Source organism: Ptychodera flava (genome assembly GCF_041260155.1).
Source record: "Ptychodera flava strain L36383 chromosome 23 unlocalized genomic scaffold, AS_Pfla_20210202 Scaffold_23__1_contigs__length_28996876_pilon, whole genome shotgun sequence".
Taxonomy (NCBI): Eukaryota; Metazoa; Hemichordata; class Enteropneusta; family Ptychoderidae; genus Ptychodera; species Ptychodera flava.
In genome coordinates this window covers 16715383-17291033 of record NW_027248277.1, presented here as the reverse complement: position 1 = coordinate 17291033, position 575651 = coordinate 16715383, and the positions used below count along the sequence as shown (strand labels likewise).

General features: G+C 36.6%; 17 protein-coding genes, 2 long non-coding RNA genes and 1 other non-coding gene across 36 annotated transcripts; 12 read left to right on the top strand and 8 right to left on the bottom strand.

Annotated features, from left to right (window-relative positions):
- Positions 1–3666: 3666 nt before the first annotated feature.
- On the bottom strand, positions 3667–18197 carry LOC139123504 (acidic leucine-rich nuclear phosphoprotein 32 family member A-like). 4 transcript variants are annotated; one of them, XM_070689663.1, is made up of 7 exons: positions 17867–18197; positions 12722–12868; positions 9442–9561; positions 8398–8578; positions 6982–7226; positions 5912–5981; positions 3667–4878 (listed from the first exon to the last, which is right to left on the bottom strand). In XM_070689663.1, the coding sequence occupies exons 2-7, from the start codon at positions 12779–12781 to the stop codon at positions 4790–4792; spliced, it is 765 nt and encodes a 254-aa protein (XP_070545764.1). In that variant the 5' UTR covers positions 12782–12868; positions 17867–18197; the 3' UTR covers positions 3667–4789. The 4 variants fall into 4 exon arrangements, with proteins under 4 accessions (XP_070545764.1, XP_070545765.1, XP_070545762.1 ...); XM_070689664.1 differs by having other exon boundaries at positions 7015–7226; XM_070689661.1 differs by lacking the exon at positions 17867–18197 and adding an exon at positions 17026–17245.
- Positions 18198–21347: 3150 nt separating this feature from the next.
- LOC139123503 (uncharacterized) lies at positions 21348–25655 on the top strand. The gene is made up of 3 exons (XR_011549701.1): positions 21348–21622; positions 22187–22306; positions 25562–25655. It is a non-coding gene; the product is annotated as an uncharacterized lncRNA (long non-coding RNA).
- Trnak-cuu (transfer RNA lysine (anticodon CUU)) lies at positions 24999–25071 on the top strand. The gene has a single exon. It is a non-coding gene; the product is annotated as a tRNA-Lys (tRNA).
- A 5448-nt stretch (positions 25656–31103) lies between the features above and the next one.
- LOC139123512 (serine/arginine repetitive matrix protein 5-like) lies at positions 31104–37144 on the bottom strand. 2 transcript variants are annotated; one of them, XR_011549703.1, is made up of 3 exons: positions 35796–37144; positions 34409–34748; positions 31104–32522 (listed from the first exon to the last, which is right to left on the bottom strand). XR_011549703.1 is itself a non-coding variant. In XM_070689676.1 (2 exons), exons 1-2 carry the CDS (start codon positions 37142–37144, stop codon positions 32318–32320), a joined length of 1554 nt encoding a protein of 517 aa, XP_070545777.1. In that variant the 3' UTR covers positions 31104–32317. The 2 variants fall into 2 exon arrangements, 1 of the variants encoding a protein (XP_070545777.1); XM_070689676.1 differs by lacking the exon at positions 34409–34748.
- Positions 37145–37348: 204 nt separating this feature from the next.
- On the top strand, positions 37349–81858 carry LOC139123513 (cyclin-H-like). Of its 5 annotated transcripts, none has more exons than XM_070689677.1 (11): positions 37349–37460; positions 40976–41127; positions 41887–42009; positions 43741–43814; positions 45165–45366; positions 46787–46894; positions 47555–47610; positions 55918–55988; positions 57114–57225; positions 58708–58783; positions 59229–61275. In XM_070689677.1, exons 1-11 carry the CDS (start codon positions 37349–37351, stop codon positions 59268–59270), a joined length of 1128 nt encoding a protein of 375 aa, XP_070545778.1. In that variant the 3' UTR covers positions 59271–61275. The 5 variants fall into 5 exon arrangements, with proteins under 5 accessions (XP_070545778.1, XP_070545779.1, XP_070545780.1 ...); XM_070689681.1 differs by having other exon boundaries at positions 37428–37616; XM_070689678.1 differs by lacking the exons at positions 57114–57225; positions 58708–58783; positions 59229–61275 and adding exons at positions 77120–77231; positions 81772–81858.
- Positions 64857–66577, top strand: LOC139123515 (uncharacterized). The gene is made up of 3 exons (XR_011549705.1): positions 64857–64940; positions 65375–65448; positions 66468–66577. It is a non-coding gene; the product is annotated as an uncharacterized lncRNA (long non-coding RNA).
- A 1622-nt stretch (positions 81859–83480) lies between the features above and the next one.
- LOC139123788 (cyclin-H-like) lies at positions 83481–108058 on the top strand. The gene is given in 11 exon segments (XM_070689940.1): positions 83481–83502; positions 85073–85119; positions 85533–85606; positions 86635–86836; positions 87591–87698; positions 88359–88414; positions 103906–103942; positions 103945–103979; positions 106113–106223; positions 107338–107413; positions 107871–108058. Coding segments are annotated over 11 exon segments (810 nt in total). The 3' UTR covers positions 107913–108058.
- Positions 95862–101175, bottom strand: LOC139123502 (tripartite motif-containing protein 2-like). Its single transcript, XM_070689660.1, has 2 exons — positions 98762–101175; positions 95862–96295 (listed from the first exon to the last, which is right to left on the bottom strand). The coding sequence occupies exon 1, from the start codon at positions 100503–100505 to the stop codon at positions 98943–98945; it is 1563 nt and encodes a 520-aa protein (XP_070545761.1). The 5' UTR covers positions 100506–101175; the 3' UTR covers positions 95862–96295; positions 98762–98942.
- A 2985-nt stretch (positions 108059–111043) lies between the features above and the next one.
- On the top strand, positions 111044–131239 carry LOC139123514 (cyclin-H-like). Its single transcript, XM_070689682.1, has 5 exons — positions 111044–111133; positions 125707–125777; positions 126689–126800; positions 128043–128118; positions 129424–131239. Exons 1-5 carry the CDS (start codon positions 111108–111110, stop codon positions 129463–129465), a joined length of 327 nt encoding a protein of 108 aa, XP_070545783.1. The 5' UTR covers positions 111044–111107; the 3' UTR covers positions 129466–131239.
- Positions 131240–133631: 2392 nt separating this feature from the next.
- Positions 133632–136959, top strand: LOC139123787 (cyclin-H-like). Its single transcript, XM_070689939.1, has 5 exons — positions 133632–133709; positions 134175–134248; positions 135280–135481; positions 135974–136040; positions 136838–136959. Exons 1-5 carry the CDS (start codon positions 133659–133661, stop codon positions 136957–136959), a joined length of 516 nt encoding a protein of 171 aa, XP_070546040.1. The 5' UTR covers positions 133632–133658.
- A 2031-nt stretch (positions 136960–138990) lies between these two features.
- LOC139123786 (tripartite motif-containing protein 2-like) lies at positions 138991–141195 on the bottom strand. The gene is made up of 3 exons (XM_070689938.1): positions 140665–141195; positions 140298–140496; positions 138991–140012 (listed from the first exon to the last, which is right to left on the bottom strand). The coding sequence occupies exons 1-3, from the start codon at positions 141193–141195 to the stop codon at positions 138991–138993; spliced, it is 1752 nt and encodes a 583-aa protein (XP_070546039.1).
- Positions 141196–144926: 3731 nt separating this feature from the next.
- On the top strand, positions 144927–146800 carry LOC139123784 (cyclin-H-like; the record flags this gene model as incomplete). The annotated part of the gene is made up of 4 exons (XM_070689937.1): positions 144927–144996; positions 145659–145770; positions 146326–146401; positions 146751–146800. Coding segments are annotated over 4 exons (300 nt in total), but the record flags the coding sequence as incomplete, so codon positions are not given.
- A 9670-nt stretch (positions 146801–156470) lies between these two features.
- Positions 156471–157298, bottom strand: LOC139123783 (tripartite motif-containing protein 2-like). The gene has a single exon (XM_070689936.1). The coding sequence runs from the start codon at positions 157296–157298 to the stop codon at positions 156471–156473; it is 828 nt and encodes a 275-aa protein (XP_070546037.1).
- Positions 157299–164968: 7670 nt separating this feature from the next.
- On the bottom strand, positions 164969–196884 carry LOC139123782 (uncharacterized). The gene is made up of 14 exons (XM_070689935.1): positions 196813–196884; positions 190194–190323; positions 187133–188017; positions 186769–186908; positions 185999–186184; positions 183548–183787; positions 182700–182869; positions 182379–182421; positions 180456–180515; positions 177836–177963; positions 176733–176948; positions 170205–172224; positions 169704–169780; positions 164969–169079 (listed from the first exon to the last, which is right to left on the bottom strand). The coding sequence occupies exons 1-14, from the start codon at positions 196882–196884 to the stop codon at positions 168944–168946; spliced, it is 4503 nt and encodes a 1500-aa protein (XP_070546036.1). The 3' UTR covers positions 164969–168943.
- A 27164-nt stretch (positions 196885–224048) lies between these two features.
- On the top strand, positions 224049–244595 carry LOC139123501 (cylicin-2-like). The gene is made up of 9 exons (XM_070689659.1): positions 224049–224345; positions 227485–227590; positions 234765–235403; positions 237333–237437; positions 238283–238405; positions 238698–239534; positions 240304–240498; positions 240852–241009; positions 241649–244595. Exons 2-9 carry the CDS (start codon positions 227524–227526, stop codon positions 241808–241810), a joined length of 2286 nt encoding a protein of 761 aa, XP_070545760.1. The 5' UTR covers positions 224049–224345; positions 227485–227523; the 3' UTR covers positions 241811–244595.
- Positions 244596–258101: 13506 nt separating this feature from the next.
- Positions 258102–258977, top strand: LOC139123781 (tripartite motif-containing protein 2-like). Its single transcript, XM_070689934.1, has one exon. The coding sequence runs from the start codon at positions 258102–258104 to the stop codon at positions 258975–258977; it is 876 nt and encodes a 291-aa protein (XP_070546035.1).
- A 23294-nt stretch (positions 258978–282271) lies between these two features.
- On the bottom strand, positions 282272–558103 carry LOC139123508 (myosin-4-like). Of its 7 annotated transcripts, none has more exons than XM_070689667.1 (35): positions 557936–558103; positions 550689–551086; positions 549760–549831; positions 545381–545509; positions 354788–354984; positions 352267–352352; positions 351191–351291; positions 349473–349640; positions 337529–337595; positions 328528–328634; positions 326605–326622; positions 320608–320718; positions 319887–320114; positions 312819–312860; positions 310098–310125; positions 309734–309924; positions 309245–309481; positions 308355–308498; positions 307317–307400; positions 305253–305330; positions 302565–302811; positions 300018–300081; positions 299324–299430; positions 298934–299041; positions 298443–298492; positions 297353–297522; positions 297178–297225; positions 296638–296956; positions 295942–296018; positions 294668–294810; positions 293676–293847; positions 289053–289276; positions 287723–287859; positions 287007–287252; positions 282272–285259 (listed from the first exon to the last, which is right to left on the bottom strand). In XM_070689667.1, the coding sequence occupies exons 2-28, from the start codon at positions 550851–550853 to the stop codon at positions 296827–296829; spliced, it is 3177 nt and encodes a 1058-aa protein (XP_070545768.1). In that variant the 5' UTR covers positions 550854–551086; positions 557936–558103; the 3' UTR covers positions 282272–285259; positions 287007–287252; positions 287723–287859; positions 289053–289276; positions 293676–293847; positions 294668–294810; positions 295942–296018; positions 296638–296826. The 7 variants fall into 7 exon arrangements, with proteins under 7 accessions (XP_070545768.1, XP_070545770.1, XP_070545771.1 ...); XM_070689669.1 differs by lacking the exons at positions 305253–305330; positions 319887–320114 and adding exons at positions 303893–303922; positions 315314–315544; XM_070689670.1 differs by lacking the exons at positions 305253–305330; positions 319887–320114 and adding an exon at positions 315314–315544.
- Positions 392134–396305, top strand: LOC139123509 (tripartite motif-containing protein 2-like). The gene is made up of 2 exons (XM_070689674.1): positions 392134–395336; positions 395815–396305. Exon 1 carries the CDS (start codon positions 392192–392194, stop codon positions 394394–394396), a length of 2205 nt encoding a protein of 734 aa, XP_070545775.1. The 5' UTR covers positions 392134–392191; the 3' UTR covers positions 394397–395336; positions 395815–396305.
- Positions 498713–538295, top strand: LOC139123500 (tripartite motif-containing protein 2-like). Of its 2 annotated transcripts, XM_070689658.1 has the most exons (3): positions 512320–514258; positions 526273–526754; positions 537309–538295. In XM_070689658.1, the coding sequence occupies exon 1, from the start codon at positions 512351–512353 to the stop codon at positions 513677–513679; it is 1329 nt and encodes a 442-aa protein (XP_070545759.1). In that variant the 5' UTR covers positions 512320–512350; the 3' UTR covers positions 513680–514258; positions 526273–526754; positions 537309–538295. The 2 variants fall into 2 exon arrangements, with proteins under 2 accessions (XP_070545758.1, XP_070545759.1); XM_070689657.1 differs by lacking the exons at positions 512320–514258; positions 537309–538295 and adding an exon at positions 498713–500660 and having other exon boundaries at positions 526273–527153.
- A 6352-nt stretch (positions 558104–564455) lies between the features above and the next one.
- On the bottom strand, positions 564456–571193 carry LOC139123499 (tRNA wybutosine-synthesizing protein 5-like). Of its 2 annotated transcripts, none has more exons than XM_070689655.1 (2): positions 571098–571193; positions 564456–565735 (listed from the first exon to the last, which is right to left on the bottom strand). In XM_070689655.1, exon 2 carries the CDS (start codon positions 565600–565602, stop codon positions 564643–564645), a length of 960 nt encoding a protein of 319 aa, XP_070545756.1. In that variant the 5' UTR covers positions 565603–565735; positions 571098–571193; the 3' UTR covers positions 564456–564642. The 2 variants fall into 2 exon arrangements, with proteins under 2 accessions (XP_070545756.1, XP_070545757.1); XM_070689656.1 differs by having other exon boundaries at positions 571118–571193.
- Between the last annotated feature and the right edge of the window lie 4458 nt (positions 571194–575651).

The following is a 575651-nucleotide window of genomic DNA, read 5'->3' as shown; positions in this document are numbered from 1 at the left end:
GCAGCTAGTGAAAACTATACAAACTTCATGAGCTTCAAAATGAGCCCCCAACAAGTGGTAGACCAGAACAAAATGTCTGAATATCAATCCCCAAGGTGCATATAATACCTTACACCTGTAACAGATGATTTTTTGTGCAAATACTACCGTAGAATGACCCTTCTGTAGAGTAGGTGAAACCTTGATCATTTCAAAATGTAGTGATATTAGGGGTCACAGGGTCATGAAATGATGGGCATTCTGCAAAGTATGTAGAATGAATCTTATTGAGCCTGTCACCCCCTGTTGTTGCAATGGAATGCTCCAAGGATCGGGGATCACCTGTTCATTCTAAAATATTCAGATATTTAGGTAAGGCTATTAAAAACCACCGGTTAAAACTGACCCCTCACTTGATTTCTTGCAAATGGAATGACCTAGAGATTATACAGTGTTTTGGTTTTTCCAAAGTTTTGAACCATTACACTTGTCACAAATTAGGGAATAGTATATATACGGTGTTTCCACTTGTTTTCCCAGTAGAGTAGACATTATCTCGGCCTGTTCTATACCTTCAAGTACATTGTTTTGTATAAAATCAGAGCTCATCAGACATAATGACACATGGTGTTAATATGTTGTCATAGTGATGGCTGAGGTCAAAGGTTATCCCAGTCAATGTCCTCCTCTTCCACAATTCTGTTCACTCACTTATTGTTATCTCTGCTCATCGTGTTCTGAATTTAAGAAAAACACAAACATGAAGAAATTCAAATTGCTTTTCCCAGTCTTACAATTTTGAAGGCTGTGAGCACAGAGTGCCATCCTGTTATGAGAAAAACAAGGTTGAGGGGAGCTGTTTGGGGAGGGGGTGTCAAGGGTTGAGGGAAGAAATTTATAAGATATTTTCAAATCTCAAAAATATTCCTGATCATGCCTCGTTTGCCAACTTCAACAAAATTTAAAGTCAATGTAACAGATTCCTGCGTTCTCTTTTAGCTACCTTAAGTGTCTGCCATTGTGTAGTCTAGGACCTGTCCTTGGTGGCCCTATACACTGCGTTTCCATTACATGTAAAGCCTTTGGTGGAAACGTAACAGATGTGACAACCCAGGACAGGTCCTGGGCTAAGTCCTGCGTACAATTTAAACCAATCAATACGAAACTATAATTTTTTCTGAATGAAATTTTGCGTTCCCATACATTCATTATCCCCCTGAACTGCTTTGGTTAATGTAACCATCTTTTTCACAGTATCCCATTATGGCATGTCAACTCAATGCAGCTACACACTCTATACTATACTCCATGGATTGAATGAGGAAAAAAATCACCACACTGAGAGAGGTTATTGGCTCTTTAATCATCAGCATTATGATTGTTGAAATCGGACTACATTATTCACACTTTCTGAGACCAGTGCAGCAGGATTTTTTTCAGCTGAGTAAAGAACGTCTAAAGAAAACTCAAATATTAGGATTCAAAACGGGTAGAGAACCAATGGCATAATGATTTCAGTAAAGGATATGTCCGAAAACAAGAAGTTTTCAAATAATAGCCCGTATGTATTGACACAGCAAATGTACCACTCTTGCACATTCAGATACCATCTTTGGAACCTGTCACTAGAGGGCGCACTAACGCACTGCAGGCCATTCTGAAAGAAACTTGTGCAGTCACAACACCAGGTCACTACTAATAGTTGCTCAGTTTAATTTTTTTCAATAACACCTTGCAGTCCATTGAGATGTACATTTGTGTATGATGGGTCTTTGATATTGCCAAAAGCAATAAAACAATGCTTTTAAATTTTTTTTTTCTCTGATCACATTGGTATAACTCCGACTTCTTCAAGATTTATATTTTTTCCACTGGCTTCATAATAATTTTCGTTCCTCTATTCGCTTTCATTAGTATGAAGTAGACTTAGTTACAGTCTGTGAATAGAACCATTTTTAATGAAATGTAGTAGGGTTATTGGGATGTAGTGCAGTTACCCCTGAAACTCAGTGTCATGTCAATCCAAAACATGGGCAGATGCCACGAATTTGTACATTTCGGTGAAGACAGCAAATCATTGTATTGCAGTCATCAAGGTCAAAGCCTTTAAAGCGTGAAAAGTAACACGTATGTGGCATAATTTCCTGAAAATCACTTTATTTTACAAAATCACGGACTTGAACCAAGTCTAGGTACAGAAAGGCACCTCGCCCAGTCTAATGATTTCGCTTATAATGTTATTATTTCGATTATACTATGAATCACTTAGAATAAGGGTTGGCCATCTGTACAGGAAGACACCAATGAAGGCATGGATCAGAGGTCTTGAAGTCTGGCAACGACCAGAGCAAATCTTACCAAGGGTAGTCAAATGACTGAACACTATCACAAGTACAGCCACAAATTCATTGCATAGCTAGTCTCCTTGTACTAATAGTGTAAGAGCATACTCCCAGCCATTGTGGGGCTCTTCTGAAATATTACACCACTAGCATAGCAGACTGATCATGATAGACAATTTCTGCCTAACTTCAAAGTATGTTTAAAGGAACCCAAGGCTATGTCCACAATCTACAGCTCATTAAGAATTATTTCACCTCTCAATCTAAATTTTCTTGAGTCCAAATGGACCTTTTGTAGTAGTTTCAAGGACTTTGTAAGGTTCAAAAATACATCTTTCCCTAGGAATCAATTTCCAATAAATATCTTTTATATGCAAATTTACACACGATTTCTGTGAATCGTGTGAATCCTTTAGATTTTCTGCAACTCAATTTTACTTTTATGGGCTTTATAAGAGGCATGAAATTCAACATAGCCCATGCATTTTCAGTCACTTTATCCCTTTCACCACCATGGTTTGTCCCAAATCCATTGTTTTCTATGGTAAAGTTGGACCTGTACACAGGGAACTGGGGGTGAAAGGGTTAAATCCAAAGGACTTTCAAGGGCTTGTTCAGCAACTTTCAAGGAACACACTCATTCCTAGTCTTGGTGACCAAGAATCTCTGCTTGGGGCACTGACGCATCAGGTGGAAGTGACAGCGCCTAAAGCTGAAGCTGGATCACCGGGACTACCCTATTCCCCACAAACAGATGTATAATCATAACAAATGGGCTTTGTGCCCAACCACAGTGATGAATAGGCTTGTTTGCACATCGTTTCCTCCTGAGCAGAATATTGCACTGACAGCACAACACTGTTCCTTCAAAAATCTGAAGTTTCTTGTGCGCAGTGTCCACTTGACACTGGGCTCACAAACTGCTTTAATTGGCATTGGAGAGTCTACGAAATATCAAGAAATATTTTCTCACAGAGGGACAATATTGGCAACTTTTGATAATTAATACTTCTCTTTTAACCCAAGAGCACAAGTATTTGCATCGAAAACGGAAAATACTCTGTAGAATATTAATCATCAAGAAAAAAATTTTCTGAAAAGGCTGAAATTCAGTTTTCAAGGATGACACTTGACACATTACACACTGGTTTAACACACTAGGCACTTTGACATAGGTTCTTGAGTAGGCGAACTGCATTTTACAAGTAAATCCACTAAAAATTATATAACAAGTTGCTATATATGGAGTGTGTCAGCATACTGGTGCCAACTTCTGGGTTTGCACATTTTAACAACAAACAGCCTTGAAAACAACAGCCACGAAAACAAGAAAACAAGACCACCATTGTTTCTAGAAATGTGGTTTATTGTCGACTAAAGGGTGTCATTGAACTCTGAAACATCCAAAAATTTTGCTTGAAAATTGGACATAATTCTCTGGGTCCAACATGAACATACAATGCTCAGTATCTCAATAAAGAGCCTGATGAAATTACAAACATACAACGCTTGGTATATCTGCAAATTACAAATGCAGGTAGAGGATTAAAATGCCATATATAGGCATCAAAACACCATATTTGGCTGATGTTTGTGAAAAAACATTACCAGCTAAATATGGTCTTTGGATGTCCCTATATGGGATACTACAACTCCGCAAATTAGCATAATTTTGAAACATGTTGCAATATTTCATCCATACAAATTAACATATTCTATCCACAAACAATGTATGTATTATCAATATATGATTCACAGCAATTCATTTTCCTATTTTATTCAGATGTCAAAATTTGGGCTGCACAACATGGCTACTTTGCATAACTTTGAAACTTTTTATGGATTGCAATCATAAAATTAACATATCATTATATTATATTCTGCAAACATCACGTGCAGGCTTGTCAAGTACATCAAAACAAGCTAGATGAGCAATTCAAATTTTTGAAATATGTCACATTTTCATAAACTTTTGAAAAATTCAGAGCAATTTTACTGGCTGCACTCAAAAATACAGATATTCCCAGGAAAAAAGTGAGAAAAGAGACAATGCTTGAACAAACAGCTACCTTCATTTTTTTGTTTTCTTGAAAAAATTCAAGTCTCTTTTTATCACCTGTACATCAAAAAATTCACAGTTTTTTTAATTTTTCATCTTCTAAGTCCAACATATAAAAAAGTCTCTCCCATTTACATAGGTTTGCACCCATCTTCTGTAATATTTACTTGAAAAACAGTACAGGAACCTATCGCGTATCAACCCCGTCCCCTTCCCGTTGAAAATTGGATCTACGAAAATACGACGAGCACGATTTTTTTACATGATAGTCAACATGGGTCCCGAAAAACTAGCTAACTATGTATATTGGATAAAATTGTCCTCTATAGTACAAATAGGAATTTTTGTGACGTCTTCAAAACAAAAAACGAAAAACTCAAAATAACTAAATTGCTCTTTCTACAAATGCTCAATCGTCTTCTTCACTGCCCCCCTCGTCGTCTGGATCTCGTTTCCTCTTTTGGCCTCGTGTCGTTTCATCTTCTTCATCTTCTTCTTCTGCAAAAGATGACAAAATTAATATAAAGCATATTATTGCACATTTCCAAAGCACATCTTTGTCATTGCTAAGGTTCACACATCCAGCTTGCCACCCCTTTTCTCAACTACTTTTTGGGATTAATTACTTTTCAGTTTTAAAGGCAAGCAGGCCTACACCACAACTTGGAATAGGTGTGAACAGGTCGGTAGCCGCTATAACATTTCTGGCATTGTTTCATAAGATCCCCAGGGGTTTCCTCATTTATTACTTATTTCTGCTCCTTGTACCTCCCGTAACATCTTGTTTTGAGTTCCTTGGCCAATATTTACCTCATTGATGAAAAGTATTCCTACACCCAAATGTTTTCTATCGCACAAAGTTTAAATTCTCTTTATGGACAACCAAGGGCGCTGAGCAGCTAGCATTCTGCCCATGAAGAATGTACCTCAGAGACAAATATCCAGACACTGTTTTGCAAACTTCTTTCCTACTTATACCACTTGTGGGGCTCTTTATAAAGCTCTTTGAGCAAGAAACTTTTCAATCTTAGATTTTCGAAAATTAATAATTCTATTTTCCCCCCATAGACTTACAACAGGGATGGCTGCCATTGTGACTTTCAAATATCTGTCAATGTTGGGTAATTTGTTTCTCTAGTACCAAACTTTGCAAAGTGATCCCCAATTCTTATTTTTGATTTGGGACGAGAATCATCGAGTTTCATTGAGGAAAGTTTGAGCAAAAATTAAGTTTTCAACTTTCAAAGCGAGTGCATCAAAACAAATCTCAATCAATCCATGTATAATCTATTGTAAATTTAATTTTTTTTAACCTTTTCGTGTTATCTGTTGCAAGATAAGCTATGTACACTACTACATGGGTTACAATTACTGAACCACAGGGACTGAAATGTTCATCTACGGGTGATATTCTTGCATTCTACCAAAGACAACAAAACCAAAGCAGAGTTTGAAACAAGACAGACTGTGGAAGACACTGTTGGTCGATTTAGTGGATCACATGATCATGCAACAACCAATCACAACTGACCTGATTCCTCCTCTGCATCTCCAGACACCTCACCATCTGGATTAAAATCTTCCTCTTCCTCCTCCTCATCCTGGAAAAAGGGAAAACCGATTTTAAAATCATGACCCAACAAATCATGCACTTGTTGATGTGTCAATCAACACCACACAATATGTACACAGTTTAGTAAAAGTGGCCAAACACTTTTTAGGTTCCACTGTGTTCAAGCAAAGCAGCTTGGTGTGGTCCTTATACTGCATAAGTGAGTGTGAAGCTAATGTGCAGCATCTCGGAAGCTTCCAGCCAATTGGTTGTTGAATTATTTCAAATAGCCATATTTGCTATTCATTAGTCTATGAACCCTTCATTGCTGTATGCAATGACAATCTACCAATCACATAAAGGCTTCTGAATTTTGAAAGTCAATCAATCAGCCATAATCACTTCCTTTGAATCTACAAGCATAATAATTCCTGTGATTTTTTTCATCTATCGCCCTGTTTGCTATGAAATACCATTGGCAAGTCAGCGAATACTTCCGCATGTGGCACGCATGCCGCAAATCTTGGCAAGTATGAGTTTTAAAAAAATTTAAAGTGGAATTTTGGGAGTTCTTAGGTGTTCTACAGTGAGTTTGAATCTTGTGGGATTATTGTATTAAATGAAAACCCTGCGAGCTAGAACAAAGAAATTGAACAGTGTCGTCAAAGAGATGTAACTTCGTCAAAGAGAGGTAACTTCTTCATCTGTAGTTGTAGTAATTGACATAATTTGAAACAAATTGACTGCAAGGAATTTGTCTATATGCAGACTTTCACACATCTTGACTTCTGGTTTATTTTCTTTTTAAATGTAAATTGAAGTAGACACATTTCTCAGTCATTGACACATGTTTCAGACAGACTAGAAATGCAACCTATCACAGCTACGTACAAATATACTGGAGACAGAACGGTCCTTTTCATTCAGAACAAGTATATCAAATGATTCAGATATCCAAATATGGTGTTATATCACATGACTTAAGTGCATGCCCATATATGGAAGTAACTCTTAACCAGCCAATGGCGACCGTTGTTACACTCACTAACCGGAAGATCTTTTGTCAGGTACTCCAATCCTACCTCTGACCCACTCTCATCGCTGTCTTCCTCGTCATCTTCATCTTCATCATCGTCACTGTCCTCCTCCCCACCCACTTCATTCACGTCAACCTCTTCATCTTCCTCCTCGCCGAAGTCCTCTGAATCGTCGTCAGAATCGCCCTCGACGACCGCATCACTTTCACCTGCATCCTCCTCGTCTTCATCTTCGTTTCCTGAACCGCTTTCTTCACCTTGGTTGGGAAGAAACAAATTTGATTAAATCTTTGATAAAACATTGTATTTGCTACTTGCAAACATGATAACGTCAGTATACAGAAATTAAGTGAAACTTAAGGTAGAACGCACCTCGGGGACAGACATTCGGACTCTCAAACTTTTACAGTTCTCTTCTGATATACCACATGTGGGGGTTCATTTTAAAGCTCTTGGTGAAAGAAAACTTTTCACTGGCTTAGTTTTTTGAAATTCGAAATTTTTATTTTTCGCCATAGAGTTAACACAGGGATGGCGGCCATTTTGAATTTCTAATATCGGTAAATCTTGGGTTATTTGTTTCTCTAGTACCAAAATTTGCACGGTGACCCCCTATTTTTATTCTTGATTTTGAAAGAGAATGATTGAAAGATTCCTTGAGGAAAGTTAGAGCGAAAGTTTAAGTCTTTCACTTTCGAGGTGCATATTACCTTAAACGACCTGCTAGGTTAGAAGCAGTTTCATACAAGATCACTGTACAGGAGTGTTTGAATGTAGAAATCTTTTCCGTTGTTTTTTTATTAATTTTGTTTCAAGTTGTTGTTGTAATGCTAAAAGCACATTGAAACACCCACTATTTAGCTTGTCGACACAGTGTCTATAATGTGTAAAATGCACTGTTATTGTTCACATTTGAATTCTAGTCTGAACATGAATTCAATTGTCAACAATAACAATGCAGTCTACACATGTACAGGCGAGTTGACGGCTGACTCGCAGCAGCGTGTTTGCAAGGTTACATCTGATTGGTCGATTGTCACTATTCACAGCAACTTAGGGAGTTTATTTGTATTGTTTTAATTATATTGGTAAGATTCAGCCAACCAATAGGATAACAGCTTCGAAATCGCTGCAAGTCGCTCCCGAGTTGACAAGCTGAATACTGTGTATCTAAACATGCTATGGGGGTGGAACACAAAACTTCTTGACATACAAAGCAAAAATAGTGGAGAAATCATTGAAAGTTACAAGTACTGACCCTTTAAAAAGTTTCCCCAGGAGTGCTAGAACCATACTATGCCCGAGACCCTCAGCCAAACATTTAAAATCAGATGCATAACAATGAACAGACAGCCCTGAACACAAAAAAAGACTGCTAATGTAACAGTTCCTTGACCTAATCAAGACGAGGCAAAAGACGTCACTGACCTTCATCGTCCTCGTCATCATCGCCACTCGCATCTGAATCGTCAGCTTCTCTGTCGTTTCTGTCGTAGCCGTCCAAGTACTTCAAATTCGGAACCAGTGCAAAAACTTTTTCTCTGTATGTGTCGGCGTTGGTCACTTCACAATTAAATAAATCCAAACTCTTTAAATTTGAGAATTTTTGCTGCAAAAGAAATAAATTTGGATTTTCATTATGATGTTGTAATGCACGACTGGTACCCCAAATACTGAAAGTGACAGAAAATTAACTCTTAAGACGCCATTGACATTTCATGCCATACAACCTCACATACCAAGAACTTTTTGAACCAATAAACTTGACATGTTACACTTCTTTTAGACAGGTACAGTGTGTTTCCTATGATTGGAAGCCCTGCAGTACCACTTTTAATTTCAAGGATCATGAATGAAGAAGCTTTTAGTATTTTCATGGTTAATTTGGAAATCCTGGGTGAAAACATGGGCAAACAATGGACATTTTTGGGTACAAAGTACGATGATTAAGACACTAGAACTTTTGAAAGATAATTTAGGGGCAGGAAGAAATTTTCCAGGTGTCATGTGTTGGTTAAGAAAACTTGTCGGAATCTCTCTGCAATATCTACTGCATGTAACATCTTTTGTATGTAATGAAATTGATCTTCAAGTAGAAGTTTTCTACAATTTTTTCAGGTTTTACGGAAAAATGTTGAAAATTTGAGGACTTTTCAGTTCAAAAGGTACAAATCCAGCCATAAACTTGTTTGAAAGAACCAGCTCTGAACTTATTATTCAGATATTTCAGCATATAGTGCCATACACCTAAAACTGCTTTATAGTCATTCACTTTACAGCCAAATGTGAACACACTTTTGAACAGTTTTCATCAGCTCATGACAACTCTGATGCTCGAGCCTTGTTGGAAGAAAGAGGTCTAGTATAAAACGAACTCTAAATATGCCATTGTCCATATTCTTGAAAGCCTTATCTCTATTTAACCAGCACACAAGTCATTTTCTGTTCCGACAAATAACTGTCACTACTTACCAACGGTTCAAGCGTGTCCAGGTCTTTTATTTTGTTGCCGCTCAAATTTAGATGTGTTAGTTTAGGACTACCTAAAAGTGGATTCAAACCGGTTGAAATTCTGTTGTCACTAAGTTCAAGCTGCAAAAGAAAATAGAAAGAGACTGTATTTACCCTTATCCTGCCAAGTTCATGTGTCACCGTCGGGTCTAGTTGGTTAAAACCACTGAGGCATAACAGGCCACAGTGTTTCATCCAGGATGGTATCGACAGGGGATCCCCCATGCTACCAGAAAATTTAGGGGTGATTTCACCAGTATTCTACTTGTATCTCTAAGGGGTGAATGGCACCATTTCATGGGGAGATGGTCCCCCCCCCCCTGACAAATTACTAGGGGGTGCCAACATGTCAACAGTGGGGGAATACCTAATCCCCCTTGTCTAGATGAAACACTTTGCCCACATGTTGCATTTCAACAAGGACTTGAATATTTGAAGTCCAGATACTGTAAATTACATTTTAACTGACCAAATCAGCTATAGCAGACCAAGTCGTGTAGGTGAAAAAATCCAGGGATTTTGCTCCATGCTGCTTTGTGCTAAATTGGCAGATGGGGAAGTGCAAAAGTATAGGTAGAATATAAATTGCTATGCTCAAAATATCTCCAAAACAATATCATATTAACAGTGACGCTCAACATGATTTAATCCTCTTTCTACCAGGTGCCATAGACAAACCACAGAAATAAGTATGACTTGGGAGAAAGAGGATTAATTTAGAGTACAATGGTATCTCAAAAAGATTATTGAACATTTTACTCTAGCCAGGCCTTTTACCCTTTCATCACCATGGTTTGGTCCAATCCTACTGTTTTCAATCATAAAGTTGGGCCTTAACAAAGGGCAATAGGGGTGGGAAGGAAACAGGCCAGGAGATCATCAGGTATGCACTATGCTTTTGAAATATGACAACTTTTAAGTGCAACCTGAAAGGTACAAACTGTACCGCCCTCATGAGTATGAAGATTTATTACTTTGTTTACAACCAATTAGCTGTTAGTGGGGGATTTTGAGGGTGTTCAAACTTAGACAATGATTGTCAGTTTTTTTTATCCTCTATACAGGGTAATGTCAGAAGACAAGTGCTACTTAACATTTTGTTGCAAATGTGCTAATTCCAACTTAACCACTTGTTATTGCGGTCAGTCTGTTGACACAAACACACACACAAATAATTGACCTAAGTACTACTGTACCCTAAGCATGCTTTTCGATGCAGTAAATATCAGGTGAAGTGAGAGATCAGGGGTCAAAGGGGAAAGTTGAAAGGTCATAAAGTAGGAATTTTCCTAAGGCAATTAGTGGACCATATTGGCAAAACGTTTGATGATTTGACGTTTTCTTTCATTATTGACGCTTGTCATGTTTGTTATCACATCACTGAACTTAATTTTCCCAATTTGATATTAGAACACGATTTCTTTGATTCCCCAACTTTGAGATCTAGGTTTTGATGGAAACAAGTCTCGCCTGGATTGACAATTAGCAAAAAAATACCATAGGTCAAATTGTGCATCAAAGTGAAACCAATTATTTCTTATTTTAACATGTTGACTTTTGTTTTACGAGTCATTTGGGACAGAAAAATTTACATCTCTAAAGATATGACCCATTCAAGGTCAAAACAAGTTAGAACAGTACACGAGTAATTTCAGCATCTCAAAATTACAAATCTATGCTTGAAGCGCTGATAGACATCAAACAAAGGACAGAAGATGTTCACCCCTATCACCTACTGAACAGGTCCACACTCACCACTGATAAAGATGGGTTTGGGCCAAACCATGGTGGTGAAAAGGTTGAACTAAATGGACCTTGTGGACGAGAGTTTGCTCTACATGTTCATCAAAAATTGAGCAAATGTTTAATGAAAATCAATCAGTCTGGTAAATGGAAAGTTGCCTGAGAGGAAAGGGAACAGAGAACCATTGTAATGTGATTCAAAAAATACATCTATATATACCCTTCTGTGTTTCCTCTGGCTTCTGAAATTTTTTAGTAAATTTACGAATTGGGTATTGAAACTTTTCGTAAATTTTGAAATTCATAAGTAAACTTAACCGTTCCAATACGGAATATCATTCAATCAAATTCAAATAAGTACAACATGTGCTTAGACAGAACTATTTTGAGGTTTGGGGGCCTTGAGCTCTCAATCAACCAGCTGCTTCCTTGCATTTGTATATTTACGAATCAACAATGGAAAAAATTAGTAAATCATCTAAAAATTAGTAATTTTACGAATTTGAGAGTGGCAGAGGAAATACAGCCCTTTACTGACATGGTTTGGGCCAACCTATCGTTATCAATCAGGAAGGTGTGGACCTGTTTACAGGAGGAAGCTGGGGTGAACACCTTACATTTAATTTTACATTCATTGCAACAGTATTTCTAGTAACTTTCATACGAAAATGATGCCTGTCAATATAAACATTCCAAGAAACAGTTGCCAGTTTTTTCTTATTGGATTGCTTTTGTGTTGTGTTTGCGTTTCACAGTTGGAAGACATAAATTTCCTGTTTCAGTAGAAGTGCAAATGTAAACAATACTACACTGCATCAACTACCGTTGACCCTTATCCTACAAAGTCACATATGTCACCGTCAGGTCAAGTTGGTTCAAACCGAGAGAGGCATGTATCTTGTCCCTCATGTTGCATGTTCACAGACTTGAACATTTGAAAGCCCAGAAAACAAAAGATACTGTAAACCTCTCTCGGTTTTAACCAACTTGATCAAACTATGACATGAAGCAAGTGAAATTAAGTACAGCTTTTAGTTTGATACTATACTGGTACCACCACTAACTATCAGTGGTTCAGGATGGTCCAACTTAAATTTGTAAATCTCAAATGTCCCATGGACCTGGTAATGTATTACCTTGAATGGAAATGATTATTGGACCAGTTTAATGTCATATTTTTTCTAATTGGGCAGATGGCAACAGACAGACTTGGCAGGAATAGGGTAAATAGCGTTGCATTCCAGATAGTTATTAGCAAAGTGTTGGCTAAAAGTGACAAATCAGAATAGAGTAAGAATTACTTTATTATTGACTTTTTCATCATGGAAAATATCACTATTTTTGCCCAAGATAAGTTTACAAAGTTTAAAATCCTCTTTCTCCCAAGTGGTATTTATTTCTAGTTTGTCTACGGAGCTTGGTAGAAAGAGGATTAAACCCTGTAAATGCACAACTGGACATAAAATGAATTCTGGATATTGCATAATAACTTCCTTACCTTCCTAAGATTTGGTAATTTTGGAAACCCTCTTAAGCTTGTAAGGCCAACATTAATCATACTAAGCGTTTCTAGGTTAATGAAATCATCTGTAAGACCCTCGATAATCCCTGTACTCCGACAATTGTCCAGATTCAGATCACGTATCTGAAAATTCAAAAAAAGATGCAAAGATTTAGTGAAGAGGAATGTATTTTAACCAGCTTGCATATTTCACCATCAAGGGTTTGTGTGTTTGTTGTCACTGGAAATTGAACTTGTGGGCTTTCTTGTAGTTTCAACGAAAATTATTTTGTTGAAAAGGTCCACCTTGTGAAAATAAAATGGTGAGAGGGAAGTAGTATTATTTTAATCCATTCGCAGATTTCTCGAAGAAGAATTTGTACATTCAGGCTCATAGGAAATTCAAGGACTAAGACTGTTTCTTGTAGGGTTTGTGAAATATTTGTGGGTAAAAAAATTTGCAAGAGCAGCTGGTTTCTGTGTAAAATTTTTTACAAAACAACAAAACAAATACTTGCGATATACTACTGCAAAGCACAGGCAGGACATTTTACAACAAATATCAGAGCTGAACTGAACAAAAACAAGTTCAAACTTGGTTTAAAATGCCACAAATTGTCCACATAATCATCAGTTTATGGAAATACAAACTCAAGAGTCATATCACAAGCTGTTCTTGAGTCTTTGGCAGAAAATTGTTGAATAAAGGTTAAAAATGTTCACGAGGATTGATATCAATCAGAGTCTGAGTGACGCATTCTTTTTCAGGGAAATAAGAAATGTTACAGACCAAAATGTATTGAAGTTCATGTATCTGTAAGCCTTTTCATAACAGCAAGTAACCAAGTAAGTAATTCAAAATTGCATTTTTGTTTATTCAAAATGACAAACCAAACAAGACATTGCAATGAACCCACACGAGGGAAAAAAACATTTATCTGACGGGTCAATATTTATTCGGCTGTGTTCTTTCAGAAAATCACTAGCATGTCCCCAAACCTGATCTTTTAATCCAAAAAGAACAATCTGAGTTCACTTATAAGTCTAGTTTATTGCCCTTACTGAAGTATTCTAATCAAGTATTGATACAGCCAAATTGTACAGCTGATTAATTCATTGACTTTTTAAATTCTCTGACCACAACAACAGTTGACAAACGACACTGCAAATCAATGAATAATGAAGACAAGTATTTCACTCAATTGATAAAACAAGCACACTAAAATCTTGTGAGAAAAATGATGAAAAGTGATAAAGTTAGGCACTATTGCAATTCAACTGCATTCACAAAATGGAGCTGTGCTTTTAGACAAGCATACACGCAAGCTGCCTAACTCCTCATTATTATTCATGAGATGTTAATCGGTACTATCGAGTTGCCTAACTCTACTATAGAGTGGGTGACTGCATAGTGTTCTCTTCTGTAACTGACCGCATGCATAATTGAAAGACTGTCCTTAAGCCTATTATTTTCAATCAATGTTTGGCTTCTTTTTTCAAATGAAATACTTAGTGAATTTTTTTCATTGTTGTTTTTGAGCTTGAACATCAACGAACAAAACAGTATGTTCTGATATCTCACACAGCTACTCTGAAGTAGTCATTTTGAAATATCATACAGTAATAATAACTTTGCTCCACAAAATATAAACAAACAAATATTATGTAAGATAAACAGAGACTATAGTCCACAGGACTGTCAAGTATAATTCACAAAAGAAACATCGATTTCAAAACTAAACCTATCACAGCGAATGTAGTCATATCAATTTCTAACACCCAAAGTTATCCCAACACTTTTTTTTTAATCACCATGACAACTGCTGTACACATTATGCACATTTCTTGTGGGCAAAAATTTTGTCAACTGTTGCACAACAGAATTTATTTGTGTCTGACTATGAGTAAACATATTCTCATACGCTTATCATACTTCAACATGAATACAGTGAGGTGTATTTCTTCACCATTCACCAGGTCTTAAATTGCCACAGAAAACCATGGGATTTGGCATACCATGAGGTGGGAGGGGTTGCCACCCTTTCCCCCAAGACTTTACTTGCTTGACCTCAGCAAAAGAACTTTGAATGGCAAATTTCCAAAACATATTTCCCTGTGAAGAACTTTTCAACTTTTGTTGTCACGTGTTGCTATACATTACAATGCTGCAGGTTTTATATTTAAAATGTGTCAAATCAAAGCCTAGATATGATTCGCTAAAACTGCAGAAAACAACAGGGATCTGGGCTTTACTTGAAAAAGTTCATTACAATGATACAAAATTCTATTACAAGAGCTCAATCAGGCAAGGAAGCCATACAAAAATCTCCACATATTACAATTCAATCAGTGCTCAAAATACTTCACAACATTTGTAAATTATCGTTACTGTGATAACTTTCATTTCTTCCATTAGTCGAGAAAAATTTCAAGGCAAATCAAAGTCATATCTCTGCAACAGCACACTTTGCTACGACGCTGCTGAATTCACTTTGCACTTTTGAAATTAATTTGTAGTAACAGCAGAGGAGAAATGCTGAAATCTCAAAACTAGGATGATGCCAGAAAAAGTCAAACTACCAGGCAAACACTTTTTGAAATACATAGTTTGGAAAACGTACAGTAAGCAGTTCAGGACTTCCCCAACCCTATATTTTTTTCCTGGGAAATGTTTGTAACAAAAAGTGGATGTACAAAAAGTCATAAATTTATAGTTATTTGAGCAATAAATGCGCGCTAGTGTTCAACATGATACATAATTCCAAAGCAATTTGTCTGGTGACAGACTGTTTCCCAGAAAGTCAGTGTACTTCAGGTAGTTGACTGCTCTTGCCAAGCAAGATTATCACAAATTGTCATCAAGACAATTTCCTTACAACAGCACACCTGCTGAGAGGTTTAAAATTTCTACGTTCAAAGAAAAATTACCCCCTAACCAGAGTATGTGAACAATGGTACATGTTAAAAGATATGCACTTCAAAATGTACAATTTTTGCACAACTTAAACATACATCTTCAGACGTACTTCCCTCTATGATCACAAAAGCTTGGAATGCCCACAGCGCCCTCACACGCTGATAATTTGTAACATGTTATTTGAAAAACACAAGAAAATTCGATCTTTCCGCGATCTGTGACCACAACGACGATCTCCGAAACCGTTTAAAACACCTGCGATACCAACTGGCTACTTTAGACACATACAGGAGCCCTTGGACCGCTGCGACAACTCGATTTTGAGTCCCGATCTTGTCAACGTGGGGCCACATTATGGTCGCGAATCCATTGTATGATAAGCCAGAATACAAGATGGCGGAAACCGCTCGAAAACTACATACGTCAAAACTCAACGGCGCACGGCAGTTTCCACGGTGAACACAATTTTCATCATCACTGAAAGAATTTTTCTTGCACGAGAACGCTGAGGATAACACTGCGACGCTGGTCGCTTCATGCCATCATCCATGTTAACGACAAAAATTGTTTTGTCGACAATTACTCTATGAAATGTCTGGGTACCTTTCCGAGCTCTGTTTGCCAACAAGAACAGTTTCCAGAAATGTTTCGCAAGGAGCGATTTGATCCATAAAAATGCCGGAAAAACATATTCAACCACTGATACGACCAGATTCAAATATTTCTATATTCATACCAACTGTCCTGGACGTGAGAAATTGCATAATTAGACCGCAGAAATAGAGCGCGCATTACAGTTATACCGTGTGCACTTCCATATTTTGAACGCGAACATGTGATCTACCGTCGGTCGATTAAACAAATTTCAAAATTGCTAACAACAACCAGGCGAATGAAAACCCGACCCTACGCAGGATAGATCGGCTACAAAATAAATATCTAATAAAACACTGCGAAGAGGTAACGATATATCGGCGGGAGATGCAATATTCATATGCAGCGGTAGAACGGTTAGGTTCCCGGCCAAGTTGAAGCCCCTCGCCAGGGCAAACGCTTTGTGAGTATTACTGATATGGCTACCACTCAATGGAGCACATACGTATACAAAACAGCACCGCCGAGGCCCCACATGCACGATCAAGAACGTCAAACGGCAACAGAATTAATATTTCGACGGTACTGAAGGGTACAAACACAAAGAAAAATGTGAAACAAGCTTGTGGAAATTTTGACGGGTACTTGTAACGTCCAACCCCCACAGCCGAAGTAATATGTAAAGCACATGGGCTTTACTGTACTACCCCGTCCCCGTCTTAAAATACGACAAAATTGTGTACGAATGGAAAATAAATAAATCAACGGCCATAATGCCACGATACTGCACCTGGTTAGGCGCCCTGCCACGTTTCTCCAGCTCAATACGTTTGTCCATTGCCTCAAAATCGTCTTTCTGAGAGGGAATGCGTGATGAAGCTGTTCCTTGCGAAATTCCTGGCTGAACCACAGTCGAGGGGAAAATAATACAAAGTTGGGCTGTCGACGCGCCAAGGCATTAGCCACTAGAGGGGTGCTACAATTGACCAATTACACACACCCCTGGAACTGATGCTGACTGAAATCCGATGTACCACGTGACCGCATGTAACAAACAGGTCATTTACTATTCCGCCAATCGTACAATAAGTCTAAATATTGAACGTGTCAATATCCCATTTACCACTCTATAACATAAAGCTGTCGACTTCAGACGGTGAAATACTTTTTCACACCTTAGGTTTGCCTTGGACTACGAATTTCCCGCAGTTTAAACTCTATAGTTCAACCAATATTCCGATAGCGTTGCTGACAGTGCAATCATTACTTTTAATTCAGTGTTTCCTATGCTACAGATCGATATAATTTATCTGTTCGAGTTTTCAAGAACTGCAAAAAAATACAATGACAGCCTGCACAGAGCAAGATCCCGCAAATGTTGCAAAGTGAAAATGTTGGAGACGGTGCTGAGAATCAAACCAAACCCTCCAACATCCGGGTAGCTCGTCTTACTCAAACAAGGCGGTTTGAAAATAACAACAAATTTGCATTTAGGCCACAATGAGATAAATATCACGTGATTTCCCGCCATTTTGGACTGACGAAACGAAAATAAATTCAAAGATAGTCGCCATTTCCGCGTGGAAAAAAAATCTACAAATTGAGAATGAAAAGAAAATAATCAGGTTTACCTCATATTGTGTCTCTGTATTTCACACGGTTTTCGCTTCGACAGAAGCTTCCATCGGGTCGCCGCGTATTCGGTTGTTTTACTTCGCTCTCACGACACGGAATTTCCGACCGAAAAATTTTCCCGCGCGTTGATTTTATTTCTAAATTTCTCATTTTTGCCACCAAAATAGTCTCCTCCAGAGGGATAAAGTCCAGCTTCGGTGCGACCGGCAAAAATTTGTCCAAACACTGGGTGTGTCACAAGTCGTCGCCGGCACCCCAACAAAGAACAACATGGACGACGCGATTTTAACACACTACATTTCTGCTCGAGTACATGTGCTATGTTTTCAATTGCGTATACCCCCTCTAGCGAGAATTGAAGAGTTAGGAAAGTGTTAAGATTCATATGCAAAGTACCGTCAAAATGCTGCCTTGCAAAAAAAGACTCCTCAAAAAGTTCGCTTTGAAATAAAAGCGATTTAAAAGGCATCATAATTATTTTTCGACTGATCTTTAATAATTTTGACTTGCTTTATTTTTTATCGACAATTAATATTGTGATTTTGTGCGCTTGAATTTGCAGCAGTGTAATTTTTTTATCGACTGCACAGCAAAAAAATGCAAACTCTAGCAAGACCGTCGTACATTAATTATTTTGATAAGAGGAAATGGCCGCGCGGGGGCGCAACGTAAGAAGTGCAAGGCAACCAAGATGAATTCATTACCTTAATCTGACACTCACGCCAAGTAACAGAAAAACTGCTTTTCGTTAAATAAAACACCAAAAGTACATCAATAAAAAAACACCAAGTACATCAATAAAAAAACTCCAAAAGTACATCAATATAGGGCGATATCTTTCGTGAACTTTGCATATGACATCACTATCATGATAAATCGTTGTTGTACAAGAAAAATTGAGTGACTTTCCTTTGTTTTTGTTCTAGTTATGAGGCTAACTTAGCTCTTTGTTTACATAAACAAATAAATCTCTATACGCATTCTAGGAAATCACTCATGTATATATATCCTGTTCACCCCAATGCCCAATGAACAGATCCACAATCACGATTGATGTGTTTGAGGCAAAACCATGTTGTTCCAAGGGTTATGGGTGTACGCTTGCTTATTAGGACGACTGAGTCGGTGCCACCACCCCCCCCCCCCCCACGGGAGGGTGTACTCCAATAAAAAGGTGTACGGCTATGTGCCGCCAGAATGGGTCACTTTTTCACGAAACAATCCCTAAACATGGGTCGATTTTTCATCCAAAAAAAAACTAGATGGGTGTATAACAAAGCAAATCTCCCGTTGTTCAGGAAAACCTTCACATGCAACAAAATAAAGGTGAAATTCCCAGAATTTGTCAAGCACAATCTCTAACAATGGGTCACATTTTTGGAATATACATGGGTAGATTTTTTCAGCTTGGTCGACAGGGACCCATATGAAAATATCAAGAGTAACCCCTCCTCCCCCCGAGTCGTTGGTCCATTAACACAACTTCACCTATCCAAAATTAACAGAGTATTGTGACAATTTCGCCTTGTCGTCAGGTCAGAAACACGAACAAAACTCCAGAGGTAGGCCTGCAGACAGGCCTCAAAGGTGTAAAAAAATCTATGTTATTATGCATAGTAAATGAATAATGAAATGAGAGAATCTGAGTGAAAAAATGTTGACTCAGCAGTTTTTCTTCTTGCTTTTTTTGAGAAAATAAGCGTACATCTTCATTGTGAAGTCGGCAACACAACTTTCTTCATCCAATCTATAAGTTGTGATCAGTTAGAAAAGAATGGGGTTTTTTTAAGTACTAGTCTGCTCTGCAGAGAATAGCAATGAGTCCGTTATCATGACAATTTTTTTATATTAAAATATAGTCATAGCAAGAACGCGCCTTGAGGACAGATATCCAAACTCTCAAACTTTTACAATTCTTTTCTGATCTACCACTTGTGTGGATTCATTTTAAAGCTCTTAAGCAAGAAAACGTTTTTACAATCTCAGTTTTTCCAAAATCGAAAATTTTATTTTTCCCCATAGAGTTAACACAGGAAAGGCATCCATTTTGATTCGAATGTCGGTCAGGTAATTATTATAATTGTCCCTACTTCCAAACTTTGCAAGGTAAGAGAATGGTCGAAGGTTTCATTGAGGAAAACATTGAGCAAAAGTTCCAGTCTTTCACTTTTGAGGCACACACTATAAGTAACATGAAAGACTGTCACAAATCAAAGTGTAGCTATTTTCTGGGTATGTGACATGCAGCCGTGTCGATCTAAATAGATAATCACTGGAGTTAAGGTAGCAGGCTGAGATCAACTGTAGTTGAATTTCCATACAAATTCAACTACAGTTGATCTCAGCCTGCTACCTAAACTCCGGTAAATATTTTTCTTTAGGCCTAATATTTTTATTTTAGAAAACGACTTTTAAAATTGTCCGGTATTGTAACCTTAAGTTTCTTTATTGTTAAATAGTGTACAAGTTTCGGTCAGTGAATGGGAGACTGTACAATGGACCACACTAACTTTGAGAATCGATCGATACTCTAGCTTACAGGTTGAAGAAAGCAAATGTCTGTGTATGGAAAATGTTGTCGAATTCGAAGATGAACTTGACTTTGTCATTGATTGTAAATTATATTCAATTCAATTCAATTACTTTAATATCCACAATAAATGTAGAAATTTGCCTTCAGGCTCATCGTATACAAATTAAAATAGTACAACTGGCAAGAGCGTTCTGTTGAAGTTACTGGTGTGCAATCTAGTGAGAAACTTGAGAAATTTTTCCTGAGTAACCGCATACAAAAACATTTCCTGCGAGTATTTAAGAAATGTTTATGGGGACCAATGTAGCTTAATCCTTCTTAATACAAGGAAAGCGACGAACACGGGAAGTTTTGCATGTTTCCAGTACTAGTGACTCATGATCATAAGTCAATACTCGGGTTAATGAGTTTCACATAATGATAATTTCATTACTTTTAATTTGGTAATATATATATTTTAAAGAATGTAGCTTCATGTATATGTATTTAGGTGTGAAATTGTATCACCATAAATCAATAAAATACTAACTGTAATGATGGAGGCGAAAATTTTTCTATCATTGTTGGACGTTTTCAAAGGCAGCAGTTAAGTAAGTCGTCGTAACGCAAAATTGTGTATTTCCCAGTGCACGCGGTACTCTCGCTCCAGAGTCTGTGGTTTGTATTACTGTAATTGTGACTTCTTCAGCGTCCATCTTCATTTAACACTGCGGTAGACCATGGAGCTAGCTGCATGGGTAGACAAAATGAGACAATCTATTCCAATGTATTCTTTACCAAGCGGGCACGACAACAGATAACGCGGAAGAATGCGTCAAACGCAAAGCATACTGCTGGGTTCGGTGCATCCCCGTATCGAACTCTTGTTGCCGTTGGCAACGCGATAGTAACGCAACGACAGAAAGGCGTCAAATGTTTAGAAATTCTATTTCGAATGATGAGATTTCTCGAGCTAGTGTTTAAGAACTTTATTTTTGTCACCGATGTTTTTAGCGATTATTGAATGTCTTGAACATTCTCTTCATATCGGCGGCGGCAATTTTAGTTATACTTCGAAAATTTCAAGCTTTTGAAAAATGGCGGACCGAGTTGCCAAGCTAGCTGGTGAGTTTGGGGAACGCAGATCTAGCGTCTTTAGTTTGGCACATCGTCGACCGTCGGTTGATCCAGGGCACATCGATTCTATCGTGAAAATCGCTGCCTCCAAGGTGGGGAGCCAGTAAGTTGTCGATAATTTTATATTTTCATAAACTTTTTTAAGGAATGCGAAGATTTTTTAGAAATCAGACGAGGCCTTATTCAAATTGAAAATACTAACCAAAATGAACGAATCGTTCTGTCTCAGAATTACTGCTTTTGTCATTTTATCGATTTAATGACAAGATTAAAAAAGAAAAAAGGGAAAAGAATAGCTTGCAAAATACTTAGCAACCTATCTGTTTCGTTTCATTGCCGTGATAATTATATTTGTTTTGAACAACATTTCTTGTGCTTGTCGCTAATATAAGCTTAGGCCTACACCGTGACCTAGGCCTATAGCCTACTTGTTATTGCCACGTGCTGCTTCTCTTATCTTATCAACTGAAGACAATTATAAGGAAATATTTCTTCTTGTTAACGAAAGAGAACAATAATCTTAAACGGAATTTAATCCTTGGATGAAGATTGATCTTTCTTAACTTTCAGAGAGAGAGAGAGAGAGAGAGAGAGAGAGAGAGGGAACTATGAACATCTCAAGCTGTGTGATTTTATGTAATTTTTCATTTGTATCAAACTTATCTAGCTTACTGCACCATGAAGAATCGGGTCATGAGCACGATCTCGGAAGAGGGTCGTTCTTTAAACAAAAGCAGGTGTTTTATGAAAATACTTATAAAATGGGTCCGGACCGAAAATTTAACAGGTAGGTCCTACATGTATTGGTAACTCTTATGATATGGCGTGGTAATACATCCATGGTGTGGTTCGGCCTATGGATGTAAAGGAGACGCTCTTTACATCTATGTTCGGCTTTAATTAATATGACGTAAAGGCCAACTTCATGCAGATACAGTGCATTGTTGTTGTACGAGACTAGCAACATTTGCCAGTTTAATGACGTCATGATGACGACTCGATGACGAAGTATTTGATACAATGCTATAACCTCTTGTTGCCATGGGGATGTGGCGGGAGGGGAAAGTGACGTGAACAGTTAGAAATTTCAATGTGCGTATATTATGCAAGTCATAATGAAAGCGAGTTTCGTGCAACGCAATTAAGAGAAGTGTTGATTGGTCGAAAACTCTTTCATCCGCTTGCTGTGACCCAATCGGGAAACAATAAACACATTGACAATTTTAGACAATCGAGAAAAGAGCCCGGCTTTTCGCATCTGAAATAGTGAAGATGAGAATGCCGATACAAGCTGACATATTTTATAAATCCTTTATAAAGAAGTCGATCTGGTGAGAAGTATTTGTCCCACTTCCTATTTTTGTCTTTAATACTCACGTAATTTTTTCAGTTTTAGTTTTAGTTTTTGCACATTTATGGACATCACCACATCTTATAGAAGCAACTGATAATGTTCTAAATCTTTTTCGTCTTTTCATGTTGCCTAAACTTTTGCACGAAAATCGTATTCCAAAAGCTATGAATTGGATAGGTAGCGCCAGTAAAACCCGCCGTATATGCACACCAGACACATTAGCTGCGCGAAATTTCTGATTCCAGCCAAATTAGCTTATGAGTCACACTTTATAACATCTCAAGGCGACAGTTTGCACAGAGTGTGGATCGGATCAAAAACAAGCCGGTGACATCGCGATATCGGCGAGATTCGGCGGCTGTGTTCACGGTCCTAATGCTGGTACTCTGTCCACAGTCGTTTGGTGGGCTATTCAGCTTTGGGACTATTCGCCCCATAGACGAGTGTACAGAAGCGAGAAACAACCCTCGTCTATGGGTGGAATACAGTCCCAGAGCTGAATAGCCCACCAAACGACTGTGCTCTGGCGGGCATAATGGAGATTTTTTTAATGAAGACCCGTATGTACAGCAAATTGTGCTTTGAAATTCAAAGATACTTTGTAAAATTGGAAGTTTTTTCTTCTTGTTTGTCTGTAGAGACTGCCTACACGTTGTAAAGGTTTGGTATATAATTAATCAAAACATCAAAGCAACAAAACGTATATACTCTTACTCAGACCGACCTGAAAGCGATCGCAACAGTCCCTACAACCAAGCCCGTCAGTGGAGGGACTGCTAGTTAGCTGCGCGGCCGGCCTTGCCTATGAAATGACGCCACGTTCCTGGGATGCAAGGCTTAATATCGATTATGCATATTTAATTACATTAAGTCATACAGAGCAACCTGTTGAATATGAGCATAGTCACAAGAAGATCTGACTGGATGGCGAGCTCCAGCTCCATACAAGCACGGGACCACAGTCGCTCGAGAGCTATTCAGCGCAGGGACTATTCGCCCCATAGACGAGTATACAGGTTTCTCGCTTCTGTATACTCGTCTATGGGGCGAATAGTCCCAGCGCTGAATAGCTCTCCAAACGACTGTGAGGGACTAAGTTTTATGAGGTCAACATTTAGCTTGCATGATATTGATGCGAGCTAGTGAGAGGCGTCGAAGATATCGAAAAAAATGATTTCCGCGGAATTAAATGATATTAAAGAAAAAAGGAGTAAATGAAAAATATGTAAACAAAGCATGCAAACGGGACGTAACAACAAAAATAAACAAAAAAAAACCCAAATACAGCACGTCTGCTTCATGCAACAACGGCTACTACCTCCATGGGCCTTCCAACAAAACCTTGACGCAGTGCACTGTTACAGGTTTGTTACTAAATATAGCTGTACGCGCGCGACATCGGACTGCTGCTTGAAATGCGGACAAATATTGACTTTTGCATATTAATGAAGAACAATGACGTAAACTGTGAACAGCCCTATCACGTATTTTAAAACATTCATGTTCATCATTCATCCGAGCGCGTGGTGGCCAATTTGTTGACGATACGTGTGGTCACTGTCGCTTGTGCATATCTGTGGTCTGAAAATAAAGAGAATGGGGCATGGGTGAAAATTCAGTGACAGTTCAATTTTCTGTGACTGTAATATCACTGATAATACATAATCGGCGACACTGTTTTGTGTGCGATGACGTGAACGCCCAACATTCTCTAAGCTGTCAGAATTTTATGGAATGTCTCACAAGCTCTCGCAACATGTTTTGTTTTTTTTTCACTCGCTGCAAACTGCGGCATGGTGACACATTTTCTATCGTCCGATCGAATAAACTCTTGCTTTCGTGAAAATGCTGAGTGCATTTATATTTAACATTTCCAAGGACTTTCGTTTTGGCGCCAAGCGGCGTTTCTTTCCGGTTCGTCGCGCAGCAGGTATTCATTCCAGCTATGCGTCATTGTTGCAAATTAAGGATAGAGGTGAAAGGTCACGTATTGTTCAGCGGATTATCAATACTAATTTGCATACAAAAGATCTCCCAGGGACTTTACCCCACGTGGTACACGAAATTGGCGGGAAGCTCAAAAAAAGGAGGTATTAATTCGTGACTGTTTCTCTCTTCTATCGTAGCCCGGCTAGCTCAGTCGGTAGAGCATGAGACTCTTAATCTCAGGGTCGTGGGTTCGAGCCCCACGTTGGGCGCTTACAATTTTTTCATTTCTAAATAAAAAATTTACAAAAAACAGGGAAAAAAATGAAAAAAATTCTGAAACTGTTTCAGCAGTCTTCCGAGAGGAATACATTAAAAAACCCCACCACCACAGCAACATACATAGCTTTCAGATCACATCTCTTCGAAAAACAAAATATTACAATATTGGTATTTTGGGAAAAAATACTTTCATGTCTTTACTTTGCCCGTAACTAACATAGATGTTTAATATGTAGGTTAAAACATCCACAGCAGTAAAAATCCATGGAGCTACCAAATGATCCAAGAATGTTTTGCTCCATGATAAAGAAAGCTTTTTTTTAACCAAAGTTGTAAATGAAACCACAAATTGTTTTTTAGGGTTTCTGACCATCAAATACAATGCTCTGCTTGCCTTGAATTTGATATTTTGTCATTTTTTATAAATTATTGTTGGGGTATTATTTATCCTTCAGTATCTCCACCTTCACTTTTTCTCAGGAAAAAAGTCGAGACTGCGACAAATGAAGTGTTTGAAAGACATCACCTAGTGAAAGGCGATACACTGAATGCACCTTATGACCCTGAAACAGCAGGAAAGGCAAGTAACCCTTTCACCACAATGGTTTGGCCCAAACCTATTGTTATTGATGGTGATTCTGAACCTTTTCACAGATATATAGGGGTGATGTAAACAGGCTAAAAAGAGACATTTGAAATAGTAAGATTTTAAATGTTCAAAATTTCTTGCCTTTACATTGTCTGCTTGATATTTAGTCTATTTCATAAGGTCTGACACAAAAACTTTTTTTCTCGAATGAGTTGTTTTTTGTAGTCATCTCACCTTATACCTCAGAGGGATTATAACTGCAACTTTTGACAATATTTTCATTAAATTTTTGTCGTAGTAAGCTTGTACATTTTTGTCTTGTATGTTGAAATACCAAGTATTATTCTCACCATCACATTGCATTGTGTACAATATGCAGTGTTTTTGTTGACAAATTAATTCTGGTGAGAACTTAGATAATTCAATTTACAATAATAAATTACACATGTACACAGTGTATTGAGAAGTTGAACACTGCACTGAGCGTTCCAACATTATTACATGACTAGAACAGGATTGTTTTCCAAAGAAAACAAAAATGACAGAAAATACATAAAAATTACAGCTAATGGTGCCCTAACAAGCAAATGTAAAATAACTACAGCCCCTGACTTTTTTTTTATTCTAACATTTTCTCTAACAGCTTTGCATAACACTTAGTAACGAAATCAAGGCCAAGGTGAAGCAGCTGGGATTTGACAGGTAAGGGTCAAAGTTCATCATTGTTGAACGTTTGACCCCATGTCCCTGTATAAATGTCATGTCGTCCTCTTGCAGAACAATGTATATGTAACAAACTTGGTACAGAGGATAAAATATTGAATTGTACACGACATCTCAGTGGTTCAAGCCGGTGAATTTTAAAAATAAAATCAAGTCTATTCATGCCCAAGTATAAATGTCAAGTAGTGCCCTTGAAAAACAAATATGTAACAAAACATTGTACAGAGGATGAAATATGGAATTGTACAGCCTCTTACACCAATTTTGGTTGCATCAACACTACTGGATTGGAGGGCCAGTAGCTGTAACCGTCTGATTTCTTCACTATTTTTGTTTCTGTATGTCAATTACAACTTCTTGTTCTACTCCAAAAGCATGTTGACATACCAACTTTTACCACAGCATCTATGTGTAAAATGCACTGTTATTGTTTACATTTGAATTCTGGTCTAGACCAGAATTCATTTGTCAACAATAACAATGCAGTCTACACATGTACAGGCTGAGTTGACAAGCTGGATACTGTGTATCTCAACATGCTTTGGGGAGTAGAACAAGAAACTGTGGTTGACATTAAAAACAAAAATAGTGAAAAAATCATTACAGGTTACATCTACTAGCCCTTTACATGCTGTAAGTGTCCAGGCCAAATGCCTAGGTCAAGAGGTCAGAGTGAAAAGGTCAAGGGTCACCAGAGAGTGTATTCATAAAGATAGACAGATAATTACTGGTAGATTCTGATCATGATAATATGGATTAATCAAATCTAAAAATAGGCAGAATTCCTTCAAAATCTTCAGACGCACATCAAACCACACTTTGCGCACACAGTTTTTGACATTTCTGTCCCTCTTCCAGATACAAGATAGTTGTGGAGGTCACCTGTATACCATATCAAGACCAAGGTGTGAGAATGGCTAGTCGATGCCTCTGCGATGACAGAACTGATGATTTCATTTGCGTCAGATACGACTTGAACCACACTATGAAAGTTCTAGCCCTGATTTTTGGAATATATTACGAGTGATGTCATAATTTTTTCACATTTTGTTAAATAAAAGAATTTTATGAGTAAAAAGTGATGTAAGTGGCTTATCTGGTTCTCTGCTTCTGCACTGGTCCTCTTAACACTATGAGAATGTAAATTCACTTCCATGATTAAAGCACCACTGTAGGTGTACATTTAGTCTCAGACCCACTCAAAAACATTCTCTCTAATCACATTGTGTAACTGTGTGTCTTATTAATCAACAATGTGGAAAGTTCTCACATTCAATCTTCTATTGTGTGACTGCTTTGTGCGTATAACCATAGACCCTCGAGGGTCTATGGTATAACTCCGTTCAAAATTGTACATGTATAATATGTATGAAGTGTGGGTGTATGTATGTATGCATGCATATATGTATGTATACATGCATGCATGCATGTATGTATGTATGTATACTGTTAAACTATCGACAGTCGCTTGTGCCGCTGTGGTCTTTGCTATCAGTAAAGCTCAAAAATCCTGGGCACATATATACATAGTGTCTTCTACTGACTAGTCCTTGAGCCTCTAACTCTCAGTTGTCGGGAAAAGTATGTTCCAAAACACTTGCCAAAGTAGCTACATCAGTATATAGGCAAAGAAGGCATAAGGGAGCGTCAATAGTCATGTATGTATGTATGTATGTGTGTGTGTGTGTGTGTGTGTGTGTATGTATGTATGTATGTGTGTATGTATGTATGTGTGTATGTATGTATGTGTGTATGTGTGTATGTATGTATGTATGTATGTATGTATGTATGTATGTATGTATGTATGTATATATGTATATATGTATGTATGTATGTATGTATATATGTATGTATGTATATATGTATGTATGTATGTGTATGTGTGTGTGAGTGTCTGCAAATTATCAAAGCACTAACTACATTAGTTACACTGAAATTGATCTGGCCTTGTAAAACAGCAAGATAAATTGCAAATAATTTCTTTGTATTGAAAAAAAATTAGTCTTTTATTTCCTGTAAGAAACCCATACAAAACACTTTTCCAATGCTTTTCAATGGTTGCTAGTCTTGGTGGCAAGACTGAAGAACACTATGTCCACAGTGAAAAGTTTTGCAAATTAACATAATCCAAGGGGGTCCTTTACCCTTTGAGTGCTGTATTTTTTCCCACCAAAATTTTAGTGCAACATTTTACAATTTTTCTGAACTTTTCTGTAATTTTTTGATAATTTTGGACCAAATGAACACAATATTTCATCAGCCACAGTTTTTTATAACAATTTTGGCAAAAATCTGACAAAAATTGACTGATGTATATTTTATAAGGGCGACAAAAATTGACTTTGGCGCTTAAAGGGTTAAGAAAGCCACTCATTTTTGTGAAGATTTGATCCGGCAGTCTTCACCAGTGTATTCTCACAAAGAATATCATGCTGAAGTTGACTTTAAAGTGCACTTTTTCAACTACTTATATTGATTCTGACTACCACGCATAATTATCAAGTCACCTGTTTAATAATGCAAGTCATTAGCAGACAATGCGTGGTCTTACATGAGATGCAGTAATGGTATCTGCATGCATGAAAAGGTCCAGACAAACTTCCATGATATTCAGATGCCAGTCTGAGATCACCCTAATTGATGCTGTTGAGGTTTATATTCATTGGAAATGGGATTTTTTTGAAGTTACAACAGATTACTGTAGTGTCATACACCGAGAGATGCAGAGTTCAACATGCAAATATTAACCCATTGAGTGCTGTAATTTTTCCTGCCAAAATTTTAGTTCAAAATTTTAGTAATTTTTATGAACTTTTTGTAATTTCTTTGATAGTTTTGCTTTGAATGGATATCCCTTTTTATTGGCTACAGTTTTTGATCAAAACTCTGGAAAAAATCTGAAAAAAAATTGTCTTGGTTACAATGTGTGAATGTGACAAAAATTGAGTGTGGCGCTCTAAGGGTTAAACAATCATAGCTTTCAGTTTACATTTCTCCATTATAGTGATGGCAAAACAGAGATACCACTTGTCTATGGGACAGTATATGGACTGAGATTTCAGTTATTGACAGGACATGCAGCAACATTAAAAGCAAACGTACAAGTTTTCTTTATGAATGATATGTCTGCAAAAGGAGCTTGAATGTACAATTAAGCTTTGTAATGAAATTTTCACAACTATGAAAACTCTTTCTTGACTGCGTGGGCAGTTCTACAAAATTATAAATGACAGTGTTGAGGCTATTCTAGATATACAGGTACAAAAGTCAAACATTCGTGATTTGATGGCTTCACATCCTTGGGCACACTCAAACCACTGGTGGCGCTCTAACTACACATCACAAAGATGTGGAATTGTTGATGGTGAATTCATCACAGAAGGGTCATAACCAATTCAATCCAAAACAGGTCCAAACCATGGTGGTGACGAGGTTAAACTATGCCCTTTATGGCCTCAGGAATGAAAGGAAATAAGAATTTTCCTACCCTTCTTCCGTTTACCTTGTTTAAGGTAGAACGCACCTCGGGGAACAGAAATTCAGGCCTTCAAATTTTATCAATTTTCTTCTGACCTACCACTTGTGGGGGCTCGTTTTGAAGCTTTCGGCGAAAGAAAAGTTTTCATAGTCTTAGTTTTTTGAAAATCAAAAAGTTCATTTTTTATCATAGAGTTAACACAGGGATGGCGGCCATTTTGGATTTCAAATATCGAGAAATCGCAAGTTATTTGTCTCTCTAGTACCAAAGTTTGCACGGTGACCCCTGATTTTTATTCTTGCTTTGGTAAGAGAATGGTTGAAAGTTTCACTGAGGAAAGTTTGAGCAAAAGTTTAAGTCTTTCACTTTCGAGGTGCATATTACCTTAACCAAGTAAATATCGAGGATTATATTACATCGAGCTTTGTCAATACCAGTGAAATTTGTGACATCAGATTATTACTGATCATGTATCCTATTATCCAGTATTGTGGCCCCAGATATTTTCTACATCTAAAAATTCACTGCCATTGCCAAAACTATGAAATAACGGCAATAATGCACCCCTCTCTGCCAACAATGGACTCAATCGAACTTTGTATACTGTGAAGCAGAGTTACATATGTTGTGCAAAAGTTGCTTTCGTCTATTATGGGCCAGAAAAGGGTACTTAATGCAAAGTAGTAAACTATAAAAAACTTGGGTAGGCCAAAATATGATATAATTCAGGCTGCACTGAAAATACTGATTTCTGCTTTATTTCATTTTATTTTAGAAGAGTATAGGGTTGATCGTTATAAATCACCAAACTAAATAGCCTTCATTTTCAATGTGTGGCAAATCACCACGTGTGGCAAGTTGTGGGTTTCTGGGGTCTACTGATGGGAACTCTGTCAGAATGCCGCCACTGTTTGGAGAGCAGTCCTCTGGATGTTCTATTTTTGACATGCCATGCTTACAAAACAGAGTGGGGGTGCCTCTTATCCATCCACCCCTACAGTGCAGTGTTCTCTACTGCTTGCACTGGGGCCAATGGGAAACAAATTTACATAACAATATTCGATATGTATATTCTTGAGTTATGCAAATGACTTTGAGTAATTAACATATGAATAGATTTGTCAAAAAAAAGGGGGGATGTCTGCTGCTCAAAATACCCCTGGTGAAGAACCCTGCTATGTATGAAGGTATGTTAGCATGATGAAATCAATGCCACTGGCACACAAAGCCTGTATGCTGCTGTAACTAAAACACATTTCTTTGCGTAAAAAAATTATACACCCTTTTTGTGAGAGAATTACAATATTATCCATTTGCAAAACATAGGTTTAACCCTGACATTGAAAGTTACAAAGTAAAGTGACTAGCACACTCATTTTTTCTGTCTACCAGTCTGGCCTGACCACTGAAATCAGAGAGACTAAAACGTAAGTGTAGCTATGAATACCCAGTGTTTCAGAAGCATTTTTGGACAATAAGTATATTTTCAGAGTTGAACTACAGGATAATTAACTTAGAATACACCTCAAGGCCTGACATTTGGACTCAAATTCTTACAGTAGTTTTCTGGTCTACCCTATGCATGGGCTCATTTTGAATCTCATGGAGTCCTACAGTCAAAACTTTTATTTTTCACAATTGAGTTAACACAGGAATGGCAGCCATTTTGAATTTCAAACAGTAAATCTTGGGTAATTTGTATTTCTGGTACCAAAATGTGCAAAGTGACCTTCGATTTTTACGCTTGATTTTGAAAGAGAATGGGTGAAATCTTCCTTGAGGAAAATTTGTGCAAAAGTCTGTCTTTCGCTGTTGAGGCACATACTTCCTTAAAATGCCAAAAGTTATGTAACAAAAAGTCTGGGTCCCAGAGTGCATTTACCAGTTAACGTTTCATGTCACCATTTTATGGGGACATTCCCATTTCAACTGTGCTCTTACGGAATCTCTTTACAGGTGTTTAAGTAGACTATTATAGACTGGTGAAAGACTAACTCTGAGGAAATACATGTCAACATATTGTACTGCCTTTGTGCAAACTAGAAATCAAATACAAAATTTGCCACACAACGAAAAGCCACCAGGTGGATTGAAAAACAGAAGCTTAAACAACACAGGGATTACCGTCAGCATTGACGAAATATGTAACTCTTGAATAATAAGTCATGATAAGTCAAAATTCACCATTTCTCTACAAGAAATTATCAACAGCGATAGAAGAAATGCAGGTACATTCAAAGCAAATGATTAGGGCAGTGATTAAGTAATAAATGTTTTCAGTAAAATTTTGGTTCAAACTTGTATGATTGGATGATTTTCTGTAGCTGTTGTATTGGGAAACAGAACATGAGGACTATAGGAATGACTTCAGTGTCTATCCCTATGTTGGTCACTTGAGGAGTTGCAACTGGTAATTTGGTTCAACTCATATGATTGGACGTTTCATTCATCTTCTGTAGCTGCGGTACGGGGAACGGGACCGCGAACGACTATAGGAACGACTGCGGCGCCGGTCACGATATCGGTCACGCCTGTAGTCGTAGCGGTCATCATTGCGACTGCTGCTGCTCCCGTAACGGCTGCGATAACTGCTTCCGCTGGATCGGTATCTAGATCGGTCAGGACTGCGTCTGCCGAAGGCCCGGCCATCCCTGAAAAGTGACAGACACAACAATTCATGATAAACCTTTTCACTTTTGAATATCACTTGTAGAAATCTATAAAAACTGACAACAGAAACGTCTCCTTAAACTTCAAAGATAAATTGACGACTGATAAAGTTTTTCTTACGATAAGGAAGATGGCACTCTCTTAATGACACAAAGTTTCTAACAATCTATAAAATTCAATTATTGAGAGTTGAGTCTCTATGTGCGTATAGGATTTTGCTGATCCTGCAATAGGACAAACCATTTCTTCCCCATGAAAAAAGAATGCATAAGTTACTTTAAGATGAGGGGATTACGGGTTCTAACACTGCTGTACGGAGGAAATAACAGATTTGGGCACTGGTGAATACTATCTAACCTCTGCATGCAGAATAGAGTGAAGAGATATTTCAAAGAAAAAGAAATGTGTGCACATATGAAGGCATTGTGATAATCACTGACCCATGACAGTATTTTCTACAGATGTCACTTTTTTAATTTCAGTTTTGTTGTTTATTTTGACTGGCAAATATGTTTGCATGGCATTGCCGTCTTACTGGGTAATGCACATTGAAATTTGTTGTTGAATACAGGCAACGGCTAAGAGGCTTTGGAATATAAATTTTCTGGTAAATTCAAAGGTAGAAAACAACACTGGAAAACAGCAAAAGCACTCACAAAAGACCTGGGGAGGTTAACGTTTTCGCAACAAAATTAGACAATTGTCTGGGCAAAGTAAATTTAATTGCATGAGTATTATATCATGATGCTCGTAAAAACATATCAGCTGCCGCAAATATTTTCAGTTTCAGTTTTTGCATGAAGCAAAAGCATAATCAATAAAAAAAGTTGACTCACTATTCTCCACGCACAGACAATGAACAGTTCTATCACCTGTATTTTGAAAGAGTTATGACTGAAAAACAAAAAATTTCTTTCTGGGCTGGTGGTCTCTGAAGAATTTGATAGAGCCTCTCTGGATTGTTCAAATCACTGCCAAGATATTTAAATTCAGAAGATCTGACATGAAGGATTGATATTGAGGGTTTTTGATGGTATGATTGCCAATATTTTTTTTTCCATTTTGAAAACAATTGAAATGGTTGGTAACAAAATCTGAAGTCGTAAAATTCAAACTGAATATAACATTACTGAGTGTATGCAAACTTAAGGCCCCAATAGCTGCAAATGTGTAACAAACCTATCTTAAAATATCCTGTTTTTTAAGAATTTTTTTTTTGAATAAGACCAATTAAGGACTTAAAGTGTATAACACTGTCATAAGTGTAAAAATTGACATGTAAATTCAAATGTTTAAGATCCTTTTAGATTTCCCGCCATTTTCAAAAACTAATCATGTGACAGAGAAAATAAACATTTAAACAATAAAATGTTGGCCATTGTGTGTTGCACATTCAAGTAAATGGCATCATGCTTGCTTTTTATCCATGTCTATTTGCAGGAAATACTGCATTTTTTGTACTTTTCTGCGGGGGCACCATTTGATGAGTATGGCACCTGTTTGTTATTTAACCTGTTAAAATGCATAGGCATGGTCCAAATCAGTGAACAGTGATACTTCTATACATGTCCTGCAGTTAGCACATTTACATGAACCAACTTTGGTTTGAAAATAAAATCATGAAAATAATGCATAAATTCACAGCTATTGGGGCTTTAACAGGGATTCATCTCTGAAATATTGACACAGGCACACAGAAACAAAGATTATAACAAAAATTACATCAAATAAAAATTAAAGTATTGGCTATGACTATGAAATTTGGAAATGGATACAGTGACTATCACAATGCATTGGAAAAGAAAGGGGTGGGGGAGGGGGCTGTCTGTTGTTGCAAAAATTGACATACCATAGTATCAATACTTACTGTATTGTCTTGAACTCAAGATATTGATGTCACACAATAATGATATATACCTATGATATGGCTCACACTTCACAGTATGGCATGAATTTTTAATAGCAAACCCATGTACCACGGGGATTTGTATGCTTGACAAACTCAAGCTGTGTCACTGGGCTGGTGGTATAGATATGCTTCACGATGAGATAGATATAATGGATTCGTAATATTTCTAAATAACGTCCTGGTAAGTCCATGCTTGTTTGATAAACTTGATCGGGGACAGCAAGATATACATGATAAGATAACTACAAATAGACCTATTTTCGGCCGCCAATTCTCGATAATATCACTGGGGGAAAGACTGAACAAACAAACAAACATTTACAATGTAGCCGTTCAATCAGAAACAGCAGTCTCAAAACAAGACTGTGAAAAAAAAAAGAATGCAACAAGAAAAATCAACAGAGCATGAAAGTTTAAATATATAACATGTGAAAAGGAAGTTGTATTCAGTGAAAGTCACATGTGTTGTGAATATGGTTCAAAAACACCATACCGGTACTTTCGCAAAAATACACATCAACGTGCACTCAAAGATGGTGTAGCACTCGTAGTGCCCTGACTGTACAATGTGTGCACTTGAATACGTGCTTATAAATGGAAATCATTTGTCACAGATGCGACAGAAATAACGTCTTTTCTCTTCAGTAAATGCCTTCTCGGTTTCATTACCATTCAAACGGGTACTTTTCAAATGTTTTATACGGTATGCACCATCCTTATGAATATTCATGATACAATAGCTAAAAAGCTGCTTACGATCCGTTCAAATTCCTGCTCAACTTTTTTTGCCCGTAGATGAATTCCCAAAACTTTACCAAAATACTGCATGCTTCCATTTCAACATCCTCAAATCAGAGTTAAGATGTCCCATGATCCCTTGCTGTGCCACAACAAATGTATATCTTTGACTATCTTCATCTGTTTTATATTCATGCATGCTAACCATACCTCAGCATGGAGTGTTGTTCAGAGTCCTTGCTTTTATTCTTTTTAGCAGATAGTGTGATAGTGTAAACGTATTTTGCGTATCATACCAATTAATTTGGAAGTTTGCCTTCAGATGTGACTCAGCAGATAGAGCGGTATACTTCTACAAACTTGATCGCATTTCTCTGTGTTTCACAATTTACTCTGTGTATTCTGTATTTTCAACACAGTTATAATTTAAATTGTTCATTATTAAATTTTTGGCACAATTTTTCAAAATGCTGCTGGAGTTTTGACGTCAAGTGAACACAGCAAAGCACCACGGAATTAATTTACAAATATTTCCACTGTCTTGTCTTGTACCGAACTTGAGGTTCACATACTTCAAATGACAAACTTGTATATTTTTCTGACTCACCTGAAAGGTGCCCTGTTAAACGGAGTATAAAACAAACGTCGTGGTTTTTCATAGTTGGCACTCAGAGGCGGCGGTTCTTTATCACGCTTTACATATTCTTGAAACCCCACGTCGTCTTCAGTGAATCTGTTGGCGAACAGCTCTTCCAGACCCTTTATGATTTTCTCTCGCTCTGCTTTCTTAGCCCTGGTGAACTCTTCGTCTGATCCAGAACTGCTGCTGCTGCTGCTGCTCGAGCGGCGATGGCTATCGCGGCGCTTGTCTGGAGTCCGGCTGCGACTTTTGCTCCGGCCTCGCCGTTTTTCTGGAGATCGGCTTCGGCTGTGACTTCGTGCCCGGCGTTTCTCCGGAGATCGGCTGCGGCTTTTACTTCTTGTCCGGTATTTGGCGGGTGATGGGCTGCGACTTTTGCTCCGAACTTGCCGTTTTTCCGGAGACGGGCTTCGACTGGGACTTCGCGCTCGGCGTTTCTCCGGAGATCGGCTGCGGCTCTTACTTCTTGTCCGGTACTTGGCGGGGGGAGATCGGCTGCGGCTTTTGCTCCGCGCACGGCGTTTCTCCGGAGATCGGCTGCGGCTTTTACTTCTTGTCCGGTACTGGGCGGGGGGAGATCGGCTGCGACTTTTGCTCCGCGCACGGCGTTTCTCCGGAGATTTGCTACGACTTTTGCTCCGATCTCTCCGCTTTACAGGAGTTCGGCTACGACTTTTTGCACGGCGTTTGTCCGGAGATTTGGAATGGCTTTCGCTTCTTGTACGGCGTTTATACGGAGATCGGCTGCGGCTTTTGCTGCGACCTCGCCGTTTTTCTGGAGTTCGGCTTCGACTTCTTGCGCGGCGTTTGTCAGGAGATCGGCTTCGACTTCTTGCGCGGCGTTTGTCAGGAGATCGGCTACGACTTTTGCTCCGAGCTCGTCTGTTTACAGCGGGGGATCGGCTACGACTTTTGCTCCGAGCACTACTGCGCCTCCTTTTGGGCGTTCGGCTCCTACTACGGCTCCGGCCTCGCCGTTTTTCGGGAGTCCTGCTGCGACTCCTACTACGAGCACTTACGCGTCGTTTTCTCGGTGATCGGCTACGGCTTCTCGTTCGCTTCTTGTCCGGGGTTCTGCTTCGGGATCTGCTGCGGATACTTGCACGTCGTTTTCCGGGACTTCTGCTACGAGCACGCCTCCTGTCGGGACTTCTGCTTCGACTGCGAATACGCTTTTTCACCGGAGTTGTGCTTCTACCCCTGCTCCGAGACCGTCGTTTTTCCAGTGATCGGCTACGGCTCCTACTTCTGGCGTAACGCTTCACAGGAGACAGGCTCCTACTTCTGGCCCGTCGCTTTTCGGGACTCACGGGCATGTTGCTGTCGCGATGAAATCGGCTGCACAAGCTCACCGCACTGAAACCTGCAAAATATCTGGTAAACCGAGACGTGAACGAAGCGCAAAGGCACTTATTCTGCACTAATGTCAGTCAAAGTAAATATCAAGACCGACTAAGCGGCTCGCAGTGTTTGTTTTGCTGCAAATTTTGCTATTTTTGCGCACTCAAGAATTCTGGTACATGTATATCAAACTACAAGCGACCATGTTGAATATTACCCATAAGTCTTCACTCTGTGGAGTTGAAGAGCGCGTGCGCAATAATACTGAGGTCCAGTCTGCGGCCTTCGCCGGTAAGTATATACGCTCTGTCTGAGAACGTATTCATTCATTTTGGAAATCAATCAACTACGGTTGTTCCTTTTCGACAAATCGAAGAAACTTTGGATTTATTTTAGTGCAGACGTTTCACAGAACATCTCAGAACGGTGTAATCTAAAAACTTGTAGGCAAGTTGTCACTTTCATTTACACAGAAGTTCTTCCACTGTATGAATATGTACAGTACACACGGTTACAATTACATTCAGTATACGTGTATCATAATGTATATCACAATCATAGCCCAGCTGTCTTATACCATATGGTAATTTTATGTTAATTATAACACAATATAGATCAAATTATTAACTTTTCAAACGACGAGAAATGAAAAATGTCCTCCCATTGTTAGGTTGGTTTGGTATAGTGGCTATTTTTGCTCAGAAGTTCGTTTCCCAACAACCCTCCCCCCCCCCCCATGCCCACAGCTGGTTGGTTGGAGAGGTCATTGTACAGTAACTAAAACAAGGCATTATTCCTGCATGCACCATATTTGCAGCTCCAAGCGCCTGTGGGATACCCGTCTCATTCTATTCATTATCATGTTCATGAAACTAAAATAGACAAACAGTCACCACCAAAACCAAAATATCAACGTGACTTTATCAACCATCAAGTAGCTTGTTGAATTTTGTTGTTTTTGAAAATACAACCTGACCTGTTCATGTCAGAGTAAATGTTTTATACTTTTTAAAATGTCATTTACAAAGTGTACATATTACTTAAAGTACAAAGCAATGTAGCATAAAATTATAGTAATATGCATTCATTGCCAAGTAGAAATTATTGGATAATTAATTCACTGGTACCCGCAAAATTTTTTCTCTGAAAGAGCACTCATTATTACTATGTCTATGATGATTAGATGGCTACTGTGTGGTTATCTAGGACCCTATAACCCCATTTTTCTGTACACATGTCCAACTACACCATTGAAAACTGTGGATTTGGGATAAACTATTCTGAAAGAAAGGTAAAGCCCAGGCATCTGCATCCAAGTCTGTGTATAGATTCTCAGTGCAAGGTGGCACCTGGTGTAAACAAGCAAGTATAAACTGCATACAGACCTAATAAGCGTTATTTGAGTACTGTCAGATTTCCCCAATAAGCTGAAGTGAAAGATAATTATCACATGTGTGAAGCAAAATGGCAGAAAATCAGAAAATTGTTTCCTATTTAATCAAATCAGACAAGAAATACGTTCACCTCATAGGGTTTGATCATTGTCCACAGTGAATAATGAATTTAAAAAAAATTGTAGTCTGGACCAGAATTCACTTGTCAACAATAACATTGCAGTCTATACATGTACAAGCTCAGTTAACAAGCTGAATATTGTATATTTCAACATCTTTAAGGGAGTTGAACAAGAAACCGTAGTTGACGTACAACACAAAAATAGTAAATTGTCAATGATTCTATTACAGTGGCCAAATATGCAGACTCTTACATTGAGTATGGTGCAGTATTGCTGGATTCTTAGGAAGCTAATAGCTAGGTTAGCCATATGAAGCTTACTTTTAGCTTTTCCTTGCTATTCAAGCTATTCTAAATTTCCACAGGACACAGCCTTTCTTAGGGAGCTGGGTAGCTTGCTACCAGTCAAACAATGGAGACTTTAGCTGCTGTACAGTAGCTCTAGGTTTTAACCTAGGTATTTCAGTCTGACGCCAACCAACCCAAATACCCAGGCAAAACCTAGAGCTACAGTACTGCAGCTATGGTGACTTCTGAGAAGGGCTTGCTATTCAGCTATTCAAGCTATTAACCATTTTTGGTCACTATTAGCCACCAATAGCAAGCTATAAGCCTGACAACTACTTAAAAAGAAAGTTACTAGGGTGACCTTCTATTAGGAATTGTTTTCATTCATGCAAGTGGTTTAAGTTTCTACTAACCATGGCACAAGGCATTCCTTCTGCATTGAGAGCTAAAGAAATCAAAATGTGTGCATAGTGAGAATTTTTGTTCACTGGCATGAAAAAAGGAAAACAAAATGATCAGGATAACTTTGTTATTGATAGAACCAAGAAAATAATATAAAGTCACACGGCTGATTGAATGGTACAGTTGTTACTGTCAATGATTTTCTGTTTGTAAAGAATTCATGTGATTGCATGTCAGGACATTTATATAAAGATCTGATTAAGTAACAGTGACAGGTTTTTCATTTATCTTTTGTTCAGAGCCATAAATATGCATATGTGTTGACGCTGAAAAAAAAACTATATGTAGAAGACAAGTACTTACACAGGAAGTTACAAAAGTATTTGGACGATAATAATCATCCTAGAGCTACGCAGGTCACATTAGGTGTTGTTAAAGGTTGAGTTCTGTATTAAATAAATGGTTAACGAGAATATGGATAGAACCAGAGATCCTCCATACAGGTGTGTTAGAGAGGACTGTGGTAGAAGTGAGAAAGTAATATCAAATGTCAGGTTGCTTTTATACCTAATTGCATTGTGCATTACTCTGTACATGTCTGGCTTCAACAGCTGAATGGCCAGTAATTTTGGTATCAAGCAGAATAGCTGAATAGCTGCACAACATCCTTGAAGCAGCTATTATTGTCTCCAACATGTCCCAAACATAATAGCTGAATAGCTGCTAATTATTGTTGCACATCTTCGTAGCTGACTAGCTGCTAAATATGTCAAAGTTGGCTATTTGGTAATCCACTAATAGCTGACTAGCTGCTAAATATGTCAAAGTTGGCTATTTGGTAATCCACTAATAGCTGACTAGCTGCTAAATATGTCAAAGTTTGCTATTTGGTAATCCAATTATAGCTGACTAGCTGCTAAATATGTCAAAGTTTGCTATTTGGTAATCCAATTATAGCTGACTAGCTGCTAAATATGTCAAAGTTGGCTATTTGGTACTCCACTAATAGCTGACTAGCTGCTAAATATATCAAAGTTGGCTATTTGGTAATCCACTAATAGCTGACTAGCTGCTAAATATGTCAAAGTTGGCTATTTGGTAATCCACTAATAGCTGACTAGCTGCTAAATATATCAAAGTTGCTATTTGGTAATCCACTAATAGCTGACTAGCTGCTAAATATGTCAAAGTTTGCTATTTGGTAATCCAATTATAGCTGACTAGCTGCTAAATATGTCAAAGTTGGCTATTTGGTACTCCACTAATAGCTGACTAGCTGCTAAATATATCAAAGTTGGCTATTTGGTAATCCACTAATAGCTGACTAGCTGCTAAATATGTCAAAGTTGGCTATTTGGTAATCCACTAATAGCTGACTAGCTGCTAAATATGTCATAGTTGGCTATTTGGTAATCCAATTATAGCTGAATAACTGCTATATCCTGAGTCACAGTGTCGAGGCTGTAAATCCTTGTGGCTAAATAGCTGCTAAATATCCCAAAGCTGGCTATTTTGGCAATCCAGCAATCCTGCACCTCCATGACATCAAAAAGACCATGCATTTAACAGCGTGGTTTAATTCTATCTCTTTTATTCCCTAGGTGTAAATTTCTGTCATTTCAAACTTGAAAGAAAGATGTTTCACAGTAGTACACAAAAAAAGTCCTGGACGTTCCACAATGAAGCCGAGGTCAATAAACTGAGGCAAGAAAATATACAGACGTTTGTCGAAAAACACAGAGGGGACTTACAGGTTAGTATTCCCGCCTAAAACTGCATATTGACCTTGTTCTTTGTCAATGATTTATTTGTGTGTATATCTATTGATATTGACCTTTGATAACTTCCTTTATAATTTGATTTGCATATTTAAATGATGACCACCAGGAAGTGCATACAAGTACTGTTCTGTTGCACTTTAAACATTGGTATTTTCGCTCTATCCTGCATTCATTTGTGATATTGACCTGTGAAATATTACCAGCTAGAGAAAAATTCAATTTTTGACTTTTCAAGTTCAATATACAGTTATGATGTAGAGGCAATAAGGTATACCACTCGATTTTGACCACTTCAACTCCATATATGAACTTGCTATCAATTGTGCATATATGTCATAAACTGGTCAAAATCTCGTGGTATACCTTTGCAAGGTGTAGTTTATTGCACATTATATCGTACCAGTATATTGATGTAGCAAATACAGCGATGTAATTGGTCAAGACGCGAAAAGAACCCTGGTTTTGCAATATAGCATGGTTGGTACATGCTTGAGCTCTCAGCAAGAGCAAAAATCCTTTTTGACGTTCCATGCCAGAATTTCAATACACAGTTATAATATGATCATAACAGACAACCTCAGCTATGGGTACACCATTGGATTTTGACCAGTTCAACTCTATTACACACATTTGCTATTGCTCACACATATGTCATGAAGTGGCCGAAATCTTGTGGTGTACAGTTGCTGGGTGCAGTTTATTGCTAATTTACCTTCCTTTCACCAACACAGGATGAAAATATCAGAGATCATTTCTTAACATTCCAAGAGGAGAGACTTCTATGCAGGCATTATGAACATTTATTGCGTGACTTCTGTAGGAAATTTGAGCCACCCATGCCACCAACAGTCATGGTAAGCTATATTACCCTTTCACCACCATGGTCTGGCCCAAACCCATTGTTATGAATGGTGATTTTGGACCTGTTTACTGGCAATTGGGGATGAACAGGTTAAACATTATATAATATGATTTTTTTCCGACTATTTTTGTTTATAATGTCTACTACAGATAATGTCTACTATAGTTTCTTGTTCTACTTCAAAACTATATTGTGATACAGGGTATTTAGTTTGTCAACTCATTCTGTACATGTGTAGACTGCATTGTTATTGTTGACAAGTGAATTCTGGTCCGGACTAGAATTCAAATGTAAACAACCACAGTGCATTTTACATGTGTAGACGCTGTGTTGATAAGCTGAAAGGCTGGTGTTTCAACATGTTTTGAGGAGTAGAACAAGAACTTGCAATCCAAATAAAAAAAAAAGATAGTAAGGAAAATCGTCAAAAGTTATAGCTACTGGCCATTTAAGTTAGTTACAGTTTCACCGATGCTGACCCCTTTCACCACCATGGTTTAGTCTGAATCCATTGTTATCAATGGTCATCATGGACCTGTTCACAGAGGATTAGGGGTGTACAGGTTAAATAACTATTTTTGAAAAGCCGACACATTGACATATACCGGTACTATTAAATCCAATTACAACAAGAAACCATATTTTTCATTTTAGAAAAAAAGTAACTGGAAACCATTGATCTTTCACTTGACTGTGGTATGAATTACTTTCATGCACTCCATTATCTTTGAGAAGCAAACCAAAAACAGAATTGATCACTTTTTACTGGAGAAGAAAATTTTCAAAAAAGTGTACTCTGCAGAAACCAATGAATATAACTTTTTACTCATCTCAAGTTGTGACCTCAATGGTGTTCAGATTTGACAAGATATTGAATTTATCCATAGTCGGAAAACAACCTTCAGAAATATATTTCACATCGTGTAATTTGGCCAAAGCAAATTTGGATCTGTTTCATTTGATTTCAACACTTCACCATTTGTCCTGTGCAAGATGACCATTTGTCTGAATTACTGTTCCTGTATTTTGTCTTACTTTGTATTTCTCTGTGTCATGGTTGTATATTTCATATCTGTTTCATTGTTGTATATTTCGTATCTCTGTTTCATTGTTGTATATTTCAAACCTCTGTCTCATGGTTGTATATTTCAAATCTCTGTCTCATTGTTGTATATTTCAAATCTCTGTCTCATGGTTGTATATCTCAAATCTCTGTCTCATTGTTGTATATTTCAAATCTCTGTTTCATTGTTGTATATTTCAAATCTCTGTTTCATTGTTGTATATTTCAAATCTCTGTCTCATGGTTGTATATTTCAAACCTCTGTTTCATTGTTGTATATTTCAAATCTCTGTTTCATTGTTGTATATTTCAAATCTCTGTTTCATTGTTGTATATTTCAAATCTCTGTTTCATTGTTGTATATTTCAAACCTCTGTCTCATGGTTGTATATTTCAAACCTCTGTCTAATGGTTGTATATTTCAAATCTCTGTCTCATTGTTGTATATCTCAAATCTCTGTTTCATTGTTGTATATTTCAAATCTCTGTTTCATTGTTGTATATTTCAAACCTCTGTCTCATGGTTGTATATTTCAAACCTCTGTCTCATGGTTGTATATTTCAAATCTCTGTCTCATTGTTGTATACTTCACATCTGAGTCTCATTGTTGTATATTTCATATCTCTGTCTGATGGTTGTATATCTCATTATCTCTGCAGGCAACTGCTTGTACCTACTTGAAGAGGTTTTACATCCATAACACTGTCATGAACTACCATCCTAAGTGGATCATGTAAGTAATTGTTGTTTCCAGTTGAAGTTGTCTTGGTACAAATCTATTGTGTTCTATGGAAAAGTTGGACATCCAAGAAAAGAAATTGAAGAGCTGAAGGTAGTATGCACCTCGGGGACAGATATTTAGGCTGGCAAACCTGTACAGTCCTTTTTTGCCTACCACTTTTGGGGGTTCATTTTAAAGCTCATTGGACAAAAATTAGATTTTACGGTCTGCTTTTTATGAAAACCAAAAATGTATTTGTTTCCCATAAGGTTAACACAGGGATGGAAGCCATTTTGAATTTCAAAAAAAGGTAAATTTAAGGTAATTTGTGTCCATAGTACCAAAATTTGCTCAGTAACCCCTGAGTTTCATTCTTGAGGTTGAAAGAAAATGGTTTAAAGTTTCCCATTGGTTGGTTTTAGCAAATATTTACGACTTTCAATTTCAAGGTTCATGCTACATGTTCCTTATATGTAGCATAGTTGAATGTTGTCTGTTTTGTAAATTTATTTCTGCACTTGGTTTTGTGGTTTTTCAATGCCACAGGAAGTTTGGCTAAATGAGTCCCATCACCATGGCCATCACCTTGGTATATTCACTGTGGAAAAGCTCCCTCTTGTGGTTGGTTAATTCAAAGTTAACTCTGGCAAGAGTTGGTGGCTTTCAGCTGAAAGTGGTGATATTGGCAACATCTCTGATTTTAAATTGAAGGTTAAACTTGCAGGTTTTTGCCAATATGAAGTTAGCAGAAATCCTGTATATCATAAAACGTAATTGATAATGATCCATGATATCTTTGGAGGGGTGTCAGGATGCTGATGTGCAAAAAAAGTTTTTACATTTAATATTGAACATGCTTTTTGGAGTAGCTCAAGAAACTAGTTGACATGAAAAACACAACTTGTGAAAACAGGTCATTATCAATGACATGGAAATGAACTGAGAAACCATTGATGGAAATGATGGTCATATTGGATTGTATCACAAAACAAATCAACGTGCATATGTATGACATAAGGAGTAATCCTGGTACCAAGTTTGAATGAAATCGCTCCAGGCATCTCAGATATCTGCGTGAATGGACAGATGGACAGTTATCAAACACAGGAAACTAAATGGCCACCAAGTGGCCATACATATTACAAAACAAACAAACTGCATATGTATGACATAGGGAGTAATCTTGCATCCCTGAGAAGTTGGTGCAATCAGATGCATGGACAAAGGCATGGATGCACATACTGACACACAGATATGACCAAATCAATCAGTCTTCCCGAACTTTGTCCGAGAGACTATTAAAAATGAGCTATTAGGCTCTTTAATTACCTACGGACAATAATGTCTGTCATTTTATTTCAGGATGACATGTGTGTACCTAGCCTGCAAAGTTGAAGAGTTCAACGTATCCATCATGCAATTTGTCGCAAATTTACAGGAAAACCGAGAGAAAGGAACAGAGCTGATCCTGAACCATGAACTACTCTTGATGCAACATTTGAACTTTCACCTCATTGTGCATAACCCATTCCGGCCACTAGAGGGCTTCCTAATAGATATCAAGGTACAATATGATTCACATGTAATTTGAATAACATTGATACATTGTTTGTATTTTTAGCATCAACAAGGCCTCACTGATGGTGTATATGGTGGTTTCAATCAGGTTTGAACTCACAACGTACGGTACCCAGTCACCCAGCAGAGAAGCCACCGACATAACTGCTCTGCCAAAATCTCCAATCTCAAAAAGATTGGTTCAATAACTGAGCTAAGTTGTTACAATTTTTCTGACTGCAACCCCTCCACACGCTGCAGTGTTATTACTGTTTTGATAACAATCAAAATCAAAATTACTGGCCTTGAACATGTTTCTGAGCGTTTTGGTTATTTTGCAAAATGGACAACATTTAAGTGTCAAATTACTTCATCTCCTGGTTTAGTTTTAACTTTTTGAATTGTCACAAGTCACATAATCTTCTGTTTATAAGGTTGAATTGTTTTCATCCCATGGTATCACTTAGAAGTGTAACAAATTAAAGTCAAAATACTGAAAAGTAGCAAGTATAATTTTGATGTTTAAGAACAAACATCAATATTCAGACTGTTGATAGGCATTGAATAGATCACTTTTCACATCAAATGGAACTTGTGAAAGATTGTTTGGTCCTCAACGTCATAATGACAGTATATAGGACATAGGTAGACTAAATTCAGGGTTATAAATTGTGAAGTGCGAGGGTCAGTCCCACCATAGTGTTCACCTCCTTCCCTGTGAACAGGTCCGCAATCAGCATTGATGACAATCGGTTTGGCCCAAACCATATTGTTGCATACTGGTGAAAGGGTTAAAGTCACATGAACTGCAAATGCTCCTATTCAGAGATGTTTACTCAAGTATAATTATCCACTGAGTGGGACTGCATAGGGAGGTTTCAGTAAGACAAATAATAAACGGGTGCCGCACCCAAATATGGCCGCCTCCATACAACTACATGATAAACAGCATAAATGGTGCATGTACACATTTGAATCTTTACAAATACAACATGGTGCAACCCACTGAAAGGACGGGAAAGGGATTCACTCCACTTTGACAAAAAATTCTCTGTTTTTCACATAATATGGCAAGATTTTGAAAATGGAGGGAAATTTAAAATGAACGAAAATCTGTTCAATTTCCTGCCTATTCTGCCACAGCGAACGTTATTGAGGCATTAATGACTACCGTTATATCGTTCAATTTGCAGATTGCAATGAATATCAAAGAAATTGGAGGTACCTGAGGTTAGACAGAGTTGCAGCTCATGGGCCTTTAACAGGACTGGGAAAGAAACTTTGTCAGGACTTCTTTACTAATTTTAAAACAGCTTTCCAAGTCTAAATACCAGTAAATTTCTTTAAAACTTACAAATCTTGAAAGGTCAAAGGTCAGGGTTTATTGACAAAATATGCTAATGAAACAACCTGTCCTTTTATAACAGACGCGAGTACCGGCCATCAGTGATGCTGAAGCGCTCAGGAAATCAGCTGAGGAGTTTCTTCTGAGGTCCTTGGCGACAGACATTTGTCTTTTATTTACACCATCACAGGTAAAGTTTTCTACAGGAGTTGTTGAGCTATATATGTAGACACTTTATCATGAAATTTAGATTTCTACAGAAATATTGTTCACAAAATTATAAAAAGACTTGTCTCTTTCTCTCTGTAATTTTATCCTACCGGTACACTGCTTGCAAAACAGAGATTCAGGATTTGTGCAATAACTGATCTAACAGTAATTGATGTAACAAATTGCATTGGTTATGGTTCTCAAACCTTCCAAGGATGTTTGCTGTTTTTGAACAACATTGGCCATAGGCTGTTTTTGTGACCCCAACATGACCCTATACTTTGGTAGTTTTTGGGAGCACTGCATGCAAATTTCATCATTTTGCAGAGACAAAAACTATAGATTTTTGACCAAAAATAAGTGGAATGTCAATCAGTACGAAGTCTAGGGCATTGGTTGACTTTATAGAATGGTACATCAAACTGGTTGACGGATCTCAATGAAAATACAAGTTCACTTTTCCAAGAGTGACCACTGCCACAGGTTTAACTGTATCTGAACATGCACAACAAAAACATACACAGCATTCATCCATGTTCTTTCCCATGTATCATGAAACTTTTACATATCACGGTTAGCTTAACAATCCATACATGTTGAAACAAAGTTACAAACTGTTTACTGTGTTTTTGTTCTACAGATAGCATTAGCTGCCATACTTCACAGTGCATCAAAACAAGGGGCAAATTTAGACAGGTCAGTCCAAATATTGACACTTATCTGAACCCTAACCCTGGCCAAGGTATGTCTGGTGATAAGTGTCCAGAGGGTGACCTTCCTCATACCATACAGGAGGATTTTATATAACTAATCTTATTCTAGGACAGTTACCCCCTGGATATGTACTCCCATATGTCATTTAATCCTCTTCTCCCAAGTGGTATGTACATTGTATTTCTATGGTTTGCTGGTGGCGCCCGGTAGAAAGAGGATTACATATCTAGGTGGTGATCATCTTTATACTGTGCTAGGAGATTTTGTATAACTTACGTCATTTGTGGACAGTAACCCCCTGGATATTTACACTGTGTATCACTTAAATGTCCAGGGGGTGACCTTCCTCATACTGTACAGGGGATTTTGTATAGCTCATTCTAGAAACAGACACCCCCCCCACCCCCGCCCTGACATTTATCCCACATTAAACTAACCTTACCCTTACCCCAACTAGGTGAGGGTGTTACAATATCCAGGGGGTGAGCTTCTGTATACTATTAAGGGGACAAGGGAATGAATGATATGCCTATATACCGATACATGATATAGCTAACATTCTTCTTGGATGCCCAAAAGCAGTCCCTGGAGGGTAACGTGAACCATGAAATTTAAAACAAATCAAAGGATTAAAACATTTTAACATTTTTTAAATCAAAATACATTATCATCATTTTAAGGTTAGTCATTTTTATTTGCACCTTATATATATATATATATATATATATATATATATATATATATATATATATATATATATATATATATATATATGAATTGGCAAAATCTCTAACAGATTTATCGTTTTCAATTTGCATGTCTTGTCAGGTTTGCAGGGCTCGACATAAGCGCTAGCCCGAGGCTGGTAAATTTCAAGAGGACTAGTAAAAATGTCTTCGGAGGTAGTCCTGCGGACTAGTGCAATTTTTCCATAGTTGTCCAGGAAAGTTTATCGATCCAAAACTAATGGGATGCCAGGCCACTCATTCGATGAGAATGAACCAAGCCTCAATCATTTTAAAAATAAACTAACTTTTACTCAAACAAATTGGACCATGAAACAGTAAAGCAAACTTTATTGATCACCAACTTAAAATGAAACAGTTTACCTGCTACGGAGAATCAAATTGTACTGTACATGCCAGTAACATGGCCCCGGGAAACATGGCTCAACGCTGAGCATCAAACGGAATTGTCTGCACGTTGTGTATTTTGGTTTGCTTGAAGCTCATCACTTCGCCTAAAAACATGAGCAACCCCACAATTTCGTTCAAACACTGTGTCCTTGCCTTTCAAAGAAGATTTATCTCAAGATTTCTTCAGGGGCATTCCCAAACAACACCTCCGATCGTTCGCAGCCAGCGTGACCCTGCTTTAGAATGCCTCCACATGCTGACCACCATATATAGTCAAGACCCCCTAGCTTGATTGAAACTGATCTTAAAAAGAGCCATCCAGCTTGCCAAAACAGTGCTATGGCAAATGCTACTGCTTGTACAGGTGAGGGAATTCCTCACAGATAATAACTTGGTGCTAGCAACGTATTGTTTTGACATTTTAGCGGAAAAGTGTAAATTATTGGGGCAATAATAGTGAAGTGAACCTTATAACAGTAGTGAAAAAACGACGTATGAAATTGGTGTATCAGACTGTTGTATCCAATCACTTCTGGGAGTCATTGGTTATTTTTGTGCTAATCACATTTTGTTACCAGTAACTGGCAAAAACTCATAAAAGACACCAGCACATGAAATGGTAAAATGCAACATTTTTACTATTGAAAACTAAATTTTTCACAAACCATTATTACAAATGAGAGGTCCTCCCCACAAGCTGGTCAATTTTAAAATGTGATATATGTCAAAAATATGAAGGCACTCCACAGGAACATTTGTGAATGGCTGTATGAATTTCAGTTCTGGAGAAACAAATCTGTCCTCACCATGAACAAACATGTTCTTTACAAATTAGTGGTGCACTACCTGAGCTATGAAGAATTTTCCAACAAATTCATCCCTACGTCTGATTTTATTCTTGATGGCAATAGGCTATTTTCATGACCTCTCCTCCTACACATGACATTTCATTCAGGTTATTTTAGTGGTTTATATATGATTCAAAGTTAAACATTTTGCAGTAAGCAAATGTGCTAGTCTTGCATGAAAGTTAGTTATTGGGTTTAAAAACCTTTGCGACAAAAAATATGAGAATGGTCATATACACCTCTTTACAACATGAGAGCAACATTTGGCTTTGCTTGAGCAGGACTAGTAGATTTCATTTAGGACTACTAAAAATGAACTGCTACTAGTCCTTCGGGCTAGTGGATGATTTGACCTTGCGTCGAGCCCTGGTTTGCATATGGAACATATGGCATCGTAGAAAAAACAGCAACACTGTCAACGTCTTTCGTATCATTCACCCATAGCAAAGACCTTCATTTATAACCCTAACATGAGGTACCAATGAAATTTTTCTTGCCAACCATGTATACTTGGTGGCCAAAAGGCAGTCCTACCTGGCACAGTAAACCACGTAATTTAACAGATATAAAAATACAATTATTTTGAACAATTCATTTTAAATGTCATTTATTGATGATGTTGATCATATTATTGTGCAGCTTTCCACAAAATTTCATAAAAATTCATCAAATTCTCTAACAGTTACATTGTTTTTTCATTTTCCATGTTTTATCAGTTTCAAATATGGCACTGTTTACATGTGACATAACAGAAAAAAACTGCACTGCTTTGAACTTCTATATGCGCCTCAGCAAAATCCCATATATGTGTAAAATTTTCTGGCCAACCAATTATGCCTGGACACTATTTACAGCCTGTTTTGAGTCCGGCGGGAAAACTAATAGACTAACCTGGCATTGTCAGAGAAACCAAATTGTCAACTGACAGACAACTGTGCACAGATTTATACTGAAACACAGAAATATGCAATTCACAACAGGTTATATCTCTTGAATGCAGTAATTGACACAAAAATCGCTGATTTCTTTCAAAATTCTAAAAGTAAACAAAGAAAGCATTCTACAGACCATGATCACAACTCTTTACGATTTTATGCTTGTACAAACAAGTGAATAAAAAACAAACAAAATAATTTTTGTCAAACAATTGAAAACTTCAAGTCATTGGAGTAAATGCAAAGATGTATGTCAGAGTTGTTCATCGATTTACCAATGATGCAATGGTAAACTCAATTTAGGACTTGTATAGAAGTTTAATTTAAATATGAAAAAACCAAGTTTTATTATTATTTTTGACATTTTCTGAAATTTAAACCTGAGAATCCAATACTGATGTAAGGAAGTAAATTTTCTTCAACTTGTTGCAGTATCTTGTGTATTTTTATATTATTATCAAATTGTGATGAAATATTGAAATAACTCATCCATTTATCACCTTCATTCACCTGATTTACAATTCCAGTCTTACCCATCTCTACTGTGACCGATATCAATCAACAAAACAGTCTGGTAAAATTTATTGTGATGTTATCACTGTACAAACACTTTGATGCAGTGATTGTCCCTGTCAGCTACAACCACCCTGCAAGATACATCATCTGTCAGTGCTATACCAGAGGGGCAGTTCAGCCCATCCCTATCACTATCAATACGACAAACAAACTTACCACTACTCTCAAACTTCAGTACACTACTAGGGATCACAGTAGTAACATAGACATATTTATCATTTTCAATTGCTATTCCCTTGGGATATCTCATCTGACCATCCCCACTCTGACAATCAAAGGAATACAAATACTGGTCATGTGCATTGAATACCTGGATACGCTTGTTAATGCAATCTGCTACAAATACCATTCCAGTAGTTGCTACGACTACACCCCAGGGACAATTAAATTGCCCTTGACCTTTACCTTTTGAACCGAATGACCTAAGGTATTTGCCATGTTGTGTATAAACCCTGACACAATGCCCATCCCTGTCTGTAACATAGACATTGCCATCTACAGGACTAATCCCAATACCATGTGGATCTTTCAACTCATTTTGTCCAAAGTATCTGATGACATGTCCATTCTCATCACTGACAACTACTTGCTTATTGTTGTAATCTAAACTATGGTATGCATTGTCACTTGATATAGCTATATCACGTGCTGTGAAAGAATGTTTGAATTTCAAACTTTTCTTAAACTTTCCCTCTCTGGTGGTTATCTGCAACCTATTATTTCCTGTATCTGCAGTGACAATGTCTCTGTCTTTGTTTATGGCCACACTCCAGGGTTCATTGTACTGTTCCTCAGCACTTCCTTCACTGCCAATGGTCTTCACCAATCCTTTGATGACAGGTATGATGACAGGACAGCCTGGTATTGGTTGATCTCCTATTGTCATGGTAACTTGATATTTTCCATCCAATTGTCCAGCCACTGTAACTCTGTGTGTACCATCTCTGTTATCAACAACATTGATGTCTTCCCATGATGCATCAGGTTTTCTTACCTTGGCTTTCACTTGTTGTTTTGGGATGACTTGTTTTCCTGTGGAATCTCTGGTTGTGATCAGTAGATCTGCAGAGTCACCTTTCAGGAGTTGTTTCGGAATGTTTTCAACTGTACACTTGGAGATTTCAATTTTCAACAACTCAAGAATTCCCAGAGATCCATGCTCACAGAACTTATATGGTGTGAATATGAGGTCCTGCTGTTCAGGTTTTGCTGTAGTTTCCATGGTAATGAGTTGCTTGATGCGAGAGCCAATATCACCCTTTGTTGAGAGAAGTTGAGCAGCATTCCCATGATGCATCAGTGTCTCTATGTAATTGCCTGCACTCTTAATGTTACCATGTTTTAATTCCATTTCATCAATATCAGCAGCTGCATTTTTAATTTTCATTTTGTAATTGTTTTTCAGTTCATCTATCAGTCTCTGCTCTTCTCTCTTTATTTTCTTGATGATTTCTTCTGCTTTCATTCTCACCTTCCTTTCTTCTCTGCTGCAATGCTCTGTAAGATCAGTGTGTATCTGCTTGGCCAGGGTTTTGTTCTTTTCAGCTTCCTGTTCTTTCACTTTCAGTTTGTCCACCATGGCTTTCAATTCTGTAAGATACTCATCTGCTGCATCTTTCAAATCTCTGTGTACATGTTCTGGTATGCGGTGTTTGACTATGGTGCAGTCTGTACAGACAGGTACCTGACAGGTTTCACAGTAAAATTTGACCTCATTCTTTGTGTGAACACTGCAATATTCCACTGCTTGAATTGTAACAGGACTGGTTGTCATTGCTATTTCATATTCTCCAATGGTCATGAGTTGATGTGTCTGTGTGACTGGTAGTTTTCTATGCGCCCTAACACAGTTGTTGCAAAGGTAATGTCTGCACTCCACACACCTGTGAGATGCTGTATTTTCTTGACAAGCTTCACATTTGGTCTCCGTTCCTCGCAGAGAGTCCAGTTGTTGCTTGAATATTTCAATCAGATTGCTCATAAAGAAGTTGCCTTTTATCGCTGGCACTCCTCCAACAGGAAGCTGATATTGCTGTCGACATTCTGGACAGTTGAGAGATCCAGTCTTCTCAACCAGTGTGACTAAACACTGCTCACAGAATGTATGCAGACATGGTAGAATTTTAGGAGACTTGAACTGCTCCAGACAGATGGTACAACACAGGAAATCTTCACCGATTTCTTCCAAAACTTTGCGTTCAGTAGCAGCAGCCATTGTGTATAGGTGTGTCTGAGTAAACCAGCTGTAGACAGGTACAGAGCTGATAGCTGTTGGTAAATAGGGCCCCTTAGCATTGCAGATATAGATATTTGTGTCATGTGACCTATAAGTTATTCATGTTATGAACTGGTGTAAATTACAGCACTTTACACTAACATAAGGTGTTTTTGATGACCTACTTCTTGATCACGCGATCAATTCTATTGAATACATGTACATACATGTGGCTAAGGTCAGAGGTCATTTCTCCAACAATACCATTGAAGATATCATATATGTTGCCTAGGGCTTTTGAGGACTGGTGAGTTTCTTCAACAAGGATAGGGGTGTAAGATGGATTTGTTTTGGTGTCAAGAGTATTAAAGCTACGTGCCCATAATTAATTGAATGAAATGCATGGTACCAGCCAGGAATTGTGTCATTCAGTTGGTTATTTTTGCGAGGTCTTTTGTCATCAGAGTTATATATCAGAGATATGGGTATGTTTGCAAATTGAAAGTCTGGTTGGCAAATCATTCGTTGTGAAATTCCAAGTATACACAATGACAAAAACATGATGCTTTGGCCGGATATATATAACTTTAATATATCAGAGATATCTAGATGTTTTCAAATTGTAATTCTGGTTGGCAAGTTGTATTCATTATTATGAAATTCCTAAATTATACACAAATTATGACAAAAATGTGATCCTTTTCTTGTTTCTTTAGAGAATTCTGGATGAGAAAACAACATGAACTGATATTTCATATACATTGATACAGGCACATAAGGGAAAAGTGACAGGGTATTTTGTCATTCTTAATTGATGAATCTGAAAGGTAAACCATTTCTCTCTGTGTCAGGTTTTAAAGGAAAAACTGTAATTTTAATGAGTTAAAGTATCTGTAACTTGTAACTTATAACGAAAAGAGTGGTAATTAAGTTTTGCTAGTTAGTGAGCTTGGATTATAAACAAATGCACAGTTTTTAGCCATGAAAGAAAAATTGTTGAAATAGAAAAACAAGAGGAAGTTTATTAAATTTAAAATTACATTTGAGCACAAAGTGCAAAAGATTTACAAACAAGTTCTTTTCAGTTGAAGACTTGTGTAAACTTTTTATGTATATTGAATAATTTGTTCGAAGTGGGTTGCATAATTCTTCTATGAATTGACATGGCTGACTTTCTTCTGGGATGTTGTGGTGTGGTGGCTGGGCAAATTGAAGGGAGCCCTCAAGCAGTAGACTTGCATGTTCAATGATACAGTGTATACTGTGATATGAATTATAAATGTACTGACATTTTTCAAGAATACTGACATTTTTCAAGAAGACTTTTGACGTGTTTTCAGCAGAAAACTGATCGTGAAAGCAATTGTTTGTAGCAAATTTTGACCATTATACCTTTCCTAAATCATGATCACAAGTTAAGAGAAATTCTGTTTTGTTGTCTGCTTCTGTTTACAGTGATGTACCTTTAACAACCATCAATAAATATCTCCCTACTATCTCAATACATCCATGCCCATGGTGAAAATTCATGTTTACTGGTAAAGGAGATATTCATGGTGTATTTTGTCAAAACATTTAGGAGAACACTCTGAAAAGATGGGGGGGGGGGGGAATACATGTATAAGATGTACAAAGTCGTTGTACCCATTTGTTAGTGTATACATGTTTCAGAATAAATTTACCAAGAAATGTACATGGCAATTAGTGAAAGTAAAGATGCTAATGTTGGTGTCTGAGGGAATGACAATTTTGAGAACAGATCTACAAAATTTAACGTTCATAAAAATTCCATCTGTAAAGGCTTTACTGGAATGAACAATTTTCAGTTGTAAAAGCTTGGCACATCAGTTGAAACTTTTCAGTTATGTAATCTGTAACTACTGGAACATGCAAAGCAAGTGGCAAGACATTAAATTCCCTAGTAATGGTGACATTGTTTCGTAAAAGGTTTACGAAAAGTTAAAAAAAAGGCTGAAGCAATATACTTCAGCTGTATTCAAGCTGAGTGGCATTAATACATGTTGAGCAGAGAGAAATGACACTTCTCTGGCATATACATACTCACCTGTTAGAACTATACGTTTGGCTATGTTCTCTAATACAAGCCGTTTTACCCGTCGATAAAAATAAACTCACCCACCCTACATCTCCACACAGTTTATGTTCGAGACGCCCATCGCCTCAAAATCATACACCAGGTTATGAGTAGTGAGGGAGGTGGGTGGGAGCCTAACAGGTGAGTATGAAGCTAGGAGAAAACCTTTTCACTTGAGAAAAGTGTATTCTCCAGCGCATTCATACTCACCTGTTAGAACTATACATTAGGCTAACAGAATACAAAGATACTTGGAGGTGCGGGGTTCATAATCTGAGAGAAAACAAAATTGCCCCACACTCACCAGCCTTATCGTCTTTCATTGGAAGACCAGCTCTACCTAACGAGTTCCTGTCTTTACAAAAATTAGTTTTTTGTCTGTGATGCTGTTGCAGTGTGCAAAGAAAGCCATTGATCATTAAAGCTAGTGGTATAGTAACTCCCATTGTCACTGTTGGTAATGTATGTCATGTGTTGATTTCAGTTATGTCACCGAGGCATTGGTTGGCAAGGGCAACAGAGATCTTCTGAAGCAGACGGTGGAACAGATCAAAAGTATGTCTCAGATTTTATGACATTTTTATACTTCAACAGTGTGTGTTTTACTTCTGATATGAGTCTTCAAGAGGTGTATCCTTAGATCTTTGAAAAAGGTTGGTCCAAAATGGAATGAAAATAAGGGGTTGGTGAGCTTATCAGAATAAAATTGCTAATAATAATTTTGCAGCCATAAAGCTTTTCACAAAAAATGTTGACACGAAGGTTTGTGATGAAAGGTGCGGAAATTTAGAGGTAAAATTATATGCATGCCATGAAAAATCTGAGAAAATGAATTTGCCAATTTTCAGAACATAGAAAAAAATTGTCTGTTTCATTCCTGCCACTGGCGTGCACCCGCTGCCCCTCTGTTTTCAGATCTAATGAGAATCATAGGTCAACACTCCACTGGTAGAAAGTTTATCATAAAAAGTGATAGACATCATTGCCTGTAAAATACAACATACAGTTGTAGAAAGTTGTTTGGTTTATACAGGGAGTGTATCATGTACATGTACTTCTGAATTTCTCACAGTTTTTCTTTTGTTCTGGGCCAAAGATAGCATTGGTATATTTACAGAACGTTTATGAAACTTTTTAACCCGCATTCCCAGTGTAAAAAGCTCCACATTGACCCTTGAAAACAGTGGGGTTTTGGGCTAAACCATGATGGTGAAAGGGTAAAAAAACTTTCAGACTTCTTCTCATTCCAATGCTGGTAACGATGTTCTTGTAGGGTACCTCTTTACTATACATGTACCATCAGTAATGAAGGAGCTTGGCAGTGAACAATAGAATCAAATATTTTGTGCAATCTTTGTGAAAGATACTGAGTTCGTAGGTCACCTTTTCATATTCTTGGTGATTCAGTTTTAGTGTATCATTGGATCATAGAATTGGCGAGCTGCTTTTTCCGTTACATATGTGTAAATTGATGAATGCAGGAGATCCAAGAGATATAAACAGGATAAAGACAAGTTCTCAAAGTGTACATTTAATGTCAATAGTTCAAAGGTCACAGTTGCAGTGTGTTCATCAGGGCAGATTTTAGTCAAGGGTCAGTATTTCATAGGACCAAGTTCAAGGCTACCATCCTGTAAGAACTGAATCATGTATTTTTGTTGCCATGTTTTATCACCATAGGAATACGATACATGGTGAAACACATTGACCCATTGGATGCTGGGAAAATACAGTATCTTGAAGAGAAACTTGAGAGATGTAGAAACCAAGAACTCAACCCAGAGAGTGAAATGTGAGTATATACATCAGCATCTTAAAGGTATACAGTCACCTGTAATTTAAATATGCCATATATGGTCAAAGGGGTGTTCCTTGGTATTCACACTACCAATGTGAGGGCGCTGTTTTTAAAAAGCGGTCACCCTCTTAAAATCTGTGATTGGTTAGATTCTCTCTTTCCACGGTAACTGTGGCAAAATTGGAACAGGTGACAGTATACCTTTAACTCCATCATGTGTGAAAGATGTTACAGAACAGCTGCTGTGATTGGACAAATGATTGGCAAAGAATGAATTTGATTGGCTTCTCTTTTGAATACGGTAGATTTGATTTGGTGATTCAAATTCCAGTGACTGCAGGTTTTGAATTCCATTGAATATTGAGTGACTGTTTGTCATTGAAAGTAGAAATGGAGAACCAGACCAAAAAGTTGAAAGTGGACAAATTTAAAATAAAGAAATTTTAATTTTACAATTTGTAAAAAAAAAATGCAACCACATGTAGATAGCGTAAATGCAATTAGTGTTGAAATGTTGTCAGTTCAATCATATTAAAGTAATCACATTTTCTTAGTTTTTTTTCTACCGCTCATTATGCAGATCAAAATATACAAGGGTATGAACAAAACTGATAATGTGGATTTTTACAACTCTGTATACGTGCATATCATCCATCAGAAGTGGCAACTTGTTAAAACTAGCATAATTACTACCGGTATATATGGATTGTAACCATGGCAAATGTATTGAACACTCAAGTACAACTTTTTTATAGTGCTCCATCATGCCAGCATCCATCATCAGTTGGATCTGAAAGAGATTCCTATCAGACTAGGGGCTGTCAATAATAAAAGCTTACTCATTAGAAACATAATTCCTTAGTTATTTTGTGATGGGGCATTGAAGGGTTAGGACCCCAATTTATTTTGCGTGCTTCAGAATTACAGCAAGGAATCTACATTAACTCAACTAAATGTGACTATACAACTCAAATTCTGTACTGAATCCTCATTCATTCATGTCTTTTAATGAAAAATTTGCAGATTATATTTTTACTTTATATAAACAAAGAAATACCTAGTTATATTTATTGTCAGCTATTATACTGTATTACTTTATCTTTAAAGTTTTAACTTATTTTATAATACACTTTTATGGTCATAAATGTGATGTAAATCCTATATTTACAACCAAGCAATAAAATATTATTATTATATTGAGAAAAAAGGGATACAGGTTACGACAACACAATAAAGGAAAACATCATTTGAACTCTGGTAGAAGAGGTAGACTATGTAAAGTTCGTTGTCGGCATATGTTATTATTCTCTCAAACTTCTGAAAATGTTGAACCTATTCACAAAGAAATATCTCATTTCAGAGTCAGATTTTAAGCTGTTCTCCCAAATTTCTTGTAAACAGTTCCAAAGTCAGATAACAATTTATTTGGGCCAAACCATAGTGTTCAAAATGGTCAATTTTCTTTTTTACCCACAGATACAGACGAAAATTGGAAGAGAAGCTACAAGCTGAGGAAGATGAGACGTTTATCAAAAGACAAAGAATTTCTGAGGTAACAATGCTGCTCACCCCTACATTGATGCAATATTGGAATAGTCCTCATTGTGTTCCCTGATTAATTGGGTCTGTTCATTGAAGAAAGGGGTTGTTGGAAATTGGTTCACCGTGTGAATGGGTGAATGGAGAACAGGACAGACAGACAAATAGAAAGCAACACAGACTTACTATTTCCTTTTGTCATCCTGCCAGAGAGAATCACTTCCCCATCTGCCAAGTCAGTAAAACTTGGTACTGAGCCAAATCTGTACGTATCAACTACTCGGCTTTACAGCAGGTTAATACTCTGTAAAATCTAATGGTCAATTTTACCAGGATGTTCCACACATGTTAGCTGGGTTTGTGTTTTGGATGACAGAAATGGTAAAAACGGTTCAAAAATTACTTACCTACCTTCCTGTATATCAGCAACACCACTCATCATCCTTATTTTTTTTCAGCAATCGAGGGCAGCTGACGAACAGTTCCTGATGAGTGTCTAGATTCTGTTCCTGTCGCAGCTATCGTGTATATCGCCACCAAGTGGCCAAAGAGAGAGAGAGAGAGGTATCTATTTTACCCAGAGACTGATAACCATACTGCCACCATTGAAAAATGAAGACATTATACTTTCTGACTGCAATGGACTATTGTATTTAAATATATGAGGGTGTTTGTCCCTTTCAAGCTTGACTTCATTGCTACGATGCAACTATTTTGGTCTTCCAAAATATAAATAGGAAAACTGTGAACTGCATTTCTAATGTTTCAAAATGGGAAACCTCTCTAACTGCAGCCGTGCCCCCTAAATGAAACACTTTTTAAACTTTTGAGTTAATTTGTGATTTTCCTGGAATTTCTTTTTTTGACACCATACAACTATATGTGTTATGTGAAAATTTTCCCAGTGTAGACAATATTCATAGTAGTCAAGGTGTTTGGGATAGCTCAACCTGTTCATCCCCATTTCCCAGTAAACAGGTCGATAATTACCATTAATAACACTGGGTTTGGACCAAACCATGGTGTTTAAAGGGTTGAGGGGTAAACTTGTTTAAATTTAAAGTTTTGACAGCAGGCTTCAGCATGCCAAACATTATTGCTGACAATTCAGATAAATGGATATTGTAACTGATATTTTAGTCTCCAATGTTCCATAAAAGACTTAACCCTTTGAGCACCAACATCAATTTTTCTCACCTTTATAAAATATACCACAGTCAATTTTTCTCAGATTTCTGCCAAATTTTGATAAAAAACTGTAGCCATTAAAATATGATGTCCATTTGGTCTAAAATTATCAAAGAATTTCAGAAAAATTCATAAAAGATTTGTAAAATGTGGCAGTGAAATCTTGGTGGGAAAAATTACAGCACTTAAAGGGTTAAAAATCAAAATAAATCTGACTTTCGTGTGGATACTTTATGTTCTGATTATTGTTCACCTTTCTCTACAATCACGGAGCAATAATTATGCAAAACAAATGTTACATAAATTACTATGCAGGTTACAGGTGTCAATAAATATGCAGCATTTTGTCTGTCAATGAAAACAAGGCATTACTTTGAATGAGAAATTGTCAGGTAAGCAATTAGTGTATACCAGTAGTGTATCAGTGATGGAATATTTTATTGTATCAGATTTTATAGGGAGATTTCAAGTGTTCTGGCAAGATGAAAGAATGCTTGGGCCAGGGTTATAAGTAGAGTTCTATTCAATATAATCTTAGGGGGTATGTTTTGTCTAATTCATCAACAAGACCCCCCAAGGCAAGTGTTAATTTCCACTGTTTTTTATGTGTGCGTGTCCAAATGTTTGCTACAAATTTTTTTGAGGTAAAGGGAATTTCAGCTAGAAGTGTTCGTATTTAAAAATTTATTTTTCAGTAAATTGAAATTTGGAGGAATTTTGCCCCAATCACTATGAGAGACAAAGTTTTCCAAAGAGCTATAGAGTTTAGGTCATTATTTTTTCTGTTACCTTGAACTTTCGATGCTATCTCTTGCCAGTCACCTGATAAAATTTGTACTGGTGTTAAGCTTGGCTAGGAACAGGAAATGGTTGTACATATCTTATTATTACTACAACATCACTTTTCACCGTCCTAGGAATCATAAATGTTCTAAATCTAGCAAGACTGCACTACACTTGGCCTATACAGAACAACTTTACAAGGCAAGGTAATTCTAGGGGGTTCTATTTTATGAAAACAATGGAAAGACCCCCTAAGAAAGTTGCATTTATTTCAAAATGGAGACTGGTCCTTATGTTCTTCAGGCATTCTCAAAATCTTTCCAAACAGGAGAGATACATAATCCTTCCCTCAAATGCTGTGAAGATGTTATTTTTGGTTTCAACTTCATCAGGGTGCTGTGGTATTGGCTTTTATTGTTTGACCACCAAGTTCAGAAGAGATTGTGGCCGTCAGACAAAATAATACAATAAATGAGCTACACTGTATGTATATCATGGAAATAAAGTTATATTTATTTCAAAGATGCATCTTAATCTCTGCATTTTTTAAGTTTTTTTTTTTTGTAAGAGGGTAAATGCTGATATGAGAGATGCTTGTCCAGCTTGCTTTATAAATGCATGTATATGAATCACCAGTAAAAATCTACAAAAACAATTTCTACAATAATGATGCTGTATTTTTGCTAAATACTGACTGAACCTTTCAGTACTACACATAAAAACTGTGCAAAGAATTTTACAAATCATTTCAAGTGTGTAAATTTGTATTTATATTTCTGGTCATAAAAAAGTCCAACATGATTGGTTTATGCAGTACTTCAAACAAAAGGATGGCTTTACTCTTGACCAATCAGAAGCAGCCTTGTTTTACTGCTAACACAATTGGTGAAACATTTCATATGTCTTTTCATCAAAGTATGGAAATTAACTATTCCCTGTGAGTTGGTGTCTTTCCTAAAACAAACAATGTAGAATTACATCATTACAGACAGAATGTCAAAATAACTTTTTATCATTCCTATTTTTAGGATCTGGACAACAGCCCCTGGACATTACTGCCCATATATTTCAAACTTACATGTTTGGTCTGGGGTAAGTGTAATTGTCCAGGGGTATCTGTCCTAGAATTCCTTCAGCTTGTCTGGTCTTCTGCATGGTATGAGGACAGTCACCCCCTGGAGATTTATTCCATGCCAGTTGAGAATAGGGTTTTGGGCAAGTGTCCAGGGGTAACTGCCCTAGAATTGCATTGTATTTTTCAAATCTCTGACATGGTATGAGGACAGTCACCCCCTGGAGATTTATTCCATGCCAGTTAATCTAGTTTGGATGTGTGTGCAGGGGGTAATTGTCCAAGAACTTTGCCAGCTAATCTTTCACACACTCCCATTGTTTAACAGGAAAACAATAACAGAATTCATCACTTTTTGCTGGAGAAATGAATTTTCCAATTGTGCACTGTTTAACCCAATGAATGTAACTTTTACTTGTGATCTCAATGCTGTTCTGATTTGGTTGGTAAGTTTTTTTAAAATTATGCACCATCCAAAGACATTATAAGCTTGGAGAAATATATTTTACATCGTGTAATTATGCCAAAACATATTGGGATCTGTTTTGTTTGATTCCAACACCTGTCTTTGAATTTTAATGGTGCAAGATGACAATTTGTTTCCATAATTGTATCTGTATTTGTCTGAATGTCATATTAGCTCTGTCTCGTTGTATATTTCATATCTGTGTCTTATTTGTGTATATTTCATTATCTCTGCAGGCAACTGCTTGTACCTACTTGAAGAGGTTTTACATCCATAACACTGTCATGAACTACCATCCTAAGTGGATCATGTAAGTAACTCTTGTTTTCAGTTAGTGAGTGGACATAATATATTGTTTTCTGTGGAAAACTTTGACCTCCTTAAAAAAAATTGAAGGGCGTAAAGTGGAGTGCACCTTGAGGACAGATATTCAGACTCTCAAGCCTTTACTGTAACAATTATTGTCTTCTGATCTACCCATGAATGGTTGAAGTTCTCCAGGGGACAAGTTTTAGCAAAAGTTTAAGACTTTAAATTTCAAGGCATGTACTACCTTACATATGGATTCCTTGTTCCCAAACAGTTGAATGTTTTCCATTTTCAGAATTGTTTGTGTGGTTGGTTTTGTGTTTTGTCAACGTCATAGGAAATCAGTGACTGAATGAGGCATCATGCTTTAAGGATGTTTGCTGTCACCTAAAGTTCTTCTTGGAAAGGAAAGTGAATTTATTCACAAATAATCTCTTTGATAGTTTGTATGTCTATCATCAACATGAAACATTATGTATATCTGTAGATAAGTAAAGCTAACAAAAATGTACTAAGAATGTTTTGAACAACAAAGTGACAAACCACAGTGTCAATACGGCAGTTTAACAATCAAAATGAGTTCACAAGGTGCAACCTTGACTAACAAGTCTCACCAGACTCGAATGTTACCTGAAAATATTCACTTTAAAAAAGCTTTCTCTATAGACTTGTGGTTTCTTAATTAAAATGTAACTCTGGCAAGAGTTGTAGGTTTTCACCTGAAACTGAAGATTTTGGCAACATCTGTGATTTAAAAAATGAGTTTTGCCTATTTTGTTAGCAGAAATGCTGTATGACATAAAAACAAACGTGATACTCAGGATTATAAGAATGAAGCATTAGATGTTTGGGGGATGTCAGGATGCTGACATGCAAAAAAGGTTTTCACTTTCATATATATTTAACATGATTTGGTAGTACCACAAGAAACCTGCTGATGTGTAGCATTGAATTATAAGCTCTACCTCTGATTGGTCCATTGTCAGTATTCACAGCGACTTAGGGAGTCTATTGTATTGAACTTTAGATGCTATCTCTTGCCAGCCACTAGATAGTTTTGTGTCAGGGTTGAGATTGGCTGGGAACAGGAAATGGTTGTACATATCTTATTATTACTACAATATCACTTTTCATCATCTTATGAGTCAAATATGTTCTAAATCAAGCAAGACTGCAGTTCACTTGGCCCATACCAAACAACTTTACAAGGCAAGGTAATCCTAGGGGGTTCTATTTTATGAAAACAATGGAAAGGCCCCCTAAGAAAGTTGCATTTATTTCAAAATGGAGACTGGTCCTTATGTTCTTCAGGCATACTCAAAATCTTTCCAAACAGGAGAGATACATAATGCTTCCTTCAAATGCTATGAAGATGTTATTTTGGTTTCAACTTCATCAGGGTGCTGTGGTATTGGCTTTTATTGTTTGACCACCAAGTTCAGAAGAGATTGTGGTCGCCTGACAAAAATAATAAAATAAATGAGCTACACTGTATGTATATCACGGAAATAAAGTTATATTTATTTCAAAGATGCATCTTAATCTCTGTATTTTGTTTTTCCGTTAGAGGGTAAATGCTGATATGAGAGATGCTTGTCCAGCTTGCTTTATATATGCATGTATGGGAATCACCAATAAAAATCAACAAAAACAATTTCTATAATAATATGATGCTGTGTTTTTGCTAAATACTGACTGAACATTTCAGTACTACATAAAAAACTGTGAAAAGTAGTTTACAAATCATTTCAAGTGTGTAAATTTGTATTTATATTTCTGATATTAAAAAAAGTCCAACATGATTGGTTTATGCAGTACTTCAAACAAAAGGATGGCTTAACTCTAGACCAATCAGAAGCAGCCTTGTTTTACTGCCAACACAATTGGTGAAACATTTCATATAAGTCTTCTTGTCATCAAAGTATGGAAATTAACTATTCCCTGTGAGTTGGTGTCTTTCCTAGAACAAACAAGGTAGAATTATATCATTACAGACAGAATGTCAAAATAACTTTTATCATTCCTATTGTTAGTATCTGGACAACAGCCCCTTGGATATTACTGCCCATATATTTCAGACTTACATGTTTTGTCTGATGTTATTGAGAGGGTAAGTGTAATTGTCCAGGGGTATCTGTCCTAGAATTCCATCAGCTTGTCTGGTCTTCTGCATGGTATGAGGACAGTCACTCTCTGGAGATTTATTCCCTACTAGTTCAAGTTGAGGATAGTGCTTTGAGCAAGTGTCCATTGGGTAACTGCCCTAGAATTGCATTGTTTTTCCAAATCTCTGACATGGTATGAGGATGGTCACCCCTGGAGATTTACTCTTCTCCAGTTAATTCGGTTTGGGTAAGTGTGCAGGGGGTAATTGTCCAAGAACTTTACCAGCTAATCTTTCACACATTCTCATTGTTTAACAGGAAAACAATAACAGAATCATCACCTTTTGCTGGAGAAATAAATTTTCCACAAGTGTGCACTGCTTAAACCAATGAATGTAACTTTTACTTGTGAACTTAGTGCTGTTCAGATTTGGTAGGCAAGTATTTTTTAAAATTATGCACTATCCAAAGATATAATAAGCTTGGAGAAATATATTTTACATCATGTAACTTTGCCAAAACATATTGGGATCTGTTTTGTTTGATTCGTTCACCTCCCTTTGAAAATTAATTGTGCAAGATGACAATTTGTTTTCATAATTGTATCTATATTTGTCTGACTGTCATATCTCTTTCTCATTGTTATATCTTTGTCTTATGTATATTTCATTATCTCTGCAGGCAACTGCTTGTACCTACTTGAAGAGGTTTTACATCCATAACACTGTCATGAACTACCATCCTAAGTGGATCATGTAAGTAACTGTTGTTTTCAGTTAGTGATTGGACATAATATATTGTTTTCTGTGGAAAACTTTGACCAACATAAAAAGAAATTGAAGAGCATAAAGTGGAGTGCACCTCGAGGACAGATATTCAGACTCTCAGGCCTTTACTGTAACAATACTCTTTTGATCTACCACTTCATGGTTGAAAGTTCTCCAGGGAACATGTTTGAGCAAAAGTTTAAAACTTTGAATTTCAAGGCATGTACTACCTTTAAATGTTGATTCCTTGTTCCCCAGCATAGTTTAATGTTTTCCATTTTCAGAATGCTTTCTGTGGTTTTTTTTGCGTTTTGTCAACGTAATAGGAAGTCTGACTGAATTTGGCATTACCATAAGGATGTTTGCTGTCACCTAAAGTTCTTCTTTGAAAGGAAACTGAATTCACAAATAATCACTTTGATAGTTTTTTTGTCCACCATCACCATGAAGCATTATGTCTATCTGTAAATAAGTAAAGCAAATAAAAAATGTACAAAGAATGTTTTGAATAACAAAGTGACAAACCATAGTGTCAATAGTGCAGTTTAACAGTCAAAATGAGTTCAAGGTGCATCCTTGACCAACAAGTCTCATCAGACCCAAATGTTTACCTGAAAATATTCACTGTAAAAAGCTCTCTATAGACTAGTGGTTTCTTAATTAAAATGTAACTCTGGCAAGAGTTGTAGGTTTTCAGCTGAAACTGATGATTTTTGGCAACATGTGATTTAAAAAAGATATTTGCTTATTTCTTAGCAGAAATGCTGTATATGACATAAAAACATAACTTGTGATATTTAGGATTATAAGAATGAAGCATTAGATGTTTGGGGGTGTCAGGATGCTGACATGCAAAAATGTTTTCACTTCTCATATATTTAACATGCTTTGGTAGTACCACAAGAAACAAGTTGACATGAAAACAACAAAATTAGTGTAAAAATGAAAAATAGCAGCTACTGGTTTTTAAGGACCCACGGACAATACCGTTTTTCACTTTATTTCAGGATGACGTGTGTGTACCTAGCCTGCAAAGTTGAAGAGTTCAACGTATCCATCATGCAATTTGTGGCAAATTTACAGGAAAATCGAGAGAAAGGAACAGAGCTGCTCTTGATGCAACATTTGAACTTTCACCTCATTGTGCATAACCCATTCCGGCCACTAGAGGGCTTCCTAATAGATACCAAGGTATAATATGATTTACATCTAATTTGAATAACATTGATACATTTTTTGTAATTTTAACGTCTACAAGGTATCATTGTTGCTTTTGTGCATTATTGTTTATAATCAAAATCAAAATTACAGGCCCTGAACATGTTTCTGTGCATTTTGGTTAGTTTGCAAAATGGACAATCCTTGAATGTCAAATTACTTCATGTCATAGTTTCAACTTTCGGAATCATCACAATCTTCTGCTTGATCAGATTGAACTTTGTAGGACATCTGTTTTCATCTCATGACATTGCCTAGAAGTATAACAAATTAAAGTCAAAATACTGAAAAGTGACAAGTGTGATTGATGGGCATCGAAAAGATTGCTTATCATTTCAAATGACATTTGTAAAAGATTGTTTGATCCTTGACATCATCAATAGTGAAGTGCAAAGGTCATCCCGATCACAATGTATTTATTATGTACTCAATGGAAGTTCCATTGATGCATGTACGTGTATTCAGTTTTACAGTGTAATTATGTTACATAGTGACTGGTTATTGAAGATAGCTTGAACTACTGTAGCAGGATTTTTGACTGATAAAAAAGTCAACCTTACCTCTTCATGAACAGAAAAACTTGTAAGATATAAGAAGTAGGAAGCTAAGTTAATTTTGCAATGTTTCTTTTTCCATTTAAAAACTTGCAATTTTCCCTAAGTCATTAATTTAACCTGTACAACCCCAGTTCCCTGTGAACAGGTCTCCAATCACCATTGATGGCAATGGGTTTGGGCCAAACCATGGTGGTGAAAGGGTAAACAGGACTGGGAAAGAAACTTTGTCAGGATTTCTTTTCTTACTTTGAAACAGAGCATGCAAAGTCCACAAAAAATTCTAAAAAACATTACACATCTTGAAAGGTCAAAGGTCAGGATTCATTGACAAAATATGCTAATGAGACAACGTGTCTTTTATATCAGATGCGAGTACTGACCAAGCACTCAGGAAATCAGCTCATACCATACATGGGGATTTTGTATCACCTATGGTATTCCAGGACAGTTCCACTGGACATTTACCCAACATTTACTAACCCCTTCGCCCAACAATGTCAGGGTGTTAAATATCCAGGGGGTGACCTTCCTCATACTTTGGATTAGGGAATGAATGATATGCCCATATACATGATATAGATACCTAATTTTCTTGGATGCCGAATAGCAGTCCCTGCAGAGTAAAGTGAACCATGAAATTTTAAACAAAAATTGGAATTAAAATTTGTAAAATTATTATTAATCATGCATTCTCAACATCATTTAGGTCGGTCAGATTGATTTGTACTTCCAACCAATTTTCAAAAGATTAAGCCAAATCTGTATTAAACAGTCATATAATTGTTTTCAATTTCGACTTCTTGACAGGTTTACATATAACATTGTTTATATATGACATCATAGAAAAATAAAACCAGCAAAGCTTAATTCAACTTCTACAGTCACCCTATCAAAGACCTCCATTTATGACCCTAACATGAGGTGCTAATGAAAATTTTCAAGCCAATCATCCATACCTTGGTGGCCAAAAGGCAGTCCTACCTGTTACTGTGAACCAGGTAATTTAATAGAGATATAAACATAAAATTATTTTGAATTATTTATTTTCAATATCATTTATTGATAATGTCAGTCATATTATTTTACAGCGTTCCACAAAATTCCATAAAGTTGATCTAAATCTCTAGCAGTTACCGGTATATCATTTTCTTCAGTTTTCATGTTTTATCAGTATCAAATATGGCACTGATTACATGTGACATCTTAGACAAAAATTACACCACTATCAACTTCTACATGCCGCACCCTAAGCAAAGATCAATATAGGACCCTAACATGTGTAAAATTTTCTAGTATACTCGGACACTATGTACAACCTTTTGTGAGTGTGATGGGAAAACTAATAGACATGCCAGCATTGTCAGAGAAAACAAGTTTTAACTAACAAACAACTGAGTACACTAAAAAATAGAGGCATTGAAACACAGCAAAATTTTCAATTAACATTTGCTTTTATGTCTTTAATACAGCAAGTGACACAAAAAATTCTTTCAATATTCTCAACGTTAACAAATGATATTACTGAAATTTCTTGACAAAACTGTAAATGTCTCAACAACTGAATAAAGTACTGAAAGGAAAGTGAATTTCTAAAAAAAATACCGCAATTATACGGTGTCGCTCAAATTTGATCAGAATTGGTACATACCAGTATGGGTACCAAAGATCAACAATAAATGTTGTTTCTATCTGTTCAGTGCAGGAAAATTCTACTTTGATGTTATGACAATGATTTCTGCACAGTACAACCAGAAAAACAACAAGAAATATTTAAACCAGAAAAACAAGAATGACAAAAGTAATTAAGGTCTGAAACTTTAGGTACTGGAGGTCAACTTTAGCAACATGCATAGCAGAAAGGCAGCTAGCCCCCTTACTGCCTTAGTTTGACCATAGACGGTCTTTCTCCCCTCTACTGTCTATGGTTTGAGCAGGTCTGTTAATATGTAACAGTTCAATGACAATGACAGGAAATGACTCAAGTCAGTGGAGTAAGCCTGTTTCAAGCCTGTTTCAGAATTTCGCTTTTTCTTACCTCATTTGCACTTTTGACACTGATGTGTTCATTAAACAAATTCACATCTCAACCCCTACATCTACCTGTTCACCAAATACTGAGACTTTAGCTTTGGCGGTATGGGAGCCTTTGTGTGTGACGGACATACATCTGCACATACCCACAAATATACAGACATTTAGACTCATCATATAAGCTCTTTTTGGTATTTATATGTAAAACCAAATATGACCTAACAATAGAAAATATGAAGTTACTTTGTTTAATGGAAATGGAATAAATGCAAAGATGTGTATCAGGGTTGATTATGATATTACCTATGATGTAATGGTCAACTAAATTTTTGACAAACTTAAACTAATTATCAGAATCTTTTAAAAAGGAGTTTCATTGAAGAATGGATAAAAAACTTGTTATTTTATTATTGTTTACATGTTCAATAATTGTCTAAAGCACAAAACCTCAATGCAATTCTGATGTAAGGAAGCACAATATTTTAATTGTGCTTCAATTTTTGACAGCATATTTGATTGTGTCGTTATGAAATCATGCACTGCTTAAACCAATGAATGTAACTTTTTACTCGTGAACTTACCGGTAGTGCTGTTTGGATTTGGTAGGTAAGTTTTTTTTAAAATATGCACTGTCCAAAGACATAATAAGCTTGCAGATATATATCGTACATCATGTAATATTTCCAAAACAAATTGAGATCTGTTCTATTTAATTCCAACACCTCCCTTTGAATCTTAATTGTGCAAGATGACAATTTGTATTCATAAGTGTATCTGTTTTTGTCTGACTGTCATATCTCTATCTTTTTGTACATTTCATTATCTCTGCAGGCAACTGCTTTTACCTACTTGAAGAGGTTTTACATCCATAACACTGTCATGAACTACCATCCTAAGTGGATCATGTAGGTAATTTTTTGTTTACAGACAACTGCACACAATACAAATACCAGCACTAAAAATACAGAAACATTTTCAATTCACATCTGGTTATTTCTTGAAAACTGCCAGAAATTGGTATACTAAGAAATTTTCAAAATGACCAAAGAAAGCATTCTACAGACTATGATCATGTCTCTTGACTTGTATCAACAACAGAATAATGTACAAAAATAAAAGTACTTTTGTCAAACATTCGAAAACATGGAAGTCATTGCACTTTTACAAATGGAATAACGGAATAAATGCAAGAGACGTCTGTCAAGTTGATCATTATTTTACGCATGATGCCATGGTAAACTAAACTGAGAACAAATTAAAACTAATTTTTAAAATCTTTTGTAAAGGAGTTCATGGAATATGGGAAAAACCTAGTGTAATTATCATTTTTTTCATGTTCTTTCTGTCTAAGGCAAAACCCAATCCTATAATGATTATGATATAAGGAAGTGCAATATTTTGACAACTTGCTGAAATTAATTTCTAGTGTATTTTTATGGTGTTATCGGCAATTTATCTCGGGATGATATATTGAACTAAGTAATCCATTTATCGCCTTCATTCACCTGATTTAATATTCCAGTTATCAATCTTTGCTGTAACTGATATCAATCAAAAAACAGTCTGGTACAATTTATTGTGATGTTATCACTGTACAAACACTTTGATGCAATGGTTGTCTGTATCAGCTACAACCACCCTGCAAGGTACATCATCTGTCAGTGCTATACCAGTGGGCCAGGTCAGCCCATCACTATCACTATCAATACGACAAACAAACTTACCACTACTCTCAAACTTCAGTAGACTACTGGAGACCTCAGTAGTAACATAGACATATTTATCATTTTCAATTGCTATTCCCCTTGGGTATCTCATCTTACCATCCCCACTCTGACAATCAAAGGAATACAAATACTGGTCATCTGCATTGAATACCTGGATACGCTGGTTATTGTAGTCTGCTACAAATACCATTCCAGTAGTTGCTATGACTACACCCCAGGGACATTGAATTGCCCTTGACCTTTACCTTCTGACCCAAATGACCTAAGGTATTTGCCATGTTGTGTATAAACCCTGACACAATGCCCACCATTATCTGTCACATAGACATTGCCATCTACAGGACTAATCCCAATACCCCTTGGATCTTTCAACTCATTTTGTCCAAAGCATCTGATGACATGTCCATTCTCATCACTGACAACTACTTGCTTATTGTTGTCATCTAAACTATAGTATGTATTATCACTTGACATAACTATATCAATTGGTTTGAAAAGCTTCTTAAACTGTTTGAATTCCAAATTTTTCTTCAATGTTCCCTCCCTGGTGGTTATCTGCAACCTATCATTGGCATAATCAGCTGTGACAACGTCTCTGTCTTTGTTTATGGCCACACCATTGGGAGACCTGTACTGTCCCTCGGCACTTCCTTTTCTGCCAATGGTCTTCACCAATCCTTTGGTGACAGGTATGATGACAGGACAGCCTGGTATTGGTTGATTTCTATTGTCATGGTAACTTGATATTTTCCATCCAATTGTCCAGTCACTGTAACTCTGTGTGTACCATCTCTGTTATCTGCTACATTGATGTCTTCCCATGATGCATCAGGTTTTCTTACCTTGGCTTTAACTTGTTGTTTTGGGATGACTTGTTTTACTGTGGAATCTCTGGTTGTGATCAGTAGGTCTGCAGAGTCACCTTTCAGGAGTTGTTTTGGAATGTTTTCAACTGTACACTTTGACATACACACATCAGATTTCAGTATTCCCAGAATTCCATGTTCAGAGAATTCGTCATGTGGAGTGAATACGAAGTCCTCATGTTCAACCTTTGCTATAATTTCCATGGTAATCAGTTGTCTGATGCGAGAGCCAACATCACCCCTTGTTGAGAGAAGTTGAGCAGCATTCCCATGATGCATTAGTGTCTCTATGTAATTTCCTGCATTCTTAATGTTACCATGTTTTAATTCCATCTCATCAATATCAACAGCTGCTCTTTTAATTTTCATTTTGTAATTGTTTTTCAGTTCATCTATCAGTCTCTGCTCTTCTCTCTTTATTTTCTTGATGATTTCTTCTGCTTTCATTCTCACCTTCCTTTCTTCTCTGCTGCACTGCTCTGTAAGATCAGTGTGTATCTGCTTGGCCAGGGTTTTGTTCTTTTCAGCTTCCTGTTCTTTCACTTTCAGTTTGTCAACCATGGCTTTCAATTCTGTAAGATACTCATCTGCTGCATCTTTCAAGTCTCTGTGTACATGTTCTGGTATGCGATGTTTGACTATGGTGCAGTCTGTACAGACAGGTACCTGACAGGTTTCACAGTAGAATTTGACCTCATTCTTGGTGTGGACATTGCAATATTCCACTGCTTGTAGCGTAACCAGTGGACTGGTTGTCATAGCTGTTTCATATTCTCCAATGGTTATCAGTTGATGTGTCCTTGTGAGTGGTAGTTTTCCATGCGCCTTAAGACATATGTTACAAAGATAATATTTGCACTCCACACACCTGTGAGTTGCTGTATTTTCTTGACAAGCTTCACATTTGATCTCAGTTCCCTGCATAGACTCCAGTCGTTGCTTGAATATCTCAATCAGATTGCTCATAAAGAAGTTGCCTTTTATCGCTGGCACTCCTCCAACAGGAAGCTGATATTGCTGTCGACATTCTGGACAGTTTAGAGATCCAGTCTTCTCAACCAGTGTGACTAAACACTGCTCACAGAATGTATGCAGACATGGTAGAATTTTAGGAGACTTGAACTGCTCCAGACAGATGGTACAACACAGGAAATCTTCACCGATTTCTTCCAAAACTTTGCGATCAGATGCAGCAGCCATTGTGCATAGGTGTGTCTGAGTAAACCATCTGTAGACAGGTACTGAGCTGATAGCTGTTGGCAAATAAGGCCCCTTAGCATTGCAGATATAGATCGTGGTGTCATGTGACCAATAAGTTATTAACATTCTGAACTAGTGCAAATTACAGCACTTTACACTAACATTAGGTGTTCTTGATGACCTACTTCTTGATCACGCGATCAATTCTTAGACTATTGAATACATGTACATACTTGTCTAGGGTCAGAGGTCATTTCTTCAACAATAGCATATCACATATGTTGCCTAGGGCTTTTGAGGACAGGTGAGTTTCTTCAGCGAGGGATGGGGATGTAAGATGGATTTGTTTTGGTGTCACAAGTATTAAGCTATGTGCCCATAGTTGAATGAAATGCATGGTACCAGCCAGGAATTGTCTCATTCAGTTTTATTTTGGCGTGGTCTTTTGGTATGTAACTTTAATGTCATCAGAGTTATATATCAGAGATATGGGTATGTTTGCAAATTGAAAGTCTAGTTGGCAAATCATTCATTGTGACATTCCAAGTATACACAATGACAAAAACATGATGCTTTGGCCAGATATATATAACTTTAATATATCAGAGATATCTAGATGTTTTCAAATTGTAATTCTTGTTGGCAAGTTGTATTCATTATTATGAAATTCCTAAATTATACACAAATTATGACAAAAATGTGATCCTTTTCTTGTTTCTTTAGAGAATTCTGGATGAGAAAACAACATGAACTGATATTTCATGTACATTGATACAGTCATATATACTTTTTAAGGGAAAAGTGACAAGGTATTTTGTCATTCTTAAGGTAAACCATCTGTGTCAGGTTTTAAAGGAAAAACTGTAATTTTAATGAGTTAAAGTATCTGTAACTTATCACGAAAAGAGTGGTAATTAAGTTTTGCTAGTTAGTGAGCTTGGATTATAAACAAATGCACAGTTTTTAGCCATGAAAGAAAAATTGTTGAAATAGAAAAACAACAGGAAATTTATTAAATTTAAAATTACATTTGAGCACAAAGTGCAAAAGATTTACAAGCAAGTTCTTTTCAGTTGAAGACTTGTGTAAACTTTTTATGTATATTGAATAATTTGTTCAAAGTGGATTGCATAATTCTTCTATGAATTGGTATGGCAGACTTTCTTCAGGGATGTTGTGGTGTGGTGGCTGGCTGAATTGAAGGGAGCCCTCAAGCAGTAGATTTGTATTTAATAGGCATGTTCAATGATACAGTGTATACTGTGATATGAATCATAAATGTACTGACATTTTTCAAGATTAGCTTGGACCGTCTGACATTCTGCAAGAAGATTTTTGACTTTTTCCGAGCAGAAAACTGGTCGTGAAAGCAATTGTTTGTAGCAAATTTTGACCATTATACCTTTCCTAAATCATGATCACAAGTTAAGAGAAATTCTGTTTTGTTGTCTGCTTCTGTTTACAGTGATGTACCATAAATAACCCTCAATAATATCTCAATATTATCTCCCTACTATCTCAATTCATGTATAAACTTGTTTACAATTCATGTTTACTGGCAAAGGAGACATTCATGGTGTAATTTGTCAAAACATTTGGAAAACCCCTGAAAAGATAGGGGAGGGGGAGAATACATGTATAAGAATTACTTAAAGTTGTTGTACCCGTTTGGTAGTGTATAATATGTTAGAATAAATTTAACAAGAAATGTAAGTGACATTATAGTGAAAGTACAGATGCTAATGTTGGTGTTTGAGGGAATGACAGTTTTGAGAACAGATCTTCCAAATTTAATGTTCATAAAAATTCCATCTGTGAGGGCTTTACTGGAATGAACAATTTTTAGTTGTAAAAGTTTGGCACAGCAGTTTAAACTTTTCAGTAACTTAATCTGTAACTACTGGAACATGCAAAGCAAGTGGCAAGACATTAAATTCTCTAGTAATGGTGACATTGTTTTGTGAAAGGTTCACAAAAAGTTAAAAAAAGGCTGAAGTAATATAATTCAGCTGTATTCAAGCTGAGGGGCATTGATATCAGTGAAGTTACACTCAGAGCAGAAAGAAATGACATTTCTCCGGCGCATTCACCTGTTAGCACTAGTAGGCTATATGTTCTCTTACAAGCTGTTTTACCTGTCGATAAAAATAAACTCACCCACCCTGTGTCACTGACATCACCACTCAGTGAGGACTCAGTTTATGTTCGAGACACCCATCACCTCAATATACACCAGGTTATGAGTAGTAAGGGAGGTGGGAGGGAGCCTAACAGGTGAGTATGAAGCTAGGAGAAAACCTTTTCACTGAGAAAAGGAGTATTCTCCAGCGGATTCATACTCATCTGTTAGAACTCTACATTAGGCTAACAGAATACAAAGATACTTGGAGGGCCAGGGTCATAATCTGAGAGAAAACAAAATAGCCCCCTCACCAGCCTTATCGTCTTTCGTTGGAAGACCATCTCTACCTAACGAGTTCCTGTCTTTATAAAAATTATTTTTTTGTCTTGATGGTGTTGCACTGTGCAAAGAAAGCCATTGATCATAAAAGCTAGTAGTATAGTAACTCCCATTGTCACAGTTGGTAATATGTCATGTGTTGATTTCAGTTATGTCACCGAGGCATTGGTTGGCAAGAGCAACAGAGATCTTCTGAAGCAGACGGTGGAACAGATCAAAAGTATGTCTCAGATTTTATGACATTTTTATACTTTAACAGTGTGTGTTTTACTTCTTATATGAGTCTTTAACCCTTTTCCTGCCAGACAGTATCACTTCCCCATCAGCCAAGTCAGTAAAAAGCGGTATTGAGCCAAAACATGACGTATTTTCACCCACTTGGCTTGGTCTGTTATAGCATTTTTAGTCCATAAAAATCAATTTTACAGTATTTATGCTTTCAACAGCCTTCAAATGTTCAATATTATGTTAAAATACACCATATGGAATATGTTGTGTTTCATTAATTTTAACCATCTTGACCTGATAGTGAAATATGGACTTGGCAGGAAAAGGGTTAAACGGTCTGTCCTCAGATCTTTGAAAGAGGTTGTACCAAAATGGAATGGAAATAAGGGGTTGGGGAGCCTATCAGAATAAAATTACTAATATAAATTTTGCAGCCATAATGCTTTTCACAAAAAATGTTGGCATGAAGGTTTTTGATGAAAGGTGTGGAAATTTAGAGGAAAAAAATATGCATGCCATGAAAAATCTGAGAAAATGAATTTGCCAAATTTCAAAAAATTCCTGCCACCAGCGTGCAACCGGCCCTCTGTTTTCAGATCTAATGAGAATCATAGGTCAACACTCCACTGGTAGAAAGTTTTTCACAGAAAGTGATAGACTCATTGCCTGTAAAATACACATACAGTTGTAGAAATGTTTTTGGTTTACAGAGAGTTTTATGTACATGTACTTCTGAATTTCTCACTTTTTTTGACGTACTTTCTATAATTTTCATTTGTTCTGGGCCAAAGATGGCATTGGTATATTTACAGAACGTTTATGAAACTTTTTCACCCGCATTCCCAGTGTAAACAGGTCCACATTGACCCTTGAAAACAGTGGGGTTTTGGGCTAAACCATGATGGTGAAAGGGTAAAAAAACTTTCAGACTTCTTCTCATTCCAATGCTGGTAACAATGTTCTTGTACATACCTCTTGACTATACACGTACACAGTAATGAAGGAGCTTGGCAGTGAAGAAAAGAATCAAATATTTTGTGCAATCTTTGTAAAATATACTGAGTTCATAGGTCACCTTTCATATTCTTGGTGATTCAGTTTTAGTGTATCATTGGATCATAGAATTGGTGAGCTGCTTATTCCGTTACATATGTGTAAATTGATGAATGCAGGAGATCCAAGAGATATAAACAGGATAAAGACAAGTTCTCATAATGTACGTTTAATGTCAATAGTTCAAGGTCACAGTTGCAGTGTGTTCATCAGGGCAGATTTAGGTCAGAGGTCAGTATTTCATAGGACCAAGTTCAATTCTACCCATCCTGTAAGAACTGAATCATGTATTTTTGTTGCAATATTTTATCACCATAGGAATACGATACATGGTGAAACATATTGACCCATTGGATGCTGGGAAAATACAGTATCTGGAAGAGAAACTTGAGAGATGTAGAAACCAAGAACTCAACCCAGAGAGTGAAATGTGAGTATCATGTGTGAAAGATGTTACAGAACAGCAGCTGTGATTGGACAAATGATTGGCAAACAATGAATTTGATTGGCTTCTCTTTTGAACGCGATAGATCTGATTGGGTGATTCAAATTTCAGTGACTGCAGGTTTTGAGTTCCATTGAGTTCAACTGGGTATGGCTGTTAGTCATGGAAAGTAGAAATGGAGAACCAGACCAAAAAGTTGAAAGTGGACAAATTTAAAATAAAGAAATTTTAATTTTACAATTTGTAAAAAAAAAATGCAACCACATGTAGATAGCGTAAATGCCAATAGTGTTGAAATGTTGTCAGTTCAATCATATTAAAGTAATCACATTTTCTTAGTTTTATTTTTGCCGCCCATCGTGCAGATCAAAATATACAAGGGTATGAACCAAATTGACAATGTGGATTTTTACAACTCTGTGTACGTACATATCATCCATCAGAAGTGGCAACTTTGTTAAAACTAGCATAATTACTGTATATGGATCTGTAACCATGGCAAATGTATTGAACACTCAAGTACAACTTTTTTATAGTGTTTGCTCCATCATGCCAGCATCCATCATCAGTTGGATCTGAGAGAGATTCCTATCAGACTGAGGTGCTGTCAATAATAAAAACTTACACACTAGAAACATAATTCCTCAGTTATTTTTGCGATGGGGCATGGAAGGTTTAAGACCCCAATTTATTTTGCGTGCTTCAGAATTACAGCAAGGAATGTACTGTAACTCAACTAAATGCGACTATGCAACTCAAATTCCGTACTGAATCCTCATTCATTCATGTCTTTTAATGAACGATTTGCAGGTTATAATTTTACTTTATATAAACAAAGAAATGCCTAGTTAGATTTATTATTAGCTATTTTACTGTATTACTTTATCTTTAAAGTTTGAACCTATTTTATAATACACTTTTATTGCCATAAATGTGATGTAAATCCTACATTTACAAGCAAGCAATAAAACATTATGATTATATTGAGAAGAAAGGGATACAGATTATGACAACACAATAAAGAAAAACATCATTTGAACTCAGGTAGAAGAGTAGACTGTGTAAAGTTCATTGTCAACATATGTTATTATTCTCGCAAACTTTTGAAAATGTCGAACCTGTTCACAAAGAAATATCTCATTTCACAGTCAGATTTTAAAGGTCTGGTGAAATGCCCATGTTGCAAACTCACAGAAATACAGTTGATGGTCTATAAAACAGTTACATTCATTTCTTTTTTCGTTTAGTGCGCGTGATTATGAATATGGCAAAAGAAAAATGCAATGTGGGCGTGTCCCCCGAGCCTCTCCAGTCGACTTTTTTCGGCTTTCCGAAGTTTGCCCGACGCCGTATCTCATAACGGGAACTAAAAGTATTTCACACCTCCGTAAGCTCCCTACGGGGGGTAACTTCTAGGGTTTCCGCTTACATGATCAGGATAGTGTCCTCATTCACTATGGGAGAACGTTGTTCTTTTGGTGGCTGTGACAGCGGCAAAAACATGAACGGCTCAACTGTAAATTATTTTAGTTCCCGTCAAGTGTTGAGTGTTTGAACCATAGGATGTGCTTGTCTCTGCTGGTTCGTACGATCGGCCACGGTCCCTCGGCTGAGCCTGCCTCGCTACTCGCTACACAGAAGGTTGGGACCGCAATGCAAATCAACAGCATGAACACCAACACTGAACGTTGTGACTGCCATTAAAATGCACTTGTCTACAACACGGAACGTCGAGACCGCAATGCAAATCGACAGTAACTTAGAACGTAAATGGGACCGTGATTAAAATGCACTACAAGTACAACCACAACACGGAAGGTTGAGACCACGATGCAAATTAGCTGCATGAACAGCAACACTGAATGTTGAGACTACCATTAAAACGAACAACAACACGGAACGTAGAGATCGCGATACCAATCATGGAGGTGGAGTCCTCCTTGATACAAATCGACAGCAACATGGAACGCGTCGTTGGGACGGCAATTAAATTGAAGAACAACGGGGAATACCGGACCACGAGGACCGCGATGCAAATCGACCGCAACATGGAATGTTGAAGACCGTGATGAAAATCCACAACACAGAACATCTAGACCGCAATGTAAACCAACTGCAACACCGAACCTTGTTGCCTCGATTAAAATGCGTATGTCTGCTATGTATAGCAAAAGTTTCAATTCTCGCGAGCGAGCGTTCCTATGCCCGCTGTACACTAGACAAAATGACGTCAAATTTGTCGAGGGCTCGATTGCGTGTGTCTTAGTTTCAATTCTCGCGAGAGCCATTTATGCATGCTGTACACTAGACTAAATGACGTCAAATCTCTCGCGAGACTTGGCACGATTGCAAATACGTACGACGGAAAGAACGCAATAATACGGAAGTAGACACAGTTTTGCGAATCGCCGAGAGAGAAGCGCAGATTAACAAAAGACTAAAAAACCCACGTTTTTTCTTTATTTTACCATATTTTTTAAACAAAATTCAGTTTCGCCGCTGTGGTGAATTAGGATCGATTTTTTTGGGCCACTTCGGATTTCGATTCGCAATGGCGAACGTGGCAAATGGGCAGCGCGAACAGTTTTTGTTAGCGGATACAGGGCAGAGATAAGGCGGCGTTGGACCGCTATTCGATGTAAATGAACACACCAGTGACGTCACAGACGGCCAACCATTATCCCCGCTATGGGGCGTGACCTGAGTGTCGCAAAATGACCCCATGAAAGCCGCGCATAGAAATATAAAAAAATTAACACTTGCGCGTACTTTTAGGTTGCAATTCTGTTGCGAGTGTAATAGTATTGACCCCCTGGAAGATATTCAGTCACACGAACGGGACCATTTCACCAGACCTTTAAGCTGTTCACCCCAATACCCAGTAAACAGGTCCAAAATTACATTGATAACAATTGATTTGGGCCAAACCATAGTGTTAAAGTGGTTAATTTTTTGCTCACGTGTTGACACACGTGAGCATATGTCGCAGCGATGTCTGTCTGTGTGTCTGTCTGTCTGTCTGTCTGTCTGTCTGTCTGTCTGTGTGCTCAATATCTCAAAACCGGCTCATCAGATCAGAATCAAATCTGGTACATAAATTCAGTTTGCAAATGGCAAGAACTGATTAGTTTTTGGTGGGTGTGGCTTGCTTACTTTTTGCTCATTTGCATAATTAATGATTTTAGAAAAAAACGGCTATACATTGAGAACGACTGCACACAATTTGATGAGATTTGCTACAAATGTTGATCACATCAAGATATATCAGCTGTGCAAGTTATTAAGGGGTGACGTGAAAGATAATTACTAATTTGCATATTTAATGAAATCTACTAATTAGGCATATATATCTGAATTTACTCGATCAAAATTGACGAAACTTGGTATGCATATTGAGGATACTATGATTTAACATTACTGAAAGTCAATAAGCATTTTTACTTCATCCAAATCCTAATTTGCATATTTAATAACCTTTTGAAATTAAGGATATATATTTGAATTTACATGACCAAAATTGATGAAACTTGCTCTGTACATTAAAGATACTATGATAGAACATTATTAAATGTCATTAAGCATTTTTACTTCAGCCAATTCCTAATTTGCATATTTTATGAACTTTCCTAATTAGGGGTATTTATCTGAATTGACGAGACCACAGTCGACGAAACTGGCTATGTACATTAAAGATATTATGATAGAACATTATTGAAAGTCATTAAGCATTTGAACATTAGCCAATTCCTTATTTGCATATTTAATGAAATTTCATAATCAGGGATATTTATCTGTATTGACTAGACCGAAATTGACGAAACTTGCTATGTACATAAAGATACTATGATACGACGTTACTGAAAGTCATTGAGCATTTTTACTTCATCCAGCTCCTAATTTGCATATTTAATGAATTTTTGAAATTAGGGATATATATTTGAATTTACATGACCAAAATTGATGAAACTTGCTATGTACATTAAAGATACTATTATGTAGGCTAACATTATTGAAAGGCATTAAGCATTTTTGCTTCAGCCAATTCTTAATTTGTGTATTTAATGAACTTTCCTAATTAGGGATATATACTTGGATTTATTTGATCAAAGTTGGCATAACATGCTATGTACATTGATGATTATCCCTGGTTATACCAATATTGATAGTCATTTGGCACTTAAGTTTTCATGTCAGCTAATTTATAGTTTGCATATCTAATGAGCTTTCAAAGTTTGGAATATATAGTTTGAAGGACTTGACCAAAGGCAATTACACTTGCTTGATATAAAGTGGTGATACAATGATAGCAGTCAAAGAAATTAATTATTTCTATTTCAGCTAATTACATATTTGAATACTTAATGACCTTTAGAGTTAATCTGTGGTGAATATTGTTCATTATGTTGATCATAATACTTTCAATGAAGTTGCAAACATGTGGCAAAGGTTCAAATTTAGACATAACTTCAATATATAATTAAACACGTGAGCATTTACAGTTCATATCTGGTCTTTTTACCCACAGATACAGACGGAAATTGGAAGAGAAGCTACAAGCTGAGGAAGATGAGACATTTATCAAAGACAAAGAATTTCTGAGGTAACAATGCCACTCACCCCTGCATTAACCCTTTGAGCGCATAATTTTTGTTGCCTTTATAAAATATACTCCTGTAAATTTTTGTCAGAGTTTTGCCAAAAGTTTGGTGAAAAACTGTAGCCAATGAAATGGATGGCAAATCTTTATGTGTGAATGAGGGAGAGATTTCTGAAAAGTTGAATAGCTGACAACAGAATGCTATGAACATTGACTCAATGCCATCAACAGACAGTGATAAGTAAAACTATTACAAATTCCTTCAAAGGAACACTGTCACCTGTATTTCACTGGGAAGCCACAAAAAATGTGCACTGCTAAATTTTAATTGCCACAGATGTTTGATACAGAGTCAACATTGCTTTCTTCCAAGATCTGAAATGTTTGACAGTATGTTGATTTGGATACCCCAAAGTATATTGTTGAAAGGGTTGTACAGGTAGTGTTTGAATTACCCGTAGAATCACAGATATTTTGTAACAACTGCTTAGCTGTCTCAGTAGGCAGAAAGAAAAATCTGGTTTTTTTTATTCAATTGCTCCTCATCTATTTAAAGACATAGCTGTACATCATGTGTAACCTGTAACTGCAACTTTCCTGTAAACTGGCCAAAAATCACTATCAATAACAAAAGGTTCAGACCAAACCTGATGATGGCGAAAGGGTAAAATTACTTACTTCATTCCTAAAACATCAGCAAAATCACTGATCAGCTTTCACTGTATTCAAACTTTTCATAGAATTTTGCATTGCAAATTTCCTCTCATATTTCTTTCAATCATGAGGGCAGCTGACGAACAGTTCCTGATGAGTGTCTAGATTCTGCTCTGTCGCAGCTATCGTGTATATCTCCACCAAGTGGCCAAAGGGAGAGAGGTATCTGTTTTACCAAGAGACAATCCATACTGCCACCAATGCCACCATTGAAAAATAAAGACACACTTTCTGACTACAATGGACTATTACAAGTCAATCAGACTATTTAAATCAATTAGAGTGTATATCGCAGTTTGAAGCTTGACTTCATCATTATAATGTAGCTATTTTAGTCTTCCAATTTGCTCAGTACATGTAAACAGAAAAACTGTGAACAGCATTTCTTATTGTTTTGAAAAGCAAGATGTTTAAACCTCTCAATCTGCAGCAGTGTGCCCTAAATCTTCCATTTTAAAAACTTTGACACAATTTACAATTTGCCAAGAATTTCTTTTAGTCAACCCCATATGGCTACTTGTTATGTAAATATTTTGTTCAGGAGGGCAACATTCATAGTAGTTAAGGTCTTTGGGATAGCTCAATATTTTCATCCCTAGCTGTTACCCTGTAAACAGGTCTACAATGGCTTTCGGCCAAACCATGTGCGTGAAAGGGTTGAGGGATAAACTTGTTTGAATTGTTGTTTGCTTTTGAGACTCTACAATCATGGAGCAATAATTATGCAAAACAAATGTTACATAAATTACTATGCAGGTTACAGGTGTCAATAAATATGCAGCATTTTGTCTGTCAATGAAAACAAAGCATTACTTTGAATGAGAAATTGTCAGGTAAGCAATTAGTGTGTACCAGTAGTGTATCAGTGATGGAATATTTTATTGTATCAGATTTTATCGGGAGATTTCAAGTGTTTTGGCAAGATGGAAGAATGCTTGGGCCAGGGTAATAAGTATAGTTCTATTCAATATTATCTTAGAGGGTATGTTTTGTCTTTATTCATCAACAAGACTCCCAAGGCAAGTGCTAATTTCCACAGTTTTTTATGTGTGCGTGTCCAAATGTTCGCTACAAATGTTTTTGAGGTAAAGGGAATTTCAGCTTGAAGGGTTCCTATTTAAAAATTTATTTTTCAGTAAATTTAAATTTGGAGGAATTTTGCCCCGATCACTATGAGAGACAAAGTTTTCCAAAGAACTGTAGAGTTTAGGTCATTATTTTTTCTGTTACCTTACATTGAACTTTTAATGCTATCTCTTGCCAGTCACCTGATAAAATTTGTACCGGTGTTGAGCTTGGCTGGCTACAGGAAATGGTTGTACATATCTCATTATTACTACAGCATCACTTTTCACCATCCTCGGAATCATATATGTTCTAAATCAAGCAAGACTGCAGTACACTTGGCCCATACAGAACAACTTTACAAGGCAAGGTAATCCTAGAGGGTTCTATTTATGAAAACAATGGAAAGGCCCCCTAGGAAAGTTGCATTTATTTTAAAATGGAGACTGGTCCGTATGTTCTTCAGGCATTCTCAAAATCTTTCCAAACAGCAGAGATACATAATCCTTCCCTCAAATGCTGTGAAGATGTTAATTTTGGTTTCAACTTCATCAGGGTGCTGTGGTATTGGCTTTTTTGTTTGACCACCAAGTTCAGAAGAGATTGTGGCCGTCAGACAAAATAATACAATAAATGAGCTACACTGTATGTATATTATGGAAATAAAGTTATATTTATTTCAAAGATGCATCTTAATCTCTGCATTTTTTGAGTTCTTTTTCTGTAAGAGGGTAAATGCTGATATGAGAGATGCTTGTCCAGCTTGTTTTATATATGCATGTATGTGAATCACCAATAAAAATCTACAAAAACAATTTCTACAATAATATGATGCTGTATTTTTGCTAAATACTGACTGAACATTTCAGTACTACATAAAAAACTGTGCAAAGTAGTTTACAAATCATTTCAAGTGTGTAAATTTGTATTTATATTTCTGATCATAAAAAAAGTCCAACATGATTGGTTTATGCAGTACTTCAAACAAAAGGATGGCTCAGCTCTAGACCAATCAGAAGCAGCCTTGTTTTACTGCCAACACAATTGGTGAAACATTTCATATAAGTCTTCTTTTCATCAAAGTATGGAAATTAACTATTCCCTGTGAGTTGGTGTCTTTCCTAGAACAAACAATGTAGAATTATATCATTACAGACAGAATGTCAAAATAACTTTTTATCATTCATATTTTTAGTATCAGGACAACAGCCCCCAGGACATTACTGCCCAGATATTTCAAACTTACATGTTTGGTCTGGGGTAAGTGTAATTGTCCAGGGGTATCTGTCCTAGAATTCCATCAGCTTGTCTGGTCTTCTGCATGGTATGAGGACAGTCACCCCCTGGAGATTTATTCCATGCCAGTTGAGAATAGAGTTTTGGGCAAGTGTCCAGGGGGTAAATGCCCTAGAATTGCATTGTATTTTTCAAATCTCTGACATGGTATGAGGATGGTCACCCCTGGAGTTTTACTCCCCACCAGTTAATTCGGTTTGGGTATGTGTGCAGGGGGTAATTGTCCAAGAGTTTTACCAGCTTATCTTTCAGACGCCCAATTGTTTAACAGGAAAAACAATAACAGAATTCATCACCTTTTGCAGGAGAAATAAATTTTCCACCAAGTGTGCACTGCTTAAACCAATGAATGTAACTTTTTACTTGTGATTTCAATGCTGTTCGGATTTGATAGGTATGTATTTTTTAAAATTATGCACTATCCAAAGACATTATAAGCTTGCAGAAATATATTTTACATTTAGAAATTATGCCAAAACATATTGGGATCTGTTTTGTTTGATTCCAACACCTCCCTTTGAATCTTTATTGTGTAAGATGACAATTTGTTTTCATAATTGTATCTGTCTGACCGCCATATCTCTGTCTCATTGTATATTTCATCATCTCTGCAGGCAACTGCTTGTACCTACTTGAAGAGGTTTTACATCCATAACACTGTCATGAACTACCATCCTAAGTGGATCATGTAAGTAATTGTTGTTTTCAGTCAGTGACTGGACATAATATATTGTTTTCTGTGGAAAACTTTGACCTACATAAAAAGAAATTGAACGGGGTAAAGCGGAGTGCACCTTGAGGACAGATATTCAGACTCTCAAGCCTTTACTGTAACAATACTCTTTTGATCTACCACTTCATGATTTAAAGTTCCCAGGGGACATGTTTGAGCAAAAGTTTAAAACTTTGAATTTCAAGGCATGTACTGCCTTTAAATGTTGATTCCTTGTTCCCAGCATTGTTGAATGTTTTCATTTTCATAATTATTTCAGTGGTTGGTTTGTGTTTTGTCAACATCATTGGAATTCTGACTGAATTTAAGGCATCACCATAAGGATGTTTGCTGTCACCTAAAGTTCTTCTTCGAAAGGAAACTGAATTCACAAATTAATCACTTTATAGTTTGTATGTCCACCATCAATATGAAGCATTATGTCTATCTGTAAATAAGTAAAGCAAACAAAAAATGTACAAAGAATGTTTTGAATAACAAAGTGACAAAACATAGTGTCAATAGTGCAGTTTAACAGTCAAAATGAGTTCAAGGTGCATCCTTGACTAACAAGTCTCACCAGACTCGAATGTTTACCTGAAAATATTCATTTTAAAAAAGCTCTCTATAGACAAATGGTTTCTTAATTAAAATGTAACTCTGGTAAGAGTTTTAGGTTTTCAGCTGAAACTGATGATTTTTGGCAACATCTGTGATTTAAAAAAAAAAGATTTTTGCCTATAAAAAATAACTTGTGATATTTAGGACTATAAGAATGAAGCATTAGAGTCGGGGGGGGGGGGGGGGGGGGGGGGGGGGGAGGGTGTGTCAGGATGCTGACATGCAGAAAAGTTTTCACTTTTCATTATTTAACATGCTTTGAGGAGTAGCACAAGAAACTAGTTGACAAGAAAACAACAAAACTAGTGAAAATAATCATGAAATATAACAGTTACTGGCTCTTTAAAAACCAATGGACAATAACGTATTGCACTTTATTTCAGGATGACGTGTGTGTACCTAGCCTGCAAAGTTGAAGAGTTCAACGTATCCATCATGCAATTTGTGGCAAATTTACAGGAAAACCGAGAGAAAGGAACAGAGCTGATCCTAAACCACGAACTGCTTTTAATGCAACATTTGAACTTTCACCTCATTGTGCATAACCCATTCCGGCCACTAGAGGGCTTCCTAATAGATATCAAGGTATAGTATGATTTACATGTAATTTGAATAACATTGATACTTACCTTGGTTTTTAATATCACGTCATTGATGGTGTATTTATGCATTATTATTGTTTAATAATAATAATATCATCACAGTAAGTTACAGGCCTTGAACATGTTTTCTGTGAGTTTTGGTTATCTTACAAAATCGAAAATGTTTGTGTGTGTTAAAACATTGAGTTTACATCAAGTCTCTGAATCCTCTGTTTTTTCGAGTCGAACTTTGTAGGACATTTGTTTTCATCTAGTGACATTGCTGAGAAGCATAACATATTAAAGTCAAAATGCTGAAAAGTTGCAAGTATAATATTGATATTTAAGAACAAGCATCAATATTCTGCCTGTTGATGGGCATTGAATAGATCACTTTTCACATCAATTAGAACTTGTGATAGATTGTTTGATCCTCAACGTCATCATACATCCAACAAAATCCAGGATCATAACTGGTGAAGTGCATGGGGTCTATCAGATCACAGTGTTCACCCCAAAGTCCCTATGAACTGGTCCACAATCACCATTGATAACAATGGGTTTGGGCCAAACCATGGTGGTGAAAGGGTACACGTAAACTTGACTGGAAAAGAAACTTTGTCAGGATTATTTTCCTAACTTTGAAACAGAGTATGTGAAGTCTGCATAAATTTCTAATTAATTACAAATCTTGTAGGTCAACAGTCGGTGTAAATTAACAAAATATGCTAATGAGATAACCTGATTTTTTATAACAGACACGAGTACCGACCATCAGTGATGCTGAAGCACTCAGGAAATCTGCTGAGGAGTTTCTTCTGAGGTCCTTGGCGACGGATATTTGTCTTTTATTTACACCGTCACAGGTAAAGTTTACTACAGCTGTTGAGCTATATTTAGACAACTTTATCCTCAAATTAGATTTTCTACAGGAATATCGTTCACAAAATTACAACAAGACTTGTCTTTCTCTCTCTGTAATTTTATCCTGCAATGCTTGCAAAACACAGAGGTTCAGGATTTGTGCAATAACTGATCTAACAGTAATTGATGTGACAAAAACGCACAGACTTATGGTTCTCAAACCTTCTAAAGATATATGCTGTTTTTAAACAACATAGGCCATAGGCTGTTTTTGTGACCCCAACATGACCTTAGGTAGGAAGGTTTTTGGAATGCAGCATGCAAAATTCATCATTTTGCAGAGACAAAAACTAAAGATTTTTTGACCAAAAATAAGTTTGAATGACAATTCAGTACGAAGTCTAGGGCATATTTTGACATGTATAGAATGGTACATCAAACTGGTCGACAGATCTCATGAAAATAAAAAAATACAATGTCACTTTTTCTTGGTCCCTAGAGTGACCACTGCCACAGGTTTAACTGTATCTGGACATGCACAACAAAATCCTTGTATTCATCCATGTTCTGTTCCCATGTAACATGAAACTTTTACATATCATGGTTAGCTTAACATCCCATACATGTTGAAACAAACTGTTTGCTGTGTTTTTGTTCTACAGATAGCATTAGCTGCCATACTTCACAGTGCATCAAAACAAGGGGCAAATTTAGACAGGTCAGTCCAAATATTAACACTTATCTATACCCTAACCCCGGCCCAGGTATGTCTGAGTGGAAAGTGTCCAGGTGGTGACCGGGTTGAAGTTCCTCATACCATACAGGAGAATTTTGTATAAGTAATCTTATTCTGGGACAGTCACCCCCAAAGCATTTAACCCATATGTTACTAATATAATGTCCATGGCATTACCTTTCTCATACCATACATGGTATTTTTTTATTAGTTATTTAATGGTATCTAGGACAGTTACCCCCTGGACAAGTAGTCTCATGTGTCATGTAAATATCTAGGGGGTGATCATCCTTATACTGTACGGTGGGATTTTGTTATAACTAATGTCATTTGTGGACTGGTTAGCCCCTTGATATTTACAACATGTATCACTTAGATGTCCAGGGGGTGACCTTCCTCATACTCTACAGGGGATGAAGTAATAAACGATATGTCCATGTACATGATATAGCTACCTATCTTCTTGGATGCCCAAAAGCAGTCCCTGGAGGGTAACGTGAACCATGAAATTTAAAACAAAGTAAGAATTAAAACATTTTAACATGATTTTTAATCACAATGCATTCTCAACATTTCGGGTTGGCATTTTATTTGCACTTTCCACCAATTTTCGTAAGAATTGACCAAAATCTGTAGCAGTTATATCACTTTCAATTTGCATGTCTTGTCAGGTTTTCAAAATATGTAAAAAAAAATAGACCAGATATGAACTGAAAATGCTCACGTGTTTCATTATATATTGCAGTTATGTGTAAATTTTAACCTTTGCCACATGTTTGCAACTTCATTGAAAGTATTATGATCAACATAATGAACAATAATCACCGCCCATTAGGTCATGAAGTATACAAATATGTAATTAGCTGAAATAAAAATATTAAAGTTCTTTGACTGCTGTCATTGTATCACCATTTTATATAGCAAGTGTAATTACCGTTGGCCAAGTCCTTCAAGCCATATATGCCGAGCTGTGAAAGCTCATTAGATATGCAAATTATAAATTAGCTGACATGAAAATGTGAAATGACTTTCAATATTGTTTTAACCAGGTATAATCATCAATGTACATAGCATGTTTTGCCAACTTTGATCAAGTAAATCCCAGTATATATCCCTAATAAGCAAAGTTCATTAAATATGTAAATTAGGAATTGACTTAAGTAAAAATGCTTAATGATTGTCAATAATGTTGTATCATGGTATCTGCAATATATGTAGCAAGTTTTGTCAACTTTGGTCAAGTCAATTAAGATATATATCTCTAATTAGGAAAGTTCATTAAATATGCAAATTAGGAATTGGCTGAAGAGAAAATGCTTAATGACTTTCAATAATATTGTATTATAGTGTCTTTAATGTACATAGCAAGTTTCATCAATTTTGATCAAGTCAATTCAGATAAATATCCCTAATTATGAAAATTCATTTAATATGCAAATTAGGAATTGGCTGAAGTAAAAATGTCTTTTGACTTTCAATAATGTTATATCACAGTATATTTGATGTATATAGCAAGTTTCAACAACTACAATCAAGTCAATTCAGATATATATCCCTAATTAGCAAAGTTCATTAAATGTGCAAATTAGGAATTTGCTAAAATTAAAACGCTTAATGGCTTTCATAATGTTAAATAATAGTATCTTTAATCTACATACCAAGTTTGGTCAATTTGATCGAGTCAATCAGACATATATCCCTAATTAGGAAAGTTCATTATATATGCAAATTAGCAACTATCTTTCATGTAACCCTTAATGGTTCCCACTGCTGATATATCTTGGTGTGATCAACATTTGTAGCAAATCTCATCAAATTGTGTGTAGTCGTTTTTAATGTATATCCGTTTTTTCTAAAATCATTAATTATGCAAATGAGTAAAAAGTATGCAAGCCATACCCACCAAAAACTAATCAGTTCTTGCCTTTTGCTAACTGAATATACCGGTATGTACCAGATTTGATTCTGATCTGATCAGCCGTTTTTGAGATATCGGACCAACAGACAGACAGACAGACAGACAGACAGACAGACAGACATCGCTGCGACATATGCTCACGTGTGTAAAAACGTGAGCCAAACTCGCAAAGCTTTCAACATATAGTATCGTTCAAACAAGCAAAGACCTTCATATATGACACTACATGAGGTACCAATCAACTTTTCCTAGCCAACCATGTATACTTGTAGCCAAAAGGCAGGTTGTACCTGGTATAGTAAACCATGTAATTTATTATTATTATTATTATTATTATTTAATTCTTAACAAACGCACTACACATACGTCTCAGTGCATTGTACATACCATAAAGGACAAAAAAAAATAGACAAAGTTATCAAATAGTAAAACAACTCGGAATTGACTTAAAAATTGAAATGATGAATTAAAAATTAAAAAATGAGATAAAATATAGTGTCCAGTTAAAACCGATTCCAATAGAATAAAATATAGAATTGAGTAGTCCCTGTAAAAACATAAATGGACCTATGAATAGTACTTAGTAAAAAGATGTGTCTTTAAACCACGTTTAAAACAGTCAATAGTTTGAGCAGTACGAATTTCAAGCGGCAAAGAATTCCATAAATCAGGTGCACACACAGAAAGGCTCTTTGACCGTACGCTTTATTAAACTTCCCTCGTGTGGCACTAACCGTACGGAGTTCGTGATCGCAGGTCTCTGGATGGGACATACATTTCGGTCAGTTCTTTCAAGTAAAGTGGTGCGATTCCATGAACAACTTTAAAGGTAAGTAGCAAAACTTTAAATATAATGCGAGCCTCTATTGGAAGCCAATGCAGATCAGTTAAAACTGGAGTGATGTGACAAAATCTACGTGTACGGCTAACGAGGCGAGCTGCAGCGTTTTGGACTGATTGAAGACGTGCAAGTTGATCTTTGTGGACACCATAGAGGAGACTATTACAATAGTCCAATCGGGAAGTGACAAACGCGTGGATTAATTTCTCTGTGGTTGCTTTATCCAGTAGATTACGTATCTTGCTAATCCTGGATAATGAAAATAACCATTCCTGCAGATCTGACTTATATGATTTGACATGGAGCCATCACTGCTGAGAGAAACACCTAAATTTCGAACGGAGAGAGAAGGAATGATGTTGATTTCACCTACTCTCAGGCTGGTCAGTGGTACAGTATCTGATTTAAGGCGCGATGAGAAGTGGACGACCTCTGTCTTATTATCGTTGAGAACTAGCAAGTTACATTTCATCCATCCGCGAATTTCGTCGACACATGTCTCAGCATTGACTTTCACGTCATTTGGATTGTTACAGACAACATAGATTTGCGTATCATCCGCATACATCATATAATCAAGATCGTGAGCAATAATTACATCTTCTAGTGGAGCCGTGTACAAGGTAAAGAGGATTGGTCCTAACACTGAACCTTGTGGGACACCAAACTTCATGAATGAATTCGACGATGTTGAAGAGCCCACCTTGACGTGTTGATTACGATTTAACAAATACGACCGGAACCAAGACAAAGCTGTGCCAGTAATGCCAAAACGAAATTCAAGTCTATGTAGAAGCACCTCGTGATCGATGGTGTCAAATGCGGCAGATAGATCTAGCATGATGAGCAGAACATCCTTTTTCTCATTCAGGGCCAGCATGATGTCATTGTGGACACGCACAAGAGCAGTCTCAGTACTGTGGTTAGCACGATATGCGCTTTGACATTTGGTAAACAAATTAAATTTGCTTAGATGAATGTTTAATTGCGAAGCTACAATCCGCTCAAGGATTTTCGATAAAAATGACAAATTTGATACGGGTCTGTAATTTTAAGGATGTTCTTGTCCAGATCAGGTTTCTTAAGCAGCGGTCTGATGATGGCCGATTTGAAATGACTGGGAACTATGCCGGTAGAAAGTGACGCATTAAACAAAATGGCCAAGAAAGGTGCGAAAGCATTGATATGATCTTTGATACAGCTTGCCGGCAGTGGGTCAAGGTCGCATGTTTTTGAAGACGCTTGCTTAACCAACGATGTTACTTCATCTGTTGTAACAGAATTAAAGTTAGTAAATGTGTGGATTGGTAGGATGTCATCACGATCAATGCAAGGAGTTTGAGTGCCAAGGCCCTCACGAAGTTTCAACACCTTACTATCAAAGAAGTCGATGAATTTTGTAGGAATTTCTGTCACGGGAATGTTACTTGGAAGGACGTTAGAATTGGTTGTTCTAGTGTCAGACAACTCAGCAATGATCTTATACAATCTCTTGGTGTCAGCTCTTGTATTCGATTCCGATGATAGCTCGCTTTAATCTCATCACAACGACGGAAGTATTCATATCGCTTTGCAGTGAATATTTGAGAATCGATTTCGAGTTTTGTGCGGCGCCATTTTCTCTCTAACTGTCGCAGCTGTTTTCTTAATGGCAAAAGATCTTCAGAAAACCATGGGACGCATCTCTTCTCAATCATGACTTTTTCAGAGACTGGAGCAACACTATCCAAAACATCTGTGACACCATCATGGAAAAATTCAGAGAGGCTTTCAACACCGACATTTCGTGGGTAGTTTGCAAGTTTTGTCACAACCTTGTCTTGGAAATCTTCGCCATTGATGGACCGAAAGTTCCGTCGCGTGATTGTGGTCTTTTGGTTTGGTGGTCGCTGTACATTTAAATCAAATTGCACGATGCCATGATCGGAGTTCATGAAGTGTTCAACAGTAACTGAATGTAAAAACTGGTCTGTTGTACGTGTTATGAGTAGATCCAGGGTGTGGCCCATGGCATGAGTAGAGTGTTGAACGTGTTGTTGTAATCCATCGACTGTAACAGGTTTGATAACTTTACTGTATCAGGTGAGGTCGCATCTTCGAAGTGAATATTAAAGTCCCCTGCTATTATGAGATGACCAGGCGAAGGTATGGCAGTTTCAAGTAAAGTGGAGAACTCCGTGATGGAATCATTTATAGTTGCCTCGTTTTTCGACGATTTAGGAGGTCGGTAGATGGCGATAATATGTAATGACTGACTGGCAGATTTAGAGTGATGTCCAATGATTCGAAAGAATTAAAGGAACCAGATCTCTTCTCAACAACTTTTAAGTTTGAACGTGCGATCACAGCTACGCCGCCGCCTCTCCGTGCAGACCGAGACCTCTGGTGTATTGTATAGCCATGAATTGATGAGTTAAATTCCGCCATGGTGGGATCAGTTTGGCCTTTCAACCATGTCTCAGTGATGACTAAAATATCCAGTTTCTCTTCAACAAAAGTTGTTGCGATGGCGCCTATTTTACCCGTTATTGAGCGAGCATTCCAAAGAGCAGATTTCATTTGTAGCTTTTGTAAACACCTGGATATCATTGGAATTTTCACAAAGACTGATTCTCGTTTGGCATCAGCTGGCTGAAAAGTGCGGTGACTAACAAAAGTTTGAATGGTCTTTGGTTCATCTTTGACAGTGCTTTGATCGCCTAACTGCCGTAGCACACTTGTTCGAAAACATTCCCTTGACAACTGTCTGGCCCGATGGTAGGTAACAACTGTTTGAATACGATACCTGGGCTTTGGGTGTTTCAGTCCTGCCTTGCGTCCTCGCGGTCTGAACAGTGAATTGACAGGATTCCACCTTGAACAAAGAGTCTTACGTAATAAGGACGGTCGGGTAGCCATTTTCCAAAATCACCAACGTTGCGCACACACAAGTAGAAAACTCAGTGAAGTTTGCTCCCTCCAGGAATGATAAAAAGTAGGGCTAAAAGTCCAGAAGGGTCCTCAAATATTTAATACAAATATGAACATAAAATTATTTTGAATGATTCATATATGTTGGTCATACTATTTTGCAGCGTTCGACAAAAATACATACAAACTGATCTGAATCTCTTGCAGTTAGGTCATTTCCTTCACTTTTTCTATTGTTTGCTCACGTGTTCACACACGTGAGCATATGTCGCAGCGATGTCCGTGTGTCTGTCTGTCTGTATGTCTGTCTGTATGTCTGTCTGTTGGTCCGATATCTCAAAAATGGCTGATCGGATCAGAATCAAACCTGGTACATAGATTCAGTTAGCAAAAGGCAAGAACAGCTAAGTTTTTGGTGAGTGTTGCTTGCATACTTTTTGTTCATTTACATAATCAATGATTTTAGAAAAAAAGGATATACATTGAGAACGACTGCACACAATTTGATGAGATTTGCTACAAATGCTGATCACACAAAGATATATCAGCTGTGAAAGGTATCAAGGGATGACATTAAATATAATTCCCAATTTGCATATTTAATGAACTTTCCTAATTAGGGATATTTATCTTAATTGACTTGATCAAAGTTGACGAAACTTGCTATGTACATTGAAGATACTATGATATAACATTATTGGAAGTTATTAAGCATTTTTACTTCAGGCAATTCCAAATTTGCATATTTAATGAACTTTTCTAATTAGGTATATATATCTCGATTGACTCAATGAAAGTTGACTAAAATTGCTACATACATTGAAGATACTATGATACAACAATATTCAAAGACATTAAGTATTTTTACTTTGGCCAATTCCAAATTTGCATATTAAATGAATTTCTCTAATTAGCAATATTTATCTGAATTTACTAGAACAAAGTTGATGAAACTTGCTATGTACATTGATGATAATATGACATAACATTATTAAAAGTCATTAAACATTTTTACGTCAGCAAATTCCTAATTTGCATACCGGTATGTAATGAAATTACCTAATTAAGGATATATATCTTGATTGATCGACCAAAGTTGACGAAACTTGCTATGTACATTAAAGACACTATGATTTCATTATTCAAAGTCATTTAGCATTTTTTCAGCCAATTCCTAATTTGCATATTTAACTTTGCTAATTAGGGATTTATACCTGGATTTACTTGATCAAAGTTGATGAAACATGCTATGTACATTGGTTATACCTGCAGGTAAAACAATATTGAAAGTCATTTCGCATTTCCGTGTCAGGTAATCAATAAATTTGCATATCTGATGATGTTGCAGTGAACATTGTTCATGATGTTGATCATGAACATTTTCAATGAAGTTGCAAGCATGTGGCAAAAATCTAAATGTACACAAAACTGCAATATATAATAAAACACGTGAGCATTTTCAGTTCATATCCGGTTTTTAATAGTTACAAATATGGCACTGTTTACATTTGACATCAAAGGAAAAAGGAACTGTGACAATTTCAGTTTCAACACGCACCCTAGTGAGACCTCATATATGACCCTATTAACATGCGTAAAATATTCTAGCTGACCACTTATATGTGGACACTAGGTACAGCCCTTTGTAAGTCTTGCAGGAAAACTAATACAACTACTGGCATTATCAGGGAAATCAAAGTGTCAATTCACAGGCAACTGTTATAACTACAAATATCGGTATTGAACACAGGAGCATTTTAAATTCACATCCAGTTTTATGTCTAAACACTGTCATTGACATAAAATATCATCAGTACATAGAAAATTTCAAAATGAACAATGAAGTATTCTACAGACTATGGTCATGTATCTTGAGAATGCTATACTTGTCCCAACAACTGAATTAAGTACGAAGAGAAAAGTGTTTTTGTCAAACAATTGAAAATATGAAGTTATTGTGTTTTTATAAATGGAATTAAAGCAAAGATGTCTGTCAAGGTTGATCATGGTTTTACCCATGATGCAATGGAAGACAAAACTTAGAACAAATTAAAACTAATTCTCAAAATCCTTTGTGAAGGAGTTTCAATGAAATATGAAAAAACCCTAGTTTTATTATTTTTACATATTCTGAAAACGTCTATTGAAAAAACTTAAATGCTAACTTTAAGTGAGGAAGTGGAATTTTTTTCAACTTGCATGTCTACAGTGTATTTAGTCCCACAGACATAGTCCGGGGGGACTTATAGGTTTGGTCATGTCCGTGCATGCGTCCGTCCGTCCGTCTGTCCATCTGTGCGTCCATCCGTTCACGCAGATATCTCAGAGACGCTGGAGCGATTTCGTTCAAACTTGGTACAAGGATAGTACCCTACCTCATACAGATGTACGTCAATTTGTTTCACAATGCGATCAAATTTGGCCGTGTTAGAGGACTTTTTAGTTTTCACCTCCATAGACTCCCATGTATAAGGCAGTCCATAGACTCCCATGTATAAGGCAGTCCATAGACTCCCATGTATAAGGCAGTCCATAGACTCCCATGTATAAGGCAATCCATAGACTCCCATCTATAAGGCCAAGAAAAATAAAAATTTAGTTTCTCATTGTATTCATATTGCAAAAAGGATGCAGTGACACAGTTTTTAGTCCCCACAGATAAAGTCCAGGGGGCTTATAGATTGGGTCATGTCCGTCCGTGAGTCCATCCATGAGTCCATCCTTTCACGCAGATATCTCAGACACTTTGACAAATTGTCACGTGACATTTGACCTCGAATATATATATTTGTCCATAACTCAGTAACCACAAGTCCTAAACCTTTCATATATGGTATGATGGGACACCCTATGACACCACATATTGTACCTCATTAATTATGCACATATCTAATTTTGAGCGAGCCAATAGAGCAAGGTCTGATTTTGGTATATATGGATAACTTAGCAATGCAATTTTTTTGACAAACGTCACGTGACGTCGATGACCTTTGACCTCAAATATACATATTTGTCCATAACTCAGTAACCACAAGTGCTACAAGCCTTCATATTTCGTATGATGGGACATTTATGACGCGACATATTGTACCTCATTAATTATGCACATATCTAATTTTGAGTGAGCAAATAGAGCTAGAGGTCTGATTTTTGGTATACAGGGATAACTTAGCAATACATTTTTTTTTGACAAAATGTCATCTGACCTCAATGACCTTTGACCTCAAATATACAATATTTGCATAACTCAGTAACCACAAGTGCTACACCCTTCATATTTGGTATGATGGGACACCTTGTGACGCGACATATTGTACCTCATTAATTATGTGCATATCTAATTTTGAGTGAGCAAATAGAGCTAGAGGTCTGATTTTTGGTATATAAGGATAACATTGCAATACACTTTTTTTGACAAAATGCCACATGACCTCAATGACCGTTGACCTCAAATATACATATTTGTCCATAACTCAGTAACCACAAGTGCTACACCCTTCATATTTGGTATGATGGGACACCTTATGACCCACATATTGTACCTCATTAATTATGTGCATATCTAATTTTGAGTGAGCAAATAGAGCTAGAGGTCTGATTTTTGGTATATTGGGATAACTTAGCAATACATTTTTTTGGACAAAATGTCACGTGACCTCAATGACCTTTGACCTCAAATATACATATTTGTCCAAAACTCAGTAATCACAAGTACCACACCCTTCATATTTGGTATGATGGGACACCTTATGACGCAACATATTGAATCTCATTAATTATGCACATATATATTTTTGAGCGAGCCAATAGAGCTAGAGGTCTGATTTTTGGTATACAGGGATAACTTAGCAATACAAAATTTTTTGACAAAATGTCATGTGACCTCGGTGACCTTAATGACCTCAAATATACATATTTGTGCATAACTCAGTAACCACAAGTGCTACACCCTTCATATTTGGTATGATTGAACACCTTATCACGCCACATATTGTACCTCATTAATTATGTGCATATCTAATTTTGAGCGAGCCAATAGAGCTAGATGTATGATTGGTATATAGGGATAGACAATAAGATAGAAATTTTTAGACAAAATGTCATGTGACCTTGATAACCTTTTACCTTAAATACACGATAATGTCAATAAATAAGTAACCACAAGTGCTATGTCCTTTATATTTAGTAGGATGGGAGACCTTATGACAACACATGCTTTACCTCGTTAATTATGCCCATATATAATTGTGGGCAAGCCGATAGAGCTAGAGGTCTGAATTTTGGCATATATGAATTAATAGCATTACAATTTTTTTTTCAAAATGTCACGTGACCTTGATGACCTTTGACCTTGATTAAGCGTATATATGCATAACTCAGTAACCACAAGTTCTATACGCTTTAATTTTGATAGAATAATAGACCTTAAGATGTCCATCTTGTACCTCATTTATTATGCCCATATGTTTTTCTTGGCTGGCCAATACAGCTAGAGGTCTGATCTTTTTTCCCGATTTAGAACCATAACTTAGACATGCCTCTTGTTTCAAATTAGGAACAATGACATAGACCTATGTGTCCATAGATCTGAACATATACACTCCAGTGATACTTCTTAATGACCACATTCCCTGCCCATCAAGACTAATACTCCTATTACAAGTGGGACTATGTCATTGTCAATGACTTGTTTGATTGTGTTATCGGCTAATGATGATGATATATTGAAATAACTCATCCATTTATCACCTTCATTCAACTAATTCAATATCCACTTATCAATCTCTGCTGTAACTGATATCAATCAACAAAACAGTCTGGTACAATTTATTGTGATGTTATCACTGTACAAACACTTTGATGCAGTGGTTGCTACTATCTGCTACAACCACCCTGCAAGGTACATCATCTGTCAGTGCTATACCAGTGGGGCAGTTCAGCCCATCACTATCACTATCAATACGACAAACAAACTTACCACTACTCTCAAACTTTAGTATACTGTTCTGAGCAGTAACATAGACATATTTATCATTTTCAATTGCTATTCCCCTTGGGTATCTCATCTCACCATCCCCACTCTGACAATCAAAGGAATACAAATACTGGTCATGTGCATTGAATACCTGGATACGCTTGTTATGGCAGTCTGCTAGAAATACCAGTCTGGTACTTGAAATGACTACATCCCATACTCTGTTGAATTGCCCTTGACCTTTACCTTCTGACCCAAATGACCTAAGGTATTTGCCGTGTTGTGTATAAACCCTGACACAATCCCCATCCCCATCTGTCACATAGACATTGCCATCTACGGGACTAATCCCAATACCATATGGATCTTTCAACTCATTTTGTCCAAAGTATCTGATGACATGTCCATTCTCATCACTGACAACTACTTGCTTATTGTTGTCATCTAAACTATAGTATGTATTATCACTTGATATAGCTATATCACATGGTGTGAAAGGCTTCTTAAACTGTTTGAATTCCAAAATTTTCTTAAATGTTCCCTCTCTAGTGGTTATCTGCAACCTATTATTGTCTCTGTCAGCAGTGACAATGTCTCTGTCTTTGTTTATGGCCACACCATAGGGATTGTTGTACTGTCCCTCAGCACTTCCTTGACTGCCAATGGTCTTCACCAATCCTTTGATGACAGGTATGATGACAGGACAGCCTGGTATTGGTTGATCTCCTATTGTCATGGTAACTTGATATTTTCCATCCAATTGTCCAGCCACTGTAACCCTGTGTGTACCATCTCTGTTATCAACTACATTGATGTCTTCCCATGATGCATCAGGTTTTCTTACCTTGGCTTTCACTTGTTGTTTTGGGATGACTTGTTTTCCTGTGGAATCTCTGGTTGTGATCAGTAGGTCTGCAGAGTCACCTTTCCAGAGTTGTTTTGGAATGTTTTCAACTGTACACTTTGACATGCACACATCAGATTTCAGTACTCCCAGAATTCCATGCTCACAGAATTTGTCATGTGGTGTGAATATTAGGCTGTCCTGTTCAGCTTTTGCTTTAGCTTCCATGGTAATCAATTGCTTTATACGAGTACCAACATCACCCTTTGTGGAGAGAAGTTGAGCAGCATTCCCATGATGCATCAGTGTCTCTATGTAATTGCCTGCACTCTTAATGTTACCATGTTTTAATTCCATCTCATCGATATCAGCAGCTGCTCTTTTAATTTTCATTTTGTAATTGTTTTTCAGTTCATCTATCAGTCTCTGCTCTTCTCTCTTTATTTTCTTGATGATTTCTTCTGCTTTCATTCTCACCTTCCTTTCTTCTCTGCTGCACTGCTCTGTAAGATCACTGTGTATCTGCTTGGCCAGGGTTTTGTTCTTTTCAGCTTCCTGTTCTTTCACTTTCAGTTTGTCCACCATGGCTTTCAATTCTGTAAGATACTCATCTGCTGCATCTTTCAAATCTCTGTGTACATGTTCTGGTATGCGGTGTTTGACTATGGTGCAGTCTGTACAGACAGGTACCTGACAGGTTTCACAGTAAATTTGACCTCATTCTTTGTGTGAACACTGCAATATTCCACTGCTTGAATTGTAACAGGACTGGTTGTCATTGCTATTTCATATTCTCCAATGGTCATGAGTTGATGTGTCTGTGTGACTGGTAGTTTTCTATGCGCCCTAACACAGTTGTTGCAAAGGTAATGTCTGCACTCCACACACCTGTGAGATGCTGTATTTTCTTGACAAGCTTCACATTTGGTCTCCGTTCCTCGCAGAGAGTCCAGTTGTTGCTTGAATATCTCAATCAGATTGCTCATAAAGAAGTTGCCTTTTATCGCTGGCACTCCTCCAACAGGAAGCTGATATTGCTGTCGACATTCTGGACAGTTTAGAGATCCAGTCTTCTCAACCAGTGTGACTAAACACTGCTCACAGAATGTATGCAGACATGGTAGAATTTTAGGAGACTTGAACTGCTCCAGACAGATGGTACAACACAGGAAATCTTCACCGATTTCTTCCAAAACTTTGCGTTCAGATGCAGCAGCCATTGTGCATAGGTGTGTCTGAGTAAACCAGCTGTAGACAGGTACAGAGCTGATAGCTGTTGGCAAATAGGGCCCCTTAGCATTGCAGATATAGATATTGGTGTCATGTGACCTATAAGTTATTCATGTTGTGAACTGGTGTAAATTACAGCACTTTACACTGACATAAGGTGTTCTTGATGACCTACTTTTTGATCACGCGATCAATTCTCTTGAATACATGTACATATATGTGGCTAGGGTCAGAGGTCATTTCTCCAACAATAGCATTGAAGATATCATATATGTTGCCTAGGGCTTTTGAGGACAGATGAGTTTCTTCAACGAGGGATGGGGTGTAAGATGGATTTGTTTAGATGTCACTAGTATTAAGCTATGTGCCCATAATTGAATGAAATGCGTGGTACCAGCCAGGAATTGTGTCATTCAGTTGGTTATTTTGGCGAGGTCTTTTGTCATCAGAGTTATATATCAGAGATATGGGTATGTTTGCAAATTGAAAGTCTGGTTGGCAAATCATTCGTTGTGAAATTCCAAGTATACACAATGACAAAAACATGATGCTTTGGCCGGATATATATAACTTTAATATATCAGAGATATCTAGATGTTTTCAAATTGTAATTCTGGTTGGCAAGTTGTATTCATTATTATGAAATTCCTAAATTATACACAAATTATGACAAAAATGTGATCCTTTTCTTGTTTCTTTAGAGAATTCTGGATGAGAAAACAACATGAACTGATATTTCATATACATTGATACAGGCACATAAGGGAAAAGTGACAGGGTATTTTGTCATTCTTAATTGATGAATCTGAAAGGTAAACCATTTCTCTCTGTGTCAGGTTTTAAAGGAAAAACTGTAATTTTAATGAGTTAAAGTATCTGTAACTTGTAACTTATAACGAAAAGAGGGTAATTAAGTTTTGCAGTTAGTGAGCTTGGATTATAAACAAATGCAGTTTTTAGCCATGAAAGAAAAATTGTTGAAATAGAAAAACAAGAGGAAGTTTATTAAATTTAAAATTACATTTGAGCACAAAGTGCAAAAGATTTACAAGCAAGTTCTTAACAGTTGAAGACTTGTGTAAACTTTTTATGTATATTGAATAATTTGTTCAAAGTGGGTTGCATAATTCTTCTATGAATTGGTATGGCTGACTTTCTTCAGGGATGTTGTGGTGTGGTGGCTGGCCGAATTGAAGGGAGCCCTCAAGCAGTAGACTTGTATTTAATAGGCATGTACAATGATACAGTGTATACTGTGATATGAATTATAAATGTACTGACATTTTTCAAGAATAGCTTCCCCCTGACATTTTTCAAGAAGACTTTTGACTTTTTCCAAGCAGAAAACTGATCGTGAAAGCAATTGTTTGTAGCAAATTTTGACTCCTTTCTTAAATCTCATTTAAAAGTTCAGAGAAATCCTGTTTTGTTGTCTGCTTCTGTTCACAGTGATGTACCTTCAACAACCATCAATAAATATCTTCCTACGATCTCAATACATCCATGCCCTTACTTAAAATTCATGTTTACTGGCAAAGGAGACATTCATGGTGTATTTTTTCGAAACATATTTTGGAGAACACTCTGAAAAGATGGGGTGGGGGAGAATACAAGTATAAGAATTACTAAGGCTATTGTACCCATTTGTTAGTGTATACATGTTTCAGAATAAATTTAACAAGAAATGTAAGTGACATTATAGTGAAAGTAAAGATGCTAATGTTGGTGTTTGAGGGAATGACAATTTTGAGAACAGATCTGCAAAATTTAATGTTCATAAAAATTCCATCTGTGAAGGCTTTACTGGAATGAACAATTTTTAGTTGTAAAAGTTTGGCACACCAGTTGAAACTTTTCAGTTATATAATCTGTAACTACTGGAACATGCAAAGCAAGTGGCAAGACATTAAATTCCCTAGTAATGGTGATAAAAGTTTGAAAAGGCGTGAAGCAATATAATTCAGCTGTATTCAAGCTGAGGGGCATTGATATCAGTGAAGTTACACTCAGAGCAGAAAGAAATGACATTTCTCCGGCGCATTCACCTGTTAGCACTAATAGGCTATATGTTCTCTTACAAGCTGTTTTACCTGTCGATAAAAATAAACTCACCCACCCTGTGTCACTGACATCACCACTCAGTTTATGTTCTGAGCGCCCATCACCTCAAATTCATACACCAGGTTATGAGTAGTGAGGGAGGTGGGTGGGAGCCTAACAGGTGAGTATGAAGCTAGGAGAAAACCTTTTCACTTGAGAAAAGAGTATTCTCCAGCGCATTCATACTCACCTGTTAGAACTATACATTAGGCTAACAGAATACAAAGATACTTGGAGGTGGGTTCATAATCTGAGAGAAAACAAAATTGCCCCACACTGATCACCAGCCTTATCGTCTTTCGTTGGAAAACCAGCTCTACCTAACGAGTTCCTGTCTTTACAAAAATTAGTTTTTTGTCTTTGATGCTGTTGCACTGTGCAAAGTGATCATTAACCCTTTGAGCGCCAAAGTCAATTTTTGTGCCCTTATAAAATTACCTCAGTCAACTTTGTCAGATTTTTGCCAAAATATTGATAAAAAACTGGTACAAATGAAATGTTGGGATCATTTGGTCCAAATTATTAAAAAAAAATACAGAAAAGTTCATAAAAATTGTAAAATGTTGCACTAAAATTTTGGTGGGAAAAAATTCAGCACTCAAAGGGTTTAAGCTAGTGGGATAGTAACTCCCATTGTCACATGTGTTGATTTCAGTTATGTCACCGAGGCATTGGTTGGCAAGGGCAACAGTGAGATCTTCTGAAGCAGACGGTGGAACAGATCAAAAGTATGTCTCAGATTTTATGACATTCTTATACTTCAACAGTGTGTGTTTTACTTCTTATATGAGTCATCAAAGAGGTATCCTTAGATCTTTGAAAAAGGTTGGTCCAAAATGGAATGGAAATAAGGAGTTTGGGAGCTTATCAGAATAAAAGTATTGATATAAATTTTGCAGCCAGAATGCTATTCACAAAAACTGTTGACATAAAAGTTTGTGATGAAAGGTGCGGAAATTTAGAGATAAAAATATGCATGCCATGAAAAATCTGAGAAAATGAATTTGCCAAATTTCAGAACAGAGAAAAAATTTGTCTGTTTCATTCCTGCCACCAGCGTGCACCCGGCCCCTCTGTTTTCAGATCTAATGAGAATCATAGGTCAACACTCCACTGGTAGAAAGTTTATCATAAAAAGTGATAGACATCATTGCCTGTAAAATACAACATACAGTTGTAGAAAGTTGTTTGGTTTATACAGAGAGTGTATCATGTACATGTACTTCTGAATTTCTCACTGTTTTTGACGTACTTTCTATAATTTTCATTTGTTCTGGGCCAAAGATGGAGTTGGTATATTTGTAGAACATTTATTAAACTTTTTCACCCGTATTCCCAGTGTAAACAGGTCCACATTGACCCTTGAAAACAGTGGGGTTTTGGGCTAAACCATGATGGTGAAAGGGTAAAAAAAATGTTTATACATTCCCATGTTGGTAACAATGTTCTTGTACCTCTTGACTATATATGTACCCTCAGAGTAATGAAGGAGCTTGGCAGTGAAGAAAAGAATCAAATATTTTGTGCAATCTTTGTTTAAAATATACTGAGTTCATAGGTCAAAGTGTACATTTAACCCCTTGACTACCAAGGCCAATTTATTCCTATATACCAGGCCTCTTATGTAAATATTGATAAAATCTGCGGTGTGTTCATTGCATCAACACTACTTAGTGTAAAATTTCGTAAGTACCAATAAACCATATATTTTCTGAATCAGCATGAAATTTCCCACTTTCTCATACATAAGTTTTGTATTTCCAGGTCACGTGACTGGTCACATGACTCATCATGTGACCAGAGTTGGCAAAGAATATGCTGGGAAAGAATATTTGAAGCATCAGGATGTGTTTTGAATCCATAAAATGACTCAAATTTGAATACAGTTGCAATTTTCATGGCATTGTCTTTACATATATGTAATAATAACTACCCTTTACTTTATTTATAGGTGTACCTGTTTAAGACTTTTCTCACATAAGGCAGAGTAAATGAACCACAAACATCAGCATCTGACATAATTCTGTATTTGAAAATCAACACATTTTATTTGTAAATACCTGCTTTATGTCTTCCTTGCAGAAACATGCATCTAAAATGGTTATAATTTATCAAAAAATAATTCACAATATTTAAGGGAACAACATATCACGTGGCCATTCACATGACCAGTCATGTGGCCAGTTATATTGACAATATGGCTGCTATAAAATTTCACTGGGTTATAGTAAAAAAATTATATTTCCTCCAGTTTCATTCACAGAATATTGCTGTTAATAGAACATATTTACATATGAATCATTTGTTTTCAATAAATGATATTTCATTTTATTAAAAAAAAACAAACCATAAAAATCTTGCAAGTAAATGACATCAACCAGCTTCTGAAAACTGTAAACAATCAGCGTGACGCTTCTGTGATCAGCTTGACCTTTTAGGGTCGAGGTCATGGGTCACGACATTTGCTTCCGGATTTTGGCCGTACTCGGACGTGCGGAGGGCAATCACATTCAGCGCGCAATCACATTCAGGCCAGGTCGGAATACATCTATCTTAGTCGCGCTGCGTGCCGATGCCGAAATTACGGGATTTTTAGGGACAAAAACGAAGCAAATACGCCTATTTAACTGTGCCGGATATTTCCGGCACTTAAGGTATATGGTTTATTCAAAATGGCGCCGGATATATCCGGCGTACAAGGTAGTCAAGGGGTTAATATCAAAGTTCAAAGGTCACAGTTGCAGTGTGTTCATCAGGGCAGATTAGGTCAGAGGTCAGTATTTCATAGGACCCTAGTTCAATGGCAATCCAACCTGTAAGAACTGAATCATGTATTTTGGTTGCAATTATTTATCACCATAGAATACGATACATGGTGAAACATATTGACCCATTGGATGCTGGGAAAATACAGTATCTGGAAGAGAAACTTGAGAGATGTAGAAACCAAGAACTCAACCCAGAGAGTGAAATGTGAGTATCACGTGTGAAAGATGTTACAGAACAGCAGCTGTGATTGGACAAATGATTGGCAAACAATGAATTTGATTGGCTTCTCTTTTGAATAGATCTGATACGATGATTCAAATTTCAGTGACTGCAGGTTTTGAATTCCGTTGGATATTGAGTGACTGTTTGTCATTGAAAGTAGAAATGGATAACCAGACCAAAAAGTTGAAAGTGGACAAATTTAAAGTAAATAAATTTTAATATTATAATTTGTGGAAAATTAAAAAAAATGCAACCACATGTAGATAGCATAATGTTGAAATGTTGTCTGTTCAATCATATTAAAGCAATCACCTTTTCCTAGTTTTATTGCTGCCACTGATCCACCAGATCAAAATATACAAGGGTTATAATGAACCAAATTGACAATGCCGACTTTTACAACTTTGTATATGTACATATCTATCAGAAGTGGCAACTTGTTAAAACTACCATAATTACTACCGGTATATATGGATTGTAACCATGGCAAATGTATTGAACACTCAAGTACAACTTTTTTATTGTATGTGCTTCAGCATGCCAGCATCTGTCATTAGTTGAATCTGAGAGAGATTTCAATCAGATTTTGGGCCATCAATAATAAAAGCCTACGCACTAGAAACATAGTTCTTTAGTTATTTTTGCGATGGGGCAGGGAAGGGGTAGAGACCCCAATTTATTTTTCATGCTTCAGAATTACAGCAAGGAATCTACTGTGACTCCACTAAATGCGACTATACAACTCAAATGCAGTACCTACTCCACGTTCATTGAGAAAAAAGGGATACAGATTACGACAACGCAAAAGGAAAAAACATAATTTAAACTCTAAGAGAAGAATAGAAAGTAAACTAAAAAATAATAATAAATAATAATAAATAGAGAATAGACTGTAAAGTTCATAGTCTGCAAATGTTATTATTCTCTCAAACTTTTGAAAATGTTGAACCTGTTCACAAAGAAATATCTCATTTCACAGTCAGATTTTAAGCTGTTCTCCACATTTCCAGTAAACAGGTCCACAATCACCATTGATAACAATTTATTTTGGCCAAACCATAGTGTTCAAAGGGTTAATTTTCTTTTTTACCCACAGATACAGACGGAAATTGGAAGAGAAGCTACAAGCTGAGGAAGATGAGACGTTTATCAAAAGACAAAGAATTTCTGAGGTAACAATGCTGCTCACCCCTACATTGATGCAATATTGGAATAGTCCTCATTGTGTTCCCTGATTATTTGGGTCTGTTCATTGAAGAAAGGGGTTGCTAGAAATTGGTTCAACATGTGAATGGGTGAATCGAGAGCAGGACAGACAGACAGACAGAGAGAAAGCAACACTAACTTACTGTTTCCTTTTGTCATCCTGCAAGAGAGAATCACTTCCCCATCTGCCAAGTCAGTAAAACTTGGTTCTGAGCCAAATCTGTACATATATATTCTCAACTGCTCGGCTTTACATCATGATGTTAATATTCGCAAAATCTGATGGTCAGTTTTATTAGGATGCCCCAGACATATTAGCTGGGTTCGTGTTTTGGATGACAGAAATGGTAAAACAGTTCAAAAATTACTTACCTACATTCCTGTATATCAGCAACACCATTCATCATCCTTTATTTTTTTCAGCAATCGAGGGCAGCTGACGAACAGTTCCTGATGTGTGTCTAGAATCTACTCCAGTCCCAACTTTAGTGTATATCGCCACCAAGTGGCCAAAGAGAGAGAGAGAGGTATCTGTTTTACCCAGAGACTGATAACCATACTGCTACCATTGAAAAATGAAGACATTATACTTTCTGACTACAATGAACTATTATATTTAAATCTATGGGGTGTTTTGTCCCTTAATTCAAACTTGTCTTCATTGCTACGATGCAACTATTTTGGTCTTCCAAATGTGCTCAGTAAATATAAATAGAAAAACTGTGAACAGCATTTCTAATGTTTCAAAATGCGAAACCTCTCTATCTGCAGCAGTGCGCCCTAAATGAAACGCTTTTTAGACTTTTGAGTCAATTTACAATTTTCCTGGAATTTCTTTGGTTGACACCATACAACTATGTGTTATGTGAAAATTTTCCCAGTGTAGACAACATTCATAGTAGTCAAGGTGTTTGGGATAGCTCAACCTGTTCATCCCCATTTCCCAGTAAACAGGTCCATAATTACCATTAATAACACTGGGTTTGGACCAAACCATGGTGTTTAAAGGGTTGAGGGGTAACCTTGTTTAAATTTAAAGTTTTGAGAGCAGGCTTCACCATGCCAAACATATTGCTGACAATTCAGATAAATGGATATTGTAACTGATATTTTAGTCTCTCATGATCCATAAAAGACTTAAAAATCAAAATAAATCTTACCTTTGGTGTGGATATTTTATGCCCTGATTGTTGTTTGCCTTTCTCTACAATCATGGAGCAATAATTATGCAAAACAAATGTTACATAAATTACTATGCAGGTTACAGGTGTCAATAAATATGCAGCATTTTGTCTGTCAATGAAAACAAGGCATTACTTTGAACGAGAAATTGTCAGGTAAGCAATTAGTGTATACCAGTAGTGTATCAGTGATGGAATATTTTATTATATCAGATTTTATTGGGAGAGATTTCAAGTGTTTTGGCAAGATGGAAGAATGCTTGGGCCAGGGTGCTAAGTATAGTTCTATTCAATATAATCTTGGGGGGTATGTTTTGTCTTTAATCATCAACAAGACCCCCCAAGGCAAGTGCTAATTTCCACTGTTTTTTATGTGTTCGTGTCCAAATGTTCGCTACAAATTTTTTTGAGGTAAAGGGAATTTCAGCTAGAAGTGTTCCTATTTAAAAATCTACTTTTCAGTAAATTTCAATTCAGAGGAATTTTGCCCCAATCACTATGAGAGACAAAGTTTTCCAAGGAGCTGTAGAGTTAAGGTCATTATTTTTTCCGTTACCTTACATTGAACTTTTGATGCTATCTCTTGCCAGACACTTGATAAATTTTGTACCGGTGTGGAGCTTGGCTAGGAACAGGAAAGGGCTGTACATATCTTATTATTACTACAGCAACACTTTTTCACCATCGTAGGAATCATATATCATCTAAATCAAGCACGACTGCAGTATGCTTGGCCGATACAGAACAACTATACAAGGCAAGGTAGTCCTAGGGGTTCTATTTTATGAAAACAATGGAAAGGCCCCCTAAGACAGTTGCATTTATTTCAAAATGGAGATTGGTCCTCATGTTCTTCAGGAACACTCAAAATCTTTCCAAACAGGAGAGATACATAATGCTTCCCTCAAATGCTGTGAAGTTGTTATTTCTGATTTCATTAGGGTGCTGTGATATTGGCTTTTTTATTTTGACCACCAAATTCAGATGAGATTATGGAAGCCTGACAAAAATTATAAAATAAATGAACAACACTGTATGTATATCATGGAAATAAAGTTATATTTATTTCAAAGATGCATCTTAATCTCTGCATTTTCTTTTTTTTCACAAGAAGGTAAATGATGATATGAGAGATGCTAGTCCAGCCTGTTAAAACATACAATATACATGTACATGAACCATTACTAAATATCTACAAACACTATTTCTACAATAATGTGATGCTGTATTTTTGCCAAATACTAACTGGATCTTTCAATACTTCATAAAAATCACATAAGGTGTCTTGAAAATCATTTCGCTTGTTTGACAATGTATAAATTTGTATTTAATTTTCTCATCATAAAAAGTCCAACATGATTGGTTTATGCAGTACTTCAAACAAAAGCAAGGCTTAGCTCTGGACCAATCAGAACCAGCCTTATGTTACTGCAAACACAATTGTAAGTAGGTTCCTACAAAACAAAAATAATTTGGCAGTTAACAAATATAATCAAAATTCTTGCGGTCACAAATATCTGCAGAAAAAGGATATAAGATATTTGATTTTTACATATTATTTGGGTTTTTTCATGTATTAGGGCGGGACATTTTCATGCATTTTCACATTTTCTCCCTGACCATTCTTTGGAATCTTCAAAAATAACATACATGTATTTCTTTGTGATGTATACTCATGCAGGTCTCCTCTTCATCAGAGTATGGACAACTATTCCCAGTGAGGAATCTTTCCTGGAATAAAAATGTAGGATCATATCATTATGGATAGGATATCCCAATAGCATTTTATTATTCCTGTTTCTGGTATCAGGACAATTACCCTTACACATTACTGCCCAGATAATTCACACGTAAGAGAGTAATTTTCCAGGGGTGTCTGTCCTAGAACTCAATCAGCTTGACCGGTCTTCTGCATGGTATGAGGACAGTCACCCCCTGGAAAATTATCCCTTACTAATTGAGGATAGGGTTTGGTTAAGTGTCCATGGGTAACTATCCTAGAACTTTATTAGCTTACCTTTCAGACGTCCAATTGTTTAACAGGAAAACAATAACAGAATTCATCACCTTTTGCTGGAGAAATGAATTTTTCAGAAGTGTGCACTGCTTAACCCAATGAATGTAACTTTTACTTGTGATCTCAATGCTGTTCTGATTTGGTTGGTAAGTTTTTTTAAAATTATGCACCATCCAAAGACATTATAAGCTTGCAGAAATATATTTTACATTGTGTAATTATGCCAAAACATATTTGGATCTGTTTTGTTTGATTCCAACACCTCCCTTTAAATTTGATTAACAATTCCTATTTATAAATGTATCTGTATTTGTCTGACTGTTATATCTCTGTCTCGTTGTATATTTCATATCTCTGTCTCGTTGTATATTTCATATTTGTGTCTTATTGTTGTATATTTCATTATCTCTGCAGGCAACTGCTTGTACCTACTTGAAGAGGTTTTACATCCATAATACTGTCATGAACTACCATCCTAAGTGGATCATGTAAGTAATGTTTTTCTCCTGCAGTTGGTGATTGGACATATATTGTGAAAATTTTGACCTCCATAAAAAGAAATTGACAAACTTTGTTCTTGGATGCCCGAAAGCAATCCCTAGAGGGTAGAATGAACCATGAAATTTAAAACAAAAATTAGAGTTAAAAATATTAAAATTATTTTCCATCATAATATATTCTCAACATTTAGGTCAGTCATTAGACTGGCCCCAGTCGCCTGGCTTTTCTCAGTAGCTGAGTTACTAGCTGGCCAAGGCGTTCACACCCACGATCAGCGCAACAGCCTACCATTAGCGTGTTGAGCAAGTCTAGTTGGTCATATTAATTTGCACTTTCCACCAATTTCATAAGAATTGACCCAAATCTTTAGCAGTTATATTGCTTTCAATTTGCATATCTTGTCAGGTTTGCATATGGAAACATATGACATCATAAAAAACATGGCATCGCTTTCAACATATCATTCACCCAAGCAAAGACCTTCATATATAACCCTAACATGAGGTACCAATGAAATTTTCTTGCCAACCATGTATACTTGGTGGCCAAAAGGCAGTCCTACCTGTTATAATCACTTAAACCACTTGATTGCATAACAACACACTTCGGAAAGTGCAGTATAGCAAGAACAAAACTAAACATTGCATAAAACATTGTTGTCTATGTCTTTACCCGCATTGTAATTTAATACAATATGAAGAACACAATTGGAACTTATTTGAGATAATTGGATGATGAAGTAATGTCAATTTAATCTAAAAATGTAATCTCATCTGCTTTTCTTTTTACATTACACACTTGTTTTTATGAGTAATTTGCAATATTACAACATTTAGCTACACGGCACCTAACACTTTTGAGAAATTTGAAAAATATAAAAATCCAATAATCCCAAAATAGTTCAAATCATGTTGAAGATAAAATTATTTTGAACAATCCACTTTCAATGTCATTTTATATTGATAATTTTTTTGCACATTATTTTGCAGCTTTGCACAAAATTTCATAAAAATTCAACAAATTCTCAGTTAGATTGTTTTCTTCAGTTTTCATGTTTTTATCACTTTCAAATATGGGACTGCTTACATTTGATTTAGCAGAAAAAGACTGCAGTACTTTGTACTTCTACATGTGCCTTAGCAAAGTACATGTGCCTTAGCAAAGTACATGTGCCTTAGCAAAGACCCATATGACTGTAAAATGTATACGGTAAAATTTTGTAGCCAACCACTTATGCCTGAACTCTATGTACAGCCCTTTTGAGTCTGGCAGTAAAACTAGTAGATGTGCTGGCATTGTCAGAGAAACCAAAGTGTCAATTAATACAAAACTGCACACACTACAAATACTGGCAATGAAATACAGGAATATTTTCAATTCACATCATGAAACAGTCATTGACTTAAAAAAATAATTGGTGCATGGAAATTTTCAAAGTGAACAAGAAAGCATACTTCAACAGACTATAATCACATTTCTTGACAATGTTGTACTTGTATCAACAACCAATTAAAGTACCAGTACAAAGAGAAAAGTGTTTTTGTCAAACAATCGGAAACTTAAAACTAATTCTCACAATCTTTAAGGAACTTCTATTAAAATATGGAAAAAAGGCTAGTTCTTTTGGTATTTTTACATGTTCTGAAATTGTTTACAGCAAAAAACCCCAATACTGTTGAAAGTGCAATTTTTTTCAAAATGCTGCAAAACTAACAGTGTATTTTGATTGTGTTGTTTGCAAATGATGATAAAATATTTAAATAACTCATCCATTTATGATCTTTAATCACCTCATTTAATATTCCACTTTTCCATCTCTGCTGTAACCAATGTCAATCAACAAAACACAATCTGGTACAATTTATTGTGATGTTATCACTGTACAAACACTTTGATGCAGTGGTTGTTGTTATCAGCTACAACAACCCTGCAAGGTACATCATCTGTCAGTGCTATACCAATGGGGTAGTTCAGCCCATCCCTATCACTATCAATACGACAAACAAACTTACCACTACTCTCAAACTTCAGTATACTACTAGGGGTATCAGTAGTAACATAGACATATTTATCATTTTCAATTGCTACTCCCTGGGCGTATCTCATCTTACCATCCCCACTCTGACAATCAAAGGAATACAAATACTGGTCATGTGCGTTGAATACCTGGATACGATTGTTAATGCAGTCTGCTACAAATACCATTCCACTACTTGAAATGACTACACCCCAGGGACAATTGAATTGCCCTTGACCTTTACCTTCTGACCCAAATGACTTTATGTATTTACCAAGTTGTGTATAAACCCTGACACAATGCCCACCAAAGTCTGTCACATAGACATTGCCATCTACAGGACTAATCCCAATGCCACGTGGATCTTTCAACTCATTTTGTCCAAAGCATCTGATGACATGTTCATTCTCGTTACTGACAACTACTTGCTTATTGCTGTCATCTAAACTATAGTATGTATTATCAGATGATACAGCTATATCACATGGTTTGAAAAACTTTTCAAACTGATTGAATTCCAATATTTTCTTAAATCTTCCTTCTCTGGTGGTTATCTGCAACCTATTATTGTGTGTGTCAGCAGTGACAGTGTCTCTGTGTTTGTTTATGGCCACACCATAGGGATAGCTGTACTGTCCCTCAGCACTTCCTTCACTGCCAATGGTCTTCACCAATCCTTTGATGACAGGTATGATGACAGGACAGCCTGGTATTGGTTGATCTCCTATTGTCATGGTAACTTGATATTTTCCATCCAATTGTCCAGCCACTGTAACACTGTGTGTACCATCTCTGTTATTAACTACGTTGAGGTCTTCCCATGATGCATCAGGTTTTCTTACCTTGGCTTTCACTTGTTGTTTTGGGATGACTTGGTTTCCTGTGGAATCTCTGGTTGTGATCAGTAGGTCTGCAGAGTCACCTTTCAGGAGTTGTTTTGGAATGTTTTCAACTGTACACTTTGACATACACACATCAGATTTCAGTATTCCTAGAAATCCATGCTCAGAGATTTCATCATTTGTTGTGAATACGAAGTCCTCATGTTCAACCTTTGCTATTGTTTCCATGGTAATCAGTTGTTTAATACGAGTACCAACATCACCCTTTGTTGAGAGAAGTTGAGCAGCATTCCCATGATGCATCAGTGTCTCTATGTAATTGGCGGCGCTCTTAATGTTACCATGTTTTAATTCCATCTCATCAATATCAACAGCTGCTCTCTTGATTTTCATTTTGTAATTGTTTTTCAATTCATCTATCAGTCTCTGCGCTTCTCTCTTTATTTTCTTGATGATTTCTTCTGCTTTCATTCTCACCTTCCTTTCTTCTCTGCTGCACTGCTCTGTAAGATCAGTGTGTATCTGCTTGGCCAGGGTTTTGTTCTTTTCAGCTTCCTGTTCTTTCACTTTCAGTTTGTCAACCATGGCTTTCAATTCTGTAAGATACTCATCTGCTGCATCTTTCAAGTCTCTGTGTACATGTTCTGGTATGCGGTGTTTGACTATGGTGCAGTCTGTACAGACAGGTACCTGACAGGTTTCACAGTAGAATTTGACCTCATTCTTTATGTGAAAATTACAATATCCACTGCTTGAAGTGTAACAGGACTGGTTGTCATTGCTGTTTCATATTCTTCAATGGTCATTAGTTGATGTGTCTGTGTAATTGGCAGTTTTCTATGCACTTTAACACAGTTCTTACAGAGATAATGTCTGCACTCCACACACCTGTGAGTTGCCATATTCTCTTGGCAAGCTTCACATTTGGTCTCTGTTCCTTGCATAGAGTCCAGTCGTTGCTTGAATATCTCAATCAGATTGCTCATAAAGAAGTTGCCCTTTATCGCTGGCACTCCTCCAACAGGAAGCTGATATTTCTGTCGACAGTCTGGACAGTTTAGAGATCCAGTCTTCTCAACCAGTGTGACTAAACACTGCTCACAGAATGTATGCAGACATGGTAGAATTTTAGGAGACTTGAACTGCTCCAGACAGATGGTACAACACAGGAAATCTTCACCGATTTCTTCCAAAACTTTGCATTCAGAAGCAGCAGCCATTGTGCATAGGTGTGTCAGTAACAGTGGCAGCCATAGACGGGTACAGAGCTGATAGCAGATAGGGACCCTTAGCATTGCAGATATAGTTCATGGTGTCATGTGACCAATGAGTTGTTAATGTTCTGAACTAGTGCATTTACAGCACTTTACACTAACATAAGGTGTTCTTGATAACCTACTTCTTGATCAAGCGATCAACTCTATTGAATACATGTACATATATGTGGCTAGGGTCAGAGGTCATTTCTCAAACAATAGCATTGAAGATATCAATGTTGCCTAGAGCTTTTGAGGACAGGTGAGTTTCTTCAGGGAGGGAATGGGGGATGTAAGATGGATTTGTTTTGGTGTCAAGAGTATTAAGCTTCGCGCCCATAATTGAATGAAATGCATGGTACCAGCCAGGAATTGTGTCATTCAGTTGGTTATTTTGGCACGGTCTCTGGGTATGTAACTTTAATATTATCAGAGATATATCGGCGATATAATCAATCAATCAGTCTTTATTATACTCAACTCACACTAGCAGAGAGTGTGGTATGATACATTCCAAAATTGGACAAAGTACAAAACTGAACACTTACAAGAGGACAACAAAGTATCCAAGTTGTACAATAAGCAAACTGTTTAACAGTGGGAAGGCTACTGGAGGGTCAGCACAAATCAGTGTTCTTCAAGAATATAGCAAGATCTAGAAAATTATACTCCATAACCCTTTTAAGGGCCGTTTCTTTTTGTGTGACACCGGAAAAAGTGGAGCAATCTATTCCACTTTCCTGTAACAATAAAACTCGTTCAGTGATAAACTTTTTACATGAGAATAATAAATGAAACTCATCATCTATTTCGTTGCTATCACATCTGAGACAAAGTCTATCTTTCAAAGGCAATTTTGGCTTACTTTTCCTACCCAATTCAATATTTAAACTATGATCACTCAATCTTAATTTCAATAAAGCTCTGCGAAGAGTAAAATTTGACAAATTATTTAAGTATTTTTCAAAAATAAAATCCGGTCTTGAAAGTTCTATATGTACGCAATTTATTACCACCACCGTTTTTTTCTTGTATCGTTTGACATATTCTCTCTCCAAGAATTCAAATACTCGCTTGATATCTTCCTTTTTAATTTCTTGTTTAACTGGGCATATGATGTCACTCTTAAGGAGTTGAAGACATTCATATGATTGTAACTTCCCAAATTACAAAGAATAAAATTTGCCCAAGGAGAATTTATATCTATGTTTTCTTGAAGTGCCTGTTTCAGAATATGATTTCCTGGTAAACTATTTAACCTACACCAATATTTAATGACAGACATATAAAGATTGATCTTTAATGGAAATCTGCCCAATTCTGCTCTTATCCCTTCAAGTGGAGTACGTTTACTCACTCCCAAGATAAATCTGTAATAAGACATACACAGACCTTCAAGACAATTATCAGTACTTGTAATTTCTGTTGCCCAGATTTCTGAAGCATAAGATAGAATTGGGACAATTAACGTATCAAAGACTTTCAAACAAAGCTTTGGACTCAACATCTTTTCACTTAAAATTGAGTTTTTGATCCTGAATAAAGCTTTCATTGCTTTATTTTTAAGAGTAAACTGATTCTGCTTGAATTTTCCATTTGGTGTAAAAACTATACCTACATATGTATACTGATTTACTGATTTATATAGGTATGTTTGCAATATTGAAAGTCTGGTTGGCAAATCATTCGTTGTGAAATTCCAAGTACTGTATACACAATGACAAAAATCTGATCCTTAATTGTTTTCTTTAGAGAAGTCTGTATGAGAAAACAACATGAACTGATATTTCATGTACATTGATGACAAGACATTTTTCATTCTTAATTGATGCATCTGAAAGGTAAACCATTTCTCTCTGTGTCAGGTTTGAAAGGAAAAATTGTAATTTTAATGAGTTTAAGTATCTGTAACTTATCACGAAAAGAGTGGTAATTAAGTTTTGCAAGTTAGTGAGCTTGGATTATAAACAAATGCACAGTTTTTAGCCATGAAAGAAAAATTGTTGAAATAGAAAAACAAGAGGAAGTTCATTAAATTTAAAATTACATTTGAGCACAAAGTGCAAAAGATTTACGAACAAGTTCTTTACAGTTTAAGACTTGTGTAAACTTTTTTTTTTTAAATGATTTGTTCAAAGTGGGTTGCATAATTCTTCTATGAATTGGTATTGCTGACTTCCTTCAGGGATGTTGTGGTGTGGTGGCTGGCCAAATTGAAGGGAGCCCTCAAGTGGTAGACTTGTGTACAATATGCTTGTTGACTGACACAGTGTGTATTGTGATATGAATTATAAATGTACTGACATTTTTCAAGAATAGTTACCCTCTGACATTTGTCAAGAAGACTTTTGACTTTTTCAAAGCAGAAAACTGGTCGTGAAAGCAATTGTTCATAGCAAAGTTTGACCATTATACCTTTCCTAAAATCATGATTACAAGTTAAAGGCAGGGGGAGCCTATAAATACCCCCTATCTCCCTGGGCATTCATAATCCAATATGAGTGGCGTATGGTAACAGCGTCAACGAATGCTCCCGAAAATCTGGAGCTTTCAACAACCATGGTGTAAATTAAAGCACTGTTCCAACATATTACGTTTTGTGAATACTTGTTGCATCACCTTATTGGTGAAATTCTCTCATTTTTTTCAATTTTAAGTTGATTTTTGATGCCAAAACTGCTTCGATGTTGTGTTCAAAGCGTCCACAGAACAATAGATGAAAGCATTCAAACAGCTGCCAATCACGAGGGGACGCGAAAAGGTGCAAACGATCAAACATTTGATGTGTACATCGGATCGATTACGATGTCAACAATGAATAAACGATTCTTACCACTGAGCAAAATACTTGACCAACGGTTACTGAACACGAGTCTCAGATGAGTTCAGACACAAACGGACTGCTTCATGGTTTCAAGCAGATTGCCTCTCCCTGTTTGTTTGTTGATCTGTGTACAATGGGTGATGTGTATGTTGACCTGCAGTACGATATTTTATGATAGATCTCTTTTGGAAGTATATAGTGGCCTAGCCCTGCGTACGATGCCGTGTGTTCCCGGCGTTATACGGCCTCCCACCACGGCTCTGCTGATTGCCATGGACAAAACCGGCAACATGCGGATCCAATTTGGACGGAGCACGAACAAGTACTTTTCTGACTGTTTTCGGCCGAAATCAACTCGAGTCCGATCCAAATCCAATTGCCTACCCAAATTACTCAACCGCTCACAGAGTGCGAAAAGAATGCTCTCGTGACGTCTAAAACCGTTGTTTGCTGGCGATGCATGGTCAATGGCCGAGGCAGTGGACGCCCATTGGATACGTTCATGCCACGATTATGCAGGTGCCCATGAGCTGCATTATTTCCTGTCGGGTCGGGGCGATGAAACTTAATCGCGATTGACTCATCTCTGTCGGATTTGACCAAAAGAGACACTTGAAATAGATTATATATATAACATCAAATGTTGACATTCAGACTGAAACATGATGAAAGGTCTAAAGATCGCCGTGATGTCGTTCTTCTCTACACGTTTTTCTGAGCTTGTTTTTTACTAAATTGCTCTAATATTATCTGACGTTTTTTTGATCAATTTTTCTTTCCCAACCAGGGCACAAAATTACCTTTTTTACTTTCATAGTAACCTAGGATTCATTTAATTCGCAGATTACATGTAATAGACTCTTATGTTCTTCCTCGATTGTCTAGATTTTGCTTTCCCGATATCGATATTGCGTTCGCACTCACATGTCTTGAACCTTACGTCATTCACTGAAATAGTTTTCGGACAAACTCAAGAAATTTGACAACTACTAACGAATAGTCGGCAAAATTTACAGAGACTAGCAATAATAATTATGGTCATTTTACCATCTTTAGCTAAGCGGATTCGCTTGGCGGAAGCAGTATATAACGATCTGAGTTCCCAGTTTTACCCTACCGTGTGAGTGTAGTATTCGAACGAGTGAGATCATAATCTTACGATGTTCCGAGTGGCCTGGAGATTTTTTATAATATACAATAAATTGACCCTATCAAAATTACTCTGTTTTACATTGCTTGGATATTGATATTTTTTTCTATACTTTTTTGCTCACGTGTTTACACACGTGGGCATATGTCGCAGCGATGTCTGTCTGTCTGTCTGTCTGTCTGTCCGTCTGTGTGTGTGTCTGTCTGTCTGTCTGTTGGTCCATTATCTCAAAAACGGCTTATCAGATCAGAATCAAATCTGGTACATATATTCAGTTAGCAAATGGCAAGAACTGATTAGTTTTTGGTGGGTCTGGCTTGCATGCTTTTTGCTCATTTGCATAATTAATGATTTTAGAAAAAATGGATATATATTAAAAACGACTGCACAAAATTTGATGAGATTTGCTACAAATGTTGATCACACCAAGATATATCAGCAGTGGGAACCATTAAGGGTGACATGAAAGATAAATGCTAATTTGCATATTTAATGAACTTTCCTAACTAGGAATATATGTCTGATTTGACTTGATCAAAATTAACCAAACTTGGCATGTATATTAAAGATACTATGATTTAACATTATTGAAAGTCATTAAGCGTTTAATTTCAGCCAATTCCTAATTTGCATATTTCATGAACTTTGTTAATTAGGAATATATATTGAAATGACTGGACCAAAGTTGATGAAACTTGCTACATGTATTGAAGCCACTATGATACAACATTTTTGAAAGTCATTAAACATTTTTACTTCAGCCAATTCCGAATTTGCATATTTAATGAACTTTCCCAATTAGGGATATATATCTGAATTAACTTGATTGTAGTTGTTGAAACTTACTATATACATCAAAGATACTGTGATATAACATTATTGAAAGTCAAAAGACATTTTTACTTCAGCCAAAACCTAATTTTAATATTAAATGAATTTTCATAATTAGGTATATTTAGCTACTATAGACTATAGTCTATAGAAGCTATTGGGATGGGTATCCGTCCGGCGTCCGTCGTCAGTCTGTATGTATGTATGTATGTATGTATGTATGTATGTATGTATGTATGTATGTCCGTTTGTGAGGCGTCTGTCCACTCAAATATCTTGAGAACCGCAGTACTTACTGATTTGATATTTGTTGTGTAGATGAAAAATATGATTTTGAGAAACTGTTTTCTTAATTTTTTGATATTGTTGAAAATAGGCAAATTAATGCCAAAAAAGGTGTTTTGGTTAAAATATTCTTCTTCATAACCGCTGGTCAGACAGCTTTGTTATTTGGTATACAGGTCCCTAGGATAACCCAACTTAGATTGTTAAAATTGTGATGAAATATGCAAATGTGTATTTTTAAGGAATTTTTTTGTCATTGTTGGTCAAAGTTTGACTTACATTGTATTTAATTCTTGTACTGTATAAACCCTATCAATTCACCCAGAAAAATAATTAATATGATTTTAAATAATTGAATTAATTAGGAAATCATCAAAGCCAAATAATTTTGGTGTGGAATTATCAGAAAGTTCAACTTTTTTGACAGTTCATAGTGAATTGAGGATTAAAACATGTAAAGGCAACTTTCCTGAATCCCAACTTTGATACATTCTGAACCACCATTTATTTTATCTAAAAGAAATTGCTCATAATAGTTTGTCATGATAGGGTGGTCAAATAAATAGAGATAGAGAAAGTTCTAATTTCCATTTATGGTTGACTTGGAAAGGATAAAATAAGATTACTTTTTGAGGAAAAAAAAGAGTGGTCAATTAAAAGAGTGGTCAAAGTGATAGGGTTTTATGGTAAAGCGGGGCTGTAAGATTCCTCATGTGCTATTTATAGCAATTATGCAATCTGTGTAAACAGTGCAATGAAGGTGTAACATGATCCATTATAATGCTTTTGATGACCTTGAACTTCTTAAGTTTCAAACATTTGTCTCTTCTTTGTGCTTTCTCTGATTACCTACAGGCTCAACTTATTCAACAGAACTTACGATGTTAATTTGAAAGTTAAAATGTGCTTGGTTAATAGGATGAAAATACTGATAAAGGTAACCAGCTCAAGATTCTTTATAACCTGACAGATATGCTGTTTTTTATGACGTAAATCTTGATTTAAACAAGTCTTGTTACTCTAATTAGAATGCAATTAACTCTCGTTTATTTGCTATTATAGACTAATATAGTCTGATGAAATATGCAAATCTGTATTATTACGGAATTTTTTTCCATTTTTGGTCAGGCCATCCAGAAATGAGCTATCAAAGATATCCACCTTCTTCATCAATACATGTGTCACAAAAGGTTATTCTCTACATAACACAGCAGAGCTCTGTCAACTGTTGAGTCGCTTGTTTTTTTAAAACCGCTGGTCAGACAGCTTATATTTGGTTTACATGTCCCTAGGATGACCTTAGTGAGATAATTTCATACAGTCAGGAAATACTTAATTTTGTATCCATGTCTATAGTAGCTTCAGGGACTTATTTGGCCCTATGTTTATCTTAATGGACTTGATCAAAATTGATGAAACTTACTATGTATATTAAAGACTCTATAATTCATATTATTGAAAGTCATCAAGCACTTTCTCTTCAGCCAATTCCTAATTTTCATATTTAATGAACTTTCCTAATTAGAGATATATGTCTGAATTGACTTGACCAAAGTTGACAAAAGTTGCTACACATATTGCAGATTCCATGATACAATATTACTGACAATCACTAAGCATTTTTACTAAAGCCACTTCCTAATTTACATATTTAATTAACTTTGCTTATTAGGATATATACCGGCATTTACTTGATCAAAGTTGGCAAAACATGCTATGTACATTGATGATTATACCAGGTACTAGATCAAAACAATATCGAAAGTCATTTCACATTTTCATGTCAGCTTATTTATTTGCATATCTAATGAGCTTTCACAGCTCGGCATATGTGGCTTGAAGGACTTGGCCAACGGTAATTACACTTGCTAGATAAAGTGGTGATACAATAAGAGCAGTAAAATTACTTTAATATTTTTATTTCAGCTAATTACATATTTGTATACTTCATGGCCTTTTAGAATTAATCGGCGGTGATTATTGTTCATTATGTTGATCATAATAATTTCAATGAAGTTGCAAACATGTGGCAAAGGTTCAAATTTACACATAACTTCAATATATAATGAAACACGTGAGCATTTACAGTTCATATCTGGTTGACTTTTGATTTTTTGATTCTCCATTGGCGGCAGCACATGTACGGTTACAACAGTCATGTGATGACCGGAGTGCGATTGTAAAGTTGTCGGGAACAGTTGTTGTTCAGAAGAAAAATCATTTTGTATTTAGAGGCTGCAGTTCGGGATTGTTCATGATAAACAACCAATTATACATTTCCTACATCTTTGGAACGGGGATTACGGTAATCTTTCATGTGATGAAAATTTTTTGAACGTGTTTGCAATGTGTTCCCACGATAAGTGTGAACTGATTCTTTGTCAGTAAAAATCGTCAGAAATGGTCCAGTAACCATGGTAAAATAGACACAGATGCAAAACCATTGCGAGGAAGATAGTAAGAAATTCACATTGCAATATTTGCTGTCGTATTTCTCAGCAGGAATAACCCATTTTTTACACGTTGTGTATAAGAAGAGCAAGCAGGTGTTCGGCGGCTATCATAATAATCTTGATCGCAGCTATTTGGCGAGAAGACAGCGGGTACTTATAATCTCGCAAAATTATTGACATCATGTCTTTGTATTGACAATTTTCAATCGGAGGCAGTTCAAATCAACAGCCGTGGTATATTAGGAATCGTGTTTATCACTGGACACCGAACTACCTGCTATCAACAGTACGTTATGTACCATCGGCGGTAACACATTGGTCGTAATCTTGTCTAATTCTGCCCCGCCTTTTGCACCGTCCTGAACAAGCTAGAATTTTTTTACCCTGACATATAATACAGCGACCTTGCACACTAATGATCATTCCAATGTTTCTGTTGGGGTTTGTTGGCTTTTTAATTTGCTCCGTGGCCCCGGTAAGTTTTTTTAATACGATACACAGTTTGAATTTTTTTCAACGTAAATTTAGTATATTACCAGTTTGTTGGGTAAAGTTGTCTGGAATGAAAGTTTGAGTTGACGCTGACAGAGTAGACGTCGAGCCCGGTACAGTTGAAAACCATGTCCTGTGACGGTGTCAGAGACGATTTCTCCACACTTGGTATGAAACCGAGGCGGAGAAGAGTGTTCCAGGTTAACAAGAGATGCTCCAAGAGAATTTCCTTGGCCTTGTTGTTCAGAGATCCGATCGGTTTGGGGTCGCTTAGTCCGAAACCTCCAGAGTTCTGTATGATCATCGTTCAGAATTTAGGTGAATATTTTGGTCAAAGTAATTCAGTATAGTAACAATGTATGCCAGATTCCTTGTGTTCTTTTTGTCACCGTCATACGTGTATACGGACGGTTTTCGATTAAAAACGGTAAAAATATACAGTGCTCGTAAATGCGTGCACAGTTTATTCAGTGACTGTTTACGCAACAGTCGTTGATTCGACTAGGATTTGCCACCACGTAACAACTGTAAACACCGCGTCAACAGTCAATACGAAAATTTTGTGCTGAATCGAGTAAGATAATAAGTGGCTTGCAGTGGGAAAGGTCAGTCCATCATCCGTCAAAGTTGTTGAGCCAAAAAATCTCCACTGTGCACCAACTACATGAGTGGCTGTTATAGTTGTACACGTAGTTCCATGGGCTTTCCTCTGTCCCTTGTTACGAGCTATGTTCAAAGTGCGTCAAGCTACGAATATCGGTGAAGTACCGGGTACATTGATTTTGTTCAAAGCCACTGCCTGTTTGTTCCCCGTAATGTTTTTTGTGTCCCTAACGTTGGCTGGCTCTATATGCGTACAAACATAGCAGTCGGGATTAAGATTTCCTGGATAAATAGATACCACATAGTATATTCCGCCTCTGACGCAAAGATACACACTGTTTTACATGTGCCACTCCTAGGCCCTGGGATCGATTTCCATACCTTTAAGAGAAATTCTGTTTTGTTGTCTGATTCTGTTTCACTATTAGTGCAAGATGCAAGGTATAATGATATTCAAATATGCAGATTACATTAATTAGCATTGTTTCGGTATTAAAATTCTATGCTAATGACCCTTAACCCTTTAAAACCAGCTTGGACAGAAATGTCCGATGACGTCATAGAGTACCAGGGGGTCAGGGTGCAAAGGGTTAATCAATGTGGAATATTCATGTACCTCGGATCTTGCATTGTATATGTTTACAGTGATGTACCTTTAACAACCTTCACTAAATATCTCCATACTATCTCAATACATCCATGCCCTAGCTTACTTAAAATTCATGTTTACTGGCAAACAAGACATTCATGGTGTATTTTGTCTAAACATTTAGGAGAACACTCTGAAAAGATGGGGGAGAATACATGTATAAGATGTACTAAGGCATTGTATCACTTGTTAGTGTAAACAGGTTTCAGAATAAATTTAACAAGAAATGTAAGTGACATTATAGTGAAAGTACAGATGCTAATGTTGGTGTTTGAGGGAATGACAGTTTTGAGAACAGATCTTCCAAATTTTATGTTCATGAAAATTCCACCTGTGAGGCATTTACTGGAATGAACAATTTCTAGTTGTAAAAGGTTTGCACACCAGTTGAAATTTTTCAGTTATACGGTATAATCTGTAACTACTGGAACATGCAAAGCGTTAAATTCCCTAGTAATGGGTTACATTGTTTTGTAAAGGTTCACGAAAAGTTAAAAAAGGCTGAAGTAATATATACTTCAGCTTTATTCAAGCAGAGGGGCATTGATATTAGTAAAGTTACACTTTTAGCAGAGAGAATGACACTTTCCTGGCGCTCATAATCACCTGTTAGAACTATACATACGGCTATGTTCTCTTACAAGCTGTTTTACCCGTCGATAAAAATAAACTCACCCACCCTACGTCACTCAGTTTATCACCACTCAGTTTATGTTCTGAGGGCCCATCACCTCAAATTTATACACCAGGTTATCAGTATAGTGAGGGAGGTGGGTGGGAGCCTAATAGGTGAGTATGAAGCTTGGAGAAAACCTTTTCACTTGAGAAAAGTGTATTCTCCGGCGCATTCATACTCACCTGTTTGAACTATACATTAGGCTAACAGAATACAAAGATACTAGTACTTGGAGGTGCAGGGTTCATAATCTGAGAGAAAACACAATTGCCGCACACTCACCAGCTTTATTGTCTTTCGTTGGAAGACCACAGGACAGCTCTAGCAAATGAGTTCCTGTCTCTAGAATTTTACAAAATTTAGTTTTTTGCCTGTGATGCTGTTGCACTGTGTAAAGAAAGCCATTGATCAATAAAGATGGTGGTATAGTAACTCCCATTGTCACAGTTGGTAATGTACCGTATGTCATGTGTTGATTTCAGTTATGTCACCGAGGCATTGGTTGGCAAGGGCAACAGAGATCTTCTGAAGCAGACGGTGGAACAGATCAAACGTATGTCTCAGATTTTATGACATTTTTATACTTCAACAGTGTGTGTTTTACTTCTGATATGAGTCTTCAAGAGGTCTGTCCTTAGATCTTTGAAAGAGGTTGGTCCAAAATGGAATGGAAATAAGGGGTTGGGGAGCTTATCAGAATAAAATTACTAATAAAATTTTGCAGCCATAATGCTTTTCACAAAAAATGTTGGCATGAAGGTTTGTGATGAAAGGTGCGGAAATTTAGAGATAAAAATATGCATGCCATGAAAAATCTGAGAAAATGAATTTGCCAATTTTCAGAACATAGAAAAAATTTGTCTGTTTCATTCCTGCCACCGGCGTGCACCCAGCCCCTCTGTTTTCAGATCTAATGAGAATCATAGGTCAGAACTCCACTGGTAGAAAGTTTATCATGAAAAGTGATAGACATCATTGCCTGTAAAATACAACATACAGTTGTAGCAAGTTGTTTGGTTTTACAGAGTGTATCATGTACATGTACTTCTGAATTTCTCACAGTTTTTGACATACTTTATAATTTTCATTTGTTCTGGGCCAAAGATGGAGTTTGTATATTTGTAGAACCTTCAGTAAACTTTTTAACCCGCAGTCCCAGTGTAAACAGCTCCACATTGACCCTTGAAAACAGTGGGGTTTTGGGCTAAACCATTGTGGTGAAAGCTGCTTTTTCCGTTACATATGTGTAAATTGATGAATGCTGGAGATCCAAGAGATGTAAACAGGATAAAGACAAGTTCTCAAAGTGTACATTTAATGTCAATAGTTCAAAGGTCACAGTTGCAGTGTGTTCATCAGGGCAGATTTAGGTCAAAGGTCAGTATTTCATAGGACCAAGTTCAATGCTACCCATCCTGTAAGAACTGAATCATGTATTTTTGTTGCAATTATTTATCACCATAGGAATACGATACATGGTGAAACACATTGACCCATTGGATGCTGGGAAAATACAGTATCTTGAAGAGAAACTTGAGAGATGTAGAAACCAAGAACTCAACCCAGAGAGTGAAATGTGAGTATCATGTGTGAAAGATGTTACAGAACAGCAGCTGTGAGTGGACAATTTGATTGCAAAGAATACATTTGATTGGCTTCTCTTTTGAATACGGTAGATCTGATTCGGTGATTCAAATTTCAGTGACTGCAGGTTTTGAAATCCATTGGATATTGAGTGACTGTTTGTCATTGAAAGTAGAAATGGATAGCCAGACCAAAAAGTTGAAAGTGGACAAATTTAAAATAAAGAAAATTAATTTTACAATTCGTGGAAAATAACAAATAAAATGCAACCACATGTAGATCATTCATTGCCAATAGTGTTGAAATGTTGTCAGTTTTAATCATTTCTACCGCCCATCATGCAGATCAAATTATACAAGGGTGAACCTAATTGACAATGTGGATTTTTAGAACTCTGTATACGTACATATCTATCAGAAGTGGCAGCTTGTTAAAACTAGCATAATTACTGTATATGGATCTGTAACCATGGCAAATGTATTGAACACTCAAGTACAACTTTTTTATAGTGCTCCATCATGCCAGCATCCATCATCAGTTGGATCTGAGAGAGATTCCTATCAGACTAGGGGCTGTCAATAATAAAAGCTTACACATTAGAAACATAATTCCTTAGTTATTTTGGTGATGGGGGCAGGGAAGGGTTAAGACCCCTATTTATTTTACGTGCTTCAGAATTACAGCAAGGAATCTACTGTAACTCAACTAAATGCGACTATACAACTCAAATTCCGTACTGAATCCTCATTCATTCATGTCTTTTAATGAACAATTTGCAGATTACATTTTTACTTTATGTAAACAAAGAAATGCCTAGTTATATTTATTATTAGCTATCATACTGTATACTTTATCTTTAAAGTTTGAACTTATTTTATAATACACTGTTATTGCCATAAATAATGATGTAAATCCTATATTTACAAGCAAGTAATAAATTATTATTATTATATTAAGAAAAAAGGGATACAGATTACGACAACACAATAAAGAAAAACATCATTTGAACTCTGGTAGACGAGTAGACTGTGTAATGTTCATTGTCGGCATATGTTATTATTCTCTCAAACTTTTGAAAATGTTGAACCTGTTCATAAAGAAATATCTCATTTCACAGTCAGATTTTAAGCTGTTCTCCCACATTCTGGTAAACAGGTCCACAATCACCATTGATAACAATTGATTTGGGCCAAACCATAGTGTTCAAAGGGTTAAGTTTCTTTTTATCCCACAGATACAGACGGAAATTGGAAGAGAAGCTACAAGCTGAGGAAGATGAAACATTTATCAAGAGACAAAGAATTTCTGAGGTAACAATGCTGCTCAACCCTGCATTAACCCTTTGAGCGCCACAGTCAATTTTTGTTGCCTTTATAAAATATAGCCTTGTCAATTTTTGTCAGAGTTTTGCCAAATGTTTGGTGAAAAACAGTACCCAATGAAATGTGATGTCCCTTTGATCCAAAATTATCAAAAATATTACAGATAAATTCATAAAATTTGGTAAAATGTTGCACTAAAATTTTGGTGGGAAAAATTACAGCACTGAGGGTGAATGCACTATTGGAATAGTAAATTGTGTTCCCTGACCAATTGGATGTCCATGGAAAGAAGGGGATGTTGGGAATAGGTTCACTTTGTGAATGGGTGGATAGAGAACAGGACAGACAGACAGAATGTGAGAAAGACATGCACATTGCTAGGAAGATGAGATACCCAGAAAGATGAACATTTGCCCAAAGGGAAGAGCTCAGACTTCAAGAGACACAAACACGGATGGCAAATCTTTTTGTGTGAATAAGGGAGAGATTTCTGAAAAGTTGAATAGCTGACAGCAGAATGCTATGAACATGGATCCACTCAATGCCGTCAACAGATTGTGATAAGTAAAACTATTACAAGTTCCTTCAAAGGAACAATGTCACCTGTATTTTCACTTGGAAGCCACACAAAAATATGCACTTCTAAATTTTAAATTGCAACTCATGTTTGATACTGGGTCAACATTGCTGACTCGGACTCGCCTGATCTGAAATCTTTGACAGTATATGTAGATTTGGATACCCCATAATTGTTGGAAGGGTTGACCTAGCTGTTCACCCCCATTTCTGTGTGAACAGGTCCACATTCATCATTGATAATACTGGGTTTGGGCCCAACCATAGCGGTTAAAAGGTGAAGCTGTAATGTTTTCGTCATCGCTGTTACATATCTGCTTTGCAGTCTAAGATCATATACAAAAGGTGAATTTCAAATACTGTGATACTGTTGTACAGGTAGTGTTTGAATTACCCGTAGAATCACAGATATTTTGTAACAACTGCTTAGCTGTCTCAGTAGGCAGAAAGAAAAATCTGGTTTTTTTTATTCAATTGCTCCTCATCTATTTAAAGACATAGCTGTACATCATGTGTAACCTGTAACTGCAACTTTCCTGTAAACTGGCCAAAAATCACTATCAATAACAAAAGGTTCAGACCAAACCTGATGATGGCGAAATGGTAAAATTACTTACTTCATTCCTAAAACATCAGCAAAATCACTGATCAGCTTTTACTGTATTCAAACTTTTCATAGAATTTTGCATTGCAAATTTCCTCTCATATTTCTTTCAGCAATCGAGGGCAGCTGACGAACAGTTCCTGATGAGCGTCTAGATTCTGTTCCTGTCGCAGCTATCGTGTATATCGCCACCAAGTGACCTAAGGGAGAGAGGTATCTGTTTTACCAAGAGACAACCCATACTGCCACCATTGAAAAATAAAGACCCACTTTCTGACTACAATAGACTATTTCAAGTCAATTAGACTATTTAAATCAATTAGAGTGTATATCGCAGTTTGAAGCTTGACTTCATCATTATAATGTAGCTATTTTAGTCTTCCAATTTGCTCAGTACATGTAAACAGAAAAACTGTGAACAGCATTTCTTATTGTTTTGAAAAGCAAGATGTTTAAACCTCTCAATCTGCAGCAGTGTGCCCTAAATCTTCCATTTTAAAAACTTTGACACAATTTACAATTGCCAAGAATTTCTTTTAGTCAACCCCATACGGCTACTTGTTATGTAAACATTTTGTTCAGTGTAGGCAATATTCATAGCAGTCAAGGTTTATGGGATCAATATTTTCATCCCTGTTACCCTGTAAACAGGTCTACAATTATTACAATGGCTTTTGGCCAAACCATGTACATGAAAGGGTTGAGGGGTAAACTTGTTTAAATTTAAAGTTTCGAGAGCAGGCTTCACCATGCCAAACATATTGCTGACAATTCAGATAAATGGATATTGTAACTGATATTTTAGTCTCCCATGATCCATGAAAGACTTAAAAATCAAAATAAATCTTACCTTTGGTGTGGATATTTTATGCCCTGATTGTTGTTTGCCTTTCTCTACAATCATGGAGCAATAATTATGCAAAACAAATGTTACATAAATTACTATGCAGGTTACAGGTGTCAATAAATATGCAGCATTTTGTCTGTCAATGAAAACAAGGCATTACTTTGAACAAGAAATTGTCAGGTAAGCAATTAGTGTATACCAGTAGTGTATCAGTGATGGAATATTTTATTATATCTGATTTTATGGGAGATTTCAAGTATTTTGCAAGATGAAATGCGTTGGCCATGGTAATAAGTATAGTCCTATTCAACATGGTCTTAGGAGGTATGTTTTGTCTTTATTCATCAACAAGACTCCCAAGGCAAGTGCTAATTTCCACTGTGTTTTTTATGTGTGCGTGTCCAAATGTTCTCTACAAATTTGTTTTTGAGGTAAAGGGAATTTCAGCTAGAAGTGTTCCTATTTAAAAATTTATTTTTCAGTAAATTTAAATTTGGAGGAATTCTGCCCCGATCACTATGAGAGACAATGTTTTCCAAAGAACTCTGTAGAGTTTAGGTCATTATTTTTTCCGTTACCTTACATCGAACTTTGGATGCGAGCCACCTGACAAATTTGTACTGGTGTTGAGATTGGCTGGGAACAGGAAAGGGCTGTACATATCTTATTATTACTACAACATCACTTTTCACCATCCTAGGAATCATAAATGTTCTAAATCTAGCAAGACTGCAGTACACTTGGCCCATACAGAACAACTTTACAAGGCAAGGTAATCCTAGGGGGTTCTATTTTATGAAAACAATGGAAAGGCCCCCTAAGAAAGTTGCATTTATTTCAAAATGGAGACTGGTCCTTATGTTCTTCAGGCATTCTCAAAATCTTTCCAAACAGCAGAGATACATAATGCTTCCCTCAAATGCTGTGAAGATGTTATTTTTGGTTTCAATTTCATCAGGGTGCTCTGGTATTGGCTTTTTTGTTTGATCACCAAGTTCAGAAGAGATTGTGGTCGCCTGACAAAAAATAATAAAATAAATGAGCTACACTGTATGTATATCCACAGGGGATTCAATCTCCGATGATGACGATGATGATGATTAAATATTTAAAAATGAAGATAAATAAACATATATTTGGACTCAGTAAATTTGTTGTTATTGTTGTTGTTATTGTTGTTGTCGTTGTTGATACTATTTGCAGAAAAGAACAAAGTATGCGCTGCAAATTTCAACACAGCCTAACTATAGGCCTACATGTGCGTCGCAAATTCAACACAGCCTAACTATACACAGATACATGTGCGTTGCAAATTCAATACAGCCTAACTATACATGTGCATTGCTGCCTAACTATACATGTGCGTTGCAAATTCAATACAGCCTAACATTACCCAAGGGGTGTCACTTCATTGCCACACACTTTTTTTCGATCGCCAAAAATGCACCTAGCATGCATCGAAATCGGTAAAATTCGACGTAGGGTCAAAGCACATTAGTCTTTCTCAATAATACTCCAACATTTTTACCTCTTACCGATGAAAAGTCGAGAAATCAGCAAGTTTTTCAGCGTATCTGGACGTCTCTTACATTTCAGATTTAAAAGGCACGGCGGGGTATTGAGTCACGTGGGCGCTTTTCAAATCGAACCAATAGCAGAGCTCGCCAAAATGCACCCAGCAAGCATCGAGAGCGGTAAAATTCGACGTAGGGTCAAAGCACATTAGTCCTTCTCAATCATATACTCAAACATTTTTACCTCTTACCGATAAAAAGTCGAGAAATCAGCATGTTTTTTAGCGCATCTGCATGGTTGTCTCTTACATTCCAGATTTAAAAGACCGCGCGTTACATTAAGTCACGTAGGCGCATTTCAAATCGAACCAATAGCAGAGCCCGGCCCGTACTGAACGAATGGGCCCAGCGTGAAAACCCGGCAGTAACGTAAGTTTCTCACGTCTTTGGAAGACTATGGGTGACACTGTCTGCGTGCGTCTGCATACGAAATTCTGGTAACTTTAACAGTTCCAGTTCACCCGCAGCAAGAGATCGTTCTTTCCAAAGATGTGAGAAACATACGTTGCTTCCGGGTTTTCACGCTGGCCCATTCAGCTCTGCTATTGGTTCGATTTGAAAAGCGCCCACGTGACTCAATACCCCGCCGTGCCTTTTAAATCTGAAATGTAAGAGACGTCCAGATACGCTGAAAAACTTGCTGATTTCTCGACTTTTCATCGGTAAGAGGTAAAAATGTTGGAGTATTATTGAGAAAGACTAATGTGCTTTGACCCTACGTCGAATTTTACCGATTTCGATGCATGCTAGGTGCATTTTTGGCGATCAAAAAAAGTGTGTGGCAATGAAGTGACACCCCTTGGATAATGTTAGGCTGTATTGAATTTGCAACGCACATGTATAGTTAGGCAGCAACGCACATGTATAGTTAGGCTGTATTGAATTTGCAACGCACATGTATCTGTGTATAGTTAGGCTGTGTTGAATTTGCGACGCACATGTAGGCCTATAGTTAGGCTGTGTTGAAATTTGCAGCGCATACTTTGTTCTTTTCTGCAAATAGTATCAACAACGACAACAACAATAACAACAACAATAACAACAAATTTACTGAGTCCAAATATATGTTTATTTATCTTCATTTTTAAATATTTAATCATCATCATCGTCATCATCGGAGATTGAATCCCCTGTGGTATATCATGGAAATAAAGTTATATTTATTTCAAAGATGCATCTTAATCTCTGCATTTTTTGAGTTTTTTCTGTGAGAGGGTAAATGCTGATATGAGAGATGCTTGTCCAGCTTGCTTTGTATGCATGTATATGAATCACCAATAAAAATCTACAAAAATAATTTCCAGAATAATATGATGCTGTATTTTTGCTAAATACTGACTGAACCTTTCAGTACTACACATAAAAACTGTGCAAAGAATTTACAAATCATTTCAAGTGTGTAAATTTGTATTTATATTTCTGATCATAAAAAAGTCCAACATGATTGGTTTATGCAGTACTTCAAACAAAAGGATGCTTAACTCTTGACCAATCAGAAGCAGCCTTGTTTTACTGCCAACACAATTGGTGAAACATTTCATATGTCTTCTTTTCATCAAAGTATGGTAATTAACCCCAGTGAGTAAGTTTCTTTCCTAGAACAAACAATGTAGAATTATATCATTACAGACAGAATGTCAAGATAACTTTTTATCATTCCTATCTTTAGTATCAGGACAACAGCCCCTTGGATATTACTGCCCATATATTTCAGACTTACATGTTTGGTCTGATGTTATTGAGAGGGTAAGTGTAATTGTCCAGGGGTATCTGTCCTAGAATTCCATCAGCTTGTCTAGTCTTCTGCATGGTATGAGGACAGTCACCCCCTGGAGATTTATTCCCTGCTAGTTGAGAATGGGTTTTGGGCAAGTGTCCAGGGGTAACTGCCCAGAATTGCTCGTATTTTCCAAATCTCTGACATGGTATGAGGATGATCACCCTGGAGTTTTACTCCCCACCAGTTAATTCGGTTTTGGTAAGTGTGCAGGGGTATTTGTCCTTGAACTTTATTAGCTAATCTTTCACACCCTCCAATTGTTTAACACCGAAAACAATAACAGAATTCATCACCTTTTGTTTGAGAAATAAATTTTTCACAAGCGTGCACTGCTTAAACTAATGAATGTAACGTTTTACTTGTGATCTCAATGCTGTTCAGATTTGGTAGGTAAGGTTTTTAAAAATTATGCACTATCCAAAGACAAGCTTGCAGAAATATACCGGTATTTTACATCATGTAATTGTTTCCAAACATATTGGGATCTGTTTTGTTTGAATCCAACACCTCCCTTTGAATTTTAATAACCCAAGATGACAAATTGTTTTCATAATTGTATCCGTCTGACTGTCATATCTCTTTCTCATTGTCATATATTTCATATCTCTGTCTTGTTGTATACTTCATATCTGGGTCTTATTGTATATTTCATTATCTCTGCAGGCAACTGCTTGTACCTACTTGAAGAGGTTTTACATCCATAACACTGTCATGAACTACCATCCTAAGTGGATCATGTAAGTAATTGTTGTTTTCAGTCAGTGACTGGACATAATATATTGTTTTCTGTGGAAAACTTTGACCTACATAAAAAGAAATTGAACGGGGTAAAGCGGAGTGCACCTTGAGGACAGATATTCAGACTCTCAAGCCTTTACTGTAACAATACTCTTTTGATCTACCACTTCATGGTTGAAAGATGAAAATGTTTGAGCAAAAGTTTAAAACTTTGAATTTCAAGGCATGTACTGCCTTTAAATGTTGATTCCTTGTTCCCAGCATAGTTGAATGTTTTCCATTTTCAGAATTCTTTCTGTGGTTTGTTTTGTGTTTTGTCAACATCATAGGAATTCTGACTGAATGGGGCATTACCATAAGGATGTTTGCTGTCACCTAAAGTTCTTCTTTGAAAGGAAAGTGAATTTATTCATAAATAATCAGTTTGACAGTTTGTATGTCTACCATCAATATGAAGCATCATGTCTATCTGTAAATAAATAAAGCAAACAAAAAATGTACAAAGAATGTTTTGAATAACAAAGTGACAAAACATAGTGTCAATAGTGCAGTTTAACAGTCAAAATGAGTTCAAGGTGCATCCTTGACCAACAAGTCTCACCAGACTCGAACGTTTACCTGAAAATATTCACTTTAAAAAAGCTCTCTCTATAGACCAGTGGTTTCTTAATTAAAATGTAACTCTGGCAAGAATTGTAAGGTTTCAGCAGAAACTAGTGTTTTTTGGCAACACCTGTGATTTAAAAAGAAAATATTTTTGCCAATTTGTTAGCAGAAATGCTCAGCCTAGAATATGGCATAAAACATAACTTGTGATATTTAGGATAATTAGAATGAAGCGTTAGATGTTTGGGGGTATCAGGATGCTGACATGCAAAAAGGTTTCCACTTTCATGTATTTAAGATGCTTTGGGGAGTAGCACAAGAAACTAGTTGACATGAAAACAAAACTAGTGAAAAAATCATGAAAAATAGCAGTTGTTAGTTTTTTAATTACCTATGGGCAATAATGTTTTTCACTTTTTTTCAGGATGACGTGTGTGTACCTAGCCTGCAAAGTTGAAGAGTTCAACGTATCCATCATGCAATTTGTGGCAAATTTACAGGAAAATCGAGAGAAAGGCACAGAGTTGATCCTGAACCATGAACTGCTCTTGATGCAACATTTGAACTTTCACCTTGTTGTGCATAACCCATTCCGGCCACTAGAGGGCTTCCTAATAGATACCAAGGTATAATATGATTTACATCTAATTTGAATAACATTGACACGCAGACTTATGGTTTTCAAACCTTCCAAAAACGTTTTCTGTTTTTAAACAACATAGGCTGTAGGCTATTTACACTACCCCAACATAACCCTATATCCTGGTAGTTTTTGGGAGCACAGCATGCAAATTCAGCATTTTGCTGAGACAAATCTGTAAATTTTTGACCAAAAGCAAGTCAGAATGGCAATTGAGTACTAAGTTGTGGCTTTTATAGAATGGTACATTTAGCCCATCAATAGATCTCAATGAATATACAAGGTAACTTTTTCTTGGTCCACTGTCACAGGTTTAACTGTGTCTGAACCTCACAAGTGCAACTAAAAGATATAATTAATTTACCCATGTTTTCTTCCTGTGTAATATAAAACATTTGCACCTCAGGGTTTCCTTAACAACCTATACATGTTCTTTTGAAACAAACTGCAAACTGTTTTTTGTGTTTTTGTTCTACAGATAGCATTAGCTGGCATACTTCACAGTGCATCAAAACAAGGGGCAAATTTAGACAGGTCAGTCCAAAGTATGTATCTGGGTGGAAATTGTCCAGGGGTGACCTTCCTCACACCATATTGTGTGATTTTGTATACCAGTAACCAATGTTATTCTGGGAATGTTACCCCCCTGGATACTTGCCCCATGTGTCGCTTAAATATCCTGGGGGTGACTGTCCTCACACCATACACAGGGATTTTGGAGAGCTCCTTAACCCTAGCCCAACTATGTCTTGGAGGGGCAATATCCAGGGGGTGACCTTCCTCATCTGTAAAGGTGATTAGGGATGGCTATTACGTTATATATTGTATGACACACGTCCAGGCTCACTGCCTTGACTTTTGATCGTTACACTTACTGTAACCCTAACCTCAGCCTTACTATGTCTAGGTGGCAATTATCCAGGGGGTGACTTTCCTCATACTGTACAAGGAAATTTTGTGTAGCCAATGTATTCTAGGAGCGTCCCCCCTGGAATTTACTCCACATTACACTTACCAATAACCCTCACCAAACAATGTCAGGGTGTTACATATCCAGGGGGTGACCTTCCTCATACTATCTGGGAGTGAACAATATGCCCATATAACTTACTACCGTACTTCTACTTAGGTTCCCAAAATCTTTCCCATGAGGGTAGAGTGAACTATGAAATTTAAACAAAAATAAGAATTAAATAAAAAGTTTAAAAATTATTTTTAATCACAAAACATTCTCAACATTATTTGTGTGGGTCATATTAATTTGCACTTTTGTGCCAATTTTCATAGAAATTGGCCCAAATCTCTGACATTTTCATTGTTTTCAATTTGCCTATCTTGTCAGGTTTGCAGACGGCATTGTTTATAAATGAAATCATGGAAAATATGGTGTTTTCAATCGGGTTCAAACTCACTATGTACGGCACCCAGTTTCCTGGCAAAGGAGCCACAGATAAAAATCGCTAAGCCAAATCTCAACTCTCATAAACTTTATCAAAGCAATGAATACATTGCTAAACTGTGTGAAAGACAGCGTCAGGGACAATGCTGTCCATGAGCAGAGCTATTAACCCAAGTAGAAAACACGGTGTTTTCATTTGGGTTCTGACTCACAACATATGCCACCCAGTCACCTAGTAGAAAGACCACACAGACAAAACTGCCGGGCCAAAAAAATCGTGACGCTTTCAACATTGACGTTCACCCCAGCAAAGACATCCATATATGACCCTAATATGAGACGCCAGTGCAAAGTTCCTAGCCAACCAATTATAGCTTGGTGACCAAAAGGCAGTCCTATCTAATATAGTTAAGCATGTAATTTAATACAGATATAAAAGTAAAATTATTTTGAACAATTCATTTTCAATGTCATTTATTGATAATATTGGTCATATTATTTTGCAGCTTTCCATGAAAATTTCATAAAAATTCATAAAATTCGCTAGCAATTAAAATGTTTTTTTCCAGTTTTCATGTTTTATCACTTTCAAATATGGCACTGCTTACATGTGTAATCACAGAAAAAACCTGCACCACTTTCAACTTCTACATGCACCCTGGCAAAGACCCATATACATGTATGATCCTAACATGTGTCAAATTTTGTACTCAACCACTTACACCTGAACACTATGTACAGCCTTTTTTGACTCTGGCTGGAAAACTAATAGACCTGACTTCATTGTCAGAGAAACCAAAGTGTCAATTTATAGACAACTGCACACACTATAAATACTGGCACTGAAAAACAGGAACATTTTCAATTCACATCTGGTTTATTTCTTGAAAACAGTCATTGACTTAAAAAGTAATTGGTACATAGACAGTTTCAAAATGAACAAAGAAAGCATTCTACAGACTCTGATTATGTCTCTTGACAATGTTGTACATGTACTATAAACAGCTGATCAAAGTACAAAGAGAGTATTTTTGTCAAAAAATTGAAAAGTTTAAGGTGGAGCTGCATGTTGCCAATATAGTTTTTTTCAAAGCAATATTTCTCATTAAAGCTGACAAGAAAACTCCCTCATACTATATATTTTCAAAAAGCAGAGACTCTAAAGTTTAGTATGGTTACAGTAGTTTACTCAAAGGATGAAGTGGGTGTATATTTGGGGTAAAAAACTTCAATTGAAATAAGAGTATATGTAGAAAAAAACGTCTATTTTATTTTGCATTATCTATCCTTTCTAAAATAGCATGAGTTGATTAAAATCATGATTAGGAAAATCAAAATGTCTCTTATTCAAAAGAACTTCATTGCCAAACAAAGTTAGTCGTTTTGTTATATAGTGTGAAAATTTCAGAAAATTTGACCCAGCCAGAGTGGAGTTAAATTCTTCGGAAATTTTGAAATTAGGAGAAAAAAGACGCCAGGAAATCGAATAATTTGCATACATTTGCATAAATTAACACTTCTTTATCACGCAACTTACGACTGCTTGACAAGCTAAAAGCTGAACCCAACTAATGTTTCAATCTTTGGTTGACAATTAATTAAAATTAAATGAATATTTACAAAAAAGTTATGTTTGTACAAAATACACTGTGTTGGGTGCAGTGCCCCTACAAGTTATAAAGTTATTGTACTTTTATAGATGGAATAAATGCAAAAGACGATTGTCAATGTTTATCATGATTTTACCCATGATGCAATAGTAAACTAAACTGAGAACAAATTAAAACTAATTCTCAAAATCTTTTGTAAAGGAGTTCATTGAATGTGGGAAAAAACCTAGTTTAATCATCATTTTTACATGTTCTGTCGAAGGCAAAAAACCTCAATCATATAATGCTAAAAGGAAGTGCAATATTTTGTCAACTTGCTGCAATATCTACAGTTTAATTTGATTGCATCAGTGGCAAATGAGGACGACATATTGAACTAACTCATCCATTTATCACCTTCATTCAGTTGATTTACTGTTCAACTAATCCATCTCTGTTGTGACCAATATCAATCAACAAAGTCTGGTACAGATTATTGTGATGTTATCACTGTACAAACACTTTAATGCAGTGATTATCCTTATCAGCTACAACCACCCTGCAAGGTACATCATCTGTCAGTGCTACATCAGTTGGGCGGCTCAGCCCATCACTGTCAGTATCGATACGACAAACAAACTTACCACTACTGTCAAACTTCAGTACACTACTAGGGTATCCAGTAGTAACATAGACATATTTATCATTTTCAATTGCTATTCCCCTTGGGTATCTCATCTTACCATCCCCACTCTGACAATCAAAGGAATACAAATACTGGTCATCTGCATTGAATACCTGGATACGCTTGTTATCGTAGTCTGCAACAAATACCATTCCAGTACTTGAAATATCTACACCCCAGAGTCTGTTGAATTGCTCTTCACCTTTACCTTCTGACCCAAATGACCTAAGGTATTCCCCATGTTGTGTATAAATCCTGACACAATGCCCACCATAATCTGTCACATAGACATTGCCATCTACAGGACTAATCCCAATACCCCATGGATCTTTCAACTCATTTTGTCCAAAGTATCTGATGACATGTCCATTCTCATCACTGACAACTACTTGATTATTGTTGTCATCTAAACTATGGTATGTATTATCACTTGATATAGCAATATCACGTGGTGTGAAAGGCTTTTTAAACTCTTTGAATTCCAAACTTTTGTTAAACGTTCCCTCACTACTGGTTATATGCAACCTATTATTATTTCTGTCTGCAGTGACAATGTCTCTGTCTTTGTTTATCGCCACACCGTAGGCATTGTTGTACTGTCCCTCAGCACTTCCTTCACTGCCAATGGTCTTCACCAATCCTTTGATGACAGGTATGATGACAGGACAGCCTGGTATTGGTTGATCTCCTATTGTCATGATAACTTGATATTTTCCATCCAATTGTCCAGCCACTGTAACTCTGTGCGTACCATCTCTGTTATCAGCTGCATAGATGTCTTCCCATGATGCATCAGGTTTTCTTACTTTGGCTTTCACTTGTTGTTTTGGGATGACTTGGTTTCCTGTGGAATCTCTGGTTGTGATCAGTAGATCTGCAGAGTCACCTTTCCAGAGTTGTTTTGGAATGTTTTCAACTGTACACTTTGACATACACACATCAGATTTCAGTATTCCCAGAGTTCCATGCTCACAGAATTCATCATGAGGTGTGAATATTAGGTCCTCATGTTCAACATTTGTTATAGTTTCCATGGTAATTAGTTGCTTGATACGAGTTCCAGCATCACCCTTTGTGGAGAGAAGTTGAGCAGCATTCCCATAATGCATCAGTGTCTCTATGTAATTACCTGCACTTTTAATGTTCCCATGTTTTAATTCCATTTCATCAATATCAATGGCTGCTCTTTTAATTTTCATTTTGTAATTGTTTTTCAGTTCATCTATCAGTCTCTGCTCTTCTCTCTTTATTTTCTTGATGATTTCTTCTGCTTTCATTCTCACCTTCCTTTCTTCTCTGCTGCACTGCTCTGTAAGATCACTGTGTATCTGCGTGGCCAGGGTTTTGTTCTGTTCAGCTTCCTGTTCTTTCACTTTCAGTTTGTCAACCATGGCTTTCAATTCTGTAAGGTACTCATCTGCTGCATCTTTCAAGTCTCTGTGTACATGTTCTGGTATGCGGTGTTTGACTATGGTGCAGTTTGTACAGACAGGTACCTGACAGGTTTCACAGTAGAATGCAATTTCAATGTTAGGATGAACACTGCAATGTTCCACTGTTTGGAGTGTCACAGGACTGGTTGTCATGGCTGTTTCATGTTCTCCAATGGTCATAAGTCGATGTGTCTGTGTGATTGGTAGTTTTCTGTGCGCCTTAACACAAATGTTACAAAGATAATGTTTGCACTCCACACATCTGTGAGTGGCCGTATTTTCTTGACAAGCTTCACATTTGGTCTCTGTTCCTCGCATAGACTCCAGTCGTTGTTTGAATATCTCAATCAGATTGCTCATAAAGAAGTTGCCTTTTATCGCTGGCACTCCTCCAACAGGAAGCTGATATTGCTGTCGACATTCTGGACAGTTTAGAGATCCCGTCTTCTCAACCAGTGTGACTAAACACTGCTCACAGAATGTATGCAGACATGGTAGAATTTTAGGAGACTTGAACTGCTCCAGACAGATGGTACAACACAGGAAATCTTCACCGATTTCTTCTAAAACTTTGCATTCAGAAGCAGCAGCCATTGTGCATAGGTATGTCAGTAAACCAACTTGAGACAGGTACAGAACCATGGTGACAGCAAATAGGGCCCCCTCAGTATTTCAGATATAGTTCATGTTGTCATGTGATCAATACACGGCTGACTTCTGAACTGGTGCAAATTACTGCACTATAATCTAACATAGGGAGTTCTGGATGACGTACTACTTTATCACACAATCGATTACACTGAATGCGTGTACTTACTTGTGACAAAAGTCAGAGGTCATTTTGACAAGATTTATATTAAGATATATATTAATTTGCCAACGGCTTTTTGGCATTGGTCAGTTTCTTCAGTGGGCAATATGTTTGGGTACCCTGTGTCACCCTTTATTTGGTTTTTGTAATTCAATGGGGTCGAAATGCTCCATAGGGGTTCTGTGTTCTTTTGGCTACCAACCCATGAGTGATTAAAATGGACATATACCAGCCAGGGTTTGCACGATTCAGTTACAGTTTTTGACCCACCCTTTTGGGCACATAACTTAAAATATATCAGAGATATATATCAGAAATATCCAGATGTTTGCAAATTGGAAGTCTGGTTTGCATATTGTACTCAATATTATGAAATCTGCAATTTTTACACAAATTATGACAAAAACCTCGTCCATGACTGTTTTCTTTAGAGAAATCTTGATTAGAAAGCAACATGAATTGATAGTTCGAGTACACTGATTCAGTAACATACATTACAACGGAAAAATGAGAAGGGAATTTCATTCTCAGTTGATGCATCTGAAAAGTAAACCGTTTCTTTCTGTGTCAGGTTTTAAAGGAAAAACTATATTTTCATGAGTTACAGTATAACTAACCAACAGTGCCTTTTGTCATCATTCAATTTCTCTGGTTTCAATGATAAAACAGTTCTTTCAAATTGAACTACAACTTATAAAAGTATCTCTGAAGGGGGCTTCGACAGGAGATGTCCCATATGGCCATGCATACATATATGTGCCATTTGAAGCTATTCCTATATGCCTATCGATATGTATGTATGTGTGTGCATCTACTCAAAAACTCCTAAACCGCAGCACAGGTACCATTTTAGTGTTTGGTGTACGGGTGCAACCAGGGGTAGAGATGTGAATTTGTCCAAATGAACATGTCAGTGTCAAAAATATGCAAATGAGGGGGGAAAAAACCGGAAAAATCCTGCAAATTGCTAAAACTCTGTAACCGTTGGTCAGATTTGGTGAAATTTGGTATGCAGTTTCCTTTCAATAGGTATTCTAAATTATTAGTGTACAAACTGGGGTATACATTTGCATGTTTGTATTTTTGGGGTAATTTTTTCAGTTTTAATAGTCAGAAAGTGTTCTTCTCTGAAATGGCTTGTCTGATTGCTTTTAAAGTTGGTATTCATGTTCCTTGCGATGAACTCAGTCAAGTTTGTACAAATTGTAGTGAAATTTTCATATTTGTAATTTTGGGGCAATTTTTCCAATATTTGGGTCAGAATTTTTTCTTCAAAAACTACTCATCTGACAGCTTTGATATTTGGTGTACAGCTAGTTTTGCAATTTTGGTCAGGTCGACCTGAAGTGGCCTATCAAAGATTTCCTCCTTCATCAACACATGTGTCATGAAAAGTTATTCTCTACATAACACAAAGGAGCTCTATCAGCTGCTAGGATGCTTGTTTTAATTTTTTTTAGAGAAATATCCTCAATTTTGTATTTTTGTGAAGTTTTTTCCTAATTTTTGATGGAAAAAAATTACAGAAATAGTCCTCTGTATTGATTTGAAATTTGGTTTGTAAATCCCTACAAATGTTTTCATACACATCGTATATTGCCATGTCAGAATGAGATGAACAATTGTAATAGTTTTTTGTTTTTTTTACTTCATTGTTCTTGGAAAAAAAATATCAAAAAAAATATCTTCACAACAACCACTTCCTATGCTAGTTTGAAATTTGGCATGAAGGTTACTTTGAGTGGACTAGTACCGTAACTTATTCAGATTGTGTTGATGTGAACAAAATTAATAAATATTGTAAAAATATTTCCCTATTTTTTGCAATTTCATACCGTCAGGAACTAAGAGTGCATAATGTGGTGATTTAGTAAGCATTTGATATGGTAAACTGTATTTGATGTTGAAATGCAGTAAAAATCATTAGAAAGCACAGCTGAAGGTGATTTTAGCAGGTTTCATCACCAACAAATATATTCCATAATTTTTTTAAAGTTGTAAATAGTTCACATATTTTACACTGCCATCTGGCCATTGTATCTCTTTATGTAAACATGGTCAGTACCAAGGGGTGGACCATTTGATATTGGGGGGGGGGGGGGTCTGGAAGATTTTTAAAAAAAATTCCAGCAAATGTCAAGGAAGAAAAGATTAGCCAGAGAAGGGTAGACAAAAAGAAAAGGTAAGAGAGAGGGAAAAAATAATGTACAATGGATCAGGTAAAAAAAAAAAAATAGTGCTACCTCATCAATCTTTTAGGACCCCCTCCCCCAAGATATCAAATAGTCCACACCTAATGTCTTTGTGCACACAATGAACAGTGCAGTGTATCTCAGTTGAAGTTGTTAAGTAAGGTGAGGATTTGAAAGGAATAGTCGAGTCCACCACATTTAAAATTCTAAGTTGATCTCAACGTCATCATCCTTGTGTAATTGGTTTTGTAAGTTGTTCCAAATGTGGATGCACCAGTTGTACTGGAAGAAAGCAATGTTTACTTTTCCCTGTAGGGTTTCTGAGTTAATGATTGTATGCATGTTGAAATCTCTCCATGTATCTGGTGTATGGGCAAAATTGTTTCCATGTTATGTATTTCAGTCAATGTCACCTATTGTTCATGAACAATAAAGAAAAGTTTGCTGTGTGCCTGTAAAATATAACATATTTTTCAACACATAAACTGCCTTGTGGGTTGATTGTCTAAAAATTATCACATAAGCAGAAAGAGAACAAGAAATTTATCAAATTGATGTAACATATTCACCCTGAGTGCTTGTATACATAACTATTTTATCATTACATTCAGCTTTTTGTTCTATCTTTATCACTCTCCATTGGCCAAGGCACGCTCGGTGGCCAATATGTCATCACTCTTCCAGTCTGTGTATGTCAGTCTGTCTATATGTCCATCCATCCACCAGTTCTTCTAGAGACCAAGTTTGTTCAAATGCATCTGACTATGAATATCATGAGCTATTAAGGTCAACTGAACACAGTGTACTGTCCATGTACACTGACTCTGGCTTGACAAATGTAATCAGTTTTGGGCAAATGTGTCATTGACGCTATATTTCATACATTTGGTAGCTTGATTTGCTAACTATATGGGAGCGACAGTGACATTGTCACTATTTTTCTTTGCTTCTGTCCATGGTTTTGGTAAGTGTGTGATTCCAATATGTCAATCCTAGTGACCTGCTATTGGATTGGTAACAGAGAATGCTAAGATTGAATCAGATGTGAACTCAATGTGCTCATGAAGTTTACAACAGGTTTATTGCATAGTGGTGCGCTTCACAGAACAATCATATATCTGTCAGATCATTATATGTAGCAGGTTTCATCAACTTTATCACAGTACTCTCTGACTTAAATCACTAATTTTATTATAATTAATAAAGTTCATTAAATATGCAAATGAACAAGAGACAGAGAGAAGCCATTGATCAAGATAGCGCTGGTGGCACATGGCTCCCATTGTCACTGTTTGTAATATCTGTCATGTGTTGATTTCAATTATGTCACCGAGGCATTGGTTGGCAAGGGCAACAGAGATCTTCTGAAGCAGACAGTGGAACAGATCAAAAGTATGTCTCAGATTGTAGGACATTTTTTAAATTCAACTATATTTATTACATGCCTCGTATATCTAACGTCGCACACTCCGTAGGATTCAATGGTAACTCGTCGATGACGTAGCGGGCCGTATAGTCATCACTTGAAATATGGTTTTTAGACAATTTTACATTTAAAAAAATTGATAAACTGCATAATAGCAGTTCAAATACATCAATGCGCTGTTTGGTGATGAAAGTCGTTCCATTTTTAACAGATTTTCATCTAAGATGGAAATAAAGCATTTTATTATCATTTGCCAATAAACCTAAATACTTTGAGTGAAAACTGTAAGAGAGGCATGTAATAAAAACATAGCCCAAACAAGGGATTATTTACCCTTGGGGCAGGAGACCATTTATCCTCCTTATGTCAGGCAAATGGTCACCTACCCTTGGGCACATAGTCCCATGTTTGGGCTATAATATATATTATATCATACCAGTATATTGATGGTGCAAATACGGTCAAAGTGTAAGTGAACATTTAATATCAATAGTTCAAAGGTTAGAGTTGCAATGTGTTCATCAGGGCACTGAGATTTAGGTCTAAGGTCAATGTTTCATGGAACAAGGTTCAATGCTACCCATGATTTAAGAACTGAATGATGTATTTTTGTTGCAATTTTTTTTAGGAATACGATACATGGTGCAACACATTGACCCATTGAATGCTGGGAAAATACAGTATCTGGAAGAGAAATTTGAGAGATTTAGAAATCAAGAACTCAACCCAGAGAGTGAAATGTGAGTACATCAGCGTTTTAACTCTATCATTTGTGAAAGTGTTACAGAACAGCTGCTGTGATTGGCAAATGATTGGCAAAGAATGAATTTGATTGGCTTTTCTTTTGAAACTGATAGATCTGATTGGGTGATTCAAATTTCAATGACTGCAGGTTTTGATTTGCATACTTTACGAATGGTTGATTGCCAGAATAGCAGTGGGGATTCTGCTGCAACAGACTCAACTAAATGTGACTTACAGTTCTGACGCAGTATGTAACTCCACGTTCATTGAGAAACAATGGTAGTACGGATTATAACAATATGAAAAAAATAACATTAAATTAGAACTCTGGTAGAAGAATACATGGTATGTAAACTTCAATAGATGTTATAGACTTCTCTCATAATTCTGAAAATGTTCAAAATGTTCACAAAAATATTTCATTTTGCTGTCAGATATTAACCTGATCACCCACAATTCCCTGTAAACAGGTCCTCAATCACAGTTAATAATAATTGATTTCGGCCAAACCGTGGTTTCAAATGGTTAATTTTTTCTTTTTTTACCCACAGATACAGACGGAAATTGGAAGAGAAACTACAAGCTGAGGAAGATGAGACGTTTATCAAAAGACAAAGAATTTCTGAGGTAACAATGCTGCTCACCCCTACATTGATGCAATATTGGAATAGTCCTCATTGTGTTCCCTGATTATTTGGGTCTGTTCATTGAAGAAAGGGGTTGCTGGAAATTGGTTCACCGTGTAATTTGGTGAATAGAGAGCAGGACAGACAGACAAAGAGAAAGCAACACAGACTTACTATTTCCTTTTGTCATCCTGCCAGAGAGAATCACTTCCCCATCTGCCAAGTCAGTAAAACTTGGTACTGAGCCAAATCTGTACGTATCAACTACTTGGCTTTACAGCTGGTTAATACTCCATAAAATCTAATGATGTATATCAGCAACACCACTTGTCATCCTTTATTTTTTTCAGCAATCGAGGGCAGCTGACGAACAGTTCCTGATGAGTGTCTAGAGTCTGTTTGTTTTTTTTGTTTTTTTGTTTTGTTTTGTTTTTTTTGTTTTTTTTTTGAAAAAGAATAAATTTATTTCTAGAGTCTGTTCCTGTTGCAGCTATTGTGTATATCGCCACCAAGTGGTCAAAGGGAGAGAGGTATCTGTTTTACCCAGAGACTGATAACCCATACTGCCACCATTGAAAAATGAAGACATTATACTTTCTGACTGCAATGGACTATTATATTTAAATCTATGAGGGTGTTTGTCCCTTTCAAGCTTGACTTCATTGCTACGATGCAACTATTTTGGTCTTCCAAATGTGCTCAGTAAATATAAATAGAAAAACTGTGAACAGCATTTCTAATGTTTCAAAATGGAAACCTCTCTATCTGCAGCAGTGCGCCCTAAATGAAACACTTTTTAAACTTTTGAGTCAATTTACAATTTTCCTGGAATTTCTTTTGCTTGACACCATACAACTATGTGTTATGTGAAAATTTTCCCAGTGTAGACAACATTCATAGTAGTCAAGGTGTTTGGGATAGCTCAACCTGTTCATCCCCATTTCCCAGTAAACAGGTCCATAATTACCATTAATAACACTTGGTTTGGACCAAACCATTGTGTTTAAAGGGTGAGGGGTAAACTTGTTTAAATTTAAAGTTTTTAGAGCAGCCTTTCACCATGCCAAACATATTGCTGGCAATTCAGATAAATGGATATTGTAACTGATATTTCAGTCTCCCATGATCTCTCCATGATCCATGGAAGACTTAAAAATCAAAATAAATCTTACCTTTGGTGTGGATATTTTATGCCCTGATTGTTGTTTGCCTTTCTCTACAATCATGGAGCAATAATTATGCAAAACAAATGTTACATAAATTACTATGCAGGTTACAGGTGTCAATAAATATGCAGCATTTTGTCTGTCAATGAAAACAAGGCATTACTTTGAACGAGAAATTGTCAGGTAAGCAATTAGTGTATACCAGTAGTGTATCAGTGATGGAATATTTTATTGTATCAGATTTTATGGGGAGATTTCAAGTGTTTTGGCAAGATGGAAGAATGCTTGGGCCAGGGTTCTAAGTATAGTTCTATTCAATATTATCTTAGGGGGTATGTTTTGTCTTTATTCATCAACAAGACCCCCCAAGGCAAGTGCTAATTTCCACAGTTTTTTATGTGTGCGTGTCCAAATGTTCGCTACAAATTTTTTTGAGGTAAAGGGAATTTCAGCTAGAAGTGTTCCTATTTAAAAATTTATTTTTCAGTAAATTTAAATTTGGAGGAATTTTGCCCCGATCACTATTAGAGACAAAGTTTTCCAAAGAGCTGTAGAGTTTAGGTCATTATTTTTTCTGTTACCTTGAACTTTCGATGCTATCTCTTGCCAGTCACCTGATAAAATTTGTACTGGTGTTAAGCTTGGCTAGGAACAGGAAATGGTTGTACATATCTTATTATTACTACAACATCACTTTTCACCGTCCTAGGAATCATATATGTTGTAAATCAAGCAAGACTGCAGTATGCTTGGCCCATACAGAACAACTTTACAAGGCAAGGTAATCCTAGGGGGTTCTATTTTATGAAAACAATGGAAAGGCCCCCTAAGAAAGTTGCATTTATTTCAAAATGGAGATTGGTCCTCATGTTCTTCAGGCATTCTCAAAATCTTTCCAAACAGCAGAGATACATAATGCTTCCCTCAAATGCTGTGAAGATGTTATTTTGGTTTCAACTTCATCAGGGTGCTGTGGTATTGGCTTTTATTGTTTGATCACCAAGTTCAGAAGAGATTGTGGTCGCCTGACAAAAATAATAAAATAAATGAGCAACACTGTATGTATATCATGGAAATAAAGTTATATTTATTTCAAAGATGCATCTTAATCTCTGCATTTTTTGAGGTTTTTTTTCTGTAAGAGGGTAAATGCTGATATGAGAGATGCTTGTCCAGCTTGCTTTATATATACATGTATATGAATCACCACTAAAAATCTACAAAAACAATTTCTACAATATGATGCTGTATTTTTGCTGAATACTGACTGAACCTTTCAGTACTACACATAAAAAACTGTGAAAAGTAGTTTACAAATCATTTCAAGTGTGTAAATTTGTATTTATATTTCTGATCATAAAAAAAGTCCAACATGATTGGTTTATGCAGTACTTCAAACAAAAGGATGGCTTAACTCTAGACCAATCAGAAGCAGCCTTGTTTTACTGCCAACACAATTGGTGAAACATTTCATATAAGTCTTCTTGTCATCAAAGTATGGAAATTAACTATTCCCTGTGAGTTGGTGTCTTTCCTAGAACAAACAAGGTAGAATTATATCATTACAGACAGAATGTCAAAATAACTTTTTATCATTCATATTGTTAGTATCTGGACAACAGCCCATTGGATATTACTGCCCATATATTTCAGACTTACATGTTTTGTCTGATGTTATTGAGAGGGTAAGTGTAATTGTCCAGGGGTATCTGTCCTAGAATTCCATCAGCTTGTCTGGTCTTCTGCATGGTATGAGGACAGTCACCCCCTGGAGATTTATTTCATGCCAGCAGAGGATAGTGTTTTGGGCAAGTGTCCAGGGGGTAACTGCCCTAGAATTGCACTGTATTTTTCAAATCTCTGACATGGTATGAGGATGGTCACCCCTGGAGATTTACTCTTCTCCAGTTACAGTTTAGGTGTGTGTGCAGGGGGTAATTGTCCAAGAACTTTACTAGCTTATCTTTCACACACTCCAATTGTTTAACAGGAAAACAACAGAATTCATCACTTTTTGGTGGAGAAATAAATTTTTCACAAGTGTGCACTGCTTAAACCAATGAATGTAATTTTTACTTGTGATCTCAATGCAGTTCGGATTTGGTAGGTAAGTTTTTTTTTAAATTATGCACTGTCCAAAAACATAAGTTTGGAGAAATATATTTTACATTTAGAAATTATGCCAAAACATATTGGGATCTGTTTTGTTTGATTCCAACACCTTCCTTTGAATCTTAATTGTGCAAGATGACAATTTGTTTTCATAATTGTATCTGTATTTGTCTGACTGTCATATCTCTGTCTCATTGTATATTTCATTATCTCTGCAGGCAACTGCTTGTACCTACTTGAAGAGGTTTTACATCCATAACACTGTCATGAACTACCATCCTAAGTGGATCATGTAAGTAAATGTTGTTTTCAGTTAGTGATTGGACATAATATATTGTTTTCTGTGGAAAAGTTTGACCTACATAAAAAGAAATTGAAGAGCATAAAGTGGAGTGCACCTTGCGAGGACAGATATTCAGACTCTCAAGCCTTTACTGTAACAATGCTCTTTTGATCTACCACTTAATGGTTGAAAGTTCTCCAGCGGACAAGTTTGAGCAAAAGTTTAAAACTTTGAATTTCAAGGCATGTACTGCCTTTAAATGTTGATTCCTTGTTCCCAGCATAGTTGAATGTTTTCCATTTTCAGAATTCTTTCAGTGGTTGGTTTTGTGTTTTGTCAACATCATTGGAATTCTGACTGAATTTAAGACATTACCATAAGGATGTTTGCTGTCACCTAAAGTTCTTCTTTGAAAGGAAACTGAATTCACAAATTATCACTTTATAGTTTGTATGTCTACCATCAATATGAAGCATTATCTGTAAATAAATAAAGCAAAAAAAAAATGTACAAAGAATGTTTTGAATAACAAAGTGACAAACCATAGTGTCAATAGTGCAGTTGAATAGTCAAAATGAGTTCAAGGTGCATCCTTGACCAACAAGTCTCACCAGACTCGAATGTTTACCTGAAAATATTCATTTTAAAAAAGCTCTCTATAGACAAATGGTTTCTTAATTAAAATGTAACTCTGGTAAGAGTTTTAGGTTTTCAGCTGAAACTGATGATTTTTGGCAACATTTGTGATTTAAAAAAATGAGTTTTGCCTATTTGTTAGCAGAAATGCTGTATATGACATAAAAACAAAACGTGATATTTAGGATTATAAGAATGAAGCACTAGATGTTTGGGGGTGTCAGGATGCTGACATGCAAAAATGTTTTCACTTCTCATATATTTAACATGCTTTGGTAGTACTACAGAAACCTGCTGATGTGTAGCATTGAATTATAAGCTCTTCCTCTGATTGGTCCATTGTCAGTATTCACAGTGACTTAGGGAGTCTATTTGTATCGTTTTAATTATATTTGGTAAGATTCAGGTACCCAATTGGATAACGCTTATTCAATGCTGCACATTAGCCCCAAGAAACAAGTTGACATGAAAACAACAAAATTAGTGTAAAAATGAAAAGTGACAGCTGCTGGCTGTTAATAAGGACCTATGGACAATAACGTTTTTCACTTTATTTCAGGATGACGTGTGAGTACCTAGCCTGCAAAGTTGAAGAGTTCAACATATCCATCATGCAATTTGTGGCAAATTTACAGGAAAACCGAGAGAAAGGAACAGAGCCTCAACCATGAACTACTCTTGATGTAACACTTGAACTTTCACCTCATTGTGCATAACCCATTCTGGCCACTAGAGGGCTTCCTAATAGATATCAAGGTATAATATGATTTACATGTAATTTGAATAACATTGAAACACAGACTTTAATATGGTTCTCAAACCTTCCAAAAACGTTTTCTGTTTTTAAACAACGGGCTGTAGGCTACCCCAACATAATCCTATATTCTGGTAGTTTTTGGGAGCACAGCATGCAAAATTCAGCATTTTGCTGAGACTAAACCTATAAACTTTTGACCAAAACCAAGTCAGAATGGCAATTGAGTACTAAGTTGTGGCTTTTCTAGGACGGTATATGTAACCCATCCATATTTGGAAGGAAAATACAAGGTAACTTTTTCTTGGTCCTGTGAGTGACCACTGTCACAGGTTTAACTGTGTCTGCAGCAGTACAACAAAAAGATATAATTAATTCACCAATGTTTTCTTCCTGTGTAATATAAAACATTTGCACCTCAGGGTTTCCTTAACAACCTATACATGTTCTTTTGAAACAAACTGCAAACTGTTTTTTGTGTTTTTGTTCTACAGATAGCATTAGCTGGCATACTTCACAGTGCATCAAAACAAGGGGCAAATTTAGACAGGTCAGTCCAAAGTATGTATCTGGGTGGAAATTGTCCAGGGGTGACCTTCCTCACACCATATTGTGTGATTTTGTATACCAGAAACTAATGTTATTCTGGAACTGTTACCCCCTGGATACTGGCCCCATGTGTCGGTTAAATGTCCAGGGGTGACTGTCCTTACAAGGTGGCATACATGGGATTTTGGAGAGCTTCTTAACCCTTAGCCCAGACGTAGTAAAAATGGCTGTCATTATTTGTACATTAAGCCCCAAGAAAGTAAACATACAAACATAGAACTGTTAGAATTTTTTCTATGAATATGAAAGCCCCACTAGCTGTAAATCTTGAAATTTGTTGACCTAAAAAAGACTTCCTATTTTCTCTGGTTTTCCTTAAATTCTACCCATTTACAGGATATAGTCTTTTACAGCTTTACAAAACATTCTTTAGTGAAAATTGGACAAGTAAATTTACATTTTAACCATTATTTTGATTTCCCACCATACCCAGTTGAAAATATTCAACACTATGCATTACATTGGACTACTCTGTTGTTTCCGTGAATATTCAAATGCATATATGCATGGTGTAGACCGTTTTTGCTATATTTGCATGGGGTGCCATTTTATGTTTTGGCACACATTAATTATTTTTCTTGTTCAAAATTGCACATGAAATCTCACTGGGCAGTTAACAATACTTGTATTCCAGCCCCTCAAAGAGCACATTCCGAAAAACTTGTTTTAGTTCAGAAGTAAAATCACATACAGAATGCTACACGCCGCCCTGGAAGATATCCCAGAATCCACCACTTCGTCTTCGCTTCAAAAATGACTGCCATCTAGCGATACTGCGGTAAAGACGCTAAATTTTCAAACTAATTTTAAGAGCCACTATGTATTTTCTAGTAAACTCATTTTCACGCCTACGACATTTTATTGCCTGATGTACAAGGCAGTGGTATTTTTTTACGATTTTTCATTAGTTCTACGCATGAATTTTTTGATCGAAAAATTGATGCTTTGTAAAGATTGGTCAAACATCCAATGTATTCACTTTTCCCCGGACGTTTTTTGATGAAAGTCGTATGGTCAACCCAGTCAATGTAGTATCATTCGACTCTTAATGGTACGAAATGTGTCAAACTGTCAGCCGACCCCTATCGACCCCTAGCGTTTTCACGTAATGGGGGCTTTCTTTCTGCCTATACTTTTAGCGATTTTCTAAAATGTGGACGCCTTATGTAAACATAGCCAGGCCGCTAGGCCTGCAGCTGGTGCCGGGGCAGCAGGTCACCTCGACCCCTGTCCGTTTCGACCCAAGTAATTCACACCCTCTTGTCGTTGTTTGTGGTCAGATCAATGCCGGTGCCCTAGTCACTTCGACCTCAGTCGCTCTTCATTGTACATGTGCCTGACAACGTTTTACTGTGTACATTATGCAACTTGTTTCTGCGAGAAAAGCTGCTTGCTTCGAATTCGCTACAACAATCTGATACTTGTGGGAGGCCTGGGGTACCCCGGCCCCATTGTCATTTACTGACTAGGGAACGTGTCTCACTGAAGTACGGATGGATAAAGCATGTTATTTACTAATTTTGGAAATAAGGCATTTGTCATTATCGCAATTGCTTGCCATATGCGGCAAAATTGGATGAGCGAGGCCGGTCCGCTCGCCTTGGTGTCTAGACGCCAAATGAGCCTATTTCCGGTTTAGGCGTTGGCCTTACAGCAATGCATTATAGGATATCTTCCAGGGCGGCGTGGAATGCTAAAAGATACAGCTAGTGGGGCTTTAATAATTAATTTAACATAAATGAGCCATCCAGCACTCTTAGAAGTGTGGGAGAACCCTATGAGAATGTCTGACATTTTCTCATGATAACATGATAATTTTCAAAATAAAGTGCGTGAAATGAAAAACCAATGTTTTAACTTTTTTTCAAACACGTAAATTATACTGGGCAAGTGGTTTTCCAATTCAGGCAAGTGAACCGAACCCCCCCCCCCCCCCCCCCCCCCCCACTTGCCCAAAGGGCAAGTGGATAAAAAATAAGTGTCTTTCCCTGGTATAGCCAATGTATTCAAGGAGAGCTCCCCTCCCCCCCGGAAATTTACCCCTCATTACACTTACTTTAACATTTGCCAAACAATGTGATCTGGGAGTGAACAATATGCCCATATAACTAACTACTTCTACTTTGGTGCCCAAAATCATTCCCATGAGGGTAGAGTGAACCATGAAATTTAAACAAAAATAAGAATAAAAAAAGTTTAAAATTATTTTTAATCACAAAACAGTCTCAACATCATTTCTGTTGATCATATTAATTTGCACTTTTTCGCCAATTTTCATGGAAATTGACCCAAATCTCTGACATTTTCATTGTTTTCAATTTGCGTATCTTGTCGGGTTTGCAGATGGCATTGTTTATAAATGAAATCATGGCAAATACTGTGTTTTCAATCTTGTTCAAACTCACTATGTATGGCACCCAGTTTCCTGGCAAAGGAGCCACAGATAAAAATCGCTAAGCCAAATCTCAACTCTCATAAACTTTATCAAAGCAATGAATACATTGCTAAACTGTGTGAAAGACAGCGTCAGGGACAATGCTGTCCATGAGCAGAGCTATTAACCCAAGTAGAAAACACGGTGTTTTCATTTGGGTTCTGACTCACAACATATGCCACCCAGTCACCTAGTAGAAAAACCACACAGACAAAACTGCTGGGCCAAAAAAAATCGGTGACGCTTTCAACATCGATGTTCACCCCAGCAAAGACATCCATATATGACCCTATAAATATGAGATGTCGATGCAAAGTTCCTATCCAACCAATTATAGCTTGGTGACCAAAACGCAGTCCTACCTGATATAGTTAAGCATGTAATTTAATACAGATATAAATGTAAAATTATTTTGAACAATTCATTTTCAATGTCATTTATTGATAATATTGGTCATATTATTTTGCAGCTTTCCATGAAAATTTCATAAAAATTCATAAAATTCGCTAGCAATTAAAATGTTTTTTTCCAGTTTTCATGTTTTATCACTTTCAAATATGGCACTGCTTACATGTGTAATCACAGAAAAAACCTGCACCACTTTCAACTTCTACATGCACCCTAGCAAAGACCCATATACGGCCGTAACGTGTGAAATTTTGTACTCGACCACTTACACCCGAACAATATGTACAGCCTATTTTACTCTGGCAAGAAAACTAATAGACTTGAGTTCGTTGTCAGAGAAACCAAATTGTCAATTTACAGACAAGTGCACACACTACAAATACTGGCACTGAAAAATAGGAACATTTTCAATTCACATTTGGTTTATTTCTTTGAAATAGTCATTGACTTAAAAAGTAAATGGTACATAGAAATTTTCAAAGTGAACAAAAAAAGCATTCTACAAGCTATGATCACATCACTTGACAATGTTGTAGGTATGCCAAGAACTTAACAAAGTAAAAAGAGAAAAGTATATTAGTCAAACAGTCGAAAATTTTAAGATGGAGCTGCCTGTTGCCAATATAGTTTTTTCCAAAGCAATATTTCTCATTAAAGATGACAAGGAAACTCCCTCATGCTATATATTTTCAAAAAGCATAGACTAAAGTTTAGTATGGTTACAGTAGTTTACTTAAAGGATGAAGTGGGTGTATATTTAGGGTAAAATATTTCACTTGAAATAAGAGTATATGTAGGAAAAAACTACTATTTTATTTTGCATTATCTATCCTCATTCTAAAATGGCATGAGTTGATTAAAATCATGATTAGCAAAAGAACTTCATTGCCAAACAAAATAGTCGTTTTGTTATATAGTGTGAAAATTTCAGAAAATTTGACCGAGCCAGAGTGGGGTTAAATTCTTTGGAAATTTTGTCATTGAGAGGATAAAGAAGCCTAAAAATTGGGGTATTTGCCTAAATTTGCATAAATTAACACTTCTTTATCACACACCTTACGACTGCTTGACAAGCTAAAAGCTGAACCCAACTAATGTTTTAATCTTGGGTTAACAAATTAAAGTTAAATGAATATTTACAAAAAAGTGATTTTTGAGCAAATTACACTAACGGTATGTTGGGTGCAGTGCCCCTACAAGTTATAAAGTTATTGTACTTTAATAAATGGAATAAATGCAAAAGACGACTGTCAACGTTGATCATGATTTTACCCATGATGCAATAGTAAACTAAACTGAGAACAAATTAAAACTAATTCTCAAAATCTTTTGTAAAGGAGTTCATTGAATGTGGGAAAAAACCTAGTTTAATCATCATTTTTACATGTTCTGTCGAAGGCAAAAAACCTCAATCATATAATGCTAAAAGGAAGTGCAATATTTTGTCAACTTGCTGCAATATCTACAGTTTAATTTGATTGCATCAGTGGCAAATGAGGACGACATATTGAACTAACTCATCCATTTATCACCTTCATTCAATTGATTAAATATTCCACTAATCCATCTCTGCTGTGACCAATATCAATCAACAAAACAGAGTCTGGTACAATTTATTGTGATGTTATCACTGTACAAACACTTTGATGCAGTGGTTGTTCCAATCAGCTACATCACCCTGCAAGGTACATCATCTGTCAGTGCTATACCAGTGGGGCAGTTCAGCCCATCACTATCACTATCAATACGACAAACAAACTTACCACTACTCTCAAACTTCAGTATGCTGTTATCAGCAGTAACATAGACATATTTATCATTTTCAATTGCTATTCCCCTTGGATATCTCATCTTACCATCCCCACTCTGACAATCAAAGGAATACAAATACTGGTCATGTGCATTGAATACCTGGATACGCTTGTTATTGTAGTCTGCTACAAATACCATTCCAGTAGTTGAAATGACTACACCCCAGAGACCATTGAATTGCCCTTGACCTTTACCTTCTGACCCAAATGACCTAAGGTATTTGCCATGTTGTGTATAAACCCTGACACAATTCCCACCATAGTCTGTCACATAGACATTGCCATCTACAGGACTAATTCCAATACCATATGGATCTTTCAACTCATTTTGTCCAAAGCATCTGATGACATGTCCATTCTCATCACTGACAACTACTTGCTTATTGTTGTCATCTAAACTATAGTATGTATTATCACTTGATATAGCTATATCACATGGTTTGAAAGTTTTCTTAAACCGTGTGAATTCCAAAATTTTCCTAAATGTTCCCTTTCCAGTAGTTATCTGCAACCTATCATTGCCTCTATCTGCAGTGACAATGTCTCTGTCTTTGTTTATGGCCACACCATAGGCAATGTTGTACTGTCCCTCAGCACTTCCTTGACTGCCAATGGTCTTCACCAATCCTTTGATGACAGGTAAGATGACAGGACAGCCTGGTATTGGTTGATCTCCTATTGTCATGGTAACTTGATATTTTCCAACCAATTGTCCGGCCACTCTAACTCTGTGTGTACCATCTCTGTTATCAGCTACATTGACGTCTTCCCATGATGCATCAGGTTTTCTTACCTTGGCTTTCACTTGTTGTTTTGGGATGACTTGTTTTCCTGTGGAATCTCTGGTTGTGATCAGTAGGTCTGCAGAGTCACCTTTCAGGAGTTGTTTTGGAATGTTTTCAACTGTACACTTTGATATTTCAATTTTCAACAACTCAAGAATTCCCAGAGATCCATGCTCACAGAACTTATATGGTGTGAATATGAGGTCCTCCTGTTCACGTTTTGCTATAGTTTCAATGTTAATCAGTTGCTTGATACGAGTGCCAATATCGCCCTTTGTTGAGAGAAGTTGAGCAGCATTCCCATGATGCATCAGTGTCTCTATATAATTGCCTGCACTCTTAATGTTACCATGTTTTAATTCCATCTCATCAATATCAGCAGCTGCTCTTTTAATTTTCATTTTGTAATTGTTTTTCAGTTCATCTATCAGTCTCTGCTCTTCTCTCTTTATTTTCTTGATGATTTCTTCTGCTTTCATTCTCACCTTCCTTTCTTCTCTGCTGCACTGCTCTGTAAGATCAGTGTGTATCTGCTTGGCCAGGGTTTTGTTCTTTTCAGCTTCCTGTTCTTTCACTTTGAGTTTGTCAACCATGGCTTTCAATTCTGTAAGATACTCATCTGCTGCATCTTTCAAGTCTCTGTGTACATGTTCTGGTATGCGGTGTTTGACTATGGTGCAGTCTGTACAGACAGGTACCTGACAGGTTTCACAGTAAAATTTGACCTCATTCTTGGTATGGACATTGCAATATTCCACTGCTTCAATTGTTACTGGACTTGTTATCACAGCTGTTTCATATTCTCCAATGGTCATGAGTTGATGTGTCCGTGTGAATGGTAGTTTTCTATGTGCCTTAACACAAATGTTGCAAAGATAATGTTTGCACTCCACACACCTGTGAGTTGCTGTATTTTCTTGACAAGCTTCACATTTGATCTCAGTTCCCTGCATAGACTCCAGTCGTTGCTTGAATATTTCAATCAGATTGCTCATAAAGAAGTTGCCTTTTATCGCTGGCACTCCTCCAACAGGAAGCTGATATTGCTGTCGACATTCTGGACAGTTTAGAGATCCAGTCTTCTCAACCAGTGTGACTAAACACTGCTCACAGAATGTATGCAGACATGGTAGAATTTTAGGAGACTTGAACTGCTCCAGACAGATATGGTACAACACAGGAAATCTTCACCGGTTTCATCCAAAACTTGGCGTTCAGATGCAGCAGCCATTGTGTATAGGTACTGTGTCAGTAAACCGACCTGAGACAGGAACTCGAGCTGACAACAGATAAGGGCCCCTCAGGATCACAGATATAATAGTTCATGATGGCCAATAAATGGAGAATATGTTCTAAACTGGTGCAAAGTACTGCACTGTATACTAACATAAGGAGTTCTTGATGACCTACTTCTTGATCACGCGATCCGTTCTATTGAATGCGTACATGTACACACATGTGGCTATACGGTGAGAGGTCATTTCCCCAACAATGCATGGAAGATATCATATATACTGGTATGTTGCCAAGGCTTTTGAGGACAGGTGAGTTTCTTCAGCAGGGGATGGGGGTGTGAGATGTATTTGTTTTGGTGTCACCCATTTTTAGCTCCCATATGCATATGTATATATGCAAATGGGAGGTATTCATATAAGGTGGAAAAATGTCGTATGTATGTATGTATGTATGTATGTATGTATGTATGTCCGTCCACGTCAAAAACTCTTAAACCGTAGCACCTGCTGTCTTAGTATTTGGTGTACAGGTGCACCTTGGGGTGGAGATGTGAATTTGTTCAAATGAACATGTCAGTGCCAAAAATATGCAAATTAGGGGAAAAAAGGAATAATCCTGCAAATGGCTAAAACTCAGTAAGCATTGATAAGATTTGGTTGAAACTTGGTATGCAGATTTTTTTAGGTATTCTAAATTATGTGTGCAAAAATGGGATAAAATTTGCATGTTTGTATTTTTAGGGTATTTTTTCCGTTTTTTAGTCAAAAACTCCTTTTCTCTGAAATCACTTGTCTGATTGCTATGAAACTTGATATTCATGTTCCTCAGGATGAACTCAGTCATGCTTGTACAAATTGTATTGATATTGTCATATTTGTAATTTTAGGGCAATTTTCCCATTTTTGATAAAAAAATTTTTATCCAAAAATTACTGATTCGATAGCTTTCATTTGGTATACAGATATTTAAGATTAATCTCAATATAATTTATTGAAGATATGTTGAAACTGGCAATTTTGTTTTTTATTTTGGGGGCAATTTTTGCCTTTTTTTGGTCAAAATTTTTTCTCCTAAAACTTCTGATCTGGTAGCTTTGATATCTAGTGTACAGGTTTGTAGGGTTTATGTTAATTACATTTATTTAAAATTAGGATGAAATCTGCAATTTTGTAATTTTGGGGCAATTTTTCTCATTTTTGGTCACAAAAATTTGTTTCTCAAAATTTACCAGTCTGATTGCTTTGATATTTAGTTAACTGGTTCTTAGGGTTTTTGTTAATAAGATATATTGGGAATTTTGAATTTTGGGGGCAACTTTGTGAAACTCGTGAGTTTTACTGGATATCTTTCATTCTGTATTTTTAAGATTGTTTTTGGTAATTTTATACCTACTGGAACTAAGAGAATATAATGTGGTGATTTAGTAAGCATTTGATATGGTAAACTGTGTTTGGTGTTGAAATGCAGTCAAAAAATCCTGGCAGATTTTGAAAAAATTCCAAACAAATGCCAATAAAAAATTCAGCCAGAGAAGGTTTGACAAAAAGAAAAGGTGGGAGAGTGGGGAAAAAAGAATGTACAATGGATCGGATAAAAAAGATAATGTACCTCATCGATCGTCCAGACACCGTCCCTTATCAAATGGTCCACCCGATGTATTTTTGTGCACAATTAACCATGCATTGTATTTTAGTTTGAGATCTCAAGTTAGGTTAGGATTTGAAAGGAATAGTCAAGTTCACCACAGTTTAACTTTATCTCTTGTGTCATCATCCTTGTGTAATTGGTTAAGTTTGTAAGTTGTTCCAGATGTGGATGCACCAGCTGTTCTGGAAGAAGAAAACAATGTTTACTTTTCCATGTAGGGTTTCTGAGTTGATGATTGTATGTTGAAATTTCTCCATGTATCTGGTGTAAACATTGGTTGCATGTTATGTATTTCAGTCTATGTCAAATATTTTAAATGAAAAATCAAGAACAGTTTGCTGTGTGCTTGTAAAAGATAACATATTTGTCAATACATAAACTGACTTGCAGATTGATTGTCTAAATATTATCACAGAAGTAGATAAGGAAAAGAAACTAATCAAATTGCTGTAACATATTCACTCTCAGTGCCTGTATAGGCCTATACTTAACTATTTTATCATTACATTCAGCTGTTTGTTATATCTTTATCACTCTCCATGGGCCAAGGCACACTTGGGGTCAATGTCATCACTCTGTGCCAGTCTGTGTATGTCAGTCTGTCTGTATGTATGTCCATGTTTCATACAATTGTTGACTTGTTTTGATAACTATATGGGAGCGAACAGTGATGTTGTCACTATTTTTTATTTTAGTTTTCAATATGGGCTACAATTCTTGGAAATGCTCATGTAGGCACTGCATGTAGGGGTATTGGATATTAACCTAAAAGCCCATTGTTGAATGAAATGCATGTGCCTGCCTGTCATTAAGTTGGATTTATTTTTGCACGGCCTGTATCTGGGACGACAGAAATGATAAAATGGTTAAACTTATTTACCTACATTCCTAAAAATCAGCAACAACGCTGATTAGCCTTTGTTGTACGGTACTCATCATTTCATAGAATTTTTCACTGAAAAATTTCTTTCATATTTTTGAAGCAATCGAGGCAGGTTTGTAATATGATGATGAGCAGATGAACAGTTCCTGATGAGTGTCTAGATTCTGCTCCAGTCCCAACTATCTTGTATATCGCCACCAAGTGGCCAAAGAGGAGAGAGGTATCTGTTTTACCCAGAGACTGATAACCATACTGCCACCATTGAAAAATGAAGACATTATACTTTCTGACGGCAATGGACTATTATATTTAAATATATGAGGGTGTTTGTCCCTTTGAAACTTGTCTTCATCACTTCAATGTAACTATTTTGGTCTTCCAAATGTGCTCAGTACATATAAATAATAATAATAATAATACTTTATTGCATAACAACACACTTCGGGAAGTGCGGTAGAGCAAATCAAATCAAACATTACACACATGTTCAGGTAAGACTGCTGCTGGGGATGAATCTGTAGTGTAAGAAATATACCTTAAAAGAGGCTTCTTGTCCTCAAAATTCATGATGTACAGGAATTTCTCTCTGTCACTTAAATATTCAAAGTTCTCAAAATGTGATTTCATACTAGTGAAAAGAGTATTTCTATTATTAACATATTTGTCACACTTAATAATATAATGAAACTCATCTTCAACAGAAGACTTACAAAAAGTACAAAATCTCTCATTTAACGGGATTCTTGGGACTGACCTTCTGCCAATCTCAATTTGTAAATTATGATCAGAAATACGAAACTTGGTAATCAATTTCCTGCAGTTAATATTTGTAATATCCATCAAGTATTCCTCAAAGTAAATAAAGTTTTAAATTTTCTGTATGTTCTTAGTTTATTTTTGTCCACACTCTGAGTCCTTACATCATTATGTAAATCATTAATCCATGAGACACGATATCTTTCTTTCAGTTCTCTGTGAACTGTTTTAACAGTGAAATTAATGTTACAGATATTTGACCAGATAGATCTTCCACTATAATTATCCAGAATATACTCACTGAATATACTCAAACCACTGGGAGTGGTGCTTAGCAGTTGTATATGCAGCACGTAGTAGAATATCATCTGACAAAACCAATCTATGCCAATATTTTATCATATGTAGTATAACAGTGAACTGAATGGGGTATCTACCCAATTCACCAACAATACCAGCTCGTGGAGCTTGTTTAGAAACACCAAGTAAATACCTGTAAAAGGAAATACTTACATCATTCATAAATTCTTCTTATCATTGATTTCGTTTCCCCAAATTTCACATCCATAAGTCATAATGGGTACGATCAAACGATCAAAAAGGTCTAATGCAACTTTGACAGGGAAACCATTATTGTGAGACATTCCCTTGTATAGGCTAAATAAGGCTTTTGTTGCTTTTAACTTGAGGTTGCGAAAATTGCCCTTAAATTTACCATTGGGAGTTATTACAAAGCCAAGGTAACAGTATTCATTCACCAACTCAAGTGGTATACCATTATAAAGTAAGGTAATATTTTTGAGAACCCTGTTAGTTTTATTAAAAATAATCACCTTCGTTTTCTTAGTACTAATTGTAAGCTTCCATTTTGAACAAAAATGAAACAATTTATCAAGACAAACAGAAAATCTGTATTCTTGTGAACATTTCTAAAATGTTTCAAAAAAGCAACATGTAAAATGGGTACCCTTCCATCTACAGTGAACTTGTCTGGTGACAGAAATGGTTGTACATATCTCATTATCACTACTACATCTCTATCACCATCCTATGAATCAAATATGTCCTAAATCCAGCACGACTTCCGAGCCCTTGTCCCATATAAAACAAGTCATCGTTGATGACACAGTCCCCACTTGTTAATAATGGGTACTTTGATTACATGTCCTCAGAGAGGATAGAGTCCTCTTCATTAATTAGGTCTGTGATAAAAATACTTTGATACAGATGGCGCTCAATGGCCAAGAATGAGTTCCATGGTGATGAAAACATAAAACCAATGTAGGCCACCATCCTAAAGTTCATAAAATGAGTCAACTAGGAATTAATCAACAGGATGTTGCAAAACATTTTTGCATACAATTCTAACACTTAACAGATTATCACTGGTACCATATTTCATAAAGTTTGATGCAATATTTACAACACTATGAGATCAACATCTGTATCAAGTTTCATCACATTTGACGTTGTATTAATTTGTGGCTATATCACCCTAATTAGGAAAGTTCATTACTTATGCAATTACAAATTAATTAAAATGACACTGATAAATGTCTTTTTCAATGTTAAAGGAATGTGAGCTTAACATCGGTTAACATCTGTATAAAGTTTCATGAATTTGATGCAGTACATATTTCTTGACATATCAGCCTACTTACGAAACTTCAATAATTGACATGATACTGCTACATGACGTGAAACAAATTGACGAGCATATGTATGAAATAGGTCAATGTCAACTTTGAATGATACTGGTGGAAATATGTCTGAGTTATGGCTCTGTACATGAAAACATCGTAATAAAATGGCTGCCTAGCAACCATATTGGATCGTATCACATAAAAAATCGACGTACATATGTATGACATAGGTCAATGTCCTTGTACCAACTTTGAATAAAATCAGTTGAGATATGCCTGAGTTATGCCTCTGTATATGAAAAAATCTTAACAAAATGACCACACAGCAGCCATATAGGATCGTATTACAAAACCAAATTGATGTGCATATCTATGACATTGGTCAATGTCCTTGTACCAACTTTGAATAAAATCGGTTGAGATATGCCTGAGTTATGCCTCTGTATATGAAAAAATTGTAATAAAATGGCCGCCTAGCGGCCATATTGGATTGTATCACAAAACAAATCGACGTGCATATCTATGAAATTGGTCAATGTCCTTGTAGCAATGTTGAATAAAATCGGTTGAAACATGTCTGAGTTGTGGCTCTGTACATGAAAAAATCATAATAAAATGGCCGCCTGGCGGCCATATTGGATCGTATCACAAAAAAATTGAGGTGCATATCTATGACATTGGTCAATGTCTTTGTACCAACTTTGAATAAAATCAGTTGAAACATGTCTGAGTTATGGCTCTGTACATGAAAAAATCGTAATAAAATGGCCGCCTGGCGGCCATATTGGATCGTATCACAAAGAAAATTGACGTGCATATCTATGACATTGGTCAATGTCCTTGTACCAACTTTGAATAAAATTGGTACAAACGTGTCTGAGTTATGGCTCTGTACATGAAAAAATCGTAATAAAATGGCCGCCATATTGGATCGTATCCCAAAACAAATCGACGTGCATCTGTATGACATATGAAGTAATCCTTGTACCAAGTTTGAATGAAATCGCTTTCTGCATCTCTGAGATATCTGTGTGAACGGACGCACGCACGCACTCGACTACGCACGCACATGACCAAACCTATAAGTCCCCCCGGACGGTGTCCGTGGGGACTAACAAATCATGATTATCTTAGGCGGTTCTGTTTTATAAGATCAGCAGAAACACCCCCTAAGAAAATTACATTTTTTCAAAATGGAGACTGGTCACTGTGTTCTTCATGAATGCATAAAATCTTTCCAAACAGGAGAGAGAAATATTAAATGCTTCCTTCAAATGCTGTGAAGATGTTATTTTTGATTTCAACTTCATCAGTGTGCTGTGGTATTGGCTTTTTTGTTTGACCACCAAGTTCAGAAGAGATTGTGGTCACCTGACAAAATAACAAATGAGCAACACTGTATGTATATCAAGGAAATAAAGTTATATTTATTTCAAAGATGCATCTTAATCTCTGCATTTTTCTGTCTTTCTTTCCATAAGAAGGTAAATGATGATATGAGAGATGCTAGTCCAGCCTAGCTGTTAAAACATACAATATACATGATGAAACATTAATAAAAATCTTGAAAAAACTATTCCTACGATAATATGATGCTGTATTTTTCTAAATACTGACTGGACCTTTAAATGCTACATAAAAACTGCACAAAGTATACTTAAATTATTTCACTTGTATAAAATTGAATTTATATTTCTGATCATAAAAAGTCCGACATGATTGGTTTATGCAGTACTTCAAACAAAAGGCTGGCTCTGCTCTGGACCAATCAGAAGCAGCCTTGTTTTACTGCGAACACAATTGTCAGTGGGTTATAATACACAAAAATAATTTGGCAGTTGACAAATATAATCAAAATGCTTGCTGTCACAAATATCTGCAGGGAAAGGATATTAAATAAATAGATTTTTACATATTGTTTGTTGTTTTACATATATTACAACAAAACATTTAAACGTACGCAAAATTTCTCCCTGGTCATCCTTCACATGTCTGAATAATTTTTGTATTTTTTAGAGTCTGGGAAAATATCACAATACTTTGTAAAATATATATTTATACATGTCTCCTCTTTATCGGATATGGAAAACTATTGCCGGTGAGTGGGTGCTTTTCCCGGAACAAAAATGTCGAATCATATCATTACGGATAGGATGTAACAATAACTTTTTATCATTCCTATTTTTAGTATCAGGACAATTACCCCTGGACATTACTGCCTAAATATTTCACACAAGTTGGTCTGGTTTGGGGATAGTGTGAGTGTAATTGTCCAGGGGTGTCTGACCTAGAACTTCATCAGCTTGTCCAGTCTACCATTTGGTATTGGGACAGTCACCCCCTGGAAATTTATGCCTACTGGTTGAGCATAGGGTTTTTGGGCAAGTGTCCAGGGGGTAACTGTCCTAGAACTCAATTGCCTTCTCCTAATCTCTGACATGGTATGAGGACAGTCACCCCCTGGATATTTACTCCTCACCGGTTGGGTAGGGTGTATTGGATTAATAAAGATTGGTATCTGTCACAGAACCATATTTTCCTGGTAAGCACACATTTGCTTTAGTTTTTACTTTCATAGCGACAAAAATTGTTTTCTTGAGATCAGAGGGTTGTCATTTAAATGTAATGCATGCTTTGAATGCAACATAACAAAATTTGCTCATCAAACTGAGGATATATAATGCTGAAATGGGATTACATTGGACTGCGGTGGGGTTGGTTTTCGTGACCTTTGTGATACCTCTGGGTAGCCTGAGAGATAATTACGACCCCCTAGGTTTGGTATTTTTCATCTGGTAACATTTGCAAAAGGCAGTCTTGGCAACATGTACCGGTATGCATTAATTGGTAATCGGAGAGTTCGTTTTCTTTTTGGCAGTAGTGATGAAATCCGACTGTGAAGTACCATATTACGTAATGGTTGTTGCTGCATGCTGTACACCAGTTCTGCTTGCTTTGCAGAACAAATGATTATACCAAAGTTGAGTAAAAATCAGCCTACGACGATGGAAACTGTTCACAGACTACAACATCAGTTTTGTTTAGCATAGAAACTCAAAAACTGACAAGAGCTGAGCTAAAACAAGTCATCGTTGATGACACAGTCCCCGCTTGTCCATTTTGTTATAATCTTTGGTGTCTAGGTAGCTGTAGTCAAGGTAGCTGTGGAATGACATTGATGCAACGGGTGCATCAGGCCTGTGACTGCATAATAAAGTAATCTGAGGAACGTTCAATAAATGACTCATCTCTGCCGGTATGACCACTCAAGGAACTTTTGATTACATCACACATAACGATGCCTTACTGCCTCCAGTGTCGTGATTGGCACATACTATACACATAGTTTGGTGGAATTTTCGAAATGTATGGGATCGGGTATGTTGTTGTAATCAGCCATTTCGGATCATATAATGAAACAATTTAATGTGTACAAGAATGTAGCCATAGTACTTTATCTTTGTATCACGTTTGAACAAAATCAGTCCATCGAGGGACAGTGACCTATGTTTATGTTTCAAAGACATAAAAAAATCACACCAAAATTTAAATCAAATGGCTGTTTATTGACCATATGGATCATAGCACAAAATTAGTAGACATGCATATGTATGCCATAGCACTTTATCTTTGTACCAAGTCTCAACAACATTGGGTAAAGAATATTTGCATATGATTAAGCCTCAAAGACATGAAAAATCCAAAAATGACCATCTGACAGCGATATTGGAAAAAAATGACAATCTGGCAGCCATATTGGAACATGTCACGAAGTAAATTGACATGTGCAATCTTTGTGCCAAGTTTGGACAAAATGGGTGTAATGACCTTTGAATTATGATTCAAAGACATGCAAAATTCCAACAAAATGGCAGTTCTGCAGCATATTGGATCCTATCCCAAGCTTAATTGATACATGCATATGTATGCCATAGTGCTCTGCCTTTGTGCCAAGTTTGAACCAAATCGGTTCAAGGATGTTTGAGTTATGGTTCAAAGACATGAAAAAATCGCAAAAAAATGGCCGCCTGTTGGCCATATTGGATCATATCACGAAATAAATTGGTGTTCATATGAAGGGCATAATATTTTGCTTTTGTGCCAAATTTGAACAGAATCGGTTCAAGGATGTCTGAGTTATGGTTCAAAGACACGAAAAATCGCAAACAAAATGGCCGCCTCGTGGCCATATTGGATTGTATCACAAAATAATTTGACATGCATATGTAGGCCATAGTGTTATACCTTTGTGGCAAGTTTGAACAGAATCTGTTCAAGGATGTCTGAGTTATGGTCCAAAGACATGAAAAATCGCAACAAAATGGCCGCCACGCGCCCATATTGAAACATATCGCGAAATAATTTGACATGGATATGAAAGCCATAGTGTTATGCCTTTGTGCCAAGTTTGAACAGAATGTGCTCAAGGATGTCTGAGTTATGGTCCAAAGACATGAAAAATCGCAACAAAATGGCCGCATTGAAACATATCGCGAATTAATTTGACATGGATATGAAAGCCATAATGTTATGCCTTTGTGCCCAGTTTGAGCAGAATGTGCTCAAGGATGTCTGAGTTATGGTCCAAAGACATGAAAAATCGCAATAAAATGGCCGCCTCGCGCCCATATTGGATCGTATCACAAAATAAATCGACGTGCATCTGTAGGTCATAGTGCTATGCCTTTGTGCCAAGTTTGAACAAAATCAGTTAAGCAGTGTCTGAGAAACTGTTGATGACGGACGGACGGACGGACGGACGGACGGACGGACACACGGACGGGACCCAATCTATAAGTCCCCGCCGGACTTCGTCCGCGGGGACTAAAAAAGTAACACTGGTTTCTGAATCAGCCGGACTGCCCATGCCGCAATATACCGTAGTTGTAAAATACAGAAAAGGTGCTGTTAATGAAAGGTCAAAACGAAAATGTTCTATAAACTTCTATAGAATTCTATAGCAAATGGTGCCAAAACTCTATAAACTTCTATAGATATCCTATAGAATATCTATAGAATTCTATAATCTTTTTTCATTAAAGGAGAGAAAAGTGACTTGCTCCTGATGTGAAATGAGACAGCCCTTGAAATGAAAACTTAGTGTCCTTCACTGTCTGCTATGACCAATACCAGTACTACAAGATTGAAAGGTATATAGAATATCGGTTTGAAGTAAATATTCCTGTCCTGGCTCTGTAGTGGTGGCAGAACTTATAGAAGTGGTTCCATATTCTACTCAAATCCGCAGGTATATATTTTCTTCTTTCCTTTGATATGGCTAGTAAAATGTGACGTGCAGAGTCAGTGTAGATAGACAACTGACTTCTGAATGTTTTTCAGCAGGCACCATGGAAACTGTTGGTGTACAAAGGTGTGAATCTCAGAGGAAGTAGATGTGTTTGTTTCCTTTTTCTCTGGAATTCGAAGAAGATTTTTTGGAATGGGAAGATTTTCTCAGTGCATTCCTTGGTCTTGGTACTGGCTCTGAGCCGTCATCCTCATCCGAGCTTTCGTACCTGTCAATCAAAATTATTTGATAATTCAATATTAGCATAATTTATGCTATGCATTACATTTTGCCCTTACATGTGAACAGAATTGCAAAATATCTGACTGTGAAATCTAGTCTTAAATTTGGACAACCAAACAGAAATACTGCTATTCATGGAAAAACACTCCCCCACCATGGGTATACCAATGATATATTGTAGTACAGTAAATATTACAGCAACAAAAGTTACAAAAGCTGCTGTCACAAACTACAATGGGTAAATTTGGAACTATTGTAATTTCTTTAGATTGTTAAATTTTAGTATCTTCTTTGTTCAGACACAAATTCAGGACTAGGAAACAGATTGAAGTCAGGCCTCCCACATTCGATGGAGTTTAAATAAAAACTGATTGTGTTAATAATAGAATTGCATTGCCATGGAACCTACAGGCTGTGCTTGGCGTGTAATTCTCACAGGCAAAGTTGTAAGAGCTAAATCTGACCAGCACAGCTCTGTGATTTGACTGGTCAATACTTATGACAAAGCTGGCCTTTCAAAATAATTTGCTGAATGAGTAAAATCTTCTTGTATCAGTGGGAACACTGTTGAGTCAACTTCAATTGAGCAGACTTCGATATGATTACCTACCATGCTTTGCCTGCATCTTCTTCATTTGGCATTGAAGATGAGAAAAACCCATCAAAGTCCGTTGGTGGCAGGTCACTCTGAAAACAGGAACAAAATTTCAAAACTTTTAAATTTTCAAGTTTTTAAATTAAAGAGATAAAGTGTTAGCCTTGCAAGCACATATTGTGTTATTGTCAACTAGTTCTGGCTGAAATTCAGTTGTACACTATAAACCTTGTCATTACTGATATGATCACCATTGACAAGATAATGTATTTGAAGCCTCATTTAGTACACAGACTGAAAATAAAAGCCCGAGTTAAACATGCAGCATAACTTTATTTGATACTTTCTGAGCACAGAATGTAGGTGATACGGCTGGGAAGGAGGTATACAGCGCTATATCGATGGAATAGGTGTTGAAAATATTCAATAAAAAGTTTTGACAAAGGTATGATGAAATTATATACGTTAAGAAATATATTGAAGGCCAAAGCTGTGAAAATTACATAAATTACTCACTAGGTCAAAGGGTAACTTGTCTCCACCATTTATCGTTGCTATTGGCAATGCACTCCCGTTAACGATACTTTGGAGTTCTGTCCTGTTATGTTCAGTATTACCATTGCTGTCAGGCTGCCTCTTATCCGTGCTGTTTCCATATTTTGATTCCGTGGAATTCCTCTCCTCACTTTCCTTCCTGATTATCCTTATTCCAGAGGGAGTGGAGATTGGCTTGGAAACTGATGGAGTCCTGCTTTCAATTTTGATTCCTGGAACAGCATTGCTTCCAGATGCTTTAACTTCCACGTTTTGCACATTTCCGGCATTACCTTTCCTCAGATTTTTGACAACTTCTTTCCCTCCTGCGGAAATATTATTTCCAGCGTTCTGATCTTTGTCTGGAATCTTCGGAGGGGATTTCTGCAATTGCACTTCACGTTCTGTCTTCCCGTGCTTTGTCCTCTTTTCATATTCCACATCAACTTTTCCTTGTTTGGGATTCCCGGATATTTCCCCTGTAACTTGTTTTGGAGACATGTGGCTCTGCACCAAAGACTTTCCGGATAAATCCTCAACACTCTGTTTTTCAGGAGCTTTGCCTTGTGCTGGCATTTCATAAATTGGTGCTAACATTTCCTTAACTGAGTTTTCATCACTGCTATTCCGTGCTCCATTTCCCTTTAATCCGGCAAACTTAATCCGCCAATCCTTGTTGCTTTTCCTCTTCAACTTGACTTTGCTCTTCTCATTATTTTCCACGGAATTCTCATCCACACTGGCAGCTAAGTTTTCCGGCAAATTAACCATGTCCTTCCCCATCCATACACTAACACCTTTACTTGCGTCAATGATGGTTGGGGCAGCAGTGGCAACAGCGGCCGTTTTTGTTGGTTGCACTTTACGCATACATTCGTCCATTCGTCTGATCATGTCCAGCTGGGGAGCTGGAATGTGCTTTGCAAATATCATCTTCAAGTTCTCTGTACTGCTACCAATTTTCTCAATGATTGGTTCCGGTCGTCCTCGTTTATTGCTCATCAGGATCCACTGGGGAATGCTTTCCGGAATAGGCTTTCCATCGCTACCAACGCTATCGTACAGACCTTCCGAATGGCTGCTTCCTGTGGAACCTCGCTGTCCAGACTTTCTACTTCCAGAATCAAATGATTCCAAAGAACTTGAGCTGAGAGTTGGAGATGAAGTCTTCCTTGAATCAAAAATATCCTTCTTGTTAACAGGAGACTGTGACTGGCTATGATTTGGTAATCTGCCTTGTGATTGGTTCGCTGGTGTCACATGTTCAATCAATTCTCTCTGATTGGCTGATTTTTCAGCCCTAAGGAAAACATAGTCGGCTGCTTCATCAGCCAGTCTATCTGGGTGATTCCCTGGGAAAATGCCATCAATGTCATATTCCTCAAACACGGAGTCATTATCCGCAGATGACAGAGCTGGTGAGTTCCTTTCCTGGTCTTGTTGTCGTGATGGGATATTCTGAATGCCTGTGTTTGCTTCCATGGAATAGTTTTGAACATTTGCCCTTTCCTGAGTATTTTCCTGAACTTCAATGCACGGAATATCAACATCTAGATCCTTATGTGTCTTGGCAGTGGACTGATTATCCATGGAAAATCCAGAACTTCCGACAGGATTTGGAATAATGTCTTGTTTTCCGGGATCATTCTTGCGTTGCTCCGGAATTGCATCTTTCCTGAATTGCGAATGTTTTGTTATTTTGACAGGCTCTGTGAAGTAACTCTCCAGTTTGTGTCCATCAGAATGGCGCCGGTGATTGGACGTGTCACTCTTGGGCGTAAACAGCGAGTTGTAGCTGGCGTAGCGTGGCAGCGTCCCTGTCGGACTCTGCAAACTGCTGACAGAAGTGCGTGGCGATACCACCGGCGAAAGTGACGTAGGTGAACTCAGGGATGACCTGCTACTCAAGGAGTCATGTGACGTGGCTAAGACTTCTCTGTCATGGACAGTTTTGGCGTTGTGGTACATCATAAGTCGATGACTGACTTCGCGCAGACGGGCTCTGTAAAGAAATTGTGACATTCAAATTAATACCGGCCTTGAAAAGAAATGCCACATTTGAATTGATACAGTCTCTGAAAAGAATTGCGACATTCGAACGGATGCTTCAGATAAAAGAATCTGTTCATACGACAACTATTAAGATTGTGAATCTCATTTCGAATTATGATTCTGTTTCAGATAGAAGGACGCAACAAAGAAATAACAATTTCATTCCAAATATGAATCTGTTTCAGAATAGGACTGTATGAATACCGGTAAGCACATCTATCCCAGAACATGAATCTGTTTTGGAGATTGCCTCTGAGAATGTCAGTGTTTCAGAGGGGGAATTTATCAATAAAAATCTCGCTACATTTATTGATATCATTCATAGTAAAAACCTATCAAGGAGAATGTCTTTGAATATTAACCTGTTCCATAGAGTGAAAAAATCAGTGATAATTTGTTCATGAATATGAATATGTATCTATTTCAGGGCAGGTAGTCAATGATAAAATCCATTGCCACACAAGAATCTGTTTCTGAATTGGAAATATGTCTATGACAATTAAGGTAGCGACTCAGTTTCATTGTCACTTATTTTCAATCCTCATTTTCACAAAGAAGACGTGGTCACACACCCGACATGTGGTACTTTTTTTATCTGCTCGGTCACCGAAGAGTTCAGAAAATTTGTTAGTTTTTCAAAAACAGTGCGCATACGGCTGTTTTACTCAAAAACACGTGTTTTTTAGTTTTTTTACTCAAAAAAGTGTAAGTACAAATCTCCAATCGGCCTTGGTGATCTGTTTACGGCAATCGACGGCTGGGTATACTGGGCAAAAAACCGTGTCCCGGATTTTTGAAATTCGCTTTTGTTTTTGCACAATGCACCTTCAAAGTGTCAACTTGACGTTTTTTGCATAAATTATCGGCCTTTGTTCACGTTTGTCAGGATATCTTCACTTCCAGGCCCTTTATCGGAAATCTGAGACACGTTCTTTCAGATATATTCATTCACTGTCCACAGGTGAAAAATCAGGCTAGTCTGTCCAGGCGCCGCCGACTTATACTTATTTGAATAATGTACGCACTGCCAAAAACGGAACTGAGAAAATCGACGATTTGTGTAAACGACCTATGCGTCACACATTGTGACCAAGAAGTCCGACTCGCGCACTATTTTCTGCGAATTTTCTTATACCAGCATTAAGTTGAAATATTTAGAGTCAGTTTTGGGAATTTTGAATATGTTTAGGATTGCAGATCGTGTGAAAATAGAAAGAAATTATACACTAAACTGGCAAATGCTTAGTGCCAGCAGTGGGTGGTATTTACAAAACAAACACAGAGGGGTACTTAGCGATTTAAATCCATTTTTGGAACGTTTAACTAGCATATTAACTGTATACTGTTAACTCAACGGTTACAATCTGGTTACCGGTGCTCACAGTCAAGACGAAGACGTCGAAACTTGTGTAAAAAAGTCTATCAGATCGAGACCTGTGTGCTGTCGTCGCGCGATCGCGTCGGGCATTCACTTGTTCTTGACTCAAGTTGTCTACTTCCTGTCTCGCGATCGGCAATTTATGCATGTTCTCTGTGAAAAATGATTGTCAAGTTCATGTTAGCGCCGACACTGTGCGAACGGGACGTCACTTGCTAGTTTTCCTACCTCAAGATGAGACGAACACATGTAACTCTTGACAACATAAAATGTCTGTCGTATTTTCTTAGCTTTTGCACCGCACTGCAACTTGTCGCCCTTCGTTACGACGGGAGAGATTGACTCGTGTTATTTTTCAAACTTTATTTATATGTGTTCTTGTACCGATTTTATCAAACTAATAATAATCACGCCGTAGCGTAGAACAGTGCAGGCTGTCATCGACAGCGTGTTCCGAGAGACAGAGTATCGACTAGTCTACACAGCTAGTGGAGTCACTCGACTTGCGCAATACCAGCGCACACATTATTATTTCGGAGATTTTTACTTTTAGTCAAACTTTTGATGACTGACCTCATATAGCAAAAATTGCTAGTTTCAGCACTTCTAGAAGTTGAGCTGGGTTTGTTTTACGTTCAGTGTTGAGGTCCAGCTAGCAGCTGTGGAGTCTGCGGGTAATTGATAAGTTTAGACAACACCGTCGCACACAATAATCATTTGTGAACCCTCGCAATTCACGTTTGACGTAATTTAATTTTGGGTTATATTTAAAGTTCCATTAGCTGTATCTTCTTGCGATTTTTCCGTTAGTTTTGATTGAAATGATCACTGGCTCATGTTGAATAGCCTGTCAAATAACAGAGAATCGCATATTATTCGGAAACATTACGTGCCCTACAACTAAATAACATGTGATTTTACGACGAAAATTTCAATTTTTGTCCGGACAGAAATACAAACTCTGTTGACACGCGGATTGCAACGTAGGCATTTTCTGCACCTGCGAGAGCCATTTACAGCAATTTCAAAATAAATATTCATTACTTATGCCCGGCACTTACGTCGTAGTCCATTGTCCGAGCACGTTGCGTAGCCAGATGTCTGGCAATCCACGACGCAATGTTGTTTTGATCCTGCAATAAACGTGAACTTGTACATCTGGCGTGATCATGGCGTCACCATATCTGCGTTCTCCTCAGCACGCTGAGCATACCAGACGTCAACAAACGAGCTCGGAAGGGCAACACGTTTGAACAAAAATTAGCAGTTTTATGTGGCTATAACATCACTAATCATGTTTGTTTCTTCGTAAAACAACATTTTGCAACAAATATGAGCCTCCAACATGGAATTTTCCGAGGTAAAAAATGGTCAAAAGTTACAAATAATGGCCCTTTAAAGAAAGAAAAGGCATGAAATAAAAAAATATTTCCATTTCGTTTCGAAAAATTAGCAGATCGGTGAACTTGCTCTTGTGAATCTACATTATGTGTGTATGAACTCCTGCACTGGCTTGGAAACTCCTTGACATAAATGTCACTTGTTGTCGGGTACGGTGTTGTGCAAGGTTTCTCAGCAGACACGAAAAGACTGCACGATAGAAAACTCGAGTTTAAAAATATAAAAGAACACGATACTAACACCAGCATGTACAGCAAGAGTGATAAAATTATCGCAACTAACAGAAGTTTCATCTCGCTCAGGCTAATTTTTGGACTCGGGTATGCAATCAGCATAGCCTAATATGTTCGAAAAGCAGCGTGTCAAATACTTTCATAGTTGTCTCCGTTATCGTCTGCGTCCTCGGCCAAATCTGACTCTTCACTGCATTCTTGATCGTTATTGCAGGGAGTATGAGCCAAAGTCGGACTGTTTTACATTTAAATCGACCTTTGCGCACGTTGCCGTCTTTTTCAGGTCCGCTTTTGTGGACCTCGCTTGCTTTTTCGACGGTACGGAGCGCGAGCGCCGGCTTTGGTCTGCTCGACGTGTTTGCCGTACCGATACATGCGGAGTTCAAAACGCTGAGCCTAACGTTGAAGCTAGCGCATGCGCACTATACCGCAAAGCCTATACATAATCTCTGCGTGTTTATCAAAGATATCGTGGTCGGTAATCCGCGACCGTTAAGACAAAAGGGAAATAATGGCACGCGGTGTAGCTGATAGTTTTCCATTTTAGTAATATTTCAGGAATTTCCCGGTACGATGTGACCCAACACCTTTCCCCAAAAGAAAGACCACGTGTCAGTGGTTCGAAATTTGAAATAAAAAAAAAATTGCTAAAATTGACCTTTGAACCTGAGTCGCATCGTTAACTTGATCTATATCAATATTAAATGCGCATAACAATATTAAACTTTTTTACAGCAAATATTTATTTGTTTCAGAGTAGATATCGATCAACCTGAATCTTGCAATTTTAGAATTATAATCCGAATCTGAATCTGAAAGGGGAATCTTTTGACTGAACACACTTGATTATCTTCTTTATATTGTACACATGTCTGATGAAATAGTTTGATATCTAAATTTTTTTAAGACAAAAATGTGCATATTAAAGGCTCATGATAAGTCTATGAGAGGATAGGAAATGATGTTGAAAAACAGTGAGACTTTCGAATTGCATGGGTGGAAATTTGCAGCCGATGCATATGGGGTATTAGATGGATAAAGTTTAAATCAGTGATTTAATATATGACAAGAACTCACGTTCCACCACTGTATAAGTTCTGGCCATCTTGTACTGCATCATTGATATTTAAAAGGAACAACATGTTTTTTAAATTCATAAAGTACATGAATTTTTTCTATTTTTTTGATCTTTTCTAAACATGTTTGCGATAAAATAATTGAAATTTTGGACTTTGTGGATTCTTCACTGGCACCGTTACTTGAATGACTGTTTGACTCAACAGACGATAAGTTGAGCCTGTCTGGTTCTTGTCCAGCAGGGTAGACTGGAAGAACTGTATGAGGGCACTATACCCTTGTAGGAACACCTTGTATGACAAATCTTCCAGTCTGTAACTATAGTTGTATGATATAGGTTATATGATCTCATGACCTTTCAACCCTCACCTCATAACACTCAGCGGTTCCAAGCCAAAGTTGTCATCAATTGATGTCATTTGTTTTGCACTTTCATTGATCAAAATATCCAATTTCTGGTTTGATTTCTTCTCCTGCAGATTTATCGCCTCCTCTTTCTCCTTCAATTGCTTCTCCTGTTCCGTCAGATCAACACAACGTCTTCTCAACGCCTCCGCTTTCTCTTTGGAAGCTGCGATTTCCGCACTGGAGATAAAATGGATGAACAAACATGAAAATCAGTGTCACAAGAGACTTGTTGCAATCTTATTATTTCTATTGATGTAGTAGAATAAACGATGCATACATTCCTTCACCTACTAAACAACCATTAATTAATCAATCAATGAATTAATCAATCATTCAATCAACCAATCCATCAATTAATTAATTAATTGACAAATTTTTTATTTGGTTATTTTTCACCGGTACACTTTTTACCTTTTTGTATACAACCTGAAACCATTTTCTGACCCTCTTTGTGAGTGATGTGGTAATAAAATTCTATAACCATGAAATTTTGAATGTAAAATCCACACAAAACTTAGATTCAGAGAAGATGAACTGAAGATGCTGAGTCATCAAAGTCATGCACAACATTGATGTTGAAGTCCACTAGGTAGGTGATGTGAATGCATGTATGTTTTTGTGCCCTGAACCACAACTAAGAAACGCATTTTTAAAACCCTGGGACTCTCATTGAAGAACTTAATTGTGTCAGACACGAGCTGAACAGAAACTCAAAACTCTTTCCTCCTTAGCTCATTGGGTGTTTCAGATTCTGTTATTCTTACAGAGGTATTTGAAAGAATAGCACAAACCATGGAAGTAAGTACATCTGGAATATTGCGCTGTAAAAGTCCAATACGGAGAGGTTATTATCCAGATATGTTTGACATTCTCATCGCTATTTTTTGGCCAATCTCTCCTGTTTTTGGTTAAGTTGTACTTCAACACAAAGATATGTTTTACACGTTTAACCTGTTCATCCCTAACATCTTGTGAACAGGTCCGCAATCACCATTGACAACAATGGGTTTGGGTCAAACCATGGTGGTAAAAGGGTAAATAGAGACAAAAATCATGACACTTACCCAAGTTTTTCTTCACTTCCAGAGTTTTCCAGACTACTGGATCGAGATCTGTGTGTCGTCTTCTTCTGATACAAGTCATCCAGCTGTTTGACAAGCTTTCCGGTCAAATCAACATATTCCAGTTGTAACTATAGTGACAAATAGCAACAGAATTAGAGAACAGACAGACAGACATACATATATACATAAACTGATGATGATCACACTGGTCCTCTGGTGTGCCTCAAGCACAGGGGGCCAAAAATGATCTTTGCACACTGTTACTTTATACTTGCACAATGATCTGAAAATCATGAAACATTTATGAAATTTATGAATGAAAAAATCAAAATTATAATTTGAAAATGACAATTCACTATATTGATGTTTGCTTTTTTCGCGGTGATCTATTTATTTACTGCTTGGTAACACAAATTTACATAATTTGATTTTTGTGGACTGATTCATCTGCAAATATCAATCCATTGAATAATTGAAACTTTTACGGAAGGTTTTTTATCAAGATAATTATTGGTAAATCGAAAAGTTCAAGATGCAAAGCACTAAACTAATGATATATTTGAACAAATTTATGATGAGAACTTTACATGGACATTCACAAGACTAAAATAATACACAAATTATCTGATTACTCTAAGGGATAACTTAGTGAATTTGCATATGGGTCAAAGTTCAAAGCTCACACTATGTTGTGTCTTCCCCTATTTTCTTAGAAAAATTTGGAGGTATATTCAAGATTTGCATTAGACATTTATAATCAAGCCTTGACTTTACCACGACAAGGATGTTGCCATGGGGATAGGCAAAACACTTGAACTTTGATCATGACCTGCAGTGATCATTTGCATGCTCTGTGACTGGTGCTGTGTAATAAAGTCATGATCCCTAAACTACGAGTTGATTGGTGTCTTGAGTATACACATATTTTAAAGTGTTGCTTGGCCCTTTCACCCCCATTATCACGTATACAGTCCGGGTCATCTCCAAAATTGGCGACTCATTATGATAATGTATTCCGGCATTCAGCCAATCATCGACCAGATTACATCATTAATAAAGTACAGGTCACGCTGGGTCACAAATTACCCACCAAGTGTGATCGGCAGTTTTGGGCCGCTTATTAAGCCCCTGTCTTGTGAATTTCGACGAATTTCGACAGTCAACATAATCCACGTGTTCTGCAGAAGGTCATGTCCAACAAGGAGTCCGATTAGTGAACAAATATTCGAAATATTGACGATTCATTTCTACCCCCAGTTTATCGATTTCGCTCAAGTACCGAGAATCATTTTGTGGATGTTCGTCATCTCTATTAGAAATACTGTTATAAAGGTTATTTGTGTAGGTACGCGTAGAACATTTTGCAAGAAAGAAGAGCAATGTCAGAGCTTTAAAACGATACCTGTTTTGTAGTTGTCAAACGCAGACTAAAAATGGTACGCGATTTTGAAAATGTGTTGACAGAGTGGCCACACAACTGTTCCCCATACGGTAGGATTTGTATCGCTGCCATCTCCGATACAAATGGGGTATTCTGAACGATCTGTGTAGGTACACGATTTATATTTCGCAGGACTTCAAGCCAGAGTCTAAAAATCATAGCGATGTATGGGGTTTGGTTGTCTTAGCCAGAATAAAACTGGTACGCGATTTTGAAATTGTGTTTTGACAGAGTGGCCACACAACTGTTCGACATTATGACAGAATACGGCGCGGGAGTTCGACACAGTATGGCGTATGTAACGAAGGACGCATGTGGAGGTTGCCAGGAAATACAATTTTTACTGATGGCGCGCTGGCCGCTGATTGGCTAATGAGAGGGGGAAAATATTATGGTATAGCATCTCCAATTTTGGAGCTGACCCGGACTGCTAAGTACAGAGGTCCACAGTTAATGTTAAAAACTGTGGAGCCGTACCAAAACAGTTAGATGTGAAGAGGCTAATTAATAATTATTTGAGATGTCTGTCTGTTCTGTCTCAAAGTTGTGAAATACCCCTGTCATCCCCATTCCCTAGTACTTAAGTCTACCCATACCCATGAAAACAAATGGGTTGAACCATGCTGTGCTGGTGAAAGGGTTGCAGGGTCACAATGAATGAGCAGACAACAGAATGTCAAAAAAAAGATAAAAATCCGATAAATTATGGAAGTAGACCCAAGGAGCTTAAATATATGGCTGAAAAATGTATCATCATGAAAGACTTCTTTCGATGAAAATTAAGGTTGTGCAATGATCTTATAACCTGTTCATCCCCATCTTCCTGTGTACAGGTCCCTACTCGATATTGATAACAATGAGTTTGGCACAAACCATTGTGGTGAATAGGTTGCCTTTTTCTTTGGGACGGGTAGCAAAAGAAGTGGAACAGATCATTGTACTGTTCTACATTTATTTTGTCTCCGTCAGTTATAGACGTATACCGGTATCTACAAACCTTTTAACCTTAAAATTTTGATTCAACCCTGTTTCATACAGTATGGTTGATTCTAAATGCAGGGGATGGGGGTGACAGGGAGTTACAAGTGTTCCAGTGGAGGGGCAACACAGAACATTTGTGACAGAACATTTCAAATTTTCATGCATTTTTGTTTAATGAGTGTAAACCAAGTGAGTAACCTGTTTGATGGTGATAGCGGCATTGTTCTTTCTAATTAGCGACTCGTTAAAAGCCAAGGACTGAAAGAAAGAGAGAAAGAGAAAAAGAAAAGATGGGAAAGAAAGATGCAGAGGAAAGCTGTAAGTCTGTTGCTAGGAGACAGCACCTGGAGTCTATTAAAAAAACAAAATAGCTGTGAAGTTCATCACTACTGCAATGTTCCCAACACTTTCTTGTATCTGGTGTTTTCATTTCTGAATTTATACTAATTTTTTGATAATTTGTCCATGTTTGATATTTTTAATATGATTAATAAAAATCAAAGACTTCTGTTGTACATTTTTTATTTGTTCGAAAGTCAAATCGTAAATGTGATATTTTGATTTCTGCATCAAAATGTGTGATAATGGCAACAAAAAGTGACTTTTTTGCAGCTTTTTATTTGGTTACAAAATTTGCAAAAAGCTTTTTTGGAAACTTTTGTGATACACGCAAGCTGTATCTCGGTGGTAGTAATTTTCCTCAACATCTAATAGGATGAACCAAACGGTCTTTAGAGAGTTCTGAAATGCAGACATCTGTGAGACAAACAGCAATTTTGTGATGTAGTGTTCAGGAGGAGACGTTTACAAGTTTCTGGGAGAAAGCTTAGAGCAAGATGTTACAGACCACCATTTATTAATAAAGATATGTAGCAATTGAGATACTTGTACTGTAATGGCACTTTGTATAGTTATGTAAATTCAGCAACAAACAATGTTTTATGTTAACCTTACAAAACTAAACAACAGATAAAAATTCATTACACATATACAGGTACAGTTAGACCGAATACAAACAAATCTTTGCAAACAACAATTCCTTACGGCACTGCACATAAAAACTACTGAAAATATCACACATACATTACAGAGATATACACAGAGCATGAGTACTATGCTAATAAAAAACAAGAAGTTATAGTCATTGAAATGTAACAAAATGTTGTTGGATACAAAAAAGGCAAACCTTTTGTGACCACTTAAGACCTTAGCAAGACAAATGTCCATCAACCTAATTTATACGTCAAATAAATACCAGAGCCTTGGCTCACAAAAACCTGACAATTCAATGACAAGCAGTTTTCTTCATGTACTTTCCCAGCTTTGCCATGCAATCATATATTAACTTTCTGAAGTAAAGTCTGTGAAAGTACAGCCTAAATTTGTTGAAAGCTGCCAGGGGTATTTTATCTATACATGATGTACCCTGAAACACTGAACAGAACAACCCCTTCTCAACCGAAACTTATAACACAGTATGTAGTTTCATCGGGCAATGCTTATTACAGCCAAAACACAATGGACTTTCCCCCTGGGCTCTTTTCACCCCTGTTTCCCTGTACTTAGATCAACCCATCTTACTGAAATCATTGGGTTGTGAAAGGGTTATTAGCCATATCATTATATATTATCATCACAAAACACACACATCAAACTATTATTTCTATTTACTATACATATTTTCACATATCCATTACTGTTAGTTTACAACATTATATCAAAATTTACATTCATTACATACTTTATACTGTACAGTCATGCAGAGTTTAGCAGAGGACAAAAACACATAAGATTGATTACACAATTGTAGTCATATTTGAAATGATCCTCCCTTTCTGTGTCATTTTTGTCATCGTAATAATAATCGTAATAATCATGAATGTCGCATGCTCAATATTATCGTTGTCATAATCATCAACATCAACATCATCAGAATCATCATCAGAATCATCATTATCACACCATAATCATCCTCATTATCATATCATCATCATCATAGTCAAACTGTCAACAACACTAATCTAAAATCTGATATGCTTTTGCTCATGAACTTAGATATACTTCTTAATCTCAACTTACAACAAAATTATAATTGAAAAACAAAAATTAAATAGAACTTACATCATCCAATCTTGATCTCAACACCAAGTTTTCTTGTTTGACTCTGGAAAAGAAACAAATCACTCTCTATTTTAATCTTAGATGATTTGAAATATGAACACTTAACATTTTTTTCTACTCTGGGCCGATAAGGAATTGTACATATAGTTGCAACGAAAGGAAAATTATGTGGTACAGTGTGGTACTCTAAGAAACTCTCGGGTTTTTGGCGATCACTCATCAGTTGATCAAAGAAAAGAGCTTTTTTATGCTTTTATTGGTCATACATGTAGGTATAGGTATAGCCAATGAAAGCGTTTGTCTGTGCATGTTTGTACTTACTCTCTGAGTTCCTTCCTGTAGTTGGTCACTTGCTCAGCCAATGAGATGCAGGATTCTACCACTATCAGGAACTGAGCACTGGTATCATGATGGTGATTGGCTGCTACCTTGCAAGGGGTGTGGCCTTTCTTGTTGGTAGCTGTCACATCAGCATTGAATTCAACCAAGGTCTGCAGGAGAAAGAAGACAACATTATTTCAATTTTTCTGATATAAAAAAGACATTTTCACTTGTTTCTTTTGGGAAAGCACTGCTCTCATCCTTTATTTGTTGAATATTTGAATAAGATTATCACTTACCTGTAATTTTTTTCAGATATGCTGAATTCACAAAATACAACTGCAGACAGTAAAATATGTAAATGAGGCTAAACAGAAGACCATCTTTGATTGGATGTTGTCAAATTTTGGATTGAGCAATTCACTATAACCAAAGTATTTAAGACTTGTTAAATTTCAAAATGTCTGATTGACGGTTACCATGGTGATTACCATTGTTTTATGCTGGGCACCAGAAAATTATTTAGCTGAAAACATTTTCTGAAATCAATTTTAGAATGGATGCCTTTCAATATTTTGTCATACCGGTACATTTGCAAAGAAGATCGTTATTACTGAGCGGAAGAACATTTTGTGGATATGTTACACTGCAATCGCAACTATGGATCATTTGAATATATTAAGTGACATAAATTAGAAATTTGAATACTTTCTCACACCTCCCTGCCTTTTGAACCACTCAGACAAACTCTGAATTTGTAACAGAGAAGATGATTCGATTTTGAATTAAAGTTTGAATGCCATTTTCACATCACCTGGAAAACAAACCAATCAGAGTGACCAGAATACCTGTAAGCATGAAAGATGACCATATTTGGCAGCCAGGTGTACAGCAGTGTTGCCGTGGAGATCGGTGATGTCAATGGAGAGATCCTGCATTTGCATGTATCCTAGCAACCAGCGCAGACAGCATTCTTGCCCATATCTGGCTGCCTGGTGTATCAGTACAGGTTTGTTGTCTTCCAGGATGAGTTGCTTCCTGGCTTGAGATTCCAGAATCAACCACTGTAGGCATTCAATCTGTCCGTGCTGAATGTAGGTGGAAAAGTAAAAAGAGAGTTAAAATATTTGAAAAGTTGTTTTCATGCAATTTTTTCACTGCGTAATGATTGATAAAATATTATAAGGATTTCTTATTACCTATATACTGATAGTTGAAATTCAAAATGGTCGCCATTAAGGTGGTTGCAAAGGCTAGAGCGTTAGTTATAAATTTCAACAAAACTATTAAAATATAAAAGTAGTCAACATTCTCTGTGGAATAAAAAAAACTAGACATTTGGGCACAAAGGCATTGCAGAGTTATAGCCTGTTAAAACTTCTGAAAAACTGACCAAATAAGAAGAAGTTGGGGAGTCCTTAGTGTATTAACTATGGTGGAGGTCCCCTAGCTTTTAATAAAATGTTTGAAAAGGGAAAGTCATTATTTGCTGTTTTTCAGGAAAGTTTGACAAGGCGGTGCTGGCATTCAGAGTGAGTGACTGCTATTGTAATGCATTTTTAGATTCTTTGAGTGTCAAAGAGGTGTCAAAAGTGAGATTAACCAAAAAACTGCTCTATGACTTCAAAAGAGGGGTGCAAATATGGCTTGTTTTCAACATTTTTGACAGAATAACAGTTTTCCTACATAATTGTATACCAATTTAATCCAACTTTGAAATGAGATATGGACATGGAATTTTACAGCCTATTAACAAGGTTACAGATAAGATTTGTATGGCACAATTTTCCTGTATTTGAAGTACTTTTTGAAAAATCACATTTTGAAATTTGAAAGAATTTTTAATAATTTTTTGATATATAAACCCATGTAAAATCATAAAAACAAATTTTATTTACAAATCCTGCCGTACAAATCTTACAATAAATAGTGTCAACATATTTATAAATAATTTGGTAATATTAATACTATCCAATTGTTAAATTCAAATATGTAAAAAAAATATGACAAATTAAATTTAATATTTACTGGTGTCATATTTCAAAATCATGGCTGCAAATATAAAATTTTTATATTCTTTGGAGAAAATATTAACTAAGGGATTTGAACTAAATATCTTGATTCTAACACTTGAAATTGACATTAACTCTGAGAAAAGAATTGGTGCAAAAATAGCCTTTCCAACCACCTTAAACTCTATGGAGAAAATCTTAAACCAAAACCATGAGCCAGTGAAAACTTCATTCACTCCAAGTGCCTTAAAATGAGCCCCTACAAGTGGTAGAACAAAACAGTATATTGAAAATTTGAGATTCCAAATATTTGCCTCCAAGGTGCACTGTACCTTCATACCAGACACGACAATAAATTAGTGTTTGCTTTTTTATCTTTTTTGTATTCTTTTCATCATTTTTGGTTCCCCTTGTTTTTATTTTTGATAGTTTTTTGGTTTTTCTGCCTGAGCACGTAAAATGACATGATAAATAAATAATTATTAAATAAATAAATACATAAATAAATGCAATACATAAATAAATAAAACAAAAAAATAAATAAATAAAAGAATAAATATATCATATAATTATATCATATGAATATTTCAATACCCGCTCTTTTTTGAGAGTGGGGATTTGGCCAAACGGTTCTGTCTGTTGCTTCTCCACTGGGTGACTGATATCGTAGGTTGTGGGTTCAAACCCGATTGAAAACACCATATCCCATACTTCTATAATCACACATTGTTTGCACGGATTGCCTACGTCAGGATGGTGAAATATCAAACCAATTACTGAACTTGTTTTTAGACTAACATACATGTAGCCATCAGGGATGCATGGATGGAATTGCCTCTCTGGCAACGCCACTCATTTCACGGAGGAATATTTTATCAAACTAAAGTTATCTTCATTTTTACATTCAGATATGCAAAGTTTAAAATCAAATCATATTCATTTGAAAAGTTTTTCTTTACAATGACTCATTCAACAATCAATCAATCAACCACTTTAAACATCAGTCAATCAACCAATTAACCAATCAACAAATCAATCACCCCAACAACCAACCAGCTTAACAATCAATTAATCAACCAATAAACCAACCAACGAATAAATAAATCAACCAACCAACCAATTAAGCAATCAATCAACCAATTAACCTACCAACCAACAAATAAATAAATCAATCAAAAACCTGTTCAGCAATCAATTAATCAACCAATTAAAACCTACCAACAAATCAATAAATCAACCAACCAACAAACAAATGAATGAATTCTTCAATCAATCAATCAATCTTACCTTGATTGCAATCACTGCTGGAGTCTGTGCATCATCATTTTCATGCAGAATCAATCCTTTACAGCCATTGGCAACAAGCCATTGTAGACAGTCCATGCGTCCATGTTTGGCTGTGATGTGTAACAGTGTGTTTCCTCTGTCATCATGGACACTGCTCACTTCATCATTAGACATCCCACTTGACTTCTAAAAAAACAGTACAGGAAGGAATTAGCTGCAAGACTGGACAATACTGGGCCCTTGTTAAACTCTAGTATATTTTAACATTATCTTAGGGGGTATCTTTGGATCATTTGCCATTAAAGGCACCCTTAGACTAGCATTGATTTCTACCATTTGGGAAATGTGGCCCAGCGTTCTTCAGAGGTGTGTCTGAATTTTCAATCTTTGAACCTGACCGATATTTTAACCGCTTGAGAGCTGTAATTTTTCCCACCTAAACTTTAGTGCAACATTTTACAAGTTTTCATGAATTTTTCAGTGATTGTTTCGGTAATTTTGGACCAAAGGGATGTAACTTTTCATTGACTACAATTTTGTATCAAAATTTTGGGAAAAATCTGGATCTGAAAAAATTATCTGCACTATATTTTATGAAGGCAACAAAAGTTGACTTTGGCACTCAAAGGGTTAATATTGCGTTAATAAACTAATGAAAATGGAAAGAATCTTTGCAGAAAAGTGAATTGAGCAAAATATGTGTTATGAGCAATGCCACCTGAACTTGAGAAATATTTGGGGCTACTTGGGGCTAGTTGCAATTATCTCACCAGTATATCTATTTTTCCCTTGATGGCTGCTTCCAATATTTTCTGTTCCACAGAATCAAAGCTATCCTCTTCCTCTTCATCTCTCCTCTCTGCACACTCCCAGTTTTTCTTTCCTCCGCATCCATGGCAAGTCTCTGTTGCTTAGTAACATTCTCACTGGGTTTGGAACTTTCCACAATATGCCAGAGGTTTTCATCGCTAGAAACGCTTAAAAGTTCGTCCCTAGAAACGCTGTCATTAACTTTTTTGACATTTTGTTTGACGGGTACACCAGGTGTCACAGAGGTATTGCTTTGCACAGAGTTGGGGCTTGTTGCACTTTTCATTTCATTGCTAGATTTTTCAAATTCCTGTTTCCAAGTACCTGTCAATTTCTGCACCGTTGGTCTTTTCCCCAACATAGGGAAAGAATTTTCCATCAACAACTTGTCCTGAGTATTCCCTACTGAACTGTTGCTTGGCATTCCAGCATTACTGCTTTCCAGGATTGCAACATTAGAGGCTCTTCCATCCGGAATGTGATTTTCCTTGCAATCATCACTGTTACTTTCTCCAGGAATTTCATCATCTATTTCAAAGCATTCTATCAAGTCATCGTCGATTTCACCATCTTCAGTGTCCTCATCGGTATCGTCTCTACTTCTCGTCTGTTGCATGAAACGAACTTTTTTGACGGTACTGGTGTCTTTTCGTTTTGAATCACTTTTCAGAGCAGAATCTCCTCCGCGATTCCTCTCTGCGTTTGAATCCGTTGCCGTCTGAGCGGACTTTGCAGAAACTTTTTCCGAGAGTTCTGTTTCCTGTTTTTCCGGAGCCAGCAATTTTTGAAGGCTCTCCTTCGCTTCAAGAAACTGACTTTTTGCAACCGTCAGCTGTTCAACGATTCCGTTGCTGGAACCCTTCGTCCCATCTGACAAATTCCCATTGACTGCCACCTTCTCTGAACTTAATACTCCCTGAACCTGAGTCCTTGAACTTTCCTCTTCCAGAGTCTGTGAGAGATCATCCAACTCCTGGAAAAATTTATCCACCTGGAGCATATTTACGTTCTGGATTCCTAAAACAGCCGCTACGTCAATTTGCTCGCTGTTTAATAAACCGGTTTTCATGGCGCTGATGTTTTGTGAGGTGCTTGTCTTACCGAGATCATTTCTCGATCGATGATTGGATAAATGATTCGCTGTGCGTTGATGTTTGATGGAGGATGTGTTGGTTTCTGAGGGCAGTGTACTGCTTTGTGTTGGATTGTCTGAGAAAAAAAAATATATGTTGCAAATAATGGCATAAAAATCATACAATTCAATGAATTTCCAATCTGATTTTGTTGAAAACAAATTTAATAAATGGCTAATATGACTTTGAGCTGCTTGGTATCTACAATTTATCACTCTAGAGAACAGCAGAAAATGCAAATAACTTTCAGGAATTTTTCTATTGGCTACAGGATTGTTCAAATTAAGTGCACATCAGATCACAATGTTTTGCAAACAAGTTGCTCATTACACAGATATCGCAGGCTGAAAATCCCACTACATTTTCAACTGTTGGATACATTTATTTTTTAACGGAGTTTCAATTCGAGGCAGATTTATAAAATGAAACTAGAAAGCATTTGCAAGCAAAAGCGAAGTTCCAGAGACCAGAGCAGCGGAAGAAACAAGACAATGTGTGACAAAGATAGCTGCAGAATGAAAGAGTGCTTTAGATTTTAATATTCAGGGCTAATAGCAGTAAACACCTAGCCCTGCGTACGATGCTGTGTGTTCCGCTACAGCTAATCGCCCCGCTCACCACAGAGCGGGGTGATTAGCTGTAGCGGAACACACAGCGCAGGGCTAAGTAAACACCATAATACAACTAAAAGCAAGGCAGTCCGAGGAATTACAGTACACAGATTACAAATGCCTACATGTACGGTAAAAACGCAACAGATACATACGGGGGCGACAACGCACGGAAATGTTTATCAGACGACATTCTCGCGAGCCAGAGCAATAATTTTCGCTCAGCTGACCTAGCAAAAATCAATCGCTTGACGGGTAGCGCTGAGTTGTTGCCGTAAAGAGGCGTGTGAATTACGACGATGATCAGACGAGAGGAAACATCGGACCTAGGCCGTTGAAATTGAGCCACATGCATTTTCATTTGATTAAAAGCACAGACTAAAACAATTTTCATTGCTATGTCGCTGTTTTCACAAGATACTGACCGTTTGATCTTGGAAAGTTGAGTTGCTTTTACGTGCAGCCAACGCATGCCGGTGCGTGACAGACAGTACGTTCACTATGAATGCCTAGCTCTGCATGGCAGGGCTGTCGGGCAGTTTCTCCGCCAAAACAGCCGATTTTGAGTCCAAATTTTGCATTGATCATCGTTTTCGAGCACACCCACCTCGCCTAGGTACACGATGTGCTCAGCCGCGCTTGTAAACTTAGGGAAAGGCTAATTTTCTCTCTGTGTGCGGGCGAAGCGATCGATACGCGGCCATTGTTAATGTTATCAACTCATGAGCATTCGGGCGAAAAGTCGGGCGAAACAGTATAGCGCCACGTACGGCGAGTATTTAGAGAAAAATAAAATCAAAAAGCAACAAAAAACAAAGCGAAAGAAAGCTAGAATTATTAATAACTGAACGCAATATGATAGTGGAGCAATGCCAAATAAAAAATAAATAAATAAACAAACAGAAATGCCCGTAAAACCCGTCCGAGCTGAGCGATGACGTCATAAGCGTGTCGCAATGCATTCTGGGTAATTGAGGTAAAATTTGTGTATAGCATGTTCTATGGTAGTAATACCGGAAATAGAGAAAGAAAGAAAGAAAGAAAGAAAGAAAGAAAGAAAGAAAGAAAGAAAGAAAGAAAGAAAGAAAGAAAGAAAGAAAGAAGGAAAGTGAGCAAAAACTAACAGTTCCAGAGCTGGTCTCTGGAACTTGAAACATGCTGGGCATACATTGAGTAAAATGGACTTCTTCAGTATTTGCTATGCAACACAAAGTCTATCTCAGGAGCAATTTAACTACAATCTGATTCTGAATTAGACTTAGCTGATGTTTGCACAAGTAATCGATAACTGATCTGCAGTATTGAAGTTTATAGCCATACTGGTTATCAGAGTTACCAATTACAACAGCTTTAATCTGAAGATATTGTTTTCAAACTTAAAGTTGGACCGGAATACTTCAGTGCGGGGATGAAAGCAAAGGGGGTGAAGCTATCATGGAAGTCTTCAGAGTATTACTAACTTGTTCATCCCTAAATTACCTGTAAACAGGTCCAAAATCACCATCGACAACAATCGCTTTGGGCCAAACCTTGGCGGTAAAAGGGCTAAACACATTACCGTTTTGCAAATTTTCCTCAAATTGGAAATGAGGTCAATATTTCTTTTCTTCAAGAAATCTTACTGAGATAAAAATTACTCACCGAGCACTTTGCCAGCATCATTGCTGCTGAATGCCTTTCTGGTCACATGACTAAAATGATTCATGTAGAAATCACTGGTGTCTTCATTTGTGAAGTCATCCAAGTCATACTCCTCAGCTTCGCTGAAATCCTAAAATATGAAATGTACACAGTAAGTCACCAGGCAAGACTGTGGAACACTGTGGGAAAATTCAACACTATTCTAGGGGGTATATTTGCATTGTGTATGGATTTATCACAAAAGGGGCCCTCAGACGAGCACTAATTAACCCTTTGAGCAACAAAGTCGATTTTAGTTGTCTTCAACGTAAAATTTACTCAAGTCATTTTTTTTTTAGATTTTTGCCAAAATTTTGATAAGAATCTGAAGCCAATGAAATGTGATGTCAACTTGGTCCAAAATTATCAAAAACGCAAAGAAAAATTCATAAAAATTAATGAAATTTTGCTTTGGTGGGAATCATTGCAGCACTCAAAAGGTTGATTTCATAAAGAAGACAGGGCCAGTGTTCTTCCAGTATGCAAGTATAACACTGCTCAGAAGTTTGTCACGTCAGAACAAGGTGGAAACTACCATTTTGGTTGAAATCTTGTTTTGAAACATAACTTGTTCAGCTACGGTAAAACTCAAATAAACATGGGGCCCGGGGGCACCGACGTCCTTTGTGCCTCCTTACTGTTTATTATTTGCCATAAATGTGAAATTTGGCAAAAAGTCAAATTGTTTGGACATAAATGAAAGTTAATATGAAAGTGAATCAAGAATAAGAGATGGAACTCAATAGGATCAATATATCTAAAACAGGAAACGGTGAACTTATATGATACAGAAGGGGAGAAAATTTAGCCACAAACTATTGTAATATAATGGACAATGGCTAATCTAAACCAAATTACTTAAACTGGATTGTTGGCATTGATTACACATGTATTTATTGTCCATCAAATAGAAAATAAATTTGGGCCATTGACTAAAAAACATTTGCTTGTTACACTCACCACACTTGTACTTAGTATTTGGAGTGTACACCTATCTACAATACAATGATAAAAAGTTTTGACTCTGAAGGTCAACAGTGCATCTTTAATGTATGAGACTAAATAAGCTTACCTCAAGTACGTATAGGCCAAAAACAATATTTAATTTTGAATTATGTAGTGCAGGGAAGGACATAGAATATGGTGAAAAGCAAACTAAATATAAAAAACTGAATATACAATTATATGGAAATGTTGTTTTACAGTCATGAGTATCTAGTGTGTGCCGAGAGACAAATATTAAAATTGGACAGTATCATCCTGACCAGAGTTTGTCTGAGTGGTTGTTTCCTTCTGATTTTCTGACACGGTGATAGGTACAAAATATTATGTTATTCACCATAGTTAAGCAACATAGCTTGCATTTTGTTCACAGTAGAACTGAGTTTTACATGCAAGATAACTTTCTCATAAACTGTAAATTCTGGCTTGTGGCAGCTCAAACATCGCAATACTACATTTTTTGATATGATACATATGGAGTGACTTGCACACATATGCAATATGCAGTGACAATCGATATATTCATAGTAAGAGTCTACTACATTCAAGCATAGTGATGTTGACAACTACATGCATGCCAGTGCACGATTTCAAAGTAGCCAGGAGGAAATTCTAATGGTCTTTTAGTGGAAATATAGGTATTAAACGACAGTGAAACAAACAACATTAGTTATCGTGACCTTGCTAAAGTGCAATCTCGGATCATGTATGATCTGATGATCATGCCAAATTACCATGTCGGATTATGCCGTGATTCTGAAGTGCGCGTAAATCGGTCAACAAAAGCAGACGTAGACTCTCGCCAGTCGCTTGTACTGCTTGGTCTCGCGTAGCTTTCGGTACCGAATTTATACAAGCTCGTGCCTTCGGGACTCGACCTTGCGCCTTCGGCGCTCGATCGCCTACGTTGGATTACTACCGCAAGTGACTCCGGATCCGGTCAAAAGAAGGCACGAGGACTGTCGACAGTCGAAAGCACACACTGTCTTCAACAATGATGTCAAAATCAATGCACAACTGTCGAAATTACCCAAATAAGCAACAGAAAACTTAAGTTATCGCTGTGTCGAAAGGACAGTACATCAACATAAAACGACGCTAGTTTGTTATGACATGGAGGTAGAAGGACAGAGCGAATTCCCTCGCTCTCACCCAGCTATTACTAACGGGCCGCCGGTGGGATTGCCTCGCTAAAGCAAATGGATTCGCCGGTAACGAAGGAGCGTTTCGTGCCAAAAAAATACATGACAGCAACAAAAATACAATCACTGTGAACTTCATATTTACAAAATATCATCAAATAAACGCTAAAAGCTTCAAAACGTCAAAATCGCACAAGACCGAGAAACAAGACAGCGTCGGTTTGATTTTTCAAAGTCTTTGCCAGGAGCTGGTCCTTGCAATACAACGCTAACTTGTTATACCGGTATGCGCATGCGCATATTAAGGGAAGACCCATTTGGCTTCGGGGGGGGGGGGGGGTATGCAGGAAGTGGGTATGGGAACTTTTTTTGTCACAGAGACAGCATTTTTTAATTTCAACTGTCACACCTGCATCAATTTTTTTATCAAATGGAGTAGCAGTGCAATTTTTCAAATTTAAGCCAGTGTTTCACATATCACAGGATGGTTTTATATATTCATTTTACATTCCAACGAATGAAAACAAAATGGAAGGTCTAGTATATACAACTTTAAATTATAGAACACTTTTTTGGCAAATCAACAGTGATCAGTACTATACCTGCTTTTCTTTATAACAGTCAATTCTTTTTAAGTTCTCAGGGGATATGTTATCTTTTGTGGTCAGAGAAACAAGGCTCACACATTGTATTTCATTATATTTGTTGTTCCTCAATTTTTCTTTGACAACTTGTAATCTTTCTAACATATTTATGTTGAGAGAATAATATATTGGTTTTTACACTAGTTTATTGACTCCTGTCTTGTGTTTTCAATTTTCACAATGTACAGAAGTCAAATAGTCCCATCTAGATATTGCCTGTACCATTGAGATATTGCAACAGAAATCCTGAAACATGATTTCTTGGGTCAGAAAAGGGAAGGAAAAAAAAAGTGCACTGAGGTGTAAAGTAGTGAATGCTTATATCATAAGTGCTGGGAAAAAAAACCATGAGAATTGCTTGTGGTAAAAACATTTGCGCTGCCTATGGCAGCATGCTAGCGAAGAACACATGAGAATGAAGTTTCCAAAATTTTGCTCATTTCAACTGCATTATGACAATTCCTTTTTTATTTCTGTCTGTTATGAGAATTTTTTTTCTCAAGCCATTACAGGCTTATTTTTTCTTTTATTTCACTGGTGACAATTTTTTTTTCTCAAAATCCTCCATACCCCCCCCCCCCCCAGAAATCAAGTGGTTCTCCCTTAAGTGAGTCCCTGACCTATGCGGGCCAGTGGATTACTTCCTCAGTAGAACTGATATGCCTGCCGGTACCATCATTCTTCAGTCGATCAAAGGCGCCTTTCGTACCAAAAAATACACGACAGCCGCAAAAGTGCATCACTGTCAACTTCATAACTATAGAACATATTGAAAGACACAGTGAAACGTTCAAAAAGTAAAAAATGTGCCCACACCGAGAAACAAGATGGCGTCCGATTCGATTCTTCAACTCAGATTTTGTCCTAGAGTTGTGCGCATGCGCAGACGGTAGCTTTAGCGAAAGTGAGGCAAAATCAAGTAAATATAAAATAAAAATGGATAAAAATATTGTTTAAAAATAATACAAGGCATGTATCACCAAATTTTGAACATTTCTGACGGCATTTTAACTATACGAACACCTATGCCAAATATCACAATAATCAAATCAGTGGTTTTGAGGAAAAATTGAAAATAGTTTTCACAAAAAAGCTAAAAAAGTGACTTTAAATAGATTCAATCAAAAAAAGAAAAAAGACCGTTTGAGATACATGCCAAAGTGACCACCAGACCAAATTTCAGAAAAAGTTACTGAAGCGTTTCTGAGATACCTGCGTCCACAGCATACGGCCCACTGTATGCAACAACAGAGGCCGCGTCATCACATTAGTACTTTGGGCCAAAGGCCCAAAGGACTAAAAATAGAAATTTTGGGTAAGAACATTACTGAATATTTATCAGCGCACAGAAATTACAACCAATATAATTATGAAATCAGTTTTTCTGGCACACCTGCAAAATGTATAAATTTGCAGATATGACCATTTTCCAGTGATTTGAGTTGTTCTCGTTGTTCTGCTTATATAGCCATCTTAACTTTGGAAAATTCAAATCAGTATGAAGCAAAATGAAAAATCGTTTCTTGAATATCGATGTTCATTACAATGTTGAAGTTTGGCCTGACTAAGTATGGCAGATGCTCATACAGATTCAAACTTAACCCTTTGAGTGCTGTAATATTATTGCACATCAAAATTTTTGTCCAACATTTTACCAATTTTTATTAATTTTTCTGCAATGTTTTGATAATTTTGGACCAAATGGAGATTGCATTCCATTGTGTATAGTTTTAATCAAAATTTGGCAAAAGTCTGAAAAAAAAATGGCAGGGTTATGTATTTTATAAAAAAAGCGACAAAAATTGACTTTGGCGCTCAAAGGGCTAATACCTTTGGTTGTTTTACTGAACTACAGTGAGAAGGTTTGAATGACTTGATGGTGTTGAAACTGAACAATTGAATTTTTCTGTCTGAGTTAGAGTTGCAAGACACAAGTCACCATCCATGACATATGGTAGAGTCCATTCTTGAAAAGAACTTTGAAATAGGTATAGAACATCAGATATGTTGCGGCTGAACTGAAATTCATGAAAAATAATTTCACCTGTCAATTGTGTAAACCAAAAGTTGATGTACGCTGAAAACTAACTGCTTTAAAATTACTTAGTTCTCCTCTGATTTCAAGTATATGACTTATTCAATGAAGAGAGGTTGTTTGGGGTAATTGTAGATCCTAAAACATGCACCCCAGTTTATTGTAAATTTGATAGTTTTTATCCAAATACAAGGGATTAAGTTTAGAGTGTAACCAGTTGATCGTGACGACCAGAAAATGACCTGATAGATAATGAATTGGCACGGAATGTGAAAAGTAGGGATTGAGCCCATAAATCGCTCACACGGTAGATTAAAGTCTGCGAGCGATAAAATGAGATTTCACTACCGATGGGAATTAAAAAATTTCAAATATGCCATAAATTTTTAACGACGACAATCCTTGCTGCAAAGATAAAGGTGATGGAAAATATGGCTACAATTCTTTGTATCTGTCATGCTTTGACAATGGTTTGAATAAATCTCTACAATTGGAACAAGTTGAAATTCCAAAGAACCAATCAGAATAGCACAGATGTTACATTCTGGAATACTGTTCCCTGTGATATCATGTACAGGTCAACACTGACACTTGTTTTGCACATTTTGTTAAAGCTCACCACAGACAGTATTATCAATGCAAACTCATTTGATGAGGACTGGTAGCCAGTACACCCCTATTCCCTATAAACAGGTCCACAATCACCACTGATAACAATGGGTTTGGGCCAAACCATGCTAGTAAAAGGGTAGACTAAATCTTTGCATACTTTCTTGAATTTCCCATATTTGACACCATATTTTATTTTTTTATCAAGAAATTCAAAATAGATTACAGTTCAACAATTTAAATATATATTGCATTTCACTGCCAAGATGACAAATATTGTTAACGGCTTTGATAAAGAAGATTATACAATAAATTTGTGAAAGATTATTTCATGACGACAGAGTGACTATCACCAGTATTGGTAGAACCATGGAAACAAAACATTATGTCCGAAGAGTGAGTGTGTGTGTGTGGGGGGGGGGGGGGGGGGGAGGGTGGAGGGGTACTGTACAATTAGGAATGTGTGTACAGAAAAGTGTTGATACCAAGTTACTATTGAATCCCAAAACACAAATCTGAAGTTTACATCAGTCAAAAACTTTCAATTTCATTTTTGATTTCTTTACTCAGTGGTTTTTTTTTTTTGCTCTAAGCTCTGGTGTTTTGTAGTAACACATTTCCACCAGTATATAGCTGGACAGACATTTGAACTCTCAAATTTTTACAATCCTTTTCTGATCTACCACTAATGAAGGCTCATTTCGAAGCTAATGGAGTAAATGGAATTTCATTGTCTCATTTTTGTGAAAATGGAAAATTTCATTTTTCTCCATAGAGATAACAAAGGGATGGCAGCCATTTTGAATTTCAAATATTGGTAAATTTGAGGTAATTCATTTCTCTAGTACCAAAATTTGCGCTGTGACTCCTGATTTTAATTACTGATTTGGTAAGAGTATGATTGAAAGTTTCTCTGAAGTAATTTTCAGCAAAAGTGTAAGACTTCCACTTTACAAATTTAAACCAACTAAAATTTGTTGTCTTTTCTTTTAGAAATTGATAAATACTGTACTCAGATAAGTACATCACCATTCACAACAGTAACTTGACCTGTTCACCCCTAATTTCCTGTGAACAGTCCTCAAACAACATTGATAACAATAGGCTTGGGCCAAACCATGATGGTGAAAGGGTAGAAAATTACTCACTTCGTTGTGTTCATCCCTTTGGTAGGACATGCCTACTTCGTCAAAATCTAAGAAATTCTTCTTCTCAGCCATGGTGTGGTCAGATTCTCAAAACACACGAAACTGTCGTTCACAAACGTTTTGTACGGCTCCTACATACTCACATTGCGTTGTCCGAAACCTGCAAAAATATAATCACAAATGAATACAAATGAATAAATTATTTGATTCAGTGCAGTTGCCATGGAAATCAAGAAATATCACTTAATCGCCATGGCAACTAGACCTGAGGCAGGAAATTTAACAAAATAATGACAAAATGGAAACCAAATATCACACAGCAATTTCTTTGGTAAATTCTCTTTTGTCCCTGTAAAAATTTCCTGTGTATATTTTTCAATTTTGCAAATATCTAATTTTTTTCATGTATAACTGAAATGCATAGTTACATGAAATTTGACCAGTGTAATAAGCAGCAGATATGCTATAATATAGACATAATTACTGAATGTGCATATACATGCACTGAACTCATTTGTGACAAACCTCAGCTTTGCTCTGAGTTTTTTTTTTTCAATTTTCATGGACCACAGACCTTTTTCTACTTCTCTTTTTTCAATGCTCTGTACAAGTAATCCTTTTTTAAAGAAAAGTTGACAGCTAGCTGCAAATAGTCTGAGCAGAATAAGTACCATATTTCAGAAACCTGGTGAAATGTTCACATTTCAAATTAGAAATACATGTAGAGAGACAGAATAGTTCCTTTGAATTGCCCTCTTTTCATCATTTTCAAAGCTATTTCACCGTTGATAAATCATATCAAGTTTCTAGTATCTGTACAATTTATTTTTGGCTTTCTTAACTCCACTGAAGTTGTAACAGTGAATTGGGCATTAAATTTACTCTGTTCTCAGTGGGTGTGATAGTTTGATGTTTGAGGCAATCGATTCACAGTTCTTGTTGTTGATACACAGAGAGAATTTTCAGATTGTAAATATAATACTTAGAAAACAAGTGTCGTTAAGGTATTATTCAAAATGGTAAAGGCCTAGGGTAAAGGAACATCATCTGATACCTGTCTGTGGCAACAGTCATGTACAAGCAAGATTTCCCATGCTGCCATTCTCCATAGTAAGCAGTGTAAGCTAGCTGGAATCATTCTCAAAGACGTGAATACTCTGTATACACAACCCGGGATACACAATCAGATGCAAAACACTGTATCCCTTTAAATGATTGAAAGAGATTGGCCCAATACAGCTTTTTAAAAGGAGTTGATTAGGGGATTGGAAAATGGGCAGACATTACAGTGGAAAGTCTATGGAAAACACCTTCAGCACTAAAATCTCTTGTAATACTATCGTTTTGTTGGGATTGTCTTGTCGGAGACAGGAAATCCCCGAGGGTATATTTTGTGCCAGCACAATGGGTGTATTAGATGAGTGAGCTACCAGCACAAACTTGAGTCACAAACAATGTTAACAAATAAACAAATATCAACAAGTGATTGAAAGGATTTTCAATGGAGTGAAATGGTTTTCAGAAAAGCAGATGTGGGTTTCACACGGTTCTAGATCCATACCACGTACAATTCAACGGCATTGAAACAGACATCACGAACATACATGTACTACCAGTATAATTGTTGATTGTACACAGCTCACTTGATTGAGCATGAATCTACTGTACCTGCCTGCCTGCCTGCCTTCAAATCTCTGGAAATAACATGGCTTACGCAAGTCCACAGGGCTTATAGAGCTATATTTGACCTACATAATATGATTAATAAAGTACCAAAACAAACAACCGCGACAAAAACCAACATGAAATTGACACATATGATCCAGACAAACGTCAAACAATGGATTCTTGGATCAAATTTGTCACCTTTTTAAACTTGAAGTGTTTTGGCCGTGACAGAGAACGCATTCATGTTATCAGGAAGGACTAATCCCTGGAAAGCAATTCATTCCCACTAGACAGAGATAACTCTGATTTGTATCCCGGTGAAGGGGCAATATTTCAACATTTTTTAAACATCCTGTGTTTGTTGACAACCAATATGTCAAGTTACTTCGATCCCTCTCATTTATCATGTCTCTTACCCACAAATAGATCAAACTTGAACCAAATGCTATTGTTTGCACAGGTCTGATGGATCCTTGAACTTTAGTTCAGGGGTGGAAGGGTGATAGACACATCTGTGTCACAATATATTCACTTACAATATTGTGTATGATCTACACTTAATAATATCTGTCTGACTGGCCTTTGCTAGATTTAACTGTCTCCATGGTAATTTGCATTTTACTGTTATTTTCATGAACAGTATTGAATTTGATGGGAAAACAAAATGCTCTTTACATTACAACTGCCCTTGCACCATGATTTGAAAAATTTCCCCTCCCACCCAAACTCAGTTATGCTCCCCTCTCCCTACAGAGAAAACTTTGTGCAGGCCCTCCCCATTGCAAAAGCTCCATTCTGCTTTCAATATGATTTACCCTCCCTGCCCCCCCCACCCCTATGAACAAACCCCTGGGATCAACTGAATCCACCTCCCTGCAAGACAACATTTTCTGAGTTGCCCACAAAAGAATAAAATTTTCACACTCACTGTTCTAAAAATTGCCAGTCTACTACTCTTTTACTACTCCTTGACGAAAAGCATCTGTTATTTCAATGTAGTCTAAAAACCAGAGTCCATTACTAGAAAGACAAATTTAGTGATTGACTTCAGGTTGATACTAGTGACGTAATTTCTTTCACATTCACTCTTTGAGCGCGAAAGTCAATTTTTGTCATCTTTGTAAATGTGCCCCAGTCAATTTTTTTCCAGATTTTTGCCAAAATTTTGGTGAAAAACTGTAGCCAATGAAATGTATTATCCATTTTGTCCAAAATTATCAAAAAAATTACAGAAAAATTCATAAAAATTGGTAAAATGTTATGCTGAAATTTTGGTGGGAAAAATTAAAGCACTCAAAGGGTTAACAGAACATCAGTGCATGATATAGTCACACTAGACACAAGTATCACGATATCAAATGAAAACTATGGAAAGGTTGTAGACAACCATGCTGCTTGTATAAACACAAGAATACAATCCCTCACCCACCTGCCAATAATCTTGAAGTTATCTTTAAAAAACCTGCAATAGCTGCGCCTGGTTTGTTCATCTTAAATTTCCAAAGAGTATTGACATTATTGATTTCTAAGTGTTGATACTGAGGCCATTTGTTTGTTCACTAATTGTGTTTTACAAGTTCAATTATCACAACAATCAAGTTCGTGATACTGCATTATTTGCCCAGTTTAATCATTAAATTTACAAATTAGATATGAAAACCTTGTTGAGATACTAAGTGCAGTTTTTTGTCACCAAAAGAAAATACTACGAGCATAGATTTGCTACCTTTAAGTTCCATACATTTGGTATTATTTGAGAAGCCTTATACAGGAAAATAAACTCGGGTCACAAAAAATCTCTTCATGTGATGAAAAGGTAAAATTATCTTAAGGTAGAATGTGCCTCGAGGACAGATATTTGGACTTTCAATCTTTTACAATTCTTTTCTGGTCTACCACTTATGGGGGCTCATTTTAAAGCTCTTGGAGAAAGTACACTTTTCACCATCTTATTGTTGTGAAAATCAAAGTTAGCGATGGCAGCCATTTTGAATTTAAATATTCTGAAATTTGTTTCTCAAGTACCAAGATTTGTATGGTGACCCAAGATTTTTATTCTTGATTTGTTAAGAGAATGGCTGGCAGCTCGTTGAGAAAATTTTAGCAAAAGTTTAATTCTTTTGAGGTGAATACTATCTTAAGCTCCATTAGCCAAAGCTTTTGGTGTACTTTCAGCATTTTAGCTCTTGTTGTAAAAATCATGTCAAAACACCTTAAGTTCAATGGTCATAATCATCTAACGGTATATGGGCTAAAATGCCCAATGCTATCGTTGAAGACTGGTTTTTAAGGGCCAGTAGCAGTAGCTTTTGCTGATTTTTTCACTTTTTGTTAATAACGTGGACTACAGTTTCTTGTTTTACAGCCTAAGGCATGTTGAAATATACAATGTCAGCTCATCAACTCAGCTCATACATACTGTGTAGGCTGTATTGTTATTGTTGACAAGTGGATTCTGGTCTGGACTAGAATTCAAATGTGAACAATGAATGTTTTATGTATGGACAAGCTAATTGGATGGTGTTTCAATATTCTTTTGGGAGTCAAAGAAGACTCTGCATTTGCCAACAAAAAATAATCAAAAAGTACTTGCCGCTTTAAGTAAATACAGACTGGAATTCATTTGTCAACAAACACATTGCATATTGTATACAATGGGTTGACTGTACAAAGCTAAATACTAAGTTTGTATTTCAACATAAGAAAATTCACACCTACACATCTTTTGTAGAATAAATATCATGAAAACATTATCAAAATTTACAGCTTAGTTGTCTGAGTGTCTATCTGCATCTCGTGTTTGTGTTTGTCTTCATTTACAAAGATAACCACTATCACACCATACCACTGACACCTCTTATCACAAATTGTCATTGACCGTGCACTGCTAAGCTTTGTCTTATCGGTGGAAACCTGGCACAACGTGAAGTGGCCAGACAATGTTGATAAAACCAGACAACACCTGTTTGATGTAAGACACGTCAACTTGTACAGTGATAGAAGAATCAGTCTCAAAGATACCACCTCAGATGCTGTGATTTCGACAAATTTTTTTGCAGATTTTATGGTCACTGTAACCACCTTTGAAACATAAACCTTTGTCCTGTTATGAAACCATTCACAAAATTTTATGAGGTTTTGTTGTTCCAAATGCCAAAAAAAAATTTCACGTGGGTGTGTTGTTATCAAGACAGCTATACAATACTGACAACTGAAATATTTCTGATTGTATTTTATTACAAACCAAAATATTCAAAGAATTTTAGCCTATTTGATATTAAAGTTAAACAAAATAATTCATGTCAACAATTTAATTTAATTAAACTCAGTAAAAAATTTTGTTTCTCGCAAATTATGCAGGATTTATTTTTGTTTCCACTTGATGATCAAGAACTTATGAAATATTTGATTTTTAAACATTTCAATTTTTTTGTTCAGCCTATATTGAATTCAGAGAAACATACGATACTAAGAATGTTATATATTTGTGATGCATAAAATGATGATATTATAACTCAATAGTTTCCATGGAAACTGCATTAAGAAGTTTTCAAACTGCTTTTGTCATTGAGTGATAACTCACAAAACAAATGACAACAATAATGATGGCATTTACACATATTTACACGTCAAGAATTCATAAATTATTGTATTTAGACAAAATGCAATTTTTTTTAGTTTGGTGGATGTTTTTATTATACCAACATTTGTTGAAAACTGGAAAAGGTACACAAAACTGTTACTGAAATTTGATCATATTTGTATAGTATATTGTGAACTACATGAAATCAAAACAGATATATTTGTTGCTATAGATGTACAGATTTAACAATCACATTAATATATCAATTCTCATATCTATATTTGGATTACAGCTTAAAGGATGTACTATTGTATCTTTAGAAGGTTGATTAAAGTGAGTCTGTACATGCATATTTTCGTTTTGTTCCAATTTTTGCTGTGAGCAAAGCATAAATGCTTTTTTCACAAAACTCATAATTTTCTGATCATTGGAATTTTTTCTATAATAACAGTATATGGCTGAATTTTTCAATCTGTAGTTCTGGCAATTTTGTTCATTTTTTAACCACACCTAATTGTAATGGCACATCCCTTACTGTTTTTTTTTCATAATTTGTGCTCAGTCTGTAACAATTATTAAAGAAATCAATTTGAAAACTTGATCAATCTTCAAAAGCTGAATATTTGGTGGAATTACTTATCATCGATAAAAATTATTATAATATTTGTATGCACTGTGGGAACAAATCTGCCCAATGCTCATAAACTTCTACATTTCATTGTATTACAAATGTTCAAATGTGTACACATATTCTTGATTTTCCAAGATGTACTTAGGTTTCAGCTTTTTGTCAAATTTTAAAAGATTTTGAATTTTGAATAGTGGATGATATAGAAATTGCATCAAGATGAGAACTTTTGTTAGCTAAAATATAAACAGCCTAATCACTACGCAAAGTAGCTTGAGATTTTGCCTTGGGTGGTGGGTTTGACAGCAAAACCTGACTGTCCAATCACACTGACAGCCTAAGGCAAAACCTTGAGCTACTTTACTGAAGTTACAAGCCAATATGATGCACCAGTTGTTCAAGATAGTTCCCTGTGAGTCAAGAAATTGTAAACATAAATTACTTCAAGTACAAAGTAATGATAATTAGCAGTTTCATGCATCCTGCAATCCTCAGGCTGACAGACAAAAACTTTAAGAAATTCTCACATTGCCGTAATGGCTTTAGAAATATTCAAAGTTAGCAGGAACATTGACTATGAACATATCTGTCATGGCTACAACTTGAAATTGTGAACGTGATGACAAAGTCCAAGGCACAGAGACTGTGGGTAGATACAGTACAATGTTTGTCAAAGGTGTAGATATTGTCCTTGGTGTGTTGACACTTGGCTATCAACAGCTCATTTACAAGTGGTCAAAACCTGTCAGACATCGGTATGCAGCTTTCAAAAACACTCAATCTATGGCAATCTATGGAACAGGGCAAGCGATGTGTTTTGAGCACTTGGCGTGTGTAAAACCAAAAGTGTTAAAAGTAGATTGTTACAATTAATGAAAACAAGCGACCTAGCGGCCGATATAGCTCCGCTGTGTTTATGTAGAGAATAACTATTTTTGAGACATGTTGATGAAGAAGGGTGGAAATCTTTGATAGCTCGATGCAGTGGCCAGAAAAAAGTGGCTAAAATAAGCTGCAAAAATACGCAATTGAAGATTTCATCATACTTTGAATGTATCACATAGGATCATCCCTAAGAACATGTCAACCAAAGCTATCTGATGAGTAGTTTTTGAGAATAAATTTTTCTGACAAAAATGGCAACAATTGCCCCCAAAAATAAAAATTGCAGATTTCATCATAATTTCAAAAGATTAAATTTAGTTCATCTATAGAAACCTGTATACCAAATTTCAAAGCTGTTAGACAAGTACTTTTTGAGAAACGCATTTTTTGACCAAAATAGGAAAAATTGCCCCAAAAATTCAAAATTGCAGATTTCATCATTATTTCAATAAATATCATTTAGTTCATCTATGGAAACCTGTATACCAAATTTCAAAGCTATCAGATGAGTAGTTTTGAATATACACATTTTTTGACCAAAAATGGCAAAAATTGCCCCAAAATTACAAAATTGCAGATTTCATCATAATTTCAATAATTATAATTTAGTTCATCTGTAGGAACCTGTACACCAAATTTCAAAGCTATCGGGTGAGTAGTTTTGGAAATACACATTTTTTGACCAAAACTGGTAAAAATTGCCCCAAAATTACAAATTGTAGATTTCATCATAATTTCAATAACTATCATTTAGTTCATCTGTAGGAACCTGTATACCAAATTTCAAAGCTATCGGATGAGTAGTTTTGGAAATACACATTTTTTGACCAAAAATGGCAAAAATTGCCCCAAAAATACAAAATTACAGATTTCATCAGAAATTCAATACATATTACTTAGTTCATCGATAGAAACCTGTATACCAAATTTCAAAACTATCAGACCAGTACTTTTTGAGAAATAAATTTTTTGACCAAAAATGGCAAAAATTGCCTTAAAAATGCAAATTTGCATATTTCTGCACAATTTGAACAAATCTGAAATAGATCATCCCTAGGGACCTATGTACCAAATATCAAAGCTATCTGACTGGCAGTTTTGAAGAAGAAGATTTTTAAAGATTTTTTTACCAGAAATGACAAAAATTGCCTTAAAAATACAAATATGCAAATTTCGCCACGATTTGAATAAATCTGACTGAAGTCACCCTAAGCAAACTGCATATCAAATTTCAAAGCAATCGGACAAGCGGTTTCAGAGAAGAAGATTTTTTTACCAAAAACATCAAAAAATGCCCCAAAAATACAAATATGCAAATTTCACCACGATTTGAACAAACTGAAGTGAGGTCACCTTAAGTGAACTGCATATAAAATTTCAAAGCAATTGGACTTGCGGTTACAGAGGAGAAGGCAATTGTTGACGGACGACGACGGACGACGACGGACGACGACGGACGACGACGACGACGGACGACGACGGACGACGACGGAAAATCAACCTATTTGATAAGCTCCGCGTCGCTGACAGCGGAGCTAAAAAATATGCTACCATTCAAAATTTATGATTTCTTATTCAATCTGTGCAACCACTTTATCCACAAGATTTTTTCCAACAAAGATGGAAAGCCTCTAACAGAAAGTCATGCACCACTGTGTAAACTGATCAAGTAAAACTACAATGCACAACACAATATTGATCTACAATAATACCAGAATATGTAAACACATTTCTATTTGTGTTGGTATTGACCTAAATTTTTTCTCAAATTTTTTTAAAAATTTGGAAAATTTTTGAAAAGTTTAATTTATTGATTTCAAAAACATACATCAAATGTGCGCTACCACATGGTATGTAGTGCTTGACCTACAAAATGTGGCAAAACCAGCAGATAATATGAAAACACTTGTACCCAGCATGAGGTTGATTGTAGTGAGTAGCGGAAATTACCCGTGAATTGTTCATTTTGAACTAAAACACCAATAATAGGAAAGTTCAACGTGTTTTACACATGACATTTTTGCAGTCGGTCAGTTCCGTGTACCTGTCCAGAGCGGTTTGAATCGTGAAAAGTGACATGTCACTGGCAGGTGGCACTCTGCCCTTCATTCAAGATTTATTTTGTACACAAAGAACGCAGTAAACACTCAACAGGCGGCCATTACTCAAAACGCTGAACTATTCACACCTATGAACCAACACGACAAAAATTTTTACAGTGTAGTAGTAACCGGTAACTAACGACTACCGTATTACAGACAGCAAAATATTCACCTGAAATATTTCCAAAACACCACATTTTAACTGATATTTAACTCTGAATGTGTGTGTGTGTAAATAGCATTATTCTTACCTACCTTTCATTGTCTGTGCGGACAGCCTGAGGTTTATGTCAACACTCAAAACATTACACGGTTAAACTCAGTAGCTAAATATATCTCGCATGTACACAACATAAGCCCAGATGATTAAGTCGAATTCTGCTCGTGCACTGCCAAGCATCCGACTCACACGACAACCGGGCAACCACCACCAGGTACCATATGACTGCAGCATAGCCAATGACGCTTTTCTCCGATCTACGTCAATTACAAAGCTGTCAGATAAAACCTCCCGATCACTGAACAAAAGATTTAACGTGGCCACTGCTTGTCAAGTCGCACATTATCTCTGCCCTATTTAGGAGATTGACTCCATGGCCTGGGGGCTATGCAAAATAAACTCTTTGTTTCTCGTCAAGCTCGGCTGATTTCTGTCAATGCCTCACCCTGAAGCCATGTCAAATTAAATTTCTGTTTACACTGACGTCCGTTGAAAAACCAGTCTGCCCATACAAATGTGGGTTTGGTTGGCTCTGTTTCAAGGTTGCAATTTGATAAATTGTGTTTTTCTTGTGGCAGATTACTCAACCCCTGTGATTAGAGCACTATAATTGAAATGTGATGTCTTGAGAATGGAGGCTATTTACCACCTTTGTAATGGTTTAACCCTGTATTAGCTTTAGTACAGTCTATGTATTGATTTCATTGGTCACATTTGGACCTTTCCATGGTGAAATAGGGGGGGAGGCAATTCAAATCTGTCTACTGCCATTCTAATGGTTTGACCCCAAATTCATCATGAAACCACGGTGCAATACAATAATTTTTCAATAAAGGAGAATGTGCCCCGGGGAAAATATTTCAACTCTCAAATGTTTACAATTTTTTCTAATCTACTACTTATGGGGGCCCATTTTTGAAGCGCTTGGAGTAAAAAACATTTTCATTGTCTTAGAATTTTAAAACTTGAAAATTTTATTTGCCTGATAGGGTTAACACACGAATGGCTGCCATTTTGAATTTCAAATATTGTTTAATGTTAGATAATTTGTTTCTCCAGTATCAAAATTTGCACTACAAAACCTGATTTTTGTTCTTGAATTAGCAAGAGAATGGTCAAAAGTTTCATTGAGAAAAGTTTGAGCAAAAGTTTGTCTTTCACTTTTGAGGTGCATACTGCTTTTATGGGTTGGACTTTTTCGTTTGAAAGTTTGGGTGTAAAGTTTAACCCTTTGTTCGATTGAATCCCCTTTATAGTACTGAGAAATGAGAAGAAAAGTTATTTCTGTATCAAAATAAATATATTTAGCTTTGGTTGCTGATATAGTCAATATTGTAGCTCTACTATGCAAATAGTTAAATTATCCATTAAGCTGCCAAAGTTTTGTTGTCTTGGATATTTATATTTACTTATCTAATTATTTCACATTTTTTGTACCGTTAGTCACTCGGTCAAAATACTGATTTCTCAGGAGGAGCACTGAAGAAAGTTTCAAGATATGAAATAACACGATATACTTCATACATGTATAAAAATTGGTGGAGAGAAGAAGGAAAAAAAAAAACGTTATTAAAAAGCATTAGTTCCAATGTCACAAGGCAAAACATGATGTAATGAAAGATGTATGGTCTAGACAGAGGGACAAACAAAATGGGCGAATTCTGACAAACACGATGACAAGTGGGAGTCAAGGCAATGCTTCACATTTAGAATTGTATATATATTTTATTTTAGAAAAAGGAAATTGACCTTGCTTTTTTGCTATCTGCTGGGAAAGGTGCTTGACTGAAGACATTTTCAATTCTGACGACTGGATGAAAGAAAATTTGGCTACCAGTGTGTGTGTGTGTGTGTGTGGTGGTGGGGGGGGGTCGCATTTGCATGACAGTAAAACTCCTTATATTGTTGCTATTAATTAATCGTCATCTGCACCTTAACTTATTAATGCAATGTCCAGACAAGTGGGGAGTCGACCATTTGTCAATCCTACATATAATAGGGATAGTAAAACAGCAGGGGATAAGATTTTTTGGCAGGGAACACTTTCTAAAAAAGAAATTCAAAAGTAGCCAGTACAGCTGTAAGGCAAGTATCTTGGCTCACTGAATGGGCCTACAGCCTCTCGTCCATTCCTCAAACGTAACCTTTAACCTCTATGCCATGATCTGGAATTGTTGTGGCTGTCGATGCTTTTTACTGGGGCTGAAAAGCATGTTTGCTGTCGACAAAGACTAACAATGGAAGGTAGAATTTGTGGCATGTACCGCTGTCGCTTCACTTTAACGTGCGGTGTAGTGTTTACGCAAGGGATGAAAGTTCAAAAGACTGTTGAACTGTGTAGAAATACAAATGCAATCAGAATAGCAATTTGCTTTGAATTATTTTCGCTGTCAATTTTTACCAACTCTTTTAACCCTCTGAGTGCTGTAATTTTTCCCGCCAAAATTTTAGTGCAACATTTTACCAATTTCATGACTTTTTCTGTAATTTCTGGACCAAATGTATGTCAAATTTCATTGGCTACAGTTTTATCACAATTTTGGTAAATCTGAAAAAAAAATTGACTTTGGCACTCAAAGGGTTTATAAACTCCAACCACCTTGATTTTCATCAAAATTACACCTGAACCAATTATTTCATACATACTATGTGCAGCTCAAATTCATAGTTAATTATCATACCCAAGAATTTCTAGTTTTCCCCTACACATGTTTTTAATGCACAAACCACAACTTCTGTCCTATAAAAGTCTTGTACAGTAATAATTTCAACAACTGACTGAAAGTGGGAAGAAATCAAAACAACTGAACAGTTGAGCACGTAGAAATTACTTGATTGCAATACATAGAGTTGAATGAACCAACGGCTGACAAAACTTACTGTCTTGAGAAGTAAATCTAAGCAAGTTGTAATTTTGGGCGAGCTTTGATACTGAGCACAGACTACATGCCTTGTGATCTCTATAATCACGGTAACAGCACCTTAAAATTGAAGCACTTCAAGTTTTGCCAAAAATCTCAAGGAAACTTTGTACCATTCTCTTCAGAATCAAGGATTAAAATCAAAGGTTCCTATACACATTGTGGTACTAGAGAAACAAACGACCAACAAATCTACAATTCAAGATGGCCACCCTATGTTAACTATGCGGAAAAAATCACATTTTCTAATTTTCAAACTCTCTGAAAACAGAATTTACTCCACAAACCTCAAAATCAGTCCCACCAAACACCATACTATTCAAGTATTGTAAAAATTTGACCGCCCGTAACATCTGTCCCTGAGGCACATTCTACTTTAACCCTTTGAGCGCCAAAGTCTATTTTTGTCCCCTACATAAAATAAACCCCTGTCAATTTTTCTCACATTTTTGCCAAAATTTTAAGAAAAAACTGTAGCCAATGAAATGTGATGTCCATTTGGTCCAAAATTATCAAAAGATTACAGAAAAATTCATAAAAATTGGTAAAATTTTGCAATAAAATTTTGGCGGGAGAAATTTACAGTGCTCAAAGGGTAAAGTTACACTTCAAGAGTATGATTAATAGATACATCTTGAGAATCTCATCCAGTGACAGTACTTGTAAAAAAATTTGATACAACAGCATTCTTTGTACACTTTATATCAGATGTGTACCTTGACAACCAAGTAAGAGGTACTTAAGTACATGCAATTGAAGACTAAATCAGTTCTTGATAACTGGAAGATGTGTACGGCCGTCCATTCCTGTGAAGATTACTAGTCTCCTATTGTAATTAACAGCACTAATCCCTGAGAAAATGTTAACGGTATTGCACGTGGGTTTGATACAAACTCTCTTTTGAAACTCACTGACCAGAAAATCTGTCATTCCAGCAGACTTTATTGTCATCCTGGGAGTCTCAGATTTGCCCCTTTACAACGGATTTGCCAGCTCTGCCCTGTCTCCCGGTGATTGTGTGGTTTGTGTGTTTTGACTTCGATGGTCACCGCACAATGGTGTAGAATTTCCCTGACATGTTTATCGGCCACTCAGGTGTGCCTCAATTGGGCGCAAAGCGACGGGGAGTGCATCTCTGCCGGGCTCATGTATTTATGGGGGTGTCTTTACCTTGGATGGAACAAAACACGAGGACAATATGGGTTGGCTGTGGAATGCGGACTGCCAGCTGAGGACTACTGCTGAGCCAACACAAATAATGACTTCAAACAACCTTGGAAAAGCTGCCAAGACGATATAAAATGCCTCAGATTCCAAAAAGAACAGTTCATTGTTTCCCCAAATTATGGTAACTTCTTCAAAAGTTATGAAAATAGGTTTCAAGACAGGCTACTGCAACTTTCTCAAGTCCAAAGATTTGACCAGAAAAGACAAGATATTCTTAATTCTTTCACTATAGAATTTTTTACAGCTTACTTTATGGGAGTGATAGTACAAAAATATCCAAAAAGATTGTCTGAGAATTACCAAACAATTGAACCACATATTCCCTGGCATCTATATGCCCTGGTAATTATGCAGGGCTGACAATATGCCCTGCTGGTAATTATGAAGGGCTGACAATACCTCAGTCTTGTAAGCACTGTATATACATGTACAACCATGTTACCTTTGGTTCAGGTAGATTGCTGGACTGACATGCACACTCACTGTTAGTTCATGTTGAAAATAATACGGCATATGTTATCTTCACTTTAAACATTCTAAATAGCAACCTGCTTTTGGTTGTTTTGACTAGCAACAATTTTTCACGTTTTGACATTTTATTGAAATTAAAATGAATTTACTGGGACCTATACATTTTCTTAAGTTGACATGCATAGCGTGTATATTTGCAAAAAGATATTTTGAGTCCAGTAATGTGCGACAATTAAATATAATATGTACAATGTCATAGAAAGTTTATCTGTATTATTATTCAGATAACCTCCAGTCTTTTTCAAACCTAAGAGTCTCTCTCCTGAACAAAATTGATATCTCCTTGACAATAATATGAACAAAGAGACAGGTTTGACTGAAACTTGTCTGGTTTAAGGTAGTTTGTGCCTTGAAAATGAAAGATCGGGACTTAACTTTTGCTCTAATCTTTCTTCAAGCAAACTTTCAACCCATTCTCTTTCAAAATCAAAAATGAAAATCAGGAGTCACCATATAAAGTTTGGTACTTGCGAAACAAATAACCCCAAAAATTTACAAATATTTGAAATTCAAAATGGCCGCCATCCTTGTGTTTTCTCTATGGGGGAAAATAACATTTCTGATTTTCACAAAACTGAGCCAATGAAAACTTGATTACTCCATAAGCTTCAAAATGAGCCCCCATATAAGTTGCAGACCAAAGGAATATTGTAAAAGTTTGAGAGTCCAAAATATCAGTCCCAAAGGCACCGTTCTACCTTTAATACTCGGGAAGTTTTTATTGATCAATGACTCAAGCAAGCAATGGCTCATCACCCCTTGGGAAAAAAGCTTGTTGAAAATTACCAAATACCTTGATGTATATACAAATATCGATCCTTTACTGAAATTTTGGAGACATGTTCATCTTGTAACAAAACATCTCACAGATAGGCTGGACAGTTGTCACTTAATAAACCAAGTGAATTGTATTAAATCAAATAGGTACTTTTCAAATGGGGATACTACTGCTACTTGCATTTCAGATATGAAAACAATTCAAAATGGAAAAGTAAATCTTTGGAAGTGTTTCAGTGGAGGATGTTTTTAACCCTTTGAGTGCTGTAAATTTTCCCTACCAAAATTTTTGTGCACAATATACCAACTTTTTATGAATTTTGTGTAATTTTTTTGATAATTTTGGATCAAATGGACATAACTTTTCACTGGCTACAGTTTTTGATCAAAAATTGGAAAAAATTCTGAAAAATATTGTGAGGTTACATTTTATAAAGACAGCAAAAATTGACTTTGGTGCTCAAAGGGTTAAGAGTTTCAGTGACTCAGTGATGGGTGGGACTGACACCTACAGCATGGACAATAACTCACTGATTTGTTAGAAGCAGAGAATGTTGGTGTTGTTTTGTCACAGGAAATTTACACCTGTGTAGAAATCTAAAGAATGGATCTGCACTGACATCTGATTCATTAAAGCTTGCACGGCAATAATTTATTGGGGTAGCCTGCAACATGAATACTAAACACATTCAAGCGTGAATAGAACAGAGAACCCTCTCTTGTCCCTACGTGGTTCAATGCCCTTTGTTGAATAATCTTTGCCAATAGCTGTAACTTTTGGGATATTTAAATTTTTTTGTTCTAAAACAGAAGGGTATTTTCTGCATCTTCTCCCTGAAGTATGTCAAAATACCAAGTATTTATCTTGGCAGCATAGTGCATTGTGTACAACATGCCATGTTATCGTTGACAAATGAATTCAAGTCAGGACCAAAACTTCAGTTGTCAACATTTGTTGCTGTATCACTGCTAGACAGATTTGTCGTACGACTACCTGGTCATGCAGCTACAACTTTACTAAGCCAATAATTTTCCAATAATTTTCCAGCAGAGATGCTACTCCAATCTGGTCATTTAATGCCGCTCACCTGGAAAGATGTACCATATAACAAAGTGGTCTGTCCAGCTAGCCAGGCAGATTCTGTGGGCCAGAAATCTGCCGGCAGGGATACTCTGCAGCATTTATAGTCCCAGAACTTTCCTGTTACTTTCCTGCAGATATCCTACCGCTCTCCTGCAACCTTTTCTGAGTGAAACTTTCAACCATTCTCTTACCAAATCAACAACAACAATTGGGGATCACCCTGCAAAGTTTGGAACAAGCAAAACACATTACCCAACATTCTACGAAATTCAAAATGGCCGCCATTCATGTGCCTCTATGGGGGAAAATTAGATTTTGGATTTTCGAAAAACCAAGCTGGTGAAAGTGTTTCTTTCTCCAAGAGCTTTAAAATGAGTCCCCACACGTGGTAGATCAGAGAAGAATTGAAGAAATTTGAGAGTTTGACTGTCTATCCCTGAGGCGTGTTCTACCTTAATCCAAGAAAAAAATCTTCAGTGGGGCGTAAAGCAATGAGCATGCATGGACAGAACAAGACTGAGCTTCAATTTACCTGTCTTGGGTCTGTAATTTACCTTAATGCAGTAATTATTTCAAACAAAAGATGCTAAGTCATGAGAGAAAGGCCGTTAGGGTTGCTGGACAATGAACGATAATTGAACCAAAGCGTGATTAATTAACGGTCGGTGTTTAAATAATGAATGAATGTGTCTTCACTGACTAACATAACACAAAACCATTTGAACATAGATCTAACCATGGTCGTCCCTCTATGTGATATAGGGACTGTGATCTAACGCATGCTATAATTTTTTCCGCCATAATATTTTGCCACATTTTACCAATTTTATGAATTTTTCTGTAGATTTTTTGATAATTTTGGACCAAATGGCCATCACATTTCATTGGCTACAGATTTTTATCAAAATTTTTGCAAAAATTGGGAAAAATTTACTAAAGGTGACAAAAATTCACTTTGGCACTCAAATGGTTAAACCAAACTTTTGCATGATAATTTTTTGATTTATGATTAATCATAGGGAAAAAAGCAACATTTAGCATGATACAGCCAAGAAATTATCAACGAACAGATCAGGACAGTACAGTGGGATTCACAGATTTGAGTTAAAAAACTACCGGGTGTTTCAAAGTTTGTGACCTGATTATACAAACACTTCAAAACTGTTCTCATTATTTCTCATTGAATTTACCAAAATAAAATTCAAAATCTGACCACATCACACAGGTGAGAGTGACCGGACCACAGATACTTGATTGGGTATCTCCAAAGAAGTCCTATAAAGGACGATCTCAGATTGTTGCATAAGTTCAAGAAACAAAATTTCTTCATTTAGATCAAAACCCCCTCCCCCTCCCATAAACAAAAGTTCAAAAGTGCGAACTGTTGTCTGCCTGACAGAACAACGTACTGAGGATTATGCGTCTCGTGAAGACTGTGCTGTTTCATTAACACAGTGAAAGTGAAATGAACATAGCAAATTTAATAAATGATACTTTTATCTTTATAATTTGATGAATGAAAGGTTTTGGGATACAATGTTATTGTCAGTAAATACCGGTATTTGGGACATGAACGAGCTAGAATAGAAGAGTTACTGTGAAATTGCTGGCAGGAGTGGGCAGTTTACACGTAAAGAACTTGCGATCACAAAATAAAAGCGTGAAAGTGAAGTTCACAAATTGAATGGAGGTCAAACCCCCTCCCCCCGTAAACAAATGAATTTTGCTTTTTGAACTTATGCGACAATCTGAGACAGTCCCTAACAACTACATGTACCGGTATATATCAAGAAAAGCAAACCACATGTTGCTATTACAATATTATGTCCATGCAAGCTCTTTTTCGGACTAGTTAGTCTTAAAAATTTGGTCAATTGTCAACATTCAATCATAACTTGCAATTTGACCTTTGATATACAGGTATAATGTAGAATGGATGTTCATGATGGTTGCCAGTTAGAGTGTGAGATATATCAAAATAATATGGTGCAGTTTGTATTTACCTGTGTTGAGTGTGATATAACAAAAATGTTACACAGAACTGATCTTTGTTGGGTGTAATATGAAAAATGTAGTATGGTACTGAAATGCACTGAGTATAAGATAACTTAAAATGTTACATTGTACTCAACTACATTGATACCACAATGTTACATGAACTTCGTCTAGGTGTGAGATAACAAAAATGCTGCATGGTACTGACCTGTGCTGAGTGTGAGATACCAAAAATGTTGCATTGTAACAACCTGCATACAAAAATTCAACAGATGTGCCCTACTCTCACTTGTTGACTGCTGCAACAACAACATTCAACAGACGAAAACATACAGTGTCCCCGTTCCCTCTCACACCAAACAATGCCTTATTTGCTTGACAATAGACCGCAACAAAGGCCACTGGCCTACACAGACCTGGAAATCAATATTTCTGTTGGTAGTTTCGACAACGAAACAAAAAGGCAGGGACGTGTTTTACTTAGAGTACTCTAATCTCATTGATTCTTCACAATGTTCACAGATGAACACTTCAAAAGTTGTGTAAATAGCCTAGTTCTCCATTATTGTCGACACAATGTCCGCTGTATCTGGTGTTTCCTTGGACAACTCAATTCAGCACTCGCAGAAAAATAACCATTCCGATATGTGTCCCCTCTTCTGTTTTCGATTTTGTCATTTTTCACAATACTTACAACTATAATGATTACACTATCAAATGCTTTTCGAAGACATGAAGACAGACATATACAGATTCAGAGTTGTAAGAAATATAAATATTTAATATTCTTGTTTGTAAAATGCTTTATAAGCTTTCTGTTGTTCACAGCGGATCACCCATTTTGTGTCTCAAAACATACATACTTTATAATAATTCGAATGACTGCATATGACCCTGCTCTGCTTTTCAATAAATATTAAATATATTTTAATTTTTTTAATGTATGTTATCACTGGTATTTTGTTTGTCAACTCTTCCGACAGATTTCTCCATACTTTAGAATGACATACTGAAATTTAATGACTTGTTTGATTCACTGCTGGAACAGCTGTCCAAAGGTGGGAAAATTATTGGTACTTCACAGCAAGATGACAATAATTTAATTATATCAAAATTGTGTATGTATCAATTTGTGTCCTTCAAAATTGAACAAAAGTCATTTTAAGTCTGTTATAAGTTATGTAATGTCATTAACAAATTTTCCTATTTCAAGTATATCCATTAATACAATTTTATTTTCCAATATAATAGAACAGATTACCCTTTTACCAATATGGTTTGGCCTAGCCTCATTGTTATCAATAATGAGTGTGGACCTGTTTACAAAGAATTGGGGTGAATAGGATGACCATGTGCATGACTACTGGGTATTTCAAACCATGAATGGTACAAACTGATGGACCACTTCCAAAGGCAAGACAGGAGCCGTACATGAGCAATATTAAATGTTATCATTGAAAGCTTTAATTTCAGTCCAAACTGATATTTGTCAACAATAACACTGCATGCTGTACATGATGTGTTTACAAATCTACCGGTACATACTTTGTATTTTAACAACTTTTTTGGGAGGAGTGAGAAAATGTAGTTATTTTCCAGAAATAAATAATTAGGGACGACTGAATATTAGTGAACTCAAACAGATTATTGTAGGGAGCCCTAACAATAAGAGATGTATGAGTAGACTCCCTAGGTTACTAGCAATTCAAACAAAATTCTTTTGTGTCTACAAATCTTCAGTTTTTAGTATATTTCAAATGTTACAATTATTGTCTCTTTAATTATTGGACGGTATCCTGGCACCAGAAGAATAATTCTTGCCAATAATTTGAAGTTACTGACAAAATCTACAAAGTTCCCTTTAAATGAACAATATAAATGTATTGTAGAGAATCAAAATTTTTGTTAGGTTAAATTTATAACCCTGCAAGCAATTAATTCTGCTGCGTCCTATCGCCAGCAGGTGCAGGAAGTGTCGTGCATGTCGATACTTTCTCATTTGGCTTCAGGTAATCATTGCTGTCTCATTTATCAAACCATTGATGGGAATTTTTTAATTATAACTCTGCCCAGGTTCACAGACAGTGTGACCCTGTATGTTAAACTGACACATTACACCATTCACCTAATGTTCTCTGTGAACTCTTACGAAAATTTCATATATTAGATGTTACCGATATATGGCTGATGTAAGACAATATCTGCAAATATTCTTGAATTGCCTCAAAGAGTTAAGAAATGTCTTGACTTTGGCGTATTGTTTAGGGGGGTTTGCAGCGCATTCAAATTTTTTCCAAATCAAGACACTTTCATATTGGACGTCCTTTGTGTAAACATTGTTTTTTAGGAGTCAGCATGGCTAGTAAAAGGGAACTTTATGTGATTTTTATTCAAGTTTTGACCAGCCCTCCCCAATTCTCAATGGTTCATCCCTATAGCAGTTATTAAAGCATTTTACTTGTGTGGACATTGTAATAAATTATCTATACATGATTATACTTGTATGTACATTGTATATACAATGTACAACAATATATACATTGTATAACAAAATGTTACATTTACAGTTTGTTGAAATGTTATGATTGCATGGCTCCACAAACCTTGGATGGACCATAAGATCGGGGAAGGGGTGGTCAACATACTCAAGACATGAAAATTTTTTATTGCATTCCAATATTTGATAAGTATTTTTGTTTTCAATGACATGCATGCATGCATGAAACTTTCTTCCAACTTTCTGACCTTTGGCTGTTTCTGCTATGCATAACCGGTGTATTTACAGCAAATGTCATTTTGGTGAAATTATAGTACCCTGTTGCCAAGATTTAATTAAAGGAATGCCATTACCTGTAGGTTTCAACAGGAAATAGGAAATTGATACTTTTGCCAGTCTACGTTTTCAGAACACCTGACGTCACTTCTTGAATACTTGTAATGAGAAACAATTGTATCTCTTTTATACATTTGGCTACATTGTTGAGTTTTCTAATGTCACAATAAGGAAGTTTGTATCCCTTTGCAAACAATTTTAAAAAGGGATGGAATTAGTGAATGAGGTTAGAAAGCTATGATTTTCACAGAAATTCTTCTTTTCATATTGACCTTACTTTTTCAGAGAAAAGGCATCAGGTCAACTAACTAGCCAGCTACTGCTAGGCGCTCAGCATAGTGCCGGTACCTGTGAAAAGCTAGTACATTACAATAACTAGACCAAACAGCTCTCAAGAATCCTACAATCCAACTGCTTAGATGGAACACTGACATGTGGGATGTACAACTGTTATTTTGACAGACTTTGCTGTATGTCAAAAAATTAATAACATCTCATATTTGAACACATACTACATTATCTTGTTAGATTACACCAGTAATTTATGATCAATACCGCTGCTGAATGTTTGAAACATTTTGGACAACTCCCAAAAGTTCACAACAATGTATCAGTACTGGCTATACAAATATTAAATTTGTTACAATTTGGTAATTTTTCTATCAGGTTTGAAATTTAAGCGGCTTACCATTCACGAGCACCCTGTGTGTAAACACTATTAAAAAGAGTTGGCAAACTTCATCCAATTTCAGAGGTCTTCATAAAATTTTGGAAAGTTCACAAAATCACACAAACCTGATGATCAGATAATTTATTTTTTGTCAGCCATAGGCATTGACAAAATTGACACTTTGTATCAACCTTATGCAAATCGTTTGATTGATATTCATAAAATCTACTCAAAAGAGAACTTTTATTGTCAATTGTCAGACCTGATCGATTGACACAAGTGGGTTGACCATGGCACAAAATACATTCCAATAAACTAAATCCAGTGACTACAAAGATGTATTGCTTATTTTCTACTTTGTACTTAAGTGCCAAATATTTCTTTATGTCTTTGTGGCATAACTTCCACAATATACATTGCTCTCAGTCACGCACTGATCATAAACATTTATGGATCTTTTGTGTGTTCAATGATCTGCATGTTGTACTGATTATGGCTTGTCTAGACTTCAATATAACTTGGTAATTTCAATATAGTTTATATTGTCTGCTTACATGATTTTAATGTTGAAATAGCGGAAATATCAAGAGCTCTTAACGAGCTGTGAATTCCTGACAATTAAGAGACCTAATTTAATTAACCTTTACACATCTGAGTTCCTGAACATACCACAGGTGTACTCTCTCCATCAAAACGACTGGACGAAAGACACAGGTTGTTTGTTAGCTTTATCTCAAATCACAGTGGTTCACTTGATAAAACATTCAGGAGAAAACTCAGGGGGAGGGGGTTGACCATGCTCATGTTTTAATTATCCACGACCCCTAAGAGATTGAGGATCATGGCTTCAGCACATCACAGAGACGAGCACCTTCATCTCCCTGTATACCACAATTTTCATCAACGGACTTACACCACAGCATAGCAGAGAACATCTTCATAACAACAATATTATTCTGCAATCAGAAGAAACAGGCTGGGAAATCTTTGAAGTATGTCATAATCTATTTAACGAAGGCAAACACATCACAATCACCATCATACTTGATTACACACACTTGTGACTGATATGTATATGTTAAATATTGACAATCCACTTGTGGAATCATTTAACACAATGTGATGACAGTTAGGCGTGGCATAATTACCACAAAATCTTATTTGCTTATTAGAAGAATACAGTTTATTCCGACACCATCAGAATTCACACATCAGGAGTAAGCAAACCGGTTTCAGAGCCACTTCACCCCTACACTGACAATAGCGGCCTAAAAATCGCTTGGCCAACATCAACAGCATAGCCTACTATGAACATTTAAGCTGGAAACTAAATAATTAGGTAAGAAAACACTTGTTGGTCTGTCATAAAAACTACCAACCCATGATAGCTGCAATGTTTCTCTATCATATCGAAATTCTGTCAACTTTTCTGTTGCACTTGAACCCAAGTGCGCTGTGAATATAACGTCTCCAAATTTGTCACAGAAAAATACACTGATTGGTCAAACCTTGGCAGTGAAAAGGTGAAACACAGGGATGTTATGTACAGTACTACCAGACAAGCAAACCATTTTCAGAGCTATTGTGCTCCTATGCTGGTAGCCCAAAAAGATCACTTGGCCAGACTGACATTTTCACAAGCCCACAAGTAAACATTTTAGCCACGAGCTGAATAATTAACCTGTTTATCTGTCATAAAAAGTACTGGCCCATGATAGTGGCAAGGTACACCCAGTAATGACAACAGAATTATGTAAACTTTCCAGTGCAGACTTTAACACTTTCACTCCATTGCACTGTGAACATGTCCAACTTTGTTTCAGAAAACCACAAGAATGGACAAAACCATCGCAGTGAAAAGGTAAACATAGAGATGCTGTATGTGTAACAGCAATTTGTAAGACTTGAAGAAATCTCACACTGGCCAAACTCCAGTACTTTCTGTGCATTTGTACCAAGTGGACTGTTTCTATTAGAAATTTCTTAGAAATTCTAAGACATAAAATATACCTTCTTTGAACAGTGTACTGTGCTACTGATGTCAATTTCCCTACCAGTCAAGTGAGGGCATACTGGTTCACATCTGAAATACATTGAGCATATTAAATTGTGGTGTGTCGGACTTTTCCCTACAAATTGTCACAACCAGACACAGCAGACCAATTATGGTATAGTTGAGCTTGACTTCACAGACTTAAGAAATCAACAAGACATCTTACCTCCACCATGTGGCAGGGCTGTCACTTTCATTCGATGTTATCAGCTTCCAGTATTCCTAGGCTTGTATTTATGGGGAGTAACTTTCACACACACACCGAGTGACTTCCCTACACGGATAATTGGATCACAAACACACAGCTGTTTTCACAAACTGCAAATCCTAAACATTGGCGGCTCCGCACAACGTGAGAAGACAATTGTCTGTGTTTCTAACATTGGATGGTTTCTGCTGTACTGGATGAAGTCCGGACAATGCAGCATTGTCAACGTCTAACAACAATCAATTTTTACTCCCCTCCAAACAACAGATCTTTTCTTTTGTGTTTTTGTCTAAACCCCAAATTGCTTGCCATTGATGATTGAATAAAAGACTTAAGGGGCAGTGGATAGAGTTTTCACATGAACCAGCAGGGTTGCTAGCCCACCCATGCTACCAGTACCTTACCTTTTGATCCCCTATAAATAATTTAACCCTTTGAGCACCAAAGTCAATTTTTGCTACCTTTATAAATGTAAGCAAGACAACTTTTCTCAGATAATTTTCCAAAATTTAGATCACAAACAGTAGCCAATGTAGAGTGATATCCCATTTGGTCCAAATTTGTCAAACAAAATAACCAAAAATTTAATAAATCTTTTAATATAAAATTTTTAAAAATTTTTGCACTCAATTTTGGATGGAAAATTTACAGCACTGATAGGGTTAATACATCCCAAGTCTGTTAAATAAGATGGGTGGAACCGTACATGGAGAAACGGGAGTGTGAAGTGGGTTACCATTTAACACCAGGACTATCTAGATTTTCTCAAAGCCCCTTATCAGATTGGCACAGGCTGTATCCTTCTCCCCTCTGGACAATCTCATCTTAGTGAAGCCAAGCTTTGCAAGATGGTGTAGTAAGCCAGGATTTGCTATATGCAATGCAACTGACCTCTCTCAGCCAGTTTTAAAAGGCCAAGTACATTATTGTCTTTTTTGACAATTTTTGAAACATTTTTGTTGCATTTTTCAGCAGCACAGTTTCTAGGGCTACTTCCAACAGTTGTGTTGAAATACTCAGTATTCGGCTGGTCAACATTGACTGTATACATGTATCCTGTGCTGTGAGTATTGATAATTGAATTCAGGTCAAGACTTGAATTCAATAATCAACAATAACAATGCATGTCCCACACTGACATTCTGCACTATTGCACCAAATACTGGGTATTTCAAAACGAGAGAGAATTGTTGAATTTAACAAAACTTTTACTTACACTCTCTAAATGAAAACTTTTGAGCTGATCCCTTGCATTTCAATTGGTCCATAAACACAACAAACACACACAGTGTATAGTTCACTAGTATTCAACCAATAAGATCTCATGGCTGACTTTGTGAATCAGCTGTTCCACCAGGTCAAATGTCAACTTTAATCATAAGATTCAAACCAAACTCCTTAAGCTTGTAACTGCCTGTCTTGCTCTGTAATCCCAAAAGCATGTTGATATACACAGCATTCAGCTCGTCAACTCAGCCTGCGTTGTCATTGTTGACAAGTGAATTCGGTGCAGTAGAGTTCAAATGTAAACAACAGTGCATTGTACATGTATAGATGGTGTTTCTGATAAACTAAATAGCATACTTTGGGGAGAAGAAGAATAATTCATTTATTTACTTGAATACAAAAAAACACAGATTATCAAAGGTTACACCTGTTTGTCATTTAAATTCAGGGCTCGAAATTAGCGGTAGTCCAGCGTCCACAGACTACCAACTTTTTCCTGGGGCTACCAAAACGAATGAAATGGTAGCCCACACGGACTACCAAAGCCTGGGGCATGAAATTACTTAGTGGGCGACATGATGTTGATCGCTGTGAGATGACCAACGCTAATACAGTCAACCCAGCTGGACACAGAAAGGACATGTCGACTTTGTTGCGCCAAACTTTGAATAAAATATTGAAATGATGTACTTGGATAACAGGCTCGGGAAATGATGGCCAATGAAAATTCATTTCATAGTTATTTAATCACAATTTATCAATCACAATCAAACACAAAATTATTCAAACTGCAAAGAAAAAGCTGTCGGGCCATCCACAAATTTCGCTTTCTGAAGTGTACGAGATCATCCCATGATATGGTGGGGAAATATAGTCAAAATTGCCATGAAAGTATTAGGAACATGACTGTACCAAGTTGTCATCCTGAAATTCATAGCCAAACTATTTTTAGCCATGTTATGTTTACACATGCTGAGTGAAAAGTCGCTGTTTTGCGAACATCAAAATTTACATGTAAGCTCTGCGTATGTGTGAATAATTCGTGAAACTTTGAGGCGTCACCGTTGTCAACTGCACATGCTATACCGTTCTCCTATGGCTAGATTTGCAGGTATTGATGTAAAATGACTAGAAAATTTATTTCCTGGATAGAATCATGCAAAATAAATCGTTCATTGTCTAGATATAAATAAAAATATCCTTTACAAAAAAACTCTTAATTCATGCATGGGCTACCAGACCTTGTCGCTGGGCTACCAACTTCAGAAAATGGTAGCCCAATCGGACTACCGGGGGAAAAAAGTTAATTTCGAGCCCTGAAATTATGCTGCCCTTGGTATGATCTGATTTTGAAATTGTTCTAATTCACTCACATATTTGGCTGCATGCAAGAGACAGCTCGATAGTATCTGGCTACAATGTGGCACATTGATGGTGCTCTATCCACACACCCTATTTTAAACGACTGAAATGTAGACAGTACCAATGTCTAGAGCTGAAAGGGCTCAGAAATTGTAGAGTTCCTTGCATCAGATATGTAATATGACAGAGTTTGTACACCTTGACTTAGAACGCTAACATTCTTTTTATACCATCAAGAGAACAGATGCCTTTAACATCTGGGATTTGGATGAGTAAGTTTTGACCAGGTCAAAACTGACAAAATGACAAAATACAAAATACAAATTTTCAGTGATTTAAAAATTCTAGACATTTGCTATCTATCCGATATCAACAATGGTAAACCACTTGAAAGTAGAGTCAAAATTATTGAAAACTAGTCTCCGATCAAACTGCAAAGGGCAAGGTGCCACTGGGGGAGAGGATTTTTAAGGGTCGGGATTTAGCCAAGCAGCTTTGGCTGTGATATCTTCCCTAGGTGACGGTGCCGTATGTTGTGAGTTTAAATCAGATCATTTATTTTAAAACATAACTTGATAAATTAATCTTTTTTTTTACTCATACAGAGCCGAGTTACGCCTCACAATGACAAGACTGAGCTCAGACTGTTTTCCAGAAGTCAGTTTGATTTGCTGTGTCACCTGTTCAATGCCCACCATGTCTGAATAAGGGTGTTTATTTATAGAGTTTTAAAAATCATATATTGTCAAGTTATTGGCATGCTGCACATCTGGCTGCCTTGAACTTGAATTTGTCACATTTTTGAAGATGTCATGAGTATGAACAAGACTTTCAGCAAACTTAACTCAGTAAAAAAATCTAAATTTTTCATCTGTCGTTGAATTTTGATACTCATTCACAGCATTCATGACAATTTATTAAGAAATACGATTTCTAAATGAGGAATATAGGTGATATATATTGCTACCACTTGACTCTTCCTACACACACTCTAAGTACAGTCACCTTTGTCAATGATAATCTTATCTGTTGTTTACACTGTCATGATTCATCTGTGTGGCAAAACACGTCTCCAATCTCCGGTGGAATGCCGCGCTATCCCACGCCACTGACGTACGTTCAAGAACGCCCGTCGACAAACCTCCGAGTGATCTCCCACAATCCTCTTCCCAAAGACAAGACAATTGGATGAGCCACAGCTGCTCACGAAACCCACGTATCTGAAACCAATCCCATGACAACACAGGAATGGCAAAGAGTTTGTTTAGCTTCTGTGCTAGTTTGCGATAGTTCGCAAACATTAACAGCAAAATTTAAAGGTAATGTATTACGATGTATTGGCAGCTATCTGTTCATGTACGTCATTGAGGATGTCTACAGACAGGATGCGTACACAATTAAGCTACACCCTGGTTGATAAGCAAGGCAAAACTTGGTGTTTTACTAATTAATACGCCCACTTGTTCCGTATCACGCAACTTGTGTGGAGCGTTAAAAGAGTGGGGAGCTGAGCTGCAGACGACAGAGACTGACGCTGGTTCGGAGTGAAAACTAGACAGGTTAGTGGATTTGTGATTTTGCAATTTTACGATTCAACAGCTGTGTTCTGTAGGAGTGCATGGAGTACAATATACGGGTGGTTCAAGCTGAAAAGTCTGAAGTCATCTGCTCTGACTTGTACGGCGGCCCATCCCACTTCCAAGCCTATGCTGCATTTGATGACAATTCAATGGCTTCTGAAGGAAAAAAGCGGGATGCTTTCCCAGCTAAATTGATGCATCTAGGTTTCTGTGACCTAAAATTAGTTTATGATTTACCAGTACATGTACTTCCAGCCTCAAAGAAATTTTCTGTAATTTTCAGACTAAAAAAGTCTTGAAATGTCATCACACAGAAAAAAACTCTTCAGAGTGTTTGCGACTCAGTAAAACTGGTGATTTATATTATGCAATTTTAAAGTTGATAATAATGTCATGCAATATCTGTGGATTGCAGAATTAAGATTTTAAAAAGTTTGCATTGTGAAATTGTGTTTTTATCAGTAATTATTATCAAAATTTAGAGTAATCAAATTTTGTTATATTAATGAAAAATATACTACAGTACCTGCATGAGAAAAATGCTGACTCAGCATTTTTTCATAGCTTGGTATCGGCAAAAAGTTTATATAAGAATTATGTACAGTGTCAATAAAATTTGTTTGGCTATTGAAATTAATTTCTGTTGACAGATATGTGATCGAACATGCAACACCGAGGTTCACACTGTGTCAATCAGGACTGAACTAATGCATTGTCACAATTTTATTAAATTATTTTAATTACAGTAGACATTAACCAGCTAAAATTATTATGCCTTAATTGTTCTTGAAATAAACCTCACAAAATCATTATTAATTTACTATCTATTGATTTCGTGAAAGACTAAATGAAGTTTCATGTTTCCTAACTGCCAAAATAATTCACATTTCGACGAATCAGGTAAAATGTGCTACCAGGACAGATATTCGGACTCTCAAATTTTTCCAATACTTATCTGGTCAACCACTAATGGGGGCTCATTTTTAAGGTGATGGAGTATATAAAATTTTCACCCGCATTTTTTTGTGAAAATGAAAAAAAATAATAATTCTCCATAGAGTTAACAAAGGGATGGCAGAAATTTTTATTTACAAATATTGGTAAATATTATGTAACATACTTCTCTGGTACCAAAATTTGCTGTTTTTATTCTTTATTTGGTTGGAGTATGATTGAAAGTTTCCTTGCGGAAAATTGGAGAAAAATTTTAAGTATTTTAATTTCAAGGTGTGTAGTACCTTACCACAATATTTAGGAATCTCTCATTTTACTGCGGATTATTAATACACTGATGCATTCAGCTATCTACAGCTTAATTAAAAGTATAGTGGCCTTCATAGTTTACCCTTTCACCACCATGTTTGTCCCAAATCCATTGTTTTCTATGGTAAAGTTGGACCTGTATCAGGGAACTGGGGGTGAATGGTTTAAAGTTGTTATTTAAAACTCTACTTTTTAGGAAGTTAGAGATAATATACATATGTAAAAGAAACTTAGTTCTTGCTTGCGCAAAATGGTGTTGATGGACACGCTATTTTCGTCTCCGTAATGTGAGTGAAATATTTGACTGATTGATTACTGATAAGCATTACTATTTGCATGTATTGGCTAAACATTCCTGTGTGTGTTGGTTGAGGTGTCGAACAACCACAGGGATGTCAAACATTAATTAATGCAAAGATGAATGACTAGAAACTCAATGGATCAGTATTGGAATGGTGAATTATAATATTCAACAATTTATGAATTATCAATCAGTGATGAACTGATTGGATGATGTCACTCTAGTTTCGATGACTCAGCACAAAGTATAGTCCGGTCAACCTGGCTTAGGTAGCAAAGTTGAGAACATAGCACATTGGTTGACTGAAATCATCGCACATTGTGTACAGCAGCCATAAACATTTCTGGTATTTTCAATCTACTCTAAATCACTAGCTTATTACTCTGGTATTTGGTGTGTTCATATCTTGGTAGCATTTGTATATAGAGAGGCAGCAATTTTTATTTCTGTCTAGTTTTGCCAAATTATTTTCGTCTAAAGTGAGCAATAATATGACAGAACCCCATGGCGAGAGAGTGCAAGCGCGCCGTACCAGCGGTATTTGCACGAGTGTTTGCGGGGGATCCGGCGGTCGTGCTTTCACGAGCGCAGCGAGTGAAAGGACAGCCGGATTCAACGCAAACACGAGTGCAAATACCGCTAGTACGGCAAGCTTGCTCGCTCGCCATGGGGTTCTGTTATTATTACATATGTTTCCCCCTGTTTATTTTATCGAGAAAACAAAGGAACTAAAACACAAGCGAACACATTTTAAATAGTTTACGCGACACACATTGAAAGACAAGGATCACGCGCTGTTCTATTCATTTGCATGCAGGTATGGAATAATGTTTTTGGTATTTGCACTGCAGTGCAAATACGGTAGTACGCTGCGCGCTTCGATGCAAGTAAACTGTGGTACATATGTAATAATCCACAGAGGCGGATGTCCAGAATACATTGACTCAAATGGTTTATGATATAGCCCTAATGAAAATGTTCTATAGATTTCAATAGAATTCCATGGAATCTTGTTTTTCTATAGATTTCTATACAAAATGGTGCAAAATCTCTATAAACTTCTATAGAATGCTTATAACTGTAGACTACAGAATTCTATTGACTCAGTTTTCTTCATATTGGAGAGGGCAAACTATGGAGCTTGCATGTCATTCAAAATGTGAAAAATCTATATCTATATCTAAATCTATATAAGGTCTTCATTGGTAACAGATAACATCATCTTACAGCAAAAAATGAAAGACCCTAGTTCTAGAAGTTTAAAATAGCATTCACTGTAACAAATGAACAAACTTTATTTTAAACACACAGGTACAGATACGTTTTTCATATTTCTATGTATAGTTTCTTGTGATTTCAAACTACTCAAACCTCTGTAACTTTTGACATTTCTCTGCAAAAATCTGCAATGATCAGTTCATTCTAAACAAAACTGAACACTGGTTAAAAGTATTACTGCAAATAGATAGGGATCACTTATCGGTAGTATGTATGCATCAATCAGATTTGTTCATCTTGTGTTGATATTGATAACTTTTGCCCTGCAGTCTACAGATACTGGTTTATATTTCTTGAACTATACAAGACTTTGAGATGGCAGAAACTGGAAAATCAACTGTATTGGTTCAAAACATCAGCCAACTACTTGTTCTACCTACAAGTAAGTCTTTTTATGCCTTTACCTCAAGCAACATTAACCCTTTGAATGCTGTTAATTTTTCCCGCCTAAAATTTTTTGTGCAACATTTCACCACTTTTTATGAATTTTTCTCTGTAATTGTTATAATTTTGGACCAGCTGAGCAGCACTTTTCATAGGTTACTGTTTTTGATCAAAACTGGAGGGAAAATCTGAAAAAAATGTTTGGACCTGAAAAAAAGTCTCGGTTATGTTTCACAAAGACGACAAAAATTGACTGTTGCACTCAAAGGGTTAAAGGAAGTCAGTAACCACTATACATTAACCCTTTCACCACCATGGTTTGTCCCAAATCCATTGTTTTCTATGGTAAAGTTGGACCTGTATACAGGGAACTGGGGGTGAAAGGGTTGAAGGAAGTCATCAGTCACTTGTGTACGTTTTTGAGGAAGGCAGTCACCAGTATTTGGAGTATCAAATTATTGATTTTCACTTGGAGGGCCATGAAGAATCATTCATTTTTTTGAAATTACAAATATAAAATATTTGAAAGTCTTAAAAACAAGGCCACAGAAATACACAACTGCTGTGTTTATCCATAAGACTAGATATGCATACAAATATATTGCAGTATTTGTTAACAGGCCGGTAGGTCTAACTTTTGAGAACGTTTCATTATTTTGTATGTCAAATGCAAGTTCATGTTCTGTTCCCAAAAGCATGTTGAACCTTCAACATTTGTTACGTGCAGAGAAAACGAACAAAAGGGTGAACTCAGCAGTTTCCGTTTAAACAAAATTTATTACGAAAACAAAACTAATTGCTAAGTTAGGGACAGAGTACAAGCTTTAAAAGTGTACAGACTACTTATCTCAGCTGGGACGGCAAAGCTCCAGTCTCAGAGTTGTAACAGTCAGTTGGATGAATGAACAGTCCTTTGGCTTGCAGGCTTGAAGCTGCACAAAGACCACAGTATAAATCCAGCGTTGACAGTGAAGGTCTTGAAAAGTCTTGAGAATGACTACTGCTGGAGTTTAGTAACACACAAGAGACACGATCCCAAAAGTCTGACTGGAAGCTGTGCACGTCCCTTTTATAAAGGCATGTAAGAACAATCTAGAACCTTTATTGACATGCTAATTACTGTTCTAAAATTATCTCCCTTACACAACTAATCAACTTTCCAGAACATTCCAAACATGACTAATTGAATTCAAGGTTGTGAGGTCATTCAAGGGCAGTGACCTTGGGAATGTTCTAGACTAATTGAACTCAGGTCATGATGAGTGTGGGGGAAATGACCTACATAACACACCCCCTCTTCAAAAAAAGAAAATTTTCAAAGAAAAATCTTTCTTTTACAAATGTAATCTTGAAAAGGATTTAAGTACTCAAATTTTGTTTTACTCTAAAGTAAAATTTCTTGAAAGTGAACAACAATAAAATTTCTTGAAAGTGAACAACAATAATTTCTAAATACGAGAGAGACAGTCTGCAATTAAATTGTCTCTGCCTTTGATATGTCTAATGTCAAGATTAAACTCCTGTAACATTAAACTCCATCTTAGCAATCTCTGATTTTTGCCTTTAAATTTCTGCAGAAAAACAAGAGGGTTGTGATCAATATAAACCACTATTGGCTGATTTGAAGAAGTAACATAAACTTCAAAATGCTGTAAAGCTAATATCAAAGATAAACACTCTTTTTCAATTGTAGAGTAGTTTCTCTGGGATTTGTTAAATTTGCGTGAAAAATAGCAAACAGGATGATCTACACCATGACTATCCTCTTGCAATAAAACAGCACCAGCAGCCGTATCACTAGCATCCACAGCTAATTTGAATGGCAAAGTGAAATCTGGTGCAGACAACACTGGAGCACTTTGCAGTATGGCTTTAAGTGTATCAAATGCCTGTTGGCATTGCTCTGACCAAACAAACTTTACTTTCTTTTTAAGTAAGTTAGTCAAAGGCTCAGTAATTGTGGAGAAATTTGGACAGAATTTTCTGTAGTAACCAGCCATACCGAGAAAGCGCATCAGTTGTCGTTTGCAGTTTGGTATGGGAAAACTTGAAATGGCACTGATTTTGGCATCAACAGGTTTTACCTCACCCTGTCCTACAGTATGTCCGAGGTAAGTCACCCTCGCCCAACCAAACTCAGATTTGCAAGGTTGACAGTCAACATTGCTTTACTCAGTCTCTCAAAGAACTTCCGCATGAGCTTGATGTGTTCCTCCCAGGTGTCACTATACAGGACGACGTCGTCAACGTAGGCTGCACACCCATCTAGCCCGGATATGACGTCGTTGATCATCCGTTGGAACGTTGCCGGAGAGTCTTCATTCCGAATGGCATCACCTTGTACTGGAACAATCCGTCTGGTGTAACAAAGGCGGATATTTCACGAGCACGATCCGTCAGAGGGACTTGCCAAAATCCCTTCAGTAGGTCAAATTTGTCACATACTTGGCTTTTCCCACTCGGTCGATGCAGTCATCAATCCTCGGGATTGGGAAAGTGTCTGTCTTTGTTAAAGTGTTGACCTTCCTAAAGTCCGTGCACATACGATAACTGTGGTCTGATTTGGAACAAGTATGCACGGCGAACTCCAGTTACTTTTACTGGGTTCAATAAGTCATTGTCCAGCAGGTATTTGACTTCTTCCTGGAGATATTTCGCTTTTGTTGGATTCAGTCTGTATGGATGTTGTTTTACAGGCTTACTGTCCCCAACATCAACGTCGTGATAGATGACGTTTGTCCTCGTTGGAACATCTTGAAACAGGTGTTTATATTCGTGGAGCAGTTCTTTCACCTGTTGTTGTTGTTCTGGCTGGAGGTGTGCCAACTTTGTAGACTCCAGCTTCTCCAGGATTTCTGAGTTCTGAAGCTTGACGAGCCCAGCTTTGAGTTTAGAGTATTTTCACTTAAGTCAGTTTCAGTATCACTATCTTCATAATGGTTTGAACTGACTGCACTGACAGGCTGAGTTATAGTAGGATTATCCCTCTCCAAATATGGCTTAAGCATATTTATGTGACATAGCTGTTTTTGTTTTCGCCTGTCAGGTGTTATTATGATGTAATTTAAATCACTCAATTTCTTATCAATTAGGTATGGCCCAAAGTAACGAGCATGGAGTGGTTTGCCAGGAATTGGAAGTAGAACAAGAACTTTTTGACCTGGTTCAAACTTCCGTTTTGAGGTGCTTTTATCATATTTGGTTTTCATTGACTGCTGAGATGACTCAAGATTTTCTCTGGCTAATTCACATGCTTTAGAGAGTTTTGTACGAAAATCTGACACATATTGCAAAATATTCAGACAATCATCATCGTCTGATAGGAATTTCTCTTTAACGAGCTTAAGTGGGCCACGGACTGTATGTCCAAATACAAGCTCAAATGGGCTAAAACCAAGAGACTCTTGAATTGACTCTCTAACAGCAAAGAGCAAAAAATGACTTCCTTCATCCCACTGCTTCTCTGTGTCAAAACAGTAGGTCCTAATCATGTTTTTCAAAGTTTGATGAAATCGCTCAAGAACACCCTGACTTTCTGGATGATAGGCGGATGACCTATACTGTTTAATGCCTAGCTGATCCATTACTTGTTGAAAAATTCCAGACATAAAGTTGGAGCCTTGATCGGACTGGACACATTTAGGGAGGCCAAATAAAGTGAAAAATTTGACTAAAGCTCTCACTATAGTCTTTGTCTTTATATTTCTCAGTGGTATGGCTTCTGGGAACCGAGTTGATGTACACATTATTGTCAGCATGTACTCATTTCCTGATCTTGTTTTTGGTAGGGGCCCAACACAGTCTATTAGAATCCTACTAAATGGTTCTTGAAATGCAGGAATTGGCTGTAAAGGGGCCTTTGGAATGGTCTGATTCGGCTTTCCTACCATTTGACATGTGTGACAAGTTTTACAGAAATGTGTTACATCTTGCCTGAGATTAGGCCAATAAAAGTGACTGAGAATTTTGTGATAAGTTTTCCTTACTCCTAAGTGACCAGCCCAGGGGGTTTCATGGGCCAGGCGCAATATTTCAGCACGGTAGGGCTTTGGAACCACAATTTGATGTTTTATAGCCCAATCGTCATCAACCAAAACATCTGGAGGTCTCCATTTACGCATGAGAATACCAGATTTTGTATAATAGGAAACAGAGCTATCTGAAGTTTTACCTTCATCATCTACCCTGTCAAAAAAGACAAAATATCTGGGTCTTTGTGTTGTTCTGCAATGAGATTTGATCTAGAAAATGTCTGACTTTGGTCAGCAGAAGTTTTACTGGAAGTTTCAAATCCACGAGGGATAACGGAATGATCCGTGTCAAACACCTGACTGAGAAAGGTGTCATTTAAGTCAACATCTGTGACATTATTTTTGAGAGTATTTTGATTCTCAGAAGTTTTCTTTGACATGGCTCGAGTAATGGCACATGAAGGAAATAAATCGGGTATCTCTTGTTCAATTGGCTCTGGATCCTGATCTAAAGTAGGATTATCAGTCACAAGTGGATTAGTAATGACCTTGTCCCCAGCAAGGTCGTTTCCAAGAAGAAGGTGAATCCCTTCAAAAGGCAAAAAAGGCCTAATACCTAAAGTCACAGGTCCAGAAACAAAGTCCGAAGACAAATAGACATTATGGAGAGGAACAGGAATGTAGTCATTACAATCTACCCCCTTAATAAGAACTTTAGAACCTGAAAATGACTTTTCAGAAAACGGCAGGGTATCTGCCAACAAAAGAGACTGGGAAGCCCGGTATCTCTTAAAATTTTGACAGGGGTAGCGGAAGAGAAATCACTAGAAAGTGATATAAAACCATTATGAATAAATGGCTCGAAAATACCCATAATGCTATCTTGAGAAGAATTGACCTTGACCTCATTAATTGGGGATAAGAGGGGTTTAACCTCAGAAAATGTGTTGCACACATTATTAGACTCTAATTGAGTTGATGAAGAAATAAAGCCGGTTGGCTTAGATCCACTTTGACCACTTTGACCTTCACGTTTTCTTTTCAATTTGAAACACTCTGACATTAAATGGCCGTCTTCTTACAATAATTACAAGAAAGTGTACCGAACTGTTTGTCAGAAGGAGATTGAGACTTGGGATTTGATGATGTGGAAGTGTTACTTGAACTCTGTGAACTGTTGTCATTTGATTTTCTACTCTCCTTTGAGAATTCTTGGATGAAAAGGACGAGTTAAATTTACCTGCATTGTTTCTGTATGAAAAGGACTGGGATGGTTTGCTGACAAAGAAGATTTGTGGGTCAATGAATAATCATCGGCCAAACGTGCAGCAACCTCCAATGTATCTGCCTTTTGTTCATTGATAAATGTCTTGATGTCACTCCGAATGCACCTTTTAAATTCTCAATCAAAACAAGTTGTCGTAATTTGTCATAATTCTGACTGACCTTTTCAGAAGAACACCAGCGATCAAACAGTTGTTCTTTTGTTCGAGCGAATTCAACATAAGTTTGGTCTTTCGCCTTCTCACAATCCCTAAATTCTGACGGTACGCTTCAGGCACCAACTCATAACCCTTGAGAATTAATTCCTTCACAGAATCATAATTTGAAGCCTGCTCTACTGACAACTGAATGTAAATTTCTCTGGCTTTACCCACCAAAGCACTCTGCAAAAGCATAGACCAGGACTCCTTAGGCCAACTCAGACTCTGAGCAATTTTCTCAAAATGAAGGAAATATTTATCAACATCCTTTTCTTGGAAAGGGGGAACTAACCTGAAATGCTTAGTGATGTCAAACTTGTCTGAAGGGAAGAATTTTCCTGACTGTCCAAGCTCCAAACGTTTCATTTCTAATCTTTCCTGCCTATCTTTCTCTCTCTGTCTTTCTTCCATTTCTAATTGCATTTGTATTTTTTTTTCTAATGCCTGTCTCTCTTTTTCCATTTGTAATTCTAGTTTCTTGATCTCCAAATTTGTCTGCATTTCTAATTCTAATTTTCTGAGTTCAGAGGTAGACTCGGGCTCATAATCTTTCAGGGTGGATTCCTCAAATTGGCCTAAATCAACTAGATGTTTGGCAATACGGTACTGTATTTCCCTCTTGCGCATAGATCTTTTGACTTCTACTTTAAGGAAATTGGCCAGTGCAATGAGGTCGTCTTTTCTGAGGGAATCAAATGTGTCCTGATCAAGGTCATCCATTTCCTCTGGTTTAAATTCCGCCATGATTAAATTTCGCTGAGTTCACAGAATACTGTAGTTTTTAAAAAGGCAGGCAAAATGTTGTCAAACGGCTCAAAATATTCGTATCCCGGACGAGCCCCCAATTTGTTACGTGCAGAGAAAACGAACAAAAGGGTGAACTCAGCAGTTTCCGTTTAAACAAAATTTTATACGAAAACAAAACTAATTGCTAAGTTAGGGACAGAGTACAAGCTTTAAAAGTGTACAGACTACTTATCTCAGCTGGGACGGCAAAGCTCCAGTCTCAGAGTTGTAACAGTCAGTTGGATGAATGAACAGTCCTTTGGCTTGCAGGCTTGAAGCTGCACAAAGACCACAGTATAAATCCAGCGTTGACAGTGAAGGTCTTGAAAAGTCTTGAGAATGACTACTGCTGGAGTTTAGTAACACACAAGAGACACGATCCCAAAAGTCTGACTGGAAGCTGTGCACGTCCCTTTTATAAAGGCATGTAAGAACAATCTAGAACCTTTATTGACATGCTAATTACTGTTCTAAAATTATCTCCCTTACACAACTAATCAACTTTCCAGAACATTCCAAACATGACTAATTGAATTCAAGGTTGTGAGGTCATCAAGGGCAGTGACCTTGGAATGTTCTAGACTAATTGAACTCAGGTCATGATGAGTGTGGGGGAAATGACCTACATAACACATTGAGCTAGTCAACACAGTATCTATACATTTATTGTTATTGTTTACATTTGAATTCTAGTCCGGACCAATATTCACGTGCGGTCAACAACGCCAATTCAGTCTACACATGTTCTGGCCGAGATGACAAGCTGAATACTGTATATCTCAATACACTTTGAGGAAAAGAACAAGAAATTTTGGTTGCCATTTAAATTAAAATTTGTGAAAATAGTGAAAAAAATCATCAAAAGTTTGAGTTACTGGTCCTTAATTTGTTGTTCTTTTTAATAATTAATTACACTATTTTTATTTGACAGTTGCATGTATTGAAATCAGGTATGAATGTAAGAGTGCAAAAGTGGAAATTGAAAAACCGCAGAGCGAGGAAGGGCAGGTAGAAAAAGAAACAGGAAAGGAAAAGTCGGAAGAAGAAAAGACAACAGTGGGTGAAGACCAAAAGGTGGAAGGAGAAAAGGCGCAGGGCGGTGCTGAACAGGGGGGCAAGGAGAAGGATGCAGAAAAGAAGACGCCGGAAGAACAAAAGACATCGGAAGGAGTCACTGTCCAAAAGTACATAGTGAAGACACTGACAAAACAGTGTAAATCACAAGGAAAGAATCTGTTCAAGGAAGCTGATCCAGCAAAGATTGAAGAAATCAAAGAAATGTGCACTTCCTTGCAAGTCAAGGCCTTCCACATCACCAAGGATCTACGTCTTATTCTCACGTTCCATGACGAGGCAGCGAGGGCAAGCTTCTTGGAGAAATGTGCGGAGGATGGCGATGTTACTAAGAAGCTCAACGGTATTATGATCACTAAAGAAGTACAGAAGGCAGCAGAAGATGCCTGCTGTACTGTGACTGTCAGAGTCAGGGTGCTGGCTGGGAAGGACCTCAAGAAGTTGAAGAAGAAGGTCTTGAAGAAGTTAAAGAAGACAATGAAGAAGAATCTGAAAGGTAACTGTGGCAATGTCATTATATAAGACAGTAAAGGAGTAAACTCGGGGTTGTCAATGTATTTGACATGATTGCTTAAACACAATCATGATATGGATGAACAGTTTTGGTTTTCAATATTAAAAAAATACTCAAACACATCAAAATATGCATTTGGCAACTTATAATACAGAGTAGACTCTCGCACGTCGCTTGTACCGCTTGGTCTCGCGTATTGGCGTAGCTTCTAAATTCATAATGAACTACAAAGCATTTGCAAGCAAAAGCGCAGTTCCAGAGACCAGAGCAGCGGAAGAAACAAGAGAATGTGTGACAAAGATAGGTGCAGAATGAAAGAGTGCTTTGGATTTTCATATCAAGCACGTACCTATAGTGAGGGCTGCTAGCAGTAAACACCATAATACAACAGAATAATAATCAGATAATAATCAAGATCCCAACTGGGATACATTTTCAATAAAGGCTTACTTTACAACTAAAAGCAAGGCAGTCCACAGATTACAAATGCCTACATGTACGGTAAAAATGCAACAGATACATACGGGGGCGACAACGCACGGAAATGTATATCAGACGCATTCTCGCAAGCCAGAGCAATAATTTTCGCTCCGCTGACCCACACAAAAATCAATCGCTTGACGGGTAACGCTGAGTTGTTGCCGTAAAGAGGCGCGTGGTTTACGACGATGATCAGACGAGAGGAAACATCGGACCTAGGCCGTTCAAATTGAAAACCGAGGCCACATGCATTTTCATTTGATTAAAAGCACAGACTAAAACAATTTTCATTGCAATGTCGCTGTTTTCACGAGATGCTGACCGTTTGATCTTGGAAAGTTGAGCTGCTTTAACGTGTAGCCAACGCATGCCTGCGCCGGTGCGGTGACAGGGCTGTGCCACCGGCGTTAAACGGCCTCGCAGACTGATATAGGAAAATCCGCTGGTGGCTCCTCAGAAATACGGCGGGCATGTTTCTTCGCCAAAACAGCTGATTTTGAATCCAAATTTTGCATTGACCTTCGTTTTCGAGCACACCCATCTCGCCTTGGTACACGATGTACCCAGCCGCGCTTGTAAACGTACGGAAAGGCTAATTTTCTCTCTCTATGCGAGCGAAGCCATCTTATGCGCCGCCATTGTTACATTCGGGCGAAACAGTATAGCCACGTACGGCGAGTATTTAGAGAAAAATAAAATAAAAAAGCAACAAAAAACAAAGCGAAAGAAAGCTAGAATTATTAATAGCTGAACGCAATATGATACTATAGTCGAGCAATGCAGAATAAAAAATAAATAAATAAACACACAAGAAATGCCCGTAAAACCCGTCCGAGCTGAGCGATGACGTCATAAGCGTGTCGCAATGCATTCTGGGTAATTAAGGTAAAATTTGTGTGTAGCATGTTCTATGATAGTAATACCGGAAATAGAGAAAGAAAGAAAGAAAGAAAGAAAGAAAGAAAAAGAAAGAAAGAAAGAAAGAAAGAAAGAAAGAAAGAAGGAAAGTGAGCAAAAACTAACAGTTCCAGAGCTGGTCTCTGGAACTCATAATGAATTATTGCAGTAAAGGGCCAGGATTACCCATTCCTGAAACTGTTGTATAGACTACAATAGATTTCTGTGGAATCTTGTCTTTCCAGAGAATTCTGTAGGAAAAGGGGACAAAACTCTATAGAATGTCTAAAGAATTTCTATAGAACCTCTATAGAATTTCTATAGATATCTATAGAATAAGCTATAGATCTCATTGACTTCTATAGAGTCTATTTTGTAAAGAAGAACAAAATTACATTCTCTGTATCAAATTTACAACCATCATTAAATCATTGTGTCAAAGTTCCAGCATTTCCCCAGACTATTTAGGAACTAGTTGATTCTGGTTTAATATAAATTTAAAGCTGATCATATGTTCTTCAAATCTTACTTTAGCCTGGCAGAAAATACCAACAAAACCTGTTGACGATACACAAGAAGATCCTTCAAAGAAAGAGGAGACAGCACCAACATCACCGGGAGCTGAGGAAACACTTTCATGTAAGACATAACCTCTAAGATGTTCTAGTCTTGAAGGATTTGATTACATTTCAGTAACACAGGAAACAAGTTTTATCATTTTGAGACCAGTGACTAAAACAGTATTGTCTGATATTTCAAGAACATATATCCATTAAAGGCGGAGCCTCCCTTTAAAAGGACGCAAAGCTATGGCAGCGTTCATTGTGTAAGTGGACACCAAACAGGCAACACGCCGGCACACGCTCCAGAAAATGCCACTTTTTAGTTTTCCCCGGCCGCAAAAACACAGACAGACTGCCAAGCGGTCAGCGCGAAGTTGCTGCTGATCGAACTCTGTGGTTATATTCAAAGTGTAACGCGACTAGAAGACAATTTTTTAGGAAATTCGAGCGTTTGTGGTGGGGAATCAATGACCGTTGGCGATTTGAACCGACCGTCAATCAAAAGCTTGCATAAACTCTGTTTGCAGGATTAGCAAAATGTGACAAAAGGTTGAGATCAGTTTGTGTAATCAATGTTATAGAAATCAAAAATCGTACTGGCCAAGCGTTTGACTGGGAGGAGAACTCCACTAATGCGAGAACCTGGGATTGAAAAGTGCGGCTTTAAAGCAGAATCCACGATGGGAACAGATATTCAGACTGACAGACTTTCACAATTCTTTTGGTCTACCATTTGTAGGGGGCTTCTTTTGAAGCTCATGGACTCCTAGTACTCCATGGGGCTAAAAATGAGCCCACACTAGAAATAGTTCAGAAAAGAATTCATTAAAAAATTTGAGAGTCAGAATATCTTTCTAAAGGTGCATTTTACCTTAAAATCAAAGTTATAAATAACACTTTTTTCCCTATTTGTGTACCTAGGTTGCGAATCATCATCTTGTTCATCATCTTCCTCCTCCTCCTCATCGTCCGATGAAAGTGACGAAGATACAGCGGAGCAACAGGTCTCAGCGCAAAAATCAGCAAAGAAACTCCTATGTACTGGTGTGTAACATTTTGTTCGTGTTTTTGTTTATACACATTGGTGAACAGACAATCATGGTAACAGAGGAGAAGGGTGCACATTGGAGGGGCAGTTGAAACAATTACTATTCTGTTTGAGGAATCGTCAGGACCAAAGTCATTAAGAATCTCTGCTTGCTGTAAGATAACTAGATGAGATCTTCAGATGTAGAAATTAATGATATTTGATTGTAAAACATCTGCCAGCTGGGCACATGCACTGTTCAGACATATGTTGTTGTAATTCGCTAAAGGTTTATTTCCGTTTAAACAGCATGCATTGCGATCAGGTATGAATGGAAGTGTAAAGAGACTGAAGATGAAGAGAAACAGGAAAAGGAAGGAGATGGCACGGAGAAGAAGTCGGAGGATGACAAGGGTAAAGAAGACGAGGAGAAGAAACAGCAAGAGGGTGAGGAGAAGAAGAAGGAAGATGGTGAAAAGAAAACAGAAGAGACAGCAAAAAATGGTGGGGACCAGAAGAAGTCAGAGGAGGAAAAAGTGAAAGAGGGCGATGAACAGAAGAAGTCAGAAGATAAGACAGATGGTGAGCAGAAGAAGGAAGATGGGACGACAAAGGAAAGTGAAGACCAGAAGAAGTCTGAAACTGAGAAGGTCGCAGAGGGTGAGGACCAGAAGACAGAGGGGAATGCTGAACCAAAGAAGGAAGGTGAAGAGACAAAGGCAGATCCTGACCAAATGACACTGATGGGGACGAAGACGAAGGAAGATGTCAAGAAGGAGAAGATGAAACGCAAGGCACTTAAAAAGTTGAGTAAATATCGGGTGAAGACTCTGGTGAAAGAAGCCAGGTCTGGAAAGGTTCAAGACATCAAAGATCTGCAGAGTTCTTTGAAGCTGAAGGCCCTTCTCATGACGGACGATTCACTGAGCCTCATTCTCGCATTTCATGGAGACGCTGACAAGGAGAGCTTCTTGGAGAAATACAACGCAGATGGAGACATCACCAAGAAGCTGACAGATATGATGATCACGCCGAAGATGCAGCAGAGAGCAGAAGAAGCCGGTTGTACTGTAACAGTTGTGGTTAAGAAAGTGACTAAGGATGAATGTAAGAAGTTGAAGAAGAAACTGAAGAAAAAGATGAAAGGTAATCATGAGGCATATTCCTACCTTTTACACATTCATATAACGACTTTGAAAGAATGAGAAGAAAAGTCTGTATGCCAACTGTAAAGTTCTCCAAATGAAAAATTCAACGTTGCTTTAAAGTTTCAGGGTTAAGTTACTATGTGACTACCTATGTGACTTACAGATTGATATATGGCGGGTGCCACATGTGGGGCAGGATGCGCTTACTATTTACGAAACACCTGAAATCACTTCTTGGTCTTTTGGCCAGAGGTCCATATATCTTTCTTTCATGAACTTGACTTTGTTTGTGTACGGTCTATTTACTGTCTGTTCTGTGTTGTTTTGTATCTATGTTTACAACTATTGTCTTACAAATTCTGACGTAATGTTATTGGATTATGGATTGGTATGATTGCGATTATTTTACTCTGCCCACTCATGAACTAGTATCCCGAGGTGAACAGAAGTAATGGATGAATTTTCTGTATCAACAACCTACTGAATCAATTATCAATAAAAATATATGCAATTCTTTGAGCAGTACAGGTTTCACAAAATATAATCACAGATGTTATTTGAGCTTATAAACAGCACATGAAAGGGTCAAAGTGTACCTGCTCTCCAAGAGTAGAGCGGAGATCTGACTGGCATTACATTTTTCCTTGTAACATGGTTTAATCCAAGCCCATACTGTGATGACATGTATACTGTTGAATGGCACAAATGAAATTGAAGATTCAGCTCTTGATATCTTTTGTATTAACAAGTTCTTTTTTATCTTCAAGGTTCATCATCATCATCATCATCATCATCATCATCGTCGTCATCCTCATCATCATCATCATCCTCATCCTCAAGTGAATCAGAGGAAGGCGATGAAGAAGAGGAAGAAGAAGAAGATGAAGAAGTAGAAGAAGGGGAAGAAGAATCAAAAGAAAAGGGGGAAACATCCAAGACAACAGGAGAAGGACAATCTAAATGTAATTATAATCCTATGTTTCTGTGCTTTGTTGCTTCTGTGTCACAATGGGAATGATATGCAGAAGCCATATCAAAACAGCTCTGGCGATGAACACTCATCCTTTGATCCGCATGACTTGGTTTGGGTGGTGTACTTGGTTTGAGTGAGGGTGATCCCTGCCCAAATAAACACCCTTGGTCGGTTTAACACCACAAGTGCTTATAGTGTTTTAAAACATCAAAATTTATACTTCCAAAATTCTCTTCAGATAGCGATCAGGTTTTTTACACAAATATCGTCATGCATAACCAAACTCATCATCACAATGATCTGTGCTTTTATCACCAATAAATGTCATTATTTCTTTTACAGCTGAGGAGAAGCAGACTCCTACCCGACCTCCCACCATTAGCCGACGTAGAAAGGCATCTAACTTCCTGATGAAGCCAATGAAAAACAAACCAGTGATTAAGCTGCCTGGTGTACAACGTCTTTTGGCTCAACAGCTGGCAAAAGAAGGCTACAACCAGGTAATGTGTTTACAGATGACAACAACATTTGTCACACCTGTATACATGTACATGAACATTCTAATGTTCAACCCCCTCACCACAATGGTTTGGCCCAACTCTGTTGTTTACAGTGGAGTTTTTTTAGACCAGTGTACACAGAAATGGGAGTCACAGGGTTAAAGATGTACCTGTATAACACTGAAGTAGCCCCTTTTACAAATTGTAAACTTATTATACATACATGCCCTTATTACAGCATTAACAGTTTTGCACTATGATATTATAAATCAGTTCAACTGCATTGCACAGTAATTCTAGAATAAGTCAATGGGGCAGATACTGACCCCTTGGCCATCCTGATATACCCCTAAAACTTCAGTAGTACTTTTTTTATTAATTGCTGGTAATCTTTCTGTTATACAAAATGATATAGTGGACAGATGTCCAATTGAAAGCAGTGTTTATTAAGAAATTAGTTAATCATTAACTTGAAGAGATTTGATAAAATTCGAAGCAAAAGAAACAATCGGAAACATTAATTCCTGCAAATTATAGGAAACTAGTTGATGATCAAAGCTGGTGACGTGCTGGTATTAAATTGCAAAAGGTAAAAACACTCACTGACAGAATTTTTCTTATTTGTACATTGCTATCTAGGCTTTTGAAGTATACGCAAAGTTCCTTGAATGCGAGAAGTCTGGAGAAAGCTTCACTGATTGGTTGACTCAGAGAACAGGTGGTAAAAAAGCCAGGTGCGCTGATGCTTGTTACAGAGCACTCAAGGAGTACTATGCCAAATATGGTAAAAAGATTGCATAAACAGGACATGTTATGCCATGAGTAAACAGCGCAAACAGGACAATATACCAAATATGGTAGCATGAAAGGACAATTACCAAATATGGCAAGCAGATAGCATGATAAAGCATTATTATATACCAAAAATGGTAAGGATAGCATGACAGGACAATACCAAAAATGGTAAAATTATAACAGATTTTAAGAACTTGCACCATATACTCCAGGTGTAAAGCCCTGCATAATGTCATAGGTCAATGGCCAGGTCAGAGTTCAAAAGGTTACGGCACGATATGATGCACCAAATATGGAAAATAGTGACACTGTCCTGTATATGGAAAATAGCTAATCCAACTGCTCTAGACTGGTAGTTTTTTATATTTTGCTGCAGTGTTTTGTTTTCTAGATTTCAACTTTACTTTTAAGTCTTTGATCATTCTAGTTTGATAATTAAAGAATTGGATTTATCTTTGGATTTCTCAAGATTGAAGCATGTCATGACCATAGCATTTTCTAATCTTTCTAATCTTTGTCAGCTTCTTGACTTTTTCAGAACCTTGCTGGTTTTACAATGTAGCTATTTTTAAATCTGAAATTCTTCTTTTTTTGTCTTGTATTCCTTTCCTTAGTTGAATGATCACATGTGTTCAGTGCAACATGTTCACATAATTTTATCTTCAATATTTCATTAAAATGACTGTCTGTCACTTTTAATAAGCTGCGATTTTTCCGATTCCGTGATCATTGTCAACGTTTTTTCCATTTTTAGACAGATAGCTTTATTTTCATAAGTCTTTCAAGTCTTTCTGTAAGAAGGGAAAGTAAATTTGACAGTAGTCTGTATGTGGTCTTGAAGCAGTTTTTTCAAGAACACTAAAGTAGCGTAGGTTACTTTTCTGGAAGACTGATATATGCCAGTACAAAGCAAGAATGAATAAAGATTTAGAATTGCCAGACTAGATTACAGGATCATTGGATGTATCTTAATTCAAACCCCTTCATGGTTAGACTGTTCTACATTAATATTGTTTGCAAACATAAACAGGGAAATGGAGTCAAAGGTTAGAGAGACAATTGCTGTAACTTTTGACAATATGATTCAAATGCAGCAGATCAGAATCAGTATTGTGAAGTACAATACAAAAATATAACCAAAAGGTCATTCTATTTCAAGAAAACATTTTTCATTTCTGTAAACCGGGGAAATTACAAACATTTCTTTCGTGGGTATGTAATCTTGTCGCTCTGTATCATGAGAGGTGGGTGTGTTCCTATTATATTGTAAATGCTCCCGCCATAGCCCTGTGACGTACCAGAGATGAATTTGAAAGCATGATCTGTTTTAAATGACAACTTGAAAAGTTAGTTTATATTTCATATTGTTAAGAAATCAATGGTTGGCCTATAACCTAAAATCCTGCATCAATCAAATTGGTTTTAATAGCTGACTTTTGATACCTGTAACTGCTTGGAGCTGAGCTGGGACAATTGCAATATGAAAATTTACTTTATCTACAGAAGTGCTTATTACTGGGAACTTCTCAACTCCTTGGTGCAATCACTTACCCACAACCAGCCTTCTTTCATAAGCAAATGATGACCTAAATTTTGGTAAAAACCTCAGATGCCATTTTGAAAGTTTCCAAAATCCTACATTTCAAAATCTTGTGTTGGCATTATTAGACTGGCTACAAAATCTCGCCATATTTCTATTTTGAAATCGCCATTCCAATACAATGTTTTAACCAACAACAAAACATTTTCTTAAATTTGTATGAACATTACCCTGAACAGATTCTACAGAGGCACCAGTGAACTTATATCCGGGAGTTGAACAGACACAAACAAGAACTAAAATGCCACAAAATCTTGTGTTGGTATAAGTTTGGCTGATGTCAGCGACAATTTTAAGCTTGCCATGTGCCTATTTTGAAATCCTTAAATACACTTTTTTAAAATGACAGTACACAAAATGTGTATAAACATTACCTTGAACAGATTCTACAGAGGCACTGGTGAGTTAGACGATTCCAAAGTTGAACAGACACAAACAAGAACTGAAATGCCGCACACAAAGCCACTCTAACTCATATACTGGTATCAATGGCACATTTAACATCACAATTACTATATTGGTGATCGTTTTAATTGAATTCTTTGTATCCGCTACCATAGCGGTTTGGCCGTGCTCTAAAATATTTTTGTAAAGGAAGTTGTTACATAAGTTTTTAATTGGAAAGGTGTTAGAACTTGTGTTCTACATGGAAAACAACCTCTTTTATTGTTGTTTTACATGAAAAACAACCTCTTCCATTGCAGGTGTACTTTTGTTTTGTTTTGCTGTTTTCTGTTTTTACGTTTGAATAATCTAGCACACAGTACTGGAGAATGATATCCCATGATTCACTATGATTTGTACCATTGGAGATCCCTACTGTGTCTTCCATTTGTAGACAAAGTCATAGTCTAAGACTAGCGACTAATTTTAAAACTTCTGAATTCCCATTTGAAATGATTTGGCATATTATACTAGATTGAGAGAGGAGATAGCATTTTTGTAAAATTTCCACTGATTGTGTCGTCAGCCATACAGAATAATGTGATGGAAAGTTGCACCTGTTTTATGAAACACAAGGATACTGATTTTTCTCGATGGAAATGACAAATGAAATTAATGTGCTAACTTTTCTCAGAGAATGACCCCTTCACAGTTTGTCAAAACTTGTTTTCTAAAAGTATGGCATTTGTAGTACCTGTAGAATGTGACTTTTATCATGTTTGCATTGGATAAATTTTAAAAAAATTATTTAGTTGCTTTACATTATTGCCAACACGCAGAATAGCATTGTGGGTAATGCATTGTATTGTGTAGCTGTACTATGAGATTTGTTCATAATGCTTCTTCCATATGTAACTTTAGCTTCCATATTTCTAATCACATGGTCATGTCACTGGAAATTCACGGTCTTTCAAGGACTTTTCTGCAATTTTCAAGTACTTTTTGAAGCCCAAAATAACACATATATAGTTTACCATTATACTGGGACATAAGGTTTATGTTAAACTTAGTTTATAAACGTGCTGAAGTTACTCTGAATCTTGACAAGTAGCTGCAGATTCTGAAAGACCACAGTACACCAACATGGTGTACCTATAAACTATGGTGTATAGTGCAGAGCACACAGTCAAATTATCATATTGTAATCTTCACAGAGCGGTCATTTTTTCACAGTGGACACTCTCTGGCAGACCCTTGAAATTTTGTAGGTTGTAGACCCTCTTCAGAGTTGCCATCAAACCAAAAAAAAATATTTGAAAAACAGTTCTACAGTAAAACTGTTATGGCTGATAGAGCTTTTGTTGCCTTGACAACAGCTATCTGACATATTGTCATACTTCTGATGACAGGTTAACCACCTCATACTGGGAAAAAATATTTTTGTCCCATCTTTCCATTTTACTTGGGAGAAATTTATTCCATGTGAAGGATATCAGATGTGTAATCTGCATTTCTGTATTTCTTTGCGATAGGTGTGTGTGAAAAGTGTGCATTGTATGCGTAGATGTGAATGCCCTGTGTAATCACTAACAGCCAAATAGATCCACACACCAGGAATGTGTGTGTCGAAATAGTTCAGTGTGGTTACTGAACTGACAATTGTGTACAGGAAATGGCTCCTAAAGTACAGGTAGATGAAACTCAGTATACATTGTTTACTTTGGGATGAAAAAAATCTTCAATGATAGAATTTAGAAGAAAATTATTTGTCAATACCTTTTGGCTGGAAAGAATATATTTCAAGTTCTTTGATCCACATAGTGTATTTACATCAGTGAAAATAGAAATTTAATTACTTCTTAAATTTCACAAAAGTTGGTATTGTACGCATATACTGCAGTATTGACCCCTTTTTGTCCAATGTAAACTTTTTTACACGGTTTTTGATCCATTTTGATGATCTTTTTGACTGTCGTGACCTTTGACCTTACATTAGCACATTTGACCTATATTTTACAGAGAATAGAAAATATCGAGTATTGACATCACTATATGGTTAAAATATAGACTTTAGACACCCCCTCCCTTACATGCAAAAGAAAAATTGTAGAAATATTTTTAGTTTGAGCTGCCAACGATACACCTGTAGCAAATTCAAAGCTCAGTGCAACCTCCCCTACCCTCCCTCCCTCCCCTCCCCAAGGGGTAAGGGTCATGCCAAACTCTGCTATCTTTCCTGTCTACACAAGTACATCGGGAAAGCTGCAGGCTTGTGTCACTGCAGCTAGACCTAGTCAAAGGTGTTTCAACTCACAGGACACACCCACAGTAATTGATTCGTCAGCTGGTGTCCTTGACTCCAAGCGGCCACATTCCACTCATCCGCTGCCCTGTCATCTCCAATCAAGCAGGACAACAAAACCATGCCGACGTACTTTGTACAAAATGGACCAACAATGGCGTTATATGTCGGAACTGCAATACTATGTTGTCCATTTGTCCCGAGCAGCACAGCTTTTTGAATTCAAATCAGATGGTAGTTTTATAGGGTCAGAATCTTCTGTTTATTTTCAAATGAATCCTGACACAACTATGTCACATGATGTGTACAATAGAAAGTTGTGATTTTTATACAGTTTCTCATTCTATGAATGGCCCGACTCTGAGTATTGTAAGAAACGCGAAGCAGGCCCTCGTCCAACGGGATATGTAGTCACTATCTACACATACATCTTATTTCATAAAATTGAAACGCCTTCAATGAGATTAATTGTTTGTAATTATTAATAGTGTTTCCTTCGATTAAAGTTTGGGCCAGTACATTTGGAATCAGGGGGTGTGAGGATTACATTTGGAGGGGTCCCTTTAATGAATATTATACCTTGTTATGTTGAGTATGACAGACACCAAGTATGTGTAACAAATTCCTCTTTGACTATTGGGATCAAAGTTATGTTTGAATGTCAAGAATCTTGATTGCAATATAAATGTGAGAAAAAACCTTTTTGATGAACAATACCGCAATAAATATTCCCCTTGGCATAACCACAACATCCTGGATACCTATTCCATTACCAAAAATGTCATACACTTTGAAAAAAATTGTGGTCACCAAGTCTGTAATTTATAGGTGTGAAGTTACCTGGTTGTAAATAAAAGAACTTGGCCATGCAGCTAAAATATTTTGTTTCTCATTCATTCAAGCAAAATTTCTTTCTTTGTTATAGTTGAGCAGAAATCAGACATGGTAAATCATCAATTTTATGGTTTTTCTATTGGTGCCAGAAATTCAGTTGCATTGTAAATTGAAAGAAGAAAATAAATTATGGTTAATATACAAATTAGCATGTATACACTAATCATTTCCTTTCACTGGATTTTAATTTCAATTAATATTAGATTATCCCTGCAACCAGATTTATACCATAGAGGGCAGATATTGTCAATGATGAACCGTGTCAAAGATGATATATTCATATAGAAAGTATGAGGACAAAAATTCCACTATTTTACGAACAACTTTTAAAGTTGAATTTTAAGTATAAAATAAAAGTAACAATGATTTTCAGAATGTCCTGTATATAATTTAGTGAGCACAATAAGGGCAACATGGTGTTAGCTCAGCATACAGTGAAAATTCATCCCATGCTGTACAGAAATCACAGCTCTGAAAAATCATTCAAAGTTCAGTGTGTGGAAGAGTCGTCATTTACTGTAAGACTAAATTATAGTAAGGTGTTCAGAAGTCAGGTTTTAGCCAAATATTTATGTTAAACAGCTGTGAGGTCAAAGGTTAAATAATGTTAAATATTGGACTTTGTGTTCATCAATACTACATCTTCCCATATCATAGACTACATAAATATAATTATTGGTAATAATATTTCTATATTAAGATATCTATTAATTGTGAAATAAGAATATGAAACAAATACATTTAGAACTTTGTGATTTCATGCATTTTCAAAATCTGAAATAATTGAAAAATTCGCAATAGATATTTAAAACAGGAAAATATCTTGATGCAATACCATGTTTGGAGCCAATGGAAGATATAGATATCAACTCAAATAAAACATAAACAGAAAAATAAAATTTGACAGGAAAATACACAAGAGAGCAATTAAGACAGCTGTTGAAACATGATACTCTTGTGTGTCAAGACAGGGACAAAGAAAGGCCCAAACTACACTGTACTTGGACGGAATTCCAAACTGTCAGGAAACAACCAATGCAGTTGATACAATAACTGAAAAATATTCAGGGGATAATGTTTTTTTTTTGATACAAAGTTTTAGAAAATAAATAATATCACTATTCAGTTTCTATGGTAACTGCATCAGCAGACTGTGCATCAACAAAAATTGTACAGATTTTCACTCCTTGTGTTACAGCCTATTAGCGTCTTCACTGGCCACAAACACCACTCTATACGTTTTAGGAATTACGGGGGGGGGGAGAGACCTGCGATGCAAAGTACAACAGTTATCAAGTACAACAGTAACTCTAGCAATATTTATGAATATTATTTTCATGTTGCATGGCTGTCCTGATGAACGTTTACACCTGACAACATTCACCACTTCGGTACTATAAACTAGTTATATAGACCTTTACTCAATGCTCAACAACCTTCGTCTGGCTTGCGGTTTGAAGTAACGAATCGGAATAGGGCCGAATTGGACCTCGTGATGATGTCTGGAGCTGGACAGATTGATGCGCTAACTAAACTACCTTTCGCTGAAAAGCTGGACATAAAACGTTTGTTTATCTCAGAGCCCATTACGTAATAAAAGCAGGTCTTTTAGAAAGTGTCAAATGAGCAGAAAAATCGGTGCGACAGACTGGTACTAGATTCTTTCAGACAAACGATATGACTAGTGACTCTGCGAGATCTGTAGTGTACGTTGGCCTGCATTTGCCCATCAAACTCGGAAAACGCAGGCATATTAAAAGTCCAGTGCCTATTAACCATGCACCACGTCAACAAATGCTCAAAGTTAAACGTCTGCTTTGTTTTGATTCTGGCCAAATACCAAACAATAGTCAATACACATGTCTGTCATCTTTCAGTACATACAAAGGACTCATTGACGCTTTTCTTCACAACGTACGCTCGGCTCAGACAACTTTCACTAATTTACACGATTACAACTCTACAACAACGGATTACAGAAATTTGTAGAACTCCATATAAATATTTTAACTCACCAAAATGCAGCGACAAAGTTGAGATGCTGAGAGGGGCTACCCGGCTACGACACTCGATCACTCTTACTTTCTATCTGCTGAAGTTCCAAAAATGGCCGCGACGTGTTGAATGGACCGATACACTGTGACGTGTGACCCGGGGTCATGTAAACTTTAGCTCAAATTTCAAGTTAAAATTTGCATACGGAACTTTCACCGAGTTGTAAATTCACGTATTTAAGTTTTATATGACAACAGCATAACCACGGTCCCTTTTGTGGAGGGACTGTGGCATAACAATTAAAATGGTATGTTAGTAACTTGCACCGGTAAGGGAAACGCTATTTTGCGAAATATGAAACAGTTGCCGCCTAACCTATAAGTTTACTTTTAAAAACAAACAAAAATTTGAACCCATAATTGTTCGATGTTTACTTATTCTGAAAGATTGCAACGGCATTTCTTGTCGTTTTTGTCGGTAAAAGTTGTGAAAATATATGTATGTGTGCACCTAGTACGCGCTTTTGCACCCGGACTGAAATTAAGCGCGTCCGCTTTTCACTGATAAAATTGTGCGCCACGGCTAATGCGCGCGTTTTTTCCGACAAGAAGCAAGGAATATTTTACGTGCCACTGTGCAAAGAATCGAGGATTATGAAAAATTACACTTGTTTTCTCAGATGCTCAGTTTCCGAGTACCCTAAACTGTTCTTCGCGTGTCTTATCCTCCCTTCCCTGCATGCGAAATTAAACTATTTTAATTGGAAGGACAGTGAACATTTATCAGCCTGTTTATTATGTCTATTACTTGTACTTCTTAAAAATCATTTTTCCAGCAAAGATAAACCATTAATTGGCGCGGTACGATGCGAAAGCGACGGATGTAAGTGAGGAAAAAAAGCATTTTTGAACTTTTTCAGCTATTTGCTGTGGGGCTTTTTCCTTTCTATTCCTTGGGAAAGATATCATTTTCACAAAAGACGAAGTCTCAGAAATGCATGTTGCAAGCGGTAAATCGAGGACCACAGAACTTCGAAGATGATATTGTGATATGACGATGGCAAGGTATTATTGCAGCAGTTTCAGAGAGGAAAGCAAAATAATTCATTACCTGTGAAAATACTTTTGAAATGTCCATATCGTCTAACACTTAGGGGTGGACCATTTGATACCCTGGGGGGGGGCTTGGAAGATTGGTGGAGAGCCATTATTTTTTTCCCACGTGCTTCACCATGAATTATTTTTTTTCTACAGGGCATATGCTGGCAACTTTTTTTTTCACTTTCCTTCTTCGAGATATATTTTTTTTTTACCAAATTTCGGTGCAATGTTTGTTTGCTTGGTTTTTCACACCCAGTAACAAGATGCTGTTCTATCGCACACAGACTATATTCAAGAAACTAAATGAAGTTATGTAAATACATGTACATTTTTGATTCACTTTACAAAAACATATTTGTAAAATCATGTACATTTATGGCATTTACTTGTTATTGTTGTCCTTACATTGAAAGTAGCCGGGTAATTTAAGAAAGTAGACGGGTGGACTGCGAGGGAGCGAAGCGACTGAGTGGCGAGTGAGCGTAGCGAACGAGGGGGGGAGAGCGCGAGAGGGGGGTGTCCCCCCTCTCGCAAGGCGAAAAATGAAATTTTGGAGTGGAAATGGTTTTCTCTGGTGGCATCTGAGGTGACATTTACTGACTGAAACAGTACTTTTGTTGTGTGTCTTAGACGTGGCTCACATACAACAAAACAAACAAACATGATTTTGTTTTGTTTGTATTATTTATGACACACTTATGGTTTTATTTGCAGTGAAGATGTAACATTTAATCTTAAATCACCTGCTGTCTGCTCATTTCATTGCCCATTTCCCATTCTTCATTACCACATAGTAGTTTCCCCAAAACCATCAAACTCATTCAATTCTAATCAAAACACATTCGCTTTTGTTAAGAAAAACATTGGTAAGATAATTCACTATAACAGTGTTCGCATTTACGAATAAAACATGCGTATATAGAAAACTCATAACAATGAAAAAATGTGTAGAGAGTCGATCCAATGCGTAATAATATTACGCATTGGATTGAGTCTCTACGCATTTTTCATTGTTATGAGTTTTCTATGCGCAAACGATAATAGTAAAATGTTTGCAGGCTGTCTCTCTTCTTGTGGTATTTTGACAAAATCCTTACATTCAGATTTACACATTTCTGGAAAACACTGGTGAGCAATTTCAATTTCAGCATACTTCCTCTAATCAGAAGGTCATGTATACTGTACAATTGTTCATATTCAGTATTGTTCCTCAAGCTTGAAATGGTTTATGCTTTATAAAACTCTAGAGCTACTGCTTGATTTTTATTGATGCTGCAGTGTGCATCGAACAATTGCCAAGATTTTTTTTCCGAGTCGCAATGGTCCATAATTTTTTTTTCCATCAGCCACTTAAAGCCAGATTTTTTTTTTCGAGCAACTCCACCTGGCATCTTTTTTTTTCCCCAAATCTTCCAAGCCCCCCCCCAGGATATCAAATGGTCCACCCTTATGAAAACTCTTGTTTATAGTATGTTTTGCCAAGCCCGCAACTACTATGGTCAAGTCGTAGGTGGCGCTGTTTTGATGCTGCTAACGTTCATCTGTTTGGTTTCGCCACAAATGCGAATGAAATCGCCGGGCCTTGAAGTATCGTTGTTGTTCATGACGAAAAAAACCCATCCAAGTTGAATTTGCTTTATTGTCTGTATTTGTCTTTTCAATATTACTGGTGTTGTGAGAACATGTTCGACAACTAAAAGGGGCTTCCTTTATCGTGAAGACTTTATAACTTTATTGACGTTATGCCCTCAAGGGTGAACATCAAGAACTAGGATTTTCCCTCCAACCTTCCCTCCCAAACACACAAGTAAAAGACAATGTAAATATTAATTTTCCAAATCGTATTTCTCGGTTGGGTAAAGAAAATAACTTTCTGATTTGTAATAGCTTATAAAACGTTGTTTCTTTTCATCATTTTGCATGAAAACTAACCCACTTGAGGACGGCAAGCAAAAAAATTAGTTCATAGGCAGAACAATGCAAACACTCCCTTGTCTGTGCATGGTCAATTGATAGGTCTACTTTTCTATCATCAAGAATATTTTGTATCTGGTTTAAGTCCAAGTATGATAATTGAACTGTTCTTCTCTGTTGTCCTACGTTGTTACAGGTACTCTAATGCATTGAAGAAACCTTTCAGAATTTATCCTAAAATCACACAGTAACCTTTAAACCACAAGACACCCCCAAAATAGTGACCGACAGACAACTTTAAAAGCGCAATCAATATCAGACAACAACAAAGTCACGATTGACCTGATGCACAAAAATACTTTTTTATTCAAAGTTTGGGACAAGATTTCCAGTAAAGATTTGATTCCTGTAAAATTACACTTTTTACAATATTTGACTGTATGGTAAATTCCTATACACAATTTTTTTCATTTCAAAGAAAGTGCTGAATAAATATCACGTGTGTGCAAGTTGTAAGTCAAGCAATAGGCTTAACACAACCTTTGCTTCTTGAATAATGAAATATTCTCATTGTTTTCTTTGGTCAAAGGGGCCATACCACTACAAAACAGGGGTTGACAGCAAGATAATGGGGTCATACTAAGCTGTATTACAATTAAATGTTATCCTAGGGAGTATGCTGCCACTTGTTTTCTATGAAAGGCTCCCTAACACAGTTTTGTCTCTACATACAAGGGTTAGGCCATGTTGACAAGACATCCAAGAAGAATGCAAAACATTTTATTTTAAGACATACAGCTATCTAATAAAAAACTAATTTTCATGATAAAAATGATATCCAAAGGGAATTTTCCTGGACATTTTGGATGCAATTTGATATAAAAATCTAAAATACCTTGATATTTCCTTTTTACATGAGTATTAACCCCCCTGTCAAGTGTAAAGGTCCAGCTTTGCAATAGAAAACAATAGAGCCGTACCACAATGCGAGTTGTGAAAGGGTTAACAGCAAAAACAGTATGATCCTGTGAACGGTATGTACACAAACATGACAGTGAGAGGAAGATGTAAAAATATTGTACAATTTTTTTTACAAAACTGTAAAACATTTTATTTCTTAAGTCCATGTGCAACAAATTTTCTATCATTAGATATTTGTACACATGATTCATAAACATTTTTACATTTTATTTTTCTGGAAAGTACGTTTTTCACCTCCTTGGCTCCAAGCTCTTCTGCGTTGGATTTTTGTGTGAAGTTGTGGTCTTTAAGTAGAATGTACCTCAGGGACAGATATTCAGACACTGAAATTTTTCCAACACTCTCTTGGTCTACCACTTGCTGGGGTTCATTTTGAAGCCATTGGAGTATGAACATCTTGGTTTTTCGAAAATCCTTTCCTGAGAAAAGAAAAGCTGGACGGTCACGTTCATTTACATTATTTAGAAGTAAAAGTTTAAGGTTCAAAGTCCATAAACATCTCTGTAACGCGTGCACAAAGCCTACGAACTACATTAATATAACATTCTCTGCTGAGAGGAATCATCATTCACAATAACATTGGCTGACAGAACCCTCATTTGAGGTCAGAGTTCAAAGGTTACCAGTCACATTACATCAAAGTTCAAGATTCTGCTTGCACTGGTATTAAGTTGCCAGGTGTGGCAGGTCAGAGTTCATAGGTTAAGTTCAAGATTCTGCTGGTACAGGCGTCAAGCTATGCGTCGTTGACTGAGAAGGAGACCGCGTCACAACTTTTGTTACCATGCCAACCGGCGTATCTGGAGGAATAGGCGTCTGGTCGGGAGAAGCAGATCGTCGTATCGATGACCCTGGAGAAGTACGTGGAGGTGACGGCCTACGATTTGCACTATGCGTATCTAGAAGGGAAAGGGAAATAGTTTTTAATATATAAATTGTATGATATTCTAAGAATCGAGTGAGCAGAAATATGTTTTTATCAGTGTATCTTCAAAGGTGAGTGAATCTAACCATACCCACTAAGTTAATGTCAATTTAAATGCAGCAAAAAGGACAAAGTATTGCTAAAATATCAGAATTTGCTTTCGTATGTGTAACCCTTTCACCGCCATATCACAATGTTGACATCCATAATTGGCAAGTCAACAATTGGGTTGTACGGTATAATGTTTGACTTTGGAAGGGTTGAGTGTTATTGTGTGAACCAATGACTGTATACCATAATACTCTTACTCATAATACTCGTAGATGCAACAGCAAAATAGATTGCTTAAATACATGACAAAACCATATTTTGTAAATGTGAGTCATAACAATGTTTTCTTTCATTTTTCATCTGTTGTTGTTGAGGGACAACTCAGCACACAAGAAAACATAACTTGACCAAACAATGGCTGTACAATGTTCAATAGAAACCTACAGTACAAATAAAGGTGTCACACATTATTCATTCAGTTCAAATCACATCATGCTGATATACATCTTGGTAAGTACCGTACTCGTCCGAGTATAAGCCCCTGCTCGTGTATAAGCCCCCCTACTGATTTCAGAGGATTTTAGAAAATGCATTACATCCGTGTATAAGCCCCTACCCTAGTGTTATTCAAATACAGGAAGGTTAGGAGAGTATATTTGGTCATTTAACTTGGCAAAATTACTTTTAGATAATAAAGAAACCATTAAAAGATGTTAAAACAATGGGAAACTGGAGTTCCCTTGACAGCATCGTAGGGAAAATGACACGTTTTCACAGTACGACCTTGATTCTTTGACCCTGCTCACCCCGTCGCCTAAATAGAATAGTCTCACTCACGTCGGCCATTGTTCATTTTCATTCACAGCCACGATGTTTTCATGCTTGAAACATGCAGTTTCTTTTGTTTGAAGCAACTATCCTTTCATTTGTGAAGACTTTTCCTGGTGACTATTACAATTTTCACTGCTATGTTGTTGTTTTCACAAGATGTAGACAGTTTGATACTGGAATATTGAGTTGCCTTTCCGTGTAGGCAATGCATGCCTGTTCACATTACTGTTGATCAGCAGCATACATCACATTACAAGCAAATGCCCTGCTTAGTTTCACTATTTGACAGTAGTTTAATTGTGATACGTGCATTTGTTTATGCGCCGTGTGCTCCTCGATATCCATTGTGCTGAAGTTGGTGTGTAGGTCACAGGCCGATCACGTTCCAGCTGTACTCTGATGGTTGACGTATGCGTAGTAATATTGGTCATGTGTAGGGGTTCAATCATGGCGGTTGGTTCAAATCGCGTGGACGCCCTTACCAACATTGAACCTTGCCGTAAAGAGCAAGAAGGTGGTTTTACATATCCTTGAAGCCGTCCATAGAATGGAAATTATCTATTAACATAAAGAAGACAAAAGTTATTGTGTTCAACAAAAAGGAGTTACACTCACTTACAATGAGGTGACTCTTGACTTAGTGAAAGAGTACTGTTACCTTGGTTTTGTCATTACCCCAAATGGTAAATTTAAAGGTAATTTTCACAATCTTAAATTGAAGGCAATGAAAGCTCTTTTCAGCCTTCGTAAGGGCCTTCAAAATGGTTCACTTTCTGTAAAAGTTGCATTATCACTCTTTGATAGTTTAATTGTTCCTATTATGACATATGGCTGTGAAATATGGGGACATGAAATTAATGACAAGTGTAACTTTCTCAATGATGTTAGTATCTTATTATAGATTCATCCTAGGAGTCTCTAAACATGCACCGTCTGATGGTGTTGTTGGAGAGCTGGGTAGATATCCAATTCACTTTATGGTGATAAAGCACATGCTCAAATACTGCCATCGATTGGTTTTATCAGATGACATCTTACTGAGATCTGCTTATACATCCAGGTTGAATTCAGATTGGTCTAATTATATACAAAGCATTTTGAACTCTTACAGTGGGAGTGATATATGGTCTTGTGTTTGCAATATCAATTCCACAGTTAATAATGTATATGATAGTTTATGTGAAATTTATGAACAAACATGGCTGAGAAATATTCATAATGATACAAGGAAGTGTGGAATGCATAGGAATAAGCTCCGAACTTACAGACTATTTAAGACAAAGTTTGAATTTGAAAGTTACTTGCTAGATATAAGATCTTTTACCTATAGGAGGTGGCTGACAAAACTAGGAATTTCGGATCACAACCTACAAATAGAACTGGGTTGAAGGTCTGATTTCAAAAGTTCCTGCAAATGAAAGATTCTGCAAGTTTTGTAAGTCTATAGTTGAGGATGAATTTCACTTTGTTATAGAATGTCCAAAATACAGAACTTATCGAGATAGTCCATTTTCATCCACAATTTTGCATATAAATCCAGGCTTTCTCGATTTGAATGACAGAAATAAGTTCATGTATATCTTTACTCACAAAGATAAACTACCTCTTGCCAAATTTATTTCTTGTACTTAAGTTCCTCCCCCAGCAGCAGCTTCATCAAGTGTTTGCTGAGTTTTGTAATTTTTGCCTTACCACACTCCTTGAGTGTGTTGTTAAGTAAAGTAAAGTAAAAAGTTATTGTTGAGAAAATGACCTCTGACCTTAGTTACATGTCAGTTGTCATAACAGTTGGATCACCTGATCAAGAATTACGTCATCAAGAAGTCCCTATGTTAGTGCAGAGTGTTTAATAGAATTTACATTTGCCCAGAACATTCCTATCAATGAGTCATTATGAGGCCATGAACAGCATTTGTAACAACATCTTAGGGGGCCTTATCTGCTCACAGCTCTGTACCTGTCCTGACACAGCTGTGCACAATGGCTGCTGCTTCTGAACGCAAAGTTTTGGAAGAAATCGGTGAAGATTTCCTGTGTTGTACCATCTGTCTGGAGCAGTTCAAGTCTCCTAAAATTCTACCATGTCTGCATACATTCTGTGAGCAGTGTTTAGTCACACTGGTTGAGAAGACTGGATCTCTAAACTGTCCAGAATGTCGACAGCAATATCAGCTTCCCATTGGAGGAGTGCCAGCAATAAAAGGCAACTTCTTCATGAGCAATCTGATTGAGATATTCAAGCAACAACTGCAGTCTATGCAGGGAACTGAGATCAAATGTGAAGCTTGTCAAGAAAATACAGCCACTCACAGGTGTGATGTGGAGTGCAGATATTATCTTTGTAACACTTGTGTCAAGGCACACAGAAATCTACCACTCACAAGGACACATCAACTTAAGACCATTGGAGAATATGAAACAGCAAAGTCAACCAATCCGCTTACACTAGAAGCAGTTGAATATTGCTCTATCCACACTGAGAACAAAATTGAATTCTACTGTGAAACCTGTCAGGTACCTGTCTGTACAAACTGCACCATAGTCAAACACTGCATACCAGAACATGTACACAGAGACTTGAAAGATGCAGCAGATGAGTATCTTACAGAATTGAAAGCCATGGTTGACAAACTGAAAGTGAAAGAACAGGAAGCTGAAAAGAACAAAACCCTGGCCAAGCAGATACACACTCATCTTACAGAGCAGTGCAGCAGAGAAGAAAGGAAGGTGAGAATGAAAGCAGAAGAAATCATCAAGAAAACAAAGAGAGAAGAGCAGAGACTGATAGATGAACTGAAAAACAATTACAAAATGAAAATTAAAAGAGCAGCTGCTGATATTGATGAAATGGAATTAAAACATGGAAACATTAAAAGTGTGTGCAATTACATAGAGACATTGATGCATCATGGGAATGCTGCTCAACTTCTCTCAACAAAGGGTGATGTTGGCACTCGTATCAAGCAACTAATTACCATGGAAACTATAGCAAAGGCGGAAAATGAGAACTTAATATTCAAACCACATGATGAATTCTGTGAGCATGGAACTCTGGGAATTCTTAAATCTCAACATTACATTGAAATCTCAAAGTGTACGGTTCAAAACATTCCAAAGCAACTCTGGAAAGGTGACTCTGCAGAACTACTGATCACAACCAGAGATTCCACAGGAAAACAAGTCATCCCAATTATACAACAGTGAAAGCCAAGGTAAGAAAACCTGATGCATCATGGGAAGACATCAATATAGCTGATAACAGAGATGGTACATACAGAGTTACAGTGGCTGGAAAATTGGATGGAAAATACCAAGTTACCATGACAATAGGAGATCAACCAATACCAGGTTGTCCTGTCATCATACCTGTTATCAAAGGATTGGTGAAGATCATTGGTAGTAAAGGAAGTGCTGAGGAACAGTACAAAAGTCCCTATAGCGTGGCCATAAACAAAGACAGAGACTTTGTAACTGTAGATCATGACAATAATAAGTTGCAGATTACCAATAGAGAGGGAACATTTAAGAACATTTTGGAATTCAAACAGTTTAAAAAGCCTTTCAGACCACGTGATATAGCTATATCAAGTGATAATAAATACCATAGTTTAGATGGCAACAATAGGCATGTAGTTGTCAGTGATGAAAATGGACATGTCATCAGATGCTTTGGACAAAATGAATTGAAAGATCCATGGGGTATTGGGATTAGTCCTGTAGATGGCAATGTCTATGTGACAACCAGGATTGGGCATTGTGTCAGGGTTTATACACAACATGGAAAATACCTCAGATCATTTGGGTCACAAGGTAAAGGTCAAGGGCAATTCTATTGGCCCTTGGGTGTAGTCATTTCAACTACTGGAATGGTATTTGTAGCAGACCGCAATAACAAACGTATCCAGGTATTCAATGCACATGACCAGTATTTGTATTCCTTTGATTGTCAGAGTGGGGATGGTAAGATGAGATATCCAGGGGGAATAGCAATTGAAAATGATAAATATGTCTATGTTACTACTGAATATCCTAGTAGTCTACTTAAGTTTGAGAGTTGTGGTAAGTTTGTGTGTCGTATTGATAGTGATAGTGATGGGCTGAACTGCCCCATTGGTATAGCACTGACAGATGATGTACCTTGCAGGGTGGTTTTAACTGATACCGACAACCACTGCATCAAAGTGTTTGTACAGTGATAACATCACAATAAATTGTACCAGATCATGTTTTGTTGATTGATATTGGTCAAACAAAGAGACAAGGAATCTGTTATGATAATGAATCTCTTTTAAGTAAAGGTGAAAAACAGATGACTTTTGATGAATATTATTTCAGATTGTTTCAGTGACAAGTAACTGAGAATTTTGGAAAGGATCAAACCTTATATTTCCTGATACTTGTGTAGTATTATGGTAGAACTATCAGACTATGAAACTTTCACAATACATGTTGGTCAACAGCTTGTTGTATCTTATTTTGAAGCCAGTTAAGTAAACTTTTCACTGACTTATGTGTTTGAAAATCAAAAATCCTCAATTTTCCCCCAAAGGTTTAACACAGGGATGGAATTTCAAGTTAATGTCATTCTCGCAAGCCAGAGCATAATATCTGGAAAAATTACAAACATTTATTTCATGGGAATGTAAACTTGTTCTTCTCTGTTATTCAAGGTGGGTGTGTCCCATTATATTGTATAAAAGCCAATTAGCAAATATTTTTAGTTTTATTTTTAACCTATGTTTCAAATTATGTCAGGTGCCACATACCTGGAAAATGTCATGCATTATTCCAGTCCCTAAAAAGCCTTCCGCAACCACTTTGAATGATTTCAGACCAGTTGCTCTTACGTCAGCGGTGATGAAGGTCTGTGAGAGGATTGTTTTAACCCTTTCACCCCCAGTTCCCTGTATACAGATCCAACTTTACCATAGAAAACAATGGATTTGGGACAAACCATGGTGGTGAAAGGGTTAAACCATCTACAAGGAAAAGTTTCTCAATTTATTGAGCCACTTCAATTTGCATATAGAACAAAGCGAGGTGTTGATGACGCCATATTACAGGTGTTAAATACATTGAGTTTATTCACACTTGGATCGACGTGGAAATTCTGTCCGTCTGATGTTTTTCGATTTTTCTAGCGCATTTAACACTATCCAACCACATATCTTAGTCCAAAAGTTGCGGGAAATGAATATGTCTCCTTCAACAGTCGCATGGATTTTTGTTTATCTCACCAACAGGCCCCAGTGTGTTAGACTTGGTTCTGGTAAGCATGGCACCATTCTTTCCAAGATTCTATACACAAAGACAGGTGCACCCCATTCTTGTTTCTTGTATACAGCAGACGCGAGACCTAGTCATGACTCATGCCCCTTGTTGAAATTCGCTGAAGCTTAGCTGGCTGTATATCTAACAATGATGATAGTTATTACAGGTGTGAAATTGATAATTTTGTGAAATGGTGCGATCAAAATTTTCTATACCTCAATGTTACTAAAACTAAAGACATGGTGATTGATTTTAGTCGTAGGCACGATGAGCCACAACCAGTGTGCATTAAAGGGGAAAACAGTCGACAGAGTGTGTACTTACAGATATCTTGGTCAAATTTTGGACAATAAGTTAAACTGGAAGGAAAACACTTCAAATATCATTAAAAAAGCTCAACCACGACTGTATCGCTTGCGTAAGTTACGGTCTTTTGAGGTAAATCCTAGTATTTTGTACACTTTTTATTCATCTACTGTACAAAAGTGTTTTAATGTTTGGAGCTGTTTGTTGGGCTGGTAACATCTCAGTCCAGGAGAAAACTAGATTGGAAAAAGTAATTAAAAAAGCTAGTAAAGTGGTTTGGCGGAAATTATGCTCCTTTGATGAAATTTACATAGACAAAATGGTTTATAAGAGAAGTGCCATCCTCAGTGATGAGACACATCCCTTGTACAAAGAATTTGATAGTCATCATATCGAAAGAAGTGGTAGATTTAGAGTGCCCTTTGCACACACACAGCATTTTAAGCATTCCTTTATACCAAGAGCTATTTTAAACTACAATCTCAAATCAAGCAGAGCAGATTTTTAACCAAGTTTGTTTTCATCACATTTTTTTGTTTGTGTGTGAACGTGTTTGACTTTTTATTCTTTGTTGCCGGATTGCTTTGAAGCAGATATTGTCATTTCTCTACGGAGATCAATAAAGTATTTATTATTATTATTATTATTAAGCGCACCCCCCAACCCCCCACCCCCCAATCGTCCTGTGGTGTACCAGAGATGAACTCGCAAGCATGATATGTTACAAACAACGACTTGAAACTTAGAAAAAGAAACTTAATTAGTTTTTGTATAGAAATCAATTCTTGACTATTTAACTAAAATCCTAACTTGTTGAAGTAAAATCCTGCATCAATCAAATTGGTTTTAATAGCTGACTTTGATACGTGTAACAGCTTGGAGCTGATTTTGAGCTGGGACACCTATAGCAATTGCAATATGAAAGTTTACTTTATCTACAGAAATTGCCTATAAACTGTGAACTTTAACTCCTTTGTGCAGTCACTTACCTACAACTAGCCTTCTTGCATTCATGAGCAAATGATAAGCTAAATTTTGGTACAAAATCTCGGCTGCCCTTTTGAAAGTTTCCAAGATCCTCCATTTCAAAATATTGTGTGGCATTATTATTAGTCTGGCTACAAAATCTTGCCATATTTCTATTTCAAAATCCACATTCTTAATACAATTTTTTAACAAACAACAAAACAGTGCTACAAAATGTGTATGAACATTACCTTGAACAGATTCTACAGAGGCACCAGTGAACTTATATCCCAGAGTTGAACAGACACAAACAAGAACTAAAATGCCACAAAATCTTGTGTTGGCCTAGGTTTGGCTGACGACTGCTACAAAAGCTTGCCATGTGTCTATTTTGAAATCCACATTGCTGATTCACTTTTTTTTTAAAGTGCACAAAATGTGTATGAATGTTACCTTGAACAGATTCTACAGAGGCACTGGTTAGTTAGATGATCCAGAGTTGAACAGACACAAACAAGAACTGAAATGCGGCATACAAAGCCCCCAACTCATATACTGGTATCAATGGCACATTTAACATCACAATTACTATATATTGGTGATCATTTTAATTGAATTCTTTGTATCCGCTACCATAGCGGTTTGGCAGTGCTCTAAAATATTTTTGTAAAGGAAGTTGTTACATTACTTTTTAATTGGAAAGGTGTTAGAACTTGTGTTCTACATGGAAAACAACCTCTTTTATTGTTGTTTTACATGAAAAACAACCTCTTCCATTGCAGGTGTACTTTTGTTTTGTTTTGCTGTTTTCTGTTTTTACGTTTGAATAATCTAGCACACAGTACTGGAGATATCCCATGATTCACTATGATTTGTACCGTTGGAGATACATACTGTGTCTTCCATGTGTAGACAAAGTCATAGGGCTAAGACTAGCAACTTTTTTTAAAACTTCTGAATTCAATGATTTGGCAAACTATACTAGATTAAGAGGAGATAGCATTTTTAAAATTTCCACTGATTGTGTCTTCAGCCATACAGAATAATGTTATGAAAAGTAGGGAGACTAGTTGCACCTGTTTTATGCAACAAAAGGATACTGATTTTTCCAAATGGAAATGACAAATGAAATTAATGTGCTAACTTTTCTCAGAGAATGACCCCTTCACAGTTCATCAAAACTTGTTTTCTAAAAGTATGGCATTTGCAAAAAATTTTATTTTCAAACATACAGCTATCTGATAAAAAAACTCATTTTTATGATAAACATGACCATGGCAACCATAGGGAATTTTCCTGGACTTCCGGATGCAATTTGTTTTAAATATCTGAAATACTTTGAATGTGTCCTTTTTACATGAGTATTGAACCCTTTCACCCCAATGTCAAGTGTGAAGGGTCAGTGTAAGGTCCAGCTTTGCAAATAAAACAATTGGGTTGTACCACAATGCGAGTTGTGAAAGGGTTAACAGCAAAAAACACTATGATCCTGTGAATGGTGTGTACATAAACATGACACTGAGAGGACATGTAAAAATACCCTACAATTATTTTTTACAATACTAAAAAACATTTTATTTCTGAACCATGTGCAACAAATTTTCTATCATTAGATATTTGTACACATGATTCATAAACATTTTTAAATTTAATTTTTCTGGAAAGTACGTTTTTCACCTCCTTGGCTCCAGGCTCTTCTGCGTTGGATTTTTGTGTGAAGTTGTGGTCTTTAGAATGTGCCTTAGGAGCAGAGAGTCAGACACTGAAATTTTTCCAAACTCTCTAGGTCAACTACTAGTGGGGGTTCATTTTGAAGCCATTGGAGTATGAACATCTTGGTTTTTTCTAAAATCCTTTCCTTAGAAAAGAAAAGCTGGACGGTCACGTTCATTTACATTATTTAGAAGTAAAAGTTTAAGGTTCAAAGTTCATAAACATCTCTGTAACGCGTGCACAAAGCCTACGAACTACATTAATATAACATTCTCTGCTGAGAGGAATCATCATTCACAATAACATTGGCTGACAGAACCCTCATTTGAGGTCAGAGTTCAAAGGTTACCAGTCACATTACATCAAAGTTCAAGATTCTGCTTGCACTGGTATTAAGTTGCCAGGTGTAGCAGGTCAGAGTTCATAGGTTAAGTTCAAGATTCTGCTGGTACAGGCATCAAGCTATGCGTCGTCGACTGAGATGGAGACCGCGTCACTTTTGTTACCATACCAACCGGCGTATCTGGAGGAATAGGCGTCTGGTCGGGAGAAGCAGATCGTCGTATCGATGACCCTGGAGGAGTACGTGGAGGTGATGGCCTACGGTTTGCACTATGTATCTAGAAGGGAAAGAGAAATAGTTATTATTAAATATAATTGTATAATATTCTAAGAATCGAGTGAGCAGAAATATGTTTTTATCAGTGTATCTTCAAAGGTGAGTGAATATAACCATACCCACTAAGTTAATGTCAATTTAACTGCAGCAAAAAGGACAAAGAATTGCTAAAATATCAGAATTCGCTTTCGTATGTGTAACCCTTTCACCCCCATATCACAATGTTGACATCCATAATCGGCAAGTCAACAATTGGATTTTTCCAATGTTTGACATTGGAAGGGTTGAGTGTTATGGTATGGACCAATGACCGCATACCATTACTCTTAGATGCAACAGCAAAATAGATTGCTTAAATACATGACAAAACCATATTTTATAAATGTGACTCATAACAATGTTTTCTTTCATTTCTCATCTGTTGTTTACCCATTTTACTCTGTAGAGGGACAACTCAGCACACAAGAAAACATAACTTGACCAAACAATTGCTGTACAAGGGTCAATAGAAACCTGGAGTACAAATAAAGGTGTCACACATTATTCATTCAGTTCAGATCACACCATGCTGATATACATCTTAAAAAGTATTGTTGAGAAAATGACCTCTCACCTTATGTCACATGCAGTACGTCATCAAGAACTCCCTATGTTACTGAACAGCATTAAATATAGAATTTACATTGTTAAGAAAATATCCATCAATGGGTCATTTTGAGGCCATGAACAGTATTTGCAACAATAACTTGAGGGGTCCTATCTGCTAACAGCTCTGTAACCTGTCTGTAGTTGGTTTACTGACACACCTATGCACAATGGCTGCTGCTTCTGAACGCAAAGTTTTGGAAGAATCGGTGAAGATTTCCTGTGTTGTACCATCTGTCTGGAGCAGTTCAAGTCTCCTAAAATTCTACCATGTCTGCATACATTCTGTGAGCAGTGTTTAGTCACACTGGTTGAGAAGACTGGATCTCTAAACTGTCCAGAATGTCGACAACAATATCAGCTTCCTGTTGGAGGAGTGCCAGCTATAAAAGGCAACTTCTTTATGAGCAATCTGATGGAGATATTCAAGCAACGACTGGAGTCTATGCAGGGAACTGAGATCAAATGTGAAGCTTGTCAAGAAAATACAGCAACTCACAGATGTGTGGAGTGCAAACATTATCTTTGTCACATTTGTGTCAAGGCACATAAAAATCTACCAGTCACAAAGACACATCAACTGATGACCATTGGAGAATATGAAACAGCTATGACAACCAGTCCAGTAACACTACAAGCAGTGGAATATTGCAGTGTCCATACTGAGAACAAAATTGAATTCTACTGTGAAACCTGTCAGGTACCTGTCTGTTCAAACTGCACCATAGTCAAACACCGCATACCAGAACATGTACACAGAGACTTGAAAGATGCAGCAGATGAGTATCTTACAGAATTGAAAGCCATGGCTGACAAACTGAAAGTGAAAGAACAGGAAGCTGAAAAGAACAAAACCCTGGCCAAGCAGATACACACTGATCTTACAGAGCAGTGCAGCAGAGAAGAAAGGAAGGTGAGAATGAAAGCAGAAGAAATCATCAAGAAAATAAAGAGAGAAGAGCAGAGACTGATAGATGAACTGAAAAACAATTACAAAATGAAAATTAAAAGAGCAGCTGCTGATATTGATGAGATGGAATTAAAACATGGTAACATTAAGAGTGCAGGCAATTATATAGAGACACTGATGCATCATGGGAATGCTGCTCAACTTCTCTCAACAAAGGGTGACGTTGGCTCTCGTATCAAACAACTGATTACCATGGAAACTATAGCAAAAGCTGAACATGAGGACTTCATATTCACACCAAATGATGAATTCTCTAAGCATGGAATTCTCGGAGTTCTTGAATCTCAATATGACATTGAAATCTCCAAGTGTACAGTTGAAAACATTCCAAAACAACTCCTGAAAGGTGACTCTGCAGACCTACTGATCACAACCAGAGATTCCACAGGAAAACAAGTCATCCCAAAACAACAAGTGAAAGCCAAGGTAAGAAAACCTGATGCATCATGGGAAGACATCAATGTAGCTGATAACAGAGATGGTACATACAGAGTTACAGTGGCTGGACAATCTGATGGAAAATATCAAGTTACCATGACAATAGGAGATCAACCAATACCAGGCTGTCATGTCATCATACCTGTCATCAAAGGATTGGTGAAGACCATTGGCAGTCAAGGAAGTGCTGAGGGACAGTACAACTATCCCCAGAGTGTGGCCATAAACAAAGACAGAGACATTGTAACTGCTGACAAGAAAAATAATAGGTTACAGATAACCACTAGAGAGGGAAATTTAAGAAAATTTTGGAATTTAAACAGTTTGAGAAGTATTTCACACCACGTGATATAGCTATATCAAGTGATAATACATACTATAGTTTAGATGACAACAATAATCAAGTAGTTGTCAGTGATGAGAATGGACATGTCATCAGATGCTTTGGACAAAATGAGTTGAAAAATCCATGTGGTATTGGGATTAGTCCTGTAGATGGCAATGTCTATGTGACAGACAAGGGTGGGCATTGTGTCAGGGTTTATACACAACATGGCAAATACCTTAGGTCATTTGGGTCAGAAGGTAAAGGTCAAGGGCAATTCAGTTGGCCCTGGGGTGTAGTCATAGCAACTACTGGAATGGTATTTGTAGCAGACAACAATAACCAGCGTATCCAGGTATTTGATGCGGATGACCAGTATTTGTATTCCATTGATTGTCAAAGTGGGGGTGGCAGGATAATTCTCCCAAGGGAAATAGCAATTGAAAATGATAAATATGTCTATGTTACTACATATCCTAGTAGTCTACTGAAGTTTGAGAGTAGTGGTAAGTTTGTTTGTCGTATTGATAGTGATAGTGATGGGCTGAACTGCCCCATTGGTATAGCACTGACAGATGATGTACCGTGCAGGGTGATTGTAGCTGATACACATAACCATGGCATCAAAGTGTTTGTACAGTGATAACATCACAATACATTATTTACGACTGTGGTTTCTTGATTGCCGGAGATGACTTTTGATGAATATTTCATCATCTTGTTTTTTGATGGGTAAAAACTGAGAATTTTGAAAATTTCTAAGGCAAAAATTTATTTCCTGGTATTTGTGTTGAATTATGGTAGAAGTATCGGACTATCAAACTTTTACAATGCACGTTTGGTCAACAACTTGTTGGATCTAATATTTTGACACTAGTTGATCAAGTTTTCACTAGCTTAATTATGTATTTGAAAATAAAATGCACAACTTTCCAGATATGGTTAACACAGGGATTGAATTTCAGTGAGGGTCAGTAAATATTTGGTTAACTTTAACGATGACCTCTACCTCTAATTTTTAGCTCATATTTAGTATTTATATAAATACCAAAAAAGCTTATATGATGCGTGGATGGTGTCTGTATGTCTGTATGTATGTATGTATGTATGTATGTATGTGGGTATGTATGTGCAGATGTATGTCCGTGACACACAAGGTTCCCATACCGCCAAAGCTACCATCTCAGTATTTGGTGTACAGGTAGATGCAGGGGTTGAGATGTGACGTTGTTCAAATGAACACGTCAGTGTCAAAAATGTGCAAATGAGGTAAGAAAAAAGGAAATTCTGCAAATCTTCAGGAGTGGTATGTGGCATGCCAATGACTGAAACAGGATACTCCACTGACCTTGAGTCATTTCCTGTCATTGTTTATGAACTGTTACATATTAAAAGACCTGCTCAAACTAAGGGACGGACCATTAGATCTTCGGAGGGGGGGTGGTCACAATGAAATTGTGAACATTTCTTTTACAATTGTAAATTTCTAAAAAATTTTTTTCCAAATGAGAAAAGCTGTGCTATTTTTTTTTTCTGAGTAAATTTTCAGATTTATAATTTTTTTTAGTTCGACCCTGTGTGAGGATACTATGTACATCCATATCACTAGCCCAAATAAGATTGCGTGCTGTAACTACAACATACACATGGCCTAGTGATTTATATTGCTGATAGATTTTGCACAATGTTGCAGATCATCTTTTGACAAGCTGAGAAGCTGTTTGCAAAACATGTATTTCTCTGTAGCAGCATGTCCAACTTTTGTCATTCTTGTTTTTCTGGTTTAAATATTTCTTGTTGTTTTTCTGGTTGTACTGTGCAGAAATCATTGTCAAACATCAATGTAAATTTTCCTGCACTGAACAGATAGAAACAACATTATTGTTGATCTTTGGTACCCATACTGGTATGTACCAATTCTGATCAAATGTGAGCGACACCGTATAATTGCAGTATTTTTATTCTTGATTTTGGAAAGGAATGGTTTAAAATTGCAAATTTCAAGGTACATATATATATATATGGTACTTCCTTAAAGGCTTTTCTTACAGCAGCTAATTAAAAAAATTGTTAAAGTCATCAGAGGCTTTCTCACGTTTAAATCAAAACCCTTCGTAACAGATTATTATGATTACTTTTAATTTGTTATACATTTACTGTTGTATTACACTTATGTAAAACAAACAAGTTTAGAGATATCTTTACTGTTCTTTCATAACTAGAAGGACAATTACAACATTTGACAAGCAAATCCTTCTTTAGTGCACTATATTTGGTTTTGGGATCTAAGAATATACATTTTTGTATAGCTGAGGGAGGTGTCAATTATATGTAGATATAATTTCTTGTAACCAGATATGAACTGAAAATGCTCACATGTTTCATTATATATTGCAGTTATGTGTAAATTTGAACCTTTGCCACATGTTTGCAACTTCGTTGAAAATGTTATGATCAACATAATGAACAATATTCACCGCATTAATCATAAAAGGCCATGAATTATACAAATACGCAATTACCTGAAATAAAAATATTGAATTTCTTTGTATCACCACTTTATATAGCAGTGTAATTACCTTTGGCCAAGTCCTTCAAAAATTATGCCAAACTGTGAAAGCTCATTAGATATGCAAATTATAAATAAGCTGACATGAAAATGTGATATGACTTTCAATATTGTTTTAACCTAATATAATCATCAATGTACATAGCATGTTTTTGCCAACTTTGATCAAGTAAATCCAAGTATATATCCGTAATTAGAAAAGATCTTTGGTCCAGTCAATTCAGATATACGGTATCCCTAATTTGTAAAGTTTATTGAATATGCAAATTGGGAATTGGCTGAAGTAAAATGTCTTTGACTTTCATAATGTTATATCATAGTATTTTTGATGTACATAGCAAGTTCAACAACTGCGATCAAGTTAATTCAGATATATCCCTTATTAAATATGCAAATTAGGAATTGGCTGAAGTAAAATGCTTAATGAATTTTAAGAATATTGTATCATAGTAGCTTTAATAAATATAGCAAGTTTCATCAACTTTGGTCCAGTCAATTCAGATATATATCCCTAATTAGGAAAGTTCATTAAATATGCAAATTAGGAATTGGCTGAAGTTAAAATGCTTAATGACTTTCAATAATGTTAAATCATAGTATCTTCAATATACATACCAAGTTTGGTCAATTTTGATCCAGTCAAATCAGATATATATCCCTAATTAGGAAAGTTCATTAAATATGCAATTAGCAACTATCTTTCATGTCACCCCTTAATGGTTCCCACTGCTGATATATCTTGGTGTGATCAACATTTGTAGCAAATCTCATCAAATTGTGTGCAGTTCGTCTCAATGTATAGCCGTTTTTTTCTAAAATCATTAATTATGCAAATAAGCAAAAAGTAAGCAAGCAACACCTACCAAAAACTACCAGTAATCAGTTTTTGCCATTTGCAAACTGAACTCATGTTCCAATCTGATGAGCCATTTTTGAGATATTGAGTGCACAGACAGACAGACAGACTGACAGAAAGACAAACACAGACAGACAGACATCGCTGGGACATATGCTCACGTGCGTGAACACATGAGCAAATAAAACTGGTGATTGGTTCTGGTCACAAAAAGGTTGATTTTTCTGATAAAGGCAGATAATGATCAATTTGACTGTTACATGCTATGAGAACACAAACATCATCGAGTATAAAATGGCAACTATATTTGACATGGCCTACATAAATGACACTGGGAAAGTCTGTCGAGAATGAATGGTGAAATTGATCTATCTATAGTGAAATTGGTTTGTTAAGTTGTTTGAAATGTTACTTCAGGACCAGTACTTGCAGTTAAGCTGCACCAAACAACAGACGGATGATAGTGTTGTTTCACAGTAGGCTTCCACTGCACTGTTAAGATTTGGCAGTAAAACAGATCAGCTGGTAGGAACTGATTAGTGAGTGAGTGGATTTGTGGACGAAAAATGAAGCAGTACTTGGTGACCTTGGCTGGAATACAATGAGAAGTAAACTAAATATCATGAAACTGAAATATTACAAAGATTACATGATATGGTCAACTCCAGATGGACCAAACAAATTTTTAATCACATGTGTTTAATTAATTCACAGGCAGGGCAGAATGAGAAGTTGTGTTGGAAATGGCCAAAATCTGTCAGCGATATACAAACAAATTTAAGACGTGGAGAGAAAACACGACCAAAAAATCCACCTTAGCTCATTACCAAAAATTTAAAAAGAAATTAAAATGTGAATCATATTTGAAAACTATGAATGAATTTAAAGGTGCCAATTAAAGTTCAAAGCAAGGTCATGTACTATGGGGTTAAAATGTGAAACAAGACGATGGGAAAATGGAGAGGATGATTATACCTGTCCATGTTGTGGTAAAGAAGATGAGACATTAGAACACTTCTTGTTTAAATGTCAACACTTCTCAACTGAAAGAAATAAATTAATGGCTAAGACAGAAGAAATTCTCTTGAATGACAAAGAAATGAATTTATATAAAGTTTCATTGAAAGAAAGGGGTTGATTTGTTTGTATTTAGGTGATTCAACTGAAACTACAACCCTGAATTAAGCTACAAAATCGATATTATTTTTAAACAATTCTTAGTCGAAGCTGTAGACAAGAGAAGGAATTAGCTGTTAGCATTCTAGTTTTTATTATCATTGTTGCAGTTTTTTTGGTTTTTTTTTTCTCTCTCTCTGTACTTGAAATATATTTTTCATCAGTGTTTTGCAGCTCCTAATATCTTATTTAGTGAGCCCCTGATCTAAAAGGGATGCAGCAAATAAATAAAAAAATAAATAAAATGCATGGTACACATACACAGGCTGTGATAGCAAGCTGAATACTGGACAGTTCAACATGCTATAGGGAGTAGAACAAGAACACAGTTGTATAAACTGAACAAAAATATTGTTAAAATTATCAAAGTTAATACAGCTCGTCTGCCTTTGGGCAGTGTCATTATTAAATACTGCCCTGCTACTGCAGTGTCACTGTCACTGCATACCTGAGCAGTGATAGAGATAGCTCTGACTTTGATGTACATGGTGGTTGAAGAAGAGTTTGTGTCAAATGACGCTCATGACAGTGAAACATACTTGTACACAAGATTAGGCCAGAAAGCAACATATGGAAGACCAGGGGACTTTCTGGCATATGAGAATAATATTAAAGAAAAAAGATGGGGGTCACCATGTTCAATTTTCTACATTTTCATATTCACATTATAAAATATTATAAGTGAAAAAATATGTGACTAAATGGAATTATTTTTTTAACCAAATTTGCCATTATTACACCCAAAATTTCAGAGATTAAAACATTTATTTGATGGAATATTTTGACTTCCCAGTATTGTCAGTTTTGAGTAGCATCTAATTCATATATGTCTTGTACTTTTGAAACAAATTTTTGGTAGGTCACTGTGCTCAGTTTTTTACAATATGACAATTAGCCAGAATTCACAATTTGCCTACTCTCTCATAATCGTCATTTTGTGTGCTCTTCGGCAGGAGCAATTGACTTGGCCAGATTTGGATTAACTCAAGTTGGTAAGACCGATAAATCAAACAAGTGACCTAGCAGCCGATATAGCTCCGCTGTGTTTATTTTTGACACATGTTGATGAAGAAGGTGGAAATCTTTGATAGCTCAATGCAGTGGCCAGAAAAAAGTGGCTAAAATAGCTGCAAAAATACACAATTGAAGATTTCATCATACTTTGAATATATCACATCGGATCATCCCTAAGAACATGTCAACCAAAGCTATCAAAGCTATATTTTGAGAAACACATTTTTTGACCAAAAATGGCTAAAATTGCCCAAAAATACAAAATTACAGATTTCATCAGAAATTCAATATATATTACTTAGCTCATCTATAGAAACCTTTATACCAAATTTCAAAGCAATCAGACCAGTAATTTTTGAGAAACGCATTTTTTGACCAAAATGGCAAAAATTGCCCAAACTTACAAAATTGCAGATTTCATCATATTTCAATAAATATCATTAAGGTGATCTGTAGGAACGTGTATACAAAATTGCAAAGCTATCAGATGAGTAGTTTTGGAAATACACATTTTTTGACCAAAAATGGCAAAAATTGCCCCAAAAATACAAAATTACAGATTTTATAAGAAATTCAATATATATTACTTAGTTCACCTATAGAAACCTGTATACCAAATTTCAAAACTATCAGACCAGTACTTTTTGAGAAATACATTTTTTGACCAAAAATGGCAAAAATTGCCTTAAAAATGCAAATTTGCATATTTCTGCACAGTTTGAACAAATCTGAAATAAATCATCCCTAGGGACATATGTACCACTACCAAAGCTATCTGACTGGTAGTTTTGAAGAAAAAGATTTTTTTACCAAAAATGACAAAAATTGCCTTAAAAATACAAATATGCAAATTTCACCACGATTTGAACAAATCTGACTGAAGTCACCCTAAGTAAATTCTATATCAAATTTCAAAGCAATCGGACAAGCGGTTTCAGAGAAGTAGATTTTTTTACCAAAAACACCAAAAAATGCCCCAAAAATACAAATATTCAAATTTCACCACGATTTGAGTAAACTTTAGTGAGGTTATCCCAAGTGAACTGCATATAAAATTTCAAAGCAATTGGACTTGCGGTTTCAGAGGAGAAGGCAATTGTTGACGGACGACGACAGATGACGACGACGGACGACGATGACGGACGACGGTGCAAGATGACGGAAAATCAATCTATTTGATAAGCTCCATGTCGCTGACAGCGGAGCTAAAACGTTCACTGATGCATTTAAAAATAAATCAATTTCAGAACTTGCCTTAGAAATATGACTTTACAAAGTACTAATAACAGGTAATGTTGAACATCTGTGAGTGGAATGGTGCAATACGTGTTTATTTTGTCTGTGCTCACATCCTTTACAAATATGCATGCTTGTGATTGTTGGGGGAGGGACTTGAAAAATTTTGATCATATAGAGGGGAGATTGAAAATTTTTTAGGATATCGAGGGGGGATCTGAAAAAATAGCGTCAATGACACTGTAGCTCCCATCCTGGACTATTTAGTGTTTGTTCTCTGGTCAGATATTTGAACATGTGTGAAAGGGATAAAGTGCATGAAGTGAAAATACTTAAATGAAATGTACTAGAGACAGTGAAATATGTTTAATGTAATTATTCAGAATATAAAATGGAAAAATACAGAATTAGATCTATCGAATACTGTGATACAACCATTAACTCAACAAGTCATTTACAATGACATAGTCCCCACTTGTAATAGGAGTATCAGTCTTGATGGGGCAGGAAAATGTGGCAGTATCACTGGAGTGTATATGTTGAGATCTATGGGCACATAAGTCTATGTCATTGTTCCCAATTTGAAACACATGAGGCATGTCTAAGTTATGGTTCTAAATCGGGAAAAAGATCAGACCTCTAGCAGTATTGGCCAGCCAAGAAATACATATGCGCATTATAAATGAGGTACAAGATGTGACATCTTAAGGTCTAATATCCTATCAAAATTGGAGGATATAGAACTTGTGGTTACTGAAATATGCATATATATGTATAATCAAGGTCAAAGGTCATCTAGGTCACATGACATTTTGAAAAACAAGATTATATTGCTGATTAATCCCTATATGCCAAAAAATCAGATCTCTAGCTCTATTCGCTTGCCCAGAATTAGATGTGTACATAATTAATGAGGTAAAGTGTGTTGTCATAAGGTCTCCCATCCTACTAAATACAAAGGACATAGCACTTGTGGTTACTTATTTATTGACATAAACATATATTTTAGGTAAAAGGTCATCGAGGTCACATGACATTTGGTCAAAAATTGTATTGCTAAGTTATCCCTATATACCAAAAATCAGACATCCAGCTCTATTGGCTCACTCAGAATGAGATATGCGCATAATTATTGAGGTACAGTATGTGGCATCATAAGGTGTCCCATCATACCAAACATGAAGGGTGTAGCACTTGTGGTTACTGAGTTATGGACAAATATGTATATTTGAGGTCAAAGGTCACCGAGGTCACGTGACATTTTGTCAAAAAAATTGTATTGCTAAGTTATCCCTATATACCAAAAATCAGACCTCTAGCTCTATTGGCTCGCTCAAAATTAGATATGTGCATAATTAATGAGGTACAATATGTGGCATCATAAGGTGTCCCATCATACCATACATGAAGGGTGTAGCACTTGTGGTTACTGAGTTATGGACAAATATGTATATTTGAGGTCAAAGGTCACCGAGGTCACGTGACATTTTGTAAAAAAAACTGTATTGCTAAGTTATCCCTATATACCAAAAATCAGACCTCTAGCTCTATTGGCTCGCTCAAAATTAGATATGCGCATAATTAATGAGGTACAATATGTGGCGTCATAAGGTGTCCCATCATACCATACATGAAGGGTGTAGCACTTGTGGTTACTGAGTTATGGACAAATATGTATATTTGAGGTCAAAGGTCACCGAGGTCACGTGACATTTTGTCAAAAAATTGTATTGCTAAGTTATCCCTATATACCAAAAATCAGACCTCTAGCTTTATTGGCTCGCTCAAAATTAGATATGCGCATAATTAATGAGGTACAATATGTGGCATCATAAGGTGTCCCATCATACCATACATGAAGGCTGTAGCACTTGTGGTTACTGAGTTATGGACAAATATGTATATTTGAGGTCAAAGGTCACCGAGGTCACGTGACATTTTGTCAAAAAAATTGTTTTGCTAAGTTATCCCTATATACCAAAAATCAGACCTCTAGCTCTATTGGCTCGCTCAAAATTAGATATGTGCATAATTAATGAGGTATAATATGTGGTGTCATAAGCTGTCCCATCATACCATATATGAAGGGTGGTAGCACTTGTGGTTACTGAGTTATGGACAAATATGTATATTTGAGATCAAAGGTCATCAAGGTCACATGACATTTTGTCAAAATATCTGAGATATCTGCGTGAACGGATGGACTCACGGATGGACGAACAGACGGACATGACCCAATCTATAAGCTCATTGGACTTCATCCGTGGGGACTAAAAATTGTGTCACTGCATCCTTTTTGCAATATGAATACGATGAGAAACTAAATTTTTATTTTTCGTGGCCTTATACATGGGAGTCTATGGAGATCTGCCTTATACATGGGAGTCTATGGACGTGTAAACTAAAAATATGCAAATTTCACCACGATTTGCCCAATTTGGGAAAGGTCACTCCTATGCACTTCCATACCAAGTTTCAAATCAATCGGACTTGAGGTTTCAGAGCAGGAGATTTTTTGACCAAACATGGGAGAAAATTACAAAAAATTCATGAAAAATAGCAAGTCCAAGATACTGACCCAAGATGTGCACAATCATTTCATGTCAGCCCAAAGTACTTACATGCTAATTTTTCATGTCATCTGCTCAGTGGTTATTGAGTTTTTTCAATTTTGACTGTTTTTACATTTTTTCACTTAATTTGCATATTTTTGGCAATGACGACTTTATTTGAACAAAATCTCATCTACAGCCCATCATCCATGTACACACCAAATATCAAGATGAAATGTACAGCGGTTTTGGAGTTTTTGATGTTGACGGACAGACATACAGACATACAGACATACAGACATACATACATACATACAGACATTTCCCTAGCCTATAAGAATAGCTTCCATTGCCATATATACATATGGCTATGGGAGCTAAAAAAATAAGATTAACAAGTCATTGACAATGACACAGTCCCCACTTGTACTTTAATTACAAGTCCTCTGAGAGGAAAGAGTCCTCTTCATTAATTAGGTCTGTGATTAAAAATACTGCGATACAGATGGGGCTTAATGGCCAAAAATGAGTTCCATGGTGGTGAAAACATGATACCAATGTAAGCAACCATACTAATTACAAAAGGTCATTAAAATGAATCAATTAGTACTTAATCGACAGGATGCTGCCAAACATTTTTGCATCCTATCCTAACACTGACAGATTATCACCGTACCATATTTCATAAAGTTTGATGCAGTACTTTGGACATTCACCATAAAAAAAATCCATTATGTAAATGCAAACTAGCAATTAATTTATATATATAAATGATACTATTACGTATCATTGATTTGTATTTACAACACTATGAGATCAAAATCTGTACCAAGTTTCATCAACCTTAATTACCGCAGTATTTGTGGATATATCACTCTAATTAGGAAAGTTCATAACATATGCAATTACATATTAATTAACTTGACACTGATAAATGTCTTTTTCACTGTTAAAGCAATGTGAGCTTAACATCTGTACCAAGTTTCATGAAATTTGATGCAGTATTTCTTGACATATCAGACTAATTACGAAAATTCAATAATTGACATGATACTGCTACATGCCGTTAAACAATTGATGTGCATATGTATGACATAGGTCAATATCCTTGTGCCAACTTTGAATGATATTGGTGGAAATATGTCTGAGTTATATATGTAGCTCTGTACATGAAAAAATCCTAACAAAATGGCCAGGCAGCCATTATATTGCATTGGACTATGAAACCAATAGACATGCATATTTATGACATGATAAGTCAATGTCCTTGTGCCAACTTTGAAAAAAATACCGCAATTATACGGTGTCGCTCACATACATTTATCAGAATTGGTACATACCAGTATGGATACCAAAGATCAACCAAAAAAACAAGAATGACAAAAGCAAGTAATTTCTGCAACCTAGGTACTGGAGGTAAACTTTAGAAACATGCATACCAACTTCTATAGCAATGGGACATTCCTACAAACATAAGCAAATGTCAACAAAAAATTAGCTAGAGAAGCTTGACAAAAAGAAAAGGTTGGAGAGGGGGGGAAAAGAGTGGGAAAAAATATAAAAGGGATCTTTTAAAAAGGAATGCTACCTCATCAATCTTCTATCCCCTACCCCCTCCTGAATATCAAATGTTCCACCCATTGGTTGACCATGTTTACATAAGACCAGCTGGCAGTATATTTACAACTTTGGGGATGTTTTAATTAATGCTATGAGTGCTATCATTCAAATGTAAACAGCACTTAAATCAGTTACAGATAGTGATATTCCTTCCACTGTGGGGTAGGGGGGGGGGGGTTATGACATCTGGAATTATCCTGGATTCAAATTTCTCATCAGTCTTTGTGTGTCTTACATGCAAAAGTTGCAAAAATTGGTTCGCAATGACAAAATTCACCTCAGCTCTGTTTTCAGGATCAAATTTTACTACAAATTGATATTAAATATGACAAAATTATGTTCACAGCCTTCGAAACTGTCTCACAACAAATCCTTGGTTGGTGTAGGTCATTTAAGGTCACAAAAGAAAATTACCTAAAATATACTATTTGGGCGTTTCCCAACACTTTGAGCAGAAAATTTATCTAATAACATCCCTCGGGACTTTTGTACCAAATTACAAAGCTATCAGACAAGTAATTTTGAGAACAAGTTTTCTTGACCAAATATGACAATATTGTCTTAAAAATACAAATTTGTATATTTCAGGACAATTTCCACATATCTGACTATTGTCATCCCTGGACATCTGTACACCAAATATAAAAGCTGTCTGTCCAGGGGCTTTAAAATGAAAATATTTTTTACGATTTTTTGACCAAAAATGACAAAAATTGCCCCAAAACAGTAATATTTCCAATTTTGTCGTAATTTCAACAATTAGAAGGGTAACACCCTTGCAAACGTCCAATCCAAATTTGAGAGCAATCGGGCTAGCGGTTTCAGAGAAGAATAAATTTTACTTAAAATGAGAAAAATAACCAAAAAATTCAGCAAAAATATAAAATTCAAGATATCTTCACGATATTCATCAAACTGATTTTGATCAACCTTAGTAACCTGTATACCAACTATCAAAGCTATCAGATTAGTTATTCTTGAATAAAAAAAATTTTGACCAAAAATTTGGAAAATTGCCCCAAAATTACAAATATGAAAATTTCAATTCAATTTGTATACACTTGACTGAGGTCATCCTGAGGAACATGTATACCAACTTTCAAAGCAATCAGATGAGTGGTTTCAGAGTTAAACATTTTTTGACTAAAAACTGAAAAAAATTACCTGAAAAATAGAAACATGCAAATTTCACCCCAAATTTTAAACACCTACTTTAGAATACCTAAAGGAACCTGCACACCAAGTTTCAACCCTATCTGACACAGAGTTTTAGTAATTTGCAGGGTTTTTCCTTTTTTCCCCCTCATTTGCATATTTTTGACACTGACAAGTTCATTTGAACAAATTCACATCTCCACCCCTAGGTGCACCTGTACACCAAATACTAAGACAGTAGGTTCTGCCGTTTAGCTGTTTTTGACGTGGACGGACATACATACATACATACATACATACAGACATGCAAATGGGATGCAAATGAACTGATTCAGCTTATACGATTACCTCACATTGGTATACCAAATGTGAGCTAAAAATAAGTTGATACATATCCAAATTATGGCTCAGGAGATGACAAAATCATAACAAATGGCCACAAGGCAGCCATATTGCATTTGATTGTGAAACCAATTGGCATGCATATTTATGACATTGGTCAATGTCCTTGTACCAACTTTGAATAAAATCCGATGATACGTCTGAGTTATGGCTAAGGACATGAAAAAACTGTAACAAAATGGCCGCCAATTTGCGCCCATATTGGATCATATCGTGAAACAAATTGACGTGCATATGTATGATATAGGTCAATATCCTTGTACCAACTTTGCATATAATCGGTTGAGATGTGCTTGAGTTATGGCTCTGTACATGAAAAAATTGTAACAAAATGGCCGCCATGTGGCCATATTGGATAATATCGTGAAACAAATTGACTTGCATATGTACCGGTATGATATAGATCAATGTCCTTTTACCAACTTTGAATAAAATTGGTTGAGATGTCCCTGAGTTATGGCTTAGTACATGAAAAAATCAAAACAAAATGGCCGCACGGTGGCCATATTGGATCATATCACAAAACAAATCAACGTGCATATGTACGACATATGAAGTTAAATCCTTGTACCAAGTTTGAATGAAATCATGCATCCCAGGCATCTCTGAGATATCTGTGTGAACGGACGGACGATGGACGGACGCACGGACATGACCAAATCTATAAGTCCCCTGGACAGTGTCCGAGCTAGGGACAAAAAAGAATTGCACAGGCATATCTCAGCTAGATATCTGCATTCATGACCCTATGAATGGACACAGCATTAATATTAATTTCATCCTGGAACGCCTGTGGATCATACCTGGGGACCCTGTGGACGGATACCAAATACAGGAAAAAAACGGCCGTCACACAGCCATTTTTGATCAAATCATTACAAAAATTGGCATGCATATATATGTGATAGGGATTAATATATGTACCAACTTTCAATGCAATCGCGCCCGGCATCGCTGAGAAATTTACGTGAACGAACGCACAGTCGTCAAATATGGGAAACAAAATGGCCGCCAGGCAGCCATTTTAGACCGGATCAAAACAAAAATCAGTTTGCATATGTCTAACATATAGAGTAATCTATGTACTAAATTTGAATGGAATTGCTTCTAGCATCACTGAGAAATTTGCATGAACGTACACATCGACATCAAATACAGAAAACAAAATGGCCGCCAGACGGCCATATTGGATCGGATCGTAAAACAAATCGACGTGCATATGTATGGCATAGGTAATAATCTTTGTATTTTGTACAAAGTTTGAACGAAATTGCTCCAGACATCTCTGAGATATCTGCGTTAACGGACGCACGCACGCACGCACGGACATGACCAAACCTAAAAGTCCCCCCGGACGGTGTCCGTGGGGACTAATAAGATTCCTCCAGCCCCCCCCCCCCCCTCCCTGCCCCCAATCGTTATTTGTGAACGCAGCCTAATGTGACATGGGCGGTTATAGCAATAGTATACAGTTGCCTGTATCTCCCTGATGTGTACGTGTTATATTATGGATCCACATACAGTCCTTTGATTTGCCACTTCTGTGACAATTTCAGGAACAAGTTCTCAAAACAATAACACAAGTTCAATCACATTTAGATCAAGTTCATCATTTATTCTCAGCTTGTTTTAGTACCAACCAATCATGAATAAAACTATTCATATGCAAAGCAAGTACAAACCTCTGGCTGATGTCACTGTGACCGACCGACTTTTGCTACTTCCTCCACTAGACTTTGTTTCGTTTTGTTTGGGGGCGCTGTTCCAAATTCTGATGATGGTACTTTGATTGGAGGCAGTGGCTGAGTCTGGTTGAATCCTTCAGCGCTTTTGGCTCGTAACTGCCGGCACCGCTGCTGTGTGGATTGACGTACGGTGTGGACGGAGGAGCCGCGGTTTGCATCTCCAGTGACAGACCTACATCAGGGGAAGAATAATAATTGTATTTTGTAATATTTTGCCAGAGGCATCATTTTCTGATGTACACTTTAGGGTAACTATGATTTCAGTGTTTGTTTGAAATCAGACAGACTATTTTTAGCTCCATGGTTGCAACTATGATCTTTGTTGAAGACTAAGGTTATTTTGTGGAGTATGATTGTTGAAAGTGGAAACATCATGAATTTTTTGCCCCTGCATGGTGCAAAATTTGTTTACAAAATCCTGAAGGGCACCTTGTCACTAACACGTGTAAAGGATGAAGAATTTGTAGATAAATTGATGATATCACACTATTTCTCCTAACCTGGCAGCATACTGTAAAATATTAAGCAACTTAAGGGGTCTTTGCCTCACTTCTTCAATCTGATTGGTTGAAAGCAACTTCACTGCCACCCTATTGGTATTCAAATACATAAGGCCCCCCAGTCTCAGGAGTATAAATATCCACTTTGAACTTACCTGGGGCTAGAATGGGGTCTCTTTGGTGCATTTGGTGAAGGGTTTGCTGATGGCCGTGCTATCGTCATGTAGGATCGTAAATTTGTGTTGGAGGCCATGACTAATCTATCATCTGTACTCACTGGCTTGATGGATGCACTGAAATTTGTAATACAAAGAGGGATAACTGTTTTACTCACACTTATATTTTATTTTTGTGTTTATTATGTTTGCTGTTTATTTGCATTAGGTGTTAGGATAATAAAGTAATAAAGTTTGATAAAGTGATTTCATGTCATGAAATGAAGAAAGAACAATAATTTTGCCACCAGTTTCAGCCAAATGTTATGCCACCTAGGGAGTCATATCCAAACCAGCCTATCAGAAAAGACCTTACTCTCACCTTATGGTATTCTGTCCAATCAGCATTCGGTTTACATCCAGTTCAAGCAGCCTTGGTGTGGTTATCATATTGGAGATGTGTTTGCTTTGCTCTGAGCCAGGTTTGACATGTGATGTGGTCATGGCCCACATGGGTTGTTCTGATGGTCCCACATTCACTGACAACCCTTGCATTGGGACTTCATCATCATACTCTTCAGGTATGTCAGCGCCATCAAAGGTTCCCTGAAATATTGATGAATAATAATACATTTAGTTTCTTTTCAACTATATTTATAGGGTGCAATCCTCGCAGATATGGTAAATTTTCGAACAATGCATTGTACACTAGAGTATTGTGGCAGTTTCAAGGGGAAAAATACAAATAAATCAATAAACATACTGATGATAAATGTACCTGTGAAAATACTTACGATACGTTCATATCGTCTGCTTGGCTGACACTTTTTAAGGAAAAGTCTTGGTGAACCTCTTGTTGATGTCTGCAACTTCTCATTGTAACTTGTGGAAAACAGTCGTAGGTGGCGCTGTTTTGATGATGTGGAATCATTGCTTCTCCTGTTTGATTTCTTGGAAAACGCACATCAAATTGTTGTTGTTTGTGGTGAAAAATAATCGAAGTTGAATTTGTGTTATGTATGTATCTGGTATTAGGCCAACTATAATATATATTGTCTTTTCTGTTGTCATAGGTACTCTTACAGGATATCTCCAGGTAAACTTTCTGAACATATCATAAAGTCACACAGTTGACTTCAAGCCACTTGAGGACCCAAGAAATGGTGACTAACAGACATACAATTTAAACTTGCAAAATTTTTGAAAATTTTGGCAAAACACTCCCATTCAAAGAAAACAAAAATATCACAATCGAGCTGATGCACAAAAATACTTTTTTATTCAAAGTTTGGGACGAGATTTCCAGTAAAGGTTTGATATTTGTAAAATTACACTTTTTACAATATTTGGTTGTAGATTGGATTCCTATATACACAATTTTTTTTTGTTTCTATAAAGAAAGTGCTTAATAAATATCACTTGTGTGCAAGTTATGAGAGAAGCAATAGGTTTAAAACCACCCTTGCTCCCTGGTTTATGAAATATTCTCATTGTTTTCTTTGGTCAAAAGGGCCATACCACTAGAAAACAGGGGTTGACAGCAAAATAATGGGGGTCATACTAAGCTGTATTACAATTAAATGTTATCCTAGTTAGTATGCTGCCACTTGTTTTCTATGAAAGGTTCCCTAACACAGTTTTGTTTCTACATACAAAGGATTAGACCGTTTTGACAAGACGTCCAAGAGGAACACAAAACATTTTGTTTTCAGACATACGGCTGTCTATGAAAAACACAACTTAGTTTTACAGTTTTTATTGAAAATAAGAGAACCCAACAAAGGGAATTTTCCTGGACATTTTGGATGCAATTTGTGAATATGCCTGAAATACCTTGAATATATCCTTTTTACATGAGTACTAACCCTTTCACCCCTGTTTCATGTGTAAAGGTCCAACTTTTTAAATAGAAAACAATAGGGCTGTACCACACTGTGGGTTGTGAAAGGGTTAACAACACAAAAACAGTATGATAATGTGAGTGGTATATACAGAGATTTAAACATATTGTACAAATTTTTTACAATAGTGTAAATGTGTATTTCCAACAATTTTTTAATCATTATATACCTGTACACATGATTCATAAACAGTTTTCCGCATAATTTTTCTGGAAGTTTGTTTTTCACCACCTTCGATCAATGCTAGAGTTGGTTAATTTCTTTTTCAGTAGGAATTTTGTGTGAAGTAGAACGTGCCTCGGGGACTGACATTTATTAAAACTCAAAATTTTTTTCCATACTCTCTTGGTCTTCCACTTGTGGGGGTTCATTTTGAAGCTCTTGGAGTGTAAACGATTTTGACGATCTTGGATTTTTCAAAAATTGACTTTCAATTATTTCCCATAGAGTTAATATAGGGAAGGCCACCATTTTGAATTTCAAATATCAGTAAATGTCAAGTAATTTGTTTCTCAAACCAAACTTGCTATGGTGACCACTGATTTTTATTTTTCAGTTTGTAAGAGTATGTTTGATAGTTTTATTGATGAACGTTTGAAAAAAAAATTTAAACCTTTCACTTTGGAGGTGCATACTATGCTCATAATGCACAAATACAACCATGACTTTGTCAAACACGTTTATGGATTATCTTTGATGAATACTGAAATTGTCCTTTTGAGGCCAACCATCCCTTACTGACATGAAGTTCTCCTGATAGCTTTCAATATATACTAACCTGTTCACCCCCAATTCTTTGTAAACAGGTCCACAATTACCATTGATAACACAATGCGTTGGCAAAAACATAGTGGTGAGAGGTTAAATAGCTGATAGATCGCACATTATTCGCACATTTCACATTATTTTCTATGAAAGTCAACAGCCTATTTTCATCGTAGAATTAACAGAAGAACAAAATATATAAAGCCCCTCTCCATTCAAATATTTATAATTTGACAGTTCTTGTTCTCTGTAAGGAACAAATTTCATCACAAAAGTAACATCGCGGACAGAAAATTGACATTTACAAAAAACATAAATTTTATGGTTTGCTTTTTGTTGTTGGTCATTTTCGCTTGAAGTTTAATAATGAATAGAAGTAGTAGATGCAAAGAGAAAATAAAATACTTTGGCTGCACAACTTCAGTGAATTTCAGCTTTGTAGGACGGAACAGCTGAATAGCATTGGTTTAACTGTACTCTATGAGGAAAATGGTTATTTTAAAAATGTTTGTGATGAGGGTGCTGCACTTCAAAAATAATGCTTCTTATAATTGATATCACATTGACACAAAATATAAAATTTTATATTTACATTTCATATATGGTTGATAAAAGCATATTTTAAATCAATGAAAAAACAATATTTATGAGTATGTACAAGAGTTACACATAAACTAAGCCAGTTGATCAAGAACATTTGAGATAAAATTTACAAAAGAAAAAAATTTCAATTTAGTGACATGGATGTGAAACACCTGTAGCAGGAAAGTACATCTTGTATGGTTACTGGTTGTCATAATGTTGGTTTGGTGAACTGTGGAAAATGAGAATTGAGGGGACATTCTGTTGTGATAGTATAGCCAGCAACTTGTATGTTAATGTCTGTATGTCTCTGTGTGTGTCTGTGCATGTGTATGTGTCAGTGTGTTTGAATTGCTGTGCAAAAATCTCAAGACTGTGTAGGAATGATATCATCAGTGGATTTGAAATTTCTCTGAAAAAAAATTCGAGTGGAGTTTCATCTTCAGACTTTTTCTTTACAATTCTGAAAAGTCTCCTGAACATCTTGAATAAATCAGTCTTTAAGTAGTTGATGTGTGAAAATCCTTTCCTGAGAAAAGAAGAGCTGGACGGTCACGTTCATTTACATTATTTAGAAGTAAAATTTTAAGGTTCAAAGTTCATAAAAATCTCTGTAAGGCATAGCCTACCAACTATATAACATTGTCTGCTGAGAGGAATCATCATTGACAATGTCATTGGCTAACAGGACCCTCAGTGGAGGTCAGAGTTCAAAGGTTACCAGTCACATTACATCAAAGTTCAAGATTCTGCTTGCACAGGTATTAAGTTGGTAGGTGTGGCAGGTCAGAGTTCATAGGTTAAGTTCAAGTTTCTGCTTGTACAGGTGTCAAGCTATGCGTCGTCGACTGAGAGGGAGACCGCGTCACAACTTTTGTTACCATACCGACCGGCGTATCTGGAGGAATAGGCGTCTGGTCTGGAGAAGCAGATCGTCGTATCGATGACCCTGGAGGAGTACGTGGAGGTGATGGCCTACGATTTGCACTATGCGTATCTAGAAGTAAGAAGGAAATTGTTTACCAAATTGTATAATATCCTAAAAATAAAGTAAGACTTTGCACACATTTTAAGTATAATTTTATAATTTAAAAGTATTCACTGTATGGTTGAAAGTTAATATTTTACTATTATCTAACAAGGTAATGAACTCTGCTCAAAGAACAGAAGAAATTGTTTAAAAATTCCTAGTGCCAGATTATTAAAGGGACAAAGTCGGCCATTTTTCATGAATTTTGTTTGATACGAGATACTACTTATATTGTTTGACATGTTGAAAGATACTGAATAAATTGGTGACCGTGCATATATTCAACCCGGGTTTTAGACAAATATACCATCACAAAAATAAATTAATGGTCATGACCATTAATTCATTTTCGCGATGGTTTCATGTATCGTGTCTAAACCCGGGTTTGACTATATGCATGGTCATCCATTCACTCAGTATCTTTCAACATGTCAAACAATATAAGTAGTTATCTCGTATCAAACAAAATTCATGAAAAATGACTGACTTTGTCCCTTCAAAGGAATTGATTATGAATGCAATGTTCAAGAAAGGTATCCAAAAAAGCTACACATCCAATATCAAAAACGTTGCAGTGAATCAAGCAATCTTTGTAGCTTCGTTTTTGACAGCAGAGCTATAAAGAAATTGCATGGATGATATCATGTGTTGCCCTGTTACAGAATTGGCATATGTTATCCATTCCAAAGTCTGATCTTTTTTGAATTGTCCACTGAAAAGAGACTCAAAAAGCGTACCTTGGTGGTTACATGCAGTGAGAACACAAAAATCCATTGCCAATGTAACATATGGTAACTATATATGACATTGGAAAACATACAATACAGGGAAAGCCTGCTAAGAATGAATGTTGAAAGTTTGATCTAAATATTATCTCACTTGTGTAATCTGTTTGTAAAATTGTTTCAAATGTTACTACATGACCAGTTCTTGCAATTACAAAGTTGTGATACAGCTGTTTCACAGTTGGCTTCCACTATAATTATTCAGATAAAACAATAATACTGTCAGCTAATAGGAACTGATTTTAGTGTGTGTTTGTATTTTGTCTGGAGGAAAAAGAAACATATGTATTAAAATATTCAACGATTGGTAAAATACCTTCGTCTCTTTAAAACTTCAATATTTTTGGGCAAACAACTTCAAGAAATGCCAAGAGAAAGCCAAGACTCTGACTATGCTGCTATATAATGTGACATTGGATTGTATACTCGACCGCAGAGTGACGTCAGTAGGTGAAACACAAATGAGCGAGGTGAATGAGAGATCAGACGATACAGAAGAGTGAATGATACAGAAATTGTGTGGAGAAAATCAGAACTAAAAGTTATGTCACTGATGTATATTGAAACTTTGAATATTGTTTTGGTGGTTGAAAAATCCGAACCCCTTCACGGCGCTGTGACGCAAAAATGACGTAAAAAACCGCAAGTACCCTGACAACCTGAGGTCGAGTATACCAGTATAATGCAATCGCTTGCATCAAAGGTGTACCAGACAGTATACTTCTCAGTGTGTGTTTTATTATGGGACAATATACAGCCCTTTGATCAGAGCCACTTCTGTGGCAAAGTCAGGAACAAATCAGTTTTCAAGCAATGACACAAGTTTGATAACATTTAGATCAATTCCATTGTTCATCCTCATCCTGACTTTCGCTGTCTGTACTGACCAATCATGATCAAAACTAATCATATGCAAATTAGGTACAAACCTCTTGGTGATGTCACTGTAACCGACCGACTTTTGCCACTTCCTCCACTCGACTTTTGTTTTGTTTTCTGTGGGGGCGCTGTTCCAAAGGCATCTTCTGATGATGGTACTTTGATTGGAGGCAGTGGCTGAGCCTGGTTGAATCCTTCAGCGCTCTTGGCTCGTAACCGACTGCCGGCACCGCTGCTGTGCGGATTGACGTACGGAGTGGACGGAGGAGCTGCGGTTTGCATCTCCAGTAACAGACCTACATCAGGGGAAGGATAATAATTGTATTTTGTAATATTTTGCCAGAGGCATCAAATTCTGATGTACACTTTAGGGTAACTATGATTTCAGTGTTCGTTTGAAATCAAACAGACTTTTTTTAGGTCCATGGTGGCAACTAAGAAGAGTAAGGTAATTTTGTAAAGTATGATCGTTGAAAGTGGAATATCAAAATTCTATTGCCACTTGTATGGCACAAAATTTGTTTAGAAAATCCTGAAGGGCACCTTGTCACTAACACGTGTAAAGGATGAAGAATTTGTAGATAAATTGATGATGTCACACTATTCCTAACCTGGCCGCATACTGTAAAATATTAAGCAACTTAGGGGGTCTTTGTCTCACTTCTTCAATCTGATTGGTTGAAAGCAACTTCACTGCCACCCTATTGGTATTCAAATACATAAGGCCCCCCAGTCTCAGGAGTATAAATATCCACTTTGAACTTACCTGGGGTAGAATGGGGTCTCTTTGGTGCATTTGGTGAAGGGTTTGCTGATGGCCGTGCTATCGTCATGTACGAACGTAAATTTGTGTTGGATGCCATGACTAATCTATCGTCTGTACTCACTGGCTTGATGGACGCACTGAAATTTGTAATACAAAGAAGGATACTGTTTATATATACTCGCATTTTTATTTTAAGGTAGCGGTAAAGGCTATTTTGCACGAATTCTTTTCTCAGAGTTAATGTCAAGTTTCAAGTGTTAGAATCAAGATATTTAGTTCAAATTTTCAGGATAACTCCCTTAGTTAATATTTTCTCCAAAGAATATAAAAATTGTATGTTTGTAGCCATGATTTTGAAATATGACACCAATCAATATTAAAATTTAATTTTTCATATTTTTTACATCTTTGAATTTAGTAATAAATTAATATTACCAAATTAGTTATAAATATGTTGACACTATTAATTGTAAGATTTGTACGGCAGGATTTGTAAATAAAATTTGTTTTTATGATTTTGCATGGGTTTACATATCAAAAAATTATTAAAAATTCGTTCAAATTTCAAAATGTGATTTTTCAAAATGTACTTCAAATACAGGAAAATTATGCCGTACAAATCTATCTGTAACCTTGTTAATAGGCTGTAAAAATTCCATGTCCATATCTCATTTCAAAGGTTGGATTTAATTGGTATAAAATTATGTAGGAAAACTGTTATTCTGTCAAAATTGTTGAAAACAAGCCATATTTGCACCCCTCTTTTGAAGTCAAAGAGCAGTCTTTTTGGTTAATCTCACTTTTGACACCTCTTTGACACTCAAAGAATCTAAAAATGCATTTATAATAGCAGTCACGCATTCTGAATGCAAGCACTGCCTTGTCAAACTTTCCTAAAAAACTGTAAAAAATGACTTTCCCTTTTCAAACTTTTTTTAAAAGCTAGGGACCTCTACCATACTTAATACACTAAGGACTCCCCAACTTCCTCTTATTTGGTCAGTTTTTCAGAAGTTTCAATGGGCTATAACTCTGCGATGCTTATGACCCCAAATGTCTACTTTCTTTTATTCCACAGAGAATGTTGACTTCTTTCATGTTTTAATAGTTTTATTGAAGTTTATAACTGACGCTCTAGCCTTTACCGCTACCTTAATTGTGTGTATAATGTTTGCTGTTTATTTGGGATAATAAAGTAATAAAGTTTGATAAAGTGATTTCATGTCACAAAAAGAAGGAAGAACATATTTTGCCACCAGTTTCAGCCAAATGTGATGCAACCTAAGGAGTCATAGCCAAACCAGCCTATCAGAAAAGGCCTTACTCTCACCTTATGGTATTCTGTCCAATCAGCATTCGGTTTACATCCAGTTCAAGCAGCCTTGGTGTGGTTATCATATTGGAGATGTGTTTACTTTGCTCTGAGCCAGGTTTGACATGTGATGTGGTCATGGCCCACATGGGTTGTTCTGATGGTCCAACGGTCACTGACAACCCTTGCATTGGGACTTCATCATCATACTCTTCAGGTATGTCAGCGCCATCAAAGGTTCCCTGAAACATGAAAAAAAAATGCATCACTTCTTTTAAACTATAGGTGGTGCACTCCAGCCTCTGATATGGCAAATTTTCAAACAATGTATTTCAGATTTTCAACTGTTATACCCTGTTAATAGAGCCTGTGCAGGCATAAGAGAATCTGTGATTTCTTTCTGTGTCCGAGAAAAAACTTTTATTGCCATTTCCTTTGAAATTAAGGAAGAATGGGCCTTGGGAACAGATATTTAGACTCAATTTTTCAAACATTTTTCTGGTTTATACCATAAATAGGGGAGGGCGGTTTCATTTTAAATGTCCTGGCGTAACAAAAATTTTCACAGTCTTAGTTTTTCAAAAATAGAGTTAACACAAGGATGGAGGTTATTTTGAATTCCAAATATCGATAAATGTTAGGTAGCTTGCTACTCCAGTACCAAACTTTGCACTGTGACCCCTGATTTTTATTCTTGATATGATTAGAGAATGGTTGACAGTTTCAATGAGGAACACCTGAGCCAAAGTTTAAGGCTTTCATTTCCAAGACGAGCACTACCTTAAGTTTCAGTGATGGAAAATATATGGAGGTCATTGAGTTCAATTTCCTTTTCTAAGCTACAATGCAAAATACTGTTGAAAAAAAGGACTTCGATTTCCGCCGTCCGACTTTATTGTCACAGCCATGGCGCTATACTGGTATACATTTTTCATTAATTATTGTACTTGGGCCTCAGCCCAAGTACATTTGTTTTCATTCCGTGGGAAAAAACTGTAAGGTATAACCATTTCTGGCTGAGACCAGGGAGGGCAAAATGTATTGGCTTCATCTTTCTTGGCATAATAAATGGCGTAATGATGTTAACTGAATGGAAGTGCTGCTCTCAGCCAGTCTTGAATAAGTGAGATGTGAATATAAATGCTTCTCTATCTGAGTTTTTGCCACAAAATCTTCTGAATATAATCAAAATGTGCATCGAAATGCAACAATTAATGCACCCTCCGTTTACTAGGCGATGGCACGACCCTTGCTACACCCACTGGACGAGCCAAAGTGGGAGGGGTAATTTCGGTTTGGTCGAACAGGAGGGCTCGAGACCAGAATTTAACATTTAAACTTGAAACATGTTTAATCACTGACAAGATGTGGATTAGTGTTAATCAAAGAGAAAGTTTGAAAAGGAAAGGTTTTATATCCCGGACACAATGAAAAACATTACGACTGGAAACTGTACCCCCGGTTGAGAATAGTAACGCCCACAGCGATGGAGAACACTTATCCTTGAGCTGAGAAAACCAGACCATCATTTCGAAATAGAGCTGCAGATTCGAGAAGCTCGTTAAAAATAGCTAGGTACACCCCATAAGGGGTGGTTTCGAGTCTTGAGGGCAAATTTCGCCTCCTTCATTTAGAAATCGTACGTTTGTTTTTCCAGGGGAACACATCATTTGACACAAAATTTGCATGAAAAGGGGTCGCCAGTGAGCACGTGGTCAATCTGGCATAAGAAACAATATGAAATGTTGGGTAAAGCCAGTCCAAAAAAACTGATTTGAACTTTTGTGTTTTGTAATTTATACCACTGCAGTAACATGACTTTTTTTTTGACAACATCACACAATGTAATACGTTTTGAAACTGAATACTCCGACGTATTCTGTGTCCCCTTTGCTAAAAAATACGGTATGCCGATTACCATGTAAGGAGATGATGACGTCAAGACAGATTTGTAGTGCGTTTGGTCTTGGATGGTGCATGGTGCATGAAGTTTTGTCGAGGTAGCTTGTGTATTTATTTCCTAAATGGGAGATATTAGGGTCGATCTAAAAGGCCGAAAAATGTTATGATACTCTAAGCGAGCTGAACTCCAATGCGAATGGTTGGATAATTTGGAGGATGTCTAGACTGATCTCGTCTCATTTATTTGGCGGTCAGTATTGAATTTCAACTGCATCACAAGTTTGTGTCGAACGGTCAACGAACGATATTTTAGAAATCTGGAGACATGGCACATCGCAGTTTTATTTTAGTATTTTATATTTTACAAAAGATGTAAGAAGCAATGATTTTGTTGAAAATTCTGAAAAAATATAGGAAGATTTGATCGCGAACACATTTTCACTTGGGGGGTCAACTAGCCCTGCGTACGATGCTGTGTGTTCCGCTACAGCTAACCGCCCCGCTCACCACAGCCCTGCAAAGACCCGTACGTTGGGTCGGTGACTTCAAATCCATTTTGGGACTTGACGTAAAAAGCCAAATTACTGCCGAAATTCAGCGTTCTTGGGCCCAAGTCGTATCCCAGCCTACCTCAGCTACTCGATCGCTTCCAAAAATGACAGTCTTTTATTCACTTCTCGTAAATAACCGTCGATGTCGGCAACTCTCTCGCTGGCCCTGCGTACGATGCTGTGTGTTAGCTGTAGCACATAGCATCGTACGTAGGCTAGGGGTCAACATGGGGTCGCAGCCATGTTGCCTCAAAACTTATTTCTGTCTGCACTCAAAACTCAAAAATGTCGCATATGAACCTGAAAAATCGATGTAATTTTGTCAAACTTCGGCGAAATTTCAGCCTATAGACAAAATTTCATCTAGGTAAGGTAAATTTACTGAAATTTGATCGACAAATAATCCTGAGCTTTGAACGTGACAGCTCGCCTTCTCCGGGAAGTCATGCATCCGGCCACAGTCGCTCGAGAGCTATTCAGCTCTGGGACTATTCGCCCCATAGACGAGTATACAGAAGCGAGAAATACCTCGCTTCTGTATACTCGTCTATGGGGCGAATAGTCCCAGAGCTGAATAGCTCTCGAGCGACTGTGATCCGGCCAGCTGCCCATATGGCCGGGTGCATGAGATTGTTTTCAAGCGACGGCGGCAGACCGTACGGGGCTCTGGATATGAACCTACCGCCGGTGTAGCTGTAATAACTGTTGCGTTGTTTTTAATCACCACGGACGAAGTCCGAGGGGACTTATAGGTTTGGTCATGTCCGTGCGTCCGTCCGTCCGTTCACGCCTACAGTACCCAACCCCATACAGATGCACGTCGATTTGTTTCACAATGCTATCAAATTGGCCGTGTTAGAGGACTTTTTAGTTTACACCTCCATAGACTCCCATGTATAAGGCAGTTCTCCATAGACTCGCATGTATGATGCCAAGAAAAATAAAAATTTAGTTTCTCATCGTATTCATATTGCCTAAAGGATGCAGTGACACAGTTTTTTTTGTCCCCACGGATAAAGTCCAGGGGGCTTATAGATTGGCTCATATCCGTCAGTGAGTGCATCAGTGAGTCCATCGGTTCACGCAGATATCTCAGACATGTTGACAAAATATCATGTGACCTTGGTGACCTTTGACCTCAAATATACATTATTTTCCATGACTCAGTAACCACAAGTGCTAAACCTTTCATATTTGGTATGATGGGACACCTTATGATGCCACATATTGTACTCCATTAATTATGTGCATATCTAATTATGAGCGAGCCAATAGAGCAAGAGGTCTGATTTCTGGTATATAGGGATAAGTTAACAATATAATTTGTTTGACAAAACTTCACGTGACCTCAATGACCTTTGACCTCAAATATACATATTTGTCCACAACTCAGTAACCACAAGTGCTACACCCTTCATATTTGGTATGAAAGGACACCTTATGACACCATATATTGTACCTCATTAATTATGTGCATATCTTATTTTGAGCGAGCCAATAGAGCTAGAGGTCTGATTTTTGGTATATAGGAATAACTTAGCAATACAATTATTGTGACAAAATGTGACGTGACCTCAATGACCTTTGACCTCAAATATATATATTTGTCCACAACTCAGTAACCACAAGTGCTACACCCTTCATAAATGGTATGATGGGACACCTTATGACACCACATATTGTACCTCATTAATTATGCACATATCTAATTCTGAGCAAGCCAATAGAGCTGGATGTCCGATTTTTGGTATATAGGGATAACTATAGGGTAGAAATCTAAATATGCCCATCTAAATATTAGACATCTACCATCGAGAACAAAAGAAATTTGCTGTAATTTGAATATTTAAGGAGTTTAAGCAATTCCCGCTATAAATAAAGAACCCCTGCCTCAAACTCCACAAAAGTTGCTAGACATATTTGCCGTTGTCATGCCATTGCTTCGTTTAATAACCAGTTAATCAAATGCCTCATTGACAGGAGGAAATTCAAGACCATATTTGAATAGTAGTATATATTGTCCTCAAAATTACTCTATCACGGCCCAAGTACTCATTGCCTTCAGCAATACTGCATTTTTATTATTAATTTAAGTGATATCAATTGGCTACCAATGGGGATCAATGACCAAATACTTGCTTGATATAAATTCGAGACGTCTAGAAGAAACAATCATGTAAGGACAAACCTGTGTAGGAGGTCTGGTAAACCTTGATGCATGTACTGATGCTGGTGTAGGTGCTGGGACTGGATTCATAGGTGTGCCATCACGAATTGCCATTGGTGTGTATGCCCGGCTGGCCATTTTTGGAGGTCGATAATTCTGGCTTATTTTACCTGTGTATTTTGCTGTGTACCCTCTGTGAACAAGAAAGAGAAAATTACATTTGAATTTATTCTTTTCATACTTTTTGATAATGTAACCATGATTACATCTAAATATATGAATTATAATTCTATTTTTTCTGATAAACCATACCATGATTCTCTGTCCAACTGTCTCTTTGTGTGTTTTCATCTCTCACTGTTCCTCTGACAATATTTGTCTCTTTTTATCCATCTGTTTGCCTGTATGCGTCTATCAATATGTCTATATGTCTGAGTATCTCAATGGGAGGGGGTCATCAGGACTGCACTAAAAGGTCATTGGGACCCATACATAAAAATTGTAGCCAATATATACCGGTATTATTTGACAGAAAGTTAGAACATGTATGTTGTACATCATAAAATTTAAATGTAGCAGCTATGTTGACGTGATGCATCTAGATATCATGCATGAAATACATTGTTTGTAAATAAGAAAGTTGCACAGCTGCAGAACTTTCCTAAGATCCCCTCCCTTTAACATTATTTCGTATATTTGATGTATGCCTTTTTTTGCTTCCTTTCTTTGCTCAGTGATGGCAGTGTATGTCTGGGGTGCAATTTCCCACGATTTCACTGGATTTTTTTGCTGACATGATGGATGTTAATTTGTCCCAGAGTTCATTCCAAATCCCAGCATTTCTGATGAATTCACGTGATTGCGTTATGTGTAACAGAAGGAACTGTGCCAAACTGTGAAGTTTGGTAATGAAAAAAGTGTACCATCACACTGAGTGACAGTGAACCATCCTTTCTGTGGTAAGGAACGTAGCTGCCTTCCTTAAGAGGGTTTGAAAAGTTCAACTAACTTACTTTCCCTTCCATGAATAGATTGGTTTGATGAGGAAAATTCCGGACTCTTCCTCAATCAGGGTTAGTGTATCCATTAGGATATGTGCCAGTCTCATCCGTTCCTCTCCCATTTCATCCATCTTTTCATTCCATCTTTGTGCTCTCTGTGGAAAAGATACACACATCATCAACAAATATTAGTTTGACCCTATCGTTTTTGATGGTAAGGTTGGACCAATATACATGACATAGGGTGCAAAGGTTCCTATCTTAACGATGATGTTATGTTCCGAAGCAGCTTATAATTTCAAGAAATTAGTTTTAAAAGACTGCAAATTTTCTGCAGATATTAAATTTTGAATTACTTACAATGCCATACCCTAAGCCAGTTCACCCCTAATTCTATGTCAACAAGTCCACAATCACCATTTATAATAATGGGTTTGGGCCAAACCATGGTGGTGAAAGGGGTTAATACTGAAAGTTTGTGAGAGCTTAAAAAAATTGTTCACATACAGTTGTACTTTGGACATGTATTCTGCATTCATAAGATGCCAAGTTAGAAAATATTAATCATATGTTATCAAATAAAGTGGTAATATGAGGTCTTTTCTTCACAAGTGTATGTTTCTTTCTTCAATTGAAGTTAATTCACGCGCTCCATAAAACATTGATGACTTCTAAACTTTCAACCTATCTCCAAGTGTATTAGAAAAGTTACAACAAACATCAACAAAATGGGCATCGTCATGACAGGGGTCATGACCTGTAACTACATGACCTTACCAGTACATACTGGCATTTTGTTTGTATAAATACTACCAAAGTGATTAAACATGTTACAGGAAACCACAGTCACTGATTACACTCCTGTATTGCTAGTGTCACTCACTTTAACGCCAATATGTGCACTTGTTGTCACCGCACAATATTGAAATATGTAGACTACACAATATACTCAGTCATGCATAAAAGCATGTGAGGTCACACAAAGGTCATGAAACCAGTCTACTGGTTCACACCATGTTTGTGAATATTTATGCAAATTTAAAAGTGAATTCCTTCACAGACATGTGATCCAAAAGGAATTCTATTGGATAACCATGGAACTTTAAGTACCCCAGAAGATTACCATAAGATGTCGACATGACAGTAGAATGCATATGAGACAAGTTCAAAATTACAACTGAAATCCTATAAGTATCCTATTGGATTTTGATTGGATTCCAGTGGGAAGTAGCTTTTCAGAATTTGAAATGAACAGTGTTTGTAAGGGAATAAACAATTCTACTTACAGCATTTTGTAAAGCCTCCATCTTGTCAAGTAAATGGAACACATCGTCATCCAGACTTTGACTCTGTCGAACATGTTCTGAAATATCAATGAAGACAGCTTTGTTATCTTGTGTTCTGAATTTACACACCCTAGTACAGTGAACATTGGTCAGCTCTTGCAAACCTCTATTCTGGTAGACATGGTAAAATTTAGTTCTTATCCAAAATTTTTCTCACTGTCAAAATGTGGTAAATCTGACGAAAATGTTTCATAAGCTCTCAGACCTGATTCACGTATTCTTGAAGCTCTTTGCCAAACTATGAAATAATGAAAAACTTAATTAGATTACACAGGAAATTGTATTAAGTGGAAAATGTAAAACTTCTGTAGTTGATTGGTATCTGGGTACTGGTGTAGACATTGAAAATGTTGTATCCATACTGGAATTAAAATCATAGGTCCACATCACTAAAGGTTAATTAAAATTAAAAGAATTTTAAGGATTTTTTCAGTAATTTTTAAGAAAATGTAGAGGTCTTACACACCATTATACAGGTAATATTTTTGACATAAATAATTTTTACTTTGTTTTTAGGATATCGTTACTTCAAGGAGTGTTCTATTGATAACTTTGAATAGGGAAATGCACATATACCTGGGGAATGATGGGTAACTTATGAATATTCATACTCTACGACAGAAAATTGAAGAATACCTTCAATGTTTTTCATTTGTACATGGTGAGAGTACTTCTTGACCAAATGTACCAGTCGTTGGCCAGGCAGATCAACGTAACTTTCCATCGCATCAACGGCTTTCTTGTACGACTCCGCTGTAACTTTATTGGTTTGAAGTCCCTTCTTCAGTGCCTTTTGATTCCTCTCAGAATCCAGGCTGGAGAACATTATCGGCGGATCTTCTGCTCGCGACTGGCTAACGTGGAACCATACCTAGCTGTACTGCCCGCCACTGCAAGTTCTCGTTGTAGTTCGGTTATCATGTCCTGCATTTCCATCATAACTACCGCATTGTGACTGTGAAAAAACACCAAAAACAAAGTAATTAGCATCTCATTTGCATCCCAGAATCAGTTATTAGGCCGGTTTGAAGCATTTTTGCAGAGAGTTTTCTAATTGGCTGCTGTGGTCACATGTTCCTGTATCATTACTTGTGTGGCCAATGCCAGTCAGCCATACATGTCACATGACAAATTTAACCAATCAGTGTCTATGAAGTAAACAAAGGCTAAACTTACTTCAGTTGTTCTTCGTAAACTTTCTTTTCTTTCTTTTGCTCTTCTTTCCTGCAAATATTATAAATCAAGTGTAAATCAATCTTCACAAGAAAGGGTCAAAATGTCTAAAGAAACACTGACTGTAAACAGGCTGAAATGCACAGGATAATTTTGATGGAATGACAATTAAACTTACAATTTCTCAAGAGCTTCTTGTAACTCTTTGACAATGGCTTCTGTCTCGAACGTGACGTTGCTTGCCTCCCTCTGCACTTCTGGTTCAGTTTCAAGGACAGTGGGCTGTGACTGTTGAGTTGTTATCGTTTGAGCTGTCAAACCACGCGACAAGGATGAAACCCTGGGATCCTGTCCAACAGAAAGCCACAAGAATAATTTTAATATCACTCTGGCAAGAATATGATTTTTTTCCTAAATATAGCATTCAACCTGCCACACTGACTATTGAATTTTTATCATCTGAGCTGTTAAAACCACATGACAAGGACAAAACCCTCTAATTATGTCCTATAGATAGTCTCAGAACAGTTTTTATGTTGTGCCGCTGAGAATGGATTTTATTACTAAATATAGCATTCCACTTGCGACATTGACCATTGAGTTGTTATCATCTGCACTGAATTAACCCTATTGACATCACCATCTGCAGTCTTCTCTCATGGCACAAAATTCTCATACAAGATCTGTAAGAGTTATGAATCTTTGATACACTGTAAAAGAGCTCATGTAATTACAACCATTTGCAGTAATAGAGCGCGAAGCCACTGCAGTGAACTGTTATAAAACTGCTTACACTAATTAGTTTCAGCTGTAGCCATGGCCACTTTGGTGTTGAACAAGGCTACTTGATAAAGACCAAAAAGTCTGCTTGTACAAAGGCAAAACTAGCTCTGTCTAAGGCTCGAGTTGTAAATGAGAGTTTACGATTGGCACCCTGTGTTCAAGATTAAGATACAATGTAACATTACCATGCACTGGTCCATGTACAAATCTTTTTTATTTCAACTTCCCCAGACAAACTGTCTGCATGGGACATACAATGTTGTCGACTTTGCCAGCTGGCTACAGCTGAAACTAATTAGTGTGAGCAGTTTTATTGCAGTTCACTGCAGTGGCTTCGCGCTCTAATTCTGAAAAGGGTAGTATTACTCTACACTTATACCTTGACTGATACTTATTATTGGACCTGTTTTAACATCTAATATTCCTTCTTTCAATGGATATTTTTGAAGAAATATGAAAATACAAATCTTAAAAAAACAACTTACCATTTCATTTTCAATCAATGTTGAAAGAATATCAGAAATCTCTCTCAAGGCTGAAAAAGGAAAAAATAGACGAAATTCAATTCACATCGTATTTTAAATTTTGTAGTCTTTAGTGTTTACTTTCAACACAACCTACAGTGCATGACATATGCAGCTTTGTAAAAGGACAGTTAGTAGCTGTAATTTGTGAAGAATTTTTTCATTTTTTGGGGGTGTAGAAAATGAATGCATATTCTTCTTCTGTCAAGGGTTTGTTGAGATATAATGTACCAGCTGTTAAAATAGAACACAATGTGGAAAATACAATGATATGGCAGGCAAATGCTTCCTGGACTAGAATTCTATGTCAACTACATTTAAAACTGCCCACATATAGAATGCACTGACCAGTTCAAGATGATATATATTCAACATGTTTTTGGAGTCAAACAGCAAAAAAAAATAGTATCAAACTGATCAAAAGTTACTTTTAATGGAACATTAATTTTTACCTCTTTCTGTGTTTTCTTTCATTTCTGAAACTTGAACATGAACCATCCTATCTGGGTCAAACTCTACAATAGGAATATCTTCCAGGCGAGTTGCATGTGACATCAATTCTGTAAAATAAAGTCATAGTAACATATAATCAGAAACAAACTCATAGAAGGACATTGCAGATAGTTTGATGTTTTTTTGAAATCAGTTGCTGCACACTGTAGTGACAATGTCAAACATTCTGAATAATTGTTCACTAAATGACTGCCACATTTTTTTAAAATGCAGACAATAATCAAATGAGATCCTGCTGATGTCTATGGCCATTTTTCATCCTCCATAGCGCTATTGACTCCATGACCTTTCTTGAAATTGTTATTTATATTGTCTTGGTCAAAGCTTACCTTTGTCTTGTAAGATTTTCACAAGTTTTTCTTTGAAGTCTTGCACCACTTGGTAAGTATTGAGGTACTCCTGCACAACTGGATGGTCCACAATGGATACAGATTTCCTGGCAAAATAAGCAGGATTTCGAAATTTATTTCTGAAATATTTTTAAACAACTGATATTTGACAACAAGATATTTGTGTGCAGAAAATGAGGGGGAAAAATTCACAGCAGGTGATTCTCTTGTAATACTTTCACCACACTGGTTCAGCCCAAACCAATTGTTGTTATAATGAATTGTAAACAACAGGACTATGTAAAAATTTAACCCTTTGAGTGCCAAAGGTGATTTTTGTTGCCTTTATACGATATATCGCCAACAATTTTTTTCAGATGTAGACAATTTTTTCTGATTTTTCCCAAAATTTTGGTCAAAAAGTGAAACCCATGAAAATTTATGTCCATTTAGTCCAAAAACATGGAAAATATTAAAGAAAAATTCATAAAAATTGGTAAAATGTTGCCCTGTATTTTTGGGGCAAAAATTACAGTGCTCAATTGGTTAGTGGTGACAGGGAGTGGGGTGATCATCTCAAAAGGTCCCTCCAACTTTTCAATAATGTGCTTTTATAATACTTACTGTGAACAATAGGACTGTTGAAGTTTGATGGTGATGAGGGGGTTGGGGAGGGGGGCGTTGTTTATCTTACCTGGACGAAGCAGCACTTCTGATTGTCATAGGGGAGGTAGCAGTATCAATCAGTTCAACTTCAGCTGAATAAACAGAGAAAACACAAAATTACAATTTGTTCAACCCTAAACTTCCATCTGAAATGGAATGTTCCGACTGTGAACACACATTGGCTCATCCCGTTGTTCAAATATTTCAGGTGATTAAAATACAGCTCATTTTTTGAGGGCATGTAAATTGTTTGATATCAATTGAGGCTGAAGTACATAAAGAAGGGTTTCTCGACAGATACATTAACACTGGTTATTTGTTGATGTGGATTATACCATCCACAGATAGAGGTGAGCAGGTTGAAAGCTGTGTGCAGGTGCATGTGACTCTGCAAATGTGAGACAGCCCAGTGTTGTGCCCAGTCAGTGAATCAACTCTGTGAAATATGCAACATTTGTGAGAAAGCGACACTTAGTACACTGAAGACAATTTGCATAACTATCATCTAATGCACTGTGAATTATGATAAATATACCGGTATAACATATACTAGCAATTTGTGAACTCTAAAGAATACAAGCTACCATACTATATCAGCTACAATAAATACCACTTATTATGTGAATAACATGAACCACAGTCCCTCCACCCACTGGTTGAGAAATGCTATTATTGAAAGATGTGAATGGCCAATACCACAATTGAGATTCCGGTTATCGGAAGCTTGCGCATATGACACTCCAAGTGTCAGAACTTCCTGCAAAAGTCATGTGTGAGATTTTTGTAGACATGTAGTTTTTAGTTTAATTTCTCCAATCAGTCCACATCCAGCCAATTCTAAATGCTTAGTGATTTTTATGTAAAACAGAAAGAGGGGGTTCCTGTTTTAATTATGATTAGTTGGTTCAACGAGAAATGTGCTGTTCAATTTTTAGAGTGCTTTGTTGGCTTGCTTGGTATTATGTTCATTATCCAGTGACGGGTCAGTGGAGGAACTGTGCATGAACCTACACACATAAGTCACTTCTTAGACATCAGGAACTAATATATACACTACTCATAAGACTATCAAAGCTATATGAATACGAGAAACAATGAACCTATGATGCCGTAACAAAAAGCAAGTCACAATGACCACTGTGAAACTAAACATGTCAGACTAATCAACATTGCTATTGTGACCTTTGATGAGACAACATGACGACTACCCTATTTACATGTCGACCAACATAACATCACATTGACCTGTAAGCATACGTGTGGGTGTAGCACAAGTGCATGCAAACTTTGTTCACAGTGCTTTAAGGTAGAGTGTGCCTCAGGGTCAGATATTTGGACTTTAAAAAATTTTTACAATTCTTGTCCAATCTACCAGTTGTGGGAATTCATTTTGAAGCTCTTCGAGCAAGATACATTTTCATGGTCTTATTTTTGAAAATCAAAAATTGTATGTTTTCCCTATAGAGTTAACACAGGGATGGCGGCCATTTTGAATTTCAGATATTGGTAAATGTTAGGTAACTAGTTTCTCTTGTACCAAATTTTGCACAGTGGCCCATGCTTTTTACCAGTTTCATTAAGGAAAGTTTGAGAAAAAGATTTTTCACTTTCGAGGCACATACTACCTTAATATTATGAACACTGCTGTGTACATTGCAGATTCATCCACATTAATTACGTACCCATGGTACCCTCGTCAACAACCTCAACATATTCATCATTATCAAAATGATTATTTTCAGATTTATATTTGGTTTTGACATGCTTATGGTGCAAAATTTCAGGCGAGTAGCTTATTGAAGACTCGTCATCACTAAACTCGTAGGAAAGGCTAGAGATGCTGCGAGGGTGACGAATAATGCGTCTGGTAGTGCGATTAGCTCGTTGGGGGAGAGGTGGTCGGTATGAAGATGCTGTGGAGCTTGACATGGCTGAAAAAATATTGGGCAGTAAGCAAGTGAAAGAAGTAATTAGCATAGAATATGCATATCATTAACATACATTAGGAAAGTCATTACCATAAATTAGCATACAGTTACTTTGAAAAAGGTTCAAGCATTGAGAATAACAGTGAGTCTTCGCATTTCTCTGGTGCATTTGCTAGTTAAAAATCATGGAAATACAGAAAGCAAAAAATTATTGTGACTATAAAAGAAAGTATCATTTGCATATTTAAATTAGCACCACCATATTAGGAAAAATTTGATGATGATAGTGTTCTAAAAGATTAGTCATTGGCTCAAGAAGATTTAAAGAAAGAGTAGAAAGTGTGAAAAGAAGAAATTTACTGGTGATCTGTTAAAGTTGCTTGATGATAGTCTTAAAGGAAGAAAGTTACAATAGTCTTAAAGGAAGAAAGTTTTGGGAAAACTCTGGTTGGAATTTACATTTGCAAATTTGCATCTCATCTTTTCCAATGAAGCAGTAGAGTCAGCACTTTTCTTCATTCATGTTACCATTAATAACCAAAACCAACCATAAATAACCATGAATAACCATGAATGAAAAATAAGTCGTAGCTCTGTTATCTAATTCACATATCAAAAACAACAATGCCGGAAAAAACACAACATACCATCACCACCTGCTTCTTCATCCTCTGGGAATGGTGCGTCATCTGTCGTCGCTGTCTCAGTGCGCGATTTCGCACTGAGTAAAGAACCGTGCATTGACGTGGCACGGGATTGTCGTTCAGCTCGCCTTTCTTCCATCTGCGCTTTCAGTTTGTTCACCAAGTCTATCTGACTGCTGGGTGTTTGCGGTCGGCTGTCTTCTTCAGTTGGCACCTCTGAGGGCGCTCCAGTAGCCTTATCGGTCGCAGCCTTGTCAAATCAAAACAAAGAAACATTGAACCACAATCATAACCCTCAAAGGTGCAAACAACCTGTTTACCCTACAAAACTTAATGTAATGATCTATTCAGGGTATGAAACAATTGGAATATCCAACTATTCAACTTTTACAGGGTTGCAAGGGGTACATATTACAGGGGACAACACGATTACTAACAAGCGGTTGTACAAAATTTGCGAGCAACCTAGAAACATTACAAAGCTGATGATTAAAATTATAAATACTAATAATAAGCATGTTAAATAAATATCCCAAAATGTCATGGTTTTCAATTTATGCAAAGTTATTTGCTATTGCAAGTTTAAGATTAATTATGCAAATTACCTGAAATAAAAAAAATTACAGTTAACATACTTTGCCACAAATACTAGGGATGGGAGATCATGCTACTGGAATAGAGAAAAGTTGTACCATTTATATAATTTGGGGATTGTTTTATGGTTATTAAGAAAGCTGGGTGCTTTGTATCAACTTTCACAAACATAGTCTCAGTACAATGGCAAATATACCTTGAAATTATGAAATACTAAGTGATATCACGTATGATAATTATGCCCTGACTTCCATGATTTAAATATGAGCAACAGATGAAAATTTGTCACATGAAGTTCTTTTACATCAATAATATTTATGAAAGTTATGCATGTTTACCCGTCAATGCACTACGATGTAATTTTTTTCAGTTTGGCTGTTATCAGCAATCTGGTTCTTAACTTCTGTGTTGAAAATGATACTTCTTTTACATATTTGTTATATAATGGTACAGCTTTTCTCCTACATTAAGCAAATATAGACATTGCAGTTTCCATAACATTTATGCAAATTACAAGCCCTTTATGCTAATTGCAATATCACAGATTAACTTTGAACTTTGAACTTTGCTGTAGTGCAACAATACAGCTATTCTGGTTTGATGTAACCTACTAAGTCAAATATTCCACATTCAAGCTGATGAATTGTGTTAATATGTTTTGGTTTTTGTTTGTGAATGTCAAAGCCGATGCAAGATATCAAATGATATTAAATTCTGGTATTAAAATATTCTGGTACCTCGGAGATGGTAGTCATTGATTTCGATTTCTGGACGACATGCAAAAGGATATTTGTCATGGAGAAGGATACATGCATTACCATGGAGACAGAATACCATGCAAGACATGACGACATGAAAAAGAGTGTGGAGACACAAAGATATTGAAACATGAATTTAACTTGTAAACAGAAAAGTCGAGATATACATAAATTTCCGACAGGGTGGAAAAGTATTGGTACAAACAAATCTAGCATGAAAGTGAACATGATACCATGAAGGAGAATGAATAACATTATTGATGGATATGAACAGAACATGAAGATAACATACTGATGTGAACATTATCCTTGGTTTCTGCATGCAACATAATGAACATGAAATGTAAACATTTATTACATGATGTGAAAAAAGACATGTCAATGTGATTAGTATTCCTGGTTTTTGTTTACAGTGAGGTGATGACCAAGATGATATGTACTATTAAATATGATATTATTATTTCTAATGTGCATAATGTTCTTGGTTTCTGCATGCACTGAGATGAACACGAAAATGTTTACATTAAAGAACATGGAGAAAACATATTAATGTGAATGACATCCATTGTGTCTGCATGCAATTTAATGGACATGAATGCGTTAATACTGGAGCCTGAATTATGGATTATTAGTACACAAACTTATATGGAAGATGGATGGTGTCTAATGGGTTGGATGAAATAGTGTTTGCACAAAGACACGAATATGTGAACATCAGAGCTCAGTTACTGAGTTGAATTGTGTATTTGCACACAAAGGAGTATGGAAGATGGCAAGTGTATGATGGTATGGATGAAATACTATCTGCGAAAAAATGTTTTTAGACATTAAATGATGAGTTCAGTGTGGATACTGGAATTATGTACACCGATGACTAGAAAATGAAGAAAGAATGATCTTTTCACGGTAAAAATTGATGAAACTCTGGAGATAAACAGTAGAATAATTAGTGAGAGTGCAAGGGACAGGACAATACTACAAATCATGACGATATAATGGTAATGTTAATTATATTTACTTTAGTAAGGTTTTGGGGAAGGGTAGAAGAAGTAATGCGTGGTTTACACACAGATTCCTGACTAGACATCTAATACCAGAAATATTCCCATTTTAGTTCTGAGAAATGTACAAAATCAAAGGTTTTCCTGTCAATTTTTTGCGATTTAATTTATCAATGGTACTCCAATGTTTGCGAGTCAAAGTTCAAATATGCATGTTTATGTGAGGGACCATCCACAAATGAGAGATCATTGACTTAAAACACAGCATACAATTACTCAATACAATTATACACTTTAATACTGAACATTTAATCATCATTTGTTAGTCAGACTCTTACCACTGAGGGCGCTGTTTGTCTAGTAAGAGACTGCTCCAAGGAGGAGGCAGTTGGTAGTAAGTGGGAGAGATCACGATACTACAGGGAGGAAAAGCAAGCACAGGATGAGAATTGAAGAGCAGGCCCCATCACAATGATGCTGCTCACACCTTCCCCAACAGTGGTTGCTTCCTCTTAATTTTGTCAATATAAATAAGCAAAGGTTTTTCGAACCATTTTGCAACAAGAACGAGCACCAAGTATGAGAAAGCCCTTTAAACTAGAAGGAAGTCCCTTCAGGTACAGCCTAGCATAATGCACATCATCAACAATGATAAAGGCAAAATGGAAAACTGTTCCACATCATGAATTATTTTGCCTTTGTCTGAATGTGGGGCAGCAAACCCTATCATCTCCCCTGAAATGGTCTAACCCAATTGTATTCAATTCTAAGGTTGGACCACTGCACTAGGAAATATGAACGACAGGGGCGAACATAAATATCTGTCAAATGTTTTGCTTGCTGCTATGCTAATCTTGATGCACATTCTAGGAGAGTCAGTGTTATTCATTAGAATCAAAGCAAAACACTACAACAAAGCAAAATTCCAGTTTGTGTTCAAAAAATTAGTATATAAATTGAGTTGCCATGCTAGTCTTCTAACTTAGGCAGTGATTGGTTACATAAAGTGACACTGTGATTCTATTGGTTGCTTCTCCTTGAATGACAACCTCACTATATATCCATTCATGCTATTGGTCAATAATGAGGTGAGACAAGACTGACAACCAATCACATTGTTTGTAAGAAACACTGGACATGCAATGACAATAACATGCTGCCGTATTTAGAAACAAAGTGAGTCAATAAAGTTTTGCACGTTGTGAAAATAAAAGCAATGTTAAGGTAGAATGCGCCTAATCGACAGATATTTGGACTCTAAAACCTTTACGATCCTTTATGATCTACTGCTTGTGGGGGTTCATTTTAAAGCTCTTGGACTACAAAAATTCTCACCATCTTAGATTCTCAAAATTCAAAAATGTTATATGCCCCCATAGTGTCAATACAGGGATGGCAGCAATTTTGAATTTCAAATATCGGTAAAAATTTGGTAATTTGTTTCTCCAGTACCAAACTTTGCATGGTGATCCCAGATTTCTATTCTTGACTTGTTAAGAGAATGGTTGAAAGTTTCATTGAAGAATATTTGAGCAAAAGTTTAAGTCTTTCAATTTCGGGACACATTCTACCTTAATCATCAAGGCATGGAATAAATGAATAAGTGTATCATGTTTCTTTTTGTGAGAAAAGGAAAGCCATGCATTAATGGTATATCATGCAGCAGAGGAGAATCAGCTAAAAATAATAATCTGTGCCATGCACCATTTACAAGCACCTGCATGTGAGAAAATAAAAAATTTTAAATTTAAAACTGAAACTGAAACAACCAATAACAGAGTTGTGCATTTGTTGCATTCTGGAGTCTTATTTTTTGAATTTGACATAGAAATTAAACAGCATCTTTAACAACTTTCGAGTTTGTTTTTGTAAATTAACATTTAACTAAAGGAATGAAAATAATGTTTGGTCGAGTTTTTTCTCAGTGACTTTCAACTTTTAAAAAAATTATTTTCCAAGTTTCTATCAAAAAAAGATTGTAAGAAGTTATGATCACTCTATCATTCTGGAAACACACATAAAAATTCAGTATTTCTTCTCAAAAGAAATCTTCCCGGTGTGAAGACAAGCTATTGTTAATACTAAGACATTTGGATGCCACCCTGGTGTAAGTTGTCTAGTTTCAGTTGAACATGGGAAAGGAATTTTTCCAGTATTTTATAAGCAGCTTGTCTGGCCTATCTTTCTTGCGTCCAACATTCCGGTACCGTGACCTCACCATAAGTTCAACATGCATGACCTTGCTTTGGAATGAAATAATTATTAATTATCCATACAACAAAATCATGAACTGATATTTATGTTGGTGAAAAGTTAATAAAATTAATTGTTCACAGCATTGCAAATGGTTAGACTCTGTGCTGGTCAGGGTGTTAGGGGCACTGCATGCTGGGTAATCTTACCATCTCGGTTCTGGACGTTTGTTGGGAATGATCAACGACAGGGAGCGGTGTCGTTTGGGTCTCGTCCTCCACCTGATCTGCGTGCTGTGAGTAAACGTTTTCAAAGTTGCCAGATTAGAACATAACTTTGGTATTAATACTACACTGAATACAATCTTGACTACATTGTATCTAACTTGGGAGAAAACCTGTATATGTATCTGACATTTCTACATCTTCCTAGGGAGCATACTTGTATCTGGCATTTGTACAACTACCGAGGAGCATACATGTATATTAACTTTGTCAAAACAAAAAGCTAATCTCAAATCATATAGCACTGCAGCACACATGTAAGAAATCCTTTAACTTTCCACTTAATTTTAAGTCTGCTCCTCTAGAATTCTGGTAAACAATCAAAACACTGAATACTTCTGACAGTTGAATTAAATACTGATTCAGTTAACACAATTACATTTCTAGGAATCTGAGGAGTTTTTTTAACAGATTTTATCTCAACCAATGAGCTTCTAAGGCTTTTCAGAAAACACCTTATCTTTATGATAATAATTTGCAAATGCCCATTAGGTCTGTAGCAATGCATCTGATAAAAGAATTTCTCTATACACTGTGATTTTTGAATGCCTTGGTGGTTTGACATCCAAGTTCAGCTGTTGGTTAAAAAAGGTTGGGAAGCAGATGTCTAGGATTGACAGTTTTTCAAGGAGAATGTCGGACTTGAAAAATGATGATGATGGTATTCTTCAGAGTGGAGGACACTATGCAATGACACATAGAGCAGGCTTCTGACAGTACGATTTTTTTTTTTGCAAAAAAATTACCAGGTATGGTAAGGATTTCTTTTTTTGCAAAAAAAATTACCAGGCGTGGTAAGGATTTCTTTTTTTGCAAAAAAAATTCCAGGTATAGTAAAATTTCTTTTGCAAAAAAAATTACCTGGTATCTATAAAAAAATAGAGATTTCAGCCACAGAAATCAATGTCAACTGATTGACATATGGTAATCATGTGTTTATCACATGTCCATCACATGACTCACCTTTGTTTCTGGAGTTTTGGCATTGCTATTATTGCCTAAATTCAACATTTCCCTTTGTTCAGGGGTCAATTTCTTGAGTTCTTTTTTACTTTCCTGATCCTCGGCAGCCTGTTTTTCTGCCTGCTCTTGGGGTTGCTCTTTAGGCTGTCCAGTCGGCAAGAGGGGAAACAAAGAGGAGGGGTTTGATGACATTACAGGTAATTTAAAAGGTCAGAGGGGAAAGGGAGCATGGAGTTCTTTAAAAACATGGAGAATTTGGAAAGGTAAGGTGCAAAGGATGGGGTTGCCAGTAAAGAGATTCTTACAGCCGGAACATGCAACGTGTTTGAAATGACACTTTTTTAACTATGGCTTATATGGACGGGATGTGCTTCTACCCCTGAGACCATGTGATATAAATTCAGTTCTAGGGCAGGTACCCCCTGGATATTTACCCACAAAACACTTATCCTATCCCTATCTCTAACCTTATCCAAACCAGTGGCTTGGAAATGTTCAGTGGGTAAATGTCCAGGGGCTGACCATCCTATTACGATAATTTCTCAACGACATGGTCTGGACATTTCGCTTTCACATTGAGTTTACTTTGCATTTTATGTTTTTAAGTTCTTTTCTTGTAAATGATTTACTGTGCAAAACGAGTTGACTTGAATTATAGATTCACTGACTCAAAAAGTCAATTACTCATTGTATCATCTTTATTGCATCAAATAATTTTTTTCTCAATTTTGTTCTCACGTAGCATACGATTTGGGCCATGAATATTCTACTTTGAAAAGGAGTCATTAAGGTTTCATTTGCATACTCAACACTGATGAGCATGATTTGCATATTAGGTGAATGTATTTCAGAAATCACTGATCATATGTTCACAGTTTTTTTGATCTCACCTGTTTTTCATGGTCTGCTATGAAAGCCTCCAACTGCATCATGGCTTCGTCAGCTTCTTTCTCGGCCTCAGCCTGGAGTCTTTGTGACTGATCCACTTGATCCGTCAGGACCTGCCTCTCTGCGTCCCATTTCTTCTGATGGTCTTTGTACTGCGACTTCAGCTTGTTGTATCGCTTTGTAGTGTCTTCTTTCTGAGTTTTGATCTCATTTTGAAGACTCGTCACCAGCAGGAGACTCTACATTATTAAAATGAGATTTTGAGAGACTTCATGAGATTTGATGAGACTTTGTGAGATTTGATGAGACTTTATGAGACTTGATGAGACTTCAGTGAGAATTTGAGAGATTTTGTGAGACTTTATGAGATTTGATGAGACTTTGTGAGATTATTTAGATGGTCTTTATGTCCCCAGGAAAAGATCATTGATGACTCTTTGTTAATGCCCTAAACAAGAGATAAGAAGACTCTAATATGTCTTTTTATATACCTCAGTCCTGAACTGTTTGAAACCACCCCTAAGTTTCTCAGTGGGTAGGTTGGACCACCTCTCTTCATCTTCAAGTGGAATCTTCTCATCAAACGGAACTTCCTGTACGGTTTCCAGGTTGGATTTTGCGCGAGACGGCTGTTTCGGTGTGGGTGCCTTCATGGAATCACTGCTGCCTTGCTTGTCGGAAACTAATTGGACAGAAAGTTTGAGAGATGGATGTGATCAATTTTAGAATTACATTGTATATGAATGAACATCAATACAAATGGTGTGTATGCATTTCATATCTTTAGAAATCATGTGTAAACTATACCAAAATATGTTCAACAAAACCAGATGAAATTTAAGATAAGAAACTTACGTTTCGTACTCTGTCGGCTAAGTTGATCCTTTGATAGAAAAGAAAGTACAAAAAAATAATAAATTAATTGAGTAATTCAATGTTGCTTTCATAGCCAACTGAAAGCAGACACATCTTTCACATTTAAACACTCTCACCACAATTGTTTTGGTTCAACCCCATCATTTTCAATGGTGTGGGTTGGACCTATGCACTGTATTTGGAGGTGAAAGGGTTCAATGAAACAATAAACCTTGGGCAGCTGATACAAAAATATGTGATGTGCTACAGCATCCATAAATGTGAATTGTTCAATATTTCAAAGGCAAGGTACAAGCAAAAACTGTTTCTTTATTACTATTATTATTGTTTCTATTTCTTTCCATCACCTCATTTCTTTGATAGAAAACAATATTTTGTGAACCTAATGAGGCAAAAAATATCAAGTGTTGCAAGAGGAATATAGTCATAAATTTTTTTTTTGTTCTGCATGCAATATAAACAATAATGGTGAGGCATGACACAAGTAAACAGAAGATGAAATGTGAGAGTTCTGGGGAATTGTGGCACCATGGATGGTTGATGACTGGCAGGTACAATGGACTGACTGTGTCAAAGACATACCACTGATACTAATTCAACTAAATGGAAAAATATGTACATTTTCAGCAATGACACAAATACTTGGGTTAAAATGTCATGAGAGGGGTCAAGCTTCATGAGACATTCCATTTGAAATGGCTGGGGGGGGAGGACTGGAGACTGAAAATGTGATTTTGGGTAATTTGGAATTCTTGAAGGGATGTTCACATGCCAAAAAACATGGAGAAGACCAAAAGTCATTTACTTTAAGAATTATAATCTTTTGCCGTTCCTAAAGTAAGATGGTGAAGAGAATGAAAGAAAGGTAAAAATAATTAGTATCATTTTGCCACTCCAGCTAACGTTCCCTGCAACTTCTTTTTGAAACAATCAGAAATTCAAAATTTTGTTCTATACAACTTCACAATGGCCTGATCAAGTTTTCTTTCTATTTGTTAAGCAATTACTTTGTGTTGCAAATTGGAAATTTTCTGTAAAGCTTGGGTCTGCTTCAAAGAGTCACGAGCAACTAATTTCCATATGCAAATAAACAGACAAAGACAGCGCCCTCTACAGCAAATAATAGAAGAGGATTTGCATGATTTGCATATTAATCATTTGAACATTAATTTATGATTGGTAGGTAAGGAGGTTTCCACATTAAATATTCTCCACACAGTTGAAATAGCTCTCACACAAAGCTTCCATATTGGTACCATTTCATATCACTTCAGGGGGTCCTAGTGCCATGTAGCTGCATTATAAATTGACATGCATCTACTGAACAACAACATGTGGTAGGGAGTGCATACACTGGCTCTGTGCTGGCAGAACTTGCAACATGCTCATAAAAAGATACACTCAGGTACTATCAACCAAAATCCACAAATCTGGAAATGTCAATACATTTTTCAGAATCAACTGAACACTAAGGACAGTTGGGATCTTGTGTTTTGATGCAATCAAAATGAATAAAGTATAGAATGTATAAATTTTAACAGAAACTCAGTGGCAAGTATAAACATTTGCTAATCTGTCATGGCACTAATGGTGACTATCTGTTGACATCCAATCACAATATTCAGTTTTGTATTTCGATGTTGATTTAGAAAGTGTTTCGACTTTCATTTTTACAATGCATTAACCACAATAGAGATTTTAAAATTGCAAACCCGAAATATTATAAAATAAACTTTGCTGATCACCATATTTGGTAGTCAGTAAATAAACAAATGGTAAGTAACAAACACCACTTGGTGGCGCTGTCATTTTCAGTTAGCAAATGGGCCAAAATTTACTTTGCGTCTGAGCTCCTGTTAGTCTTTGTTGAAAATTCACACAGTGTTGAGAAGGTTTTGCCACATTCCTGATACATCCTGGTGAAATTTATCCAAAAAGGCAAGCCGGTAAGAATATATGAACTTGATCAACAAGATACCAACCCAGTTATTGCGCAACCAAATAGACCGCTGTATTATGTTAGCTCGTAACTGAGACAATAATATAATTAGTTAGAAAAATGTTTACATCAGAATAAAATAGAAAAGATGAGGAAAAGAGGGAAAACAATTTCCTTCAAGTCTGGGCTTATCAATTTAACTCCCTGAACCCTGACCCCTTTGTGACCTATGACCATGAGCAAACCCTCACCTCTGATAACCTTTGACATGTGAACTGTGACCCCTGGCAACCTATGACATTATGCGGAACCTCACCTCTGGTAACCTATGATATTATGTGAACTGTGACCCTTGACAACCTATGCCAACCCTCAACCTTGATAAACTGTTGTTATATGAACCCTCACCCTTGTGACCTTTGACTTGTGAACCCTTACCCCTGCTGACCTATGACATTATGCTAACTCTCATATAACATTACACTGATATTAACCTTAAAATAGGGTTTCAAAGGGTTAACTGTGCTTCAAAGTGAATAAATTAACTTCTTTTAGAATACCAGTACAACTGACCACAGAAAATGAAACTGTGAAAATGAAAGTTTCTGTCAAATTTTATGGTTAGATAAAATAATTAATATCACTTTATTGTCATTTACTATTTCTAATCACTTATTAGACAAAACAAAAGACAAGAAAGTACCGCTTTCGTAAATTTTTGCAATATTTAGGTGGAAACACCATATAAATTTTGTACTTACCGACTTCTTCTTGCCCAGTGATCCTGGTGTGTCTTTGCTTACCTGAAAAAGTGAGATTATCAAATTCATCAACAAAATGTAAAACAGACAAACATCAATGGTGACAATTGTGCACAGCATTTGGCAAACTTTCCAAAAATTGTTTTGGACACACAGTTTAGCATGTACAATTTACAACAGTTACGTGTGCACCGACCAGCTCATCATCTTTCACAGAACACAACACAAAGGTGACATTACTGTGACCATTTTGAGTGCTGTTATTTTCCCACCAAAATTTTAGTGCAACATTTTACTGATTTTTATGAATTTCTCTGTAATTTTTAAAATAATTTTGGACCAAAGGGACATCACATTTCACATGCTGCGGTAATTTATCAAAATTTTGACAAAATTCTGAAACACAGTGACTGGGGTGAGTTTTACAATGGGTTAATTCTGGTCCATTATGACTCAGAATTTCAAAGCAATTTAATGGTAACAAAAATCTTTGCATCTATCATGACACAGAAATTAAAGAAACCTGTCTGTAATGGGGTATTCACAAAACAATGAATAATACTATATTTATGTGAAAGTTTGCATTCTTGAAAATTTTTTGATTTGGGAAAATACTGTAAATGATCTGAAATTTGTGAACCGGTTTGAAAGTTATAATGCTTCTAACCTGGAATTTGGGAACCTTTTCTGGGAACCTTTTCTGGGGTCCCTCAGGTATTTCACTAATTTGCATTACTTTTTATTTTGAATAATGTCTTAAGTAATTTGCAGAGTTTTATTCGGTCAAATATAATGTCGCAAAGTTGGAACAGACCCAACTATATTCTCTGTCCCTCTTTTTAACCCTTTGAACCTGGCTCGGACAAAAATGTCCGCATGATGTCATAGGGTACCAGGGGGTCAGGGTGCAAAGGGTTAAGATGTTTTCTTTGGCTTTTCATTGGTTTGTACAATAAGAATATTTATGATGATATATGGGTAATACAGGATTATATTCATACAATGCAGTGGCCCAAAAGAGACAGAAAAGTCTTTTTTTCATTTATCAACATTACAAACGATGGCATATCTTTACTATTATCTTGTGAAAAGAAATTTACAGAAGGTGCTGCTAAAATATCTTACATTAATCGAGACTTGTATGGTTGTAAAAATAATTTGTGACAAAAATTTTTGATTACTGCACTTTTTTATCATTTTAGTGACACAAATTTATTTTTTTCCCTAGTAACCAAAGATCATTCAATCATTTAAACTACACAAGTAGTTTTCACAAGACATTATACTCAAGAAATTGCATGTTCAAAAATATTATATTTCATCAAATATTTATGACTCTAATTTAAATATGTTGAATGTATTCATAATCATGTTTTCTGACTGCAGTATAGGTGCAAATTGGTTATAAAATCTTTCAAATTTCTGACAACAAATGTGGACGTACACAGGTCTTACATGTAACCTTGAGCTCAACTTCTACACATGCAGAGAGATTTTTACAAAATCACTTTATCTTGAACAGCCTTTGTGAGCATAATACCTCAGGTCATTGTTGTATACTCCAATCAATGAACGATTTATTTAATTTGGGAGTCTCCAACGGCTGCCAAAGTCTAATAGAATCTCTTTTCAGAGGATAAAATGTTACCATGGAAACAAGCTAGGTAAATGATTCAATCAAGAGTAATGGAATGGGAGCTACAAGGCTAGTTCATATTTCACTGCAACTTGGTGATAATCTCACCACTGCTTTACGCCAATCTAAAAACACATTTCTCCAAGAAACTTGCTATTTGTGATGTTCCAGGTTATAGCAGTTGATACGAGACAGCAATATATAACTACAATTTTGTGTAATATTAAATACAATTGTGATGGAAAGAATTCACTGAAAACATGAAAATACAAAAATATTTCACATTTGATGAAAAATTTGTTGAATTTACTACATAAACATTCATATAATTTGAGTTACAACATTCAGTTATCCCAGCCATCTAATAACATGCATATCACCCAGACCACCTAGTTTGTCTGATTTTTATTCCCTGTTGCCAAATGGCAATCTTGCGAGCTTCTCATTTTTTAAATTCCATTTTTCAAAAGAAAACATTTTTCAAAAGAAAACATTATGAACATATGATAATAAATTTAAATGCTTATCTCACCATGGGCAGACCTACAATTTGTTAGTAATTCTGCCGTATTATTGCACAAGCAAGCTTCTTTAAAATAATTAATTTTCAAATTAACAAATATTTTCTCGATTTTTTTCTTTATGTCTGAAACCTTTCCAATTTATTTGTGTCTATCAAAACTCATGCACGCTGACAACAACTTCACATTTAACTTAATATGACGATGTGACATTTCGCCATGCATTAGTTATGTTAATGAGCTAAAGCACGTTAGTACCACGAATGTTGCATGCATTAGTACCAGTACAATCGACCTTTACGACATCGAACATCTATTTTTTTCGGCTGCAAACTTACGTCAGCCAGTTTGGGATCTAAGAAATTTACGATCTCTTTATTTTGATTGTGAACACACTCTTTCTTTTCATGTGTATTGCCGCTTTTCGTCCTCACGATATCCTCCTCAGTCGTGACAGTCGGAAGAACGACATTTGTCAGGTTTTCAACGGAGGGAGTCGGTGAAATGTTGGTAGCTAAGGACGGATTAGGAGTGTACAGTTGACTCGGATTTTGAGACCTGTTCTCGTACTTACCATAAAAGGAAGAGAAGGTGCAGGTTAGGTCAAAGTTCAGGAAGTATAGGGTCAATGGTTAGGTTAGAGGTCAATGTTAGGTCATAGGTCAAAGTTTAGATAGGTGGACAGTGACATTGAGGATAAATTGTTTCAAGTATATTTTTCGATCCTAAATTATCATAGTGTTGCAATACAATTTGATCCTGACGCTGTAGCCAGTTTTATATTTCTGTTTTGAATAATGCAGTTGGACAATATTGAAATCAAAAGGCATCACAGGTAAAAGACATTTTATATCAGACAGCTTCTGCTACACTAGAACTGTCCAAATCTTGATTTGTAGTAAGCAGTTCCTCTGATCAGCTGCATGAAAGTTTATCTCATTTGGCACAGGATTGTTTTCCGAATAGCACTGTTCGCAAATGACATCACTGTTCTCTCTCACTAATATGCATAAATAAACATTTGTCCGCATTTTCTGCATAAACGACGAAAAATAAAACCTGCGAGTGTTAGAATGGCTATTTAGTGTCATACTTATTCGTATGAATTGATGACTGAGACTACAAGCTACAACAACAGCCGCCCATACAGCGACAAAATTTGTCCGAATTTCAGCATATTTGTCCGAAAGTCGCGCCGCGTGCAGCTATATTTAATAACAAACCCGAAATCGCGATCAACGCTATTGCGGCCTGATATAATTTTGTGTGAACTTTCCTTTGCACAACTGGTGAGAGCAAGCTGGTGCAATGCATGATAAAGACTTACTAGTCAATTTTTTCACTTTGCTGTACTTACAAGCAGTATGAGATGATGAAGTAACTAAACACTGAAAATTATAGTCTTCACCCCTAACTTTCAAGTAAATCAATCCATATCTCAAAGAGTCAAAAATGGTAATATTCCCATGAAATCACAGAAAATGAGAACATTTTTTCCTAAGAGATATTTGTCGGGAACTGATTTTTACAAACATTGGTCGGTGAAATTTTACAGATCCCTGAAGATCCTGATAATTGCATACAGTATTAACAAGTGCATATCAGCATTTGGATGCTTGCCAACTTCATTGTGTGTAAAAGAGACCTAAAAATACTTGAGTCATGTTTTACATTGAATTTCATCGCTGAGTCAGGAGAACCATCGATTTTACAGTAAACTGTTTTCAATGAACACATGCACATACATGCTGATCTCACATTGTTAACAAGTTGGTCACAGCCTCGTGTTTCTACAGAAAAAAAATTTAAGTATACTTGGTGTTTTTCAAATTACCATGAAGGCCTATTTGGGATGGTTTATGATATTTTCTGCAACTTGCCAACAATTGCAGGTAGAGTTTACTCAGAATTATGAAGTAAAATCAGTTAATTGTTAAAATAAGGTGGGATCTAAATCACTGTGTTACCTGAATATGTGTTATATAGTGTACAAAAACTTTGTTTTCTTCTTTTTTTAAATGCAAACTTACCCTAGTTTCTTGTTCTGCGTCCAAAACATCTTTTAGTTTCAAGGGACATATCACCCTACAGGGCCATAACTTTCAATGATTTCACTATCTTTGTTCAATTTGTGTGTCAACCACGATTTGTTGTTCTCAACTCCCCAAAGCATGTTGAGATACACAGTATTCGGCTTGTCAACTCAGCCTGTACATGTGTAGACTGTATGGTTATTGTTGACAAGTGAATTCTGATCTGAACCAGAATTCAAATGTAAAAGATAACAGTGCATTTTTACAAATATAGACACTGTATTGACCAGCTACATAATAGAGATTTGAACATACTCTGGGCAGAAGAACCAGACCTTGCAATTGACAGTGCAAATAAAGTGAAAAAATTATCAAAAGTCACGGCTACCGGCCCTTTAATCTGGCACCCTCTTGAGTCGTAACGCCACTCCCATAATTATCAAAAGTCACGGCTAACCTGGCACTTTTTGAGTCATAATGCCAATCAATAATTTGATATATTTACATCCATACACCCTTAAATAGTTTTTCTGATACACCCTTGAGAGAAATTTTTCAACGTTCTGCATCAGTTATTATAATCTGTATAATTTGTTATAAGTCCAATTACAGCAAATTAAGAATTGGACAGTACTTTCAGACACTACAATTTTTATAATACTTTTCATCTTCAGGATATATGGACTTATTTGGTTGTCAGTGATGTAAATAGAGTGTTCACTGTCTTGTTTTTGTGAAAATCCAAAATTTACTTTTCCCCCATAGAGTTAACCCTTTGAGCGCTGTAGTTTTCTCCCGCCAAAATTTTAGTGCAAAATTTTACCAATTTTTATGAATTTTTCTGTAATTTTTTGATAATTTTGAACCAAATGGACATCACATTTCATTTGCTACACTTTTTTCTCAAAATTTTGACAAAAATCTGAGAAAAATTGACAGGGGTTTATTTTATAAAGGGGAAAAAAATGGACTTTGACGCTCAAAGAGTTAACACTGGCTGTATACAGGCAGCCATTTTGAATTTCAAAATTCAGTAAACTCTAGGTACTTTGAACAGAGAGACACTAGATGAACTATGTACAAGAATGGTTCAAAGTTTCCTAAGTTTGAGTAAAGTTTTGGGAAACGTTTTACACTTTTTGTTTCAAGGCACATGCTATCTTCATCTTTACATGAATGAAATTTCATGACTTGTACACCACCCAAACAAGATATAGAATTATAAATGGCAGACAGTTGGAGCCACATCTGAGGCTACATATTCCACCCTGTTCTCCTGTATATGGGCTGACCTACCAGTACACTATTGTCAACAGTATAGAATGGAACCAAACTCTGATGGAGAAAGGTAGACACCATGCGGATGTCTTCAAATGTCTGACAAAATGTTGTCCTTCATACCAAAGTTTGACACACATGCTACGCTATCACATGGCAGCGTCCTATTGACAATGTTCTTCACCCACAGAATGCCAAAAAAAACAAACATATCAAATCTTAAAATCTACAAAAACTTTGAGAAGAGCATGACATTATCTCTCAGGAAGAATAATTTGGGAGTTTTTGCTGTCTCAAGAAAGTCAAAAACGACAAATAATCACGAGCCACCAACCTGAATTACGTTGCCTTCTCTCCATAAATACAAACAAACACAGTAAACGTCTCTTGTAACAACGACCACACTGAGAACAATGGCAACCCTCATCAAAAATTGATGATGGCTCCTCAATGTACAGAGGGGTCTGGACAAGGAGAGAAGTTGTGCCGGCAATAGATAGGCTAATGAATATTGATTGGACGGGGCAGACAGACAATGACTTGAAAAGATGTCGCATAATAGTTCAGCCCTGGTCTACAATAAGGTGTGAATTTTTGAACATGAGTCCTTGTGTGTCTAGAAAGTGACACCTACCGCTCAAGTTTGCTAAATCATAGAATAAGGATTTATTGCAAAGAGATGGGGGGATACATATAGTGTTACCAACAGCCCTGTAAGTTGTAAAACTTAAGTAAAGCACTTCCAAGTTTAACAGAAGTTGCAGAATCATATCTTTAACCCCCTGTACAATGTAATAGGCAGACCTCTCCAATGTCATAGGCTGTTACCCCGAACACACAGACACACAGGCACAGATACACACAATGTGATAGGCCGTCATCCCCCTGCATAATGTAATAGCCTGTCACCCCTACACAATATGTAGGCTGTCCACTGTACTGTTAAATGCAATACTACTTTCACAGTCCTCAGAATACGTGATCATTTGCAGGGGTAAAGTAGCACCAAGAGAGTTCAACATTTTTAAATGGACAGCAAACTTTAATCAGTACTGCTGTATAGATACAGTTCTTGTTAAGGTTGGTGCCCGTACCCCTGTAATGTTTACAAAGTTCGTCTGTCATGTTAGGATTTACCCAATTTTGATCAATGAAATCTTATTAAGGGGACAACAGAAATTGTTTTGAGTCTCCTGAACCTTCATCTATCTTCCAGCTGAAAATAGATATGCGTTGGTAAAGTAACAAGATTAAGTACACTCAGCTAATTAACAAAATTGCAATCATATGGATTTAAATAAACAAATTGTGTATTCAAAAATGACTCAGACAATAAAGCAAATGATGTGTAAGTATAAAACCAAAACATGGAAAAGTATGAAAATTATGTGAAAGATATGCAGGAAAAACTGCATATATCAAGAAAAAATCTAATCAAAAGATTAAAATGACAGAAAACAAAGTCCTGTATGAAATGGTTAGTTGAAAAACAAACCAAAGAGTTGTGAAACAACAGCAGCCAATCACACTTCAATAATGTGCATATTAAAAAGAAATTAGCATAGAGGCAACTGATACAAATATGCAAATGAATCATTACCATGACAACATCAGGTAAAGGTGACAATGGCTGTGGAGACGTTGGCCCGCTTGCCATGAGAGGGCTCATATCATTGAATAGGGGAGTCACAGTGCCATTTCGCTTAGGGGTGTTCAAACGACTCGGGAAAGGGGAAGAGTCCATTGTCTTTTGAGGAGTAGGAGGGGGTAAGGGCGTTGTGTAGCCACTGCGAAGAGGAGGAAGCTGTAGTGGGGTTCTCCTATCCCACTAAAGTAGCAGCAGTTGGGGGAAAGGAAATTAAATAGAGTTGAAAGTTAAAGAAACCGGTAATGATGAGAGTAAAATTAAAATCACACAAATACAACTGTCACTGAAAAAGGATATGGGATATTGTAATATTTTCCATGTGATGCAATGTTACAGAAATACTTTTTGAAAAAGAGGCATAATTTTGCTTCAAATCACAAATAAATACCTTACTTTTGCATCTGTAAATGATGAAGAAGTTCATTTTCATTCACAGGCGGACAGAGAAAACCTCTGCCTGGACATAATATCCTTGACTGATATTGCTAATGTGTCTCAACAAAAATAAAAATTCCTGACAAACGTTAAACAGTAAAACAACTATAACAATATGCCTTTAACAAATAAAAATATTCTAATTACACATTAATTTCTATGTTTATATCAGATATGTGTATGAGTTTAACCTGTATTAAGACAAAAGATTTCAATAAATGTTCATCTTTTGACTTACCCGACTAGATTTTCTACTGAACGAACCGTCAAGATTTGATCGTCTGCTTGATATTCTGTCGTCGTCTTCGGAATCAGATTCCCAGTGTTTCACTCTTTCTAATTCTTCTTCCTGTGTAGGATAAGAATGGACAAGAACTATTGTATCTACTGAATTCTATGAGATTCTCAATCCAATTTACAAAGATTTACTGTTTCAGTTACTAAGTTCTGAATCAACAATAAATGATGAGGATGTGCAATTGTAACACAGTACAAACTTTTTCTCTGATTAAATTAATGCAGAATTATGAAAAATAAAAATTTAGCATCAAAAGCACTGTTCGCAGTTACATGTTTGTTTTTACATATGCATGAATGTGATTTCAAACACTGCTGCTAAAAATGCAGACAAATTTTGTCAGTGTTTCATGAATGCTGTTGTTGCAGCTTGTAGTCTGAGCCATTATGTCCTTCTGTGGTCATTGTAACATTAGCAGTCACTTATTAAGTTGTGTTTTCATCGTTCTTGAATGCGTATGGTTTCCAAAAATGTAATCTAAATTTGCGGACAAACATTTATTTATGCATATTAATGTAATGATGTAATTTGTGAACAGGCCTATTCTGAACTAATGACACTGAATGACACAGTTAATTGCAAAAATTTTGTTGGAGGAAAAATGTCTGCAACATTCTGCTCTAACCTGGGATTAATATCAGCATTTTTTTTTAATCTTTGAATCTTTTTCTTTAGAAATGAAGAATCTATGGTCTGTTACAAAAGAAAGAAACAACAGATTGTTTTGCAACAAAAATTCAGAGGGGATTATTTAATTTCTGAAAAATCTGACTGATATTTTCATCAAAGCATGTTGCGTCTACCAGTGTTTTTGCTAAGGTTTGGGAATATCGGTAAATTATTTGGGAACCCGGTAACATTGCTGCTGCCCCTAATCTGATTGCATTGATGTACCAAGGGGAACCCGGTAAAATGACTGGGGAACCCAGGTAACATATACCGGGGTACCGGCCTTAACAAAAACACTGAGTCTACATGTCTTCATGTTAGGTTTTTAGTTCCAGAATAAACAAACAAAAAGAACACACAAAGATTTCAAATGCGTAAGATTGATAATGTTGGACCACATGACACAAAATTCAAACTCCTAAACGCAATAATAAAATGCACAGTTTAAGCCTTTTTACCTCATCCCTCCTCTGTTGTTCAAAATAAAAACAATTAAATTCAAAGAAAGGTTAACATAATAAACTTCAGAAAAATAATTAAAACAATGTCAACTGCAATAAATGCAGAGTTAAATGATGAAAAACTTTTTAAATATGCAGAATGTAAATTTGAAGAGAGGTGTCTTTAAAAAGTGTCAAAAAGAAAATAAAAATAGAGCAAAAATCTGGATTTTTGAGATGTTGAAAAAATAACTTCACTCAACTTTCAGCAAATGCAAAATTACTGGTGTAATAATCATGTGAAATTCAGAAAACAGTGTGCGTCGAAGATGACATATTACTATGGCAACAACTGATTTTGAGTAACACAAGCCATGTGTTGTAACACTGTATTTGTGGAGTGCGCCTTCCAACATTAGGTCATGTGTGCAGACTTGAAAATTCTGCAATGCTGCACTCAACCACGAGAATTTAATTTGGTGTGTTACTTTAGATGTGCTCAAATCATATATGACACACTGGTTACACTCAGCATACAATCACAGTACACCACACTCCATTGAGATTTAAAATTGTGCTGTAAATAGTATATATTATAGCCCAAACATGGGACTATGTGCCCGAGGGTAGGTGACCATTTGCCCGACGTAAGGAGGGCAAATGGTCTCCTGCCCCGAGGGTACATAGTCCCATGTTTGGGCTATAATGTTTTTATTACATGCCTCTCTATAGTCCATAGTGTTTTTGTTACATGCCTCTCTTACACAGTTTTCACTCAAAATATTTAAATTTATTGGCAAATGATAATCCAATTCTTTCTTTCCATCTGAGACGAAAATCCATTAACAATGGAACGATTTTCATCATCAAATGGCGCAATGATATATTTACACTACTGTCACTTGAACTGTTATGCGGTTTATAAATTTTTTTTCTGCAAAATTTTCCAAAGCGGATTTCCTGTGCAAAACACGAAATTTCGATATTTTTACATGAAAAAGTTGCCAAGTTGAAAATAGTTCCGGTTCACTTTCAGTCTAGTGATGACTATGCGGCCCGCGACGTCATCGACGAGTTACTATTGAATTGTATGGAGCGTGCGACGTTTAATATACGAGCCATGTAATAAATACAAATACATACATTCACATCTTATGTGACACACTAACACATATAAAGTAAGATAAACTTACAGACTCACAAATATGTATTGTATGACAATGAACGGCATATATACCGGTGCACTCATGGCTGGACATACAGACAGAGACATACAGGAAGATTTTATCATGCACAGACACACACGCACACTGACGGACACACTCATATGTATGATACTGACAGATAAACACACACATCATGCTAAGTCACCACACATACATCAAAGATTTATGAATGACTCTAACAGAAATGTAAAATCGCTGATTGAAACCACAGCTCAGTGCACGGAAACTCTACCAACATTCTCTTTTGGAACGGATCCAAACACCACATGCCTTATTTAACTGCTTATTCAAAGTTTCCGTGTGGTGAAATTTTTTTACATCCACAACTCTGTACGGACAAGATTCAAAAAGTTCAATGCTCAATACAGTAATATTACTGTAACACAATGTAGTTCTCAATATACTGACCTCCCCTCACCAAACTAGGAAGTAGCGAAAATTTGATTTTCAACACACTCATGATTCACTGCTAATCATACCCACAATCCTAGCTCTGCTCATGTTAACACGTTGAATTAAAATTGAAGACTTTTTTCTGAGCGTACCGGTATAAAACATTTGTGATGCTGATGTTTTAAAAGATCTCATTCCCTTACACCCTTTCACCCCCATTTTAACAATCCAGAGGTCCACCTGTGCCCAAGAGAATAATATGACATTATTCTTTTGGGGAGGACCAAGCAATACCATAATGGACCAAAAGTATAGTTACTTTTTTGTAGAAAAGGAAAATCTAAATTACCTCTCATTATTGACAAGAATACTCCAGACATAAAGTCAAAGCATAATAACCTTGGTTCTTCTATCTTTTCAAACCAATTTCCCGGTAATTAGGTCTTCCGTATCATTGACAGTAGTACAATAATGTGATAATGAGGATTTAAAACACACAGATTAAAATCTCAGACAGATGTCACATACTTTTCTCTCTGACATGCTAATTATCAAATATTTGCCTGTCATCCTAAGACTACTTAATAATTAGTCTAGAGTGCTTTATCACTGACTTTGTTGTCATGGCAATCTACTTGTATAAATCTCAACATTCTGGCCCTGACCAGTGTTTCCGTGGAAACACCTCGAGCCGGTGAAGTTCTACAAACAAGGTTAGATGTACGAGCACTCTATCGCTTTAACATGGTTGAATGTTCTGACGACATAATAGGCAGAATTACACTCCTAGTTAAAGTTTGGCGGCAATAACAGAACTACTCTATGCTCGATATAAAGAGCTGTAGTTCGGTAATCAGACTACAAAAACAGGATAATTAGGCAGAAAGTAAGTACTGAAATTAAACTTACTTTGTAAATTAACTGACAGCAGAAATTACGGCTGAGATGTGAAAACTGTCATGTCGCCAAGGAAAATGATTAAGTTTCACTGTTGCTATGATGTATGCAAATTAGTTAGAGGAGGTATAATTATGCAAATTAGATAGTGTACTGTTTCAGGTGATCTGTATATTTGATCCTTCTTGTAAACTATTGAACCCACAGCAATGCAGGATTTTTTTGGCAATTTTTTTCTAAATTTTGGAATTTTCTGTTCTTCTTGTGGAATTATACAGTAGTGGTAAGCAAATTCATAAAATTCATGCACCTTTTTGCAAAAAAATTTGCAAATTTGATAGAACATTTTTCTGATGTTTTGATTTTCAGTCAGAGGCAGACGACCAACTGGTCGACGAAGTTGTCAACAGGCATTGAAATGGTCAGGAGGTACAACCCGGTGAGTAAATAGTTTTGATTACCAAACAAACGATAGAATTTCATCACATTCAACGTCACTATGTACACTTTCTGGGTCGCAAAGCCAGCGTAATCCCACACAGTACTCCTGGTTAACACTCAACAAGTTGCAGACTACAAGGAATTTTGGTAAATATGGCAGCTAAGGTCAATACACTTGCAGACAGTATTGAAATTACACTCAAATAAATCTGGAATATCTTGACAAATGTCAAGTACTGTAATTTATATCAAATTTCTTTCACGACAAGGACTTTAAGGACAAACTTATTTAAAAATAGAATTATAACTCAAACAGCATCAATCACATGGTGGCAGATAGGATAAAAAAGATTTAGTATTTTCAAATAGTTGTTTGATCAAAGACTGTATTGAACAAATTTAACTGCTAACAGGCACTGTTTGCTGTCAAACATGTCACTTAAAATTCAAATAGCATTAAAGTTTTCTTGAGGTTTTAAATTTGTTTGTTTTCTTGAGTTCCATTATTGAAAGCTCTTACAGTATTGGTACAGACATAATGGTACGACTGTGGCTGTGGTTTTGCATAAATCACATCACTCACACAAAGACACCACTGGCTGGTTATGATGTTAAAGGGACAAAGTCGGCCATTTTTCATGAATTTTGTTTGATGCGAGATACTACTTATATTGTTTGACATGTTGAAAGATACTGAATGAATGGGTGACCATGCATAAATTTGACCCCGGTTTTAGACAAATTCAATGAAACCATCGCAAAAAAGAATTAATGGTCATGACCATTTATTCTTTCTCGTGTTGGTTTCATGGATCGTGTGTAAAGTGATTAATAATTTTTGATTCAAAGAAGTTAAAAACGTATTGTATGTGAATACTAAGAAAAATTTTCCATTTAAGCATTATTTTAACTTTATGGAGTACACTTTATGTACATACTTACATGATGATATATCACTATTTATTTTCTGGGTCAATAACATATCAAACAAGGATGTCACAGGTCAAATATACATAGCAGAGGTCAATATGGAGTGATATTGACCTGCAAATCCATTCGTTTAATGAAATAATGATATATAAAATTATAATGGTCAATTTCTTTTACCTACAGGTGAAACCAGCCGTCATTATACTATGGTCCTTGAGTTGCTTGCTTTTGTCCTAACCTAGCCTTTCAACTTTGTTTCTCCTTCCCAATTCAAAGCTTTAGTTCACTAATTACACTAATTAAGAAATCACTTCACCCTTATTCAAACATTTCTCACATACAATATTATGCAACGGGACAATTCCTTTCAGTATCTGTGTGCACACAAATCATCATTTGAATTATAAGTAAATGGTACTGCCTATACACACATATACACACACATACACATATGAATGCAACAACCACACATTGTGACTATGGTAAAGTAGGGATTCACCCTGTTCATGGGGGTTACAAACGATGCCCATGGTTTATACACATCTGTCATCTCCACATACATTGCAGTCTTCCTGAAAACACACAAAGATATGTGCTTTATATACATACAGTGGCCAGCATAGAAAGACAGACAGATAGACATGTCTATACATACACATAAAAACATACATACATACATAAATACATACATACATACACACACATATTACATAATACATATACATACACACATATACATACATGCATGCGCGCACATACACACACACACACACACATACATACATACATACCGGTACATACTGTGTCTACACACATACAGACATCGTACTGGTATATACCCATACACATCTCGTACCACTATACACTCAGAAAGAGAGGGTTATATTAAAACTGACACCACTGGTAATATACCAAAAATACAAAATCATACACGTTCTTACCCTTTCCCTTGCTGTTGCCTAGGTGATGGGTGCCATGATAGAAACAATCAGTATGAGTAGGTTACCAAGGATACAATGGAACACACAGGTAAGTTGTCACCATGGATACCATCCCATGTTAGATAAGATGACATTTAGTCAGTGAGATGAGAGAGAAAATTGACAAAATGTTAGTTGATGTAAATTTACCAATATTTCCTGGAAATATTGACACAATACATTTGTTTTCTATTAATATCTTTATTCATTTTTATTGAAAGTTAGTTTCAAGTTGTTTCTGATTTAGTATTTACAGAATTTTAAATTTCTTCTCTTTGATGAGCAGATAATAATTTTAACTGAGAAATTCTGAGTGTCAATGAAGGTGAAAGAGTAAAGGTCAATTTTGACCTATGACATGAAACAGAGTAAAGGTCATGGGTCACTGGTTGACCATGACAGGAGACAGTAAAGGTCACAGGTCACTGATTGACCTATGACAGGAGACAGTAAAGGTCACAGGTCATTGATTGACCAAGATTTAGGGGTCTTACATCTTAGTATTAAAGATTTAATAAATATGTTAAGCACACAAATAGGTACACATGTGTAATGTTGCTTGAGGTTACTCAAATCTTGGTGAGAGTCACCCATACCGGTATATCACAAAGTTCAGTGTTTTACAGTCAGAAACAAATTGTGGAATCAACCATTCTACATGGCAACAGGGATTAAAAGACTATGTGTTTGATGTGGTAAACACATTGAAATTTGAAGTACAGTGTACATACAAAGTCAGCGTTTTACATCCTCAACTATGTATGGATTGATCCATTAGTTTATGGGAGAGTGGAGTAAGACTGAACTATTTTAAGAATCTGGGGATGATGGCATTAAATTGATGTGAATAAAAAGAAATGTTAACAGTTATTAAACACTTGTGCCATGTGAATGCAACGTGTATAGAAACTGAAATTTGAGCATCAGTGCAGTGTAAATTGAAAAAGTTCATCCCTTGCTGACAGTGGAATAACCTAGTCGACCATTGAAATTTAGTGGAAAGAAAAAACCATTTCAAATCCAAGGGTGAGGAAGTTAACTTTGAGGGCAACACAGAAACTTTGGCAAAATATAGTGTAAAATGTTGTGAATTTGTGATGTAACAGGATATTTTTGACAGCAGGTGCATGGTACTCAGTGAGAAAGCTGCCAACAATGACAGAATTGGTAAGAATGAACTAACCATGTACGCCTGGAGAGCATTCTGTCAGGTTCATTAAATTGAAAAATGAACGAATATGGTAAATTAATGACAATGAACATCACAAAGGAACAGGATACAAGAAAGGAACGTAGAACGTACGGCTTGATTTGACGAAAAGAATTTCTGAATCAGTAAAAACACAAACACAATCTGAATCTTCAAGTTGATTCTCTTCCTAATTATTAGACACTAAAAAGGTTGGGGGGATAATGGAATAAAGTGGGTAAGTATTTCAATTTTCTGATCATCATATTACTGGCTTTGTAATATACTTGTCCAATCACATTGCTTGTATCACACTGCATTTACTTAGTATGTCAACTCTGAAATTGTATTAAAAATAGAAAGCGCCTCAGGGACAGATATTTGGACTCGTTTTCCCTACCGTGTCTTTGTAAAAATGATACAATCTAATTTTTCCCCTTTGAAATAATTGACACTGGGAATTTTGAATTTCAAGTGTCAGTAGAAATTAGGCAATTTGTTCCTTTAGAGCCAAAGTTTGCATAGTGGCTCCTGATTTTTAACCTTGATTTCAAAAGGGAATGGTTTAAAGTTTCCTACAGGAAAGTTATATCAAAAGTTTATGTCTTTCATTTCGGAAATATGCACCTTAATTAACTTGAGGCATGAATTTCAAACACACACACACACACAACAAACAGACAACATACTCTTACCTCCAGTTGCCTGATTTTCTCCTCATATTCATTTTTCAACGCCACTATATCATCCCGGTGCCTTTTCTGCAAATCACGGACCACAGTATCGTGTTCCTTCTTTAACTCTGAAAACCGCATTCAAGAAACATTTTCAGCAGAAGCAACATTTAAAATGTTTAAACAAATGTTGAGGAAGCAAACTTAATTTGAACAAATTGCGAAATCAAAAATAATTTGCAAAGTTCACACATCAAACAACAAAAGTGATTTCACACTTTACTTAAAAGTAAACATTTTAACAATGCACTGCTGTTTGGAAAATTTTGGTCAACCTTTTCACTACTTTTTAACATTTTACAAGATTTTTTTTACTATCACACCAGGTGAGCATGCCGTACAAAATCTTGAATAGGAAAATTATTTGTTGCACTGAAAAAACTGAAACAGGGTATTATTTTACAAAATATTTCAAAATGTTGAAATAGTATTATGTAACAAAGTAATGAAAATGTTACCTTTTTTGATGCAGTATATTTGTAACAGATCAAATATGAAAAAAATTGCCACCTATTTTCCCCATTTTGCTGAAATTTGGAACAGTCCCATAACAAAATATCGGGATCATTCAAAATTTCAACAAATATGGGGAACAAATGGCAGAACATCAGAAAGTTTCTACCGGCATCATTTAATTTCCGATTTACTTACCTGCATGTACCGAAACAAGAATTGACAAGTTTCACAAGAATTTATCAGAATTTTGGAAAAATTATTCAGCACACACTTCAAACAAGCAGTAAATTATTTTAATCATCGTTTCAAAACTGTAGACGACTGAAAGGACGATATATTTCTAAAATCTACAGTGCAGTTGTGAAGAAGTAAAAGGTAAATACTGGCTAATGCAATTATCAATGTTTTCCACCAGTAGGGAAGCACAGGCCTATAGGAGAATTTGACATTTTTTCCTTAGCAATGTCAAATTCTCAACCCGAAGGCTACAAAAATATGGCAAATACCTAAAGTTGCGGGAAAATGGAGACTAATTGTTGATAATTTAGGATTTGATATCATTCAAAATTAAAAACTTCCATTTTGTGGCATTGTCAAATTCTCCCTGATGGGCGTATCATGGTGAGCAAAATTCCCCTGTCCAGGGATCTGACATCAATTTCCTGTTACCCAACACTTCCCCACCATGGAAAACACTGACAGGTGCAGTACACTCAGTGCTTTGTGGTGAAAATAAACATCGTGGTGAAAGGTAAATTTTATTTGGTGTATAAAATTTGTAAATAAATGAGTTGTTCCGATTTTTTAATCCAGAATTAAAGTTTTTTTGAAAAAGTAATGTCTACAAAATAGTTTGAATACCTACATCAATCAAAATATGTTAAATTTTTGTAACATTTTCGTATGCTAATTCTCTGACCAGGCAGACTACACGTAAACGAATCTCGGGTTAAAGGTTAATTGTTAGAGGTCATGGTTGGGTTAAAGGTTATGGGTTACATGTGTAGACTAATATGATATCTGATTATTTGCACCATTTTAAACCCAGGTGGTCAACTTGCCAGCATGCAAATTTTATGATTTACCTCCACCAATCAGAAAATGGATGCCAAATTGTGAGCAAATTTTTGTCAAAAATAATGACAGAGTGCGTCTAATGGCTGCTTTTTTCCCATAATTCCCCTTGACTTTTTGCTGATACCAATGCAATGTTGTGCTACCAAATTCCCAATGACTATTTCCCCAACACACATACATCTTTTTCACTCATAACACTTTTTGCTTCAATGCAAGCAAAACTATTTCATCAAAGTGCCATAAGTCATGAGCTAACCCACTAGCCCATTCAAAAATTTTGAAATGACACAATTCTGAGACAACTTTGTATCAGTCTAGAGTCTGAAGAAAGTAAACACAATTACTCAAAATGTTCGCAGTTATGTCGTACGAAAATTTTAAACATGTGAAAAATTTGAAACTTTTCATGAAATTTTGTCAAATTTTCAATACATTTTGAACAAATATGACCCAAAAATGACAGCCCTACATTGCAAACAAATACAAATTTTGAAATTCTTCTGCAAACAGTGTAAATATTTGAAAATATCCACTGACAATTTCAATGTAAGCTTTCCACTGGTCAAGCAAGCCTATAATCCTGCCATTAAACTTCTAATAACTTTGGCATTGAAACTTAATTCCCTGTGATGCCTGTGTCAAGGCTATATATATGTTTTATGGCATTTATCACTCTGGCCTATTTAAACAGTCTTGACAACTAATTAACACAAAAAAAAACTTTCTCAAACACAAAACATTAAATCTCTTTTAAAAAACAAGCATTGTTGGTCCTAAAAGTGCATTGCCCTGACGATAATCCAAAATGTTTGATGTCTTATGTTACAGGTGTCTGTCACAGTGCTCACATTACGTCTTCCCTTAAACCATGCCATTGTTATGTTTTGTTTTGAACAAATCCGCCAAAATCACCTCCCCTCTTTTCTTTCCTTCCTCAATCCCTGAATTCACCCTTGGAAAAAAAAAAAGACTTTGTGTTACCTCGGATTTGAAAAGCAGGTGGGAATCGTGACAACTTCGCTACGTAGGCTCGGTGCATTTCTCAACGCGTCCTCTAAGCTCCATGGACACACGGCAGCGTGACAAGTACGTGACCTCCAACGAGATAGGTGTAACTAAGACACTGACACACTCACACACCGACTGACTGCACTGTGTGGAACATAGCCAAACCATTGGAATAAATTAATTCCAGGTGAGTGGTCATACACCTCCCTGTGTGCTGTAAATCATGTCACAACAAGTATTGTTACAGAAAACCAACCTCCATGGTTTAGTCACCCCTCCACAAAGTGCAATTCTCCTTCAAAGAGGAACCGTGTCTTTGCAATGCAGACTATGAACCTAATTCTTCAGCTCATAAAATCCGACTAACCTACAAGATGTCTACTGTGAAACTTTACCTGTCAATTTAAACTCCACAAGTACTTTTGTCCTGAAAAGCATTGGTTCAAGTTTCATGGCAAAATACTGGTAATTTTGGGAAGTTCATGTCCAACTTAAAATTTTACAATGGCACTAACTCCCTATTTTCAGTAAAAATAATTATATTTGTGCATTTTTTCCCTTATAGCATATGTAAGTTCTTGTTTCATGGCAAAACACTGTGGTTGGGAAATTGATGTCCAACTTCAAAATGTTAACATTGGCCTCTAAATACCTTAAAAAAAAATTTGATAAAAATAATTATATTTGTACATTTTTTTTCCTTATCATGAATGCAGGTTCTTGCCAGTTAAAAATGATTGTTAAATTTTTGTTTTCTTTGATAAAACTTTACAATGTTTGACCAAAGTAAAAACAAATCAACTTTATCCAAGCAAAGATCTGACATCCACAATTTTTTTTACAAAATTTTAAAATTTTTGGAAAAATATCAAAATTTGGTCTAAGCTGAATAGGTTGATATGATGAATATCTAAACACATGATTTTGTATGAATGTAACTTTCTAGGCATTTGAAAGCTGGACACATTGAAAATTGCCTTTACTTCATACGATCAATTCCTGAAAATCTGCATATTTTTTCATCCAAAACTATTTTAAAAGTAATAAAATTTTGCTCCACAGCTACTCTACTTTTCATAAATGTTGACATCATCTATTAAATACTATGAAACAGTGTAACTCCAAATCTCATTAAAATCTAATGTTATTTATGGGTCAGTATTTTTTTATTTGCTACAATAAAGTAAAAGACTGACCCGTCACTACATCAGCTTGTAATTAGTTTGTGTAACTACTTATTATGGAGTCCAATAAAAAAAATCAGCACCTCTGATTGGCTGTCATAATGTGACACTTTTTCACCATTTGTTTTAAAAACCTTTCAGTAAAATATTATAAAGCTGACTCATTCAGATACCAATGGATCTGAATCAAAATCAGTCTTTTAAGGCCTTTGTTGTGCAAAGAAACAGACAAATTTTATCGATTTTTGTTCGACATTCCACAGTCAATAGGCTACGTATCTGCCAGGTCAAAGGTCATAACAAACTTCTCACACAAGCACCTCCACATTCAGATGCTTTCCAATGTTCAGAGGTCATGCTTTGTAACCTCTCATTCACAAATGCAACTAAGATACAAGGGTGCGACTGTTTGGGTTGAAAAGTCCGATATCATGATTTACAATTCACTTATATATGAAACAAAAGTTGGATGGTGAAACTGGATCAAATACTGAAAAGTTTTAGTCATATGGAAAATTCTGACTGTAAGAAACTTCTATAATACTATGATTTTCAATCCACTTTCCACATCTAGACACTTGGACAATTTTTTCAATACTTAGGAAACAGATCGTATGATAGGTAAACAAAATTATTGTTGACAAATAGGCTACAGCCGTATTTAAATTCAAGTTGTCACATTAAGAAATATTTTTGGGTAAAAGTTATATCATTTTATATTATTCCTTGTCAGTTTACATTTTTTGTAATTTTCTTACCAATGAAATTTTTCTCAGTTCAAGAAAGGGTTTTGATGAAATCACACAAATCTACACATACTACTTAAATTATAAATTTAAATTATATTCAAATCATAAGCGAGTAAAAATACTCTGACAGCCAATCAAACCCAGAATAATATATGTCAATGGTTAAAAATTTTCCAGATCATGATTATATCATTACTACTGAGAAACATATACTAGTACATTCCATTCATTAAGACAACCAACAATTTTGAGGATCCGAAGAAAAATGAAAATGTGGCGAGTTGCAACTCAAAATTGAAGCAAAAAACCAATTCTTGTTTTCAACAGATCCAACAAGAAATGCGATGAGAATCATAAAAATCATGTTCTGTTATACTTTGGTATATTTCCTTTCAATAGTTACAAAAAGAAGATAGGATGTTTTTGAGACAAGTCATTTGAGATTAATAATTGCAAATATACCTGTAGTGTTTGTCATCACTTTTAAGGAACTGTTTTTTTGATAGATTTAGTCAAGCATAAATCTCTTCTTTTTAAAAATTTGGCAAGAGCAATCAGATTTTTCATATTGTTAGGCATCGTTTTGTCAATTCTGGCCTAAAATAAATCTTAGAATTTAACAAAAATTTTGGCGGGAAATCACTGGAAAATCCTTGTGGAAGTGTGAACTTACGGGTAAACTTTAAATAAGACTATGCAACTATTAAAGTGACCTGAATTCTATGATATTGTAGTTTTAAAAGAGATGACATTCTTGGTCAAATCTGGTCCCAAATTAGCCTAATTATTTGACAAACTTGTTGAAAATTTTCAAACTGTTTGTTGAAAAGTGTTTGCAGGAAATCAAATAGTATGAGGAAGTGACTTCGGACTCACAGAAATTCTTCAAAACAGACAGCACTGTTGACTTGTAGAGCACACTATGCTTAGAGCACTGATCTCATCTTTAATTGGGCTAAATCACCTTGGTCAACTTTTGAACATGTCTCTTGCAACCTCCGTCACTCAAGCGTAAAACTGCAAATAAAGTCTTCTCTTTCATCCACAGGTGTCTATTATTTGCCGCAGACAAAACAACAACAATGGGTCTTTCTCACTAATGGGCCCATGGAGGCAATGCCGAGGAACGCATTCTCATAAATTTAGAGCAGGCAATTTTCAAATTGGCTAACAACGACTTTGTGTTTGTGCTTGACCGATTTCAAAACAACAATGTGTTTTGTGTGACAACGTATTTGTATTTGCCGGCTGTATGCATTTTGTTAGACAACTTCACTATTTCATAGGAAAATAAGGATTTTCTGCAAACCACAGACAAACCATCGGGAAATATTGAACCTCAAAACACATCCTCCATAATTTTTCCAACTTTTCCGTCTAACTTTCAACCAGAAAATATACTGGAACTGACTTCTCTTCATGGAAAAGCAAATGAAGCAAAGACATCAAGAACATCAACAATGAAGTGAAGACCATGGTTTGGAAAGAAATGCTTCAAATCAGTATTCCAATTGATTGACCTGTTCACCCCCATTTCCCTGTAAACAAGTCCACAATCACCATTGATAACAAAAGGTTTGGGCCAGACCATGGTGGTAAAAGGGTTAGGTTCTGCGAAGTACAGCTTGCACACAATGATCAGTTTTGCAAAAGATAATATTTTGCATATTCTAGCACTGACTGACAAATCATCACTAAGTGTGTTTTTTGCCACAATAGACTTATTTCAGAAAACTATAAAAGAATTCAACACTGGCAGGCCCCCCCCCTTCCCAAATTATCACCCCAACCTCCAACCCTCCTCACCTGTGTGCCTTCTAAACAGAATTGACACACATTGACCAAGAAAGCTGTCACAAAAAAGCCAAACTATACAACTTGTAAACTACCATCACATTTGGTTTTGCTGCGTGATGTAGATAAACCTGTATTAATGTGTGACACATATTGTACAGTGCTGACCCACATAAACTTTAAGAAACTCCTAAATTGACCCAAAAATTCAGCCTTGTGACCAGGAAGGTACACAGCCCACTTGGACACCCTAAATTGAAGTGATTTACACCCTCAGGGCTGGTCAGAGTTCACAGACAATCAACTTGAGTCTCTAATGGATGTCAGGACCTACAAACAACAACTGGAAATTTCAACAAAGAATTTTATGGCTTCTTGACAAAAATGCTGCAATAGTCCCTGAGTTTAATCTTGTCATTTTACAGTCCGGTGGTTATAAAGCAAAAGGGGTCTAAAAATGCTGAACTACACAACTAGGAATAGTTTTAGATTTCTTGAAAACTATCATTGCACTTGTTATGCTGCATAATGTAGATTTTGTTTACTTGTATTAATTTCTTCATGATTTGCGATTTGTCTATTCTGAATTACAATTTTTCCACAAAACTGATAACACATAAAACACAAAATTTGTGTATGACAGAGTACCGCCAACACAGCCTGTCTGTCTGACTGTCTGACACATTTTATAAAACCTAACCATACCCCACAACAAATGTACATTCGTTTGAACATACCACACTCTCAATGTGTTATCATGTTTCTCCCCTCATAATCGACCTCTCAACCCCTAAAAATGCCTTCAGGATACACTGTCTCCTATGTAAAGGTATTGGAAGATAGACTATACCATTTAGATTTGGGGCACACAGGCTACTCCAATTGTGGTGAACGTCAACTTTCATTTCAACAATGCTTCACAGCAATTTATTCAAACAAACTCAAAACATGATAGCCATTTCACTGACCGCACAATCCACAAGAAATCGATCAATGACTTTAACATTTTCTGAAATTTCACTTTTTTCCTCTTAGCTTAATTTCATCCAAACCATGATACAATACATGAGTCGTTCTGATTGTTGAAAGGTGAAAATACTATAAAATATTATGAGTAACTGCCGATATATCAAATTAGGCTTTCAACATCTTGAAGGTTCTTTCTCATATTCAGGTGTATACAATGCAATTTTTGGTCAAAATTTTACTTACTCATTGTTAGAATTAATATCTTAACATTTTCAGTCCAAAATGAATTGAAACTCAGCCAAAATTTCAGAAAATGTTAAAATCTTTGCCAAAATTACAGTGTGAAAATTGTCGGTAGTGAAATGGGTGAAGTGCTTATACTTGTGCAAAAGTTAAATGCTACACGCTACACACTACACACACAACAAGTGGTTGCCACAGCGATGTGTCTACAGACTACGAGCGGTGTGCAAACCATAGAAGCTTACTTTCATTAGCTGCAGTTTACAAGTGAGTCCAACATGCAGGGGTTGCCATGGAAACAAGGATGATTTGGGGAAGAAACAGTAGAGGGTAAAACAGGGTTAATAATAACTATACATCAAAATTCGTGTCAGCTATCTGAGAAGAACAAACTGTGACCGGTAAAAATTCTATTTTCATCAATTTTTTTAACTTTTTTCAATTCTCAAATTATTTTCATTTCACATGGATCAAATAAAAATTTTGAGATCAAAGTTATTCAATTTAATTTTTTTTTAAATTTGTTTATGACAGTACTGTATATTTTTCAAAGGGGGTAAATTTTGTCTGCCATCTCAAAATATCATAATTTCTGAAAATTTTGCTGCATTCAATTTTTTTTATTGCTTTAATTACAAATTTACTGATAAAACTGCAGATCAGCTGACTGGTTAATAAAATAGAAATAAAAAACATTAAAAACAAGCTGAAACAGAACAAATGAACAAGCAATATGTATGTTAGTTATTGTTCACCAAGCATTTATTGAGATCTTGTTTTTTTTTCCATTTTCTGTCCATTATGTCAGTCACTGTGTCTGTGTGTCTGTCACGTCTCTTTATCTCTCTCTTCAACATCAATGTTTGTACACAAATAATCATATCATGTATTTCCTTATGTCTCAATCTTTCTGTTTTCTTTGCTGTAATTTTGATGAATTTTTGATGAAGTTTTGATGAATTTTTTCAGGAGCAGATATAAGGATGTCTGTAAACAGTACTCCAGGGAATGTAGAGTGTCTGTTTGTTGATGAAACGAATTAACCTGTACCCTTTTTTTAGAATGGAGACCTAAAAATCTTGTAAACAATGAAGTTAACCACATGTACAGGCTCATAAATTGTTATGTAGTCCATGGAAACAAAATTATTGAGAAACGTCCTTAGAGCCAGCTTCCTTTCCAAAGACAACAGATTTCTAGAAATATGTTATTTTCACACAATCATGGAGAAATGTCATGATTATAAATTGTTAAAGAACCACACATTAGTTAAGCACTTTCTGAGAATAATGAAATTTTTATGATTACAATTTCTTAAATGTAGGAAAACTGCCCTCTGAAACTGTCTTACATCATCTTGAAACAGTTTTGGTGAACACTTTTGCAAAATAACTCAAAAAACTTATCAAATTTATGTGAAACAAACTAATTTTGGTAAGGAAATCCCAGCTTTCTGTGACAGACCATGATTGTTTATCCTACCTGTTTTGGTGTCCTCCAGTGCCACTAAGGCCTGTGTCAGCTTGGACTGTAACTTGTCGATCAAATTCTGTAAACAAAAACATAAAACCCATCGTAACTCATATGAGCCCAATAACAGAAATTCCTCTGTTCGACAGCATTTGGTACATCATACTTTCGGACCAAAATCTCCACACAAAGAGGACAAAGTCGGCATCAACAGAAAGTTTGATATATGACTTACAGTTACGAACACCTGTGTCGTATGGTCAGAATGTAAAAATTACCATTTCCACAAATTTTGTGCCAAAAGAATGATCATTTTGGACAAGAATTTTCTATTTTTCATTTCTGACTAAAACTGGTTTAAATTTGGTCAAAGATACAGAAGAATTTTGGGTATTTTTTTGAAAATGTGTGATTCTCTGGTGGCATTTCATGAGGAGAGGCGATCCTAGATACCAGTGTATGTTATTGACACAACAAAATAAATGTAGTCTGGACACCTTTTAAATGAGTAACTGTGTACATAGGCAGACCATTGAGAGGTGTTTTGTTTAAATCGTAATGATCCAACAGGCTTTCTCTCGACTAAGCTGTGACATACAGCATTGATGTCATAGTTTGCTATGCAAAAGTACATGTAAATCTGTCCTACCGGTAAATTTTTATTGAGCCTATTTGAAATTACTGGTACAGAAATGCCAAAATTGTGGCTGTATTACCACTGGTGTCATGATGAAACTATAAAACCATGTATTAGGGGATCTGATCACAAGCTGCTGGGTATTAAACACAGATGCATAAACACAAAATTTGTCTGAATTTCTGCAAGCTGCAGCTGATGTCCTAAATAAGATACTATACTAAGAAACAAAATTACAATTGTGATCAGCGCTTTTGTAACAATTAAAGTTTTTGTGTCGTGTGTGTGTGTGACTTACACACGACAAGCTTAGTTCTACCACTATTACCTTTCTGTCATCAAATTTTGCAATGGCCCTGGCGTTTTCTATGGCAAAAGTGGACCTCCACACAGTGACACAGGGGTGGAAGGGTGATACTTCATTCTTGCACGATTTACATGTGGGGTACCTTCAGACTTTTATCCCAAGTGATTAATTTTGTCTAATAAAATATTTGTCATTTTTCACTCTCTTATTTTCCTGCCAAAACTGCGACCTACAACTTTGGGTACTTTTCATTGATTCCATATGATTACTACAAAAATTTTATCCGTTATTTCTGTCTTGGTATACAGCTATCAATGAATATTGTCACTGTTAAACCTATACAATCCCCATGACTTTTATTCAAGATTACAGCGACTGACTTTTCAGCTTTGCTGCTGGCATATTTTATCCACCAGCTACCAACTTTTCAATCCACCTTTTTTCTGCTGTTGGCTGTAAACTATTCCAATACCAAGGTGTGGAATACTGCCAACATTAAAGTTTGCCTCCCTATTAAGAATTTGACATTGGATCCTGGAACAAAATCTTGGTATTCACTCAAAGAACTGTTCCTTTGTCGAAATTTGCCTAACAATGCTAGAATTTTTCATTAGATTTTTGTCAAAATGCCATATTTTGTATGTCACTGTGTCCAGGGTTGAAGTTGGCCTTGGAAAGTAGAACTTTGCATCAAAATGCTATCTACTCTGACAGTATAAAATCTACAAGGCCTGAAGAAAAATGACAGCGCTCGAATCACCCATGATTGAATTTGAAAGATGTTTTCTTTACAACATTGAGTAACAAATGAAAGGAATGTCGGTGAAAAGTAACACAGCAAAGTGTTCAATTAGATGGAAAGGCAGACAAACAGCAATGCAGAAAATGAGACATTTGTAAAAACAACCAGAAGGGAAACTGTTTCATCTTTTTGTCAAATCTTTCTGTTTTTACAGTGGCTGATTAACAGTGTTCTTACTGCCAAGAAAAACAACGTCAGTGTTTGGAAAAATCAGTTATATACTTATTGGGATAATAGACCAAGTCTGCACATTGAAAATGTAGTTTCAGTGGTATCAGTATTCATAACCATTGTGTCTCAGGGACTGAGCAACTAACACATAAAACAACTTAAACATGGACAGCTGCAATGTACTGAAACTTGCATTTTAGCACTAACTTTTATAAAATTTTGTAATTTTATAATTGGAATTCGGATCTCTTTGGGTGAATAGTACAATCAGACTTAGACAGGAAGAAAACATTTGTGTCAAGAAAGACGCACACTTTGAGTACAGAGTGGAAGAAATTTTAGTTTTTTTCAAACAGAAAAGGAATCAACCAACTCAATCAAAGAGTAAAATGAAAACAAACTGGTTTTAGTTCAAGCAAACGACAAATAAAAATGGCGGGAATAAAAGTCCTACATTTGGATTGCCAGACTGGCTATCCTCAGACATGTCGTCATCCTTGATTTGATGAACAGAAATAAAATAATACAATAAAAAAAAGTCAAAATAAAATTACAAATGGTCATTAATGAATCTGCGCAGAGAAGAAGACAAGATATTGGCGATAATCATAATGGTTCAGACCAACAATCAGTAACTTAATTTAAAATGTTTGAATACAAAATTACCAATCAATAAATGTACCAAACGACAAATAGCTCATTTTTTTTGTTTTTGTCAGTCTTTTCCAAATAATCAGTTTTGTTCAAAGTGGTCCATGGGTTGCTATTATTGTGTCATTGACCTCAAAAATACTGCATATATGTAATATTATATAGAGCTCAGCCCTTGGTGTCGCGCCAGGGGTTAAGATTGGCAATGTTATTTGTATTGATTCATGATAAACTGTAATTGTTACTTCATAAACTTTTACTAATATATATGACAACTTTGCCCAGTTTCCCTCTGATGAAAGCAGTTCACGTACGTACACGACGTCAAACCCTGCAGCAGGGCAGGTATAGATTTTCTGAAGCGTGTAAAAATTTTGGAAAAAAATTGGCAATTTTTACAATGATAACAGCCTATTGCGTTAAACAAGGGACGTATTATGCAATCATTATCATTGCAATTGAATGGTAACCGCACTGCCCAACTTCCACTTGCAAGCTGAAAACTACACGGAAACTTTATATAGCGTTCCGTCTAAAAACTGGCTAATTATTGACACAGGGGGCGCTCTTCTATAATTCAATCCCAGCATTCTTTGCGTATGCCCCCGTTCATATGCACGACAGTTTTCTCCCCTTATCTATATTAACGATATTTTGTATCAGCGACAAGGTGCATAATAACATTTACTGGCTAATAAAAGAGGTATATTTTATAAAAGGCATGTTATATAATGGTAATTTGTTTCGTATTTGTTTATTTACGAGTATTCAAAAAAAAAACATGGCGGCGCCCATGAAAGAAGGGTACACTTCCGGTTACTCGCATAGTATATTATGAATAAGCGCATGCGTAGTCAGTAAGCCGCTGGCGCGACTATTAACAATATCACACGGAAGCAGCCATATTAGAGGGGGTGCCAAAAATATGGCTGCTGATGTAAATTGTAAAACACTGCAGAAACACTACACTAGTTTGAACACTGAGCAGTATTTTTTAAGGAAAAGTGATTTTGAATATGATATAAAATAGTGTAAAATTATAAAGTAATATTTCGATAATGTTGAAACATTTCCAAAACGGAAATTAATTGAAATTTCGGTGGAATACATGCAAGCAGTGTCTGAGTCGGTAGGAAACACACAACAGTGCATGTGAATATAAAATGTGCGATTATCAAACACCCAAACCTTGTGCAAAGTGGATGAGTCCAAAAAAAGTAAACAATAAAACAATGGACTGTTCTAAGATTGAGAAGTATAGGGGTGAGTGCATGAGGGGAAGATAAAGTTACAGATTTTTGCAGCCAATAATTGAACATTGGAGGAAAATATTGAATATTGAATATGTGTATTTGAATATTAGTGAAAAATATTGAACATTGAAAAGCAGATATTTGCATACTTCTCTTCGCTATTTCCGTTGGTTTGCAAAGAAATTCAAAAAAAGATGAAAAAAATTTCAGGGTTAATTTTTGCAATCAGGAAAAGCATGTTAAGATCGAGTTTCAAGCTTTTCACTTGTAGGGACAAATGACGTAAATATTGATAATATTTCCATTATATTTACACCGAAAACCAAGTAAACTTTCTCATTCTCTCCCTAGAGTATGTTGAAATATCAAGTATTTGATGTGTGAACACAACACACCGTAAACAGTTTGCAATTCTAGTCAGGGCTAAATGTTGAATGTGCCTCGGGATATTCAGACTCAAATTTATACGATACTTCTCTGCTCTACCACTTGTTGGGCTCATTTTCAAGGTCTTGGACTGAATAAGAAAGATTTTCACCATCTCAGTTATTTTTTAAATTCAAAAATTTTATTTTTCTCCATAGAATGAACACAGGGATGGCAGCCAAAGTTTAAGTCTTTCATTCAAAGGGGCATACTTCCTTAAGGTAGTTTGTACCTTGAAAATGAAAGACTTTAACTTTTGCTCAAAATTTTCTCAAGGAAGCTTTAAACCATTCTTTTTCAAAATCAAGAATATTAATCAGGGTCATCGTGTGAATTTTGAGACTAGAGAAACAAATTAGCCAATATTCACCAATATTAAAAATTACTAATGACCGCCATCCCTGTGTTGTCTCTATTGGGGAAAAATGAAATTCCAGATTTTCACAAAACTATGCCTGTGAAAACTTCATTTACCCAATAAACTTCAAAATGAGCCCTAACAAAGGAAGGCCTAAAGAATTTTGCAAAAGTTTGAGGGTCAAAATATCTGTCCCTGAGGCGCATTTTACCTTAAATTCAGACATCAACAATTACATTGAACATTTCACACATAAAGGCTGAGTGATAAGTCGGATGTGATTTTTGGAATTGGACATTTGCATTTCACAAACTGAAAACAAATGGTTTGTTCTGATTGGTCAAGCAAACTGCCTTCTCAATACTGTACACAACAATAAAAAATGTTGAGTTTTTGAAATTTTCTCTGAAATTTCATTCCATTTTGGACTGAAAAGACTCAAAAGTACTTTTTACAACTTTCTGTATCTGACCACAGTAGGATTGTGCATCCTAGTTTTGGAAGAACCTTGACCTTTGACCTGTGGTGATACCAAAGTCTGATTGAGTGGAGGTGGGTGTATTAAACCACCAGCCACTTAAAGCTTTGGTTAAACAAACAGTCCACTGATTGTAGATTGACAATGGACTGCAAGACAAACGCTGACTACAGGCAGGACTATTGGTTGAAGATTTACGACTCAATTGGCTAAAAGATCGATACTTTGTAACTGTTTAAAATATTTTGTGTTGGTTTTGAAAAGGAAATAGCATTAACTTTTGTTCAAAATTTGATTTCAATATTAAACAAAGGAATGGAACAATACTTTGACAGCCTAAACTTTGTTGAACATTCCCCTTGAAAACTGTTTACACAGCCAGCAAGCTGCCAGCTATATCCACTGTTTACAAAACATAATTATCACCACTGTTAGCAATATCTTAAAACCTTAATCAAAATGTCTGCATTTCTAGCATTAATTTTTCTTAACATTTGACAATAATTCAAAAGACAGAAAGTAACATATTTAAACTCCTAACGTCACATACTTTAGTTTCTATTTGAACACAGCTGTGAAACTACAGACATGAGCAAATTATGCGGAAACTTGTAAATTTTATGAAGACAGGTTCCTAAATAAAGTTGTCCACTTGATCACCTTGACAACATTATCACATTTAGCTAAAATTGTTAAGATAAACTGTTATACTGTCGAAGTGTATCACTGATATTGTGTATTTTGTCTGACATACTAGTATTGATATCACAACTATATGGCATTATATGTTGTGGTGAAGCAATCTGTTAAAATCAAATATTTCCACAAAACAACCCAAATGGCACTCTCTTGTTGTCACAGAGATTGATATTCAATGGTTTAACATTTAAACACTAAAATAAATTTTTACTTAGTGTTGAAGACATTTGGAAAAGGTTATGATCTGATCTTAAATAGCTCATCGTTTTTAATTCTGTTCACCCCAGTTCCTTGTGAACAGGTCCACAACGACCATTTATGACAATGGGTTTGGGCCAAACCATGGTGGTGAAAGGGGTTAAAGTTGTGTGAAAAATTTACCAGGAGGTGTTGTTGGCTCATGGCAATCTCTGCTGTCAAATGTTAAAGTTGAATCTAATTTACAGGGAAACATAGTGTGTAGGTCAGGTTACTATAACAAGTACATGCACTTTGCGTTTTCCTGACAACTGTTGATTTTGCTCTCTGCAAGAAGACATATCGTCTGCAACAAATTAATGATATATTTTTCCAGTGTAAACCGTAATTTTTTTCAGAGGTGTTACGAATTTCTTTTTCTTCTAGGATACAATTTCATATTACTATAAAGGACTACAAAAATCTATGCTGCTTACACTGATTTTTTGTTTGAATGCAAAGAAAAATCTATGATCAAATTACAGCTGCTTTGTATCTAGAAATTTTATCGAATCACATCAACTTGAAAATTGTATTTGTATGATTGTTTGACTAAATAGAGGGCATATTTTGAGGAAGGAAAACAACAGTTTCCTTCATCAACAAATCCATTTTGCTTTAAGAACTTATACGATGAAAATTTTTTAAATTTTAAAAATTGTAAATATTTTGAGTATCACATGATATTCAAAAACGGAACATATTTTCAGTAATAATAATGCAAAATTAATATTTTTAATATTACATGACATTCATAATCAGTATTTAAAACTGAAACAATCATATGAAGAAATAATTTGGTGAATAACAAGTATTTTAAATGGTTTGTTTCTGATCCAAGGTCTTGCAAGACATGTTGAAATCTCATACTAAGTAGAACAAATAAACTTTGAACAAACATTAAGATTAGCAGTTATGCCACAGTTTGGTACGCCTACCGACAACCGACACAATATTTGATGTGATGTAATTCTCTATTCTGACAATGCAATTCCATTTTCAGAGAAAAGCACCACTTACATAATCATTTCCTAGCAACACCATGATTAACAAAATAGTTTCATAACTTTACATTAACTAGGCCCAATATAGTAATTTCATATTAAGGTAGTATGCGCCTCACAGACATACATTTGGACATTGAAACTTTTACAATATTTTTGTGGTCTACCACTTGTGGGGACTTATACCATCTTAATTTTTTGAAAATCAAAAATATTATTTTCCCATAGAGCTAACTTAGGTATGGCGGCCATTTTGAATATCAAACATTAGTAAATGTCAGGTAATTTGTTTCTCTAGTTCCAAAGTTTGCATGGTGACCCCTTGTTTTTATTCTTGATTTGGTAAGGTAAGGGAAGGGTTAAAAGTTTCATTGAGGAAAAGTTTGACCAAAAATTTAGGTTTTCCACTTCTGCGGCTCATACTACCTTAAAGAACTGTTTCCCAACATTAAAAAGAAAAACAAAGTTTCATAAAGCTTACAACAAAGTCAAACCTTTGGCAAGACTGAATAAATCTGGGCCCATGTAAAGCTGGTATATAATTTAACATTATCCTAGGGGGTATTGTACATTTATTCAACCTTAAAGGCACCCTTAGGCGAGCTCTGATTTCTACCATAAGGAGGGTGTAGCCCCGTTTTTTTTTCAGGTTTGTCAAGAAATTCTGATCCTCCTCAAAGCTTAAAGTTCTTTCAAATGGACATATTGAACAAAAACATACCAATTATTTATAATATCAGTTTAGAAATTACCCTTGGTGGGCTTCTATACTGGGCTGTATGGTGTATGTGTTAATATAAAATGATTACAGCTTGAATTACTTGTACAATAAATCTATTCCCCATTCCTAGGCTGTCCTAGTTAACCCACTTCACCCCAATACTCAATAAATTTCACAACAACACATAGATTAGCTTACTAGCCCACTTGTGAGGAATGTGCTAGACATTGCTACATCCCCAAATTTTTTCATCCTTACACCACTATGGTTTGGCCCAAACACATTATTATCAATGTTGAGTGTGGCTCTGTTAACTAGGAAATTGGGGTGAACAGGTTTAAAAAATTGGATGGACCTATTTGTAGGGAATTGTGTTCAAATTCAGCTTAACTTCAAAGTTAAAGGTACAATAACCCACAACAAACTTGCAACATTTTTTTACCTATTGAGCGCCAAAGTCTGTTTTTGTCCCCTTTATAAAATGAACCCCTGTAATTTTTCTCAGATTTTTGCAAAAAATTTGAGAAAAAAGTGTAGCCAATGAAATGTGATGTCCATTTGGTCCAAAATTATGAAAAAAATCCAGAAAAATTCATAAAAATTGGTAAAATTTTTAACTAAAATTTCGGGGGAGAAAATTACGGTGCTCAAAGGGTTAAAAAAGTCACTTCCACATACCGTCATCCTCCGGGCCAAACACGATAAAATCGTGCCGTGTATTCGATTAAAGTCAACTCAAATTAAAGTACAATAGAGCAGCCTTTTGTATGGTCAGCAACACTAGTCATAAAATCAAATCACAACTTGATACCATTAGCATCACTTGACCAGCGATTCATTCTGATTTTGACGCAAGCATTTCACTTCTTTGTTTCCCTCAATAACGGAGAATTTCTCAACTTAATCAAATAAGTAAGGTCTGTATTTTCCAGTCACAGCAAGGGTTCTTGATAAAACGGTTTTCATTCAACTGCACTCAATTTATCATGCTTTCACTTGACTCCATGCAAATGAAGCGACCTTAATTTTTTTGTCATCAAAAATTTTCACAACACCAGCAATTTTAGAGAAATTTAAAGTTAATTTTAGACTAGATGTCTGTGATTGACACCCCACTAAAGGAAGAAATAAAAATTTTCATGAAAAATTACAATAATTTTTTTCTTTCCAATTTGGTTTCAGACATCGAACGCATATTCAATGGCGGGAAACGGCCGACTGTGCCACTAAACTGTAAATAGGCCAAATTAACCTAAACTGACAGGAGTTCCGACATAGATGACTGTATTTAAAGCGTCATTCATACATGTGATAAATGAAAAATTAGTGCTTAAAACGTAATTTTGAAATAATCAGGTGCACACTGTTCTGTGCATGTGTATGTTATTTTGTTGAAGTGTAGTGCAAGACCGTATGTGCACGCTGTGTATTTTGTAAATAATACTGCATGTAGTCTGATCTAGACCAGAAAATGTTAAATCATTCTGCATTTGCACAGTTTGACTGTCAAAATTTTGACAATTTAATATTTTGTTATTAAAATCAAAATAAATTTTTCAGCAATGTGAAAATGATGAGCATGGAAGTCGGATACATACAAAGCTACCTACAGCTGTACTGTCACTTTGGTGTGAAGATGGCAAATCACCCAGAAGACCAAATTTAATATGGCCGTACAATTCAAGAATGCAAAATGCAAAACTTGAGGTGCAAAATGGGAAGGGTAAGATGACTTAACTAAAACCTGGTCACTTTACACAAATGGACAAAGGTTTATGCAAATACAACATATAAACGGTGAATGTTGGCTCAAAAAAATTGTTAGCCTTGCGTAACTTTTTATCCACTGCACTCATTTATTTTCAATTCAACTTAACGTAAATTCTTTGTTTTAAAAATATTTCCCAAATCACGGATTTATTTTAGACATTGAAAAAACAAAACAATTATAAGCAAAATTTGAAAGCGAGAATCTCTGATTAAAATGAAGAGCTTTTCATCTCTTTCATTACAATGGTTCAGCCCAAACTTGTTGTTATCAATGGTGACTGTTGACCTGTTTATGGTGAATCGGGGGTGTGCAGGTTAAACCTTTTAAACACCAAAACTTAGAAATATTGTGTTCTATAGAATTGGCGGACCTATACACAGTCAATCAGGGGTGTCAGGATTTAAAGATTCACATTTGTTGAACTACTTGGGAATTTGGATCAGTCTTGGGCGACCTTTGAGCTTATATTAAATCCAATATTCTATTATTCATTTTAAAAACTGGAAATCCCATAAGCTGGTAAGTAACGTTTAAACACTAAAATTTTCATGTAGTTTGAGAAACATTTAGTTCAGAAATAGTTGGCCAGAATCTTACATTTTGCAATTTGAGTTTCACAACGGAAGAAGTACTATTGACGACTAAAATATTGTCCCCTTTTCACAAACCGTTATTTACATCTTAAACATTTTCTAACTAAAGGAAAATCTTAATTAATTTCTTGTTTTCTGAATTTTTAACCCTTTTGAATGCCAAAGTAAATTTCTGTCTCCTACGTAAAATAACTCAGATTATTTTTTCAGATTTGGACGATTTTTTTCCCCAGATTTTTACTAAAATTTTGATCAACAACTGTTGCCCATGCAAAGTGATGTCAATGTGATCCAAAATTATCAAACGATTAAAAAAAAATTCATAGATATTTGTAAAATGTTGCTCTAAAATTTAAAATTTTGATGGGAAAAATTGCAGCATTCACAAGGTTAAAACCAAAAAATATCCTTTTTAATCAGTTTATATGGAGGTCAAGCCAGTTTTGTGGTCAGTTAGTTGCTGTCGGTTCATCTGACCGTGTTTTTTCTGTTTAACTTTTCGTCTCCCCGTGATTGTGCTTCAAACAAATTTATCTGGTGTTCCTGACCACAGGAAAGTAAATTTACATTCCATTAGTGCTGTTTCACAGGATTCTCACCCTATTTATACTAAATTTTGGTTTCAACCAATTGTTTTCAGTGCTACAGGTGGACCTATGTACGCAGACACGGGAGTGAAAGGGTTAACTGAGAAACAAACTGACAGACTTAATAAACAAATCATGCTTGGTTCATAGCTCAGCAGGCTGACAGCGGTAGCACAGACTGATAAATGCATATTAACACATAAATTGAGAAATATTATGTGAAGTGGTTCGCAATATTTGTTATAAAATATTTGAACTAGAAAGATCTCCACAAATGGTCAGCAACCACTACTGGCTGCAAAACCCTCTGACATCAAAATGGCAATTCAGCCTCACCAAAATCATTGCACCTGTCTCATCGAGGACACCTGCACAACGTATCAATAATCTGTTGATTCATTAATTATAATCAAGTAAACGGCAATTGTTAATTAAGAATGAATGGTTACCTTGGTAGGCACAGAAGTTCCGGTTTCTCTCGGAGTGTTGTTGCTAGGTTGATGTATGCAATCTGACTGGATTACGGTTAACCTGTAACTATGTGTTTACTCAGTTCCATATACTGCCAGTTATCAATCTTCAAGTGGAGGCAGAACTGCGATTGCACTGATTTTGAAGGACGCCCTCTATAGTCATTTACTGGCACACATGGCTGTGGTGGAGCTCTTCACAAGGCCAGCAAATTGGCTCTGATTTACAAGTCACAACAAACAAGTCCTACAGGGCATGATCACGTAACCCCAATTCCTAGTGAACAGGTCCCAACTCACCATTGAAAACAATAAGTTTGGGCCAAATCATTGCGTTGAGGGGTTCACATTCATGGTTTAATACTAACAATGTATTCGGAATCTAAGAATGATGAGTATTTTTGGCAAAATATATGTGATGGTCTTGAAATCTTACCAGACTTGGTGATATGATTCAGTTACAAACACATATACACAATCTCACATATATTATCGAGTTACATGGTATTAGCTAGGGGAGTTTTCAACCTTTTAGCTAATTAGCATCTCAAAGTATGTGATCTGAATATCCTACAGTTTTGAAGATCACCAATATTTGTAAGTTATAACCATAGTGCACAATAATAAAGCTGTAGGCTAACTTCATATCCCTTAAAAAAAACCCCCTGTTATAGCTTTTCAACGAGAATGGGACCAGGATCTAAACTGATTGCTCATTGGTTACTGTATGTCATGTGACTATATCATGTGATCTTGCAAGCCAATCAAATTCAAGCAGAAGATGCACTGACCTGATTGTCTTCATTTGAAGCCCGTAATTTCGCCTGACTTGCTTCCCGACTCTGTTCAACTTGTTGCATGTGCAGCTGTACGTCTGCAACTTTCTTACGCCATCCATCGATTTCGTCCTCTTTGGCGCTTATCACCAGTTTCAGTTCATCAATTTGTTTCAATTTTTCCTGTGAGATAAAAATGTAACAAATGTTATTTTGAGTGCTGTAATTTTCCCATCAAAATTTTAGGTCAACACTTTACTAATCTTTATGAATTTTTTTGCAATTTTTGGACAATTTTGGACCAAATGAACATGACTTTCCATCGGTTTCACTTTCTGATCAAAATTTTGAGGAAAAAACCTGAAGAAAAATTGTTTGGATATGAAAGATTGTCTGGGTTACATTTTATGTAGGTGACAAAAATTGACTTTGGCACTCAAGGTTAACAATAGTATTTGAGCTAACTATGCAAAATTTTTTCATTTGAGAAAAAATTACCAAAGATTTGCTAATATTTGAAATTTGAAATGATGGCCGTACTCTGGTCTTAATCTTTGGGTGAAAAAATTAATTTTTAATTGTAATGAATTGAGGTGTGGAAACTGCATGTATTCCTAAACCTCAGATAATGAGTCCACAAATGCAGCGGACAGCAAAGTACTGAGAGAATTTCAGCGCCTGAAAAAATGTAGCCCAGGAGCACCATACCTCACACTTCAAATTAGCATTGGGGTGGGGGTGGGGGTAGGGTGGGGGGGGGGAAATAACACGGGCAAATGTCACTTCAAAGGGGAAACCTCATATTCTATTTTCATTATAAAAGCTCTGTTAGCTGTAACTTTTGAAGCATTTTCAAGTATTTATTTATCCTTCTGTGTGTTCACCCTTTGAATGCTGAAATTTTTCCCATCAAAATTTTAGTGCAACATTTTCCCAATTTTTATGAATTTTTCTGTAAATTCTTTTGAAAATTTTGGACCAAATGGACAGCACTTTCCATAGATCCCAGTTTTGGATCAAATTTTGGGAAAAATCTTAAAAAAATGTTTGCACCTGAAAAAAATTGTCTGGGTTACATTTTATAAAGGTGACAAAAAGTGACTTTGGCACTCAAAGTGTTAAATACACCTGGCTACTCTGCTAGCCATGTTGAAATGCCTTTGCTAGTGTTCATCTTAACAACACAGCCTTTATGGTGTTACAATGTCCGTTGATAATATTGACAACTGAAATTAGATCTGAACTTTGAACTCATTGTGCATTCAATCTAAAGGAACACGATCTTTCAATCCGTTTAGGAATTTCTGGAATTTCTTTGAACCAGCTCATTACCAGTACATGTATTGTGTCAAATTTTCATGTACTGGAGAGCAAGTGAACTAGGACAGTACGGTTCAGGAATCACAAAGACCGACACTAGATAGTAGATACCTCAGTGTCAGTCACAGCTTGATATATTATCAGCATGATATCATCAAATGTTTTAGTCTGAGTCCTATTTAATGTAACATTACTTGTAAGAAGGTCTAAATGACTGACTCAGCCAATCAAATTAGTTAGAATTTTGATTTGACCAATCACTGTCAACCTTTCAAAAGGAATAAAGTGCAACCATTCAGTATCTAATGTAACATGAGTTGTGAGATGCTCTGAGTGACCGGCTCTGCCAATCAAATTTAGTTGAATTTTGAATCGACCAATCACTGTTAATCTTTCAATGTAGGCATTCTTACCCTGGCAACTTCTGTCTGTGCTTTTTGTTTCTGTATTTCCATGTTCTTGACATCAATCTGTTTGTAAAGCATTGTCATCTTGTCTTCTTTATCCTCAATTTCTGACAAAAACAGAAAACGATCAGAAATGAAACACAGCTCCCAATACAATGTAAATGCACACGAACAAAACATTTTTTGTGACAAAAAATTTTAAAATCATAATTTCCTTGAAAATTTAACCAATGATCAAGAAGACAATATCATCACATTTTTTCACCATAAAGTAGTGCATCTCTGCAATAATTTTGTGATAGTGAGTGACTCGTCACTGCACAGGATGGCAACCAACAAACATATCATTTCAAACATGTGTATTCATTATTCATTATGTCAGTAACAATAAAAAAAGATTCACTCATAAACTCTCAGAAAACTTGCAATACAGAAGCAGTTATTGTGACATTCGGATTATTTTGTAAAAATTATTTTCAGAATTGGCAAACCCCGGATGATGTACCAACTAACCATTACCTAATGAAGCAATGAGGAGTCAAGTGCCGCAACATTCTTTCCAACTCACAATCATCCAATAGTGAGTCCAGTACCCTAACCACTACTTCACAAATATTGATTTCAATTTCCCTCATTTAAAATGAACAGTTTGTGGCATAAACCTCTGCCTTGAGGCACAACGTGATGTTAACCCTTTGAGTGCCAAAGTCAACTTTTGTTGCCTTTATAAAATATAGTGCAGACAAATTTTTTCAGATCAAGACAATTTCTTTTCAGATTTTTCCCAAAATTTTGATAAAAAATTGTAGTCAATGAACAGTTATGTCCTTTTGCTCCAAAATTACAAAAAAAATTACAGAAAAATTCATGAAATTTTGTAAAATGTTGCACTAAAATTTAGGTGGGAAAAATTACAGCTCTCAAAGGGTTAAAAAAAGTGAACATAAAGAAAAAATACTTATCCCTTTCAACAGCATGGTTTGGCCCCAATCCATTCTTTTCTTTAGTATGATAATTGTGGACCTATCTACTGGGATTATTTAGGGGAGCAGGTTAAAGAACAAATACGGCAGAAAACCCACCTGTTTGAGCTCCAAGCAATTTGTCTGTCAGACTTTGAATATCATCTTTGGCTTGTTGTAAAGCTTTCTCTAATTTCTTTTTGCTCCTGAAAAACCAGATATGAACTGTAAATGCTCACGTGTTTCAGTATATATTGAAGTTATGTGTAAATTTGAACCTTTGCCACATGTTTGCAACTTCATTGAAATTATTATGATCAACATAATGAACAATAATCACCGCCGATTAATTCTAAAAGGTCATGAAGTATACAAATATGTAATTAGCTGAAATAAAAATATTAAAGTTATTTGACTGCTCTTATTGTATCACTACTTTATCTAGAAAGTGTAATTACCGTTGGCCAAGTCCTTCAAGCCATATACGCCGAGCTGTGAAAGCTCATTAGATATGCAAATTATAAATTAGCTGACATGAAAATGTGAAATGACTTTCGATATTGTTTTGACCTAGTAACTGGTATAATCATCAATGTACATAGCATGTTTTGCCAACTTTGATCAAGCAAATCCCGGTAATATACCTAATAAGCAAAGTTAATTAAATATGTAAATTAGGAAGTGGCTTTGGTAAAAATGCTTAGTGATTCAGTAATGTTGTATCATGGTATCTGCAATATGTGTAGCAAATTTTGTCAACATTGGTCAAGTCAATTCAGACATATATCTCTAATTAGGAAAGTTCATTAAATATGCAAATGAGGAATTGGCTGAAGAGAAAATGCTTGATGACTTTCAATAATATTGTATTATAGTGTCTTTAATGTACATAGCAAGTTTCATCAATTTTGATCAAGTCCATTCAGATAAATATCCCTAATTATGAAAATTCATGAATAATATTAAAATTAGGTTTTGGCTGAAGTAAAAATGTCTTTTGACTTTCAATAATGTTATATCACAGTATCTTTGATGTATATAGTAAGTTTCAATAACTACAATCAAGTTAATTCAGATATATATCCCTAATTGGGAAAGTTCATTAAATATGCAAATTCAGAATTGGCTGAAGTAAAAATGTTTAATGACTTTAAAAATTGTTGTATCATAGTGGCTTCAATACATGTAGCAAGTTTCATCAACTTTGGTCCAGTCATTTCAAATATATATTCCTAATTAACAAAGTTCATGAAATATTCAAATTAGGAATTGGCTGAAATTAAAACGCTTAATGACTTTCAATAATGTTAGATAATAGTATATTTAATATACATACCAAGTTTGGTTAATTTTGATCGAGTCAAATCAGACATATATCCCTAGTTAGGAAAGTTCATTAAATATGCAAATTAGCATTTATCTTTCATGTCACCCTTAATGGTTCCCACTGCTGATATATCTTGGTGTGATCAACATTTGTAGCAAATCTCATCAAATTGTGTGTAGTTTGTTTTTAATATACCGGTACATCCATTTTTTCTAAAATCATTAATTATGCAAATGAGCATTATGCAAAACAATGCAAGCCACACCCACCAAAAACTAATCAGTTCTTGCCATTTGCTAACTGATATATGTACCAGATTTGATTCTGATCTGATAGCCGTTTTTGAGATAATGGACCAACAGACAGACAGACAGACAGACAGACAAACAGACGGACAGACAGACAGACATCGCTGCGACATATGCCCACGTGTGTAAACACGTGAGCAAAAAACAAAATATCAACAGAAATGTCATGATGTAAAATGTTTAAACTATTGAGGAACTTTTAGAAGTGAAAATCCAGGTCACATTTACCAAATGCAAAATTATCCTTTGAGTGCCAATATCAATTTTCACACCTTTATAAAATATATCACAGTCAATTTTTCTCAGATTTTTGCCAAAATTTTGATGAAAAACTGTACCAAATAAAATATGATTTCCGTTCGGTCTAAAATTATCAAACAATTTCAGAAAAATTCATATAAGATTGGTAAAATGTGGCAGTAAAATTTTGGAGGGAAAAATTACAGCACTCAAAGGGTTACTTTTTACATAATAAAGATTTGGTGACTAACATTTTGCCCATTTTACAAAGAATAGGACACAGTTCTAATATTTGAAATTTTTCAGTGTTTTTGTTCTACCGGTATATAGAAACCAATTACTACTCAAAGTGCACTGAAATACCAAGTACTTGGCGTTGCACTGTATGTCTTTAAGGTGTATGATTACCATACAGCTGCTGTCTATAGGAAAACAACATTGTCAGCATGTCAACAGTAACATTGTTGGCAATTTATATACATGCCATGTTGGAACGCCAATAAACAATAAGTATTTCAACATGACTTTAAGAATTGACTATGAGTTCATGATACATGGAAAAATATACCAAAACATTGTAAAATGTCAAAGTGAATGCCCTTAATACTCTACATATCCATCTCAATAAACCAAAGAAAACTATGGTATTCATTTCATCCATATAAATCTAAACCCCTTTGTGATCATCGTTTTGGTATTACCTATTGTTTTCAACATGTTATTGGAATGTTACACTCGCCAGTAGGGGTGGCAGGTTTACACTTACTTCGTTGCTCCTTTACCGCCAGTAAGCGTCTGCACATATGTCACCATTTCGTGATTGATTTCCGAGAGTTTCTGCGTGGCGTTTTCAGCCGTGTCAAGAGCTGTCTGGATGCTAGAGGAAATTTCATCGAGGTCGACTTCTTTTCTCTTTGGCATCAACTCATCCTCATCGTACGTATTGATTGTACTCACGAAAAACTACAAGAAAAAAAAAGCAGTAACGGTTCAATCATGTTATTTTTATTGTCTCTGTTTTTTGTAATCATAAGTGTGATGTCAGATTTCAGCAATTATACTGAGGCAACAGAACATCCACACGCATGTTGACATTGGCATTGGCATTGTTTGCCAAAATTTCAGACAATTTTTAGAAGATGATATCAATTACTTATTCAAATGGTCTGTGAAATGGAAAATTAATCATAAAGGGAGGCTGTCGTCACAATTATGTGTGTGTGACTTTCTTGTTTACAAACAATGTATTTAATGCATGATATCTAGATGCATCAAGTCAATATAGCTGCAACATTTAAATTTTACAATATTGTTCAAAAACATGTTTTAACTTTCATCAATTGCCAAAGTACCCAATATGCAGTGTTAATATTGGTCATAGCAGTCTTTGGCAAGCTTTGAGCAGAGTTCGACGACCCCCTCCCTTTTAAAGTGTGTTGTACTTTGTCTTTCTTTAAAAAGATTGCCAATTGACATGGCTTATAATATAGATGTACACAATTTGGAGACAGTTTACAGTCACAGTAATTTCGGTGTGATGCTATACACACCAAGTTACCTTTTACAACGGATGGTTTTGCCATTATTATCAATGCTTGAAGACAACTTGGTATTTTGAAAAGATTTGGGAGGGGTTGTCAGTGGGTGCTCTGCTCATGGTTCACAAAACTTTTGTGAGAAGTCAACTTGAATATTCCCCAGTTGTTTGAAACAGCATTGACAGAGTGTATTCAGACAAGCTGGAAGCTGTTCAGTGTACCAAGCAATAATCTGAGATGCTCACGTGTCTGACGAAAATTTGCAATTTGGTGGGATAGAAGATGTTGTAATATTGTAGAAAAAAGTTTGCTAATCACTGCTGCAAAAATAAATGCGAGAATTTCTTTGTATCAGCTCCGTACCAGTCAAATTATTGAATGTGTGAGACATTGCTGGGTCAAGGCACTTTATTGAGTGACCAATGAGTCTGTCTAGATAGGGACTTTGGTGTAAAGTTCAGCGCAAGGGTTCTGTACAAAAGTTCAAGGGTTGTCTTGTAATCGCCATTGGCAATATGTGCATATTGTTCTTGTAGGATTATCTCCTCCGACCTTAGGCTCATGTAGTAAAGTACATGTGTTCAGTGTAACGAACTGTGCTATCAAGAGGTAGGACATCCAACACTCCTTATGTCAGTGTATATAGTGTTCATGTAGGGTTTTCTTCACTTCACAACTCTAACCATTCATGCGTCACATGACACCATGAACTGTATCTGAAACACCATGTTAAGGGGCCTTATCTGCTATCAGCTCTGTACCTGTCCACAGCTGGTTTACTAAGACAACACCTACAATATCCAAATTGGGATACAATTTCATTAACGGCTTAACTTTACTTCACTTCACACCTATGTACAATGGCTGCTGCATCTGAACTTCATGGAACTCTGGGAATTCTCGACTCTGAACATGACATTGAAATCTCCAAGTGTACAGTTGAAAACATTCCAAAACATCTCTGGAAAGGTGACTCTGCAGACCTACTGATCACAACCAGAGATTCCACAGGAAAACAAGTCATCCAAAACAACAAGTGAAAGCCAAGGTAAGAAAACCTGATGCATCATGGGAAGACATCCATGTAGCTGATAACAGAGATGGTACACACAGAGTTACAGTGGCTGGACAATTGGATGGAAGATATCAAGTAACCATGACAATAGAAGATCAACCAATACCAGGCTGTCCTGTCATCATACCTGTCATCAAAGGATTGGTGAAGACCATTGGCAGTGAAGGAAGTGCTGAGGGACAGTACAGGTGGCCCTGTGGTGTAGCCATAAACAAAGACAGAGACATTGTTACTGCTGACAAAAGCAATAATAGGTTGCAGATAACCAGTAGGGAGGGAATATTTAAGAAAATTTTGGAATTCAAACAGTTTAAATACCCTTTCTCACCATGTGATATAGCTATATCAAGTGATAATACATACTATAGTTTAGATGACAACAATAAGCAAGTAGTTGTCAGTGATGAGAATGGACATGTCATCAGATACTTTGGACAAAATGAGTTGAAAAATCCAAGGAATATTGGGATTAGTCCTGTAGATGGCAATGTCTATGTGACAGATGGTGAAGGTGGATATTGTGTTAGAGTTTATACACAACATGGCAAATACCTTAGGTCATTTGGGTCAGAAGGTAAAGGTCAAGGGCAATTTAATTTGCCCAGGGGCATAGTCATTTCAAGTACTGGAATGGTATTTGTAGCAGACTACAATAACAAGCGTATCCAGGTATTCAATGCAGATGACCAGTATTTGTATTCCTTTGATTGTCAGAGAGGGGATGGCAAGATGAAATGTCCTGCAAAAATAGCACTTGAAAATGATAAATATGTCTATGTTACTGCTGACTACCCTATTATCGGTCTACTGTTTATAGACCCTAATGACAGTAGTCTACTAAAGTTTGAGAGTAGTGGTAAGTTTGTTTGTCGTATTGATAGTGAGAGGGAAGATGGTGATGAGATGGAGTGCTCTGGTATAGCACTGACTGATGATGTACCTTGCAGGGTTGTTGTAACTGATTGGGTCAACGACTGCGTCAAAGTGTTTGTACAGTGATAACATCACAATAAATTGTACCAGACTGCGTTTTGATGATTGATATATATTATTAGTAAGGTAAGTGTGACCAAATAGTAAATTACTGAAATCAGTTGAATGAAGGTGATAAATGGATAAGGCCTTTTAAACTTTCATCATTATTTGTCAACAACAAAATGAAAATACACTTAAGACATGTTATAGGAAATTGAAAAAATTGAACTCCCTTACCTTAGTATAGGATTGATGTTTTTAATCATAGACAATTTTAGAAAATGTTAAGAGCATAAAACTAGGCTCTTTTCATTGTTCAATGAAACTCCTTTACAAAAGATTTTGAGAATCGATTTCAATTTTCCTGAATTTAGTTTACTATTGCATCATGGGTAATACATGAACACATTGAAAGACATATTTGCTGTTATTTCCTTTACAAAAACATGATAATTCTGTTTGACAAGAAACTTTTCATTCTATACTTTGTTCAGTTGTTGATACAAGTACGAGTACAACATTTCAAGAGATGTCATTATGGTCTGTTAAATATTTTCTTTCTTTAGTTTGAGAATTTTGAAAGAAAAATCACTGTTTCTTTTCATGTCAATGACTGTATTCAAGACATAACACTTGATGTGAATTATAAATGTTCTGGTCTTTCAGTGCCTGTATTTGTAGTGTGCAGTTGTCTGTAAATTTATACTTTGGTTTCTCTGATAATGAGAATATGTCTATATTTTGGTCAATTTTTGTCAAATTTACCGACACCCTTCATGAGACAACAGCAAAATGGTTTAAATGTATTAAATATGTAAATTACCATTAATTCCATGTGAAACTCTGACACATCTTTTAGATCATTCATTGAGGTCAAAGTTCAATATTGAACACACTGGGTTTAAATCTCGGTACAATTGATGTTTTCTTTGTATCATGCAACTCTCAATAAAAATTTTGGTGATAATTTATCCTCAACATAACTGGTTATAAGTTTGACACAGAAACACTAGAATGCAAAAAAAGCAAACAGGTATTATGTTAACTTAGTTTGATTGGAATCTGGTGATAGACCAAACACTTAACCTGTTCACCCCCAATTCCTTGTAAACAGGTCCACAATTACCTTGATAACAATGGGTTTGGACCAAACCATTGTGATGAATGGGTTATAAGCTGATTTAACTGGGACATTTGATCTTCCAGTATTTTGTTTACTTTTTGAAAGTTTCTTTTCTTCTTCAAAAATTCGGTAAAAACCCTTGTGTTAAACTTGTCAACACAGCCTTTGTATGTATGTATGTCCAATCTTATTTTTAACATCTTAATTTTAGTCCAGACTAGAATTCATTTGTCAACAATGACACTACAATTGTACACAATAGGTTGAGTTAAGAATATTTACATTTGATATTTCAACAAACTTTCAGCCAAAAATAAGAAAACCTATTTCTTCTTTTTTAACAAAACTGAAGAATATTTTGAAAACATTCCAACTGTTCTTTTTAACTTCAACTACCTACCGTATATGTAAGAAGTTCCAAATCTATGATGAACTCTGTATGGAAATTTAACACCAAGACTTGAGTTCAACTTACTGACACAGCTTTGTATGTATTTCCAATTTTATTTTTGACATGTTAATTGAGTCCAGACCAGAATTCATTTGTCAACAATAACTTACAATTGTACATGATGAGTTGAGTTGAGAAAGCTTGTATTTGATATTTCAACAAACTTTCAGCCAAAGAATGAGAAAATCACTGTTTTTTGGAACAAAAATAATAAAAGACATTATGAAAACATTCAAACAGTTCTCCCTTGAGTCTTTTACTTCAACTGGCTTGATGGAAGTTCTAAATCAACAATGATCTTGAAACAGTTGTTGAAGACTGACTCTATGTTCTACCTGCCATAACCAGTCACCAGAGGGCGCTATGCAATACAATGAAACCAATCATCTGACACTGGATTTCTAAAATACATTGTATTCATATAGGTAAATTGTGTATTCTTTTAATATGCAAATCAACATTGTCATAATGAATTATCAATGAAGAATTTTCATTGGCCTGAGTAATGTACTATAGACTGTATGGAAATTTACCACTCAGACATGGTTGGTACCAGGGTTATAGTGCCCTCCAAGGGAAGGAAAAACAATTTGTATGACACAAATTGAAGAAAACTACATTTTGTTGGAGTCAGATATAGATTTTGGTGGCACAAGGTACAACATGGTGCTTCACGACATGAATTGGTGAGGAGGGTTGCAGCCCTTGAAAATTTTGTCCTTTCTAAAAAAGCTGGAGTTGATTTTGATGACCTTTGGATGTAAAATTTTACACGTTTTTTTTTTTTTTAAAGCTCCTTTTGATGTAAATTTAGTGTTCTCTTCAAGAATTCTCATCTCCATGTATAGACCAGCCTCTACCTTAACTGTGTAGTGTGATTCATACCACATGGTCAAGAAGACTATAGTACACACAAATATCTGATGCAGTGTACAATGGCAGCTCAGAACGATAATAAATCCACATTTTTATACAATGACTTCATTATTCACCTGATAGACCATAATACTTGTTGTAGATATGGCACAATTTATCATTGCATGCCTTTCTTGACATATTCTTGTGCAAACTTGTTGTGAACACAAACAAAACAACAATGGCCACACTAGACTTGTCGATCAAACAGCAAGATAAGCTGGCTGTTGGTTCTGACATTTTATTGAACGTGCCATATTCATAATTTTTATCAGAAACTTATTGAAAACATGTTATCAGTGTAGATTATGAATTCACTGAGCATCTTTTTCCATTTGCAGATTTTTACAGCACATCATGAACAGGTCAAATGGCATCTAAACTTTGCCAGGCATCATGAAGGTTCAAACTGGCAGGCACATAATTTTGTTCAGAAATATTTTAGATGCAAGGAGGGACTGTATTGTATCTTAAAAGATCAACTAATCACAGCTGTGAAAAATACAAAGTCAAAACATTCAAAGTCTAGTCAATTTTATCGAGTCAAGACACTTTTTTGGGTCACTGGTCAGTCAGTTTGGTTGATAGGGCATACTGTATAAAGGTCAGCTAGGGTTCTGAACTGATATGGGAGAATGGCAATACAGGCATGGCATGTACAATAAAAACATATATTCAACACTATATATTCTTGTGAAAATTACCTCTGACCTTTGTCACAGGGAAGTTTACAGTGGTATTCAATATTACAATGGATTGCCTGATCAAGAAGTGGGTTGTAAAAACTCCCTATGTTAGTGTACAGTGCTAACATTGGGTTTCCATTAGTTCACAAATTTAACCATTCACAGGTCACATGACACCATTAACTGCATTTGCAACATCAAGTTAAGGGGCACTGTCTTTTAACAGCTCCACTACTCTCAAGTTGGTTTACTGACACACCTATGCACAATGGCTGCTGCTTCTGAACGCAAAGTTTTGGAAGAAATCGGTGAAGATTTCCTGTGTTGTACCATCTGTCTGGAGCAGTTCAAGTCTCCTAAAATTCTACCATGTCTGCATACATTCTGTGAGCAGTGTTTAGTCACACTGGTTGAGAAGACTGGATCTCTAAACTGTCCAGAATGTCGACAGCAATATCAGCTTCCTGTTGGAGGAGTGCCAGCGATAAAAGGCAACTTCTTTATGAGCAATCTGGTTGAGATATTCAAGCAACGACTGGAGTCTATGCAGGGAACTGAGATCAAATGTGAAGCTTGTCAAGAAAACACAGTAACTCACAAATGTGTGGAATGTAAACATTATCTTTGTAAGAACTGTGTAAGAGCACATAAAAAATTACCAGTCACACAGACACATCGACTGATGACCATTGGAGAATATAAAACAGCAAAGTCAACCAGTCCTGTTACACTACAAGCGGTGGAATATTGCAGTGTTCATCCTAGGAATGAAATTGAATTCTACTGTGAAACCTGTCAGGTACCAGTCTGTTCAAACTGCACCATAGTCAAACACCGCATACCAGAACATGTACACAGAGACTTGAAAGATGCAGCAGATGAGTATCTTACAGAATTGAAAGCCATGGTTGACAAACTCAAAGCGAAAGAACAGGAAGCTGAAAAGAACAAAACCCTGGCCAAACAGATACACACTGATTTTACAGAGCGGTGCAGCAGAGAAGAAAGGAAGGTGAGAATGAAAGCAGAAGGAATCATCAAGAAAATAAAGAGAGAAGAGCAGAGACTGATAGATGAACTGAAAAACAATTACAAAATGAAAATTAAAAGAGCAGCTGCTGATATTGATGAGATGGAATTAAAACATGGTAACATTAAGAGTGCAGGCAATTACATAGAGACACTGATGCATCATGGGAATGCTGCTCAACTTCTCTCAACAAAGGGTGATGTTGGTACTCGTATCAAGCAACTCATTACCATGGAAACTACAGCAAAGGTTGAACAGGAAGATGTAATCTTCACACCACATGATAAATTCAGTGAACATGGAATTCTGGGAATCCTGAAATCTGATGTGTGTATGTCAAAGTGTACAGTTGAAAACATTCCAAAACAACTCTGGAAAGGTGACTCTGCAGACCTACTGATCACAACCAGAGATTCCACAGGAAAACAAGTCATCCCAAAACAACAAATGAAAGCCAAGGTAAAAAATCTGATGCATCATGGAAGACATCATGTAGCCGATAACAGAGATGGTACACACAGGGTTACAGTGGCTGGACAATTGGAGGAAAATATCAAGTTACCATGACAATAGGAGATCAACCAATACAAAGTTTCCTGTCATCACACCTGTCATCAAAGGATGGTGAAGACCATTGGCAGTGAAGGAAGTGCTGAGGGACAGTTCAACAATCCCTTGAGTGTGGCCATAAACAAAGACAGAGACATTGTCACTGCAGACTATGGCAACAACAGGTTGCAGATAACAACCAGAGAGGGAAAGTTGAAGAAAATTTTGGAATTCAAACAGTTTAAGCAGCCTTTTAGACCACTTGATATAGCTTTATAACTACAGCTATGATATAGCTATATCAATACACTACTATAGTTTAGATGACAGTAATAAGAGAGTAGTTGTAAGTGATGACAATGGACATGTCATCAGATGCTTTGGAGAAAATGAGTTGAAAGATCCATGTGGTATTGGGATTAGTCCTGTAGATGGCAATGTCTATGTGACAGACTGGAAGGGCATTGTGTTAGGGTTTATACACAATTTGGCAAATACCTCAAGTCATTTGGGTCAGAAGGTAACGGTCAAGGGCAATTCAATGGACCCTTTGGTGTAGTTATTTCATGTACTGGAATGGTATTTGCATCGGACTACAGGAACCACCGTATCCAGGTATTCAATGTACATGACCAGTATTTGTATTCCTTTGATTGTCAGAGTGGGATGGTCAGATGAGATACCCAAGAGGAATAGCAATTGAAAATGATAAATATGTCTATGTTACTACTGTGTTCCCTAGTAGTGTACTGAAGTTTGAGAGTAGTGGTAAGTTTATTTGTCGTATTGATAGTGATAAGGATGGTCTGAACTGCCCCACTGGTATAGCACTGACAGATGATGTACCTTGCAGGGTGATTGTAGCTGATTTGCAAACCACTGCATTAAAGTGTTTGTACAGTGATAACATCACAATAAATTGTACCAGACTGTGTTTTGTTGATTGATATTTGTCACAGCAGAGATGGAAAAGTGGAACATTAAGTCAGTGAAGGTGATAAATGGATGAGTTCATTTCAATATTTTATCAAAATTTCAAAACAACATGATCAAAATACACTGTAGATATTGCAGCAAGTTTGAAAAAATAATTGCACTTCCTTAGATCAGTATTGGATGGACATTTTTTGCCTAAGACAATTTCAGAACATGTAACATAATACACTGAAGCTTTTTTCATACTTCAAAGAAATCCCCTTTCCAAAAGATTTTGAATATTAGTTTCAACTTGTTCTCAACTTAGTTTACCATTGCATCATGAGTAAAACAATGATCAACCTTGACAGCAAGCTGTGCATTTATTGCATTTATAAAAACAATCATTTCAGATCATCAATTGTTTGATAAAAACATTTTTCTCTTAATCTTTGTACTTTATTTATTTGTTGGGACAAAGACAACATTGTTGAGAGATGTGATCGTAGTCTGTAGAATGCTTTCATTGTTCCTTTTGAAATTTTTCATGTACCTGTACCTGTATTCAAGACATAAAACCTGATGTGAATTGAAATGTTCCTGTCTTTCAGTGCCTGTATTTGTAGCGTGCACAATTATCTATAGAGTTATATTTTGGTTTCTCTGATAATGTCTATATCTTGTTATGATCAATATCATGAGTAAATTTTGTCAAATTTGCCAAGGCAGTTCATATCATGTGAAAGCAAAACTTTAAAAATGTGTTAAAATATGTCATTTACCATTGATGTGACATAAAACCTTGATAATTCTTTCAGTTCATTCATTCATTCTCGTCAAAGTTCAGCATTGTACACACTGGGATTTAATCTCAGTACAATTGTTATTTTTTGTATCATGCAACTCTGAACAAAAATAATGGTAATTGCGTATCCTAAACATCATAACTAGGAAAAAAAATTTGTGACAGAAGCAGAATGCACAAAAAGCAAACAGGTATTATGTTAACTTAGTTTGATTGGAATCTGGTGATATACAAAACACTTGACCTGTTCACCCCAATTCCTTGTAAACAGGTCCACAATTACATTGATAACAACGGGTTTGGGCCAAACCATTGTGATGAAAGGGTTATATTAAAGCTGAATTAAATGTGACATTTGATCTTCCAGTATTTTGTTTCTTTGTGAAAGTTTCTTATTCAACTCCAAAAATTCTGTAAAAACCCTAGTGTTCAGCATATCAACACAGCCTTTGTAAGTATGTCCAATGACATTTTTGAGATGTTAATTTTAGTCCTGACTAGAATTCATTTATCAACAATGACATTACAATTGTACGTGATAAGTTGAGTTGGGAAAACTTGTATTTGATATGTCAACAAACTTTCAGCCAAAAACTAAGCAAACCAATTGGTTTTTTTTAACAAAACTGAAGAATATTTTGAAAACATTTCAACTGTTCTTCTAAGAGTTTTTAACTTCGACAACCTATATGGAAGTTCCAAATCTATGATGAACTCTGTATGGGAATTTACCACCAAGACTTGAGTTCAGCTTATCGACACAGCCTTTGTATGTATTTCCAATTTTACTTTTGACATCTTCATTTTAGTCCAGACCAGAATTCATTTGTCAACAATAACTTACAATTGTACATGATGAGTTGAGCTGAGAAAGCTTGTATTTGATTTTTCAAGAAACTTTCAGCCAAAGAACGAGAAAATCACAGTTTTTTTGAACAAAAATAATAAAAGACATTATGAAAACATTTAAACAGTTCTCCCTGGTGTCTTTTACTTCAACTGGCTTGATGGAAGCTCTAAATAAACGATGATCTTGAAACAGTTGTTGAAGACTGACTCTATGTTCTACCTGCCATAACCAGTCACCAGAGGGCGCTATGCAATACAATGAAACCAATCATCTGACACTGGATTTCCAAAATACATTTATATATAAATAGTGTATTCTTTAACCCTTTGAGCGCCAAAGTCTATTTTTGTCCAATTTATAAAATAAACCCCAGTCAATTTTTCTCAGATTTTTCCCAAAATTTTGAGAAAAACTGTAGTAAATGAAATGTGATATCCATTTGGTCCAAAATTATCACAATATTACAGAAAAATTCATAAAAATTGGTAAAATTACATCTCTCAAGGGGTTAAATATGCAAATCACCATTGTCATAGTTAATTATCAATGAAGAATTTTCATTGGCCTGAGTAATGTCCTATAGACTGTATGGAAATTTACCACTCAGACATAGTTGGTACCAGGGTTAGTGCCCTCCAAAGGAAGGCAAAACAATTTGTATGAGACAAATTGAAGAAAACTACATTTTTGTTAAATTTTAGTCAGAGATTTGTGTGGCACAAGGTACAACATAGTGCTTCACAACATGAATTGGTGAGGGGGTTGCAGCCCTTGAAAATTTTGTCTTTCTAAAAAAGCTGCAATTGATTTTGATGACTTTGGATGTAAAATTTTACAGGTTTTTTCAAGCTCCTTTTGATGTAAATTCAGTGTTCTCTTCAAGAATTCTCATCTCCATGTATAGACCAGCCTCTGCCTTAACTGTGTGGTGTGATTCATACATATGGTATAGTATACACAATTATCTGATGTAGTGTACAATGGCAGCTCAGAATGATGATAAACCCACATTTTTATATACAATGACTTCATAATTCACCTGACAGACCATAAAACTTGTTGTAGATATGGCACAATTTATCATTGCATGCCTTTCTTGACATATTCTTGTGCAAACTTGTTGTGAACACAAACAAAACAACAATGGCAACACTAGACTTATAAATCAAACAGAAAGATAAGCTGGCTGTTGGTGCTGACACTTTACTGTACGTTCCATATTCATTATTTTTATCAAAAGCTTATTGAAAACATGTTATCAGTGTAGATTATGAATTCACTGAGCATCTTTTTCCATTTGCAGATTTTTACAGCAGCATCAGTGACAGGAAATTGATTATAACTTCCATGTGTCTTCAGCTTTGCTTTGCATCATGTCAAATTGGCAGGCACATCAATTTGTTCAGAAATATTTCAGATGGAGCAAGTACTTTTCACTTATTACTCTCAAGCAATATTCGGAGGTACGCAAGTATTTTCTAAAATGAAATGTCTGATGTAAAGTAGTATTTGGATAAGGTTTTGTTTTCAGTACCTCCTTGCATGGACTTGAGAGTGACTGTGTTGTAATTTATAATGAAACATTCACCGTAATCACTGCTGTGAAAAAATTATGAAAACTTCTTCTCTTTAATAGTCCAATACAAAGTCCATATATTTAAAGTCTTGAAGTTTATTGAGTTAAGGCACATTTTTGAGTCACTGGTGAGTCAATTTAGGTTGATAGGCAACATCACTATTGTGAAAATGACCTCTGACCTTTGTCACAAGTAAGTATACAGGAGTATTCAATATTACGATGGATTGCTTGATCAAAATGAGGGTCATCAAGAACTCCCTATATTAGTGTATAGTGCTCACATTGGATTTCCATTAGTTCAGAACTCTGACCATTCACAGGTCACATGACACCATTAACTGACTCTGTAACATCATCTTAAAGGGCACTATCTGTTAACAGCTCTGTACCTGTCTCAGGTTGGTTCACTAACACACCTGTGCACAATGGCTGCTGCTTCTGAACGCAAAGTTTTGGAAGAAATTGGTGAAGATTTCCTATGTTGTACCATCTGTCTGGAGCAGTTCAAGTCTCCTAAAATTCTACCATGTCTGCATACATTCTGTGAACAGTGTTTAGTCACCCTGGTTGAGAAGACTGGATCTCTAAACTGTCCAGAATGTCGACAACAATATCAGCTTCCTGTTGGAGGAGTGCCAGCCATAAAAGGCCACTTCTTTATGAGCAATCTGGTTGAAATATTCAAGCAACGACTGGAGTCTATGCAGGGAACTGAGATCAAATGTGAAGCTTGTCAAGAAAATACAGCAACTCACAGGTGTGTGGAGTGCAAGAATTTTCTTTGTAACATTTGTCTCCAGGCGCATGGAAAACTACCACTCACACGGACACATCAACTAATGACCATTGGAGAATATGAAACAGCTATGACAACAAGTCCAGAAACATTACAAACAGGGGAATATTGCAGTGTCCACACAGAGAACAAAATTGAATTCTACTGTGAAACCTGTCAGGTACCTGTCTGTACAAACTGCACCATAGTCAAACACCGCATACCAGAACATGTACACAGAGACTTGAAAGATGCAGCAGATGAGTATCTTACAGAATTGAAAGCCATGGTTGACAAACTCAAAGTGAAAGAACAGGAAGCTGAAAAGAACAAAACCCTGGCCAAGCAGATACACACTGATCTTACAGAGCAGTGCAGCAGAGAAGAAAGGAAGGTGAGAATGAAAGCAGAAGAAATCATCAAGAAAATAAAGAGAGAAGAGCAGAGACTGATAGATGAACTGAAAAACAATTACAAAATGAAAATTAAAAGAGCAGCTGCTGATATTGATGAGATGGAATTAAAACATGGTAACATTAAGAGTGCAGGCAATTACATAGAGACACTGATGCATCATGGGAATGCTGCTCAACTTCTCTCCACAAAGCGTGATGTTGGCACTCGTATCAAGCAACTGATTACCATGGAAACTACAGCAAAAGCTGAACATGAAGACGTAATCTTCACACCATATGATGAGTTCTGTGAACATGGAATTCTGGGAATCCTGAAATCTGATGTGTGTATGTCAAAGTGTACAGTTGAAAACATTCCAAAACAACTCCTGAAAGGTGACTCTGCAGACCTACTGATCACAACCAGAGATTCCACAGGAAAACAAGTCATCCCAAAACAACAAGTGAAAGCCAAGGTAAGAAAACCTGATGCATCATGGGAAGACATCCATGTAGCTGATAACAGAGATGGTACACACAGAGTTACAGTGGCTGGACAATTGGATGGAAAATATCAAGTTACCATGACAATAGGAGATCAACCAATACCAGGCTGTCCTGTCATCATACCTGTCATCAAAGGATTGGTGAAGACCATTGGCAGTCAAGGAAGTGCTGAGGGACAGTACAACTATCCCTATAGTGTGGCCATAAACAAAGACAGAGACATTGTCACTGCAGATTATGGCAATAATAGGTTGCAGATAACCACTAGAGAGGGAACATTTAAGAAAATTTTGCAATTCAAACAGTTTAAGAAGCCTTTCACACCACGTGATATAGCTATATCAAGTGATAATACATACAATAGTTTAGATGACAACAATAATCAAGTAGTTGTCAGTGATGAGAATGGACATGTCATCAGATGCTTTGGACAAAATGAGTTGAAAAATCCATGGAGTATTGGGATTAGTCCTGTAGATGGCAATGTCTATGTGACAGATAGAAACGGGCAATGTGTCAGGGTTTATACACAACATGGCAAATACCTTAGGTCATTTGGGTCAGAAGGTAAAGGTCGAGGGCAATTCAATTTGCCCTGGGGTGTAGTCATAGCAACTACTGGAATGGTATTTGTAGCAGACCATGATAACAAGCGTATCCAGGTATTCAATGCAGATGACCAGTATTTGTATTCCTTTGATTGTCAGAGTGGGGATGGTAAGATGAAACAGCCAAAGGGAATAGCAATTGAAAATGATCACTATGTCTACGTTACTACTAAATACCCTAAGGCAAGTAGTGTACTGAAGTTTGAGAGTAGTGGTAAGTTTGTTTGTCGTATTGATAGTGATAGTGATGGGCTGAACTGCCCCTCTGGTATAGCACTGACAGATGATGTACCTTGCAGGGTGGTTGTAGCTGATAGGAACAACCACTGCATCAAAGTGTTTGTACAGTGATAACATCACAATAAATTGTACCAAATTGTGTTTTGTTGATTGATATTGGTCACAGCAGAGATGGATAAGTGGAATATTAAATCAGTTGAATGAAGGTGATAAATGGATGAGTTATTTCAATGTTTTATCATAATTTGCCGACAAGCCTATCAAAATACACTGTAGATATTGCACTTCCTTTAATCAGTATTTAGGTTTTTTGCTGTAGACAATTTCAGAACATGTAAAAATAATACTAGAACAAGGGCGAGGCTTTTTTCCGTACTTCAATGAAACTCCTTCCAAAAAGATTTTGAGAATTAGTTCAATGTCCTAACTTTAGCCTACCATTGCATCATGGGTAAATCAATGAACAAGGTTGACAGAAATCTTGCTTTTATTTCAATTATAAAAAGTCAGTCCTTTCAGTTTATGAATTCTTTCACAAAACACTTTTCTCTTTGTGCTTTATTCAGTTGTTAGTACAAGTACAACATTGTCAGGTAGTGTGATGATAGTCTGTAGAATAGCTTTCTTTGTTAATTTTGAAACTTTCTACATACCAACAATCATTTTTCATGTGAATGGATCTATTCAAGACATAAAACCAGATATGAATTGAAAATACTTCTTTGTTTCAGTACCAATATTTGTACATTAGTGTGTGCAATTGTCTGTAAACTGACTCTTTGGTTTCACTGATAATGTCTATATCTTGTTATGATCAACATCATTAGCAAAATTTGTCAATTTGCCGAAGTTCTTCATGAGATTATAGCAAAATTATAAAAATGTGTTAAATATGTAAATAACTGTTAATTCAACACGAAACTTAGACACATCTTTCAGTTCATTCATTGAGGTCAAATTTCAGCATTGAACACACTAGCTTCAAACCTCAGTACAATTGATGTGTTCTTTGTATCATGCAACTCTGAATAAAATAATGGTGATTATGTATCCTAAATATCAGGAGTAGAAAAAATTTTGTGACAGAAACAGAATGCAAAAAAAAGCAAACAGGTATTATGTTAAGTCATTTTGATTGGAATCTGGTGATATACCAAACACTTGACCTGTTCACCCCCAATTCCTTGTAAACAGGTCCACAATTACATTGAAAACAATGGGTTTGGGCGAAACCATTGTGATGAAAGGATTATAAGCTGAACTAACTGTAACATTTGATATCTTCCAGTATTTTGTTTAATTGTGAAATAGCTCTTATACTTCTCCAAAATTGTGAAAAAAACCTTGTGTTCAGCTTATCAACACAGCCTTTGTATTTATGTCCAAGGTTACTTTTGACATTTTAATTTTAATCCAGACTAGAATTCATTTGTCAACAATGACACTGCAATTGTACATGATGAGTTGGGTTTGGAAAACTTAAATTTGACAGCCTACTGCAGACAAAGAATAAGAAAATCAATGTGTTTTTTTGAAGAAAAATAATAAAACATTATGAAAAACATTGCAACTGATCTTCCTTTCCTTGAGTCTTTTAATTCAACTGTATGCAAGTTCCAAAGCTATAATGATCTTGATACACTTATGGAAGACCACTCTATGTTCTACTTACCATCATCAGTCACTAGAGGGCGCTGTGTAATACAAGGAAACCACATCTGACCATAGGGCACAGGAATCAGTCCCCTGGGGTGGGGAGGAGGGTTTTTTTGTGCAACAGTTTACTTTATTTGATTTTATTAATTTTGACTGTGGTATTTCAAATAAAGATTTTCGACTCCACACTGTCTGACTGCTTTATATATTACCGATAAGTCCTCATCTCCTCTTCAACTTGTGTAGACACCTGGCTATAATTGCTCCGAAACACATTCGAATACATTGCCAACTTGCTAATCGGCTGTCCGTATCAGCAGATTAATTGATTGAGTCAACACCATAGCTGTGTACAGATATGAGTGGCGTTCTCACTGCAACGTTTTCGGTGGCCCAGCACCGCCCCTAATCCGAGTCTGACTCAGAAAAGTAAATGAGAACAGTTCCCAACGCCCCTGGGCCTCTGTTAATTGAAGACGGAGTCAAGGGGTGGACCTGATTCAGAGCTCGAACTTAACTACTGCGTTTGGGTCTGTGTGAACGCATTGAAAATCAACAACGGCGAAAAATGCCCAAACGCGGCGATTTTTGGGCACATTTTGGATGTGACCTACAACCTTTTTTAGTTGCCGCTGTGAGTTCAATCATGTAATAAAGGGAAAGCGGCTCCACACATCGCCTATACTATTTTTTTCGTTCTCTGTGTTCATGTTCGATTTTGTGTGTTTGGCTATTGGTGTAGATATAAGCCATGGCGAGACGTAGCCGTAATCTGGCTGTCAAATGACAGTGTGATCCTTTGACGCTACGTTTCGAAACCAGTGTGTGGTCTCTTCCTCAGTCGCTTTTTGATACTTGCTCTCCTTGGATTTTTGTTTCACTGTTTCTGGTTTAAAACTTGTTAGTGTTTTGTTCGTCCAGTAAGGAGGCTAGAATACAACGTCAGTTTGTTTTGTTTCATTTTGTTCGGTCTTTTCTGTAAGATTGTGTACATGTGCATTTATGAGTGTGTCGCCAACGTTTGGATTTCTTTTGTATGCGATGATCGGTTTCATCGTGAATAAATTCTTTAGCGTTTGGTCTTTTTTATTTCCTCCCAGTTCTTCAGGAGTACTTGTTTGATGTCTTTTGTTTTGATATGTGGTTGAAAATATCCCTTTATTAGTGTTGTTGTTGTGTGTTTTTTGTGTTTTAAATGTGTTCTTCGTGTTGCGTAATCTGTTTCCGCATTGATGTTCGATATTTCTTGTTGTGAATATCCTCGTTGTAGTAATTTTTCAATAAATGTTTTGACTTTCTTCTTTGTTGCATGTCCTCATGTACCTTAATGTTTGCTTTGATAAGGCCCTTGAAGGTTGATTTGGATGACATGATTCCCTGTGTAAGAACTGGAATGTATCTGTTGGTTTTGTGTGCGTTCTAGTGTCTAGTATGTTTTCATTGTTGTATTGTCAAAGTCAAGATATGTTATTTCGTGTGAAGAACTTTCATATGAAAATTTGAAAGTACGATGCATTTTGTTAATTATTTTATGAATTCGTGGAGTTCATGTTCTGTTCCAATAAAATTAGGAAAATATCGTCTCTGAATCTACACCACAGTGATATTTTTGTTGTGTGTTCACGTATAATTTTCAGTTCTAATTCGTGAAACGTGATGTCGGCAAAAATCCGATGCATTTTCAATTTGTGGATTTACATTCAACACTTCTAGACCGTTAAAATGGTCATGAAGATGACGGCGGAGTAGTCTAGAACGCATATTTAAAGGAGAAACTGGAGACGTGTTCTCGACGTCTGCCATCTTAATTTGTTGATGTTGATGTTCAATATGACCGTAGAGGGTGTTTAGGTCGGCGTCAGTTCACAAACAGAGCCTAAACTTACGCGTGTGGACGCTCACAGTATTCTCGGGCTAATCCCCTGTATTTGCAAAGCTTCAACACAGACCCTGCAACACCCAAAAAACTCACAGTGAGAACAAGACTATGTAGAGGTAATATAGGGTATTATTACACTTGACTTCAGATATTATCCAGTGACTGTGATTGGCATAACCTTCTCACCTGATATAGAACAAAGAGTGCCAAAACAATTGGCTTAGGTGAATTATAAACCCTATCGTGTGCACTGATAGAGCCACATTCTAGGCTATCACATTCTGGAATACTGCCCATCGTTTCTGCACGCATCACATCATCCTGTAAAATTGCTGGGTATTTTCTGTATAGCAATGACTTCGATAAGGTACAAGAAGTTCTTGAACTTAGCTCGACTTGAATTAGACAACATTATGCACATAATACAAGAAAAGCTTGTATCCGTTTTAGACGTGACTTCAGATAGCATTGCCATTGAGCAAGAAATGTAACATGAGTCTCAACAGTCTTGACCTCATTCCATGTAAAGTATTAAAAACAAAAGTGTTTGGTGTAATGAAATTAAAAACACATGCTAGCACAGGCGAGATCATGATTCATTGCCTTCACTTGGGCTCACAAGACATTCATGCTCATACCTTTGCCTTTGCTTGGGCATCATCATCAATATTACCATCATGAACACCACCCCTCGGACAGCCAACAAATTGTGATCTTACTCTTGCTAGCATGTGTTATTATTTAACTAAATAGAATCTCTGTCTGAATACAATTTCGTAAATTCAATTTTCAACATCATGTAGATACAAGCTGCATTGACGAGCCAAGCAGTAGTGATACCACAGTCGCGACCAGGAAGTTTACCATTGCGATGTTTCAAACTCACAAGTTGGGGCCAGGATATACCGTAGTGTCAAAACATGTCCAGGGGGGTGAATATCCAAGAGTGTTGTAGGCTATGCCCTATAGCCAATAGAAAGCTAAGTTCCTGTGTACGTACCACTCAGGGCTCAAGTTCTTGAATGCTTTGAGTGCGAATGTCCTCCTAAACTTGTTTTCAATGTACTTAAAGGTGTGCATCAAGACTACTGTATGCAGTTCGTTTTCGGATAAAAATATGGACAAAATTTGCAGTAAAGTTGACACCACTGAGGCTTTAATCCTTTTGCCCCTAAAATTTGGTACAGCCCTATTGAGAGTTTGACCAATGTTTAACTCTTTAAATTTCGGGGCACATAAGTTTGAACAAAAGTTTAACTCTTTCAATTTTGAAGCACATACTATCTTAATAAATCAGAAACAACTTTGTTCAGTGGTGAGTGTCGACCTTTGATGTCGAACAATAATAAGTATGTTTTTCTGATCACCTGCTTTTGAAATGGTGCGGCCCAACTTGCCACTCTTTCTGCAAGTTCCAAATCAAAATTGACCTTAAAACTGATGACCAACTTTCTGTTCTACCTGTCATCACCAGCCACTAGAGGGCGCTGTGTTCGACCAGGAAACTGGTCAGTTCACTTGACCACCACAAGTTGCTGATCTATGTAACATCTGACACATGATTTCCAATATACATGTATTTATTTATGAATAGCAAATTGTATGAATGCGCATTGTTTAAATATGACAATCAATATGTCATGAGTTATTATCGATGGAGAATATTCATTGGACTGAAATATGTACATATGTACCTTGGGAATGTGGTCGTTTACTAATGATGGATTGGACCTGTACACAAAGGCACAAGGTAAAATAGGGTAACTACATGGGATCTATGTCGGAATGTAAATTCTCCTTTCAGTGACAACAACACATGTCAAACAGGTACAACTGAGTTGACAAGCCTTGTATTTTAACTCTTTGAGTGCTGTAATGTTTCGCACCAAAATTTTAGTTCAACATTTTACCAATTTCTATGAATTTTTATGAAATTTTTTTGATTGTTTTGAACAAAATGGACATCACATCTCATTGGCTACAGTTGTTTATCGAAATTTAGGAAAAATCTGAAAAAAATTGACTGGGGAATATTTTTTAAGGTGACAAAAATTGACTTTGGCTCTCAAAAGTTTTAATGATACAATGTAGGCTTCACAAACAAATTTGGCTGCCTAACATTTTTTCCACTGACAAGTTGGGGGAGGGGGCTAAGATTACATTTATGGTTGCCAAAAGGTTACAGTGTGTCATTAGCTATACCCAATCCCTGTACAAGAAAGGTAATCCCCAGGGCATTTACAGCTTTTACAGCCATACTATGAGTTGGGCGATGGTTAGTATATACTGGGAGTAATAGAATCTGGTGGGTATACCCCGGTACATGTCCAAAGGGTAAGTGTTCTAGAAAAGGTTAAACCTGGGATTTGAACGGACCACAGTATAAGGTAACCACAACTATGCTCAGAAAAGTGTACATATCCATGCACATTTGTACTAATGGGTTTGTTTGTACCTCATGTGATCTATTGGACGTATTGAGTCTGCTAAAGACACTGAGCGTCTCTTAAATTCCAGAGCAGAACCATTGTGCTGTTTGTGCACCAAGACTATGTGAATTGGGGAAAATACTGAAAAATTGCACCATAGTTACTGGGCTTTTATTAATCCTATCACCAACAGATTTTGGTATCACCCTATTGTCTTCTATGGAAAAGTTGGACCTCTGAACAGTGAAATGGGGGTGAGAGGGATGAAAACTTGAAGACCAGAAACACTGATTGCCTGTAGGCATACTGGTATATTCAACTGATCAAGTCATTGTACCTGGAACTAAGACTTGCCGGCAACAAGTTTCTGAGAATTTTAACTTTGATATTTTTTGATTGCATTAACTTGATACTTTCAGAGACACTGTCTTTTAATATCAGTTTTTGCAAATTGTTTGGTTTTTAATACTTTTTCGGAACAACCATTTGATCCAAAATCAAGACTTCTCTTACTAACCACAAGATGCATTATTTAAATATAAACAGAATCACACCTGAATTGAAATTCTACTACAGCTGACACACCTAAGTACAATAGCTTCCATGACCTGTATCAAAAACTTTGGATAGTTGCTGAAATAAGAGATCAGATGAAGTAGAGATATGAGATGAAGTAGAGGGGGTTCTAGGATGGGAAGAGGTTCAACTTCATTTTTACATATTGATAGGGATGTCCAGCAACCACTATCATCTGGGGAAAAGAACACTGCTAGAGGTATGCGTACTAGAGCTGGTACTTGGTAAAAAAAAACATGTTTGCGTTTATGTACCAGCTACTTTTTCTCAAAAGAAGTACTTCCTCCAATTTCTTATACTACCACTCTGCTCCCTTGAACACCAACTTTAAAATTTTGCCATTGACTTTTGAAACTTATAGCTACACCCCAGACTTCTGAAACAAACTACTAAAAATTATAGATCTGGTTGTTCCATACATACTGCCACTGACAATTTCACATGAATGAAGGCAATGGATATGGAAAAAGTATCTACTATCCGTCTTTTCGCTGTCAATATGGCATGAAAAAGGGAAAAGGATTTTACACAAAATGAGAGAGCTCAAAAACTTCATTCACTAAACAAGCTTCAAAACCAGTCCACACAAACGGCATTCCAGCAAAGAAGGGTAAAAATTTGAGTCTAACTATGATCTGTCCCAGAGGTAAATTTTATCGTATATGATAAATATATATGCAATTTCAATATTACGAAGGGGTCAAATTAATGGAGGTAAAAACAATTACATGTTAGAAAAATTTAGTGGTCAGACTGATAAAAATAGTCAAACTTTTAAAGTGATTACAGTATGTCATATGGTTTGATCGATGTCTTGTAAGCATATGACATCTATCACCTCAATTGAACATACTGTAATCACTTTAATAGTTTGACTGTTTTTTATTTTGACTACCAATATTTTATAAAGGAATATAGCCCACATTACAATATTCAAATATAACAAGTCATCGTTGATGACCCAGTCCCCGCTTGCTAATGGGTATTTTGATTACAGGTTCTGTGATAAAAATACTTTGATACAGATGGCACTCAACGGCCAAGAATGAGTTCCATGGTGATGAAAAATAAAACCAATGTAGGCCACTATCCTAAAGGTCATTAAATGAGTCAACTGGGAATTAGTTGACAGGATGTTGCAAAACATTTTTTCATTCTATCCTAACACTAATAGATAACGGTACCATATTTCATAAAGTTTAATGTAGTATTTACAACACTATGAGATCAACATCTGTATCAAGTTTCATCAAATTTGACGTTGTATTTGTGGATATATCACTCTAATTAGGAAAGTTCATTACATATGCAATTACAAATTAATTAAAATGACACTGATAAATGTCTTTTTCACTGTTAAAGCAATGTGAGCTTAACATCTGTACAAAGTTTCATGAAATTTGATGCAGTATTTCTGACATATCAACCTAATTATGAAACTTCAAAAATTGACAAGATACTGCTACATGACGTGAAACAACTGACAAGCATGTATGAAATAGGTCAATGTCCTTGTACCAACTTTGAATTATACTGGTGGAAATACCGGTATGTCTGAGTTATGGCTCAGTACATGAGAAAATCGTAACAAATTTGCCGCCACGCAGCGATATTTGATCTTACTGTTTTAAAAATCACACGTATATGTATTACATAAGTCAATGTCCAGGTACAAACTTTGAATAAAATCAGTTGAGACTTGCCAGAGTTATGGCTCTCGACATGAAAAAACCATAAAAAATTGCTACCATGTGGCCATATCAGACCATATCGAGAAACAAATCAATGTACTTATGTATACTATAAGTAAATGTCCTTGTGCCAACTTTGAATAAATTTGCTTGATACATGTCTGAGTTATTGTTCAGGACATGGAAAGTCGTAAAAAAAATGCCCACAAGGCGGCCATATTGGATCGTATCACAAAACAATTCAATGTGCATAAGTATAACATAGGTCAATGTCCTTGTACCAACTTTGAATAAAATCGGTTGAGATATGCCTGAGTTATGGCTCTGTACATGAAAAAATCGTAACAAAATGGCCGCCTGGCGGCCATATTGGATCATATCACAAAACAAATCCACATGCATATATATGACATTGGTCAATGTCCTTGTACCAACTTTGAATAAAATCTGTTGAAACATGTCTGAGTTATGGCGCTGTACATGAAAAAATCGTAATAAAATGGCCGCCTGGTGGCCATATTGGATCGTATCACAAAACAAATCAACACGCATATATATGACATAGGTCAATGTCCTTGTACCAAGTTTGAATAAAATCGGTTGAGATATGCCTGAGTTATGGCACTGTACATGAAAAAATCGAAACAAAATGGCTGCCTGGCGGCCATATTGGATCGTATCACAAAACAAATCAATGTGCATATGTATGACATTGGTCATTGTCCTTGTACCAACTTTGAATAAAATCGGTTGAAACATGCCAGAGTTATGGCTCTGTACATGAAAAAATCATAATAAAATGGCCGCCTGGCGGCCATATTGGATCATATCACAAAACAAATTGACATGCATATCTATGACATTGGTCAATGTCCTTGTACCAACTTTGAATAAAATCGGTTGAAACATGTTTGAGTTATGTCTCCGTACATGAAAAATTGTAATAAAATGGCCGCCTGGCGGCCATATTGGATCGTATCGCAAAATAAATCGATGTGCATCTGTAGGTCATAGTGCTATGCCTTTGTGCCAAGTTTGAACAAAATTGGTTCAGCAGTGTCTGAGAAACTGTTGATGACGGACGGACGGACGGACGGACGGACGGACGGACACACAGACGGGACCCAATCTATAAGTCCCCGCCGGACTTCGTCCGCGGGGACTAAAAAGGATTATATACCAAAAATACGGTATGTGAAAATTTCTTCTCAATTATAGCCTTATACCAATCATATAAATTTAAACTTAAGTCTAAACTTTGTTTACTCACGGCATTTGTTTGAGTCAGTTTGGTTCATGGGGAAAACAATGTAAAGGTTAGCTGGCGTTCTATACAAGAGCTATAAGCTGTAAAGTGAAATCTACGGTACAGACAATTTATAGAGATCTTCAACACTGATCGTGTGAAAATGATGTCCCACCTTGGTCACAAGGTACAGGTATTTAATGTACCAGATCATATGACAACTGACTTATGTCACTTGTCAGAAAACAGGTATTCAAAGTACTAGATCACGTGATCAAGAAGTGGGTCATAAAGAACTCCCTAATGTAATGTATAGTGTTAATATGGAATTTGCATCAGTTCGAGCTCTTACTGTTTATAAGAAGCATGACACCACGAATCATATTTGCAACATCTGATGTTAAGGGGACTATCTGCTAACAGGTCACTGCACCTGTCTCAAGTTGATTTATTGACACACCTACTAGGACAGGTAAACTAGGAATGAATAGTCTAAAAATATGATATTATTTTTGTAATTATTAAAAATAATAAATAGTAATTATGAAATATTGATATCACTAAAACTCAGAATTTCATCCAGGTTGAGCTTCCTTTCTTCAGAGCAGCACTCAATAAAATTGCTGTATGTGTATGAGTAGTGTATGACATAGGCAGCCAGCCAGCCTAGCAGGGCATCCAATATACTAAGAGTATATAAAATGGGAAGGCGGCCAGCAAACACAGCAAGTCCTCTCTATTTTACTTGCTCCTACCATTTACATCTCTGTATATCCCCTGCATCTCCTTTGCATTACTGATGGTTGATAAGCTGGCTATCAAATCTGCCTCACTTGCATGGCACTTCTTAATTGTCGCCTTGTGAAGCTTTTTCTCTTAAAATGTTGTGCAAAGTCCCAGAATAGTTTCTGGGTCGCTTGTTCCCTGTTCATAGCGACATCTTGGAGGCTAAGCTTGAGTCCGCTGCCGTTGACTTATCAGCATAATTATACAGGCTGACATCAAAGAACATTAAACCAATAAGCGCTATAGTAACCTCTGACTGATGACCCTAACTGCTGGTATGCAGAGGTCAAACCGCAAACGGCAGTCAACAATGACACCGTACATGATGAGTTGAGCCAGGATGGCTTAACATTTACTAATATTTATTATAATATTTCAACAAACTCAGCTGAAGAATAAGAAAATCAAGTTGGGTAATTTGGACAAAATTAATAAAAATATTACGAAAACATTTTCACTAGCTCCCTTGAGTCTTTTACCTCAACTCTCTGAATGCAAGTTCCAAAATCACCTATCAATGAAGAATTTTCATTGCCCTGAGTAAAGATAGACTCTGTATAGAAATTTACTGCCTGGACATAGTTCAGTTGTTACATAGTGCACTGCAAGGGAATTAAGGTAAAACAATTTTTATGAGACAAAATGACGAATACAAAACATTGTTGGAGTCAAAAACTTGTGTGGTGCACAACATGGCACTTCAAAACATGATTGGTTGGGGGGGGGGGGGGGGAGCCCTTGAAAATGTTGTCCTTTCTAGAAAAGTTAGAGTTAATTTTGATGACATTTGGATGTAAACTTTTACATTTTTTACAGCAACTTTTGATGTAAATTAAGGTTGTTTTCATAAAATATTCCCATCTCCAAATAAAACAGCATCTGCCATAGTCTGATTTCTACCATACAGTCAAGAAGACTATAGCACAGATATCTGATGTACAATGTACAGCTCAGCACGCCAAGCACGCCAAAATCCCCTGCGACATTTACATACATTAACTTCATTATTCACCTCAGAGACCAATGCTAAGCGCCATCTATCATTGCATGCCTGTCTTGACATATTCTTGTGCAAACTTGTTGAGAAGACAAACAAAACAACAATGGCCACACTTCACTTATCGATCAACCAGTAAGATAAGCTGGCTGTTGGTGCTAAAACACTTTATGGTGCCATTTTTATTTTATTTTTTGATCAGAAACTCAACATTAAACGTACTATCAGTATAGAATATGAATTCACTGAGCATTTTTTTCCATTTGCAGATTTTTACAGCACCATCAGTGACAGGTCAAATAATTATAATTTCCATGTGTCTTAAGCTTTGCCTTGCATCATGTCAAATTGGCAGGCACATGATTTTGTTCAGAAAATATTTCAGATGGAGCAAGTACTTTTTACTCTCAATCAATATTTGGAGGTACGCAAGTATTTTCAAAAAGGAAATGTCTAATGTAAATTAGTAATTGGATAAGGTATTGTTGTAATCACAGTACCTCTTTGCATAGAGGGACTGTGTTGTAATTAATCCCAAACATCCACTAATCTGGGCCGTAGAAAAATTACGAAAATTTATTCACTTTAGCCCAATGAAAAGTTCATATTAAAATTCAAAGTCATGATTTTTATCAACTCAAGGCACTTTTTTGAGTCACTAGTAACTAAAGTCAGTATGGTTGACAGGGAATACTGTATAAAGGTGAGCTGGGGTTTTGAACAAACATTAATGTATGTCATATAAAAACCTTGGGCAATAAATACATATCTTCAACTCATTCCTTGTGAAAATGACCTCTGACTTAAGTCTAATGGAAGTATACAATGGTATTTAATATTACAATGGATCGCGTGATCAAGAAATGCGTCATCAAGAACTCCCTATGTAAGTGTACATTGTTCACCTACAATTTTCATATTTTCAGAACGGTAACCCTTCACATTTCACATGACACCATAAATTGTATCTGCAACATCATCTTAAGGGGCCTTTCTGCTAACAGCTCTCTACCTGTCTCAGGTTGGTTCTCTGACACACCTATGCACAATGGCTGCTGCTTCTGAACGCAAAGTTTTGGAAGAAATCGGTGAAGATTTCCTGTGTTGTACCATCTGTCTGGAGCAGTTCAAGTCTCCTAAAATTCTACCATGTCTGCATACATTCTGTGAGCAGTGTTTAGTCACACTGGTTGAGAAGACTGGATCTCTAAACTGTCCAGAATGTCGACAGCAATATCAGCTTCCTGTTGGAGGAGTGCCAGCGATAAAAGGCAACTTCTTTATGAGCAATCTGGTTGAAATATTCAAGCAACGACTGGAGTCTATGCAGGGAACTGAGATCAAATGTGAAGCTTGTCAAGAAAATACAGCAACTCACAGGTGTGTGGAGTGCAAGAATTTTCTTTGTAACATTTGTCTCCAGGCGCATGGAAAACTACCGCTCACAAGGACACATCAACTGATGACAATTGGAGAATATAAAACAGCAAAGTCAACCAATCCAGTTACACTACAAGCAGTGGAATACTGCAGTGTCCACACTGAGAACAAAATTGAATTCTACTGTGAAACCTGTCAGGTACCTGTCTGTACAAACTGCACCATAGTCAAACACCGCATACCAGAACATGTACACAGAGACTTGAAAGATGCAGCAGATGAGTATCTTACAGAATTGAAAGCCATGGTTGACAAACTGAAAGTGAAAGAACAGGAAGCTAAAAAGAACAAAACCCTGGCCAAGCAGATACACACTGATCTTACAGAGCAGTGCAGCAGAGAAGAAAGGAAGGTGAGAATGAAAGCAGAAGAAATCATCAAGAAAATAAAGAGAGAAGAGCAGAGACTGATAGATGAACTGAAAAACAATTACAAAATGAAAATTAAAAGAGCAGCTGCTGATATTGATGAGATGGAATTAAAACATGGTAACATTAAGAGTGCAGGCAATTACATAGAGACACTGATGCATCATGGGAATGCTGCTCAACTTCTCTCCACAAAGGGTGACGTTGGCACTCGTATCAAACAACTGATAACCATGAAAACTGTAGCAAATGTTGAACACGAGGACTTTATATTCACACCAAGTAATGAATTCTGTGAACAAGGAATTCTTGGAAACCTGAAATCTGATCTGTGTATGTCAAAGTGTACAGTTGAAAACATTCCAAAACAACTCTGGAAAGGTGACTCTGCAGACCTACTGATCACAACCAGAGTTTCCACAGGAAAACGAGTCATCCCAAAGCAACAAGTGAAAGCCAAGGTAAGAAAACCTGATGCATCATGGGAAGACATCAATGTAGCTGATAACAGAGATGGTACACACAGAGTTACAGTGGCTGGACAATTGGATGGAAAATATCAAGTTACCATGACAATAGGAGATCAACCAATACCAGGCTGTCCTGTCATCATACCTGTCATCAAAGGATTGGTGAAGACCATTGGCAGTGAAGGAAGTGCTGAGGGACAGTACAACAAACCCTGGAGTGTGGCCATAAACAAAGACAGAGACATTGTCACTGCAGACTACAGCAATAATAGGTTGCAGATAACCAATAGAGAGGGAACATTTAAGAAAATTTTGGAATTCAAACAGTTTAAGAAGCCTTTCAGACCATGTGATATAGCTATATCAAGTGATAATACATACTATAGTTTAGATGACAGCAATAATCAAGTAGTTGTCAGTGATGAGAATGGACATGTCATCAGATACTTTGGACAAAATGAGTTGGAAGATCCATATGGTATTGGGATTAGTCCTGTAGATGGCAATGTCTATGTGACAGACTGGGATGGGCATTGTGTCAGGGTTTATACACAACATGGCAAATACCTTAGGTCATTTGGGTCAGAAGGTAAAGGGAAAGGGAAATTCAATTGGCCCTGGGGTGTAGTCATAGCAACTACTGGAATGGTATCCATATCAGACTACTATAACCAGTGTATCCAGGTATTCAATGCAGATGACCAGTATTTGTATTCCTTTGATTGTCAGAGTGGGGATGGTAAGATGAGATGCCCAAGGGGAATAGCAATTGAAAATGATAAATATGTCTATGTTACTGCTGATAACAGCATACTGAAGTTTGAGAGTAGTGGTAAGTTTGTTTGTCGTATTGATAGTGATAGTGATGGGCTGGACTATCCCATTGGTATAGCACTGACAGATGATGTACCTTGCAGGGTGGTTGTAGCAGATAGGAACAACCACTGCATCAAAGTGTTTGTACAGTGATAACATCACAGTAATTGTACTAAACTGTGTTGTGTTGAGTGACATTCATTTATCAAAGAGACAAGGATTTTGTTATGATGATGTATCTCTTTTAAGTTAAAGTGAAACAAAGATGACTTTGATGAATACATCATCTTGTTTTAGTGACGTAGTGGGGATGGTAAGATTATAGGATACCCAAGGGGAATAGCATTGAAAATGATAATATGTCTATGTTACTGCTGATAACAGCATACTGAAGTTTGAGAGTAGTGGTAAGTTTGTTTGTCGTATTGATAGTGATAGTGATGGGCTGAACTGGCCCACTGGTATAGCACTGACAGATGATGTACCTTGCAGGGTGGTTGTAGCAGATTGGAACAACCACTGCATCAAAGTGTTTGTACAGTGATAACATCACAATAAATTGTACCAGATTGTGTTTTGTTAATTTATAATGCCAGTAAGGTAAACGTAAACAAGTAGTACATTCATGAAATCAGTACAATGAGGGTGATATACGGATGAGGCTTTTAAAAATTTCATCACCATTTGATAACAACACGATGAAAATACACTGTAGACATGTACAGGAAGTTGAAAAAAATTAAACTTCTTTACTGTATAGGATTAATGTTTTTTTAGCCATAGGCAATACAGAAAGTGTAAAAAAACAATAAAACTAGGCTCTTCTCATGGTTTAATGAAACTCCTTTACATTTGTCCTCAATTTATTGAATCATGGATAAACATGAACAGGTTGAAAGACATTTTCAAAGATTTTTTGCATGTCAATGACTGTATTCAAGAAATAAGAATTGAATTGAAAATGTTCCTGTGTTTCAGTGACTGTATTTGTAGTGTTCAGTTGTCTGTAAGTTGACACTTTGTTTTCTCTGATAATGCTGGTATACCTATGTCTTGCTATGATCAACATCACAACGAAAGTTCATCAAATTTGCCAAAGTCTTTCACGAATAACAGCAAAATTTTACAATGTATTAAATATGTAAATTACTATTCATTCGACATGAAACTTAGAAACGCCTTCCAATTCTCATTCATTCAGGTCAAAGTTCAACACTGTGCACACCTCAGTATGATGTTTTCTTCTCAGTTGACATGGCTGCCCTCAGTGTTGACACATTTCTGCAGAGCTGCAGCATCTAGCCTACCTACCGTACAACTACTGTTCAAGTTTATCAGTAAACATTCCCATCAAATCTTCGTTACTGCGGAATAGTTTATTGTACCCACTACATGCACTCCTATATACTCGGTAGTGTGCCAAGCCTACACTGTGCTCTGAACAAATAGACAAATATTTTTTTTCAAATTTCGTTGTATAAAAATCAAGGTATTTTATTTTTAATACAAGTCATCGTTGATGACACAGTCCCCACTTGTTAATGGGTACTTTTATTACAGGTCCTCAGAGAGGATAGAGTCCTCTTCATTAGGTCTGTGATAAAAATACTATTGAATGTCTGAGCTGTAGTTCAGGACATGAAAAAATCGTAATAAAATGGCCACATGGCGGCCTTATTGGATCGTATCACAGAACAAATCTATGTGCATATGTATGACAGACATCCAGCTCTATGGGTTTGCTCAGAATTAGATATATGCATTATTAATGAGGTATAGTATGAAGTATCATAAAGTCTCCCATCATACCATATATGAAGGGTGTACCACTTGTGGTTCCTGAGTTATGGACAAATATGTATATTTGAGGTCAAAGGTCATCGAGGTCATGTGAAATTTTGTCAAAATAATTGTATTGCTAAGTTATCCCTATATACCAAAAATCAGACCTCTAGCTCTATTGACTTGCTCGAAATTAGATATGCACATAACTAATGAGGTATAATATGTGGCGTCATAAGGTGTCCCATCATACCATATATGAAGGGTGTAGCACTTGTGGTTACTGAGTTATGGACAAATATGTATATTTGAGGTCAAAGGTCACCGAGGTCACATGACATTTTGTTAAAAAAATTGTATTGCTAAGTTATCCCTATATACCAAAAATCAGACCTCTAGCTCTATTGGCTCGCTCAAAATTAGATATGCACATAATTAATGAGGTACAATATGTGGCGTCATAAGCTGTCCCATCATACCATATATGAAGGGTGTAGCACTTGTGGTTACTGAGTTATGGACAAATATGTATATTAGAGGTCAAAGGTCACCGAGGTCATGTGACATTTTGTCAAAAAATTGTAGTGCTAAGTTATCCCTATATACCAAAAATCAGACCTCTAGCTCTATTGGCTCGCTCAAAATTAGATATGCACATAATTAATGAGGTACAATATGTGGCATCATAAAGTGTCCCATCATACCATACATGAAGGTAGTAGCACTTGTGGTTACTGAGTTATGGACAAATATGTATATTTGAGGTCAAAGGTCACCGAGGTCACGTGACATTTTGTCAAAAAAATTGTATTGCTAAGTTATCCCTATGTACCAAAAATCAGACCTCTAGCTCTATTGGCTTGCTCAAAATTAGATATGCACATAATTAATGAGGTACAATATGTGGCGTCATAAGCTGTTCCATCATACCATACATGAAGGGTGTAGCACTTGTGGTTCCTGAGTTATGGACAAATATGTATATTTGAGGTCAAAGGTCACCGAGGTCACGTGACATTTTGTCAAAAAATTGTATTGCTAAGTTATCCCTATATACCAAAAATCAGACCTCTAGCTCTATTGGCTTGCTCAAAATTAGATATGCGCATAATTAATGAGGTACAATATGTGGCGTCATAAGCTGTTCCATCATACCATACATGAAGGGTGTAGCACTTGTGGTTACTGAGTTATGGACAAATATGTATATTTGAGGTCAAAGGTCACCGAGGTCACGTGACATTTTGTCAAAAAAATGTTATTGCTAAGTTATCCCTATATACCAAAAATCAGACCTCTAGCTCTATTGGCTTGCTCAAAATTAGATATGCGCATAATTAATGAGGTACAATATGTGGCGTCATAAGCTGTTCCATCATACCATACATGAAGGGTGTAGCACTTGTGGTTACCGAGTTATGGACATATATATATATTTGAGGTCAAAGGTCACCAAGGTCACGTGACATTTTGTCAAAATATCTGAGATATCTGCGTGAAAGGATGGACTCACGGATGGACTCATGGACGGACATGACCCAATCTATAAGCCCCCTGGACTTCATCCGTTGGGACTTAAAACTGTGTCACTGCATCCTTTTTGCAATATGAATACGATGAGAAACTAAATTTTATTTTTCTTGGCCTTATACATGGGAGTCTATGGACTGCCTTATACATGGGAGTCTATGGACTGCCTTATACATGGGAGTCTATGGAGACGGCCTTAATACATGGGAGTCTATGGAGGTGAAAACTAAAAAGTCCTCTATCACGGCCAAATTTGATCGCATTGTGGAACAAATCGACGTGCATCTGTATGGGGTAGGGTACTATCCTTGTGCAAAGTTTGAAAGAAATTGACCTGGGCATGTCTGAGATATCTGCGTGAACGGACGCACGCACGGACGGACGCACACACGCACGGACATGACCAAACCTATAAGTCCCCCCCGGACAGTGTCCGTGGGGACTAATAACACAAGCAATTAAACCGGCATCTTGCGACCAAATTCGCTTAAAAATATTGCTTTAAATTTTACTCTCTGAAACTTTAAAATTACCGCCGTTTCTGCTTTCAGAACTGACAGCTGTATTGTCCTCCATCTTATAATCATACCAATCACACCCTGGGCCATGATTGTTGTGATTGTCAATCATGATTGTTATGGGGCGTATTCGAACGCACAATCACGATCATGATTGGCCAATCACAATCAGGTTTGTATTAATCAAACGCACCCCTAGTCAGTTAATCCAATTTCTTACGCCACCACTCCGCTCCCAAACCGCAAACTTTTAAAATTTTGCCATTGACTTTTGAACCTTATAGCTACATCCCAGACTTCTGAAACAAACTTCTGAAAGAATGGTGAAACACCCACTTTTTAGCTTGTCAACTTCTCGTTAAAATGTGTAAAATGCATTTTTATTGTTGACATTTGAATTGTAGTCCAGACCAAAGTCACTTTTCAACAATAACAGTGCAGTTTACAACCATAGGGGGTGAGTTGACAAGCTGGCTACTGTGTATATCAACATTCTTTGGGGAGAAGAACAAGGAATTATGGTTCACATTCAAAATAAAAATGGTGAAATTATAATCAAAAGTTAGCATTACAGGGGCTTTAATGTAAAATGTTAATATGGAATTTGTATCAGTTCGAGTTCTAACTGTTTATAAGAAGCATGACACCATGAATCATATCTGCAACATCTGATGTTAAGGCCGCGTTCAAAAAAAATGGTGAGGGGGGGGCTGGAGGAATCGCGATTGAAATCTTATTTTTTTTCAGATCCCCCCTCTCAATACCCTCAAAAATTTTCAAGTCCCCCCCCTCAATACCCTCAAAAATTTTCAAGTCCCCCCCCCCAAATTACCATATAGCCGCATATTTATTAGGAATGCACGCAGAGTAAAAAAAACATGTAATGTGTCGTTCTGCACGCAAATGTTCAACACTATCTCTTATCAGCAGGTTGTAGAGCCATATACCATTTTTAAATGCATCAGTGAACTTTTTGGATTTCTCAGTCTAAGCCCACTTGAGTTTATCCAACTCTGGCCAGTTCAATGGCACCAGCTGAAAAGCACACAAAATGACAATCATGAGAGAGTATGAAAATTATGTATTCCTAGCTACGTTTAACCAAATTGTGAAAAAATGAGCACAGTGACCTACCAAAATTTTTTTTTCAAAAGTTCAAGACATATACAACTTAGATGCCACTTATAAAATGTTTTACAAAATTGACAATACTGGATTGGACGGTTAAAATATTCCATGAATTAATGTTTTAATCTCAGAAATTTTGGGTGTAATAATGACAAATTGATAAAAATAAAAGATTCCATTTAGTCACACATTTTTCCATTTAAATTAGAGTCTTTACTATTCAAAGTTTTACTTTTGTGTTATTGGTACAATGAGATGTGAAAATTTCATTCACTGCATAAACTTGAAATGAATGGTTTTATATATTGATTTTAAGTGATTTTAGAAAAACTGACTTTTCATCGTATATTTGTATAAGATCAATTATGGTGACCCCATCTTTTTTCTCTAATATTTTATTGTTCTCATATGCCAGAATTCAAAAATCCATGGTAACTGTTAGTCCCCTAGTCTTCTATGTGTTGCTCTCTGGCTGGATCTTGTGTACAAGTAGATGTATGTTTCACTGTCAATTGAGTGTCCTATGACCGAAACTCTTTTTAAACTACATCAGAGTCAGAGCTACATGTATCACTCTCACTGCCAGTATGTAGTAGCAGGGCAGTAGTTGTATTAACTTTTTATTTTGACAACATTTTTGTTCAGTTTATACAATTGTGTTCTTGTTCTATTCTCTACAGAATGTTGAGCTATCCAGTATTCAGCTTGCCAACACAGCCTACGTGTACCGTGCATTTGCATCATTCAATTATCACCTATATTTAGACAAACGGGCTTTGTTGACAAACTGAATATTGTGTTTTTCAGCATGCTGTAGAGAGACACCAAGAAACTGTGTTTGATACATTGCATAGAAATATTGAAAAATTATAAACAGTTGTAGCTCCTGCCCCATTACAAGGCAAACTTGTTCTACAAAAATTTAATGGCATTCATACAGTTTTAGACTTTTTTGAGATTAAAGACATAAAATATGACAAAACGGTTCTAGATTTTGTTTAATTATTACTAACATTAGAACCATTGGACGACATCAAAATGTTGGGAGTCACAATATTTTCAGGTCCCCCCCCTATAGGCAGAGCAAAACTTTCAAGTCCCCCCCCTCGACTACCCCAAAAATTTTCGAATCCCCCCCTGAATTCCTCCAGCCCCCCCCTCACCACTTTTTTTGAACGCGGCCTAAGAAGACTATCTGCTAACAGGTCACTTGGTTTATAGACACACCTACCAGCACAGGTAAACTAGGAGTGAATAGTCTAAAAATATATTATTTTTGTAATTATTAAAAATAATAAATAGTAATTATGAAATATTGATATCACTAAAACTCAGAATTTCAAACAGGTTGACAATGAGCTTCCTTTCTGCAGAGCAACACTCAATAAAATCGCTGTAAATGTATGAGTTGTGTATGACATGGGCAGCTGGCCAGCCTGGCAGGGTGTCCAATATATTAGGAGTATATATAATAAAATGGGAAGGTGGCCAGAACACACAGCCAGTCCTCTCTATTTTACTTGCTCCTACCATTTAAATCGCTGCATCTCCCCTGCATCTCCTGATGGTTGATACGCTGGCCATCAAATCTGCCTCACTTGACCCTTCTTAATTGTCGCCTTGTGAAGCAATATTGCTCTTAAAATTTTGTGCAAAGGCCCAGAATAGTTTCTGGGTTTCCAGCTCCCTGTTCATGGCGACATCGGGGAGACAAATCTTGAGTCCGCTGCCATTGACTTATCAGCATAAATTATACAGGCTTACATCAAAGAACATTAAACCAATGAGCGCTATAGTAACCTCTGACTGATGACCCTAACTGCTGGTATGCAGAGGTCAACTGCAAACGGCCGTCAACAATGACACCATACACGATAATTGAGCCAGGATGGCTTAACATTGACCGGATAATATTTCAACAAACTCAGCTGAAGAATAAAAAAATCAAGTTGGTTAATTTGAACAAAATCGATAAAATTATTATGAAAACATTTTGACTATCTCCCTTGAGTCTTTTACCTCAACTCTCTGTATGCAAGTTCCAAATCAACAATGATCTTGAAACAGATATGGAAGATCAACCCTATATTCTATGTGCCATCACCAATCACTAGAGGGCGCTATGCAATACGAGGAAACCAAACACTTGACACAGGATTACATAATAAGTGTATTCATATATGCAAATTGTGTAATGTTCAATATGCAAATCAACATGTAATGAGTCATTATCAATGAAGAACTTTCATTGCTCTGAGTAAAGATAGACTCTGTATAGAAATTTACTGTCTGGACATAGTTCAGTAGACTGAAAGATTCCGTCGCGTGCGGTCGCTCCGGCGCACTGCGGGTCGTAGGTCGCAGTGCGCCGGAGCGCCCGCACGCGACGGAATCTTTCAGTCTAATAGTTCAGTTGTTACATAGTGCCCTCCAAGGAAGGTAAAACAATTTGCATGAGACAAAATGAAGAATACAAAACATTGTTGGAGTCACAAACTTGTGTGGTGCACAACATGGCAAGTCACAACATGAATTGGTGTGGGGGAGCCCTTGAAAATGTTGTCCTTTCTAGAAAAGTTAGAGTTGATTTTGATGACATTTGGATGTAAACTCCTTTTGATGTAAATTTAGGTGTTCTCATAAAGAATTCCAATCTCAAAATAAAGCAGCCTCTGCTATAGTGTGATTTGTACCACACGGTCAAGAAGACTATAGTACAGATATCTGATGCAATGTACAATGTACAGCTCAGCATGCCAAGCACGCCAAAATCCCCTGTAACATTTACATACAATGACTTCATTATTCACCTGAGAGACCTGCTAAGCGCCATCTATCATTGCATGCCTGTCTTGACATATTCTTGTGCAAACTTGTTGAGAAGACAAACAAAACAACAATGGCCACACTTCACTTATCGATTAAACAGTAAGATAAGCTGGCTGTTGGTTCTGACACTTTATGGTGCTATTTTTATTTTATTTTTTGATCAGAAACTCAACATTAAACGTACTATCAGTGTAGATTATGAATTCACTGAGCATTTTTCCATTTGCAGATTTTTACAACAGCATCAGTGACAGGTCAAATTAATTGTAATTTCCATGCATCTTAGGCTTTGATTTAAGCTCAGGTCAAATTGGCAGGCACATAATTTTATTCAGATATATTTCAGATGGAGCTAGCACTTTTTACTTGTTACTCTCAACCAATATTTGGAGGTACGCAAGTATTTTCAAAAGGGAAATGTCTAATGTAAATTAGTAATTGGATAAGGTATTGTTGTAATCACAGTTCCTCTTTGCATGGAGGGACTGTGTTGTAATTAATCTTAAAACATTCACCATAATCATGGCTGTAGGAAAATTATGAAAATTTATTCACTTTAGCCCAATAAAAAGTTCATATTAAAATTCAAAGTCTAGAATTTTATCGAGTCAAGGCACTTTTTTGAGTCACTGGTAATTAAGTCAGTTTGGTTGACAGGGAATACTGTATAAGGTCAGCTAGGGTTAGGAACAAACATTAAGGGATGTCATACAAATACACATCTTCAACTCTATTCTAGTGAAAATGACCTCTGACCTTAGTCAAATGAAAGTATACAATGGTATCCAGGTATCCACTATTACAATTGATCGCGTGATCAAGAAATGCGTCATCAAGAACTCCCTATGTTAATGTACACTGTTTCACCTAGGATTTTCATAGGTTCAGAACGGTAAACCTTCACAGGTCACTGACACCATAAACTGTATCTGCAACATCATGTTAAGGGGCCTTTCTGCTTACAGCTCTGTACCTGTCTCAGGTTGGTTTAGTCGACATACCTAGTTACCACAATGGCTGCTGCTCCTGAACGCAAAGTTTTGGAAGAAATCAATGAAGATTTCCTGTGTTGTAGCATCTGTCTGGAGCAGTTCAAGTCTCCTAAAATTCTACCATGTCTGCATACATTCTGTGAGCAGTGTTTAGTCACACTGGTTGAGAAGACTGGATCTCTAAAATGTCCAGAATGTCGACAGCAATATCAGCTTCCTGTTGGAGGAGTGCCGGCGATAAAAGGCAACTTCTTTATGAGCAATCTGATTGAAATATTCAAGCAACGACTGGAATCTAAGCAGGGAACTGAGATCAAATGTGAAGCTTGTCAGGAAAATATGGCTACTCACAGGTGTGTGGAGTGCAAACATTATCTTTGTAACATTTGTCTCAAGGCACATGGAAAACTACCAGTCACAAGGACACATCATCTGATGACCATTGGAGAATATGAAACAGCAATGTCAACCAGTCAAGTTACACTACAAGCAGTGGAATATTGCAGTGTTCATACTAAGAATGAAATTGAATTCTACTGTGAAACCTGTCAGGTACCTGTCTGTTCAAACTGCACCATAGTCAAACACCGCATACCAGAACATGTACACAGAGACTTGAAAGATGCAGCAGATGAGTATCTTACAGAATTGAAAGCCATGGTTGACAAACTGAAAGTGAAAGAACAGGAAGCTGAAAAGAACAAAACCCTGGCCAAGCAGATACACACTGATCTTACAGAGCAGTGCAGCAGAGAAGAAAGGAAGGTGAGAATGAAAGCAGAAGAAATCATCAAGAAAATAAAGAGAGAAGAGCAGAGACTGATAGATGAACTGAAAAACAATTACAAAATGAAAATTAAAAGAGCAGCTGTTGATATTGATGAGATGGAATTAAAACATGGTAACATTAAGAGTGCAGGCAATTACATAGAGACACTGATGCATCATGGGAATGCTGCTCAACTTCTCTCAACAAAGGGTGATGTTGGCACTCGTATCAAGCAACTGATTACCATGGAAACTGTAGCAAAACCTGAACAGGGGGACATAACATTCACACCACATGACAAATTCTGTGAGCATGGAATTCTGGGAATACTGAAATCTGATGTGTGTATGTCAAAGTGTACAGTTGAAAACATTCCAAAACAACTCTGGAAAGGTGACTCTGCAGACCTACTGATCACAACCAGAGATTCCACTGGAAAACAAGTCATCCCAAAACAACAAGTGAAAGCCAAGGTAAGAAAAACTGATGCATCATGGGAAGACATCCATGTAGCTGATAACAGAGATGGTACACACAGAGTTACAGTGGCTGGACAATTGGATGGAAAATATCAAGTTACCATGACAATAGGAGATCAACCAATACCAGGCTGTCCTGTCATCATACCTGTCATCAAAGGATTGGTGAAGACCATTGGCAGTAAAGGAAGTGCTGAGGGACAGTTCATCAATCCCACAGATGTGGCCGTAAACAAAGACAGAGACATTGTCACTGCAGATTATGGCAATGAAAGGTTGGAGATAAGAACGAGAGATGGAACATTTAAGAAAATTTTGGAATTCAGACAGTTTAATAAGCCTGTCTTACCATGTGAGTTAGCTATATCAAGTGATAATACATACTATAGTTTAGACGATAACAATGATCAAGTAGTTGTCAGTGATGAGAATGGACATGTCATCAGATACTTTGGACAAAATGAGTTGAAAGATCCATTGGGTATTGGGATTAGTCCTGTAAATGGCAATGTCTATGTGACAGACAGGGATGGGCATTGTGTCAGAGTTTATACACAACATGGCAAATACCTTAGGTCATTTGGGTCAAAAGGTAAAGGTCAAGGGCAATTCAATGGTCCCTGGGGTGTAGTCATAGCAACTACTGGAATGGTATTTGTAGCAGACAGGTATAACCAGCGTATCCAGGTATTCAATGCACATGACCAGTATTTGTATTCCTTTGATTGTCAGAGTGGGGATGGTCAGATGAGATGTCCCAGGGGAATAGCAATTGAAAATGATAAATATGTCTATGTTACTACTGATACCCCTAGTAGTCTACTGAAGTTTGAGAGTAGTGGTAAGTTTGTTTGTCGTATTGATAGTGATAGGGATGGGCTGAACTGCCCCACTGGTATAGCACTGACAGATGATGTACCTTGCAGGGTGGTTGTAGCTGATAGCAACAACCACTGCATCAAAGTGTTTGTACAGTGATAACATCACAATAAATTGTACCAGACTGTGTTTTGTTGATTGATATTGGTCACAGCAGAGATGGATAAGTGGAATATTAAATCAGTTGAATGAAGGCAATAAATGGATGAGTTATTTTAATATTTTATCATCATTTGCCAACAACGAAATCAAAATACACTGTAGATATTGCAGCATGTTTTAAAGAATTGCACCTCCTTACATCAGAATTTGATTGAGGTTTTTGCTGTTGACAATATCACAACATGTAAAATGATAATAAAATTAGTCTTTTTTCATATTTCACTGAAACTCCTTTACAAAGACTTTGAATATTAGTTTCAACTCTTCTCAATTTAGTTTACCATTGCATCATGGGTAAAGCATGAACACCCTTGACAGACATCTTTGCATTTATTGCATTTATAAAAACACAATAACTTCAATTATTTGACAAAAAACTGTTCATTCTATATTTTATTCAGTAGTTACTACAAGTAGAACATTTTCAAGAGACGTGATCATAGTCTGTAGAATGCTTTCTTTGCAAACTTTGAAAATTCCTACATGTATGTACCATTATACCTGTGATTTTTTTCAATGACTGTATTCAAGACATAAAACTGCAAATTGAAAATGCTCCTGTGTTTCAATGCCTCTATTTGTAGTGTGCACAGCTGTCTGTAAGTTTACAATTTGTTTTCTCTGACAATGCCGATATTTCTATGTCTTGTTATCATCAACATCACAAGAAAAATTCGCTTGCCAAAGCACTTCATGAGATAACAGCAAAATTTTAAACATGTATTAAATATGTAAATTACAATTCATTTGACATAAAACTTGGATACGTCTTTCAGTTCATTCATTCATTTAGGTCAAAGTTCAACATTACACACACTATTAAACCTTAGTACAATTGTTGTTTTCTTTGTATCATGCAACTCTCAATAAAAATAATGTGAGGTTATTAAGAAAATACTGCAAGGGACACATGAGGACATTGATGCAGTGCATTTGCATTGGGCAATGCGTGGCGGCAATGTCAGAGTGCATCTTTTGCGATATTTACTGTGACAACCTTATTATTATACATCTTTCATTCATGAGAGGGTACCACATAAAATAGGACTGAGTATTGACTGTTTTTGTGCAATGTCAACAATTTTTCTTATAGTTTATTGCACAACTAGAGTGGAAATATGTTATCTTGGATGTCTACGCACTTCTGGATAGCCTATGCACAACACGTACAAAGCACGAGACAGTCTGGCACTTGTCCAATGGGTCCCTTAAGTTGAAACAATGCATCAATGAATGCATAGATGCAGCTGCAGGGTGGGGTGCCCGGAAACTGTGAATGTCATGGAACAGGTGTTAGGTATGACTTTTTTAACATATGCAAATTTTATTGTTCTCGATGTCAGATTTATAGTAATGGTGATTATGAATCCTAAACATAATATCTACCAATCTTTGTGACAGAAACAGAATGCACAAAAAGCAAACAGGTACTATGTTAACTCAGTTTGATTGGAATCTGGTGATATACCAAAACTTGACCTGTTCACCCCAATTCCTCGTAAACAGGTCCACAATTACCTTGATAACAATGGGTTTGGGCAAAACCATTGTGATGAAAGGGTTAAAAGTTAAATTTTCTGTGAGATTTGATGTATTTTTTTGTTTTCAAGTGTTTGTAATTGAAAATTGTTTCCTATTCTACTCCAAAAATTATAAGAAAACCCTTGTGTTCAGCTTGTAAACACAGCCTTTGCATATATATCCCATGTTTTTTTCGGCATCTTCATTTTAGTCCAGACTAGAATTGATTTGTAAACAATGACATCGAAGTCGTACACAATAGGTTGAGTTGAGAAGGCTAGTATTTGATATTTCAACAAACTTTCAGCCAAAGAATAAGAAAATCAATCTGTGTTTTGAACAAAAATAAAAATATAATGAAAACTTTCAAACTGTTCTCCTTTAAATCTTTTACTTCAACTCCCTGTATGCAAGTTCCAAATCAACAGTGACCACAAAACTGGTATGGATGATCAACTCTATGTTCTACCAGCCACTAGAGGGCGCTATGTACCACCAGGAAACAGGGGCATATTCGATTTGCACGATAATGATTATGATATATGTGACACCAATTTCAAAATCGAGGTTGTAAACAAAACTGGCTATCACGATCATGTTTTCAGTTGACATGGCTGCCCTCGGTGTTGACACATTTCTGCAGAGCTGCAGCATCTAGCCTGCCAACCGTACTACTACTGTTCAAGTTTATCAGTAAACATTTCCATCAAATCTTTGTTACTGCGGAATAGTTTATTGTACCCACTACATTCACTCCTATATACTCGGTAGTGTGCCTGTAGCCTACAAATGTTCTGAACAAATAAACAAATATATTTTTTTTAAATTTCTTTGTAAATCAAGGTATCCTATATTTAATATAGCAGAAGTGATTCAACCGACATCTTGCGACTAACTGTGCTTAAATATATCGCTGTAAAAACTCAAATTTTACTCTCTGAAGCTTTAAAATTACCGCCGTTTCTGCTCCATTACCGACCGCTGTGATGTCGACCGCCATCTTCTAATCACACCAATCACACCCTGGGGCATGATTGCTGTGATTGTCAATCATGATTGTTATTGGGCGTATTTGAACGCACGATAACGATCACGATTGGCCAATCACAATCAGGTTCGTATTAATCAAACACACCCCTGGTCAGTTCACTTGATCACTTATAGACTGTTGGTCTCTGTAACATCTGACAAACAATTTCCAAAATACATGTATTCACTTATGCTCTGCAAAGTGTACTAAAGAGTTGTTTAACCTGTTCACCCCCAATTCGCTGTAAACAGGTCCACACTCACCATTGATAACAATGGATTAGGCCAAACCATGGTGGTGAAAGGGTTAATATATGACAACATTCATTGGCCTGAAATACGTACTACATAACTTTGGAATGTGGTCGTTTACAATGAGGAATTGAACCTGTACACAGATCTAGAGGTACAAGGTAAAATAGGGTACCACATGGAATCTCTGTCTAAGTATTTAATGTAAATTCTTCTTCAATGACAACAACGCATGTCATACAGGTACAAGCTGTGTTGACAAGCCCAGTAATGTATTTCAATAATATCAGATAGGCTACACCTGGAAATTTGTCCGCCAAACATTTTTCCACTGTCAAGTTGCCAGGGCTAGGGTTAAGGCTAGAGGTTAGTCCTAGAATGTCATTAGCTATCCCCAATGCCAGTATGAAGAATGTCATCCCTGGGACATCTACAGCTTTGACATAGTAGGGGCTTTGGTTAGGGATATGCTGGTAGTATTAGCATCTGGTGGGTACATATCTGAGGAGTAAGTGTTCTAGAATAGGTAAAAACTGGAATTTGAATGGACCACAGGGCAAACAAAACCACATGCACAACTGTGCTCAGAAAAGTGTATATTTCCATGTATAAATTTGTACTCATGGCTTTGTTTGTACCTTCAAGTGATCTCTTGGGTGAAATGAGTCTGCTAAGAACACTGACCATCTTTTACATTCCGGAGCAGAACCAATGTTTTATATGTGCTGTGTGTGCACCAAGACCATTTGATTTACGTGTTGGGAAGAATACTGAGAAAATTTGCACAAATAGTTTCTCATCATCCTATCACCACCAGAGTTTCAATTGGTACAACCCAATTGTTTTCTATGGAAATGTTGGACTTCTGAACGGTATAGTGGGGGTGAGAGGGACAAATACTTGAGGACCAGAAACACTGATTGCCATATACAGGCAGGTGTTTTACTGATTGAGTCACAGGAATATTGTACCTGGAACCCAGACTTCCTGGCAACAAATTTCTGAGAACTTTAACTTCGATATTTTTTTTATTGCATTAACTTAATACTTTCAGCAACACTGCCTTTTAATATCAATCTTTACAAATTGTTTGTTTTTAATACTTTTTTTGGAACAACTTTGAGATCCCCAATCAGGACTTGACTTACTGCATAAAAACAAGATGCACTCTTAAATACAAGTCATCGTTGATGACACAGTCCCCACTTGTTAATGGGTACTTTGATTACATGTCCTCAGAGAGGATAGAGTCCTCTTCATTAATTAGGTCTGTGATAAAAATACTTTGATACAGATAGCGCTCAATGGCCAAGAATGACCTACATACAAAAAAGACCTACATATGTATGACATAGGTTAATGTCCTTGTACCAACTTTGAATAAAATCGTTTGAGATATGCCTGAGTATTATGGCTCTGTACATGAAAAAATCGTAACAAAATGGCCGCACGGCAGCCATATTGGATCGTATCACATAACAAATTGACATGCATATGTATGACATTGGTCAATCTCCTTGTACCAACTTTGAATAAATTCGCTTGATACATGTCTGAGTATTACGGCTCTGTACATGAAAACATCGTAATAAAATGGCTGCCTAGCGGCCATATTGGATCGTATCACAAACCAAATAGACGTACATATGTATGACATAGGTCAATGTCCTTGTACCAACTTGGATAAAATCGGTTGAGATATGCCTGAGTTTTGGCTCTATACATGAAAAAATTGTAATAAAATGGCCGCCAGGCGGCCATATTGGATCGTATCACAAAACAAATCGACATGCATATCTATGACATTGGTCAATGTCCTTGTACCAACTTTGAATAAAATTGGTTGAAACATGTCTGAGTTATGGCTCTGTACATGAAAAAATTGTAATAAAATGGCCGCCTGGCGGCCATATTGGATCGTATCACAAAACAAATTGACATGCATATCTATGACATTGGTCAATGTCCTTGTACCAACTTTGAATAAAATCGGTTGAAACATGTCAGAGGTATGGCTCTGTACATGAAAAATCGTAATAAAATGGCCGCCAGGCGCCATATTGGATCGTATCACAAAACAAATAGACTTGCATATCTATGACATTGGTCAATGTCCTTGTACCAACTTTGAATAAAATCGGTTGAAACATGTCAGAGTTATGGCTCTGTACATGAAAAAATCATAATAAAATGGCCGCCAGGCGGCCATATTGGATCGTATCACAAAACAAATACACTTGCATATCTATGACATTGGTCAATGTCCTTGTACAACTTTGAATAAAATTGGTTGAAACATGTCTGAGTTATGGCTCTGTACATGAAAAAATTGTAATAAAATGGCCGCCAGGCGGCCATATTGGATCGTATCACAAAACAAATACACTTGCATCTCTATGACATTGGTCAATGTCCTTGTACCAACTTTGAATAAAATTGGTTGAAACATGTCTGAGTTATGGCTCTGTACATGAAAAATTGTAATAAAATGGCCGCCTGGCGGCCATATTGGATCGTATCACAAAACAAATCGACATGCATATCTATGACACTGGTCAATGTCCTTGTACCAACTTTGAATAAAATCGGTTGAAACATGTCTGAGTTATGGCTCTGTACATGAAAATATCGTAATAAAATGGCCGCCTGGCGGCCATATTGGATCATATCACAAAACAAATCGACGTGCATCTGTATGACATATGAAGTAATCCTTGTACCAAGTTTGAATGAAATCGCTCCTTGCATCTCTGAGATATCTGCGTGAACGGACGGACGCACGCACGGACGCACGCACACGCACGCACGGACGCACGCACGGACATGACCAAACCTATAAGTCCCCCGGACGGTGTCCGTGGGGACTAATAAACACAATCACGCCTGAATTCAAGTCAACTGCATCTGACTCATCTACGTACTGTAGATTCTATGATTTGGTATCAAAGAACTTTGGATAGTTACTGACATCAGAGATCATATGAAGCAAGCTGGGTTCTGGGATGGTGAGAGGTTCAACTTCTTTTGTATGTATTGATAGGGATGTGCAGCAACCACTATCATCAGAACAAGAAAACATTGCTGAGTGGTGAGTATTAGAGCTAGTACCCGGTAAAAAACATTTTCCTTTATGTACCAGCTACTTTTACTCAAAAGAAGTACTTCCTCCAATTTCTTACACCACCACTCTGCTCCCTTGACCACCAACTTTTAAAATTTTGCCATTGACTTTTGAAACTTATAGCTACACCCCAGATTTCTGAAACAAAATTTTGAAAGTTATAGATCCGCTTGTTCCATACACACTGCCACTGACAATTTCACATGAATGAAGGCAATGGATATGCAAAAAGTATATACTATCTGTCTTTTCGCTGTCAATATGGCATCATCATATTTGCAACATCTGATGTTAAGGGGACTATCTGCTAACAGGTCACTGCACCTGTCTCAAGTTGATTTATTGACACACCTACTAGCACAGGTAAACTAGGAATGAATAGTCTAAAAATATGACATTATTTTCGTAATTATTAAAAATAATAAATAGTAATTATGAAATATTGATATCACTAAAACTCAGAATTTCATCCAGGTTGAGCTTCCTTTCTTCAGAGCAGCACTCAATAAAATTGCTGTACGTGTATGAGTTGTGTATGACATAAGCAGCCAGCCAGCCTAGCACGGTATCCAATATACTAAGAGTATATAAAATTGGAAGGGGGCCAGCAAACACAGCAAGTCCTCTCTATTTTACTTGCTCCTACCATTTAAATCCCTGTATATCCCCTGCATCTCCCCCGCATTACTGATGGTTGATAAGCTGGCCATCAAATATGCCTACGTTACTTGCATGGCCCTTCCTAATTGTTACCTGGCCTTGTGAAGCTTTCGCCCTTAAAATTTTGTGCAAAGGCCTAGCATACAGTTTCTGGGTCGCTTGCTTCCTGTTCATAGCAACATCCGGGAGGCTAAGCTTGAGTCCACTGCCAATGACTTATCAGCATAAATCATATAGGCTGACATCAAAGAACATTAAACCAATGAGTGCTATAGTAACCTCTGACTGATGACCCTAACTGCTGGTATGCAGAGGTCAAACCGAAAACGGCAGTCAACAATGATACCGTACATGATGAATTGAGCCAGGAAGGCTTAACATTGACCAAATAATATTTCAACAAACTCAGCTGAAGAATAAAAAAATCAAGTTGGTTAATTTGAACAAAATTGATAAAATTATTATGAAAACATTTTGACTATCTCCCTTGAGTCTTTTACTTCAACTCTCTGTATGCAAGTTCCAAATCAACAATGATCTTGAAACAGATATGAAAGATCAACTCTATATTCTATGTGCCATCACCAATCTCTAGAGGGCGCTATGCAATACGAGGAAACCCAACATCAGACACTGGATTTCCAAAATCAGTGTATTCATATATGCAAATTGTGTATTATTTAAACATGCAAATCAACATGTAATGAGTCATTATCAATAAAGAATTTTCATTGCCCTGAGTAAAGATAGACTCTGTATAGAAATTTACTGCCTGGACATAGTTCTGTTGTTACATAGTGCACTCCAAGGGAAGGTAAAACAATTTTTATGAGACAAAAATCAAAATGAAGAATACAAAACATTGTTGGAGTCACAAACTTGTGTGGTGCACAACATGGCAAGTCACAACATGAATTGGTGTGGGGGGGAGCCCTTGAAAATTTTGTCCTTTCTAGAAAAGTTTTGATGACATTTGGATGTAAACTCCTTTTGATGTAAATTTAGGTGTTCACATAAAAAATTCCAATCTCCATTGTGTGATTTGTACCACACAGTCAAGAAGACTATAGTACAGATATCTGATGCAATCTACAATGTACAGTTCAGCACACCAAGCACGCCAATGTCCCCTGCGACATTTACAAACAATGACTTCATTATTCACCTGAGAGACCAATGCTAAGCGCCATCTATCATTGCATGCCTGTCTTGACATATTCTTGTGCAAACTTGTTGAGAAGACAAACAAAATGGCCACACTTCACTTATTGATCAAACAGTAAGATAGCTGGCTGTTGGTGTTGACACTTTATGGTGCCATTTTTGTTTATTTTTTGATCAGAAACGCAACATTAAACATGTTATCAGCGTAGATTATGAATTCACTGAGCATTTTTTTTCCATTTGCAGATTTTTACAGCAGCATCAGTGACAGGTCAGATTAATTATAACTTCCATGTGTCTTAAGCTTTGCCTTGCATCATGTCAAATTGGCAGGCACATGATTTTGTTCAGAAGTATTTCAGATGGAGCTAGCACTTTTTACTTGTTACTCTCAAGCAATATTTGGAGGATATGCGAGTATTTTCAGAAATGAAATGTCTGATGTAAATAAGTATTTGTATAAGGTATTGTTGTAATCACAGTTCCTCTTTGCAAGGGGAGACTGTGTTGTAATTAATTCCAAACATCCGCTAATAAAGGCTGTAGAAAAATTATGAAAATTTATTCACTTTAATAGCCCAATAAAAAGTTATATTGAAATTCAAAGTCTAGAATTTTATCGAGTCAAGGTACTTTTTTGAGTCACTAGTAAGTCAGTTTGGTTGACAGGGAATACTGTATAAAGGTGAGCTGAGGTTTGAACAAACATTTATGTATGTCATATAAAAACCCTGGGCAATAAATACACATCTTCAACTCTATTCTTGTGAAAGTGACCTCTGACCTTAGTCAAACAGAAGTATAGAATGGTCTCCAGGTATTCAATATTACAATTGATCGCGTGATCAAGAAATGTCTTATCAAAAACGCCCTATGTTAGTGTACACTGTATAACTAGGATTTTTATAGGTTGAGAATGGTACCCCTTCACAGGTCACATGACACCATAAATTGTATCTGCAACATCATCTTAAGGGGCCTTTCTGCTAACAGCTCTATACCTGTCTCAGGTTGGTTTACTGACACACCTATGCACAATGGCTGCTGCTTCTGAACGCAAAGTTTTGGAAGAAATCGGTGAAGATTTCCTGTGTTGTACCATCTGTCTGGAGCAGTTCAAGTCTCCTAAAATTCTACCATGTCTGCATACATTCTGTGAGCAGTGTTTAGTCACACTGGTTGAGAAGACTGGATCTCTAAACTGTCCAGAATGTCGACAGCAATATCAGCTTCCTGTTGGAGGAGTGCCAGCGATAAAAGGCAACTTCTTTATGAGCAATCTGGTTGAAATATTCAAGCAACAACTGGAGTCTATGCAGGGAACTGAGATCAAATGTGAAGCTTGTCAAGAAAATACAGCAACTCACAGGTGTGTGGAGTGCAAACATTATCTTTGTAACATTTGTGTCAAGGCACATAGAAAACTACCAGTCACAAAGACACATCAACTGATGACCATTGGAGAATATGAAACAGCAAAATCAACCAGTCCTGTTACACTACAAGCAGTGGAATATTGCAGTGTTCATCCTAAGAATGAAATTGAATTCTACTGTGAAACCTGTCAGGTACCTGTCTGTTCAAACTGCACCATAGTCAAACACCGCATACCACAACATGTACACAGAGACTTGAAAGATGCAGCAGATGAGTATCTTACAGAATTGAAAGCCATGGTTGACAAACTGAAAGTGAAAGAACAGGAAGCTGAAAAGAACAAAACCCTGGCCAAGCAGATACACACTGATCTTACAGAGCAGTGCAGCAGAGAAGAAAGGAAGGTGAGAATGAAAGCAGAAGAAATCATCAAGAAAATAAAGAGAGAAGAGCAGAGACTGATAGATGAACTGAAAAACAATTACAAAATAAAAATTAAAACAGCAGCTGCTGATATTGATGAAATGGAATTAAAACATGGTAACATTAAGAGTGCAGGCAATTACATAGAGACACTGATGCATCATGGGAATGCTGCTCAACTTCTGTCAACAAAAGGTGACGTTGGCACTCGTATAAACCAATTGATTACAATGGAAACTATAGCAAAAGCTGAACAAGAGGACCTAACATTCACACCATATGATGAATTCTCTCAGCATGGCATTCTGGGAATCCTGAAATCTGATGTGTGTATGTCAAAGTGTACAGTTGAAAACATTCCAAAACAACTCCTGAAAGGTGACTCTGCAGACTTACTGATCACAACCAGAGATTCCACAGGAAAACAAGTCATCCCAAAACAACAAGTGAAAGCCAAGGTAAGAAAACCTGATGCATCATGGGAAGACATCAATGTAGCTGATAACAGAGATGGTACACACAGAGTTACAGTGGCTGGACAATTGGATGGAAAATATCAAGTTACCATGACAATAGGAGATCAACCAATACCAGGCTGTCCTGTCATCATACCTGTCATCAAAGGATTGGTGAAGACCATTGGCAGTCAAGGAAGTGCTGAGGGACAGTACAGTAATCCCAGTGATGTGGCCATAAACAAAGACAGAGACATTGTCACTGCAGACTATGGCAACGAAAGGCTGCAGATAACCACCAGAGAGGGAACATTTAAGAAAATTTTGGAATTCAAACAGTTTAAGAAGCCTTTCAAACCATGTGATATAGCTATATCAAGTGATAATACATACTATAGTTTAGATGACAACAATAAGCAAGTAGTTGTCAGTGATGAGAATGGACATGTCATCAGATACTTTGGACAAAATGAGTTGAAATATCCAGGTGGCATTGGGATCAGTCCTGTAGATGGCAATGTCTATGTGACAGACAGTGGTGGGCATTGTGTCAGGGTTTATACACAACATGGCAAATACCTTAGATCATTTGGGTCAAGAGGTAAAGGTCAGGGGCATTTCAATGTACCCGTTGGTGTAGTCATAGCAACTTCTGGAATGGTATTTGTAGCAGACTGCATTAACCAGCGTATCAAAGTATTCAATGCACATGACCAGTATTTGTATTCCTTTGATTGTCAGAGTGGGGATGGTAATATGAGATATCCACTGGGAGTAGCAATTGAAAATGATAAATATGTCTATGTTACTACAGAAAACCCTAGTAGTCTACTGAAGTTTGAGAGTAGTGGTAAGTTTGTTTGTCGTATTGATAGTGATAGTGATGGGCTGAGCAACCTCACTGGTATCGCACTGACAGATGATGTACCTTGCATGGTGGTTGTAGCTGATACCGACAACCACTGCATCAAAGTGTTTGTACAGTGATAACATCACAATAAATTGTACTGGACTGTGTTTTGTTGATATAAGTTAGGCAAATGTAAACAAGTAGTATATTAATGAAATCAGGTAAATGGAAGTGAAACATGGATGAGGCTTCTGAAATTTCATCATCATTTAACCCTTTGAACCCGGCTCGGACATAAATGTCAGATGACGTCAGAGAGTACCAGGGGGTTAGGGTGCAAAGGGTTAACAACAACATGATGAAAATGTACAGGAAGTTGAAAAAATTGAACTTTCATACTTTAGTATAGGATTTAAGTTTTTTAGCCAAAGAAAATTTCAAAAAACAATAAAAACTAGGCCCTTTTCATGTTTCAATGAAACTCCTTTAGAAAAGATTTTGAAATCAATTTCAATTTGTCCTCAGTTTAGTTTAATATTGCATCATGGGTAATAAATGAACACGTTGAAAGACACCTTTGCTGTATTTCCTTTACAAAACCATGATAATTATGTTTGACAGAAAACTTTTCATTCTACACTTTGGTCAGCTGTTGTGACAACTACAACATTGTCATGAGATGTGATCATAGTATGTACAATGAATTCTTTCTTTACTTTGAGAATTTTGAAGGAAATCAATGATTTTTTTCATGTCAATGACTGTATTCAAGACATAAAACCAGATATGAATTGAAAATCTTCCTGTGTTTCATTTGCCTGTATTTGTATGTGCGCAAGTGTCTGTAAATTGACACTGTAGTTTCTCTAATAATGCAAGTATGCTTGTATCTTGTTATGATCAACATCACAAGCAAATTTTGTCAAATTTGTCAAAGTACTTCATGAGATAACAGCAAAACTTATAAGTGTGTGAAATATGTACTTACCATTCATTTGACATGAAACTTGAAAACATTGTATGGTGCATTTTCTTATTTTGTTCGGAGTTTGATATTAAAGACACTAAGTTTAAACCTTAGTACAGTTGTTGCTTTCTGCTATGTGTAGCATATCATGTTAGGCTATGCTTAATGTGCCAATGTGCCAATGTATCCTTTGTGGTATTTTCATGATAACCTTATTATTTAACATCTGAAATTCATGACTTTGGTACTGCATTAAATGGGCCAAGTATTGGAGAATATAGAACAGCAATGTCAACGAGTCCTGGGGCACTAAAAGCAGTGGAATATTGCAGTGTTCATACAAAGAATGAAATTGAATTCTACTGTGAAACCTGTCAGGTACCTGTCTGCACAAACTGCACCATAGTCAAACATTGCATACCAGAACATGTAGATGACAACAACAATCACGTAGTTGTCAGTGATGAGAATGGACATGTCATCAGATGCTTTGGACAAAATGAGTTGAAAGATCCATATGGTATTGGGATTAGTCCTGTAGATGGCAATGTCTATGTGACAGACGATAGTGGGCATTGTGTCAGGGTTTATATATCACTGGATAAATACCTTGGGTCATTTGGGTCAGAAGGTAAAGGTCAAGGGCAATTCAATTTTCCCTGGGGTGTAGTCATAGCAACTACTGGAAGGTATTTGTAGCAGACTACTTTAACCAGCGTATCCAGGTATTCAATGCAGATGACCAGTATTTGTATTCCTTTGATTGTCAGAGTGGGGATGGTAAGATGAGATACCCAATAGGAATAGCAATTGAAAATGATAAATATGTCTATGTTACTACTGATGACCCTAGTAGTGTACTGAAGTTTGAGAGTAGTGGTAAGTTTGTTTGTCGTATTGATAGTGATAGTGATGGGCTGAGCTGGCCCACTGGTATAGCACTGACAGATGATGTACCTTGCAGGGTGATTGTAACTGATAGGTACAACCACTGTATCAAAGTGTTTGTACAGTGATAACATCACAATAAATTGTACCAGACTGTGTTTTGTTTGTTGATTGACATTGGTCACGATGGATAAGTGGAATATTGAATCAGTTGAATGAAGGTGATAAATGGATGAGTTCGTCCAATATTTCATCATCATTTGCCAAAAACACAATACTCTGTGGACATGCACACGAAGTTGAAATAATACTTCCCGTCATGAGTATAGGAATAATATTTGTTAGCCATAGATAATTTCAGAAAATGTAAAATACAACAAAATTAAGGCTCTTTTCATGGTTCAGTAAAATTCCTTCACAAAAGATTTTGAGAATCAATTGTAATCTGTGTTCGATTTACTGTAGTTTATTATTGCATCATGGGAAACACATGAACAGGTTGATAGACATCTTTGTTGTTTTCTTTACAAAACCATGATCATTTTGTTTGACAAAAATCTTTCCATTCATTACTTTGTTCAGTTGTTGGGACAGTACAACTTTGTCAAGAGATGTGATTATAGTCTGTAGAATGTTTTCTTTGTTCATTTTGAAAATTTCAATTACCTGTGATTATTTTTATGTCAGTGACTTTATTTGAAGACATACAACCTGATGTGAATGGAAAATGTTTCTGTTTTTCAGTGCCTGTACTTGTAGTGTGTAGTTGTCTATAAGCATACACTCTTTCTCTAATAATGCCAGGTCTCTCATTTTTTTTGGTCAAATTTTGTCAAATTTGCCAAAGCCCTTCATGAGATGGCAGCAAAATATTAAAAATGTATTAAATATGTATATTACAATTAATTCGACATGAAACTTTGAGACATCTTTCAGTTCATTCATTAAGGTCAAAGTTCAACATTGAACACTCTGGGTTTAAAAATCTCAGTACAATTGTTGTTTTCTTTGTATCATGAAACTCTTCAAAAATTAATTTTTATTATGTATCCTCAACATCATAACTTGTAAAAATTTTGTGACAAAAACTGAATGAAAAAAATGCAAACAGCCTGTACTACGGTATGTTATCTCAGTTTGTTTGGAATCTAGTGATATACCAAACACTTGACCTGTTCACCCCCAATTCCCTGTAAACAGGTCCACAATTATCTAGAAAACAATGGGTTTGGGCCAAACCATTGTGATAAAAGGGTTATAAGCTGAATGAACTGTGACATTTGATGCATCTTCCAGTATTTTGTTTTCTTTGTAAAATAATTTCTCAGCTATTCTATTCCAAAAATTCTGTAAAAACCCTTGTGTTCTGCTTTCAACACAACCTTTGTATGTACCGGTATGTCATATGTTATTTTTGAAATCTTGAATTTTAGTCCAGACTAGAATTCATTTGTCAACAATGACACTGCAATTGTACATGATGAGTTGAGTTGGGAAAACTTACATTTGATACTTCAACAAACTTTCAGCCAAAGAATAAGAAAATCAATTTGGTTAATTTGAACCAAAAAAATAAATAATATTATCAGAGTTCGCGTTTACGCAAAAATCATGCGTATTTACGCATTGAAATTGACTCTCTACGCATTTTTTTCATCGTTATGCGTTTTCTATACGCAAAGGATAACACCGAAAGCACTCCCTACGACTGAGCTTAGGCGACAACCAGACGAAATTTGTTGCAACACATTTCTGTCAATCACTCATTTTGTGTGGAAAGTTTCGGATTCTCTGGGCGTTGTCTGAAAAATCGGCATCGTAGTCCACACGTTATCACGTTAGGCACGTTATCATGTCAGCTGTGCCTATGAATTACGTTGCTAATTTTCAGGCGAGCGATAGTTTCTGAAAGTGAGTGATTGACAGAAATGTTGCGACAAATTATATAAATGCCAACCGTGCACGATCATCGCGTCTCGCTGTTCCCAAATTTTGATCAAGCACACATGCAGCGTGGCGTCGAAGCAGACAAATCTGTTTTACATTTCTTTCAACTTTGCTCTACGAGTCCGTGAAAAAAAATGATTCATTGGTAGAGCGCGTCGGAATCCCGATAAATTTTGAACACTGCAGAAGTGTCTGGATGCGGATGGTAACTGGTCGTTCAGGCACCAAGTCGTTTCGGCCTCTCAATTTCCGGTCCCAAGTCACTTCGGCACCGCAACCCAAGACGTTTCGGCATCTGTGTTTCGATTTTTTTTTCAACTATCTAGTAATTGACTGATCCTTCATATTCGTAAGCGTGACCTTTGCGTTCTGACCAGTACTTTATGTGCATTTTGTGTGAATTTTGCCGTGCTGTTTCCTCACCGCTTTCAAACTTTTTCCGTGTCGGCGGCTATTGATATCGATAAACTTGTGTCACAGATTTGAAAATGATATGAAGTTTTTTCTTACGGTCTCTTCCCGTGTTCTCACAAAGATTAAGCATGTACGTGAATGTTAGTTGACACTATACTTTTTAGTACTTTGATTTGTAACATTACGCTCCAGCACTAGTTCCCAAAGGTAGCCTTCAGCGGTGTCGAAACGTCTTGTTTGCGGTGCCGAAACGACTCTGACTTGAGGCCTGAAATTGGAAGGCCGAAACATCTTGGGCCGAAACGACTTGGTGCCGAAACGTCCAGAAACCGTCTGGATAAGCTGCCATAACTCTAACTTTTGGGTTGCCCGATGTGCTGTGACGGTTGCATGTATACCCTTCGCTGTTACGTTTCAACATTGTTCGAGTTGTTCGTTAAACTGTTTTCATATTATGTTACATCGTACAATCCGAATATGTAGTGTAGGTTTATTCAACGGCACATTGTATTTTGCTGTCAGTTTTTTCATCAATCGAGTGCGGAAGTGAAATTACGCACTCAAATCCAGCCATTACGCAATTTTAGCAGACTAATGCGTATGCCGTACGCGAGGAGAAAAAAGTCACCGCGAACACTGATTATGAAAACATTCCAACTGTTCCACCTTTAGTCTTTTACTTCAACTTCCTGTATGCAAGTTCTAAATCAACAATGATCTTGAAACAGGTAATAAGGCCTACTTTGTGTCCCAGCACCATCACCAGTCACTAGAGGGCGCTATGTAATTTTCACTCAACAAAGTGTGTTAATTGGCTCTGTTAAAATATGCAGATTTGCATGTGATGAGTCATTACCAATGGAGAGTATTCATTGGCCCAAAGTTCACATGATTAAAATCTGTTGAAGGGGCGGGGTTTTTTATAAGTTTTATTCTCTGAGCAAATTGACTAACCGTGCACAATTAAATTTCAATTTAGAACAATGGACTACAATCTCATAAACAGCCAATAAAACGAGGACTAGGGATTGAAGACTACCCCTTTAATATCTACCGGTATGTATTCAGGGGAATTCATAGCTTTAATTATTTGTTCAATTGCACGATATGGGACAAGTTGTGCTTCACTAGTATTAGCCAAATTGACCTGATGATGAAAACATGAACTTGGCAGGATAAAGGTTATAAATCTGTAACACCAGAACCATTAAAATTTTGTGACAGAAACAGAATGACAAACAAAGCAGCAGGTTAAACTCTAGTTGATCTCAATCTATTAATATACTGAACAGTTCACCTGTCACCCCTTATTTGCTAAGAAGAGGTCCACAATCATGATTGATGATAATGGATTTGGGCTAAACCATTGGGTTAAAAGGGTCAAAGCTGCATGAACTGTGACATTGATGTATCCTCTGCTATTTTGTTCTCAACGCATTACTTGTAATTTTTCTACAGCCAAAATGTCGGAATGTCAAATAATATTGTTGAAAACTAAATTTCAGTCCAGACTGGAAATTATTTGTGAAAAACTAAAGATTCTCATCATACACAGTGAGTTAAGATGACACAGCTTATACCTGATAATTTACAGGGACAAATTTGTCTTGTTAAGCATTTGATACTTGAAACAGGGTGATATACTAGTCAACTATGCACAACCTAAACTTTGCTTGCAGCAAGACATGACTAAACATTCTGTCAAGCATTTCATGATCTGTATCAACAAACAAAATGTTCAAAACTTCAAGTGCACAATTCTCACTATGCAGGGCTGAACATACACTGTTACAAAAATTTGGTTCCTACGCAAGCTGTTATAATGAGGTCTTGATTGGCAGTGCCAAGATAAGGATGGCAGCTTGCCCTTACATTGTAGCAGCGTTTATTTGTGATAGCAAAGCAAGTTGGAATAGGAAAAATCCATTTTGCCATGATATCATAAACAAAATAATCTGTTTGCATTCAGAAAAGGGGCCATTTTTGACACTTTTAAAGTTATGCATTAACATCATTTTGTACACTCAGTGACTTACATCTCTTCCACATATTGTTGATTATCAGAAAAAGGTCAAAAAGATCAACTTTGTCCCTCTAACAAATTTTTGAGCAAAAAATAAGAAAGATATCCAGCTATATTGAACAAAAATAATAAAAAATATTTTGAAAACATTCTAACTGTTCTCCCTTGAGTTTTTTACTTCAACTCCCTGTATGTGAGTTCCAAATCAACAATGATCTTGAAGCAGGTATGGAAGGCCTACATGTCATCACAAGTCACTAGAGGGCGCTATACGCAATGGTAGGAAACCCAACATTTGACACTTGATTTCGAAAATACATGTATTCATATATGCAAATTGTATGTTGTTTAATTAAGTAAATGAACATGTAAAGAATCATTATCAAATAAAGAATTTTCATTGTCCTGAGTAATGTCAATAGAGTACAATGTATGGAAATTTACCACCCAGACATAATTGGTACTAGAGTTTAGTGCCCTCCTGGAAGGCAGAACAATTTGTATGAGACAAACTGAGGAACACTTAATTTTGTTTCAATCACAGTCTTGTGTGGCAAAAAGCACAACTTGGTTGTGGAGGTCCCTGGCAACCTTTATGCAGAGATCCGATGACTGGCTCCCTTTAATTATGCTGAGTGTGTTGTGCTTTGTCTTTCTTTGAAAAGACTGCCAATTGACAATTACCAATTGCCAGGGCTTCCATTGATGTACAAAATATTGATGTACACAATATTGATGTACACAATATTGATGTACAAAATTTGGAAAACACTTTACAGTTACAGTAATTTTAAGACATGACGCTATACACACCAAGTTACCTTTTACAGCCCATGTTATTTCTAGTATTATCAATGCTTGAAGACAATTTGGCATGTTGAAAAGATTTGGGAGAAGGTTGTCGGTGGTGCCCTGCTCATGGTTCACAAAACTTTTGTGAGAAGTCAACTAGAATATGCCTTAGTCGTTTGGAACAGCACTGACAAAGTGTACTGGCAGACAAGCTGGAAACTGTTCATTGTACCAAGCTATATTCTGAGATGCTCATGTGTCTGACGAAAATTTGTAATTTGGTAGGATAGAAAATGTTGGTTATTGTGGTACAAAGTTTGCTTATCACTGCTGCAAAAATAAATGTGAGAATTTCTTTGTATCAGCTCCGTACCAGTCAAATTATTAAATGTGTGAGACATTGCTGGGTCAAGGCACTTTACTGAGTCACCGGTGAGTCAGTTTTGTTATATGGAATACTGTGTAAAGTTCAGCGCAAGGGTTCTGTACAAAAGTTCAAGGGTTGTCTTGTAATAGCCATAGGCAATATGTGCATATTGTTCTTGTAGGATTATCTCCTCCGACCTCAGACTCATGTACTAAAGTACATGTGTTCAGTGTAACGTACTGTGCTATCAAGAGGTAGGACATCCAACACTCCTTATGTCAGTGTATATAGTGTTCATGTAGGGTTTTCTTCACTTCACAACTCTAACCATTCATGCGTCACATGACACCATGAACTGTATCTGAAACACCATGTTAAGGGGCCTTATCTGCTATCAGCTCTGTACCTGTCCACAGCTGGTTTACTAAGACAACACCTACAATATCCGAATTGGGATACAATTTCATTAACGGCTTAACTTTACTTCACTTCACACCTATGTACAATGGCTGCTGCATCTGAACTTCATGGAACTCTGGGAATTCTCGACTCTGAACATGACATTGAAATCTCCAAGTGTACAGTTGAAAACATTCCAAAACATCTCTGGAAAGGTGACTCTGCAGACCTACTGATCACAACCAGAGATTCCACAGGAAAACAAGTCATCCCAAAACAACAAGTGAAAGCCAAGATAACAAAACCTGATGCATCATGGGAAGACATCAATGTAGCTGATAACAGAGATGGTACACACAGAGTTACAGTGGCTGGACAATTGGATGGAAGATATCAAGTAACCATGACAATAGGAGATCAACCAATACCAGGCTGTCCTGTCATCATACCTGTCATCAAAGGATTGGTGAAGACCATTGGCAGTGAAGGAAGTGCTGAGGGACAGTACAGGTATCCCTGTGGTGTGGCCATAAACAAAGACAGAGACATTGTCACTGCTGACAGAGACAATAATAGGTTGCAGATAACCAGTAGGGAGGGAACATTTAAGAAAATTTTGACATTCAAACAGTTTAACCCTTTCACCACCATGGTTTGTCCCAAATCCATTGTTTTCTATGGTAAAGTTGGACCTGTATACAGGGAACTGGGGGTGAAAGGGTTAAGGAGCCTTTCAGACCATGTGATATAGCTATATCAGTGATAATACATACTATAGTTTAGATCACAACAATAAGCAAGTAGTTGTCAGTGATGAGAATGGACATGTCATCAGATACTTTGGACAAAATGAGTTGAAAAATCCATGTTGTATTGGGATTAGTCCTGTAAATGGCAATGTCTATGTGACAGATGATGATGGTGGTTATTGTGTCAGGGTTTATACACAACATGGCAAATACCTTAGGTCATTTGGGTCAGAAGGTAAAGGTCAAGGGCAATTTAATTTGCCCAGGGGCATAGTCATTTCAAGTACTGGAATGGTATTTGTAGCAGACTACAATAACAAGCGTATCCAGGTATTCAATGCAGATGACCAGTATTTGTATTCCTTTGATTGTCAGAGTGGGGATGGCAATATGAAATGTCCTGCAAAAATAGCACTTGAAAATGATAAATATGTCTATGTTACTGCTGACTACCCTATTATCGGTCTACTGTTTATAGACCCTAATGACAGTAGTCTACTAAAGTTTGAGAGTAGTGGTAAGTTTGTTTGTCGTATTGATAGTGAGAGGGAAGATGGTGATGAGATGGAGTGCACTGGTATAGCACTGACAGATGATGTACCTTGCAGGGTTGTTGTAACTGATTGGGTCAACGACTGCATCAAAGTGTTTGTACAGTGATAACATCACAATAAATTGTACCAGACTGTGTTTTGATGATTGATATATATCATTAGTAAGGTAAGTGTGACCGAATAGTAAATTACTGAAATTAGTTGAATGAAAGTGATTAATGGATAAGGCCTTTTAAAGTTTCATCATTATTTGCCAACAACAAAATGAAAAATACACTTAAGACATGTTATAGGAAATTGAAACAAGCGACCTAGCGGCCGATATAGCTCCGCTGTGTTTATGTAGAGAATAACTATTTTTGACACATGTTGATGAAGAAGGTGGAAAATCTTTGATAGCTCAATGCAGTGGCCAGAGAAAAGTGGCTAAAATAAGCTGCCAAAACACACATTGAAGATTTCATCATACTTTGAATATATCACATTGGATCATCCCTAAGAACATGTCAACCAAAGCTATCTGATGAGTAGATTTGTGAGAATAAAATTTTCTGACCAAAAACGGCAACAATTGCCCCCAAAAATAAAAATTGCAGATTTCATCATAATTTTAAAAGATCAAATTTAGTTCATCTATAGAAACCTGTATACCAAATTTCAAAGCTGTTACACCAGTACTTTTTGGGAAACACATTTTTTGACCAAAAATGGGAAAAATTACCCCAAAAATTCAAAATTGCAGATTTCACCATTATTTCAATAAATATCATTTAGTTCATCTATAGAAACCTGTATACCAAATTTCAAAGCTATCAGATGAGTAGTTTTGGAAATACACATTTTTTGACCAAAAATGGCAAAAATTGTCCCAAAATACAAAATTGCAGATTTCATCTGTAGAAACCTGTATACCAAATTTCAAAGCTATCAGACCAGTACTTTTTGATAAACACATTTTTTGACCAAAAATGGAAAAAATTGCCCCGAAAATACAAAATTGCAGATTTCATCATAATTTCAATAAATATCATTTAGTTCATCTATAGAAACCTGTATACCAAATTTCAAAGCTATCAGATGAGTAGTTTTGGAAATACACATTTTTTGACCAAAATGGCAAAAATTGCCCCAAAAATACAAAATTACAGATTTCATCAGAAATTCAATATATATTACTTAGTTCATCTATAGAAACCTGTATACCAAATTTCAAAACAATCAGACCAGTACTTTTTGAGAAATACATTTTTTGACCAAAAATGGCAAAAATTGCCTTAAAAATGCAAATTTACATATTTCTGCACAATTTGAACAAATCTGAAATAGATCATCCCTAGGGACATATGTACCAAATATCAAAGCTATCTGACCGGTAGTTTTAAAGAAGAAGATTTTTAAAGATTTTTTTACCAAAAATGACAAAAATTGCCTTAAAAATACAAATATGTAAATTTCACCATGATTTGAACAAATCTGACTGAAGTCACCCTAAGTAAACTGCATATCAAATTTCAAAGCAATCGGACAAGCGGTTTGAGAGAAGAAGATTTTTTTACCAAAAACACCAAAAAATGCCCCAAAAATACAAATATGCAAATTTCACCACGATTTGAACAAACTTAAGTGAGGTCACCCCAAGTGAACTGCATATCAAATTTCAAAGCAATCGGACTTGCGGTTTCAGAGAAGATGGCAATTGTTGACAGACGACGGACGACGGACGACGACGGACGACGACGACGGACGACGACGGAGAATCAGCCTATTTGATAAGCTCCGCGTCGCTGACAGCGGAGCTAAAAAACTCAATTCCCTTACGTTAGTATAGGATTGATGTTTTTAATCATAGACAATTTTAGAAATGTTAAGAGCATAAAACTAGGCTCTTCTTATGGTTCAATGAAACTCCTTTACAAAAGATTTTGAGAATCAATTTCAATTTTCCTAAATTTAGTTTACTATTGCATCATGGGTAATACATGAACACATTGAAAGACATCTTTGCTGTTATTTCCTTTACAAAAAGCATGATAATTTTGTTTGACAAGAAACTTTTCATTCTATACTTTGTTCAGTTGTTGATGCAAGTACGAGTACAACATTTTCAAGCGATGTCATTATAGTCTCTTAAATATTTTCTTTCTTTAGTTTTAGAATTTTTAAAGAAAAATCACGGTTTCTTTTCATGTCAATGACTGTATTCAAGACATAACACTTGATGTGAATTGAAAATGTTCTGGTCTTTCAGTGCCTGTATTTGTAGTGTGCAGTTGTCTGTAAATTTATACTTTGGTTTCTCTGATAATGAGAATATGTCTATATTTTGTTCAAATTTTGTCAAATTTACCGACACCCTTCATGAGACAACAGCAAAATGGTTTAAATGTATTAATTATGTAAATTACCATTAATTCCATGTGAAACTCTGACACATCTTTTAGTTCATTCATTGAGGTCAAAGTTCAATATTGAACACACTGGGTTTAAACCTCAGTACAATTGATGTTTTCTTTGTATCATGCAACTCTCAATAAAAATTTTGGTGATAATTTATCCTCAACATAACTGGTTATAATTTTGACACAGAAACACTAGAATGCAAAAAAACCAAACAGGTATTATGTTTACTTAGTTTGATTGGAATCTGATGATATACCAAACACTTAACCTGTTCACCCCCAATTCCTTGTAAACAGGTCCACAATTACATTGATAACACTGGGTTTGGGTCAAACCATGGTGATTAATGGGTTATAAGCTGATTTAACTGAGAGATTTGATCTTCCAGTATTTTGTTTACCTTTTGAAAGTTTCTTTTATTCTTCAAAAATTCTGTAAAAACCCTTGTGTTAAACTTGTCAACACAGCCTTTGCATTTATGTATGTCCAATGTTATTTTTAACAACTTAATTTTAGTCCAGACTAGAATTCATTTGTCAACAATGACACTACAATTGTACACAATAGGTTGAGTTAAGAATATTTACATTTGATATTTCAACAAACTTTCAGCCAAAAATAAGAAAACCTATTTCTTCTTTTTTAACAAAACTGAAGAATATTTTGAAAACATTCCAACTGTTCTTTTTAACTTCAACTACCTACCGTATATGTAAGATTAGTTCCAAATCTATGATGAACTCTGTATGGAAATTTACCACCAAGACTTGTGTTCAGCTTACTGACACAGACTTTGTATGTATTTCCAATTTTACTTTTGACATGTTAATTGAAGTCCAGACCAGAATTCATTTGTCAACAATAACTTACAATTGTACATGATGAGTTGAGTTGAGAAAGCTTGTATTTGATATTTCAACAAACTTTCAGCCAAAGAATGAGAAAAATCACTGTTTTTTGGAACAAAAATAATAAAAGACATTATGAAAACATTCAAACAGTTCCCCCTTGAGTCTTTTACTTCAACTGGCTAGATGGAAGTTCTAAATCAACAATGATCTTGAAACAGTTGTTGAAGACTGACTCTATGTTCTACCTGCCATAACCAGTCACTAGAGGGCGCTATGCAATACAATGAAACCAATCATCTGACACTGGATTTCCAAAATACACATTGTATTCATATATGTAAATTGTGTATTCTTTTAATATGCAAATCACAATTGTCATAATGAATAATCAATGCAGAATTTTCATTGGCCTGAATAATGTCCTATAGACTGTACATGGAAATTTACCACTCAGACATAGTTGGTACCAGGGTTAGTGCCCTCCAAGGGAAGGCAAAACAATTTGTATGAGACAAATTGAAGAAAACTATATTTTGTTTGAGTCAGATATAGATTTGTGTGGCACAAGGTACAACAAGGTGCTTCACAACATAAATTTGTGAGGAGGGTTGCAGCGCTTGAAAATTTTGTCCTTTCTAAAAAAGCTGGAGTTGTTTTGATGACCTTTGGATGTAAAATTTTACACGTTTTTTTACAGCTCCTTTTGATGTAAATTTAGTGTTCTCTTCAAGAATTCTCATCTCCATGTATAGACCAGCCTCTGCCTTAATTGTGTAGAGTGATTCATACTACATGGTCAAGAAGACTATAGTACACACAAATATCTGATGCAGTGTACAATGGCAGCTCAGAATGATAATAAATCCACATTTTTATACAATGACTTCATTATTCACCTGATAGACCATAATACTTTTTGTAGATATGGCACAATCTATCATTGCATGCCTTTCTTGACATATTCTTGTGCAAACTTGTTGTGAACACAAACAAAACAACAATGGCCACACTAGACTTATCGATCAAACAGCAAGATAAGTTGCCTGTTGGTTCTGACATTTTACTGAACGTGCCATTTTCATTACTGTTGTCAGAAACTTATTGAAAACATGTTATCAGTGTAGATTATGAATTCACTGAGCATTTTTCCATTTGCAGATTTTTACAGCAGTATCAGTGACAGGTCAAATTAATTATAATTTCCATGCGTCTTAAGCTTTGCTTAAGCTCATGTCAAATTGGCAGGCAGATGATTATTTCAGAAAATATTTCAGATGGAGAAAGTACATTTTACTTATTACTTAGAAGCAAAATTTGGAGATATGCAAATATTTTCAGAAATGAAATGTCTGATATAAATTAGTAATTGCATAAGGTTTTGTTTTCAGTACCTCCTTGTATGGACTCCAGAGCGACTGCGTGGTGATTTATATTGAAACATTCACCGTAATCACGGCTGTGAAAAAATTATGAAAACTTCTTCTCTTTTGTCCAATACAATATTCATATATTCAAAGTCTAGAAGCTTATCGAGTCAAGGTACTTTTTTAAGTCACTGGTCAGTCAGTTTGGTTGATATGGAATACTGTATAAAGGTAAGGGTTTAGGGTTCGAAACAAACATTAACAGATGTCATACAAATACCGGCCCTGGGCAATAAATACACATCTTGAATCAACACAACTATTGTGAAAATGACCTCTGACTTTTGTCACAATTAAGTATACAGGGGTATTCAATATTACAATGGATCGCGTGATCAAAAAGTGGGTTATCAAGAACTCCATATGTTAGTTTACTAGTGTTCACATTGGATTTCCATAAGTTCAGAACTCTGACCATTCACAGGTCACATGACACCATCAACTGCATCTGTAACATCATCTTAAAGGGCACTTTTTGTTAACAGCTCTGTACCTGTCTAAAGTTGGTTCACTAACACACCTTTGCACAATGGCTGCTGCATCTGAACGCAAAGTTTTGGAAGAAATTGGTGAAGATTTCCTGTGTTGTACCATCTGTCTGGAGCAGTTCAAGTCTCCTAAAATTCTACCATGTCTGCATACATTCTGTGAGCAGTGTTTAGTCACACTGGTTGAGAAGACTGGATCTCTAAACTGTCCAGAATGTCGACAGCAATATCAGCTTCCTGTTGGAGGAGTGCCAGCGATAAAAGGCAACTTCTTTATGAGCAATCTGATTGAGATATTCAAGCAACGACTGGAGTCTATGCAGGGAACTGAGATCAAATGTGAAGCTTGTGAAGAAAATACAGCCACTCACAGGTGTGTGGAGTGCAAACATTATCTTTGTAAGAACTGTGTTAAGGTGCATAAAAAACTACCAATCACACAGACACATCGACTGATGACCATTGGAGAATATGAAACAGCAAAATCAACCAGTCCTGTGACACTACAAGCAGTGGAATATTGCAGTGTCCATCCTAAGAATGAAATTGAATTCTACTGTGAAACCTGTCAGGTACCTGTCTGTACAAACTGCACCATAGTCAAACACCGCATACCAGAACATGTACACAGAGACTTGAAAGATGCAGCAGATGAGTATCTTACAGAATTGAAAGCCATGGTTGACAAACTGAAAGTGAAAGAACAGGAAGCTGAAAAGAACAAAACCCTGGCCAAGCAGATACACACTGATCTTACAGAGCAGTGCAGCAGAGAAGAAAGGAAGGTGAGAATGAAAGCACAAGAAATCATCAAGAAAATAAAGAGAGAAGAGCAGAGACTGATAGATGAACTGAAAAACAATTACAAAATGAAAATTAAGAGAACAGCTGCTGATATTGATGAGATGGAATTAAAACATGGTAACATTAAGAGTGCAGGCAATTACATAGAGACACTGATGCATCATGGGAATGCTGCTCAACTTCTCTCAACAAAAGGTGATGTTGGAACTCGATTCAAGCAATTGATCACCATGGAAACTATAGAGAAAGCTGAATATGATGACTTCATTTTTACACCAAAGGATGAATCCTGTGAGCATGGAATTCTGGGAATTCTTGAATCTCAATATGACATTGAAATCTCCAAGTGTACAGTTGAAAACATTCCAAAACAACTCTGGAAAGGTGACTCTGCAGACCTACTGATCACAACCAGAGATTCCACAGGAAAACAAGTCATCCCAAAACAACAAGTGAAAGCCAAGGTAAGAAAACCTGATGCATCATGGGAAGACATCAATGTAGCTGATAACAGAAATGGTACACACAGAGTTACAGTGGCTGGACAATTGGATGGAAAATATCAAGTTACCATGACAATAGGAAATCAACAAATACCAGGCTGTGCCGTCATCATACCTGTCATCAAAGGATTGGTGAAGACCATTGGCAGTCAAGGAAGTGCTGAGGGACAGTACAGCTATCCCTACGGTGTGGCCATAAACAAAGACAGAGACATTGTCACTGCTGACAAAGACAATAATAGGTTGCAGATTACGACCAGAGAGGGAACATTTAAGAAAATTTTGAAATTCAAACAGTCTAAGAAACCTTTCTCACCATGTGATATAGCTATATCAAGTGATAATACACACTATAGTTTGGATGACAACAATAATCAAGTAGTCGTTAGTGATGAGAATGGACATGTCATCAGATGCTTTGGACAAAAAGAGTTGACATATCCATTGGGTATTGGGATTAGTCCTGTAGATGGTAATGTCTATGTGACAGACAGGGATGGGCATTGTGTCAGGGTTTATACACAACATGGTAAATACCTCAGATCATTTGGGTCAGAAGGTAAAGGTCAAGGACAATTCAGTTTGCCCTGGGGTGTAGTCATAGCAACTACTGGAATGGTATTTGTAGCAGACTACTTTAACCAGCGTATCCAGGTATTTAATGAACATGACCAGTATTTGTATTCCTTTGATTGTCAGAGTGGGCATGGTGAGATGAGTAAGCCTAAGGGAGTAGCAATTAAAAATGATAAATATGTCTATGTTACTACTAGTAGCCTTTGTAGTCTACTGAAGTTTGAGAGTAGTGGTAAGTTTGTTTGTTGTATTGATAGTGATAGTGATGGGCTGAACTGCCCCATTAGTATAGCACTGACAGATGATGTACCTTGCAGGGTGATTGTAGCTGATAAGAACAACCACTGCATCAAAGTGTTTGTACAGTGATAACATCACAATACATTCACAGTGCTGGACTGTGTTTTGATGATTGATATTGGTCACAGCAGAGATGAATAGATGGATTATTAAATTAGGTGAATGAACATGATAATGGATAACGCTCTTTCAAATTTCATGAAAGTACACTGCAGACATGTACAGGATGTTGAAAAATTGAACTTCCTTACATTGGTATTAATATTTTTTACCAGACATATTTTCAGAAAATGTTCAAAAAAAAGAAAACTGAGGTCTTTTTCATGATTCAATGAAACTCTTTTACAAAATATTTTAAAATTAATTTCAATTTGTCCTCAGTTTAGTTTTCTATTGCATCATGGGTAATACGTGAACACGTTGAAAGAGACATCTTTGCTTTTCTTTCCTTTACAAAAACATGATAATTTTGTTTGACAACAAACCTTTCATTCTAAACTTTGTTCAGTTGTTGGGCAAGTACAAAACTTTCAAGAGATGTGATCATAGTCTGTAGAATGCTTTATTTGCAAACTTTGAGAATTTTTAAAGAAATCACCACTTTTTTTCATGTCATTGACTGTATTCATAAAACCCGACATGAACTGAATATCTTCCTGTCTTTCAGTGACTGTATTTGTAGTGTGCACACTTGTCTGATAGTTGACACTTTGTTTTCTTTAATAATTCTAGTATGTCTATATTTTGTTATGATGAACATCACAAGCAAATGTCAACAAAGTTGGCAACGTACTTCATGAGATAACAGCAAAATTGTTTAAATGTGTTAAATATGTAATTACCATTAATTCCACATGAAACTTTGACAGGTCCTTCACTTCATTCATTCATTGAGGTCAAAGTTCAACATTGAACACACTGGGTTTAAATCTCAGTACAATTGATGTTTTCTTTGTATCATTTAACTCTCAATAAACATTATAGTGATTATCTATCCTCAATATCATAACTGGTTATAATTTTGTCACAGAAACACTGGAATGCAAAAAAAGCTAACAGGTATTATGTTAACTCAGTTTGATTGGAATCTGGTGATATACCAAACACTTAACCTGTTCACCCCAATTCCTTGTAAACAGGTCTACAATTACATTGATGACAATGGGTTTGGGCCAAACCATGGTGATGAAAGGGTTATAAGCTGAATTGACTGTAACATTTGATGTATCTTCGAGTATTTTATTACTTTGTGAAAGTTTCTTTTCTACTTCAAAAATTCTGTAAAAATCCTTGGGTTCAGCTTGTCAACACAGCCTTTGTATGTATGTCCAATATTATTTTTGACATCTTAATTTTAGTCCAGACTAGAATTCATTTGTCAACAATGACACTACAATTGTACACAATAGGTTGAGTTAAGAAAATTGACATTTGATATTTCATCAAACTTTCAGCCAAAGAATAAGAAAACCAATTTGTTTGTTATTGAATAAAAGTGAAGAATATTTTGAAAACATTTAAACTGTTCTTCCTAGAGATTTTAACTTCAACTACCTCTATATGGAAGTTCCAAATCAATGATGGACTCTGTATGGAAATTTAACACCAAGACTTGAGTTCAGCTTACTTACACAGCCTTTGCATGCATTTCCAATTTTACTTTTGACATCTTCATTGTACTCCAGACTAGAATTCATTTGTCAACAATCACTTACAATTGTACTAAGCTGATAAGCTGAGTTGAGAAGGCTAACATTCGATATTTCAACAACTTTCAACCAAAGAATAAGAAAACCAATTTGGTGTTTTGAACAAAAATAATAAAACGTATTATTAAAATATCCAAACTGTTCTTCCCTAAAATTTTGGCTTCTATAGACTATGGTCTATAGAAGCTATTGGGATGGGTATCCGTCCGGCGTCCATCGTCAGTATGCATGTATGTATGTATGTATGTATGTATGTATGTTTGTGAGCGTGTCCGTCTACTCAAATCTTGAGAACCGCAGTACTTAAAGATTTGATATTTGTCATGTAGATGCAAAATATGATTATGAGAAAGCAACTTTTTAAAATTTTTCATATTGTTGAAAATATGCAAATTAGCGTTAAAAAGGGCTTAGGGGTAAAAAATCTTCATAACTGCTGGTCAGACAGCTTTGATATTTGGTATACAGGTCCCTAGGCATAACCTAACTTAGATTTGTGAAAATTGTGATGAAATATGTAAACCTGTATTTTTAAGGAAATTTTTTGTCATTTTTGGTCAAAAATTTATTTCATCAAAAGCGCTAGTCTGACAGCTTTAATATTTGGTATCCTGGTGCATAGGGATGATCAAAATATGATACATTCAAATTATTATGAAATCTATGAACACTTCCCAGTTGAAACTGAGGCAATCCGGAAGCAATGTCCACCAGAGGGCGTATTGGCCACAGTCACTTGTGGTTCCGTACAGGATAGCTGCTGCTGTGCGGTATGCATTATCTATACCACGCAGTGGCGCTCATGTATCAAATCACAATTGACTGTGGTAGTGACGCATTGGATGTGTTCATTTGGTATATCTACAAAGGTGTCATGGGCATGATCTTCCTGGGGTAGAAGTCCACAGTGGATTTAAATCAAGACAAGCTCCCGCATTTAACAAAGCAAACAGTGCTTGCAGCATACACTTTTGGTCGAGCAATATTCTCCAATGGACGTAGCACTAGCCGGAGAGTCGACCGGTGAGAAACGGAAGGCTAGCGTGCGTAGGTTCCACTGAACACCCATAGGGTTTGTGCACATGTACATTGTTGTGTCAGCAGATATGGGGCAGAGATAAAGTGGAGTGGGACCGCTATTCCATGTAAATGAACAGCGTTGTGACGTCAGAGTGCACCAACCAAGACCCCACTGAGGGCATGACCTTAGTGCAGCAAAATGACCCCAACAGAAACCCCACATAGAAATATCAAAAAAATTAACACTCATGCATACTTTTATATTGCAATTCTGTTGTGAGTGTAACAATATTGCCCCTACAAGCTATTAGGTCTGCAGAACTGGGTTGATTTCACCAGACCTTTAAATATGCAAATCGACATGTCATAATTAATTATCAGTGAATAATTTTCATTTGCCTGTGTAATTTTCTATAGATTCTGTATGGAAATTGACCAACCAAACACAGTTGGTACTAGGGTTTAATGGCTTGCAGGCAAATTAAGTAATTTTTATGAGATAAATCTGAAAACTAAATTTTGTTTGAGTCACAGACTAAATGTGGTGCGAAGCACAACATGGCACATCACAACATGCATTGGTTGGGGCCTTGAAAATTTTGTTCTTAATTCTAGATAAGCTAGAGTTGATTTTATTGACCTCTACTGTACAATTTTACACAGCGTTAAAACTCGTCTCGATGTACATTTTAGTGTTCTCTCAAAGAATTCCCATCTCCAAATAAACCAGCCTCAACCACAACTGCATGTGTGGTCTGTTTCGTACCACATGATCAAGATGACTATAAGTACAGATAACTGATGCAATGTACAAATGGGCAGCTAAGGGGCCCTCTCACATTGTCTCATAAGTTCATGAAACGAAATTCCTTCGTTTACATCAAACCCCCTCCCCCTCCCTTGAAGGAAAGTTCAAAAGTGTGAAATGTTGATGCCTGCCTGAGAGTACAATATAGCATTTTGCTATAGCTACTGAAAAATATGTTTCCCCTGCCAACATTACATCATCAAGTAATCGATCGCATTTGAGTGCTAACCAACGTCAGTATGACACGAACGAAATGTAAATAGTTACGGCAAAATTTGTCAGTACAAGTGTGCAGCTTTTGTTAATGTTTACACACAATGTAAAGAGAACTTGTAATCAAAAAAATAAAAGTGTGTAAGTGAAGTTCACTAATCGAATGGGGTCAAACCCCCTCCCCTGTTAACAAGTAAATTTCACTTTTTGAACTTATGCGACAATTCTGAGATGGTCTCTAAACACGCCTAAAATCCTGACAGCATTTACGTACCCCATTTACATACAATGACTTCATTACTCACCTGTCAGACCATATTAGCTGTAGTAGATATATCACCATCTGTTATGTCATGCTTTTCTAAATTCTTGACATATTGTGTGCGAAGGTGTTGTGAAAACAAACAAAACATCAATGGCCACACTAGACTTAATCAATCAAACAGCAAGATAAGCTGGCTGTTGGTGCTGACGCTTTATGGTACGTACCATATCCATATTATTTTTTTTTTTAAATTCACTGACTACATGTACATGTTATCAGTGTAGATTATGAATTCATTGAGCATTTTTTCCATTTACAAATTTTTACAACAGCATCAGTGACAGATCAAATTAATTAAAATTTCCATGTGTCTTAAGCTTTGCCTTGCATCATTATCATCATCATGACAGTCAAGTTGGCAGGCACATGATTTTGTTCAGAACTATTTCAGATGGAGTACTTTTCACTTATTAAATTACTCACAAACAATATTTTGAGGAATGGGGTGTATTTTCAGAAACAAAATGTCTGATGTAAATCAGTAATTGGATAAGGTATTGTTGTAATCACAGTACTTCCTTGCATGCAGGGAAAAATTATGAATATTTCTTCTCTTCTGCTGAATACTAAGTCCATAAATTCAAAGTCAAGAATTTTATCGAGTCAAGACACTTTTTGAGTCACTGGTTAGTCAGTTTGGCTGATAGGGAATACTGTACCGGTATAAAGGTCAGCCAGGGTTCTGAACATGAACCGATGTCATATAAAAACCCTGGGCAGTGAATACATTTCTTGAATCGACAACACTATTGTGAAAATGCCCTCCAAAGTTGTCATGTGTAAATATACAGGGGCATTATAATATTATAATGGATAGCGTGATCAAGAAGTGACATAAAAAACTCCCTTTGTTAGTGTACAGTGCTCACATTGGATTTCTATCAGTTCACAACTATAACCATTCACAGGTCACATGACATCATAAACTGCATCTGCAACATCATGTTAAGGGGCACTACATCTGTTAACAGCTTAGCACCTGTCTCAAGTTGGTTTACTGACACCATTCTTTCTACATCCATACTGACACAGTCACCTGTGCACAATGGCTGCTGCTTCTGAACGCAAAGTTTTGGAAGAAATCAGTGAAGATTTCCTGTGTTGTACCATCTGTCTGGAGCATTTCAAGTCTCCTAAAATTCTACCATGTCTGCATACATTCTGTGAGCAGTGTTTAGTCACACTGGTTGAGAAGACTGGATCTCTAAACTGTCCAGAATGTCGACAGCAATATCAGCTTCCTGTTGGAGGAGTGCCAGCGATAAAAGGCAACTTCTTTATGAGCAATCTGATTGAGATATTCAAGCAACGACTGGAGGCTACGCAGGGAACTGAGATCAAATGTGAAGCTTGTCAAGAAACTTCAGCCACTCACAGGTGTGTAGAGTGCAAATATTATCTTTGTAACAACTGTGTCAAGGCACATAGAAAACTACCAGTCACACAGACACATCAACTGATGACCATTGTAGAATACAGAACAGCAATGTCAATGAGTCCTGTGGCACTACAAGCAGTGGAATATTGCACTGTTCATACGAAGAATGAAATTGAATTCTACTGTGAAACCTGTCAGGTACCTGTCTGTACAAACTGCACCATAGTCAAACACTGCATACCAGAACATGTACACAGAGACTTGAAAGATGCAGCAGATGAGTATCTTACAGAATTGAAAGCCATGGTTGACAAACTGAAAGTGAAAGAACAGGAAGCTGAAAAGAACAAAACCCTGGCCAAGCAGATACACACTGATCTTACAGAGCAGTGCAGCAGAGAAGAAAGGAAGGTGAGAATGAAAGCAGAAGAAATCATCAAGAAAATAAAGAGAGAAGAGCAGAGACTGATAGATGAACTGAAAAACAATTACAAAATGAAAATTAAAAGAACAGCTGCTGATATCGATGAAATGGAATTAAAACATGGTAACATTAAGAGTGCGGGCAGTTACATAGAGACACTGATGCATTATGGGAATGCTGCTCAACTTCTCTCAACAAAGGGTGATGTTGGAACTCGATTGAAGCAACTGATCACCATGGAAATTATGCAGAAAGCTGAACATGACGACTTCATTTTTACACCACAGGATGAATCCTGTGAGCATGGAATTCTGGGAATTCTTGAATCTCAATATGACATTGAAATCTCCAAGTGTACAGTTGAAAACATTCCAAAACAACTCTGGAAAGGTGACTCTGCAGACCTACTGATCACAACCAGAGATTCCACAGGAAAACAAGTCATCCCAAAACAACAAGTGAAAGCCAAGGTAAGAAAACCTGATGCATCATGGGAAGACATCAATGTAGCTGATAACAGAGATGGTACACACAGAGTTACAGTGGCTGGACAATTTGATGGAAAATATCAAGTTACCATGACAATAGGAGATCAACCAATACCAGGCTGTCCTGTCATCATACCTGTCATCAAAGGATTGGTGAAGACCATTGGCAGTAAAGGAAGTGCTGAGGGACAGTACAACTATCCCTACGGTGTGGCCATAAACAAAGACAGAGACATTGTCGCTGCAGATTTTGGCAATGATAGGTTGCAGATAACCACTAGAAAAGGAAAATTTAAGAAAATTTTAGAATTCAAACAGTTTCAGAAACCTTTTAAACCACGTAATATAGCTATATCAAGTGATAATACATACTACAGTTCAGATGACAACAATAAGCAAGTAGTTGTCAGTGATGAGAATGGACATGTCATCAGATACTTTGGACAAAATGAGTTGAAAAATCCATGGGGTATTGGGATTAGTCCTGTAGATGGAAATGTCTATGTGACAGACTATGGTGGGAATTGTGTCAGGGTTTATTCATCAGAGGGAAAATTCCTGAGCAGATCATTTGGGTCATATGGTACAGGCCAAGGGGAATTCAATTTGCCCATAGGTGTAGTCATAGCAACTGCAGGAATGGTATTTGTAGCAGACTACTGGAACAAACGTATCCAGGTATTTGATGCAGATGACCAGTATTTGTATTCCTTTGATTGTCAGAGTGGGGATGGTGAGATGAGATGTCCACAGGGAATAGCAATTGAAAATGATGAATATGTCTATGTTGCCACTGGAAACCCAAGCAGTCTACTGAAGTTTGAGAGTAGTGGTAAGTTTGTTTGTCGTATTGATAGTGATAGTGATAGGCTGAACTGGCCCACTGGTATAGCACTGACAGATGATGTTCCCTTCAGGGTGGTTGTAGCTGATAAATACGACAACAGCATCAAAGTGTTTGTACAGTAATATTGATAACATCACAATAAATTGTACCAGACTGTGTTTTATTGATTGACATTGGTCACAGCAGAGATGGATAAGTGGAATATTTAATCAGGTGAATGAAGGTGATAAATGGATGAGTTAGTCCAGTATTTTATCAAAATTTGCCAAAAACACAATATTAGATGTAGACATGCACAGGAAGTTGAAATATTGATTCAGAACTTCCTTTCATGAGTATAGGAACAATATTTGTTAGCCATAGATAATTTCAGAAAATGTAAAATACAACAAAATTAAGGCTCTTTTCATGGTTCAGTAAAATTCCTTCACAAAAGATTTTGAGAATCAATTATAATTTGTGTTTGATTTACTGTAGTGTACTCTTGCATCATGGGTAATACATGAACAGGTTGAAATACATCTTTGCTATTATTTCCTTTACAAAACCATGATCATTGTGTTTGACAAAAAAACTTTTCATTCTATACTTTACAGTTGTTGATACAAGTACCACATTGTCAAGAGATGTGAATATAGTATGTAGAATGCTTTCTTTGTTCATTTTGAAAATTTCAATTACCTGTGATTATTTTTATGTCAATGACTTTATTTGAAGACATACAACCTGATGTGAATGGAAAATGTTTCTGTTTTTCAGTGCCTGTATTTGTAGTGTGTAGTTGTCTATAAGCCTACACTCTTTCTCTAATAATGCCAGGTCTCTCATTTTTTGGATCAAATTTTGTCAAATTTGCCAAAGCCCTTCATGAGATGGCAGTAAAATATTAAAAATGTATTAAATATGTATATTACAATTCATTCGACTTGAAACTTTGAGACATCTTTCAGTTCATTCATTCAGGTCAAAGTTCAACATTGAACACAATGGGTTTAAATCTCAGTACTATTGTTGTTTTCTTTTTATCATTAAAACTCTTCAAAAATTAATGGTTATTATGTATCCTCAACATCATAACCTGTAAAAAGTTTGTGACAAAAACTGAATGAAAAAAATGCAAACAGCCTGTACTACGGTATGTTATCTCAGTTTGATCTGAATCTGGTGATATACCAAACACTTGACATGTTCACCCTCAATTCCTTGTAAACAGGTCCACAATTACCTTGACAACAATGGGTTTGGGCCAAACCATGGTGATGAAAGGGTTATAAGCTGAATTAACAGTAACATTTGATGTATCTTCCAGTATTTTGTTTTCTTTGTGAAATAGTTTCTCAGTTATTCTACTTCAAAAATTATGTAAAAACCCTTGTGTTCTGCTTTTCAACACAGCCTTTGTCTGTATGTCAAATGTTATTTTTGACATCTTGAATATAGTCCAGACTAGAATTCATTTGTCAACAATGACACTACAATTGTATATAATGAGCTGAGATGGGAAAACTTACACTTGATACTTCAACAAATTGTCAGCCAAAGAATAAGGAAATCAATTTGGTTAATTTGAACAAAAAAAATAAAAAATATTATGAAAACATTCCAACTGGTCTATCTTAAGTCTTTTACTTCAACTGCCTGTATGCAAGTTCCAAATCAACAATGATCTTGAAAACAGGTATCGAAGACCAACTCAATGTTCCAGCACCATCACCAGTCACTAGAGGGCGCTATGTAATTTTCACTTAACAAAGTGTATTAATTGGCACTGTTTTAATATGCAAATTGACATGTGATTAGTCGCCACCAATGTAAAATATTCATTGGCCCAAAGTTAATATGCTTAAAATCTGTTAAAGGGGCAGGTTTTTATGAGTTTTATCTCTGAGCAAATTGACTAACCAAATGTAAACAGCAAATAAAACAAGAACCAGGGACTGAAGACTGCCCCTTTAATATCTATGTATTCAGGGGCATTCATAGCTTTAAATATTTGTTCAATTGCACGATATGGGACATGTGCTTCACTAGTTTTAGCCAACTTGACCTGATAGTGAAAATATGAACTTGGCAGGATAAAGGCTATAAATCTGTAACATCAGAACCATTAAAAATTTTGTGACAGAAACAGAATGACAAACAAAGCAGCAGGTTAAACTCTAGTTGATCTCAATCTATTAATATACTGAACAGTTCACCTGTCACCCCTAATTTGCTGAGAAGAGGTCCACAATCATGATTGATAACAATGGATTTGGGCCAAACCATTGTGTTAAAAGGGTTAAAGCTGCATGAACTGTGACATTGATGTATCCTCTGCAGTTTTGTTTTCATCACATTACTTGTAATTTTTCTACAACTAAGATGTCGGAATGTCCAATGATATTGTTGAAAACTAAATTTAAGTCCAGACTGGAAATTATTTGTGAACATTTAACGATTCACATTGTACACAGTGGGTTGAGATGATAAAGTTTACACTTGATAATTTACTCTGTTAAAGAGACAAATTTTATCTTTTGCTAAGCATTTATTTTTCATGAATTTTGTTTCATAAAAAAATGTTGTTTTTTTTAATTACATGAAACATGGTGAAATATTAGTCAACGGTACACAACCTAAACTCTGCTTACAGTAAGACATGACTAAACATTCTGTCAAGCATTTTATGGTCTGTATCAAAAAACAAAATGTTCAAAACTTCAAGTGTACAACTCTCACCATGCAGAGCTGAACTACACTGTTACAAAAGTTTGGTTCCTACGCAAGCTGTTACAATGAGGTCTTGATTGGCAGTGCCAAGATAAGGATGACAGCTTGCCCTTGCATTGTAGCAGTGTTTATTTGTGATAGCAAAGCAAATTAGGAAAGGAAAAATCCATTTTGTCATTACATCATAAACATAATCATAAACATAATTATCTGTTTGCATTCAGAAAAGGGGCAATTTTTGACAATTTGCATTAACATCATTTTGTACACTCAGTGACTTACATGTCTTCTATGTATTGACGATATCAGAAAAAGGTCAAAAAGATCAACTTTGTCCCTCTAACAACTTCAGGCAAAATTAAGAAGATATCCAGCTTTTTGGAACAAAAACAATGAAAATATTACAAAAACATTCTAACTGTTCTCCCTTGAGTTTTTAACTTCAACTCCCTGTATGCAAGTTCCAAATCAACAATGATCTTGAAACATATATGGAAGGCCTACCTGACATCACCAGTCACTAGAGGGCGCTATGCAATACAAGGAAACCTAACACCTGACACTAGATTTCCAAAATACATGTATTCATGTATAAACTGTACGTTGTTTTAAACATGTAATGAGTCATTATCAATGAAGAATTTTCATTGGCTTTAGTTATGTACTATAGACGCTGTATGGAAATTTACCACCCAGACACAGTTGGTACTTAGGGTTAGAGCCCTCCAATGGAAGGCAAAACAATTTTTATGAGACAAATTGAAGAAAACTATATTTTGTTTAAGTCACAGTCTTGTGTGGCATAAAGCATAACTTGGTCATAGGGGTGCCTGGCAACCTTTGTACAGAGATCCAACGACTGGCTCCCTTTAATTATGCTGAGTGTGTTATGCTTTGTTTTTCTTTGAAAAGACTACCAAATCCAATTACCAATTGCCAGGTCTTCTAATATTAATGTACACCAATATTGATGCACACAATATTGATACACACAATTGGAAACAGTTTACAGTTACAGTAGTTTTAAGGCGTGACACTATACACACCAAGTTACCAAGTTACCGACCCATGTCATTTCCATTATTATCAATGCTTGCAGAAAACTTGGCATGTTGAAAAGATTTGGGAGAGGGTTGTTGGTGGATGCCCTGCTCATGGTTTACAAAACTTTTGTGATAAGTCAACTAGAATATGCCTCAGACATTTGAAACAGCATTGACAGAGTGTATTCAGACAAGCTGGAAGCTGTTCAGTGTACCAAGCTATAATCTGACATGCTCACGTGTCTGACGAAAATTTGCTATTTGGTAAGATAGAAAATGTTGCATATTGTGGTAAAAAGTTTGCTAATCACTGCTGCAAAAATAAATGCGAGAATTTCTTTGTATCAGCTCCGTACCAGTCAAATTATTGTATGTGTGAGACATTGCTGGGTCAAGGCACTTTATTGAGTCACAGGTGAGTCAGTCTGGATAGGAACTTTGTGTAAAGTTCAGCGCAAGAGTTCTGTACAAAAGTTCAAGGGTTGTCTTGTAATAGCTATAGGCAATATGTGCATATTGTTCTTGTAGGATTATCTCCTCCGACCTCAGACTCATGTAGTAAAGTACATGTGTTCAGTGTAACGTACTGTGCTATCAAGAGGTAGGACATCCAACACTCCTTATGTCAGTGTATATAGTGTTCATGTAGGGTTTTCTTCACTTCACAACTCTAACCATTCATAGGTCACATGACACCATGAACTGTATCTGAAACACCATGTTAAGGGGCCTTATCTGCTATCAGCTCTGTACCTGTCTACAGCTGGTTTACTCAGACACACCTACACTATCCGAATTGGGATACAATTTCATTAACGGCTTACTTTACTTTACTGACACACCTATACACAATGGCTGCTGCATCTGAACTTCATGGAACTCTGGGAATTCTCAAATCTGAATATGACATTGAAATCTCCAAGTGTACAGTTGAAAACATTCCAAAACAACTCTGGAAAGGTGACTCTGCAGACCTACTGATCACAACCAGAGATTCCACAGGAAACAAGTCATCCCAAAACAACAAGTGAAAGCCAAGGTAAGAAAGCCTGATGCATCATGGGAAGACATCAATGTAACTGATAACAGAGATGGTACACACAGAGTTACAGTGACTGGACAATTGGGTGGAAAATATCAAGTTACCATGACAATAGGAGATCAACCAATACCAGGCTGTCCTGTCATCATACCTGTCATCAAAGGATTGGTGAAGACCATTGGCAGTCAAGGAAGTGCTGAGGGAGAGTACAGCCTTCTCTATAGTGTGGCCATAAACAAAGACAGAGACTTTGTCACTGCAGATACGCACAACCACAGGCTGCAGATAACCACCAGAGAGGGAACATTTAAGAAAATTTTGGAATTCAAACAGTTTGAGGAACCTTTCAACCCAATTGATATAGCTATATCAAGTGATAATACATACCATAGTTTAGATAGCAGGAATAAGCAAGTAGTTGTTAGTGATGAGAATGGACATGTCATCAGATGCTTTGGACAAAATGAGTTGAAAAATCCATGGGGTATTGGGATTAGTCCTGTAGATGGCAATGTCTATGTGACAGACAGGGAACGGAATCGTGTCAGGGTTTATACACAACATGGCAAATACCTTAGGTCATTTGGGTCGGAAGGTAAAGGTCAAGGGCAATTCAACTGGCCCTGGGGTGTAGTCATAGCAACTACTGGAATGGTATTTGTTGCAGACTACTACAACGAGCGTATCCAGGTATTCAATGCACATGACCAGTATTTGTATTCCTTTGATTGTCAGAGTGGGGACGGTGAGATGAGATGTCCCGCAGGAATTGCACTCGAAAATGATAAATATGTCTATGTTTACTACTGATTACCCTACCTGGGAGCTAATAAATGTTGACCCTGGCAGTCTACTGAAGTTTGAGAGTAGTGGTAAGTTTGTTTATCGTATTGATGAAGATAGTGATGGGGTTAGCTGCTCTAGTTTAGCACTGACGGATGATGTACCTTGCAGGGTGGTTGTACCTATCATTCTCAAGGGCTGCATCAAAGTGTTTGTACAGTGACAGCATCATAATAAATTGTACCAGATTGCGTTTTGTTGATTGATATCAGCAAGGCAAGTGTAGCTAAATACTAAGAAATCAGTTGAATGAAGGTGAAAAATGGGTGTGGCCTTTCAAAATTTCATCATTAGTAGTCAACGACAAAATTACACTTAAGGAAGTTGAAAAACTTGAACTCCCTTACATTAGCTTAGGATTAATGTTTTTTAGCCATAGACAATTTTAGAAAATGTTAAGGGCAATAAAACTAGGCTCTTTTCATTGTTCAATGAAACTCCTCTAAAAAGATTTTGAGAATCAATTTCAGTTTTCCTGATATACTAGTAGTTTACTATTGCATCATGGGTAATACATGAACACGTTGAAAGACATTTTTGCTGTTCTTTACAAAAACATGATAATTTTGTTTGACAAGAAACTTTTCATTCTATACTTTGCTCAGTTGATGATGCAAGTAGGAGTACAACATTTTCAATAGATGTCATTATAGTCTGTTAAATATTTTCTTTCTTTAGTTTTAGAATTTTGAAAGAAAAATCACTGTTTCTTTTCATGTCAATGACTACATGTATATTCAAGACATAAACCCTGATGTGAATTCAGTACCCAGTACCTGTATATGTAGTATGCAGTTGTAAGTTTACACTTTGTTTTCTCTAATAATGAGAATATGTCTATATTTTGGTCAATTTTTATCAAATTTACCGACATTCTCATGAGATAACAGCAAAAGTGTTTATATGTTTTAAATTTGTAAATTACCATTAATTCAACATGTCACTTTGACACATCTTTTACTTCATTCATTCATTCAGGTCAAAGTTCAACATTGAACACACTGGGGTTAAACCTCAGTAGAATTTATGTTTTCTTTGTCTCATGCAACTCTGAATAAAATTTTGGTGATTATGTATCCCCAACATAACTGGTTATAATTTTGTCACAGAAACACTAGAATGTAAAAAAAAAGCAAACAGGTATTATGTTAATCAGTTTGATTGGAATCTGGTGATATACCAAACATTTGACCTGTTCACCCCTAATTCCTTGTAAACGGGTCCACAATTACATTGATAACAATGGGTTTGGGCCAAACCATTGTGATGAAAGAGTTATAAGCTGAACTAACTGTAACATTTGATGTGTCTTCCAGTATTTTATTTACTTTGTAAAAGTTTCCTTTATTCTTCAAAAATTCTGTAAAAACCCTTGTGTTAAACTTGTCAACACAGCCTTTGTATGTATGTCCAATGATATTATTTTTAACATCTTAATTTTAGTCCAGACTAGAATTCATTTGTCAACAATGACACTACAATTGTACACAATAGGTTGAGTTAAGAAAATTTACATTTGATATTTCAACAAACTGTCAGCCGAAGAATAAGGAAACCAATTTTTTTTTTTTTTTAACAAACCTGAAGAATATTTTGAAAACATTTCAACTGTTCTTTTTAACTTCAACTACCTACCGTATATGCAAGAAGTTCCAAATCAATGATGAACTTTGTATGGAAATTTACCACCAAGACTTGAGTTCAGCTTACTGACACAGCCTTTGTATGTATTTCCAATTTTACTTTTGACATGTTAATTGAAGTCCAGACCAGAATTCATTTGTCAACAATGACACTGCAATTGTACATGATGAGTTGAGTTGAGAAAGCTTGTATTTGATATTTCAACAAACTTTCAGCCAAAGAATGAGAAAATCACTGTTTTTTGGAACAAAAATAATAAAAGACATTATGAAAACATTCAAACAGTTCTCCCTTGAGTCTTTTACTTCAACTGGCTTGATGGAAATTCTAAATAAACAATGATCTTGAAACAGTTGTTGAAGACTGACTCTATGTTCTACCTGCCATAACCAGTCACCAGAGGGCGCTATGCAATACAATGAAACCAATCATCTGACACTGGATTTCCAAAATACACATTGTATTCATATATGTAAATTGTGTATTCTTTAACCCTTTGAGTGCCAAAGTCTATTTTTGTCCAATTTATAAAATAAACCCCAGTCAATTTTTCTCAGATTTTTCCCAAAATTTTGAGAAAAACTGTAGTAAATGAAATGTGATATCCATTTGGTCCAAAATTATCACAATATTACAGAAAAATTCATAAAAATTGGTAAAATTACAGCTCTCATGGGGTTAAATATGCAAATCACCATTGTCATAATGAATTATCAATGAAGAATTTTCATTGGCCTGAGTAATGTCCTATAGACTGTATGGAAATTTACCACTCAGACATACCGTAGTTGGTACTAGGGTTAGCGCCTTCCAAGGGAACGCAAAACAATTTTTATAAGACAAATGAAGAAAACTACATTTTTTTTGAGCCAGATATAGATTTGTGTGGCACAAGGAACAACATCATGCTTTACAACATGAATTGGTGAGGGGGTTGCAGCCCTTTAAAAATTTTGTCCTTTCTAAAAAGGCTGGAGTTGATTTTGATGACCTTTTGACGTAAAATTTTACATGATTTTTTTATGCTCCTTTTAATGTAAATTTAGTGCTCTCTTCAAGAATTCTCATCTCCAAGTAAAGACCAGCCTGTGCCTTAACTGTGTAGAGTGATTCATACCACATGGTCAAGAAGACTATAGTACACACAAATATCTGATACAGGGTACAATGGCAGCTCAGAACGATAATAAATCCACATTTTTTGCTCACGTGTTTGTCATGTCTGCTCATGTCTGTCTGTCTGTGTATCTGTGTGTCTGTCTGTCTGTCTGTCTTTCTGTCTGTCTGTCTGTCCGTCTGTCTGTCTGTGTACTCAATATCTCAAAACGGCTCATCAGATCACATTAAAATCTGGTACATAGATCCAGTTTGCAAATGGCAAGAACTGATTAGATTTTGGTGGTGTGGCTTGCTTAATTTTTGGTCATTTGCATAATTAATGATTTTAGAAAAAACTGATATATATTGACAACGACTGCACACAATTTGATGAGATTCGCTACAAATGTTGATCACACCAAGATATATCAGCTTTGAAAGATATTAAGGGGTGACATGAAAGATAATTACTAATTTGCATGTTTAATGAAATTTCCTAATTAGGAGTATATATCTGAATTTACTCGATCAAAATTGACGAAACTTGGTATGCATATTGAAGATACTATGATTTAACCTTATTGAAAGTCATTAAGCATTTTTACTTCATCCAAATCCTAATTTGCATATTTAATGACCTTTTGAAATTAAGGATATATATTTGAAGTTACATGACCAAAATTGATGAAACTTGCTATGTACATTAAAGATACTATGATAGAACACTATTAAATGTCATTCAGCATTTTTACTTCAGCCAATTCCTAATTTGTATTTTTATGAACTTTCCTAATTAGGGGTATTTATCTGAATTGAAGAGACCAAAGTGATGAAACTGGCTATGTACATTAAAGATACTATGATAGAACATTATTATAAGTCATTAAGCATTTGAACTTTAGCCAATTCCTTATTTGCATATTTAATGAACTTTCATAATCAGGGATATTTATCTGTATTGACTAAACCAAAGTTGACAAAACTTGCTATGTACATTAAAGATGCTACGATACGACATTATTGAAAGTCATTAAGCATTTTTACTTCATCCAGCTCCTAATTTGCATATTTAATGAATTTTTGAAATTAGGGATATATATTTGAATTTACATGACCAAAATTGATGAAACTTGCTATGTACATTAAAGATACAATTATGTATGCTAACATTATTGAAAGGCATTAAGCATTTTTGCTTCAGCCAATTCCTAATGTGTGTATTTAATTAACTTTCCTAATTACGGATATATACTTGGATTTATTTGATCAAAGTTGGCATAACATGCTATGTACATTGATGATTATACCAGGTTATACCAATATTGGAAATCATTACGCACTTAAGTTTTCATGTCAGCTAATTTATACTTTGCAGTTTTGCACATCTAATGAGCTTTCAAAGTTTGGAATATATAGTTTGAAGGACTTGACCAAAGACAATACACTTGCTATATAAAGTGGTGATACAATGATAGCAGTCAAAGAAATTAATTATTTTTATTTCAGCTAATTACATATTTGAATACTTAATGACCTACAGAGTTAATCTGTGGTGAATATTGTTCATTATGTTGATCATAATACTTTCAATGAAGTTGCAAACATGTGGAAAAGGTTCAAATTTACACATAACTGCAATATATAATGAAACACGTGAGCATTTACAGTTCATATCTGGTTATATACAAGGACTTCATTATTCACCAGAGAGGCCATACTACCTGTTGTAGATATGGCACAATCTATCATTGCATGCCTTTTTTGACATATTCTTGTACAAACTTGTTGTGAACAAAACAACAATGGCCACACTAGACTTATCGATCAAACAGTAAGATATGCCAGCTGTTGGTGCTGACACATTACTGTACATGCCGTATTCATTATTTTTATCAGAAACTTATTGAAAACATATTATCAGTGTAGATTATGAATTTACTGAGCATCTTTTTCCATTTGCAGATTTTTAACAACAGCATCAGTGACAGGTCAAATTGATTATAACTTCCATGTGTCTTAAGTTTTGCCTTGCATCGTGTCAAATTGGCAGGCACATGGTTTAGTTCAGAAATATTTCAGATGGAGTTAGCACTTACTCTCAAGCAGTATTTCAAGGTACACAAGTATTTTCAGGAACGAAATGTCTGATGTAAATCAGTAATTGGATAAGGTATTGTTGTAATCACAGTACTTCCTTGCATGCAGGGACTGTGATGTTATTTTTCTTAAAACATCCAATATAAATCACGACTGTTGGAAAAATTGTGAAAATTTCTTCTCTTCTGCTGAATACTAGTCCATACATTTAAAGTCTAGAATTTTATCAAATCAGTCAGTTTGGCTGATAGGGAATACTGTACCGGTATAAAGGTCAGCCAGGGTTCTGAACATGAACCGATGTCATATAAAAACCCTGGGCAGTGAAATACATATCCTCAACACTATTCCTCTTAAAATCACCTCTGACCTTTATAACATGTTAAGTATGCCAGGGTATTCAATATAATGGATCTTGTGATCAAGATGTGGGCTGTAAAGAACTCCCTATGTTAGTGTACATTGCTCACATAGGCCTTCCATGACTTATGAAAAATAACCATTCACAGGTCACATGACACCATAAACTGCATCTGCAACATCATGTTAAGGGGCCTTTCTGCTTATAGCTCTGTACCTGTCTCAAGTTGGTTTACTGACACACCTATACACAATGGCTGCTGCTTCTGAACGCAAAGTTTTGGAAGAAATCGGTGAAGATTTCCTGTGTTGTACCATCTGTCTGGAGCAGTTCAAGTCTCCTAAAATTCTACCATGTCTGCATACATTCTGTGAGCAGTGTTTAGTCACACTGGTTGAGAAGACTGGATCTCTAAACTGTCCAGAATGTCGACAGCAATATCAGCTTCCTGTTGGAGGAGTGCCAGCAATAAAAGGCAACTTCTTTATGAGCAATCTGATCGAAATATTCAAGCAACGACTGGAGTCTATGCAGGGAACTGAGATCAAATGTGAAGCTTGTCAAGAAAATACAGCAACTCACAGGTGTGTGGAGTGCAAACATTATCTTTGTAACATTTGTGTAAAGGCACATAGAAAACTGCCAATCACACAGACACATCAACTAATGACTATTGAAGAATATGAAACAGCAAAATCAACCAGTCCAGTAACACTACAAGCAGTGGAATATTGCAGTGTCCACGCTGAGAACAAAATTGAATTCTACTGTGAAACCTGTCAGGTACCTGTCTGTACAAACTGCACCATAGTCAAACACCGCATACCAGAACATGTACACAGAGACTTGAAAGATGTAGCAGATAAGTATCTTACAGAATTGAAAGCCATGGTTGACAAACTGAAAGTGAAAGAACAGGAAGCTGAAAAGAACAAAACCCTGGCAAAGCAGATACACACTGATCTTACAGAGCAGTGCAGCAGAGAAGAAAGGAAGGTGAGAATGAAAGCAGAAGAAATCATCAAGAAAATAAAGAGAGAAGAGCAGAGACTGATAGATGAACTGAAAAACAATTACAAAATGAAAATTAAAAGAGCAGCTGCTGATATTGATGAGATGGAATTGAAAACATGAAGACTTCATATTCACACCACATGATGAATTCTGTGAGCATGGAATTCTGGGAATCCTGAAATCTGATGTGTGTATGTCAAAGTGTACAGTTGAAAACATTCCAAAACAACTCCTGAAAGGTGACTCTGCAGACCTACTGATCACAACCAGAGATTCCACAGGAAAACAAGTCATCCCAAAACAACAAGTGAAAGCCAAGGTAAGAAAACCTGATGCATCATGGGAAGACATCAATGTAGCTGATAACAGAGATGGTACACACAGAGTTACAGTGGCTGGACAATTGGATGGAAAATATCAAGTTACCATGACAATAGGAGATCAACCAATACCAGGCTGTCCTGTCATCATACCTGTCATCAAACTTTCAAAGGATTGGTGAAGACCATTGGCAGTGAAGAAAGTGCCAAGGGACAGTATTGCTTTCCCTACAGTGTGGCCATAAACAAAGACAGAGACATTGTCACTGCAGATTATAGCAATAATAGGTTGCAGATAACCACCAGAGAGGGAACATTTAAGAAAATTTTGGAATTTAAACAGTTTAAGAAGCCTTTCAAACCATGTGATATAGCTATATCAAGTGATAATACACACTATAGTTTAGATGACAACAATAAGCAAGTAGTTGTCAGTGATGAAAATGGACATGTCATCAGATGCTTTGGACAAAATGAGTTGAAAGATCCATATGGTATTGGGATTAGTCCTGTAGATGGCAATGTCTATGTGACAGACAGAGGTGGGCATTGTGTCAGGGTTTATACACAACATGGCAAATACCTTAGATCATTTGGGTCAGAAGGTAAAGGTCAAGGGCAATTCAATCGTCCCTGGGGTGTAGTCATTTCAAGTACTGGAATGGTATTTGTAGCAGACTACAATAACCAGCGTATCCAGGTATTCAATGCACATGACCAGTATTTGTATTCCTTTGATTGTAAGAGTGGGGATGGTAAAATTAGATGTCCAAGGGGACTTGCAATTGAAAATGATAATATGTCTATGTTACTACTGATAACCCTAGTAGTGTGCTGAAGTTTGAGAGTACTGGTAAGTTTGTTTGTTGTATTCATAGTGATAGTGATGGGCTGAACTGCCCCATTGGTATAGCACTGACAGATGATGTGCCTTGCAGGGTGGTTGTAGCAGATAAAAACAACCACTGCATCAAAGTGTTTGTACAGTGATAACATCACAATAAATTGTACAAGATTGTGTTTTATCACAGCAGAGAGGGATAAGTTGAAGATTGAATCAGGTGAATGAAGGTGATAAATAGATGAGTCACTTTGACAATATTTTATCATCATTTGATCATAACAACACATGTCAATCAAAATACACTGTAGATATTGCAGCATGTCGCATGTGTAATTGTACACGATGAGCCTCCTTACATCAGAATCTGATTTGGGCTGTAGACAATTTCAGAACATGTAAAAATAATAAGACTTGGCTTTTTCCATATTCAATGAAATTCCTTTACAAAAGATTTGAGAATTAGTTTAAATGACCCTTAGTCTACCATTGTATCATGGGTAAATCCATGAACATACTTGACGGCCATCTCGCTTTATTTCATTTATAACCAGATATGAACTGAAAATGTTTATGTGTTTCATTATATGTTGCAGGTATGTGTAAATTTGAATTTTGCCATTGAAAGTGTTATGATTAACATAATGAACAATATTCGCCACAGATTAACTCTATAGGTCATTAAGTATTCAAATATGCAATTAGCTGAACTAGAAATAATTAATTTCTTTGACTGCTGTTATTGTATCACCACTTTATATAGCAAGTGTAATTGCCTTTGGTCAAGTCCTTGAAACTATATATTCCAAACTTTGAAAGCTCATTAGATATGCAAACTATAAATAAGCTGACATGAAAATGCAAAATGACTTCCAATATTGGTATAACCTGGTATAATTATCAATGTACATAGCATGTTTTGCCAACTTTGATCAAATAAATCCAAGTATATATCCCTAATTAGGAAAGTTCATTAAATACACAAATTAGAATTGGCTGAAGCAAAAATGGTTAATGCCTTTCAATAATGTTAGCCTACATCGTACGGTAGTATCTTTAATGTACATAGCAAGTTGCATCAATTTTGGTTATGTAAATTCAAATATACATCCCTAATTTCAAAAGTTCCTTAAATATGCAAATTAGGAGTTGGCTTCAGTAAAAATGCTTAATGACTTTCAATAATGTCGTATCATAGTATCTTTAATGTACATAGCAAATTTTGTCAACTTTGGTCTAGTCAATACAGATAAATATCCCTGATTATGAAAGTTCATTAAATATGAAAATAAGGAATTGGCTAAAGTTAAAATGCTTAATGACTTTCAATAATATATATTATAGCCCAAACATGGGACTATGTGCCCGAGGGTAGGTGACCATTTGCCCGACGTAAGGAGGCCAAATGGTCTCCTGCCCCGAGGGTACATAGTCCTATGTTTGGGCTTTGTTTTTATTACATGCCTCTCTTACTCAGTTTGCACCAAAAATATTTACGTTTATTGGTAAATTATGTTCAAATGCTTTATTTTCATTTTAGACGAAAACGATTGAAAATAGAACGATTTTCATCATCGAATGGCGCATTGATATATTTAAACTACTGTTATGCAGTTTATCAATATTTTTATGCAAAATTTTCCAAAAACCGGATTTTCTGTGCAAAACATGACTTTTACATCCAAAAATTTTCAAGTTGAAAATAGCTCCGGTTCACTTTCAGTCCAGTGATGACTATGCGGCCTGCAGCGTCATCGGCAAGTTACCATTGAATCCTATGGAGCGCGCGACGTTCTATATGCGAGGCATGTAATAATGTTCTATCATAGTATCTTTAATGTACATAGCAAGTTTCGTCAACTTTGGTCCAGTTAATTCAGTAAATATCCCTAATTAGGAAAGTTCATAAATATGCAAATAAGGAATTTGCTGAAATAAAAACGCTTAATGACTTTCAAGAATATTGTATTATCTTCAATATATGTAGCAAGATTCATCAATTTTGGCCGAGTCAATTCAGATATATATCTCTTATTAGAAAAGTTCATTAAATATGCAAATAAGGAATTGGCTTAAGTAAAAATACAATGCCTCTCAATAATGTTCTATCATAGTATCTTTAATTTACATAGCAAGTTTCATCAATTTTCATCATAGAAATTCAAATATATATCCTTAATTTCAAAAGTTCATTAAATATGCAAATTAGGAGCTGGATGAAGTAAAAATGCTTAATGACTTTCAGTAATGTTAAATCATAGTATCTTCAATATACATACAAAGTTTCGTCAATTTTGATCGAGTAAATTCAGATATATATTCCTAATTAGGAAATTTTATTAAATATGCAAATTAGCAATTATCTTTCATGTTATCCCTTAATAATTTCCACAGCTGATATATCTTGATGTGATCAACATTTGCAGCAAATCTCATCAAATTGTGTGATGTCGTTAATTATGAATCCTAAACATCATAACTAGCAAACACTTTGTGATAGAAACAAAATGCAAAAAAAGCAAACAGGTATTATGTTAACTCATTTTGATTGGAATCTGATGATAGACCAAACACTTAACCTGTTCACCCCCATTTCCCTGTAGACAGGTCCACAATCACCATAACAACAATGGGTTTGGGCCAAACCATGATGGTGAAATGGTTAAAAGTTGAATTGACTGTAACATTTGATGTGTCTTCCAGTATTTTTGTTTTCAAGTGTTTGTAATTTAAAATTGTATCTTTTTCTACTCCAAAAATTGTGTAAAAACCCTTGTGTTCAGCTTGTAAACACAGCCTTTGTATATATACCCAATGTTTTTTTGGCATCTTCATTTTAGTCCAGACCAAAATTCATTTGTAAACAATGACATCGAAGTTGTACACAATAGGTTGAGTTGAGAAGGCTGTATTTGATATTTCAACAAACTTTCAGCCAAAGAATAGAAAATCAACCTGTGTTTTGAACAAAAATAACAAAGATATTATGAAAACTTCCAAACTGTTCTCCTTTGAGTCTTTTACTTCAACTCCCTGTATGAATGTTCCAAATCAACAGTGACCTCCAAACCGGTATGGATGACCAACTCAATGTTCTACCTGCCATCACCAGCCACGAGAGGGCGCTATGTACCACCAGGAAACAGGGGCATATTCGATTTGCACGATAATGATTATGATATATGTGACACCAATTTCAAAATCGAGGTTGTAAACAAAACTGGCTATCACGATCATGTTTTCAGTTGACATGGCTGCCCTCGGTGTTGACACATTTCTGCAGAGCTGCAGCATCTAGCCTAGCTACCGTACTACTATTGTTCAAGTTGATCGGTAAACATTTCCATCAAATCTTCGTTACTGCGGAATAGTTTATTGTACCCACTACATGCACTCCTACATACTCGGTAGTGTGCCTACACTGTGTTCTGAATAAATGACAAATATTTTTTTCAGATTTCGTTGTAAATCAAGGTATTTTATTTTTAATATAACAGAAGCAATTAAACTGGCATCTTGCGACTAAATTCGCTTAAAAATATTGCTTTAAATTTTACTCTCTGAAACTTTAAAATTACCACCATTTCTGCTTTCAGCACCGACAGCTGTGTTGTCCTCCATCTTATAATCATACCAATCACACCCTGGGCCATGATTGTTGTGATTGTCAATCATGATTGTTATTGGGCGTATTCGAACGCACGATCACGATCATGATTGGCCAATCACAATCAGGTTCGTATTAATCAAACACACCCATAGTCAGTTCACTTGATCACTACAGACTGCTGGATCTGACAAATGATTTCCAAAATACATGTATTCACTTATGCCCTGCAAAGAGTAGTACTACAGAGTTGTTTAACCTGTTCACCCCTAATTCCCTGTAAGCAGGTCCACACTCACCATTGATAACAATGGGATTGGGCCAAACCATGGTGGTGAAAGGGTTAAATATGAAAATCAATATGTTATGAGAATATTCATTGGCCTGAAATATGTACTACATACCTTGGGAATGTGGTTGTTTACAATGATGAATTGACCCTGTACACAGATCTCGAGGTACAAGGTAAAATAGGGTACCACATGGAATCTCTGTCTAAATATTTAATATACATTCTATTTTCAGTGACAACAACGCATGTCATACAGGTACAAGCTGTGTTGACAAGCCAAGTAACGTATTTCAGTAATAATTTCAATAATTTTCAATAATATAATTTTTCCGCTAAACATTTTTCCACTGTCAAGTTGCCAGGGCTAGGGTTAAGGCTAGAGGTTACTAGCCTAGATTCTATTCGTCCGCTTGCCTCCGTACCTCCGACCCACTCCCGTCTAGTCTCGTGAGCAGTATTTCGAGCTAGAGTTGTAAAAACTGCTCATTTGAATGTCAATGGTCACCAACTGAGACCGTGACGTCACTAGCGTCCCTTTCAAAGTCAATCACTGAAAATGACCCTCTCATGATTGGCCTATGACTTGGTTGGGCAGAGCTAATTAATATGACGTCAAATATGTTAATTATGTTGACACTGCAGCTCTGCCCAACCAAGTCATAGGCCAATCATGAGAGGGTCATTTTCAGTGATTGACTTTGAAAGGGACGCTAGTGACGTCATGGTCTCAGTTGGTGACCATTGACATTCAAATGAGCAGTTTTTACAACTCTAGCTCAAAATACTGCTCACGAGACTAGACGGGAGTGGGTCGGAGGTACGGAGGCAAGCGGACGAACTAGAATCTAGGCTAGAGGTTAGTCCTAGAATGTCATTAGCTATCCCCAATGCCAGTATGAAGAATGTCATCCCTGGGACATCTACAGCTTTGACATAGTAGGGGCTTTGGTTAGGGATATGCTGGTAGTATTAGCATCTGGTGGGTACATATCTGAGGAGTAAGTGTTCTAGAATAGGTAAAAACTGGAATTTGAATGGACCACAGGGCAAACAAAACCACATGCACAACTGTGCTCAGAAAAGTGTACCTTTCCATCCATGCACATTTGTACTCATGGCTTTGTTTGTACCTTTGCGTGATCTATTGGGCTTAATGAGTCTGCTAAGAACACTTATGACCATCTTTCACATTCCGGAGCAGACCATTGTTTAACCCTTTGAACACCAAAGTAAAGTTTAGTTGCCTTTAGAGAATACACTTAAGTCATATTTTTTCAGATTTTTGCCAAAATTTTGATAAAGAACTGTAGCCAATGAAATGTAATGTCCATTTGTCAAAAATTATCAAAAGCATGAAAGAAAAGTTTTAAAAAATTTTAAAATGTTTCATTGAATTTCAGTGGGAAATATAAAAGCACTCGAAGGGTTAAATGTGCTGTGTGTACACCAAGACTATGTGACTTTGTGTTGGGAAAAATACTGAGAAAATTTGCACAATAGTTACTGGGCTTTTAATCCTATCATCCCCAGATTTTGGTACAACCCTATTGTTTTCTATGGAAAAGTTGGACCTCTGAACAGTGAAATGGGGATGAGAGGGACAAATACTTGAGGACCAGAAACACTGATTGCCATATACAGGCATGTGTTCTACTGATTGAGTCAGGTAGGAATATTGTACCTGGAACCAGACTTCCTGGCAACAAATTTCTGAGAACTTTAACTTTGATATTTTTTGATTGCATCAACTTGATACTTTCAGCGACACTGCCTTTTAAGATCAATCTTTATAGATAGTTTTTTTTAATACTTTTTCGGAACAACTTTGAGATCCCCAATCAAGACTTGACTTATAGTACTAAAAACAAGATGCGCTTTCAAATATAAACAGAATCACGCCTGAATTGAAATTCAACTACAGCTGACACATCTGAGAACAATATATTCCACGACTCAGTATCAAAAACTTTGGATATATAGTTGCTGATATCAGAGATCATATGAAGCAAACAATGTTCCAGGACAGGAAGAGGTTCAACTTCTTTTTATGTATTGATAGGGATGTGCAACAACCACTATCATCCAGAACAAAATAACATTGCTGGAGTGGTGTGTATTAGAACTAGTACCGGGTAAAAAAAAAGTTTTCCTTTATGTACCAGCCACTTTTTCTGAAAATAAGTACCGGTACTTCCTCCCATTCCTCTTATGCCAACACTCTGTTCCCATGACCGCCAACTTTTAAAATTTTGCCTTTGACTTTTGAATCTTGTTGCAACACCCCAAACTTCTGAAACAAACTTCTGAAAGAATGTTGAAACACCCACTATTTAGCTTGTCAACTTATCGTTCAAATGTGTAAAATGCATTTTTATTGTTTACATTTGAATTATAGTCTGGACCAATCACTTTTCAACAAAAACAATGCAGTTTACAACCATAGGGGCTGAGTTGACAAGCTGAATACTGTGTATATCAACATTCTTTGGGGAGAAGAACAAGGAATTATGGTTCACATTCAAAATAAAAATGGTGAAATTATCATCAAAAGTTAGCATTACAGGGGCTTTAATGTAAAATGTTAATATGGAATTTGTATCAGTTCGAGTTCTAACTATTCATAAGAAGCATGACACCACGAATCATATTTGCAACATCTGATGTTAAGGGGACTATCTGGTAACAGGTCGCTGCACCTGTCTCAAGTTTATTTATTGACACACCTACCAGCACAGGTAAACTAGGAGTGAATAGTCTAAAAATATGATATTATTTTCGTAATTATTAAAAATAATAAATAGTAATTATGAAATATTGATATCACTAAAACTCAGTATTTCATCCAGGTTGAGCTTCCTTTCTGCGGAGCAGCACTCAATAAAATTGCTGTACATGTATGAGTTGTGTATGACATATAAGCAGCCAGCCAGCCCAGCAGGGCGTCCAATATACATAACTAGGAGTACACAAAATGGGAAGGCGGCTAGCTTACATAGCCAGTCCTCTCTATTTTAATCACTCCTACCATTTAATCCCTGTACATCCCTGCATCTCCCCGCATTACTGATGGTTGATAAGCTGGCCATCAAATCTGCCTTACTTACTTACTTGGCCCTTCTTGTTGCCTTGTGAAGCTATTGCTCCTAAAATTTTGTGCAAAGGCCTAGAATACAGTTTCTGGGTTTCCAGCTCCCTGTTCATAGCAACATCCAGGAGACTAAGCTTGAGTCCACTGCCGTTGACTTATCAACATAAATCATATAGACAGACATCAAAGAACATTAAACCAATGAGAGCTATAGTGACCTCTGACTGATGACCCTAACTGCTGGTATGCAAAGGTCAAACCGCAAACGGCAGTCAACAATGACACCATACACGATGAGTTGAGCCAGGAAGGCTTAACATTTACCGAATAATATTTCAACAACCTCAGCAGAAGAATAAGAAAATCAAGTTGGTTAATTTGAACAAAATTGATAAAATTATTATGAAAACATTTTAACTATCTCTCTTGAGTCTTTTACCTCAACTCCCTGAATGCAAGTTCTAAATCAACAATGATCTTGAAACAGATATGGAAGATCAACTCTATATTCTATGTGCCATCACCAATCACTAGAGGGCGCTATGCAATACGAGGAAACCCAACATCTGACACTGGATTTCCAAAATAAGTGTATTCATATATGCAAATTGTGTAATGTTCAATATGCAAATCAACATGTAATGAGTCATTATCAATGAAGAACTTTCATTGCTCTGAGTAAAGATAGACTCTGTATAGAACTTTACCGCCTGGACATAGTTCTGTTGTTACATAGTGCACTCCAAGGGAAGGTAAAACAATTTGCATGAGACAAAATGAAGAATACAAAACATAGTTGGAGTCACAAACTTGTATGGTGCACAACATGGCACTTCACAACATGAGTTGAAAATTTTGTCCTTTCTGGAAAAGTTTAGAGTTGCTTTTGATGACATTTGGATGTAATCTCCTTTGATGTAAATTTAGATGTTCTCTTAAAGAATTCCCATCTGAAAATAAAGCTGCCTCTGCCATCGTATGATTTGCACCACACAGTCAAGAAGACTATAGTACAGATATCTCTGATGCAATGTACAATGTACAGCTCAGCATGCCAAGCACGCCAAAATCCCCTGTAACATTTACATACAATGACTTCATTATTCACCTGAGAGAACTGCTAAGCGCCATCTATCATTGCATGCCTGTCCTGACATATTCTTGTGAAAACTTTTTGTGAACACAAACAAAACAACAATGGCCACACTTCACTTATCGATCAAACAATAAGATAAGCTGGCTGTTGGTGCTAAAACACTTTATGGTGCCATTTTTATTTATTTTTTGATCAGAAACTCAACATTAAACATACTATAAGTATAGAATATGAATTCACTGAGCATTTTTTTCCATTTGCAGATTTTATACAGCAGCATCAGTGACAGATCAAATTAATTATAATTTCCATGTGTCTTAAGCTTTGCCTTGCATCATGTCAAATTGGCAGGCACATGATTTTGTTCAGAAATATTTCAGATGGAGCTAGCACTTTTTACTTGTTACTCTCAAGCAATATTTGGAGGTACACAAGTATTTTCAAAATGGAAATGTCTGATGCAAATTAGCATTTGGATAAGGTTTTGTTTTCAGTACCTCCTTGTATGGACTCCGGAGCGACTGTGTTGTAATTTATATTGAAACATTCACCGTAATCACGGCTGTGAAAAAATTATGAAAACTTCTTCTCTTTAGTCCAATACAAAGTCCATATATTTAAAGTCTTGAAGTTTATCCAGTCAAGGCACATTTTTGAGTCACTGGTGATTCAGATTAGGTTGATAGGCAACATCACTATTGTGAAAATGACCTCTGACCTTTGTCACAAGTAAGTATACAGGAGTATTCAATATTACGATGGATTGCTTGATCAAAATGAGGTCATCAAGAACTCCTTATATTAGTGTACAGTGCTCACATTGGATCACCATAAGTTCAGAACTCTGACCATTCACAGGTCACATGACACCATTAACTGACTCTGTAACATCATCTTAAAGGGCACTATCTGTTAACAGCTCTGTACCTGTCTCAGGTTGGTTCACTAACACACCTGTGCACAATGGCTGTGCTTCTGAACGCAAAGTTTTGGAAGAAATTGGTGAAGATTTCCTATGTTGTACCATCTGTCTGGAGCAGTTCAAGTCTCCTAAAATTCTACCATGTCTGCATACATTCTGTGAACAGTGTTTAGTCACACTGGTTGAGAAGACTGGATCTCTAAACCTGTCCAGAATGTCGACAGCAATATAAGCTTCCCGTTGGAGGAGTGCCAGCGATTAAAGGCAACTTCTTTGTGAGCAACCTGATTGAGATATTCAAACAACGATTGGAGTCTATACAGAAAACGGAGATCAAATGTGAAGCTTGTCAAGAAAATACAGCAACTCACAGGTGTGTGGAGTGCACAAATTTTCTTTGTAACATTTGTCTCCAGGCGCATGGAAAACTCCCACTCACACGGACACATCAACTAATGACCATCCAAGAATATGAAACAGCAATGACAACAAGTTCAGTAACATTACAAACAGTGGAATATTGCAGTGTCCACACTGAGAACAAAATTGAATTATACTGTGAAACCTGTAAGGTACCTATCTGTACAAACTGCACCATAGTCAAACACCGCATACCGGAACATATACACAGAGACTTGAAAGATGCAGCAGATGAGTATCTTACAGAATTGAAAGCCATGGTTGACAAACTCAAAGTGAAAGAACAGGAAGCTGAAAAGAACAAAACCCTTGCCAAGCAGATACACACTGATCTTACAAAGCAGTGCAGCAGAAAAGAAAGGAAGGTGAGAATGAAAGCAGAAGAATCATCAAGAAAATAAAGAGAGAAGAGCAGAGACTGATAGATGAACTGAAAAACAATTACAAAATGAAAATTAAAAGAGCAGCTGTTAATATTGATGAGATGGAATTAAAACATGGTAACATTAAGAGTGCAGGCAATTACATAGAGACACTGATGCATCATGGGAATGCTGCTCAACTTCTCTCCACTAAGGGTGATGTTGGCACTCGTATCAAGCAACTGATTACCATGGAAACTACAGCAAAGGTTGAACAGGAAGATGTAATCTTCACACCACATGATAAATTCAGTGAACATGGAATTCTGGGAATCCTGAAATCTGATGTGTGTATGTCAAAGTGTACAGTTGAAAACATTCCAAAACAACTCCTGAAAGGTGACTCTGCAGACCTACTGATCACAACCAGAGATTCCACAGGAAAACAAGTCATCCCAAAACAACAAGTGAAAGCCAAGGTAAGAAAACCTGATGCATCATGGGAAGACATCCATGTAGCTGATAACAGAGATGGTACACACAGAGTTACAGTGGCTGGACAATTGGATGGAAAATATCAAGTTACCATGACAATAGGAGATCAACCAATACCAGGCTGTCCTGTCATCATACCTGTCATCAAAGGATTGGTGAAGACCATTGGCAGTCAAGGAAGTGCTGAGGGACAGTACAACTATCCCTGGAGTGTGGCCATAAACAAAGACAGAGACATTGTCACTGCAGATTATGGCAATAATAGGTTGCAGATAACCACTAGAGAGGGAACATTTAAGAAAATTTTGGAATTCAAACAGTTTAAGAAGCCTTTCACACCACGTGATATAGCTATATCAAGTGATAATACATACAATAGTTTAGATGGCAACAATAATCAAGTAGTTGTCAGTGATGAGAATGGACATGTCATCAGATACTTTGGACAAAATGAGTTGAAAAATCCATGGGGTATTGGGATTAGTCCTGTAGATGGCAATGTCTATGTGACAGACAGGGATGGGAATTGTGTCAGGGTTTATACACAACATGGCAAATACCTTAGGTCATTTGGGTCAGAAGGTAAAGGTCAAGGGCAATTCAATTGGCCCTGGGGTGTAGTCATAGCAACTACTGGAATGGTATTTGTAGCAGACTATGATAACAAGCGTATCCAGGTATTCAATGCACATGACCAGTATTTGTATTCCTTTGATTGTCAGAGTGGGGATGGTGAGATGAGACATCCAAAGGGAATAGCAATTGAAAATGATAAATATGTCTACGTTACTACTAAATACCCTAAGGCAAGTAGTCTACTGAAGTTTGAGAGTAGTGGTAAGTTTGTTTGTCGTATTGATAGTGATAGTGATGGGCTGGACAGCCCCTCTGGTATAGCACTGACAGATGATGTACCTTGCAGGGTGGTTGTAGCTGATACCAACAACCACTGCATCAAAGTGTTTGTACAGTGATAACATCACAATAAATTGTACCAGACTGTGTTTTGTTTATTGATATTGGTGAAAGCAGAGATGGATAAGTGGAATATTAAATCTGGTGAATGAAGGCAATGAATTGATGAGCTATTTCAATGTTTTATCATAATTGCCAACAACACAATCAAAACACACTGTAGATATTGCACTTCCTTTAATCAGTATTTAGGTTTTTTGCTGTAGACAATTCAGAACATGTAAAAATAATACTAGAACAAGGGCGAGGCTTTTTTCCGTACTTCAATGAAACTCCTTCCAAAAAGATTTTGAGAATTAGTTCAATGTCCTAACTTTAGCCTACCATTGCATCATGGGTAAATCAATGAACAAGGTTGACAGAAATCTTGCTTTTATTTCAATTATAAAAGTCAGTCATTTCAGTTAATGAATTCTTTCACAAAAACACTTTTCTCTTTGTGCTTTATTCAGTTGTTAGTACAAGTACAACATTGTCAGGTAGTGTGATGATAGTCTGTAGAATAGTTTCTTTGTTAATTTTGAAACTTTCTACGTACCAACAATCATTTTCATGTGAATGGATCTATTCAAGACATAAAACCAGATATGAATTGAAAATACTTCTTTGTTTCAGTACCAATATTTGTACATTAGTGTGTGCAATTGTCTGTAAACTGACTCTTTGGTTTCACTGATAATGTCTATATCTTGATATGATCAACATCATGAGCAAAATTTGTCAAATTTGCCAAAGTTCTTCGTGAGATTATAGCAAAATTATAAAAATGTGTTAAATATGTAAATAACTGTTAATTCAACATGAAACTTTGACACATCTTTCAGTTCATTCATTCATTGAGGTCAAAGTTCAACATTGACCACACTAGCTTTAAACCTCAGTACGATTGATGTTTTCTTTGTGTCATGCAACTCTGAATAAAATTGTGATTATGTATCCTAAATATCAGGAGTAGAAAAAATTTTGTCACAGAAACAGAATGCAAAAAAACGCAAACAGGTATTATGTTAACCCAGTTAGATGAGAATCTGATGGTATACAAAACACTTCACCTGTTCACCCCCCACCCCACCCCATTCCTTGTAAACAGGTCCACAATTACCTTGATAACAATGGGTTTGGGCGAAACCATTGTGATGAAAGGATTATAAGCTGAACTAACTGTAACATTTGATATCTTCCAGTATTTTGTTTAATTGTGAAATAGCTCTTATACTTCTCCAAAAATTGTGAAAAAAACCTTGTGTTCAGCTTATCAACACAGCCTTTGTATTTATGTCCAAGGTTACTTTTGACATTTTAATTTTAATCCAGACTAGAATTCATTTGTCAACAATGACACTGCAATTGTACATGATGAGTTGGGTTTGGAAAACTTAAATTTGATAGCCTACTGCAGACAAAGAATAAGAAAATCAATGTGTTTTTTTTAAGAAAAATAATAAAACATTATGAAAAACATTGCAACTGATCTTCCTTTTCCTTGAGTTTTTTAATTCAACTGTATGCAAGTTCCAAAAGCTATAATGATCTTGATACAGTTATGGAAGACCAACTTTATGTTGTACTTACCATCATCAGTCACTAGAGGGCGCTGTGTAAAACAAGGAAACCACATCTGACCACAGGGCACAGAAAGCAGTCCCCTGGGATGGGGAGGGAGGGATTTTTGTGCAACAGTTTACTTTATTTGATTTTATTAATTTTGACTGTGGTATTTCAAATAAAGATTTACGACTCCACACTGTCTGACTGCTTTATATATTACCGACAAGTCCTTATCTCCTCTTCAACTTGTGTATACACCACTGTAATTGCTCCGAAAACATTGCCAACTTTCTAATCGGCTGTCCGTATCAGCGGATTAATTGATTGAGTCAACACTACAGCTGTGTACAGACATGAGTGGCCTTCTCACTGCAACGTTTTCAGTGGCCCAGCACCACCCCTAATCCGAGTCCGACTCAGAAAAGTAAATGAGAACAGTTCCCAATGCCCCTGGGCCACTGTTGAAATAGTTCTTTTACCGGTTCCATGATGCAGTGCGCGCCAGGGTATACCAAGCGTACGTTACGCATAGAACTTTTTAGCCGTAGGGTACACGCAGGGTACGTTACTCATAGAACTCTATGGCAAATTACACCCAGGCCTATATTTTCGTCGCTGATGGGTAGATTATACACGGGGCATTATTTGGTATTGCAAATTTGTGTCATTCTTCCATAACAATCCGTTGTACAAATAAAAACAAATCAACATGTTTTCTCTGTTTTGAGCTTATATACGCTGTTTGATAACATCACTGCAATGCATTGTGGGATAACGCGGGAAAGGTCTATTTAGGACGGAGTCAAGGGGTGGACCTGAGTCCGAGCTCAGACTTAACTACTGCGCTTGAGTCCAATTGAACGCATCGAAATTAACAACGGCAAAAAACGCCCCCAAGCGGCGCTATTAGTGCAAGATGCAAGGTATAATGATATTCAAATATGCAGATTACATTAATGAGCATTGTTTCGGTATTAAAATTCTATGCTAATGACCGTTAATCAATGTGGAATATTCATGTTCCTCCGATCTTGCATTGTATAAAGCGGCGACTTTTGGGCATATTTTGGATGTGACCTACGACCTTTTAAGTTGCCGCTGTGAGTTCAATCATGTAGTAAAGGGAAAGTGGCTCCACACATCGCCTATACTATTTTTTTCGTTCTCTGTGTTCATGTTCGATTTTGTGTGTTTGGCTATTGGTGTAAATATAAGCCATGGCGAGATGTCGAATATGACCGTAGAGGGTGTTTAGGTTGGCATCAGTTTCAAAACAAAGGCCTAAACTTACGCGTGTGGACGCTCACAGTATTCTCAGGCTAATCCCCTGTATTTGCAAAGCTTCAACACAGACCCTGCAACGCCCAAAAACTCACAGTGAGAACAAGACTACGTAGAGGTAATATAGGGTATTATTACGCTTGACTTCACATATTATCCAGTGACTGTGATTGGCTTAGCCTCTCTCACATGATATAGAACAAAGAGTGCCAAAACATGGCTTAGGTGAAGTAACCCTGTCGCGTGCACTGATATACCGGTAGCCACGTTCTAGGCTATCACATTCTGGAATACTGCCCATCGTTTCTGCAGGCATCACATCATCCTGTAAATTTGCTGGGTATTTTCTGTACAGCAATGACTTTGATAAGGTACAAGAAGTTCTTGAACTCGACTTGAATTAGACAACATTATGCACATAATACAAGAAAAGCTTGTATCCGTTTTAGACCGTAGACGTGATTTAAAGTTGACTTCAACTTCAGATAGCATTGCCATTGAGCAAGAAATGTAACATGAGTCTCAACCGTCTTGACCACATTCTACGTAAAGTATTAAAAACAAAAGTGTTTGTTTGGTGTAATGAAATTAAAAACACATACTAAGCACAGGCAAGATCACAATTCATTGCCTGCCTTTGGGCTCACAAGACATTCATACTCATACCTTTGCCTTTGCTTGGGCATCATCATCAATATTACCATCATGAACACCACCCCTCGGACAGCCAACAAATTGTGATCTTACTCTTGCTAGCATGTGTTATTATTTAACTAAATAGAATCTCTGTCTGAATACAATTTCGTAAATTCAATTTTCAACATCATGTAGATACAAGCTGCATTGACTGACGAGCCAAGCAGTGATACCACAGTCGCTAGCAGGAAGGTTACCATTGCAATATTTCAAACTCACCAGTTGGGGCCAGGATAGTGTCAAAACATGTCCAGGGGCTAAACATCCAAGAGTGTCCTAGGCTATGCCCAATAGCCAATGGGAAGCTAACTTCCTGTGTACGTACCACTCAGGGCTCAGGTTCTTGAATGCTTTGAGTACGAATGTCCTCCTAAACTTGTTTTCAACGTACTTAAAGGTGTGCATCGAGACTACCGTATGCAGTTCGTTTTCGGGACAAAAATAATGGACAAAATTTGCAGTAAAGTTGACACCACTGAGGCTTTAATCCTTTTGCCCCTAAAATTTGGTACAGCCCTATTGAGAGTTTGACCAATGTTTAACTCTTTAAATTTCGGGGCACATAAGTCTGAACAAAAGTTTAACTCTTTCAATTTTGAGGCACATACTATTTTAAATCAGAAACAATTTTGTTCAGTGGTGAGTGTTGACCTTTGATGTCGAACAATACCAAGTATGTTTTTCTGATCACCTGCTTTTGAAATTGTACGGCCCAACTTGCCACTCTTTCTGCAAGTTCCAAATCAAAATTGACCTTAAAACTGATGACCAACTTTCTGTTCTACCTGTCATCACCAGCCACTAGAGGGCGCTGTGTTCGACCAGGAAACTGGTCAGTTCACTTGACCACCACAAGTTGCTGATCTATGTAACATCTGACACATGATTTCCAATATACATGTATTTATTTATGAATAGCAAATTGTATGAATGCGCATTGTTTAAATATGACAATCAATATGTCATGAGTTATTATCGATGGAGAATATTCATTGGACTGAAATATGTACATATGTACCTTGGGAATGTGGTCGTTTACTAATGATGGATTGGACCTGTACACAAAGGCACAAGGTAAAATAGGGTAACTACATGGGATCTATGTCGGAATGTAAATTCTCCTTTCAGTGACAACAACACACGTCAGACAGGTACAAGCTGAGTTGACAAGTCAAGTAATGTATTGTAACTCTTTGAGTGCTGTAATTTTTCCCACCAAAATTTTAGTTCAACATTTTACCAATTTTTTATGAATTTTTATGAAATCTTTTTGATAGTTTTGAACAAAATGGACATCACATCTCATTGGCTACAGTTGTTTATCGAAATTTGGGAAAAAATCTGAAAAAAATTGGCTGGGAATATATTTTAAGGTGACAAAAATTGACTTTGGTGCTGAAAGGTTTAATGATATAATGTACGCTTCACAAAGAAATTGGCTACCAAACATTTTTTCCACTGACAAGTTGGGGGAGGGGGGCTAGGATTACATTTATGGTTGCCAAAAGGTTACTAGAATGTCATTAGCTATCCCCAATCCCAGTACAAGAAAGGTAATCCCCAGGGCATTTACAGCTTTGACAGCCATACTATGAGTTGGGTGATTGTTTATAGGGATGGTGGGAGTAATAGAATCTGGTGGGTATACCCCGGTACATGTCCAAAGGGTAAGTGTTTTAGAATAGGTTAAACCTGGAATTTGAATGGACCACAGTGAAAGGTTAACCACAACTATGCTCAAAAGTGTACATTTCCATGCACATTTGTACTCATGGGTTTGTTTGTACCTTCATGTGATCTATCGGGCATAATGAGTCTGCTATTAAAAGACACTGAGCGTCCAGAGCAGAACCATTGTGCTGTTTGTGCACCAAGACTATGTAATTTATGAATTGGGGAAAATACTGAAAAAATTGCACAATAGTTACAGTGCTTTTAATCCTATCACCACCAGATTTTGGTACAAGCCTATTGTGTTCTATGGAAAAGTTGGACCTCTAAACAGTAAAATGGGGGTGAGAGGGACAAATACTTGAAGACCACAAACACTGACTGCCATATACAGGCAGGTGTTTTACTGATTGAGTCACAGGAATACTGTACCTGGAACCCAGACTTCCTGGCAACAAATTTTTGAGAACTTTGACTTTGATATTTTTTGACTGCATTGACTTGATACTTTCAATGACATTAACTTTCAATATCAATCTTTACAAATTTTGTTTTTTAATACATTTTTGGAACAACTTTGAGATCCCCAATCAAGACTTGTCTTACCGTACTAAAAGCAAGATGCGCTTTCAAATATAAACAGAATCACACCTGAATTGAAATTCAACTACAGCTGACACAATAGATTCCATGACTTGGTATCAAAAACTGTGGATAGTTGCTGATATGAGAGATCAGATGAAGCAAACAAGGTTCCGGGATGGGGAGAGGTCCAACCTCTTTTGTACGGTATGTATTGATGGCGACATTCAGCAACCACTATCATCAGAACAATAAAACATTGCTAGAGTGGTTTGTATTAGAGCTAGTACCAGGTAAAAAAAATGTTTTCCTTTTATATGTAACAGCTACTTTTTCTGAAAAGGAATTCCTCCAATTTCTTATGCCACCACTCTACTCCCTTGAACACCAAAACTTTTAAAATTTTGCCTTTGACTTTTGAATCTCATAGCTACACCCCAGATTTCTGAAACAAACTTCTAAAAATATAGATCTGGTTGTTTCATACATACTCCCACTGACAATTTCAAATGAATGAAGGCAGTGGATATGAAAAAAGTACCTACTATCCATCTTTTCACTGCCAATATGGCATGAAAAAGGGAAAAGGATTTTACACAAAATGAGAGAGCTCAAAAACTTCATTCACTAAACAAGCTTCAAAACCAGTCCACACAAACGGCATTCCAGCAAAGAAGGGTAAAAATTTGAGTCTAACTATGATCTGTCCCAGAGGTAAATTTTATCGTATATGATAAATATATATGCAATTTCAATATTACGAAGGGGTCAAATTAATGGAGGTAAAAACAATTATATGTTAGAAAAATTTGGTGGTCAAACTGATAAAATCGCCAAACTTTTAAAGTGGTTACAGTATGTTCATATGGTTTGATTGATGTCTTGTAAGCATATAACATCTATCATCTCACTTGAACACACTTTATATAGTTTGACTGTTTTATTCTTTTGACTACCAAATTTTCCTCAAAGAAATATAGCCCTGTATTACAATATTCAAATATAAACAGAAACATGACAAAAATGTGTGAAAATTTCTTCTCAGTCATTTATAGCCTCATACCAATCTACAAATTAAATGTCTAAACTTTTGTTGACTCATGGCAATTGTAAGAGTCAGTTTGGTTTATAGGGAAAACAATGTAAAGGTTAGCTAGTGTTCTACACGAGAGCTATCGGCTGTAAAGTGAAATCTATGTTACAGGCAATTTATAGATATCTCCAACATTGATCTTGTGAAATGACGTCCTATCTTGGTCACAAGCTAAGGTACTTAATGTAGTAGATCAAATGACAACTGACCTTTTTTACTTGTCAGTATACAGATATTCAAAGTACTGGATCACATGATCAAGAAGTGGGTCATAAAGAACTCCCTAATGTAATGTATAGTGTTAATATGGAATTTGCATCAGTTCGAGCTCTTACTGTTTATAAGAAGCATGACACCACGAATCATATTTGCAACATCTGATGTTAAGGGGACTATCTGCTAACAGGTCACTGCACCTGTCTCAAGTTGATTTATTGACACACCTACTAGGACAGGTAAACTAGGAATGAATAGTCTAAAAATATGACATTATTTTCGTAATTATTAAAAATAATAAATAGTAATTACAAAATATTGATATCACTAAAACTCAGTTAGTATTTCATCCGGGCTTAGCTTCCTTTCTGAAGAGCAACGCTCAATGAAATCGCTGTACCTGTATTGAGTTGTGTATGACATAAGCAGCCAGCCAGCCTAGCAGGGCATCCAATATATTAGTAGTATATAAAATGGGAAGGCGGCCAGCACACACAGCCAGTCCTCTCTATTTTACTCGCTCCTATCATTTAAGTCCCTGTATATCCCCTGCATCGCCCCTGCATTACTGATGGTTGATAAGCTGGCCATCAAATCTGCCTTACTTGTATGGCGCCTTCTTAATTGTCGCCTTGTGAAGCTATGCTCCTAAAATTTTGTGCAAAGGCCTAGAATACAGTTTCTGGGTTTCTAGCTCCCTGTTCATAGCGATATCCGTGGGACTAAGCTTGAGTCCACTGCCGTTGACTTATCGGCATAAATTATACAGGCTGACATCAAAGAACATTAAACCAATGAGCGCTATAGTAACCTTAGACTGATGACCCTAACTGCTGGTATGCAGAGGTCAAACCGCAAACGGCAGTCAACAATGACACCATACATGATGAGTTGAGCCAGGAAGGCTTAACATTGACCGAATAACATTTCAACAACTTTAGCTGAAGAATAAGAAAATCAAGTTGGTTAATTTGAACAACATTAATAAAAATATTATGAAAGCATTTTATATCTCTCTTGAGTCTTTTACCTCAACTCTCTGTATGCAAGTTCCAAAGTCAACAATGATTCTTGAAACAGATATGAAAGATCAACTCTATATTCTATGTGCCATCATCAATCACTAGAGGGCACTATGCAATACGAGGAAACCCAACATCAGACACTGATTTCCAAAAAAAGTGTATTCATATATGCAAATTGTGTATTATTTAAACATGCAAATCAACATGTAATGAGTCATTAACAAAAAGAATTTTCATTGGCCTGAGTAAAGATAGACTCTGTATGGAAATTTACTGCCTGGACATAGTTCTGTTGTTACATAGTGCACTCCAAGGAGAGTAAAACAATTTTTATGAGACAAAATGAAGAATACAAAATATTATTGGAGTCACAAACTTGTGTGGTGCACAACATGGTGCTTCACAACATGAATTGGTGTTGGGGGGAGCCCTTGAAAATTTTGTCCTTTCTAGAAAAGTTTTGATGACATTTGGATGTAAACTCCTTTTGATGTAAATTTAGGTGTTCACATAAAAATTCCAATCTCCATTGTGTGATTTGTACCACACAGTCAAGAAGACTATAGTACAGATATCTGATGCAATGTACAATGTACAGCTCAGCACACCAAGCACGCCAAAATCCCCTGCGACATTTACATACAATGACTTCATTATTCACCTGAGAGACCAATGCTAAGCGCCATCTATCATTGCATGCCTGTCTTGACATATTCTTGTGAAAACTTTTTGTGAACACAAACAAAACAACAATGGCCACACTTCACTTATCGATCAAACAATAAGATAAGCTGGCTGTTGGTGCTAAAACACTTTATGGTGCCATTTTTATTTATTTTTTGATCAGAAACTCAACATTAAACATACTATAAGTATAGAATATGAATTCACTGAGCATTTTTTTCCATTTGCAGATTTTATACAGCAGCATCAGTGACAGATCAAATTAATTATAATTTCCATGCATCTTAAGCATTGCTTAAGCTCATGTCAAATTGGCAGGCAGATGATTTTGTTCAGAAATATTTCAGATGGAGCTAGCACTTTTTACTTGTTACTCTCAAGCAATATTTGGAGGTATGCGAGTATTTTCAGAAATGAAATGTCTGATGTAAATTAATAATTGGACAAGGTATTGTTGTAATCACTATACCTCCTTGCATGGAGGGATTGTGTTGTAATTAATCCCAAACATTCACTAATCTGGGCCGTAGAAAAATTATAAAAATCTATTCACTTTAATAGCCCAATAAAAAGTTCATATTGAAATTCAATGTCTAGAATTTTATCGAGTCAAGGTACTTTTTTGAGTCACTAGTAAGTAAGTTTGTTTGACAGGGAATACTGTATAAAGGTCAGCTAGGGTTATGAACAAACATTGCAGATATGTCATATAAAAACCCTGGGCAATAAATACACATCTTAAACTTCATTCTTGTGAAAATGACCTTTGACTTTAGTCAAATAGAAGTATAGAATGGTACATGGTCTTTAATATTACAATGGATCACGTGATCAAGAAATGCATCATTAGAAACTCCCTATGTTAGTGTACACTGTTCACCTACGATTTTCATAAATTCAGAATGGTCAATATTCACAGGTCACATGACAGCATAAACTGTATCTGCAACATCATGTTAAGGAGCTTTATCTGCTATCAGCCCTGTACCTGTCTGAAGTTCGTTTACTCAGACACGCCTATGCACAATGGCTGCTGCATCTGAACGCAAAGTTTTGGAAGAAATTGGTGAAGATTTCCTGTGTTGTACCATCTGTCTGGAGCAGTTCAAGTCTCCTAAAATTCTACCATGTCTGCATACATTCTGTGAGCAGTGTTTAGTCACACTGGTTGAGAAGACTGGATCTCTAAACTGTCCAGAATGTCGACGGCAATATGAGCTTCCAGTTGGAGGAGTGCCAGCCATAAAAGGCAACTTCTTCATGAGCAATCTGATTGAAATATTCAAGCAACGACTGGAGTCTACGCAGGGAACTGAGATCAAATGTGAAGCTTGTCAAGAAAATACAGCAACTCACAGGTGTGTGGAGTGCAAACATTATCTTTGTAACAGTTGTGTTAAGGCACACAAGACACTGCCAATAACACAGACACATCGACTGGTGACCATTGGAGAATATGAAACAGCAAAGTCAACCAGACCACTCACAATACAAGCAGTGGAATATTGCACTGTTCATACGAAGAATGAAATTGAATTCTACTGTGAAACCTGTCAGGTACCTGTCTGTACAAACTGCACCATAGTCAAACACCGCATACCAGAACATGTACACAGAGACTTGAAAGATGCAGCAGATGAGTATCTTACAGAATTGAAAGCCATGGTTGACAAACTGAAAGTGAAAGAACAGGAAGCTGAAAAGAACAAAACCCTGGCCAAGCAGATACACACTGATCTTACAGAGCAGTGCAGCAGAGAAGAAAGGAAGGTGAGAATGAAAGCAGAAGAAATCATCAAGAAAATAAAGAGAGAAGAGCAGAGACTGATAGATGAACTGAAAAACAATTACAAAATGAAAATTAAAAGAGCAGCTGTTGATATTGATGAGATGGAATTAAAACATGGTAACATTAAGAGTGCATGCAATTACATAGAGACACTGATGCATCATGGGAATGCTGCTCAACTTCTCTCCACAAAGGGTGACATTGGCACTCGCATCATGCAACTGGTTACAATGAAAACTAAAGCAAAAACTGAACATGAAGACTATATATTCAAACCACATGATGAATTTCGTGAGCATGAATTCTGGGAATACTGAAATCTGATGTGTGTATTTCAAAGTGTACAGTTGAAAACATTCCAAAACAACTCTGGAAAGGTGACTCTGCAGACCTACTGATCACAACCAGAGATTCCACAGGAAAACAAGTCATCCCAAAACAACAAGTGAAAGCCAAGGTAAGAAAACCTGATGCATCATGGGAAGACATCAATGTAGCTGATAACAGAGATGGTACACACACAGTTACAGTGGCTGGACAATTGGATGGAAAATATCAAGTTACCATGACAATAAGAGATCAACCAATACCAGGCTGTCCTGTTATCATACCAGTCATCAAAGGATTGGTGAAGACCATTGGCAGTGAAGGAAGTGCTGAGGGACAGTACAACAACCCTGGAGTGTGACCATAACAAAAACAGAGACATTGTCACTGCAGACTATGGCAATAATAGGTTGCAGATAACCACCAGAGAGGGAACATTTAAGAAAACTTTGAAATTCAAACAGTTTAAGAAGCCTTTCAGACCATGTGACATAGCTATATCAAGTTATAGCAATATCATACATGCTATAGTTTAAATGACAACAATAAGCAAGTAGTTGTCAGTGATGAGAATGGACATGTCATCAGATGCTTTAGACAAAATGAGTTGAAAAGTCCATGGGTATTGGGATTAGTCCTGTAGATGGCAATGTCTATGTGACAGGACCAGGGTGGGCATTGTGTCAGGGTTTATACACAACATGGCAAATACCTTAGGTCATTTGGCTCACAAGGTAAAGGTCAAGGGCAATTCAATTGTCCCTTTGGTGTAGTTATTTCAAGTACTGGAATGGTATTTGTATCAGACTACAGGAACCAGCGTATTCAGGTATTCAATGCAGATGACCAGTATTCGTATTCCTTTGATTGTCAGAGTGGGGATGGTGAGATGAGATGTCCCAAGGGGATAGCAATTGAAAATGATAAATATGTCTTTGTTACTACTGATAACCCGAGTAGTGTATTGAAGTTTGAGAGTAGTGGTAATTATATATAATCCCCCCGTATTCCGAACGAGTGTGGCTGCGTCGCGGACGAGTGATTCCCCGTGTAGCGGCCGTATCCCTCCGAGCCGTAGGCGAGGGGGATACGGCCGCTACACGGGGAATCACGAGTCAGCGACGCAGACACACGAGTGAGGAATACGGGGGGATTATATATTTATCACATGCATAGACCCAGTTTTCCGTGAATAAACCTTCCAGGAATGATAATTACTGGGAAAAAACGAGAGGGAGTATTTTACAAGAATCCATACGCTTGTGTTATGCGGTCGTGGCTGGGTCACAGCTGACTTGACTGCGGTCAGCTCAACATGTCGGGGCTGCTCCTATGGACAATTAGCGTCTCTCGTAGGGCTTTTTCTGTGCGAATCAAGCGGAAATAGGAAAGACTATGGATTTTTAATGCAAGGTATTTATTTGGTACTTACTATAACATCAATTTTAGTGAAAATTCATTCATAAAATTATTGGACGTACAAGCGGGACGTCGCGACACTCAGCCGCGGCTGGCGAGAACGGGTTATTTTTGTCAATATTCGAACATCATTCAAATAATTCTGCTTTGCAAAGTTTGTATGAAATTTTCAAAATTAACAATTATTATGTTTTACGAAATTGTCAATTGTATGTTTAATATTTTACGAATAAAATGAGCGTGTTTAAATATAATGAAGAACAGTGTTCGGCTCTGACTCAATCGGTAAGACAACATACAAGCAACGAGTCTTTCTTAGCTCAGACGCGAGACGACGGAAGTTCAACAACAAGGTACAATACAGGAAACGTGATGCACAATATGCATGGACAAAACAATAGCTTGCACCTTTAAATGCACTGATAACATTGTGAACTCGTCGCTCTTGAAAAATATAATAGCGTTTCTTCTGATGAGTCTCAAGTCCGGAGTATCGTCATTGCTGTCAGAAATAATGTACGCTCTTTGCTTCATCGGCTCACTCCGGGGGCTCGACTGGTTGACTACCGCGGCAGCATTGATCGTGATGTTGAACTTACAACCCGTCAATGTTGCTTCAGAAAACATTCTTACTGCTGCAGGGATGATTGGTACGTGTCTTGGGTTATCGGCTATGCTAATCATGTTGTTTGATGGACATCGACAGGGGCTCTTTTGACGAGGTAGACAACACAAAATGCCGGTAACATAGCGTATTAAATGTCAGTGGTGTAGAAATCAAACGTTTCAATCGCAAATCAACGACGAAGAAACACAAATTCATAAACATTCTAGTATCGACGGTATTTTGTATTCTACACATATATTTTAATACTCTATATTTCCTTGTGCTTCATTACCCTCCCACTTTTGCATTTCAGGAATTTGAAAATAATTTCTGAACAGCTGATTTTTTGTTTACGTTTTAAAAGTAGTCCGGGTCCCATATCCACCACATGTGGAATATGGATTCATCGTAGTCATATACCTATAGTGTGACGTCATACTATAGGGATAACTGGGTCTATGTATGTGATAATTTTGTTTGTCGTATTGATAGTGATAGTGATGGGCTGAACTGCCCCACTGGTATAGCACTGACAGATGATGTACCTTGCAGGGTGGTTGTAGCTGATACCAACAACCACAGCATCAAGGTGTTTGAGCAGTGATAACATCACAATAAATTGTACCAGACTGTGTTGTGTTGATTGCTATTGGTCACAACAGAGATGAATGTGTGGAATATTAAATGAGGTGAAGGTGATAAATGGATGAGTTATTTCAATATTTTATCAAAATTTCATAACAACATTATCAAAATACACTGTAGATATTGCAGTAAGTTGAAAAAATAATTGCACTTCCTAAGATCAGTATTGGATTGACTTTTTTTGCCTTAGACAATTTCAGAACATGTGACATAATAGAACGAAGCTTTTTTTCATACTTCAAAGAACCCCTTTACAAAAGATTTTGAATATTGATTTCAACTTGTTCTCAACTTAGTTTACCATTGCATCATGAGTAAACCATGATCAACCTTGACAGCAAGCTGTGCATTTATTGCACTTGTAAAAACAATCATTTCAGATCATGAATTGTCTGATAAAAACATTTTTCTTATAATCTTTTTGTTCGGACAAATAGAACATTGTTGAGAGATTTGATCATAATCTGAGGAATGCTTTCATTATTCATTTTGAAACTTTTTATGTACTTATCGTATATATCAATGACTGTATCCAGGACATGAAACCTTACATGAATTGAAAATGTTCCTGTGTTTCAGTGCCTGTATTTGTAGTGTACGCAGTTGTCTGTGAATTTATACTTTGGTTTCTCTGATAATGTCTATATCTTGTTATGATCAATATCATGAGTAAACTTTGTCAAATTTGCAAAGTTCATGTGATAGCAAAACTTTATAAATGTGTTAAAATATGTGAATTACCATTCCTTTGACGTCAAACTTTGATACTTCTTTCAGTTCATTCATTCATTCATTCAGGTCAAAGTTCAGCATTTTACACACTTGGATTTAATTTCAGTACAATTGTTATTTTTTTGTATCATGCAACTCTGAATAAAATAATGGTGATTATGTATCCTAAATATCAGGAGTAGAAAAAATTTTGTGACAGAAACAGAATGCAAAAAAAAGCAAACAGGTATTATGTTAAGTCATTTTGATTGGAATCTGGTGATATACCAAACACTTGACCTGTTCACCCCTAATTCCTTGTAAACAGGTCCACAACTACATTGATAACAATGGGTTTGGGCCAAACCATTGTGATGAAAGGGTTAAAGCTGAATTAAGTGTAATATTTGATGTATCTTCCAGTTTTTTGTTTTCTTTGTAAAATAGTCTCTTATACTTCTTCAAGAATTGTGAGAAACCCTTGTGTTCAGCATATCAGCACAGCCTTTGTATGTATGTCAAAATATTATTTTTTACATCTTAATTTTCAATCTAAACTAGAAATCATTTTTCAACAATGACACTGCAATCGTACATGATGAGTTGAGTTGGAAAACTTACATTTGATACTTCAACAAACTGTCAGCCAAAGAATAAGAAAATCAATGTGTTTAATTTGAACAAAAAAAATAAAAAATATTATGAAAACTCTCCCACTATTCTACCCTGATTCTTTTACTTCGGCAACTCCCTGTATCCAAGTTCCTAATCAACAATGATCTTGAAAACAGGTATGGAAGGCCATCTCTATGTTCCAGCACCATCACCAGTCACTAGAGGGTGCTGTAATTTTCACTCAAAAAAGTGTATAAATTGACATTGTATGACTATGCAATTGGCATGCGATTAGTTTTATCATTGGAGAATATTCATTGGCCCAAAGTTTATATGATTAATATTTGTTAAAGGGACGGGTTTTTTTATGAATTTTATCTCTGAGCAAATTTATTAACCGTGCACAATTAAATTTCAATGAAGAGCAAAGGACTAAAACCTAAAAACAGTCAATGTAAACAGCCAACAAACAAGAACCAGGGATTGAAGACTGCCCCTTTGAATATATATGTATTCAGGAGCATTCATAACTTTAATTATTTGTTCAACTGCACGATATGGGACATGTTGTGCTTCACTAAATTTTAGCCAACTTGACCTGATAATGAAAATATGATCTTGGCAGGATAAGGGTCATAAATCTGTAACGTCAGAAGCAGTAAATATTTTGTTAGAGATACAGAATGACAAACAAAGCAGCAGGTTAACTCTAGTTGATCTCAATCTATTAATATACTGAACAGTTCACCTGTCACCCCTAATTTGCTGAGAAGAGGTCCACAATCATGATTGATAACAATGGGTTTGGGCAAACCATTGTGTTAAAAGGGTTAAAGCTGCATGAACTGTGACATTGATGTATCCTCTGCAGTTTTGTTTTCATCACATTATACTTGTAATTTTTCTACAACTAAGATGTCGGAATGTCCAATGATATTGTTGAAAACTAAATTTAAGTCCAGACTGGAAATTATTTGTGAACATTTAACGATTCACATTGTACACAGTGGGTTGAGATGATAAAGTTTACACTTGATAATTTACTCTGTTAAAGAGACAAATTTTATCTTTTGCTAAGCATTTATTTTTCATGAATTTTGTTTCATAAAGAAGTTTTTTTTTTAATTACATGAAGCATGGTGAAATATTAGTCAACGGTACACAACCTAAACTCTGCTTACAGTAAGACATGACTAAACATTCTCTCAAGCATTTTATGGTCTGTATCAAAAAACAAAATGTTCAAAACTTCAAGTGCACAATTCTCACCATGCAGGGCTGAACATACACTGTTACAAAAGTTTAGTTCCTATGCAAGCTGTTACAATGAGGTCTTGATTGGCAGTGCCAAGATAAGGATGGCAGCTTGCCCTTACATTGTAGCAGTGTTTATTTGTGATAGCAAAGCAAGTTGGGATAGGAAAAATCCATTTTGCCATGATATCATAAACATAATCATAAACAAAATCATCTGTTTGCATTTCAGAAAAGGGGCAATTTTTGACACTTTTAAAGTTATGCATTGACATCATTTTGTACACTCAGTGACTTACATGTCTTCGACTGACGATATCAGAAAAATGACAAAAAGATCAACTTTGTCCCTCTAACAAACTTCGGGCAAAAATTAAGAAAGATATCCAGCTTTTTGGAACAAAAACAATGAAAAATATTACAAAAACATTCTAACTGTTCTCCCTTGAGTTTTTAACTTCAACTCCCTGTATGCAAGTTCCAAATCAACAATGATCTTGAAACATATATGGAAGGCCTACCTGACATCACCAGTCACTAGAGGGCGCTATGCAATACAAGGAAACCTAACACCTGACACTAGATTTCCAAAATACATGTATTCATGTATAAACTGTACGTTGTTTTAAACATGTAATGAGTCATTATCAATGAAGAATTTTCATTGGCTTTAGTTGTGTACCATAGACGCTGTATGGAAATTTACCACCCAGACATAGTTGGTACTTAGGGTTAGAGCCCTCCAAATTGGAAGGCAGAACAATTTGTATGAGACAAATTGAAGAAAACTAAATTTTGTTTAAATCACAGTCTTGTGTGGCAAAAAGCACAACTTGATTGTGGAGGTCCCTGGCAACCTTTATGCAGAGATCCGATGACTGGCTCCCTTTAAATTATGCTGAGTGTGCTATGCTTTGTTTTTCTTTGAAAAGACTGCTAAATCTAATTACCAAATTGCCAGGGCTTCTAATATTAATGTACACCAATATTAATGTACACAATATTGATGTACAAAATTTGGAAAACACTTTACAGTTACAGCAATTTAGACTTGACGCTATACACACCAAGTTACCTTTTACAGCCCATGTTATTTCCATTATTATCAATGTTTGAAGACAACTTGGCATGTTGAAAGATTTGGGAGAGGGGTGTCAGTGGATGCCCTGATCATGGTTAACAAAACTTTTGTCAGACGTCAACCTCAGTCGTTTGGAACAGCATTGGCAAAGTGTACTCAGACAAGCTGGAAGCTGTTCAGTGTACCAAAAAATAATCTGACATGCTCACGTGTCTGACGAAAATTTGTAATTTGGTAAGATAGAAAATGTTGTATATTGTGGAAAAAAGTTTGCTAATCACAGCTGCAAAAATAAATGCGAGAATTTCTTTGTATCAGCTCCGTACCAGTCAAATTATTAAATGTGTGAGACATTGCTGGGTCAAGGCACTTTATTGAGTCACCAGTGAGTCAGTCTGGATAGGAACTTTGGTGTAAAGTTCAGCGCAAGGGTTCTGTACAAAAGTTCAAGGGTTGTCTTGTAATAGCTATAGGCAATATGTGCATATTGTTCTTGTAGGATTATCTCCTCCGACCTTAGGCTCATGTAGTAAAGTACATGTGTTCAGTGTAACAACTTGTGCTATCAAGAGGTAGGACATCCAACACTCCTTATGTCAGTGTATATAGTGTTCATGTAGGGTTTTCTTCACTTCACAACTCTAACCATTCATAGGTCACATGACACCATGAACTGTATCTGAAACACCATGTTAAGGGGCCTTATCTGCTATCAGCTCTGTACCTGTCTACAGCTGGTTTACTCAGACACACCTACACTATCCGAATTGGGATACAATTTCATTAACGGCTTACTTTACTTTACTTCACACCTATGCACAATGGCTGCTGCATCTGAACTTCATGGAACTCTGGGAATTCTCGACTCTGAACATGACATTGAAATCTCCAAGTGTACAGTTGAAAACATTCCAAAACAACTCTGGAAAGGTGACTCTGCAGACCTACTGATCACAACCAGAGATTCCACAGGAAAACAAGTCATCCCAAAACAACAAGTGAAAGCCAAGGTAAGAAAACCTGATGCATCATGGGAAGACATCAATGTAGCTGATAACAGAGATGGTACACACAGAGTTACAGTGGCTGGACAATTGGATGGAAAATATCAAGTTACCATGACAATAGAAGATCAACCAATACCAGGCTGTCCTGTCATCATACCTGTCATCAAAGGATTGGTGAAGACCATTGGCAGTAAAGGAAGTGCTGAGGGACAGTTCAAAAAACCCTGGGGTGTGGCCATAAACAAAGACAGAGACATTGTCACTGCAGATAGAGACAATAATAGGTTGCAGATAACCAGTAGGGAGGGAACATTTAAGAAAATTTTGGAATTCAAACAGTTTAAGAAGCCTTTCTCACCATGTGATATTGCTATATCAAGTGATAATACACACTATAGTTTAGATGACAACAATAAGCAAGTAGTTGTCAGTGATGAGAATGGACATGTCATCAGATACTTTGGACAAAATGAGTTGAAAAATCCAAGGAGTATTGGGATTAGTCCTGTAGATGGCAATGTCTATGTGACAGACTATGATGGGCATTGTGTCAGGGTTTATACACAACATGGTAAATACCTTAGGTCATTTGGGTCAGAAGGGAAAGATCAAGGGCAATTCGATAATCCCTGGGGTGTAGTCATTTCAACTACTGGAATGGTATTTGTAGCAGACTACGACAACAAGCGTATCCAGGTATTCAATGCAGATGACCAGTATTTGTATTCCTTTGATTGTCAGAGTGGGGATGGCAATATGAAATGTCCTGCAAAAATAGCACTTGAAAATGATAAATATGTCTATGTTACTGCTGACCTCCCTATTATCGGTCTACTGTTTATAGACCCTAGTGACAGTAGTATACTGAAGTTTGAGAGTAGTGGTAAGTTTGTTTGTCGTATTGATAGTGATGGTGATGGTGATGAGATGGACTGCACTGGTATAGCACTGACAGATGATGTACCTTGCAGGGTGATTGTAAATGATTGGGTCAACCACTGTATTAAAGTGTTTGTACAGTGATAACATCACAATAAATTGTACCAGACTGTGTTTTGATGATTGATATATATTATTAGTAAGGTAAGTGTGACCAAATAGTAAATTACTGAAATCAGTTGAATGAAGGTGATAAATGGATAAGGCCTTTTAAACTTTCATCATTATTTGTCAACAACAAAATGAAAAATACACTTAAGACATGTTATAGGAAATTGAAAAAATTGAATTCCCTTACGTTAGTATAGGATTGATGTTTTTAATCATAGACAATTTTAGAAATGTTAAGAGCATAAAACTAGGCTCTTCTTATGGTTCAATGAAACTCCTTTACAAAAGATTTTGAGAATCGATTTCAATTATCCTGAATTTAGTTTACTATTGCATCATGGGTAATACATGAACACGTTGAAAGACATCTTTGCTGTTATTATCTTTACAAAAACATGATAATTTTGTTTGACAAAAACTTTTCATTCTATACTTTGTTCAGTTGTTGATGTAAGAGTACAACATTGTCAAGAGATGTCATTATAGTCTCTTAAATATTTTCTTTCTTTAGTTTGAGAATTTTGAAAGAAAACTCACTGTTTCTTTTAATGTCAATGACTGTATTCAAGACATAACACTTGATGTGAATTGAAAATGTTCTGGTCTTTCAGTGCCTGTATTTGTAGTGTGCAGTTGTCTGTAAATTTATACTTTGGTTTCTCTGATAATGAGAATATGTCTATATTTTGTTCAAATTTTGTCAAATTTACCGACACCCTTCATGAGACAACAGCAAAATGGTTTAAATGTATTAAATATGTAAATTACCATTAATTCCATGTGAAACTCTGACACATCTTTTAGTTCATTCATTGAGGTCAAAGTTCAATATTGAACACACTGGGTTTAAATCTCAGTACAATTGATGTTTTCTTTGTATCATGCAACTCTCAATAAAAATTTTGGTGATAATTTATCCTCAACATAACTGGTTATAATTTTGACACAGAAACACTAGAATGCAAACAAAGCAAACAGGTATTATGTTAACTTAGTTTGATTGGAATCTGGTGATAGACCAAAACACTGGACCTGTTCACCCCCAATTCCTTGTAAACAGGTCCACAATTACCTTGATAACAATGGGTTTGGACCAAACCATTGTGATGAATGGCTTATAAGCTGATTTAACTGAGACATTTGATCTTCCAGTATTTTGTTTACTTTTTGAAAGTTTCTTTTATTCTTCAAAAATTATGTAAAAACTCTTATGATCAACATACCAACACAACCTTTGCATGTATGTCCAATGTTATTTTTGACATCTTAATTTTAGTCCAGACTAGAATTCATTTGTCAACAATGACACTACAATTGTACACAATAGGTTGAACTAGAAGATTTACATTTGATAATACAACAAACTTTCAGCCAAAAATAAGAAAACCAATTTCTTCTTTTTTATCAAAAATGAAGAATATTTTGAAAACATTTCAACTGTTCTTCTAAGAGTTTTTAACTTCGACAACCTATATGGAAGTTCCAAATCTATGATGGACTCTGTATGGAAATTTACCACCAAGACTTGAGTTCAGCTTACTGACACAGCCTTTGTATGTATTTCCAATTTTACTTTTGACATCTTCATTTTACTCCAGACCAGAATTCATTTGTCAACAATAACTTACAATTGTACATGATGAGTTGAGCTGAGAAAGCTTGTATTTGATTTTTCAAGAAACTTTCAGCCAAAGAACGAGAAAATCACAGTTTTTTTGAACAAAAATAATTAAAGACATTATGAAAACATTCAAACAGTTCTCCCTTGAGTCTTTTACTTCAACTGCCTTGATGGATGTTATACCAGGTAAATAAACAATGATTTTGAAACAGTTGTTGAAGACTGACTCTATGTTCTACCTGCCATAACCAGTCACCAGAGGGCGCTATGCAACACAATGAAACCAATCATCTGACACTGGATTTCTAAAATACATATATGTAAATAGTGTATTCTTTAACCCTTTGAGCGCCAAAGTCTATTTTGTCCAATTTATAAAATAAACCCAGTCAATTTTTCTCAGATTTTTCCCAAAATTTTGAGAAAAACTGTAGTAAATGAAATGTGATATCCATTTGGTCCAAAATTATCGCAATATTACAGAAAAATTCATAAAAATTGGTAAAATTACATCTCTCAAGGGGTTAAATATGCAAATCACCATTGTCATAGTTAATTATCAATGAAGAATTTTCATTGGCCTAAGTAATGTCCTATTGACTCTGTATGGAAATTTACCACCCAGATATAGTTGGTACTAGGGTTAAGTGCCCTCCAAGGGAAGGCAAAAACAATTTTTATGACAAAAATTGAAGAAAACTACATTTTGGTTAAATTTGAGTCAGATATAGATTTGTGTGGCACAAGGTACAACATGGTGCTCTACAACATGAATTGGTTGCAGCCCTTGAAAATTTTGTCCTTTCTAAAAAAGCTGGAGTTGATTTTGATGACCTTTTGACGTAAAATTTTACACGTTTTTTTTAAGCTCCTTTTGATGTAATTTAGTGTTTTCTTCAAGTGTTCTCATCTCCATGTATAGACCAGCCTGTGCCTAATAACTGTGTAGAGTGTATTCATACTACATGGTCAAGAAGACTATAGTACACACAAAGATCTGATACAGTGTAAAATGGCAGCTCAGAACGATGATAAATCCACATTTTTAAATACAAGGACCTCATTATTCACCTGAGAGACCATACTACCCGGTACTTGTTGTAGATATGGCACAATCTATCATTCTTGACTTTCTTGACATTCTTGTACAAACTTGTTGAGAACACAAACAAAACAACAATGGCCACACTAGACTTGTCGATCAAACAGCAAGATAAGCTGGCTGTTGGTTCTGACATTTTATTTTACGTGCCGCATTCATTATTTTTATCAGAAACTTATTGAAAACATGTTATCAGTGTAGATTATGAATTCACTGAGCATCTTTTTCCATTTGCAGATTTTTACAGCATCATCAGTGACAGGTCAAATTTATTATAATTTCCATGCATATTAAGCTTTGCTTAAGCTCATGTCAAATTGGCAGGCAGACAATTTTTTCAGAAAATATTTCATACAGGTGAGTCAGTTGGGTTGATAGGGGAGACTGCAGAAAGGTCAGCTAGGGTTGTGAACAAATATTAAAAGATGTCGTGTAAAAACCCTGGGCAGTATAAACATATATTCAACACTATTCTTGTGATAATGATGTCTGACCTTAGTCACATGTTAGTATACCGGGGTATTCAATATTGGATCGCATGATAAAAAAGTGAGTTTAAAAAAACTCTCTATGTTAGTGTATAGTGCTCACATAAGACTTCCATGAGTTCAGAGCGCTACCCATTCACAGCTCACATGATACCATAAATTGCATCTGCAACATCATGTTAAGGGGCATTATCTGTTATCAGCTCTGTACCTGTCTATAGCTTGTTTACTCAGACACACCTATGCACAATGGCTGCTGCTTCTGAACGCAAAGTTTTGGAAGAAATTGGTGAAGATTTCCTGTGTTGTACCATCTGTCTGGAGCACTTCAAGTCTCCTAAAATTCTACCATGTCTGCATACATTCTGTGAGCAGTGTTTAGTCACACTGGTTGAGAAGACTGGATCTCTAAACTGTCCAGAATGTCGACAGCAATATCAGCTTCCTGTTGGAGGAGTGCCAGCGATAAAAGGCAACTTCTTCATGAGCAATCTCATTGATATATTCAAAAAACAACTGGAGTCTATCCAGGGAAGAGAGATCAAATGTGAAGCTTGTCAAGAAAATACAGCAACTCACAGATGTGTGGAGTGTAAATATTATCTTTGTAACATTTGTCTAAAGGCACACAGAAATCTACCACTCACAAGGACACATCAACTGATGACCATTGGAGAATATGAAACAGCAAAGTTAACCAGTCCAGTGACACTGCGAGCTGTAGAATACTGCAATATTCACAACCAAAATGAGGTTAAATTCTACTGTGAAACCTGTCAGGTACCTGTCTGTACAGACTGCACCATAGTCAAACACCGCATACCAGAACATGTACACAGAGACTTGAAAGATGCAGCAGATGAGTATCTTACAGAATTAAAAGCCATGGTTGACAAACTGAAAGTGAAAGAACAGGAAGCTGAAAAGAACAAAACCCTGGCCAAGCAGATACACACTGATCTTACAGAGCAGTGCAGCAGAGAAGAAAGGAAGGTGAGAATGAAAGCAGAAGAAATCATTAAGAAAATAAAGAGAGAAGAGCAGAGACTGATAGATGAACTGAAAAACAATTACAAAATGAAAATTAAAAGAGCAGCTGTTGATATTGATGAGATGGAATTAAAACATGGTAACATTAAGAGTGCAGGCAATTACATAGAGACACTGATGCATCATGGGAATGCTGCTCAACTTCTCTCCACAAAGGGTGATGTTGGCACAGTATCAAACAACTGATTACCATTGATGTGAAACCAAGGGCTGGCCATGAGGACTTCATATTCACACCACATGATGAATTCTCTGAGCATGGAATTCTGGGAATACTGAAATCTGATGTGTGTATGTCAAAGTGTACAGTTGAAAACATTCCAAAACAACTCCTGAAAGGTGACTCTGCAGACCTACTGATCACAACCAGAGATTCCACAGGAAAACAAGTCATCACAAAACAACAAGTGAAAGCCAAGGTAAGAAAACCTGATGCATCATGGGAAGACATCAATGTAGCTGATAACAGAGATGGTACACACAGAGTTACAGTGGCTGGACAATTGGATGGAAAATATCAAGTTACCATGACAATAGGAGATCAACCAATACCAGGCTGTCCTGTCATCATACCTGTCATCAAAGGATTGGTGAAGACCATTGGCAGTAAAGGAAGTGCTGAAGGACAGTACAACTATCCCTATAGTGTGGCCATAAACAAAGACAGAGACATTGTCACTGCAGATACAGACAATAATAGGTTGCAGATAACCACCAGAGAAGGAACATTTAAGAAATTTTTGGAATTCAAACAGTTTGAGGAACCTTTCAACCCAATTGATATAGCTATATCAAGTGATAATACATACCATAGTTTAGATAGCAGGAATAAGCAAGTAGTTGTCAGTGATGAGAATGGACATGTCATCAGATACTTTGGACAAAATGAGTTGAAAGATCCATGGGGCATTGGGATTAGTCCTGTAGATGGCAATGTCTATGTGACAGACAGGGGTGACAGGCATTGTGTCAGGGTTTATACACAACATGGCAAATACCTTAGGTCATTTGGGTCAAAAGGTAAAGGTCAAGGGCAATTCAATTGGCCCTGGGGTGTAGTCATAGCAACTACTGGAATGGTATTTGTTGCAGACTACTACAACGAGCGTATCCAGGTATTCAATGCAGATGACCAGTATTTGTATTCCTTTGATTGTAAGAGTGGGGATGGTAAGATGAGATGTCCCGCAGGAATCGCACTCGAAAATGATAAATATGTCTATGTTACTACTGATTACCCTACCTGGGAGCCAATAAATGTTGACCCTGGCAGTCTACTGAAGTTTGAGAGTAGTGGTAAGTTTGTTTATCGTATTGATGAAGATAGTGATGGGGTTAGCTGCTCTAGTTTAGCACTGACGGATGATGTACCTTGCAGGGTGGTTGTACCTATCATTCTCGAGGGCTGCATCAAAGTGTTTGTACAGTGACAGCATCATAATAAATTGTACCAGATTGTGTTTTGTTGATTGATATCAGCAAGGCAAGTGTAACTAAATACTAAGAAATCAGTTGAATGAAGGTGAAAAATGGGTGTGGCCTTTCAAAATTTCATCATTAGTAGTCAACGACAAAATTACACTTAAGGAAGTTGAAAAACTTGAACTCCCTTACATTAGCTTAGGATTAATGTTTTTTAGCCATAGACAATTTTAGAAAATGTTAAGGGCAATAAAACTAGGCTCTTTTCATGGTTCAATGAAACTCCTTTACAAAAGATTTTGAGAATCAATTTCAATTTGTCCTCAATTTAGTTTTTGCATCATGGGTAGTACATTAACATGTTAAAAGACATCTTTGCTGTTATTTCCTTTACAAAAACATGATAATTTTGTTTGACAAGAAACTTTTCATTCTATACTTTGTTCAGTTGTTGATACAAGTACGAGTACAACATTGTCAAGAGATGTCATTATAGTCTCTTAAATATTTTCTTTCTTTAGTTTGAGAAATTTGAAAGAAAAATCACAGTTTCTTTTCATGTCAATGACTGTATTCAAGACATAACACTTGATGTGAATTGAAAATGTTCTGGTCTTTCAGTGCCTGTATTTGTAGTGTGCAGTTGTCTGTAAATTTATACTTTGGTTTCTCTGATAATGAGAATATGTCTATATTTTGTTCAAATTTTGTCAAATTTACCGACACCCTTCATGAGACAACAGCAAAATGGTTTAAATGTATTAAATATGTAAATTACCATTAATTCCATGTGAAACTCTGACACATCTTTTAGATCATTCATTGAGGTCAAAGTTCAATATTGAACACACTGGGTTTAAATCTCGGTACAATTGATGTTTTCTTTGTATCATGCAACTCTCAATAAAAATTTTGGTGATAGTTTATCCTCAACATAACTGGTTATAATTTTGACACAGAAACACTGGAATGCAAAAAAAAAGCAAACAGGTATTATGTTAACTCAGTTTGATTGGAATCTGGTGATATACCAAACACTTAACCTGTTCACCCCCAATTCCTTGTAAACAGGTCCACAATTACATTGATAACAATGGGTTTGGGCCAAACCATTCTGATGAAAGGGTTATAAGCTGATTTAACTGAGACATTTGATCTTCCAGTATTTTGTTTACTTTTTGAAAGTTTCTTTTATTCTTAAAAAATTCTGTAAAAACCCTTGTGTTAAACTTGTCAACACAGCCTTTGTAAGTATGTCCAATGATATTTTTGACATCTTAATTTTAGTCCAGACTAGAATTCTTTGTCAACAATGACACTACAATTGTACACAATAGGTTGAGTTGAGAATATTTACTTTTGATATTTCAACAAACTTTCAGCAAAAAATAAGAAAACCTATTTCTTCTTTTTTAACAAAACTGAAGAATATTTTGAAAACATTTCAACTGTTCTTTTTAACTTCAACTACCTACCGTATATGCAAGAAGTTCCAAATCAATGATGAACTCTGTATGGAAATTTACCACCAAGACTTGAGTTCAGCTTACTGACACAGCCTTTGTATGTATTTCAAATTTTACTTTTGACATCTTCATTTTAGTCCAGACTAGAATTCATTTGTCAACAATAACTTACAATTGTACATGATGAGTTGAGCTGAGAAAGCTTGTATTTGATTTTTCAAGAAACTTTCAGCCAAAGAACGAGAAAATCACAGTTTTTTGGAACAAGATAATAAAAGACATTATGAAAACATTCAAACGGTTCTCCCTTGAGTCTTTTACTTCAACTGGCTTGATGGAAGTTCTAAATATACAATGATCTTGAAACAGTTGTTGAAGACTGACTCTATGTTCTACCTGCCATAACCAGTCACCAGAGGGCGCTATGCAATACAATGAAACCAATCATCTGATACTGGATTTCCAAAATACATGTATTCATAAATGTAAATTGTGTATTCTTTTAATATGCAAATCACCACTGTCATAAGTCATTATCACTGAAGAATTTTCATCGGCCTGAGTAATGTCCTATAGACTCTGTATGGAAATTTACCACCCAGATATAGTTGGTACTGAGGGTTAGTGCCCTCCAAGGGAAGGTAGAACAATTTGTATGAGACAAATTGAAGAAAACATTTTGTTTGAGTCAGATATAGATTTGTGTGGCACAAGGTACAACATGGTGCTTCACAACATGAATTGGTGAGGGGGTTGCATCGCTTGAAAATTTTGTACTTTCTAAAAAAGCTGGAGTTGATTTTGATGACCTTTTGACGTAAAATTTTACATGATTTTTTTAAGCTCCTTTTGATGTAAATTTAATGTTCTCTTCAAGAATTCTCATCTCCATGTACAGACCAGCCTGTGCCTTAACTGTGTAGAGTGATTCATACCACATGGTCAAGAAGACTATAGTACACACAAATATCTGATGCAGTGTACAATGGCAGCTCAGAACAATAATAAATCCACATTTTTATACAATGACTTCATTATTCACCTGACAGACCATACTACTTGTTGTAGATACGGCACAATCTATCATTGCATGCCTTTCTTGACATAGTCTTGTGCAAACATGTTGTGAACAAAAACAAAACAACACTTCATTTATCAATCAAATAGTAAGATGAGCTAGCTGTTGGTGCTGACACTTATGGTGCCATTTTTATTTATTTTTTGATCAGAAATTCGTTAAAAACACATACATAATCAGTATGGATTATAAATTCACTGAGCATTTTTTCCATTTGCAGATTTTTACAGCAGCGTCAGTGACAGGTCAAATTTATTATAATTTCCATGCATCTTCAGCTTTGCTTAAGCTCATGTCTAATTGGTAGGCAGATGGTTTTTTCAGAAAATATTTCAGATGGAGCAAGTACTTTTTACTTATTACTTACAAGCAAAATTTGGAGATATGTAAGTATTTTAAGAAATGAAATGTGTGATATAAATTAGTAATAGCATAAGGTTATGTTTTCAGTACCTCCTTATATGGACTCCAGAGCGACTGCGTGGTGATTTATATTGAAACATTCACCGTAATCACGGCTGTGAAAAAATTATGAAAACTTCTTCTCTTTTGTCCAATACAATATTCATATATTCAAAGTCTAGAATTTTATTGAGTCAAGGCACTTTTTTGAGTCACTGGTGAGTCATTTTGGTTGATATGGAATACTGTATAAAGGTCAGCTACGGTTCTGAACAAACATTAACAGATGTCATATAAAAACCCTGGGGTAAGCCTAATTGACGTGCCACAAGCCGCGTGCTGTGTGCCGGGAGCTATTCTGTACATTATTTTGTAGACCATATGGTAAGGTTGCTATATTTCAAATATCTAGGTCTCAAGCCATGATAATATTAAGAAAATTTTTACAATATTATTTTTGAGAATTTATTTATGACCTTTGACCTGCCCTATCCCCCCTCTGCAACTAAGCTGTGGCTTATTCTGCGTAAGAGTCAAAGACAGCTGGTGTCTCTTGAACTGTGACTGGTATGGACCCCAACCTTCGACCCTCAAATCATTCTGTACCTCACTAATTATGTGCATCTATAAATTATAGGCTAGCTAACACAGGTAGAGGTCCGAAGTTTACTGGACGGAGATGATTATGTTAACTTACATTTCTGCTAAAATATCAAGCGAACCAGGATGACATTTGACCCAGCCAATATGGCTATAGGTCTGATTTTTGCTAGACGGCCATCATGGGAGGAAAGTGTACAGCAAAAATATCAAGTAACAAGGATGACCTTTGACCTGAATTTAACTTATTTGACAGTATATTAGAGCAACAGCCTTCCTATTTGGTGGGATGAGGCGTCACATTATGAATTAGTAAATATTTGTCAAATAAAATATTATTGATGTTGACTATAGCACGTACAGGGACGGCATAACAATTGGGGAGAGTCACTTTTCTCAGCATCATTTTGAAAAATTCGCCCTCCCTCCCTATAATTTTTTCAGTCCCTCACCGGCCAGCATATGTTGAATTCGTGAACACACATATCGCAGGTCACCACGGGCTTTATGCACATATAAGGCGTCTATTAAATGTGTTTTAACAGTGAAGATGAATCGATAAAGTGAATTAGAGTGAAAATGCACTCTATTTCTAGCTTAACATGCTAATCATGCATCGTAAGCTTTGGCTCATGGCACGCTGTGCGTGGCACGTGGCACGTGAATTAGGCCTAACCAAACCCTGGGCAATAAATGTATATCTTGAATCAACACCACTATTGTGAAGACAACCTCTGAGGTTTGTCACAAGGAAGTATAGGGGTATTCCATATTACAATGGATCACATATGATCAAGAAGTGGGTGATCAAGAACTCCCTATGTTATTGTACAGTGATCGCATTGGATTTCTATAAATTTAGAACCCTAACCATTCACAGGTCACATGACACCATAAACTGCATCTGCAACATCATGTTAAGGGGCATTATCTGTTATCAGCTCTGTACCTGTCTCAGGTTGGTTTAACGTTTACTCAGACACACCTATGCACAATGGCTGCTGCTTCTGAACGCAAAGTTTTGGAAGAAATCGGTGAAGATTTCCTGTGTTGTACCATCTGTCTGGAGCACTTCAAGTCTCCTAAAATTCTACCATGTCTGCATACATTCTGTGAGCAGTGTTTAGTCACACTGGTTGAGAAGACTGGATCTCTAAACTGTCCAGAATGTCGACAGCAATATCAGCTTCCTGTTGGAGGAGTGCCAGCGATAAAAGGCAACTTCTTTATGAACAACCTGATTGAAATATTCAAGCAACGACTGGAGTCTATGCAGGAAAGAGAGATCAAATGTGAAGCTTGTCAAGAAAATACAGCAACTCACAGATGTGTGGAGTGTAAATATTATCTTTGTAACATTTGTCTAAAGGCACACAGAAATCTACCACTCACAAGGACACATCAACTGATGACCATTGGAGAATATGAAACAGCAAAGTCAACCAGTCCAGTTACACTGCGAGCTGTAGAATACTGCAATATTCATGACCAAAATGAAGTTAAATTCTACTGTGAAACCTGTCAGGTACCTGTCTGTACAGACTGCACCATAGTCAAACACCGCATACCAGAACATGTACACAGAGACTTGAAAGATGCAGCAGATGAGTATCTTACAGAATTGAAAGCCATGGTTGACAAACTGAAAGTGAAAGAACAGGAAGCTGAAAAGAACAAAACCCTGGCCAAGCAGATACACACTGATCTTACAGAGCAGTGCAGCAGAGAAGAAAGGAAGGTGAGAATGAAAGCAGAAGAAATCATCCAGAAAATAAAGAGAGAAGAGCAGAGACTGATAGATGAACTGAAAAACAATTACAAAATGAAAATTAAAAGAGCAGCTGCTGATATTGATGAGATGGAATTAAAACATGGTAACATTAAGAGTGCAGGCAATTACATAGAGACACTGATGCATCATGGGAATGCTGCTCAACTTCTCTCATCAAAGGGTGATGTTGGAACTCGTATCAAGCAACTGATTACCATGGAAACTAAACCAAAGGCTGACCATGAGGACTTTATGTTCACACCACATGACAACTTCTGTGAGCATGGAACTCTGGGAATACTGAAATCTGATGTGTGTATGTCAAAGTGTACAGTTGAAAACATTCCAAAACAACTCTGGAAAGGTGACTCTGCAGACCTACTGATCACAACCAGAGATTCCACAGGAAAACAAGTCATCCCAAAACAACAAGTGAAAGCCAAGGTAAGAAAACCTGATGCATCATGGGAAGACATCAATGTAGCTGATAACAGAGATGGTACACACAGAGTTACAGTGGCTGGACAATTGGATGGAAAATATCAAGTTACCATGACAATAGGAGATCAACCAATACCAGGCTGTCCTGTCATCATACCTGTCATCAAAGGATTGGTGAAGACCATTGGCAGTCAAGGAAGTGCTGAGGGACAGTACAACAATCCCTGAGTGTGGCCATAAACAAAGACAGAGACATTGTCACTGCAGATGCAGACAATAATAGGTTGCAGATAACAACCAGAGAGGGAAAATTTAAGAAAACTTTAGCATTCAAACCGTATGAAAAGCCTTTCAGACCATGTGATATAGCTATATCAAGTGATAACACATACTATAATTTAGATGGCAACAATAAGCAAGTCGTTGTCAGTGATGAGAATGGACATGTCATCAGATACTTTGGACAAAATGAGTTGAAAAATCCATTGGGTATTGGGATTAGTCCTGTAGATGGCAATGTCTATGTGACAGACTGGGATGGGCATTGTGTCAGGGTTTATACACAACGTGGCAAATACCTTAGGTCATTTGGGTCACGAGGTAAAGGTCAAGGGCGAATTCAATAATCCCTATGGTGTAGTCATAGCAACAACTGAATGGTATTTGTAGCAGAAAACAATAAACCAGCGTATCCAGGTATTCAATGCACATTACCAGTATTTGTATTCCTTTGATTGTCAGAGTGGGGATGGTAAGATGAGAAACCCAATAGGAATAGCAATTGAAAATGATAAATATGTCTATGTTACTACTGATGACCCTAGTAGTCTACTGAAGTTTGAGAGTAGTGGTAAGTTTGTTTGTCGTATTGATAGTGATAGTGATGGGCTGAACTGCCCAACTGGTATAGCACTGACAGATGATGTACCTTGCAGGGTGCTCGTTGGTGATTGGACAACCACTGCATCAAAGTGTTTGTTCAGTGATAACATCACAATGAATTGTACCAAATTGTGTACAGTTGATTTATATTGGTAACAGCAAAGATGGATAAGTGGAATAGTTGATCAGTTGAATGAAGGCGAAAATTAGATAAGACTTTTTAAATTGCATCAGTATTTCTCAAAAACACAATGACAATACACTGTAGATATTTACAGGAAGTTGAAAAATTGAAATTCTTTACAATATAGGATTGATGTCTTTTTAGCCATAATTTCTAGAAATTGTAAAAAACAATAAAACTAGTCTCTTTTCATGGTTCAATGAAGCTCCTTTATAAAAGATTTTGAGAATCAATTTTAATTTTCCTCAATTTAGTTTTTTATTGCATCACAGGTACTAATACATGAACACATTGAAAGAATCTTTGTTCAGTAGTTAGTACAAGTACAACATTGTCAAGAGATGTGATCATAGTCTGTAGAATGCTTTCTTTAACATTGAGAAGTTTGAAAGAACATATACAGAGAATTTTGAAAGAAATGTAATTACCATTTTTTTCATGTCAATGACTGTATTCAAGACATAAAACCAGAAATGTTTTGGAAACATGTGTACCTTGTGTACTGTGTTTCAGTACAATATTTGTAGTGTTGTGCAGTTGCTTATAAGTTTACACTTTGTTTTCTCTCATAATGCCAGCATTCATCTTGTTAAGATCAACATTACAAACAAATTTTGTCAAATTTTCCAAAGAAATTCATGATTACAGCAAAATTGTTTAAATGTGTTAAATATGTAAATTACCATTCATTCAACATGAAACTTTGACACATCTTTCAGTTCATTCATTCATTGAGGTCAAAGTTCAACATTAAACACACTTGGTTTAAACCTCAGTACAATTGTCATTTTCTTTGTATCATGCAACTCTCAATAAAAATTATGGTGATAATTTTATCCTCAACATAACTGGTTATAATTTTGTCACAGAAACACTAGAATGCAAAAAAAAAGGAAAAAACGTATTATATTAACTCAGTTTGATTGGAATCTGGTGATATACCAAACACTAACTGTTCACCCCTAATTCCTTGATAAAAGGTCCACAATTACCTAGACAACAATGGGTTTGAGCCAAACCATTGTGATGAAAGGGTTATAAGCTGAATTAACTGTGACATTTGATGTATCTTCCAGTATTTGTTTTCTTTGTGAAATAATTTCTCAGTTATTCTATTCCAAAAATTCTGTAAAAACCCTTGTGTTCTGCTTTTCAACACAGCTTTTGTATGTATGTCAAATGTTATTTTGACATCGTGAATTTAGTCAAGACTAGAATTCATTTGTCAACAATAACAGTGCAATGGTTCTACTCCGGAATAAAAAGGACGCGATGCGTTCTACAGACTCAGTACGTGCAAATAATCACGTGATGCCGTACAAACAAGCCCACATGTGTACTAATGCGTATGGAAATACATGTACGTCTGTGCGCGTTTGCGCACATGGTTTTGTTTGTACCGTGGTCAATTCGAATTCCGGGTTTGGCCTATTGTACATGATAAGCTGAGTTAGGGAAAACTTACATTTGATACTTCAACAGACTGTCAGCCAAAGAATAAGAAAATCAATTTGGTTAATTTGAACAAAAAAAACTAAATAATATTATGAAAACATTCCAACTGTTCCACCTTGAGTCTTTTACTTCAACTGCCTGTATGCAAGTTGTAAATCAACAATGATCTTGAAAACAGGTATCGAAGACCAACTCAATGTTCCAGCACCATCACTATTCACTAGAGGCCGCTATGTAATTTTCACTCAACATAGTCTATCAATTGTTTGAATATGCAAATTGGCATGTGATTAGTCATTATCAATGGAGAATATTCATTGGCCCAAAGTTTATATGATTAATATTTGTTAAAGGGACGGGTTTTTATGAGTTTTATCTCTGAACAAATAGACTAACCAAATGTAAACAGCCAATAAAACAAGAACCAGGGACTGAAGACTGCCCCTTTAATATATTATGTATTCAGGGGAATTCATAGCTTTAATTATTTGTTCAATTGCACGATATGGGACAATGTGCTTCACTAGTTTTCGCCAACTTGACCTGATGATAAAAATATGAACTTGGCAGGATAAAGGTTATAAATCTGAAACATCAGAACCAGTAAAATTTTTGTGACAGAAACAGAATGACAAACAAAGCAGCAGGTTAACTCTAGTTGATCTCAATCTATTAATATACTGAACAGCTGTCACCCCTAATTTGCTGAGAAGAGGTCTACAATCATGATTGATAACAATGGGTTTGGGCCAAACCATTGTGTTAAAAGGGTTAAGCTGAATGAACTGCAACATTGATGTATCATCTACTATATTGTTCTCGTTGTTAAACACATTTCTTGTTCTACAGCCAAAATGTATGAATATCCAATAATATTGTTGAAAACTAAATTTTAGTCAAGACTGGAAATCATTTGTGAATATTTAAAGATTCACATTGTACACAATGGGTTGAGATGATAAAGTTTACACTTGATAATTTACTACGACAAATTTAATCTTTTGTTAAGCATTTATTTTTCATGAATTTTATTTCATAAAATAGTTGTTTTTGTTTTGATTACATGAAACATGGTGAAACAGCAGTCAACTCTACACAACCTCAACTCTGCTTGTGGCAAGACAAGACTCAAACATAATGTCAGCATTTTCATGGTCTGTATAAAAAAACAAAATGTTCAAAACTTCAAGTGCAGAACTCTCACCATGCAGAGCTGAACTACACTGTTACAAAAGTTTGGTTCCTACGCAAGCTGTTATAAATGAGGTCTTGATTGGCAGTGCCAAGATAAGGATGGCAGCTTGCCCTTACATTAGTCCTGTAGATGGCAATGTCTATGTGACAGACAGTGGTGGGCATTGTGTCAGGGTTTATACACAACATGGCAAATACCTTAGGTCATTTGGGTCAGAAGGTAAAGGTCAAGGGCAATTCAATTGTCCCTGGGGTGTAGTCATTTCAAGTACTGGAATGGTATTTGTAGCAGACCACAATAACCAGCGTATCCAGGTATTCAATGCAGATGACCAGTATTTGTATTCCTTTGATTGTCAGAGTGGGGATGGTAAGATGAGATACCCAAAGGGAATAGCAATTGAAAATGATAAATATGTCTATGTTACTACTGACTACCCCAGTAGTGTACTGAAGTTTGAGAGTAGTGGTAAGTTTGTTTGTCGTATTGATAGTGATAGTGATGGGCTGGACTGCCCCACTGGTATAGCACTGACAGATGATGTACCTTGCAGGGTGGTTGTAGCTGATAGGGACAACCACTGCATCAAAGTGTTTGTACAGTGATAACATCACAATAAATTGGACCAGACTGCATTGGTCAAAGCAGAGATGGAAAAGTGGAATATCAAATCAGGTGAATAGTGATAAATGGATTAGTCATTTCAATATTTTATCATCATTTGATCATAACAACACAATCAAAATACACTGTAGATATTGCAGCATCTTGCATGTGTAATTGTACACGATGAGCCTTACAACAGAATCTGATTGGAGCTTTGCTGTAGATAATTTCAGAACATGTAGAAAAAAATACCACCATGGCGCTTGGACATAATGACTGCCTAGTATTATCGGCATTTATCAACAACCCCACTCACTGTGAATTAGACAGACCACAAAGTCAATGTGCAACATATACCGGTAGCTGAAAGACTATTTTTCACATTGCGATTTTAAGCCCATTTTTGTGAGAAAAGGGACATGTGTAAGTATATGAAGAAAAAGCAGAAGACATATTTGTTAATGGTTTGTTGAGTGACATTAATTGAAGCATCTCTTGAAAAAAATTGTGGTTATAAGGTATAACAGTAGTGTAAGAATTATGAGGTTAGAGTAAGTGTAGTAAAGCTAAGTTGAAAGTAATTAAGATTACAAAATTATACACTAAGCTAAGGAAATCTGAATGAAATAAATGTTGAAAGTAGTAATTGAAGCTAAGATAGGAATGAACTGAATTACTGCTTAAAGGTTGGTAGAAGGCCACCACAGGAATTGGTCAATACCATGGTGTTGGAAACGTAAAGCCAATCTTGCCTGCCACCCTTATTACAAAAAGGTCTATAAATATTAGTCAATTTAAGGGGGTAAGATGATTAAGTAGGGCAGCAAAGTCATGGTCATCTTTTTGTCTAATACCCATCGCAATATCAAAATGACCTTCGGTCATTATGTTAATAATAAGATTTGGCTTTTTTTCTATATTCATGGAACTCCTATACAAAAGATTTTTAGAATTAGTGTAAATGTCCTTTATCCATGAACATACTTGACAGCCTTCTCGCTTTATTTCATTATAAAAATGCAATCACTTCAGATTGTGAAATAGTTGACAAAACTATACTTTTCTCTCAGTATTTTGTCCAGTTGTTGGGACAAGTATAACATTGTCAGTACATGTGATCATAGTCTGTAGTATGCTTTCTTGTCTACTTCAAAAATTTGTATAACACCCTATGATTATTTTTATGTCAATGACTGTATTCAAGAAATAAAACCTGATGTGAATTGAAAATGTTCCTGTTTTCAGTGCCTATATTTGTAGTGTGCAGTTGTCTGTAAATTTACACTTTGTTTTCTGTAATAATGAGAATATATATCTATGTTTTGGTCAAATTTTGTCAAATTTACCAACACCCTTATGAGATAACAGCAAAATGGTTTAAATGTGATTAATATGTAAATTACCATTAATCCCATTGAAACTCTGACACATCTTTTAGTTCATTCATTGAGGTCAAAGTTCAATATTGAACACACTGGGTTTAAATCTCGGTACAATTGATGTTTTCTTTGTATCATGCAACTCTCAATAAAAATTTTGGTGATAGTTTATCCTCAACATAACTGGTTATAAGTTTGACACAGAAACACTGGAATGCAAAAAAAGCAAACAGGTATTATGTTAACTCAGTTTGATTGGAATCTGGTCATATACCAAACACTTAACCTGTTCACCCCCAATTCCTTGTAAACAGGTCCACAATTACATTGATAACAATGGGTTTGGGCCAAACCATGTTGATAAAAGGGTTATAAGCTGAATTGACTGTGTAACATTTGATGTATCTTCCAGTATTTTATTTACTTTGTAAAAGTTTCTTTTATTCTCAAAAAATTCTGTAAAAACCCTTGTGTTAAACTTGTCAACACAGCCTTTGTATGTATGTATGTCCAATGTTATTTTTAACATCTTAATTTTAGTCCAGACTAGAATTCATTTGTCAACAATGACACTACAATTGTACACAATAGGTTGAGTTAAGAATATTTACATTTGATATTTCACCAAACTTTCAGCCAAAAAAATAAGAAAAAACCAATTTCTTCATTTTTAACAAAACTGAAGAATATTTTGAAAACATTTCAACCGTTCTTTTTAACTTCAACTACCTACCGTATATGTAAGATTAGTTCCAAATCAATGATGAACTCTGTATGGAAATTTACCACCAAGACTTGAGTTCAGTTTACTGACACAGCCTTTGTATATATTTTCAATTTTATTTTTGACATCTTCATTTTAGTCCAGACCAGAATTCATTTGTCAACAATAACTTACAATTGTACATGATGAGTTGAGCTGAGAAAGCTTGTATTTGATTTTTCAAGAAACTTTCAGCCAAAGAACGAGAAAATCACAGTTTTTTTGAACAAAAATAATAAAAGACATTATGAAAACAGTTCTCCCTTGAGTCTTTTACTTCAACTGGCTTGATGGAAGTTCTAAATATACTATGATCTTGAAACAGTTGTTGAAGACTGACTCATGTTCTACCTGCCATAACCAGTCACCAGAGGCCGCTATGCAATACAATGAAACCAATCATCTGACACTGGATTTCCAAAATACATGTATTCATATATGTAAATTGTGTATTCTTTAAATATGCAAATCACCATTGTCATAATGATTATCAATGAAGAATTTCCATTGGCCTGAATAATGTCCTATAGACTGTATGGAAATTTACCACTCAGACATAGTTGGTACCAGGGTTAGTGCCCTCCAAGGGAAGGAAAAACAATTTGTATGACACAAATTGAAGAAAACTACATTTTGTTTGAGTCAGATATAGATTTGTGTGGCACAAGGTACAACATGGTGCTCTACAACATGAATTGGTTGCAGCCCTTGAAAATTTTGTCCTTTCTAAAAAAGCTGGAGTTGATTTTGATGACCTTTTGACGTAAAATTTTACATGATTTTTTAAGCTCCTTTTGATGTAAATTTAGTGTTCTCTTCAAGAATTCTCATCTCCATGTATAGACCAGCCTCTACCTTAACTGTGTAGTGTGATTCATACCACATGGTCAAGAAGACTATAGTATACACAAATATCTGATGCAGAGTACAATGGCAGCTCAGAATTATAATAAATCCACATTTTTATTTACAAGGACTTCATTATTCACCTGATAGACCATAATACTTGTTGTAGATATGGCACAATTTATCATTGCATGCCTTTCTTGACATATTCTTGTGCAAACTTGTTGTGAACACAAACAAAACAACAATGACCACACAAGACTTATCGATCAAACAGCAAGATAAGCTGGCTGTTGGTTCTGATACTTTACTGTACCGTACGTGCCATATTCATTATTTTTATCAGAATCTTATTGAAAACATGTTATCAGTGTAGATTATGAATTTACTGAGCATCTTTTTCCATTTGCAGATTTTTACAGCAGCATCTGAATATGAAATTGATTATAATTTCCATGCAACTTCAGCTTTGCTTAAAGCTCATGTCAAATTGACAGGCAGATGATTATTTCAGAAAATATTTTAGATGGAGCAAGTACTTTTTACTTATTACTTACAAGCAAAATTTGGAGATATGTAAGTATTTTCAGAAATGAAATGTCTGATATAAATTAGTAATTGGATAAGGTATTGTTTTCAGTACCTCCTTGTATGGACTCCAGAGCGACTGCGTTGTAATTTATCTTCAAACATTCACCGTGATCACGGCTGTGAAAAAATTATGAAAACTTCTCTGTAGTCCAATACAATGTCCATATATTCAAAGTCTAGAAATTTATTGAGTCAAGGCACTTTTTTGAGTCATTGGTGAGTCAGTTTGGTTGATATGCAATACTGTATAAAGGTCAGGTAGGGTTCTAAACAAACATTAACAGATGTCATATAAAAACTCTGGGGTAAGCCTTATTGACGTGCCATGTGCTGCGTGCTTGTGCCGCGAGCAATTCTGTACATTATTTTGTAGACCATACGGTAAGTTGCTATATTTCAAATATCTAGGTCTCAAGCCATGATAATATTAAGAAGATTTTTACAATATTATTTTTGAGAATTTATGACCTTTGACCTGCCCTATCCCCCCTCTGCAATCAAGGTGTGGCTTATTCTATGTAAGAGTCAAAGACGGGTGGTATCTATCGAACTGTGACTGGTATGGGACACCAACCTTCGACCCTCAAATCATCCTGTACCTCACTAATTATGTGCATCTATAAATTATAGGCTAGCTAACACAGGTAGAGGTCCGAAGTTTACTGGACGGAGATGATTATATTAACTAAGATTCTGCTAAAATATCAAGCAACCAGGATGACATTTGACCTAGCCAATATGGCTATAGGTCTGATTTTTGCTGGACGGCCATCATGGGAGGAAAGTGTACAACAAAAATATCAAGTAACCAGGATGACCTTTGACCTGAATTTAACTTATTTGCCAGTATATTAGTGCAACAGCCTTCCTATTTGGTAGGGTGAGGAGTCACATTTAGATGTTTTAGTAAATATTTGTCCAAATAAAATATTATTGATGTTGACTATAGCACGTACAGGGACGGCATAACCACAGGTTCAGTAGGCATAATTGTGAGATTTTTTCCTATTATTATCATAAAAAATAATTATTAGGGGTTATTACACGAAGTTTGGGCGATACCGTGTCGTATTCGAGTGATGTGTCCGTATTTTGACGAGTTGCGCAGCAACGAGTCAAAATACGGACACATCACTCGAATACGACGCGGTATCGCCCAAACTTCGTGTAATAACCCCTTTATCATACATGCATGCTTTGGTTATGACTGTTTTCCAACGGACGCTCCGAAATTAGCGACGAAATCAACTTGAAATCGACCTTGCTTCCTCCAGGCTGTATTTATAAAAAGTTGGTTGCTAAGGAGTGATGACAACCGTATCACTTCTTGATATTATTCCGCTATTGGGCCATTCCACTTCAAAGGAGGGTTTATGGAGCACTTTTAAAGCCAACAATTTAGATATTACGATGTCGACACAGGTTTTCACAATTTGAAGAAGATTTATTTTCAGTTTAAAATGACGATGGATGTAAAACATAGGCGGGAGTTTGTAAAATGGGTGTGTTTTCGTGTTTTGATACATAACCTCATCCCTGCGTGAAAGTTATGAGGCCGCCAAAATCGGGTCAAAATACTCGCGCCACGCTCAAACTTTATCGAGTATGAACAGCTGAGAGCACAGAGAGCAAGCAGCTCTGCGACATCTATGAATGCACATACAGTGGATATAATACCCGTACCTGTCAGTTTATCTCGAAGAATTATACATGTTCCCAGACGTCAAATATGCCGAATTTACCATCTCAGTAAGCGGATTAGTGAAAACATGAAGTGAGTACACTGTAAGCTGTAGTGTCGTAACTCGTTCGTGATTTTGTTGCTGTACGAATAAAACATTTCAAAGGTATTTCCGTCGTCTGCTCGTATATTTTCGTTCCTGGCTTGCCTAAATAGAACTAAACTTCCTTTAACAACCTAAGCGAAAGTTTGACTTTCCCTAGATGGTACATTGTATGTGAAACCCGCACCGCACCGGTGCCACCAGACACGATCACTGACAGGTACAAATCGGAAATATCATGTGCACCTTCACCTTGTCTGTCGCGAGTATTTTCAGTGCGGTTGGATTTTCGTGACTCATTTACGACTGTAAACGATGTAATTCACCGCCCAGATACTCACATCAACAGGAAACTTGTCGTAAAGCGATTCTATCATGATGCTCTGTCAACCGATATCATTACGTGTAATCATACATCCATGGTGTAATCTTCAGCAGCGTAGACGACACGAAAACACTGCACCGTGCACCGCCACGGGACCGGCCGTGAATTGACAGGTGTCGGCAAATTATACAAATTTTCAATACGTTTGTTTGTATGTTTTTGGTACAACTGTACTTGTGCCTAAGTGCAATGCCCATGAAGTGACTGCAAACAACAGAATTTTGACCATAATCATAATGACGTTTCGGATTGTCATTGTCTTATTCACATGTACATATACCAACGAAGGTCATGCATACCAGCGAAGGTCATGCGTACGCGTACGCGTCGCTGTAAGTAGTTCGGTTACAGTGAAAATATAATTCGTATTTTCACTAATTAAAATATGGGCTCATATCAGTACCGTCTGAACAATAGAGAATGGCAATACAGGCACAGATGTATGATATGAATATATAATTATTAATATGAATGTTACAGAATATTAAAACTTTTTTACACACAATGCCGTCTACTTTGTGTAAATGCTGTCTGGAAACTCCATTGATGTGATAATTATGAATATGAATAAATTATGATTATGATTAATAAGTCATATTTTACACATTGTAATGTGCTTATGTGAACAACCCTCTGGAAACCCTCATACAGTTTCACAATCTACGCCAAAATATACAAGTGACACCACTGCCCAGGTTCAGTCCACGGCGAGAGTTACCATTGCCCAGGTTCAGTCTACGGCGAGAGTTACTACACAGTGTATATAATGAGAAGGTAGCCAGCTCCACTCGACAGTAAACTGACATACCCATGAATTACCTCCGTTTTCTTCACTTCTGCATGTTGACTCTCAAATTTCTCCCGGTGTTGGCAAGTCCATAATCAGCCATCAAATCTACCCAGTTTTGGCCACTTAGACGGAAAATTTGTGAAGTTTGGGGCTGCGAGAAGGTATATATCGCCAATGAAATGATGCTGCCTTAGCGGAATCGACAGCATCCGGATCTTTTAGGGCCGTTTGCGAAATTTGAATGTAGCCGCCAAGCGGGGCCGAGGGCGGAGCCATGATTTAACGTTATTAGATATGCTGACATAATTGATCGTACGGCCAATGAACGCTCGTGACCTTTTTTACACATGAAAGTTACACTTACACTGTACGATTACTTCATGGTCTGTCCAGGATGGAGGTGCCTCAAGTCAACGGTCCAAGCTATGTATGTGTGATTACAAACGGATGACGGGTTGCAGATGCGTTTGTTTATGATAGATACCCGGTTGACATTGTGAAAATATGTCAAGTTCAGCGACTTGGCGAGGAACCTCAAAACAGCGTACGTACGTACAAACACGCAGTGCACCTTCCAATTGAACTTGTGATTTTCAGAGATTTACAATGGAAATACAGGCAGCGTTGACTGTCGTCTATTTTGCTGCCACAACAAATATTAAAAACGCAGTCACGGACGTGTTTTACAGACAAGCACAGACAATGTACCTTGAAATCGATATCTTTTTTATTGAAAAGGCGTACGCGTGCTGGCGTTACGAGGACCTGTTACTTTTTTATGAATATGTTAGACAAATATATCCATGTCTTGCAAAAAAATACTGAGAAAAAGTGAAATTTTAATAATATTATCAATAGTTTTATTACAGAGCTTCCGTTAACGCAAAATCCTGCGTATTTCAAGCATGTTATTACTTTGAACATGTTGAAGTACGCAAAGTAAAATGACGTCTGCGTAATCCGATACGCGCAGTCTCTGTAACAAAGACATGACACACGTAGTTTCCCTTCAATGTGAAGTTTATTCAGGACTAAAAATAAATTGTTTGCTGATAAAAATGTTCATAATTTAGCAATATTTTGTCCTACATCCTGTCAATCACGTTTTCCTTCAAGTCTGTACCAATAAAAAAGGAACAAGTTCAATAGAGTTCGTCGTTATTGCAAAAACATGTTTTTTTTTCCGCTGCGCCCAATGCATACTTGTAAACCCTGAAGATCTCCTAGTCCAATATCAAGTTTAAGTTAATGCTACGCAGACTTAAAAATAATAGTTTTATGCCGGTCTGCAAACTTATTCCAGAATATTGCAAAATTGGCCATAATTGCAGCCGTGATTCCAGTCTCATCTGTCCCGTGTGAGCGCGTGGGTTCAGTACCCAAAACAGGATTACAAAATCGAAACGTAGCTGTCTAAGTGACTATGCCTGATCTAAATGATCTGATGGTGATAACCACGGAAGGCCCGAGACTAAGTGAATTTGACTTCAGAGCAGCGATGATAGGTCAGGCAGCGAAGGCAATAGTGGGAAGTTGTACAGTAGTCTAAATAATTAGTAAGAAATGAAAATCGTCGACAGAAAATAGAACAGAACAAATTGTGAAACTAATATCAAAGAAAAAACATTGTCACTGATGTTGTTTATTGAACACTTTATTCATTGACTTTTGAACCGGTTTTCGATATCGCGTAGACAGCTGTTATATATAGGTACTTACATGTAGTCATGTTGTACGCATTTTTGGTACATTTTACGCAAATAGAAAAACAATTTGCGAACAGCCTTACGCAGATTTGGAAATCCTAACCGAAGCTCTGCAGTTTTATCACACTCAGAAACTGAAGCGAGGACTTTCTGTCTTCGGGAAAACAATTGACGCTACACACGGATGCAGCAGGGTCTATGGAAAAAACACTAAAATTTTGAAACGAGAACGGGCAAGAAAATGTCAGCACGTTTGTAAGCCTGGAAGTGTTAGTCGTGTTCCTTGCTATTCAAGGTATTTGTGGGTACGATGTGCACATGGCGGAGGTTCTTCGGGAATAGGTGGATACCGTGGAAACCTAGCTGTGATATCGCAGCGGCGAACGCTTCAAATCAAAGGTCACCGCCACGGTCAAATATCACAGCTAGTGGAAACATTTTAATTGCTACGGATTTGTCGCTGATGTGTTTGGCGGAGGAGGGGCAGAGGAGTCGGTCACAGTTGATGACGGTGTGCTCACTGTCGTCGGAATTTCATCTGGACGTTTGCAATGGACGTACATGATGACGGTGTCATCAAATAATATGGATAAGGTGTATATAATGCTGGCAAACACGATCGCAGCAATCTATATTGAGCTGCCGCCTACTGCGGTGTTTGTTCAGTTGATGCTGTCCCCGTTTCGCTGAAGCTACCACCTCCATTGATCGCATACCCAGTAAGCTGCTTTGGAGCAACCTTACAACTGCTATAAAGTTCGAAAAATACATCGTCCAACTAGAGAAATGAAACTCATTCCACGTTTTGATGTTGATCAGACACATGTACATTCGGGTCAACTGATGAGAGGTCTAATCAAAGGTCACGAGCGTTCATTGGCCGTACGATCAATTATGTCAGCATATCTAATAACGTTAAATCATGGCTCCGCCCTCGGCCCCGCTTGGCGGCTACATTCAAATTTCGCAAACGGCCTAAAAGATCCCGGATGCTGTCGATTCCGCTAAGGCAGCATCATTTCATTGGCGATATATACCTTCTCGCAGCCCCAAACTTCACAAATTTTCCGTCCAAGTGGCCAAACTGGTAGATTTGATGGCTGATTTATGGACTTGCCAACACCGGAGAAATTTTGAGATCAACATGCAGAAGTGAAGAAAACGGAGGTAATTCATGGGTATGTCAGTTTACTGTCGAGTGGAGCTGGCTACCTTCTCATTATATACACTGTGTAGTAACTCTCGCCGTAGACTGAACCTGGGCAATGGTAACTCTCGCCGTAGACTGAACCTGGGCAATGGTGTCACTTGTATATTTTGGCATAGATTGTGAAACTGTATGAGGGTTTCCAGAGGGTTGTTCACATAAGCACATTACAATGTGTAAAATATGACTTTATTAATCATAATCATAATTTATTCATAATCATAATTATCACAACAATGGAGTTTCCAGACAGCATTTACACAAAGTAGACGGCATTGTGTGTAAAAAAGTTTTAATATTCTGTAACATTCATATTAATAATTTATTAATATTCATAATTATTTTTTATGATAATAATAGGAAAAATCATCACAAATTATGCCTACTGAACCTGTGGCATAACAATGGGGAGAGTCACTTTTCTCAGCATCATTTTCTTTCCAGTCCCTTACCGGCCAGCACATGTTGAATTCGTGAACACACATATCGCAGGTCAATACTTTATGCACAGACAAGGCGTCTATTAAATGTGTTTTAACAGTGAAGATGAATCAATAAAGTGAATTAGAGTGAAAATGCAGCTATTTCTAGCTTAACATGCCAATTGTGCATCGTGAACTTTGGCTCATGGCACGCGGTGCGTAGCACGTGGCACATGAATTAGGCTTACCCAAAACCCTGGGCAATAATTGTATATCTTGAATCAACACCACTATTGTGAAAATGACCTCTGACTTTTGTCACAATTAAGTATACAGGGGTATATGCAATATTACAATGGATCGCGTGATCAAAAGTGGGTCATCAAGAACTCCCTATCTTAGTGTATAGTGCTAACATTGGATTTCCATTAGTTCAGAACTCTGACCATTCACAGGTCACATGACACGTACCATCAACTGCATCTGTAACATCATCTTAAAGGGCACTATATTTGCTAACAGCTCATTACCTGTCTAAAGTTGGTTTACTAACACACCTATGCACAATGGCTGCTGCTTCTGAACGCAAAGTTTTGGAAGAAATTGGTGAAGATTTCCTGTGTTGTACCATCTGTCTGGAGCAGTTCAAGTCTCCTAAAATTCTACCATGTCTGCATACATTCTGTGAGCAGTGTTTAGTCACACTGGTTGAGAAGACTGGATCTCTAAACTGTCCAGAATGTCGACAGCATTATCAGCTTCCTGTTGGAGGAGTGCCAGCGATAAAAGGCAACTTCTTTATGAGCAATCTGATAGAAATATTCAAAAAACAACTGGAGTCTATGCAGGGAAGAGAGATCAAATGTGAAGCTTGTCAAGAAAATACAGCAACTCACAGATGTGTGGAGTGTAAATATTATCTTTGTAACATATGTCTAAAGGCACACAGAAATCTACCACTCACAAGGAAACATCAACTGATGACCATTGGAGAATATGAAACAGCAAAGTTAACCAGTCCTGTGACACTGCGAGCTGTAGAATACTGCAATATTCACGACCAAAATGAGGTTAAATTCTACTGTGAAACCTGTCAGGTACCTGTCTGTACAAACTGCACCATAGTCAAACACCGCATACCAGAACATGTACACAGAGACTTGAAAGATGCAGCAGATGAGTATCTTACAGAATTGAAAGCCATGGTTGACAAACTGAAAGTGAAAGAACAGGAAGCTGAAAAGAACAAAACCCTGGCCAAGCAGATACACACTGATCTTACAGAGCAGTGCAGCAGAGAAGAAAGGAAGGTGAGAATGAAAGCACAAGAAATCATCAAGAAAATAAAGAGAGAAGAGCAGAGACTGATAGATGAACTGAAAAACAATTACAAAATGAAAATTAAAAGAGCAGCTGCTGATATTGATGAGATGGAATTAAAACATGGTAACATTAAGAGTGCAGGCAATTACATAGAGACACTGATGCATCATGGGAATGCTGCTCAACTTCTCTCAACAAAGGGTGATGTTGGCACTCGTATCAAGCAACTGATTACCATGGAAACTACAGCAAAAGCTGAACAAGAAGAGGTAATCTTCACACCAAATGATGTTAAGTTCTGTGAGCATGGAATTCTGGGAATACTGAAATCTGATGTGTGTATATCAAAGTGTACAGTTGAAAACATTCCAAAACAACTCCTGAAAGGTGACTCTGCAGATCTACTGATCACAACCAGAGATTCCACAGGAAAGCAAGTCATCCCAAAACAACAAGTGAAAGCCAAGGTAAGAAAACCTGATGCATCATGGGAAGACATCAATGTTGTTGATAACAGAGATGGTACACACAGAGTTAGAGTGGCTGGACAATTGGATGGAAAATATCAAGTTACCATGACAATAGGAGATCAACCAATACCAGGCTGTCCTGTCATCATACCTGTCATCAAAGGATTGGTGAAGACCATTGGCAGTCAAGGAAGTGCTGAGGGACAGTACAACCATCCCAGAGTGTGGCCATAAACAAAGACAGAGACATTGTCGCTGCAGACAAAGCCAATAATAGGTTGCAGATTACCACCAGGGAGGGAAATTTTAAGAAAATGTTGAAATTCAAACAGTTTGAGAAGCCTTTCAGACCAACTGATATAGCTATATCAAGTGATAATACATACTACAGTTCAGATGACAACAATAAGCAAGTAGTTGTCAGTGATGAGAATGGACATGTCATCAGATACTTTGGACAAAATGAGTTGAAAGATCCAAGTGGTATTGGGATTAGTCCTGTAGATGGCAATGTCTATGTGACAGACTATGGTGGGAATTGTGTCAGGGTTTATACAAAACTTGGTAAATACCTTAGGTCATTTGGGTCAGGAGGTAAAGGTCAAGGGCAATTCAACTGTCCCTGGAGTGTAGTCATAGCGGGTAATGGAATGGTATTTGTTGCAGACTACAATAACAAGCGTATCCAGGTATTCAATGCACATGACCAGTATTTGTATTCCTTTGATTGTCAGAGCTGGGATGTAAGATGAGATACCCAAGGGGAATTGCAATTGAAAAGGATAAATATGTCTATGTTACTACTCATACAATAGTAGTCTACTGAAGTTTGAGAGTAGTGGTAAGTTTGTTTGTCGTATTGATAGTGATAGTGATGGGCTTAACTACTTCCCCACTGGTATAGCACTGACAGATGATGTGCCTTGCAGGGTGGTTGTTGCTGATTGGTCCAACCACTGCATCAAAGTGTTTGTACAGTGATGACATCACAATTAATTGTACAAAATTGTTTTTGCTGATTGATATTGGTCACAGCAGAGATTGATCAGTGGAATATTAAATGAACTGAATGAAGGTGATAAATGGATGAGGCTTTCAAAAATTTCATCATCATTGACAACAACAACGTGATGAAAATACACTGTAGAGGTAAGTTGAAAAATTGAACTTCTTCATAGTATAGGATTAAAGTTTTTTAGCCGTGGGGCAATTTTCAGAAAATGTAAAAAACAACAACAAACTACGCTCTTTTCATGGTTCAATGAAACTCCTTTATAAAAGATTTTGAGAATGAATTTAAATTATCCTCAATACAGTTTACTATTGCATCATGGGTATATACAAACACATTGAAAGACATCTTTGCTTTTCTTTTTCTAACAAGAACATGATAATTTTGTTTGATAAAAATATTTGCATTCATTCTATACTTTATTCAGTTGTTGGGACAAGTACAGCATTTTCAAGAGATGTGATCATAGTATGTAGAATCATAGACATGTCTATGGTAGAATGCTTTCTTTCTTCACTGTGAGAATTTTGGAAGAAGTTAATGATTTCTTTTTGTGTCAATGACTGTATTCAAGACATAAAACTGCATGTGTTTGGACATGGTACTTTGCTTCAGTGCAGGTATTTGTAGTGTACAGTTTTCTGTAAGTGGACATTTTGTTTTCTCTAATAATGCAAGTACCGGTATGTCTATGTTTTGTTATGATCAACATCACAAGCAAAATTTGTTAAATTTGACAGAGCACTTCATGTGATAATGGTAAAATTATAAAAATGTCTTAAATATGTAAATTACCATTAATTTTTAAATGAAACTTGGATACATCTTTCAAGTTTCAGTTCATTCATTCATTCATTTAGGTCAAAGTTCAACGCTGAACACACAGGGTTTAAACCTCAGTACAATTGATGTTTTCTTTGTATCATGCAACTCTTAAGGAAAATAATGATGATTATGTATACTCAACATTATAACTAGTAAAAATGTTGTGACAGAAAGCCAAGAAATAAACAGAACTATCTTACCCATCAGTTTGATCATAATCTTGTGAGGCTTTTGAAAATTCCATCATCATTTAACAACAACTTGATGAAAATACAATGTAGACATGTATGTCGGAATTTGAAAAAAAATTGAACTTTTATACTTTAGTATAGGATTAATGTGTTTTAGCCAAAGACAATTTAAAAAAAATCAAAACAATCAACTACGCCCTTTTCATTGTTCAATGAACTCCTTCACAAAAGATTTTGAAAATAAATTTCAATTTTCCTGAATTTAGTTTACTATTGCATCATGGGTAATACATGAACACATTGAAAGACATCTTTGCTGTTATTTCCTTTACAAAAAGCATGATAATTGTTTGACAGAAAACTTTTCATTCTATACTTTATTCAGTTGTCGATACACGTACAACTTTTAAAGAGATGTGATCATAGTCTGTTAAATAGTTTCTTTCTTTGTTTGAGAATTTTGAAAGAAAATCACAGTTTTTTTCATGTCAATGACTGTATTCAAGAACTTCAAATGTGAATTGAAAATGTTCCTGTTTTTCAGTGCCAGTATTTGTAGTATGCAGTTGTCTGTAAATTTATACTTTGGTTTCTCTGATAATGAGAATATGTCTCTATTTTGTTCAATTTTTGTCAAATTTACCGACACCCTTCATATGACAACCGCAAAATGGTTAAATTGTATTAAATATGTAAATTACCATTAATTCCATGTGAAACTCTGACACATCTTTTAGTTCATTCATTGAGGTCAAAGTTCAATATTGAACACACTGGGTTTAAATCTCAGTACAATTGATGTTTTCTTTGTATCATGCAACTCTCAATAAAATTTGGTGATAATTTATCCTCAACATAAGTGATTATAATTTTGTCACAGAAACACTAGAATGTAAAAAAAAAGCAAACAGGTATTATGTTAACTCAGTTTGATTGGAATCTGGTGATATGCCAAACACTTGACCTGTTCACCCCCAATTCCTTGTAAACAGGTCCACAATTACATTGATAACAATGGGTTTGGGCCAAACCATTGTGATGAAAGGGTTATAAGCTGAATTAACTGTGACATTTGATGTATCTTCCAGTATTTTATTTACTTTGTGAAAGTTTCTTAATTATTCTGCTCTAAAAATTATGCAAAAACTCTTGCGTTCAGCCTGACAACGCAACCTTTTTATGTATGTTCAATGTTATTTTTGACATTTTAATGTTAGTCAAGACTAGAATTCATTTGTCAACAATGACACTGCAATTGTACACAATAGGTTGAGTTAGGAAAATTTACATTTGATATTTCAACAAACTTCAGCCAAAAACTAAGAAAACAATTTGTTTGGTTTTTTTTAACAAAACTGAAGAATATTTGAAAACATTTCAACTGTTCTTCGTAGAGTTTTAACTTCAACTACCTATATGGAAGTTCCAAATCTATGATGAACTCTGTATGGAAATTTACCACCAAGACTTGTGTTCAACTTACTGACACAGCCTTTGTATGTATTTCCAATTTTATTTTTGAAATCTTAATTTTAGTCCAGACTAGAATTCATTTGTCAACAATAACTTACATTGTACATGATGAGTTGAGTTGAGAAGGCTTGTATTTGATATTTCAAGAAACTTTCAGCCAAAAATCAATGTCTTTTGGAAAAAATAATAAAAGACATTATGAAAACATTCAAACAGTTCTCCCTTGAGTCTTTTACTTCAACTGGCTTGATGGAAGTTCTAAATCAACAATGATCTTGAAACAGTTGTTGAAGACTGACTCTATGTTCTACCTGCCATAACCAGTCACCAGAGGGCGCTATGCAATACGATGAAACCAATCATCTGACACTGGATTTCCAAAATACACATTGTATTCATAAATGTAAATTGTGTATTCTTCAAATATGCAAATCACCATTCTCATAATTAATTATCAATGAAGAATTTTCATCGGCCTGAGTAATGTCCCATAGACTGTATATGGAAATTTACCACTCAGACATAGTTGGTACAAGGGTTTAGTGCCCTCCAAGGGAAGGGAAAACAATTTGTATGAGACAAATTGAAGAAAACATTTTGTTTGAGTCAGATATAGATTTGTGTGGCACAAGGTACAACATGGAGCTTCACAACATGAATTGGTGAGGGGGTTGCAGCGCTTGAAAATTTTGTCCTTTCTAAAAATGGTGGAGTTGATTTTGATGACCTTTGGATGTAAAATTTTACAATGGCATGATTTTTTTTACAGCTCCTTTTGATGTAAATTTAGTGTTCTCTTCAAGAATTCTCATCTCCAAGTATAGACCAGCCTCTGCCTAATAACTGTGTGGTGTGATTCATACTACATGGTCAAGAAGACTATAGTACAGACAAATATCTGATGTAGTGTACAATGGCAGCTCAGAACGATAATAAATCCACATTTATATACAATGACTTCATTATTCACCTGACAGACCATAATACTTGTTGTAGATATGGCACAATCTATCATTGCATGCCTTTCTTGACATATTCTTGTACAAACTTGTTGTGAACACAAACAAAACAACAATGGCAACACTAGACTTATCAATCAAACAGCAAGATAAGCTGGCTGTTGGTTCTGACATTTTATTTTACGTGCCGCATTCATTATTTTTATCAGAAACTTATTGAAAACATGTTATCAGTGTAGATTATGAATTCACTGAGCATCTTTTTCCATTTGCAGATTTTTACAGCATCATCATTGACAGGTCAAATTTATTATAATTCAAATTGGCAGGCAGGATGATATTTTCAGAAAGTATTTCAGATGGGCAAGTACTATTACTTATTACTTTCAAGCAATAGTTGGAGATATGCAAGTATTTTTAGAAGTGAAATGTGTGATGTAAATTAGTAATTGGATAAGGTTATGTTTTCAGTACCTCCTTATATGGACTCCAGAGCGACTGCGTGGTGATTTATATTGAAACATTCACCGTAATCACGGCTGTGAAAAAATTATGAAAACTTCTTCTCTTCAGTCCAATACAATATTCATATATTAAAGTCTGGCATTTTATATAGTCAAGGCATATTTTGAGTCGGTCATTTTGGTTGATATGGAATACTGTATAAAGGTCAGCTACGGTTCTGAACAAACATTAACAGACGTCATATAAAAACACTGGGCAATAAATACATATCTTGAATCAACACCACTGTTGTGAAAATGACCTCTCACCTTTTTATATGTAAGTATACGGTACAGGGGTATTATAATATTATAATGAATGGATCACGTGATCAAGAAGTGAGTTATAAAAAACTCCCTATGTTAGTGTACAGTACTCACATTGGATTTCTATAAGTTCACTACTCTAACAATTCACAGGTAACATGACACCATAATCTGCTTTGCAACATCATCTTAAAAGGTACTACCGGTACATCTGTTAACAGCTCTGTACCTGTCTCAGGTTGGTTTACTAACACACCTATGCACAATGGCTGCTGCATCTGAACGCAAAGTTTTGGAAGAAATCAGTGAAGATTTCCTGTGTTGTACCATCTGTCTGGAGCAGTTCAAGTCTCCTAAAATTCTACCATGTCTGCATACATTCTGTGAGCAGTGTTTAGTCACACTGGTTGAGAAGACTGGATCTCTACACTGTCCAGAATGTCGACAGCAATATCAGCTTCCTGTTGGAGGAGTGCCAGCGATAAAAGGCAACTTCTTTATGAGCAATATGGTTGAGATATTCAAGCAACGACTGGAGTCTATGCAGGGAACTGAGATCAAATGTGAAGCTTGTGAAGAAAATACAGCCACTCACAGGTGTGTAGAGTGCAAATATTATCTTTGTGACATTTGTGTCAAGGCACATAAAAAACTACCAGCCACACAGACACATCAACTGATGACCATTGAAGAATATGAAACAGCAATGTCAACCAGTCCTGCGACACTAAAAACAGTGGAATATTGCAATGTCCATCCTGAGGATAAAATTGAATTCTACTGTGAAACCTGTCAGGTACCTGTCTGTATAAACTGCACCATAGTCAAACACCGCATACCAGAACATGTACACAGAGACTTGAAAGATGCAGCAGATGAGTATCTTACAGAATTGAAAGCCATGGTTGACAAACTGAAAGTGAAAGAACAGGAAGCTGAAAAGAACAAAACCCTGGCCAAGCAGATACACACTGATCTTACAGAGCAGTGCAGCAGAGAAGAAAGGAAGGTGAGAATGAAAGCAGAAGAAATCATCAAGAAAATAAAGAGAGAAGAGCAGACACTGATAGATGAACTGAAAAACAATTACAAAATGAAAATTAAAAGAGCAGCTGTTGATATCGATGAGATTGAATTAAAACAAGGTAATATTCACAGTGCATGCAATTACATAGAGACACTGATGCATCATGGGAATGCTGCTCAACTTCTCTCCACAAAATGTGATGTTGGCATTCATATAAAGCTACTGATTGACATGAAAACTACAGCAAAAGCTAAACATGACAACTTCATATTTACACCAAATTATGAATTCTCTGAGCATGGAACTCTGGGAATTCTTGAATCTCAATATGACATTGAAATCTCAAAGTGTACAGTTGATAACATTCCACTCAAACTCCTGAAAGGTGACTCTGCAGACCTACTGATCACAACCAGAGATTCCACAGGAAAACAAGTCATCCCAAAACAACAAGTTAAAGCCAAGGTAAGAAAACCTGATGCATCATGGGAAGACATCAATGTAGCCGATAACAGAGATGGTACACACAGAGTTACAGTGGATGGACAATTGGATGGAAAATATCAAGTTACCATGACAATAGGAGATCAACCAATACCACGCTGTCCTGTCATCATATATGTCATTAAAGGATTGGTGAAGACCTTTGGCCGTCGAGACATTGGGGTGAAACAGTTGAACAGTCCCTATGGTGTGGCCATAAACAAAGACAGAGACATTGTCACTGCTGATACAGACAATAATAGGTTGCAGATAAATACTAGAGAGGGAACATATAAGAAACGTTTTGATTTTCAAGAGTTTAAGAAGCCTTTCAGACCAGTTGATATAGCTATATCAAGTGATAATACGTACTATAGTTTAGATGACAACAATAGGCAAGTAGTTGTCAGTGATGAGAATGAACATGTCATCAGATGCTTTGGATATTACGAGTTGAAAGATCCATGTGGTATTGGGATTAGTCCTGTAGATGGCAATGTCTATGTGACAGACAGTGGTAGGTATTGCAATTGCGTCAGGGTTTATACACAACATGGCAAATACCTTAGGTCATTTGGCTCAAAAGGTAAAGGTCAAGGGAAATTTCTTTGTCCCTGGGGTGTAGTCATAGCAACTACTGGAATGGTATTTGTAGCAGACACAGACAACCAGCGTATCCAGGTATTCAATGCACATGACCAGTATTTGTATTCCTTTGATTGTCAGAGTGGGGATGGTCAGATAAGATGCCCCACGGGAATAGCAATTGAAAATGATAAATATGTCTATGTTACTGCTGTTAACCCTGAAGGTATACTGAAGTTTGAGAGTAGTGGTAAGTTTGTTTGTCGTATTGATGGTAATGATAGGGATTGGTTGTACTACCCCACTGGTATAGCACTGACAGATGATGTACCTTGCAGGGTGGTTGTAGCTGATACAAACAAACACTGCATCAAAGTGTATGTACAGTGATAACGTCACTGTGACAGTTGATTGTACCAAATTGTTTTGTTGATTGACCCTGTTCATCACAACAGAGATGGATAATAAAGTAGAATATTGTCATAAAATCAGTTGAATGAAGGTGATAAATGTAGGGTATTCAGTGCTTTATTTTATAAGAGGCAGTTCTTCTTTTGAGTGACTTTGTGGAGACAGCATACTATTTGGAGTAAAACGCCATTTGTTTGATCAAAATTGACCAATCCTTTCAAAAATTATGATATTTTGACCATTGCAGAAATTTACTATAACGTTGGACCTGTTCTCTCTAAGGTCTCCTTGTGTATGCAATATTATAGATGGTACCATCCTCCATAGAGATACATGTGTAGTGTTTTTAGAACCAAGATGACATGTACTTCATCATAGACAGGTTTATGCAAGATGCATGTATATTTAATGTCCTGTTGCATACAAAATTTATTCGTAATGGAATTCATCAGTCTTTCAATCAATCAACCAATCAATCAATCAATCCACCAATCAACCAATCAATCGATCAATCAATCAATCAATCAATCAATGTATTAGTCCATCAATCACCAATTTATTAAACATTTAATTATGAACAACAAAATTATCATTTTCTAATTGTTGTGATGTAGCAGTTCATAAGCAAGTTTATCATTAACGGAATAGTTTATACAGCTCTGCAAAGACATTGACTAATATGCAAATAATTACATATTTATGCAAATCAACAGGGTCAAAGTTCATCAATTAAAAAAATTACAGCATAGTTAATATCTTTCAACAAAAGTAACAGAGATAACAGTTGATAGATGTTTCTAGTTGCTGCAATGCGTACAAATCACATGATAATCTCCACATTGATGCAAATTAGGTATTATTCAATTTCTCACCGTTTTGATGATTTTTACAATTGTTATTGTTTAAAAATGTATGTGTTCAAAAATATTTATTGTGTCAGAGGTCAATGGCATGGTAGAGGTCAGTATAAAATCTTGTTGAAATAAAGTTTCGAGAAAATGTGAAAAATTGTTACAGGCCATGAACAAACCTGAATTTTTGAAATTGAGACCGACTGTATAACTTTAAATAAAATGTGTGTGATGGGTAATACAAAAACAAAAACAAAACTACATCAGAGGTGTTACTGTACTAAACCTCAACACTCTATTACAAGATGACTCTTTTATTTGAGCAACATGATTGGATGTTATCATTTTGTTAAGTAGCATGACCTCTAGACTACCCTCTTCTTATAGAATTCACTTAATTTCTTCAAGTCATGTAAGAGATTGAATTCATGCGTATCGTCTGGTGTTTCATAATATTTTACATTGTACCATATATTGTGCCAATGGAATTAATATGAATAATGCTTATCACCTTTGCCTCATACCACTGAGGAATATGATCCTCATCAAAACACTGCTGCAATACTGATTTCCAATGAGTTTTCTAGAATCATCAATATACACTGGTAAAAGTTCCTTTTGTTGATTGATTAACGCAAAGAAACGACAGGAAGACAAAGGTTTGGCTGAAATTCAGGGGCGATGGCACATCCCAGCATTGTCACCACCTTTCCCCCTGAAGTCACTCGCAGATTTTAATAACATAAGGGGAAGGCAGCATGTTATCAGGGGATGCAGGTACTGCCACAGCGTGGGAGTCAAGGTATCTCAGTGGCCTGGATGGCGGTATGTGGTCCCTCACAGGGTCCAACCGCACATCAGGCAACGAGCTAACGGGCACCCACTTGGGCCCATGACAAAAATCCCATGGCACTTTATTGAGTTTTAGCTATCCAATTATGCAAAAACAAAAAATGTTACAGTTCTCTATATTTGTGAGCTGCTACCCTCCAGCGATGTTGCATTTTTGTTTGCCTTTTTTGTGGTGGAGGGTGGGTGGAAGTTTTACGATGTGAACTTGGTCATAGTAGGCGCTACAATGGCCGGAACGTGGCAAAGAGCTGCAGATATGCGAATGTTTGATGACTCATAGGATATGATACAAATAGATAGATAGAAATGAATGAGGGAAAGGATCAGGCATGGATTGTGTTATGTGTAGGGTAGATATAACAAGTGATAAGGCGAATCAATGTGTTGCAGTCTGCATGCGTCAGTGGTCTTGGCTCTACAATATGGGACAAGTTGTGCTTCACTAGTTTTAGCCAACTTGACTTGATAATGAAAATGAACTTGGCAGATAAAGGCTATAAATCTGTAACATCAGAACCAGTAAAATTTTGTGACAGAAACAGAATGACAAACAAAGCAGTAGGTTAACTCTAGTTGATCTCAATTAATTACTGAACACTTCACCTGTCACCCCTGATTTGCTGAGAAGAGGTCCACAATCATGATTGATAACAATGGATTTGGCCAAACCATTGTGTTAAAAGGGTTAAAGCTACATGAACTGTGACATTGATGTATCCTCTGCAGTTTTGTTTTCATCACATTATACTTGTAATTTTTCTACAACTAAAATGTCGGAATGTCCAATGATATTGTTGAAAACTAAATGTAAGTCCAGACTGGAAATTATTTGTGAACATTTAACGATTCACAGTGTACACAGTGGTTGAGATGATTAAGTTTATACATGTACTTGATAATTTACAGAGACAAATTTAATCTTTTGTCATGAATTTTGTTTTATAAAAAAAAAGTTGTTTGTGTTTTGATTTCTTGAAACATGGTGAAATATTAGTCAACTGTGCAAAACCTAAACTCTGCTTACGGCAAGACATGACTAAACATTCTGTCAAGCATTTTATGATCTGTATCAAAAAACAAAATGTTCAAAACTTCAAGTGTACAATTCTCACCATGCAGGGCTGAACTACACTATTACAAAAGTTTGGTTCCTATGTAAGCTGTTATAATGAAGTCTTGATTTGCAGTGCCAAGATAAGGATGGCAGCTTGCCCTTATATTGCAGCACTGTTTATTTGTGATAGCAAAGCAAGTTGGAATAGGAAAAATCCATTTTGCCATGATATCATAAACAAAATAATCTGTTTGCATTCAGAAAAGGGGCCATTTTTGACACTTTGCATTTACAACATTTTGTACACTCAGTGACTTACATGTCTTCCACATATTGTTGATTATCAGAAACAGGTCAAAAAGATCAACTTTGTCCCTCTAACAAACTTTGGGCCCAAAATAAGAAAGATATCTAGCTTTGTTGAACAAAAATTATAAAAAATGTTATAAAAACATTCTTAAACTGTTCTCCCTTGAGTTTTTAACTTCAATTCCCTGTATGCAAGTTCCAAATCAACAATGATCTTGAAACAGGTATGGAAGGCCTACCTGCCATCACCAGTCACCAGAGGGCGCTATGCAATACAAGGAAACCTAACATCTGACACTGGATTTCAAAAATACATGTATTCATATATAAACTGTATGTTGTTTTAGTATGCAAATCAACATGTAATGTGTCATTATCAATGAAGAATTTTCATTGGCTTTAGTTATGTACTATAGACGCTGTATGGAAATTTACCACCCAGACACAGTTGGTACTTAGGGTTAGAGCCCTCCAATGGAAGGCAAAACAATTTTTATGAGACAAATTGAAGAAAACTATATTTTGTTTAAGTCACAGTCTTGTGTGGCAAAAAGCACAAATTGGTATTTTGTTAAACCTTTGTGCAGAGATCCGACGACTGGCTCCCTTTAATTATGCCGAGTGTGTTGTGCTTTGTTTTTCTTTGAAAAAATTGTGAATTACCAATTTGACAGGGCTTCTAATGTTAATGTTCACAATATTGATGCACTCAATATTGATGCACACAATTTGGAAACACTTTACTGTAGTAAAGATACAGTAATTTTAAGGCATGACACTATACACACCAAGTTACCTTTTACAACCCATGTTATTTCCAGTATTATCAATGCTTGAAGACAACTTGGCATGTTGAAAAGATCTGGGAGAGGGTTGTCGGTGGATGCCCTCGTGCTCATGGTTTACAAAACTTTTGTGATCAACTAGAATATGCCTCAGACGTTTGAAACAGCATTGAAAGAGTGTATTCAGACAAGCTGGAAGCTGTTCAGTGTACCAAGCTATAATCTGACATGCGCTCACGTGTCTGACGAAAATTTGCAATTTGGTAAGATAGAAAATGTTGTGATATTGTGGAAAAAAGTTTGCTAATCACTGCTGCAAAAATAAATGCGAGAATTTCTTTGTATCAGCTCCGTACCAGTCAAATTATTGAATGTGTAAGACATTGCTGGGTCAAGGCACTTTATTGAGTGACCGGTGAATTTGGTTAACAGGGAATACTGTGTACAAAGTTCAGCGCAAGGGTTCTGTACAAAAATTCAAGGGTTGTCTTGTAATAGCCATAAGCAATATATGCATATTGTTCTTGTATAATTAATCTCTGCTGACCTTAGACTCATGTACTAAAGTACATGTATTCAATGTAACAGATAGCGTGATCAAGAGGTAGGACATCCAAAACTCCTTATGTTGGTGTATATAGTGTTCATATAGGATTGCCATCAGTTCACAACTCTAACCATTCACAGGTCACATGACACCATAAAGTGCATCTGCAATATCATGTTAAGGGGCACAGTCTGTTAACGACTCAGTGCCTGTCTCAGGTTGGTTTACTGACACACCTATCAACAATGGCTGCTGCTTCTGAACGCAAAGTTTTGGAAGAAATTGGTGAAGATTTCCTGTGTTGTACCATCTGTCTGGAGCAGTTCAAGTCTCCTAAAATTCTACCATGTCTGCATACATTCTGTGAGCAGTGTTTAGTCACACTGGTTGAGAAGACTGGATCTCTAAATTGTCCCGAATGTCGACAGCAATATCAGCTTCCTGTTGGAGGAGTGCCAGCGATAAAAGGCAACTTCTTCATGAGCAATCTGATTGAGATATTCAAGCAACGACTGGAGTCTATACAGAGTGAGATCAAATGTGAAGCTTGTAAAGAAAATACAGGAACACACAAATGTGTGGAATGTAAACATTATCTTTGTAAGAACTGTGTAAGGGCACATAAAAAATTACCAGTCACACAGACACATCAACTAATGACAATTGGAGAATACAAAACAGCAATGTCAACCAGTCCTGTTACACTACAAGCAGTGGAATATTGCAGTTTCCATAGAAAGAATGAAATTGAATTCTACTGTGAAACCTGTCAGGTACCTGTCTGTTCAAACTGCACCATAGTCAAACACCGCATACCAGAACATGTACACAGAGACTTGAAAGATGCAGCAGATGAGTATCTTACAGAATTGAAAGCCATGGTTGACAAACTGAAAGTGAAAGAACAGGAAGCTGAAAAGAACAAAACCCTGGCCAAGCAGATACACACTGATCTTACAGAGCAGTGCAGCAGAGAAGAAAGGAAGGTGAGAATGAAAGCAGAAGAAATCATCAAGAAAATAAAGAGAGAAGAGCAGAGACTGATAGATGAACTGAAAAACAATTACAAAATGAAAATTAAAAGAGCAGCTGCTGATATTGATGAGATGGAATTAAAACATGGTAACATTAAGAGTGCAGGCAATTACATAGAGACACTGATGCATCATGGGAATGCTGCTCAACTCCTCTCCACGAAGGGTGATGTTGGAAGTCGTATCAAGCAACTGATTACCATGGAAACCATAGCAAAAGCTGAACAGAGTGACTTTATATTCACACCACATATAAAATTCTGTGAGCATGGCATTCTTGGAATTGTTAAATCTGATGTGTGTATGTCAAAGTGTACAGTTGAAAACATTCCAAAACGACTCCTCAAAGGTGACTCTGCAGACCTACTGATCACAACCAGAGATTCCAAAGGAAAACAAGTCATCCCAAAACAACAACTGAAAGCCAAGGTAAGAAAACCTGATGCATCATGGGAAGACATCAATGTAGCCGATAACAGAGATGGTACACACAGAGTTACAGTGGCTGGACAGTTGGATGGAAATATCATGTTACCATGACAGTAGGAGATCAACCGATACCAGGCTGTCCTGTCATCATACCTGTCATCAAAGGATTGGTGAAGACCATTGGCAGTCAAGGAAGTGCTGAGGGACAGTACAACAATCCCAGGAGTGTGGCCATAAACAAAGACAGAGACATTGTCACTGCAGATACAGAAAATAATAGGTTGCAGATAACCTCAAGAGAGGGAACATTTAAGAAATTTTGAAATTCAACAGTTCAAATGGTTTTTCACACCACGTGATATAGCTATATCAAGTGATAATACATACTATAGTTTAGATGGCTGCAATGAGCAAGTAGTTGTCAGTGATGAGAATGGACATGTCATCAGATACTTTGGACAAAAAGAATTGCAAGATCCAAGGGGTATTGGAATTAGTCCTGTAGATGGCAATGTCTATGTGACAGACTATGATGAGCATTGTGTCAGGGTTTATACACAACATGGCAAATACCTTAGGTCATTTGGGTCAGAAGGTAAAGGTAAAGGGAAATTCCATTGGCCATGGGGTGTAGTAATTTCAAGTACTGGAATGGTATTTGTAGCAGACTACGATAATCAGCGTATCCAGGTATTCAATGCACATGACCAGTATTTGTATTCCTTTGATTGTCAGAGTGGGGATGGTAAGATCAGATACCCAATGGGAATAGCAATTGAAAATGATAAATATGTCTATGTTACTGCTTATGATTATGGCTTCATAAGCACTTATTATATGGTACTGAAGTTTGAGAGTAGTGGTAAGTTTGTTTGTCGTATTGATAGTGATAATGATAGGCTGAACTGCCCCACTGGTATAGCACTGACAGATGATGTACCTTGCCGGGTGGTTGTAGCTGATACTGACAATCACTGCATCAAAGTGTTTGTACAGTAATAAGATCACAATAAATTGTATCAAAGTGTGTTTTGTTGGTTACAGCGTGATGGATAAGTGAAACATCAAATCAGCTGAATTAAGGCGATACATGGATGAGTTATTTCAATGTTTCACAATTTGCTGACAACGCAATCAAAATACACAGCTGTAGATATTGCAGCAAGTTTTAAAGAATTGCTCCTCCTTATATCAGAATTTGATAGAGGTGTTTGCTGTAGACAGTTTCAGAACATGTAAAAATAATAAAACTAGTCTTTTTTCATATTTCAATGAAATTCCTTTACAAAGACTTTGAATATTAGTTTCAACTCGTTCTCAATTTAGTTTACCATTGCATCATGGGTAAAGCATGAACACCCTTGACAGACATCTTTGCATTTATTGCATTTATAAAAACACCATAACTTCAATTGTTTGACAAAATTGTTCATTCTATAGTACAAGTATAACATTTTCAAGAGACGTGATCATGTCAGAAGAATGCTTGCTTTGCCACAGCAAACTTTGAAAATTTCTATGTACCATTATAATTTATACATTACAAGTGATTTTTTGTCAATGACAGTGTTTCAACATAAAAAGTGTAATTGAAAATGCTCCTGTGTTTCAGTGCCTCTATTTGTAGTGTGCATAGCTGTCTGTAAGTTTACATTTTGTTTTCTCTGACAATGCTGATATTTCTACGTCTTGTTATCATCAACATCACAAGAAAAATTCACTTGCCAAAGCACTTCATGAGATAACAGCAAAATTTTAAACATGTATTAAATATGTAAATTACAATTCATTTGACATAAAACTTGGATACGTCTTTCAGTTCATTCATTCATTTAGGTCAAAGTTCAACATTACACACACTATTAAACCTTTAGAACAATTGTTGTTTTCTTTGTATTATGCAACTCTCAATAAAAATAATGTGAGGTTATTACGAAATACTGCAAGGGACGCATGAGGACATTGATGCAGTGCATTTGCATTGGGCAATGCGTGAAACCAATGTCCAAGTGCATCTTTTGCGATATTTACTGTGACAACCTTATTATTATACATCTTTCATTCATGAGAGGGTACCGCATAAAATAGGACTGAGTATTGACCGTTTTTGTGCAATGTCAACAATTTTTCTTATAGTTTATTGCACAACTAGAATGGAAATATGTTATCTTGGATGTCTACGCACTTCTGGATAGCGTATGCACAACACGTACAAAGCATAAGACATAGTCTGGCACTCGTCCAATGGGTCCCTTAAGTTGAAACAATGCATCAATGAATGCATAGATACAGCTGCAGGGTGAGGTGCCCGGAAACTGTGAATGTCATGGAACAGGTGTTAGGTATGACTTTTTTAACATATGCAAATTTTATTGTTCTCGATGTCAGATTTATAGTAATGGTGATTATGAATCCTAAACATAATATCTACCAATCTTTGTGACAGAAACAGAATGCACAAAAAGCAAACAGGTACTATGTTAACTCAGTTTGATTGGAATCTGGTGATAGACCAAACACTGGACCTGTTCACCCCAATTCCTCGTAAACAGGTCCACAATTACCTTGATAACAATGGGTTTGGGCAAAACCATTGTGATGAAAGGGTTAAAAGTTAAATTTTCTGTGAGATTTGATGTATTTTTTTGTTTTCAAGTGTTTGTAATTTAAAGTTGTTTCCTATTCTACTCCAAAAATTATAAGAAAACCCTTGTGTTCAGCTTGTAAACACAGCCTTTGCATATATATCCCATGTTGTTTTTCGGCATCTTCCTTTTAGTTCAGACCAGAATTCATTTGTAAACAATGACATCGAAGTCGTACAGAATAGGTTGAGTTGAGAAGGCTTGTATTTGATATTTCAACAAACTTTCAGCCAAAGAATAAGAAAATCAATCTGTGTTTTGAACAAAAATAAAAATATAATGAAAACTTTCAAACTGTTCTCCTTTAAATCTTTTACTTCAACTCCCTGTATGCAAGTTCCAAATCAACAGTGACCACAAAACTGGTATGGATGACCAACTCTATGTTCTACCAGCCATCATCTAGAGGGCGCTATGTACTACCAGGAAACAGGGGCACATTCGATTTGCACGATAATGATTATGATATATGTGACACCAATTTCAAAATCGAGGTTGTAAACAAAACTGGCTATCACGATCATGTTTTCAGTTGACATGGCTGCCCTCGGTGTTGACACATTTCTGCAGAGCTGCAGCATCTCGCCTGCCAACCGTACTACTACTGTTCAAGTTTATCAGTAAACATTTCCATCAAATCTTTGTTACTGCGGAATAGTTTATTGTACCCACTACATTCACTCCTATATACTCGGTAGTGTGCCTGTAGCCTACAAATGTTCTGAACAAATAAACAAATATATTTTTTTCAAATTTTGTTGTAAATCAAGGTATTTTATTTTAATATAACAGAAGCGATTAAACCGCATCTGAGTGCGCCACTAAATTCACTTAAAAATATTGCTTTAAATTTTACTCTCTGAAACTTTAAAATTACCACTATTTCTGCTTTCAGCACCGACAGCTGTGTTGTCCTCCATCTTATAATCATACCAATCACACCCTGGGGCATGATTGCTGTGATTGTCAATCATGATTGTTATTGGGCGTATTCGAACGCACGATCACGATCATGATTGGCCAATCACAATCATGATCGTATCAATCAAACGCGCCCCTGGTCAGTTCACTTGATCACTTATAGACTGTTGGTCTCTGTAACATCTGACAAACAATTTCCAAAATACATGTATTCACTTATGCTCTGCAAAGTGTACTAAAGAGTTGTTTAACCCGTTCACCCCCAATTCGCTGTAAACAGGTCCACACTCACCATTGATAACAATGCATGGATTGGGCCAAACCATAGTGGTGAAAGGGTTAATATGAGAACAATTTCATTGGCCTGAAATACGTACTACATACCTTGGGAATGTGGTCATTTACAGTGATGAATTGAACCTGCATACAGATCTCGAGGTACAAGGTAAAATAGGGTACCACATGGAATCTCTGTCTAAATATGTAAATTCTTCTTCAATGACAACAACGCATGTCATACAGGTACAAGCTGTGTTGACAAGCCCAGTAGTGTATTTCAATAATATCAGATAGGCTACACCTGGAAATTGTTCGCCAACATTTTTCCACTGTCAAGTTGCCAGGGCTAAGGTTAAGGTAGAGGTTACAGTCCTAGAATGTCATTAGCTATCCCTGTATGAGAATGTCATCCCTGGGACATTTACAACTTTGTCATAGTAGGGGCTAAGGTTAAATATATGCTGGGAGTAATAGAATCTGGTGGGTACATATCTGAGGAGTAAGTGTTCTAGAATAGGTAAAAACTGGAATTTGAATGGACCACAGGGCAAACAAAACCACATGCACAACTGTGCTCAGAAAAGTGTACCTTTCCATCCATGCACATTTGTACTCATGGCTTTGTTTGTACCTTTGCGTGATCTATTGGGCTTAATGAGTCTGCTAAGAACACTTATGACCATCTTTCACATTCCGGAGCAGAACCAATGTTTTATATGTGCTGTGTGTGCACCAAGACCATTTGATTTACGTGTTGGGAAGAATACTGAGAAAATTTGCACTAACAATAGTTTCTCATCATCCTACCACCACCAGAGTTTCAATTGGTACAACCCTATTGTTTTCTATGGAAAAGTTGGACCTCTGAACAGTGAAATGGGGATGAGAGGGACAAATACTTGAGGACCAGAAACACTGATTGCCATATACAGGCATGTGTTCTACTGATTGAGTCAGGTAGGAATATTGTACCTGGAACCAGACTTCCTGGCAACAAATTTCTGAGAACTTTAACTTTGATATTTTTTGATTGCATCAACTTGATACTTTCAGAGACACTGCCTTTTAATATCAATCTTTACAAATTGTTTGTTTTTTAATACTTTTTTGGAACAACTTTGAGATCCCCAATCAGGACTTGACTTACTGCATAAAAAACAAGATGCACTCTTAAATATAAACACAATCACGCCTGAATTCAATTCAACTGCATCTGACTCGTCTACGTACTGTAGATTCCATGATTTGGTATAAAAGAACTTTGGATAGTTACTGACATGAGAGATCAGGGGGTTCCAGGATGGGGAAAGATTCAACTTCTTTTGTATGTATTGATAGGGATGTGCAGCAAGCACTATCATCCATAACAAGAAAACATTACTAGAGTGGTGTGTAATTAGAGCTAGTACTGGGTAAGAAAAAAAGGCTTTCCTTTATGTACCAGCTACTTTTTCTCAAAAGAAGTACTTCCTCAAATTTCTTGCGCAACCAGCCTGCTCCCATGACCACCAACTTTTAAAATTTTGCCATTGACTTTTGAAACTTATAGCTACACCCCAGACTTCTGAAACAAACTACTAAAAATTATAGATCTGGTTGTTCCATACATACTGCCACTGACAATTTCACATGAATGAAGGCAATGGATATGGAAAAAGTATCTACTATCCGTCTTTTCGCTGTCAATATGGCATGAAAAAGGGAAAAGGATTTTACACAAAATGAGATGGAAAAAAAACTCATTACTCAACAAGCTTAAAAACGACCCTACATCAGTTGCATTCCAGCAAAGAATGGTAAAAATTTGAGAGTCTAACTATGATCTGTCCAAGTGGTAAATTCTATGACAGAACTCCATGACCTTGCCTTGACGTTTGTGTGGTACGGAAGTTATTTTCACGAGTGATGCGGTGTATCCTGCGGCCGTATTTTCACGAGCGAAGCGAGTGAAAATACAGCAAGGATACACCGCATCACGAGTGAAAATAACTTCCGTACCACACAAACGTCAGGGCAAGGTCATGGAGTTCTGTTATTATTACATATGTTCCCAAATTACACACGTTGGTAACTTCGTCGAGCAAGTAAATTCTTGGGTCGGCGGATGGATATTACTTAACCTATAGAGTTATTCGCCCCTCAGCTGGTACACTCAAACAACGTCACTCACACACACATGACACTGCAAAATGTTTTCAAGTGAAACCGTTCGTATTTTATATCATTATAATCGAAATTCATGTACACTGGAACAAGAACAATGAGTAAAACTTCAAAACGAGAAAGTCTAATTATGTTATCGGTTGAATCATTCAATCTGAGTCGGAATCGGAGTAGATCACTGAAGGTCGGCGACGTTTGGAGGCGATGCAACGACGCGTGATATACAGGCGAAGACTGTTGAGATAGGGAATTATTTCCGGTGATGTTGAAGGTAAAGTTGAACGATCCACCACTGATTTGTGCATTTGAGAACATCCCTGGTAGTTGCGGAAACTGATGGAGGGCATTTTGATGCATTGACGACAAGGGACCTCGAATAGCATACGAAGGACCGGCCACCGGTCGCGGTGTATGTTCGGCCGGCATCAGGCTTGTACTTCCGGTCGCGGTCGATTGTGGATCAAATGCAGGTTGTATACCGGCGAGTATGTTGCTCATCTGACGCTGCTGGTCTGCACTGGCCATAGAATAGCGGTTGAGTAATGTTGGATTTTTGTGCCCGCTTAGCTTAGTTGTGAAGCCACAGTTGGTGGAACGCCGGCATCGAGCAGTCGTTGTACGCAGGCTTTACCGTACGAGCGCTGTCAGTGAGTCCCGTCGCTCAGAAAAAAAACGGGCTAGCAATTGATCTAACTCAGGTGGTGGAATGTTCAGAACTTCGCAAGTTTCTTCTGTCATGGTGTGAAGCCATTCCTTGAAAAGTGCCACTTCGCGTCTTGTTTTCATTTCCGTGTTTTGGTTTTCTGCGGTGCAACTTTCGACATGTCAGCTGTGTTGACACGGGCACATCTCCCTGTGCAGTCCCAGACGGCACTGTCAACGACGCTACCGTCGCGTTATCCTTGGAAAATACTTGTTTCTCAAGTGTCACAAGGTGTTTCCATTGTGTCTCCGTAATAAAATTCACTTTCGAAATGATCAACATATTCGCAATTTTGCCAGTCGTAATGCCGGTCCTCCATCGAGCGGGTTTCAATATACGACAATTTTTACCAATTTGAAAGTAAAGTAGTCCGCCAAATTTGATACTCATTTGCATAATTAGCGTGAAAATACCGAAAAAGTATTGAATGGGCACGTGACTAATTGCATAGTTATTTGATGGCTTGTGACATTCTCCCTCAATCTGTAAGTACGTTTTTAGCTGTTTGACAAGGAGTTTATTGTTAACATTTTGTATTATTATGACAAAATTAATAAAGTGTAGGAAGCAACTGTGTGGTCAATATGATATGCAATTTGTCCTGCCAAAAACCGAATTTTGAAAAGGAACTATTTTTCTCATATGCACATTACTGAGATTCAATACCAACTTTATGTGGTGGGGCACAATAGAATAATCTGCAGTACATATGTAATAATATCTTATATGATAAATATATATGCAAATTCAATATTACGAAGGGGTCAAATTAATGGAGGTAAAAACAATTATATGTTAGAAAAATTTGGTGGTCAAACTGATAAAATCGCCAAACTTTTAAAGTGGTTACAGTATGTTCATATGGTTTGATCGATGTCTTGTAAGCATATGACATCTATCACCTCAATTGAACATACTGTAATCACTTTAATAGTTTGACTGTTTTATTAGTTTGACTACCAAATTTTCATAAAGGAATATAGCCCTGTATTACAATATTCAAATATGAACAGAATCATAACAAAAATTTGTGAAAATTTCTTCTCATTTATAGCCTCATACAATCCATAAATTAAAAGTCTAAACTTTGTTGACTCACGGCACTTGTTTGAGTCAGTTTGGTTTAATGGGAAAACAATGTAAAGGTTAGCTAGTGTTCTACACAATAGCTCATGGGCTGTAAAGTGAAATCTACGGTACAGACAATTTATAGAGATCTTCAACACTGATCGTGTGAAAATGATGTCCCACCTTGGTCACAAGGTACAGGTATTTAATGTACCAGATCATATGACAACTGACTTATGTCACTTGTCAGAAAACAGATATTCAAAGTACTAGATCACGTGATCAAGAAGTGGGTCATAAAGAACTCCCTATTTTAATGTAGTGTTAATATGGAATTGTATCAGTTTGAGCTCAAACTGTCTAAAAGAAGCATGACACCACGAATCATATCTGCAACATCTGATGTTAAGGGGACTATCTGCTAACAGGTCACTGCACCTGTCTCAAGTTGATTTATTGACACACGTACCAGCACAGGTAAACTAGGAATGAATAGTCTAAAAATATGATATTATTTTCGTAATTATTAAAAATAATAAATAGTAATTATGAAATATTGATATCACTAAAACTCAGAATTTCATCCAGGTTGAGCTTCCTTTCTGCAGAGCAACACTCAATAAAATCGCTGTAAATGTATGAGTTGTGTATGACATAGGCAGCAGGCTGAGCCTAACAGGGCATCCAATATATTAGGAGTACCCGGTATATAAAATGAGAAGGCAGCCAGCACACACAGCCAGTCCTCTCTATTTTAATCACTCCTACCATTTCAATCCCTGTACATTCCCTGCGTCTCCCCTGCATTACTGATGGTTGATAAGCTGGCCATCAAATCTGCCTTACTTACTTGGCCCTTCTTAATTGTCGCCTTGTGAAGCAATATTGCTCTTAAAATTTTGTGCAAAGGCCCAGAATAGTTTCTGGGTTTCCAGCTCCCTGTTCATGGCGACATCGGGGAGACAAATCTTGAGTCCGCTGCCATTGACTTATCAGCATAAATTATACAGGCTTACATCAAAGAACATTAAACCAATGAGCGCTATAGTAACCTCTGACTGATGACCCTAACTGCTGGTATGCAGAGGTCAACTGCAAACGGCCGTAAAAAATGACACCGTACACGATGAGTTGAGCCAGGATGGCTTAACATTGACCGGATAATATTTCAACAAACTCAGCTGAAGAATAAAAAAATCAAGTTGGTTAATTTGAACAAAATCGATAAAATTATTATGAAAGCATTTTATATCTCTCTTGAGTCTTTTACCTCAACTCTCTGTATGCAAGTTCCAAATCAACAATGATCTTGAAACAGATATGAAAGATCAACTCTATATTCTATGTGCCATCACCAATCTCTAGAGGGCGCTATGCAATACGAGGAAACCCAACATCAGACACTGGATTTCCAAAATCCGGTAAGTGTATTCATATATGCAAATTGTGTATTATTTAAACATGCAAATCAACATGTAATGAGTCATTATCAATAAAGAATTTTCATTGCCCTGAGTAAAGATAGACTCTGTATAGAAATTTACTGCCTGGACATAGTTCTGTTGTTACATAGTGCACTCCAAGGGAAGGTAAAACAATTTGCATGAGACAAAATGAAGAATACAAAACATAGTTGGAGTCACAAACTTGTGTGGTATGCAACATGGCAGTTCAAACATAAATTGGTGTGGGGGAGCCTTTGAAAATGTTGTCCTTTCTAGAAAAGTTAGAGTTGATTTTGATGACATTTGGATGTAAACTCCTTGTGATGTAAATTTAGATGTTCTCATAAAGAATTCCAATCTCAAAATAAAGCAGCGTCTGCTATAGTGTGATTTGTACCACACGGTCAAGAAGACTATAGTACAGATATCTGATGCAATGTACAATGTACAGCTCAGCATGCCAAGCACGCCATAATCCCCAGGTGCAACATTTTCATACAATGACTTCATTATTCACCTGAGAGACCTGCTAAGCGCCATCTATCATTGCATGCCTGTCCTGACATATTCTTGTGCAAACTTGTTGAGAACACAAACAAAACAACAATGGCCACACTTCACTTATCGATCAACCAGTAAGATAAGCTGGCTGTTGGTTCTGACACTTTACGGTGCCATTTTTATTTACTTTTTGATCAGAAACTCAACATTAGACATATTATCAGTATAGATTACGAATTCACTGAGCATTTTTTCCCATTTGCAGATTTTTACAGCACCATCAGTGACAGGTCAAATAATTATAATTTCCATGTGTCTTAAGCTTTGCCTTGCATCATGTCAAATTGGCAGGCACATGATTTTGTTCAGAAATATTTCAGATGGAGCAAGTACTTTTTACTTTTTACTCTCAATCAATATTTGGAGGTACACAAGTATTTTCAAAAATGAAATGTCTGATGTAAATAAGTATTTGGATAAGGTATTGTTGTAATCACATTTCCTCTTTGCAAGGGGGACTATGTCGTAATTAATCCCAAACATTCACTAATCTGAGCTGTACAAAATTTATGAAATTTATTCACTTTAATAGCCCAATAAAAAGTTCATATTAAAATTCAAAGTCTAGAATTTTATCGAGTCAAGGCACTTTTTTGAGTCACTGGTAACTTAAAGTCAGTTTGGTTGACAGGGAATACTGTATAAAGGTGAGCTGGGGTTTTGGAACAAACATTAATGTATGTCATATAAAAACCTTGGGCAATAAATACACATCTTCATCTCTATTCCTGTAAAAATGACCTCTGACCTTAGTCAAATGGAGTATACGATGGTATCCAGGTATCCAATATTACAATTGACTGCGTGATCAAGAAGTGGGTGATCAAGAACTCCCTATGTTATTGTACACTGTACAACTAGGATTTTCACAGGTCGAGAACGGTAACCCTTCACAGGTCACATGACACCATAAACTGTATCTGCAACATCATGATAAGGGGCCTTCTAAGTTCTTCTTACAGCACTATACCTGTCTCAGGTTGGTTTACTGACACACCTATGCACAATGGCTGCTGCTTCTGAACGCAAAGTTTTGGAAGAAATCGGTGAAGATTTCTTGTGTTGTACCATCTGTCTGGAGCAGTTCAAGTCTCCTAAAATTCTACCATGTCTGCATACATTCTGTGAGCAGTGTTTAGTCACACTGGTTGAGAAGACTGGATCTCTAAACTGTCCAGAATGTCGACAGCAATATCAGCTTCCTGTTGGAGGAGTGCCAGCAATAAAAGGCAACTTCTTTATGAGCAATCTGATTGAGATATTCAAGCAACGACTGGAGTCTATGCAGGGAACTGAGATCAAATGTGAAGCTTGTCAAGAAAATACAGCAACTCACAGGTGTGTGGAGTGTAAACATTATCTTTGTAACATTTGTGTTAAGGCACACAGAAATCTACCATTCACAAGAACACATCAACTGATGACAATTGGAGAATATGAAACAGCAAAGTCAACAAGTCCAGTTACACAGCGAGCTGTAGAATACTGCAATATTCATAACCAAAATGAGGTTAAATTCTACTGTGAAACCTGTCAGGTACCTGTCTGTACAGACTGCACCATTGTCAAACATCGCATACCAGAACATGTACACAGAGACTTGAAAGACGTGGCAGATCAGTATCGTACAGAATTGAAAGCCATGGTTGACAAAATAAAGTGAAAGAACAGGAAGCTGAAAAGAACAAAACCCTGGCCAAGCAGATACACACTGATCTTACAGAGCAGTGCAGCAGAGAAGAAAGGAAGGTGAGAATGAAAGCAGAAGAAATCATCAAGAAAATAAAGAGAGAAGAGCAGAGACTGATAGATGAACTGAAAAACAATTACAAAATGAAAATTAAAAGAGCAGCTGCTGATATCGATGAAATGGAATTAAAACATGGTAACATTAAGAGTGCAGGCAATTACATAGAGACACTGATGCATCATGGGAATGCTGCTCAACTTCTATCAACAAAGCGTGATGTTGGTACTCGTATAAAGCAACTAATTACCATGGCAACAAAATCAAAGGCTAACCATGAGGACTTCATGTTCACACCACTTGACAAATTCTGTGAACATGGAATTCTGGGAATACTGAAATCTGATGTGTGTATGTCAAAGTGTACAGTTGAAAACATTCCAAAACAACTCTGGAAAGGTGACTCTGCAGACCTACTGATCACAACCAGAGATTCCACAGGAAAACAAGTCATCCCAAAACAACAAGTGAAAGCCAAGGTAAGAAAACCTGATGCATCATGGGAAGACATCAATGTAGCCAATAACAGAGATGGTACACACAGAATTACAGTGGCTGGACAATTGGATGGAAAATATCAAGTTACCATGACAATAGGAGATCAACCAATACCAGGCTGTCCTGTCATCATACCTGTCATCAAAGGATTGGTGAAGACCATTGGCATTCAAGGAAGTGCTGAGGGACAGTACAACACACCCTGGAGTGTGGCAATAAACAAAGACAGAGATATTGTCACTGCAGAGTATAGCAATAATAGGTTGCAGATAATGACTAGAAAGGGAAAGTTTAAGAAAATTTTGGAATTCAAAGAGTTTGAGAAACCTTTCACACCACGTGATATAGCTATATCAAGTGATAATACATACTATAGTTTAGATAACAGCAATAAGCAAGTAGTTGTCAGTGATGAAAATGGACATGTCATCAGATACTTTGGACAAAATGAGTTGAAAGATCCAACGGGTATTGGGATTAGTTCTGTAGATGGCAATGTCTATGTGACAGACAAGGGAGGGCATTGTGTCAGGGTTTATACACAACATGGCAAATACCTTAGGTCACTTGGGTCCTATGGTACAGGCCAAGGGCAATTCAATTGTCCCTGGGGTGTAGTCATAGCAACTACTGGAATGGTATTTGTAGCAGACTGCTTTAACAAGCGTATCCAGGTATTCAATGCAGATGACCAGTATTTGTATTCCTTTGATTGTCAGAGTGGGGATGGTAAGATGAGACACCCAAGGGGAATAGCAATTGAAAATGATAAATATGTCTATGTTACTACTGATACCCCTAGTAGTCTACTGAAGTTTGAGAGTAGTGGTAAGTTTGTTTGTCGTATTGATAGTGATAGTGATGGGCTGAACTGGCCCACTGGTATAGCACTGACAGATGATGTACCTTGCAGGGTGATTGTAGCAGATAGGGACAACCACTGCATCAAAGTGTTTGTACAGTGATAACATCACAATAAATTGTACCAGACTGTGTTTTGTTGATTGACATTGGTCACAGCAGAGATGGATAAGTGGAATATTAAATCAGTTGAATAAAGGTGATAAATGGATGAGTCTTTCAATATTTTATCATAATTTCAAAACAACATGATCAAAATACACTGTAGATATTGCAGCAAGTTGAAAAAATAATTGTACTTCCTTAGATCACTATTGGATTGACGTTTTTTGCCTTAGACAATTTCAGATTATGTAACATAATAGAACAAAGCTTTTTTCATACTTGAAAGAAACCCCTTTCAAAAAGATTTTGAATATTAGTGTCAACTTGTTCTCAACTTAGTTTACCATTGCATCATGGGTAAAATCATGATCAACCTTGACAGCAAGCTGTGCATTTTTGCATTTATAAAAACAATCATTTCAGATCATCAATTGTTTGATAAAAACATTTTTCTCTTAATCTTTGTACTTTATTCATTTGATGGGACAAAGACAACATTGTTGAGAGATGTGATCAAAATCTGAAGAATGCTTTCATTGTTCATTTTGAAACTTTTTATGCACCTATGATTATTTCTATGTCAATGACTAGACTATAGACAAAACCTGACATGTTCCTGTCTTTCAGTGCCTTTATTTGTAGTGTGTGAAGTTGTCTGTAAATTTATACTTTGGTTTCTCTGATAATGTCTATATCTTGTTATGATCAATATCATGAGTAAAATTTGTCAAATTTGCCAGGCAGTTCATGTCATAGAAAAAATTTAAACATGTATTAAACATGTAAATTACCATTCCTTTGACGTGAAACTTTGACATGTCTTTCAGTTCATTCATTCACTTAGTTCAAAGTTCAGCATGTACACACTAGGTTTAAATCTCAGTGCAATTGTTATTTTTTGTATCATGCAACTCTGAACAAAAATAAGGGTGATTAAGTATCCTCAACATCATAACTAGTAAAAATTTTGTGACAGAAACAGAATGCAAAGAAAAACAAACAGGTATTATGTTATCTCATTTTGATTGGAATCTGGTGATATACCAAACACTTGACCTGTTCACCCCTACTTCCTTGTAAACAGATCCACAATTACATTGATAACAATGGGTTTGGGTCAAACTATTGTGATTAATTAAAGAGTTAAAGCTGAATTAAATGTAATATTTGATGTATCTTCCAGTATTGTGTTTTTCTTTGTGAAACAGTCTCTTATACTTCTCAAAAATTGTGAAAAAACTCTAGTGTTCAGCATATCAACACAGCCTTTGTATGTATGTCAAAATGTTATTTTTTAACATTCTAATTTCAATCTAAACTAGAAATCGTTTTTCAACAATGATACTACAATCGTACATGATGAGTTGAGTTGGGAAAACTTACACTTGATACTTCAACAAAATTTTCAGCCATATAAGAAAATCAATTGGTTAATTTGAACAAAAAAATAAAACATATTATGAAAACTTTCCCACTGTTCTACCCTGAGTCTTTTTTTCAACTTCCTGTATCCAAGTTCCTAATCAACAATGATCTTGAAAACAGGTATAGAAGGCCATCTCTATGTTCCAGCACAATCACCAGTCACTAGAGGGTGCTGTAATTTTCACTCAAAAAAGTGTATAAATTGACATTTGAATATGCAAATTGGCATGTGATTAGTTATTATCAATGGAGAATATTCATTGGCCCAAAGTTTATATGATTAATATTTGTTAAAGGGACGGGTTTTTTTATGAATTTTATCTCTGAGCAAATTGACTACCGTAACCATGCACAATTAAATTTCAATGAAGAGCAAAGGACTAAACCTAAAAAACAGTCAATGTAAACAGCCAACAAACAAGAACCAGGGATTGAATACTGCCCGTTTAATATCAGTATCGGCATTTTTGCAATTGAGTGTACCAACTTTTGTTCTTGAGTGTTACGGAAAAAATTCTAAAAAACTATTTTACAGTATATATTTACTCTTGTGATAGCTTTCTGAGTAAGATTTTTCTGAGCAAATCAAAGCAAAAATTACAAAAATCGGACCATGTTTGGCAAAGATATGGCATTTTTTGTGGTGTGAAAATGGTCAAATTTGACTGTTACGAAGGTACACTGCATTTTTCAACTTTAAGAAAATGCTGTTTTCATAATGTAAACTCTAGTAAAGGTACATGTTTTTTCTTTCTGTGTGGTCTTAAGGATGTCTAATACAAGTAGTAAGTAACGCCATGGTATGCTATTCACCAGTTGATTAACACCATTAATAAATCCAAAAATAGCCCATCGTTACGGATTTTTTCGTTTTTCATTATGGACAATTAACTCAGTGTGTAACTTAGTTCTAATCTATAGTTATTTTGTAAAATGTTGTTAAAATCCATTGCAGGTATCTGTCAAGTACTGTAATAAACTCTACTGTCATAAGCATCCATTCGTTTATTTTCAAGAATTTGCCAAAGACTCAGCCTAAATTTTCCGGAAATTTATGTAGTGTCCGTACCCCACCATTTAATTCCACACCTATATTAGGCTTTCAGCAAACAAAGATAAAATACATATTGTAGTACTTGGTATAGATGAATGATATATGTATTCATCTTAGACAATCACCATTTAAAAAAATATATATGAATTATAGGCCAAATGTAGTGTCCGTACCCCCATGTAGTGTCCGTACCCCTTTTCCAGTGGATTACACTAATTTGGATTTGACTGAAGTAAAAGGTTTGATATACCCCTAGTACACTGCTGAGTGGTTTAATTATAATGTAACCATGTATAATCAGTGTGAAGTCAAACACTAAAATGTAATTTCAATTGACAGATGGATTCAATAAGGTAATTTGGGGGGTCAACACAACACACAGTACGTTTTTGTACAGGAATTTTGCCCTGGATAAAAATAGTGCCAATGACCTTGTAGCTACAATATACATGGATGGTATGGAACATGTACGTAGTATACTACCAGATATAGTGAGTGCACAGGTCCTATTCTAATGGCAGAAGAAATGTTTAATTTCGGCTCATACTTACCGACACCCCCAACCCCACCCTCTATAGCGGTACACAGATATTAATCAATAGCCAACATAGAAAACTGCTATCAGGGCCTATACTTTTAGTTTCTTTGCTATCTGTCTCTGACATAAGGTGGACTCTTATACAATCAGGCGATTGGATAAAAAGTCTAGAAACATCAATGTTTATTAGACAAGGGGTTCCTGAGATGATCATTCATTAAATATGCCAAATAGCAACAACTTGATGCTGCTCAATGCCTTTCAGTGCAAGTAGATCTCTATATCAACAACATGTGCCAGTATAGTAAGTGTCATTAAATGTGATGCATTACTTTTTGGGCTTGACTCACATTATCTACAACACTACGGTAATTCACCTAGCATAGCAGTCAGTTAGCTAAAACCCCTCGAAATAGACATTTCAACAACTGGCCTAGCATCTGAAATATCTGTGCTGTGATATTTAAGAGAAATCAGATGATAGGTTTGAATCAGCTTTTGGAAAACCACAATTAATATTAATAGCACTAGTGATAATAATGATTCTTGCATAAATATAAAAATAGTGTTGCTCGAATTTAAAAAAAATGAAGTACATGTTCCTGTTTCCTGTTTTTCATTTGCAAACAAAAAGTGCTATTTGTATTTGCAAAAGGTTTTAATTTTCAATGTTTAGACAGTAGTCCGTTTTAATGACCAATTTTCAATTTTGAAGATCAACAGTAAAAATTTGGTGGCCCAAACTTGAAATGTTTGGATATCAAATTAAAGGCATTGCTCTCAATCCTGGGATCGCCTTTGTTCTAGTCTGTAAGAGGATTATGGAGGTGTGATAGCCTTTTGTTTTCCATTGAAATTGTAATCTGGTGGGTAAATTTTCTGATGAGACAATTCTGGTGCCAACGCATGCCTTTAAAGTAATACACAGACAAAGTCAGAATTAAGGTGCAATATACACACCAACTAAACTGATAAGAATGAGACTACCAACAGCTTCAATGATATCAAATGTTGGACGTCAGTCAAAAAAAATTTCAATTATTTCCCAGTTGTGTGAGTAGTATGTGTAACAGAAAATGTGAATATTTATTGGTTTCAGATAAAATGTATAACTATAATTTGACAATTATTGTAAGCAAATATATTGGAAGTCAACATGATTGTCCACAAAAAGCTGAAAGTTGTGATCAAAAGCAGAAAAACACCGGTCGTTTGTTCAATGATCCATGATAAATTCGCACCTTGGAAGGAACAAATTTATATTGTGTCAGAGAGTTAGGTAGTCAAATTTGTTGTTTATTCTGTTTGTGTGGTGGAGTGACCTGACATCATCCTAAATTGCTCATGTTCTTAATCATGTTTATGAGTTGCACTGCGCTACCCTCCATACTGTGATGATTTACTTAATCAACCAATGGCCTGTCAACTGTCTGTATGTTTATATAAAACACAATGATTGGACTAAGACAGATACTACCGTATGTTCACATTCACAAATTTAGGTCGGACCTGGGCAAGGTTACAATAATCCTCTGTGGGGAAAAAATTTGGTTCACCTTCACATTTTACAGGACCAGCCTAGTTTTGCCAAAAAGAATTAATCTAACTACTAAATGACACTTGAACTGCAGAGACATCTCCAGTATTGGTTTCATGAACTTTACGAGACAGAATTGGACTTGCAGATTGTACAGAAATGCATGTAACCAGTGCACAGTGTTTCTGATGTCTTTGTTAACTAATGCCTTTCTTTCAAGTAATGTTAATCAGATGATGTGGTCCCACTTGTGGAGCAAAACCTGGTGGGAAGATATTGTGTTGAGAACATGGAATGATAAAGACTGGAGCGAAAACTTTTAGGTTCAGTTGGGCATCATCTTGGTCCAGACATGACCCAAATTTTGAGGCAGTACTGGATTCCCCTATTGCCCAGCCGAAACTAGACCGATTCTGGCCTGACCTAGAGTGTCCATATTGACAATATTGAGTTGACTCAAAACCTGGGCTGGCCCAGGGCTGACATAAACTACTCAATGTAAAAATGACATGTATTGGAGTCTGTATTCACAGTAAAGTGCATCTTGCCACATGGCATTCTTGTGGATACAAATCTCTTATCAGTGTTTGGGTATCCCTCGACGAAATATTAGCTAAAGTTGATCCACTATATTGTATCATAAATAACCTCAGATTTGTTTTCTGATACCAAATATGACTACATTGTTTTCACAGTTTACAAAAGATATCTGGGGTTGGTATAGGTAATTTCAGGTCGCAGACTAAAGATTAGCTCCAAAAATACAAAATTACGGCCATGTTCCCCCCCCCCCCCCCCCCAAGTTTGAAGAAATAATTTGGCTTAGTTTGTGTCTTGGGACTTGTATATCAAATAACAAAGCTATGAGACAAGCAGTTTTTTAGAAGATTTTTTAACTAAAATTTGCAAAAATTGCCTCCAAAACACAAATTTATTATTTTTCCTGAAGCTATATGAAATTATCTAAGTATATCCTAAGTCATCTGTATACCAAATATCAAAGCTTGTGCGATAGATGAGAATATATGAATTGATCGTTCAGTGAATCCAGTGAATCAGTTGTGTGTTGGGTTGGTTTCCTTCAGTTGACTAATAAGATAAAACAATTTTGTTTCTCTACACATGACATTGACAAGAGACACTTCATCTCATGAAGAGTAAATTTCATTATTTCAAGTACTAAAATGACATATTTCTACATCAAGCAGTTTGTTGATAAAATGCTATCTTGACAGGTCCACTGATACAACCGTTATGTTGAAACTTGACCTTTTTCAAAATTATTGATGTCTTTAAAAACAGTTGTCTTTTCTTCCAGTAGCATGTCATATTGACCAGTATTTGGCTTGTCAACACACATGTACAAGCATTGCCATATTGTTCAATGAATTTTAGTTCAGACTTAACTTTAGTAGAAAACAATTTTAATGCATGTTGTGTAGTGTCCGTACCCCACCCCACAAACTAGTTAAATACAACTATTAATCAGTGAGTAGGGTTAATATTTGAAACTTTATAGCTTGATGATTTTACTGTTTTATCAAAAAACTTAAAAGTTTTCAATTTGTTCTTATTGTTGATGCAAAATTTATATTGAGTGTTGTTCTCTGAATAACATTAAGCCATGAACCCTAAATATAGTTTAATAATATCCTCAATTAATTACACTGTGGTGAAAAGTTTACAGGATAAGGCAAAATGGAAAGAAAACCATGTTTCTTCATCAATTAATCACCTATTATTTCTACACTTAATGTAAATGATCAGCTTCAGTACAGGTTTGCTTTGGGCTGGTGTTGTAGTGTCCGTACCCCTTGTACATACTTATGAAATATTTTGTGAGTCTTTCCAACATGGACTAACATATGAAATGATGCTATATATCATAGCTATGCATGCTCCAATTATCATTTTAAGTTTTGGAGATTCACTGTGGAAGATTATTAAGCAATAATTGAAATGTGTTTGTTGTTCTTTCAAAAATAAAGTGTTTCCTTTGTTTTGGTATGAAGGACAACATTGTATACACCCGGTGGAATTCAAAGATTCTCTACAAAAGTCATTTTATGATGTAAGGCTAACTGTATTGATTTGCATTTGGTAAAAGTATTGTATATTCTCCCCTAAATTTTGCAATGGTGCAAAATCTGTTCTTAATTTTCTAAATTGTGTAGTCCATACCCCTAGGGTGCGATAAAGAAGGCCTGTTTATTATGGAACTAAGACAGTTTGTGCGAAACCATATCTGCACTATATACCGGTATGTGGTATTATGTACCTAAGTCCTGGTAAGGTTTTCACATCAAAACAATGAGGTTGCAGTTTGGCCCTTTTTGACCCCTACTTTGTACACTCAATTGTGAAAATGCCGTATGTATTAAGGGGCATTCATAGCTTTTATTATTTGTTCAATTGCACGATATGGGACATGTGCTTCACTAGTTTAGCCAACTTGACCTGATAATGAAAATATGAACTTGGCAGGATAAAGGCTATAAATCTGTAACATCAGAACCAGTAAAAATTTTGTGACAGAAACAGAATGACAAACAAAGCAGCAGGTTAACTCTAGTTGATCTCAATCTATTAATATGCTGAACAGTTCACCTGTCACCCCCTAATTTGCTGAGAAGAGGTCTACAATCATGATTGATAACAATGGGTTTGGGCCAAACCATTGTGTTAAAAGGGTTAAAGCTGCATTAACTGTGACATTGATGTATCCTCTGCTATTTTGTTCTCAACGCATTACTTGTAATTTTTCTACACCTAAAATGTATGAATATCCAATAATATTGTTGAAAACTAAATTTTAGTCAAGACTGGAAATCATTTGTGAATATTTAAAGATTCACATTGTACACAATGGGTTGAGATGATAAAGTTAATGCTTGATAATTTACAGCGACAAATTTTAATCTTTCTTTCAAGCATTTATCTTTCATGAATTTTGTTTCATAAAAAGAAGTTTTTGTTTTGATTACATGAAACATGGTGAAATACTCGTCAATTGTGCACAACTTAAACTCTGCTTGTAGGCAGACATGACTAAACATTTCGGTCAAGCATTTTATGGTCTGTATAAAAAAATTGTTCAAAACGTCAACTGTATAACTCTTACTATGCACGGCTGAACTACAGTACTACAAAAGTTTGGTTCCTAAGTAAGCTGTTATAATGAGGTCTTGATTGGCTGTGCGAAGATAAGGATGGCAGCTTGCCCTTACATTGTAGCAGCGTTTTTTTGTGATACGAAAGCAAGTTGGAATAGGAAAAATCCATTTTGCCATGATATCATAAAACAAAATCATCTGCATTCAGAAAAGGGGCTATTTTGACACTTTTAAAGTTATGCATTAACATCATTTTGTACACTCAGTGACTTACATGTCTTCCATGTATTCTTGATTATCACAAAAAGGTCAAAAAGATCAACTTTGTCCCTCTAACAAACTTGGGGCAAAAAATTAAGTAAGATATCCAGCTTTTTGAACAAAACAATAAAAAATGAAAACATTCTAAGCGTTCCTCTTGAGTTTTTAACTTCAACTCCCTGTATGCAAGTTCCAAATCAACAATGATCTTGAAACCTATATGGAAGGCCTACCTGACATCACCAGTCACTAGAGGGCGCTATGCAATACAAGGAAACCTAACATCTGACACTGGCTTTCCAAAATATGTGTATTCATATATAAAAACTGTATGTTGTTTTAATATGCAAATCAACATGTAATGAGTCATTTAGAATTTTCATTGGCTTTAGTTATGTACCATAGACGCTGTATGGAAATTACCACCCAGACATAGTTGATACGTAGGGTTAGAGCACTCCAAGTGGAAGGCAAAACAATTTGTATGAGACAAATTGAAGACAACTAAATTCTGTTTAAATCACAGTCTTGTGTGGCAAAAAGCACAACTTGGTTGTGGAGGTCCCTGATAACCTTATGCAGAGATCTGATGACTGGCTCCCTTTAATTATGGCGAGTGTGTTGTGCTTTGTCTTTCTTTGAAAAGACTGCCAATTGACAATTACCAATTGCCAGGGCTTACATTGATGTACAAAATATTGATGTACACAATATTGATGTACACAATATTGATGTACACAATTTGGAGATAGTTTACAGTTACAGTAATTTTAAGGCATGACGCTATACACACCTAGCTACCTTTTACAGCCCATGTTATTTCTAGTATTATCAATGCTTGAAGACAATTTGGCATGTTGAAAAGATTTGGGAGAGGGTTGTCGGTGGATGCCCTGCTCATGGTTCACAAAACTTTTATCGAAGTCAACTAGAATATGCCTCAGTCTTTAGAACAGCTTTGACAAAGTGTATTCAGACAAGCTGGGAGCTGTTCAGTGTACCAAGCTATAATCTGACATGCTCACGTGTCTGACGAAAATTTGCTATTTGGTAAGATAGAAAATGTTGCATATTGTGGTAAAAAGTTTGCTAATCACTGCTGCAAAAATAAATGCGAGAATTTCTTTGTATCAGCTCCGTACCAGTCAAATTATTGAATGTGTGAGACATTGCTGGGTCAAGGCACTTTATTGAGTCACCAGTGAGTCAGTCTGGATAGGAACTTTGGTGTAAAGTTCAGCGCAAGAGTTCTGTACAAAAGTTCAAGGGTTGTCTTGTAATAGCCATAGGCAATATGTGCATATTGTTCTTGTAGGATTATCTCCTCCGACCTCAGACTCATGTAGTAAAGTACATGTGTTCAGTGTAACGTACTGTGCTATCAAGAGGTAGGACATCCAACACTCCTTATGTCAGTGTATATGTGTTCATGTAGGGTTTCTTCACTTCACATACTAACCATGAACTGTATCTGAAACACCATGTTAAGGGGCCTTATCTGCTATCAGCTCTGTACCTGTCTACAGCTGGTTTTACTCAGACAACACCTACAATATCCAAATTGGGATACAATTTCATTAACGGCTTAACTTTACTTCACTTCACACCTATGCACAATGGCTGCTGCATCTGAACTTCATGGAACTCTGGGAATTCTCGACTCTGAACATGACATTGAAATCTCCAAGTGTACAGTTGAAAACATTCCAAAACATCTCTGGAAAGGTGACTCTGCAGACCTACTGATCACAACCAGAGATTCCACTGGAAAACAAGTCATCCCAAAACAACAAGTGAAAGCCAAGATAACAAAACCTGATGCATCATGGGAAGACATCAATGTAGCTGATAACAGAGATGGTACACACAGAGTTACAGTGGCTGGACAATTGGATGGAAAATATCAAGTTACCATGACAATAGGAGATCAACCAATACCAGGCTGTCCTGTCATCATACCTGTCATCAAAGGATTGGTGAAGACCATTGGCAGTCAAGGAAGTGCTGAGGGAGAGTACAGCCTTCTCTATAGTGTGGCCATAAACAAAGACAGAGACATTGTCACTGCAGATACGCACAATCACAGGCTGCAGATAACCACCAGAGAGGGAACATTTAAGAAGATTTTGGAATTCAAACAGTTTGAGGAACCTTTCAACCCAATTGATATAGCTATATCAAGTGATAATACATACCATAGTTTAGATAGCAGGAATAAGCAAGTAGTTGTTAGTGATGAGAATGGACATGTCATCAGATGCTTTGGACAAAATGAGTTGAAAAATCCATGGGGTATTGGGATTAGTCCTGTAGATGGCAATGTCTATGTTACAGACAGGGAATGGAATCGTGTCAGGGTTTATACACAACATGGCAAATACCTTAGGTCATTTGGGTCAAAAGGTAAAGGTCAAGGGCAATTCAACTGGCCCTGGGGTGTAGTCATAGCAACTACTGGAATGGTATTTGTTGCAGACTACTACAACAAGCGTATCCAGGTATTCAATGCACATGACCAGTATTTGTATTCCTTTGATTGTCAGAGTGGGGACGGTGAGATGAGATGTCCCGCAGGAATTGCACTCGAAAATGATAAATATGTCTATGTTACTACTGATTACCCTACCTGGGAGCTAATAAATGTTGACCCTGGCAGTCTACTGAAGTTTGAGAGTAGTGGTAAGTTTGTTTATCGTATTGATGAAGATAGTGATTGGGTTAGCTGCTCTAGTTTAGCACTGACGGATGATGTACCTTGCAGGGTGGTTGTACCTATCATTCTTGAGGGCTGCATCAAAGTGTTTGTACAGTGACAGCATCATAATAAATTGTACCAGATTGTGTTTTGTTGATTGATATCAGCAAGGCAAGTGTAACTAAATACTAAGAAATCAGTTGAATGAAGGTGAAAAATGGGTGTGGCCTTTCAAAATTTCATCATTAGTAGTCAACGACAAAATTACACTTAAGGAAGTTGAAAAACTTGAACTCCCTTACATTAGCTTAGGATTAATGTTTTTTAGCCATAGACAATTTTAGAAAATGTTAAGGGCAATAAAACTAGGCTCTTTTCATGGTTCAATGAAACTCCTTTACAAAAGATTTTGAGAATCGATTTCAATTTTCCTGAATTTAGTTTACTATTGCATCATGGGTAATACATGAACACGTTGAAAGACATCTTTGCTGTTATTATCTTTACAAAAACATGATAATTTTGTTTGACAAGAAACTTTTCATTCTATACTTTGTTCAGTTGTTGATACAAGTACGAGTACAACATTTTCAAGAGATGTCATTATGGTCTGTTAAATATTTTCTTTCTTTAGTTTGAGAATTTTGAAAGAAAACTCACTGTTTCTTTTCATGTCAATGACTGTATTCAAGACATAACACTTGATGTGAATTGAAAATGTTCTGGTCTTTCAGTGCCTGTATTTGTAGTGTGCAGTTGTCTGTAAATTTATACTTTGGTTTCTCTGATAATGAGAATATGTCTATATTTTGGTCAATTTTTGTCAAATTTACCGACACACTTCATGAGACAACAGCAAAATGGTTTAAATGTATTAAATATGTAAATTACCATTAATTCCATGTGAAACTCTGACACATCTTTTAGTTCATTCATTGAGGTCAAAGTTCAATATTCAACACACTGGGTTTAAATCTCAGTACAACTGATGTTTTCTTTGTATCATGCAACTCTAAATAAAAATTTTGGTGATAATTTATCCTCAACATAACTGGTTATAATTTTGACACAGAAACACTAGAATGCAAACAAAAGCAAACAGGTATTATGTTAACTTAGTTTGATTGGAATCTGGTGATATACCAAACACTTGACCTGTTCACCCCCAATTCCTTGTAAACAGTCCACAATTAAATTGACTAACAATGGGTTTGGGCCAAACCATTGTGATGAAAGAGTATAAGCTGAACTAACTGTAACATTTGATGTATCTTCAAGTATTTTGTTTACTTTGTGAAAGTTTCTTCTTCAAAAATTCTGTAAAAACCCTTGTGTTAAACTTGTCAACACAGCCTTGTAAGTTTGTCAAATGTTATTTCTAACATCTTAATTTTAGTCCAGACTAGAATTCGTTTATCAACAATGACACTGCAATGTGTAAAAAATAGGTTGAGTTATGAAGATTTACATTTGATATTTCAACAAACTGTCAGCCGAAGAATAAGGAAACCAATTTCTTCTTTTTAACAAAACTGAGAATATTTTGAAAACATTTCAACCGTTCTTTTAACTTCAACTACCTACCGTATATGTTAGATGAGTTCCAAATCAATGATGAACTCTGTATGGAAATTTACCACCAAGACTTGAGTTCAGTTTACTGACACAGCCTTTGTATGTATTTTCAATTTTACTTTTGACATCTTCATTTTAGTCCAGACCAGAATTCATTTGTCAACAATAACTTACAATTGTACATGATGAGTTGAGCTGAGAAAGCTTGTATTTGATTTTTCAAGAAACTTTCAGCCAAAGAACGAGAAAATCACAGTTTTTTTGAACAAAAATAATAAAAGACATTATGAAAACATTCAAACAGTTCTCCCTTGAGTCTTTTACTTCAACTGGCTTGATGGAAGTTCTAAATAAACAATGATCTTGAAACAGTTGTTGAAGACTGACTCTATGTTCTACCTGCCATAACCAGTCACCAGAGGGCGCTATGCAATACAATGAAACCAATCATCTGACACTGGATTTCCAAAATACACATTGTATTCATATATGTAAATTGTGTATTCTTTAAATATGCAAATCACCATTGTCATAATGAATTATCAATGAAGAATTTTCATTGGCCTGAATAATGTCCTATAGACTGTATATGGAAATTTACCACTCAGACATAGTTGGTACTAGGGTTAGTGCCCTCCAAGGGAAGGCAAAACAATTTGTATGACACAAATTGAAGAAAACTACATTTTGTTTGAGTCAGATATAGATTTGTGTGGCACAAGGTACAACATGGTGCTCTACAACATGAATTGGTTGCAGCCCTTGAAAATTTTGTCCTTTCTAAAAAAGCTGGAGTTGATTTTGATGACCTTTTGACGTAAAATTTTACACGTTTTTTTTAAGCTCCTTTTGATGTAAATTTAGTGTTTCCTTCAAGAATTCTCATCTCCATGTATAGACCAGCCTGTGCCTAATAACTGTGTATTGTGATTCATACTACATGGTCAAGAAGACTATAGTACAAACAAATATCTGATGTAGTGTACAATGGCAGCTCAGAATGATAATAAATCCACATTTTTACACACAATGACTTCATTATTCACCTGATAGACCATAATACTTGTTGTAGATATGGCACAATCTATCATTGCATGCCTTTCTTGACATATTCTTGTGCAAACTTGTTGTGAACACAAACAAAACAACAATGGCCACACTAGACTTATCGATCAAACAGCAAGATAAGTTTCCTGTTGGTTCTGACATTTTACTGAACGTGCCATTTTCATTACTGTTGTCAGAAACTTATTGAAAACATGTTATCAGTGTAGATTATGAATTCACTGAGCATTTTTCCATTTGCAGATTTTTACAGCAGTATCAGTGACAGGTCAAATTAATTATAATTTCCATGCGTCTTAAGCTTTGCTTAAGCTCATGTCAAATTGGCAGGCAGATGATTATTTCAGAAAATATTTTAGATGGAGCAAGTACTTTTTACTTATTACTTACAAGCAAAATTTGGAGATATGCAAGTATTTTCAGAAATGAAATGTCTGATATAAATTAGTAATTGCATAAGGTTATGTTTTCAGTACCTCCTTGTATGGACTCCAGAGCGACTGCGTGGTGATTTATATTGAAACATTCACCGTAATCACGGCTGTGAAAAAATTATGAAAACTTCTTCTCTTTTGTCCAATACAATATTCATATATTCAAAGTCTAGAAGCTTATCGAGTCAAGGTACTTTTTTAAGTCACTGGTCAGTCAGTTTGGTTGATATGGAATACTGTATAAAGGTAAGGGTTTAGGGTTCGAAACAAACATTAACAGATGTCATACAAATACCGGCCCTGGGCAATAAATACACATCTTGAATCAACACAACTATTGTGAAAATGACCTCTGACTTTTGTCACAATTAAGTATACAGGGGTATTCAATATTACAATGGATCGCATGATCAAAAAGTTGGTCATCAAGAACTCCCTATGTTAGTATACAGTGCTCACATTGGATTTCCATAAGTTCAGAACTCTGACCATTCACAGGTCACATGACACCATCAACTGCATCTGTAACATCATCTTAAAGGGCACTATTTGTTAACAGCTCTGTACCTGTCTAAAGTTGGTTCACTAACACACCTATGCACAATGGCTGCTGCTTCTGAACGCAAAGTTTTGGAAGAAATCGGTGAAGATTTCCTGTGTTGTACCATCTGTCTGGAGCAGTTCAAGTCTCCTAAAATTCTACCATGTCTGCATACATTCTGTGAGCAGTGTTTAGTCACACTGGTTGAGAAGACTGGATCTCTAAACTGTCCAGAATGTCGACAGCAATATCAGCTTCCTGTTGGAGGAGTGCCAGCGATAAAAGGCAACTTCTTTATGAGCAATCTGATTGAAATATTCAAGCAACGACTGGAGTCTATGCAGGGAACTGAGATCAACTGTGAAGCTTGTCAAGAAAAAAAGGCGTCTCACAGGTGTGTGGAGTGCAAGAATTTTCTTTGTAACATTTGTCTCCAGGCACATGGAAAACTACCACTCACACAGACACATCAACTGATGACCATTGGAGAATATAAAACAGCAATGACAACCAGTCCTGTTACACTACAAGCAGTGGAATATTGCAATGTCCACACCTGAGAAAAAATTGATTCTACTGTGAAACCTGTCAGGTACCTGTCTGTACAAACTGCACCATAGTCAAACACCGCATACCAGAACATGTACACAGAGACTTGAAAGATGCAGCAGATGAGTATCTTACAGAATTGAAAGCCATGGTTGACAAACTGAAAGTGAAAGAACAGGAAGCTGAAAAGAACAAAACCCTGGCCAAGCAGATACACACTGATCTTACAGAGCAGTGCAGCAGAGAAGAAAGGAAGGTGAGAATGAAAGCACAAGAAATCATCAAGAAAATAAAGAGAGAAGAGCAGAGACTGATAGATGAACTGAAAAACAATTACAAAATGAAAATTAAAAGAACAGCTGCTGATATTGATGAGATGGAATTAAAACATGGTAACATTAAGAGTGCAGGCAATTACATAGAGACACTGGTGCATCATGGGAATGCTGCTCAACTTCTCTCCACAAAGGTGAAAGTTGGCACTCGCATCAAGCAACTGATTACCATGGAAACTAAAGCAAAAACTGAACATGACGACTTCATATTCACACCACATGATGAATTCTGTGAGCATGGAATTCTGGGAATACTGAAATCTGATGTGTGTATGTCAAAGTGTACAGTTGAAAACATTCCAAAACAACTCTGGAAAGGTGACTCTGCAGACCTACTGATCACAACCAGAGATTCCACAGGAAAACAAGTCATCCCAAAACAACAAGTGAAAGCCAAGGTAAGAAAACCTGATGCATCATGGGAAGACATCAATGTAGCTGATAACAGAGATGGTACACACAGAGTTACAGTGGCTGGACAATTGGATGGAAAATATCAAGTTACCATGACAATAGGAGATCAACCAATACCAGGCTCTCCTGCCATCATACCTGTCATCAAAGGATTGGTGAAGACCATTGGCAGTAGAGGAAGTACTGAGGGACAGTACGACTATCCCTACGGTGTGGCCATAAACAAAGACAGAGACATTGTCACTGCAGATAAAGACAATAATAGGTTGCAGATAACCACCAGAGAGGGAACATTTAAGAACATTTTGAAATTCAAACAGTTTAAGAAGCCTTTCAGACCATGTGACATAGCTATATCAAGTGATAATACATACTATAGTTTAGATAACAACAATAAGCAAGTAGTTGTCAGTGATGAGAATGGACATGTCATCAGATACTTTGGACAAAATGAGTTGAAAGATCCATGGGGTATTGGGATCAGTCCTGTAGATGGCAATGTCTATGTGACAGACAGGGGTCCGCATTGTGTCAGAGTTTATACACAACATGGCAAATACATCAGATCATTTGGGTCAGAAGGTAAAGGTCAAGGGAAATTTAATGATCCCTTGGGTGTAGTCATAGCAACTACTGGAATGGTATTTGTTGCAGACTGGGGTAACCAGCTTATCCAGGTATTCAATGCACATGACCAGTATTTGTATTCCTTTGATTGTCAGAGTGGGGATGGTAAGATGAGATACCCAAGGGGAATAGCAATTGAAAATGGTAAATATGTCTATGTTACTGCTGGTAGCTCTTTATAGCCAAGTAGTCTACTGAAGTTTGAGAGCAGTGGTAAGTTTGTTTGTCGTATTGATAGTGATACGGATGGGCTGGACTGCCCAACTGGTATAGCACTGACAGATGATGTACCTTGCAGGGTGATTGTAGCTGATTCATTCAACCACTGTATCAAAGTGTTTGTACAGTGATAAAACATTGCAATAAATTATATAAAATGTTTTGTTGACTGACATTGGAGAAAGCAAAAGATTGATAAGCTTAAGTGGAGTAATATCATATAGGGCTCAGCCTTGGTATCGCACCACGGTTATTTAGAAATTTATTTCCGTCTTAAAGGTACACTGTCACCTGTTCCAATTTTGCCACAGTTACCATGGAAAGAGAAAATCTAACCAATCACAGATTTTAGGCAGGTTGCCGCTTTTTAAAATCAGCGCCCTCACATTGACATTTTGAATACCACGGAACGCCCCTTTGACCATATATTGGCATATTTAGATTACAGGTGACTGTATACCTTTAAGATGGGCAGTCAATTGTATTATTGATTCATGATAAGAATAAAATAGAAATAATTGTTACTCGCTATGTCCACTTACTCACACAGTACATTGACCCTGCACATGCATAGTCAGTTAGCCATTGGAGAGACTATCAAATCAGTTGAATGTAGGTGATAAACGAGTAATTGTAATCAATATTTTATCATCATTTGCAACAACACAATCAAAATACACCTTGGATATTGCAGCAAGATAAAAACAAAAACTGCACTTCTTTACATCAGAATATCATGAGGTTTTTGCTGTAGACAATTTCAGTAAATGTAAAAACTTTGACAACCTTGACAGACATATTTGCTCTCATTTCATTTGTTACAAAAAGATCATTTCAGATCATGAATTGTCTGACAAAAACATCTTTCTCTCAGTGGTTTGTTCAGTTGTTGGGACAAGTACAAGAGATGTAATCATAGTCTGTAGAAAGCTTTCTTTGTTCATTTTGAAAATTTCTATATACCAATGATTTTTTTAAAAACCCTTTCACCCCCAGTTCTCTGTATACAGGTCCAACTTTACCATAGAAAACAATGGATTTGGGACAAACCATGGTGGTGAAAGGGTTCAGTCAATGATTGTATTCAAGTTATAATGATTGTATTCAAGTTATAAAAACCTGATGTGAATTGAAAATGTTCCTGTGTTTCAGTACAATTAAACCACACTATCAATGTCACAGTATTGTTCTAAGTAGTGTTTATTTCACACAACTCCTCAATTTACGGTGTTTCTGTCAGAACCCACCAGGCAATTCTGTCAGAACCGACCAGACAATTCTGTCACAGCCCACCAGGCCATTCTGTCAGAACCTAACAGGCAATTCTGTCATAACGAACCAGGCCATTCTATCAGAACCTAACAGGCAATTCTATCAGAACCAACCAGGCTTATCTATTTTATCTATTGACTTCAAAACAATGGAAACAAAGACTGGTTGGTTCTCCAGTACCTACTTGTAACACCTACCAGTACATGTATTGTCTATTTAGTTACGTTGCAAAAGGGACGAGCTAACACGTTCAGTGGGCAATGTGATGATTGTGAAGGTGTGGTTTGAGTCAGATAACCACTGCCCTCCAGGAGTTTCTGGTTAAAGGCGGAGCCTCCCTTAAAAGGGCGCCAACCTATGGGCGGCGTTCACTGAGTAAGTGGACACCAAACAGGCAACATGAGGGCACACGCTCCAGAAAATGCTACTTTTTAGTTTTTTCGGACCGCAAAAACGCTGACAGACTGCCAAGCGGTCAGCACGAAGCTGCTGCCGATCGAACCCTGTGGTTATATTCAAATTCTAACGTGACTGGAAGACGTTTTTTAAGGAAATTAAAGTGTGGTGCTAGGGAATAAATGACCATTGGCAATTTGAACCGACCGGCGATCAAACGGTTATATAAGCTCTATTTGCAGGATTAGCAAAAAGGTGACAAAAGATTGAAATCAGTTTGTGTAATTAATGTAATAGAAATCAAACATCGTACTGGCCATGTGTTTGACTGGGAGGAGAACTCCACTAATGCGAGAACCTGGGATTGAAAAGTGCGGCTTTAAGATTCAGAAACTCCTCGGTGTTGGTGGTTATCGATTACTTAGTGTAACTAACTGCTCTAGAATACCATAGTCTATGCTCATAAACAATATATATAGGAACCAACCCCTAGGGTACCTACCACTCGAGGGTTATAAGGTTCTCAAATGCTGAGTATGAATGTCCCATGAGTATAGCTCCAGGGGGGTAACACTCCTACACTTGTTTCAACATGTTTAATAAGGGAGTCCACCTCTGATGTCGAACAATAAGGACCAGTTTTTTCTGATCATCTGATTTTGAAATGGTACGGCGCAACTTGCAATGGAAGAAATAATCGGAAGAAACCAACTAAAACAGTGATAGGGTAGTCAGATGGGATAAAGAGGGTGAAATCGTGACTTACATCATTAAGCTGTGACAGCAATTTTGCTCTGTGTGTACAGTTATCTTCATATCCGACGATGAAGACGACAACTTCTTGTTGATATTTCTTTTTGGTGATTGCATCACTGATAATTTTCTCCAACTCAATCTGCAAAAAAGAAAGTATTATAAACAAAACTGGTTAGATGATAACATTATTTGCAAAATTTTTTATGTGTATCATGAGTGTATCGGTAATAATATCTTCCATTTTTTGGACATCATTGAAGTACAACAGTTCAGTACGGTATCTCAGTTACTTTGTTTGACAACACTGAGAGAACACATCGCAATCAATACATCCTTTTGTTCCGGAAACAACAAACCAGGAATTCAGCGGAGCGTTCCATTGGAATCCAGATCATTCATCATTCATGACAAAACTCCAAATTATTTAAAACTTTGTGTCTAATCTGTTAGGCAAGAAAAAATCCTTTTTCAAACTTACAAACTCAAATCATATTTTTGCCATTTAACCCTAAAAAGCAATGTTTTTCATAAAACTTGTGCTGTGATTGCGCGTTTCTTTCAAATAATTCGATGTTTGTTTTGTAAACCAGTAACTTTCAAACATACTATGTACAAAGCAACGATAAAAATCAATGTCAAAGTAGACACATTTATCTGAAATTAATGAAAAACATTATCTTAAAATATTTTGGCTCTGATTATTTCCAATGAAAGGGCATCAAGAATTCATTATGAGGTAATCTTGATTTGATCAAAATGAAACTTTCATATTACGGCATAAACTTGGAAGACTGAAACTGAAACATAGTGGTAGATTGGATTTCAATGCAGTGTTTAGCAACATGTAAACATCATTAAATTTTAATGTGTCTATGTGTGTGGGGAAGGAGGGCTTTGTTGTCTTTTTGGTGCACAGTATGTAATCAGTATCATGTGGCATGCATTGAGTGTGTGTATGTGTGCTACATTACATTAGGGAACCTGTCATATTACAATATTTGTGTGATATATATATATATATATATATATATATATATATATATATATATATATATATATATATATATATATATGTTATAGTTTGATGCAAATTGTGTGAAAAGTATTTATTTTATGAAGTTTCAGAATCGATATTTACTGAGTTGAACTCTCTCAGCCAAAAAAGATGGCACAAAACTCAAATTTTTGAAAGAGGTCACCTTATGTAACCTAACTGCTATATCTTTTTAACTACTGAACACTGGCATGAAGAATTTGATTCAGGTAGTGTTGTCTGGACACAAATGTCCGATAGACACTTGACACATGTCACTGCTGACACAACTAGCGATCAAAAACTCTAAGACATCCAGTGATTATCTGTCACTACCCTTGACAGAATGTCATAACACAAGCCTTTCTTGTCAAGTACCCAAACTGTGTCACCTTAACAACTTGAAACACAACCTTGCCAACGCTGATCACACCCTGATAACCTCTTGACCCCTACGATCGCTATTCTTCTACATCGATTCCCGAGTCCAAACTTTCCATAAATTGACTACAGAGGGAGTAACAGGTCAGAGATCATCTGCTCATCCTCGGAGAAGGTAATGTTTCACAATTTGCGATGAAAATATTTCATCATACATGAGTGGCTATGTTGCTAGGGTGACAGACATCAGCTATTTCTTACATTAGGCTTGTGATAAAAGTCAACCATAATGAGGGATTTAACCCTTTCACCCCTATTTCTAAGTCGAGAGGTCCAACTTTACCCTAGAAAACAATGGAATTGGTTCAAACCAAGGTGGTGAAAGGGTTAAAGGACCAGTAATGGCTGGTATTACATGGATTTGATGGTATATGATGTTGAACCTAATATATTTGAGATCAATATTTTGTTTCCGGTCCTTCAAAGTTTGTACTGTATTCAGATATATGTATGTTATTTTTTATCACAAAAACATTGAACTTGGAAAGAGATGGCTCATCAAATCAAACTGCATGGTTGGACTGTTGCATGCACTTGAGCAAGCTGGTGTCTGGTGAAGTGAATATTGGTCTGCTATCTGCTTTTTGCTGCCTATGGTATTCATGTGTTGGGCCAGAAAGCTAGAATCACAACACACTGCCGATGTATAGAGTCTTTCCCTTGAAGAAACATGTCTTTCTGTAAAATTTTATAGACATCCTATGATGACACTGTCAATCTTTGACCCTTATATTGTGGGCAGGTTTTGTGATATTGAGAAGAAAGGGTGGTTTCAAGCCTCAAACATCAGCTCATAAATATTCAAAATTTTTTTATAATTCTTTGCCGAACACATTTAAAAGGTGTGTTATTGGTATGGTTATACAATTTGTACCTTACAAAGGGAATCACAAATAGTTTTACTAAGCTGTGCCACTTCACTGTACCAGGCCGTAAAGCCACTGAGTTCAAAATACCTCAAAGACTCCCTAGCACAGTTTACAAAAGTGGGAGTGCAGAATGTTCAAAACACAAACTTCTCAAAATATATCAATTTTTATTAATTTCACCAGATCAGCTTAATCCTCAGGTCAAATATTGACATAAGGTATTACAATATTGAAAAGATGTTACTGAAAGACTATGCCATTTTAATTTCCTTGCATACTATTCAAGACATCTGACTGGAATCACTGCTTTTCCAGAGCACGGTTGGAATTCTCTCTACATATGTACCTTTTGTACCTTTTCATTTTGGGCTAAGGCTCAAACGGCATGACATTGAAAGGCATTGTGGGTAAAAAGTCGACATCTCACCCGGCTGCACACTACAGGAAGAGTTTTAAATAGTGATCTGATAAATAATAGCAAGAAGTTCTGTTTATTTGTGAAACCAGCTAAACTCTTTCATTTTTCCATCTTTTTAAGCATTTCTGGTATGAACTTCCTGTATAAACTAAAACTATACTTTTGCTTCTGTAATCATATGTGTTTTATCTGTAGGAATCTGCCATACTGAAAATATGAGACAGAGATTTTTACGACTCACTTAGGTGGCAAAATTGTATTTAAGGTACCGACAATTGGTTTGAACATTTCTCAATCATAGTTTGGCACTATCCTCCCATTTGCTCAGAGCTACCAGTATGATAAAGTGTAAGAAGATGTGAGGGAAGTTAGAATGCGCCTTGGGGGATAGATTGGCAATGCTGACTCTCAAACTTTCACTATAACTTTTGGTCTACCACTTCTTGGGGGTAATTTTGAAGGTCATGGAATGACTTAAGTTTTCGTTGATTTATTTTTGTGAGAATTAAAAATTTTTTTTTTCCCATAGAGTAACACAGGAATGACATTTTTTTTAATTTCATGTGTTAGTGTATACTGCGTACAGCCTGTTTCAATCCATGATTTCAAAATCGAACAATTTACAGTTTCATTGGGGAAGCCATGGTTACATGAAAAGTTTACTGTAAGTTTTCAGTTTCAAGGCACATTCTACCTTAAAGAGGCACTCCCACTTGGTAACATTTTTAAAACACATTTTTTTAATGCCAACGGTCGATATTTGACATGGCGACTGCACGCGGATCGCGAGATATCGATAAAAACATGTCCTCAAAAAAGTTAAAGTTTGAATTCCGGTGGCCCACCTGAATTCAGCTTCCGAACATAGAACGTTCGGCACTGGGGCCATTGTCAACTAAGCTATGGAGTACGAGTCTACGCTGACGCTGCTGTACGCCACAGCAGTACCACTCGCGTCGGTGAGCGGTCATGTCCCATGGGAGAAAGCCGAGTCCTACTGACTCGGCAAAAAAACGAAAAACAAAGTTTGCTGATTCCACCAGAATTCGCATAGGTGACTAGCACAGATATGGTGGTTGATACATAGTATGCATAGTGGCCGCCGCGTGGTATGCGCGCATACCACACGCGGCGGCCGCTATGAACGCGTAACTGTGTGGCAGACGACAAAATGTAGTCATCAGAGGCAACTAATATTTTACACGTAAAAACTGATATCTATGTGGTATTATTTAAAAATTTAATACAACTGATTGAGAATAATGAAAACGACAAAAACTAGGAGAAGTTTTAAAAAAGAATTACCAGAGGTAAAGGCATTGATAATGATGTATATAAAATCATCGCAGTAGGAGGTAAATTAATTGCGTCATTCGAACGTTTTTGGACTCCTTAGAATATCGTCAATCAGCACAACAACACACTTTCGGGGGATTTCGGGTCATAACCAGAAACGATCGTAAAACTTCGGGATGTGAAAAATACGCTCAGGAAATGACATGTTTTTATCGATATCTCGCGATCCGCGCGGAGTCGCCACGTCGAATATCGACCGTTGGCATTAAAAAATGTGTTTTAAAAATGTTACCAAGTGGGAGTGCCTCTTTAAATACATGAAGGATACTCACAAGATCTGGAACCAAGATGGCCGCTTTGTTGTCGCTTGCAAACTTCTCACTTAACTCAAATGCATCAATTGTCTGCAACAGAACAAGAGAAAAACAAATTATAATAAATATCAATATTGGAAACGTCTCCTTTTTTCTTTTTTCTAAAGTATATTTTAACAATATGCAATGATGTTGTTGAAGAATGAATTCTGTTCCAAACTTGAATTCACATGTCCACAATGACATTGGCTATCATGACATATACTTGGTAACTGTGTTGACATGCTGAACACTACCCAATTGGACACTTAGATTATACAGCTTTAACCCTCACACCACCATGGTTTGGCCCAAACCCATTGTTACCAATGCCGATTGTGGACCTGTTTATAGAAAATTGGGGGTGAGCAGGTTGAAAGCTACAGTGGGGAGAACAGAGAGAAACCAGAGTGAGGTCTGACAGTCAACATGTCTCTTTTCAGTAAAGTGTTCGGTGTTCACAGCAGAGTAATTAAATAGTAGTGGCCATTGCTCTTTGAAGTTACTGAAACAATAGAAGCTCGCTAACAAAACAATTACTCTTATTGATATGCAAATCAATTCCTCAGCTCAAGGAAATACCTAAGGAGAACACTGGTGTGAAATTTAGAACTATCAGTATTTCAAAATAAAATCAGCAGAACCAGCTAGAACTTACAACTAAGTATGACACTGGTTGACCAATCTTTCTAATCTCAAAAACATGGAGAAGCACAAGGATTCAGTTTTCCACAAGATTTTGGCAAAATGGTCAGTTTTTGAAATTGACAGCTTTCTCATTGTAATTTCAGACAAACAGCTGACAAAACTGATCCAAAACCATCGCATATCTTCAAAGTCAAGAAAAACTTCACAGTCATATCAGTGACTGTATTTCTCATGGCTGAAAAGTTCACTGCAGGACCTACCTTTTCGACTCTTGTTTTTATTTTGTCCAACTCTTCTTGTGTTTCGTCAGCTCTACGCTTGGCCTTTGCACGGGTGGTTTTGTCGATGACCGCCTGGGCTGGCGCATCGCCGCGATCCAACATGGACATTGGAGAGATGTGTGGTCCGTGGACGTCAGCGCTCATCGTTTAGCAGAAGATCTGACGGCAACTGAGTTGTGCATGGAATGAGTTGTACGACAAACAATGACTCTGAACTTGAAGACCTCTGACCTCCAGCATCAAGGGTCAAAGTTCAAGGATTTGCCCAGAGTTCATGTAAATTTCCAATTCGTCCAATCACAGTGGATGATTCTTGTCTATTTGGCCAATCAAAATGAAGTACGGCACATCTGATTTCTTGATTAATCGACTCAAACCTGCAAAACATAAATATTGACATTAGAAATTAATTGAGGAAACATCAAAAAAGGTATTTTTAACTTGTTAAAAATGCTGTGCATTCAACACCAGAGGAAGAATTTAAATTATTTAGCTTGTTTGTGTTTATTGTGGTTCAATTGTCAATGTTGCCATTTTGTTGGTTGTATTATTCTCTGTCTATAGTTGGGGATGAATGGTGTAACACATCTTGTCAAATAAGGGTAATTCTACCCAGGGTAAGTTTGACCTCTGTAAAATTTGGTTATGTATGCAAAATACATGGTTACCTATTTACACCAAGATGTTACAAACAATAAATATGTTGACCATTGATTCATTTTCACTGTGGTTTCATTTATCGTGTCTAAAACCAGGGTCGAATATACACATGGTCACTGTGCACACCTGTTCAGAGTAGTTGTCATGGTGAGTGGTTGCTTAGCAACATGGCAGGGGTATACACGATGCCATGATGGCATGCTGGGGGAACTTTAAAATGCAGTAGTTGAAACGTCAAATTTTTAGTGATATTGGTATGGTGTAATAATTGGAATTGTCAATGAGATTGTGGCTGGAGAGAACACACAACAGGATGTAACAGCCATGATAAACCCACTGACCTCAAATTCATGATCTAGTTGTTTTGTGTCTGGGCTAGTAATTGTTATGGTTAGGCTATTAGTTTTTTATGACCAGGCTTGCACTTTTTATGTCTACATTGGAAGTATTTTTTTTTTTGCTTCTACAAGCCTTAAGGACCAGCAAACTATTCAGCTGCTAGCTAAAATTTGACATGTGGGCTTTTCAAAACTCACGCTGGACTAGTGATGTTTTTGGCAACTAATCCTTGGGCTAGCGGATTTCAAAATTATTTGCTCACCTCATAATATATAACTACAAAGCGATGACCATGGTTTCCATTAACTTTAATTTAATTTCTGCAGGTCAGGGTATCAAAATTATTTAAAAAATATCAATATTGTTATCCATAGTCGATCAAGAAAGGGGAGTCTACAAATTTATCCCCTTTATAGGAGGAGACAACTTTTCATGCGAAAATAACCACCTCACACCCTTTCACCACAATGGTTTAGCCCAAACCCATTGTTACCAATGGTGAGTATGGACTTGTTCACAGGAAATTAGGGGAGACTGAGAGATTCAGCCAGGTTTTAGAGTCTCAGCCAAGTCCAAACCATGTAACAATTGAAGGTGCAGTGTCCATGTAGGTTTATACTGAAGTGAACTCGAAGAAATTAAGTGCTGCCCACAATTGGGCACACAGTCCATATAGCCGACAATGAGATGCAAATGATATGCGGTTAAGGTCTCCTCAACTAACTTTCAGCGGTTTTTCACTTTCTACTATTTTTATAGTATTTTTTACAAGGCACAGACTTATTCTACCTGCAACTTAAAACTGACGGTGATTTTGTAGCTCATTCTTTACTATTTCTAATGGTTTTTGGTAGCCGGTAACACACACTTCGTGTTCGTGTCGGCTACATGGACGATCTGCCCACAATTGACACAATACAAAATGCAGTCCTGCCTGATTTAAAGTCTGGTTATTTGATTGGTGCAAACAAGATTTTGTTGGAGCAATGATATTAAACACAGCATCATTAGTCAATGTTTGGGCCGGAGTTGCAGAGACCCATGCATGGTTGAATATTTCAGTCTCGGAATTAGGGGTGAACTGGTTTATAAATATTAATAGACAGTCAATTTGTCCAGTGTATAGTTTAAAATAAATTCATTGCCTTGGATAACATGATTATAGGCAGTTAAATTTAATGTTAAAATCATGTTAATAGGAGTAATTGATCAGTTGATTCACCAACATATTTTGTACATGGAAGTATGTCCGTAAAAAATTGTGATTTTAAATGGACTTTGAACTTCAAGATGCGTTGCTACCAATACACAGTACAAATATACAAATACAATGTTACCATAAGCTGTACGAAACTCCCTCTAATTCCTTAATGATAAAACATTTCCATTGTTTTTCTAATCAGAAATGGACCATGCCACTGAGTAAAGGTATGGCAGGTTTCACATCATAGATTTAAATGTCGTAGACTGGGCAGCAAATTTAATTGTTCCGTAAATTGTTTTCTGAGGTTTTCGGAGACTGGAATCAGGCTGACAAGGGTCATAAATGAGATACATAAATCAGAAGAGGGTCAACAGAATTCCTGCGACGTCTTGGAGAATTCCTTGGACGTCTTGGAGAGTATGGGATTTATGGAATGGGTTAACGTTGAATATTGTTTGTTGTCAGGATATGTCTGGGCCACAGTAAACTCATTAAATCAAGGTGTCGCTGCAAAATACCATCAAAGCTACGATTTGAACCACTTGCCGTGATTAAGATTAGAGGTGGTCTGAACATTGACACCAAATTTTTCTATTTCTTCAAAAATTACAATTTTTTGTTCAAATTTTGTATGGTATGTAAATTTTTTCTTAAAAAAATTGCCATACATAATTTTCAGCCAACTTTTATGGGATTTTTTTGTATACAAGCTGCTTCGGCAAAATTTTCTTTTACAAATCTTTGCATTTTTTTTTTCAATTTTTGATCACTGCTGTCAAGACCTATTGGTCAATTCCTAGGTTGTCCTAGACAACATGTGTACTTGTTACCTAGTGAAATGCGTTCTGTGAAACCTCAGTGTGACGCTTTGCGTTGCAGCTAGAATTCAATCAGTGTGAAAATAGGAACATTGGTGAATTTTTTCTTCCTTTATGTTTGCTGTACTTTGTATCTACACCATTGAATGATATCTTGCTTTGATAATTAGTTGCTTAGTGACTATATCTAAACCTTGTTCATCAGTGTGCATTCAAACTTCTACAATTTCACAATAATTTTTTTTAGTAATTTTTGAATTCCTTGAAATTTCTTAGCCCTACACCAATACATGCATTGTAAAATTTTTTGGGGTCAAAGAGAACACCCTTAGCTTTGCTGACTGCCAGGGTGACTGGTATGTCTTACTGGCTTTAGACTGTAGGTACACTGTTCTTTGTGTGGTACCAACTAAAACACAGGTTCTCAGTGCATGGTGCAGTTTCCAGTAACCGAGGGTACAAATATAAATACTCACTTTGACTCTTTGCCACAAGGTCAGCAAAAATGGCACACACAGCGGCAAACTGTCTGATCAGTGACTATAACTGTGACCTGGTCAAGGGTCAAGTTTTATGTTGAGGTCAAAGTTCATTCACAGTTGACAGCTGAATGAAACATGATAAAGTGCACAGTCACTTCTATTTAATCATTAATCAGCAAAATGGATAAAGGTAAATATTGCCAAATTTTGTGTGGATGCTTCAGACTCAGATGTTAGAATTTTATCACTCAGCTTTCGTAGTCAGTTTTAATATGCTTGACATCTGAAGATAGTGCACCGTAGCCCAGCATGTAGGTCAGAGTGCTCCCAGTAGTGTGGTAAAGGTCGTGTAACACCAGGAAAACACACACTGTACATGCAGAGGCTAACTGCAGTGTGTCTCTAAGTTTAGAGTGATTTGTCATTGCCTTAAGAACTCCTATACGGAAGAAAATTTCACATATTACAACATGTACTAGTATGGTGCTGATGCAGAAATATTTCAAGAAATTCCTTAAATGAGTGGAAAACTTCAGAAATACTATCAGTTAGTGGAGACACCAGGCAACACAGACCTCATGTACATATGCAATGCACAGTCACCCAAATGGCATGCTTTTGGAAATGCAGTGTCGTACCGTATGATATACGGTAATATGAAGAAGGCAATAAACAAACATATGACTACATTAAATCAATAAAATATTCGATATAAAAATTAGAAATATTATGTAAATTAACTGACTCCATAAATCTTTGAGTTGTAGGCTTATAGGCTGAAACAGCGAACAGTCTTTGCAGACTGTTAAAAGCCAGGAGCAGGGTCAACATTTTACTATTGGTTGAACTACAAAAGTACACCGCTGTCACTCAAACAATTCTGATAGGTAGTGTTATTTCAGTATCCTGTATGTACAAGGTCAATACTGTGTCAGTTACAAAAAAACAATATTGGGTTCAACTATAGAAGTGCGTCTCTTTGATCATATTCCTGACACAATTTTACAAAGTACAGCCTTGAAGTTGAACATGGCTACTTGACGAAATTTTATCAGAGGAATGATCTAACAGCAATCAGCTACAGCCAAAATAAACTGTATTAGTTTTAGCTTCTGTAAACCACCTTGATCATGTCATGACTTTTCCCTAATTTGGTGAGTTCAACAAAATCCTCACTATAATAGTGTTCTAAAACAGATGACTGATAAACGACTAGAATGGAGAAACTATATCTGTGGAGTTACCGCCCTTCCATAGCAAAAATATGCTACAAATGAACTGACAGTATGAATTTTGTAAATATTAATATTCACATCACTATGGCTTTTGTGAAATGTTAACAACGAGAAACAAGCTTCATTTTTTTCTTGGCATAAGGTTGGTAGCAAGCTGTTTCTGTGAGCAAGTTCCTTTAATAATGCCAGGCCTTACCCCATCCCTTTCAAGAATTGAAATATTCCAGGGTTATATCATATTCATTTTGGAAGGATTTGTATGCATCATCATGAGACACAAGTAAAACTTTTACACCACAGTGCCTTAAAAGTTTTTTCCACTAAAATCATTTGACCTGAAATTTTGAATTGGGCCTTTAAGGCTATTAGTATGCACTATGAAAGAGAAAGACTTCACTTTTGGTGAAACTTTTGTCAAGGAAACTTTCAACCGTTCTCATAAAAAAAATCAAGAATGAAAATCAGGGACCACCATGCAAAGTTTAATACAAAAGAAGCAAATTAACATTTTATACCTATATCTGAAATTCAAAATGGCTGCCATCCCTGTGTAAACTCTACGGAGAAATAAAATATTAAAGTTTCGAAAAAAATAAGATGGTGAACAGTTTTCTTACTCAAAGTTAAGTTAGATTTCCTTAATAAGGAGCCCTCACAAGTGGTAGATCAGAAAAGAATTGTAAAAATTTGAGGGCTGAATATATCTGTCCCCGAGCTACATTCTACCTTAGGCCAGAAAATGGTTGAGACTGTTGTCTGTTTTACTTAGGGTATTCAGTCACTACATACTTAACTGAGTTTTGAGAAGCCCTGTTGAAAACTCTCATAATATGAGACAATGAAATGATGAGTTAGATATTTCACCTATTCACCGCCAGTAGTAGTACTCTATAAACAGATTCAAACTCACCATTGATAACAATGGCCCGGGTTTTTATAGGCCATACCATGGTAGTGAAAAAGTTACATTGCCTTTGTATTAGAATTTGACCTTACTTTATATTGCATACGATGTATTTCATTGTATCAGACCAATTCAGACAGGAAATGGACTGCTTTCTGAGCAACGCTACCTAGATATCAATCAGACAGGTGTTTCGCTCTGTGTGGCAGGGCTGTGTTACTGGCGTTAAAAGACGGAGGCCGTATAACGCTGGTAACACACAGCCCTGGCACACAGAGCTAACAGGTGTTTTGCTGCGGATCCGTAGCCCTACCACTCCCTTGCTGCCAACACAACCAGCAAGGGAGTGGTAGGGCTACGGATCCGCAGCAAACAGGTGTTCAGCCTACTGAGTGACATCACCTAATGACTGTTTACGTTGGTTGGTTCTCTACATCTGTACATGTGTACTCAAGGAGGTGACATAACAATATACAATATATATTGTGATGTTACACTACTTGAAAATATATTCTGCAGTACAATGGGGGAAAGTTAACTACTACTGTTTTTAGGGGGAGCTTTGGAACTTCTTAATCCTTGTAAAACTGAGAGAGAGAGAGAGAGAGGGAGAGAGGGAGAGAGAGAAGCTTCATCACACAGTGTGAGTAGAATAATACCTGGTGCGAGGCATTTTGAGAAAAGGACGCTAGCATACGTTGTAAACTTAAGTCTAAGACTAAAGACATCTTGGCGTCTTTGGTCGAAAACAACAAACCATGCAAACAGTAATTTCAAAAGAAAGGGAGACTTAATTAAATGAAATGTGTACACTGCTGACAATGTACTGGTCTGGCGTTTCACGGACGCCTGGGACCGAATCGAGTTTTATATGAGAAAGATATTGTATTAATACAGTTTCTTGCGTGGAGTTAAAAAACATGCTGTGGCAAGGCTTTCATTCGCAAGGCGCAGTCAAGAAGAAATAATAAGATCGCGTCCCAAGTTATCCGAGTACAATACGCGATCCCGTTAGGTCTAAAAATGTACCGTCACGGTGAATGTGTGAAATGGACGCCACGCTGAACCGTTGAAGGCGACAAGAAATTGTTACATAAATCGTGTTCGTTTGGTGTGCTTGAGTATTTATATATTGCTGAAGGGTGTTAAAACACCAGCCACAGTGTAGGAACCTGTTATTTAATCCTGAGAAACAATGAAAGAACGTTTTCTTGCCACAAAATGTCATGTTACCAAAACAAATGTCGGCTACCTGAACCTTCAAAGAACTCAATGTTTTTAGCATCTCATATGACGCCGAGGGTCACACGATACCAGTAACGGTACATGTCGTGTCGAAACTTAAGTTGATGGGGCACGCTTGGGTTATTCGCCAAGGGCACATATTCGAGGTGGTCAAATTGTAGCCTTTTAAGCCGCGGGAATTAAAAGAGTTCGACCTACCCGCAAGGTTAGGGTACTACGGGAAAAAATCGATGTACCATTGATACGTTTACGAGCGAGCTGGACTGAGGAACTCGTCTCAGCTTGACAATTAGGCGACTGTTATTCCCTAATTACACAAGTAAATTCGCCGATACTTACGCTTGCTATAAAATTGCCTATCTTCTTTGGAATCACGTCTTCATAAAGAACAGAAATTCCTAGCAACACTCTGAAAATCCAGATCTAAATAAGGCAGTCTTCAGATATTATCATCGAGTGTCACTGTCCGCCATGTTGACTGGGCTCAGCTCTTGAGAGATTGTGTTGTCACGTGACTCGGTTGCCTGGCAGCTTCCCAACCTAGCGAGCGAACGGCGCGGTGCTCAGCAACAATGTCATAACGACTGTAATGAACCCGAAAGTCCAACCAAACGTTCCAAGGATGTCAAATGTTTCCCACTATTCGTCACTTGAAAATCAGATACCTGCGTATAGACAGCTATATATTGTAAATGCTCACACCCTGGCGCGCGGTGGGAAACATGTACGTATGCGCGCTCCTGAGCGCTCGCACGCGCACTTGTGGAGTCGAATCGGTGTGAAATGAACATTCCGGCAATTTGTCCGTCTCTCAGTTAAAGGCGCTCGTATCACGTAAAGAGATTGTACTTGAACAGGCAACCAGGCTAGTGAACAAAATTAGAACGGGGTTGTTTCTACATGTAATGTATAGTTGATCTTTAGGGGTGGACCTTTGATATCCTGGGGGGGGCTTGGAAGATTGGTGGAGAGCCATTATTTTTTTTCCACGTGCTTCACCATGAATTATTTTTTTCTACAGGGCATATGCTGGCAACTTTTTTTTTCTTTTCCTTCTTCGAGATATATTTTTTTTTTACCAAATTTCGGTGCAATGTTGTTTGCTTGGTTTTTCACACCCAGTAACAAGATGCTGTTCTATCGCACACAGACTGTATTCAAGAAACTAAATGAAGTTATGTAAATACATGTACATTTTTGATTCACTTTACAAAAACATATTTGTAAAATCATGTACATTTATGGCATTTACTTGTCAGTGTTGTCCTTACATTGAAAGTAGCCGGGTAATTTAAGAAAGTAGACGGGTGGACTGCGAGGGAGCGAAGCGACTGAGTGGCGAGTGAGCGTAGCGAACGAGGGGGGAGAGCGCGAGAGGGGGGTGTCCCCCCTCTCGCAAGGCGAAAAATGAAATTTTGGAGTGGAAATGGTTTTCTCTGGTGGCATCTGAGGTGACATTTACTGACTGAAACAGTACTTTTGTTGTGTGTCTTAGACGTGGCTCACATACAACAAAACAAACAAACATGATTTTGTTTTGTTTGTATTATTATGACACACTTATGGTTTTATTTGCAGTGAAGATGTAACATTTAATCTTAAATCACCTGCTGTCTGCTCATTTCATTGCCCATTTCCCATTCTTCATTACCACATAGTAGTTTCCCCAAAACCATCAAACTCATTCAATTCTAATCAAAACACATTCGCTTTTGTTAAGAAAAACATTGGTAAGATAATTCACTATAACAGTGTTCGCATTTAGGAATAAACATGCGTATATAGAAAACTCATAACAATGAAAAAATGTGTAGAGAGTCGATCCAATGCGTAATAATATTACGCATTGGATTGAGTCTCTACGCATTTTTTCATTGTTATGAGTTTTCTATACGCAAACGATAATAGTAAAATGTTTGCAGGCTGTCTCTCTTCTTGTGGTATTTTGACAAAATCCTTACATTCAGATTTACACATTTCTGGAAAACACTGGTGAGCAATTTCAATTTCAGCATACTTCCTCTAATCAGAAGGTCATGTATACTGTACAATTGTTCATATTCAGTTATTGTTCCTCAAGCTTGAAATGGTTTATGCTTTATAAAACTCCAGAGCTACTGCTTGATTTTTATTGATGCTGCAGTGTGCATCGAACAATTGCCAAGATTTTTTTTTTTCCGAGTCGCAATGGTCCATAATTGTTTTTCCATCAGCCACTTAAAGCCAGATTTTTTTTTCGAGCAACTCCACCTGGCATCTTTTTTTTTCCCCAAATCTTCCAGCCCCCCCCAGGATATCAAATGGTCCACCCCTTATACCATTCTACCCCCCCCCCCCCCCCCCCCCCCCCCCCTTTTATAATAATCGAGGCAGGGACTTGTCAGCTGGGAAGAACCGTTGCTTGAGGTAGGGGTTTCAGGTCACAGTCAAATAAATCACCTAGACAACTAGTCTTGGCTGCATTGATTACAAAACTTTTTGTTTCGTCAAAATCGGACCAAAATTGCCAGAGTTACAGCAAAATAAAGGACGTTAATTAGTATATTTATTTTGAAGATAATAGTTGCCATTGACACCTGTTTTCATCACAAAACTTCAAATATCTTTTTTCTAGCGAGACAAGATATTTTTCTTTTTCGTTAATGCAACTATTTTCCTTTGTGTCACAGGTTTTCTGTAAATAGATGTGTTTATGACTACAATAACTGTTCACAAAAGGCAGTTTTTGTTATTATTAGCTGTGCTTTTTTTATAGTTTCAATGTTAAAAGACAAGGTCCTCTCAGACACTGCACACATCAGATTTGGCTAAATAGATCTCTATGCCATGGCTTCTCAGGAGATTTAATTTGATGGCTGGCAGTAAATCAAAAGGTTTTGATTTACTGCTTTTTCCTCTTTGATATTAATGATTGACATCCATTTCTGTACAACAGTTCTCAGGACATCTGGTTATGCATAAAAAGTGTGAAATCATAACATTCACTGCTCATTAAAAAATACGGCATTCAAACTTTAAAATTGACACTTTGAAATTCCTGTCTTACAACTGACATGTCAACAATTTCATTAAAACACAGAATGACTGTTTAAAATATAAATATAAATATATATAAGATCGATACACACCACACACACACACACCACACACACCACACACACATATATATATATATATATATATATATATATATATATATATATATATATATATATATATATATATATATATATATATATATGATATGATATGCCAAGCATTCATCTTCCAGTTTTAAACCCCCCACGATAAAACCAGACGCAGAGCTTTTCAAAATTGCTAACTGACTGAAAGAACATTTTACCTCCCTATGAGGTTAAAATTGAACGGTAGACCTTTTTCCACACCCTGATACGAGAAAACTTCCCCCTCCCCCTCCCATCTCTGGCACATGCCTTTTACGATTCAAACAACTTTATTGACTACCTCTTGATTGCATTTTCAATGTTCAAACAAAGACTTACAACATTTGTCATCTGGTACAATCCCTCCACCGAAATTTGACAGTTGTACCCCAAAAACTTACAACTAGACAACCAACATCATAGAGAGGTTCGGCCAGGAGGTGGTGGGGGGGGGGGGGCGATGGTTGGTGGCTTTGCTTAGGTTCAATTTCAGAAATCATCACAAGTGTTCTTGCATGTATTTCTAGTGAATTGTGTTTTGAACAATTTGAGCTAATATTGTATAGTGAGCTGTTCACAGATACCCTACTATACTCTTCCACTTTGAGAAAAAAAATGATCCCCTTCTCCCCCACCTGGAAACTCCTCACTGGCTAAGTCCCCAGCTATACAAGACATTGCACTGCCATCTCCCTGCAACAGGAACATCCCCCCCCCCAATTCAGAAAACACCTCGAAACAACTGAACCCCATTTCCAGTCGACAAACTAGGATTCTGTCAAAGTTGGAACTGAGAAAAATGATAAAAATTCCCCCCCCCCCCACAGTAAGTGAGGCTACCCACAATTCCCCTTGATTTGTTCACCCAGATATTTTTTGCTAAAGGCCTTTTCAATTTTATCATTTTCTTAACAATCTTTAACTTACAATTAAGTTCAGGATTATTTGTTAAAACTATGTTCCAAAATTATTGATCATGTTAAAATTCAAGAGTAAATTTAATGAGAAGTCGATGTTTGGATGTTTGGAGGCACTAAAAATTGCACACTTGTCAAGATAAAGTTATCAGCAACTAAGATGGTCTCATCATACCACCTGTCAGACATGCAAATTTCCTTTGTTAGGAACATTAAAAAAAATCAATACTGTTTCTTTTACCAACACAGATGCAACTTATTCCCTTAGTTTCCTTGAAAATATTGTGTATGGCTGTCAAAAATCTATGTCGACAAATTACAAAATTGCTATCTCCTCCGCGGAAAAGGGGTTATTCTTCTCATTATTCACAGTGAGAAATCAGAAAATTATTATATTCAGAACTATATATGTTGCCAGAATTTTGAAATATGGACCGAGTTGTTCTGTATACAGAAGAAATTTGCTTCAGTTCAGTAAGTGATCTCCATGTGTACAGATCATGGAGAATTGTGGGTCGATCGCCTCACTTACTGTGCCCCCCCCCTTCCCCCCAACATGATGTAAAAACTTTCTTGCCAACAAATCATTTGCAAAAAAAAACATTTTTCACAATAGGTTTGTTGGCTGCTAATTGATCCCTGTGCACTTCCTTTTCCTCGGGCCAGTGGCATCGATAGTGCATAATCCCTTGCATTATTCCGGTCTCCTCACCCAACCCCTTCCCAACTCCCTGGGGTGGGAAGTGGCTCTCACCACCAGGAACCTCGAACCTGATATTTTCTTGTTTGGGTTTTTGTTGACATATACATGCATAAAGTAAATAACAACAGTGATAAAACATGGAGATGTTTGTTTGAAATAAAGCAATAAATAAAACCTAAATGTAAAGAGAAAGATAAGAGATGCACAACGCGCCTCGGGGACATATAGTCAGACACTCAAATTTCTACAATTTTTTATCGATCTACCACTTGTAGGAGCTCATTTTAAAGCTCTTACAGAAAGAAATACTTTCACCATCTCACTTTTTCGAAAATCCAAAATTTAATTTTTCCCCATAGAGTTAACACAGGGATGGCGGCCATTTTGAATTTCAAATATTGTAAAATGTTGGGTCATTTGTTTCGCTAGTTCCAAACTATGCAAGTTCACCCCTGATTTTCATTCTTGATTTAGTATTAAAGAGAATGGTTGAAAGTTTCATTGAGGAAAGTTTGAGCAAAAGTTTAAATCTTTCACTTTTGAGGTGCACACTGACAATTACATTCAAATAGACAGCTGTGAGAATGTCTGGGTTGTGTTAGTTTAGGCAGAATGTGCGTGTCATTCTAGCTTTCAGTTTACACTTTAGGTTTAACTTATTGCTTGATTTCAAACAATGTTTCAGCTATGTTGTTATTTACTCTACATATGTATTTGTAAACAAAAAAATGAACAACAAGAAAAACATCAGGGACTGAGTTCCCATAGTTCTCACAGACCAGAGGGTGACGATGCACTTGAACACAAAATAATTTGTTTAAGCACATTTATATATTTATTTTTATAATATCCAGGGGGTGGCGATGGGATGTGGAGGAGACACAAATAATGAATGGTATTATGCAATCCCCATAGACATGCTGGCACCAGATGTGTGGTTCACAAAGACCTTGACTGCTATAAATACTGCAGAGCCATACCTGCTAAGCTTGCAGTTTATAGAAACACATTCCAGCTTGGGACCTAACTTCAGCTATTTCTGTTGCAAAAGAGTGGCTGCATGAATTTGTCTAAAAGTGGAAAAAAGTCCGAGCTGAAAGCTGAGAAAAGACTCACTGGCTATCTGATTTCTTTTCTCATGTTCATCTCAATTGCATCACCTGCCATCCTTCCCCCACCCCACCCAAAGGCAAAAGCTTTAGTGACTTTTTCATGATCCTTTGTTCAACTACTTTACATAGGTGTTAACAAAGACAGGCCCCAAAGTCACTTGGCTTTTCTCAGCAGCAGGTACAGCTAGTGAGCCATCGCATTCACCTATGATCTATGCAACAGCCTTCCACTAACCTGCGGAAGGTTATTTTTTTTAATTTATTGTGTTTTGATATTTATGTGCCTGCAGACTTGAAGCAAGTCTGGTGTTGGTTGTTCAATAACAACTAAATTTTCCTCAAACTTCATCAACACAAAAGGGAACAGCTACAATTTCAGATCATTTTGTCCGCACTTTTTGCCACAAAAAAGTGTAGTCATTTGTTCTCACAGTCTGCAGCTGCAGCTCCATACACTAAACACTTTACCAGTTGACATACTCCTGAACCCTTGCAACACCATGGTTTGGCCTGAACATGATTGTTTCAAATACAGAGTGTGGACCTTTCTATGGGGAAATGGGGGTGTAAAGGATGAAATTCTGACATGGGCTAATTTTTATGACAAAATGTTAACAATGTAGGGACATGGAAATATTTAGTCAATGCCTTTCAATATTAAATCCATAATATTTGGGCAACAACTTTCAACTAAATATACAAAATGCTTTTAAGCTTTTCCAAATGCACAAACCCGCTTTCAGGACTGAAAACAATGGACTCAACCATTTGGTTTTGGGGATGGTTAAGGGTATTCACACACTACCACAAAAAAGATGTATGTTGTGAATTGTGAATTTTTTAGATCAACCTCAAAGATCAGCATTACTAACTACAAGTTTCGAGAAGCAACCAGTAAATATTGCTTGAATAAAAGAATAAATATACACGTTACTAACCCATAGATAAGACAATACAAAGTGCTTCATTAAAACATTTTATGTTTAAATTTAATGAAAGTATATTACAACGAAACATTTTAGTTTTATATAAAATTTCTATACAGCATTTCATGTTTGTTCTATTCAGCAAATGACATTTTCATGGCATAACATGCCTTTACAGTTTTGCTTTGGCAGAAAATATTGGCACAGTATGCTTGGGTTAAAGGTCAAACCAAATCATTCGCATAAGCTCTGGATTCTATTTTAGCTACCATCCTCCTCGCATAAAAGTCCTTATATTCCAACGGCAGTTCATCCAGAGTTTTCAAAGCTCTGTCTAATATCTGCATAGCTCTACTGGCAGCCGATGGGTCCTTGTTGCCATAAAGGTCCTTCTTTTCATAGAATGACGAATCTAACTGACGCCAGAAAACGTTCACTGCTACACCGAACTCTAACGAGATGACGTTGTGAAACCAGAGTGCTGGAATGAAAAGGACATCACCTGGCTTGAGGACACATTCGTACCATGTAACGTTCGCAAATTTGGGATATTTTTTAAAATCTGGATTGTCAATGTCAAGAACTTCTGATTTGTCCCCTGACAGGTACAAGTTCGTTGCGTCTCGCGGGCTAAATAACACTGCCCTCTTGTGGCCACTCACTTGTATGAGTATATTATCCATAACATCGTAATGCGTCCATAATTGTGTTCCATGCGATGCTATCCTGAAGACACTAGAAAAGAAATCATCTTCTGAGAAGAACTTTGGAAATTTAATATCTTCTGCCAAGGAGATAAACTGTTTTCTTACATCAGCAATGTCTTTCCGCAAATCATCACCAAGTGATCGTAAATAATATTTCTCTTCCGCATGTATGAAATGGTCGGTATTCGTCGTTGCTGATGCACGCTTGACGAGCTCATCAAACGGTAATGTCCTGTACATGAAATTCTTGTTGATGAAATCCATTTGTGAGGACGGGCTGACATGAACTTTGACCTCTTTGTGGCCACCATGCTGGCAGAGGTAGTCAGTTGTCCACTTTTCCTTGCACTCGCCAATATCTAACCCTCTCAGAACAGCTGGAATTCTCCTGGGATAGATGTTTGTGCGAAACTCCTCGTCCGTGACATTGAGATGAACTTCAACCTCAACTTTCTCCTTACACCAATGGTTGGACATTGTCAGTGTTGTCAACGACCTCAGGGTCAAAAGGTCACCATAGAGTGAAAGGTCAAAGGTTGATATTCAGGGCGTATCAGTATAAACTGGAGCTTGCCAACTGCTTCACAACTATGCATTGTCTACAAGGCACCTGGAAATGAAGAACATACAAATATTAAACTTGCATATACATGTATTTATGTGTGTGTGTGAATGCTTCATGCATGCTTGTTGACAGAGACTCATTCACTTACGTGTAGATCCTGATTGACTGACAAATTAACATGTAGGCTAGTGAAGAGAGGGCCAACTTGACGCACATAAAGAGCCCATCCCTATATCTGATTTCACCCCTGTTACTACCATGGTTTGGTTCAAACCCACTGTTATGGACTGGTTTACATGGAATTTTGGATGAGTAAGTTCATCAGATTCAGATTCATTCTGTAGTCCTTTGGTTCAGTAAAACCTAAAATCTGATGAAGCTATGGGTCAGTCTTTTCAGCAGTCATGGTGTAATCTCTGTTTCTATGGTCCTCCCCTTTCGAAGACAAAATATGTAACTGCAAAAGACCAACCCTCCTCCATCAGATTGTTTGGCAGTACTGCCTACATTCAGTTAATCTTGCACCGACATTGGCTTAAACCCCGGTGCGGGGTATAAAAGACCCCTAACTCATCGAAAATTCATAATGGCGCTTGAGTGACAACTGGCAACAGCAAGGTAGACCGCTCCGTGAAAATCAGCCGAAGCAATTCTCAAACAAACATTATTGGCATACCATAAACATAGACTGTTTCATAAACACGTAGGCCATACAGGTATCCGCAAAGTTTCACAAAGCCTTTTAAAATTACGACGATTGGGGGAAAAATCGCTTTCGTAACAAAGGAAATGGCCCCAAGGGAACAGTCGTTCCGCGATTCAAACAATTGTCAATCATGCAGTGACGCGCAAAGGTGTAAACTGGTCAAACATTTGCTGTGCATACGAGAATAATTATGATGTAAATAAACCATGTGTACGCTCAGAGTTACATGTATATTGGCGTGCACACAGGATGAAAACGTCGTGGTTGTCATAAACTATTTTACTAACAAGCGTTTATGATGCAATGACATCGCGAAAGTGAGCCATTTTCGGTCGTGACTTAGCAAGAGATGAGTCAGTACCGGTACGATGTATCCTTGCGAAAAGTGCGTACACTGTATTTTACAGAACTGCAGGCAGAGTCCATAGTTTACAATGACATCGAAAACAACTAAATATTAAAGCATGGCGGTAGCCTCCATGATCAATTTAATTACAGTCAGTCAAAGAGAGCCACTTTTTTAAACAGCCCCCCCCCCAATCTACGGCCGAAAGTACCGGTACGCTACAGTCGCTTTTGATATAAATGCTAGCCCTGAAAACGGCCGTTTGTACATGTACACGTGTTCTCACAATGACATGTCGTGTTCGGAGGGTTGGTAAGGTTTTGACATACCGGTTGCCCCAGTAACGTTTGGACTTCTGCTATGAGAATTAAACAAAGCTTGTAAAGACATCAAAACAGTATTTGTCAATGTCAGTTCAAGGTGAGCAAGTGAGCGTCGACGCGTCATCACCCGATCTTCTTTGAAAGGCTTAGGCCTACTGATACGTGTGTCCGAGATCGGCTCATTGAGTTGGCACTACATCGTATGATTTCGACAAAGGTTGGACTCCAATTTCTTCAATAATGAAGATATCTATGAACCCAGTCCCCGGTTCATCCCATTGCTCCGAAAATAAACATAACTCGTGATCGTGATGAGTTGTCCGGGGACAAAGCAAACGAGCAGCCGACCTCGATCGCTTACAGATATCGTGGTACGCGAGATTCATGGAAATCTCGATCCTTCCGTGATGTAGTGAACTTATTTTTCTATTTTAGCGATCGGTCATGACGTCGCGTCGTTCACCTGTTTCCTACCATTTTCCTGACCGTGTTTCTCAGTCAATGTTTAGATCGGTAATTCGTGATTACAACATACGAAATCAGCTTCGGATTATTTTTAATGTTTATGTTTATTACTTTCTTGATGATTATTTCCACTACGCGTACTACGTACGGCGCCAATTCCGTATGTAGATATGGCAGTCAGTAGCAGAATCATTCTCGAACGATGACCCCAGAACTTCAGTGAATCAACTCAGCAAAAACTTCAGTACATCAACTCAACACGCTCCTGTTTTTAGGAAATTGATATTTTTTCCTTCTTTCTTTTTTCTTTCGCGTATTGCGAAGGCTGTACCTAAGCTTATAGTCAGAGCGTGAGTTGTAGAGCAAACAGATTACGCAGATAATGCGAACGATAGCAACCGTTACCAACAGACTCATTATGCAGAGCCGTGCCCCAAAACGCCCACCGAAACTTGGCATTAATCCGGATCCCGGTCCATTTCGCCCGGGCTTTAACCAGACTACTTGTATAGCTCATTCAATGGTAAAAGCACAAATCATGTATTTGGTAATCTGAAATCTTGCATCACACAATGTTCTTCACGCAAGGCAAAGTTAAAACATTACCAGACTTCTAGAATCAAAGATGCTTTAGGTATGATACAAGTACTAGGTTGTCAAATTTTGCAAGTGAATGTTAGTCAGCCATTTCCATGACCCCTGAAGATTGAAGATTTGTTTACATAACATGTGACAATTGAAATGTTCACATCCCCTTCTTGACGTCATATACACATGCCTGGCAGTGTTCTCCCCAGGTTTTTTGAGAAGAGGGCGAAGACGTGGTGCGAAGCACCACAAGCGACCGCGTCAGCGGTCGCTGGGGGAGGTCAGGAGGGGGGTGTCCCCCTCCTGCCGTTGGAGCTTTTGAAAAACAGCGATTAAAATGGTGTTATTTGGTGGCACTTGGGGAGTATTTTTTTCAGATTTTTTTCGTATAAAAAACTCAAAGGAAAGGAGATCTGAGACAGTGTACCATAACTTTTATTACAGTTCACTGATTTCAATTATGAAGATTTCATTTTTTGAAAACGAAAACGTAGCGAGAGACATACATTTATTCATCGATGTCAAAATTATCACCATAACACTCAGGTTTGGGGAGCATTTTTTCAGATTTTTTTCGTACAAAAAACTCAAAGGAAAAGAGATCTGAAACAGTGTTCCATAACTTTTATTACAAACGAAAACATAGCGAGTCTAGAGACATACATTTATTCATCGATGGCAAAATTATCACCATAACACTCACGTGTTCTCATCCTGATACAAGTCCGACCGAGCCTAAAATTAGGTTGTTTTGCTTTTGGAAGGAATACACAAACAAATTCTAACCTCCTATAAAAACTTCAGTGTACTCTGCTGTCCTTGGTTACCCTCAAGCTCCTTGCCATGTTTACTCAGCTAAGTCGGTTACCTAACGCACGGTCCCTATGGAGGGACCGTGGCTAACGTAACGTTACGGACTGAGCCATGTGAATATGGCTGCCTTCGATGAGTTGCACATGGGCTTATGATCTCGGATGACATCACAAACTCGCGAGATTTGCAAGATCGATGAGAATTACGTTTGCAGTCTGCAGGATCGACGCTCACACGCTCGCATTTTGCTTGTAAATCACTGTCAACTTTTTCCCCCGTACATTTTATTGTTTTATTTTTCAAAAAATAAATCTTTTTCATTTCTGGCAAGGGGGCGCTCGGAATTTACAAGAGGGCGCCACGCCCCTGTTACCTTATTCAGGGAGAACACTGCCTGGTATATGCTATCCAATGATCATGCAGTGTTTATCCATGTGACCTGACAGACGTGTTGTTTTCTGATTCAGATTCCAGTCAGATACTATCTAGCCATGAAAGGCTTGTCATAAGAGGTTAAACTCCTCCATGATATAAGTATGCATCATTCTGGAATATGAGGGGAAAACGTCAGCATATTTCTGTGAGCACTTGCAAAATTGTTGTCATGATAGAATTTCTAGAATGCTCTTTTATCAAAATGGCCATATTTTAAGTAGTACACGCCTTGAAATCGAGAGATTTAAAATTTTGTTCAAACTTTCCATAGGAAAATTTTAAAACGTTCCCCTTCAAAAATCAAGGGTGAAAATATGGGTCATCAAAGTGCTGCCGCATTTTATAAGCAACAGTCAATGTGTTGAATCCAGTTTTGAAAAAAATTGCACAGTGTCAGGCTGACAGGTCAGTGAGGGGTCATGGGCAGGTCGGTGATGGGTCAAGGACAGGTTGGTGATGGGTCATGAACTTGCCCATTCATGACATGAGTTGTGAGTTTTTTCCTGAAACTATCAATATCTGCATGTGTGATGAGGTTTGCTAAGCATACAAAACAAGTATTTTTCCTTTGACAGGACAGAGAAGACGTACGGGCTAATCACCACTTCAAATGCAAGGACACCGTGACTATATCTATTTCTTACTGGACAGATACTTAGATGCGCTGCGAATGCCTAACACCTCACTGATGTAGAAATATTGAAGTTATGAAATGGAATTGCTGCAATCATCACAGCATCGCTACTTTTGGGTGTACGGCAGCTATGATGTGACGTGGCAATTCTGTTTCACTTTCTTCCACAACAATTGGGCATTTGCTGTGTATCTGATCATGGCATTTAGTCACCCTGTCAGCATCAGCTCTGGTCCCCCCAACCCCCTGATACCTTTTCCTCAGTAATTACCTTAGCCTTAATCGTTTTTCTGAAAATACACCGTAAATTTTGTTCAATGCTCACTTTGAAGGGCTAAGTGGAAGCTCATAACGCCGGGAATGTACCATATGCCAAAATCACCATGACCATTGCATAGGCAGATGCATTGTTACTGTTGTACAGGGCCAATCATCGCCAAGTACACAGGCGCTTGCTCGTGGTGCCTGCATTTTACGAATCAAAACTGCTATAAATTATTGGTTTGAAGCAAGCAAATTTTCTCCCAGAAATCACCATCAATTCTCCCAGGCAAGTTGCATGATATAAAATGTTTTCATATTTACAGAACAGTGCGACGAGGTCCAAGTGACTAGGGTACAAGGGTCGAGGTGTTCACAACCAGCAAAAAGAGGATGTAAATTACTGGGGGCGAGGTGACCGGCTCCCTTCACTGTGAGTAAGTACAATCTACGACTGTGCACAGGACCACGTGGCTCATTGACTCATGGCAAAGAAAGAATGGTACATTTCACGTTCAGTGCTAGTGGCTGACCGCACCGTTTGGCACCCTATCCCAAACCAACGTCCATTTCTGCCGGTATTCTAATATATGACGTGAGAAACGTTACCAGAAGGATGCTAAACTCACATTACGGTGTTGCTGCCGCTCGTCAGTCCATTGGAAATCGGGAAAGAAGAGGACTCGGATCCGAGAACTCGGCGCCATTTTGCCCAAACAGTGCAAAAATGAAGCCGAATTAAAAGTTAAAAACCCGGAGTCGTCGGGTCATAAATAGGTATACGAATCTTCCTGACGAAGATTGACAGTCTCTGCTGCATTAGTATGTTGACCTACCTCATAAAATAATCACTTACACTGAAAAAGAGAGTCTAGTTTCACGACGGCCGCGATCGCCGACTCCACCCTGACCCACAGGTGAAGTGTGAGCCCACATGTACGTATAGCTGGCACAAGAGGGCGCTCTTGCGTCCAGATTCGGACCGGTCTGTTCCAAATCGAAAATCCAAGACGATTTATACGTTTAGATTTTATACGTTAAGTTTAGAAATTAGGGGAAAATATGTTCACATCGGTATTTCTGTAGAAGTTAGTTTCGCTGAAACTTCGAAAATGCTCTTCATCTGTAATCTTTAAGCATGCAATCTGTCACATTAGCCAGGACACAGTGCTAGTGGTATAGCAGACGCTGGTCTTTTCCCTTTGATCAAAATGCAATATTAGGCTTTCTGAAACAGAAGATACTGTGGTTCATGCAACTCCATTAGCTCGTTAAAGAAGCCATTTCAGTCTTGTGTGCTGATGGTTTCAATCATAATTTTAACTATAAAAATACTGTCATAATAAATTCTTGTGTGTCGTGAACTGTCACCACCACAGGTGTACGGAATGTTTCGTAGATCGTCGTCGGATGGGAAGTGACTGACACTGTGAGGTGAGGCCGAAGGCCGGACCTCGGTACTATCGGCCTTCGGCCTCACCTCACAGTGTCAGTCACTTCAATCCGACGACGATCTACGAAACATTCCGTACACCTGTGGTCACCACCACATGGCGATCTGGGTTTTACATATTATTGGAATTGGTTCAGTGCTTTTATCAGGAGCGGTGTAGGAAATTCTTGGAAAATTGTATCCTGATGGGTAATTTTGAGAGAGAGAGAGAGAGAGAGAAACTAACGAACGAACAGTTATATCATTCCTGGTGACTTAACAGTTCTATACCATAACTCAATGGCTGTTCAACGACATGGAGCAACTCTTTTTGGTTCCGTGTGGAACCAAAGACAATATAAGCATCATAACTGTTCTCGCTATCTTCAACAAAAACGCGTGCGACATCATTTCAACACGCCCTGTTTATTTGGCGATGCACTTCAACTTTGAATTCATCCACACTCTTTTTTGTCTTCATTTCACTACGGTATTATTATATCGCAGCTTGATGATAGTTATGTTTATCCATTGAATCATGGCCATCCGCATTTTGGACAAGTCTCCTCCGAGTAAGAGCAAGACGGTCAAAGATATCTCTTGATGTATTTTCAAGAAACTAATAAACAGACATCAGCTTTACAGATTATTAGCGTCGTTAGTAAGAAGCAGCGTAGAAAATTCTTGGAAAGATGAAACAGCCAGACATCCGGGCTGTGTGTCTCCTGTGTAGTGGATACGCACACAACTAAAAACAGAATAGAATTCTAAAAGTACTGCTGTAGTTCAATAATGTGACCTGCCTCCTAGGTTAAAGAACCAAACAAGCCGTTTAGCTCAGGCTCGATAAAGGTTGCACTTTTGGTTTCACTTCTTCACTTTGAAACGGTGATACAAAGTTACTTGGTTAGTTAGCTTGGTCCCACTAGTTGTGCTAGCTTGTGATATTTTCATCGGTTTTGTTGTTGAACATGTATATCTTCTTCATCTTATTCTCCTGAGCTCAAACAATATTCTGTTGAAATGCAATGCGAATAGACCTACCAACACAGCGTATTGTGTGGCATATACAATGCTATACTTCCTATGTTTATGATTGAATTCTCATCTGCAGTTGATTTCTGCTATAGGCAAAAATGTTTGTTTCCGGTATACCCAACCTATTTTAAACCTTCCGGCACTAAACTTTTTTTTTCGCAGCTTTTTAACAATCACGCACGTTTCGCCAAATTTAATTTTTCTGCTTTTAATGGGGTTACACCGAAATTAAAAAAACATTAAAAGTAATATCTCGACCGACCTGCCCTATTTCCGGAGGGCTGTTAACGGCAACTCACAATATTTTTATGGCATATGACATTTGGCCTCCACACGCACACTATCTTTGCTGAGTGAGGTTTGACAAAATTTAGAGATTTGAACAAGAAATTGTGTGTATACACCCCACACTTTCTCACTGGTTTTAGTTTACAATACAGCTTCTAATCTTCAAGATACATTGATGTGCCCTCAACGGTCGGGCTACGCCAGCGTCAACTCAAATGCCCAGCTGAGCCGGGCGCGCGGGCTACGCCAACTCACCGTGCCCAGGTACAAGACAGTTGAGTGTCACGTTGCATTGCTCACACAGGGAGGGGCGTGCAAATCTAGACCTTTCTATGGTTCAAGTCGGAAAGGTACAACACAATCACAGTATCGAAGACGAGAACATTAAATTTAATGCCTCGATAAAAACTGATGACATGAGGGTAACTAGTTATTCAGCAGGGCCGCAGCCTGTACAAGCAGGTGCCGCCAACTGAGCTGTTCGTGCAAAAAGGTGTTCGTGCGACGTTTTTCAGCGGGCGGGCAAATTTCAAAACTAATCAGCGGGCGGGGAGAAAAAATCTATATTTACTGTGGGCGGGGAAGAAATTTCACTATTTTCAGTGGGCGGGGAGAAAATTTTTGACAGTGGGCAACAGAAGATACGTAGAGGGAGGGGAAAGCGGCGTGGTTGATAGAACTTGAGGGGAGATTTGGCACCTAACATAGAGGGAAGCAATGTTCCAAGCTATACTGCCAGCTGCTCCCACGGTTTGCGTTGATCTGGGTTGCCTAGTAGGCATCTAGTTGGCAATGGGAAATTTCAGTAGTGGGGAGAGGGCAGAGGGGAGCCTAAAATGTTGTGGGGAGTGGGGAGCGGGCAGACTATAGATACTGGAGGGCAGCGGGCATCAAAATTCAGTGGGAGGGCATATTTTCCGTGTATGCCAGTGGGAGGGCAGTTACGAACAGCTCTTCTTTCCCCTCCAAATTTTGGGTCAAGGTCAAAACTACAAAAAATCGGTATATCAGCCTTCAAAACATGTTTTGTGATGATTTTGCGAAATTCATGAAATTTACCAGTTGGCGGCACCTGTACAAGGCATTGGGCTGCCTTCTTGAATTTTTCAGACTATCACTGTGTAAATCTATAAATTACCCAAATCCTGGATAAACTAGGTTCCGCCCCCTCACTCTTGGCAATTTGGTAAGGCTACGGCCCTGTAAAGTGACCAATGTCGGGAGGAACACTGAGGAACAGGATTAACTTTTTTCTTTCGTGGCTTCAAAATATATACGTGTATTAAAAACAGAAATGTTCAAAATTATTGGTTATTTATGGGTGCAAACATGTAAGATACGGGTATCAGAACAGTTATTCTCTTGTCCAGTCTACCACAAAGATATTTACTTTCCACTAGATAGTTGGGGCCAGGGTTAACGTTATTGTAGGGCAGGGGAAGTGCCCAGGGTGGTAACTGTAAACAAAGATATTGATGCGTGTCCGTATATGAATTTGTGGGTGAAAGAGTTTAAGGGACAGAGGCTGTGCTGATTTTTTTCTCTATTTTTAATTTGAATGTAAATTCTTGTCATACTCCGCAGAGAATGTTGAAACAAACTATATTTAACAAGTTTCTAGCCCTAAGTAATGCACGTGAACTATTATTGTTCACATTGAATTCTAGTCCGGACCAGAATTCAACTTGTCAATAGTAACAATGCAGTCTACACATGTACATGCTGAGTTGACAAGCTGAATACTGTGTATCTCAACATGCTTTGGGCAGTAGAACAAGAAACTGTACTTTACATGTGCAGACACCAGGTAAATAGCTTGTGCTTCAAGAATTTGCAATTGACATACAAAACAAAATAGTGAAAGTATCTTACCTTCCCTTCAACCCTTTCCACCACCATGGTTTGGCCCAAATTTATTGTTATCAATGGTAAGTTTGGACCTGTTTACAGGAAATTGGGGGTGTACAGGTTAATGTAGTACATATGTGCCCCTATGAGCTAACTAAACCGACCCTAGTCTCATAATTGAAGTCATACTTCTCCGACGTTTCAGTGGAGGTAAGTTTGTGATTTATCCTCATTCTATTCATTTTGAGAGTGACATTCATGCATGCCACATCCAAGGGTAACGAATGCAAAGCCCTGAGTTCGCATGTGCACTATCATACTTATTTACTTAGACAATTAGGGTAGTATGCGCCCCGAAAGTGAAAGACTTAACCTTTTGCTCAAACTTCCCTCAAGAAATACTTCAATCATTTTCTCTTTCAAAATCAAGAATAAAAATTCGGGGATCACTGTGCAAATTTTGGAATTAGACAAACAAATTACTCAAGATTTACCGATATTTAAATTCAAAACGGCCACCATCCCCTGTTTAACTCTATTGTCGAGAAAAACATAAAATTTTCAAAATTTCGAAAAACTAAGCCGGTGAAAAGTTTTCTTACACCAAGAGCTTTAAAATGAACCCCCACAAGTGATAGATCAGAAAAAGTTTGCAAAAAGTTTGCAAAAGTTTGAGAGTCCAAATTTGTGTCCCCGAGGCGCGTTCTACAAATATGGGTCGAATTCCACCAAGGTGTTGAATTCGCTGTTGTAATGCGGAAGTACTCCACTACACAACTCTTTT

Excerpts from the sequence above, each read along its gene's own strand:
- LOC139123786 (XM_070689938.1), bottom strand. The coding sequence starts at position 141,195 with ATGGCTGCTGCTTCTGAATGCAAAGTTTTAGAAGAAATCGGTGAAGAT. Across the intron at positions 140,497-140,664 it reads TCTACTGTGAAACCTGTCAG|ATACACAGTGATCTTACAGA; the intron begins GTACCTGTCTGT and ends CTGGCCACGCAG. Across the intron at positions 140,013-140,297 it reads TGGGAACATTAAAAGTGCAG|GAAACCAAGTCATCCCAAAA; the intron begins GTAATTACATAG and ends GAGATTCCACAG.
- LOC139123501 (XM_070689659.1), top strand. The coding sequence starts at position 227,524 with ATGGCAGAAACTGGAAAATCAACTGTATTGGTTCAAAACATCAGCCAA. Across the intron at positions 227,591-234,764 it reads ACTACTTGTTCTACCTACAA|TTGCATGTATTGAAATCAGG; the intron begins GTAAGTCTTTTT and ends TTTATTTGACAG. Across the intron at positions 235,404-237,332 it reads AATGAAGAAGAATCTGAAAG|CCTGGCAGAAAATACCAACA; the intron begins GTAACTGTGGCA and ends ATCTTACTTTAG.
- LOC139123514 (XM_070689682.1), top strand. The coding sequence starts at position 111,108 with ATGAACTACCATCCTAAGTGGATCAT. Across the intron at positions 125,778-126,688 it reads GACGGTGGAACAGATCAAAC|GAATACGATACATGGTGAAA; the intron begins GTATGTCTCAGA and ends TTATCACCATAG. Across the intron at positions 126,801-128,042 it reads CTCAACCCAGAGAGTGAAAT|ATACAGACGGAAATTGGAAG; the intron begins GTGAGTATCATG and ends TTTATCCCACAG.
- LOC139123783 (XM_070689936.1), bottom strand. The coding sequence starts at position 157,298 with ATGACAATAGGAGATCAACCAATACCAGGCTGTCCTGTCATCTTACCT.
- LOC139123499 (XM_070689655.1), bottom strand. The coding sequence starts at position 565,602 with ATGTCCAACCATTGGTGTAAGGAGAAAGTTGAGGTTGAAGTTCATCTC.
- LOC139123787 (XM_070689939.1), top strand. The coding sequence starts at position 133,659 with ATGAGGATGATCACCCTGGAGTTTTACTCCCCACCAGTTAATTCGGTT. Across the intron at positions 135,482-135,973 it reads GCTTCCTAATAGATACCAAG|ATAGCATTAGCTGGCATACT; the intron begins GTATAATATGAT and ends TTTGTTCTACAG. Across the intron at positions 136,041-136,837 it reads TTTAGACAGGTCAGTCCAAA|GTTTGCAGACGGCATTGTTT; the intron begins GTATGTATCTGG and ends CTATCTTGTCAG.
- LOC139123782 (XM_070689935.1), bottom strand. The coding sequence starts at position 196,884 with ATGGCTGAGAAGAAGAATTTCTTAGATTTTGACGAAGTAGGCATGTCC. Across the intron at positions 180,516-182,378 it reads TGAGATCAAGATTGGATGAT|TCCTTGGCTTTTAACGAGTC; the intron begins GTAAGTTCTATT and ends TCTTTCTTTCAG. Across the intron at positions 169,080-169,703 it reads GAAGATGCAGGCAAAGCATG|GTACGAAAGCTCGGATGAGG; the intron begins GTAGGTAATCAT and ends TTTGATTGACAG.
- LOC139123500 (XM_070689657.1), top strand. The coding sequence starts at position 498,745 with ATGGCTGCTGCTTCTGAACGCAAAGTTTTGGAAGAAATTGGTGAAGAT.
- LOC139123781 (XM_070689934.1), top strand. The coding sequence starts at position 258,102 with ATGACAATAGGAGATCAACCAATACCAGGTTGTCCTGTCATCATACCT.
- LOC139123512 (XM_070689676.1), bottom strand. The coding sequence starts at position 37,144 with ATGCCCGTGAGTCCCGAAAAGCGACGGGCCAGAAGTAGGAGCCTGTCT. Across the intron at positions 32,523-35,795 it reads TTTAACAGGGCACCTTTCAG|GGATGGCCGGGCCTTCGGCA; the intron begins GTGAGTCAGAAA and ends GTCACTTTTCAG.
- LOC139123504 (XM_070689661.1), bottom strand. The coding sequence starts at position 17,073 with ATGGACAAACGTATTGAGCTGGAGAAACGTGGCAGGGCGCCTAACCAG. Across the intron at positions 8,579-9,441 it reads TGGACACGCTTGAACCGTTG|CAAAAATTCTCAAATTTAAA; the intron begins GTAAGTAGTGAC and ends TTTCTTTTGCAG. Across the intron at positions 7,227-8,397 it reads TGATGACGAGGACGATGAAG|GTGAAGAAAGCGGTTCAGGA; the intron begins GTCAGTGACGTC and ends TTCCCAACCAAG.
- LOC139123502 (XM_070689660.1), bottom strand. The coding sequence starts at position 100,505 with ATGGTGGACAAACTGAAAGTGAAAGAACAGGAAGCTGAAAAGAACAAA.
- LOC139123513 (XM_070689677.1), top strand. The coding sequence starts at position 37,349 with ATGTATATCAAACTACAAGCGACCATGTTGAATATTACCCATAAGTCT. Across the intron at positions 41,128-41,886 it reads AACACAGAGGGGACTTACAG|GATGAAAATATCAGAGATCA; the intron begins GTTAGTATTCCC and ends TCACCAACACAG. Across the intron at positions 45,367-46,786 it reads GCTTCCTAATAGATATCAAG|ACGCGAGTACCGGCCATCAG; the intron begins GTACAATATGAT and ends CTTTTATAACAG.
- LOC139123509 (XM_070689674.1), top strand. The coding sequence starts at position 392,192 with ATGGCTGCTGCTCCTGAACGCAAAGTTTTGGAAGAAATCAATGAAGAT.
- LOC139123508 (XM_070689667.1), bottom strand. The coding sequence starts at position 550,853 with ATGAGCGCTGACGTCCACGGACCACACATCTCTCCAATGTCCATGTTG. Across the intron at positions 328,635-337,528 it reads ACTGGAGGACACCAAAACAG|AGTTAAAGAAGGAACACGAT; the intron begins GTAGGATAAACA and ends TGCGGTTTTCAG. Across the intron at positions 307,401-308,354 it reads CCAAAACTCCAGAAACAAAG|CACGCAGATCAGGTGGAGGA; the intron begins GTGAGTCATGTG and ends GTTTACTCACAG.